Source organism: Saccopteryx bilineata, chromosome 3, assembly GCF_036850765.1.
Source record: "Saccopteryx bilineata isolate mSacBil1 chromosome 3, mSacBil1_pri_phased_curated, whole genome shotgun sequence".
NCBI lineage: Eukaryota > Metazoa > Chordata > Mammalia > Chiroptera > Emballonuridae > Saccopteryx > Saccopteryx bilineata.
The window spans coordinates 57,312,961-57,889,676 of record NC_089492.1 but is presented as its reverse complement, the minus strand read 5'-3'; the positions used below and the strand labels follow the sequence as shown (position 1 = coordinate 57,889,676).

General features: G+C 36.7%; 1 protein-coding gene and 1 pseudogene across 2 annotated transcripts; one reads left to right on the top strand and one right to left on the bottom strand.

Annotated features, from left to right (window-relative positions):
• Positions 1–147,073: 147,073 nt before the first annotated feature.
• TOX (thymocyte selection associated high mobility group box) lies at positions 147,074–469,129 on the top strand. 2 transcript variants are annotated; one of them, XM_066266180.1, is made up of 9 exons: positions 147,074–147,499; positions 304,971–305,036; positions 323,800–324,042; positions 422,178–422,459; positions 436,450–436,680; positions 448,259–448,339; positions 460,619–461,005; positions 467,712–467,863; positions 468,218–469,129. In XM_066266180.1, exons 1-9 carry the CDS (start codon positions 147,398–147,400, stop codon positions 468,252–468,254), a joined length of 1,581 nt encoding a protein of 526 aa, XP_066122277.1. In that variant the 5' UTR covers positions 147,074–147,397; the 3' UTR covers positions 468,255–469,129. The 2 variants fall into 2 exon arrangements, with proteins under 2 accessions (XP_066122277.1, XP_066122278.1); XM_066266181.1 differs by lacking the exon at positions 147,074–147,499 and adding an exon at positions 202,829–202,968.
• LOC136328594 (zona pellucida-binding protein 2-like) lies at positions 154,155–168,067 on the bottom strand (annotated as a pseudogene).
• Positions 469,130–576,716: the final 107,587 nt, after the last annotated feature.

Genomic DNA, 576,716 nt, shown 5'->3' with positions numbered 1-576,716 from the left:
TCAGAAATATATGCAAGACTTAAGTTAGGAAGCATAGCTACTGAGAATATCATTTGGTATCAAATGTAATGAAAGAAGTAGGGGAAAAAAAGAAAAAAAGGAAAGAAGGAAGGAAGGAAGAATCAAGGGAGGCAGAGAGTGAGGGAGGAAGAAGAGAGAAGGGGAGTAAAAGGGAGAAAGTAAAGGAAAGAAAGAGAAGGGGAGAAGAGGAAAAGGAAGGAAATAGGAGATGAGGGAAAAGAATTGATTTAAGCACTCATAGCAGCAAAAATCTCACAGCAAAGAAGTGAGTGGACCAAAGAGCTAGGTAAGGATATTGTTATCATTGAAAGAGTTTCTATATCTGTCTTTTTCTCTAGAGTTCTTGATAACAGAACAAAATGGTCTCAATTACATTCTTCATGGCAAATAGAAAATAAGGTTCCTACTTTGCTTATCTATGTTTGGCATAGGGATCCTATAATTCACTAACCTGGTCCTGGAAATGTTTTCTGTAGTTTCCATATAAACTTGTAGAAAATGATAAGCTCAAAAGTTACATGTGAGGTTCTCAGCAATTAAGTCCTAAGTTCATGATATTAGTAGTCAGGCATGCATGGTGTTATGGGCGCCGAAAAAACAACACAAACAAACAAACAAAAACCCACAGAGAATATTTATTATTGATCTACTAAAACATTCCTCTGCTCTCCTATCTTCAAAACTGGCCTAAATCCCAAATGTTTAGTTACTATGATAGACTAAAAAAGCTGGTTGCAAAGAAGGAAAGGTCAAATTTAAAATGCTAAAATAAAGGAGGAGGAAGAACAGGAAGGAAGGGAGGCAGGGGGAGAAGAAGAGTTTATTTAGCTTACTGTGTTCCAAGTTTTATATTAGCATCTTTACATGTATTGTCTTATTTAATATTTTTATTATAATTATGTCCTTTTATACTCATCTTTTTTTTTTTTTAATTAATTATTTTTTTTACAGAGACAGAGACTGAGTCAGGGAGAGGGATAGACAGACGGGAACGGAGAGAGATGAAAAGCATCAATCATTAGTTTTTCTTTTTTTTTTTAATTTTTTTATTTATTTATTCATTTTAGAAAGGAGAGAGAGAGCGAAGAGAGAGAGAGACAGAGAGAGAGAAGGGAGGGAGGAGCAGGAAGCATCAACTCCCATATGTGCCTTGACCAGGCAAGCCCAGGTTTTCGAACCGGCAACCTCAGCATTTCCAGGTCGATGCTTTATCCACTGCGCCACCACAGGTCAGGCTATACTCATCTTATTTAGGAGAAATGTGGCTTAGAACAGACATGTCACTTGCTCAAGGTCACAGGACTAATAGGTAACTAAAAGATAAAGCCTGAAGCTAAATGAGCTACTTTAGTCCTTAGACCCAGTCAGCAAAATGAGACAAAAGAGAGAGAGAGAGAGAGAGAGAGAGAGAGAGAGAGAGGGAAACGTCCCAGGGAAAGAGAAGGAAGTCTGCACGGATGATTGGAAGTTCCATTCACAGAGACAACAATAGAAAAGCTTCAGGGGAAAGTAGGGGGTGGAGAGTTAGAGTGGCTCCATGATGCTGGGGGCAAAACATACCTCACTTTCTCCATACCAGGAGCTCATCACATCTACACAAAGTCACACTTTATGTTCTGCCTCTTCTGTAAGGGGAATCTGTTCCATACTTCTTGCAGTGTGCAGCATACTAGAAAGGAGTTTGGGTGTAAAGAGACCGGAGTTGTGTGCTGGTGGGACTTCCATGTACAGTAAGTGGGGTTACCCCACCCAACTCTAGACTAGAGCCATTCTGCAAAATGACATATGGCAGCACCTCACCCAGGCACTCCTGTAAAGGAGCTCTGCCACCTTGGGGAATTTGTGTAACTTTTCTGAGCTCTACTTCCTTAGATGCAAAAAAAAAAGGATGAAAATTTCTACCTCTTGGGATTCTTAAGAAAGTTTGTGGGTAATATATCTGGTACAAAATTGGCTGTTGAATAAATGTTACCTATATGACTCTGTTGAGAGAGTTTAGTGTCTTAGAGTCAATTCAGTTATTATTTTTTTATTGAGTGATTCATTTTTTTAGAGAGAGAGAAGGGGGATATATAGAGAGAAGATAAATTTTGTTGTTCCACTTTTTTTTGCATTTTTTAGTTGACTCTTGTTATGTGCCCTTCCCAGGGATTGAACTTGCAACTTTCATATACTGGGATTACACTCTAACCAACTGAGCTACTTGACCAGGTTCAGTAGTTATTTTTTAAGATCATCAAAAAGGAAGCACAAGTTAAGTTTAAAAATATGACATTACATGCATTGAATTAATTCAAAATATAATTTTATATATGCAACTGACTAATCAAAAGTATTTCAAACAATCTTAAAATTATTTTAAATTATATTTTGGCCATGTATTGGGGGAAGGGGTATATCTGTGGAGTCAGGGAAACTTCTGTGATAAGACAGGACTTAACTTTTGGAGTGTTGCCAATATAAGGGAGGGTGGGGAGGAGAAGGTTGAAAAGAGCATGAACAAATAGGTTGTAAAGACTAAAATCAGACAAGAAAGCAATGAATTTATTCAGAAAACACCAAAAGGAAGTAACAAGTACCCCACAACACAACAAAAACCTAAAACCGGGCTTTGGGGAGCTTCTTTGTAGCTCTGGTTGCCAATACACACATTTATAGATTAATACATTGATTCTAATTTCTACCAAGTTGTCTATATTTATAAAGTATGTGTTTTATATCCATTAATTATCTTAAACCTAGCTATTGATTAACCAAAGTTTTTGGATGTTTGCTTACCAAAGGAAAATTCTTTAAGCTGTCCTCATACATAATAATAATAATACTCTGGGATATTTATAATCTAACTCTAGATGAATTTCCACTCTCTAATTATTATACTCTCTGTAGTTTTAGTGTCAGAATTTTCCACATTAAAGTGATTGATAGATTAAAATTTATCCAAGGATTATTATATGTAACATATAATGTAAAGTTAACTTCCAACTCAACGTGTAATTTATGAGCTTATTGCTTCCTACAAGTTTACCCAAAATCCACAGCAAATATTGCCAGAACCAGTTGATCAGCAAATTATCAAACTGCTTTGCCAAACACAAATGAACAAGTAAGAACTTTGTATTTGCAGATAATTGGTCTACCTGAGATTGATTATTACACCCTCTATAGGAAGAACCTGGAGATCCAGGTGAGTTTAGGGATGGTACAATTAAAGATCATAACTCAAACTTAGTAATAATCTTGGCTCACAAAATTATTGTGTTTGAAATCTTTGTTGTAGCCTAATTACTAACATATGTAATACGTACATCTTTTGATGCTCTAACTAACCAAGCAAAACTGAAACCATAGATATATAAAGACCATTCTTTTGTTAAAATTTTGTAAATTATGTAATTATCTAGCTACTGTGCTGTATACTTGAAACTAATATAAATCAATATTGAATATCAAATATAAGAGAAAAATTAAAAGAATTTTAAAAAGCCAGTGTTTTCAATTTGAAATTGAACTTCCTTTTAGAACAATACTAAAATCATGTTTCTTTTTACTATATTTTCTTCCTTGTTCCCTTCTTTTTTCTCTTATTCCATGGCCAAAGATTCTATTTTATGGTCTTTACTTGCTTCAATTTTCCACATAAAGGTATGTTTTAACATGCAGTAATAGAACAGTAATATCCATTGCTTTCCCATATTATCAACTATATCACTTTATAACAAAACTTTTATAGGATAAAATTATCACTTAATATTTAATACTTCATGATTTCTAGGTAATATATGTGTTTCTATTTGCTATCTTTTAAGCTTTTAACTTATGCTACTATTTCTTCCATTTCTACCATTGACATCTTTTTTTGAAAAGTCTTGTCTTTTTCTACTTAAAAACTATTCAGGTTTATAAATAAGAGTAATAGTTCTGCAATAAGTTAAGTAAATGTCCAAGCTCACTAAGAAGTAGAATGTTTGTATCTCCTAGAAATGTTAGTTTCTCAATAATTTTGGCTAATTGTTTTTTACTAACTATAAATTTTATTTCATGTCTATTCACAATTAATATCAGTTTTTTGTGTTTTTTGTTTTGTTTTGTTTTGTTTTTTTGTATTTTTCTGAAGCTGGAAACGGGGAGAGACAGTCAGACAGACTCCCGCATGCGCCGGACCAGGATCCACCTGGCACGCCCACCAGGGGCAACACTCTGCCCACCAGGGGGCGATGCTCTGCCCCTCTGGGCCGTCGCTCTGCCCCCACCAGAGCCACTCTAGCGCCCGGGCAGAGATCAAGGAACCATCCCCAGCGCCTGGGCCATCTTTGCTCCAATGGACCCTTGGCTGCGGGAGGGGAAGAGAGACAGAGAGGAAGGAGGGGGGGGTGGAGAAGCAAATGGGCGCTTCTCCTATGTGCCCTGGCCGGGAATCAAACCCGGGTTCCCCACACGCCAGGCCAACACTCTACCACTGAGCCAACCGGCCAGGGCTTAATATCAGTTTTAAACATTATTTATACCTGGATCAGACAAAATTATAGAAAATCAGTGTCCTAGAATTTTGATATTATATATTACTAAATCTATTTTGTCTCCATTTAAGAGGTAGTAGTTTCCATAATGGAAATAACATAAACTATATATTGTATGTTCCTCTGATTGTATTGCATTCTCAACAAAAAAAGAAAGGTGTGAAAATTATATTGTTTCCTCCCACAGAAACCAAGCTCTTTACAGCAGATTTAACAGTACATAAATTCTTCACATTTAGATTGGATTGATATACCCAGATATAGAAATGAGTATGCTTTTGTAATGACAACCAATCCTGGCTTCCTACACAAAGTTTCCAGAGCCATGAGCAACAAAATGCAAAGCCTTTTATGGTGGGCCCATTTAGCATGCAGAGTCTGTGAGAGAAGACACTTCATTTGGGCTGATCCTCCTTTTAGGTCACAAGTACAAATAAGTTTCATCAGACTACATAAATACGAAATTACTTCTCAATTTGAACCTAAGAGCTAATAATTGTGGTATATTTAGCTTTTTTTATTTCTCTGTATTTTCTAAATTGTTTACAGTAACTATAGGTCTCTTTTAAAATATCTTTTACAACGTTTCATTTTGAAGTTTAAAGAAGCCAAGAAGAGCTTTATAACTGCTTATAAGTAGACTTAGGAGGACAATTGGTCTCTTTCTGACATCTTTCACCAAATGTGTTAACCAAGCTAATCCTTCTCTATGGCATGCAATTAACCTGAATCAAGGAATTACACTTTTAAATTTTAATTTTCAGACATTAAATTCACATTCTATTTAAAAATTGCTATCATTTTCATTATTATTTTTACTCAAAGTGGATCCACAGAATTTCTCACAAAGAAAGGCTGCAGGACCATCACTCTGCCAGGGTTATCTTGATCTTGACAGGACATGAAATGCACCTTGACAGCTGGCAGTGTTCAAAGTATCACAGACATGGACAGAGCCTGGTAACTATAAAGCAATCTGATAAAAATAAGACTGAGGAGAGAAAATAAGGGCCAGGGAGATAGGGAACTACAACAAGTGGTATCCATTTCAAGGGAATTCTTCTGTTGCCGAGAGAGATAAATCAGACACACAAACTCAGACCCCTTAACGGCAGACGTTTCAAAACTAAACTTCTTTCTATTTCCTTCAACATTACCCAGTCCCATCATTGACCATCCAATCAGGTCTGATAGCTGTCCTAGCTTCTTCCCTCTCCCTTGTTTATAAGAGTTAAAATTAAATTTTTGATACAATATTTACTGACCTAAAATGATGTTCATAGTATCTACATTACTAGGCAGATCTAAACTTTATGTGCTTTATAATATAATATATATCTATAATAATTTATTGATAAACATACACAACAAGAAAAAAATGTGAAAATACATTTATTCATATGCATGTGCATATACATGTAACATAAAAGTATATATGTTTTGTTTATGTGTACATATTTATATTTGTATATTTCTACTAGGTGGTTAAATCTATAACATAGTGATGTTGATTTATAGTGTCTTCTTTTTGCTTTTCTATAAGTCATCTCAATAAACATATGTCACTTATAAAACAAAGAAAATTATCAATTGGTAATTGACTCTCCATTATCTAGAAACTATGTTCCAAACATTTTAGTTCTCACATTTATTCTTCAGACTCTGTCCCTGAAAACCCTCCATACTTTCTTTTCCTATCATCTATCTTCTGTCCTAATTTTTTTTTCCCTCTGGTGTGTCATGTTTTGTCCTGCTTCAATGATTTGCATAGTCTTTTTGCCTAGAGTGCTCTTTCTTAACTAATCCACTTAGCAAAATCATTTTCTCTATTTATAATCCAGAATTCACCAAGCATTTCTCTTTTGTTCCCACACTGACTTGTACAACCTTCCCCCATTATGGTAGTCTACCATCACATTGTGAACTGTTTAAAGTAAGAACTGTGTGTTAGTCTCCTCTACTGCACAAGTCCTTGGTGGAAGGCATTTAACGGTGTTGAATTAATAAATGAATTAGAGAATAAATAAATTAGCAAACATCATAGGGTTATGTTGAAGGATGATGTGATGAGGTTTGTAAGGTATATAACAGAATGCCTGGAATATAGTAAGTATTCAAGAGATGAGTAGCTTCCATTATCATCATTATTATATGATATATTCCTGTCTGCTTTGCTTTGAGTGCTGAGTTTCTGCATTGTTTAAAAACCTTGTTAAAAGCCAATATATAGGTGCATTTTATTGAATCAGGAATTCTGCCATGGCCTCTGAACATTGATTTTTATTATTCTATGGGAACAATATAACCAGAGCAAGACAGATGGAGGAAATGGAAGATCTAAAATGCTGTTGAATTTTTTTTAATTCAAATTTTGAGAACCTGGAGTTTTTATAATTAAACCATGCAGAGGCAGAACAAATAAGAAGCAATATTTTAAAGCATCCTACCACTTTATATTATTTTTTTCAGGAAGCATATTGCCCTTATGATTAGTTTTCTTATTCTTCTTTTTTTAAGAACACCTTCAATGTTCAATATGCATGGTGTTTGTGTGTGTGCGTGTATGTGTATGCACGCATGTTACAATATAATCTACCTCAGTTTCCACTTGCCCTATTTCAACCTACAGCTGGGTCTTTCTAGATTACCTCAAAATACATAACAATACCAACAATAGTTATCCGTTGACTTGAACAAAGTTTTACAGAAAAAATAAAGAATAAACATGTTAGAACTAAATCTGTATAATGAACATTTACCTGGGTAGAATGGAAAGTTGTCTAATGTGAAACCTCAAAACCCTCTCTCTTTGACTAAGAAAGTATGGGTGAGATAGTGTTCTTCACCATTAACATCATTTTGAAACAAGTACTGTCTAACTCTTAAGTATTTTTTACAAAATACTTCTCCAAGGTTCTTATACTCTGTTGCAAGTCATAAACTTATGTTTTATATATGTTTGCTTTTTGTATTTCTCTTTGCCACTAACTTTAATAGCAGATGTTTTGGGTTCGGTCCTAATACAATCCAATCTTTCAACTTACTTGCCTTAACATTTTAAGATATGGGGATATTTTCTACTTGTGAAAAAGAACTTAGCCTTTCTACATGATTTCTCTTAAATGTTACACCTATTATTTCTTCACTTCTATTAACTTAATCTTCATGCCATCTTTTTTTGGGGGGAGGGCAGTGAGTATTCTATGATATCTAGAACAATTTGGGTTTGGCATATCAATCCACAATATATAGTCTTCAAGCAAGCATGATCTATAAGATACCTTCTTTTTAACAGACCAGTTTATAAAATGACAAATTAATCTGAAAAGATTGTCATTATATTTTTTACAGGCTTTATCTCAGACATGGTTAGTACTTGTGGGTATTGATGACTGTTTTATGCAATTTCTTATGTTGTTTTGTAAAAGTATTCCATAACATCACTCTAATTAAGTTTCTGACAACATGTCCTGTTGGTTGTTGAAATGTTCATTGAACAATGTCAAGTGGTTGTTTTTAAGGATAAATTCCAACATGAAAAATAATGCACAAATCATACATGTCCTTCAAGTAAGACTAGTTCCAAAAATGACTCTAGCCTCTGTTTAAGGGCATTAAATAAAAGTCATGTATATACAGAAAAGTGTCATCATTTAGACTGATATATACATAGGTATGTAAATAGGTATAATTTGAGAGCATTAGGAAGACTGTCTCCTTGGAAATATTTGCCACTGGAATTTTACTATATGGAAATAAACTGACAGATGGCAGAGAAACTGTCTTTAGAAGTGAAATATAGCCCTGGCCTGTTGGATCAATAGATAGAGCATAGCCCCAGCATATGGATGTCCTGGGTTTGATTCCCGGTCATGGCATACAGGAGAAGTGACCATTTGTTTCTCCCCCCATCCCACTTTGTCCCTCTTTCCCTCCCATAGCCAGTGGCTCCATTGGTTCAAGTGTTGGCCTCAGGCACTGAGGATAGTTCAGTTGGTCCAAGCCTTGGCCTCAGGTACTGAAGATAGCTTGGTTGATTTGAGCATAAGCCCTAAACAAGGGTTGCCCAGTGGATCCCGGTTGGGGAGCATGCAGGAGTTTGTCTTAATAAAAGGAAAAGAAAAAAAAAGTGAAATGCATATAGATACTTGGTGGAAGAGAACACCAGGAAAAAGGTGAGAATCCAGAAAAAATAGCTAAGACACCAAAGCCAGCAGTATCCACCACATGAAAATGATTTAATCTGTATAGATGTCAATCACATTTTTGAGTCAGTCAGTTGTGCTGTTGGTAGTAGAAATTTACATTTAGAAATTTTGACCTAATCATTGAACACATACAGGGTTTTGGTTTCAGAATGTTTACATATATTGAAAAATAGCAATGTTGTAAATCTATATTTATGCAAATACATTCAAATATATCAATACATTTTCTTCCTGAAAGGGAGAGCTCACAGACATCTGAGAATATAACTGCAGAGGACAACTTGGAGACCTACTGGATTAATAAGTAATTAAATATTCAACATATTTATGTTTAAGTAAATAGATGGCAGCTGGTGAGAGCCAGTCTTCTCACTGTTGGAAAGGGAGCTCACAGAAAGCAAGGAGAGAAGGCTCTGATCCATGTGGCAATGGGTTCAAGTTGAAGACATCAGGTAGAATAACTGTTTAGCTTAATACAGATATAGATGGTTACATATACACATGGATACATTTATAGATATGTGCTTATATATAAGTTAGAAAGCACATATATTTCCTTTCTTGGTTAGCGGAGAGAGTCCAAAGCTATGACATACCAGAAGCAAGGAGAATACTTGGAGTATAGACCTAGGTTTATAATACCATTCTCAAACAACAACAAAAAAATCCGCCCTGGCCGGTTGGCTCAGTGGTAGAGTGTCGGCCTGGCGTGCGGGGTCCTGGGTACGATTCCCGGCCAGGGCACATAGGAGAAGCGCCCATTTGCTTCTCCATCCCCACCCCCTCCTTCCTCTCTGTCTCTCTCTTCCCCTCCCGCAGCCAAGGCTCCATTGGAGCAAAGATGGCCCGGGCGCTGGGGATGGCTCCTTGGCCTCTGCCCCAGGTGCTAGAGTGGCTCTGGTCGCGGCAGAGCGACACCCCGGAGGGGCAGAGCATCGCCCCCTGGTGGGCAGAGCATCGCCCCTGGTGGGCGTGCCGGGTGGATACCGGTGGGGCGCATGCGGGAGTCTGTCTGATTGTCTCTCCCCATTTCCAGCTTCAGAAAAATACAAAAAAAAAAAAAATCCTTGGAGAAATAGATGAATCTAACATTTGGTCAGGGAACATACAAGAAGAGCCTGTAATACCTCATTGTAATAGGAAGTATTAGGTTTAAAAAACAAACAAAAACCAACACCGGTAAAGGTATGTTAAAGGGGCATAAGAATCAACTGAAACTGTTCTCAATAGTCAAATTTGAAACAAGTTCAGCAAGAAAGTAAATAAAGTAATATTGGATTATAATGAAAAAATAAAATAAGTATTTTCCCATATGTATTAATGTAAATAAACCCATTTATTTATAATGGAGAATAAGAAACAGAATATTTCCAAGTAATTTATGTAGATGCTCCAACCCACTGCTTAAGTAAAAGCTGTACATATAGACTTACTTCTAAAGTGGATAGTATCCGAAAGGGAAGAATATAGAGTAAACCTACAGTGCAAAACCTGAAAAACACTACCTGTGCCAGGTGATCAAGGTTAACCTCAACAGTGATCAGTCATGTTGATAATAGGGACCTTCGATATGATTTAATAAAAATGACACTTTACCTCAGTAGTCTTCCTTCCAAAAACACTTTAGTCTACTCATAGAAAAATATTAGATAAATTTCAGTTAAGAGACACTGTAAAATACCTGACCAATATTATTCAAAACTGTCACAGTCACTAGAAACAAGAAAAGTCTGGGAAACTATCACAGCCTAGATGGAAACTAGGAAAATCTAAATAAAGTATGGACTTTAAAATAACATACTTAGAAATAAACTTAACTGAGAAGGTAAAAGCTTTGTATACTGAAAACTATAAAACAATAATGAAAGAAATCAAAGAAGACACAAAATGGCATTTATACTTCAATAAAGGTGAAAAAAAAGAGACACAAAAATAAAGGTATTCCATGTCTATGGCTTAGAAGACAACATTGTTGTGATAACCTTATTATCCAAAGCAATCTACAGATTCGATGTGATCCCTATCAAAATATCAATGGGTTTTTATTGCAATTGATGTGTAGATGAATTATATGTATAGTCATGTGTATGGAGAACCATAATGATGCTTATTCTCTACAGATCAGTAATTATTCATTTTAATCATCAAAACTCAGCTTCTGTGATACAATGTCTAATGTATGTGGTTCACACAGATATAATAAGAAAGTTTAAACAGCTTTTGCAACCAGAGAGACCTGGATTCAAATTTTCAAATCTTTTTCTTACAACTTAGTATTGCAAGTTATTTACACATCAAACCACATTTCTTCTTCTCTAAAAGGGAAATGATAACATGGCAGCTTTTCTGCTTGCTTATGAGAATCAGACCACACAGACACACACACATACACACACACACACACAGAGAGAGAGAGAGAGAGAGAGAGAGAGAGAGAGAGAGATAGTTACACAGAGAAATAAAGAAGGAAGACCAGATGATAGATAGATGATAGATAGATAGATAGATAGACAAATAGATAGAATATAAGTAAGACATTATGAATATTTAAGAAACAGGTTTTGAAACTATTACTGTTCATGAGATTTTTTGGAGGCTCCATTAACTACCTACTGACATATTTTAGCTCTAATTCCTCTCACATTCTGTGACAAAAGACAAGCTTTGTGAGTGTGCATAAAGCTAAGTTTGGATAAGTAGTATGTAATTCCTCCATGCCTCCTATAAGGTAGAACTTAAAATTTCTCAGGCTATTCAATGTACCAACCTTTGCAATTACCCACCAGTATGGAGCTACCTCCAGTATGAGTCAGAGAATCATCAGCCAACATCAACTACTTGAGTTCCTTGGTAGGAAGTTTCTATTCACAATAAAATGGTAACTGCCTGGAAGGAATGCCAGGTCTTCGTATCAGGAAACTGAGTGTCTTTAAAACCCAAAAAGCTAACAAATGATGGGCATGGTTTTGTGGGATGTTAGAAAAGAAAAGAGATTTTAGAGCATCTCTGCCTAAAATATTTCTCAATAGTTCTAGTGGCCACAATTCAAAAAAGGTAAAGTGGACCTGAAAAATATACAAAAAAAAATAGGAATTTAAATGATCAAATAAAACAGGAATTTGAGGCCAGCACTCATAGTCACTGAAGTCAAAATAAATTTATTTTTTAAGCATTCATCTCTGAGTTTGTCCCAGAAAGTAGATTCCAAAGACCATCACTATAGTGAGATGCCATTAGAGATTCAAATAATAGAGTAAAAATATATTTATTAATGATAGATATGTTATGCTCTATGTATCGGGTTATTTCTAGATACAAAAAAGAGTTTATGGATTTTTTAATTGTCATGCTTTTTAATTCCAATTTAACTGTGTGGTCACACTGAAGCCACTCAATTATTATGTTTTCACTCAACATGTCTTTATTCCCTAATCCCACAAGTGGTATATTAATAGACTCTTATAAACAGAATTTCTACTGACTTCATTAATGTTGAATATTTATTTTCACTGTAACTAAATACTATAAAATATTGAAAGAAACACTGTAAGAAATGCAAAGATATTTGTTTCTTTGCAGATATAAGCATACATGATGAGTTGTACATAAATAGCTTCGTCATCCAGAGAGTAAGTTCCCCTCCTTGCCCTTATAGTATGTGTGGAGTACAAAGCTGTGTACTTTGGGGAACGATTTTATTTTTCAGTATCATTTCATTGGGGTATTTCCTATACAAGGTAAAGAAATGTTTGTTTTAAGAGTACATGAAGTCAGCACCACAAATATGAGTCTGATATCATTTAGGATTCTTTTTTCAAAAAGCATGTGAAACCATTATTAAAATCCTTTTCTCAATGAAGAATCCCTAAGGTAAGTTTTTTTCTTAAATGGTATTGAGGTGACATTGGTTAATAAAATTATTTAAGATTCAAGTGCACAATTTTATGATACATCATCTATATATCACAGATGCCAAAGGTAGGTACGTATTTTAAAGACCAAACACAAGACATCTAGCTTTACTGATGTTTATTCCACAATGAGAAGTAATGGATGAAGCCCATGGCTTTCCGGAGCAAGCTAAGTGCTGAGAAATAACTCTTTCATTTTTAAACTTTATTCCTAAAACTATTTACTTCTTTGACATGGCTGTTATCATCAGAACACATAATCCTTCTAGAGATAAATTGCACACCTAATAACTTATAAATGTCTACCAACTAAGCCGAGTACAAGGAAGGAGGTCTGTGAATACAAAGAGAGTACTTTTCTATCTCAGTATTTATTTACTCTTTCAGCGTTCCCTGAGTGCCTTCTCTGCTAGGCACCTTGCTAGACAGTGGAAATACAGTATAATTTTTACAAGATTGATATTCCTCACATTCATTATAATAAAATAATATTGAAATTCTGCTTTGTAATGTTTAATCTTTAATTATCAGATGTCCCGCAATGTTCTCTGGCAATAATATCATTATACACTTGTACTATTGCTATTTTTATATTTTTGTCATATTATTATTTTATTATTATTCTTATTGAGAAGCAGAATAGCAGAGTTCAAGAGATTGGTTCTAGACTCATTCTGCCCAAATTGCAATGGCAGCTCTGTTACTTACTGTTGTTATTTAACCATTTTGTGCCTCATTGCCTCACCATATATTCAGAGATAAAATTAGAACCATTCTCATTATAAGAAGGTTAATCTGATTATAACTATTAAAAAGGAAAAAAATAGATAGAACAAAACAAAACTTGAAAGAGTGCCTGACATATAACAAGCACTATTTGGTGTTTGTATCATTAATAAATAATAACTATAATTGTTTATAGATGAGGAAACTGAAGTTCATTTCGGTGGAGTGACTTGGAAGAGCTCACAGAATTGACATTCAAACCCTGTGCTCACCATCTTCACTCACTTGGAAGTCTTATTCACTAACAGAAGTAGAAATATTGAAACAAAGGAAGCAGCAATAAGTATTTACATAATCCCTTTCTTTCTGTTAGTGCTTTTCTATCAAATTTGTATTTCTATTTAAAATGCTTTAGAAAAATGAAGCTCACAATGTCGAAAAGTGAAGGCACTCAGAGATATATGAGTCATTAAAAATTACAAAATAAAAAATGACAATAGATCAATTTCACATAGCTCTCCATTCCTCTGCTACTGTTTTTATCACCGCGTCACTTTTTTTCTCACAAAGCCTAGAAGGCTCCCCATGGCCCACAGAATAAAGACTGAAATCTTTAGTATGACATTCAAGGTCTTTCACAACCTGGCACCATCCTAACTTTCCAATGTCTCCTACCCCATCTTTGGACAGCTCCTGTGTGGATGTCAAACTATTCACATTTCCCCAAACTTCTCACACATTTTTCCATGCCTCTGCCTTTTTCAAGGGGCCTCAGCCCACTTCCTCCATGCAAGGCCCAGGTTCCTTTCCACCACCTACATGCTTAACAGAATTCCAGCATTCCCTTAAATATGGTTGACGTTTTGGCTTACTGAGAACTTTTCCCAGACTCTTATTCAAATTCAAATGTAACTTCATTGCATTTTCGTATGCTTTGCTTACCCCAAAAAAAGTAACACTAAGTTCACTTACCATCCTTTCTAGATGATTTGCATTCTGCTTGTCTCATGCTGATAGTCACAGCAGAACCATTTGCCCTGTGTGTTTAAGCCCTCTAAAAGTCCTAGAACAATAGGGTTTACAGGATATTACATCCAGGAGGCAGGCCATAATTTATTCAGTCACTTAATTGATACTAAATACTTAGTTTTCTATTTTTTCATTATTATATCCAATGCTACAATAATAATGTAATAACTTGTCTCCTCATGACCTTTGTAAATCTCTTGGGGATTTTTTAAAAATTAATTTGTGTGAGCTCTTTGTTGTGTTTGCAGTGAGTCATGTTCCCTGTTTGTGTTTCACCTTTCCAGGTGGTCATTTGCTTAATGGACTTGTTTTTTTCAAAACATAAAATGATCACTCTCTCCCTGCCTCAAATTACCCCTTTTCTCTCTCTTTCACAAACACATAATAAATTGTTGTTTGGGTTATTTTTTCCATTTCTATTTTATAGTACTATTGTGGAATCTAACAAAATAATTGTGAAATGTGTAATCTAATAAAATAATTGTGATAGACTTTGAAATGTCATAAAGAATTATACCCCCTGTAAAGCCAAGGACCACCGCCATCATGGCCATTCACATGCAGGTTCCAATTGGATTTGGGCAGACTGTAAAGAAACAGTGGAGCTCAAATATAGTGGACCATTCCTTTTTCAAGACTTGTACCAGCTGGCTGGCAACACACACAGAGAGAAACACTTCCTTCTTCATTCAAAGCTCACAAAGCTACTAACACATTATCCAGTTTCACAACCAGGAGAATCTTCTCCAGTTTCTCCTAGAATCAAAGGCCTCACCAGTGTCAGCGGAGATCACAAGAGCCCCTCAGCTCCCCATCAGCACACCTTCTCTTTCTTCAGCACCCTGCATTCTCTCTCTTTCCCTGCCATCTTGGCTTCACTCTCAGCACTCTGCCTTCTCTCTGCTCTCATTCTACAAAAAAAAATGGCTTCTCTCTCCTCTAGCACACATTAGCAAGACAATGGCCCTTTCCAAGCAGGAAGGTAATTTGTAATTTTGCAGATCACATACTTGGTGCTGCCCAGCGCCATTTTTTTAACACCAAAAGTGAGCAAACTAAAAAAATTTACAAATTTTACAAGCTTATTTGTTGACCACCCCCAAAAAGGTAATTTAATCAGTTAAAGTAACAAAAAATAATTCCCTTTTTATTTTTCTCCAGTTTATTTCATTTCAATTATAGGTAAAGAACCATATATCTTCCAATGCTTTTTCTCATTGGATTCTTAAATAAAATTTTTCTTGGAAAATAAGTCAAGTGAATAGTGTGTGTGTGTGTGTGTGTGTGTGTGTGTGTGTGTGTGTGTGTGTGTTTGGAGGGGGGAGTTTGCCTTTGTACTTGAGAAAAATATGCGGTACTTTTTTAAGCACTCAAATTTTCAAGTGATCTTTCTTCATATTTACTCAGCAGTTTTCACTACTCCCACTTAAGTATAGCTTACAAAGTATTTAATACAAAGTGGGAAATATTTGTTTATGATTTGATTATTTATTTATAGTTTTGTTGCTTTTAATGAAGTCTTTGAATCTAGGCCACATAATAATTTTGTAGAGAAATCACTTTATAGTTCTTGAGGAAAATGCTTTGTTAAAATTTATCCAGATGTGTTTTCAGAAATTATATATTAGAAAAGTAAAGAATAGTTTTTTCTAAAAATATAATCTGTGCCAGAGACCTCATTGCAAAGCATCCAGAAAATTTTAAGCTGTTAGTAAATACCCTGTGACATTTAAATTAATCAAGTTACCAGAAAGAGGAAGAAACAATGATGCAATACCCGGGTAAGGGGAAAAAAACAAATAGAAGCTAGCTTCTAAGAAACATGTAACAAAAAAATATTAAAAAGGTCAAGGAGAGAGAACACAGAAAGTCAGAAAACTTAAAGGTAAAATGGGTCTTTCCATTGATGCTCATACATAGAAAATTCACAGGTTTCTCTTGTTAGAAAGAAGAATCAAGTAAATAAAAATATTAAAATATCTTTAACCAAAAAAAAAAATCTGAATAAATAGGTCATTACCTGGACATGCTAACTAAGAGGTTTGAAGCTTCACCTAAGCCAAAGAAGGTATACAATAGGTAAATTTACTCAATCCTCAGGGAAAATAATTCTAGATTAAGCAGTATTTACAAGGTATACCCATTAGTGAAAATGAGTACCTTACTGCCTCTAAGCTCTTTTATTTCTTTGAAGCAAACTCCAATTCGGTTTTTCCTATTTTTAAAAATACACTAGCAATGTAATTTTAGCAAAGACAATGTTGCTATTTTAATAAAGTACTATTTTATAAACAATCAACAACAATTAAATGCTACAATTTTGACTCAAGTAATTTGCATGCCTAAATAACTCTGTCTGTCAGAATTTAATAGTTAACCTGGCAACACCATCCACATGGTGTTAGTTTGATATATTGCTGGCTTAGAAGGAAATATACACAAAACTGTTGGCCTTGCCCATTTGAACCAATGAAGAAATAGCAAATACTAAAAATTCTATAAATTACTTGCTTCAGTGGAACTTATTTGTGATCTATCGTCTCAGGAAAAGAAAAAATCAGCTTCTTAAAGAACGTTTACGTGCATACATATTCTAAAATATCTATCCTAGTCAGCTCCAAGTTTCCAAGCAGGATTCAAGAAATCAAGCAGGTACCATCAAGTGGCAATTTGGTAACTACACAAATAGGATCTCTAGTGTTCACATTCTCTTAGACAATATCATATGATAGTGACTTGGCATTGCAGATACTATGATGCTTATTTATTTGATATGAAGTAAGATGATTTTACTGGACCACATCTCTCCATACATACAGAATTCCCATCGATATGAAGAACCCTTCTGTTTACCATTGAAGTTTATTATCATTCTGTTTATCATAATGAAGTCAATGGGAGCTCTATGAACACAAGGAATGAAGCAGCCAGCAAAATCAAGCCATAAATACTAGAAATCTGGAGAGAGGCCAGTGATGAACTGGCATGAAAATGGAACAACCATCTTGTCTTTACAGCTGGTGTCTTGAATTGAAATGGGAGAATATGGGAGGACACCCAGCAGAAATTGTGCCTCTGCACAGCATTCGGGCTCTGGGTAAACAGAACAGGAGCTTGTAGCCATCAATCTGCTGAGAAATCCATGGGATCCCTTTTATCAACCCTTTTTCATATTAATTAATCAAAGTGAAAATAAAAGAATGGGAAATTATCTTTAAAGAAAAATGTACATTTTGTAAAAAAAAAATGGTGAATTTAATAATTTAAAAGGGAACAGTGACTTGAAATGATGATCTAGCCACATTACATCATGACATCCCTCCCCAAAGCACCCACACCCACCACAAACACTCATTTTCTCTGAAGGGCAAGATTGTCTCAAGGTCTTATCACCACTAACTGCATTACCAAAGCACAAAGAATACAATCAGATCTCTCCCTTTCTCTCCCCTTCATAATGTAGATGTTGTCTTTTTAAAGCAAGCTAGATTATATTCTGAATAGGTCAGTCTGTGTGCCTGACATTTCTCCTCAGTTTCCTGTGACCTTTTAATAAGAATGACTTGGTTTTGCACTGCAGAAAATGGAACTGTCCTTTTTCAATCAGTGAATATGAGAAGCACAGTTTGAACATATCACATTTTCTTTACGGCATTATTACTCATACGACAATGAAGTAAGTGAAACCCAATCATTCTATAAAAACATGTGTCTTATTTGGCTTTAATTTTACCTTTTTCTGCTGCTCACTCACATACATTTGTAAATATTTAAACAAATGTGCAGTCACATTTGCTCAGGGAAAGTAACAAATTAATAAAAATCTCTGTTGGACAAATCTGACTTTTATAATGTATGCTTAACCAGATGTCATCTTTGAATAGCATTGCAAAGAATTATTAACATAGACCTTCCATGGTTATAAAGAGACAATTACCAACAGTAATCCAATTTCTAAATTTCAGAAATGTTCCTCTTCATTAGGTTCCAGCAGCACAGGATTCAACCAGACAGATCATCAAAGCCTGGAAGAATGTGAGAATGGTCTCCTCCCAGCTTGAAAAGATGAAACTGCCTTGCCTTAGGGGCAGCCTCCCGATTTCCCACAAGATGCTGGTCAGTCTGGAAAACTTGCAGTGGGTATCCAATATGCAGATTCTCTGCTGAATACACATGTATTGGAAGGGCAGAGGTATACATTTTATTCCTACAACTGGACTGGGTTCCCTGATGTAGAAATTGCATGTGACTACTTAGAGGAAGGTGAGCACAGAAATGAAAACTATCCTAGGGAGATGTGAGAAGAGAGCAGCAGCCATCAAAGAGATCTGTGAAGCTGAATTGGAAAGGAAGTCAGAGGTATATACGTTGCACTCACAGTGCCAAGACGTGCATAATGCACTGGGTTCTACTCTTGAGGCTTGTACAAGAATGGCCCCTGTCTTCATGGAAGCAGGAGAGGAGCAGATGATCAGCAAGCAAGTAAAGGCACTAATAAAAATATAATTGCAAATTGGGATACATGAAGGAAAGACTATAACTAGAATAGGCTAATGGATAAAAATAATCTAAACCAGGAGTTAAAAAACTTCTTCTGTAAAAGGCAAGATAGTAAATATTTTAGGCTTTGTAGGCCATATTTGATCTCTACCACATAATTGTTTTTTATTCAGTGAGAGTAGGAAAGGCAGAGGCAGACTCCCACATGCAACCTGACTGAGATCCACTGGACAAGTCCAGTATGGGTTTATGCACTGCTCATTTCAAGCATTACTCTGTTGCTCAGCAACTGAGCTCTTCTTAGCACCTGAGGTGGAGGCCATGAAGCCATCCTCAGCACCTGGGGCTAACTTGTTCCAATTGAGCCATGACTGCAGGATGGTGATAGAGAGAGAAAGGAGAGAGAAGCGAGGGGTGGAGAGGTGCAGAATCAGATGGGTGTTTCTCCTGTGTGCCCTCACTGGGAATCAAACTGGGGACATCCACATGCTGGGCTGATGCTTTATCATTGAGCAAACCAGCCAGGGCCTCTGCCATGTATTTTTAATAACCCATTAAAAACTAAAATTTTTCTTGCTTAGTTGAAGGGTCTTACAAAAACAAGACAAAGGCCAACTTCTTAAGGTTATGGGCCATAATTTGCCAATCTCTGATGGCATAAAGGACAGATAAGAGCTCCAGAATAATTATGCATAGAGGATCTAGGTGGAAAATCAAGGTCAGTATAGGTGAAGCAACAGAGAGAAATAGCCAAATCTATTTCTCCCTATGGCTGGGGAGGTATGCTGGGCTCAGCACTCAGTGGGAAATTTATTCATTACTCTAAAGGCAGAAGGAAACCACCTATGAATTGACCAAAGGCGATGATTTGATCCAATTTATTTAAAAGGCCTGTTTGCACCAGTGTGGAAAACTTGAATCACTTTTCCGCCAGACTGGCACAAGATCTCACTGAGAAAGCAGAAAGCAGAGGAATGGAGGGGACCGGCAAGGTGAGCAGGGATGAGACAGGAGAGCTACTGCTCCTTTGTTCATTCTCCTGGCTCTTTAAGGACCAGAAAGCTCCTTGCACAGAGGTGGAGGTAAAAGACATCTTCCAACTGGCTGCTGCTAAGGCTTTGCTGGTTGGAAGTAGTTCCTTTTGTCCCTGGACAGTTTTTCATTCTTTAACTTTCAAGAATCCAATTTTGAATTTTAAAAAAATTCACTTATTCTAATAGAGTTATTCAGCCAGAAATAATTTTAAAAGTGTGAATGTGTCCCTTTAAGAAGTATATTTGCATGGATCTGTAGCATCAGACAAGTTAGAGGGAAAGATTCAGGTGAGTGTGTGTGTTCTCCTTTTTGGCACCCTTTCCCTCTCTGTACGGAGGAGAAACCTGATTAGATGTGCCTGGACAGAGAGGAAGCAGGATCAATTGTTTATTGTCTCCAGGATATGACTCATCATTTCCACCCTCACCTTTCCTGCTTTGCCTCAGGATCTTTCAGCATGTTTCTATCAAAGTCTCTCCTCTATAAAATTAGCCCAGGACTCATCTTTTCCATGAAATCTTCCTAGAAGAAGAAATTCTCTAGTTGGCTTTCATCGACGATTCCAGATATAGACACCAATGTTTTGAACCTCAGTAGTGGATTTAGCCTCTCTTCTCTTCTCAGGTTTGAGTTCTGGTTCTTACTTTTCTGTCCCCTCTTTCAGATATGGGTACTGAAGTTTCCCCTGAAAGGGCAGTCCAATTTAATGCTAAGGAAAATATCAGAAATAAGGGCAGCCTTCTAAGAGAGAATGAAATCTTACCATTTGTAACATCATGGATGGATCTAGAGGGTATTATGCTAACTAAAATAAGTCAGTCAGAGAAAAACAAATGCAATATAATTTTATAAATATGTAGAATCAAAGAACAAAATAAGCAATAAACAAAACAAAAACAAAATGAGCTCATAGATACAGAGAATAAGTAGATGGCTGCCAAAGAAGAAGAGGTTTGAAAAATAATGAAACGATTAAAAAGTACAAATTGGTAATTACAAAATAGTCATGGGGATGTACAGTACAGCATAAAGAATACAGTCAATAATATTTTGATATCCATGTATGGTACTAAGCAGATACTAGAAATATGGGAGGGAACACCATGTAAAGTATGTGATATCTAATCCCAATGCTGTACAACTGAGCCTAATATGAAATAATATTGAGTGTACACTGCAATCCAAAAATAAGATTTTAAAAAGTGAAATTAAAAATATATAAATGTAAAAAAAATAGGGGCAATCTCAAAAACAGACATTAGTATTCGATATCAACCTAATTCCATGGGAGAACCTTCTTAAAGTGTGTTCCCTGCTCATCTAACAAGGGCCTAGGAAATAGCCACCTCTTTTTTAGATTCAATAAAAAAATGCCCAAAGTGTCTTACATGGGATATTATTCTCTTTAAAGACTCTATAAAAAGAAACTTCTAAATTTAGTCACATAAAGCTAGGACATTCTGCACTAACTTTTCCCTTGGAAACCAATGAAGTGGATAACACATTTAAGATTCTGACCCTGTTAAACTTTATTTACTTGATTGCTGCCAGAATCTTTTGATTACAAGATCCACTGTTCTCCTAAAACATACTGGTACCTCAAAACACTTTGGAAGTGCAAAGTATCGGCAGTGCCCCCAGCAAGTCTGGGAGGTGTGAGGAGAAAGGGGAGGAAACAGCCGCTATCTGCTACATGATGTGACCTATTAACTTTCATTCCTGTCAAACTATCTCCTTGAACTAACAGGATAACCTTGAATTGGGTATGGGGGAGGGGGCAGTGAGGATGGGGACAGTGTTTCCAACCTGGGACCATTTCCCAGGAAAGTCTGTCAGGGTCAAATGGTGGTGTGTGGCCTTGTGAGTGGACAGGTTATATTGAATTACAGTTGGGTTTATGCTCATTCAAGAGTAAGTAAATGGCCCTGCTTAAATGAGCTTCAGTTACTAACTGTTAGGTATTGTTGGGAAGAGTGACTGGGCTGCAGATCAAGATGAATAACTCATGGCAAGTTCATGTTTTAGAATGAAAGCATAGGCCCTTTGCTTTTGGCAAACCTGGGTTAAAATCTAGGCTTCCCCTCTTCCCAGCTGTATGACTTGTCCTGTCAGCCTGTTTGTTGTGAAATAAAATTATAATAATAACACTAATATAGGATTGTTAGAGGTAATAAGTGAGCAAATTTTCTCAAACTAACTAATATACTGCCTAATAAATAAGAGAAACTCTATAACATCTGAAAGAACTTGTAGGAAGTATCTTCATGAACCATGCCTAAAATTTAACTGAAATTATCACTTTGAATCTCAGATTTCCTTTTTCCCTAGTACAAATTTAAATCAAATGTTTATATCCTTCATTATGTCTTAATCTCCATATATATTTATCCCACATATCTTATTTTTATAAAGTATTGAATAGAAAAATATCTAACCATACATAATTCTTTAGAAATAAATGATTTCTGGTCAAATTTAAAATGATGAACTTCTGGCTCAATTATACATGGGTAGGTATTGGTTTAAGCTAATTTTAAAATTATATATGTATTTTATAAATATAAAGATTTTCACTAGACATATCTCTTAGTTTTTTATGTATGTTTTTGGTCTTTATTTTATCAGTAAAAAATAGAAAATACTTTTTATGTAAAGTTATGCTTAAGATAGAAAGTGACTCAATCTGGGCAATGAAGACACAAAATGCCTGGTGGATAGTCATCAGAATTCTGCAGCTGCCCAAAATACTCCTAAAAATCAGCTGTGCTTACACTGTCTGATTCTGACAGTGAAATGTTTTGGGCCCAGATAACATAGTATTTGATACACAAAAGCAAATCAAAACACATCTCCCATGTAAACATTACTAAAGAAGGCAAATTATATGGAGGTGTTCTGTTCATGTGTCTAACTATAGGCAGCTTAAGTTGAAAAGAATGTCATTACTTCGAGCTTACCATATATACACATGCATATAAATAAAAGGAAAAAAACTCAAAATATGGCCTCAGCTTAAAGAATTGTGAGGTTTAATCTAAGATCTTTAATTGAGACATTACTACATATTAGCTTTAGTAGTTACAACAGAGATCCCAAATACAGACCCTCATGTCAGGAGAGAATCAGCCACTTACAATCTTTATGCTCACAATTTATTTAAAATTAAGTAAAGAATTCTCAAAACAAAGCTATAGAAGTTGTAGTATATTTTAAAATTTGCATTTAGTTATTTAGGATTTTAACATAAAAATACAATGCAATATAAATGTGGTTTCTACAAGATACTAATAAAATCTATTAAAAATAACTTACAAACAATGTGGTCTAGTAATGGGATAGAATAGAATCATAAAGCTTTATCATTAGCACTTTTTTCACTTTTGTCAGAATTTTTCTATAATAATGTGTATAACATCATTTGGAAATAACACCAAATATCTAAATATAAGACCGTGGTGAACATCAGAGCCAGGCCTTCAACAAAATTCTTCTGTATATTTACAATACCCTAAAGAAGAAACATAATATATGTACATCAAATTTCACAACTGGAATTAATATTAGATATAATATAATTCAATATAATTTAATGACAAATGAGAAAACTAAAGATCAAAAAGGAAAATAACCTGCACATAGAGACAGTGCTTACAAAAGCCTGATGAGCCCCAAACCTATGTCCCTTGACCCTATTTCCAAAATATTGTTATTATACCTAATTTTAAAACACAAGCCAAGACTCTAAATTTGTTTCAGCACCATGAAAAAACTGAAAAAACTATCTATTTTATAATTAATAAGTTTTCCCAAAATTAATAAAGTAATATTGAATGTAGAATAAGCTATACACTCACATTTATTTATAAAGCTGAGCTATCTGTGCTCTAGTACAAGAAACTGCATTAAAAAATATGGTGAAATAAAAACATATAACAAACTTCTTAGTAAATGCTTAAAAGCTATGCAAAGAAAAAAAAGTAATAATACCTAACTTTGGGAGAAGGCCTAGCATATATCAGAACAACAAAGTAAAAGTTTCACATTTTATATAATTATTTTCAGTTTTGTTATTTTTTATAAACATGTGCTTGTCCTGATTCTTATTTTATCAAAAACTAGCCAAGATCTGGAAACACCCCAAGTGCCCATCAATAGATGTGTAGATAAAAAGCTCTGATACATTTACAAAATGGAATACTATTCAGCTGTAAAATGATGGGAATCTTCCCTTTTGCAACAACATGAATGAACCTGGAGATTATTATGCTAAATGAAATAAGATAGTCAGAGAAAGACAAGTACTGTATAATTTCACTTATATGTGGCATCTAATGAACAAAATAAGCTAACAAAATAATAGACAGATTCATAAATACCAAGAATAGGCTGAAGGTTGTCAGCAAGAGGGGTTCTTGGGGGACTAGGTGAAAAGGTAAAGGGGTTAAGAAAAATCAGACACAGACAATAGTATGGTAATTACGAGAGGGAAAGAGGTTTGGGGGAGGGAGAAGAGGGTAAATGATGGATAAATGGTGATGAAAGGAGACTTGACTTGGAGTGTTGAACACACAATACGATAGGCAGAGTTATATTATAGAATTGTACACCTGAAACCTATATAATTTTATTAACCAATGTCACCCCCATAAAGTACCACATACAGTACTCCCGGAGCACAGGATGAGGATGGATCCTGTGCTCCTCTCACTGACCACCAATGAAAGAGGTGCCCCTATTGGAGGTGCAGCGGGGGCCGGATAAATGGCCTCAAGGGGCCGCATGTGGCCCGCGGGCCGTAGTTTGGGGACCCCTGCTTTAAGCCAGTACACAAATAAGTAAATCTCTAATATAAAGCCACGTATCTGAGGCATAAGTGGGATTCCTCATAAGAGTGCACTACCACACATCATGCAACAGTCAAGGGTGTGGAGAAAAGCTTAGTGTTGAGAAGATCTTAGTATTAAAAGGGTGGGAAAGGCTTAGTCTTAAATCTAAGCCTTAGGTTATAAGGACTTTGCAAGCTCACAGCCTGTCCCCCACACCCAATGCAAACTATAAGCCAGCAAACATATACATCATATTTGCAAACTTATTTGACCAACAGTGTGATATAAACATGCTATAATAAGCTCACAAAAGAATGAGAGGAGAAGATTAACAGACAAAAATAAAATTTGTTTTGAGGACATTTTTTTGTAAAGGGAAACAAAGAAACAGGTCAGTAGCTGGAGAAAGGATATGAGTTAAAAAGGAAAGTTGAAAATAAAGCAGTGTGCTTTATGTGATAAAATTAAAGGAGGATTTTTCTTCTCCTTATTTTATTTGTCTATATTTTCCAAATCCCTATAATGAGTAAATGAGTATATATTGTTTTTATAACTAGAAAACAAATGAAGTATTAGAAAAAAATATGTAATTTCTCCTCCCTCTTATATATCAGTCTCTTCACAATATATAGATAGTATCTGTTAGAAAGATAGAAGACTCTTGGAAAAGAAGGTGCTTTTTTGTTTTGTTTTGTTTTGTTTTAATATTCTGGGCCACAAGAGCAAGAGACAAGCTAGAGAGCTTACACAATATGCATTAAAAGTCAGGTGCCTTGGCTCAATCTCTCATGCCCTAAGCTATAACCAAAGGTGTGACTGCCACCCAAGAAGCAATTTCAAAGTCTGGGAAGACTCATTCTGGTATCCATCTGTTATGATAATTCAAGTTACTTACAATGATTCTGGAATGGAAAATGACTTTAATATCAAGTAATTTTCCTTTTCTTTATGCGTTAAGAAGCTGTAAAAATAAAAGGAACAATCTCATTTACAGTTGCATCAAAAATAATTAAATACCTAGGAATAAATTTAACCAAGTGGGCAACAGGCCAGTATATTGAAAACTAAGACATTAATGAATAAAATTGAAGAAGACAGAAATTAATGGAAATATATTCTATACTGAAGAATTGGAAAAACCAATATTATTAAAATATCTTATACTATCCAAAGCAATCTACAGATTCAATGCAATCCCTATCAAAATGCTATGTAATTTTTTAGAGAAATAGAACAAATAATCTTAAAATTTGTAGGGAAACACACACACACACACACACACACACACACAAAACCATTAATAACCAAAGCAATCTGAGAAAGAAGAACAAAGCTGGAGGAATCATACACCTTAATTTCAAACTATATTACACAGCTATAATAATTAAAACTGTATGGTATTGGCATAAAAATTAAAACACAGATCAGTAGAACAAAATAGAGAACCCAGAAGTAAACCCAGGCCTATACAGTCAATCAATTTTTGACAATGGAGCAAAGAATATAACATGGGTAAAGGACAACCTCTTCAATAAATGGTGTTAGGGAAACAGAAAATCCATGTACAAAAGAATAAAACTTAATTATTGTCTTATGACATATGCAAAAATAAGCTTAAAATGGATTAAACTTGAATGTAAAACCTGACACCATAAAACTACTAGAAGAATACATAGGCAGTAAACTCAACATCAGTCTTGATGAAGAGTTTTTTTTTAATCTAATAGCACGTGCAAAAGCAACAAAAACAAAAATAAGTGAAATTACATCATACTAAAAATTTCCTAAACAGCAAAAAAAAAAAAAAAAAAAAAAAAAAGTAAGAAAAAAAGCAACCTACCGAATAGGAGAAAATATTTGCAAATCATATATCTGATAAGGAGTTAATACTAAAATATATATTTATAAAACTAATGTCACTCAATAGCAAAAAAATAAAAATTGATTAAAAAATAGAATAGGCTTTTTGCTCTTACAGGTGAGCTTTTTTCTCATTATTTTCAGTATCTCTGAAATTTTAAATAATTCCTAACTATTTCAGTTAGAAGGCCTATTTAGTTCCCCTTCTATATGTCATATTCTGAAAGCCATTGTAAGAGAAGAAGAAAAAGAAGAAGACCATCTCAAGAGAAACTAAATATTAAGAAAGAAGAATAAAGTAAATTTTCAAGGAATTAAAATGATAATCAATCTCAGTTAAAATTGTCAAAATTAATAGTGTCCTATACCTTGTAAACCTGAAATAAATACCTAGACTTTGAAATTAAATTTTTCTTTGCTTTAAGTGATATCCTATTTCCTATGATTTTTTGGAGTCTTCCTCAAATTTATGCTTATACCATTGTTTCTTATTTTGAAAATAAGAATAATAAAATTTCAAATTATTCAGCTTGTAATAAAAAACACTAAAAAAATAAACAGAATATCTGAATAAACATTTCTCCAAAAAGGACATACGATGATAGTAAATAGGTACATCAAAGACGCTCAACATCATTAATCATCAGGGGAATGCAAACCAAAACCACAAATATATATCTCCTCATACCTGTTACAATATCTATTAAAAAAAGAAAAAAATAGCATATTGTTGGTGAGGACTTGGTGAAAAGGGGACCCATATGCACGGTTGGTGGTAATGAAAATTGGTGCAAGCATTATGAAAACAGGTATGGCAAATCTTCAAAAAATTAAAATAAAACTACTATATGATTCATATGATCTAATAATTCCACTTTTGAGTATTTATCTAAAAAAAGTAAAATAAGAATACTAACTAGAATAGGTATCTGCACCTTTATGTTCACTGAAGCATTATTTCCAATAGCCAAGAAATGGAAGCAATGTATCTATCAATGAATATCTATCAATGAATGACTGTACATATATATTTTATGTGTATATATTCACACAGAGTTCTCAGATCTGTATTTAGGCAGAAGACTTATGTCAATTACAAAAGTTGGCTTAGAGGCAGAGGAGTTTGGAAGCAAAGAAGCCACTACATTTTGAGTCACTTCAAAAATGTGGATGAAGTGAAGAAACTGAATCTAGGTTGTCAAAAACCACAGTGACATGAATATTCTTTCCCATGGCTCTATTCCACTGAATATTATATAATAGTTAAAATGAAGGAATTATTGTTCTACTCAGTGATACAGATTAATTTTAAACATAACATAGAATCAAAAGAAAACCAATTGAAGACAACTACTAAAATACAATATCATTTTTTGACTTGAAAAATAAGCAAAATAAATAATGGTTTGGGGGTATGTATACAAGTGTTAAATCAATCTACTACTTCACTTAATAATGTGCTTAGGTTTTACTAAATATCTGAATGCAAATAAATCATGAGTCTGGGCTGCGTAAATGCATGTTCACAGCCTGCCTGAGTGATGAACCCTGTAAAGAGCACAAACCTTTCAGAAGTCAATCGTGCCCAGCAGATACAGGCCTGTGGGAATGCAGGCCCTGTATGGTCATACTTTCTAATAAACACATAAATAACATTATTTTTTAGTGATAAAAGCCATTTTTAAATGCTGACTCAGCATTTCTTTTTAACCACAAAGTGAGTTAAATGAAACATGCCTATTATTATAGCACTAGTCTTCTGGTCTACACTCAGAAGTTCTTTTTAAAAGTCTCTGTCACTATGTAAAAGACACTAATGTGGGAAACAATGACATCGGAACAAATAGTGCCCACTTGGTACCAAAGCTGTTTGTAGTGGTGTCTGGTCTGGTGTCCCATCACTGCTCCTCAGGTCTTTCCGCTGGAGTGCGGGGTGCGGCCACCTGGGAAATGCTAATACAGGCCTGTTTAAAGTTTGTACCTGTACCAGCTCAGCTGAGGCCTGGCCTGTTCTGTTCCACTCCTAATGTTGTCAGCTCAGCAATCTTTAGATGGTTATCAAAATATCCTCAGGTCTGCCAAAGCCTTTCTTTTGTTTCATCCTTCTATCAGGCTGTAGCACTGCTGATCTGCTAGCCTGGCCTCTGCCCCACAAGTTCAACTCCCAGTTCATAGCTCGTCTTCTCAACATACAGGCTGTTTGTTATACATGGGTTGGTTCCAAGACTGTCACATAAACTGCACCACACTCCAAGAAAATCCTAGAACAGAGTGGTTACTCCTTTAATTTGCTGTTGTATTGGTTGTCTCCCCAGCATCCAGGACTTCTTTTCAACAATTACTAGTTTCCATTTATGGGTCTATGTTTCTAAAAAGCTGTCTTTATCCACAGGTTTAAGCTAACAATTAGCAAAACCCACACCTCTGGCTATAGATATTGGTTCAAGGGTGGACATGTAACAAATAAGACAAGTAAGATATTATTTCAATAATAATTCTAAGGCAAAGATGTCTCTTCTAGGCATAAGAATGTATAAATGACTCTGTGATTCAGACATTAATTTGGGAATCAGGAGTAACATCAGCCTTGAGAAGTCAGTAACACAAGAGATAAAGCAGAAAACAAAAGGAAATGGGTTTCTTTGTGACATGATTAAGCCTCTTAATATAGCTATATCTGATACTTGCTCTACCTTTAGATTTTTTATATTAGCCAATAAATTCCTTTTATAGCTTATGCCATCTTTTCTGGGATTACAAAACGTAGCTACCTTACATATTTATAATATATAGAAAGAGTCACCAAGAGAAGAAAAGGTCATTGCAAGGAAAAACTATACTTATAATGTTGAATCAGTTAGTAGAGTAGGAAAATCACAATCTCTATAGTATTTTCTGATAGATTTGTGGTGTTAGGAAAAAAGTCATTGACAATGTAAACACTTTTTCTAAGCAAATTTTGGTGCTTGAACTTGCAGAGTTATTAGTTTAAAAAATGAAAGACAAAGTGGTCAATTCCCCATTTTCTCAACAAGGTTCCTAAATATTTATTAAATTATATGAGCACAGACACAAGAAAACTAAGTTTTCTTGACTAATGTAAATATATTTCTGTGAAGGGTGTATCTAGGGCTTGGAAGATGCAGAAATAACAAGACAGTTGTCCTAGTATGTTAGAGCTGAGGGCTTCCAGAAGAAGAGTCAGTGCAAAATGATGATCCATATAAGAAATATGATTTCTTGTCCTTATCTGCCTATCTTCCATTTGAATGGTCTTTTTTGTAGATTAATACAACTACTTGGTATTTTATTTATTTATTTATTTATTTATTTATTTATTTATTTATTTTAAGGAGAGAAGAGGGGACTAAAGAGGAGAGAGAAAGATAAACAGAGAGAGAGAGAAAGAGAGAGAGAGAGAGAGAGAGAGAGAGAGAGAGAGAGAAGAACATCAATCTGTTCCTGTATGTGCCCTGGCTGGGGACTGAACTGGAAACCTCTGCATATCAAGATGATACTTTAATCAATTGAGCTATCCTGCCAGGGAATTAGTTGGTATTTTTTTAGTTGGTATTTTTAATACAGCTATGACACGAGTACTGTTAACATGTTAGGCATATCTCAATAAACAAGATGAAGATCCCTGTTTCCATGTAGTTTACATTGTGGTATATCAATAGTCTGACAAGAAAGAAGGCAAGGGCATATATCCTATGAGGTTTATAAACTATAGAATGAAACACATACAATTTGAATCTCTGTGGAATGGACAACCACCAGTTAATTTTAAGCATGACATAATCTTATTTACATTTTAGAAAATCACTTTGACCTCTGAGAATAGATGGTTGAGAGGAAAAATAGAAACAGGAAGACCAGGCGGAAGGCTAGGCAAGTTTTCTTGGCATGGGAGTGAGAGCATAAACCCTGGAGCCTGTTGAAATCATGTTTTTTTGCATATATTAGCTCTGTGTCCTATGGCAAGCAGCTTAACCTCTCTGTGCCTCTTTGTCTCATTGTAAGATGGAGTCAGTAGTAACGTTCATTTTATAGAGTTGCTGGCCGATCCTTAAGACTTTGGCATGTTGCAAGTGCACTATGTGTTCAATTTTGCAGCATTGCAAGCTTGGGTTAGAGAAGTACTGGTGATGATGAAGAGGAGGGGGAGAATCTGGGTTGGCTATAGAGGGGGTTATTGAATATGCTAGCATTCTGATACTGAAAGTATGAAAACTGATGAATCAAATGTATTTGCTTACTACACCTTTACAGCTTGTTACAATTTTTTTGGATAAGAAGTGAGTCACAATAGAACTGTATTAATCTCCTTATAATTAGAGAATTTTAAATCTAAACAAGTACTCAGAGCAATCTCAGTTCAGTAGTTTCCAAAAAATGTTGCACAAAGCCTAAGGATTCTTACAGGCTTCTCAGCAGTGAAGGTTACAACAGAAATTACCTTACCCATGACAAGCGGTTGGGGGATAGCACAATACCTTCCTCTTAGTCACAAAATAGTCACAGGGATGTAAAATACAGCATAGAGAATATAGTCAATTATATTGTTAATAACTATGTCCAGGGGGCACCCGCTTTATAAAGTATATGATTGTCTAACCCCTATGTTGTATACCTGAAACTAATACAAAATAGTCCTGAAGGTAAACTGTAATTGAAAAACAAAATTAAAAGTAAATAAATAGAACGACAAAGTGTAAAAAGAAACCAACCAATTGTAATGCTCATTTATAGATTTTCTGAAAATACGTAAAATAAATGACTAATTCCCCTCCCACTTAAGCAGCTGAATTCTGTCAAATTTTATTGTCTCCATTTTGTATAATAACCAACTTAAAATTCAATATTAGACATCTCTTTTCTTAAAAATCAATATTCCAATTTTTTTGTCAAAGAGTTTGTTTACTTACCCCTTTGAGCTAACCTCCAGAATCTGGCCATTCTTTTGAGCTCTCTCTTCTTTAACCTCCTCCAAAACTTATTCATCCTCTCTACTCTCTTTTGAAAGAGAGCAGCTCTTTGTCTCTCCTAGCTCAAACTTCAGGTTTTCTAATTTATTTTTGCATATTTATATCACTCACTGAGTTTTCTAAGTAAAGATATCCTCTTCATAAAGAATTTTTATTGTCCACATCAAAAAAAAAAACAACCCAAAAACCTAACACTGATTCTAGGGCTAACTACCAAAACAGAGATAATTAAATTTTGGCACCCATCATGGTGAGATCACCTCAGATGCTGTCCTGGTTGACATTGCTATTCTGGAGAGTCACTCATCTAATGGGTCATATTTGCAGGCAGAAGTTTTAAGCTCAGTGTCAACCACCAAGTGAACTCCTTGTTCTGGGTGATTCAACTAGTTTGGGGCAAGACACTAACCATCAGCACGGTGAGTGTGAAAAGCAGATTGGATCCCTGTGGAGAAAGTGTTGAAAGGGCAAAGACAAACAGTACTGGATTGCGTGCTGCTCTTACAAACCTCTCGGAATTAGGAAACCGTCAGGAAAACAGCACAGAGGCCCATGTTCTATGCTATGTAATGCAATGACGGTCAGGGAAAGAGTCACTGGGACTCAGGGAAGCAGGAGCCTTGCTCTCTGCATAGAATCACCAGACTTAGGCAGCAAAATTTCTAATTTGTGACCCTTGGATAAAGGTCCTGAGATTGTCTTCTTTGGCTATAACTGCCTCTAAATATGAGTTGAGTTGTCCCCAAGGTTGAGGACCCTAGCTTCTATGGTGAGCAACGCTGGGGAAGGCTGAAACTGGCAGATTTGAAAGAGTTTGTTGTCACACAAAAAGCAGGGCAACTTTGAAATTAGATTTAAAAAGCTCAACATGGTGATATAGAATGACCAGGTCCTTCGTGTTTATGAAGAATCTATTTTTTCTTAAAATGAATTTATTATGATTTTAAATAGTTGAGGTTCTTAATTCTGGTAAATTATTAATTGAGGATTATGTGTGCATGTACTATTTATACCTTTGTTAATTGGTTGCATTAATGTGGAACATATTTGTGTAGAGGACCTAAGAAATGTTCAGTGATGACTAGAGTTATCATCATACTTTTTATTTTGACAAGTCATCTTTGTGACTGAGTGTATATGGTGATATATGTATATGAATACATGCATGTAAAATAAATGTGGACTGCACATCTTTGTTTCAGAATGCAATAATCAGAAGCAGAAAGGTACATATATTGGTCTTAGTCCACATTTCTTGTAGCCCAAGGCACATGTACTCTGCTTTGATGTGGTCAGACCTGGCCTTTGGACACACACTGCAAAGACAAAGTTGAAGAAAGGTGGGCAGGGTGAGAGTAGGCAGGTGTGGAGTGAGGTTTACAATGGTAGGCCCATAAACTAACTTCACCATGACCCGCTGTAAACATACAGGCCAATTTCCACATAGAGTAATAAAAAAGAAAATGTTTTATAATTACAGTATTTATATAAATATTATCATCCAAAATGAAATGAGAAAGAAAAAGAAAGAAAAGTAATATATGTGGCTATTAATTTATAGTTATTATAATAACAATCAGAATAAGTAGACTAAAATGGCATTCTTAAGTTAATTGTTGAATTACTTCCAATTTTATCTTTCTATATTTTTTCACTTTTGTTCTCATCTAGCACAGATTATTGAAAGCTGTCAATTTTTCTGTTTTTCAACCAATAATGAAGTGAAACCAAGATGATCTGCATTTCTTCTTTTCATTTGACCTAAATATCTATACTCTGTCTATGTTAAGCCATATAGTTGTGCTTACAATGATTTCTTGACATGTTTATTACCATTAATATTTAGCAATCTATGAATTTATGTTGATTGTTATACATCAACCAAAGTCACCTGTTACTGATCTATAATTGCTCTGAGTCATGTTCACAATTTCTCCAAGTCTTAGCCTCCATGGACCTCTCTGCCAACAATGGATCATTTGTGAGATACCAAAAGAACTGTTTAATTAATTCACATAAACTTTTATGATTCATGAAAATATTTTCCTCATAGACTTGCATATTGTCTAAAATTCTAACTGTTAAGGTTTTTCATAAAGTCTAACATTTGACACACATTATTTCAATGAGTTTATCTATTTAAATATATTGTTATTAATTAGCAGAGCCTAAGACAAAAAGGATTCAAGTAAAGGATGAATAAATTGTGGTGGAGATACAAAAACAAGGCCAAACAAGTACACTAGGTCTCTAAACACAGCTCACATCCGACCATAGATAGATTAGGTACTCAGACAATGGGAATAACATGCCAAAAGAAAAAAAAGAAAAAAAAAATGGGCCCTGGCCGGTTGGCTCAGTGGTAGAGCGTTGGCCTGGCCTGCAGGAGTCCTGGGTTTGATTCCTGGCCAGGGCACACAGGAGAAGCACCCATCTGCTTCTCCAACCCTCCCCCTCTCCTCCTCTCTGTCTCTCTCTTCCCCTCCCACAGCCAAGGCTCCATTGGAGCAAAGTTTCCCCGGGCGCTGAGGATGGCTCTGTGGCCTCTGCCTCAGGCGCTGGAATGGCTCTGGTTGCGGCAGAGTGACACCCCAGATGGGCGGAGCATCATCCCCTGGTGGGCGTGCTGGGTGAATCCTGGTCGGGCGCATGCGGGAGTCTGTCTGACTGCCTCCCTGTTTCTGGCTTCGGAAAAAGAAAAAAAAATGAACTAGTTTCTGACCTCATAAGACTGTTTAAAATAGTTGAAAGGTCACTGAAGGAAGGTTCAGAGAGAAATGAAACCAACTTTTTTTTCTTCTAAGCAATTTCATGCAAACTTGTGCTCACCTCTCCTAGGACCTCAGCATTCTTTGACTGGTTAAAGACTACAGTGAAAAATTTCCAACTAAATTAATTGCCTAATAATGATAGTGGTCCTCCTATTATGTAGAAAAATTGGCCTTACCTGTAAAATACTATTTCCATTAATTTAATACTTGTATCAATACAATAATATGTACTGCCACATCTTGTAATGAGAACAAAATCTCAGAATCATGTTTCTCTCATGGAGGAAAAATGGCATTCCATTGATAGTTCCTGGAAAGAATCAAGTGCTCTGTGTTGTAAATGGTTTTGAGCTTATATAGAAATTTACAGGAAACTGATGTCGTGTACTCAAGTTAGAGTTGAGAGCTAATTCTGTAACCCTGAGTGTTTTTTAAGATATCAGTGAGGTTGACTCATTTTAAGATAAGCCCCAAGTCAAAGCAGCCAGTATACCAAATGTTTCCTAAAAGAAAATGTATTTTCAGCATCACATTAAAGCTGCTGCTGCTGAGACCAATTTAATAAGTTTTTAAAAGCAGGTTCTACTTCCCAATTCTTCAGCTCACTTTTCTTAGTTTTACATCTTGTGTACTCAGAAGCAAGCCCAGCGGCTGGCGATCATGGAGTCAGGAGCTGGAGAGTGGTTCAGACTGCTCGCATGTTCTCACTTTCCCCACTCACCATTTCCTTCAGTAGAACTGACCAAGAACTGCAACTGCCTGATATCACAGAGGGTTTCTATGCCTCATGCTAGAAATTCTGATTTCTAGTCACCTCCCTTCTTTATCTGAAGTCATTCTGATCTAAACAAAGGAGGGGAAAAGAGCAAGAAAAAAAAGGGAAAAAAACCCCACAATAGTAAACAAAGGCAACAAAACCACCGTAGTCCCACCAAAAATAAACAAAGACAAAGGAAATCAAATTAAGGGTGCTTTCTTATTTTTCAATCATGTCATTAAAAAGGAGGAGAAATAGGATATGTTATTAAAAATATTTTCAAGTTATATGTCAAAATCTTTACATAAATAAAATTTGAAAATTGTCACTTGCTAGCATGAAAATAAAAAATGGTTTGTATCTTAGTTTTCTTCTTACAATGGAATAATTCCTTAGAATAATTTAATGTCAGCCAGGTTTTTTGTTCCTACAGGACTCTTAGTCACCTATTAGAGTCAGATGCCATTGACATTCTTGTGCAATCCTCCCTTAACCCTTTAACACTTTGCCTCTATAACAAGCACTTGATGTTTATAGACTGTATTGGTAGTTGGTCTATATGTGTGTGTTTGTGTCCCTGACTACACTGGCATCTCTTTAAGAACAAAGTACCTAACTTCTGTATCGTTCATAATCAGAACCACAGTTCTTTGCAAGATCATCATCATCACCATAGTGTTTTCATGAACATTGACTCAACCTTGGAGCAGTCCTGCAAGGAAACTGATAGAAAAGTTATGCACCTTACCCAAGGTTAAATATTTGTAAATCATTGTAAAAATCACCTAGTCATCTATTCAAATGTTAACCACAGAGCAGTGATTTCTATTGTTAATTCATAATAGCAAATATAGAAAACTATGTTTGGATGAACACCAGGGAAAATGGGGTGTTGGTGATTGAGGTTAACTGGCTCAGGGTGATAGAAATTCACTTCTTAATATACCAGTAACCCATTTGTGGCCCCTAGCATAGCATGGCAACTGTTGGGGGAGTTCTGCTGTAAAGGAACACTGTATGCTGTAACATAGTGACTCACATGTGGGGGAGATGCAAGAATCGATGGGCCATGATCTTTGCCATTAGGAGTAAGGACTTGAGAAATGGTGACAGTGGTGGGATTCAAATAATTTAACAACTGGTTCTCTGCCTGAATGACCATTTTAAGTATAAAAAAAGATATGCAAAAAGGTAATTTATTATTTCATGCATTTAATACTTAAATAAAACAATAAAAGAGGTACATAAAACTAGATTATATTATAAGAAAGAGTTTTAAAATATTAATAAAAATATTAAATAATATCTGACAAAAACAATAAAACTGTTATTTAAGATCTTCCCAGGCCCTGGCCAATTAACTCAGTGGTAGAGTGTCAGCACTGCACATGGATGTTCTGAGTTTGATTCCTGGCCAGGGCACACAGGAGAAGCGCCCATCTGCTTCTCCACCCCTCCCCCTCTCACTTCTCTCTTTCTTCTCCTTCCTTCCTGCAGCCATGGCTCTACTAAGTGAGTTAATGCCTGACCTGTGGTGGCACAGTGGATAAAGCATTGACCTGGAATGCTAAGGTCGCCGGTTCAAAACCTGGGCTTGCCCGATCAAGGCACATATGGAAGTTGATGCTTCCTGCTCCTCCCCATCTTCTCTCTCTCTCTCTCTCCTCTCTTCTCTCTCTCTCCTCTAAAAAATGAATAAATAAAAATAATTTAAAAGTGAGTTAGCACCAGGCACTGAAGATGGCTCCATGGCCCCAGCCTCAGGCACTAAAAAATGGCTCCAATTATAATGGAGCAAGAGCCCCAGATGGACAGAGCACCACCCCCTAGTGGGCTTGCTTGGTGGATCCCAGTCAGGATACATATGGGACTCTGTCTGTGCCTCTTCACCTCTTACTAAATTTTAAATAAATAAATAAATAAATAAAAAGATATTTGCAATGACAGCTTGTCACCCCATGATTATTTGGCATTTTTCCTCTACTTTATATGTTTGTTTAATGAAGTAACAAATGTGAGGGAATTAAAATGTAGTATTTCATCAAAGGTATAATGAGTTTTATGGAATGAATAAATAAATATTACAAGTATAGTTCCTTCAAATGTTTTTCACCTAAGGACAGAATGAACATTACTATGTGCACTTAGAATAAACTGTTGCACAGATGAACGTTAAAAAAGAGTAAGGAATGTAAACTAGTGATTTCTACTTTGGGTGGTACCTCAGGCGCCCATGTTAGAGAGAACCCTGATTACAAGTGCCATTTTAACAACCAGTTCATTAAAAATTAGGTATCAGTTCTCTTGAACTGGTGCAAACTGGGTGAATTCCATCACAGGATGTTGAGTAAAATAATTATGCAAATAATTACAGTACCACCCAAGGCCAGGAAGTGATCAATGGCTGGATGAGAACAGAGAAGTCTTAATGAAAAAGGTGGGATTCCATTTATAAAATCTCCCAAAGTCACTGAGTACCTATCAGTCCGCTCTGTCAGGCACTGAATATACATGTTGAGTGCTCAAGGAACTAGCAGACCAGCTATTTTCAGTGTATGGCAAAAAATTTAAAACATGCAATACCTGACTATTTCCTCAAAGACATTGACCTCTTTTTCCATAGACTATCAAATAAAAAAAAATGACAACAGCTAACACAGCAACAGCTGTTCAGTGTGAATGAATCAAAAGTATATTTTTTTGTCAGATTGGCAAAAAATATATTTTTTTGGTGTGTCATAGAATTTTTGTAATTAGTTTATGTGTGCCATGAGATGAAAAGGATTGAAAATCGCTGTCATAGACTAATGGGGAAATCACACTTACCAGCACATTGTTATAAGAGAGAAAAGCAGTGGCAATCATGGAGGCACACATGGGGTCATCTTGGAACAGAACTGAGTTGAACATTAAAGAAGAAGTTGAATCTTTTTTTTTTTTTTTTACAGAGACAGAGAGAGTCAGAGAGAGGGATAGACAGGAACAAAGAGAAATGAGAAGCATCAATCATTAGTTTTTCATTGCAACATCTTAGTTCATTGATTGCTTTCTTATATGTGCCTTGACCATGGGGCTACAACAGACCAAGTAACCCCTTGCTCGAGCCAGCAACCTTGGGTCACAGATGGTGAGCTTTGCTCAAACCAGATAAGCCTGCGCTCAAGCTGGCGACCTCGAGGTCTTGAACCTGGGTCCTCCGCATTCCAGTCCGACACTCTATCCATTGCGCCACCGCCTGGTCTTAACCAACAGAAATCTGGAATACGAGAGGGTAGGCTGATCTACATGAAAGCCCTAGCTAAAATAAATGGAGTGACAAGTCATCATAGACAGATAATGCCTGGGGAACTATGAAGAGAAATGCTGATGGGAAATAGAATAGGTGTGTTCCTGGGATAGCAGAGAGCTGAGCCCTAAGCACACCTGTCGGCTGATGGCAAGGTGCTGTTTACTAAAAGCGGTCAGAGATGAAAGAATGAAGGTTACCTAGAAAGCCTTACATAGGGCAGGAACTAGGTGTAGCAAACAAAACTATAGGATGCCCAGTTAATTCAGAACTTCAGAGAAACAACAAATATGGTAATTATTTTAGTGTTTCTCTTGCAATATTTGGAACATGCTTATGTTAAATTATTTGTCATTTGTCTGAAATTCAAGTGTGACTGAGTGCTCTGTCATTTATCAACAATTCTAGTGGGAAAATGAAAGTCAGAGGCCAAGAGAAAGTGAATCTGGGCTGTCAGCAGTGTTTCTCAGAATGTGTCTGGGACTCTGCTATAATAGGATAACTTGGAGTGCTCACATAGTTTTAGTGTCCTGAAGCGCACTACAAACCTTAATCATTATCCTTAAGATGAACACAGGAAACCTGTGTTTTTGTTCTTCAGCTGGTTCTGTGATTTTTCTAAAGTCTGTAAACCACAATAAGGAACTCTTTCTCAAATGTAGGGAATAAAACAGCATGTAGGAGTAATCATGCTGCAAAGAGGTGGAGTAACAGCACTCACACAGATAACCCCTAGCATCCGGATTAGGTATCTCTCCAGACTGAGGAACTGGGAATCACGTTTGTAACTTGCAAGAAGCACAAAAATGATGGTGCATTTACTGCAGATGCTTAGGATAAGTGTCTCCAATAAGTTACTTAAAATAAAATTCTTAGTGGTAGTGATAACCCCAATAAGACTAAATAGCAGAAATATATAACAGCTTTGCTCAACAGCATAACTTTATCAGTTCTTGACAATTCAAGGGTAATAAGACTAGCAATAGAAATTAGAGTCTGGAATTAATTAAGATTAAATTAATTAATATAATAGAAGGCAGGAATGACATGAAGTCAAAGTAATGAAGCACTGAAGTTCAACAAGTTCAGGCTGGAAAGGGAGGTCATTATAACGAAGAAAGTGAAAATATATTCAATATATGGAAAATGCAAGGAACTAAATCAGGTTTAGATGACACGGTGAATATAAAGATTGACTTATCTAAAACAGAACAAGAGTTAGAGCAAGTCAGAGAGATGAAAAGATCAGTGGCATGACTAGTGTTAGCTGAAGCCGATGGTGTAGATGTAACGGTTTCTGGAAACATGTGAAACCAACGTTTTTAAGGACCATCAAGATAGATGATAAAGTTGCTTTAGATGATTGTTGGAAGTGAGATAGAAAAGAAGACTTAAAGTCATTTAGATTTATCAATAGTATTGTTTTTAAAGAACTTATTTATGTTTAGGAAGTAAATCATAGATTCTAATGAATAAGTGATTAGATTCATACCTTTTGTGTGAAAATATTATCCAAAATGTCTCTGAGGGTATGAGAGTTAGTTCAGTCTGCATAGCAACAAGCCAAAATTTACCTTTCTATTTATAGCTTCCCATTCTGTTATGATGCAAATATGTTCTTTTCCTATTGAAGAAAAGCAGGATTTTTTTCCCAATGATAAAGTATCTTAGTTTATGGCAATCTGTGAGATTCATTAGGTGAAATGAGGTTGTTGTTTTTTTGGTTTGGTTTTTCTTTTTTTTTTCTTTTTCTTGCTTTTATGAAAAATTTCAATAATTTCACATAATATGTGAAAATGTTCTCACAACTTTTCTATTTAGAAGCTATTATAAAATAGTCAAATGGGAAGTAAATGTTCTCTTTATTTCACAAACGACTTACAGAAAGACAAAAATATACAGATAGATTCTAGAACGTATAAGAAGAAATTCAGGGGACGCCAAGAACAGAACAAGCATTAGTAATGAATAGTCTCAGCAAGATTTATACCACAACATTTAATTTCTTTTAAAATATGGTTTCTAAGTTCATCTGTCTTTAGAATATTATTATCTAGGCACCTTTGTTTTTATGTCTGTTGTCATCAGCACAGAAAAATATTGGCATCATTGGATCCCCTAATAGAAAGTCTCCAAGAATGCAAGTTTTGTGGAGAGAAAGGTTTGAGATATTAACAGAGAGAGAGGTCATGATGAAATCCAGCCTGAAATGGAGTGGTAAGAGAAACAGCGATATTATCAAAAGTACGGGGCATAGTTTACCACCATTGCTTCTTGGTTGCTTAATTCCCTGGCCACCCTGCCTGGTAAAATTTTATCAAAACTAAGTTCATTTGTTACATAGTAAGGTGCAATTCAAAATATTCACTGATATTCATCCCTTGATTTTCAAAAAAATTATGTATAATTGTAGTCCTAAATACCAAACAATATGGAATTGTTATACTACCATACAGCCATACAAACAACAAGGCTAATAAAAATAATCACATTTCTGAAAAATATTTTATAACATGGAAATGTTCACTTTATTTTGTTAAGAAAAAAGGTTAGTAACCATAATAATTGGTTTGATTCCAGTGGATAAATAAAATATATGTGTGTGCCAATAAAAGATAAAAAAGTGGACAGCAAGAATTCATAAAAATTTTAGTGATCTCTCAGGTTGTTGAACTAGGGATGATTTTTCTTACAATTTTCATATCTCTCACTGCTTTCTAAATTTTTTGAGTAAATGCTTTATAATCAATCAATATAGTAAAATGTTTAATCTGAGTTTTTAGAAATATTTGCTAAGCTGAAGCCTGGAGCTCAAATAAGAGATAGGAAGCTGACAGCCAGGAATGTAGTATCAGAGATTGATGACCTAGGGAACATACATTTCTAAAAATCTACTATTAAATTATGGCATGCAATTATCCTGGGTGAAGCCCCATTAAAAATTGAATAAGAACAGCAAAGAAATGAATAATATAGTAAATGTACAACATTTAGATATATATCAAACTCTGTATATCCCTAATAGGAATTACGTCTCCTTGAAAGACATTAATGCAGTAAAAAGCACACTGAGCTTTGGCATCACACAAACCCAACTGTGAGTTTCAGCAGTACCATGTACCACAGATGTAATCTGGGTAAATCACTTAACTTTAAATCTCTTTTCCACCAGAAAATAAAATGTGAGATAATAATTCTTACCTCACTAGATTGTTATGAGAATTAAATGAGATAAATATTTAAAGCAGTTTTATATGGACAGTACTTAAAAATATTAGCTTTCTCCTTCCCCACCATTTTATTTAAGTGTCCACAGATTTTATACACACATTGATACTATGCTGAGAAAAAAAAATACAGATTTAAAACAAAAAATTGTATGGATTATATCTTAAGATATAACATGATAAAATCAAATACTTAATATGTCATAAAATACAAAAACTCTTAAAGACACACTTCCTACAACAATGATCATTCCAAAAAAATGAAAGATTGCTTTTATAGAATATTAAGAGATTAATACATATAAAAACACCATAAATAATGTCATATAAAGCACAGGAAGAATGGGAGCAGGAATGGTATTACTACTTCAGAAAACTTGGCACCTGAGTTTTCCATAAATGCAATACAAATTTTAACCTCACTTGAAATAATCAAGCTGGCACTTAGACAATAACTTTGCACTTTGCATCTGGATTCATTAAGCTTCCCTTAAATAATGAGTTGTTTAAGTAATGATTTAGGGAATTTTCTAAATATTCAAATTCTTTATTTAATAATTCATTTGGCAGTTTACAGATATAAAACGTTGTCAAAATAGTTAGACAAATATAGGTCACCTAGTCAAACTTGTAAATATTATAGGTTAGAATACTAAGCTTCTATCATTATTTGAATAAAAGGCTGTTTCAATCACATCAATACCTTATGCCTTTATTTAAAGGCTTGGAGTGATGTTTTAAAACTGTTTTGTTTTTTATTAAGATCTGTAAAAATTACCTGGAGGTGATATTATCTATTTTAATGTGCTTCAAGTCGTTCCTAATAGTATTCTAACAAAGTGTCAAGTATTACTGGGGTAGTAAAACATGTTGGAAAGGTCAAAAACATCCTCCAAAAGTGAAGTCACCTTTCCTTTTTCCTTTTTTAATCAATTCAGTTTATCCCAAGCCACCCAATATTTCACTAAAATTATGACTTAATGTTGCTTTCTTGATCTTTGTAGAAAAATACTTTGGATTCTTATTTTTTCTATTATTTACTCTCTATTTCATAGATTTCTCCTATCGTTATTATTATCCCTTCCTTCTACTTACTTCAGGTTTAGTGAGGTTTTTTTCTAGACATTTTACATTGGAACCTATCTAACTTATTTGTAGACCTCTTTCTTTTCCAATTCAAGTCTTTGAAGCTATAGATTTTAGATTTTTCTGTGTAACACTATTTTAGCAACATTCTACAAATTAGAATGTTTTATGGTTTAACTTTACTTCATCAAAATATTATCTGAATTCTCCTGTAATTTCTTCTTTGATGCATGGATTATTTAGAACTTTGTTGCTCAAATTGCCAATAGTTAAGTATTTTGCACATATACATTATTGATTTGCATTTTAATTCTGCTGTGTAGTCACAGAACATCTCTTTATTATTTTAACATTTCAAAATTTATTTAGATTCATTTTATTGCTCAGAATGCAGTCTATCTGTGAGAATTTTATTTGCACATAATCTGTTATTGCTGAGAATGTTCTATAAGTAGTAACTAGGTCAAGTTCCCTCACAGTGTTGTTCAAGTCTTCTACATCCTTACTGATAGTCTATCTGTTCTATCAGTTACTGAGAGAGGAGGGTAAAAATATTAACTATCTTTATTGACGCAACCATGTCTCTTTAACAATTGTCAGTTTTTGCTTCAGGTATTTTGAAACTCTATTTTTAGGTATATAATGCTTAAAATTATTACATTTTATGGATATAAGTGAATTGCTTTTTTATATGACAGCTTCTCTGAATTTCTTAGAATTTTGTCATGATACAGCTTATTCCATTTTTAACCTTTAACCTACTGTGGCTTTTTTTTAAATTTTTCTTTATTACTTTTAATGAAGAGACATTAATCAATCAGGTTACATAGGTTCAGAGAAAACACTCCAGGTTATTTTGACATTTGATTATGTTGCATACCCATCACCCAAAGTCATATAGTCTACCATCACGTTCTATCTGGTTTTCTTTGTGCCCATCCTCTCCCCCAACCCTCTCTTTTCCCCTCCCCACCCCCAGTAACCACCACACTCTTGTCCATGTCCCTGAGTCTCATTTTTATGTCCCACCTATGTATGGAATCATATAGTTCTTAGTTTTTTGTGTAGACAGTATATAGTTGGGTATTAATTTACTAACCATCCTGACAATCCCCCTCTTTTAATTAGAATTTAATTTGATGTAATTATTAAAATATTTGGATTTAAATTTGTCCTCTTGTCATTTGTCTCTTATTTGTCACATCTATTCTACCTTTTCTGCTTTGTGTTTTGGTTGTTTATATTTTAATTTATCTCTATTATTGGCTTTTATCTATATTTCTATTATTTGTTTCTTGTATCGTAGCTCTAACATATTTTAGTTTACCATAATATAATATTTAATATAAAACATAAGAACTTTAAAACTATACTTCTATTTTCTTTTCTGGTTTTGCACCTTTTTGATCATACACTTTACTTATTTTATAAAGTTCATTTTATAAGTTTATTGTTTTATTATTTATTTATTTATTTATTTATTTTGGTGACAGAGATAAGAGAGAAAGAGAGGGGCACAGATAAGGACAGACAGACAGGAAGGGAGAGATGAAAAGCATCAATTCTTTGTTACAGCTTCTTATTTGTTAATTGATTGCTTTCTCGTATGTTCCTTGACTGGGGAGCTATAGCAGAGTGAGTGACCTCTTGCTCAAGCCAGTGATCTTGGGCTCAAGCCAATGACCTTGGGCTCCAAGCCAGCAACATTTGGGCTCAAGCCAACGACCATGGAGTCATGTCTATGATTCCATGCTTAAGCCAGCAACCCCATAGTCAAGCTGGTAGGCTCATGCTCAAACTGGATGAGCCTGTGCTCTAGCCAGCAACCTTGGGTTTTCCAACCTAGGTCTTCTGCGTCCCAGTCTGATGCTCCATTCACTGTGCCAATGCCTAGTCAGGCCTGCCTCATTATTTTTATTTAGCATTTCTTGTAGTCCAAATCTGATGCTGATGAACTCTGCACTTTTGTTTATCTAAAAGAAAAAGTCTTCTGACCAGGCAGTGATGCAGTGGATAGAGCGTTGAACTGGGATGTGGAGGACCCAGGTTCAAGACCCTGAGGTTGCCAGCTTGTGTGCAGGCTCATCTGGTTTGAGCAAGGCTCACCAGCTTGAATCCAAGGTCACTGGCTCAAGGAAGGAGTCACTCGGTCTGCTGTAGCCTGCCGGTCAAGGCACATATGAGAAAGCAATAAATGAACAACTAAGGAACCGCAATGAAGAATTGATGTTTTTCATCTCTCTCTGTTCCTGTCTGTCTGTCCCTATCTGTCCCTCTCTCTGACTAACTCTGTCTCTGCCAAAAAAAAAAAAAAAAAAAAGAGAATGTCTAGATCTTGTCTTTATATTTGAACAAATATTTACTTGCATATAAAATTCTAGATTGGCAAGTTGGCTTTTGTTATACTGTTTTTAAGATATTGTTTTCATATTGGGTTTGTATGATCTCTGACAAAAGGTCTGGTGTCATTTTTTGTATATGTTTTGTTTTTTTCTGTCTATATCTAAGTCTGTCTTTTTTCATTTACATGTAGTAATTAGTTATTATGTGCTTGGTGCAGAAATTTAGAAACGGTTTGCTATTATTTCTTCAAGTTTTCTTCTTTGGACTCCTCTTCCTTTTGGGATGTAAATAGCACATAGACCATGTGATGTTTTCCCATAGTTCAGAATGAACCTATCTTCTGTGTTTATTCTTCTTTAGTGTTTTATTTTGTCATTTTTATCACTATGTTTTCATGTTTCTCTCTTTTCTAGAGTGTCTGATCTGATGTAATCTCATCTAATATATATTTTCATTTCAGATATGATAATTCTCATCTCTATAGGTTCCATAAAAAATATCTTTCATCTCTTACCTCATTATGTTCACATTTTTCTTTAAATCCCTACTCACACAGAGAATATAATAATTCTTTTTTTAAAATAAATTTTTATTAATTTTAATGGGGTGACATCAATAAATCAGGGTACATATGTTCAAAGAAAACATGTCCTGTTTATCATGTCATTCAATTATGTTGCATACCCATCACCCAAAGTCAGATTGTCCTCCGTCACCCTCTATCTAGTTTTCTTTGTGCCCCTCCCCCTTCCCCTTCCCCTCTCCATCCCTCTCCTCCCCCACTCCATAACCAACACACTCTTGTCCATGTCTCTTAGTCTCGTTTTCATGTCCCACCTATGTATGAAATCATGCAGTTCTTGGTTTTTTCTGATTTACTTATTTCACTCCGTATAACGTTATCAAGATCCCACCATTTTGTTGTAAATGATCCGATGTCATCATTTCTTATGGCTGAATAGTATTCCATAGTGTATATGTGCCACATCTTCTTTATCTAGTCTTCTATTGAAGGGCTTTTTGGTGGTTTCCATGTCTTGGCCACTGTGAACAATGCTGCAATGAACATGGGGCTACATGTGACTTTATGTATCAATGTTTCTGAGTTTTCAGGGTATATACCCAGTAGAGGGATTGCTGGGTCATAAGGTAGTTCTATTTTCAGTTTTTTGAGGAATCACCATACTTTCTTCCGTAATGGTTGTACTACTTTACATTCCCACCAACAGTGAATGAGGGTTCCTTTTTCTCCACAGCCTCTCCAACATTTGCTATTACCTGTCTTGTTAATAATAGCTACTCTAATAGCTGTGAGGTGGTATCTCATTGCAGTTTTGATTTGCATTTCTCTAATAACTAATGAAGATGAGCATCTTTTCATATATCTGTTGGCCATTTGTATTTCTTCCTGGGAGAAGTGTCGGTTCATATCCTCTTCCCATTTTTTATTGGATTCTTTGTTTGTTTGTTTGTTTGTTTGTTTGATGTTGAGTTTTATGAGTTCTTTGTATATTTTGGATATTAGGCCCTTATCTGAGCTGTTGTTTGAAAATATCATTTCTCATTTAGTTAGCTGTCTATTTATTTTGTTGTCAGTTTCTCTTGCTGAGCAAAAACTTCTTAGTCTGATGTAGTCCCATTCATTTGTTTTTGCCTTCACTTCTCTTGCCTTTGGAGTCAAATTCATAAAATGCTCTTTAAAATCAAGGTCCATGAGTTTAGTACCTATGTCTTCTATGTAATTTATTGTTTCAGGTCTTATATTTAGGTCTTTGATCCATTTTGAATTAATTTTAGTACAAGGGGACAAACTGTAGTTGACTTTCATTCTTTTACATGTGGCTGTCCAGTTTTCCAAGCACCATTTATTGAAGAGGCTTTCTTTTCTCCATTGTGTGTTATTGGCCCCTTTATCAAAAATTACTTAACCATATATATTTTGTTTTATTTCTAGATTTTCTATTCTGTTCCATTGGTCTGAGTGTCTATTTTTCTGCCAATACCATGCTGTTTTGATTGTCGTGGCTCTATAATATAGTTTGAAGTCAGGTATTGAAGCCCCCAGCTTCATTCTTTTTCCTTAGAATTGCTTCGGCTATTCAGGGTTTTTTATAGTTCCATATAAACCTGATAATTTTTTGTTCCATTTCTTAAAAAATGTCATTGGAATTGCATTAAATTTGTATATTGCTTTGGGTAATATGGCCATTTTGGTTATATTTATTCTTCCTATCCAAGAACAAGGAATATTTTTCCATCTCATTGGACTTTTTTCAATTTCCCTTAACAATGCTTTGTAGTTTTCGTTATATAGGTCCTTTACATTCTTTGTTATGTTTATTCCTAGGTATTTTTGTTGTTGTTGTTGCAATCGTGAAGAGGATTATTTTTTTGAGTTTGTTTTCTAATGTTTCATTGTTGGCATATAGAAAGACTATAAATTTTTGTATATTAATTTTGTATTCTGCGACCTTACTGTATTCGCTTATTGTTTCTAGTAATCTTTTTGTGGAGTCTTTGGGGTTTTTGATGTATAGGATCATATCATCTGCAAAAAGTGATACCTTTACTTCTTCTATTCCGATATGGATGCTTTCTATTTCTTTATCTTGTCTGATTGCTCTGGCTTGAACTTCTAGCACCATGTTAAATAAAAGTGGAGAGAGTGAACAACCTTGTCTTGTTCCTGATTTAAGGGGAAAAGTCCTCAGTTTTATGCCATTTATTATGATGTTAGCTGATGGTTTATCATATATGGCTTTTATCATGTTGAGATATTTTCCTTCTATACCCATTTTGCTGTTTAGTGTTTTAAACATAAAGTTGTGTTGTATTTTATAGAATGCCTTTTCTGCATCTATCAATAAGATCATGTGGTTTTTGTTCTTTGTTTTGTTGATATGGTGTATTACGTTAACCGTTTTATGTATGTTGAACCATCCTTGAGATTCTGGGATGAATCCCACTTGATCATGATGTATTATTTTTTAATATGTATGTTGTTGTATTCGATTTGCTAGTATTTTGCTTAGTATTTTAGCATCTGTATTCATTAGAGATATTGGTCTGTAGTTTTCTTTTTTTGTGCCATCCTTGTCTGGTTTCGGTATGAGGGTTATGTTGGCCTCATAAAATGTGTTTGGAAGTATTGCTTCTTCTTCAATTTTTTGGAAGACTTTGAGTAAAATAGGAACCAATTCTTCTTTGAATGTTTGATAAAATTCACTAGTTTAACTGTCTGAGCCTGAACTTTTATTTTTGGAGAGGTTTTTAATAGTTTTTTCTATTTCCTCCCTGCTTATTGGTCTGTTTTTAGGCTTTCTGCTTCTTCTTGACTCAGTCTAGGCAGGTTGTATTGTTCTAGGAATTTATCCATTTCTTCTAGATTGTTTAATTTGGTGGCATATAGTTTTTGTAGTATTCTATAATAATTTTTTGTATATCCATGATGTCTGTGGTGATTTCTCCTCTTTCATTTTGGATTTTGTTTATATGAGTCCTGTGTCTTTTTTCCTTGGTGAGTCTTGCCAAGGGTTTGTCAATTTTGTTGATCTTTTCAAAGAACCAGCTTCTTGTTTTATTATTTTTTTCTGTTCTCTATTTCATTTATTTCTGCTCTGATTTTTTTTTTTAATTTTTCTGAAGCTGGAAACGGAGAGAGACAGTCAGACAGATTCCCGCATGCACCCGACCGGGATCCACCTGGCACGCCCACCAGGGAGCCGCACTCTGCCCCCCAGGGGGCGATGCTCTGCCTCTCTCTTAGTCAGATGTTACTTTGTGTTTTTTGCCATGTCAAATAACATCTGATTGGATGCTGGGAATAGTGACATTATGTAGTTGATTTCAGAATTTTGTTGTCCTACTTTGAAGGCATTGGGCCTTTTTCTGGCAGGCTTTATTACTTGCAATAAGTTTGATCTCCCTGAGGCAACTTTTTAAGCTTTCTTAGGATAGATCTAGGTAGTCTTTACTCTAATTATTGTTTAACTTTAATATGAAGGTGGGAACACTTTGAAGTCTCTACTGAATTTTCTGGGTGTTCACAAAGAACTGTCCACTTGAGCCAATCAAAGTTTAAATCTTTCTCTACCCTGAGTAAGCTTTGGAAATTTTTCAGTTTACAATAATCTGCTATTTATTTAGCTAGCTCCATGTGTTTTCACTACATATGCACACATCTTAGAATTAAACAAGCACTCTAGGAGACTATCAGATTGTTTTCCAATAATTCATTTTCTTTGTAATATCTGCCTCTTGAAATTCTGCCCAACAACCTCCAGCCTCTTTAGCTTCCTTAAACTTTCTCTTTCTCTTCTTCACTTGAGATTCTCTATCTATACGAAGAACTGAAATGTGTCTCTGACAAAAAGCTAGAGCAATTCTAAAACCCATTTCATTTGTCTTCCTCTCAAAGATCACAGTTCTATGCAGTCTCTTGTCCATACAAAAATTGTTGTTATATATGTTTTATCAAGTTTTCAAGTTATTCACAGTAGCAAGAAAAAAATCTGTCCCATTTTAAAACAAAGTGAAAATTCTAAGTTCCAGTTATTCAGTTGACTTACTGTTTAATTGAAATATCAATATATAAGTTCATCAATATTCATTATTAGTATTATATATTATTAATTTTATATTTAGGTATTGCATGTGTATATTATAAAAGATAAACATTTAATGATTAATATTATTATTCAATATTTGAAGTATATTTATATCCACTGGTAGAATTTGGGCTATAATTTGACAATTTTCATCATTTTAATTATATTAATAATATTTACATTATAATTAACTAATTTTACATTTCATTTTTAATGCATTGATATTTTGTGAATTAGAGCAAAATGTTTATTAAAATATAATGCTAGTAACTTATTCCTAGTTAAAAACATGTATAATAATATGTGTCCCTGGCTGGTAGTGGCACAGTTGATAGAGTATCAGATGCTGAGGTCCCAAGTTTAGAACTCCTAGGGTTGCTGGTTTGAGTACTCCTAGGTTAATCTGGCTTGAGTGTGGGTTCCACAGCTTGAGTGTGGGATAATCAGCACAATCTCATGATCACTAGTTTGAGCCCAAAGGTCACTGGTATGAAGCTCAAGGTCACTGGCTTGAGCCCAGGGTTGCTAGCTTGAGCAAGAGGTCACTGGCTTAAATTTAACCTCTCCTCTCCACCTCCCCCCCAATGGGGCACATGTGTGAGGTAATCAATGAACAATTGAGTTATGTTGATGTAAGCTAATGCAACTCATCTCTCTCTCCCAAAACAAAATAATAACAATGTGTTTGTATATATATTTAATAGATTCTCCATAATAGATTTTTCTCATATATTTTATTATACTTTTGTTCATGCTAATTTGTCTGTTTGAACACTCTAACAAGTGACTAAGTAGATCAATAAGTGAAAGAATGTAAAAATAAAAATATTGTTTCTGAAAATGTTAGAGATATAGTATTATTTTTAAAAATTTTCATATATAATGTAGTAATATTTTAAATTAATAAAGCTATTATTAGTTCATATGGTCATATTATATTTTTGAGCATGATATCTAAAAATAAATGTACATACCTTAATTTTAAAATACTTTATTGCTTAAATAAGTTATATGCTGTCACCTGAATGTTCAATGAGATGTAGTCTTATGGTTAGTAGAGGGTCTCAATGTTGTTGGCTGCTGACCGAGCAGGGTAATGGTGACTAAAGGCTAGAGTTAGCTCTGGCAATTTCTTAAAATAAGACAAGAATGAAGTTTGCCACACTGATTGACTTTTCTTTTCATGGACAATTTCTCTGCAACATGCAATGGTGTTAGATAGCATTTTACCCACAGTAGAACTTTCAAATCCCACTGTTGCTTTAACAAATTAGTTAATGTAATATTCTAAATCCCTTGTTGTCAGTTCAACAATTTTCAAAGCATTTTAGTGGAGCAGTCAACACAAAGTCATTTATCAATTAATTGTGCTATCTTATATGAGCAGGGTTCACTGTGCCCCAATAAAACTACAATACAGGTAGTAACACAGAGATCACTAATTAAAGATCACCATAACAGCAACAGTAATACTGAAACCATTTCAAACACTGTAAAAATTAACAAAATGTTACACAGAGAGAAAAAGTGAGCAGGTGCTATTAGAGAAATGGTGCCTAGAGATTTTCTCCACGCAGAGTAGCTGCAGAAAAAAAGGTAATATCTGCAAAACAAAGTAAAGTGAAGCTCAATAAAATGATGTATTTCTGTACAGTATTTGTCACAATTTTTTTTTGAAAATCACTTGTGAATTTGGTGTTAATTCCATATATCAGGAATAGGGTTTCTGATTTAATAGGATTCTAATGAAAAACATAATATTTTTACTACATTTAGTTTATAATAAGGTTTATTGAAGTAGGTAGTATTGAAAATAGGAAATAGTGTGTAATTTACCTTTTATTAATTGAGCAGAAAGTAAAAATTTATTAAATTTAGGAAAAAAACAATTTGACATTTTTCAGTTATTAATACAAATTTGATCATCTGTTGCAATATTTCAGTTAGGAGAAATAATTAAAAGCCTATGAGTAATAAAATACCAGTGTTAAAAAAGAAAATGTATGTTTGCTTTTGCTGAAAGTGGAGCGGAAGATGAAATGTAGATGACAGATAAGAAAGAAATAGTCACACTTTCTCCCATTCTGCCTAAGATTTTTAAGCTTACAAAATAAAAGGCATTCTCTGAATAACCTTCGTCATTTTGCAGAGAAAGTTGCCTTTAGAAAAGGAAAAGTCTTATATTTCGGTCTCTGATCCATTTTGAATTAATTTTTGTGCAAGAAGACAGACTGTACTCCAGTTTCATTCTTTTGCATGTGGTTTTTCAATTTTCCCAGCACCATTTATTGAAGAGGCTTTTTTTCTCCATTGTGTGTTTTTGGCTCCTTTTTCAAAGACAATTTGACCATATATATGTGGTTTTATTTCTGGGCTCTCTACTCTGTTCCATTGGTCTATGTGTTTATTTTTATGCCAGTATCACTCTGTTTTGATTATCATGGCTCTGTAGTATAGTTTAAAGTCAAGTATGTATTGTAATGCCTCCAGCTTCATTTTCCCCCCCTTAGGATTACTTTGATTATTCAAGATTTTTAATGGTTCCATGTAAACCTGATGATTTTTTGTTCCATTTCTTTAAAAAATGACTTTGGAATTTTGATGGGAATTGCATTAAATTTGTATGTTGCTTTGGGTAATATGGCCATTTTAACTATAATTATTTTTCCTATCCATGAACAAGACATGAAAACAGCCAAAATGCCCTTCAATAGAGGATTAGATAAAGAAGATGTGGTCTATATGTACAATAGAATACTACTCAGCCATAAGAAATGATGACATAGTATCATTTACAACAACTTGGATGGACCTTAATAACATTATACTGAATAAAATAAGTAAATAAAAAAAGCTAAGAACTGTATAATTCCACACATAGGTGGGGCACAAAATTGAGACTCATGGACATAGATAGAAGTGCAGTGGTTACCAGGGGGAGGGGAAAGGAGAGGGAGGATAGTGGGAAAAAGAGGAGGGGTTTAAAAAGAAACAAAAATTAAGGTGACAAAGGGTGATTTGACTTTGGGTGATGGGTATACAGCATAATTGACTTTCCAAATGATGTGGAGATGTTTTCTCTAAATCTATGTACTCTGGTTGACCAATGTCACCCTGGCAAATTTAATTGTCTAAATAAAAAGTAAACTAATTTTAAAAAAAGAGAAGGAAAAAAAAGGAGTGAAAATTTTATTCTTATAATGTCATGGTAGGAAAAAACTAAGAAATTCTCCAAGAAACTATAGAATAGTTAAATGAAAGGGTATAAAATTATTAATGATTATTTTGGGCACATTATTCATTTGGCACATTGTTGTTATACACTTTTTGCCAAAAAGTAGTATTCCCTATTCTATTTTATACCAGAGCTAAACATGTAGTAGAACTTCAAATTCTAGTTTAATTCATTTTCTCAGCCTGCTGTTTTTTTCATTAAAATTATTTACTCTTGAATTTTGATCTTCTAAATATACTTGTCTTTCTCTCATTTATTACCTAAGGGGAAAAACGATTAAGAGAATTTGAAGAGGCCTTATGACTCAGACCCTTAAGAGAAAGGCTTAGTGAAAAGGCTGGAACTTTGTGCTCTAGCAGAACTGTCTGTTGCTTTTCACCTTTCATTAGCTGCATATGGAAGATGTAATGGCAACAACTAGATTGCTTGCCCTGACAACAGTGAGTCAGGACTCACCCAATTGTTGTTGTTCAAAGTAAGAGCTGTAGCTTTATAATCTATCTAGCCTTTTGAATGACCCTTAAGAGCAAGGACAGAGCTGACTACATTTTCTGAGAAGATTAAAAATGAAATGTATTATCAGTAAGAGCAGTCAATACCACATAGATTCCATGTTTCACCAAATGTTTAATAGTTGAGATTTATTAGAGATAGAATTAAAACCACCTGCTTCTCTACTTTCTACCACTTTACTACTAATACTAATAACATTGTATTGGGAAGAGAAAATTTTTAAAAGCTTTCTTTAGTTGAAAATAAATAGTTTCTATATCAGAATCTTTAAAATATAACTCTTAAAACTATTTCCTTCTTAATCCCTACCTGATTAACATCAGCTTACTCTGAAATCACTTTTTTTCACTGTTTCTTTTGTATTCCTTGGGGCCTGTTATCAACTGACACTTTTCAATACAATGCCTCTAATGTATTTAAGACTCTTTTACATAAGTGAACTGAATATACATTTGTTTACTTGTATAAAAATATTTATTAAGCCTCTCTTTTGTGTACCAGGCACTCTTCACGGTGCCAGGGACACAGTGTTGATCAAAAGCAGAGACAATGTTTCTTCTCATGAAGTGTACCTGAGTAAATTACTAAGCAAATACACAAAATGGATAATTTACATTATAATAAGTACTATGAAAATGATAAAAGATGGAAATATTATAGAAAGTGACTAGGAAGTCACTTTAGATCAAACAAGCAGAAAATGAATCTTATATCAAGATCGGAATAAGATGCAGAATTAGTCATGAGAAACTTTCAGGAGAAAGTACAGGTATAAATGCCCCAAAATGAGAAATCAACTTGGCTGAAGTCGGGAACAGAACTAAGCTCACTCACAGAGGTTGGCAGGGATTATTATGTAAGAATTAAAAGTAGTGACACAGCTGACTGCATTTTCTGAGAAACAGGTCTTGGTAAAGCTTTGGACTGAAGTAGTAACAATAGAGCTGGAGAACAGGGAACAGATAAAGGACATGTTTTAGAGGCCAAGAGGAAAAACTTGATAATGTGTTAGATGTCAGGTTGTGAGTGAAAATGCAGAGTAGAGGATGATTCCCAAGGTTTTGGCTTGGGCACCTAAGTGGATGGTGGTACCGTTTAATTAGATAGACTTGAGATGGAAAATTCATGTAAAAAATACTGACTCAGGAAGACCTGAAGATAGCAGCATAGTAGGAAGATGCACAGACTCCCAGCTCACACCAACAGACTGGATTACAAATTAATTTAGGAAAAATCAGTGTGAAAAACCAACTCTGTACTACAAGAACAGCTCTCAAAAACCAAGGAGCAAAGAAGAAGCCACACTGAGGCTGGTAGGGAATGCTGAGGAGCAGTGAGTCTCCCCTGCTTACAGGAACAAAGGGGGTGTGAGGCTGAGAGCCCAGAAGGGCTCTCATTCCAAGGAAAAGAGTAGTAAATATTGCTCACAGCCACTTGCCTGGGGACCTGGGAATAAAGTGTGTTAAAAGGGCTGACTTATTGCTTATCTTCCATCAAGGCATATATGAGAAGCAATCACTGAACAACTAAAGTGCCACAACCACAAGTTGATGCCTCTTACTTCTCTCCCTTCATGTCTGTCTGTCCCTCTCTCTCTGTCTCTCTCAATCTCTATCATGTGTGCACACTAAAAATAAATCAATAAATAAGTAAAAATTGATTAAAAATGAAAGAATTGGGTAGCCTGACTTGTACATTCATATTATATCTGAGAAGCTCCCCAAGCTTTCATGTAACCAACAAACCAATAGCCACCCAAAGAGCCTGGATAAGTAAGAATGAAACTCCTGGAGATTGTTCTGGGAAATTTTCTTCACAACTATCAGGCATCTATAAATTTATCCTAAAATAACCTAGTATTTATATTTAACCAAATATCTTCCACAGTTCAGAGACAAAAAAAAATTTTTTAATGGCATCTGGCCAATCTCTGCAGAAGATATCAAATTTACCATGTACCTCTAATGTTCAATACAAAACTTTGAAAAAGACTTAATACTCCTAACTGGAAAGTCTGTTGCTATAAATCATATTGTGAAAATAAAACAAACTCTAGAAAACTATTCACTGACAATATATTTGTTTTCTAAGTGGGGTTCTTGTATATGTGAAGGGACAACAAAATTAGAAAGGAATGTAATATCGGAAAAGATGTACCTGATTCTGCTGTGTTTGCTATACATATGTCAGCTTGCTCCAGGGGTTTGAAAAGGGAGCGCAGCAATGCAGCCTATTATATCTAAAAATGCACCTACAACCTTTTAATCATGACCTTTTTCTATTTTTGATCTGGTCAAAAAATAATTATAGATAGATATTTTGGACTTTGGCAGGAAATAAAAATGCTCTGGGTTGGATTTCATCTTGAAAGTATTAGTTCTGAAGCCAGAAAGTTAAAATATCTTTAACAAATGAACATCAGACTAGCTTGGTTTTATTACTAAAATTATAAATGTTGTTATAAGGCAAATAAGTAATTACAGAAATTACCTATTTGCTTTTTTCTGCAATTATGTTCAAGGTGCAACACATGATTTATATTTTAAACAAAAGCAAGGAAAAGTTATGCCATTGAAAGTAATTATTAGCAGCTGTTGGATTCATGCAGGATTCTAGAATAGTTCTAAAAAGTAGTAAACACAAAGAAAGCAACTACAACTTCAAATGTAGTATTAGATTCTTGAGGAAGAATTAGGCAGGAGAGTGAAGTTGGCAGGGGTGAGGGATGAGAGTTGGCATTGTGTCCCCTTTGAGACCAAAGTTTCCTCCTTATGGATTCATGCTTGGGTTACAGAAAGGGTTGTGGGCAAGAAAAATCTTTAATGATATTTGTGATATTTTGTAAATAAAGGCAAGTCTCTTGGTTATCTCCAAGCAATCTTGCCTTGGTCACAAAAGTTCTTCAGGAAGAATCAAACTAGATTAAAACAGTGATGTAGGGGTTGGGGTTAAAACAAAGGACCATTACTAGAAAGCAAGAGTAGTGAGGGGAGATGTGAAGCAATGCTGAACCCTTTTCATTTAGATGACCTTCATTTGGAAGACCAAACTAAAGGCATCACTCCAACAGCAAGATGAAAAATAGTGAATGAGAAAAAAAGTATGAAAGTGTTTTAAATATACTGTCTAAGATTTGCCAGAAATAGTTAATACTATTTAAGATGGGAGAGAGAAACTAAAAGACATAATAGAAGTAGCCAGAAAATCCTAAATAAGTTGCAATTATACACTGAGGTGAGAATCTGTGGAAATGGTATCCTTAGGACTTTGCAGAGGGTTGCTTTCAAATAAGTGGTTAAAGTTATAAATCTAGAGCAGAAATTTAACCCCATCCTTAATACAAGAAAGTACTGAATTCTTAAGTAAAGAATAAGCAATTTTTTCATTAATAATGTTGAAGTTTCTAGCAATCTAGAGTTTGGCATAATATTTGCGGTAATATTAATTCCAGAGTGGGCACTGTGACTCAAAATTTGAAGTATACTAAAAACAACCTGGAAATTCTCTTAAATCAAATCATCTACAGTCAACTGTGATAATACCTTTTATATCTTAAGAGAAAATGTAGGGAGTGAGGGAAGGTAGTACAAGGTTACCAATTTATCTATGAGAATTTGAATTGAGAGGAATAGAAGTAGAAAATACCCAACACATAAATGCTTCAGCTAGATGAATAGGACATAAATGAGATCATCCAGGAGGTTTTTTTCAAATGATATTATTCCCCAGTGCTTCCTAGAAAAATTCTAGTACAGACTCTGATATTCTCCTGTCCAAAGGTCTTAGTTATTCAGGTGCAAATTACTATCCTTGACAAATTCATGTCTAAATATTATTATGAGTTTCTGGGTCTATGGAGGTAGCTTTGATATAACAACCTTCTACCAAGAGCATAAAAAAAACCAAACTGAGTATGTTATGAAATAATGTGTTTGAAGGTGTCAGAGATCTACCCAAGCAAAGAATATTAGCGAGATCAAGAACCAAAGAGAGGTGAACAGATGACCTGCAGCTTCTTTTTGTCTGAAGGCCTTTGCTGATTCTGTGTGCAGGAGAAAAGGCTGATAATTTGGGCTTTGTCCCAGCAGGGAACCAACGCTGGAGAGAAGACAGATATCTGTGATTTTGGCAGTCACATAAGACTACAGAGACAAACTGAAAATTTGAGAGATATCAAACGTGTAACTACTTTTGCCTTCAAGACATTTGCAAAAATGTGAAGAAGTGCAAGTAAGAAACAAATAAGGTAAGCTAACTGAAGAATTGAATTCAAGACCCACAAGAAGGACTTTTATTCTGCAGTACTTAGCCACTAGAAAATCCTTAAATGGTATGCCCTAGAATCATGAGTGAGGGCTCACCAGCTTGAGCATAGGGTCACTGGCTTGAGTGTGGGATCATAGACATGACCCCATGGTCACTGGCTTAAGCCCAAAGGTTACTGGCTTGAAGCCCAAGGTCACTTATTTGAGCAAGGGGTCATTCACTGTGCTGTAACCCCCCAGTCAAGGCACATATGAGAAAGCAATCAATGAACAACTAAAAAGCCACAACAAAAATTGATGCTTCCCATCTCTCTCCCTTCCTATCTGTCTGTCCCTACCTGTCCCTTTCTCTGTCTCTCTCTGTCTCTGTCACAAAAAAAAAAGAAGAAGTAAACAGAGACTTACCAGTCCAAGCTTGGCTTATACACTCCCTGATAAAATTAAGATATTCATCCAAGCAAAGAAAGAGGTGTTTCAAATTATCTGGGGCCCTTATAATTGTATGTACCTAAAGGCGAGGCAAAATTAATCAAAACTAACAAAAAAGAAAATTGGCAATAGACGTACTCTTACAAGTGATCTAGGTACTGAAGTTAACAGTCAAGAATATTTAAATAACCATATTTGACATAGTAAATAAAATGTGGAAAAATATGAAAAAAAGTAAAAGAGAATTTCAACCAAAAATTGGAATAAAAGAGAAATAAATGGAGATTCAAAAATTAAAATGTTCAATGTCTAAAGTGGCTTTAATCATAGATTGAAGGAATAATGTTAAAAAACTTTTCAAGTTTTTGAAGGATAGCAACTACTCTAGATTCAAAAATCTCTGTAAAACTCAGCTAGACAAATACAAAAGAAATTCCACTTGGCTTATCTATCAGGTATAATTGCTGATAGATTGTGGGGTATGGGGAAGACAGAGACAGACAGAATGACAAGAGATGAAAAAGGAGAGATAACTTAGCAGCAACAAGAGAAAAAATAACAAGTTACTTTCAGAAAGAAAAATAAGACAGGGAGCTGAGTTCTTGATAAAAATATAGAAATCAAGATGCTTCGAATAAGTAAAATGTAAGAGAAGATTCTGCTAAGAAAAAGAAGGAAAACTATACTAAACAAGGAAAATGATACAAATTTTTAAAAACTTAAGATACCTTCAATTTTAAAAATGCTGCTTATAAGACATCTTAAATACAGACAAACAAAATATTTAAAGGCGATGGAAAATAAATACCATAACAACACTAGCCAAAAGAAATCTATTTTTATACTAACATCATAGACTATATTAAAACAGAAAACATTTCTAGAGAGAAAAAGGAGCATTTCATAATAAGACCATCTTCATTCTACCATGTTATATTATTTAAAATCAACATGCATTCAATAAATAAAAATATATGCAACAGAATTGTAAATTAAAAAAAGTAGACAAATCACATACACAGTGAGAGACAAAATATTCTCAATATCTAATAGAACAGAAAAATAAAATGATATATATATATATAAAAAATTTCACAACTTTGAGTTACTTGAAATTTATAGAAAATTTCTTTTACCAACCACAAATACATATTTTTATCTACATATGAAATGTTTACCAAATAAACCATATATTGCATTATAGAAGACAAAAGTTTCAAAGGATTAATTTTGCTCTGAGTAGGTACAATTCTAATAGAGGAATTAAACTAGAAATTAATGAGAGAAAACTAGAGAATTACCAACTGTTTGCAATTAAGCAGTTAATTTCTAAATAACACACAGTCAAAAAGAATCATAAGGCCCTGGCCGGTTGGCTCAGCGGTAGAGCGTCGGCCTGGCGTGCGGGGGACCCGGGTTCAATTCCCAGCCAGGGCACACAGGAGAAGCGCCCATTTGCTTCTCCACACCCCCCTCTCCTTCCTCTCTGTCTCTCTCTTCCCCTCCCGCAGCCAAGGCTCCATTGGAGCAAAGATGGCCCGGGCGCTGGGGATGGCTCCTTGGCCTCTGCCCCAGGCGCTAGAGTGGCTCTGGTCGCGGCAGAGCGACGCCCCGGAGGGGCAGAGCATCACCCCCTGGTGGGCAGAGCGTGGCCCCTGGTGGGCGAGCCGGGTGGATCCCGGTCCGGCGCATGCAGGAGTCTGTCTGACTGTCTCTCCCCATTTCCAGCTTCAGAAAAATACAAAAAAAAAAAAAAAAAAAAAAAAAAAGAACCATAAGATATTAGAAAATATTTTTAACTAAATGAAAATAAAAATATCCCATTTCAACACCTCTAGAACACAGCTAAAATTCTTAGACCACAATTTATAGCCCTTGAAAAATATATTTATAAAAATGACTGAAAATCAATAATCTAAAATACCACATTAATAAAAAAAAAAAAAAAAAGAAATGTAAAAGAAAATAGAAAGAACAAAACAATAAACATAATAGGAAAAAATCAGTGTAGCTCTGGCCAGTGGTGCGGTGGATGGTGCCTCAAGGCCACTGTTTAGATCCCGGGTCACTGTTTAGGACCCCGGATAGTTGATGGGGAAGTAGTTGGCTTGATCCCTGAAGGCACTGGCTTGACCCCCAATGGTGTGTGTTGGAGTCCTGGTCAGGGCATAGATAAGGAGCAATCAATGACACACCCAAGTGAAATAAATTGATGTTTCTCTCTCTCTCTCTCTTTCTCTCCCTTTTCCTCTCAAAAAAAAAAATCAGTGTAATATAAAAACTATAATACAATATTAAAAATCAACAAAGCAACAGTTGGTCTTTGAAAATTAATAGTATTATTATATTTTCACTTAAAATCACATATTGTCAAGGCCCAAGATAATCTGGGTTGACCAGTAAATAAAATTATTAATAAAAATGAAGGACAGTTTGGCATGCTAAAATTTAAAAGATATTTATGTGTGACATTGTAAAAAACTATTTTAGCAGCTATATGTGCACTCAAAATATGTTTTGGGAGAAAATGAACTTGTCATACTACCCTATACTATGTAAAGCAGTAAATATTTCTCTGTTTCCTATTTCTTGTTCCTGAGTAGCCAAAGACTAGTAGGAAATTATCAATTATACTAATTAGATTCATTTTTTAAAATCATACTAGTTAAATTTATTGATTAGAAATCCTATCATTATATTGAATAACTCCCAAGAGTACTAAACTCCCCAATCCCACATCCATCTACACACATTCATAAAATGTACTTGGATTCTAATTTCCTAATAAAATTGATACCATCTAACCTTGATACCTGAAGTTTTATTACTTTATTTTATAAAGGTTTTGGTCTTTGTTGATCTTTCCGTGTCATCTTTCAGCACCTAAAACAGTGTTGGAAACAAAAAAAAAATTATATTTTTTATTATTGTGGGCCAAGTTATTCAAGTCATGCCTCCCTCTGAAAATTAAAGCACAATATAAACTGCTAAAAGTATCTTCTCTAAAACAAGAAAAAGCTGATAAGAGAGTAAATTACTACTGGTTAAATATAAGGAGAATAAGGAAGAAGAAGGGTGCAGACGACCAAAACTCTGGAGCTTCAGGTTGGCAACAGCCTCAGGTGAGACACATGAAGATAAGACTCAGTGGCCGCCCAAATTAAGAAGTTTGTAGGGAAACCTCTTTACGTATGCAGAATTTTCAAAGTAATAAATGCTTCAGATAAAAGGGTAAATCAGAAGTAAATACCCAACTACACACACAATGGATTACAAGGAAGATTATCTTGGCACCAAAGTTGGGTGAAATTGTTCCAACACCATTTTTTTAAACTATCCTTTCTCATAAAAGTGCCCTTGCTCCTTTGACAAAGATGAATTAGCTGTGTTTATGTAGGTCAATTTCTGGGCACTGTATTCTGTCCCAATTGATCTATGTGTCTTTTGCTTTGCCAGTAGAACATTGTCTTGATTATTTTAACTTAATAGTTTTAAAATCAGTACAATGAGTCCTTCAATTTTGTTATTCTTGAGTATTGCGTTGGCTATTCTTGGTCTTCTGCATTTCTACATGTATTTTTAAGTCAGTTTTTCAATAACTACAAAATAAATTCTTGGGATTTTGATTGAGATTGCATTGAATCTATAGACCATTTTGGAAAGAATTTGTATTTTAACAATATTGAATTTTCCTATCATGAAAATGAAATATTTTTATCTCACATACTATTAATTTCAGTTCCACAAATATAAGACAGAGAGAGAGAGAGAGAGAGGAAAAAGGACAGGAGGAGGAGGAGGAGAAGGAAAAAGAGAGGGCAGGGAAAAGGGAGGGGAGGTGAGAAAAGGAGAAATGTTCATGTATTTTAAGAGGTATGGGATGAGAATTTTTCATAATTAATGGAAAACAGCAGTCTACAGATTCTTCTAAACAAATGCCAGCAATAACTAAAAAAACAAAAAAAACTAATTTTAGATGCATTACAGGAAAATTGCCAAACACCAAAAAACATGCAAATATTTTTAAAACAACCAGACAATACCTAATAGCATTGAAAATAGTGACAACTAAACTGATGGATGATTCTTCAAAAAACATCAGTAAAAGCCACAAGGGACGCAAAACAAGTCTTCAATGAAATAAAAGATTTCCTGACCTCCAATGAAAATATTTTTAAGAATATATAAGCAATTAGGGCATTTTCTGATGGAATAAACTGAGATTGTCACTTGAAGATCTCACTAAGGAAAATTCTAAAGGACACACTGCAGGCAGAGGAAGATAGCACCATATAGAAAGATTGAAATACAAGAAAAACTAAAAACCAAAAAATTAGTAAATATGCAAGTAAATTAGAACAAAGTATTTAGTATCCCCATTTTTTAGATTAGTTTCAGTAAACTACTAATTTCCTAATATATCTCACAGAAACCTATAAGATATGCACACAAAAAAATTACAATACCTTCTTGAGAGTCATTAAGGATATTCTATGTATTCAGAGAAAGGCTCCATATTTATAATTAGAAAGTCCAATATTTTTAAAATATCAATTTTTCTCAAATTAATTATGAATATCTTAAAACTTTAGCAGATTCTAAAAGACAATTTTTATGGAACTAAAGCATATTGTTTAAAATGTTTAAATAGTTGTAAATAGTATTTTAAAAGGCAAGTAAATGGGGTCTGGTCTAGATGGTGAAGTAGGTAAATGTGATACTTGAATCCTTCCACAGCCACATCAAAATTACAACTAAGTTACAGAATAACCATCATTCAGAACGAGCTGAGCAGAAGTCCTACTACTATGGATATAAAGAAGTCACATTGAGACTGAGGAGAGAGGCAGAGTTGCAGAATGAGCTGGGCTCACACCAGTGAGTGTTAGATAATAATCTGGAATGATACCTCAAATACAGGGGTACTTCCAGAGAAGTGAAGGGTCCCAGCCCCACACCAGGCTCCTCAGCTCAGGGTTCCGGTGCCAGAATAAGAAGTCCTCGGAATGTCTAGCTGTAAAAACCAGGGGAATTGTGGCTGAGTGAGATGCAAGGCTGCTGGAATCACATGCATACCTCTTAAAGGGTCTGCACACGTATTTACACAGACTCAGTTGTTTGAGTTCCAGAACTGGGGCAGCAGCTCTAAAGGCATTGGGGACAAAAGGGAAGGAATTGAGTAATCTGGCATCTTGGTGAAGGCAGAAGGGGCAGCTTTCTTCCAGACAGAAGTGTTGACGAGGCCATTGTTCCTTTTAGGAGTCCTCTGTCTACAGAGCATCAGGAAGATGCCATATCTGAGTCTCCATCACCCTGGCTGACTCATTTACCCCTGCCCTGGTGATACCCTGAGACCTTGTCCACTCAAATTTTGGGCCCAATTTAAGTCGTTACCAAAAGCTTTTCCATACAAATGGCCTGTTTTGGCTAATGCTTCAGACTTTTCTAAAATCTCTAACAAACAGCATGTGGCCTCACTGTGCTACATACTTCTTGCTAAGTGGTTCCTGGTCCAGCACTAGTTGCAAATGGCTCTGGTTTGCAACTTGGCCCCTCCTAGGCATCTCTAAGCCCAGCACAAGTAGCAGCCATCTGCAGATCACTTTGTAGCTCCTGTAGGGTGGCATCGGGTAAGCCAGTCCACATGGTGGAAAGCTTCAGATTACATCAAAGCACCACCCAATGTCCTCCACAAAGGACATACAAAAGGAGCAGATTCAGCAGACACCAGAGCTTCAATGAAATAAATCCTGTGTCTGTGGGTCAAACTCTGCATAGCGGATCCTCCAGGGTGAGATTTGCCTCACAATCAGCCTAGAGGCAAATCTCTCTTATTGAGATCCCAACAGTAAACAAGACTGAACCACAATAAGAGGTTGCACACAGACCACACGGGGTGAGGGGGTGCTCCTGGATTGCCCACTTCAGATGATGAGGGAGGTTGTGTCACTGGTCCTTATAGGACACTTACTATAAGGTCACTCTACCAAGACTGGAAGACATAGCAACTTTATCTAATACAGCGATTTTCAACCTTTATCATCTCATGGCACACATAAAATAATTACTGTACTAACATTCTGCAACACATCAAAAAATATGTTATGCCCATCTGATCAAAAGAGTAAGTATAATTTTGATTCATTCACACCAGACAGTTGTTGCTGTGTTGGCTCTTGTCATTTTTTTTTATTTGACAATCTAAGAGAAATGACGTCAGTGCCTCTGACTAAATAGTCAGATGTTGTTTTAAAAACTCTTGTGCCACACTAATTGAAAATCACTGACCTAATACATAGAGACAAGCACAGGGAGGCAGCCACAATGAGACACAAAGACGTGTGTCCCAAATAATATTTTTTAAAAAGAACAAAACTCCAGAAAAATAAATAAACAAAATGGAGACATGCTATCTACCAACTACAGAGTTCAAAACACTGGTTATAAGGATGTTAAACGTAGGAGAAGGGTAGATGAATTTAGTGAGAATTTCAACAGAGATGGGGAGCATAAAAACAGAGATAGAAAATATAAAAAAAAATGAATCAGACAGAAATAAAGAATACACTATCTGAAATGAAGAATACATTATAGGGAATTAGCAGTGAAGTAGATGAAGCAGAGGATCAATAAGAGATTTGGAAGGCAAGGAAGCAGAAAACAAACAGAATAGCATTTAAGCATTTCTGTTGATAATAAAAATAAACATATATGTAAAAATAAATAAAAATAAAAACAAAATAAAAAGCCCGGCAATGAAAATGGCAAGAAAAACTGGAAATTTTTGGAGGAAGAATGGGACTTACAACTGGAGAAGAGGACAAGAGGTCTCTTGGGGATGTACTCCAAGTTCTACCTTGAAGTGAATGGATTCTCCATTGAACTATTCATACATATTTTGGGAAATTTTTTTTGTTTTTTATGCAAATTTAAAATTGAAGAGTAAGACTAAAAATGAATCGACTGTTCTGCACAATTAAATTAAACTTTCTAGAATGAATAATTAACTTTCTCTTTTCATACCTTAAAATTTGCTTCTCTTTTTCTCATGCTCCTTTCTTTTATGTGAACTTTGCCAGGTTCCATCCCACTGAAAGTTTATAACTCCTCTAAAAGTCATATTTAATAACATTCAATATCTTAGACTCTTAAGTTTTCTACTGGATTAGGTTGGTTTTACGGTACTTGAAAATAAAAAAACCAAACAAAAAAAATCTTTGAAATGCAAACACAGACCGATATCATCAATATAAAAATTAGGGAAATGGGAACAAAGATAATATTCAGGTGACAAAAGATTAATAATGTGTATGAATTAGATGATGCACATATAGTTTAAAGTGAGACCAAAATATGGAAGAGAGATAAAATACAGAAATAGGAAGGCTTCAGGAGAGAATGGGGGGAAGGAGCAGGGGAGGACTTGGTGTTAAGGAGCTTCTGCCAAGGGCAGAATTCTGGACTTGGTCTTTCACATATTATACATCATATAGTTTTCAAAATAACCTATTGTTATTCCAATTTTATATAAAATGAAATTAAGACTCAGAGAAGTTAAATATTTTGTGAATGTGAAAATAGAAAAGTATGATGATCTCCAAGCCCGTAATCTTAGTGTCAGCTTTCCTTAAAGATGAGGAAGTACAGCGCCTGACCTGTGGTGGCGCAGTGGATAAAGCGTCGACCTGGAAATGCTGAGGTCGCCGGTTCAAAACCCTGGGCTTGCCTGGTCAAGGCACATATGGGAGTTGATGCTTCCAGCTCCTCCCCCCTTCTCTCTCTCTCCCTCTCTCTCTCTCTCTCTCTCTCCCTCTCTCTCCCTCTCCTCTCTAAAATGAATAAATAAAAAATAAAAAAATATATTAAAAAAAAAAAAAAGATGAGGAAGTACAGAAAGATGAAGGGGGGCAGAGAAAGCTGAGGGAGTGACACAGCTTCAAATTTCTTTATCTTTGCTTCACTTGAAATACCACAATATCTTTCACATAGTAATCAACCAATGATTTATGAATAAAATGTACCCAAGATCACATGAATCAGAAACATATTATATTATTCATTATTTTTTCAATTGGTTATTACTTAAAATTTTATTAAATGTTCACTATGTGTCAGAAATTAACTTTTTCTTTTTTGTTTTTCTTTTTTTTTCTTTTTCTTAAGCTGGAAACGGGGAGAGACAGTCAGACAGACTCCCGCATGCGCCTGACCGGGATCCACCAGGCACGCCCACCAGGGGGCGATGCTCTGCCCACCAGGGGGCGATGCTCTGCCCCTCCGGGGCGTCGCTCTGCTGCGACTAGAGCCACTCTAGTGCCTGGGGCAGAGGCCAAGGAGCCATCCCCAGCATCCGGGCCATCTTTGCTCCAATGAAACCTCGCTGGGGGAGGGGAAGAGAGAGCCAGAGAGGAAGGAGAGGGGGAGCGGTGGAGAAGCAGATGGGCGCTTCTCCTGTGTGCCCTGGCCGGGAATCAAACCTGGGACTTCTGCACGCCAGGCCGACGCTCTACCACTGAGCCAACCGGCCAGGGCCCAGAAATTAACTTTTTAAAGAATTTTATTCCATAAGAATCTGACTGTTAGAAAAAGATGACATCCTGTGAAAGTAAAAAATGATGACATAACTCAGATATGGATTTTTGCTAACTATAAGGAGTGCTACCACTAAATATACTTCTGATGATGTGATGAAAAGTTAAAATACTGTTCACTTTTTTATTTTATTTTATGACTTTTAAGTAATCTTAATTTGTAAAACATTAAGCTTCTTTTTCCAGTATCTTAAATCAGCTTCCAGCAGAGTATGTGCGAAGTGAGAGCATTTAATCTACAACAAAGACAACAGGACATAATGCCCAAGGTAGACAGAGTACTTTGTTATTTTAATCTTAGAAGGAGCTTGTGATGATTCAGGCTTTCTGGAGGTCTGGAGTCCCAAAGGTCCGCAACCCGCTGTGGGTTCTTGGCTTCAATCAGGAAAGAATTTGAAAAGAAATCAGCATAGAGTTTAAAGTGAAGGAGCTTATTAGTGAAGCAGAGAGACAGAGTGGGTTACTCCATAGGCAGAGAATCCCCTCTCTAGTGGGATTTACTTTTCATATTGAGGTTCATTTAGTTGACGTTTAAGCTGCTCAATACGGAGGAGGAATAGTCAGGATTTTTCTGGGAAATGGGTAGATTTCTTAGAAGAACCCCAGTAGCCTGGTTATGTCCTTATACAATACCATTTCTGACCATGGCTCATGGGTGGCTTGTTTAGTATGCTAATATATTGCAATAAGTGTATAATGAGGTTAAGGGTTACCACTAGGGTAAAATTAGTCACCATGTTGGCTCAAGCTGGTCTGCCAGTTCTAAGACATGAATCTGGTTCTAGGCCATAAATCTGTTAGCGGTTGATTTTACTGTCTCCTTGATAGTCCTTGTCACCCTTATCGGTTACAGCCATTTCACCAAACACCCTATCTCAGTAACACATGCAACGGTTCACTCTCAAGGAAGAAAAATTATCTCCTTACACTCATAGAAGGTTTCAGTGAAAACTCACGTGTAATAAAATTCTTTTGAAGAGCCTACTTCTACACAGCAGAGATTTGGATGGCTCTGGGAAGTCTGAAGTAAATGAGAAGAGAAAAAGAAGATTATTCACAAAAAAGACATCAGACAAATTGTAATCAGGGCATCCTACAAAACTAACCAATATGTCTCAAACTGTCAAGGTCGTCAAAATAAAGAAAGTCTAAAAGTCACAGACAAGAAGAACCCAAGGAAATATTTTGACTAAATAGAATGTGAGATCTTGGATGGAATATTGAAGGAGAACAAGGACATGAAGTACAGACTAAGGAAATCTAAATAAATGATTGATTTTAGATAATAAAAATATATCAATATTTGTTTACTAATGTTAACAATTGTGTCATATCAATATATTCATAATAAAGGAAGTTGGGTGCCAAGATTGTGGGAACTCCTAGATTTTTTTGTAAATCTAAACTTGCTCTAAAAATTAAAGGCTTTATTTATTTCTTTTAAAAAAATAATTTGTACTAAATTTATTTTAAGTGAGATTAAAAGCATTGAAATTCTTTATAAATCTAAAAATTTAGATTAACTGGATTAAGAATATTAAAAATCAGAAAAGAAAAAGATATCTTGTAACAGAAAACAGTGATTTAGTTTACTAGAAATCCTGAAGATGAAAATCAGATTGCGAGTTACTTTTACAGATTATGACTCGTTGGAAAGTAAAATATAGATTTGAGAAGCAAGAGAGTTATTTACTGTTTAGGATTATATTTTCACCACTACTCTATTCCATTTGTAGGAAAATCAGAAGTATTAAAACAGCCTTTTTCCACCCAGTCAATTGCTTTCTAAATTACATGAGTTATTATGTAAAATGGACTTAATCTTTTATCATCCATTTGAGATATTACCATTCATTTGAGACCACAGGAGTTATTACATATCTAAAGTGACATTTTTATCTTCAATAAATTCTAATTCAGTTCCTACATTAACTAGGAAAACACAATTTTAGTGTGCTTAATCAAAATGCTTTATGGCTTCTTTATACCATGCCAGTGATAGTATAGTTCTTTAACAAAAATAATAATTAAAAATTCATTTGAATAGCCATAAGGACTTTTTTTTTCTTTAATCCCTTTAAGGGAACCTGTCAAATGGATCAAGCTTGTTTAGCAATTGGTACTCCCCAAAGGTGTCATTGTAAATTGATGATTTGATTATTTTCTTAATTTTCCATTTACTTAGAATTTCCCTACAGTAATTTATTGGCAATTTGATTTTAAATAATTCAAAAATAATTTACATTTATTGTCAATCCTAAAAACATAAATTTTTGTAACCCAACATTCATCTGATTTTAACATAACTGACAAACTTGTAAGTAATTACAATTGGTATGATATTTTATACTACAAACTACTGAAAGGGAAAGGGTACACCTTTCATAGTTTAAGTGCCATTTACACAATGGATTATTCTGAATTTTTGTGAAATAAAATACCATATATGTTTTATTTATATAAATCTATATATACAGTGTTGGTGCATAAGATTTATTTCCAGGCCTTGGCTGGTGCCTCAGTGGATAGAATGTGGGCCAGATGTATGGATGTCCTGGGTTTGATTCCTAGTCAGGGCACACAGGAGAATCAACCATTTGCTTCTCCACCCCTTTCTCCCCTTTCTCTCTCTCTTTCCCTCCCACAGCCAGTGGCTCAATTTTTTTGAGCAGGGCCCCAGGTGCCAAGGATACCTTTTTTGGAGCTCATCAACCTCAGGCACTAAAAATAGCTCAATGCTTAAGCATTGGCTCCAGATGGGTTGCTAGGTGGATTCCAGTTGGGGTATATGCGGGAAGTTGTCTCACTATCTCCCCTCCTTACAAATAAAAAAAAAATTCATTTGATGGCATATTTTAATTTCAATTCTGAGGGGTTGTTTTTTAGTTTTACATGTCCTCTTTGAAATAATATTCCTTCTTTAATATTTATAACCTTCTCAACATCAGTGATTGTGTGTTTAATGAACTTATATTACTGCATATATTTTAAAATCTAATTTCTATTTCATTTTTTAATATCTTTACCTGTGAGACCATACAAGTACCTGAGAGGATTTTTTCTCTAAACTAGCAAGTGCCTTTGATCAAAGTTTTAAAAATCTACTTTAAGGCAAAACTTCATCTATAGTTGTGTGCTTATAATAGACTTTAAATTCTATATACACATAGTTTATCTAATTGTCATCAGAAGTTTTTTTTTAATATTTTTACATTTTTTTCTTATAAGCTGTTCTTACTTCATAAATGAAAAACATATTTAACTCTTATTCTCACCCCATTATAGAAGGTGGTGGTTAACCATTCTTTCTTCTTCAATAATCCAATCCTTTAAGTAACTTTTGAGCCATCTTTTACCAAAAATAAATTACTGTAGGTTTTGATCTTGTGAAAAAAATCATAATTTTTCTTATTTCTTTTTATTTTTTTGTATAAATCAAATAAAGTTAGTGTTCATATTAGTACACAAAATAGTGCTAATTTTATATGGGTGTGGTGTGGGGAGGTAATCATAGAAGTGTCCTACATTCATTTCCCACTCTTAATCTCTTGACTATTAATATCATTTAGGAATACAAATTAAATTTCAAGAAGAAAAAGTCTCAAGTAATTTAGTCATATTTTAAGGCAATTCTTTCTAGAGTTATTGCAGAGGATTTCGGGTTGCATGGCTAGACTGCTTACTTTTGAAACATGTTTTGAATATCCCTGTCCAGAGCCGTAAGTTTGATTTTGACAAATACTAGCTCTTAAGTAATTTCAGTGTTCATGTCTAGACACTTTCCTTCAAATTTTTAATACTCTTAGCATGTCTGGGCCCAATAATCTTTTAAACTTTAAATACGGGTTTTAGCAACTCCATTGCATTAAGCACGCATTTGATGTATTTTAACAAGTAAGGAAATAAATCAGCATGAAGTGGGATAAGCTAAAATCTTACTATGAAGTTTATAGAAACCTGGATGCAATTTGGAGAAAATCTGCACAGACTCAAATTTGTTAATTATGGGGAAATTGGAACATTAGGAGGAAAAAACACATTGGTTGGGGAGAGGAAGGCAAATGAAAGCAAAATATACATATTTTTTTCTTATAATATTTTATAAAACTAATTGAGCTAAAATGTGATACTTTAATATGGAAAACACTAAGCTCCATCAAACTAATACAGAAAAATTATTTATAAATTATGTAATATATCTACGTCTATGTAGCTAGAATGTAAGACATCAATTTACTATGAGCTTGACCACAATCGCTGTGATTAATCTTCCACAAATTGGCACATTCATTGTTCCGATACCTTGAGAGGAACTTAAAAAGAGGTTATAAAATCAATTCCAATCTTAAAAACTACAGTTTTTAGGATTAGCAACATTTTCTTCCTTATGTAACAATGTTATCCTAAATTCTATTTTTATTTCATAAACTAGATTTGGAGATAGAATTCACATATTTGTATTGATGAGAAATCATAGTAGAATGTTAACTGAATTATTTCCAAATCGGCATCTGATCTGAAATGATGGTTTATAAGTTCAATAAATTTTTGGGAGTCAATTACTTCTATGCTCAATAAAAATAAAATTCTATCCAATGACCAAAGTTGAAATTAAAGAATGAGAAAAAGCAAGAAACTTTATGATTAGTTGCCTATTTGAGGATTTCTGAAAGAACAAATTTATTGAGTTCATATAATGAGCCAGTCTGAAATCTCTTCCAAGAACATCAGCTTGTCTAATTAGGTTTTTGGACAATTTGCCAAGCATAAATAAGTTACAGGAAAAGTTTCTTGTTTCTATGAGTAATATATCTTCCTATCACTCCATTTTAGGAAATTTGGCCTTTTTTCAAATCTTTCATTTAGTCTTAAATATTTGTAACTAGTAGTTACTCCTTTTATTGATGATAGCAATATCCTCTTATTTCCAAGTAAATTGCCTATTGACTGACACCTTCAAAGAAGCTACCTCTTATAAAATAGTTTGGGGTTCAGCATATATTTTACTTTCTGACTTTCTAGTAGCCAGTAGAATCTAACTATTTGCGTTATTTTAATGACTCAAATTTTCATAAACTCTATGTACCTCTGTTTGCTTGAATAGTTAACAATTAATCAAAAATGTAGCAGAAAATCAGTGAATATTATGGAATGCACCTTATTTAACCCAGTACATAGCATTCTTGCAATTTAATTATGTGCTGTATAGTTCCAGTATGTTTCTCAAATGGCCAAGAAGCAATAAATATGCAGTGAACTACAAATCCAAATTTGTCACTTAATTTTGACATTCAGGATATAAAATATAAGTTATGATTCAAATGAGCATTTGTTTGTATTTCTACTAAATAGCAATGGGAGAGATTTGGATTTTATATCCCTACTTTTGTTTCATAGGGTCATTTTTGTCTGCATACATTTGAAAAGTGAGAGAGAATCTGTCAACTTACCTTAATTGTGATTGATAGGTGGCATTCAGCTACACATTACTCAGAAGGTCTTCTGGTCTTTTAGTTCCAGATCACAGACAAAACCTTGTGAGAAAATTTTTCTCCACCTTTAGACCAAGGGAGCTGATGGTAATTAAATATAATTTAGCATCAGTTTTGACCAAATTCTCTATTCCTAATACATGACCTGAGGTCTTTTTCTCCCTTTATTCATTTTTCCCAGTTTTATTGAGATACAGTTGGCAAATAACATTGTATTAGTTTAAGTAGTACAACATAATGGTTTGATATATGTATATAATGTGAGCCAATTCATTACCACAATTAGTTTAGTTAACATCTATCATCTCACATAATTACACATTTTTATGCTTGTGATCAGAACTTTCTACTCTCTGAGCAATTTTCAGATATATAATAAAATATTACTAACTATGGTTAGCATGCTGTACATCACATCCCCAGAGTTTATCTTATAACTGGAAGTTTGTACCTTTTCACCTACCCCTCAACTCCCCCTACTGACAACTACCAATCTATCTTCTGCTTCTATGAGTTCAGTTTTGTTTTTGTTTGATTCCACAACTAATGATTTTATACAGCAATTGTCTTTTTCTGCCTAACTTATTTCATTTCTGACATAATGCTCTCAGGTTTATCCAAATTGTTGCAAATGTCAGGATTTCTTTCCTTTTGATAGCTGGATAGTAATCTTTTATACATATGTTTATACATACACATGTTTCTCACACATCTTCTTTATCCATATATCCATTGGTGAACACTTAGGTTGTCTCCATGTCTTGACTATTGTTCATAATGTTGCAATGAACACGGAGGTGCAAATAGCTGTGAAATAGTGAATTCATTTCCTTAACATCACAAATTCATCAATATGTGGTGTTATAAATATTTTGTAAGTAACAGTTAAACCACACCACACGACTTTTTTATCTGCCAGATCACACAGCAGACATGGATAAAGAAGTAAAATGAAAAAACAGTGGGTGAAGTATGGCAAGAGTGGGCTTCTCAGACTGTCCATGCTCACGAAGAAAGCCGGAAACACCAGCCCAGAGCAAGCTCCAGGTATCCAGCTTACCTCCAGTGGACTCTGAAGCACTTGAAAATTTTAATTAATAAATTTATTTATTTTTCATTTTTCCAAAGCTGGAAATGGGGATGCAGTCAGACAGACTTCCGCATGCGCCCTACCGGGATCCACCCGGCTTGCCCACCAGGGGGCGATGTTCTGCCCCTCTGGGGCGTCACTCTGTTGCATCCAGAGCCATTCTAGCGCCTGAGGCAGAGGCCACACAGCCATCTTTGCTCCAATGGAGCCTCAGCTGCAGGAGGGGAAGAGAGAGACAGAGAGGAAGGAGAGGAGGAGGGGTGGAGAAGCAGATGGGCGCTTCTCCTGTGTGCCCTGGCTGGGAATTGGACCCGGGACTCCTGCACGCCAGGCCGACGCTCTACCGCTGAGCCAACCGGCCAAGGTGAAAATTTTAATTAATATGTAGTGTACTGTATTTAAAAATAAGCTTAATGCTGTGCTGTGCTGATGTAATTGGTAAGTAGCAATCTAAAGACAGATTACAACCAAGTCACAGCTTGACCATTTGGTCACCATCACATGAGAAAAGGAACCTTCCAATGCAAAAGAGTAAATGGTAATAAGGTCTTGATTTGTTGTTGTTTTTCAGCTATGTGGAAGACAGAAGTAGAGAGTAATTAGTAATTCACACTTTTTTTTTCCTCTCACATGTTTATTTGTTTTCTTTGAATTACGCTTCTTATGATAAATATAGGTAGACAGTGTGATTATTTATGAGGAGGAAACAAAAGAGGTTGATTATCTGGAACCTAAAACCCTGTTTTCAAAGATCTCCTCGGACAGCCCCTTTCACCTAAGGCTCCAATGTCTTCTCTGTTGTTAATTGATACAAGTCAAAGCTGTTCATCAATTCACCCACTCTCACATCCCAGGCTCTCCCACACTCTGCTGCCATGTTAATAGTTTCCCTGAAATCCTATCACTTTGCTGGAGGATTGATGTTAAGTCTCCAATAATTAACATAATTACAAGCCTGATTATCTTCTAATTGCATTATGAGTATTTGGTTATTCACTACACAAATTAGGGAAAATTAAAGAGGAGCAAGATCGTGCAATATGGGCCTGGCACCTTCTAAAACAGTTTTGAGCATTTGAATGCAAAGCAGTAACATAAAGGTGAAGACTGTTTTATATTTCTGTTGGCTAACAGTTGACACATTTCGTTTTGGAAAATTGTTGTTGTTTTTCTTTCTTTCTTTCTTTTTCTTTTTCTTCTTTTTTTCTTTGTTTTTTTTTTTTTATTAATTGCATACAAAATTCTCTGTGAATGATTTATAAATCCTTTCCAAAATACTAGAATCATAAAGTAAGCTGGTTCATGTAATAAGATCTTTGATCAAAAATAAAAATGAATACATGACAGTTCAAAGTACCCTAAGTCAGACATAGAAACTGAAACTAAAAACATCAATAATTTGTTCACCATTATCTTCATCATCATCATCATCCTCCTGGGAACATTCTTGTAATGACAAAACTAATGCATTAAACTATGAAGTGTGTGTCTGTATAGATTGTCCTGCAGTATCAGACACAGAAGATTAAATTTTTCATTAAACAGAGGGCAGAACTAAGATTGAATAAACTTTGGTGGAAGAGTGGCATTGACCCTTCTCTTACTATGCTACTGTGTCATATTCTCTCACTTTAATTCCTGCTGCCACCTCTATGCTTGATCCTCCAGGGAGAACACACTCTTTTTAATATTATGATCAGACCTCTTAACACACATCAAAACAAACAGAAGGAAACACTGTTAAAGTAATTAAACAAGGAGGCCATTAGTCTGAAGTGGCTCTAAGACTTACTTGGCAGCCTAAGTAAACAAATCAAAATCTAATCCAGACTCAAGCCCTGTAAATCAGTGGTCTCCAGCCTTTTTTGGGCCACAGACCGGTTTAATGCCAGAAAATATTTTCACAGACCGGCCTTTAATGTGGGATGGATAAATGTATCACGTGACCGAGACAAACGTCAAGAGTGAGTCTTAGACGGATGTAACAGAGGGAATCTGGTCATTTTTTTAAAATAAAACATCGTTCAGACTTAAATATAAATAAAACGGAAATAATATAAGTTATTTATTCTTTCTCTGCGGACCGGTGTCAAATGGCCCTGGACCAGTACCGGTCCGCAGCCTGGGGGTTGGGGACCACTGCTGTAAATGCCCCCAGATTGAGAAATAGAAACCTAAAAACAACCGATAGTCAACAGCCAATGAGGTTGCCCCAAAAAGGGCAACCAACCTATAGTCAATCAAATAATTAGCTTGCTTTGCTTCTACATCAGCTCTATAAAAGCTTTCCCAAACTCACACTGGGGGGTGCCCCTACTGCTTTCCATTAGGGGGCTGCCTGATTTGAATCAATGCTTGCCCAAATAAACTCTTTAAAAATTTAATGTATGCTGAGTTTACCTTTTAACAACACAAAACACGCAGTTTTTCTTGGTTCCTCATTACACATTTGGGACCAGCAGCCATTTTCAAAAAGAACCTCACTAAATTGTAAAAGAGGAAAAAAATAAAAAATAATTACAGTAAAAACAAACAACATAAAAATAGCCAAGTTTTCAAATTATAAGATTTACCTCAATAAAAATTGCCCAAAGTGCTACTCAGGATCTCCTTGGCTTTGTCACTATCGACAAGGTATGTGTTACATTATTTCCTGTTCCACAAATATAGTATTTTGTATTTGTGGTCTTTTCCACGTCAGGAATCAGCACTCAAGTTTCCTACACCCTCTCAAGCTCAATCAGAGAGAAAAGATGAGCTATTTCAGGGCCATTTGGCAGGGATGGGTGATTAAAACAATGATTTCATTCAATGCATCCAGGAAAACTGAGTTCAATACTTTGACAGGTCCTATTGGGACATGATATAACTTTAGCTGGTCAGGGATAAGAACACCAAAATATTTGTCTCCTAGCAGCTTATACTCAGGAATCTCTAAACTTCTTTTTAATACCCAGTCTGGAAGGGTGGTGGTAGGAGTGTGCTAGAAAAGACCCTGATAGCAACATCCTCGCTGACAGCTGAAATCTCCCTGCCAACTCACAATAATGGCCTGAGTGGGAGAAACCAAACACTGGTAATTGTAAAGGTACTTTTGACAAAGCTGTAACCCAAATAATACTTTTTTTCTGGTTAAATGGGCATCTTAACTGCTGCATAAATCATTCCTCATTTGTAACATAGGAATAACCCTCTACGCTGAACTCCCTTAGCACTTCGCTGATCCAGTCATTTGACACTCCTCCACTTATTTAATCAAGATTTATTTAATGGGCACCTATTATGTGTTTGACAAAGAAACAAGCTAGATGCAAGCCTGCTCTCCTGGAGCATATAGTCAAGAAACACTTGCAGAGCTGTAAGTATGAAGTTAGTGAAGCACAACATGCTTTAGGAGCTCATAAGAAGGGACAATATTGAAAAGAATTTAATTTTAGTAAGAGAAAGCCAGGCCAACTTGAGTGCATGGAATGAAAGGTCTATTTGGCACACAAGTATGCCAAAATGAGAAAGACGGGAACAGTATGAGAAAAGCCCACAACGTAAGTGACTATGGTATGTATGGGAAACAATATAACTTGCTATGGCTGGCACAGAGAATGTGAAGTGGACAGTGTAAGTATAAGTTATATAACCTTTGGTTCATCAAACTGTCTGTTGCTCATATGTCTGTTATGAACCAGAATCTCCACACATATAAGCACAGTAGATATCCTGTTAGTTATTAAACACATTGTGCTAATGCCATCTGGTACATACTAGGGGCTCAGTAAGTACTGATGGAGTGGGAATGACTTGCAATTTGATTGAGAGATCACCAGGAACCAGAGCATCAGGTAAATTACAAGTCATGTGAGGAGGTTTGAACATTATCTTGACCACAATGAAAGGTTATCTAAAGAATTTAAACATGAGAAGAACATAAGTCCATTTGAATTTTCAAAATGCAGTTTATTTATTCATTTAATAAATAGTGTTTCAGGTGATGTGATAGTGCCTGGAAATATAATGGCAAGCAACACCAGATATGGCCTCAGCTTTATATGACTTAGAGTCTATTGAGAGTATGAAGGAGGTAAATACTGTGCAGAAAGGGACAGTGTCGGCTCCATCATGTAAAAAGGAACCTGAACTAGACTGCTAGGACGAGAGAGTTTTCTGGAGAAATGACACTTGGACTGAAAAAATTAAAACAAAGCAATACTTTAGAAACTTGCTCACTTATACCCTGCATTAGAGTTTATATTTCCAACTCCATTTTTTTTTTTTTTTTTTTTTGTATTTTTCTGAAGTTGGAAACAGGGAGGCAGTCAGACAGACTCCCGCATGCACCCGACCGGGATCCACCCGGCATGCCCACCAGGAGGCGATGCTCTCTGCCCATCTGAGGCATTGCTCTGTTGCAATTAGGGCCATTCTAGTGCCTGAGGCAAAGGCCATGGAGCCATCCTCAGCGCCCAGGCCAACTTTACTCCAATGGAGTCTTGGCTGTGGGACGGGAAGAGAGAGACAGAGAGGAAGGAGAGAGGGAGGGGTGGAGAAGCAGATGGGCGCTTCTCCTGTGTACCCTGGCAGGGAATCGAACCTGGGACTCCTGCATGCCAGGCCAAGGCTCTACCACTGCCAACTCCATTTTTAATGCTATAATACAGACTAAAGACAGCCACTGTATCAACATACATAATATAAATTGTACAATATTCACACTATTAATACCTATAATACAATTATAAAATCTATAGATAACTCAGAAAAACTAAAATGCACATTTAAAATATGATACAGTGAATTGAAATAATTATTATAAAATCATTCAACTTTGAATCTAGTTATCACCTAAAGTGAAGCAAGATTTTCAATTTAACCAATGTTGCCTAAATAAATTCAGCTTACAGTGAAACAACAACAACAACAAAAAACCCAACTTTTACTTTGTTGTTATAGAAATTATAATGGACTTGACTAAATCTTTGTTTTACTTTTGGGATTCTGGGAAAGCCTAACATTTCTGGCCAGTAGTAAGCAACAAGAAGACTTTTCCAATATATAGAGTTCTACAGTGTCACCCACATTTACCATCCCGAGTTCCATCCCAGACAGCCAGGCTGATGGACTAAGAGACAGAGCACAAATGGGCAGCCACGGTTATTAACTAACAATGGTGCCTGTCTTCCTCAGTGGAAGAAACAACTGTTGAGCTCAGAAACTTTCTTATACCCTTATCTCAAAGCCCATTCTTCATAAGCTCATCCTTCCGCTTATCCCCAGCTTTCTGCAAAGCAGAACCAACTTGACACAAGTTACCCTTCCTCTTTTTCTTATTTGAGCCTTTTGTAAGGTAGAGGTTTGTAATGGGAACATTCACAAGGGGAAAGACCCTCTCTTGTGGGCCACCAGTGTGAGGCATCCACAGTTCAACCTTTCAAAAGACTCACCATTCCTGATCATTTTAACAACTGTGTTCTTAACTTCCCTCATTCTTGCCTCAACATACATACAGAATGGGGCAAAACTAGGTTTACAATTGTTTGTATGGAAAATAATACATATTTAATAAATAATAATACAAGAATACACTCTGTGTTTCACATACTCACAACTGTAAACCTCCTTCTGCCCCATCCCATATGTACAAAGTATCTCTCGGCTGTTCTGGTTCTGTCCCTTTGTTCTGTCTATTCCTTGACAAGGTCTTGCTGACCACGAGAGCTTTTCCCAAAGTTACTAGGAACACATTTTACTTTTAGTACCCGCTTTGATAACTTTTCTTATTTCTATTAAAAAAATAATACATCTGAATACGACCTCTGACTCAACAGTAAGGATTCTTCAGATAACATTCAGATTACACTAAAAAAAATTTTTAAATAACTTATTTTACCAAGATAGTCAAAAGATTATTTTCATTTTAAATTTTATTATTGTGTAAAAAATACATTTTAATAATTAATATAAAAATTTTTAATTAATATATATTTTAATTAATAAAATTTTTTTTCAGGTAAGAGTTTAAGACCTTCCCTGGTGGTAGCCCAGCATCATGAAGAAGAAATGAAAAAACATATGTGTAAATGCTCTGAAAACAGTAAGCCACCTCAGAAAGTAAACATTATAATTTTAAAATTTCTACATTTCTTGGAACACTTAGTGTAGTACCTTGGGCAATCTAGATTCTAAATTATTATTTATGAAACAAACTAATTATTTAATACATTGTTGAATTTATGCAGCCCAAAAGTACTATAGTTTCATACACCATTTTATGCATTTATTATAAAATGAAACATACTTTCTGGGAAAATATAAGTAACCAAATTTTCCATTGTAGCTAAAATGATTAAGCAATGATACCAAAGATGGAAAGCCAAAGAGACCTCGTTTATTAATTTTCCAGGGGAAGTGGTTTTATTTTATAATGCTTAGTAAAAAATTTACCATGAGGTGACTTTGTTTTTTAAACAAACTCTATTTTCCAGAAGAGTTTTAGGTTTACAGCAAAAGAGAGCAGAAGATACAGAGATTTCCCATCCACACCCTGCCAGCACACACACACACTTCCACCTCTGGCACCATCCGCCCAGAGTGGTACATTAGTTACAATTGATGAGCCTTCACTGACACATCACTTCCATCTGAAGGCCACAGTTCACATTAAGATTCACTCTTGGTGCAGTACATACTGTGAGTTTTGACAAATGTGTAATGGCGTGTATCCACCATCGTCTCATCATAGAAAATAGTCTCACTTCCTTAAAAACTTCTCTCTGCTCTCTGCCTATGCATTCCTACACTTCTCAACCTGGCAACCACTGCCACTTAGCCAAACTTTTGTAATAGTAACGGAAGTTCCACAAGATGGTTTAAAATGACTTTTTATACTTTCTCTATTGGTAACATAAACCGCTTTGTGACTGTTTGTCTCTCACCACCACCATCTCTTTGTTCTATTTAAAAAAAGCAAAAAAAAAAACCTCTCTGCTGTGGAATATTGAAATAAAAACCTATAAGCATTAGTGCAGGAAAGTTAATCAAATATTTAAATTTAAACAACAGTGGTGCAGTCGCCGAGAAAATATGAATTGAAGACCTACGAAACAGGTACAACTCCATGCTCTTTTACTACTTGCATTCTACCAATAATATCTGATACACAAAGGTTCTGGATGTTGATGGGGCTGGTACCCATGTCAGCTCTTGATCCTGCCTCTTGTGCCTAGCTATTGAGAAAACAACAAGATAAGGTAATAAATACAAGATTCTTAGATCAAAATTTTATCTCACAGTCATTTAGACATAACTTCCTAAAGTATGAAAAGTTTCACTGTTATAGCTGTGATTCAGAAATGCCACAATTAGAACAAAGAGGTTTAGGCTAATGTAATTTTTTAAAAACTATTTATCAGCATTTTCCAAGTAGCAGTTTCTAAGGTAAGAGACTGCAAGCACAGATAGTTGAGTTTTCTCCATACTGCAGTCTCCATGGCAGCTGTAATAGAAATAACCGTTATCATATTTGGGATATACGCTCAATGCTTCATATGCACATGTGTATATGTGTATATACATTTATATATAATTAATTTCATCATATCCCTATAAAACTATACTGCTCACAAAAATTAGGGGATACTTTATTGCTTCATCTTTATTTTGAAATATCTCCTAATTTTTGTGAGTAGTAGATAATTGCCCACCTTTTATCATCTACCCAAATACCATGCTGAATCAAAACTTTTTTTAGCAGCAACATCGGCCAAAAGGGTGATAAATTCTGGAAAAAAATTTTTCTTAATTATTAGATGCTAGTATTTTTAAAACTAACAGTGATCAAAACATCAGCAGTAGGTACCCCAAACACAAAGTAGAAACACATTTACTAGTCCCTTCTCACTTCTTGATTCTACTCTTTTAACAAAGAAACATCAAACACCACTCTGTGTCAAATCCAATGTTAATTTTACGAAATATCATGATTATAAGGCACATTCCCTGTTTTTGAGGAGTACTATCTAGTGCTCAAAGGCAGTAAGTAAATAGGCAATTTAATGTTTTCTAACCACTAAAGCTATAGGTATTTGCAGAGTGACCAGAAAACTGATATGTATACTAAATAAATATTTTCTGTATACTCCTTTTCAACCTTCCCCAAAATTGTTAACTTACCTTAGTCCTGAATATGATATTGGAAGTCATTATGAAAATCTCTGATAGCTATTCTTTTACCATTGTCGGCTGAATCTAAAGTAAGCAGGGGTCATCAAAGTTACTGCTTTAGTAACTTCAAATCCTGACATTAGAGAAGATATCAAGACGAACACAGGAGAAATAAAACTTACAGTGCAGCATGAAATAGAACACAAACTTCTTTCACTTAACATGTATAGACACTTTGTGGCCTCATTGATCATTTTTAAGACAATACTTGTCAAATACTCAAGGCTGTAAAGATAGTATGTCTGTAAGTTGACATATCAACTAAATAATTGGTCTTCTGCGTAGAAAAGTGGTTCATCCTGCTTGCAACTAAAACCATCACAAAAGTGCTTTTACCTGGAAGCAACTTTAACATGTCAGTATCTGCATGAGTGTTTTATTTATACTGAACCATTTTATCATATAGAATATACTAGAAAGACCGGCGGTCATACAAAATGACTGCTGTTCTAGATATTATAAATTAAACTTTATCATAGGTATGTACATACAGGAAAAATATAGTTTATATAATTTTTAATATTATCTGTGGTTTTATGTATCCACTAGGGTTGTTATAATGTATCCCCACAGTTACGGGAGGACTATGGTAATTAATAATACTGTGTTATATACTTGAAACTTCCTAAGAGAGTAAATCTCACTGTGTCCTCATCACAAAAAAGAAATAATAAGGATATGATATGAAGAAAGTGTTAGCTAAAATTATGGTGGTAATAATGTTGTAATATATAAATGTATCAAATAACCATTGTACACCTTAAACTTACAGAAGGTTATATGCCAATTATATATCAATTAAGCTGTAAAAAAATTAAACATATTATAATATGATCTCAAAATTCCACTTCTGAGTATGTGCACAAAATAATTAAAAGAGATTCAAATAGATATTTCTACACCCATATTCATAGCAGCATTATTCACAATAGCCAAAACAAGGAAGGAACCCAAGTCACATGGATGGATGAATGAATAAACAAATATGGTACATATCCATACATACAGTGGAATATTATTCAGCCTTGAAAAAAATAAAATTCTGAGACATATTACAACATGATTAAACCTTGACATTCATCTATTATGCTAAGTAAAATATTCATAAAAGAAAATATATTTTATAATTCTACTGGTATGAGTTACCTATGAAATGTAGAAAAGAAAGACTCTTAGCATAAGTAACTTTTAGCAGAACTTACTTTCTCTAAAAACAAAGAGACTTTCAGCAGAACTTACTTTTTTCTAAAAGACTCCCTACCCCTGGCCTGAAGCTGGCTTCCCCAAGCTGTGGCCTTGGGATACTTTCTCTAGGTTGCAGATGTTCCCAGAATGATTCTCCCTGAATTAATTATAGATAAATATTGTAAAAGAGCTTGTTTCACTGCTTTGTTTTACTGTAATGTTCCCCTCCTCCCTATTCCCCAATCAGTGTGTAATTTTGTCTTTAAAAGCTAACTTCAAACTGTGTTTGGTGCCGCATGATTTGACTGACTTAGGTGTCCATGCAGTCGCCAGCTTTGAATAAAATTCCTTTAAATTTGAACTTTGGTGTGGAGAATGTCTGTATACTCTTCTTGGTTTTGCTACACCTAGAGTAGTCAAATTCACAGAGACAGAGAATAGAATGATGCTTTCCAGAGACTGAAAATAAGGAGAAAATGAGAAATTATTATTTATTAAATATGGAGTTTTAGTTTGAGAAAATGAAAAAGATTTGGAGAAGGATGGTGGTTATGGTTGTACAACAATATGAATGCCAGTAAATTGCATTTAAATGGTAAATTTTTTGTTACATATATTTTACCATAATAAAAAAATATTTTAAAAACACAGAAATAACAACGTAAGAAACAGACAGGTATAAAAATTTGAAAAAAATAAAAAAATTGTCTTGTTTATATTATGTCTTTGGAAAAACCTACCTGTCTTGACTAGATATGTATAACAATGTGCTGTGACATTAATACAACATCTCTAGATATTTACAATTTGATCATGAAATCTTATAATTTGGTCCTAAAATCTTTTTAAGACAAAAAAATTTTAAGTAGGAACTGGAACTAAAAGGATAACTGTAGAGTGAATATATGAATTAAAACACAGGCAATGATATTATATATTTTTTCCTTAATTCTCGAGTTGAAAGCTGACTTCCCTGGTGATGAGTTTTGCCATACTAGAAGTAAAAAGCAAATAAAGGATTGTTCTGTTGCTTCATCATTTTATTAAAGAAGAGTGACTCAGCTTAGCTGGCAGGAAAATAATTTATTTCTCTGTCACTTTGTTTATTCACCCACAGCAAGGTAAATATAAGTTGTTACTTGTTATTTATTTAGCTTGTATAAGATACCTACCACATCACAGGAAATGTATTCTATTAGGAATATAATTCTTTTCTCTTTTTTTTGGTAAAATGAATATAGGAATTATTTATAATAAATTTTTTTTACATTTAAAATGTTACAATCTTAAGGAAATGTATGAGAACTCTAAAGAAAATCAATCAATTAAAATATTACATTGTTTCATTTATGTAAAAATTATACTAAAATCAAAAGCAAAACCACTCTTGAGATTTGTAACATATGAGTATGTATCTCAATTTCACATGGTTTTTAAAAAGGCATTAATTGTGCTAAACCAAATAGATTCTTACATGGATAAATACAGTTCAACTTTGTAAAATCTTTGAAAGACTGATAACTTTATTAGATAAGATGTATTTATAACAGATATACAACAAAACATAAGGCAGGAAACAACTTGCATATTTTGTCAACATATAATATGCTAGGGAGACCTGGTAACTAACAGGCACCTACCTAATCCTAAAAACCCTATGAAGGAGTCTTCTAAATCCTAATCAACTTTTTGGTATCTTTGGAAGAGAAGTCTTCAGGAGTGGCTGTCATAAGAGCACCTCAATAGAAAAGAAATCATTTAGTCCTATTTATTATAGAGTCAGATCAAAGTAAAAAGGGGTTCCAGAAATTAGAAATCATGATTGTGTGAGTGTCCCTGAGATAAATTGGAAATGTTACAATAAAAGACCCTTTCAGGGCAAGCACCTCTCATCAGCTTCTTTCTCATTTCCCCAGTATTTTCAGGTTCATTGTGGTCAGTTACAGAGAATAGAAAGAAAAATTTCAGATCATGCATTTATTCATAAAGAGACTGGATGTGTCCATGTGGACAAACAACACTTCCATTAGTCAAACTGGACTTGCTATGACCTTGTGGAGTGTAGGAAATTTTTTCCTTTGTGGTTTTTGCTCTATGAATCTTTACTTGATGGATGTTTTTAAAATATTTAAATTTATATAAAAATGTGTAAAACCACAAAGAAGTCTTGTGAGTAAAAAGAAAACAAGAAAAGAAGAGGCCAAGTCTAGGGTGATTAACTTAGTTGTTCATTGGGCTACCCCCAAGATTGCCAGAAAAAAATCAAAATGGCTAAGAAAGCATGGCTGCGTTAGGCACATATTTACTTGTGGAGAGAATGATCTATAAGGGTCAAATCTGTTTATGGTAATATTGCAGTTTGAAGGATGATGATATAATTGTTTTGGGAGACCTTTCCAATTTTGGAATAGGGTGAAATAAAGATAAGCTTTAGACTGCAAGGAGAAGAAATCAGCAAGAACAAAGCAGATAATCAGTGTCATAGCCAAGGGCCAGTCCTAGAGATAAAGAGAAATATATGTATATGCATTTCACTGACTGGAGTGGAAATTACATTATAGACATAGCACACACAGGAGGGTTATTGAAAGTAAAGGTAAATTTTAAGAGATGCACAGTTTCTGAATTCAAAACAGGATATAGATACAATCAGTTCTATATAATTGGTAGGAATAGAGTTCTTAACATATTGCCCCACTCAGGATCTATATGGCTGAGCCAAAATAGTAAGAACTTAAACTACCCTTGAGGAAAAGCATACAACTATTTTGATTAAAAATAGATTATTCTTGGCCCTGGCCGGTTGGCTCAGTGGTAGAGCATTTGCCAGGCATGTGGAAGTCCCAGGTTCGATTCCCGGTCAGGACACACAGGAGAAACATCCATGTGCTTCTCCACTCATCCCCCTCTCTCTCTTCCCCTCCTGCAGCTGAAGCTCCATTGGAGCAAAGTTGGCCCATGCACGGCTCCATGGCTTCTGCCTCAGGCACTAGAATGGCTCCAGCCTCAACAGAGCAATGCCACAGATGGGCCCAGCATCGCTCCCTGATGGGCATGTTGGGTGGCTCTCAGTCAGGCACACATGCGGGAGTCTGACTGCCTCCCCATTTCTAACTTCAGAAAAATACAAAAAAATATATAGATCATTCTTCCATTAGATTGGTTGTGGATGATCTTCATTTAAGCTCTATGCAGATGTAGAGTCAATAGCTTATATATATATTTCAAGTCAGAAACTATAATATATATACAAATATATATATATATATATATATATTTCAAGTCAGAAACTATAAAAACTGAAATAAATCATATGATTCTATGGTTAGTTTGCTAAAAAGCATTTGACTAAATTCAACACTGATTTATTAGAAATAATTTTAGCAAACTAGAAAGAGAATGTAACTCTAGTCTGGCAAAGAATTATCTAAAAATCAAAGAGAACTCCTAGTGCAAACAATAAATTCAATGATGAAATCTTGAAGTTATTTTTCTGAGATTGAAAAGAAGACAGTGACCACCACTATAACCATGTCTATTCAACAATTTGTTGGCTATCTTAGTCAATGCAACAAAACAAGAAATATATATATAAAAACCAAGCAGTCATTATTTAAGACAACAGGGTTGTGCATGAATCTACAAGCATGCTATTAAAATTAATAAGTACATTTAGCAAATTTTCTGAATGCAAAGTCAATAGAAATCAATTTTATTCCTATATCTTATGAAAATAAAACAAAAGTAGTTTTCAATAGAAAATAGAATATCTTTGTAATCTTGCAGTAACCAAATCTGATTTTAAAAGACACGAGAAAGTCAACAAGCATATGAAAAGATGCATAATATTTTTAAACATCAGAGAAATATATATCAAAATCACAATGACATATCACCTCATCTGTAGAATGACTATTGTCAAAACAGCAAAAAGTATTGGGCATTGGCAAGGAAATGGTGAAAAAAAGAACACTTATGCACTCCTGGTAGGAAAGTAAATTAGTGCAATCACTATGTAAAACATTATGGAGGATCTTCAAAAAATTAAAAATTGAACTTCTATATGATCCACCTCTAGATATTCATCCAAAGAAAACAAAAACACTAGTAAAAAAATATATGCACCTCTATGTTCACTGCAGCATTATTTACAGGAGAAAAAATATAGAAATGACCTAAATGTCCATCATTTGATGAATGGATAGAGAAAATGTGGTAAATAATATAGTTATAATGTAGATGTAGATAAATACAATATAAGTATAGATATAGATATACGTAATGGAATAAAGGCAATCCCAGGTTACGAACAAGATAGGTTATCTAGATGTGTTCTTACATTGAATTTGTATGTAAGTAGGAACAGGTACATTTAGATAGATGCTTGCCTTAACATAGTATTTATTTTTACCTTTTTTGTGTATATTAATACTTAAACATTTTCAAATACAACCTTAAACAATCTTGGTTGACCAGAAGATGATGGACTTATTAGAGAGGATGGGACTGGTGTTAGAGAGTCAGGTTTTGATACTACTGCTGGAGTCAGTTTCTTGAAGTAGGCATCAAGGGAGGTCTGTACAGAGTTTATCTTTTTCCCATCATAAATGATCCTATAGGATCTCAGGCCTTCAGTAACAGTTTGGTAAACTTTGGTGAACTTCTCCTCTCTGTATCAGGATCTTGCTCCTCTAACTTTGCCATATCTACTTCAATGAGATGAAAAGCATCAGCTAAATCTTTTGTAGAAAATATTTATGGTTCTGAAGTTTCTAGGCCCTTGTTTTCTTCCCTAAATGCTATCATCTGCTGTTCAAGTTTCATAAGGTTAGTTACGTATTTGCCATGGAAGTCAAGTAACTCTAGATATCAATTTCACTGATGTCCAACTGCAGTGGATTATTGAAAGCTCTTACGGCACTTTGTGAATATGAGTTGTGCATAATTCAAATGTTTGTAAGTTGGGGACTTACTGTACTACCAGGCCATATAAAAAAATACAATCTTACCTTCTATGACAACATGGATAGACCTTAAGGGCATTATGCTAAGTGAAATAAATCAGACAAGGAAGACAAATATCATATGATTTCACTTATATATGCCTTCTAAAATAAAGAAATGAACAAATAAAACTAGTCACAGATACATAGAACAGAACTGTGGTCTCCAGAAGGGAGGTGGTTGGGGGCAAAAGAAATGGGTACAAACTTCTAGATATCAAATAAACGTCTTAAGGATATAATGTACAGATGTGACTATGGTCAACAATAGTACATTGCAAATTCTAAAGTTGCTAAGAAAATGAATCTGAAAAATCCTCAATACAAGAAAAATATTGTATAACTTTGTATAGGAACATATAGTAACTAGACATTGTGATGACCATTTTTCAATGTATACAAATACCCAATCATTATGTTATACACCTGAAACTAAGATAGTGTTATATGTCAATTAAACTACAATAAAAAAAAAAGTTTTGGAGTGCTATTTCACAATATTGTCAATGTAATTCAAACTATAAAGTGCACATTTAAAATTGTTATGGTAATAACAAAAAGTAAATGAAAAGAGTTAAATTAGATTATAATAAATTAAGGTTTTTAAAAAAATCAAGATTCACTATTAAGAACCTAAAAGGGCAATTAATAAATGAGAAAATACATTCACAATGCATATATTAAGAAAAGGATTTCTATTTAGCCTATATTTTTTCAAATCTTAGCAATCTCTAAGAAAAAGATATCCAACTTAGTAAGAAAATGGGAAAAAGTTAAAGCAGACACTTGAGAAAAATAGTCAAATGGCAAATAACTATATGAACACTAAATTTTAAATAACAAAGTAAAATATCATTTTACACCTACAATAATGTTTGGAGGAAAAAGACCAAAAAATACCAAATATTAATAAAGATGAATTTACTGGGAACTTTATTATACTCCAAGTAGAAGAGTAATTTGGTACAATTTTCTTGGAAAAATCTTTGTCAGTGTTTACTAAACTTAAATACATAAATATGCTAGGACTCATAAATTCAATTCCAAGGTATATACTCAAAAGAAATGTCTGCATTTGTTCACTAAGAGACAATTACTAGAAATTCATAGCAGACATACTGGACAACTACTTGTAGTATTATTTGAAATAATCAAATGGCTAGCAGAAGTAGAATAATAAAAGCATTGTGGTGTATTCAACACTAAAATCAATGAATACAACTCCATAAAGAAGTTTTATTTATATGACTAATCTCTACTTTAGAAGTCAGTGTGTTAGCAGTCATGTGTTGATGATCAGAAAGCTGGTCATATGAATATCTTCAGTTTCTAAATATCCACTTGATAAAGACACGTATGTCTTCTTTTAGAAGTAGATTATAATTTTTATTTTTTTATTTATTGAATTTAGAAAAAGAGGAACAGAGAAAAGAAACATCCTTTTGTTGTTCCACCTATCTGTGCATTTATTGTTTGATTCTTGTATGTGCCCTGACTGGGGATCAAACCAACAACCTTGTTATATCTGGACAATGCTCTAACCAATTGAACTACCTGGCCAGGGCTATAAATTAATTTTAAAAGTTAAATATACTTTCTTATTCATAAAGAAGGTGTTTGGAACTTTCTTCTGTTCTTCTCTTTTCCTTTTCTTCTTCACCTAACTGTTTATGAAGTTTCATGAATACTGCCTTAATATTTTCAAATTTTTTCTCAATATCTCTGGCTTTCTTGCCGCTTTATTGTTTCTCTGCCTTCCCACCCACTGATATATATTTATTTTTCTAGTAACATGTAAAGTAAAATGCATAATATTTACTTGGCACTCTCCTTGAATTGATGATACATGGTGGACAAAAGTGGCACACAGGCTCTTCGATGCTCTTATCCACTCTTAGAAATCTATCCCACAATAGAAAAAGTGCAATATGTGTATATGTTTAACAAAGCAAAACGTTATATGTAAGTATATAAAATATGAAAGGTTTCCCAAAGTCTATCAATTCAGCAGTTTGTTCCTTTTACATTATGTCTCCCTTTATTTTTAACCTTTTTGCATTCTTTTTCTCCTTTAATCACTCTCCTTTCCCAGAAGTCCAGCGGCCACTCCCAACCATACCACTTTCTTTGATTGGTTGGTACTGATCCCCTCAGTCTCAGCTGACAGTCTTACATCTATAATGTCCCCAATCCCTCAAGCACTATGGAACATGCTGGGGTTTTGTTTTTTGGGTTTTGCTTCAAATATATTCAATAATGTTTACTTTATATCTCTGAAGGAATACAATAAAGGATTAATTATTATCTGCCTGATTTAATTCCAAAATATTACAGTGCTTAAAGAAACAGATTTATCCAAAAGTAATTTCAAAATAAAGCAATAATTTTGTTACCTCAGACACTTTTAGGAAATGCATAATACCACAGCAACATAAAAAAAAATGCCTTTCTTCCTAGCTGGAGTGTATTGCCCTCATAAACCATAGCTGTTTTCCTCAAAATTTCCCCTCCAACAATAACTCTTCTGGGTTTTGTCCCTATAAGCCTGTACTTACCTGCCTCTGTACTTTCTTTCCTCACATTATTTTGTCTCAAAAACCCCAGAGCTTATCTGATAAACAGACTCCTCCATAGAGAGAAAGAGAGAAAGAAGTGGTCTGAGCCAGAATCCTCTTTATTATGCACAGGTAGAAAAAGGTTGGGACTGTTCCCACACTAGCAATTGTTAGCCCATCGCACATGTATTTTTGTCAATTATGACTCCACTGGACAATTGATATTTAGTTGACAAGTTCTCACTCGAATGTAAATTTTTGAGTTCAGAGATTTTATCTTCACCATTTTTTACTGAACTCTTTATACTATAAACCTAATGCTACACATTTAAAAGACTTTACAAGCACCATAGTATGTGTATCTATAAAGAAAATTTCTGTTATGGCCCTGGCCGGTTGGCTCAGTGGTAGAGCGTTGGCCTGGCGTGCAGAAGCCCAGGGTTTGATTCCTGGCCAGGGCACACAGGAGAAGCGCCCATCTGCTTCTCCACCCCTCCCCCTCTCTTTCCTCTCTGTCTCTCTCTTCTCCTCCCGCAGCCAAGGCTCCATTGGAGCAAAGATGGCCTGGGCGCTGGGGATGGCTCCTTGGCCTCTGCCCCAGGCGCTAGAAGTGGCTCTGGTCGCGACAGAGCGATGCCCCGGATGGGCAGAGCATCCCCCCTGGTGGGCAGAGCATTGCCCCTGGTGGGTGTCCGGGTGGATCCCGGTCGGGCTCATGCGGGAGTCTGTCTGACTGTCTCTCCCCGTTTCCAGCTTCAGAAAAATACAAAAAAAAAAAAAATCTGTTATGGAAAGTATCATCTCTTAAACTATCCTTATTTTCTTGAGCAGTCTAGGCTGTCATAAAATTCACTCTATCTACAAAGCATAGACTTGACAAATTAGATAGCTTATATATAAGAAAGTTTATTGCTTTGGTGTAAGTACCCATCACGCTGCACTTTGATCTTAACTCTGTGTTCCAAATTAGGAATTTGTGGTAAAAAAAATTCTCTTTGTTAATGAATTCAGTAGGCACTTGGACAGTTTCCCTAAGGCTTAACAAAGATCCTGCATAAAAGATGGTCTCCTGAGCAATCTAGAAGCTTTGCGGTACACAGCAGTTGTCTTTCAGAGAAATCTCACGGAAGGGATATGAACTGGAAAATGTAAATATCAAGTTATATTGCTATGGCTGAAACAATCTCTAATGAAACACTTTTGAAGGAAGAATTTCTGAAAGTACAGACTTTTAACGATTTATTCTCTTTGTTCCTATCAGTCTAGTTTGTTTTGATTTCTGATTTAAAAATTAAAAGATTACATACTAATGTAGCTTTATTGTCTTATCAGCTTTAACTGCTTCCTTGAATTGTGCTTAATTCATTTTTTGAGTTTGTTTATTTTGACATTAGACCATCATAAACTTTAAATAAAAATGATTGTTTAGCTTGATGGTGTTTGTATTATGACCACTTATTACTTTCATTCTTAATAATAAATACTTTTATTTTTAGAAGAAAAAATATTCAGCTGTCTCTTATCACACTATTCTTCCCCATATCTAGCATACACATTTTAAAGTAGCATACCGTTTGGCAGAAGAATTGTGTCCATTTCTGAGTTTGCATAAGTAGGTCCAGATGAAACTCAAGCCACCAAATACCTACCAAAATCATGGATTTCTATTGCTAGAAGATATCCGAAGAACATTTAATCCACTTATATTGCTGATGAGAAAATAAGGAATTGTGAGGTTAATTCCTTGACCAGTATAACCTGGCTCCTTGGAGACAGAAACAAGAACAGAACTTCAGCCCATAATTCTAATAGAATACAGATTCTCTAAATTACCTAAGCCTAAATCATTTTCATCATCATCTATTTTAATTTCACTTATTTGAGAGAGAGAGAAAGAGAGGAGAGAGAGATAAAGAGCAACAACACACCGATTTGTTATTCCACTTATTTATGCATTCATTGTTTGATTCTTGTATGTGCCCTGACTGGGGATTGAACCCGTCACCATGGCATATTGGGATGATGCTCTAACCAACTGAGCTAAGTGGTCAGGGCTCATCATCATCATTATCATATTAAACCAGTATAGCAGATCTAAATAGAAATAGTTGAGTTTATGACATAAAATGGCAATTGTATTATGTGTTTTTAATTTGACTCATTCAGGATTTAATGGTAATGAGAAGATGTGTCTCCTTCAATGGCCAACAAGGAATTTTCCTCAGCAAAAATAGTCCTAACATTTATATAGATATATTAGATATTAGATTGAGAGTTTAGCTTTACATATTTTTCCCTAAAGTGGCCATTTAATTTCTGGAATTAACAGTGAAAATAAATTGCTTGGGTCTGACTACATCAAAACAGAAAGTATTTCCTGAAAGAAACTGGGGTCTTATGGTAAGGATCCAATCACCATGAGACAAGACATACCATGACCAAAACATAGCGAGCAACCAAAATCAATGTGCTATACAAATAAATCCAGAAACTTAATTCCTTATTTGATTCCATCTTAGAATCATGATGGGTTCCAGACTGAATTGCAGTATTAACTACAAGAAATATTAGCACATTTCTAAATAATATCTATATATATATATACAAAATTTAAATTTTTTTCTTATGCATCTTCCAGGTTTAGATACATATCTAGAAAGTTATTCAAACAAATTATGAAAGAAAATATGGAAAAACTTTTATTCAAAATAGAACAAGGAAAATAATAATAACTGACAATGCTACCAATTTTAAGGCACAATGCTAAGCACTATAAAAATATATATTATTTTATCATCACAAAAGAAATAATTATTATCTTTACTGATAAATAAAGGTTTAGAATAGTTAACTAATTTTTCTAGAACCATAATTCCAGTTGAAATTCAGACCATAATATAAATTCAGACCATTATTTAGTAGAGTTCCCAAGAAATCAATATAACCAACAAATAAAACAGACTTATTAGGCAGTTTTGAGGGGAAAATATATGGGCAAATGTGGTTTTAACTACAGTTGATGCCTAAACAAAACAAAAGTTAGGGCGCTTACCCCTGCATAGTTGAAAATACATGTATACCTTTGATTTCCCCAAAACTTAAGTTCTCCCTCAGTATCCATGGGAAATTGATTCCAGAGCCATTCCTCACCTCCTGTAAACATTTAAATCCATGGATGTTCAAGTTTCTTAAATAAAATGGCCTAGATCAATGCATACAATCCACCTTCCCCATCCACGGATTCCCAACCATGGATAGAAAATACTGGTTTTGATCCACACTTGATTGAATCTGTGAATGTGAAATCCAGAGACCAAAAGAGTTGGTTGCATATTTGTTGGGGGAAAAAAAAATCCATGTATAGGCCCTGGCCGGTTGACTCAGCGGTAGAGCGTCGGCCTGGCGTGCAGGGGACCTGGGTTCGATTCCCAGCCAGGGCACATAGGAGAAGCGCCCATTTGCTTCTCCACCCCCACCCCTTCCTTCCTCTCTGTCTCTCTCTTCCCCTTCCGCAGCCAAGGCTCCATTGGAGCAAAGATGGCCCGGGCGCTGGGGATGGCTCCTTGGCCTCTGCCCCAGGCGCTAGAGTGGCTCTGGTCCCGGCAGAGCGTAGCCCCTGGTGGGTGTGCCGGGTAGATCCTGGTTGGGCGCATGCGGGAGTCTGTCTGACTGTCTCTCCCCACTTCCAGCTTCGGAAAAAATACAAAAAAAAAAAATCCATGTATAAGTGAAGGAGTGCAGTTTAAATCCATGGTTTTCAAGGGTCAACTGTAAATAAATAAGGAAACTGGATTTCCATTGACTTGAGTTTTCCTTGTCATGATGCATCAGAGGTTGTTGACCTATGGCTTAGCTGTTTTACAAACCAGCCTTTACCTCCAGTTATTGGTGTCTTGGTTTTCTTGTGACTATTTCTTAATATTCAGTATTTTCAAATTTATTTTTCATGTCATTCTTCACATGGAATATGTGAAGAAAGTTGGCAAAAATAACATCACTTTATACATTAGGATAGTTAGGTGCAAAGAGTTTAGGTGATCAACTTTATATTTCAGAAAATGAAATTGGAAAATTTAGAATGAAAATTTAACTGTTATTGAATTGCTAGCCCTGTGGCTAGTCTCTCAGCCACAGTATTCTCACTGACTAGAAGGAAATATTGTTACAAAAACTAATACTCTAAAATGTAAAGGAGCTAGAGAAACAAAGAAGTGGTAAGGAAGATCTGATAGAAACTAGTATCTTATAGAAAATCTACCCACTGGTTCTGAGATCAAAAGAAATAGATTGAATATTAGGCAAAACAAGTATGTTTCTCAAGAAAACTGTTAACAAATATGATAACTATAAAATGATATTGGAGAGCCCTAGTCAGGTTAATTAGAGCATCATCCCAATACATCAAGGTTGAGAGTTCAACCCAATCAGGGCACATAAAAGAATTAACCAATGAATGCATGTATAAGTGAATAGCACATTGATATTTCTTTTTTTATTTCTCCCCCTTTCACTCTCTCTCTCTAAAATCAATTTTTTTAAATGGTATTGTACAAGATCCAACACAGTAAAAGAGTGCTGCAGCTCTTTTTCCTTCAACTTAGAATGCAACCATGGACAAGACACTTGGTTTCCCAGTAACTCAGTGTCTCCACATGCAAACTGCATATTCTAACAAATGAATTTCAGTGATGTGTAAGTGTATCTCTTGTATACAAGAATATAGTATACAGCCTACAAGGAAAAAGATTAAAGAATCAAACATTAGGCTTCCTGAAGCTTTAAACCTACCAGAAAAGTATAGAAACATCTGAATTACAGAAATTTAGAGGAAAATATATTATTGCAGAGAAAACTTCCTAGAACATGGGTTTGAAGCAATCTGGTGTCAGAGGGAAAGTATATAAATACAGTATAGTGAAAAATAATTTGACATTATCTACTCAATAAATGAAAGAAATGTAAAAGTTCAATGAGACAAGGATAGCCATAGTCTATCTGAAACACTGCATTTATTATGTGTCTGTGTTCCCTGCAATGCTCTAATTATATATACTTATTATATATTATATTTTATATACCTTTGTTTATTTAGATTTTATTTATATGTTTTATATATATATATATATATATATATATTATGTATACAGACACACACACTAGAATCTCTTTTGGAATCATCTATAAAAAGACAATCTTTTGTGAAATGTCTCTATTTCCAAGATTGTGTTTTTGGCAATTCACTGACTTTTTGCATTCTCTAAATATGACACATACTAAGTCTATGCATCCCAGTACATTTAAATGAATCTTTATTACTTTGTTACTCACTCTGTGTTCTCAACAATAAAGATGTTATGTATGAACCCAACTGCCATTTAAAAGGTGCATATCACCCACCAAAAATTTTAAAAGATTTACTCGATCTGATGTTGCTAAACAGTAAAATTTTAGTCAAACTAAAAAGACCAGCTTTATTCTTTTCAATTTTCATAATTCATTTACTTTAATTACATTTAGAGATACAGACTGACTGCAGGATTGGACCATTAATTCTTCTGATACAAGAATTTTCAAAATTAACATTTGAGGAGGAAATAGTATCACACAGAAACCCTTATTTTGAGCTCTTGGGTTGCTGAAGCAGAATCTGACTTATTTTTACTGTATTATAAAAGTGTAGAAAAGTTATCCTTAGAAGGATTCATGGCTAATTAAAATTTTCAAATTGTATAATCTGAAAATTAGTGTTTGCAACCAAATCAGCCACTCAACCTTAAACATGGCTCTCTATGTGTGCAGCTGTAATGAGCTGCTTTCATGAGCTGTGCAGTCCTTGACATTTGTCATAATCCTCAGACCACCCAAACACAGCAATGTGCTCTTTGGAAAAAAAAACCTACTAGTTTCTTTTTCTCTTCTTAATGCTATATTTTTAAGAGTCATCAGTTATTTGTAGACTACTCTTATCATGCTAATGGCTTTTATAAATACTCTGACAGATCATTCTTCTCTTAATTATCTAGCAATGAAAGAATGGACATGTGTCCTTAGAGGCTGTGAAGAAGGCCAAAAGACGAGTTCCACCTCTGGTGAGCATGATAAGAAAGCCATTGAAGGCCTTCCCACTAGAATAGTCTGTGTGCAACAAAGCACAAGAAATCACAGGCAAAAAGTATTTAAGAATATGGGCCACAATAATTCTCCTGGATATTTTTAACACTTCACATTATAACTTTTAAATGGTGGATTACATTTATTTATTTTAAGAGTTTTTTAAAAGCTCTATAGGGACACAAGTTATCTGTTACATCATCTACCTAAATAAAGTCAACTCCTGAGTAAGATAATCAATTTATACTTTCATCATCGGATTTTAACATCTACACTCTTTTTTTATTCACTGCAAAATTAGAAGTTGCAATTACCAGCTAACACCTGAGTTTATCAGACAAAGGTAGCACTGCTTCTAAATTTTAACTTAGGACAGTCTTCTCAACCATCAGCAATGAGAAAGTGGCAAGTGCAAACTAACATTCAACAATGATTAGAGGGAACATAGAATTTATTATCCTGACTGAGTGTTATTAGTAATTATTATAATCACTAATACAGTTATAAGTACTAATTAACATCATTATAATTAATTATTCTATGGCAGCAAATGTAAACCAGGGCTGCCCCTCCTGATGACTGATCAGACATTGTGCTGAGTTTATGACATACTTGGCCTTATTTACTTTACACTCACAATATAAATGGATAGCAGTGTCATTATCCCTGTTTGACAGATGAGGAAACTAAATCTCAGAAAATTAAGTAATTTAATAAACAAAGAACTGGAATTTGAACACAGCTGCCCATCTGGCTCAAAGCCTGAGCTTTTCCTGCCATGTAGCTGCAGCTATAAATTACAAAAATAATGTTTATTTGTTTTCTTAAAACTTGACTAAGAAAGAGTGCTCACTTTCATATTCCTCTCTCTCTCTCTCTCTTCCTCGCTCTCTCTGTATGTAAATATCAGTATAGTTACAGAAAACAAACATATTGATGATTCTGCATCCAGAACAAAGAATAAATTTGGAATTTCACAAATCCTTCTAAGCTAGGTGACAGTATTGACTTTTATTTCAATAAAATCATTCTTGGATCCCCTGTGGAGGCATGTTTCCCTTTGGAAGTAAGACCTCAGCACCAGTGGGGATAGGAAGCAAAACTTTTACTAGTGGGCTCCATGGTGTGTAGTGAATGAAGCAACACTCATTTCCATCCCTTGATTTCTGGATGTGTGAAGTCTAGCTATGGGAGAAAGAGCATGTATGTATTCAGTGTTGATTTAGATCATATACTGCCTCCTAAGGTACACTGTCCTGCCTCAATGCCTGGTGGTCACTGCCACCTAATTAGTGCCATGACTGAGACTTATTCTAAATGCTCCCAAACCATTCTATCAAGTAACCTTCAAGATGGTGGGGGATAAGGTAGGACCAGTGCAGTCCATGAGCATGGGCCCATTAGCACACTTCTTTCACCTTATGTGAATAAGGTCTTTGATGGGAAGAGATAATGTGTGGCATACTAGGACAGTGGAGAAACATTCTGTGACTTGGCAAATGTGCTTTTGCAGAAGCATGGAGAGTAAGGAAGGAATACTCATATCCAGAGAAAACATCTATTTTTTCAAGAACAAAGCACTGGACCCTGGGTGGGGGCTCAGTAGATAGAGCATTGACCTCATGTATGGACGTCTCTGGTTCGATTCCCAGTCAGGGTACACAAAAGAGGCAACCATATGCTTCTCTCCCCCTACTTTTCCCCTTCTTTCCTTCTTCCCTTCCTGCAGTCAGTGGCTTGATTGGTTCAAGCATGGCCCCGAGCACTGAGGATAGCTTCCTTGGAACACATTAGCTTCAGGCACTAAAAAATAGCTCAGTACTCAAACATCAGCCCCAGATGGTGTTGCTGGGTGGATCCCAGTCAGGGCATGTGCAGGAGTCTTCCTTACTATCTCCCTTCTTCTCACACAAAAAAAGAACAAAACACTGCCCCTTTCATCATGAGTGTGGTACAACTAATCATCCTGCCATCAAGATAGTTGGTTGATCACTCTAAAGAACAAACAGGGACATATTGGAGACTCTGTTGGTCTTTGCTTCTTGTTAGGTTAGGCACTTAGCCATGGCTGTAGCCAGGTTAGCCTTGTTGAGTGATTGTTTATGTTGTTCTGCCCATGTACATACTCCAACCCTGCTACCATGGCCATTGTGCTCTTGAGACCATTGGACAATGACATGTGTAGCTGGAGAAAGTTGATTTGTACCAACAAAATGAGTCATTTTATCTACTTCTGCCGAAGTCACAAAGGTGAGCATTCACATGAGACAGCTATCTTCACATTCTACTACCAGTTGAAGGAAGCTATCCATATACCTTTCCCAGGTCTCTTTGATACCAATTTTCCAATTATGTTCTTTCCAAATCTTTAAATTCTGAATTAGGAAAAGTGGGTCAAGCCTTTATACACCAACATTGATCAGTCATTGAAGGGAACTGTGTTCTCTAGTGAGGCAATTGTCTCTAGCCAGTGTAGCCTGGCAGAGCAGGGAGCAACAACAGAAGGCCGCTTTCCCAAGGGCTCCCAGCAGCACATCCTAGGCCCTTGTAGCATCCACCACATAGATCCTTAACTCCTGTTCTCCACTTGCAGAGCAGTTTGACATCAACATTTGAATTAGCATAAACCACTTACAGCATTGAAGTATTAGGTTACTACTGACATTTGCAGTGTTGACATCATTAATTTGAATTTCAATAAATATTTAAAACTTTGATTATTAGTTAACTAGTGAGTCCTTATTATTCTATCATTTCCAGTTTCAGAGACATCATTTGCCATGCAGATCGGAGTTGGAATGGTAGCCAAAGTTTATTCCCCTGCTTGCCTGGGCACATTTCTGTAAAATTAACAGACCTACAGGCTCTACTTTTTGTAACCTGGGCTTCCTCCAAATAGTGATGATAAGTTCATTATGAAAACTGTTCCTTAGTTCCTTAAATACTCTGCAAACTTCCCTACCTCTTGATAATTTAAAAATATCACATATAGCAAATTGTTCATCAGTTTCTCTGCAGCATGTACCAAATCTGTATGGTAGAATGATTTGTAATCCTACTCTCTTCTTAAAATGATATACTCATCTCAAATATGCCTTTAGTAACTAGATTAAATCTTGGTATGAAATTAAAGGCTTCTGGGATTCTCTGCCCGATCAGCCATGCTCTCCCACGCTGTATGCCCAAGAGCAATGTGCTTTGTGCTCTCTGCTCTTCATTGAAAAGGAGGTAGGACTATCCATGGATAGAACACAATGGAATACCACCCAGCGAGGACTATTCTCTGATGTCCACTTGGCACAAATGAACTGCACATTCCTGCACTAGGTAAACTGAAAGCAATTCACTTTAAGTGCTTTCAAATAAATTATTTTGAAAGTACATTGGGCTTTAATTTTTGTAATTTTACAAAATTATTTCCAAATGATTGGTCATTTGAAAAAGGAGTCATTTGAGTCATTTACTTAAAAGTTACTACTTTTTTTACAGAATTTACCTATAAATTCAGCTGACACATGTCACTGTGACTATATTCCCTTGTATTGTAACTTAATCGTTGACTCTCAACAAATCATTAAACTGTGAATGTCCTGAATATTTAAAATATTGCAACTGTAATTTATTTGGTTTATGGCAACCATAAATGATAAAGAAAACTTGGGTCACTGTCACAGTCTCCAGCATTCTCTCAGGAAAAGGCACATTTTCCACAGAGCCATTGGGTCTCCACAAACAGCATTCTTTCTGCCAGGCACTTTGTAATGTGCAATGAACGATGTCATTTATTTTCATTTCCTCATACTTAATTGCATGCTTCTTGCTTCCTACATTAAGCCAGAAGGCAGGTGGCACAAGCAATGAACTAATCTGAGAGTAGCAGTTGTAGTTGCAGTCTTCTTTTCTTAAAAGCAAGCCAACTATTTTCAATCCAGCAGAAGCCATTGGGCTGGAAAACTTTCCCCCTTCCATTGAAAGTTTTAACTCTGCAGAAGTTTCTGTTAAGATTACTGCCCAATGAAGTAAAGGATAGTTGACTTTATTTCTTGGCAGCATCTCCCCAAAAATTCTTAAAATATTAACCAAATCATAGATATCAAAACTAAGTGTGCATCCTAATAAATTATATAATTTAACTACCAGATGATATGAAGAAAGAAACAATTGGTCAGAATATAATAGCTCTTATTAAAATAGTATCTCATTCCCAAATACTCTTTTTTTATATAAATTTAGAGCACACCTTCTTAAAACTGATTATCCTAAGGAACAAGGCAAGCTAGCTGAACAAGTTAAATAACAAATACATGAAATTATTTACAGACCACTTAACAATGTTTTCAAAGATAAATGATCATTTTCAAAACTAAGAGACACCTCAGTATGGTGCCACTCTATAGCCTAAAAATAACTTGTTCAATATTGAGCCAAAGCAAAATTTCTCCTTTATCACCAATAAATGCAACTGGTAACTGATTGAGTTTTTTCAAATTACAACTTTCCCCTGACATTCTTTGTCATGTTACAGTCCTTCAGCAATATGTCATGACATAAATTATGCTTTTTCAATGATGTCACACATGTTGCTAATCAGATGTCTGTTAGAACCTGAGAACAAACACTGCATTTCAGTAGCAAAGAATAATAAATGTCACAAGAATCTGATTCCCTGAGGCTATTTTCTCTTTTATTAAGAAAAGACATAACACGTATGAAATGTGCATTTTTTTTCTTACTCTTGATCATTTTAATCCACATGTAAGAGATGTGGAGGGAAGAATAACACAAGCAAGGCCTTCACTTCTTCACTTTCCAAACAACACAAACTCACAGGATTCTACAGGCCTTTCTCTTTTGCCCCAAATCTGGATTCTGGCTTCATATCACGAATTAAAAACATTAATTATAGTTCTTTTGTTCTCAACTGTCTCTCCATCCTTTCTTCAGCCTCTATTTCTTCTCTGCTTACTGTTCCTTCCAAGTCATGACACCCAACTTTCTACCTTAGCATTCTATAAATGTTTATCTTTCCACCTACCTTTTATGTGCCTTCTATCCAGACAGTGTAAACCTTTCTACTCATATAGCTGATATTCTATAAGTGTGGTAGCACTAAGTAATTACTTGTGAAGAAATGAATGACAAAATCACAAACATGACCCAAAACCTGATAATTGATCATATTTTTATTTCTGCATAACGTCATTACCCAAAATGTAAAATTATCTTGGATTAAAAGGTTCTGAATTTGAGACATGCTGCCCACCGAATTTGGAAATTTAAATCCACAATGTAGTCTTGTAGTAAAGAAACCTCGTTAATGTGTCTTCCAAACTTACCTGGGCTTGAACGCACATTTTCATGAAAAGCCTTGTTAAGATTTTTTGGAATACATTTTGAGAAACATTAGATTAGAAGCTACAAGTTTAAGCAATATTCAGATAATAATTTAAAAGCAATCAATACTTACATTTATGCAACCACAGGGCCAATAAAGCAAATCAAAAATACATTCCAAGTATGATTTATGACATTAATTTGAATAATACATTTTAATAACCATTGAAAATAGTTATAAAGACATGATTTGTTTATATTCTGAATTGCAAAATCTAATTAGGCTGGAGTGTTGGCTTCATTTATGCTTCAGCATCAAAAACCTTCTGTTGTTGGTAAAGTTCTTCTGATGCAGATTTAAAAAATAATGTTGACTGTTTACAATTTTACTGTTAGTGTACATATTTTCATGTTTTTCTGACTCTTTCCATGATTTGTTATAGAATAGATTTTTTTCTTTTTAAATAAGAGGAGGGAAAATAGAAGACAGACTCTCACATGTGCCCCAACAAGGATCCACTTGCCAAGTCCCCTACTGATGATGCTCTGCCCAACTTAGGCTGTTTCTTGGCAACTGAGCTATTTTTAGTGCCTGAGGCAGAGGCATCCTCAGTGCTGGGCACCAATTTGCTGGAACCAATAGAGTCATGGCTGTGGGAGGAGAAGAGGACGAGGGAAGAAGCAGATAGTTGCCTCTCTTGTCCTCTCTGACTGGAAATCCAAGCCAGGACATCCATACATTAGGCTGACACTCTACCACTGCGCCAAATGTCCAGGGCAATAGATTTTTTTCAAAAAAAACAAAATCAAAGTCACTATAACTTGTAAAAATTAAGAATGATCGTTTCTGTTATCTTTGATGATGATTTTGACTTTCTCAGATGGAAGATTCATTTATTTACTCATTCAATAAATATACAATGAGCATGTGTTTTATACCAGGCATTGTTCTGGGGTCTTAAATTTATCAGTGAACAAAACAGACTAAAATTTCTGACTTTTTGGAACTTGTATTCTAGTGTTGATGGGAGGGAGTAGAGATGTCAATAAATAATAAGCATAATAAGAAGGCAAATTATAGAGTCTATTACAAGATTATAAGTGCAAGGTAAAAAAAATAAAGTAAGATAAGGGTTTGGAAGAACTGGAACTGAGGACAGGGTGCTTGCAATTTTAAATACAGTATTCAGCATAGAAAGTTGATATTTGAGCTAAAATGTAAAGTTGAAGGGGTTTGTTAACTGAAAGAAAAGTATTATCATCAGAGGGAACAGAAAGTGTACAGACTAATATAATACCTGGCATGTTCAAAGGGAAGCAAGGAAGACAAAGTGAATAGAACAGAGTGAACAAGAGGGAAAAAGAGTAAATAATGAGGCTAAGTGATCAGAAGCCCAAAAATATGATTTTATATGCTATCGCAAGAATTTTATTTCAACTCTAATGAAAGGAGCAACCACTGACAGGATTTTAGGAGAGAAACAATATGATTAATTCACATTTTATAAGAATTAATCTACTTACTATAAATCTATACTGTCAATAATAGAGTGTAGAAACACAAGGATAGAAGCAGGGAAGCAATCTAGGAAGTACACTAAGAGTAAATGTGGATGTTTTGAGGAGAGTAATGGCGGGGTAGGAAGCAATACCAATAAATCTCCCCCAAAACTCAACAAGATCTTCAACCAGAAACAGAAAAACCTATACTTGGAGCCTCCAGATGCTTCGCAATACACCCGAAGGTATGGTCGAGTGAAAAATTGGCTAAATATATAACCAAACCCCGAAGGAAATAGGGAGTAAGAAATGCTCCACCTTCCTCACTAACCTAAACAGGGCACTTTCTCTGGTAACTGTGAATATAGAAACTGAGGCGGGCAAAGGGGGTGAATAGATCCAGGACGCCGCACAAACAGCCGAACCAGGCTGTGGCACCGAGATCCAAGCCGAGGAAAAACTGATCCTGTGGCAACCCGGGCAATACAAGCTAACACTCGCACCAAACCCAAACAAAGAAAGACAAGCGGGGCAGCCATTTTACCCGATCTCCTGGTCGGCGTGCGCAGTTAGTGGGTGAGTGATTTCTTCCTAAGCCCCGGGAGTGGGTGCCCGTGTTACCCCACAGAGAGGCAGAGTCAGAGGCCTTTTGGTGGGCCGAAAGCAGAATCTCTGGGCAGCCCCAGCACCCTGGGAAAGCCACGCACGGGAGGGAGCGAGAACTAATTCCAACGGTGGAAATTTTCTGTGCTGGTGGGGGTTTCACTCAGAGGGAAATGCGGCTGGCCTCATATCCTGGTCTGCGCACGCAGATAGTGAGCGAGAGATTCCTCCGAGTGCCTCGGCAGTGTGCGCCCGTGTTTTCACACAGAGGGGCAGAATCAGGGGCCTTTGTGTGGGCCAAAGCGGAATCTCGGGCCGCCCCAGTGCCTTGCAAAAGCCGCGCACAGGGACGGAGCAAGAGCCAATTCCAACGCTGCAACTTTTCCATGCGGTTGGAGGTTTCACTCAGAGCGTGAGACTGCTGGCCGGATATCCTGGTCTGCACGCGCAGATAGTGAGCGAGAGTTTCCTCCAAGCGCCCCAGAAGTGGGCGCCCGCCTGTGTTACCGGACAGAGTGGCAGAGCCAGAGGTCTTTGAGTGGACGGAAAGCCCGCCTGATTATGCTAGCAGCTCTGACTGACTGAGCCTTACCCAGAGCCCTGTGCTGAGTGGAAATAGAGTGGAGAGTTGCCAGCTCTTTGAGCCTCTTACTATCCAGGCAGAGGCAGCAGCAACCCCATAGCTGGATTATCAGGCTACTAATTGAGGAAGGAAAGACTAGGAGAAAGGCTCCAGGAACAAGAACTCTCTCACTGTCGGAGCCTATAAATGCTAATGAGCCTCAACTGCCAATGAGACTAAAGCACAATACATGACATTGCCATAGAGACTTATCAACTGCAAACCTCTACCTGAGCGTGCCAAAGGGGCAGAACCCGGGATACAGAGTCACCGACCAGGAAGAGGGAGAGAAAAGAAAAAGCAAGAAGATAACCTCTCAAAATCAAGAATAATCTGCAGACTTTATAACCTATCCCATTTTATTATATTTGTTCGTTTGTTTCTCTTATCTTCATTCTTGATATTTTTTTTTCCTCCTCCAATTTGGCCGATTAACTCTCTGCCGGTCTTACTCTCTCCTCTCCTTGAACTACACTACCCATAAGTGTTATATCTCCCATTATCTTTTCTCTCCTCTTCCTTTCTCTCTATGAGGGTTGCACTCCAAAACCCTTAACTCTCTCTCTCTCTCTCTCTCCTCTTTTTTCTTCTTTTAGTGGTTCCCTCTTTTTTTCTCTCTCTTTCTTTTCTCCCTCTATATTAGTTTCTTCCTTTCTCCTTTACATCTCCTTTCATTCAAACCTCAATAACAAACAAATTATCTTATCTGGGACTCAAACTTATGTTTGTGGCATTTTGGGTTTTTTTTACTTCACCTTTTTAACTCACTAGCAGTGCTCCCATCCCTGGCTCTCTATTTTATCTAGTTCTTGTTCCACTAAATACAATAGTAATTTTTTAAATTTCCCCCCCATTTTTCTGTTTTCCTCTTATTCCTCTCATCATAACCCTTAGACAACCAACACCTAAAAGCAAATCATTTTATTCTTGACCCAATTTTTTTCCTTATTTGTTTTTTGTGGGTCCATACCCCCTTCTTTTTTCTTTTTTTTTTTCTTCTTTTTTTTCTTTTTTTTTGCCCCTTTATTACTTTTCCCCAATTCAGGCCCTCCATTACAGGCATTGTTTGTTATAATTCACAGTTCACCACAAGATTTTCTCAAGAAAGAGGGGAGAGGAGAGGAGAGGAAAAAAGGAGGGGGGGAATAATTTCCTTTTTTTAAAATTTTTATTTTATTTTTCTTTATTTCATTATTAATTTTTTTTTAAAAAAACAACTCTTCAATTTTTAATTTTTTAACTTTTTATTCTTTATTAAATCTCATTAATACTATCAACAAAACCACCCTCAGATGTCATTAAGGAAGAGAAAATCGAATATCATGGATACAAAAGAAAGAGAGGTAACACAGCTAGATGAGGAAAAATCTACGGAGAAAAAATTTAAGATATTGGAAACCTTGGAGCTAAATGACAGAGAATTCAAGATAGAAATCCTAAAAATCCTCCGAGATATACAAGAAAACACAGAAAGGCAACTTAGGGAGCTCAGAAAACAACTCAATGAACACAAAGAATATATGTCCAAGGAAATTGAAACTATAAAAACAAATCAAACAGAGATGAAAAACTCAATTCACGAGCTGAAAAACGAAGTAACAAGCTTAGCTAATAGAACAGGTCAGATAGAAGAGAGGATTAGTGAAATAGAAGACAAGCAACTTGAGGCACAACAGAGAGAAGAAGAAAGAGACTCAAAAATTAAAAAAAAAAATTAGATAGCCCTACAAGAATTATCTGACTCCATCAAAAAGAATAACATAAGAATAATAGGTATATCAGAGGGAGAAGAGAGAGAAAATGGAATGGAGAACATACTCAAACAAATAATAGATGAGAACTTCCCAAGCCTGTGGAAAGAACTAAAGCCTCAAGTTCAAGAAGCAAACAGAACTCTGAGTTTTCTTAACCCCAACAAACCTACTCCAAGGCATATCATAATGAAATTGACACAAACCAACAGCAAAGAAAAAATTCTCAAGGCAGCCAGGGAAAAGAAGAATACAACATATAAAGGAAGGCCCATTAGATAATCATCAGATTTCTCAGCAGAAACTCTACAAGCTAGAAGAGAGTGGACCCCAATATTTAAAGTCATGAAAGAGAGGAACTTTCAGCCACGAATACTATACCCATCAAAGCTGTCCTTCAAATATGAAGGAGAAATAAGAGTAAATGTGGTAAAAAGTATTCAGACTCTGGTATACTATGAATATAGAGCCAAGGGGATTTCCTGAAGACTTGGTGGTGGACTGTTAAAGAAAGAGAAGATTCTAGAATAACATCAACATATTTTTCTTCAGTAATTAGAAATATAGAGTTGCTTTCAAATGAGATAATATTCTCTTAAAGGAAAAATCAGGAGTTTAGTTGTAGACATTTTGAGTTTGAGATGTCTTAGCTGTTATTCATCCAAGTGGAGACACCCACAAAGTGTTGGATATACGAGTCTGGAATCCAAGAAAAAGTTCTGCCTTGAAGACATCTATTTGGGAAGTCTTAGCATAGAGATTGCTTTAAAGACATAAGACTAGATAAGATCATAAAATAAGTGAGTATAAATGAAGAAGAACACATCAAGAACAAAAACTAAGGCACTATAATATTAAGATATTGTGAAGGAAAATAAACAAAACAAAAACAGGAGATTGAGAAAGACTAACCAGTGACATAAGAAGAAAACCTAAAGAGAGTAGTGTACTCAAAGCCACATGAGAATGTTTGCCAATAGGAACATGCAATCAAATGACAGAACCAACAATCAAATTTAGTAATGTGGAAGTCTTTGTTAATCTTCACAAGGGTCACTTGGTGGGCTGATAGGAACAAAAGTTTGACTTAGAGGGGATAAAGTGGAAATATGAACAGGAAAATGCAAGGAAATCAAAGATCAACCAGTTTGAGAAGTTATCTTTCAAAAAAGAGCCAAGAAATGGTGACATAAATTTTGCCAATATGATGTCAAGAAAAATTTTATATAACATGAGAAAATGAACAGCATATTTATATTGTAATGGAAAGATCCATCAGAATGCAAAAATATTAATGATGCAGAACAGAAGGAAAACAATTGCTGGAAAATGTTCTTGAGTTGGTGAAAGGAAATGGGGCTTTTTTACAAGACTTTCTTTAAAAGCCACACTGCCATGTGACATCGGTTTCCAGTCATCTTTTGGCATCTTCAGAGAAGTTTGAGTAAAATCAATGAACACGAGTATATTTTTATGACATTTTGTCTACTATTTAGAAGATAAGAACTCCTACTGGAATTGGGTAATCCCACATAGAATTAAGAATTAATAGATATTTGTAGCTTTATTAGTGTGGAATTTATAAGAAATAAATTTTTGAAAGAATTGTTAGTTTTCATCATTTTCTAAAACCACAGGTAATATGTTCAGAGAGATAGTAATCATCACTGTACTTGGTTAAATACTAAAATAGGTATTAGAAACTGCTATAGCTAAAACTAACAACTTCACTGTTTTTCAATGTAGTTCTGTGAAGAATGGGGACAGGTAGTCCAGTTCACTGTAGTTTGTTTCATGTGATATCTCCACCATCTTTACCACATAGTTTAAAGATGGTGGGGGCAGGAAGAAGAGGGAGAATATGGTATGTGGAAAACACACAATATCTTTTATCTGCCTGAATCTAGATGTGACATATCACTTCTGTTCAGACTCCATTTGTTAGAACTATTCACGTGGCCCAAACTAAATTCTAGGAGGGTAGGAAATGCAAATGTTTGCTCAAAAAGAAATAATAAATTTGGTTGGCATATATCCAGACTACTGCAAAACATATATAATTCTATGCCTTCATATGATTTGTTAGACTTAAATGTTTGGCTGTGCATTAGGATGCAGACCATTGAATATTGTGCCAATATTAGATAGTCTGTTGTAACCATTGTCCAAAGATAACTCCATAGCATAGTATAATATGCCAGCATCAATTAAATTAATGATTTAGAGTCTTAAACTCACCTAAGAAAGAAGCTCCACTGAAAGCATTCTAAATTTTGATCGTCAAGTATTGGTTAGTGAGAAAGTTAAACAAAATAAATACAAAGTTAGATCTTGTTGGAGACTGAATAAAGATGGGCTCATGAGTATTTCTGAGAAATGGAAGAAGTAATGAAGAAGATTTAGGCTAAAGAAAAGTGTGGAAAAAATAAATAATTTCTGAAAATAGAATGTATATGAGGGAGAGAGTGGGTATGAGGAATATACTATCTAGAGAGATAAGCTCAGGTTGTGTTACAAAGTCTTTGTATATTATTCTAAAAATAAATGTTTTATCTTTCATTGAGACATAACTTTTCCAGACAAAATATAAAACCAGTATAGCATAATATGTCTACTTTGAAAACTGTGCTAATCTGCAAATAACACAAAACAAAGGTAATGTGTTTATAAGTATAACATCTGTCTCACCCTTTCCAAATCAAATACACATTCAAAGAATATTTACCACAATTATTAGATTTCTGCATTCCAAATAAGGGAATCATAACCTAACAAAATTTAAAATAATAAATCATCTGACTAGCCACCTTTCTATAAATCAGTACACTGACTGTCAATGGGGAAGTCTAGAAATTGTAATGAGAATATCCGAGAAGAGCCACAACAGTTGGTAAACCTTAACTCTCCTTCCAGAGTGGACATCACTGCTTTTCCCTTTCCACTTTCCTAAGAAAGTGATAATTGAATTGACAGCTCTTTCTTTTGCAGAAGAAACTTAACTGGAATAGAACTTAGAGATGACAGGCTTCCTGATAACTCATCACAACCCCTGTTAATGACCTAAGATAAAATCTATTAAACAGAAGATAAATTGAATGAATCAAACCGCTCAAAATACTGCTAACTAAGACAGAGAACAAAATGGAAATGACCTAGCCCAGGTTTCTCGGATAGGTAGACTCAACAACTGGATAGCTATATTAGATCGCTCTAAATGCACTTATTAGTAAATTTTTCCTTGTCCCTCCTTGTTAAGCATAAGTATAAATCCTTGAAACGGTACAAGAGACAACCAAAGAACTCTAAAAAGTGACAATAAAAAAATGAGTTAAATCATTAATCACCAAGATTTACCTTGTTTTCTTCTAAGAGTTTTTGTTCTGACATTAGGTCTTTGATCTATTTTGAGTTAAATTATGGCTATTGCATGAGGTAGTATGTCCAAATTCATTTTCTTGCATGTGGATATCCAGTTGTCCCAGCACTAAAAAGTAAGGAGCAAGAGAAAATATAGATAAATTGGTTTTCATCAAAAGCAAAAACAGGCCCTGGCCGGTTGGCTCAGTGGTAGAGTGTCGGCCTGGTGTGCAGGAGTTCCGGGTTTGATTTCCAGCCAAGGAACACAGGAGAAGTGCCCATCTGCTTCTCCACCCCTTCCCCTCTCCTTCCTCTCTGTCTCTCTCTTCCCCTCCCGCAGCCAAGGCTCCATTGGAGCAAATATGGCCCGGGCGCTGGGGATGGCTCCTTGGCCTCTGCCCCAGGCGCTAGAGTGGCTCTGGTCACAGCAGAGGGACGACCCGGAGGGGCAGAGCATAGCCCACTGGTGGGCAGAGCGTGGATCCCGGTCGGGCGCATGCGGGGAGTCTGTCTGTCTCTCCTCGTTTCTAGCTTCGGAAAAATACAAAAAAAAAAAAAAAAAAGCAGAAACAGTGTACTTCCAAGGACACTATCAATAAACTAAAACAATAAGCCACTGAATAGAAGATATTTGCAAATTATATATATAATTAATATATATGTATATATAATAAGGGACTTATACCTAGAATATATAAAAAATTCTTAGAACTCAGTAGAAAAAAAATGGTGAAAAAAGCCAATATAAAAATGAGATAGAATTGGAATAGACATTTCTCCAAAGTTATACAATGGCCAATAAACACATAAAAAATGTTCAAAACTATTAGTCATTAAGGAAATGCAAATTAAAATCACAATGAGATATCACGACATACTCAATAGAATGGCTAGAATCAAAAAGTCAGATACAACAGCCAGTGTTGATTAGGAAGTGGAGAAATTTGAACCATCATATACTATTGGTATGATGCAAAATGCTGCAGCCATTTTGGAAGGCAATTGGATAGTTCCAAAATAAATGGACAGCAATTTTATTCCTACATATATACTCAAGAAAAATTAAAACATTTGTTCACACAAAAACTTGTACATGACCATTCACAGCAACATCATTCATAATAGCCAAATAGTGACAACAATCCAAATGTCTGTTAACTGGTGAATGGATTAAAAAATATGATATATTTATACAATGATATTGCAGCTATAAACTGAATGAAGTACTGGTAACGTGCTGTAACATATATAAACCTTAAACATATTCTGCTAAGCGAAAATCATCACAAAAGACCATATATTGTATTATTTTATTTATATAAAATTTTCTGAAGGCAAAATATAAGGGCAGAAAATAGATTAGTGTGTGGTTTGCTAGAACTGAGATAGAGGTTGAAGAGAATTAAGAGATTGTGGGTGATGGCTAAATGGTATGGGATTTCCTTCTAGAATGATGTGAATGTTCTAGAATTGATTGTGGTCATATTTGCACAATATTATGAATGTAATAAAAATGATTGAATTGTATAATTTAAGTGAGTGAATTGTATGTCATATGGATTATATCTAAGTAAAGCAGTTACCAAAAGAAGCAGAAGTCTCTGTATTAATATTTCATAAAATTGATTTTAGAAAAAATAAATGATTAGTATGGAGGAGCATTACAATACAATGATAAAAAAAATTACAGTCAAACACCAGGAAAACATAATGATCCTAAATGTGTACATACCAAACAAAAGAGCCTCCATATAACTGAAGTAGAAACAGAGGTGAAAGGAGAAACAGAAAAATCCACAATTATACTTGGAACTTCCCATGCCACTCTAGCTACTGTTAGAACTAGACAAAAAAAACCAGCAGGGAAATAGAAAACCTGAATAATACAAACAACCAGAGGCATCTAATTGAAATGTATAGAACACTTCAGCAAACAATAGCAGAATACATTTTTCTTAGAGTCCATGAAACGTTTGCCAAGATAGGATATATCCTGGACCATAAAATCAACCTCAAATTTAAATCAGTTGAAATCATACAGAGTATATTCTCTATCACAGTAGGATAAAAATAAAAAAATAAGGAAATAAAAGAAAATAACATTTCTGAACACATGGAAAAAGATATGCTTCCAATTTTTCCATGGTCAAATAAGTCTTGAAAGAAATTTAAAAATACATAGACTAGAATTAAAATGAAAATAAAATGTATCAAATATATGGGACTCAACTTGAGCAGTGCTGAATGGTAAATTTATAGCAGTAAATGTTTATATTAAAAAGAGGAAAGGTCTCATATCAATAACCTAAGTTCTTATTGAGAATCCAGAAAAAGTAGAGCGAAATAAAACCAAATAAAATGGGAGAAAAGAACACAGATAGAGTAAAAATGAATGAAATAAGAAATAAGAATATAATAGAGAAAAATCAATGAAATGAAAAGCTGATTCTTCAGAAAAATCAATAAAAATCAAAATCTCTATTAAGACCAACAAGACTAAATGTAAAGAAGACACAAATCCCCAATATCAGGATTAAATAGGGGAAATCATTACAGATCTCGCAGCCTTTAAAAGGTTTAAAAAAAGAATACTATGTCTCTATACCTATGGAGCTCTAATAAATATCTAGTATGTGTGATATATAGTAAATAAGTAAACAGATTAAAAAGCAAGAATAAATCAAGTAACAATACAGTTATGATAAAAGTATCTCAGAATAATGTGATCAAATAGTGACTTGGGATAGAAAGGATAAGGTTGATATTTAAGCTGAGAACTAAATAGAGGGAAAGAGGCAGCCTGAGAAGCCCTGGGTAGAAGGGAGAACCTTCCAGACAGAGGTAACAGCTAGTGCAAAGCCCCTGAGGCAAGGAAGAGCTTGATGTGTTTGAGGATTAGAAAAAGGTAAGTGTTACTGGAGTTTAGTAGGCAGGACAGAACTTGGTAGAGAGTAAGAAATGATACCAGTGGCCTGATCACTTGAGACCTTCTAATCTAGGCCAAGAAAAGGCATTTGAGTTAGTATGTCATGTGTAGGGGACATTGGGTAGTTTTAAGAAGGAAAGTGACTCGTTCTAAACCACATTTCATTTATTTTTAATTTTTTAAAGATATTTTTATTTGTTGATTTCAGCAAAAAAAGGAAAGAGAGAGAGAGAGAAACATTAAGCTATTCCTGTATGTGCCCTGACCAGAAATCAAACCAGTAATCTCTGTGCATTAAGATGAAGCTCTAACCAATTGCTTTGTCCAGCCAGGGCATCTAAACCATATTTTTAAAATGGTGACTGTATTTGCTATTGGAGAATGGACGGTGGAGAGGTAAGAGTGGAAGCAGACACAAATTAAAAGGCTATTACCGTAGAGGTGGTATTGGCATGGGCCACACTTTTTATGTGAAAGTAAAAAGATCTAAACAGATCCAAATGTATTTTGACAGGTGATAACATTTTTCTCCAATACCAAATTTAGCATGAGGAATTCTACCACTAATTTTATTTTTCTCAGAAAAGACTTGCTAACAATGTAGTGCATGCTTTTGTGTTTTCCCGTCTGTGGTTATTATGTATTTTCTTGACTTCATGATTCATATGGATTCAATGCCAAAAAGAAGTGTTGTGACAGGGACCACATTTATCACTGCAAAAGAAAAGCTTCTAAAGGCTTGAAAGAACATGGCGCTGCCATACCACCTTCAGCATTCAGTTTAAGTTGACAAGTTTTGTTTTCACTAACTTTATAAGTTTTTCAAAATACTTGCTTTTGCAAAATTGGATTGTTTGTTTAGTGTCTCAATTCTAGAATCGCACTTTATATAGTAAGACTGGCATTACAATCATTAAAACATTTTTTGTATTAAACATTTATTGGTTTTACCATTACACCCTTATCAACTCAGGTTTATTTCATGTCCTCTTGTATAATATGATCGTATGTATAAATAAAAAGAATAAATAGCAATTACTTAAAAAGTGTCAAAACGATATTGTTTAAAGCAGACTCTCGTTTCATATTACTTGTGTTGAAAATAATGTTAGAAACCCTCTAAATGACAATCATTAGTGGAATAAGTTTGGTTTTGATAGCATATTGTTTTGTAAGTAATCCAGTTGCTCAACATTTACAAGTGTAATCTGACTGAACAATAATGTGTTTCTGAAATGGTTTAGACATCTCACTCTTCTTAGATCAAGAGTGGAGATTATCTTTACTTCCTTCCATGTCACAGACAGGCATAAACTAAGACAACAGAGAGGTGAGTATTTACAGCTACTCTTAAAATGATCATCTCCTACCTCCTAACAGTATTAGAAACTGGGTGAAGGAACTGGCCTTCCACAAAGCATGACACAGACATTTTCATGCTCATGAATTCTGTCAGTTCCAGTCCTTTCGTCCATGAAGACAAAGAATGACTTCTCTAGGCTGAATATCAGAGCCAAAACTTAGTAAACTACCGAGTGACATTCTTATTATGTCTTAAGTGCTTTCCTTACCTTTCTAATCCAATCATGCTTAACAGGAGAAAAATTACTTCCTTGGATGGAAGGGGGTTTTTTTGTTTGTTTGTTTGTTTGTTTGTTTGTTTTTGTATTTTTCCGAAGCTGGAAATGGGGAGACAGACAGACTCCCACATGCGCCCGACCGGGATCCACCCGGCATCCCCACCAGGGGGCGATGTTCTGCCCCTCTGAGGCGTCGCTCTGTTGCATTCAGAGCCATTCTAGAGCCTGAGGCAGAGGCCACAGAGCCATCCCCAGCGCCCGGGCCATCTTTGCTCCAATGGAGCCTTGGCTGCGGGTGGGGAAGAGAGAGACAGAGAGGAAGGAGAGGGGGAGGGGTGGAGAAGCAGATGGGCACTTCCCCTGTGTGCCCTGGCCAGAAATCGAACCAGCGACTCCTGCACTCCAGGCCGACGCTCTACCACTGAGCAAACCGGTCAGGGCCTGGATTGAAGTTTTAATTAATAATTATACTGTGACAAAACTTAGACTTTGATATATTTTAACAAAGAAAAATCTTGAAATTGATAGAATTCCCATTTTCAGATTTCATTATCACTAAAAGAAAATTCTTTTGAAAAATATCTCAACAATGAGGCTTTGTGGTCAGCTGACATTGATAAGATATGACTAGATAGAAAGGAACATTTGGCTGCGTTTTATATACATATTGGCAATCTGAAACCATGTTGCTAAATTAAAGAAGATCTCTATTTCAAAAATGGTATTAACTCTTATATCCCCAGTCCACATTAGGATTAGGAAGAATCAGGACACCTAGCTACTACTATCATTCTTTTAATTACTAATTTGATGCATATTTTTGGTGTGTATTTATTGCAATAATAGATGTCAGACACCTTAGTGGGTCCTGGGCATATAATTATGAATGAAACAAAGTCCTACCCTCTTAGAGTTTATATTCTAGAGAGTTTACCAATATAGACAGGAGAAGGTCATAGTCTACATTAGATGATGCAGCTCACAAAGGTCCTTGACTCTAATCGGACTCTGACAGGGCCCCCTGAGTATCTGCTTGGAACTCTTCTCCTGGTGGGCATGCGTGATCAGGAGTGTGGGAGCTGCAGATGTCTCTCCCATTCCCCAAGAGAACCTGATGTCTGACTACTGCCTCCACCTCTTGTCAGCTGCCCTCGGAGTTGTCTGGCAGAACCTCTGCAGGCTTCTTTCTGCTCCACTCTCAGCAGCTGCAGCTGGAGCAGGCCCACCTCCAGAGCCATACCTGATCCCTCCCAGGGAGGGACTGCAGTGTTCTAGGAATTCTAGCCCCGCCCACCTCATTTCCCAATACTCTCCCCGCCCACACACATACACACACACACACACACAGCGGGCTACAGTGCCCAGCTTCCCCGGGTTTCCTTAAGTTCTTTCGTTCTCTCCCAAATCATGGTCTCTGATCGTCACATGCTAGGCTCTTTTGTGTTACCCACATCTCAGCTCAAATATCTTCTCTTCACAAAGGCCTTTCTGAACCACATAATAAAATGTAAGTCTCCTTTCCAGTTCTTTTTTCTTTACCACTATCTGGAATTACTGTATGTCATTGTTATTTGACTACTGTATATCTCCCAGACGAGACACAGCTCCGTTACAGAAGGGACCCAGTCTGTCTTGTTCCCTATAACATCACCAGCACCTGGAGCAGTGTCTGGGGCATGGTAGTCACTCGGTACATAGTTGTTAGATGCATGAAATGAACATCGCTACTGCTGCACATTTCCTTTTTGTAGACTGGCCCCTTGAATTGCTCATTGCTCATATATATTCTCATAATATATATATGCCGTTCACAAAAATTAGAGGATATTTCAAAATGAATGTGAAGCGATAAAAAAGTAGCATTTGTTTGTTTTTTTTTACTAAACAAGAACATCAGAAAAGCAAACAGCAAGTCAAAGAAAGATGTTCAATTATGCAAAAAAGATGCAAAACAAACGTCTATTTCTTTGGTAAAAATGCACTATATAAAAGGCTGGAAGTACTGGGGTATCTGTACATTCCCTGATCCCCTAATTTTGGTGAGCACTATATATATATATATATGCAGAGCAAGCCTATATGATAGTGATAATGAAGTGAGAAAATGATAAAACCTAACTTACAGCTTCAAAGGCCATGCATACTGTTTTAACTAGAAGGAATTATTAACTATACAGTGACACACCTTTTTTCAGGTTTGTTACCTAAAGTAAGTGACTGATTTCATCAAAGGGAATCACAGCTTACATGGGCCACCATGACATTAGAGCCACCTCAGTCTCACAGCCTACTTGTTTGATTAATTTAATAGTAGTAAGTACTTTTAGGCATATTTTAAAATGAAGAAACCAAGGAGCAGAGATATTTAATAACTTGCACAAGATTGTACACAGAAGAAGATGAACAATAATGATCTTTATTTCTGCAAAGATTAAACAAAAGGATAATGTAAAATATAAATTCTATATAAATCTGACTTCTGGAAATGATTGAGAGTCTTTAGAAAATTTCATTATTTGAAGCTGATCAAGATGGCAAGGTAGATGGAAGCGGCATTCACCTCCTCCCATGATCAAAATTATGACTAAATTATAGAACAATCAACCTGGATCACCATTTGAATACTAGCTGAACAGAAATCCGATTACTAAGGATACACAGAAGAAGCCATGTTGAGATTTGTAGGAGTAGCAAAGACACAAAAGGAGCTGGCCCTGCATCCACATGCAGTGGCTGAGACTCCGGAGGGACATCTCGGCTGCAGAGGTTCCCTCTAAGGAGCCTGGGAGGGGGTCTCAGCCCTATGCCAGGTTCCCCAGCCTAGAATACCAATGACAGAAAGAGGAGCCCACACAACATCTGGATGTGAAATCAGAGGAGATTCTATCCACCTGAGCGACACAAAGGGCTGCTGGAAATTCAGGTGTATTCTTAATGAGACAACACACAAAGTGTTGCTCACAGGCACTCACCCTGGGCTCCGGAAGAGGAAACATACAGAGAATGAGTTGTGTGTCTTCAGGATGAGGGCTGGAAAGACAGCTGCCAGTGCCCCTGTGTTGTCTATCCCCCAACACAGTATTACCAAACTACCACTGTCAGAGCTAACCAGCCTGGGCCACCATTGCAGTTTTCTTATTATTAAAAAAAAAAAAACTCTTGAGAAATTTTGATTAAGCTCAAGAAGTACCAGAGACACACAGAGAGAAACTGAGTTGTGCAGCTTCAAGCAAGGACCCTCTTTCAACATGGCTGACAGGCACTACCTTTATTGTGTTGAACCCTTTCCCCATAGTGCCTGATCTTAATCTGCATTACCTGGTGAAATCTGCTAGCTCTAATCTAATGACTCCCTGAGATCCCTCCCCACTGCAGAGGTCTGCCTGCACGGGCCACTGGTGGCTTTCTTCAGTAGACCTTGAGACTTTTGCTGAGTGACTTCATATTCATCACTGGCACTGGGTTTAAATCTGTATTAATCTAATGACACTATGACTTTTTTTTTCTGCTTCTGGCTATAGAACTTCACTTGAGAGAGTGTTTCTTCTAAGATGGTGTAATACCTTCATTCTGGCATTTTCCTCCATGATAATTTCCTTCCTGAACTGTTTCCTCTTCTGTCTTGTCTTTGACGGTATCAGAGAGCTTATGGTGATGGTGGCAGTACTGGGAAGAAATGTGAGAACAATATTTTCTTTGCCCAGTTTGGAATTGTGTTTGAACATTGGTCTCTGCCCGTGACAGAGGAACAATTTTAATATCAAATCTCAGTGTACAGGTCTTCAGTAATGACCTTGAACCAGTTTATTTTTACTTAGTCTCACATATATTCTGCTAAATTCTGGTTGCCTGCTTAATTTAAAAAATAATTTTTTTTTATTTATTCATTTTTAGAGAGGAGAGAGAGAGGGAGAGAGAGAGACAGAGAGAGAGAGAGAGGAGAGAGAGACAGAGAGAGAGAAGGGGGGAGGAGCTGGCAGCATCAACTCCCATATGTGCCTTGACCAGGCAAGCCTAGGGTTTCGAACCGGCAATCTCAGCATTTCCAGGTTGATGCTTTATCCACTGTGCCACCACAGGTCAGGCTAAAAAATATTTTTTCTTCTTTTTTTTTTTTTTTTTTCATTTTTCTGAAGCTGGAAACAGGGAGAGACAGTCAGACAGACTCCCGCATGCGCCAGACCGGGATCCACCCGGCACGCCCACCAGGGGCGACGCTCTGCCCATCAGGGGGCGATGCTCTGCCCATCCTGGGCGTCGCCATGTTGCGACCAGAGCCACTCTAGCGCCTGAGGCAGAGGCCACAGAGCCATCCCCAGCGCCCGGGCCATCTTTGCTCCAATGGAGCCTTGGCTGCAGGAGGGGAAGAGAGAGACAGAGAGGAAAGCGTGGCGGAGGGGTGGAGAAGCAAATGGGCGCTTCTCCTGTGTGCCCTGGCCGGGAATCGAACCCGGGTCCTCCGCACGCTAGGTCGACGCTCTACTGCTGAGCCAACCAGCCAGGGCTTAAAAAATATTTTTTTATAAATAACGTACAAAACAGAAACAGACTCATAGGTGCAGAGATTAAACTGATGGCTGCCAGAAGGTATTTAGTGTTGGATAGAACAACGTTGGTAGAAGTTTCCGAAAACAAGTTGAAAACTAAGAATTTTGAATAATAAATTAATTTTTACAAATTAAAATGAGAAAAAAGTCTAAGATGAGTAAATGTTCAAAGTATGTGCCATTTATAGGACATCCTTAAAAAGAACACTCGAATCTATGTACCATGTGATAATCAGAATGAAAATTTCAACATACAGGTCTTTGGTATAATAGGACTAGCATTGAATATCCAGATAATTGTTATATAAATGGTTATAAAATTCTAAGTAAATATTAAAACTATTTTCCAAAGAAACTATATGAATTATAAAACAACCTAACTGAAATACAATTACATGATTCCAAATAATGTCAAGAAGTAACAAAATGGGTAAGAAAGGTACATAAACTTCAAACTTCATAGGGAAGTCAAAGGTTCTTTGTACAATTAAGTTGGCTATTCAACAAAATCAAATTTAAGAAATATATTTTATAAGAATAAAGGTAAGAACAAATAAAATTTAAAAACACGATGTGAAGCTTCTACTTCGCAAAGACAATAAAAGTTAAAATATGCTCTATAAATGAAAACAGATGACAAAGGAAGTAATTTTTAAGGATAAAATCAGAATTTATAAGGCAACAGAAGATAACATCCAACATCAGTTGTATTGTCTTTATTGCAAGACTAAAAATTAGGTACATTGCTTGTCAGAGACATCCTTAGACAATTAAACAAATGATACACAAAAAAACCATAAGGCATATGTAAACAAAAAAAAAAAAAAAAAGGGAAGTATTGGTATGAGTAATTCCAGGTAGGTTATAATGTATGGCAAAAAGTGTTAAAACAAATAAGAGTATATAAGCATCAAAGAACAGTTGCACACAAGCTACTATATTAAAAGAAGAACCTGAAAAACAAATTTTGTGAGAGGCTTTAACATGCTTCTTTTGGCCTTTGTTTGATCAAAATAAAAACAATTGAGATACATAATTTGTCCTTGTGGTTAATGTCTTTATTAAATTTCGTACTCTGAAAATATATTTTGTTTTCAAATGTCCATTTAGGCAACAAGCAAAAATTCAAAATTTTAATTAATTCTAAAATTATATGAAATGAATGGGCATTAAAACTGTAAAATGAGAGAGAACCATAAATTAAGAGAAAAAAGTGATTAAAATGTGAAATTGTTAAAGTAGACATAAAAATTACAATTATGAACTATTTTCTAACACTTTGGAGCCTCAAGTTATAAATGTAGATAATTATACCATATATGCATTATAGATTTTCTTTCCTTTACTTTTTCATTTCTTATGGCACTTTTTAACCTCTCTTATAAAATGTTAATTATAAATCATGATACAATTTTTGTCCTGTTCTCATTTTTAAAATAATAACTCTGATTTCTCTTTAAATATGATGTTTACAATTTGCCATGGCTGTATAGCTCAGTTGGTTAGAGCATCGTCTTAGAGTACAGAGGTTGCCAGATTGATCACCGGTCAGGGCACATAGAGGAACAGATGGATGTTCCTGTTGTGTGCTTTCTTTGTCTATTTCTCTCTCTCTCCCCTCCTCTCTCTCTTGAAATAAAAAAATAATAATAATTAAATATAATGTTTACTGCTTGTTCTCTTATCAGGCTAAGGAAATTTCTTTTTTTCCAAATTTATGTTTATTATGAATGGGTATAAAATTTTATCACATGCTTTTTGGCATTTATTGCATCTATGGAGGTATATAATGATATAGTCATTATTATTTAATCTAGAGATTGGTAAACTACAGTTTGTGAAACAAATTGACTTGTTTTTATAAACAACATATTGGAATGCAGCCATGTCTGGTCATTTACATATTGTCTATGGGTGCTTTTGTGCTGCAGCATAGAATTGAGAAGCTGGGATAGAAACCATATGGTCTACAATTCTTAATTATTTTCCTGACCCTTCACGGAGTAGACCCTGCTTTAGTCACTTAATATGGTGTTTACATAACTAGGTTTTCTTATGTTAAGCAAACTTTATATATCTGAAATATATTTGTTATAAGCATTACTTGATCATTACATTCATTACATATGATCTTTTTTTTACATTTCTAAGTTCAATTTGGTTTTGGTTTGGTGGGGTCTTATTTTCATATTTGGGAAGAAAGATTTTTTTTTAGTCCTTTTTTTTTCTTTTTTAAGACTTTAGTGATTCATTTTTGAGAGGGGAGATGAGAGAGAGAGAGAGAGAGAGAGAGAGAGAGAGAGAGAGAGAGAGAGAGAGAAGGAGAGGAGTAGGAAGCATCAACTCTCATATAAGCCTTGACCAGGCAAGCCCAAGGCTTACAACTGGTGACCTCAGAGTTCCAGGTCAACAATTTATCCACTACACCACCACAGGTCAGGCAACAGATTTTTATATAGTATTATCTTTTCTTTTACAAGGGAATCCAGGTTATAGAATTGTATTTATTTAACAAATGCTTATATAATGTTTAATATATAACAGATATAAACTGTAGCATCATACAGATATTAACCCACATTCATCTCCTTAAATGATTCAAAGATTATTCCCTTTTCATTATTCTCTGAAAAAATTTTTGTGAGTTTCAGTTTTCTAATTTATGGTTGAACTTATGTATCTATATTTTTTAAATATGAGTTTATTTAGGGGAAATATTCTAAAATACAGGTTCAATTTTTCAATTATAAGAGTACGTAGATGTGGGTTTTTTAAAGAGAATAAATTTTTTTAGATTATTTATTTATTCATTTTAGAGGGAGGAGGGGAGCAGGAAGCATCAATTCTCATATGAACCTTGACCAGGCAAGCCCAGGATTTCAAAATGGTAACATCAGCATTTCAGGTCGATGCTTTATCCACAGGTCAGGCAGATTACTTAAGTGTTTAATTTATTTTTAAATCATTTTTTAAAATTTACATTTTTAAAATGTATTAATTTTATCTTAAGTTTTCCAAATTAATGTTGTTTTTAAGTTTCATAATATCTTGTTATTATCCAATATGTCTATAGTTACTTCCCCTTTTCACTCCTAACATTTTTCACATTTTTTCTCAATCTGTCCTTCCAGAGATCAATGTCATTTAAAATAACTTTAATTGTGTTACACTTTATTTACTTTTGTTGTCTCACTAATTTTTTGCTTTTATCAATATTTTCATCCTTTCTCTTTTTGGGGAGATTCTCTTTTGAACTTCTTCTAACTGCTTGATTCATTAAACTTTAACCTTTCTTCTTCACTAATATAGGTAATTAGTCTATAAATTCTCATTTAAGCACTGCTTTAATTACGTTCCACAAGTTTTATAACGTAGTACTTTTATTATGATGTACTTTTATTTATTTTCTAGTTTTCATTGTAAATTTTTCTTTGATCTATAGCTTAATGTGTATTGTTTTAATTTTCAAATGTATGTAAGAGTGAGTTAAAAGTTTAGAAAAATTTATGCAACTTACAAAATCAATTCATAGCATAATATAATTGGTCTCTATGATTCAGTTTTTAAATGTTCATTCAAGCTTATTATTTATGCTGTTTAAATCCTTGATATCCAAAACTTTTTTTGGCCAATAGTAAAAAAAGAGTGTTAACATTTCCCATAATAGTTGATGTGCAAATTTTCCCTTGAAGTTCTATGGATTTTATTCTATTGTACTATTTTATTAAGTGCATACAAATATAATTTTATTATATTTCTAGTCAATTTATTTTATTTATATTTTTTAATTTAGTGAGAAGAGGGGAGGCAGAAATCAACTCCCTCATGCGCCTGACAGGGATCTACTTGGCAAGGCAAGCCCACTAGGGGGCAATAGTCTGCCCATCTGTGGCCCTTGCTCCATTGCAACTGGAACTCCCACTAATAGAGCCATGGCTGCAGGAGGGGAGGAGAAGACAGGCAGAGAGAGAGAGAGAAGCGAGAGGGGGAGGGTGGAGAAGCAGATGGGCATTTCTTTTCTGTGCTATGACCAGGACAATCACATGCTGGGCTGATGCTCTACCACTGAGCCAACCAGCCAGGGCCTCTAGTCAATTTATTTTTATCAAATATTGTAACTATCATCAGTAATCATTTCTGGACTTGAAGTTTTTTCCCTGATACCAATATAGCTACTTTTATTTGTTTTTTACTAGCAAACAAAATACACTCTTGCTATTTCAACCAACAGAGATTAAATACCAAGAACTGGTTATACAAGTGATAGAAGAATTGAATCAGAGTGGACAGACAGGCAAGCTAGAGGTTAGCAGCAGCTCTGGAAGAAGAGTGAGATGAGGTCATGCTTCAAAGTCCAGAAGAAGATTCTATCAGTGGGAGCTAGGACCAAGCAGGAGCTGCCCATCAGGAGCTAAAAACACAGAGAGAGTGACTTGACAAAGTGAATAGAGCTGCAAAGAAGAGAAGTGGCTAGAACCTCCATTAGAAATACCTGTCTCCACCATTCCATCAGTCCTCTTGTCTTCTGCAAGAGCTGCCCATTGGCCACAACCACATTAACCTAGAGGACAAGGGAACCTGGGAACCATGGTCTATGTCAGGGGTCCCCAAACTTTTTACACAGGGGGCAGTTCACTGTCCCTCAGACCGTTGGAGGGCCGGACTATAAAAAAAACTATGAACAAATTTCTATGCACACTGCACATATCTTATTTTAAAGTAAAAAAACAAAACGGGAACAAATACAATATTTAAAATAAAGAACAAGTAAATTTAAATCAACAAACTGACCAATATTTCAATGGGAACTATGCTCCTCTCACTGACCACCAATGAAAGAGGTACCCTTCCAGAAGTGCGGCAGGGGCTGGATAAATGGCCTCAGGGGGCCGCATGTGGCCCGCTGGGCTGTAGTTTGGGGACCCCTGGTATGTGATAAACAGCAGAGCAAGGGGAAGCGTGAGGAACAGACCTGAGAACAAACAACTTCCTGGAATTTGCCTGGTGTATATTTTTCCATCCATTAGGCTTTCTGTATCCTTCTGTTTTAGATGTTGACATTTATTGCAGTTTACTTTATTGCCTATCATTTTGCTTTTGTTGACAGTCTAGAAAGATAAATATTTGTATCCTTTAGAAATGTTTTTGTGGTTATTTTAGATTTATTGAACTTTTTTGACTTCTACCTTCATCCCACGTTTTCCCTCTGCTAATTTAGAAATATTTTTATCATCTCATGATCATTGATTCTTCTACTTGAAGTACATTCTGTTTGTTTGTTTTGGTGTGTGCTTGATGGTAATAAATGTTTTACACTTTGTTGGCCTAAAATGTCTTCATTTTATCTTCACTCTTAAAAGATAATTTAAAATTAATGGTTATTTTTTTCAAGTACTTGTCTTTTGGCTTTTATTACGGTTGAGAAGCCAGCTATCTGTTTAATTATCTTTCCTTTGTGGGCTATCTGTTTTGCCATTTTATTAAGATGGACCTACTTTAAGCTTTCTTCAAGAGGCAATATCATATATTGGTTAAGAGTATGGACTCAGGAGCCAGATTGTAACTATAATTTTCTAGCCATGAAACCTTGGGCACATTGTTGTTGTTTTTCCCAATGATTTCACATATTGTGATGATAAAGAAGTTAATCTAAGTGAATTGCTCAGAACTCAGTCTGGCTTGTGTTAAGCAGTATCACTTTGGTTTTTCAACCCTATTTCTGCTCTTCCTAATGGTTCATTGGACTTCCTAAATTTAAAGTTTATTGTCTAAATATTTACAGATTTAAATATTTCTTCTGTTATATCCTAAAACACTGACTAGACACTTATTGAAGTGGCTATTAGACATCTCTTAATCTCTTATTTTTTAAATAGTTCTTCCACTTTGCTAATTCTTTCTACAACTATTACTAACTTACTATTTAATCAGTTCAATCAGTTTCTAATTTAATTTCTAGAATCGCTATTTTATTTATCAAATCCTACCAGTCAAGTTTAGTAGTCTTTTTTTATTTTGTCATACTTTTATACTATCCTTTTAAAGACATGTAAAACATATTGTTTTATATTTTTATTAGGTAATTCTAACATCTAGTAATTAAAGATCTGATTTGAAAGTTTTTTGTTTAATACGACTCTTAGCTTGATTTCACCTGTGTCTAGAGATACTTTCTGGAATGTCAGCTGTGGGATATTTCCTGAGACTGGTTTTTAAGTGCATTTCTTCAAAGAGAATTTGCTTTTGCTTCTGGGTGTGGCTAAGGCCTGAAATCAAGATTCAACATTTTGTGCTGCCTTGACATCTGAAGGTCTTTATGTGGCTTAACTAAAACTGTCCTTCCCTACTCTACTCCTTTAGATAAAGTCCCTTAGCCAAACAACCTTACCTACTATGGAGATCAAGTGAAATGCCTGCTTATCCCTGAATAGCAGGCATTAGTTTTCTGCCAGACTCCAGAGTTATTTAAACAAGCCAATTACACCCTCTCATAGGAATCAAGGTCATCCCAGCCTCTTAATATTACAGAGACTGCCTCTTACAGCTCCTGTTTGTTCACTTCTGTTTTCAATTGCTATCCCTGTGTGACCTTGAATGACACAGTATCCTTCTTCCCCACGCTGTGAGCATATGTGACTAATAAATTCCTCTCTTTCTGTCCAGTGTTGAGTGTCCTATGTTCAACCATCTTCATTACTCTTAGATGGGAAACCCTCCCTTTCCAATAGGATGAAGAGGAAGCAAATAGAACATTGAGCATTGGGTTCTAGGTCATTATCAACAAATTACACATCAAGTAAGTTTTATCTTGGAAATTTGGAAACTTATCTTGTCATGTAAATTCAGGCTTCAGCCTCAAGTAAATGAAAGCAAAGTTTATACCTTCACTTGAAAAATTTTTGTCTTCCATTTTGTTCTTCTTTACTGAGAATCAAAAACAAGATAAACACATATCCTTACCATCTCTCCAGGAAGTGTTTTCTTCTACCAACTGGGCGGGGGGGGGGGGGTTGCCCTTTAGCAATTCCTCTCTTTATGTGAGCTTCTCCAGTTTGACTTGAGCCCTACTCAGCTTGTGTTGTATTTCCTATCCCTACACAAGGCTATTCCCTAGCCTGCACTTACTTATTACATAATTTCTCCCTTTCTTGCCCTTTCTGCAGAATTAAATCCTTGAATTATTCTATATATATATATATATATATATATATATATCTTTGACAGAAGTTCCATTATGCATTAAAAAATATTTCTGTTCATAAATACTATGCAGCTGTTTTTATTATTATTATTTTTTGCCTATATCAGGTTCTAAACATCTCTCCCTCTCTTTCAATCTCTCTCCCTCCTTCTCTCCCTCTCTTCCCCACTTGTTCTGTCTTACACACACAATATAAATCTGCATGTCATTAAGTATTCTTCTAGCATGTGATTATTTTGGGTTCTACAGCCTTTAGTCATACAAGTATAGCATAATTGTGCTAAGAATTCTGTTTCAGACACTAAGATTTCAGACTTCTTAATATTTTTACAGGTATAAGTAGTGTTATCACTAATAATATCCTTGTGTAAAAATGTATCTTTGACTATGTTCTTAGAATAGATTATTGGATGTGTTATTGTCCTGACAAAGGGTATGAACTCTTTTAGGGTCCTTGATGCATTTTGCCATATTGCTTTCTAGGAAGGTAGTAGCAATTTACAATTCACTGCAGTGGATGGTAGGTGAAAAGTGAAGTATCACTGATGATTGAATGTGCACTTTCCGATTACTCATGAGGCATTGACTGTGTGTGCTATATGTTTAACCAATTCCCTTATAAAAGTATCAGGTGATTTTAATTATCTAGTTTGGAGTTATGTTCATTTCTTCATTCAAAATATTTATGCATCTTAACCTAAGCATAGCATTGTGTTAAAACTAAGAATTAGCTCAGCAGCCCAGCATCTTTCAATAGCCATGGACTAGCAGGCAGACAAGGGAACAATTATGTAATGACGCAGGAAAATGGAGCAGCAAATGAGGGCTCCTGCTCAGCAAACCCACTGTTGTATAAGAGAAAAGATAATTATTCACTGTTTTAAAAACCAGAGTGAATCTTAATATAATTTTATTCTTCCTATTAAGAAGGTAAACACCATATTGAAATCTGACTTTAAAAGATTTTAATTTGGCCATTTTACAGTTAATATTTTTTTCCTACCCCAGGGTTCTTTTGGCGTAAATGTACCAACATCTTGCTCAACTCCGTTGCTTGTTTCCCTTATCTTTGGGAAAGGACCTGCTAAGTGTCACCAAAGAAATTCTGAAACATTATTTAATGAACTATTATAGTTTACTATAACTGGTAAAACCATCAACTTTTCTCTTGGTTTAATTCATTACATTTTTATGAAATTAACCTTTGCCTTATAAAAAGATATTTTCCATGTAATGTATCCCTTGCAATAGTCTTTCATTTGTATTCTCACTGAATTATTATTCATAATAATTTCTCATTTGAGAGGCCACCCATGTGACAATGTGACCATCCCAATGACACTGTGTGATATCCCCAACAGGATATTCCTTCAAATCTCAGATAAAAAGCTTTATACCTTTTCATTGCCTTTACACCCAGAGTCAAGGAGTCAGCTGAGCATGCGTGCTGCAGGCAAGAGGAATAACCTGTGAGCACGTCTCATGAGTATGGGTAACCAGCACCAGAGGACAAATGGGAAATATACATATATTTCCACTTCAAACAATAGGGCCCGGTAAAATGGAATGTCGGACAAAAGTAACTATGTACCAAAAAGCTGTTTTATTATGATAATTTTTGCACTGTTTTCCCTAGTGCACTGGCTTCATGAAGGATCTATATCTGCTTTGTAGAGTGCCAGAACTAAGAAGTGTTTTTCCCTGATCCCAATTAATACAGGCCTAATCCTGGGGGGTATGATGGGCTATCAGAGCCAATTTGAAAGAAAATATCTTTAATGTAAAGAGAGAGGAAAGAAAGAAGAAAGGAAGGGAAGGAAGAGAAGAGAGGAAAAGAGAAAAAGAGAGGAGTGTCTACAGGTTAGCTATGCAGCCCTCTGTCTCTGTCTCGGTTGCATTTGCTTGTACGTCTCTAGTTAGCTCGCTGATCAGTCAGTCTCTACCAGAATAGTAACCTGAATTTACTCTAACGGTGGGCACACAACTAAAAAGGAAAAAAAAAGGATATATTCGAGGCTTCTTGAGTTCTGGCTTGATACTAACACACTATATTTTCCACATTTTCAATTGTTCAAAGCAAAGTCTACTATTAATCCATTCTTAAGGAATAGGAAAAGGAATAGGAAAATAGACTCCACCTCCTCCTGATGGGAGGAACTGCAAAATTGTATCACAAAGGATATAGATAAGAGAAGGGTAAATAATTGGAGCTATTTGTAAATCTATCTTTCTACAAAATAACAATTGTTAAAAATAAAATTGTATATTTTATTTTTTCTAGTTTTTCCTTAAGTTCATCACATTTTTAAATGTAACATTAATAAAAACAAATCATACTATATTTATCTTCAAGTTGGTTATGTCATAACATCTTGTTAGGTCAATACATATAGTTAGATCATTTCTCTTCATTTCTGCATAGGGTTTAATTAATCAAGGTAGCATAATTTATTTAACCATTTCCCTGTAGGTAAAAAGACAGACAGTTGACTTATTTTTTCCTAGTGCAAGTGTATCTTTACAAGCACATATTTATATACTCTTGACTTTAATTGTAAAAGTTTGTTTTCTAGAAGGGTAATTTCTGGTTCAAAGGGTATATACATGTTTCATTCTCATGAACTAAATTTACTTTATGGAAAGGAGCTGATATTGATGACACATTGGTCATAGTAATTAATGCTAGTTTCTGGAACAAATAACCCTAAAGCATAGTGACTTCACACAAAGAAAGTCAGGCACGGGTCAGACCATCTTGAAAAGCTCTGCTCCATGAAGTTACTCAGAACCCCAGCCTCTTCCACCATATGCTCCTGCCTCCTCAGAGAGTGGGCTCAGAATTCCTTCACTGCACCCTCTGCATTTATCAAGCTGCCCAGAAGAGAAACACTAGAGTAAGGAACTAATGGGAGTCACTTTAAGACCAAGCTTTGAAGGGGCTTATTTCCGACTGCCCATTCCTTTGCCCCAAACTCAGTCACATAGGCTCAATGTAACTACAAGGGAAAATGAGAATTGTAGTTTTCTTGTGTCCCTAGAACTAGGAACAGTACTGGTGAACATTTATTTAATCAGTTGTGCCTCTGATGATGCTGTTTTCTTTATGTGATATTTCTAGTATACTTTATTATTATCTGGAAATCTTGGAAAACTCAAAATAGAGCAAGTCATGCATGATTCCAGATCTCTTAAAATTGCAAAAAGCAAATACCATCTATTCCATCCCAACCTTAAATATTGCTAACCATTTGAAGTTTATCGTACTTTGTTTCTGAAGGATATCTCTATCCGTCAAGTATCTATCTGTCTATCTATATCTATTGTATATTTTTATTTATTTATTTTTTTCATTTTTCTGAAGCTGGAAACGGGGAGAGATAGTCAGACAGACTCCCGCATGCGCCCGACCGGGATCCACCCGGCACGCCCACCAGGGGGCGATGCTCTGCCCATCCTGGGCGTCGCCATATTGCAACCAGAGCCACTCTAGTGCCTGAGGCAGAGGCCACAGAGCCATCCCCAGCGCCCGGGCCATCTTTGCTCCAATGGAGCCTTGGCTGCGGGAGGGGAAGAGAGAGACAGGAAGGCGCGGCGAAGGGGTGGAGAAGCAAATGGGCGCTTCTCCTATGTGCCCTGGCCGGGAATCGAACCCGGGTCCCCCACACGCTAGGTGTATATCTTTATTAGAGGCTTGTGTCCCCAATAACTGATATGTTAAAGTTCTAACCTCTAGCCTAAAAATGAAAGTGTATTTGTAGATAGAGCCTTTAAAGGGGTAATTAAATTAAAATGAGGTCATTCAAGTGGTCCCTAATACAATATTACTAATGTTCTTATAAGAAGAGATTAGGACACAAGGAAGGCAATCTGCAGACAAAGAGAGAAGATGGCTATCTACAAGCCAAAGAGAAAGGCTGATGAAGAAATCAACCCTGCCAACACTTAGGTTTCAGACTTCTGGTCTCCAGAATTGTGAGAAAAGAAATTTCTGTTGCTTAAGTCATCTAATCTGCAGTACTTTGTTACAGCAGCCTTATACTTAGCAAACAAATATACTCTACATATTTCACATAAAATACATGAATTCAGTCCTGGCCAGATGGTGCAGAGGTTGCTAATTCAATCCCTGATCAGGGCACATACAGGAAAAGCTTGATGTTCCTCTCTCTCTCTCTCTCTCTCTCTCTCTCTCTCTCTTTCTCTTTTCCTTCTTCTTCTTCTTCTCTTGCTGAAAAAAAATTAAAAAGAAGTGATTTCACACACCATTATTCTCTCCTTCAGACCACCCATTGTAGACAAACCTCTCCCACCTTTTTATTCTTTTCTTTTTTCTTTTCTTTTTTGCCTCAAGTAAATCTTTTTAGCTTTTGTCTACAGATTTAAAAAAAATGGGGCAAGGTGATTTTCATTTACATTTTATTTATTTCTAGTGACAATTAGAATTCTTTGCATGTTTTTGACCATTCTTACTTGCTTTTCTCCTTCTGTAAATTGACTGTGTCGCTCACCTATTTTTTTTATCATTTTCACTCCTTTTATTTTTAATTTGAAGAAATTATTTGTATGTTATGAAAAATAACACAATGTTCTATAAATTGAACAGATTTTTCTCAGTATCATTTGCATTTTGACTTGGTTTATGATATGGTTTGATTTATAGATACTTTATGTTATTTTTTAATTTATTCATGAGCTCCTATTTCTTAGACACTAGGTGCTACAGGAAATAGCATGACAAGCATGTCAAAATCCCTGTCCTCCAGAAGATTATAGTCTTGTGGTTAGTTGAGACAGGTACACAAATACGCTTAATTCAGAGCAGCATGTGGAAGATATGATAAAAGAGGAACAAACACTCAAGCTGGGATGAGGAGGTAAGGAAAGACTTCACATCTAACTATATGAGACATATCACAACTATATCACATCTAACATATGAGATACATTTCTTAGAGCCTGCCCACCCACAGAGTCTGAAAAAGCAGCCTCAGTATTACTTTATTTCTTTGGCTGATTTTGTTTAAGGATAGCATCGTGGGTGGTGAATTGCAGAAATATTAAGCCAGAATAAGAGAGAGAAAAAACCAGTCTTCCCTCGGGCTATGAGAAAAAGCTCAGAGAAGAGCAGGCTCAGCAAGGTGGCGGAGGCCCCACTCTAGCCCTGGGTTCCACTTTCTCCCAGACTCCCAACACAGGACCCACACACAGGCCCTCGCAACCCTGTAGGACTCACTGGGCCTTGCGGCACTGCTCTGGAGCACTCAGCGTAGGAAGTGCACATGTGTCCATGTGCTCTGGAGATAGCAGGATTCAGTTCAGCCAAGCTTGTGAAAAGGCGGTTTTGTATAGTGAGGAAGAGTACACTAGCAGAAGCACCTGCCTGGGCTGGGATTCTGGCTGGCACTTACCCACTATGGGACATCCATACTTGGCCACTTTATCTCTTTGTGTCACAAATTCCTCTCTAATAAATCAGGATATGATAACAGAGCTTACTTCCTGGGGTAAGAAATTAAATGGGATAATACATATAGGGAGCTTAAACCAGTGGCTACTCTTAGGGTACATAGATTTTACAGCCTTTGTGAGTGTACCTACCATAGATGTCCTTGTCATACTGATGGATTCACTCTCCAAAGTCTGGCAAAGAGTAGAACCTGTATTGAGATCCAGGCCGGTGGACACCAGAACCTGTACTCTTCATCCCCACGGCATACTCTCCACCGCCAGAAAGTATGCACAGAACAATTTCTAATCCCTTGGAAGAAATTGTTGCTTGCATTGGAGTAGTTTAAATATAAAAGCAAAGCCAAATAGTGTCATCTAAAAAATGGGGAAAAAGGAAATTGTCCTCGATATACAGTGAGTATTCTTATAATCTTACTTAATTATCCAGATCAGTGAAAAGGTAGATCTACCTTTGTTTGCAAGTGTCTATAGACCAAATATAAGAAGAAATGTTTGCTTAAGTTGTTTTGGAGTGATCTTTCTCAGCCTGCGGCAGGCGGCCAACATTCTTCTATGCAGCTAGCACTCAGCACCATGGGAACTGGACCACTCAGCCGACAAACGCTACAGAGAGCAGCAAATGTGGTCTCGAGTTTTCATTTCAATATGAGTCCTTTTTTGCTGGATCACTTGGAAATGGGTGTTATTTAATCTGATTTGTCATCTCTATACGCTGCCAGAACCTCGCATTCTCAAAATATTTTAAAGACAGGAAACTGTACACTGGTTTGAAAAGGAGAAAATCTACTTAAGATATTTTTAACAGAGCACTGTTGAGCTAAGGTGACTCTCCAACTAGATCATGGAGAAGTGCACGTTGACTGGAAACATCAGTGGTAAAAATAAAGGAAACTCAACTGCAAGTAAGGATCATTTTGCAGATAACTCAGGGGAATTTTCACACAGCTATTAATAGGCATTGTCAAGGAAAACTCCTGCTGTTTCTGTCCCCCAGAAAATGCCCCGCACGAAGTAAAAGCTGGTTGACAAGTGCCTCCAGTTGCAAAAAGGGCACTCAAGGCTGCCTTACTGCCTCTGTCAGTTCTCTCTCATCTTTTTTCTTTTTTTTTTTTTTTTTTTTTTTTTTTTTTATTTTTCCGAAGCTGGAAACGGGGAAGCAGACAGACTCCCGCATGCGCCCGACCGGGATCCACCCGGCATGCCCACCAGGGGGCGATGTTCTGCCCCTCTGAGGCGTCGCTCTGTTGCATTCAGAGCCATTCTAGAGCCTGAGGCAGAGGCCACAGAGCCATCCCCAGCGCCCGGGCCATCTTTGCTCCAATGGAGCCTTGGCTGCGGGAGGGGAAGAGAGAGACAGAGAGGAAGGAGAGGGGGAGGGGTGGAGAAGCAGATGGGCACTTCCCCTGTGTGCCCTGGCCGGGAATTGAACCTGGGACTCCCGCACGCCAGGCCAATGCTCTACCGCTGAGCTAACCAGCCAGGGCCCTCTCTCCTACAAATAAATAAAATAGTGCTTTCCATTAGAACAAGTGGCTACTTTATAGGGGAGCAGATTAAGTTAGCATTATATTTTTTAATTTTCCCTTTTTTTAATTTTTAAGACCCAACACTAAGGTGAAAAAGATGTTTTACAGCTCCCTTACTTCATCCAGTTTATTGAAGCTCAAAGATGTAGATGAAAGTCCTGAGCTCTTGGCCAGGCTTACTGCAAGTTCCACATCCTTGGCTCTAAATCCATCTTTGCCACCTTCGAGCTGCTGAGCAGGGCTCAGTAGTCCAGGTCTTCACATTGGGCCACTCAGTTCGATAATATGCAGTAAATGCAATTATGTCTATATGGTTTTACATCTGTATGCATAAATCCTGAAAGAATTTATATAGGCAATAGCTGATAAGATCAAAATAAATTTATTAAAAGGATACTTTTAAATAATATGTCTCACTCTTTGAAACTAATGTCACAGACAGAATAAAATAGTTTTTTCCATATACTCTCAAGGAGAAAATGTCCAGTCTTAGGAGGACAAATTTATGTTTTAGCTATTCTAACTCCTTTATATAGCTAGTCAAAAGCTATTCTTTCTATTATAGAGATAACAAAGTCCAATAGTAAAGTGCCCATGTCCACCTTCTGGCTCTACTGCTTATTGTGATTATGAACTTATTATCATTATTTTGTCCACACATAATGAAGAAAAATAATTTATCTGAACTCAGTTCAATTAAACAATTAATTATTGAGTACTTATTATGTGTCAGAAATTGTGCTTGGCATTGCAGTGGCCTCAGAGATGAATAGAAGAACATGGTTATCCTGCCCCAACACCTTATTGTGAAGACAGAATAAAATATATATACCTATAGCACAAGGTGAAATATGAGGAATCTAGACTTCAGGAACAAGAGCAGGGAAAGCTCAGATCTAGTTGGACGGACCAGGAGGAGTTTCAGAAAGGCAGCGTCAGTTAAGATGAAAACAGAAGCAGGAAGGCAACCATGATAACACGAGGAAGTGGGAGGCGCGATGGGGCATTGCCCAGCAACAAACACACAGAAGCCAGAAACAGTCTGAGCATGTTAAAAGAATACAAAGTGATCAAATATAGTAGACACAAAAATTAAGAGAAATCAGACTAGATATCTTAGCCAGAATCTAGAATACTGGCTGTGGAATCTTTTCTTAATTCCAAAATCAATAAAAGTGGGCCACATTCACTGATATGTACTAAGTGCCTTTGGAAACTTCCAGAAACAAATTAAATACTGGCTGAAACTTTAGATACAAAGATACTAAATCAATAGAAAGCAACATTATGAGTTTTCTTATGTAAAAACAACAGATTAAACTTTGAATGGAAATTTATAATTTAATTTACAGTTTTTAAGTGTGTGCTGGAACTTTATCACATTTTCCCAAGCAGCAGCTTTTCTGAAAGACCTTTTTTGAAGAAATTGAAATAATTAAATTGAAGATTCAGTGTACCTTTTCAATCATTGTATTAAAAAACTCATTCTGGTTTTCTCTGAGGGAGAGATAAATCACTGCTAAGGAAGTGGCTAAATCTTTTTTTAAACCACTGTATTCACCATAAAAATGACATATTACCAAATAACACCTAATAGAAGCTGGGTCACCTCAAGAAGAAAAAAAAAACACTTGCCCTTTCAAAACTAGTTTTCAGAGAAGAGAGATTTTCGGAGGCTGGGTGAAAAAGGTGAAGGGATTAAGCAAAGAAAATTATAAAAAAGAAAAATGAGCTTTCTGTACTTGTGTCTATATCAGCTATTTGAAGTACAAGGCTGACTGAGATATAATCTAGAATGAAAGAAGAGTATATAAACAAATTATTACAACACAGTAATGAAGAAATACATAGTGTGTGTCTGTTGGCGGAGGAGCCCTTTAGCACAGCTTTACCAAGTAAGGTTAGATTTAGGTTTTGAAGGTAATGGGATCTGCTGTGTGACTTCATGGTAGTGGAATGTTCTTCCTAGACTGAGGGAACAGTAGGTACAAATTCTTGAAAATAATGCAAGCACATGTGGGTATTTATTTGCAGGAGAGCAAGTGGTTTGATGTGTTTGGGTATCAGAAAGCTCTTGGAAGTGTCTAAGTAAAGGAATGATGTGCTCAGAGTTTCTTTTAGGTTGGTAATCACTGTTGGCAGATAGATGCTAAATAGTAGGGAAGGAGACCCGGAGGGAGGCTACTGCAAGTGAGAGGTGAGAAGTAAGAGATGATGAGAGCCATGGTGAGCCATGGTATTACATGAAATATGTATTCCAGGATGAAATGATTTATAAATGTACACTATTCATCAAAATGTATATGCTGAGTTTGAATGACTGAAAAAAACACAGGGAGACATAGGTGGTGGACAGTTGGAAATAGGCATCTGGGACTCAGAGACTAGGAAAGAAATGGATGTGAGAGGAATTGAAAACCAAGTTGTAGCTGGAGCTATGCAAACAGAGGATCTTAGAGGGCAGGGGCCAGAACTCTTCTATAAACTTGGAGCATACAGCGAGCACCCAAGTAGTGTTTGTTAAGTGGGTATCCATTGAGTGGGGGAATGGGTCAATGTCTACAATTCTCTCTTGTAATGCTCTTTTCCTATTCTATGACTTTACATTCTCCTGATTTTTCTTATTTATATGTTTCTTATCATGCTGCTTTCTCTACCTATTTATTCTCTCCATGTAGGTGCTCCCCATCTGTATCTTTGTGCTCCCACAAAGATAAATATGTATTCCTTGACTCAAAGTCTTCACAATCTAATGGGAGACCATTTTTTAATGCTCAAAAAAAGTCAAATAAAGTAAAAAATAAAGAGTGTCCAGTGAAAGGGACAGGTATTAATTCAATAAAAATCTTAGAATGATCTCAATAGAAAATATTGCAGGAGCAGAAATCAAAATTGCTGTGTGTTAAAGAATGAATATGTGGGGTAAAAAAGAGATAGGGAATTGTCTCAAGAAGTTTAGTAGCAACAGGGTAGAAGGAGATAGAGCTGTATCTGACAGGGGAGGCAAAATCCAAAGTTGTTTCAATTGAGTGAGAGGGGTTTAGGGTTGAAAAAGGTGAGTGTTTTTTAGAGCAAGAACCCAACAAAGCATAGAAAACATTGTCTTTGACCTCAAGAAGCTAACTTTTTATTATAGAAAACAGATGTGTTGACTGAGGTGGTAGAGAGTGGTAGATACTATGACCGACCAGCCTGGAATGTGAGAGCTGGAGGCTCTGTGAACCCTTAATGAAGAAAATGATGACCTGAGACCTAACCTAAGTCTAAAAGCAAATAAGAGCCCTTCATGCAGGAGATGCTGGGCAGAGGATAGTGAGAACAAGAACAAAGAAGTATTAAAAATTTGATGGTTACAAGTCATTTGTCTTTTCTCCTACCCTGTGGGATATATTTTTGTTTTATTTATATTGTATTTTGAAAAACAAATTTTTAGTTTTTCTGAAATTTATCAAATTGCATTTTGTGTCTTAAAGAAGCTTTGTCTGACCTTAGTTATGATTTTATTCTACATATTTTCTTGTATTATTTTTATAGTTTTATCTCTTACATTTAGGTCTGTGCACTGTTTAGAGTTAACTATTGTATATGGTTAAAGTAAAGGTTTATTTTTGCATATGAATATTCAATTGTTACAGAAGAATTTGTTGTGAAAAGCTATCACTTTCCTATTGAATTACTTTGGTACTTTTGTAGAAAATCAATTAACAGCATATTAATAGATCTATTTTCAGGTTTCTATTTTGTTCAAGTGATATATGTACATAAAGCTAATATCATGTGGTCCTCGTTCTTTTTAACCTTAGAAAAAGTCTTAAAATCAAGTTGTGTGAATAAAGTACGAACCTGTTCAGTGACTCAGTGGATAGAGCGTCAGCCCTGTGTGTGGACATCCTGGGTTCAATTCCTGGTCAAAGAACACAGAAGAACTGAACATATGCTTCTCCCTCCTTCCTTATCCCCCTTCTCTCCCTCTTCCCCTACGACAGCTAGTGACACAATTAGTTTCAGCATGGCCCCGGGTGCTGAGGATAGCTCCATCAATGTGTGACAGCCTCAGATGCTAAAAATAGCTTGTTACTCGAGCATCAGCCCTAGGTAGGGTTGCTGGGTAGATCTCTGTCAGGACACATGTGGGAGTCTGCTTCATTATCTCCCCTACTCTCACTTTTAAAAAAAAGTAAAGTCCAACTTTATTCTTTTTCAGAATTGTTTTGGTCCTTTGCATTTTCATTAAAAACTTAAATTTACTATTTTCAATTTTTAAAAACTAGGATTTTTACTGTAATTTCATTGAATTTATGAATAAAATTTGTCAGACAATCTTTTTTTAAGGATTTAATTTTTTAATTTTTTAAATTAATTTTAATGGGGTGACATTGATCAGTCAGGTTACATAGGTTCAGAGAAAACATCTCCAGGTTATTTTGACATTTGATTATGTTGCATACCCATCACCAGAAGTCATATAGTCTTCCATCACCTTCTATCTGGTTTTCTTTGTACCACTCTATATACGGAATATCTTAAGTATGTAGATCAAGGCTCTCATACTATGAGCATAATAATTCTCCATTTATTTAGATCTATTTTAACTTTGTGTGAAATTTATGCCTATGTATTTCATATTTTGATGCTTTATAAATGGCCTTTTTTCCATTTCTAATTGTTATTAACATATAGAAATAGAATTATTTTTGGATATTTACTTTGTATCTTACAACCTTGCTAAACTAATTTATTAGTTTTAATAACATTTTTTTTGTAGATTCCAAAATAGGACCTACACCCAAAATATATAGAGAATTAATACAACTCAGTAATGAGTGAACAAACAACCCAATTTTACAAAGGCAATAATAACTCTTGGTAGATTTTTCATCAAAGGAGATTTACTAATGAGAAACATGTGAAAAGATGCTCACCATCATTAGTCATTAAGAAAATGTAAATTAGTAAAATTCAATGACAAACCCACTGGAATGGCTAGCTGTCTCTCTAGCTCCCCTCTTCTCACTTGGAAAAAATATTTTTTTTAAAAGCTAGAGTGACCAAAATCAGATCAGAGGTTTCTGGGGCCTAGGGGTTGAGAGAAAGGATTGACTGCCAAAGGGGCCCCAGGGGACTTTCTGAACTGATGGAGCTGTTCTGTATCACTGTGACTGTCGTTCACAATTGTATACATTTCTCAAAATTCATTAAATTGTACATTTAAAATTAGTAGACTTTATTGTAGTGAAATTATTCCTTGATGAATTTTCTTCAAATGACGGGGAATTTAAGTTACTACAAGTGAAGATCCATAATACCTTATGTGAGACCCTACAGGGCAAATGTGTTTGAAATTCATTTCGAATGTGTGAAAGCTTATAGCATATATTACATACAGAGGTGGATAAAAGTAAGTGTGCTATGCCATTGTGATATGCTTTGAGCTAATAGAGCTATTGTAATAATCATAACATGCATGTCTTTTTCCATGCAAACTGTAAACCTGTTTTGACCAACCCTGAATATCCCCCTTGATGCAGGATTTGAAGGAGCACTATAATCAAAACTGGTACATTTCTGCAGCAAAGCATATGAATATTCACTGAGTAGGATCAATATATTATAAAGAGCCTCTTGTCAGTTTAGATTAGATGTTGCCTTTAGATATTGCTACCAAATGTGTCATGAAAAAAACTTTAAGTTTTCAGAGCTTTTAGAATCTCAAAATTAGAATACCAGAGAGTAAGGTGTTGTGGTCCTATCCAAGCACTTTGGTATTTACTGTAATTTCAAATGGGTAGGTTGAAGCTGAGGGGAGGGGGGTTGTAAGAATGGGAAAACATGAGGCTTCAGAGGTAGACAGACCACAGAGGGTCTCATTGTGCAACTTAATATTTTCCTGAATTTATGTATATACCACAGGTACTAAAATAGCAGATTAACAAAATTGCAAAAAAAGGTTACCTGTTCTCTCCTTTCGTAATGAACTGATGCAATTGCTTTTGGCATCATTATTGTGATGGAGTAAGGATTAAGATTAAACAGTACATAAAAATCCCATTGTTCATATAATATGATACAAATATATCAAAGTCAGGTCCTACATTAAAGTCCTTTGAGATTCCCCAACCTCCTCCAGATAAAATTCTAACTCTTAATCACAGTTTCAGTGATCTGAATTCCCTCTCTCTGTCTCCCCTCACTGCTCCTATCCCCTAAATTTTTCCTACCTCCACCTAGGCAGCTAATACACAATTGCTTGTTCTGGTTCTTCTAAAATTTTTGTTTGTCTTGAAATTCTCTGACTTTGTTTATACTATCCTTTCTGTTTAAAATGCTGTTTTCGCCCTGGCCGGTTGGCTCAGCGGTAGAGCGTCGGCCTGGTGTGCGGGGGACCCCGGTTCGATTCCCAGCCAGGGCACATAGGAGAAGCGCCCATTTGCTTCTCCACCTCCCACCCCCTCCTTCCTCTCTGTCTCTCTCTTCCCCTCCCGCAGCCAAGGTTCCATTGGAGCAAAAAATGGCCCGGGCGCTGGGGATGGCTCCTTGGCCTCTGCCCCAGGCGCTAGAGTGGCTCTGGTTGCGACAGAGCGACGCCCCGGAGGGGCAGAGCATCGCCCCTGGTGGGCGTGCTGGGTGGATCCCGGTCGGGCGCATGCGGGAGTCTGACTGTCTCTCCCCGTTTCCAGCTTCAGAAAAATACAAAAACAAAAAAAAATTAAAATGCTGTTTTCTCACTCTGCCCGGATAGCTCAGAGCATCATCCCCAAGTAGAGGTTGCCCTTCAACCCCCAGTCAGGGCACATATATAACAGCTCAATGTCCCTGTTTCTCTCTCTCTTTCTCTCTCTCTCTCTCTCTCTCTCTCTCTCTCTCTCTCTCCCTGCCTCTCCCTCTCTTTAAAAAAAAAATGGAGACCCTGCAGAAAGCATAAATTTATTAACCCCCAGTAACCAAGGGGGTGAGGTGGGGCAGAGCGACAAGAACTAACATGTATTTTACTTAGGGCACCTAACTCCTAGAAGGCCATTAATAATGCTTTGCTTCATTAAAAGTGATATTTGACCATAATAATACAGATGAAGCAACACAGAGAATATAATACTATTGTAACTCTTTTCTAACCTGCCTTAATGAAATGGAAGTATTTGCATATTATGACATCCTGAATCTTTACCAGTAGCTTCCTAAATTAACTCTTTCTGAGACCAAGAAAAAATATGCTAAGTTAAGTTGTCTTCTTGCGAGGAGTACTTTATAGGAATCGAGATACAGGGACCATCATTCCAATTAATAGAGATTCTGTCTCCTCCCTCTAGGGCCTCATAATCAGCATCAAACACATTAATAGAGACAGACATATTGCCCTGTCATTGGAAACAAAATGGAAATATTAAAGCAATACATAGATAGACAGGTAATTGCATTATGTAAAGGTCAAGCATAAGTGGATTTATAGTGGAAAGAAGCAGTAAGTACCTAATCAGGGCGGAGAGCAGAAACTACATGTAGAAACTGGGCAGGATGAGGGCAAAGAGTCACTTTCCTAATCAACGCTGGAAGATTTCATGGGAGGAGAGGGAATTCACTGTAACTATCAGCCTGAATGGGAGCTGAAGTGTCTCTCTGTCTTACAAACATGTGATTTTTGAATTTATGATATGAAGGCTACACGTTTAAATATACTATAGTAAAGCAAGAGTTGTCTTATCTTTCATCTTTGGCTCTGAGTTCACCCTAAAGGGCTATCTCCATCATGTGAGAGTATCCTTTTTAAATTTACAGTAACATTAAATTATTAAATATTTCAGTTCCTAGGTTACATCATAACTTTAATTTGGCCTGCAAAATCAGATGCTTGCTATTTTTCTTTGTAACCAAATTCCTTGGAAATACTTAAGAACAAAATCCAATGTTAAAAAAATTCTTAGACTTCAAAGGACTACAAGAGACATCTTGGTTCATTGTCTGGATGAACTTGACTTCATGCTATGCAAAATTTATGAGCACAGAAACTCTTTAGATAACTAGAGCTAAGTTCAAACCCTCTGACCACTTGACCTTTTATATATTAAGAAGGCATATTTCAAGAAGAGGAGGGGTGTCAGGGTGTGCACGGGTAAGTCGACAAACTTTCATTAGGTGCAGAGATTTTAAAATCCGTCCTATGGAGAGCCTGCACCTGCCTTGGCATCGCATTCAAGATCACTGGGAAAATTCTTTCCACGTGTGACTAAATCTCAGCGTTCTAGTATTACATCTATTTCCTCATGTCCCATCTTCAGTGAAGGCGTTTTCTCCTTGTTTATGAAAGAACTTTTGAGATACATATAATCTGAAGATATTACATAGCTTCTTGTAATTTGAAGATATTACGAAACTTCTCAGTATTGCCCTCTCAAGACAGGTCCTTTAATCTTTCTTAAAGGTCTTATTTTCCAATCCTTTAATCATTTCTGCAGTAAAAAATGAAGTTTCTATCCCTCTTTGTCTCTCTCTCAATGTAGGCATTGACTAGTATAAGTCCTATGAGTTATTATTATATTTTTTTCCACCCAAGTGCTACCTTTCCTGTTTAATTTGAAGTGTTGCTGTTGACTCAACATATAGTTTTTTTTTGAAAAACAACAATAAGAAAACACAGGTATGAACACAGTTCAAAATATAGCATGGAGTGTGCAAGTAAACCAGAATGATCTTTTCTTTGTATTATGCTGGTTCCCTTTTGGGCCCCTTTTCTTGGGAAAGTATGAGCCTTGATTATCCATTTTTACCAAAAATAGCATTTACTAAGGCAGGAATATTAACTCCTGTAAGCAAAATGATTGTTCCTTTCATCTCAGCAATTCCACACCTACTCACCTTCCAATTGACTTTTTATAGAATATTAGTTTGCTTTAAAGAATCCATTTAATTGCATTGGAAAAACACTTCACTGCTATACTCCAGACCGATACCACATTGCAGCTGCTCCTATTTAAGGGATAATTGTGCCTCACTCTTCTACAAGGAACTAATTCTGATTTTGAAAGGATTTGTCCTCACAGTTTATCCTGATGAGAGAGGACTGGATTATTGCCATGTAAAATAGCTGAATAGTCCTATTATAGCTATTATGCCACAAATGTTGAATATTGTTGAAGATCAAAGTACTGTACCACACTCAATGGTGAGATGTACAAGCATGGCATACTTCCCACATTATGTAAAAAATACTGCATTTTATGAGTCATTTAGTACCATGTGAGGTGTCTGTGGACCCTATATTATTTCCTTCAAACTCTCCTCATCATTCTGAAATCCTTTATTTTCTGGTTGAAAGACTTTCAAGCTAGTCATTTCTCACTAGTCTCCCCAGGAAATAAACTTCAGTGTTCTCTGTTCTCCCATTGCATTAGATTACATATTGCATATCATTCTATTTTCCATTTAAATTACTTTAGGAAAATATTGATTTCCTCTACAACAGTAGACTTTAACTGGTTAATTGTAAAATGTAAACATTCTTATCAAAACCATTAATGATGTTTTTTGAACCTTTAGAATGTGGAGGACTCTGTGTTGGTTAAGTTCCAAGAACACAAACATAGTTATGACACCCTATGATCCTGTTAGAAAGATAAATCTGTAAACACATAAATAACAATATGTCTTATAATATAAGGTGGTCCATATGAGGTGTCAAATGATTGAAATTTTTTTTAATGAGGCTTTATTCTATAGGAGAGATTGAGGCATCAGATATTACTGGAAAGTTCATATTCAAGAGGAGGCTAATGAAGGACTGAATATTATTTCAGTTATAAAATATGGCATGCTTTGAAATTAGTTTTAATTTCAGCATTTCAAAATAAATCTTTCTATGAGATGTTCCATTCCCACAGTATGTAGAGAGCTTCTACCCTTCAAGAAAAATTAGCACGAAATTTATTCAAAAATGCTCCTCAAGAAGTGACATTTTTTGTTATTGTCGTTAAATTATTTTTATAAGACTCATAAATCATGGGTCTGATTAACTACCTAGGGAATATTTTCCCTAAAGTAACACATTCTGTATGCAATTTGGAGGCATTAAGACAAGATTTAGGACTTAACCTATATAGTACAAAGAGTCAATAAACATAAAATGTGCTCAATGAAAACAATTGCAAATTTAAAAACAAAACAATTATGAAATTATAATTAAAATGAAGGCAAGTTATGTTAGTGATGTTGAGGGAGCAAAATCAAATGTTAAATGTGGTTTGTAATACTGGTTAGGGTTTCCAATGTAATTTTAAAAACTAAATGAGACAGTGCAATTAAATGTTAAGAAATTAGGACCAGGTCTAGGACATAGTAGACATTTCTTAGGTTATTATATCAATACTAGTAAGGCGATGTTTTATTCATGGACACACATTTTCTGGTAATTAGGGTTAATAAGATTCCTAGTTCAGATGATCAAATTGTTAACTGGACCTATACAACAATTCATTTATGTTTAGTTAGAGTAACTGAGTTAATTGCCACACTCAATCTCTAGCAAGGCAGGGCAGATGACCGGGTTCTAGGAGTGGTGACCCTTAGTGCCCCCTTGAGAAAGCCAACACAAAATATCAATCTAGCCAGTAAATTTTATTTACTAAAATATCCTGCTATTAACATTCCATTTGTGTTCGTCTTATCTTTCCTTTGAAAAGTGTGCCTCAATTTTTCATGAGAGTTAAAACCACTGGAGAGCTTTGAAAAATGCCTGTGCCCAGACCCCAACTCTAAATGAATTAAATCAGAATCTCTGGGGGAGAAGCCCAGAAACAAGTATTTTCCAAACTTCGAGGGTGACTCCACTGTCCAGACAAGATTGTAAATACTGTTCTGGAAGACTATAAGCACATCTAAAGCAGAAACTGTTTTAATTTGTATTTATATGTCAACTCATATACAATAAATACTATAGGGCTTTGCTCTACTGGTCTTTGTTGAATAATGTATCAATATAAATGAATGAATGAATGGACAAATGAATGAATAAACTTAGCCATGATATTAAGTTGAATGTCTTAAAAACTGACACGTAACATAATGCTGCTCTACTTTTTAACTTCCAAATTAATAAGATTTACTGAGGTTTAGCTGATTAACTTTCTCCAAGTTTTTCTTGGTAGTTCACTCTTTCAATACATGATAGGCTGTGGGTGGAGCACTATGTTTAGAGTATTTTTTTAGATTATACTGAGATGATTTTTGTGGTGTATACACTGTCTATGAGTGAGAGATTGGAATTAGAGATTTTTTTTTTTAATATATAACCAGAGCTCACATTCCTACCTGATCTGGAAAAAATTGAGTCCTTGTCCTGTGTGTCACTTTTGCTTTCACACTATTAGCACGCTTACCACACTTCTGACATCAGATATGTGGGGGTTTTCTCCACATCAAGCAATTCTGTGAAACCAGCTGGATAGCCTTCAATTTAACTCAATTCTGACATTACTTACCTGGAGAGAGTATCAGATCCAACAGGTTAAGGGCTCAGTTGCATAAGACTGCCCCCCCACTACACATACAACTTTAGACACCAATCAAGTCCATGCTTCTGACCAACTTTCTATAAAACAGGGTTCCCAATACTCCTCTCTTGGGTTTAATTTGCTAGAGTGGTTCACAGAACTCAAAAGAAGAGTTAATTTACTGTTCATTAATCTATTACAAAAGGATATGATAAAGGATACAGATGAGCATCCAGATAAAAGAGATGCTTAGGGCAAAGTATATAGGAAGGGACGCTGAGCTTCTGTGCCTTCTCCAGGAAAACCCCTCTCCAGCACCTCCATGTGCTCACCAACCTAGAAACTCTCTGACCCAGCTACTTTTGGGATTTTTATCGAGACTTCATCATGTAGGTATGATCAGTCATTAACTCTGTTTTCATCCCCACACTGAATTGATCGTCATGTATTGACTCCATGTATGAGTGATTGGAGTTAACAGCTTTTTCAATCAACAGTTCACATTTCCACCCATCACACCATTCTGTGCACAAACATATCACTTTGACTCTGTGCACTGCAAATAGAAGAAACAAGGCTTTTGATAAACTAGAAGGACACACAGGTCCCATACATTTGACTTTTCCTTAAGACAGAGAAAAGTGGACATTCTGTGGAATAAAGTGGAGATGTCATTATCTTCCCCCAGGTGTTAAGATGTTGATAATGATATTGCTGCCGCCCTGAACCACTTCATTATCCTGATGTTCACATGACCATCAAATAGAAAGCAATTATGGGTTCTAAGGGTGTTTTTAAAAATTGAATTTGAAATAATGTAATACATTGGTAATAAATGCTGAATTGATGACAGACATTTAAGCTTAGAAATATTTAATTTTAACCTAAAGTTTTTCTTTTAATTGTGGAAGGAAATACACACAGGCAAGTATTAGCATCTGCAATTGAAATTTTAAACACTGTAGTTACAAACACAAAACCACTTAAATTTTACTAAAAAGACCTTTATTAAGGGGAAAACCATATTTTCTATTTCTTACACTTATTTTGTGCCTTGATGGATCTATAAATATCAAGATCCAGTGGAGAGAAATTCTTCTTCTTGCTCTCTCTTTCCACACCAATCTTCACTAGGACAATCCTGAGATAGAAAGAAAGCTGGATTTTTGCTATTTATAAAAATGACAAAGGGCGAAAGGAAACACTGGCTTAAGAGACAAATGATGTAAGGAGTAGAAAGCAATGCTTAATGAAAGGTACCTAGAGGAGCCATGTATAGATGCCCAACCATGTTAATTTGACCATTTTTTATACTGTCTTCATAGATTTTCTTCCAGATCTCTCTGCTTGTACATGACTGATGCTCTCAATTGTTGAGGAAGCAATATAGCTTTGGGAAAGTTGCAGAGCAGTTGGTAATCAACTTGCACTAGAAGGTTGTGCAGGGTGGCAAAATGTTATTAGTATCCTCCTGGTGCCAGAAACAAGAGGACTAAATTAAATATTTCCAGGCTCTTTTGCAGGGTCTTGGGCCCTAATGTGTAGTGCTGCTCCTTCCTGAGAAAGTAAATATTACCCATTCCTGCTTGAACTTCCCACCAAGGACAGTGCCCTGGTGATAAATCTGTTGGACAGAGGCTAAGGTATGCCAAACTTTTCCAACCACCTGGAGGCACAACGTGCAAGTTTCCCAGTTTAAGAGGTACGGCAGAAAAATATAATTGGTCATTCCTCATCCAACTTACCAACCAGAAAAGTGGGGAGACTGATTCCAAGTAATCAGTGGGCTTCCCACTATTAAAAGACAAGAATCCCCAAATGAGCACACAGTATACACACGTGTTTCCCCTCTTGTGCTATTCTGCGTGCTGATAATAGTTCCTTCATTTACCCTTTGATTAACCCTTGTGGTCTTCTGCAAGTGCTTAAGGTAGCCTTCGCCTTCTCAGCCCTCCGTTGGGGACATATATCACTGGGAGGGGTGAGCTGGAGGCGGGAGTGAGCAACAGCAGGGAGACGACTCTTACAGCCCATCCACACCCTGAGGTTCTTTCAGGTCCCTGGGACAGTTCGCGCTCTCTGAGGGTTCCTGGTCCCCAAGAACGGCGCAGCGTGAAACAGTCACCTTCCCAGGAACTGGGAGTAGGGATGAGAGGGCCAAGACCGGGTAGGGAAAGCTGCGGATGGGGAGGTGGGGGATGCCAGAAGGAAGTGGGACAGAAATGGAAGGGGCGGTGGGAGCGGGGTGGGGCCAGGGCGGGCCCGGGGGCGGGGCTGCGGGGCGGGGTGGACCACAGCGCCCCCTTGCTGCGCGCTCCCCGCCGTGCCCCGCGGCCGCTGGTGGCTCGAGCTCGCCAGCCCCTTTGTGTACTACGGGCGGCCCGGAGTAGCGCGACTCGGGCACGGCAGAGGCTCCCTGGGGTCCCTTTGCCTCGTCCCGGGCCTGGCTGAGCTTTCCTCCTGCTTCACCGCTCCTCCCTTCTACAGCCCCCGGCTAGAGCAGCGGCCATTGGGCCGCGAGCAGTCGGCGTCCTGCGGCGCGCCCTACCCGCCCGACCCAGGGCGCTCACTCCCCCCCACCACCCGTCCTGTCCCCCCTCGTGCACCCCCCCTATCCCAGGCCTCCAAGGTGGAGAAAATAAACTAAAAGCAGAGCAACTCAGAGACTCCAATAAAACGCCCAGTACCTAGAGCTCGAGCGCGAGCGCGTGTGCCGGGTGGCTAGGGGCGCGGGAGGCGGGGATGGGGGGGGCGGGCGGGGGGACAATGAGCGCATGAAGTTACCTGCCCGGCGGCAGCGGTGGTGGTGGTGGCGGCGGGGCCGGGAGGCGGCGGCGGAGCTGGCTGCGCGCTCGGCGCGGACGGGTGCGCGCCGCGGCTTGGGGGAGAGTTGAGCGCTTTTCCCCCCACTTTTTTTTCTTTCTTTCTTTTTTTTTTTTTCTCCTCTTCTTCTTAAACAAACCGCAAACGGATGTGAGGGAAGGAAGGTGTTTCTTTTACTCCTGAGTCCAGACACCTCTCTCTGTTCCGTCTAAGCTTGTTTTGCTGAACACTTTTTTTTGAAAAAAAAAAAAAAAAAAAAGGAAAAGAAAAGGAGTTGCTTGATGTGAGAGTGAAATGGACGTAAGATTTTATCCACCTCCAGCCCAGCCCGCCGCTGCGCCCGACGCTCCCTGTCTGGGACCTTCTCCCTGCCTGGACCCCTACTATTGCAACAAGGTGAACGCTCTGCTTTTGTTTCCACCGTGTTCTCGCTGCTTGATCCCGGGAGGGGGGCGGCGGCGTCCGGGCCAGCTCGGCGGCCGGGCGGGTCGGAGGAGGCCGGTCCGGGGCGCGCTCGGCTCGCAACCCGCTGCAGCCCTGCGTGCGCTTGGGTAGTAAATATTGTGGAGCGGCTCCGGGGGTTTGTCAAACACCGCGATTATGCGGAAAGTGACACGATTTGCTCGGATTTTTTCCTTCCTGCTGTTCACAGCTAAGGATCCCTGCCTTGGTTTGCCGGGGGGCGTTTTAAAAAATTAGGAGAAAACCACGGTAGAGTTTGGGGGTGTGTCTGGTGTCGGGAAACGGAGGGGGACTGAGAGAATTCAGTTTATTTTCCAGTTTTCCCTTCTTACTTCCCTGCCTCTCCCGGGCAGCGGTGGCTCGTGGCACCGCTTCCCTGCTCGGCATTAATTGTCAGGGGAGCGGCCAGGCGTCGGGGTGCGGGACCGGGGAGACGCCTCCGCCCCCCTCCGAGAAAATTGCTCCACAACTCTTTTGTTTTCACAAACCCGTTAGGGCGGCGAATCTCGGTGTTAAGACATCGGTCTGCGGGCCAGGGCCCAGCGCGGGAAGATGGGTCTGGGGGACAGCTCCCGCTGGTGGGGTGCGTGCGGAATTGGCAAGTTTGTTAAGGAGCTGACGGAGCGCTTCGCGTTCACGTCTAAAGCTCCCGCACTTGGCGCGAGGCTGGAGCAGGGTCCCAGGCTGGGATGTACCCACAGCCCCTTGACCCAAGACACCGAGGCCGAGGGGGACCGCGGCGAGGCTGACCCGGCGGGTGGCCCGGGGTGGGGGCGCGGACCGGGGCTACTGCGAAGCTCAGCTCGTCCCAACGCTAGAACTGTCAGGGGGTGCTCGGGTAGGGGGTTACACTCTGGGCTTCTCGAACTCTCAGCCCCGAGAAGGTGGACGCGTGAAGACCGGCTTCTTTAGCGCAGCCGTAGGGCCAAGGCCGTCTCTGCCGTGGGCTTGTTGGACGTGTCTAAACTGTCCCGCCGGCTGGACGTCGGCGGAGAGAATTGAGTTCTCTGAAACGCCTGGCGAGAGGTTTGGATGCGTAGCTCCCGCTCCGTGGTAAACCTCCCGGATACTCAGAGCCTCTGAAAGCAATTCCCTGTTGGCCCGTCTGTGAATTCCACTGGATAAATCGTTGGGACTCAGTAACATTTGCCCGGTGGCGAGTCATCATCAAACAACTTCTTCTTCTTCTTCTTCTTTTTTTTTTTTTTTTTTTTTTTTTTTTTACGTGATATAGAGGTATTTAGCGCGCTGCATCCTCAGCCCCCGGGCTGCCCACCACGCAACCGACTTGCTCAGTCGGCACGCGCGCGCGCGCGGGCGCGCACGAGCACACACACACACACACACACACACACACAACTGTGAGTTAAGTGAACCACAGCTATCACCCCATGGAGAAGCTCCTAAATGCTGTGTACAGTGCGAGACCCAGGAAAATGGATGAGCTGTGCACCGATGATGTTAAAGCAAGTTTGAAACAAGGGAAGACTAGTCTTGGGCAAGGCAAAAAAGCTTTTCATTACACAGGGAGCCCTGTAGCCCTGGGCAAATTGGAAGGTACGGGTAACTTTGGCAAGAGAAGTTTGTGTGCTGAAGTTTCATAATTAATTGGTAACATAGTTCTTTTACTCTCAAATCTGTTTTGCCTTTATAAGCAAGCATTTTGTATTAGCAACATTTTTATTTTGCTTACAACGCTATTACTGATACTAATAAAAATAAGTAGCAGTCCTATCTTGGATAATAAAGACATAGTCCACAGTAGTAGCCAAACCAAAAGGTCAGAAACATTTTGGCAATGAAACTAGACACATCTTATTAAATTTATCAGTGATTTGGGGCTCCAAAAAGAGGGTAATGACTTGAATACACATTTCAGTCGTCATTCTTGTGATAGTAGGGTCAAATTTAATTTAAAAGCTAAATGCTTTGGAAAATCAAGAATTACTTCAATATATTAAATCATTTTCCAATTAAGTGCTTTAAATAATTTTAGTGAGTTGTGCTGTGAATTGAATAAATTAATTTAGAAACTCTTCAGAATTTCTTTACCAGTTCACTGAAGCTCCTTTTAAGTCGCTCAGTGTATGAAGAGCAAACTATTCTTTTTAAATGCAAATTAGCTACCCTTTCTATTGACTAGTTGCAGGTTTTCTATTTAACTTATCCAGGGAATAATGGAATTTTAAAAATGCAAAGTCATAAGATGTATTTGTCATAGTAGGAAGACTTCATGAAAATGTTTCTTGCAGGACATTTTCTCCTGTCCTTCTCTGTGTAGTAGTCCATCAGATGTATTTGTCACTAAGTCCTGATTATACTAAACATCTCAAGTAGGTTTTCTAGGCCCCAGAAAGCCTAGGCACTGGTATTTCCTACTCCATCATGATTACCATTGTTACAAAGTTTCTGTCCCTCTTCACATTTTTTATTGCTAGCTTCATTTTTTTTCAATGACTCCAATGGATCTGCAGGGATATGACCAATGGGCAGAAGTTTGGAAGAGCTAAAATAAGAAAGCTGTGTCCACTTTTAGTAAAAACAAGTTGAAGCAGACTTTTATACAAGAGATAGGACTGCAGTGTAAACCTTGTCTCTTTCAGAGGTGCAATGAATATGCAGTTCATTATAAGAAACAGTCACTTTGTCAGGTTATTTGTTTTTAATAGCGCGATAAGATCATAAATTACTAATTGTCTTTATTTTAAATCTGTCAACACTTTACTTCAAATTGGTGTGCTAAATTCCAGCAGAACTAGTATCATTCTGTGCTTCAGTATCATGCAATGCAGTTGTAACTAGAGTTTCCCCCAATGCCATTTTCTCAATGTCAGAAGAGACCCTAATAGAGAAAATGAATATCTGCTTCCTAAAGCTTTTCTAAACTCAAATGTGGTGGTTTTACTCTGTTAACACTTTCTAGCACCATTGTTCTATAGATTGCCAAGATTCCACTTATATTTTTTCAGTTAATAAACTCTGTAGGAGAGATTTTGTGGAAACAGTTTAATCTAGGGTTGCTCTATTATAAAAGCACATTATGTTGGGAACACATCACTATGCAAGCTGGCCTCCATTTTTGCATAGCCCATTGCAGGAGAAAAGTGAGAACAATGCGAATGATGCTGGTTATGGCAACTGTGCAGAGGCATCTCTTATACGAACAGCCAGAACGGATGGCACGTTGCTGTATATAGGTCAGCCTTTAAGCTGCAGTATAGCTTATACACTGGATAGAAGCATGTAGGCTGGAAGTCACAGTCTTCACCTCTTATAACTTGAAGTATGGTAATATTTCACATATTGAGAGATGGGCTCCACAATCTGTTTCATCTAATTAAGACTATTTTAAGTAACATTGTATCCCTTAATTGAACTGAATGTTACAAAAAGAAATTGGATTACAAGAGCTCCCAATTGGAGTTCAGTAGTAAACTACAGTTCCATTTTCTGTTCTAGTTGAGGATGTCAAAGCATCAGTTTAAATATATACCTACCGAGTAATAACAGCTCCTTTCAGTTTCTTAGTGCAGTGTCATTTCTGAAGATTGTTTTCACTGATTTTGTGCTAAATTGGGACAAAGAAATGGCAATTTTTCATTTTTACAATGATGTGATGTGTTCAGTTATTGCTCAGTATCTACCCACATAAGGAGTAGTAGTAATACAATTATGTTATGACATGGCTAATGACAGGGATGCTGACCTCTGCCAGCAGTGGGAGGAGAAATAATGGTCTTTACTGTTCTCAGTGGTTGCTTTTGTAGAATCAGGTCCTGAATCTTTCTTTGGTGGATTTAGACACATGAAAGTCCAGAACACAAACCCATGCTTAAGACTAGCTGTATACAGAATAAAGAATAATGGGCATTTTGTATATTGGGCTTTTGTCATTGAAATGAGGAAGGACAGTATATAATCTTTTCATATAAACATCGGAGAAAGGACTTATTTGTGATGAACTCTGCATTAAATGTCAGGGCTAACAGTAGACATCTGATAACTTTTGAGAAAAACAAGATACATTATCATCCCTGCAAAATCTCTTTTGAGCTTATTTTCCTATTTAGAGTATTATGTAGCATACTTTCATGTGGCAAAACTCAACACGTATAAAATACAGAATTTATAAGCATATTAGGATAGAGTCATTATTTCTATTTTAATTAATAAATGTAAGAAAATGAAGGAGGATGGGAGGGGGAGGAGGAAGGGGAGGGTTATAAGCAATTTAGAGCATCATGCTTGATTAGTTTCCTATCTACCTCTATAACTTCTAGGACTTGGGGAAATTCATAGTTGATACTTTGCACCTCATTAGTATAATTAAAACTCCCCTGGGAGTTTTATTAGCTGGCTTCTTTCATAAGTTTTCAGGTCTTTAAATATGTTCTAAATAAATTTATAGATAAGGAAAAGCATAAACCAAAAAAAATCATATAGTTTTAGCCACTAGATCATATTTCACACAAAAACCTACCTTGACTTTGTGTTATATTTCAGTGTCGCAAATTCCAATTGTAAATGTCTGTGTAAAAGTTATAGTTATGAAGTTTAAGAGAATTAATCTTATTTTTAACATGGCTTAATATTCTTCAGTTTATTACGTATTTTAAAAGTTACTGAATGATGATATTAAGGAGCATTTTGATATTTTGCTTAGTTAGAAAAACTAAACTCATATTTAAATATTATCTTAATTGACTGCTTACTGTAGTTTTTTTTAAAATGATATGATTGTAAGGGACTTAAGAACAGAGGAAAAAGTAAGGTACTTGAAACTAGAAGAAGTAGGGAAAGTTTCAAGTTTAACAATGGCTTTTTAGTACGAACACTGGGTATCAAATGTTGGTATTGGTATGTGGGACTATTTTTTGCCGTTGTACTTTTTTTTTTAATGGGCTCAATTTAAGAGAAGGATAACTTAGAAAATTCAAGTGGGGGGATTTTGTTTAGCTATAAAGGATGATTTATTCTAATGCTTTTCAACATTTGGATAGGGTGCTAGAAAATTGAAAAGACCCTGGGGATATTTTTCAACTACTAGTGAACCTCCTGTCTTGACTAATGCCTGCCCTCAGCCGCAGGTCAGTCTGTGTGCCAGGCGCCTCCTCCCTCCCTCCTCCTTCCTCCCTCCTCCTCCCTCCCTCTTCCTTCCTCCCTCCTCCTCAACCCCTTTCCCAGTTAGCTCTTTCCCAATCCTGGAACAATCCTCTCCCTTGCTTGTCTTCTCCACAGTCTTAATCTGCACATGGGAGGTCTTTACTCTCTAATCTGAATGCTCCTCCCTTTCCTCAGGTACTTGACTCACCATTGTGTTTATCTTGGCTGCCAAGCTCCCTTTTCTGCCAACTGCAATTGTTATCATAATCATGCTAACATATTCATTCTTCCTCCAGTGCCTGACCTTATTTCTGGTTAAGGAAATAGAATTTTGCCATTCCTCAGGCCCATGTCTACTTTTTAAAATTCTGAATTAGGCTGTTCTCCTTTTCCCCCAAGTCTACCATCTGAAGGCATGATATAGGATCATACAGTAACAGACCAAGAAAACATAAATATGATGCTGAGGGGAAAAATAACTATGGTGGGCATTTCTAATCTCTCATAATTTTTTCCTATCCTAACACATTTTATGTACAATGTATATAGAACTAGGAAACAGATCCTTGAACATCCCTTATCAGTGAGAAATTAGATGCTAACATAGTATGAAAGTGGGACTATGATCTCTTGATCTTTAGTTAGCATATAGTTAATTAGGTGAGTTACAATTACATACTTCTGTGTTCTCATCAGAATATACATAGGTAACTAAAATAGGAAGAGTGGACATGCAGAATTTAATCAAACTTAGATACTTAATATCCTACATTTTGGCTATATAAATGTGAATCTCAAGGGTTCTGGGAAGTCATGAGGTAGAATATTTATCTTATGTTTCAATAAAAATAAAATATAATTATTATTACTTGATTAAATGCTATTAGTTATATTTTTTGTGACAGAGACAGAGAGAGACACAGAGAGGGACAGTTAGGGACAGACTGGAAGGGAGAGAGATGAGAAGTATTAATTCATTGTGGCACCTTAGTTGTTCATTGACTACTTTCTCATATGTGCTTTGATTGGGAGGCTACAGCAGACTGAGTGACGCCTTGCTCAAGCCAGCGATCTTGGGCTCAAGCTGGTGAGCTTTGCTCAAACCAGATGAGCCTGCACTCAAGCTGGTAACCTTGGGGTTTCGAACCTGGGTCCTCCGCATCCCAGTCTGACACTCTATTCATTGTACTACTACCTGGTCAGGCTATCAATTATATTTTTAATGTTATTAATTATTTAAGATAAAACATATTGTATACAATCAAGTCCAATATTCTAAAATGTGTACTTTGAGGAGAAAATAAGATTATAGTAAACTATAAATATTGTGTCTCCAAAGACAACAACTATAGTTTTTGTTTGCAAGAAGCTTCCATGTTCTTCTATATAAAAGAACCATAGTTCTCACCTGCAAGAAACATTCCATTTAAATGCTTAAAGACTGCCTTTAAAAAATAGCTTTATTGAATATTCAAATACTTTCCTCTTACAATGAAATTCTTATCAGGAGGATATTATAATCAGTGATGTGTTCACAGTCAACAACATTACTTCATGCACCACCAGGGTACAAAAGGACTAACTTGAAGACTAAATAGCTCATGTATGAGGCCATGTTTTGGAATTTAAATAAAATGTCATTTATATGATGGTTCTATGACAAATCAGAGATTAAATTATCCAAGATTTTTTTCAGCACTCAGAAAAGCAGTTCATGATATCTTCTTTCACAAGATTTTGTGGTAAAATGTACAGGCATTAGCATGATTGTGAATGATCAGGTTCCCGATAGGCAAACATCACAAAGTTATATCTCTGCTTTTTTTTTAATTTTTTTTTTTTTCTGGAGCTGGAAACGGGGAGAGACAGTCAGACAGACTCCCGCATGCGCCCGACCGGGATCCACCCAGCACGTCCACCAGGGGCGACGCTCTGCCCACCAGGGGGCGATGCTCTGCCCACCAGGGGGCGATGCTCTGCCCCTCCGGGGCGTTGCTCTAACAAGACCAGAGCCACTCTAGCGCCTGGGGCAGAGGCCAAGGAGCCATCCCCAGCGCCCGGGCCATCTTTGCTCCAATGGAGCCTTGGCTGCGGGAGGGGAAGAGAGAGACAGAGAGGAAGGGGGGGGGGGTGGAGAAGCAAATGGGCACTTCTCCTATGTGCCCTGGCCGGGAAGAACCCGGGTACCCCGCACACCAGGCCGACGCTCTACCGCTGAGCCAACCGACCAGGGCCTATATCTCTGCTTTTTAACATCTTATCTTTTTGAATTGTGTTTTGACAGTCTTATAAGAAACAGAATATGTATGAAGTCCAAACATAGCTTCCAGGATATCTTTCACCATCAGCTTTCCTGTTTGAATTATATTTATTCAATAATTTCTTGTTAAAGGCTTTTCATTAGGCCCAATCTCCAAGTAAGTGGTGGTCCACTATTTGTTTGGGTTTTTTTTTTGTTTGTTTGTTTTTGTTTTAAGCACATTTTATATCCATACAGACAAGGAATGGGCTATTGTAATAGAATTCTACATATATCTTCACTATGTGTGCTGGCTTGCCATTAATGAAGCCTTTCTTGATGAATTCAAAAATATGCTGCCATCCAACTCTGGTGCCACACCTGAGCACCACAGAAACCAAGGCGTGCCTTATATTTTTGGGGGGAGGGACGGGGGTTATAGACAGGGACAGACAGGAAGGAAGAGAGATGGGAAATATCAACTTGTAGTTGCTGCATTTTAGTTGTTCATTGATTGCTTTCTAATATGTGCCTTGATGGGGGGGGGAGCTCCAGCTTAGCCAGTAACCCCTAGTGACCCCTTGCTCAAGCCAACAATCTTGGGCTCAGGCAGCAACTTTGGACTTCAAGCCAGTGACCATTGGGCTCAAGCTAGCAACCATGGGGTTATGTCTATGACCCCATCCTCAAGCCAGTGACCCTGCACTCAAGCCAGCAACAGGGGTGAGGAGGTGATTTGAACTTATGTCTTCAGTGGCCCAAGTTGACAATTTATCTACTGTAGCACCCCCAGTCAGGCTGGGGGCCACCTTGTTTATTTCCATTGAATTCAAACAAAATTTCAATGTGAGAATATTTATTTTTACAATTTTAAAGATACTTTCTTTCCTTTCATATATTTCCACTTTGATGTTATTGATATATTTTTAATGGATTTTTTTCTTTGGAGGTGTATTTTCCAGAGTCTGGGTCTATGGTCTCCGTTGGTGGAGAGGACCAGCAGTAGATAGTGATTGTGTTAAATGGACTGCACACTAGGGATCTGGAACACCAGGGCCAAAATGATTCAGCTAATATCTGCCCGAAGTAATTTAGGACTTTTTGTTTTAAGCCATACATGCCAAGTTTTATCCCAAAGAGCAATTTCTCATTAAAAACAGTTGAGTTATACACTGCTTAGAAATGTGGCTTATAATGGAAGTGCCAACAGGCTGTTAATTATAGCAATTCTTCCATAATACTTTAAGACATGGAATTCCCATGAACCTAAATAAGCTTTTCTTGATTTTAACCTGTTTCTCCTTGTAACATTCATTTTGAAAATGGGAACATTATATTGCTTTGTGCTTGGGTGTTGATGGCAACAGAAAAAAACAGAAGAAGGATAATGCCAGGAAGAAGAGCCTGCTTTTTCCTGCCAGGACGTACCAATGTTTTCCAGACCTCTTCAAGCAAGTTTGCCTTACTTGGTCCACAAAGTTAAAGTTAACTTTTAAAATCTACCTTTAGATTTCCATTTTACTCATAAAAAATTATAGCTAATATATATTTATAGTACTAAAAATCATGAAGCCAACATCACTAATAATGGTCTTGTGTATCCCTTTTTCACTTCGGATTGTTAAATGGTTCTGCTTCAGCCAAGAGTTTATTGTTTTTCATTTCTGAATCACATGCTTTTATGAAACTGTTGTAAAAGGATGGCTAATTAAACTGAGGCCATGGTTGGCTATTGAGAAGCTTTACTAGTAGCAAGAAAATATAAAGTATTTTGAGTTACTATGTAGACTTACAATTTATATGTGTCTGACCCACAGCAGTGGCCATGTCAGCTTTTGTATAAAATGCCTTTTGATTGAAGTGTTTTAGCCCCTTATTTGGGGAGTGGCCTAGTCAGAAATAGTCAGACCTAGTTGTGTGTGTATGTGTGTGTGTGTGTGTCTGTCTGTCTGAGTTTGTGTTTTAATATGTTTTTCATGGTCCTGGATATATTTTGACCCATAAATACATGAGAATTCATCATAAACAGCAGATTTCATCAATCTGTGCAAGGACAGTAAAGGAAATCATGGAGACTGGTAAGAATGCCTCATTACCACTCCACGTTGAGAAATTTAGGCATGTTTCACAGGAGCAGATGCTTTTCACAACGGTGGGGTTTAATTGGGCGTATTATAACCTAGTAATGACAACGAACTAGATCCCTCTGAGCAAAACCATAGGCCTTTCCCAAGAAAGAACTCCTTTTTGTTGAAGATTTGAAATAAAAACTGAGGGCTCTTAGAACTGTGTTGACCCACTCCTTCGGCAAACTAAACAGACTTCTGAAAGGATAGAGTCCCTCCCCTTTCTCTTTAGAAGCCTGACTTCATTTGATGTCTGCTAAAAGTTCTGACACTAAAACCTTAATCCACCTGTGTCCCAATCTTCCATGTATTCACTAGAGAAAATAATTTATATTTATATCAGGAGTTTTATGAGAACTAAGGAGTCAACAGAGGTAGATTATTTTGAAATCCTGTGATGAAAGATGTTCGAAAATTCAAATAATGGTGGCCCTTAGAAAAATACTGTATTCTCAGTCCATTTCCTCTCTTTCTGCTACTCTAGCAGAATAAACGTGTTTTCCAAAGTTGTAGAGTAGTGTTTCTTTCAGCAAGGGGTAACCTTTCTAGAGGGTCAAAGGTGAACTTGGGCAAATGGGGTAGATGTAGGTACAGTCTGTAATCTCCCTCCCTCAGATATTGATAAGCCCCCCAGGGGGCCTCTTTTTCCCTCTCCACATTGAGAGCCAATGTACCTAATGAGAGATGCTACAGATGGAAGCTGTTGTCTGTTTTGCAGTGGAAAAAGATAAAATGAAAGTTGAGAATAACTGCTACAGAGGGAAATGCCCCCCTGTAGTTCCTGACTTCAGGGAAGCAAACTTGCCCCCTCTGTACTTTTCTCTGCTATATGGGTCAGAGACGCGAAATACAATGTACGAGATTAATTAATGAATGAACCACTGGGTCTGAAAGATGGTCCAATTACTTTGAAAGCATATCTATGTACCACCTGATTTCCTTAAGACTTTTAACTCAATTAAATGGTTAATTTTAAAGAATGATGGATAAAGTGTTATATGCATGGGCATCTTTTTACCATTGTAAAACCCAGGTTTTTTATGCCAACATTCTTCGACCTAAAAATGCCAGTAACAATTGGATAAAAAAGAAATGTTAATAATAAAGAAGCAGGGTAACCTTTCAACAAAAAGTATATTTTATTATTTGGCAGATGCAGTCATGAACATTAATCATAGCAACCTGCAGATAGTAGAAGCTTAATATCAAAGCTAATGATTTATTTTATGTTAATGACTTTCTGCCAGGGCATAAAAGACTCTTCATAATGGGCTCTGTGCGCTATGTTCAGTTACTAAGGCTAATGGGATAATCTTTTCTTTCCCCAAATTAAACTTTTTTGAAATAAATTATGCTGTTATTTTTCAAGGTAACTCTCAAAAATTTACTGCAAAACTAATCTTTTAAGAACTGCTTAGGAAATAAAAAGGAAGAAAAATTCCAAAGCAGCTTTTCTAGTTCATGAACAGTTTTACTTAATTAAAGAAAAGTTATCATGTATGCTAATATCCCTGAACTTGTAATGCCAAATAATTGTAAAGTCATCCTTCAGTGACACAGTCGCCTTTTGAAATTCAGCTCCTGTAACAACCTCCCACAATGGAGCATGTTTTCCTCGATTACCAGACAATAACAAGCTCAGTGGTAGTCAAGCACTGAATAGTTCACTGGGAAGTTCAAAAAACCATGTTTACAATTAGTGATAACCAACATTATATTTCAGTAAGGGATACTTTGCCTACTAAAGTTCACAAAAATGTGCCAGTCTTGACCTGGTGGTTAATAAAGGCCTCCTACCTCACTTTCCTGATGGCTATAAAAGACTATTTATTATACAGGGTGGAGCATAAAGTAGGTTTACAGTTGTTTGGATGGAAAATAACACAAGAATTAATAAATAATAATACAAGAATAAACTCTTATGTTTTATGTCCTCACAACTGTAAACCTACTTTTGCCCTACCCTGTATTCATGGCAGCAGTTCAGGTGCAGCTGCTGTGTGTTAATAATGCATCATTGTCCTACTAATCAATACACCAAAGGTCAGTACCCTATACTCTTTTCAAAATATTTAACACCTTAAAAGCATTTCTGTTCATTTTTCTTAGCTTCAGAGTCAGTTAATGCCACTCCAAGCTACTTGTGTGATAAAGATGTTGTTACCTATGCTAGATCATAGAAGAGATGAATATATATTCAAACTCATTTCCTCCCATACACATTTTCATTTCCACACATATTGACTAAATTAGTTTAGTGTGGTGATAACCAGGAACCCTTTATAATTAAGTAGATGTGTTCCAAATTGCGAAGGTTTTTAGACTTTACATAATATTTAAGGAGATGTTTGAAAAAAAACACAAGTTTTCAATAACCAGAATCATTTAAAGTAAACAGCGTATTAGGAAATGGGAAGGTATATTTAAATTCTAAACGGACAGGAATTGGTGTTAGTTTATAAACCTGAAACAGTAGTGAAATACTATTTGCTTAATTGTCCTTTTGGCATAGGAAAGCAATAATAGTAAAAGCTTCTTAAACCATATTTTCTGCATACAAAGAACATATTCACGTGGGATTTCCATTTTTCCAGAAAATCGTGCAAATCAGTATGCCAGCACTTAACTGCATTAAAATTAGGTAGACAACAATTTATAGGCATAGTGGTAGTACAGGTCTCTTGACACCCTTGCTAAGTGTTTAAAGTAATCCTGGCTTTTCTGTGCTCAGAGAGAAGCCAAAATGTTTAAAGAACAAGATCTCATTTTCTCATTTTGTATTGTTGTCTAGTGTTTTCTGTTACTCATTTTGATAACCCTGTGGGTGGGTGGGTGGGTGTGTGTGTGTGCATGCGTGTGTGCATGCGTGTGTGTATCTTCTTCCTTATGATTTGAGAAACTTAAACGTTTTAAGAAAAGGAAAAGAAATAAAACCCAACTGTTTCCATCATCAGGAGAAATGCAAAAGGCAAACTAGTGGGTGGAGCTTCTATTTGTGCTGCACATAACGTACAATGGCACATTTGTCATGCTTTAAATATATAATGCCTACAATAAAATATGTACAGGCACAGTTGTGATCTATGAAGTCCCTGGCTCCAGTGCCATTGTTTGTAGTCTCTACGGTTGTCATACATTGTTCTTTGCACATCATACCCTTACAGCAGAATTTGACACAATTTCTAGCTTTCAGCCCTGCACCGTTTTCATTGCACAATATACATGAGTTTGACAGGGTGTGTTGAGGAAAACTCTGGCAAGCAATTGATATTTTGAAGTGGCAAGCGTTTCAGCAGCTGCCTGCTTGTGAAAAAGGAATGATAAGATATACTGTATTGTTAGTTTCAGGGAAAGCATTAAGGTTTAAGCTCTGTAAAAATGTACACATTATTCGTCAGTGGTGAAGCAAGTCTTTTATGTTTTTTTAGAGCTTAGCTCGCTGGCTGATGTGAACTAGCATGACATTGGTCAGTAAATGAATAGGAGTACTTTGAATTTGAACTGCTGCCAATTTTGCACCAACAAAGGAACTGACAAAAGAAAGATTTTATGTGAAATGCAAAGCACACGCAATGTCTTGGGGGCGGGGAAAGGGAAGAAGAGAGAGAGAGAAAAACCCACACAGAATATTCTTTAACACATACTTGCAAGGATACCAAATAGTTAAAAGACATCCATTTTTCATGGCTCATCAGCTACAACCTAAGCTGTTTTATCTAATGTTCTTTAAAAACCTGTTGTATACAATAGGCTTTTAGAAGATGTTCATATGGAATTTAGAGTGTTTTTCTAAATATCACTCGGTGCCCTGAAGGCCTGTTGGCAGAGTATCAGAGCTGCCCACTGCTGGAGTCCCCAGCTCTCTCTCTCTGGTAGTGGGAAATTGTAGTTTAATCAGTTATGGCACTTTCAGTGTGTAACGTTCATTAGCAAGGCAATTTGTCATGACTGCTAATGGTCAGGATGCATCTGCTCTCTCAGTTACAGAACATGATAAGGAAGAAGACAAATATTTCAATATCTGATAGTATTAACTTGTTTCAGATTTGTAATCCAAGGTTAGTTGCTCAAAACAGACACAGCAGCAGATTAACAAACATCCTATATTTAATTTTACTGGGCCCTGTTTTTATGGATTTATGACTTTAAAGCACACTAATGTGCTATTATGAAGGGCACAGTCTTTGATTAGATGTTCAACAGAAACTAAGTTATGAGCAGAGTACCTTCTGGGTTCATCTGGAAAAAATTTATGTGCGTAATATTTTCTATAGAGCTTTATAAATTGAAAGATTTGATACATGCGGTATTTCTAACATGCTAAATATTCTTCTTTTAACCTCTTTCTTTTCTATACTTTTTTTAAAAATTGAATTTATTGGGGTGACATTGGTTAACAAAATTATATAGGTTTCAGGTGTACAATTCTACAATACATCAACTGTATATTCTAAATATTAATCTTATGATTAAAAAGTCATTTTCCCATTGCTATATAAACTGGCCATTCACTTTTCAAGTGAGATTAGAGTTCTGATCTATTTTTAAAGTTTTAAAATCCTAGTGCAAAACTTCAGAATGAATTAGAAACGTCACATTTCCGCCCAGTGAACTGCATTGTAAGAGCATTGTTCATTGTTCTAAACAGGAAAAGTTAAAAAGATTCCCCTAGTAGAAAAGGCTAGAATTTTTTATGTATCTCATACTTTCTAGATATTACATCACATGGATTGCCAAAATCTTGATGACACATTTTCATTTTTAATGAAAGGCCCTGAATTTTAGAGCATAATGATTTCTTAGAAACTGAACCTAATCTTGGTAAAAAATTCATTCTTGCTAGAAACAAAAGCTGTTACTGTTTAAGTTCCTGTTGAGCGGTTAGTTGGTACGCTTCGCTGAATGTTGTCAAAAAGGCTTTCCTCATGATTGACAACCCGGCAGGAATGTGAATGGAGATTTTAATTGCGTATCATGTGTGCATATCAGAGTGAGTGAATTCATGACTCTGCTTAGCTCCATATCTCTGCAGGTCAGCCGTGCCAAAAAATGCTCTTTTATGTGCAATTTTTCCTAAAAGAGAAAGGTATATGTATACTGAAGTCCTTCGTTATTTATTTCTGAAGTGAAACACTTGTTTTCCCTTAGCCTCGGAGTTTGAAAGTAGAACAAAAATCCATTTTGAGATTTTTTTTTCTTTTACTATTTGCATTTATACTTGGATGATGTAAATTCTTTGCAGTTACAAGTTGGGAAAAGTCTGCCAGAACATATTTTTTCTTATGGCACTTGTTATATGAAGAGTGTTTGTCTTTCCTTTTTTTTTTTTTTCCCTAAAGAGTACTTTGAAAAGAAAGAAAAAATGTAATCCAGCAGAAAAATTTACTGAGGTCAATTGCCTTTCTATAACTTTCAAACTTTAGAAAAGGTCTGGGGGCATGTGGGTAGAGGAGAAAGGAAATATTTCTGAGTTGGAGGTGTCATAAAATTGTCCCTAAATTTTGATTAAAAATTGTATCTGAATTTTGGTTAAAAATGCAGTGCTTTTTGTAAAATGACATTAATACATATATGAATGTTTGTTTCTTGGAAAAATGACTTCACTGCTGAAAACTTAAAGGTCAAAGATTAATTTCTGCTATCACTTCTTTGCCAAGATGCAATGGTGATGATATATCATTTATCTTATTGAGATATCTAAACCCAATGCGTATGTAATTTTCAAAGTGGGGCAAAACTTACTTTGTAAGGTAACTTTGGCTACAGTAACCCCCAGACTGGTCAGGAACTTATTAATGTAGAAGAAAAAATATGTAATGAATATGCTGTGCATAATTTTTTAGTTGATATGATGTGAAAATTTGGAACTTGGATTGTAAATTTACCACATAGCTACTTTTCTATGTCATTTTGAATAGGTGAGAAAAAGATTAGTGCCAGGGACATTTTAAATAAAACCATAGTAATAAGTAGGAGGATGTTGAAAAGATGGTGACTTTATAGCCTTAGGATATCCCACGGGACTTGACTTTGTTCTGGGTTCTAATATGTTATCTCAACACATTTTAGAACATATCAAATTGCAGGCTGATGATTCAGGCCTTAATATAGTATGCAGTGCAGGGTGATTGCTATATGAAGGTTCAACTGTACCTTTAAAATGCTAAAGAAGAAAAAATTTATTTTATTTTAAAATTTTAACTTTATGTATGAGGTGACATTTTTCTAATGTTATGGAAGACTATTTTGTACTTTCTACTGAGAGCTCAGGCAAGGAATAATCTATTTACAAAATGAAAAAAACGTGCTCAGTTGAATGCATTTCACTTTTGAAGATGATATTCTGGTAATGAACTTTATCAAGCAGAGAACATTTCAGTAAAAGTATTAAAGTAGTTCCTATTTTGGTTGCCTCGCTTAAGGCTGTGTCACTGTTTCCATTATAACTTCTTACTTTCAGGTAGCTCTAATGCAGTCCCCATACAAATATTTGCACAGGGATGAAATGAGAATATTTTAGCTTAGAAATAGGTTTGTTTGTTGTTGTTTTTTTTAATTTGAAATGAACTTCTAAAGAAGCTTTGGACTTTGTTAATAAGGCACATTTAATTCATTTTTAGAAATTGAAAAGCATTTGCTGAACCCCAAACCTGTGCAGAGCCCAATGGAGAGTGTTGAGGGAGGAGACTGGGGGTGGGCAGAGAAGAATACACGTGAATGAACCCGCCTCCATGTGGTTAACCCAGAGAGGAGTACAGATAACCCGAACACCGTTGTAGTGTAATTGAAGTGCTGTGAAGTCTATGGTGACACTGCTTTGGGGAGCAGAAGAAGAAGTAATGAATTGAAGTGAGGGAATCCGGAATGCTTCCTGGAGGAAATGTCATTTCAGTTGGCCTTAACATTTGATCAACGGTTATGGAGAGTTAGTTCCTGTTTTTGAATTATTATTTTTTTAGACTTTCTACTTTTTTTCAAAATCACTTGAAGCAACTTAAAATAAGAAGAAACAGATACAGTAAGACTAATATTAGTATTACCAAAACAGAGACACATTTCTTAGATATGATCACTATAATTAAACATTACATTTGGCTCTTGCTTTCTCAGAGTCAGAGCAAAAACAGAAACACATTGAAGTGACAGAATTTTGATATCTGAGAGACAAATGGACACTAATTATTTGTGACTAAAAAGTGTCTAATAAAAGACTACAAAGGACATACAATGAGGAAGTCCATGGAGGTGAGATATCGAGGGTTACATAAGGAGTGAGCTAACGTGTCTGGGTTGAGACTGACGCACCTGTAGTGAGAAATAGGATATGAGGAAGGAAGAGGGGCTCACTGAAATAAGAATGGGGAGACAACCAGGAACAGTTAGGAACAAGGGGAATGAAAACCTCAGTTTTGTGTTTTAACAACATAGTTATAAGTAATGTTCAACCGTAGTAAGAATGTACTAGATAAGAATGCCTAGGGGAATTACATGATCAAATGAATGATGAGGTATTTATCTATTTTTTGATGACTTTTCAAACTATAGATGAATGATAAGCATCTAGATGTTTTATGCTTCAGCCAAAAGGCTGAGTCACATAAAAATCTCACTTCTTAAAGCACACTAGAGTGTTGTTGTCTATCTGAAAATTCTTTTATTTATTTATTTTTCTAAATGAGAGGAGGATAGAGAAACAGATTCCCACATGTACCCCAACTGGGATTCACCCAGCAACCCCCGTCTGGAGATAATGTGCTGCCCATCTGGGACCATACTGGCAACTGAGCTATTTTTAGCACCTGAGGCAGAGGCTCTGCAGAGCCTTCTCAGTGCCTGGAACTGATGTACTCTAACCAATTGAACCATGGCTGCAGGAAGGGAAGAAAGAGAGAGACGAGGGGGAGGGGTAGAGAAGCAGATGGTTGTTTCTCCTGTGTGCCCTGACCAGTAATTGAACCTGGGACATCCCACACACCAGGCCAACACTCTACCAGTGAGCCAACTGGCCAGGACCTGAATTTTTTTTTTTTTATCAAAACCCAGTTGCTAGCAAGGAATATTAATTCTTTGTGTATAGTCTTAGAAGCGAACATGCTAAGTTAACTCCCAATGTTTTTAGTAATCGTTTTCCTGAAACTCATTGTTCAGTGATAGATACCTATATTATTATTAGTAAATTTGGGAAGTATATTCAAGAGTCCAAACATGTTCAGAAATGTTTATCAGCAGTTTAGAAGCGATCTAACAATCTCTAAATCTTCACACAGCAAAGTCCTCAAATTTTTCTGTGGATGTACCCTAGTGAATTTACACCACCAGCAGCATCGAAATGTCTCTGAAATTCACATAGGCCTTAGAGTACTGATGTTTCATCTTTAAGAAATATGTGTATTTTATATTATGTTCTATAACACACCTATGTTTGTTTTAATGTAAATATGATACTTTAAATCACTTACAATTGAGGCCACTCTATGTTCCAGGAAGATAACCAATAATATTCTAGAGTCTTACCACCCTGGCATATTACTCTGCTTCTAGGGGCACGAGTTTGAGAAGCATGAAATAACATAATGGTCTTTTGTCTTTGTTTTTAAGAAATACACTAGAGGCCTTGTATAATTTTATTTTGTTAGGATATCTCTCCCATAGAGAATGGAACATTTTGTTCATTCTTATTCTTTCCTTGACTTTCACTAACTCTTTTTTTTTTATAAGAAAACTTAACAAAGTACTTTATCTTAGTCTAAAATGGAAAACTATGTAACTAGAGCTCAGTAATGCTGGGGCCATGGGCATAGTGACATTATGCTTAAAGTGACATTATGCTAAAGAAAAAGGAAGTCAGAGAGCCAATGAGTCAATGAAAGAGAAAAATCTCATAGCACTGGCCAAACCCGATGATGCTCTGTGATGGAGGAAGGCAGTCGAGAGTCGGCTTAGATTGGTAGGCATTAATATATAACCAAACCTGAAAAGAATCTAGAAAATCCAAGAAAAGGAAAGGGTCATGAAGAAATTGAATGATTATGGTGATGATTTGGGGGTGGGGTGCGGACAGGTATAGGACAGGGCAAGACCTGTAACATAATAGTTGTCTCAGGTTTGGATCCCACCGTCCTGTTTTCGTTCTCTCTTTTGTTTCCTCCCTTCCTTCTACCACAGACATCATTTATAAGATGATTGACATTATTTTTTTTTTATTTATTCATTTTAGAGAGGAGAGAGAGAGGGAGAGAGAGAGAGAGAGAGAGAGAAGGGGGGAGGAGCAGGAAGCATCAACTCCCATATGTGCCTTGACCAGGCAGGTCCAGGGTTTCGAACTGGCAACCTCAGTGTTTCCAGGTTGATGCTTTATCCACTGTGCCACCACAGGTCAGGCCGACATTATTTTAAAGATTCCTTTAACCTTATTTTCCTAGATGACTTTTACCAGTGTTCTCCTACCTATATCCTCACCTGCCTACAGTGGGCTTTTGTTTCTGGGCAGCCATTCTCTCCTATTTCATCATCATTAGGACACAATTCAGTGGATGAACTTCTCTTGGAAAACAGTAGTTCTGGTTAATCAAGACGAGATGGGTAAATTTTACATGTGTGTATGTGAGATTTTCTAACAAATGCCAATCAATATACCTGATGTCCATAGCACACCATTGAATTGGATTGATTTGTTTTCCCTTTATTTCATTTAAGACATAAACGGTATTTGAAATAATTTCTTTGTAAACAGTTAGGCATGTGTAAACAATGGATATCTTTTAATGACAAAAATACGTTTTTTTTTTCTAGAAACTCCATTTAAGCAAATGAGCATTTAAGATTTTATTTTTACCAAAATCAAGGTGTTTTTCCCGTGTATGTTATCTTTTGAAGTTTCGTCTGAAAGAGAGGGCCAGTGAATATTGTGTATATCCGCAGTTTACATTCATTCACAGAGCCTCACAAAGTGGAACAAATAATAATAAAAAGAGAAGCAGATTTCTTGTGTCTGATTCCATAGCCTATTTCCCCATGGGTTTTAGGACCCAGGCCAGAGAGATTTTATAGACGCTGCTTCCAGCAGCATGACATTTGCAAATATTGGTTAATTTATTCATTAAATATTTTGAGTGATTACTATCTACCAGAAAGTCTGCTGAGTGATAGGGATAGAAAAAGGAAAAAAAAATGTGTGCACTTACAGAGGTAATAATCTTAGATGTGATATAAATAACTCCGTTAACAGAAGATAGGTGATCTGAGATTCAAATGGACAACTTTAATATTTGACCTAAATACTATTTCTATTAAGTTCTCAATATCCCCATGTTCATTCATGCGTTGACCTTCTCTGCTCCTTTTCCTTTTTTTTTTAAGTCTACATGACATGCTTAGAGTAGAAGCAGCATTCCATGGCCTTTCTCAACTCTTGCTATGAGAGCAAGTGATAGCCTATGGGATACGGTAACTTGGTAACTTAAGCCAATAGTGATTGTTTATGAAGTAGCCAAAGGAATTAATTTTTTAAAATTGAAATCCTAATCATTGCAAATATTTAACTCTTTGGAAATTTGACCTAAGTATCATTTAAAAATATAGACGTTTATGTTCAATCTTTAAAACTGCTTTAATGGACTGAAATCAGTTGCTTAATATTCAACATCATTTTTATATTCAAAGTTGTTCAAAAGTTCAGGATATTTTTTAAATGGTAAAATTACCAGTGTTTATATTTTTCAGGTTCATCGTAATGGTTTTCAAAAGGTAAACACCTCTGTGCATTTGAAAATTATTTTCCTGACAAATGCTGCATATTCTGTGACACAGTCATTGCTGAAATTGCTTACAAAATAACTCTGTGAATCTCCTATTTTCTTACCATCTCATTCCTTACCCTAATATGGTATGGAACCAGACTGCAATTACACGTTCACAATTACTTTATTATATGGGCTGAAATATACTCCTGAAGCTCTTATTACCTTTTCCATACACCATTTGCACAGACCCGCTGATGGCTGTCAGCGGTGCTTCCTCGGGACAATCAGCCATTCTTAGCGGGTTGTGTTTAAATCCAGAACACCACAAATGGAAAGCACCTCTCTCTCCTTGCTGATGAATTTTTAATGTTCAAGCATTTATCATAATTCAAAGGACTTCATTATAACAGCTTGCGGAATTAGACATGTGTGTTTTAGGATGTCAAATATTTATTTGTGATCTTTGTGAGAGTAAATGAAAACAACACAGTATTAATAGTGTGTTTGAGTCTGTCGCAACCTGAGCATTATGTCATCCACTATTGGAGCTCCTTTTCCCAGAAAGAGGTTGTTTCAGATTTTTCTACTTCAAATAATTCACTCACAAGCTCTTTTTTCCATAATTACATTTTATGGGGAAAAAAGACTCAACTCCATTCCATGGCTTTAGATGGAAACAGGAATGCCATATATTCAAATACAGAATACATTTACATTTAACAACAAAACCAAGAAACCTTTCCTTTACATTACAAAGGGAGATATTCTCCTTTAAAAAAAAATGCCACTTCTTATGGTCTTTGAGAGTCTTCCAAAAAAGAAGTTTGGTTGACTTTGAGAGCCATCTGGTGCAGTCTGTTACCCTCTTTAATGATTTTTTTCTTTACCATTTTATTTCACTCATAAACTTACTTACATTAGAACAACTACATATTAAGCCATCTCATAAAGTTTTGACATTTAAAATATATGTAATAAAAACCAGTTAAAATATAATCACCTTATGTGTTTCCTGCTGTCAAATGCTAACACAGAGTGATTTCTTCCCCTTTTGAAAAATTAGATATTAATAGATTTGAGCCAAATGCTAATACCCTACAGGTGTGTGTATTTATATAAGTCTGTAATGTCAAATATTGGGAATATTCAGATAATTGATTACATCCTTTGATTTTCTTCACTGCTTAAATTTATCAATATATTTTTGAAAGAAAATAATTGTTAATTTTGGGGGTATAAAACAATTTGGTATCTGTCTTCCAGGTAACTTCTTACATTTTTTTGTAATATTAGTAATGACAATGAAATCAGCTCTTTTGAATGGTCCTGTTTGTAGCTCAGAGTGGTAGAAAGGTGATGGAGAAGGCATCCCAGGACTTACATGCTGTTTACTGAACTAACCACATGATGTGGGACCAGTTACATGCTTTTCATCTTTTCTCTAACTCTAGGGGTTTGATCTAAAATTCTTACTTGCCCCAAGAATCAGGAGAGTCCATGTATTTGTTAAATAGTAAATTCCATAATATCTAGAAGTCCTAAGGATAAAAGCAAGCAATTAGTACAGATACCACATTTAAAAACCTAATAGTGTTGTCATTTATTACATACCTCTCTAGGATCCATCAGACTTGGTCAGTTTAATGAGAAAAAGGCACCGCAAAGTAGATTTTCAAGGAGCAAATCTTAGAGCAGACATTGAGCCTGGATTCAACTAGTTCCATCTTAACTGAAAATGTCACTTTTTAAAATTGAGGTATACTCAAACAGTTTGGCTAAATGGCAATTTCAATTTATTGAAGTGTCAAGTGATAAAATGTTTCTCCCATATTCAGTGTACCATTGGCTCTTGAACAACATGAAGGTTAGGGGTGCTGATACAAATACCCATGTGTAACTTTTAACTTCTCAAAAGCTTAACTAATAATATAATCTACTGTTGACTGGAAATCTTGCCAATAATATAAAGTTGATTAACACATATTTGATTGTAATATATATTATGTACTGTGTTATTTTTTTTTAATTTTATTTAGAAAATTAAATTTAGCAGGGTAACATTGATCAATAAGAGTACTTAGGTTTCAGGTAAACATTTCTACAGCATTTGAACTGTTCATTATGTTGTGTACCCATCACTCAAAGTCAAATAATTTTTCATCATCTTATAGTTGTCCTTCTTTTTCACTCTTCTCTCACCAACTCCCCATCCCCCCTTCCTCTGTTAACCAGTTTATTTTATCTATGTCCATAGGTTCTTTAAATAAAATAAGCTAGAGAAAAGAAAATATTCTTAAGAAAATTTATAAGGAAAAAACATTTATAGTTCTGTAAATATTTATTGAAAAAACCCATGTGTAAGTGGACTGCACAGTTCAAACAAATGTTGTTCAAGGGTCAACTGTACTAGCAGAGCACATCATAGATCATAAATTAGGAAAGGAGTTGACAAATCAGAAGTCACTGAAGGTGGGCAACAGAGGCCAGGTTGTTGGGCAGAATATAGGGAAATCGCTCAGCCTGAAGGTGTAGGCCAAACATCCACATCCAGGCGTCTTGATGAACTAAAACAGTTTCCTGACACACTCACTGGTTTATTATCATCATTATTAAGATTCTTACATTGCTGTAACAAATACTAGCCTTGCTGCTCTAGGCAACCTGAAATGCTTTATTTTAAGTGGAGACTGCCTAGGTTTTCAAAATGGGCCTGCTTTCTATCACCCTGCTTTCTCTTTCACAAATAAAATGTCAGCAGAGTACAAGGCAGCAGAGTTCTGACTTCAAGATGTTTGGGATTGGAAAAAAAAAAGAGTTTATACTTGAAAGATAAGACATTTAGAGAGAATAGCATGAAAGAGAAAATAGAGTTTTAGAGCTAGACCTGTGATCAGTCACTCTTAACCTTTCTCGTTCACATGTACAAGCGAGTGTTCTAGAATTTCTGACACTGTACTTGAAGGACTTAATAGGTCAATGCCTTAAAAACAAAGTTTCAGAATATTGAAAAACAATTTCCTACAGTTACTCTATTCCCTAGCTCATCCTCTACGCCAGGGGTCAGGAACCTATGGCTCGCGACCCAGATGCGGCTCTTTTGATGGCTGCATCTGACTCGCAGACAAATCTTTAATAAAAAAAAAATAACGTTAAAAATATAAAACATTCTCATGTATTACAATCCATTTATTTCCTACCGCTCATGTTCATGGTGGCAGGTGGCTGGAGCCAATCACAGCTGTCCTTCAGGACAACACTAAATTTTTATTGGATAATGCATAACGTACACGGGTCGTTGTATGGCTCTCACGGAATTACATTTTAAAATATGTGGCGTTCATGGCTCTCTTGGCCAAAAAGTTTCCTAACCCCTGCTCTACACCGTTGTGCCCGGCTGTGGCGTCGTCTCAGGTACCCCTAATGTCACATCTTAGGATGCTCCAGTGGCTGCCCCTTTTCTTTGACTTTGACTCATTGTTGCTCCTACACCTAACTTAGCTGCAGTCAGATCCACTGCTCAGGGGCATTTGTGCCGGCTGCTTCACGCGACATGTCCCCATCAACGTTCCTCCCGACCAGGTAGAGCAATAAGTCATTTATCTCTGTGAAGGTAAAGATAAATTTTACACTTTGATCAAAGTTTAGATGCCTAACATGAAGAAACTGAAAAACTGACTGGACAACCAGTTGCCAAAGTGGTATCAAAGATAACTTTGATAAAACACATGAAAGCAAAATATTAAAATCATGTTCAGGAAACTGTTCACATATTTTTAAAAAGTTTTAATTAGTTTATTTTCAATTCCTTGAGAAAGCACTGGAGCCTTTCTATACCAGCCTGTCAGCCATTTGGGCAAGGCCACAGCAGAAATTATTTTAATTAATCTAGATGGATTTTCTAGGAGCTCTGGTGTAGAATGGGCCCAAATAAGAGAGTCCTGGGATTGATGTTAGAAGCATCAGAGAAACATCGAGAAAGTTTTATTTTCTTTACAGTTCTTTAGTCTTCTCACCTGCAGAGTGGAAATAGTACTGTTGTTTCCCTTCTAGGGTTTATAGTTAGGATTAAATAAATGATAGAAATTGTGGAAAACACCACTCAGGCTGCCCGGAACGGAGTGTTTGATAACTGTTAGCTGCTGCTGCTCTGCTGAAAACTTGCCCTGGCTCCATACACATGGCCAGAGGATTGCATGCTGTTTATAAACTCCAATGCTTCCGGAACTCATTCACAAAGCTTCTTTGAAGGCCCTCAGACTGGTGTTGAAGCTGATGGTGTTGTTGTAAAATCACACCAGTGCAGTCACAATCCTGTTAGGTTACCATCTTGGTCCATGGGTCAGAACCATCCCAGAGATGGCACAACATTAAAGACACTTGACCTGAAGGAACCAGAAGGCCTCCTGAGCCTCAGGTGATCCCCACATATGTCTCTGAGCATCATCGGTTATGATCCAGTCCCAAAACAAAAGCTGATGCATTGCCTATGGTTGGCTACAATAAAATGGGCAACTCACCAAACATAGCCCTCCAGCCTTATTCCATTAATACACTTGCTTAGATTAATTTTTTCAGCTGAGTAAACTGACACCATAGGCCCCAAGAGGTGTTAGGGAAAAAAGTACAACCCAAGATGCCTCTAGGGTTATGCACAGCACGTATCATTGGGAAACAGGGTGGAGAGAACAAGAGGCCTTTCACTGGAAGAAATGATGGCACGCCACCAACCATGCACTTCACCTGGGTCTTAGCTGTACTTGCTCGGCAGTTGCTCCTGGAGCTGATCACAAATCCACACAAGTCAATACAAAGTCTCTTCTCCTATGAAATTTTATGCTTCTATGGTCTTTTTATTTTCTCTGTAATTACTAGAAATTATATTATGACCATTATCAATGAAGCAGGAGCCAAATTATCTTTGTAGATTACTCGGTTGAGTTTTAATTGTTTAACTAAAATATAGACTCATAATTGTGTGTGTGTGTGTGTGTGTGTGTGTGTGTGATAGAATTTGAAGAACTCTTTTTTTTTTTTTTTTTTTTTCATTTTTCTGAAGCTGGAAACAGGGAGAGACAGTCAGACAGACTCCCGCATGCGCCCGACCGGGATCCACCCGGCACGCCCACCAGGGGGCGACGCTCTGCCCACCAGGGGGCGATGCTCTGCCCATCCTGGGCGTCGCCATGTTGCGACCCTCCTGGGTGTCGCCATATTGCGACCAGAGCCACTCTAGCGCCTGGGGCAGAGGCCACAGAGCCATCCCCAGCGCCCGGGCCATCTTTTGCTCCAATGGAGCCTTGGCTGCGGGAGGGGAAGAGAGAGACAGAGAGGAAGGCGCGGTGGAGGGGTGGAGAAGCAAATGGGCGCTTCTCCTATGTGCCCTGGCCGGGAATCAAACCCGGGTCCTCCGCACGCTAGGCCGACGCTCTACCACTGAGCCAACCGGCCAGGGCTCGAATTTGAAGAACTCTTAAGATATTCTAAGATATTACGTCTAGGGCAATCTGGATTTCATTGAACAAGGTTTCACTGTTATACATTCCATGAAAGGTGAGAGGAGCTCACTTTTAAATTGAAGGTATGCACTCATCATATTTGTTGACATTTAACTTTGGTTTTCAGCTAGTAAAAAAGTGAATCAACAAAATGCAACCAAGTCAAGATGATTACCTGCATATTAATGATCAAACAAAATTTCTTTAATCCACTAATATTAGGAATACTAATGAGTGTTAAAAATTAAACTAATTCACATCATTTTTAAAACCATGTTAGTCCATTTCACCAGGTGATAATAGGAGTGTGAAAGAGACATTACTATCCAATGTATTCTTTTATAGTAATTGATAACGAGGTTGTCCTTTAATTGGTATTGTCACTTAGTGTTACCAAGGCATTTATACATATATTTGCAATGAGTAACAGCACTTTTGGGTGGGAAAGTGGGATATTTGGATCTCCAATTTGCAGTAAAAGAAACTTGAGGTTCAAAGCACTTAAATGAATTGTTTAAAATCACATGACTGTTAAATGACGGACTGAGGATGTGTTAAGTAGTGAGCTGATGGGAACACATCGGCATGTATCTGTTCTACTCCATTCATTCTTCTGGATCTTGCAGCAAGGGGATAACTAGCATGGCTGCCTAAACGTTCCTGTCATCGGTCAGGGAGAACAGCTAAGGAAATGTTCATTTCCTTTACCTTATACTGGTCTTGTTTTCAAGGAACGTGCAAGAATCTGCTTCTCTTGTTATTTTTAATACGACTTTTCTTGCAGGGTGTTCTTGAGAGAATTCAATGGACATAAAGTCAAGATTGTCAATGCAAGAAAGCTCCTTGAAGTGAACATTAGACATCTTATATGTAATTTTCTTATAATGTGCTGGAATGTGGAAAAAAGATTAGCTCTAAAATTTCTTTGGAAAGCCCCCCCCCCCCAAAAAAAAACTTTTAAAATAAATATTTTTCCTCTATGTATCTAATTGCAAGGTCAAATTCTGTCTTAAAATGAGTGATCTCAATTACTTAATTCAACAAAAATTAGTAAAACCACAGAAAAGACAATAATGATCAGATATCAGTCCTGCCCTCAGGCACTTAGAACATTATGGCTGTAAAGGCATTTGCATCATTGTGAGGATATATACATTAGTGACAGTACTATAAAAGAAATGCAAACCTTAATAAAATCAGAATAGTAGTATCTAAATATTAGGACAAGACATCATCACTTAATCTTCCCTTGTACCATCATATTGGGATACAGTGTAGTACCAGGCTTTTTTGTGCTACTACGAAATACAGTGACATCAGTAAAACAAAAAGGCTCTTGAGTGTCCTTTCTCTAGGAACCAGGAGGAAGGGTGACTAAAATATGTGTCTCCCTTATAGAGCTGTCTGTGAAAATGTATACTTCCCTGGGGACTAGATAACTTTGAAGAATACTGCTCATTCTTCAGAAATGTCAGACCTGTTAAAAGTATAGTCTATGTATTTCTCCTCAATTTCACACGGCGTCAGAAATCTGTCTGCACACTGTGATGTATACCAATTATTAGTTTGTCTTTTAAAAAATTTTTCATTACAAAGTCTTTCAAACCCAATTATTACTATTACTCATTACAGTAATTAAAAAATCATATTATTATAAATTTTTCAAGCCCAATAATTATGTAATATTTATAATACTTATTGCATTTATTATATTTTAAGTTGTATGAAAGTAAACAAAATAAAAACCACTTTTCCCTGCAATTAAACCTCCAGAAATAACTTTTGCTGCCAGTTTAGTATGTATCTTTCCAGTGTTTTTATTATTTTTCTTTTATGCATAAATATTTACATTGTTAAAGATACATTTAATATATTGAGCATCACACAATCTATAAAATATTTCATTTTAAACCAAATTAGAATCATACTCAGTTGTATTGTTTTGCTTTGCTTATCATAATTTTTTAGTAAATAATTATCACTATTTAAAAATTTTATGTTACGCATGAATATTTGTCTTGCTTAGTGTGACAGGCCAATAAGTAAATGCAAATTATGTGACGTTCTCTGCAGGAAGCTTTGTTATCGGCACTTACCAACAGACCAAAAAAAGTTGATCAAGTCTATAAGTAATTCCTCTTCAATTGCTTTAAAAAGTTGAATAAGAAAAAAGTAGGATTTGTAGTTAAGACATGCAAATTACCAAATAAGTCTACTATTTAATTAAAACCCTACATACAGAAGCAAGAATGTATATTTTAAGTGCACAAGTTCCAGGTGGAAGTGAAACTGAGCAGGAAAGTTTATACCTTACAAGAGAAAGAAATGACTTCATGTGCATTTTCTAGACAGGTATTCTCCATTATAAAGTTGTAAGCATAGCTGTAAGTATTTTACCAGGCTTAAAGGATATATTTACTGAAGTAACAACATTCACAAGAGTTGGCTCAAAAGCATTTCTTTTAACTAAAATATTCCAAATAGAAGTAACATATTCAGCACTTACTCAATGTCTGGATATAACAAAGTACACAATCATTCAATGAGTGTTGACTAAGTGCTTATCACCTTTGCTTGATTCTATTGGAAATTATAGTAAAAATAAGACACAGTTTGTTCAAGGACTTCTGAGCTCTATAAATGCTTTCACCTACATTATTTCTCAGCAATTATAATGAAGAACAGGTACTGTTATAGGAGGTGAAGCTCAGGCAGTGAGTGATGAAACCAGAACCAGAAGGAGGCTGTCACTTTGGAACCTGCACAGGAAAGACAGAAGTTTCAGTTACACAAGTTTTACCATAACCACTCCCATGCCCTTGGTAAACGTGCTTATAGATCTTCTGACATATCTTGCTAGCTCAGATACAGCCTCAGATTCCACTTCTAGATACTCACTTATTGTTTTTTGTATCCAGCCAGTTACCTGGTTGTCAATCCTGACCAATTCTCTTTCTATGCTTTGTTGCATCCCAAGAACACAGTTATATCAGAATAGCAAAACACCTCCAAGGCAGTTATTATGTTCTAAGCATGAAGAGTTAAAGGTAAGGCCCTGTCTGGGTGGCTCAGTGGATAAAACTTTTGACTTGGTGCCCCAGAAGATTATGGTTTTGACCCCCAGTCAGAACATTATGAGACATGCAATTAATGAGTACACAACTAAAATGAACAACTAAGTGAAGCAATGAGTTGATGCTTCTCTCTCTTTTTTAAATCAATGGAATGAAAAAGGTAAATAAGATGGTCACCATCTAGCAAAGCTCATGGTCTAGTAAGGCAGAGGGACACATATGTAGGTATTACAATATCTTGTAGACTGGGCTAAAGTAGAATAAGGCACAGGGAGGACAAAGGGAGGTGGTAATCCAGCCTGAACTTCTAGAAAGACTTCGTGGAGGGGATGCTAGGGTTGAAAAATCAACACAGATTAACCAGGCAAAAAGATGGGAAGAGAGGAGCATAAGCCAACGGGTGGATGTGAAGTATCCTGAGCCTTTGGGCAGCTGCTTGCACTTTGGTTTTGGTAGAACAAGAGCTGTGAAGGCTGGGGTTAGCCTGGCCTCATGGGTTATGTTCAAGAGCTTGGCATTTATTAGTTGATGTTTATAAAAAGTAATTTAAAAGTTTTTTTGAGGAAGTGACCTATCAGATAAAGATTTTAGGGAGATTACTCTGGCTAGATCTGTGTAGATTTTTAAGAACAGGATGGAAAACAAGAATACCAATTAGAAAGCCATCAGGCTGATAGTTTTCCAACTTTTTAAATAGCAGGATATTCTTTAAAAAAAGTTTTACACTGAAATTTAAAAAATACTAGAGCTAGATAAAGAGGAATTCTAGGCATTGCTAGGGCAAATTTTATTTTATTTTATTTTATTTTTTTCATTTTTCTGAAGCTGGAAACAGGGAGAGACAGTCAGACAGACTCCCGCATGCGCCTGACCGGGATCCACCCGGCACGCCCACCAGGGGGCGACGCTCTGTCCACCAGGGGGCGATGCTCTGCCCATTCTGGGCGTCGCCATGTTGCGACCAGAGCCACTCTAGCGCCTGGGGCAGAGGCCACAGAGCCATCCCCAGCGCCCGGGCCATCTTTTGCTCCAATGGAGCCTTGGCTGCGGGAGGGGAAGAGAGAGACAGAGAGGAAGGCGCGGCGGAGGGGTGGAGAAGCAAATGGGCGCTTCTCCTATGTGCCCTGGCCGGGAATCGAACCCGGGTCCTCCGCACGCTAGGCCGACGCTCTACCGCTGAGCCAACCGGCCAGGGCCGCTAGGGCAAATTTTAAAAACCATTGATCTAGATAAAAAATGAAGGGAAAATAAAGTGGCAACGTAGATCCATCATGGCAGAAATCAATAGAAAGATTTGTGATGTATACAGGAAGAAAAAAAATCAGATGTGGGTGATTGGGTGGATGCTAGCAATTGAGAAAGAAAATCATTTCCAACATGATAACAACATTGATTGATACCATGTACCTGGCATGCATGAACCCTTGTGCTGAGTACTTTACATGAATTATGTAGTTCTTATAACATCCCAATAAGAGAGGTGCTAAAACTCAGATCTGGCTGTATTTTCCAAGAAGTGCTTATTGGGAATGAAGAATAATAGACCAGCAGTGGAATCATAGAGAACCCAAGTTTTATAATGAACAGAAGAAGAGATTCCTAAAAAGAAAGAAGGAAATACCAGAGGCTACAATAGTGTCACAGAAGCTAAGAGAATAGAGAGTTCTAAGGAGCTTGTTGTTAATAGCGAATATCATAAGATAAAGACTGATAAATAGTCACAAAATTTGCTAATAATAACACCATCAGCAACTTGATGAAAATAGTTTTAATGGAGTGCTAGCCTCAAAGTCAAATAATGATATACTGAGGAGTGAGAAGAACTAAAATTATCTAGATGGGGACTATGGAAGGTTCTTCAATAGATTTGGCTGAGAAGGGAAGGAAAGGTAAAGCAGAAGTTGGGGAGACAGAGATCCAGAGTGGTTATTTTTGGATAGGTGAGACTTGAGCATACATCATGCCCTGCTTTATGGCGGGGATACATTCTGAGAAACATGTCGTTAGACAATTTCATTGTTCAGAAAAGATGGTACCACCAGAAAGCTCTTAGGTCTAGGCAAACTTTGAAAACTACAGAGCAATTAGTAGGCTGATAATAATTTTACTTCATTTACCTACAACAGGATTTTCCAGACTATTTATTGGGAATATGAGTGTCTTGTGAAATTTCCAATAGGTGCTCCTGAGAGTAAAGTTTTCCTAGGCCAACCAAAGTAAAACATCATTTTGGAGACTCATTACATGTTAGCTTATTAAAGGCTCTAAGAAGTACTACTAGATTATCAAGTTTGTAACACAGTAAAACACTTGGGAAATGATGATTTTGTGTTTGTCCATAGTGAACTAAAAGTACCTGACCATGTCAGTGACCAGCAAATTGAGTCTGGTGGAGACTTCAGTCTGAGCGGCCATCCCGGAGAGTGCTGGACATAAAGTCTTACATTCCCAGAGTGGATAGCAGTGTTTGCCCCCAGAACTTCTTGTTAATGCTATGAATTTTTGAATTAAGTAAGGCTGATCTTGTTTCCCTGGAGCTTGTACATGCCACCAAGAGGTGGATGGAATCACATGGAGTCACTAAATCTGAGAAGTCACTTTCATCAGGCACTGCTGTTTAAATAGGGGCTACTTGAGAGACTTGCAAGAACTCTGACTGTACCCCCAGATTACCAAAGAGCTAATAGAGGTCACAATTATGATCCCACAACCAACTGAGCTCAAGGCATCACCCTAAAGTGAGAAAACACACAAGAGAAGTAACTGAGAGATAATGTCTGTATCCTACAACCCTGACCCTGTATGCTATGTCCTGAGTGTTTGCTATGTGTACTGTCTGCATTAGGCTCCCTTAGCAGGCCTTTTGCAAAGTGAGTTCAAATAGGTCAAGCTTTGTTAAGATCTCAGTTTTTAATTTGTCATGTAATACTATTATAAGTTCCCTTTAGGTCTATATGTACTTATTTTATCTTAAATAAACTTTGGTGCTGACACATTTTGTAGTCCATTTAGGTTTAAATATTTCATTTTGCTAATTGTTAATACTAAAATCAGCAATTTTTTTAGTTAATAAGAAGCTGTTAGTACAATCTATAACTTGCAGCTAATAAGTACCTCCTAAAAACTGTAGCCATGTCACTGTGCAAGGGTACCCAAATGTCATCAGTTAGTTTGGATTTGCCAGTGCTGAGGCATTGTCTGTGAATGCCCCAGCTTTCTTACACCACAGCTACCTCATTTGCCAAATATGGGAATGATCCTTTGTTCATATTAATTGAAAATGACATCCTTATTCATCATATGCAATTTTTTTTAGTCATTAAAATTCTGTCCAAAGCCTATCCAACTGAGGGGAACGGCTGAGTAATACTTGGGGCTTGTTAATCTATTGTTATCAACCTTCTGTTTTATCGTCTTGACATGAACAGAAACAGGAACTCTGATGTTCATACTTTGCCTTTGATTCTGCACCCAAAATGTAATGCTAGGGCAATTATAATCTAGAAACATATTATTGGATTAATTTATCCAGAAAATGTCTAGAGTCTTTCGTTTCACTTGAAGGTTCAAAGAGTGATTATATTCCCCTTGGAAATAGAAATTTTTATGATACATTTTCCTTTACATAGTTACTTATACCTGGCTGAGTATAGGATTGAGCATCTAGGTAGTGCAATTGATTAAGATAGTGAGCTGAAATTAACTTTTGAAAGTAACAGAAAAAAAAATACTTTTAGAAATAGGTCTGGATCTAAATCATATTGAGAATCATCACCCGACCTAAGAAACAGCCATGGGCTGTATCTGTTTAACATCTTCTTTCCTTGTGACCTTCCTAGAAGTAGTGAAAAACACATTAAAATAATTTATATTAGACATCAAAAATGTGTTTTACTTTTTTTATAATAAAGATTTCCATCCCTTCGATTAAATTTATGTTTATATTTGACACTTTTTTTGAGGTACATAAATTCAGTTGACAGTGCAAGTCCACACACTCACAGGACCCAGGGCCAGGTTGAGTTGAATTTGGACACATGACATAAATAAAAGTGGTTTTATGTTTCACCTTCATCTGGTAGGTGAGCACTCCACCTTTTCTTGTGAAACATAATCGGTTGTGACATGGCAAAATTAGATCCTGGCTATTTATTATCTTCTGAAATCAAACCCCATCACTGGGAAAGCATGTGGTAGGTCTGCTGGGGCAGCTTGCATGCAGAGAGGAAGGGGGGCTCTCCAGGTTTATAAGCTCAAGGTGATTTTCTCCAACATCTCGAGCATTTCAATTAATTATCCTGAAAGATTGAGTAAATTATTATTTGAATACTTTATGGCATTACATGTTAACATTTCAAGGACAAAGTGCTGTGCTTTGCTTTTCAACAATTCCTCATCTGTCAGAATATATCTTTGAAATTTATGTACTTTGCTGCAGAGTAAAGGGGGACAGACCTGGAGTTCAATGGATTATTAGGAGACACCAGAATCAAATGTGATCTATCACATCACAAAAAGACTATTTATCGATATCTGATTCCCAGTTAGAAATGAACAAAATACAGTGAAACCGATTAGCTGCTTCTCCTCAGAACATGTTAAATAAACTTAGCTTTTTTGATGAAGTTCCTCTGATTATATATATATATATATATATATATATATATATATATATATATATATATATTTAATTCTTGGGAAAGATGCAAGGCTAAGGAAATGCCTTTAAATCTAAACAAGACAAATTTCATGAGAATGGTTTGGGGCTCGCCAGTTCTGCCCAGCGTGCCATGCTTCACAAAGGGTGTTGTGAGAGCTACGTCCTTATGTTCATGCTTATAGATTAAAGGTATTTCAGCTTGAATATTGAAATCTTTGAATGAAAAGCATTCTTTAGCTTGCTGAAACCTTCCCTGGTGAGTTTGACAAAGTCTGTTTAAATGTCGAAAGTGCATAATATGTCATAGGCTGTTTAGTTGATCTTTGTAACCAATAACAAGCTTCTCTCTGCAGATATAATCTTTCTCCATAAGGGCACTCAACCTTTTACTAACTTCATCCTACCATCAGTAGATTAGATTAAGTCCCCATTTACTGCATCATATTAATATTTTCAATGGCACACTAATCCAAGAAATAAATGTGTCAGTGTCTATGGCTACATTGTAATGGGCATAGCCATCAGAGAGTGCCTTAAGGCCACATAAAAGACTTAATGTACAGATTGAATAGAAGTACATTATTTATTACAAAGCTCTCAAGCCGAGAAATTTAGCAATCTCATTTTTTTAGATTTGCTCATTTGACCTGGGCCAATTTGCCTGACTAATAATATTGAACGTTTAGCATCACAATGTTTTTGCAGTCTTAAGAATAAAGTGTTTTGTATTAATTTGATTCAGAACAGTTTGTTGAATTGAATGATTTTATGTCTCTGAAATGTTATTCATACTTCTTATTTAGTTTTAATGACTTAAAATTTAAGGCATATGCCCTTTTATAATACTGATGAGGAGAGTCTATTTAGAAAAAAAAAACAATAACAGAGAGAGAGATGGAAACAAACCTATTTGGCCTGACACTGTCATCCGGGCATGAGCAGGTTGGGAGAGAGAGGATCAGGGTGGGGCTGGTGCATGTGGGGATGTGCTCCCCGCAGCTTTATTCTCTATGAGTTTTTGGGATGGTTTGATTCACCCTGAAAATTTTAATGAAAGACTCAGAGGAAGGAAGGTTTGTAAAGAAAAAGCCTTCTCATTCTCTTTCTTCCAAACCTCACACCCCCTTTCTTTTTATAATGAAAGAAATGCTGGGATCATTTGGTTCAATACCAGGGGCCCTCTCTCAAAGCAAAGATGGCTGCCCCCATCAGTTTATTTGCATTTGAACCAAAAATGAAATTGAGAATAATTTCATATTGGTTATTTGGCATCATACAATTTTTAAAAATCTAAAAATTTGACCTGGATTCAATTTTTTTAAAAAGTGAATGTAAACAAACTCATTTAGAAATTGAATGCAGACTCTGGTTGTTGGTACCTACCTAAAAATAATAGTATTGGAATATGATTGTTTTTGATTCATTCATTCATTTATTGATCTGTGCACATAAAAATTTAAGGTATTACTGTCCTTAATGTTTGGTACTAAGAATATCTCTCAGATCAAATGAGGTTTTAGTCAATTCTATATAGTATAGTATCTGGAGGGGTCTGGAGTTTGTTAGGCAGATGTGGAAGGCCCACTTCTGACTATCCATATTTTTATGGTTCTTTGCTTGATTTGTTTCTTTATTATTTGGCATAATTTATCATTTAAACAGATGAAAAATCTGGAGTTACTACTAGAATATTCATTGGCATATCTGATTACACATATACTTGTCATTATATTTGGAAAAGTATATTTCAGTTTGGGATTTGGAGAGAGAATATTTAAAATTTGTGAATACTTTATGTTGTAAAAATCTGTTAAAAGACAAAATTATTTTTTCAAATATTCCTTTGTACTGCTACTCATAACAGTGTAGACTGTAACACTGACAAATGCTGACATTTCTAGACTGTCACATGTCAATAAAATAGTATAAGGAGCCAGTGAGAAGAACAAAGAGATTGTAGAAGATATTAGTGGCTTTAACCAAGACTTCTCAATCATTTGAAATCTTAAATTTGTGTTTTGGAAAGGTCCATTTCCTAAAATAACCCTCATGACACCATTTTATTGGCATCAATGCTAAGAAAAAATTACAGATTTTAATAATAGGTAGCTTAAAGTTGAGAACAGATAGAAAGTTGTTGACCCACAAATTAGTTTGAAATAAAATGTCTGCATGAATTGGTTTATTTTAATTTTATTAGAGAATATTACCTGTTTCTCCATTAAGAAGTGGGTAATACAGACTTTTATGGCTACTTTTCAGGCCAGCATTAACACAATCATCCTCTCATTTTTCCAAGAAGTGAATAAGGGCTCTTTGTTCTTTACAAAAACACATATCTCTATCTCTCTCTCTCTTTTTTTTTTGTCTTTATAATGTTTGGTTTATATTTGGATACTACAAACATAATATTTTAATACTTCTTTCAGGATTCAAAGACCACTGTAAAATAAATATATACTTTTATAAACCTAGTAATAGCATTCTCTGTGTTAGTCATATTGAAAGTTATTTAAGCCTGCGATAAATGTTTTCTACATAAAATTTTTTATAGCATGATCTTTAAAAAGATTATATGTATTATTGATCTAAAACATTGAGTGTAGTGTTGTTTACATAAAAACCTTCAACTAGCAACAAGTGTCTTCTGTATTAACAAATTTCAGTTTTCAACTGAAGTTAGAAATATGAGGGGGATTTTCTATTCTGCTACTGAGACTTGTTTCTGAATTTAGAAGAAATAAATGCAAATAGATTCTTGCTTGAGAAAACGCAAAAGAAAATTTCTACAGCGTTTTGCCCTCTTGGTTCCTAAGAGTGAGTTATCGTTTCTCTCTGCCATGGTCATTAATAATGACAGATGTACATGGTGCAGAGTTCACCTACATTATTGTCAGTAACAGGGCTGGCAAGAGAATATTTATTACAAGAGGAAGAGGTACAAAGAGACATGATGTTGAAACAGAAGACAAGAGCAGAGATCAATTGTTGTTGTTTTTTTCTATTGAAATAAAATATCATCATCCCCTAAGCTTCCTTAATCACATTTATTTCAAAGCATTCTTATTGCAAATATAGTTCATTTCCATAAATTTTCCTTGTAGTGTTGACTTAAAAACAAAAATGATCAAGCACTCATTTTAATTTACTTTTCAGTAAATCTAATAACCAAATATATTAGAATAACTCAAAATATTATTTGAATTATTGATGGGAGGACTGTTTAATTGTTAAGTGCTCCCACCATGCTACACAGAACTAAAGAGGATTTAAAATAGAAACAGCTAGCATTTAAGTCCTGATTTGAAATTTTGCTTAGATATAATAGTAAGATGTAGGTTCCAAGAAGAAGAGTTTACAAGGTATGTTCATGTAGGCTCTCCTTGCTCCTCTCCCTCCCTTTTCATTCCTTCTTTCCTCTGTCCTATCCCTCTTCTCCACCCCTTTCAAGTTTTAACCTATTAAGACAGCTATACTTGGAATTCCTTTCCTGAGTTAGTCTGTTGATTGTCCATAGAGGTACAAAGGAAAGCCTGTCCTTGGAATCAGGTTTTCTCTGCCTGCCCACACTCCCCCACCCTCATCTACAGCAGCAGAAGTCCAGAAATAGCCTCTTTAGTGGCAATCTCTGATGGACTGTGAATTCTTTTTAAAAAATGATGAAGGGGTTGGGGTAGGGAGAAATGAACTTAGATGAATGTGAGGTTCTCTTCCTCCCTAATTTGAAGATGAAGGAAGGAAAGGGATGAGGGAGACAGCTTTCTTCTGCCATACTTTGATAGAGAAATAACACAAAGCCCCAAGTATGAAGTAACACAAATAAAGATATATGGAGAGAAAACTGAAAGTCCATTTTATCAGCTGACAAAAGTCTCCACATTATTCTTAAGAACAATTGTAGTTGTAAAGAACAGTAGGGTATGGCACAGGGTAGGTGCACCGGCAATTTTAGATTCTTTTTGCCTTTAGGGCAAAATCTTATCTTGTTTATTTTCTGATCCTCTTTAAAATGAGCATTGTGCCCATACCCAGCAGTCACTAAATAAATGTGTTTAATGTATGTATGAAGATTAGAGATGTATGAGATATAGACACATGAATTAAATAATTTCAATTAAAATTCATGTGCATGAGCATATTTTAAGATAGTGATAATGGTGTAATTATACTGTTCATGAGCAAACCCCCCAGTGTTGGTCATGAGTAGATATCACCGTGCTCTTTGACTTCAGGAAATCTCCCATCTTGTGGTCTCAGAGACCCTCCTGGATAGGATTTGGCCAAACTGGCCTTCTGAAAAGTGATGCTTTCAATTTAAAGATTCACTTGAAAGATACTCTTTAAAAGTAAACTTTTAAGACTATGGAGGTTCTCCAGTTTGAAAAAGAAATGAATGTAAGCCTTTTCAAAAATAGAACCAAACAAAACAAATAAAAAGTATTACTGAATAAAATTAAACTGATATCCAAAGTCACTAATTATGGGCCTATCAGATGGTATTAACAATAGTAGGGCAAGATTAGAACTCCTCTGAAATGATGTTGCAGTTTTAAAAAGCTCTCCTCGGATAAGTCAGAATGAATTAAATCACTGCTTTAGTTGACTGGAAACATTCAGATCAGAGAAACAAATTAAAACAGATTTCTTTGATTATTATGGCTCAAGGTAAAATAATTTTATTTCTCCTCCCCTTTATAAATATTAATGATCCAATTTAAATTATGGGAAAATGGAAAAAAATTACATTTTTTGGATGAAGGTATAGTATTGCAGTAGCCGTGGAGATCCTGCCACACAGTGTTTATTATTTTTTTTCAAATCAACCCAATTCAAAAAAAAAGTGTCAGTTATCTATGGCTTCTTAAAGCAGGATAGAGTTACCTGTTACTTTTTTGCCTTAATTTTATCCACTCCTTCACCGTAGCTTTGAACATGACGCCAAAAGAAGCTAGTTCTTTATCCTGCCTGACAAGTCATAGTTATTAGAGCTTTCCCAAGTAACATGAATGCCTTCAGAGGTGTCTTATTCTACTTTTCCTAGATGTCATGTAAAGACACTTTTTCACATGTATCTCAGAGGTACCGAAGGAGGCTCTGAACATGCGATCAAAATGTGGAATTAAAGCCACCACAGACCCAGTTTCTCTTCTGCTGCACAGTAACACAAATAGAGAAAGCCTTAAACAAATGAGTGTGCATTGCTTAGGGAGCTGTGAAAATCTTGTGTAGGAGCCATACCTAAACTGTTTCTATTTTTCAACTCATTTCTGCCATGATCCAGAATTAATTTGAAAACTCCTTTTCTATACAGGAGTCAAATTCCTCTCATTAAAAATCCTACCCTGTGCACTGTCAGATTCAGCATGTCTATTTATAATTACCATCAACCCACAGGTGAGTTCCAGCCAGTGGGGGGGCTGCTGACCCAGGCTCTGAGAGGAAGAGTGATGACTGTCACAGCTTCTCATGTGACTGCAGAGAGGGTGGCGGCTCAAGTCTCCTGCCTTCTGTCCTGTTCTGCCACAAAATTTATAAACTGGCCCATGAAGCAGGTTTACAGTTGTGAACATGCGAAACACATAGTTTATTCTTGCATTATTATCTATTAATTATCATATTATTTTCCATATGAACAACTGTAAACCTACCTTTGCCCACTCCTGTATAGCACAAGTAGAATTTAGGTTTATGGTTCTTTGTGATAGTACCATTTTTCATTATTTAGCTGTGTGTGTGGATAATGGTTTTAGCTCATTTTTTATTATAATTTCTTCATTTATTTTCTTCTAAGTTGATTCATTTTCTCCTTGCAACAATGCTGCACTGGAAGCAACAAGTTGCAACCTACTACGTTTAACATTTGTCTTATCATGAATAAGGGTGCCACGATGATTGTTCTAAATATAGACTTGCCAAGCTTTCAATTGCCTCTATTTTTTATACTCCAATAAATAAATTTTCTTTTTTAATAACACATTTTCTACTACATCATAGTGCTTAGCAAACAAACAAGAATCGATAAGTATTGAACTTCATTCTGTATCAACTGTGTAAATAAAATGTTGATTATTTAGGCTCTTAGACTGGAAAAGGTTTAATCTTTTATCAAGTTTACCTAGAACCTTCAACTCTGACCAGGAGGGAATCCATCCATGCAGGTGCTGTTTTCTGTGCTAGAATAATAGTTACAGCTATTCTTGTGTAGGCATCATGCTTCTCCTGGTCACACTCCATTTTAGAAGTGAATGCCCTTGCTTCAACACACTTTATGATGAAATGTTGAAGGAGACACTTTAAATTTCCATGAGTTCTAAAGAACAGGTAAAACATTTCTGTCCAAGTTTATAAGGGAAAGGGAGCTAGAATTGCAGCATAGACATCGGGCATCGAAAGCATGTTAGAGAAGAGGGTGCTCATTGGCAGACAAAGATATTCAGAACAAAGTCAGATCAATTACTCCCATGGTTCTGGACTTAAAAATTCAAGGTGAATATTTATAATTTCAGGAAATGTGGTCATTTATGAGTGCAGTTCAATTCCTCAGGGATATCACCCCAGGCCAGAGCAGCCCTGTGCAGTCAGTGGGACTCTGTACCATGGCAACCCAGGTCGTATAGGAGTTCTGTGGCCCCATCCCGTTCTGACTCTCTCTGCCTTCTGTTTGCTTGAAAAAATGAGAAAAGGCTACTGGTTTTTTGGATTGTTGTGAGGATCAAATTACAAGATAATATATGTGAGATTATTTTGTAAAGTGCAGTACAAATGATATCCTAGTATTGCTACTTATGATGTCATAGCTTTTTTTGTCACTAGACTATATTTTCCCTGAATTTAAGTTTTTGGAGAGACCATTGATGATCAAACTAGAAAAGGGAATAAGGCAGAATATTATTAAATTGTGGGGCTGGCTTATTAGGCACTAAAAAGATTTGGTCTGTGATACCTAATGGAAAGGGCATTTTTTTAAGAGAAATATTATTTTCACTTAAAACATATATGAGAGATTATTTATTTTTAAAAACAATTTATATATTATACATAATATATATTTTATTATATAAATATATTATGTATAATGTATATATATAATTTTTGCACCCTAAGAGCAACGAATTACCAGCATGAAAAATAACCATTATATAATCATATTGTATATTTTATCCCTCTCAGGAACAGAGATGTCCAAGTAGGAAGAAGTCAGAAGCATGTGTATTTAGTTTAACATGATATCAAGGTGATCTATTTTACATTAAATCTTTTTTTCTAAAACACTAAGTAGTTATTTTACCAGTGTAAAAATTCATGTTCAGCATCAAAGTCAGAATTAAAAAGCATCAGTCCAACAGGACCCTCCACATTACCTTTCTTGTCTCTCTCATACTTCCCTATAGTGAGGATCTGCTATATCATTGGGTGGTTTATCTTAGTTTGTTTTGATGAATTACTGTGATTCTCACTTCTTCACTAGGCCTTCCTAAACAACCCTTTGCAATGTGACTTCCACTTCAACTCTCTTACTAGTGTGCTTTCTCAGAGACAAAGTTGGAGTTCTTCCAGAAAGTCATTTTTATCCTTGCTGGCTTTTCTTGGATGTGTGTTGCACAATAGAGGTCCTTCTCCTTGAAAGAGTCTTCTCCCTTGGCTGAAGGACCTTACTCTCTCTCTCGGCCCACCTGAGCTCTTCAACTTTCTTCACCCTCCCCTTCACAAGGACCCTTCATGACCCCTTCATGATGGATGGTGTAAAGCCAGCAGCCAAGGCCAGGACCACTATCAAAGCAGCCCAGCCCTTGCAGGTTCGCACTGGATTCGGACAGTCGGTAAAGAAACCATGGAGCCAAAAACTGGTGGGCCATAGCCTTTAATCCTACCTTGCACCCGGCGGGCAAGTAAAAATACACACTGGGCTCCAAAACCCCAGTCACATTCAGTGCTCACAAAGCTACTGATTTATCCGAGTTTCCTAGAATCAAAGGTTTCTAGCTCACCAGACTTATTCTCCTCAGTTCCCCATCTCCTTCCTTATCCCAGATACAAACTCTGTACAAACTGGCATCTCACTCAGCACTCCGCCATCTTGGCTGCTTTTCCTGGCCTTCTCCACGTGGCCTCCTCCCGCTGCTGGCTCTATTCTCTCTGCTCTCTCATGCTAACCAAGAAGCAAACTCTCATTCCGTCCCCATTTTATAGTGTAGAAATCCAAACCCTTAATCCAATATACAAAACAGGGAAGTCTCTAATACAAAGTCACCCTCTGAGGCATGATAGGATTGTACCGCCCTACATCAAAAAGGGTAGGAAAGGCTTAATCCCAAAACCAAGCCCCAGGCTAAAGGATTCTGCCTGCCTTTAGCCCACCCCAACACACATTAATATCACCTGAGTGACGGCCTCCTCCTGTTATCTTTAACAAAGTGAGCATAATACATTTTATCTGCCCAACAGATGGGTAAGCCATTTAAGTTGACTCGTGTTAAAGAACATTTCTGAAACTTATCAAAATGATAAGAAAGACTTTAAGAGTATTGCAATATGTGATGACAAGATTGTTGCAATAAGGGAGAGAGATCAGGCTCAATTCTGAATATAATAAGGATAAATGGAGATTTACAGTCAAGGAGCTAGTTTGAAACAGAGATTGGTGGATGGAAACTTATTGAGGGTAATTACTAAAGGTAGAGAAAATTCTTGCTAAACTGACCTAACAGGATTCTTGCTGAAGGCATGCCAGAGTGATTAGATATCAAGGGTGCAATGGTGGACAATGAAGAACTTGATCAGATATTGAGGGTGGGGGGATTCTGTCTAAACTAGCTTAGCAGGATTCTTGCTAAAACTGAACACTGCAAGGATGGATACTGAAGCCCAAGGTTGAGGCATAGTTGAGAAGACGGCTCATAAGACCATGACTAAAGCATGGTTGAGGAGAGAATCTTTGTCAAATGTTACCTTTTCTCTTGCCCTTGCTGCTCTAGTGGGCACATCTGATTTCATGGTTTTAGCTGACTCTGCTGAATAAAAACTTAACATCACTAGGCCCTGACAGTTGACTCAGTGAATAGAGCATCATCCTACCATGCAAAGGTCACAAGAAGGTCACAGGTTTAATCCTCAGTCAGGGCACCTACAAAAAGCAACCAATGAGTGAACAATTAAATGGCACAACTAAGTGGAACAAGTTGAAGCATCTCTCCCCCTATCTCTCTTTTTTTTTTTTAATTTATTTTTTTTAAGTGAGAAGCAGGGAGGCAGAGAGACATACTCTTGCATGCACCCAAAGCATGATCCCCCCAGCAAGGCCCCTATGAGGCAATGCTCTGCCCATTTAGGCCTGTTACTCTGTTGCTCAGCAACAGAGCTATTTTTGTGTCTGAGGCAAAGTTATGTAGCCATCCTCACTGCCCTGGGCCAACTTGCTCCAACCCAACCATGGCTGTGGGAGAGGAAGAAAGAGAAGGGAGAGGGGGAGGGTGGAGAAGCAGATGAGCACTTCTACTGTGTGCCCTGACTGGGAATCAAACCTGGAATATCCACATGTGAGGCTGATGCTCTACTGCTGAACCAACCAGCCAGGGCCTCCCTCTCTCAAGAATAAAGTCCAGTTATTAAAGGTCAGATAATTTTCCTCTAGATCCATGTGGATTTTTACAGGACATATGGTAGATAAATGTTAATTCAATCTCTATTGCTTGAGTGATGATTAGTTTTCTTACCAGGAAGGTGTTTTACTCTTTACCTGCTGCTTTTTGTCTATTCTACAGATATTCAGTATCTTGTTCAGAAATTCAAACTGTAGCCTGACCAGGTGGTGGCACAGTGGATAGAATGTCGGACTGGGACACGGAGGACCCAGGTTCGGGACACTGATGTCGCCAGCTTGAGCACGGGTGCATCTGGTTTGAGCAAGGCTCACCAGCTTTGAGCCCAAGGTCGCTGGCTTGAGCAAGGGGTCACCAGTCTGCTGAAGCCCCCGAATCAAGGCACATATGAGAAACCAATCAATGAACAACTAAGGAACCGCAAAGAAGAATTGATGTTTCTCATCTCTCTCCCTTTCTGTCTGTCTGTCCCTCTCTCTGACTCTCTCTGTCTCTGCCACAAAAAGAAAAAGAAAGAAATCCAAATTGTAGAAAATACATTTATTAGTTAGGTATCAATATATTTCTTATACATTCATTCTTGGATATCAGTATTAGGAGAGAACACAAGTTTTTTGCTTTCTTCAAATGAAGTTTGAGAGATATTTGTTCAGAGAACTGATATATGGCATGTTTGCAGACAGATTTGTTATTGGAGAAATTAGGAATTAAGAAGTAACATAATTTGCCCAAGATGACTTATATCTATGGCAGTGCCTCTTGCTATGAATTGGAGCGAGGTACTAAAATTATGATTCAGACAATGCAAAGCTTTTTAAAAAAACACAAAATATATAAACATCAAGGATGGGGAAAATAGAGAATGTTTTATAAACTTTGAAAATTAATGCTTTATTTTTGTATAAAATTATCTACATACTAGTTTGGACCATGCTATTTAAGTGAAGGCTTTTGGAGAAAGTGCCCATTCACTACTAAAGGGTTTATTTTGAGGTCCTCTGGAGGGCAGAGGGAAAAACAGCACATTATATGATGTCATTTCTAGATGGAACACTTAATATTGTTTAAGTCAAGTCTTCCAAATCTGTCCATGGGAAGACTCTTGATTTCCATTAAATAGATTTATGGAGACTACAAACATTCTCGTCTAGCTCAGAGATTTGTGTTTTGTTTTCTGGGATACTTTCCAATGATAATGTCTTGAGGAGTCAAATTTTCTGATAGAAAGACTAAGATAAAAAATATTCTACTATCTGTGCTGGCTTCAACATAAATTGCTCTCTGAATACTATAGTCATGATCCCCACAGTCCTGCCAACCCCAGCAGCTATTTGGTTTCAAGCAATGTGTTTAGTGTGGTTTTGCTCAGTAAAGTTTTGGATATTTGCAATTGCTCTTTTTATTTTTATTCATTTTTGAGGTTTCCTGATGCTTTTTAGGGCAAAGAAAAGGAATATTTAATAAAGTGCAGAGGTTATAATGTTATGATGTCTATCAAAGTTTATATAATGCTGACCCATGAGATGTTTCTAATCCCTTCTACGATGAACAAAATCATAGAGGTTTGCATTTTTCCATGTAGGATCAGTTATATGGATTTTTGTTAGTTTTTGAATTTTTAGGAATTCAACTCCATTTTATCATTGCAAAGGTATAAGAAACCCCCTAAAACATGCATTAGTTTTGCCTTAACTTTTCATTTAAAATTAAACTTTTTAACCACTCAGTAAAGAAACAGAATGTGAGAGAATAATTTATTTGTAAAATTATTTGTATATAGCTGCCATATCATATATTTCATGTAAATTAGATTAATTACTTTAAGTCAGGATTATAAATGTAAGTGTTCAAGTTCACTAACAATTTTAATAATGGCAATTATTATTAAAAAGTTTTTGAAATTTTAGTGAAAATATGAATAGAAAATAAAATAATTACCATCTCATAGTGTTGTAAATAATAGATTTTGCATAATTAAAAGTATTGTCGGCCCTGGCCGGTTGGCTCAGTGGTAGAGCGTCGGCCTGGCGTGCGGAAGTCCTAGGTTCGATTCCCGGCCAGGGCACACAGGAGAAGCGCCCATCTGCTTCTCTGCCCCTCCCCCTCTTCTTCCTCTCTGTCTCTCTCTTTCCCTCCCGCAGCCGAGGCTCCATTGGAGCAAGGATGGCCCGGGCGCTGGGGATGGCTCCTTGGCCTCTGCCTCAAGCGCTAGAGTGGCTCTGGTCGCGACAGAGCAAAGCCCTGGATGGGCAGAGCGTCGCCCCCTGGTGGGCATGCCGGGTGGATCCCGGTCGGGCGCATGGGGGAGTTTGTCTGACTGCCTCCCCGTTTCCAGCTTCAGAAAAAGACAAAAAAAAAAAAAAAGTATTGTCAAACTTGAAATAGCTGTAATATAATAATGAAGAATTAGAACTACTATAACTGATAATGACATGCTTGCTTAGTCATGTTTCCCAATGTAAGATACTAACACTGAAAAAGTCCTATGTTCTGCAAAGCTCTCTGTAGTTTCAGATTTCTTGTGATATGCAACTATGTGGCTGTGTTCAGAGCAAGATTCCAAAGAACAAATTCTTTAATTTGTTACTATATAATTTGCTGATTATCAGCATAATTATTTCCCTAAAACTATTAATATTTTTTAAATGTCCTCTACATAAAGTAGTTTCCTCAGCTCTCATTGTTGAGTAGGTATCCTTCTTGCATTATTGGGATATGATGATGTCATTGATATTCTGCAGCCCAGCAGTGGCAAAACACCAATGATAGGAAAAGAAAAAGAAATTCAGCAGTTTCTGTCTACAGGACAACACACTTACAGACATTATTGCAAAAAGATCTTTTCTTTTTTAAATGTCTACTTCAGAATGCCTTGATGTTCAAGGAAAAATACCATGGAAACTGGCATTCTTGCATTGATAAGAAAAACAGAAACTTTTTTTCTTTTTTGATTAGCATGTTGATCTATTTGTTTATATAGTCTTAAATTTAAAAAAAAAGTAATAACCACCTGATTAGGCCGTGGTGCAGTGTGCATAGAGCATTGGTCTGGGATGCAGAGGACCCAGGTTTGAAAACCCGAGGTCGCTGGCTTGAGCATAGGCTCATCCAGCTGGAGCATGGGCTCATAGAGATGACCCCATGGTCACTGGATTGAGCCCAAAGGTCATTGGCTTGAAGCCCAAGGTTGCTGGCTTGAGCCCAAGGTTGCTGGTTTGAGCAAGGGGTCATTGGCTAGTTGGAGCCCCCCTTCCCCCCGCAGGCATGAGAAAGTAAACAATGAATAACAAAGGTGCCAAAACGAATTGATGCTTCTCATCTCTCTCCCTTCCTGTCTGTCAATCCTTATCTGTCTCTCTGCTTCTCTCTCTGTCAAAAAACCCCCATATTTGCACTACAATGAATTTCAATTAATTCAACACTTACTTGAATACCTGTAATGTGTAATCTGCTAGTTCCTGATGGGGTTAAGGTAAAGAGAATACAAGAAAACCAAAAGATCTCAGGCCTTTCAAGAATTTAAAAGGTGATCACCTTGGTATAATTTTACCCTTATGTTTATTTATTTCATTTTATATTTATTGGTAAAATGATAAAAGAATTATAGAATAATCTGTCCAAAGGGAAAATATATAGACTTAAAGTGAAAAAAATATATTTAGAACAATTTATCATTTCTTTTAAATTCATAATTTATCTAGGTTTAATTTCTTTGACCATAGCTCTAAGTAGCTGGATCACAGCATGACAGAGCCAGGAATCTGGACTATTCATTGAATGGATCTTTTTACTATATATCCTCATAGTTACCAGTGGTTAAAACCTACTAACTGACAATTGTTCAATTTTCTTTTCAATTTTGCCTTCCTGAACACAACTATAATTTAGCACTGTAACCAAAAGAAAAGTGTATGGAATTCAGGCTATCTCATAATTCTAAAATTAATGTTTTAATATTTATGCAATTCTTTCTCCAGAAATTCTCAATATCTTTTACTTTTAAATGTAATACTTCTTGAAATTAAAACATAACTATAGACAGCTGCCATAATATCTGACAGTCTGTCTGCTCCCACTGTTCATCCTGTCCTGAGGCTCTTTCTTGATCCAGCTTTCCCATGTCTTCAGTCTTGAGTTTCCCTGTGCTCTATATTTCCTCATTGCTCTTGCATCTTGAAAATACAAGTACTTTGAACCCAAGTTGGTCTTAAGCTTTTGATCTTGTCATCTTCCATTTCTGAACAAGCTTTTTGAATGGTCATATTACACACCATCTTCACCTGTTTTGACTTTTTATTGTGCTATGCATTTCTTAGGCCCTTATTACTCTTAAACATCAACACTGATTTCTATTTTGCTAAATCCACTGGACATCTTTCTTTGTCAAATTTTTTTCCAGAGTATCTGACTCCCTATATAATAAATTCTATTTTTTTCTTGTATCTTTCTGTCTATTTCTTCTCATGTTTCTCTTCTTCTATGGACTTCTTAGATTAATGAGCTAGTGCTTTTTAATTCATTGAAAATTGTAGTCTGTTTAGGAGATGTCTCAGGATCGAGTGTGCTGAGCTTCCAGACAGTGTGATTCAGAGCTTGTGTCTTTACTGCTAGCATCCCCAGGACTCATCTTTGGGCCTTATTTCTATAAACATGTTTCTCCAGGGTGATCAATCCTGAACAAATGGCGTTAACCACCATTCATAAAGTGATGTCTTATATCTTCAATGGATTTCTCTCTTTATTTCTAAACCTCTATTTTCCATTGCCATTTAGGCATCTGTAAATAAATATCCTGCATCTCAAAATCAAGAGATTTGAATGTGACACCTTTTCTCTCAAGCCTGCTTGTTACTTTACTGTCATTTTTAATACAGAGAATTGTACCAATTGCCTGATCACCCAAGCCAACACTCTGGGAGGGATTCTAGATTATTCTCTCTTTATTATCCTCTTCATCCAATGAATTACTATTATTTTTCTGTTCTTGAAATCATTCTCTCTTTTATTTACCAACCCTGATTTCTTTTCTATTTCCTCTCCTTGAGGATGGCTCTCATCACTTCTCACTGTTTCACCTAAATAGCCATTCTTCTTGCTGTCAGCTCCCTAGCATGGTACACAGGTTCTCCTGGTTGGACTCCCAGCCTCCTCCCAGGTGTCTTCTCTCAACACTTTCTCACATGCACTGTGACCTTGAACCTGACTGCCACCTGCAGCTTCCAGCCACTGTGAATTCACGTGGGCTACACTCCTTGCATCAGATGGCCCCTTTCTCCTTCACCTGGCTGACTCCTATAAACTCTTCCCACATTGTCCCTTCCAGAAGGACTTTTGGCCCTACTAGACCCAGCTTCAGATTGATGTGCTTCCTCATGGCCCTATAGCTGTCTCTGTATACCTTATACAGAGTCTTAAGTTAACTGTAGGAGAGTAAGTAATGCTATAATTATTGGTGAGGTGGTTTATAAACCTAGGCTCCACAGTCAGTCTGTCTGGGAATGTGGCTAAGTACCAACACTCACCATCATGGTACCAAGTAAACCTCAATATGTCTGTGCCTCACTTCCTAATCCCAAAACTGGAGATAGTATTACCAAACATATTGGGTTGTTGTAAAGATTAATTGAACAAAAACATTCAATACACTTAGAATGCTTGCTACACAAGAGTTTTAGTAAAAATTGTTTTCCTTTTTATTAATTTTGTTCCCTCTTTCTTTTCCTTCTTCCTTTTTATTTCTCTTTCTCCTCTTCCTTTTTCTTCTATTTTTCTTCCTCTTCTCCCTTCTTGTTTCTTCATTCCTTGCCTCCTTTTCCTTTATAACCATTTCCCCTATTTGACCTCTGTGAAGCTCTATGAGTACTGACACTATATTGCATTCAATTCTGTGCCCCATATCTGGTCATAGAGAATGTTTTTACTTAATAGACATTGAGAAAAATATTGTTTTATTTTTATCTTTAAAATAATTATTTTTACTATTCAGAATTAGTGAATATGTTTTAGTATTAATAATAAAATAAAGAGATCTTTGGGAAACTTGTGTGAATGTTAAATATGCACAGAATGAGATCCTATGTAAAGACATGGTAAGCATAATAGTAATGTTGAACATTTATCTGACACTTTCTGTATGTCAGATATGGTTTTAAAAAAAGAGCTTTGCCTATATTAACTCACACATTATTGTCCTCATTTGTAAGATCTAGTATTCAAAATTATTTTTTTCAGTTCACATAGTTAGATTATTTATTTTATCTATAATAACTATGTAATAAAAATTATTATAATTATACCTTTTTATACTAGAAAAATGACAGATGCAATTTCATACTTTTGAAACACAAGGAAAGAAATGTCATTTTTTATCAGAGAAAAATATAAGGAAGAATCGTTACTGGGTCAGATATAAAAATTAAATAAGTAAAATAAAGTCTTTATTTTTTTTTCAGACTTGTGCCCACAATTCTAATCTGAGATGGAGTTTTTAATAAAAGATAAGCTTCTCTGCTTTTTATAATGGAAGGAACCTGATCCTTGGAATGAATTCTTGTCTCCACCATTTATAACGAATAGCTTTGGGCCAGTCAAGCTGTTTCATAATTCACTTGGAAATAGAAAACATGTTTAGAAATAATACTATGTTGTGTTTGTTATAATTGTAGTTTTAAATTGGAACATTAGCTAAGCTATATCTTTAAGATAGTTTTTTTTTTCTTTTTCCCAAATGAAGAGGACTTCTAGAATTTTTGGTTTTCTATGCTTAAATTTAGAAAATGATAGCATACCAAATCCCTGTGGCAGAGAGATTAAGAGGAACTAAGAGGGTCTGCGGAAGAGGAAGAAGTTCAAATCGGTTTAACTCAGTATTTCTTGAAACTGTCTCTTTCTCTGCCCCAATATCAATTCATATCTCCAGGCATGTTAATGATCTGTGGGATATTATTTGCATAACATTTGTGTGTTTACCAGTTTGAATTTAATCTTATGAAATGTTCACTTTTTAATTAAAATTAAGCTTTGTTGCATTTTAGTCATAATAAGTGTTTGGTCATAAAGAATTTGACCTGCAAGCTTGTAAATTGAGATTAACTGACAGTGAATAAGGAAATTAATTTGCAGATTAGATTCTTAAGGAGAATGTTTGTTTGTTTGTAACAGTAGCGAGATTGAAATTGCCTTTATACTATGGTTCAATTCAACATTACACAGAGCAGAAAAAGGAATAGATTGTTACTGAAAGAATTTGAGGGAAGTTTTGTATGCAACGAATTTGTGGGATCTATTTAATTGAGTTGTGAGACATATAATTTGGGGGCAAATGGCAGGCAATCCATAATTAGTAAAGAATAGAAGCCCTATTTTGTAAGTCATTGTGGTAAATACTCAGTATTATTAGTTTTAACTTGTATTTGTACTACAACTAGTTAAGCATTTAATACAGTGCTAATCTGGTCTCAAAAAGCAGTTGTGTGGTTGTTTCCTTTATTTATAGTTTGATTTAAGCTGAAAATGGAGAAGGATGCTACTGAAACCTCATTGGTGTTCCTTTTGTACAAGTATAGCAAACTTTCTACTTGTCCAGGCTTTAATCATGACATATTTGTTCATAAATTATCCAACAGCACATCTGTGAAACTACTATAAGTCTTTATCTGTATGGTAGAAACTTTATTTCCCACCGCTATGCCACATAAAGATTTTTTACTCCACAAGACCAGCATTCAGCAATATTCAAGGTGAATATCCATGTTCCCCATAGTTTGATATATTTTCCCTCCTCGTTAAATGTTTTTTTCTGTATAACTTTCATGACTGAAGTTTATCATTTGACCCAGTTGACCTTTTATTTATTTATTTATGTCTATTGGAAGGAATTTAGTATTCCAAACAATATTTTTTCATGGAAAATTTTTTTCTCATGCTGTTATCAGTAAGTAATAAAAATGTATTATTCACACATTGGTTTTTATCCGTATGTGAAACTTAACTTGATTATTTCATGATTTTTGTTCCCTCTGAAACTTAAACTTTTGTTCTTGTATGAACTTTTAGAAGGAAGAAAACACATTTAAAGAAACGGAACCTTAGGCTGGAATGAAATTTTGTTTCTCCCATCGTCACATGGATGGTGACACATTTTCTCTTTTTTTTATGCCTCTGTCATCTATGAAGGTGTCAATATTTGGCTCTGTGACAGAGATGTGCAGTGGAAAGCCACTGAGTTCCAGAGATAGTTCTTCTAGCTAGCTAAATGGTTTAAAAACAAGTCATTTAACTTTTCTGGGCCTGCTATCTTCATCTGTAAAAGGAACAGGTCTGATTATAACATCTTTAATCTGATTTAATCTAATATTCTACAATTCTAATAAACAAATGTGGAAGATAAACAAATTTTCCTCTACTTTTTAAAGCTCTTTTGGCCAGTCTAATAATTAAATCAGCATGAGACAGATTAATAAGAGAAAATAAACACACTTCATTACCTATGTGCATGTGGGAAAGGAAGAATGGGTATATATGACATTCTGGGCTCAAGATGAGATAAGGCGCCTGAGTTTCATAGCGGAGGAAGGTCATTTGCAGGAGGATAAGAGCAGATGTTCAGTAATTGGAAGCTTGCCCTGTTCTATAGATAGGTCATAAAATGTTGTTTCTGGTGATGACTCTTATTATGGGCAAGCTCCCCAATTTAGATTGTTCTAGGTAGTTAAAGAAGGAGTAGAATTTTCCCCTGAGCCTTCAGGGTCTTGATTGCCTTCACCTTAAAATAATTCACACGCCAAAATGGCACAATTTGGGGAGGTCTGTTCTGAACCCTTCACAAGTAATAAAAATATAATGTGACGTGAAACTTGTACTAAGTTACTTCCTCTAAAAAACCAGTAATTACAAAACTTGCTATCTACTTTGTATTAACTTTACTTGGCAACAGAGTCTAATAGTAGCTCCTGATTCACTGAAGAATACCAAACTAATGTGCAATTGTAATCCAAATGAGTCCCATTTATTCTAACAATCACATTACTCCTTTGCCCACTTTAAGTTACTGTGATTATTTTTTGCTAGCTCTTTAGGAGAAATGGGTTATTTTTTTTTTAATTACGAAAATGTTATTTCAGTAAATGTAATTTAATTAAAATGAAAATTTCTGCCAACTGTTTTAAATAAATATAGTATTCTTTTACTAGTATGAAAGGAGTTACTATTTGCTGTCTCATTTCCTCACTAATATGCTGGCATGTTTAGCTTGAACCTGAGCTTGTGGTAGTTTAGACTTTGGTAAAGCAGTTCTTTTTTCATGTAAGTAGGTTAAAAGTGAATTGGGCAGCCTCCTGGTGCCTTTTTGTTCACTTTAAAAAGGCCCCCTAAAGAAGGCCCCTTTTAGAAACCTAGAATCATAAATTTGGAAGATTGATTCAAATTAACATTAGAATGGTCCTTTTATATTTTAAAATTATACAGACTATTTAAAATATGCTAAGTTGACATAAATTAAACTAAAACTGCATCAGAGAAGTAACATTTCTTGTTTTGTTCTACTTTTTCAACGAAAGAACTGAAATCAGAGAAAAAAAATTGTTGATAATGTTAAGGTACAATTTCTGCTCTCTAAATGACAGGAGGAAATGTATTTGTACAAAAGGTACAAATTAATATTATTCATTTCCTTGTGGCTTTACATGCCCGAGAATGGTGTAAGCAGACCAAAACCTTCATTATGTGTTTTGACTTCTGAGAAGCTTGTTTGTTTATTTTTAAAGAAATATTATATTAATAAATTTCTAGAATTTTATTTTAAAATTATTTTATTGATAGAACTTTTGGCATTTGATGAAGTCTACTAATGTGTCTTCTCTTTTGTAAATTCAGTAGGAATTTTTTTCCAGGGTTAAGGCAGTACAAACATTTTAATTTGTAGGAAAAGACTGAGTAACTAAATATGAGTAGAATTTCTTAAACTGATGTTTTAAAATATGCTAGAAAATTAGAGAACAGCATATTATGCTTTGGCTATAATTCAGGACTATACAATAACCCAAGTCTCTGAAATTCTCAAAAGAATGACAAAGATGGCATGATTTCCAGACATGCACATTATATGTGCTAATAGCTTTTCAGTGAGAAAGGTTTATATTCTTTTAATAAAGGAAACATTCATTTTTAGCATTTTAGACCATGGGGAACATAGTAATTACAACAGGCACTAATATCTGTCTCCATTCTATTTTTGCTTTCAAACTCCTCCCCTTCTAAGCAATGAAAGAATCCCAGTGGAATTAGTAAAGGAATTTAAACCCATGTCATTTTCAACATCTCATATTTTATAGTACATTTAGCACAACATTGATCCTCAAGGAATGCATAGCATAGCTCATATATATATATCATCACAGCAAAAGGATTTAAGAATGTTTTTCTTTACTTAAATACATCTATAGACATTTCCATTTATGTGATTTACAGTAATGATTTTCAGAAACACAAAACTGGAATACTCTTTTACAGTTGAGATTAAGTCTAAAGCTATGCTCTCAGTAAAAATCGGTATCCTTAGTCGAGTAATCCCATCATTAGCTAGAACAGTCTGGCCAACGTTCAATCTTTCGAACAAAATGAACTTGGAAATTGTATTGCTAGATGAGAAATAAAAACAAGCAATTAGCACTGAATCTATAGTGTTTGAGATCTTTACCTGTAGAGGTTCAGTTGGCAAGCAAATCCCCTCCCTAGGCGGGCCCATGTTGCAGACACAGGATTGCTAGTTGCTGTGTTGGTTTGAGGTTCTTACATTCTTAATCTTTAATTTGTAAATAGTTCCAGTGAGGAGTTTATAGGATTTTAGTAGCTAGTACTCTGTAATTAATATCAGTTAAAAATGTACATTTGGAGGCCCCCAAATGCCTTTTTTGAAGATTTTTTACAAGCTTATTTTTACTCAGGCAAAAGTAAAAAATTATAAAGAATAAATTTATAAGCTTTTTTTTTATTGTGAAAGATTCACTATGGTTTAATTTTCTTGTTAAAGGTATTAAATCAAACCATTTAGAGAAGTTAATCTATTTTACCAGGGAAAAAACTGACTTTCAATAGACTTAAAGCTTGACTGTAGATCTGATTGCCTTTTATTCTATAATGTTTACTCTCTTGATCTCTTTTTTTCTTTCTCTCTCTCTCTCTCTTTTTCCACACACAAAGACACCCTTTATGCTTTACAAGTAATCCTCATAGATTGTGTAATTGGAGGTAACAATAAGGTATACATGTGGCCTTGATATCATTAGTAAAGAGTGAAGATTTATGGTTGTTTCAATCTCTGCTTCTGGGGAACAAGTATAAAACAATCTCTTTTTCTTTTTTAAATGGAGAAGATGACCCAGCTACCATGTTCCTTTAAAGATGTCTACTCAGAACAGATAATGCTGGTCATCTGAAAGAGACGTTCTGGGGATACACACCAAAAGAAATGCTTTAGATCCTAATCAGGTAGTGGTGCAGTGGATAGAGTGTCAACCTGGGATGCTGAGGACCTGGTTTGAAACCACAAGGTTGCCAGTTTAGTGGGAGCTCATCAACTTGAGCATGGTGTCACCAGCATGAGCATGGGGTCATAGACATGACGTCATGGTAGCTGGCTTGAGCCCAGAGGTTGCTGGCTTGAGCCCAAGGTCACTGGGTTGGCTGGAGCTCCCTGATCAAAGCACATATGCAAAAAGCAATAAATGAACAACTAAAGTGCCACAAATATGAGCTGATACTTCTCATCTCTCTCCTTTTTTGTCTGTCTGTTGATCTCCACCCCACCCCCCTGCTTAAATAAGTCTTAGGTAGAAACTGTCTCCTCCCTTCCGTATACCCTCCAAATTCATCTTATATATTTAATTATCCTGTTAAATTTTCTGTATTTTTAAAATTATTATGCCTTCTTGAGTAATCACCCTGTTCCTCTTCATGCTGATATTTGCTCTAAAATCTCATTTCTTTGGATATCTTCTCCCCAGTCTATCCCTCTTTCAGTCTCCTTAAGAATTTACCTCGGAAAAGCTTTCCCAACCACTGGGAAGTTAGGACTTCCTTCTTCACACTTATCACCCACTCCCCCACCCCCTCACAGTACTGCTTTATAGCTATTTGTCTTGTCTTCTTGACTCAAATTCCTAAGGCTGGGCTTATTTGTTCTACCCATCCCAAGTTCCACAGTTCTAGCAAGGTGCCTGGTGAGTGGTAAGTATAAAGGAAGTATTTAAGAGAGCCCAGAGAAAGAGTTTGTAGTGACATGAGTTGAGCTGGTAAGAGAAGGAGAGGAGAGAGGTGGAGGGGAATGAATGGACTAGGAGGCAGAAGAGGCACATTGCCCCGAGGCAGTAAGTATTATTTTTATATGTTTAGCTCATTTATATTTTACCTTTAGGCTTGAATTTTAATAATTACAACAACACAAACCCTTTCGTTCTGTTAAGTAGGGATCATGTGGGTGCTTGGCAGCTTTTTCTGGTGTTGGTGAGAACTACATAATGGAGATTCCTAAAACGCTGCAGTGAAGGCCTCTTCTAGAGGTGCTAGTTTAGGAAAAGTCAGTATTCCTCAAAGTGAGGTTTTGAATTTGTAAAATCTGAATAAAAACACATTAATAACATTAAAAATGTGAGTGGGAACAAGAGAAGAGCTAGGAAGTGTCATAGAAAAGTGATGATAATTTGCTAGGCTCCTTCTGGCTCCCCTGGCTCCAGCAGAGGACTAGGGTGCCTTCTCTAGCTTTGTCTTCCCCCTATACGGTGATGACCAAGAGGACGTACTTCCAGACCTTCCAGGTTTCTTGTTATCTAGGTTGCTTTATGTAGGAATGTGTTAAATGGTCCTGATGACCAAAAGTAAAGGAACCGCCCTTATTTCAAGGACTTGCTGTCCTCTTATCGGATCACATGGCCACTAACTCTGAAACTTCTCAGCAATTTTAAAGACCAGGTGGGAATTTTACTAGTAGTGAGGGACTATGGAGTAGGGGAAAATTGGGGATTTTTGCCAAATAAACATTATTAAAAATTTTATTTAAAAATTGTGGTAGAGGAAATTACAGAAGACGGAGACTATCAAAGAGAGGAAATGCCAGGTAATTACTAAACCTTTACTGCATGTTGTCTTTAGAGATATGAGGCTAGATGGTTCTCTTTGCAAAGGGGGTGAACTGGGTGATGGCATTTTTATTAACCATTTTTTTGGTCAAGTGCCTCTTCTTAAAACAATCAGTATCCATTGCTTTGGTTGCATTGGTTGTGATTTTCCATATTGATCATTTAGAAGCTGAAGCATTGCCATTCAAAACGCTTTGATCCACTCATTTTAATAACATGGTTTGATGTGCGTGCATGCATATATATACACACACAGTCAAATCCAGATTTTTGTTTGTAATTTTGAAAGAAATTTGTTTTCATCAACTGTTTTGTCATTTTTACTGTACAATCTCTTGGTACAGTATGTACTATAATCCTTGCTGACTCATTTATTTCTCAGTAAATAGAAAATGCTGGAACTTTACGGTAGATTTTGAGTAGAGAGTTGACAAAAGGGAAGGACACTCAGCATGAAAAATTTCATTATGAACAAAGAATGTAAACGACTTATATAATGAAAACTATAAACCATTGTTAAGGGAAATCAAAAAAGATATAATGAGATGGAAGAATATACCTTGTTCTTGGCTAGGAAGAATAAATATAATCAAGATGGCTATATTACCCAAAGCAATATACAAATTTAATGCAATTCCCATCAAAATTCCAATGACATTTTTTTAAAGAAATAGAGCAAAAAATCATCAGATTTATATGGAACTATAAAAAACCCCGAATAGCCAAAGCAATCCTTAAGAAAAAGAATGAAGCTGGGGGCATAACAATACCTGACTTCAAACTCTATTATAGGGCCACGACAATCAAAACAGCATGGTATTGGCAGAAAAATAGACACTCAGACCAATGGAACAGAATAGAAAGTCCAGAAATAAAACCACATATATATAGTCAAATAATTTTTGATAAAGGGGCCAAGAACACACAATGGAGAAAAGAAAGCCTCTTCAATAAATGGTGCTGGGAAAACTGGAAAGCCACATGCAAAAGAATGAAACTGGACTACAGTTTGTCCCCCTGTACAAAAATTAACTCAAAATGGATCAAAGATCTAAACATAAGACCTGAAACAATTAAGTACATAGAAGAAGACATAGGTACTCAACTCATGGACCTGGGTTTTAAAGAGCATTTTATGAATTTGACTCCAATGGCAAGAGAAGTGAAGGCAAAAATTAATGAATGGGACTACATCAGACTAAGAAGTTTTTGCTCAGCAAGGGAAACTGATAACAAAATAAACAGAAAGCCAACTAAATGGGAAATGATATTTTCAAACAACAGCTCAGATAAGGGCCTAATATCCAAAATATACAAAGAACTCATAAAACTCAACAACAAACAAACAAACAATCCAATAAAAAAATGGGAAGAGGATATGAATAGACACTTCTCCCAGGAAGAAATACAAATGGCCAACAGATATATGAAAAGATGCTCATCTTCTTTAGCTATTAGAGAAATGCAAATCAAAACGGCAATGAGATACCACCTCACACCTGTTCGATTAGCTGTTATTAGCAAGTCAGGTAATAGCAAATGTTGGAGAGGCTGTGGAGAAAAAGGAACCCTCATCCACTGTTGGTGGAAATGTAAAGTAGTACAACCATTATGGAAGAAAGTATGGTGGTTCCTCAAAAAACTGCAAATAGAACTACCTTATGACCCAGCAATCCCTCTACTGGGTATATATCCCCAAAACTCAGAAACATTGATACGTAAAGACACATGCAGCCCCATGTTTATTGCAGCATTGTTCACAGTGGCCAGGACATGGAAACAACCAAAAAGCCCATCAATAGATGACTGGATAAAGAAGATGTGGCACATATACACTATGGAATACTACTCAGCCATAAGAAATGATGACATCGGAACATTTACAGCAAAATGGTGGGATCTTGATAACATGATACGAAGCGAAATAAGTAAATCAGAAAAAACCAGGAACTGTATTATTCCATACGTAGGTGGGACATAATAGTGAAACTAAGAGACATTGATAAGAGTGTGGTGGTTACGGGGGGGAGGGGGGAATAGGAGAGGGATAGGGGGTGGGGAGGGGCACAAAGAAAACAAGATAGAAGGTGACAGAGGACAATCTGACTTTGGGTGGTGGGTATGCAACATAATTGAACGACAAGATAACCTGGACTTGTTATCTTTGAATATATGTATCCTGATTTATTGATGTCACCCCATTAAAAAATAAAATTATAAAATATAAAAAAAAAAAAAAGAAAAATTTCATTATGTTATTTTTCAATTAGTTTTTCCCCCAACAGCAGAGTTGTTATCCAAGAATGGCTTAATTTCTCTCCTTAAAATAAAATGTGCAGGCCTAAACAACAAGGTGGAGATCGCCTTGCTAGATAACTGCTCAGCTTTTTGCATCAGAAATAAAGTCCTTTTTCTACCCGTTAAGAGCTTTGTGACACTGGCAGCTTAGAATCAATCTCTCTGAGTCCTGGTTGCCTCATTTGTGGCATGGACAATGGTATTGCCTAATTTATGATGTTGCTGAGAGAACTGAGTAACACAACATGCAAAGATTGCTTCAAAAACGTTGTTGGCATGCAACAAATATTTGCTATTGCTATCATTATGTTACTATCATATAAAATGATACTACCAAAAACAGTAGTGGGGATGGGAGTCAGCGAGATAAGCACAAAGGAAAAAGTTAGGATAAATAAATCTGTTAAGATAATTCTGAGTAAACCACAGGCAAAACAGAAGTACATGAGGATACAAAGCTTTGCCTTGACAAAATTGAACACTCTGTATAAATTGTTATAAGAGTTAGAATGCCACTTGAAAAAAGAGCTGAATTATGAGGTACAGTAATAGCATCCTAATGAAATGGGAAATAGTTACAAAATTTTAGGATTTTATCAAAAAATGAATATTTATCTCTGATTAAGGAAAAAAAATGACTATGATCGACCAAGGGGTAAAAAATATACATTAAGCCAGCTATTTACTACCCAAATCTACATGATTTTCCTCCTAAAAGATTTTTTTTACCTACCTAACATAAAAGGTGGAAACAAAAATTCAATCATTTCTGAACACTGTAATGTGAACTATTTTCTAGATGTTCCTTACTCATTTCTGGCTACAATAATGAGAGTTCATTTGAAACAATGCCACAAAGCAGCACTAAATATGTGCTCTCCCACACACTGCATATAAGGGAAATCAAGTCGAGAACAATTTCACTAACTGTTTGCCAAGGTCAACTTTTCTGTTTTTCAAAGAGTAATGTGCTTTCCTTGAAAAATAATGTAATTCTTTCTTCATTGAAATATGGCCCTCCTGATATGGAATTCTTTCTGGAATAATAATATAAATCCACTTTATCTAATTTGACAGTAGACTACTGTATGGAGATTTAAGAAACAATGTTAGCATTAATTCGTTCAAAGAAGATACATTTATTGCTAGTTCTTTTCTTATTTTTTTGCCACTCTATCTTTATGAACTAGGTAGCATTCCTTTATAAAATATTTTTTAAAACAGTAAAATTTCTTTTTCTTTTTAACTTTCCATGAAGTTGCTTTCTCCCCATAGCTAGGATGGGGAGACTGTGGGACTCACCTAATCTTTAGTTGAACATTAGAAACAGCCCCACTTTCTCAGTCTTAGGCAATTTGTGTGTGCACTTATTTAATTTACTTTTAATTTTGGTGTCATGGGGAAAGGAGCGCAAAAAGGTATCATATTTTTTTAAGTTCTTTTCTTTTTTACACGCTGGAAGGTAATTGCTTATAGTCAACTGAGTCTTACTTTTTTCATTACCTATACTCATCATCTGTTTAAAAAAACTTTTTGTACTTCCTCCCTCTACAAACTAACAGAAAAGCTACCAGAGCACCAGAGCCTAGATGAGTTCAAATCCTTTTTGGCCAGATTCTCCTTACTTTTAAAAGTCCCCTCCCTTCTTGTCTCCTGTGTTCTAGAAAAATCCAGTATTGTTTCACCTTGCTCAGAAGTTGGCCATCAGATGTGCTAGACTGCAGGCCTGGGTTTTCACTTGTTAATTTCCATTAATCAGACAAAAGGTTCTGGGTAAAGGAGACTCTTGCTAAATAGTGGTTATGAGGGAAAGAGTCATAGTGGGGAATGACATCAGGAAACTTGCTGACCTCCAGCAGTTTGGGCGGTCAGGCTTCTGACTTGGAGCTGAGGGCCCATTACCACCCACAAGGAATTGGCAGCCTGAGAATGAAGGATATCAGCTGTGTTACACTTGGGCCTGGTGCACTGTTAGCTGAGAATTATCATGTGATTATAAGAGTGAGGCCATCTTAAGCTTAGTATCTTCAAAAAAGAAAAGGGAGCCTGACAAAGCAGTGGAGCAGTAGATAGAGCATCAGACAGAGCACAGACTGGGATGTAGAGGACCCAGGTTCGAAACCCTGAGGTCTCTGGCCTGAGTGTGGGCTCACAGCTTATTCAGCTTGAGCACAGGCTCACCAGCTAGAACCCAAGGTTGCTGGCTTGAGCAAGGTGTCACTTGCTCTGCTGTAGCCCCCTCATCAAGGCACATTTGAGAAAGCAATCAGTGAACAACTAAGGTGCCGCAACCAAGAATTGATGTTTCTCATCTCTCTCCCTTCCTGTCTGTTTGTCCTTCTCTCTGTTAAAGAAAGAGAAAAAGGAGACCTGTGGTGGCGCAGTGGATAAAGCGTCAAACTGGGAACGCTGAGGTTGCTGGTCCAAAACCCTGGGCTTGCCTGGTCAAGGCACATATGGGAGTTGATGCTTCCTGCTCCTCCCCCCTTTTCTCTCTCTCTCTCCCCTCTCTATAATGAATAAATAAAATATTTTAAAAAAAGGAAATTGTCAAGGTACCTCCTTCAAGAGGGAGCGGGTGGATCCAGCTCCTCCCCCTCGGTTGCAAGGTCTGGCCTCAGCCCTCCCACCCCCGCTGCTCCCCTGGGGCCCCACTTGCTCCTTCTTTGCCACTTGAAGGAACTGGCTACTGCCATTTTCCCTTCTACCTCCTTGTTATTTTGAATATGTGTTCCTGAACAGTATACTTCGTTCTTTCTCCCTAAGCTCTTTCCCAAACTCAGCTCCTCCCAAAAGGCCACCATTGGTGGGTTGATCAAAGGGAGATGAGCTGTTCCATCTTCCACATTCAGCACCTGACAATTCCACGCCTTAGCAAATTTACATGGGCAAGCATGGCTGGCATGCGATGTGCTTAGTTGCTTAGCTTTTATTCAAGTCTCCATATAATAAGTAAACCAGTGTCTAAAGGAAGAACTTTTAAAACAGCACACTGAAATTTGTCTCACATCTACAAAATATGATCTCCCATCCAGAGCAGGGGATGGCCTGTCTGTCCTCCACATTCTATGGCACCTTCTGGACGATTCCAAATAACACTCACAGAATTGTTCTGCTGTTCATCCTTGAAGAATTAGAAGTGTTGGGAGGGGTGCAGTCTAATTCTTTGTATTTATTTTTATCACTTAAAAGACTGATTTGCTATAATAATAACTGTACTGCAAAGATTCTTTGCTAATATTGATGGTAAGTAACTAGGCAGTTACAACTTCTTAAACTTTTTATGATTTAAGTTTGTGAGGATCTTTATAAAATAGATGACTATTAAGGGAATACCTGTTACCTGTAGAAAATATGGATAATGAAGCTATAAAAATATGTAAGTCTACTACTAAGCATGCATTATGTCATTCGTATACAAATTGTTCTGTTTATGTGGACTGCATGGTGACAGAAACAGAAGGAGAAAGAGAGAAGGGAGATAAGGTGATGCTGTTTATTTATACTCAGGAAGAGCACAGTTACAAGCGTAGGTTCCGGAGTAGGACAGTGTTTTAGGCAAATTATTTTACATCTCTAAGCTTCAGGGATTTGTTGTGAGGATTAAATGAGATTCTAGGAACTGATTTTATTGAATGTATTCAATGTCAGATACTGTTCTAAATATTTTTTACACAACTCTATAATTCTCACAACAAATGCAATGTTTGTATTATGACACTTTGCCTTTCATTGTGTGTACAACATAATTATAAAGAGCTTAGTGTAGTGTCAGAAAAAAATACTTACTATTTGTGCATGACTTTTTTTTTTTTTTTGCAAGGTGTAGAGAGTAATAGGAAATTTTATAGCAAACTCTTCATTTCATGTTTAACAGTTTCCCGGAATGATATTTTTATTTAAATTTACTAGTTAATGTCTTCAAATAAAAATTTAAAACTCTCTCATACCCTTTATTCCAGGAATGAAATTCTGATTCTTAGGTTAATAAAGTAGAAATGGCTTTGTATATCATCTATTGTTCAAAATAAACTCAGTTAATCTAGACATATCATGACCTTATCAGCTCTTCCCAAGTGGTTAGTTAAAATGGAGACAATTTAATTTATAAATAAAGACTTGTTACTTTGGCCAATTCCTAGTTACTTCTTGGGTGGGATTTAAATAGGCACAGTCAATTTTTTTTTTTACCAGATACTTCCTACATAGGTGGAATGTGGCTTTCCAGTTAATCTAACATATAGCAGAAATTTCTGTATCAATGGGCATATCTTTCATATAATGAATGGCACATGGCAGCAGCAAATATTTTCCTTAGACTTCCATAAAATAAAATTCAATCCTTAACAGAAGAGATTGCCAATGTTCACTGATTTTGTTTTTTACATCAGAGATTGGGGTTGATAATTACTCTAACTATAGTACTAGAGACATTAAAAAAAAAACACCTAAAAATTTTATTCTCAAACATTTTACTAAGGGGCTTTCTTCTTTTTTTATACTGGTATCAGTATAATCCTACAGACTCAGGGTTTGGAAAAACTTCCAGTGAAAACTTTAAAAATTATTTATTTTTACTAATTTTTATGGAATGTTTAGCAAAATGTTTTGATCTCTTTGTCAAAAGAAATGTTTATGGACAGTGTCCAATATCATGGTGTTACTTGGCAGTTACTTTAAGTAAAATTATTTTAAGACTTCTAAGGGGTAACTTAAACTTTTGTATTGTGTTGCCAAGTTCTTTCTCGAAGAGTGTTCAGAGAGCACTGCTCTGGTATCCTGAGATGTCTTTCCGTGTGGTCTGGTTAGGGTTGCAGGAAGGGACAGACGGTATTGGGAGATTAGATAGACCTGATATGATCAGCAAGTGCCAGGCAGGCAGACCCAGTGGCTTGCTTGGGAAAGAAATTCAGACCTTTAGAGACAATTGTGTGTTGTTCTGAGAAAGGCCTTCCCCACTTTGAAATTAAATTGCTTTCCCTTTTATTTTTACTTTAAAATACTTAAGCCTGTAATGACTTGTTTTTGACTAAGGTGTGAGGCAGGAATCCAACATTTTTCCATAATGGCAGCTTCACCATGTATTCAATTTTCCATGTAGAGTTTTATGGGTTTCTGGACTTTTTCTCTGGTTCAGTCCATTTGGGCTGAAATGTACGCTTATACGTGTTAGCGGCACTTGAACCCTCATTTTCCTGCCCTGGCTGCAGCCTGCCTAGTCCCTGGAACTCTGTAGCACATTCATGTTAACAGGTTAAAAGAGGCTCAGGACACATCAGGGCTCTTATTCGGGATTCACAGGCTCAGATATAAGGAAGTGGCATGGCTGGAGGGAGTAAGTGGAGTAAAGCCCTCCACAGGTTTGCCTCAAGCAGAGTAATAAACTCATCTGGTCCCAGCGTGCTACTATTGATCCAAGGATAAGGCTCCCATTGGTTTACAACAGTGCTTGTTCCCTGGGGCCTGATTGCAGCTGATCTGAGCAGGGGACCTCAGCAGGTCTCCCAGGCCTGGAGTACACAAAATAAGGCAGCAAAGGGTCCTCACATCAACTCAATGGGCATGATGCCCTCTGAGCTATGCCCCTGGAAAACTATAAGCTCTTACAATGCAGCCAGTTAGATACTTTTTTTATCTTCTTTTTTTTTCCTCTCAGTCTATGAGCTTGTGGTGGCTAGTGGTACATGATAAAGAATATCTCTGTAATTTATGAGAGAGTGAACACTTAGAGAAATGTATTTGATTTGTGGCGGGGAAACTTCCTTTATCAAAGTTATAACAAGCTAGTCTTTCATATAATTCTCAGAACTGCTGTTTTTTGTTTGCTTGTTTGTGGGTTTGGTGTTGTTACTAGAAAAGCTGTTAAACATATTTCTCAAACAATGTATTTGTCCCTGTCAAAGTTTTAATACCAAACCCTAAACCGTGCTTCTCTTTTAATTACTGATTCTTGACAATTGTAAGTTACAGGATACAAATCATGGAAGCCATTTCCAGTGAACTGAACAACTGTAAGGAGAGATTGGCAGGGTAAACGAGAAACAAGTGTCTCATCTTTGACATTTGGGAACACTGGACAAGGCTTTACAATTGTCCTGTAGTTCAAAATGTTTTCTTTCCGCCAGAAGATAGAGTACATACACGCCTGACCAGGCGGTGGCGCAGTGGATAGAGCGTCGGACTGGGATGCGGAGGACCCAGATCTTAAACCCCGAGGTCGTCAGCTTGAGCCTAAGGTTGCTGGGTTGAGCAAGGGGTCACTCGCTCTGCTGGAGCCCCCCCTCCAGTCAAGGCACATATGAGAAAGCAATCAATGAACAACTAAGGAGCCACAATATCCCTATCTGTCTCTCTCTGTCTCTATCACAAAAAAAAAAAAAAAAAAAAAGAGAGAGTACACAAAACCTGCAACGGTGCTTCTGTGTTTGTGTCTGTTCATGAACTTTATAGGACTGATTATAGCTTAAATTATTTAAGGGCATTATAATGCAAAGATTTGATTAGTATGTCAATGAATTTCTAATATGTATGTGTAACTTTAGAAGGCTGGAGAGTTTCATCATTCATTTTCATGCTCTGAGCCATGAACACTAGACAGGAGTGTAACTTTCAAGTTAGTTCAAGTGCTTGGAACAAATCGCTCTTTCCCAGTTCTCTCATGTATTTTTTAATATGATAAAAATTAATGCTAGACTCAAGATGCAAAGTTGGAAAACCATGTTTAATAAAAATACACATAATTTTTGTGAAAAATATATAATATATGCTTCTTTAAACTTGAGGAAATATTTTTGACTTTACATAAAGTGGGCTTGGCCTTGAATGACCACAGTTCTAATAAAAAGGGACATTAAAACATGATGAAAGAGTCCTCTTTTTATTTCACTTTTCAGTGGAAATAGAATAGGTATTTGAATATCTCCAGACCGATGATAAGCCCCCAATCCTTAGACAGTGCCCATGTGTTCTCAATACCACTTGCACCTTGATCCAAGTTCCCTGGATTCCATAAGGGAGGCGGTGCCTCCTAAAGCAATAACTCTTACTCTGAAGCTGTTGGAAATATATGACACTTAAAGAAAAATGGTATAAAAATGTCAGTACAAAACAGAACATGTTATAAAGACTACGTTTCTGGATAGAAGACAACTGAATTATTAGTCTTATAAAAGGAATGAAACAACAGTTAAGATTATGTTTGACGTTTTTTCTAGTTGAGGCAGACCAATATATTTCGCAGATAAACCTGAGGCGGGACTTGAGGCAGTGCAGTGCAGGGCGGGTGGCTTTGCTGCAGTTGTGGGCAAACACGAACCATGTGTTCTGCTGATCTTTTCACTAGGGATTTCAAGTCATTATTGTTTTATGGCAAGTAACTTTTTTTTTTCATTGTAACTTATTAAAAGAGAAAGGGAGAAAGAATTTCTGTGATTTCTTTTTTTAAAAAATTTTGGTCAGAGTAGTGAGTGTTAAAGTATTTTTATTTTACTACTAAATAGCTCAGTAAATGAGAGTATATATTTGTGCATTAGCAAAATACATTTAAACAAAATGTTTTTATCACTAAACCAAACCTGGTTTGTTTTATAGTATATATAAAATATGATTTCCCTTCATCCAAGAAATGTCAACAGTATTCTCTGAGAGTCATAATCATCATTAGTGTTATTGTCATGTGAATTTCAAAGAAGTATTTTGTCTTATATGTCTTAAACATTTTATATCTATATTCTTTTTTATTCAGACTCAGATTTTGGTCTGATATAAGTGATATTAAAGTAGGATATATATATATTTATATAAGTAATATTAATATAGGTGATATTCAAGTAGGACATGTAAAATTTTTGTTTTAGAGCTTCTATATATCAGGTCTTTCCCTAAGAACTTCGCAAATGTTAACTCATTTAAACCTCACAGCACCTTTGTGACATACAAGGGTGGACAAAAGTAGGTTTATAGTTGTTTGTCTGGAAAATTAGATGCAGGGGCCCCAAGTCCTTCTAATTGAGATCTCTCACACACAAAAAAAATGCTGGTTATGATTATTAGTTTTATTAACTCTGTGTTTTCCATATTCACAACTATAAATCTACTTTTGCCCATCCATGTATATTATTAATATTCTGAGGAACGTACTAATATGTCATGTCAACCCTATGAGGTGCATACTGATATTATGAGAAGAGGAATAGAGATGTTAATTGACTTGCTCAGTATTACCCATCTGGTGAGTGGCAGAACTGGGTTTGAATGTGGATGAAATACGCTGCCTTTAGTAAAAACATAATAGCACTTATGAATATTTATTCTAAATAAGACCACTGTTGGTGGAGCAACCTACGGCACTCTGATAAATGGGAAATTGGGATTTCTGTTGGTAAGAATAGTCAATTAAAATTCATGCTTGAATTAATTCTGAAAATTAAATCTCTGAATTATTGATGCTGTATCATTTCATGTGTAGGTTATTATATATTTCAGTAGAGAAGGTAAATGCTTACTTGTTCTTTAAAATTATTTAGCCTTTAAAATAAATAAGCATGAATAATGTGATTTATCACTTTATCATATGTGACATTTGATTTTATTTAAATGATTTTTTCTATAGTCTAGAATTTCACTGTGTACTTTGCAAATGCACTAAAATATTCATTGATAAAATAACTTTAGTAAATTATGAGTTGGTATCTGAGGATACACTATTAGCTTGCTTGTAAATTTAATTGTAAGAAAACACATACATATCAAATAACGTTATAATTATATTTTCATGTGTTTACATATTTAGAGCATTCTCTCATCTATATAAAAGTATGTAATATAAAATTGTTATGACTTGATTTATCAGACATTTAGCTTTCACCCCAGTTTTATTTGTAGATTTAATATTACATTGGGTTAATATCCCTTAGTTTTATTTTTTCTTCATGTATAAATTCTTATCACGTCTTTGATTCTAAAGAAAAGACAAAATAGCAAAGCACAAGTTTCAGCAAACACACCTACCGGTAAGAAAATGAAAATAGTATTGTCCAGATATGCTCATTATATTGACTCACTACAGAGAGTGAACCAGCTTCTCTGTTTCATTTTTCAATTGAGAAAAACCTGAAGTCAGTGTTATGTTGGGAGTTTAAATATCAATTTACCTTTTTTCATCATCTGTATCATTTTATGGCTTCAAGGAGAAATCTAAACATGCAGTTTCTCCAGTGAGTATTTTTAAAGCATCTATTAGTAGCCCAGATTGCTCATTAAAGTTTAAAAAATTCAAGAGATTTTCTTCATTTTCAAAGACTCAGGTCGAATAGAGACACTTATATCAGGAAAAGTGGTACAGTTTTTAACTAATATGCAAATTGTGTTTGTTTTAAAGTTTCTTATTGTATTTGTATCCTGAAAATACTAAAACTTCTATAACTATTTGAGAAATCTGACATAATCCCAAAGTTTTTATGGATTGTTTTGAAGTTATTCATTGCCCTCAATATTTCTTATACTACCGCTTTCTTATATATCGAGTAAAGGAAGCTACATCTTCATCAGACAGTGGAGAACTCTCGGCAAAAGGAACTAAATGTCTCATTTTCTTCAGTGTAATGTTTCTTGTAGGTATTAGGAATAGTTATTTTGTAGATTTTAATGCTTCTATATGTTGATGTCAAATATTAAGGATATATCATCAACAACCCTTCTTCTTTTGCTCTTGAAGTCATCTAAAATCGTCTTGAGTCTGCTGATTATTCTATGGCAGAAACCAGTAAGAATAAATATATCTTACTGTTTGTATGACCTGCTTTTAATACGGCGCCTCTCATATAATAGACTCCTATAAATATTTGATGATGAATGATTGATCTTTAAAGCAAAGAATGATTTAGTACCTTTACCAGGAATAATGTAAAGTTTCCATATTGGTAAAATACTGCAGAATGCAACACACATAAAGCAACTGAGCTTTTCTCAGTTTTGCTCTTATAGCTATTTCACAGCAAAAACAAAAACAATTCAAACTGTCAAAATGAAAGTGTAAAGAATAAAAAAATTCTTGTCATGCAACACATGTTAGGGGATGCAAATGTAAAATCCAGGAGGTCAACTTGAACTTCTTTTTTGATACACAGAGGTTTTTGAACATACTCAGTTGGTTTTATATATTAATATAAGATGAAGGGAGAGCATGGGCTTTTCCTCCTTACATTAATGCTTTAAATGTACAGTGCAGTAGAGTTAAACTAGTTAACATTATGCTATGGGGAAAAAATCTCAACGAAAGAGGATATAATTCTGATTTTAATTTATTCAGTAGTCTGAGAGCTTTTTAAGTATTGAATCAAGAAAATATAAACTGTTGAGTATTGAGAGAATGGCATTTGTAGGTGAGTGTTTCACTCTTTGGTTTATGATTTCTAACATTTAGGTAGTCTTGTGTCCTTCATGAGACATATTTACAAACACTATACTCATCCTAAGGACAGTCCTGAAAGGGAGACTTAAGGCAATCCTGGCTTTCCAACTCCAAGTCCAATTCTCTCATCAACTCAGAGGCGTTGCTTCATTGTGTCTGCTTTCCTCATGCACTTGCATTAATTCTGACGGTATATAACTCTATAATGGGACGTAAGTTCTAATCAGGACATAAACTTCTAAGTGTCCTATATTTAGCATGAGGCTTAGAAGAGTACATGGATAGTAAATGCACAAGGGAACAGGTTACTGCAAAGCAACCTCTCTTGAAAAGAATCTGGAATCGATACCAGGCTTATGAAATTGTTCATGTCAAGCATCCCCTGGATGTGTTTTATTGCTTTTATTAGTGTGACTGTATAATACAAGAACATATACTTCTTTCTTTTACTTTTCAAAGCTTGCCTAGTATGGAACCCCCCGCCAACCACTCTGCTCTCTTCTATGACTACATATTCTACAAGAGAGACAAACTTTCTAAATACTCATATTTCAAACAGATTCACTCTCTTTGGGGAAACTATAAAGCACTCTGTGATCCATAGAAGTGGTTTAACTCAGTAGTTCATAAGCCAGCAGAAATGTTCTTCTACCTGAGTGTTTGAAAACCATTGTTTGAAACCCTATTGAAATCTTTTTACAAAGGATTTAAAATAATTTATAGATTAGAAAAACAGAGCCGGGCAACTTCACCACATTGCTGTTTTATTCGGCTGAAGAATTGTTTAGCTATTGGCTGTCATTAGTTATCATATTCAGTGAAGGGATTTTTCTCCCCTAAATCTAGTTTCTAATACTTGATACTTTGTTATAGTATAGATATAATAACTATCATATTGAGTTTAATCTATATTAAAAAGTAGAAAATTATATTGGAATTTAAAGTCTTCTTAGCTTAATCTGCTGATTAAAAATGTAAGTTTTCTCAAGTTTATTTAGAATAACAGTAGATATAAAGCTTTGGAGTACTTGTCACCCACTGAGGAGGAGAGTTCATTGATCAGCTACTTAAATGTCCTTGATTCTCTGAGTGACCATATAATTGGGAAGTGAAGCTTGAGTAACATTTGTTAGCAGTTGAGTGATTAATTAACTGTTCTATCCCTAAGTTGAAAGAGCAAGCTGACTTATAGTCAGCTTTAAATACAGTTAAGATGATTAAAACATGTCTGTTCTCTTCTATCACCAGCTGCTTTTTTTTCATCTTTATTAACTGATAAAATAATAATTGATAGATAAATTAATTTGCTAATAACATCACTGAAAATGAGTCCATGGAATAAGTTTCAAATGAACTAAAAAGTACTGATAGCTAATTTTGTTTAGGTCCTTGAATGAATTAGAACATTTTGAAAATGATTTTATTTCTCTGAAATAACCATATTCCATATGTTAATGTTTGTTATGTGTATGCATACTTATATAAACATAAATAGTAGTATGTTACATGATATAAATACAAATTATTTTTAATAGAAGGTGTTACTTAAATGTTTTAGCGTCTCTAGGGAGAAGTCAGGAGTGGGATCCATTTTCTTTTTCTCAATTCATTCACGATAGCCTAAAAACAAATGACACTTCTAAGAAAGCTTCTTTCTTTACCTGTCCTTTGCAAGAGGGTATACTAACTTGAAGTCAGAAGACCAGAAATTTTGCTCTACTATTTATAAATTTTGTGTTTGTTGGGTGTGTTCCCTAACTTCCTGGTGCTTTAGTGTTTTTTAAACAGTAAAATGAGAAAATATCTACAGTGTTCCTGCAAAGGGTGACCTTGCATCAAACTGTGGGCTGTACATTCAGGAGGGTCCCTGAAGATACAGACAAGGCGTGATAGCTAGAGACAGTTGAATAGGCTGGTTAATTCATCTGCTTCCTGGTTACTGCTTCTGAGAATGGCAAAGAACAGAATTTGCCTGTTACCACTAGAACTGTAATCTACCAGTATATAAAGATGCTTTCATTGGGCTAAAGAGAAGACTTTATAATGTAGGCGGACTTCGAAAATGCTTTCTAACTCTGAGATATTGAGTAGCTGTGACTGCAGCCTTTGAGACAATGTTCATTTGACCTTGTTGGCAGAAGGGAATAGAGCTCATTTACTCTTAGGAAAATTGTGATTTTCTGTAAAAATTACTTCAGATTTTCTCCTGAAGTTGTATTACTATAATAACAATGATTGTTAATGATTGTGTAGTACTGAATTCATTTCTAATCTGAGTTAAGCCAAACTGTAAATTTGTAAAATCTGTTTGCAAAATTCTGTTAGACAAAGTGCTTTCTTTTTGTTCATAATGCAAAGATGGAAATTTTGAATAAAACTTTATCATTAAGTTACTGCAATTACTTTTCTGATAATTTAATTAATATTGTTTTATTATTTCATTCTGTGATGTTTTGAAATTAGTTTGTTTAGATTCTTTTTTTTTTTTTTTTTTGCCCCTTTTTTTAGAATTCTCTGATCTGTCTCGAGGGGCTTTGTTTGCAACACAATTTCCAGTTCTATCCTAGGTTAATGGTGGAATTATTCAATATAAGCTAACATATTAAAAGGCTTCACTTAAGCCCTGGCTGTTTGGCTCAGTGTAGAGCATTGGCCTAGTGTGTGGATGTCCCAGGTCAGTTTTCCAGTCAAGGCACACAGGAGAAGCTCCCATCTGCTTCTCTACCCTTCCTGTTCTCTTGCTTTTCTCTCTCTACCCCCTACAGTCTGCTCTATTGGAATAAGTTGGCCCTGGGTGCTGAGTGTGGCTCCATGGTCTCCACCTCAGGCACTAAGAATAGCTCAATTGCTGAGCAATGGAGCAACACCCCTAATGGGCAGAGCATCACCCCCTAGTAGGCATGCTGGGTGGATTCTGGTTGGGATACATGTGGGAGTCTGTTCCTGCCTCCTCTCCTCTCATGGAATAAAAATAAAAGACATCATTTAATTAATTTGCATATTGAGAGGATGAATGTATTGTTGCCAGCAGTGAGGAGAAAGGCAGGAAAGCTGGAACCTCTTTCTTTCCTCTCTCTCTTTCTCCATGGATACATTTTTTCTCTGACCAGACTGACCCATGGGGCTCGGTTAGCCACAAAATATGTGCAACTTAAAAAACATGGTACTGCCCTGGCTGCTTGGCTCAGTAGTAGAGCTTCGGCCTGGTATGTGGAGTCCTGGGTTCAATTCCCGGCCAGGGCACACAGGAGAAGCGCCCATCTACTTCTCCACCCTTCCCCCTATTTTTTCTCTCTGTCTCTCTCTTCCCCTCCTTCAGCCAAGGCTCCATTGGAACAAAGTTGGCCCAGGCACTAAGGATGGCTCCATGGCCTCCACCTCAGGTGCTAGAATGGCTCCGGTTGTGACAGAACAACGCCCCAGATGGGCAGAGCATCGCCCCCTACTGGGCATGCTGGGTGGATCCCGGTCAGGCGCATGTGGGAGTTGTCCCTCTGTCTCCCTGCTTCATACTTCAAAAAAATATTAAAAAATAAAAACAAAAACATTGTACTGAGGTATGGATGATGAACCAGTTGACTTCCACTCAGACTCAGATATTACTTTTCCAACATAAAGATGGTGTTTGTTCCTTCATTGCCTCATTTGTTCCTTGTTTGTAAATTATGGACCTTTGGCAATCCTGCGTGTCATTAACACCTAGGTAATTATTTTGTTCTCTGGAATTGCAGCTTGCCCATACATCCCTCAAGACTAAAAATGTTGATGCTGCTTGAGCACTGGGAGAATTTGACTGTCTCAAAATAAATAATAAATACCAGAGTTTCTTTTATTCTCATTAAATATTTAATTTATAAGAAGATTTTGCAATACCATTACTAATCGTATTGTTTATCTGTTGAATGTAAAATGACCTGGCACACGGTAAGCTCTCCATAAATATGGGATTTATGTTATTGTAGTCCATGTTGCTGTCAAATGAGTAGCTGAATGAAATCATGCAACATGAAGGGTAAAAGTCATCACATAGCTGCATGTTTCTGTAACAGAGTTTCTTGAAAGTCAGAACACACAGATTGTATACAAAGTTCCTTAAGTCTAGGTAATGGCAATTGCCATGAGATGCCAACATAGGCCTGAATTGTGGTTGCCACAGACAGGCAAAATGCTCCAAGTTAACCCAGAGTGCATTGAGTGACTTTGTTGGTTAGACAGCAGGAGCCTTGTTTTATTTCTGACTTTCTGGTAAAATCTCTCTGAAGCCAAGGGCAAAAAAAGCCCTTCAAATATTTTGGCCTCATTCTATTATAGCCAGTTACTCTGCCAGCAAATTTTTTTTTTGAGTTCTATAAAAGTCAGTTTCTACTAAATCATTACTTAATCCTTTCTGAAGTAAGAAGAGATTAGTAATTTTTTCTAGACAGAACAGAGGTAGAATGGAACTTAAGATCTAAGATTTTACTTAGCTGGTTGGATTGTTTTTTGAACACTTATTGTGTTCTGTCTCATGTGGGAAAACTGATTGGGACTTGTTTTAACTTGAGTGACTGTGGAGGGTCTCAAGGCTCTCTAGAATTCATAGTGACTTTGCTGTATTCTAGACTTAACTTTTGTGCATCTAGACTGTGTCATTAGTCAAAGAGCAGCCATGAGGAGGAAATAAAATTCTAGCTATTAAACATCAAAAATGATTCCTTTGCATCTGAGCAGCAGAGTTATTTTTGCACCAGTTACATGCTTTGTCTATGAATTATTTAAAAACTAAATTCTTGCGCTCTGAGATACTTTTGAAAAATCTTTTATTACTGCCATCACATAAACATAGAAAAGAACAGATGTGTACTATCAAAGGTGGAGCTCTTTTTTATATTTTAAATGAAACAGTGTATTTATTTCTAAATGTAGTTTGTTTATGCAGTATCTAAGAAAAAAATGTGTCTGCAGGTAATTAAAGAAGTAAGAATTAAGAAAGGAATCACAGAAATATATAAATAGTTGAAAAGAGATTACAACTTTATAGGAAAAAAAATATCAGCCTGATTTTCAGACACAAAAAATGCTGGAAAATAATTTTTAAAATCCCATTATTTTATCATTTTAAGACAATTCTGTACAAAGATGGATGTATAGCATTTATGCTTAGAAGAGTGATATGGATAGGATTAATTATACTGATGAGCAAAGTTTTCTAGGCCATTCCACAACTAATAATTTAAAACTAATTTTTGAAAGCAGCAAAACATGGTAGTAAATTATTCATACGTACTATTAATCTGTCAGTTTTTCATTTTATGCTTTCTTGTGTTTGATAAGAAGTCAATGTATAATTTCTTTTTTTTTTAAAGAGGACATTTAAGTGAGTGACACCATTCATTCTTAAAAATACACGCTCCAATTTTTGTGCGGTCTTTATGCGTGAATGAAGAAAAAAATGTTTCATGTTTTGGAAGAGTTCTGTCATGTAGATTTTTAAAACACTATTATAATTCAATAAAAAGTAAACTTTAGATATTCCTGGAGAAATAAACTAATTCATTTTAAATCCTAAAAAATTACTTTTCAAAAAATAATCTGCAATGGTCTGGCTATAAAATGTTATAAATGTCCTGTTACCCCCAGTGGGGTGTCAGATGCACCATTGTGGCCTGTGGGAATACGGACGGGAACTGACTCTCTCTACTCAGCGAGGGACAGGTGGGAAATCGTGTTTTTGAAGAAGAGCGCACTTGAAATAGCAAGTTGCCACAGTCAACTTTCACCTCTGCCAAATGTGTGATTGGCTTAAGCTACTTATATTTTCAAATCTGTTAATTATTCACAGTTTTGGCAGAGCTGTTGCTTCACACAGTGTTGGTGGCTGTCGTCCACCTTTTTTTTTTTTTTTTTTTTTTTTTGACGAGTTCCATGAAAGGGAAATTGGAATTATTTTTCTCCCGAAGCTTTTGATGATACCACCATAGGTTTTCTGAATTCGAAACAGTTTCACAGTTTTATCATGGAATGGGTGCTAACTTCCCAGCATAATTCTGTGGTTTTTAAAAATGTTACACCAAAACTGGCTCAGGGAAACAGCAATGTAAGGAGGATTTGATGATTTCCAAAAGAGAAAAGGGAACAGAAAAAAGGAAGAGTAGATTTTTGCGGTTGCAAGACTTTATGGTTTAGGTACCCCTTGGGATTGAGTGCCGCTCAAAGACAGGAAGTATCCATTCATAAGTCTGAGGCCGTTTCTACTGTATTTGGTATCATAATTTAAATGAATTCAAGGCTGAATGCCAGCATCAATCAGTTCCACATGTTTGATCAAATCTCCACTCTTGCTTACCTAGTCCTTTCAAAAAAGAAGCATTCTTAAGTAGAGGGATGACAGAGCTATTTCCACATGCACCTCTATCTGGCCTTCCCGGCTAGGGGAGGGAATTCATAAAGCTGATTCCCATGTTCTATTATGAATTTATTTTCAGGAATTTATAGACCCAAATAAGTCATAGCTCCCTTAACACTACACAGTTAATCCAAAAGTACTGCTATTATTTGAAACAAGTTGGAAAACCTCTTCTATAATTTCTATAGAAAAAAAAATTAGGAACTATGAATATACATATATATTATAGTTTAGTTATTTAGTTTACATTATTTTATAGTGTCAGTCTTTTACCTAACAAATTATCTATTTTATTCATTATGTTTAGGTCTGATTTTTTTCCCTACAGTTCATTATGAAAATATTTAAATATAGTGAAACTGAAAGATTTTAGAACAAAGCTAGATTCCACCATAATATTTTGTTATACTTGCTGTAATATAAAGCTGATTGACTTTTTGGTAGTTTCTGTAAATTTGATTCACCCTTAAAATAAGGTGTTCTCACCAACACACACACACATTCATACACACTGACATACACACAAACACACACACACGCACACACCACATGAAGACATAAGAGAAAGTAAGTAATTCCAAAACAGGAGTTTTGAGATAAAGATAGACTCATTAGAATGTTAGCAAGTGACTTCAGTATTTAAAAAAAAAAAAGACTAGCTAATATATATGGTTAAGTTCTGGTATATTTCCTGAAGAATTAGTCAACTCTTTGCAGTCCAGCTCATTTATGGCTTCAGCTTTTTGACAACTTTACTATAAGATTTGATCTGGGCTAGATCTAGACATCTATAAGCACAAGAAGGTTAGTTTAATGCTATGTAATAAAGACTCGGTATATGGTCTCTTGACAGTCAGTAAAGATGAATTTATTCATACCTATTATGTGATCATTTGATTTCCCATTTTTTCTATGATAATAAAAATGCAACTAGTTCTTATGGGGAAGTTGTTCTTAGTTGGTTTTCCCTTGTTAACATTATGAATTAGTAAATATATAAAGGTGACATCTGACATCAACAGAGAATATTTATCTTGAAAATGCTAAAGTTTCCTCTGGCTTTAAAATTTTTTGATTCAATAAGCTGTGAAATATCTTTATGATTTTAGTATTAAGTATTCAGAGTTGAAGGATAATGTAGATATGAATGACAGGAAATGATGTTTGGTTGACCAGTTTCTTATCTGTGACAGGAACTACTTTGAGCTCCTTGACATATAATACAGATACCCATAAATATCAAATTCCTGTAATCTTGGATTTGTTGGGCTCCTAAGCCTTCTCCATTAGTGATTAAAATTTTTTAATACTGCACACGATTTGGCTCTTATTGGAAATCCCTTTGGTTGTAGTACAAGTGTTCCTGTCTGATGGAAGCACACAGTGTAGAAATGGAAACTTGAAAGAATTTTCCTACAATGACATTTGATCTGACAATGTGTTAAGAAATTCCACAGCCACATCAATGCAAGAAAAATGTACATAAATAGTTCTGAACAATTATAAATAAACAGATTAAGAGAACATTTTAGAATTGTAAACATAGACATGACCTCAGAGAGACTACTCAGTTTAATTCCCTCATTTTACATATAAGTTGATAGCGATTCACTCAGTAAGGTCAACAGTTAGGGCTGATTCCACTGATTTGCCAAAATTCACTCATGTAATAAAGAGCAGAACCCATACAAGAACACAAGACTCTTCCTTTCCATACTTGTTTTTTTCACAATGTAGCAAACACTCCTAAAATAGAGTTTTTAACCATTATTTACAACTAAAGATACCAGGCCACAGAGATTAAGTAACTTGCTGAAGTTTAGAGAGTGAGTGTCCAAGCTGGGATTTGATTCAGGTGATTGGTAGAGCGTCCACATTCCTAATTACAAACTAGAATTGCTATGAGTGAGTGAGTGAGTGAATGAATATGCCTGGAGGCAGAAAGGAGCTGGGACTCACTGGTTAGGGAAAGACATAAGAGGTTGATGTTAAATTATGAGCACATTTTCAAGAGGAGAAAGTGTAAAAGGCATCCTAAGTTGGAGGCACAGACTCTGGTAAGTACCTGGTGAGTCTGGGAACACTGATCTCTCTGAAGGGAGGGAGGATTAGGAGAGGGAGAGAAGGGAGAGAAGATATTGAAACAGCACAATTTGCTTCACATAGTGAGGGCTGACTATGCCATATCATAACATTTGAAATCAATCCAAGAAGAAAGGGAGGAAAGTAATACTGTATACATTTTAATACTCAATAAATCCTAAGTGCTTTAATACTTCATACACACACACACGTGTGTGTTCCTCGTATGAGGTATTTCTCGCCTTCCTGCCGATAGAAAAAGTTTTCACTGCCAGTAAGTGACTGAAGTATGGCATTGTAACAAGTTCCATCTGATGCTAAAACTTGTTTTGACCTTACCTGGTTGCATAGAGTCAGTGTTGGCTTTGGAGCGGGGCTGTGGCCTCATCACATTTGTTTGGTTTTCAGCAATCACAGAAGAGCTAGGGAGGGTGGAACAGTGAGGGGAAAGGAAAGGGACAGGGAGACCCAGCACGGGCTATCCTAGACCAGAGGAAACAATGGTGTTTCCTAAGGCAGTAGCTGTGAGGCTCCAAAGGCAGTTCTGCATTAAAATTCTTTTACAGACTATCTTTAGACTTTACATTTAAAGAATGCTCTGTCCATGCTGAGCTAATATGGCCCTTGTGACTTAGCAGCAGTGGATAATTAGGTCTAGAGCCTTTCACTGGTCAGCCAGGGTTGATTCCTAGGTGAGCAGATTTTGGTCATGTTGACAGTTGTATACTTAAATGGCTTGTTTATTTAACTAATGATTAGTGCTTTTGCACAGACTATGAGCATTCAAATTAGTTTGTTGAGCTTGACAAAATGCTCTTCATTGGTGAGTGGGAAATTATGGCTGTACCTAATATGAGAGACCTCATACTTCTATTGTGGCTGGTGGTCTAAGATGGCAGGGAACCTTTAATTTTTTGAGATAGAAGGAAATTGATGCTTCTCAGAGTCCAGTTATGACAAAATTATTTTTACATGTTAATTTCTCATAAGTTAAAGAATGTTAGCATTATAATTTTAAGAGTTTTTTTTTTCATTTTCCCTTTAATAGATGTAAAACTGTGTGAGTAAATCAGAATTAATTGTTAAATAAATAACGTGCTGTTTCTTCTTTGAGAATACTATTTTAAAAAGATCTATTTAAATCAATTCTCCTCTGTTCAAAACCAGAAGGCAAATACATAAAGGCATTAGAAGTTATCACTGAACTATTTTTCTGAAGAGGAAAAAAAGCAAACCCTTTTTAGCAATTTACAAAAGTGTTTGAGATTCTTTCATTTTTAACCTAAAGGAAAAATTAGTGGAATGCCAGAATGAGGTAGTGAGGGTAATGATAAGAGACAAATGAAAAAAGAAATGGTCAATAGAAGGATAGTATCTTGTTGGACAGATAATGAGCGAGAAACAAGAACTAAAGGAAGGAGGGGAGCGTTAATGAGAATGAGCAAGGAAATGAATGGACTGTGGGGGAATAATGAGAATATGAACAAACATCCTAAAATCTTTTCTCCTTCAGCTGCATGTTTACTCTTCACCATATTAGGAAGTATTAAACATTATTAAATTGTAAACAACGCGAAACAATTGTGGTAAGAAAAAGAGAGAAAGAAATAAAGTATAACAATAGTTCTTTCAACTTTATAAACAATCTTTTTGATTCATTAGAGGACAATTTGGAAAATATTTGATAATAGCTGCTTTCAGCCATAACAGGTATGTGAACAATACACTTTCCACTCAGAACAAATCTGTTTGATTAAGGTTGGTTGAGTTTGACATTCTTTGCTTAATCAAGCTTGCTCAGACTTTTTTAGATATGTCCCACTAATGAATGATTGATGTGAATTAACATAATGTAGGATTGCCATAGTGCAGTTCTTGAGTGACTTAAGTGTACTTTGGGAATATTGTTTTAATTTGAAAGCAGGAAAGGGAGGTCAGAGGTCATTTAGCCCAACTGTCATTTCAGAGATGAAGAAAATAAAATCTCAGAGAAGCTAAGTGCCTTTGCCTAAGGCCCGAAGCTGGTCAGCAGGCTAGGAATGATTCACACACACACACACACCCCCCCACACCCAGTGAGACTTCCTCACCCACCAGCTCCAGGATCCCAGGGCAACAGTGGAGAAGTACAGGAAGATTCAGAAAAGACCCCTTCCCTTTTGGCTGCCATTTTGCCAAATTGTCATTGGCTTTAACAATATAATTTTTAAATGTATCTGAAAAAGCTCTTCTCTGTCTAAAACCAGAAGATAAATAATTAAAGACTAAGTATTTTTTTCTAAAGGAAAAAAACAAACACACATACATTTAAAAAAAAAACACCAAAAATACCCTTCTTTCATTTTTAGCCTAAAGGAAAATTAGTAGGATGCCAGCAAACCCAAGAGAATATAATAAAAAAAATTAAAAAGAACAAATCAAAACTGCCTGTGAAGGGAGAGGAGTGTGATGTGGGAGAGTAAGCAAGAGCCCTGCCTTGGGGCCCTGCTGACAGTGAGCCCTGGCAGAGAGCCAACAGCTTCGCCTGTCAGGTGATCAGAGAGGGAGAGATGGGATCCAGTGAAATCCAGCGTTTGTCACAGCTTTGAAATTTTAATGTAATATTATGGGAATCAATGATACTTAACTCTTAAGGACACTTGTGGTTTATACCTTTATCACAATGAGGAAAAATAAGCATGTAATCTCCTTGAAACAGCCACTGTTGTCAAAAATAATTCCTTGGGCTGAAAATCTCAGATAAAATGTGAGGGGGAAAAATGTTAATAATTCAGCCTTTTGAAAGGGAGGGCATAGCACAAGCAAAGAACAATTTTTTTCTTTTCTTTTTACTATAAAAAAAATTGTCCAAAAATCCCCGTACCTAACCTTGCTGTTACCGTTTATCATCTACTTTCTTGGTCTTATACGAACATTGACTGACAAGAAAGTTTAAAATTCCTGTCTCAATTTTGTATTCATGCAGCCTCAGATCCTGAAAGAAACTTAAATAGTTCTTTCTTTAAAGAAAAATATGTTAACCATTATGCCAGAATGAAATTTAATATTTTAAAGTCTTTTGTTAAAATAAACTGCCTGAGTTTACCAATGTAACTAGTATGTGCTTAAAGCAGATACACATGCAAATACCAGGCAAGCTGCATTTGATACCTAATTCAGGGTTTAAGTGGTGTCACTGTGAGAAAATTCTCCCCAAAAGAAGTCTTACATCTCAAAAGTCATAGACCGCTAGGCCCTCTCTAAAACTGTGCTAGACCTCTCATTTTTTATGTTCCTGCTGTGTACTATTACTACTTCATGATACTTTCCCAACATTAAGACAGAATAGATGACACCCAGGTTTGATGTCTTCAGGATCTTAAGAAAGGAAAGTGACGTTTTAAGATATTTCTTAAAGAAAAAATAATTTAACAGAAAGAATTTTCTTAAAGAGCAGGAAGAAAGTTTTAGAGCTACAAAGGGAAAAAGACAACTTTATTTTATGTTTATTGTTTTAAGCACAGAATTACGAGTGCAATAATAGCCTTAGCAGTAATAATTCATAGGGAGAAGGTAAGATTAAGTAGATTAACAATTTAAATCTACTTCAAACCTGAACGAGACTTTAAAAGGAGCAAAAACTGAAAGGGGAAGATTTTTGGAAACAAAATTCAAGTTAAGTAAAGGAAGAAATACTAGATTTTCATGAAAAATAGAAATAAGAATATGTGAACACTCAGTAATGTGCAGAAAAGCATGAATTTATATAATCAAACAACAAGAGCCAACTCACAACTGTAAACTTGCCTTTGCCCACCCCTGTATGTAAAGCAATTTGAACAGTTTTGCTGGATGGCACACAGTAAGTACCCTTTAAGTGTGAGCTATCATGGGCGGGCTTCCTGATTTGAGACATGGTCATTTTGTCATCATTATTATTATGATTTCTTGTCACTCACACAGTGCTATATTGCTGAACTCGGCAAAGAGATCTCCTGTCATCCCATTTTAGGCTTTGTATCCTCACAGTCGACCATACTTGGCACATAATATTTTTTGTTAAATGTATTGTCAAGTAAGTGAATAAACGATAGGACTGGTGTTTATCAACTCTGGGAGATTATATGTCAGCAATGGAATGAATGGCTTTTGTATGTTTGCTTAAGCAAATAAAAAATTGGAATGCAAATTAGGTATAATCTGGAAATTACTGCTTCCCTGTAGTCACCATAACTGTTATGAAGTTATTGGTTCTAAGTTTTAACCACACATCCATTTATAGTGCTTAACAATGGAAATTTATTTTCTTATTAAATTAAGTATATGGGCTGATATTTTTATGGACAGTACTAACTTGTTAGTTTCCATGAGAGACAGAGCCAGAAGAAATGGGCTTAGAGATCAGTGACCTCAGATTCGTTCACTGAAGGTTGAGAATGAGTGATAGACGGAGCACACAGACCTGTCCACGGTGGTCACTGTTCGGGCCGTCTGGGGTGGGAGGGGTGTGTTTTTTACTGTGTATCTTTTAGTTATTTGACGGGCTTAACGTATTCATCTATTACTTTTTAAATTAAAATTTAGTTAGACAAATATTTAATTATTCAATACTAGAGTAGGCTAATAAAGAGTGCTGTAGCATTGTGTGAAAATATTTACGTCTAGCTGGGTGTTTGGTGGGCACCATTGGACGTGAGGGCCAGTGCCATTTTTTTTCTGTCTGCTGCTTTTCTTCCCTATTGGATCTTTTCCTGGGTCTCTGCTCACCTTCTTTTCTCCTCTCTTTCCTCCCACTTACTAACTGTAAGACTTTGAGCTGGTTCTTAACTTCTCTATGTCTGATGTTGCTCATCTATAAAATGGGGATAACAATCATTCCTACCTTGCAGAGTTGTATGGATAAAATGAATTTATGTTTGGAAGCCTTTTAATTAATTAATTTATTTTTATTTTTTATTTTTTGTATTTTTCTGAAGTGAGAAGTGGGGAGGCAGAGAGACAGATTCCTACATGCACCTGACCAGGATCCACCCGACATGCCCACCAGGGGGTGATGCTCTGCCTATCTGGGCCCTTGCTTAGTTGCAACTGGAGCCATTCTAACACCTGAAGCAGAGGCCATGGAGCCATCCTCAGCACCCCGGCCAACTTTGCTCCAATGGAGCCTTGGCTGCGGAAGGGGAAGAGAGAGAAGGGGAAGGGTGGAGAAACAGATGGGCACTTCTTCTGTGTGCCCTGGTTGGGGGAATCAAACCTGGGACTTCCACATGCTAGGCCATGCTCTACCACTGAGCCAACCGGCCAGAGCTGGAAGCCTTTTAAACAATGTTTGGCATATGCTGAATTCTATATATGGATGTGTTGTTATAACTATTACCACCGTTTTTTCTCTAATTTGTTATACTCTTTTCTCCTCAAAAAATCGCAGTGTAAAATGAGTTGCCGGTGACCTGGAGTAGTAACGGTGGGATGCTGGTTAGAAGTTCACTCTTAGGTTTGTTAGGTTGGGAGCGCAGGGAACACTTGGCCTTGTCCTCTCCCCCTGCTGCCCTCAACAATAGGTCGATCTTCTGTCAACCAACCAACTGAACCAAGCCATTCTATTTTAGGTTTATTTTAATATTAATTTTTTGGGGTAGACATTGGTTAATAAAATTATACAGATTTTAGTTTTTGAGAGGGTGGGTAAGTGTGGAAAGGGTCTGTTTCATTTTTAATATATTTTAAGCATTATGTGCTACTCATGGGGGTTGAGAGCACGGGACAGGGGAAGGGCACCTGTACTTATGGCTGTATGCACCTGTTGAACTGTGAATGAACACATAACCTCATCCCCACGCCCCCACGTCAGAGTGACGTCTTGGCAGTCGTTTGTGTAGTAATTATAGTAGAGATTACTTTAAAATAGGACTGGCATAGATTTCAATCTTATCTGGTAACAGTTAACTTATTAATGATCGTTTTGGCCTGTTGGCAGCCGTTCTGTCTTTAAACTGTGAGACTGATACAATCTCTCAAGCTGCGAGGGATAAGTAATTGGATGGGAGACCATGAGGAACTCCTGGGCATTCTGGAAAGTGTTTTTAAGAATTCCGACTGTCTGTAAGACTGTAATTGCAGTTTTAGCAGACGGCTGGAAGGTCCCTTTGTAGATGGTACATATGTAAATCAAAATCTTACTTACTTGGAGCATTTTATTTGGGTACAGTTTCTTTCAGGGTGATTCCATCTCAGAGACACTCAGTTATGTCAGGCAGCATCACAGAAGTCCTCTTTTATGCCATGCTTTCTTTCACACCCTTATTCCTGACTGGTCTCCTCAATTTTCTGATTGCTCCTCTACCATCCCTTTTCCACACAGAAGGTAGGAGGGACAACACAAGTCAGATTCTGTCACATTTTCCATACAACCCTTCAGTTTCCCATTGCACTTAGGGGGAAAATTCTAATTTCTTTTCATGATCTCAAGGCCATGCATTTTCCAGTCCTTGTCCCTCTCTCCAATCTCATTTTGAGAAAATCTCAAAAAAAAAAAAAAAGTGAGAGAAATTTCACTTTTCTCTAGCTTATTTATTTATTTTTAATGCTTCTCACTCTAACCAAACTTATTCCTGGCTCACGATTGCCGCCGACCTGCTCTCTCAGGCTGGCACAGTCTACCTGATAGCTGGCTTGTTGTCATTAAATTATTAGTGGAACTGTCATCTCCTCAGAGAGACCTTCCTTAACCATTCAATCCTAAATGTCCCCACCATTCAATTTCTAGCCTTAACACATAACTTGGCATTTTTCATAGATTTAAATGTTTGGACTTTATCCCACTCATTTGTTTAGCCCTTGAATTGTCTCTTTCTCCTGCTAGAACTTCAACTCCTCGAGACCCAGGACACACGTCATCTTTTTGTTCAACAATTTATGCGCAGTTATTATACCAGTGCCTGGAACATGGTGTTGCTCAGTAGGTATTTGCCAAATGAGCACATGAATCTTGTTAAATTCAATAAGCAATTGACTGGTGCCCAGTCTGTGTAAACCACAGCCCTGCAGTGGGCACTGCCATGAGAAATGTGCAGATCCTTCCTGTCCCCAAAGGTTTCAAACAAAGTCACCAACACAGCAACTGTTTCAACCTGCTACTAATCTAGATTAACACAATATCAGAATTTTAGCTATATATTTTTTTAATTTTTGCTAATACTTTACCTAATTGCCTTTGTCCAATCTAGCTAAACTCTTCATTGTGCTTTTCTCACACCATAGCCTCCCTTGCTCTTTCTGTTTGGCCTTTAGGGATTGTGTTCACACCCTTGGGGGCCCATAAGTGCAGGATTGCCTGTACTTCTTTATACCCTCAATAATGTCTTCTTTGCATATGGTAAACTCATTGTAAGCATCCAGTTGATACTCGTATTGATTGACTGACTGATACCTAATATTAATGTGATATTTTACATCAAATTCAAATGTTTGGCTGTGTCTCTACAATGAAATTCTGACCTAAGTTTCTTCTGACATTATGATCCAGCATATGGAGTTGCTTTATAAAGAAAATGAGGGGGGAGAGCCTGATTCTTATTTAAAACATACACAGATAATGCCTATTTTTTCCAAAGTTAACAGAGGAAATCCTTGTAGCCACAGTGTAAACATTGTAAATAAGCAATCTGTTATCAATCATGTTTTATTACCATTGGAACATGTTGAGTGCTTTGATAATGACCTTAGTAGCCAATCGCCTCTGTAACCTAGATGTTACCAAGGAACTCTAGAACAGCTCAAAGCCTAAAACATTGACCTTCAACCTGCCTGGAAGCAGATGGAACACTGTGCACACCTGGCCATGTGTAAATGTTAACCTGTTTACTCTGTGACGTTAGAAGCAGCGAACCAACAGTGTCTGCTTATGTTTTTCCATTTCATAGAGCTTCGGTGGCTTTTGTTAAGAAAAGTTCTTCAAATATTAAACAAAAGTCTGTGAAATATAGAATTTATCAGAATGTAAAACTTACTACCATTTACTCTAGTGGCAACTGCTCAGCATGCTTTAAAAAAAGTAACATTGACAAACATTACTTATTTCTGTGGTTTCAACATTTAATTAAACAGGGCCCCTACATCTTAAGATTTCACTGTTTTGTATATGTGCAATAAAAGGTTCAAATTAAAATACTGTACAATTAGTTTGCATAGAAAAATGACTTTTGCAGACCTCTACAATAGACAGTTTAGAGAAATAAGCATTTTGTGTTTAAATTGTGCTCCTTAGTATTTTAAACAGATGGCAATGGCTTTCCTCTTGATTATAACTTTGAGGCATGCTTTACTAAATGGAATCAGCGGGGTTCATTAAGGTCCCATTTGATGTATCAGTATTATAAAAATACCATGTTAATTATCCTCAAACGTTGCAAGTTACCTCCATTTTTCTGCAATCAGAAGATGAGAGAAACCCTGTGAAGCAAATTAGTCCTAATTGAAAGAGGACTGATTAATATTTAAATAAGGCATTGTGTGAGGGATTCTGCCATGAGAAAAATAGGCTGAACATCTGAATTAATTGCATAGCAGGTTAAATTAAATTTCATATAATGGGTTGGAAGATGAGTTGGCACAGTGCTTTAGCAGTGAGCACAATGGCTGAAATACCAGTCTTTTCTTTCACTCTTGGCTGAATTCCATCGAGGTCCTTGTAGCCATTACCTCTTTGTTGTCTCTCTTTCAATGCAAACAAAGGTACTAACAGAAAATTGCTACCACATTTTTAAAAATGTTAATCCTTTTTGGGAGACAGCACCTGTCTACATTTTCTCCATTTCTCTTCTACCTTGGCTGTAGAATTGGGAAACATTAGTATCTTTTGCCTTGCCAGGTTTAATGAGGATTGATGTCATAAAATGCTAATGGCTGGAATATAGTTAGAATTGTGCTATTAGTGGGTTATCACTGTCTGACATTTTCACTGCGCTGGAGCATGCATGTGGAGCCTGTTTAAAGTGATTGGGTTACTTAAGGGTCCCTGTTAGGGATATTTAATCCAACATAAATTACTTATGCACTTTGTTAGTGTTCAAAGGAAGAGTGTCACGTTGTACATGCTGGCAGTTTTCCAGTCAAGAGCTGTTAATTACTGTACAGTGAGTGAATATATTTTGTGGCAATGGAAGTCATGGGGGGGGGGAACTCCATCTATGTTCCATCGACCTAAAAATGAATAGATGAGAGTGTATAGTAAAAGAAATAGACTGAAGTCATTTTTTACCCTTAGGAATTATAGTGTCGTTTGTTTTCATTTTGAAAATAAAAACAAATGACAGCAGAATTCCCTCGGGGGAAAGTACTTTACTTCTAAAGCATTTCTGCCCCCAAACGAGCAATTATCTATTAGTAAGCTGTTAACAACCAAATAAATTTTGCAAATCCTTAATTCAAAATTTTACAACTTAGTGAACCTCGAGGTTGGCGGAGATACTTATTTGCTAATCAAGCAAAAAATACTATAGCAACGATGACAGCAGTTTAAAAAAATTTTATGGTTAGCATAATGTTTCTAAGGTTATCTTTTAACAAGCTTCCATAGATGAGGTGCTAACTTTTTAATGTAACTTTGAAGGGTCAAGCGCACTTTGTTTATATTAATAGCAGTTATGAAATCTGCTATTGTTTGAAAATCTAAGGGTAAAAATAAAGTTCTTCCAAAAGATCTAATTTTCCCCCTTGATTGCCACTGTGGCCAAATAAAGGAGATCTCTGGTGTTAATTGGAAAAGTGTTCACAAGTATATATATCTCAGATGTGCTCGGTACTATTCATTTGCTGAAATAGCCAGAAGCATCATATATCATGCATTTTTTTTGCAAACAATCCATTTTCTGTGTCTAAGAAGATGCAAAAATATATACTTTGTAAGCCTTTGTAAAATAAGCCTTCTTTCTGAATTATGGCTGTGAACAAGGAACATTTCATTTTTGTAGTCCTTATTATAGCCATCGGTTTTAAATTAAGAGTTAGAAAAATGTGCCTAGCATATTTATAAACTTCCCTTTAAAAAGAAAAAAAAATTTATTTTCTTGCTGAGAAATGATAAGTTAGGCATGACTGGGTCAAACCTGTGCTGTTGTTTTAATAACAAATAAAAATATTTTGATTAGCAATATTCGTGGTAACAGATACAAATCCATACAGTTAATCTTAATGCTTAGTATATCATCTGTTAATGAAGCCATGCTTTGAAAGATTTCAAAGATGTTTCTGCTTTGAACAGAGTTGTAAGACCTGATGTTGGGGAGTTGACGCCTAATAATTCACATGGGATAGCAGTGAAATATGAAGCCTTCCTAAAGTTAACTGGCTAACAAGCACGTGCACAAAGAGCAGTAAGTCATAGTTATGCAAGAAGGGATCTATTACCAAGTTCAAATATATAAAAGTCTCTATCCATCTCCTGATGAAGATCATATGTATAAGGGTAACTCCTCGTAAGGCTAAGGAGAGTTCATCAAAAATCTCCTTTGTGCACTTCTGGGCAATGGACCAATCTCCTGAGTGTATTGTGAGTGATGAGACATTTCAATGAAGTCCATAAAAAATCAGATTGAGCAAAGGTAATAATTCCTTCATAATTGGCTTAATGATGAGAGAGAACATGAAAAGATATAAATCTGTGCAACAAATCAAGAATGGTTTAGAAATGTACTTAGACTCAAACCAGTTGCTGCTGTCAAACAGAAAGGTTGTTTAAAAAGAAACCCTTTCCATACTTTGCATCATCTTTAAATTACTGAAAATTAAGACAGACTGTTCATATTACAAAAAGACACACTTTTTTTTTAATGTAATGTACACTTAAATGATGACTTCATGGTTTGGAATTCTAACATCTCTTAGATACATAGATATATCTGTTACTAGAAATTGTTTATATGCGTATGCATGTATATATAATTTTATATAATATAAAATTATATATATATACATATATATAAAATATATATTATATAATGTGTGTATACATACAAATTTGGATATGCTATATTACATTAAAAGTCTGGAGTCTTCTTAGTTACTCCTTGTTTACTAACCAATTATGTTCCAGGGCCTAGGACTAGAATCTGAACAAACTTTAACATTGAAACAAAAACCAGAAGAATTTCCTTTGTAGCCTGCACCTTGCCTGTTTCTCTAATGGTGTAGCTTCCACTGTGAGACCACAAATAAAGAGGTGTGAAGGCGCAAAGAGAGGACTCAGAGGAACCCGGGAGATTATGAAGCCTTCAGCAGCTACCAACCCCCTCTTCCAACCCCCTTCTCATGACTTCTGGCCTAAGTACAGGGATATTAGTTTTTGTTTTGTTTCTTATTTTACAGCAATTCTGTAGCTGTATTAAATTGCCGGTGTTCTCATAAAATTTTTGCATCTAGGTATGTGGTGCTCTTGGAGCAAGGGAGGCAGAAAACTAACATTTGTTCAAGATTGGAACTTAAGTGAAATGTATTTCTCTCTGGTAACTTGAAACTTTGAGAAGTGAAATGATAGAATCATTCTTCCCAGTACATAGTATCTGAATGTCACTCAAATGGCAAGTGCTGTTAATGGCATTTCTCAGTGTCCAAGGGTTACAGGCTTACAGGACTGACAATAATAGTGGATTCTAGATCTTGTAAGCTTTCTTATCCAAACCCAAATTGCTAAAGGAAAATAGCTCATTTATCAGATTAAAAGGTCTGGCAGACTTTATAGACTGAGCTGTGCAGTGCAGGCATGTGTAGGCTGGAAAAGTGACCAGTTGAATTTCCACCCCTCTCCTTTCATTGATGCTATTGAAAAAAGTGAGGTATTTGCAGTCATGATTTGCAAAATTTCATTCTTCTATTGCTTTTCTTACACATGCTTCTCAGGCATTCCTGTTGGTCCATGACTGCTGATTACTAAAACCATGCCCTCCAAGATGCTAGCAAAACAATGAAGTAAGCCATCACAATGATGTAGAACTGTGAACTATACTAGAAAAAGGACAGAGAGAAAGTATATGTGGATATTGTACAATTTCAATAGTGAATCATGTAGGATCATTTAGCATGTTGAATGAATGACTGAATCAATAAGCAAAATTGATTGAAACAAACCTAAAACTCATTGATTGCCTTGAATGAGTGAAGATTGTGTATATAACCTTGTGTCTAATTTATTTTTTACTCTTGAAATTTACACCTTGCTAGATAGAGTTGTGATCCTGAGTGTCCACTCCGTTCATGTGCGAAATCTATCCCAACCAATTCAATTTTACTCAGTCAACATTTTTGAGTTCCTACTCTGTGCATGGAACTCCATTAGTCCTAGAGATAAAGTTGGAAAAAGGAAAGATCCCTATCCTTGACTCCTCCGACTGGGGGAGGTGGTCATATGTACATGAGATGCTGTGGCCATCCAGTAAGTGCTGTTATGATGAGTATGAAACATGAGGGGAAGGCACGTAGTCCTGCCTGAGGAAGAGAGAGCCAGACTGCAGCTGAGAAGATGACATCAGAGCTGGGCCTCCAGGAAGAGATGCTGAGTTACTGAGGAATTTGGGGAAGAGCACAGGACAGTGTGAGCAAAAGCATGGGAAACTACATTGGATATTCACTGGAAAAAGCAATCAATTTGCTATGTTTAAAATGTAGTAGCACTTATAGGATGAGAGTAGCTTTCGAGGAACCTAGAAAGGTGGACTGGGATTGAGTCAGGAAGACCTTGTGTCTGGCTAAGAAAGGTAAATTTCTCTGTCTTATTTGTATGTATGTTTCCTCTCCAACTAGAACATGGCTAGGCTCTGAGGAGTGAGGAGTTATGGGCCTCAATCTCATACTGGAAATACAGTAGGTCATTAATGAATATCTAGTGAATTCAATTAAATACATAGCTGGAGAATTCATTGACTAGATAGATAAGCTCACTATTTCTTTTCTTTTTTTGACACCACCCTTTACACCAGGGGTCGGGAACCTATGGCTCGCAAGCCAGATGTGGCTCTTTTGATGGCTGCATCTGGCTCGCAGATAAATCTTTAATAAAAAAATAATAACGTTAAAAATATAAAACATTCTCATGTATTACAATCCATTCATTTCCTACCGCTCATGTTCATGGTTGCTGGAGGCTGGAGCCAATCACAGCTGTCCTCCGGGACAACACCAAATTTTTATTGGATAATGCATAACGTACATGGGTCGTTGTATGGCTCTCATGGAATTACATTTTAAAATATGTGGCGTTTATGGCTCTCTCAGCCAAAAAGGTGCCCGACCCCTGCCTTACACATACAATGCCTTACACATAGAAATATATTGTAATGAAGTCTCACTTAAGAGATGCTACAGAATCAATAGAATCAGGTAGATTCATCCCAGGAGAAGACTTTAAAAACATAGCCGAATGCAAATCTTACACATAATACTAGAGACTTGCCCAACGCTGTAGTATGAGGTGCCATCAGGGCTAGGTCCTGGTCCTCAAAGTCCAGGTCAAGTATGTTTCTACTCTAGCACATACTTATTAATTTTTAGAAATATAAAGAAAAACCATATTGCTTAACTTTTTTTTTTCACTAAGGGTATCTTTTTATATCAAAGAACATGAAGGCAAAATACAATCTTTGTGTCTGTCCAGTTTCAGAATGTTAGAAGTCTGGTGATCAGAGTTTCTTGAAATAACTAGGAATTTCAATGGCTACTATCATTTTCTGCCATTAGTTGATATTAAAAAGTACTTTATTATCTTTAATAGTTTCATTAATTGAAAGCTTTATATTTTACTTGTTTTGGAATTTGTATCCACTTGAATATATTTTACTTTGGAAACAAAGTGGATCTTTGAACATGTAGTTGTTTCTTTGGATTATATGGGATAATAACACCCTCTTTTTATTAGAACGTAGATATGTTTTGGAAGGGCAAGGAATAAAGCCAAACATAGAGAAGTTAGTTTCAAAAGTAGCAGCCAGAAGAGATCTAATCCAGATGATCTAAAACTCATGTTCTATACATAGACTAGCTGATTTGGTGATAAGCTTTACTAGACCACTGCATTTAGAAGCAACAAACTATGAAACAGGCTGTTGGTTACTACTGTAAGGTCTGTAGCTGACCACAAAAACGTGACAACCTGATAGGCATGTCGGATCTTGAAAAACTTTTAAAAATCCCCATTGCTAAGAACTTACAAAGCATAAAGGTTTATGGTCATTTACACAACACCAAGCACAAATTTAGTAGCCCCTGAGAATATCATCTGTTTATGGCAGATTATAGTGATGTACATCCCAATAAACATTCTGATTTATCAAGAAAAAACAACAACACTATGCTAAGTAAGTTTTTAATAAAGTGCTGATTACATAGTTCATTTGATAAGTATATACATCCCAAATTGTCAAAATGCTTTAAAACATAGGTTCTTTCTGAGCTTAAAGTGAGAGACAACTATCCAGACAGTTTATCTTTTAATATTATGGAGCTCCACATAATGCCTGTCCTACGTCAGACACTGTTCACCGTGAAACTACAGAGATGAAGAAGTCTCAGCACTCAATTGGTCTATAATCCTGGGGAAGAGACCTAAGGGGTAAGGGAGGAACAGGTGTAGGGAGAAACATCTAGCAGGATGGCTGTTTCTTTTTTTCTTTTTCCATTAGTATTGCTTATTCTTTTCATTACTTGTAATGATCTTAAATATAGTCTTGATTAGAGTGACAATGATAAACTCTTGTCTTCCATGTGCTCACTTTGAATTCTCTGATTTTCCCAGTAATTTAGCTGGAATAAAGAAGTGTGATGAGTTCAAACACACTTTATTTATTTTTCCAAGCCTAAGCTCTGTGACCAACAGAATAGCCCTCGTCACTTTGGGATGTAACATGTTATTGCCAAGAGAATGACCCATTTATTGTGCACAACACACACCATGTTGGATTCAATATTATTACCAGTATATGGTTGAGGAAGATAAGATTCAGAGAAGCTAAGTGTGTTGATGTTATAGCACGAGTCTTTGAGTCAAGAAAATAAATCTTAGTGACCTTATTGGCTGGCATTATGACAGTCAAAACTTCTCACCTATTAAAAATAACAGGGTTCTTTATTTGCAATATATTCTAAAGAGCCATGCCTTGATGAGTTCTGTGACTAAATGGTAAATGGTGGTGGGACAATGAGAAAATCCCTTCACCTTGGGTGGATTTCTCCCACTGTAAAATTATAGGATTGGCTAAATGAAACACACAGCATTTTTTTTTCATTGTTACATGATTCCCAAATACTAAAAAACTGAGTTGTAGAGTACCTTTAAAATGGTTTTTAGGCCTTGGCCAGTTGACTCAGTGGTAAAGCATCAGCCTAGCATGTAGAAGTTCCAGGTTTGACTCCTGGTCAGGGCACACAGAAGAAGTGACCATGTGCTTTGCCAACCCTCTGCCACCCCTTCTCTCTCTCTCTCTCTCCTCCAGCAGCCATGGCTTCATTGGTTCAAGCAAGTGGGCCCCGGGCACTGAGGATGGTTCCATAGCCTTGCCTCAGGTGCTGAAATAACTCAATCACTGAGAAACTGAGCAGCAGCCCAGATGGGCCGAGCATCCTCCTCCTACCCCATAGGGGGCTTGCCTGGTGGACCCCAGTCGGGACGCATGCGGGAGTCTGTATCTGCCTCCTCACCTCTCAATAATAAGTGGTTTTTAGTAAAAAACAGTCTGTTTAGGTAGTTTCACAATTCATGAGAATTTGAAGGATTCATACCACACTATTTCTAAGATTATGGATTATCACATTTACAGGCATAGGTAGGCTATTAACTATGTACTAAATCAGATTCATAAATTATTCTCAAAATCATATAAAATGCATTGAACACTCAGAAGATAAACTGTGGGCTCAAAAGTTTTCACAGAGATCTTCCATATCTCAGCATGATGGGCGCTCAGAGCAGGTTTGCTCGGCATCATTAGTATGAACTTCAAAAATTGCATGGTGGAAGCCATACACCACTGAGATTTTCCTAATTTAAACATAACTGTCAGGGAAAGGATTTTGAGCTCGTCACAGTAACTAGTTTCCAGCCATTTGGGAGTGGTGTGTGTGCTTTCCCCTCCTACTGGAAGTAACCAAGGTCTCAGTTCCACACCCCAACAGGCTGACCTTTGCTGCCACCTCACAAGGCAGTGTCCCGCGGGGCCACGTGAGCCACCAATCAAGGCCACTGCATGCACCTGTGTTGTTTCCACTGCGCTAATCATTTGTCATCATTTTTAAATCCCATGCTGGTGAGCGGCTCCCACCTAGGTACCTTAGATCAGTGGTCCCCAACCCCCAGGCCGCTGACAGGTACCAGTCCATGGGCCATTTGGTACCGGTCCACAGAGAAAGAATAAATAACTTACATTATTTCCGTTTTATTTATATTTAAGTCTGAACGATGTTTTATTTTTTTAAAAATGACCAAATTCCCTCTGTGACATCTGTCTAAGACTCACTCTTGACGCGTGTCTCATAAGTTCGACAATTATATTTTAAAATACCACAGTTTTTACGCCGGTCGCATAATTTTATTTTGTGCATTTATCCATCCCACCCTAAAGGCCGGTCTGTGAAAATATTTTCTGACATTAAACCAGCCTGTGGCCTAGAAAATGTTGGGGACCACTGCCTTAGATGATGACTTCATTCACCATGAGTTTACCAGTTGCTATATTTCAGGAAGCAGAACTAGTTGAAGAAAAAGCCAAGCAATCTTCCTGCACACTAAAAACAATAGTATAGTACCATTTGGAAACAGGTATAGTAGGGCATGTGTTGAAGCAACGCAATGTGTAGAAAAAAAAAGTGATGTCTGGGAAGCTGGAGACACAGGGTTTGAATACTGACTTTGCTGTTATGTATGGGCTATGTGAAATTAAGGAAGATACATAACTTCTCTCATTTCTTCATTTGTTAATGGGTTCTAGAAAGCCAGCCTCGTGTAGGTGTGTGGATTAAAGGACGATATGTGAAGCCATAGCATAGTACCGGCATGGAGTCTTTTGTTGGATTTTTCTACATTGATCCTCCCCCTTCATTAGTGATATAACTGTGGGTGACTGAAATGAGAATGGCTAAGTTTAAGGATGGGGTAAGTACCAGTGAAATTCACAAAAGTTACTAAGCTTATGCTTAATTCTGTTCCACTGTATCATTAGAGTGTCTAAGTCATAGTTAAAGCATTCAGTCTAATTTAGAGAATCTTAATTGATATAATGGCTCATAAACATCTTCTTCATCTAATCTGGGCTGTAACTTAAATTTTCTAATTAAAAATGGTGAAACTTCAGAGGTGGATATGTGACACACAGCTTCTGTAATGATCCCTTCTTAAGAGATATGAATTACTTTGTAACAGAAAATAATGCATTACATACAGACTTAAAAAAATTCCCTTCCATGCAGACTGACTAGATGATGATTTGGGTGATTTATCTCCTTTCTCTCCTGTAACAGATCCACAGGGAATAATGTAGCATTTATTACCTAATAAAATTTAATGGAAAGTTTGAGGAAAAGTTAAGACCAAGATAGTATTAACCGAGGTGTGATGGTTAGAATTTTAATCATGATCATGGCTCTCTGCGTATATTTAAAAGAAAATGGAAATAGTATATGGTCATTATTAAGAGCTGCCTGTGACAGAATCATTTCATGTTAGAGAATTATTTCACAATGGGGAGAAAACAATTTATTTTTGTAATTTGGAAAGCTTCCAAATTGTGGTTCCCACAGAGACCTCCCCTCCTGCGGGGTGACCTGCTCAGCTGACAAACTGCCTCAGATGTAGCTCCCTACACTTGTAGGAAACCTATTGCCCAGCAGAATTTCAGAAGTGACCTTTCTTTTCTGACAACAGATGGCAGTGTTTTCAGGGACAATAGCTGTGTATTTATTACAGGATGTTTCTCTCTCAAACCACCCACCTTCCATCAGGAGTTGATACACACAGGGCTCTTGGACTTGATGTGATATTGTTTTAACAAACAGAAAAGAAAAAAAGATCAGAACAATATTGCTCCTATTAGAAAGTTTTGGACACATTTTCTGTTGTTATATTTGTTCAGATAATTTAAAGTTTATAAATGTACTCTTTCATAAAAGATATACTTCCTCTGTACATTAGAGTAATTAATATTACCTAAACTTTAAGTAAGTTTGAAAAATGTCAGAAGTCTGTAGTATGTAGTTTACTGTGAACCTTACTATGCTTGTATCCTGAAGGGTATGGTGGTACTTTCAGGCGAAAGCTAAAGAGGGATCCTAAGATGCCTGATAGTGTAATTAGTTGTTGCCTTTTTATATAAATGCTTGGCATATTAGGGCTTTGACAGCAACTATTTCTCAAAGACTCTATTGTATTAATTTAACACATATGTATGCATTGTAGCTGTGGGCATGGCGTAGATGCTATCATGTAAAACATTGACTCCAAACTGGGCCTAGAAAACATAGTAGGTTTGGGGCAGGCAGAGAGGAGAAGGGAAACATTCTCTACAGGAAGGAACAGCACAAGTCTTAAAAAGGGAAGTGGGAAGTCCTGGAATGACAAATAGTTGAGCTTGTCCCACGTAAAATGTAAGGAAAAAGGATTGGAAAAGGGGGTAGTACCAAATTGTGAAGATTCTTGACTGACTCCATGGGCCAGTGGCTTTTACATGAAAAAGTAAACCAGTGTGTCCTTTCTTATTAATGAAATCTGAATGGACGACCATGGTTTATGAAACAGAATTGTTGCTCTTGGAGGCTAGTCCTTGCACCTTCGCAAAACACATAGTGCTATTTTGTGACTTAGTGGTGAAAACTACCATTTAGAAAGGACTCATAGGCAAGATAAGCATTCATTCATTTATTCAGTCATTTTATAAACAGAGTACCTACTATGTGCCATGCTGTTGTATCATAAGTGTATTTGTTTAATGTTGAAATTTGCAGGGAGCAATATGATTTATTGCAGAGCTATAGCCAAGGTTCCTTAGAATATTTTGCATAGCAAGTAAACTTATAAGTATTATACAGCCTAACTTTAGGACCTTAAATACACAATCCATGTAGAAAAATAATAATCTATAATAATTCTAAAGCTGGAAGTCACATGTTATGCATACTCTCATCCAATTTTCTATAAATATGCACATAAATACATACACACACCTATATGAGTATTCATCAGTTCATCTAAACAAGTGTATTCCTACACGAAAAGACAAGAGCAACTTCATTAAATAACAATTTATTTTTTATTTTATTTAGAAACGTTTTTTAATTGAGACAAATTAAAATTTCATGTTTGGTTTGGCAGTCAGGTTCACATTCTCTTCAACTTTCGACAGCAGTTTGTGTGCTATGTGAGCAGGAGAATGCCTGTCCTCCTTCTGTCTGTTCCCATTATCTTCTCGTTCTCCGCCCTGTTCTCCCTGCCTCTGCGCCTGGTGGGACTTAAAGGTTTCATAATAATTTCCGTAAGATCAGGGTTGTAAGGTCTTTAACTTTTATTTATTTTTGATTTCACTTAATTGTTTGCTAATAATCTGGCTTTATGCTGAAAGCTAACAAATATCTTATTTCACAATGAACATTTAAAACATAATATCCTGAAGAATGCTGTGGTTGTTAACATAGTGTATATTCATTTTCTAGTTCATATAATTATCTCTCAGTTTTAGGACACATTCTCTAATGCTTGATTTTCGCATATTAAAGAAAGGAAACAAATTCTAAATTTTTAAGAAATCAAGAAAAGTATTAATGATGAACATTATAGTGAAATAGGGGGAAAGCCGGAACTTTCTGGCCCATGGTTGCTGACCTCGCTGGGGATGCCACAATCAGCCTCCATCGGCAGTGGGTCCTGGACTCCCTCCGCAGCTCTGAGATAACACAGGCCCACCAAAAAAGTGGAAAGTTAGAAAGAGCACCTGGATTGTGTGGATTTAGAACCCTTGTGCATGACACAGAACCCTGGGGAAATCTTGCTATAAAGAAGCTCATTGACCTTTGTTTAACCTGGCATGTCCCAACTTATTAACCTATTTATGTATAACCCATTATCATTCCATGGAATCTACTTTGGGAAATGCTATAGTAGAATTTTCCAGATCCTGAAATTGAACATGAAGTCCCTTCTGAATTGCTAAACCCAACTGCCAGGGCAAAAGGTTGGGGGAGGAGAGAAGGACAGGAGGAGCGATTCCCCAGAAACTTCCTAATCGCCGTTGCCCGTGGCACAGACTCTTTGGCCACAGGACATTTTTTTCCTCCTACCTGGGCCCTTGTCCACAGAAAGATCAAATAAATCAGCATCTCCAAAAAATTGCTGTGAAACTACCAGAATATTCTATCAAATAGGAAATAAAGCTTGATGTCCTTAAAGCTTTACCATTTTCACAGTTGAAAATATTTATATATTGTTAAACAGTGTGACAAGAGCCCACTTAATCTGTGCTTGAAATTTATGGCCTTAAATTAAAATAAAACTTAGATTTTTCTTATGATTTTAAAAATAAAGACCTTCTGTTAGGGAGTACAAAACAGGGCTTTGTGTTTATCGTTTGCCATTGTGGTTGTTGGCACAATGGAGAACGTACACTCTCTCTTTCTCTTTGTGACTTGAACACATAAAGGTAAGCAGTTGAGGGAGACGGAAACCAACTGTTTTTCCATTCACCTTATTATTGAGCTGTGGTTTTAGAACTTCCGTTTTGTTATCGGAAGATCTTAAGTAAAGCTTCAGTTAAGCAGGGAGAAAGAGTTAACATTTAAAAGTATAGGAAAATAGCTCTAGACACCTGTTCTAAGTTTTGTAATATTACATTCAGAATAATATTACTTGGTAAATTACAGTTTAAAACTGGTGTAAAATATGTCTTATTATTATGACCTATCACGTATTTAATCTTATCATTCTTATTTAATCATTTTACTTTACTTTAAAGAACATGTTTCTTTTTCCTGAGATATCCATCACCTAACAGGTGTCTAACAACAAAATTTATATGAAAATTATCTCAAAGGTATCCTCAGCAGTTATTAACTACAGGTTCAAAACAGACCTCCAAGTTTTACAATTAGCCAGCAAGACACCCTTGATATACTGTCTCCTTTCAGGGGATGATACATGCCTCAGGTAGCATTTCGAAACATACGGGAGAAAGCTGAAGTTCAGTGAAAGTCTCTCTGATACACGATGTTGTTCTTTTAAAAGGATGAAAGAAGGGAGGGAAGAAGGAAGGAAGGGAGGAAGGAAAGAAAGAAGGAAGGAAAGAAGGAAGGGAGGGAGGGAGGGAGGGAAGGAGGGAGGGAAGGAAGGAAGGGAGAGAGGGAGAGAGGGAGAGAGGGAGGGAGGGAGGGAGGGAAGGAAGGAAGGAAGGAAGGAAGGAAGGAAGGAAGGAAGGAAGGAAGGAAGGAAGGAAGGAAGGAAAAGGAAAGGAAAGAGGGAGGGAGTGAGTTAGGGAAGGAGGGAAGGAAGGAAAGAAGGAAAGAAAGAAACAAGGAAAGAAGAAAAGAAAGGAAAAGAGAGAGAATGAGAGGAAAAAGAAAATCAAGGCATAAAATCCATAGGCGTGGTGTCTCCAAATTTCATTTAAACACAGAATTTATAAGCAACATGACAATGCCAAGCAGCATGTTTATTAGAGGCAACAAGGGTTTCCTTGCAAAATGTAATAGCACCAGCCTCATGATTGCGTGGTGAAACAAACTGTCCTGTGGTAACAGCCTGGTGGAGGCAGCATGCCTCCCAGAGGTGAAATGCAGACTCTTCAAGGAGGAAGGATGCCTTCCCTCCTGGTGGCAGTGTCTATGGCTGTGAACAGTAAAGAAGCAATAGAGACATCTTCAGCCAAGAGTTATTAACCTTTATGCTAGAGGAGGTGATAGATAATATTTGGATTGGGAGAATGAACCGAAAGCACTGCCAGACTCACACTCTACAAAGCTATAAAAGTCATAAGTAGAAATATGTTATTGAAAACTCAGAATCTTAGACAGGTAAAGCAAATGGTTAGGAATCATACAGTAAAAAATAATTTATTCATATATACATAGCTTATTTTGTCACATAAGCTTTAAATGGTCTTTTTCTCTGCAGCTAGTTTGGATCCAATTGAACACAATAAATGTCTTGTGACAGTGCTTGTGTTTGCTTTGTGATTGTGAGCAAATGCAGAAAGCTAGCCAGTGCAATTCTAGTATAGAAACATGATCTCCGTTGATTGGGTTGATGTGATAAATAACTGTTTTACATGTTAATATCTATTTAAAGATACGATTGCTTCTCTTATGAGCATAAGTGCTTGTAGAACCATTTAGTGACATTTATTGTTTAGTTGAGCCATAGGTATCCTCAGTGGTCTTTCTGGAAATAGAAGACAGTTGACACTTGATTATATTTAACATGCTGTATACTAATTGTGTTTGTCTATATTTTTGAGTTGTAATTTTAAATGGGGATAATTAAAATCAATACCGTTAGAAATGGATCTCTCTAGTTCTGGGGAACGTTTGTTGTGTAAATAAAAGTAACTACATAAAATAACTGGTTTATTTTGCCTTGGTAGTTACAAAAAAACTGACTTTATTTAATCTGTAGTAATCAAACCCAGCAATGCCTGTCTTCAAATTTTTGTGTACACCTTGGCCTCCTATAGTTTTTTGCACACAGTAGGAACTTAAATATTATGAGAAGCACTATATGTCAAGAAGAGGAGATGAATTTAGTGACTAAATTCCACTAAAAAAAATTGAATAGAAATATATTCAATATAAATATTTTATAAATATGAATTTCCTTAAACTAATTTGTTATTTAGGTCATCAATATTAAACAGTTTGAAAATGGCCTGCTAGAGATGATCTTTTAAGAGCATAAAACTGAAGCTAAAAAGAAAGATTAGTAGTACCCAAGTATTTTCTGTATTATCTTTAACACTAACATTTAAAGAATGGCAGCTATAGAAAAATCTCAAATGACTAAGCCATTAAAGCTTAGCCTCACCATGAAAAACTGAGTATGAGCTGGTACTTTTCTGAGCCACATGATCATTGTATGTGTTACATTAAAAGAGTTGATTTTGTATTGTCTTTCTAGGTTTCATTTCACATTTTTGCAATTATTTTGATACTGTTTGTTTTTATTTCAGGGTTAGTCAACTATTTCATTAGTATCAAGCAAAGCAAGCCAATAGATAAAGAATTGTCTTTTATTTTATCTATGTTTCTTATAATCATTTCTTTTTTAAGTAATACATTTACATTTTATAATCATAATCATGAAATTGCAAATGAAATCAGTTCTAGAAAGATTAATTCAGCCGTGCTCACAGCTGTGAAGATTGTGGAAATAAATATCATTTTGCAATAATGTATTCTTGACAAAGGGCATAACAAAAGAATGGTTTCTATTCAGAGATAGTGGGTATATTTATTTTGCATGTGGGGGGAGGGGCATTCAGCTCTAGCTTTTCGACCCTGACCTAGTTTTGTAGCTGCTTATTATTCAGCTATATGTTTGAGAAATCTCTATAATTTAATTTGGCATCCTCTTCTGCATGTCTGCACCTAGCAGTAGGGGCTCATGATATTAGCAGTGTCCCATGCTGAATCGTATTTATTTTAAGATATCCTAACGCACTCATAACTCAGAAAGAAAGTGTTAATTGTTACCAGGGAACTGCCTGATTACAGACTTGCTGTCCCGTCCAGGGCCCTGCCATAATTAGTAACCACTGTTGACATTTAGATTTAAATTGAATTTTCTTCTAATTAAACCCAGAGGGGGTTGATCCTCTCAGATGTACAGGTTAATAAAATTAGTCAGAAACTGTTAAACAGTAAGCTGAATTCTCCAGGAGAGCTGTCCCAATGTATTGTTAAGAATTCTGTAATTAATATTAAAGTCATTCATTAACTTTGAATTGTCTTCTTCTGGTTGGAGTTGCATATGGTTTTGTAGCAGTTATTTCTTTAATTAGACCTGCTTCCTTTGATAACTATAGTCTTACTAATTTCTCTTATGTTTGTAAATTGAGAATTATAAACACCACTTTCCCATTCCATTTTGCTATGCATAATTCACACTACCATTATTCTAGGAGGACCCAATGAATAATAATAAATGCTAAAAATAAATACAGTAGTGGAATAACTGCTCTCTCTTTGTGGCTGCCTTGCAACAAAGATATTTAAGCTTTGAGAAGGTCATCAGCATTTCCGTCAGAATAGTTTTCTATGTCCTCTTCATAAATTTCGAGGTAACAGTGGCTTGAGTTTGGATTGCTTTGATAAGAAGCGTTTCCAGTTCCAGATACATTATAGGTTCTACAGATCAACATAAGCTTTGATTCCGTCTCCCTTCCAGAGACTTGGGGAATAAAAAAATTCTCGACTCTCAGTATAAAAATAGATGACAGGAAAATTTCAAATGATCAGTGATGGGAGATAAAGTGAATTTGGAGATGTTATGAGGAAACATTCAGTATTAACCTTTTGATAGTACTTGGATGTAAAGGAATATTTGAGAAGTAAAAATTTAGTTACTCTGATCATTGTTGTTTTTTTCCCCTCTGAATTCATTAATTTCTTAGGTACTTCACTGAATAATAACATACTATCAACTTCACCATTGTACAAAAGTTTTGTTTTCAATATACTGATAATAGTCTTATATGGTAATACTTAATAAATAACACTCTCTAAATATGCTGTATGATTATAGTTGCATTTCTGAAACAATGACAGTTTCCTTCCTCTCCCTATAACCCCCTGTAATAAAAACCATGTAACTGATGATAGTATTTACTTTGGGATAATGGGTTTTAGGAAAAGATTCCTACAGGGTTTGGCAAGGTGTTTTAATGTTATAGTTTCCCTCAAAAGAGAGGCCCAGTTATTTTATAAAATGTTTCTTAATTTTCTAATCAAAATAAACAGAAGGAAACAACATGACTTCATTTTTCTTGCTCAGTCTACTTAACTAAATTGAATTAAATAAAAATGTTTCTAGTTACAGTTAAGTTCAGATGGGAAGAAACTGAGGACATAGGTGCTTAACACACAAATAGTTATGCCTCATGCAAAGCAATCTGGGAGTCAGAATTTAAAACCTACAGAATTTTAAATTGTGGAATGATTTCTTTAACAAAATCTTAAACCTCTGAAACTGACTTAATGGCTGCAATGTATAACCATCTATTTGATGGTAGCCCTGTGTAACAAAATCCAAAGTGGGACATTGCTTAAAATTAAGTAAATTCTATTAGACTCTAAAATCCAGGACAGGGTCAATGTCCTGGGAGCAGAGGGTATACTACAAAGATAAATAATAGCAAATTTATGGGATGGAATAATCTTACCCCATGGCCTGCCGGACATCCTAGTATTGAGAAAATATTGCTATGCCCACAGTTGCATGAAGGAATATGTAAATATGAGCTATTAGTTGTAAGAATCAAACATCAATAGGAATAGAATTGCCAGCATATTACAAAGGGCTATATATCACAGTATCAACCACAAGTTTAATTTATTCATCACCAAAATTACCTGACTCAGTTTATTTTAGGGGACTTTTTAGCCTGTAGGAACAGAAGTGGGGGCAGCAAGAGCACACTGCCTGGGCACCAGCAGTTTTTGCTGGTCTCTGCTGGCCAGCTAAGCACCGTGGGCTAGGCATCTCACTCTGCGTTTCAGCTGCACTCTGGGTAGAGTGGAGAGACAGTGAGCTAGCTCCCTTACCTCCTTATGATTCAATATCTTTTGAATTCAAAGAGAAAGTGAGGCATTTGCAAAAAGATGATTCTTTTAAAATAAATGCGCTGTGATCATCATTATTTTATTAATGAAAGATAAAATTAATATGATTTAATTTCTTAATTTCCATTAGTTATAACTCCAGATGTCTTTGCCAAAGTGAAAATAATATCCTGATTCTGACTTTAGATTGAACATTAATTTTTTTCCAATAAAAATGTTATTTCAACAGGAGATCTGTGGTTGAGTTTGAAGCCACTTGTTAGACCAGATTAAGTTCTCTGCGGGCACATGCTCATTCTTGTGAGAGGGTGCCAATGTCTCTTTAATCTGCTTCCTTAAATATCCCACTACCTTGGGCCTCTCTTGCCCAGTTGTTTCTCCCTTCCACCCCCTCCCAGTATTCCCAGTGTGCCCCAAATTCATTGCTGAAATGCCCATGTCTTGAGTTATCCCCATCCCTTCCCCAAACAAGGGGGCAAGCTCTGGTTCTAAACTATTAATAACCAAAGGTCCCCTAATTTCCTTTAATCCAAATATTAGACTGTTGATTGGTTTAATTTACCATTACATTTCTAATTTTTAGAGTAGGATCCTAGGTCATTTATGCATTTTTACTATAACCGCATTAAAGAAACGAAGAGTTGATTGCATTTTGTTGCCAGGAGGCCAGGGAGATGAGGAAAGAGAGTCAGTAGAACCGAGGTGGCTGTACTTGACCCAGGAATGATTCAAACTTTTATGATTAGGCCACATTAGAATTCAGTGCATTCTCCCTTCAATTTGTGTGTCATGCCTCACCTTTACATTTAATAAATTCCTCTATGTAGTGTTTTTGTCTGCATCACGTGCGAAGCACGGGTTCCTAAGGGGTGGTACTGGGTTGCATGTGGCATCACTGTTTACAAGAGAAGGCAGGCTAAGGACGTTGCAGAGGAGAGGTTGCAGGAGGGAAGCGAAGATGTCTAATTTATTATCGTGTGCCAGGCGACAGGACAGGAGCTTTCACATATGACCCCATTTCATCCTCAAGTGAAACCCAAAAGAGAGGTGGTGTTATTATAGTCAGTATGCTTGTTGTTATTATACTCATCTTATCAATTAGGAAACTGATAAGAGGAGAAAAGAGAGGTTAAATACCTTGATCCAAAATCCAGAAAATTAGTGACGGGGGTGTATTTACCTGGCCGCCCAAAGTTAAACTAGTTAGAATGAAAGATACGATGAACAAACACAGATATTCCAGGGCACTTGGAAAAGGATTTACTGAGTTTTGTCGGCTCTTAAAAAACAAACTTAAACAAAAATCCTCCCTCTTCCTTCCCAGAGCTTTGCAGGTGGAGAGAAAGTGTGCCTAGGTGGTGGTTTTTGTTGGGGACTCAGGCTGTTTTCAGTAGACTTTTCTGGTCGGGACAGCTTCTTTGTGGGGGCAGGAATAGCACAGAAAAGCTGTTCATTGTGCTTAGGAGATAGAATAGATATAAATAGGATTTCCTCCAAGAGAAAGAGTTCTTGATGGATTGAAATCACATTGGTGGCAGGCTAATCCTTGGTCTCTTTGTTACTTTAGCTTTTGTTAAATAATGTCCAGCTACTACCTGTATCTTTATGTTCCTTAGATAAATTATGTGTAATTGTCAATACTGACATGTTTCATGAGCTGAGTGAAAAAGGATCTAAAACACAATATATTTGAAATTAACTTCATGGTTTTTCCATGAGTTCTTCCTTTATCCAGCAAATTTCTTTTACTAGCACTGCTGGCTTTATTTCATGTTGGAAAGCAGTGATGAGAAACACCCTTTCTTACTATCGTGACTGTAAAGATTGTGATTCAGCTATGCAAATGGGCACACATACTGGCCACCTGGAGTTTTCAGGGAGGCCAGTACAGGTGACCTTAACAATGATCCTTTGTCAAGAACCTTAAACAGACCTCTCATTTAACTTTCGTTTGTTTTTAATAGAGGTAGTGACTATAGGAGAAATATACTTGCATTCCCTTAGTGCATCTAATGGGGATATGGCACAGGCTCATTGTAAAGCATTGTCCAATACATGATTACATTTGATATTCACAATAACGCTGTGTGGTTGGCATTATTATCCCAGGTGTGTCAAAGAGGGCTGTGAGAACCAAAATTCAGAAATGTTAAATGGCTTTCATAATCTCATAACACTTAACAGGTGATACAGCCAGGATCACAATCCCATCAAAACCCTTTGCTCTGTGGTGGAATCCAGTATGATTATGGTGGTAACTATAAATCAAACCTTCACACATTTTATGTTTCAATTTTGCTTGGCCTCTTCATTCTTAACATTATAGGCAATGTTTTTTGGTTGTTTTTTTTATTTCAAAGTATATCTTGTCAGGCAATGGGGTTTTTTTTATAACTTCTTTTTAAGGACTTCATTAATTTTTCAGAGAGGAGAGAGGGGGGGGAAGAGGAAGAGAGAGCGAGAGAAAGAAGGGGGAGGAGCAGGAAGCATCAACTGCCATATGTGCCTTGACCAGGCAAGCCCAGGGTTTCGAACCGGCGACCTCAGTGTTCCAGGTCGACGCTTTATCCACTGCGCCACCACACATCAGGCCTAGGCAATGTTTTAATATCATGTTGTCAGCAGTTCCCCACTCAAAATACTTTAACTATCTTTTCCAATTTTTAAATTCTCCATGACATCCTTTAAAAATATAGTAATAATAGTGATCATAATAAATTGCTAACATTTGTGACCTGCCTTTTAAGTATATGGCAACATACTAAGCACTTTATTTGAACTATGACAGTTAATATTTGCAACAATCTTTCACTTAAGTACTCTCTGTATGCTCATTTTATTCATGAGAAAACTCAGGCTTCCAGATTTTAAGTAATGTGTGCAAGTTCTTTTTCTTATTTTTGTAGCTACATAAATGGAAGAACTTGAAAGTGAATCCAGACCAAGCTCTAGAGTCAATGCTCGTAACTTCTACTACGATGTTGTATCTGAGAGATAAACTTTGAAGATAATTTTTAAAATCAAGAGTGTAATTTGATAGAATCTCTGTCTCTTCCTAATTGTCCAAGTCAAACAAAAGCTCTACATCTAAAGAAAACATCCTATTTTCCTCCCATGTTTATTCCAAATCTGGATTACAAATTACTCACAGCTAGTTAGATTTTAATATATTTTTTCATTTGCATCTTTCTTGTTTAATTCACATCTTCCTCTGCTGTTACAATGTTGTAGGTGAGGTTAAATGGCAGCAAAAAATTACAAAACTGGGAACTGGTCACTTTATTTGATTACTCTGAAATAGTGACCCATGCTTGTGGTGGAAAAGGAAGGGATTTAAAGAAAATCCTCTACCTCATGGAGAAGTAAAGAAAAAAGAGACAGAGTTGGAGAGAGAAAGGAGTAGAGAAGAAAAGAGGAGATAGCAAAACCAGGAGAGGATAAGATGGGAGACGAGAAGAAGTACTCATTAAGAAATAAGCAAAGGGAATAAAAAGAAGGCAAGAATGAATAAAGAAAAGAAAGAGGGAAGGAAGGAAGAAGAAAGAAAGGAAAGAAAAAAAGGGAAGGGAGAAAAAGAGGGAGGAAAGGACAAAGAAAAAAATGAAACAAAATTTAAGCCAAAAGAGAGAATTGGAGTATGATACCTACTGAAATCCACCTGGCCCCACCCCTCCCCAAGAAAAAGCATTGTTCATAGCTTTAAACCAAGCTAACGGAACATTTGTAATGTACCAAATTCCATTAAGAAATTAACTTATTAATAGTCATACTTGAGACCACCTTTACGCCCTGACAGGGTGATTTGTCAATATGATTTCCAATGGAAAAGGTTACAAGGCAGCCATTGTGAGAAATTTCTCTGCCTTGAGGAGGCCACCATAATGAAAGACTTCTCTGGGAGTGTGTAATTTCCATTGAACTCTGTAGGACTTATGACTGGCCGTTAAATCTCGTGTCATTTCTAGAGCAATGACTCTTGGTCAGGGGAGAATGTGTTTCTGTTTAGAAGGGTCCATCTTCAGAGGAAGGAGCACTGGTCTTGACCAGGTCTGCCAGGTGGACCACCGGTCCTCCCAAAGCTTTCGACAGGCCTTGCAGGTAATAAAAGGCCGGCAGCAACACCTCCGCCAGGCCATGGTGTGAGTGAGTACAGATTTTCTCCCCTTTATTAACTGGAACTCCCACTGTTTCTTATTTATCCATTTACCCACTAATAATCTTGTCACACAGGCAGCAATTTAAACCTGTATAATTTCTTTAAGATATTTCATTCTACCACTAAAGTAGCCTCAAAATGTGGATAATCAAGATAATTTGTAAATCTGGCTACAGCAGAGTCCTCTCATTCAAAGAAACGTGCAGATCCTTTAACCAGTCTTTTACCAATTGACCTGAGGAAATGAAAATCACTTTAATTAAGTGTTCTTGTTTGACAAAGAAAAAAAAAGAAAACTAAGGGTAAAAAGAAACAATTTTAATCTATAAAAATAAAAAGTAAATGTGTAGTATACTTTCTCTAATTTGAATGCCCAAGTAATCATGAGTTCAAATTTAACTTCACTAGAAGTGAAGCAGGTGAAAGGTAACTGCATGAAAAAAATTATGCTAAATTTACAGTGACTAGGGTCTTAAGAAAGGAAACGTTTCCTCATTGAGGTTATCAGTACTATAGCTGAGAAACTTCCACCTTCTTAGATAAACTTCCCACAGGCTATTATCACATATATCAGGGTTGATATTAGCCATGTAACTTAATATCTTTAGACAATATTTAAATAACATATGATACAATTTCATGAACAAAATGATTAATCAAGTTTGCCAAAAAAATATCAGCACTACTTTTATTTATTGATTGATTTATTGATTTATTGATATTACCCCAGAGTATTACGGAAAGAATTGGAGGAGGTTCTATTGTGCATTCAACAATAGATTTCCTTCCTTCTGAAATTGTGGCTTGGTAGTAAATAAGTTGTATTAATGAGATATCATTATTCAATTGTGTTCATTGATTTCTATTCCCAACTGAATGTTTCAGATCCCTTCCTATTTTCCTGGAACATGTTCCTTAGTTTATGCCTTTGGATGTATTTTTGTTCTCAGACTCTGATAAATAGTGCACAGCCTCATGCACTCCATAAGAAGTTACATGTATTACCTTCTACTGACAAGCTCAGACACTGATGTTTATATGTGCCCTTTCTCTCTCTTTTTTTTTTAAATAATTATAGGCATTCCCAGTAGGTGAAATTAATTTTTCAAGAAAGATTTCAATTTTATTGAACTGTGTCAAATGACAGAGTATAATAAAAGGTTGCATAATTGAAAAGAAATCATGACAACTCCATTCTTTCCAGCCGAGCAGGGGTGATTACTGACAGCTTTGAGAAACTTTGGGAAGTAGTTTGTCTGCGGGCTCTGCAAGAATGCATGGGACTGGCAAACGCACGATTGTCAGGCCCAGGGTGGTTTGCTCAGGGACTTCTAGCTTTTGTTGAACCTTTGCAATCCAGGATTTTGCTGCCCAGTTTCATCAGCAAGTATGCACTAAGCTCGCGCCTGTACTCAGCTCCGCATTCTAGAGTTAGAAAGGGAAGCTTCATGGAGGGACAGGAACTTAAGCATTAGATGACACAGCTGAAGTACCTGTATGTAAATGAAATTTTCTTTTCTCTAAGTTATTTCTTGATCTGGAGCTATACACACAAAAAGGTCCTGTTCATTCTAAATTTTGGTTAAGTTATTACAATTAGCTATGTAAAGTTACTGTCTCAAGAATTAGATACCAGTGATGTACCTAAAACCAAAGTTAAGTGTGTAAAGGAAGGTTGCTGGCATTAAGTCACTATTTAATAGATGTTACTAGAGGATGAGATACACACTAAGTTCTTTGTGATAAGTATATGAAGTATAAAAAAGACATGACACCTGTCCTTAGTAAGCTTGTGATCTAGTGTCTTTGACTATGGGGATCGAACTGCAGGAGTCCGATCAGAAGGCATATCCATATAGCTAAATACAACTTTCTTTTCTTTCCTACGTCCCTTTCCTTCTTCCAATGAAGACGTCTATCACAGTAGCACAGCAGTTACTTTGCCAAAAGAGGAAGTAAATTCATCAGGATGTAGGTTTATTTTAAAAGCCAATGATAAGACCCAGTGAGTTAGTGAAATAGCATTCAGTTTTTCTGAAATGATTTCCTTTATTCTTTCTCAGAAATCTCACAGTGTATGTTCCCTCACATATGTGCAAAGCCCGGAGGCTTAGGAGTTTTAGATGTCAAATGCTTTTGTTTTGTTTTGTTTTTTTTTTTTTATTCACTAAATAAAAGCAGCTGACATACAATGAATCTAAAACATGAATGTTCAGGGAACATTTGTTTTCTGACAGATGAAAGGGAAATGCATTGCTTGCTTATTTGAATATTAGAAGGTCCGGAATCCACGCAAAATGTCTCCATAAGCAAGAGCGAGCGTATGACAGGGAGAGCTTTAGACAATAAGTGTGGGCATTTGGCAAACTGAGGCATGGAGGGCAGCCAAAGGCTGTGCCTATAATGGTCTGACAAGCACGCACCCTGGGGTGGCTGCCTTCCTCGCAAAAAAGATTTGAGAAAGAAAATGCATCAGAACTGCTAAACTAATAGCTTTAAATCCACCCAGGACAGCAGTTCCCTTTCAACAGTAGCCAAGGGGCTGGTGGATACCAGAGGGTTGGGCTTTGAGTTTCACTGCAGTACTGTGAAGAAAAAGAAAAGACACTGTGTTTCAATTCCAAGAAGGTTGTAAAGGAACAAGGCTGTCATTGCAGAAAGCAGCTTGATTAGCAGGTCTTTCCTCATTGTTTTGTACCCGTTAAAAGCAATGGTAGAAATTTTGTGATTATGTTGTTGTTTATGTAGCAAATTCTACTGGAAAACTATTTAGCTATATTTTTGTTGTAATAATTCTCACTTTTCCAAGTTGTTAATGTTATTATTTAACAAGTGAAAAAATGTGATAAAATTCCAATTAATATGTATAGGATCCCATTTGCCAGCAATTATTAATTTATAGAAACTATTATCTTCCTTTTAGGTCCATTCAATATGTTTAAACACATAATACTTGGGTTGAAATACTTGCTGTACTCATATTTATTATAGATTTTTTTAAAGTCCGCTTATGAAAATGATATTTTCATGTTAAGAATACACAAAATAAATTTCTGAAAATATTTAAATATTAGTATTATTTGCATAATAAAATCAAAATATAATCTCACATATCCCAGGTGTAGGTTCCTATTCCAGAGTTCTTTCAATGCTGGCATAAGTGAACAAAAATCGCTATTTGCTATAACCACAAAACAGAGTTCTATTTTATTATGCCAATAGTAATAATAAAAACATGACATTAACAATAATAGTCTCTATTTACTTTGTTGTCTAGTGAATATGTCAAGCACTGTATTAGGTAGATTATCTCACCTCATCTTTAAAACTGCCTCCGCAAGATCACAATTTTTATCCCATTTTTCAGACGAGTCAGCTGATTCCCAAAGAGGTTAAATAATTTGCTTGAATTTTCATCAGTAGTAAGTGGTAGAACCAGGAATCTTATACAATGATCATACCCTTCCGGATCTTACTTTAAGCCTTATAAAAACTCCTTTTTCCAGTGGATTATAGGTCTTTAATTATTATAATGCATACCAATGTTAATGTTATGTATTAAAAATATGTTTCATGTACAGATTAGTGCCATAAGTTAACCCTTAGAATGATGCCTAAAAACTTTACATATTTATGCAACCACAAAAATTGAGATAGTGTGTTGTGAATATTACTAAAAGTCACCTCAGTGGGGAAAAGATAAAGCTACAGAAAATTGCAGTTGACTGGAATCAAACTACACTAGTGGCTTACAATTGATTGTGTGTTATTCAACCACAAAGATAAATTAGAACATGGACTACTGCAATAGAAAAGTGGTTTAGATGTCACAGAGACAGTATGACTATTTTTATCTCTCAGTTGTAAACCATAGCTTACAGTGGCTGAAATGACATTGAACTGTTTTTCTCCTTGATGATTTACAGCCTGTATAGTGCATTTGTAAGAGCAGATGTCACATTTTATGTATTTGAAAGTGTCAACTCTGCTGACTTATGTCTGAAGATTCTGTTCTGGAATCAATAGAATGTAGTGATTTCCATTTCTTAAAAGTGATTTTCCCAACATCATAAAAAACACATAGTGACGATTGGTCATTATAATGCTGCAGTTAAACTCCTATTTTTGGTCTTGTACTTTACATACATCATACAGCTGATCATTATTTTGTGAAATCTGATTTGAATGAACAAGGAAGCTTCTAGTGAGCCAGCCATGTTTGTGCTTAAACAAATTAAAAAATGTTTGCATTTCATCCCAGACATAGCTGTCCAAAGTCTAAGATAGATTGAGCAAAGGAAAATGCATCAGGATTTTCATAATAAAAAATTATTCCCAGAAAGTCCACATATACTTTATTCATCCCATATTTCAAATTGATTTTCATTTCACCATTTAGGGTGCAGTTACTGGTAGTCCCATCTTTTAAAAAGTCATATTTGCATTTAAATAGAAACTGTTTCAATCATTTAACATCTGAAAACCCGAACATTTTATTCATTTTTTTTTCCGTCTCTTCTCTGTCTTTCACTGTTGTGTTGTACTTTTCCATAATTGTCATGAATTCTGAACTTCCATAAAGACTGTAAGCCTCCCTCTGCCTTATGTCATTCATTAAAATCTCATTGCTAATAAGTCTTTGGGCACAGGCCAGACTCAGGTGAGAATAGAGTAAAAACAGGGTACCAACAACTTCATAGCTCACATGTCATGGTAGCACAATATTTTCTTCAATTAATCTGAAAAAAAAACCCACATTTCTATTAATATAACTTCTACTTAAATGTAGAAATCAAATAGGAAAAAGATTTGAAAATAATAACCATGTAAGTTGTTGTTTTTTAAAAATATTGAGATAATAAAATCATTTTTGTTACCTGATAATTAAGTGTAACTATTTTCATGAGAAAGCATATATCTGTAAAAATATTTTGAAGTTTGGTTTGATTTTTGTGTATTTAAGATGAATAAAAGCCATCTATTTTTTAAAGACGATGAAAGCAAAGGTCAGTTTTATCAAAATGTAATTAGCTCAGAAGCATCAAGTTAAAAAAATTCAAAAACAATAAAACGTGGACTTAAATGTAAGGAAGTTAAATTTTCCTTGTCAGTATTTGTAGACATTTATGTATTTCTTTCATTCATTTGAGACACTGTTTCCAACAATTTAAGATCATCGAGAAATGGCTTTAGTTAACTTCTATGTGTAGTGCATTCATTCTGCCACAAAGCAGCTTACTGTTCATGACTGATTTGTTGCAGGCAAGAAAGACTATTTCATAACATTTATTTTATTGTCCATTTGCTGTCTTCTTACTTATAAAACAAAAGAAAATCATCACCATGCTTTTCATTTACCTGATAATTTTATATACATATTAAGTGGTTAGAAGACATTTTAAAATATTAGAGTTTCATTTTATTCTGTGCCTGCTTTTAAGTAAGACATTTTAGTATTTTAAATTGTACCCTTGTCAAGGTAGTCCTTGACAATGGAGAGATGTTTTCATTGATATAAGGAAAGTTCACGTGACCCACTTATTCATAAAATTTAATAATTCTACTGTAAGCATTTAATCCCTTATTTTTCCCTGTCTCTTTTGATTAGGGTGTATGTGTATGTGTGTGTGTTTGTAACTAACAGTGCAAGACATATGATTTTCTCATCTGACTGGCCTTATAGCTATTCCCAAACAAAGCAAACCAAAGTTACTCAAATAATAAATTGCACTTTTTTTTCTTTGCTTAAAACAACAAAACTTTATTACCTCACAGTTCTAAAGACAAGAATTTCAAAATGAATTTCACTGGGCCAACATCAAGATGTCTGTGTGGCCACACTCTCAGCACATGGCAGATCTTATTCTGTCTCTTTTTAATCCCTTTTCTTTTTGTTTCTATTAACAGGTCTCTCTCTAGAGGTTAATATTTGTATAGTCAAACTCAGATCTGTCGTTAAAACTCATAACTTCTATCTTATTTGCATCCTTATATGACCACATAATTAAATAAGGCACAAAATACCCTGTTCTCAATTTTACTCAAGCTTGGCAATTCAAGTACCATCATAGCTGATGATGATTGCAGTGAGTTGCTAGAATTAGTTTTTCTATTATGAGATGTTTGCCTGTATCTAAGTGCAGTTATTTAAGGTGGGGATGGGATGTATGTGTTAGGGGGAGGGAAATTGAACCACAAATATTTAGCAGTACTTACATCAAGAAAACTTACAGAATTAGAAGAAATACAGAAACAATTTTCAGGTGATTCTTGCTGTTTGTTTGTTTTTGTTTTTTTTTACCTATGAGCATCATAGTCTACTCCTGAAAGGTGTAATCTTGAAACTCAGTTTAAAAACAAGGTACCTGGGAAAGTCCATTATGTCACATGGGAGGTGAAAAATTGAGGCAGTTAAAGAACAATCTTAGTTTTGTAGATGTTCAGCCAACTCACTTTTGCTTGGAGATTGTTATAGTGATTACTATTAGGTCAGAGACTACAATAATTACCAATTGTACTAAGCTTGCTATCATAATTCTGTTACGACTCCATATTCTAGATAGATTAGTATGAAGAGAGAGGGAAAGGCACAACCAAATGAGATAAGAAAGTACTTTTAAATTTCATAATTGAATTGCCTGGTTTAAATTTAATTTCTTGAAATTTTTAGTATTTTCCTCTGTGTCCTGAATTTCTATTATGAGGGTAGTGGTATGTGATAAAAAGAAAATGTCCTTTGCGGTGGAGTTCTAATTTCTTCAATGTATGTAAGTGTGTGTGTGTGTGTGTGTGTGTGTGTGTGTGTGTGTGTCTGATTACTGATACAGTATCAGTATACAAGTGTCAAGCATCACAGAAATTTTTCTCTCTCAATTTGTATATATAAGCCTACTAGAAGAGTTAGGGAAACACTGATCTAGAGCAAGTTACCTACCAAGTAACAATGCTGAATAATTTGAATCAAGTTAATTGTATAGACCCATAGTAGAATTAAGATTCTCCAGCTGAACTGAGTACACAGGTCGTCAAATAAGATTGTTTAGTTCAATGTAGTTTCATTATAACATTGATTAGGGTGGAAAATGTATTCCTGTCAGGATCGCTGTCTGTGTGGAGTTTGCAGGTTCTCCCCACATCTGTATGGGTTTTCTCCGGGTACCCTGGTTTCCTCCCACATCCCAAAGATGTGCAGGTGAGGGGAATGGGCTTGTCTCCATTGCTCTATCTGAGTGAGAGTGGCTGGGAGAGGCCCTGCAATGGAAGGGGGTCCTGTTCAGGGTGGGTCCAGCCTTGTACCCTGAGCTACTGGGAGAGGTACCCCCAACCCGAGGTCCTGAACTAGGATCATTGGGTTAGAAAGTAATAATCTTAGTTTTTTTATTCATCTTTCTTAAATGTATGTACAGTTCACATTCATTTCAGTGTTTGATGTTATAAGTGCTTTGAGTCATTACAAGTTTCTAATGGTGGCCTAACCTGTGGTGGCACAGTGGATAAAGCATCGACCTGGAACACTAAGGTCACTAGTTCAAAACCCTGGGCTTGCCTAGTCTAGGTACAGTGGGAGTTGATGCTTCCTGCTCCCCTTTCTCTCTCTTTCTCTCTGTCTCTCCCCTCTCTAAAATGAATGAAAAAAATCTTAAAGAAAAGAAGTTTTCTGATGGGTTTGTGACCAGAAATATGCAGTAAGAACTTAGCAACTCTTGTTTCTATCAATTAGTCTATGGTAAATTTGGCTTCTTTAAATGTCATCTTGCTTAAAAATTGCAGTTTCCAAGAACCTGTTGATGACATTAAGTGAGTACTGTTTGTCTAAACAAGAAATTCTGTTACTATGGGTTGATCTGAAAGATATTTAAATGCAAAACTTTGGCTCAGTTATAAATCCAGCAGATAAGATAATACCTAATTGCATTTTTCTATAGCATCCAGCTCATTTTCCCAATGAACTTTAAATAATATTCATGTAGCCTCTAGCACCTCCTTTATACATGTTGGGTATTCCCATAACGTCTTCACTATAATTACTTTATTATTTCTACAGTGTATCACCATAGACATGATTTTCCTTTCTTACCACTTTCTCTTTAATATCACTTCTCCCTTGCTGCCAATCAATTTGAATTAGTTTTATTTTATAACCCCCTCAGCTATTATCTGTGAAAACTGAACATACACATCCATTCTTTTCATTTCCTCCAAAGGATTTCCTACTCTTTTACCCTGTGTATTTTTTAGATCAAATTCTTCCTCCTGTAAAGACATGACATATTTTCAAAGAGTACTCAACACTGTGTGTGTGTGTGTTTGTGTGTGTGCAACGTGTATATTTTAACTAAATATCCAGATTCATACTTTTCCTTTGTCTTTCTATCTTGATTTCTGGGCTTGCGCAATTCTAAAAAATCTTTTTAAAAAATTTACATTATTTTAAGTTTTAAATCTAAACTTTAAGACAAAAATCTAGTCTTTCTCTCAGTTCCTCTGCTGATCACACAAAGTAGCTTTGATTATCTCTAACTCATTCAAGTTAATAAACATGATTTTCCCTAGAAATCCTCCAGTTACATTGTGATTCTGCCTGGAGAGCTCCTCATACCTCTTTATAATATTATATTCTAATATATATCTAATACATATATATTATATATCTCAGCACGTCATTTTATCTGTGGTGCTTTCATCCCCAGGGATGGTTCTGCCTCTCTCTGTCACACAGACGAGAAGAGTCCTGCTGCAGAAACCCATGAATCCATCTCTTTCCCATGTGTCCTCTGTACCAGCATTCTTATCTCAAAGTGATCAAACCTCAACGTGTGTATTTTATATTTTATAGCAAAATATGTCCTAGGTGTCACCAACCCCATATTTCCACCTCTTTTTTTTTCTTTCCCCTTCAGAGTCTGTTGTATTTCCACAATAGTCTTGAGAGACCTTCAATTCTTTTCTTTCTTTCTTTTTTTTTTTTTTTTTTTCCTTTCAAAACTTGGTCTGCTTTACACCTTAGTTTCTTTTCTTTTCTCTTTTGACTTGCTGTACCATGCAGGGACTTAACATTTCTTTTTCTGGTGCTTTAATTTCTTATCTCTTCCTAGAATTATTTACTGATGTTCCTAAGATGAAAGAATTCAGCTTTTATTTGTTTTTGAACTCCCTCATTAGGTTCATTTTGAAAGAACTGGCCATACGGATTGTCTTTAAATTAGTTATTTTTAACCATGTCTTTAACCTCAAAAGCAAAAAATAATAATTCTTTTTTTGAGAGAGGCAGGGAGAGAGAGAGACAGGAACATCAAACTGCTCCTGCATGTGCCCTGACAGAGAATGGAACCAGCAACCTCCACACTCCAGGACAGCATTCCAACCAACCACGCTATCCAGCAGGGCTTAGTCGTTATTGATTTTTAGAGGACAGAGAGAGGAAGGGAGAGAGAGTGGAGGGCAAAGGGGAGCATTTGCTGTCCCACTCAGTCATGCATCCTTTGGTTGCTTCACCGACTGGGTGTGTGCCTTGACCAGGGATCGAACCCACAATCTTGGTGTTTTAGGACTACGCTGTTAACCAACTTATATAAGTTGTCAACTTATTATATAAGTCTGAGTACTTATATAATATTAATGGCCTACAAATAAATAATTTCTAAGTTATAAATACCATTATAAATTATATGTGTATGTAAATGTATAGTTTATGCAGGGTCAAAAGTAAGAAGTTACCAGTAAAATATTAGTTTGATTATCTGTTGGGTGTGATTCTTTAACCTTTATTTTTAGGTACTCTGTATGCTCAGTATTATCTTGTCGAATAATGGGCCCTGAGCTAATGGGCCAGGACCACAAACATGTATTGCTCACAAAAATTAGGAGTATTTCAAAATGGATATGAAGCTATAAAATATCCTCTAATTTTTTTTTTTTTTGTATTTTTCTGAAGTTGGAAACGGGGAGGCAGTCAGACAGACTGCTGCATGTGCCCGACCGGGATCCACCCGGCATGCCCACCAGGGGCAACGCTCTGCCCACCAGGGGCAACGCTCTGCCCACCAGGGGGCGATGCTCTGCCCATCTGGGGCGCTACTCTGTTGTGACCAGAGCCATTCTAGTGCCTGAGGCAGAGGTCATAGAGCCATCCTCAGCGCCCAGGCCAACTTTGCTCCAATGGAGCCTTGGCTGTGGGAGGGGAAGAGAGAGACAGAGAGGAAGGAGAGAGGAGGGGTGGAGAAGCAGATGGGCGCTTCTCCTGTGTGCCCCAGCCGGGAAACGAACCCGGGACTCCTGCACGTCAGGCCGATGCTCTACCACTGAGCCAACCAGCCAGGGCCTATCCCCTAATTGTTCTCCCTTTATGCTAGCCTGGTTACCAATGAGAGTCGCAGAACTTCTCTACAACAATTTGAATTTAGTTTCTTTCCAATTATTGGGAAAGCTCAGCTGTTTTTAGGAACTTATGTTACCAAAACAAATGTTTTAATTTTTTTTATTATTTTATTTTTTTAAATTTATTCATTTTAGAGAGGAGAGGGAGAGACAGAGAGAGAGAGAGAGAGAGAGAGAGAGAGAGAGAGGAGAGACAGAGAAAGAGAAGGGGTAAGGAGCTGGAAGCATCAACTCCCATATGTGCCTTGACCAGGCAAGCCCAGGGTTTCGAACCGGCGACCTCAGCATTTCCAGGTCGACGCTTTATCCACTGCGCCACCACAGGTCAGGCAAAAAATGTTTTAATTTTACGGCGAACATTTTGATTATAAACACGATGCCAAGGAAAACATTCAATAGTGACCAGAAGCAACAGATTGAACTAAATTAATAAAATGAATTAGTAACTGGTGATTTGGGAGTGAGCTTTGTAGAAAGAATTCAGAAGATTCAGAAATTCACTTAATTGTTTTGCACTCAGACTATTGAACTATTATATTTGACATCGAGGTCGACCCTTGGAGTTTCATATACAAAATAGGAAAACATTCTGAATTGATTAACAGAATCTTTGCAGGCAGTAAACTTTAATTATAGGTTCCTTATTGTTGGGGAACCAGATATACCTTTTAGTGTGCTACTGATTGATATCTAAAACTTTTTCAAATCTTACCTGTTTATTTTTATTGAGTCAAAGCTAATTTCCTTCTGTATAATAAATTATTTTGTAGATACTCACCATTGATTATCTGATATTAATATGACCAAGATATTATATCTGATATCATAGTCTGAGTTCTTATATAATATTAATGGCCTATAAATTAATTTCTAAGTTGTAAATACCATTATAAATTATATGTATATGTAAATGTATAGTTTATGCAGGGTCAAAAGTAAGAAATTACCAGTAAAATATTAGTTTGATTATCTGCTGCGTGTGATTCTTTAATCTTTATTTTTAGGTACTCTGCATGCTCAGTATTTTCTTGTCGAATAATGACCTGCAAACACAATGCTTAAGTTGAACTGTGGAATAACTAAGTCATTGACTCTGATGGCCTTCTGCACTTGGCAGGCGGATGAATGTAGCTGTTCCAGTTGGATGGGAAGGGAATTGGTGACTCTGAAGCCTCGAGGCCTAGTGAAAGTCTTCAGATGTGAAAGACTCATCAAAGTCCTAGTCCCCAGGCACACACGCACTCAAATTGGGTCCAAAGGTTGTTCAAGCTGAACTGTTGGTTCATGTCTTAATCCACCGGTCTCGGTCTCTGCCCTGGCTTGTCTTGCTTGTTTCTACTCTAAGCGGTTCCCTTCTCAACAATAACTTTCAAAGCAGCTCTCCACTTGTTTCAATGCTCATGGAATCTGCTTGTGGATACTTTGTTGTTGTTTTTTTTCATGGACTCCTGCAGGTTTCAGAGTTCTACTTATTATGGGGGGGGGGGGGGGAGGCTGTGTTTCCTTTAGGTTTATTTTGCATTGGAGATAGCCTTACCTTTATATTTCTATAAGGCCTCTTTCAGAGTGTGCTGACAGAGGGGTCAGTCAGTCTGGTTCTGGTTACTGGACTGAAGATGTGTTTTATATCGTGGTGCATTTCTAAAAATACTTAGGTAGGAAATCAACACCACAGCTATGCGACCTTGAAAGAGAGCTCTGGAGGCAAGTCTCCACTGCGGAGTGAAATGGGGGCTGCCGTGTGGCCTCATTGACTAAGTCTTCAGTTCATTCCACCCAAACACCTCATCAGCTCAAACTCAAGCACTATGGTCTTTTCAAAAGAAATTGGTATGACTGTTCCACTGTCGTTTTTAGTAAACAAAGAACAGTTTTCTAATGGGGGTAAAAGTAGCTGTAATTTTACTATAAAATAAATATTTTTGTACATCTTATATCAATAGGGCTCAATGATATAATTTAGTAAAAAATGTATGAAAAATATCAAGGTACAGGCAAAGGAAACTGTCTAGTATCAAAGAACATAAAAAAGTAGACTAAAATTATAGGATAGGAACATTGGCATAATTAACCTTTTTTTCATTATTAAACTATTTTATGTATTTGCTTCTTTAGTATGTCCTGCCTTTTTCTAGAAAGGCAAATGAAAGGGATGCAAATGTTTTATAATCTAATCTGTGTGCAGAACTAGAACCTTGAAGATTCTGCGGTGAGTGAGTACTGGATGCTCTTCAGAAATGAGACTCCAGGGGGGGAAGACCCTTGAAATTGGACTTAAAATTGCACGTGGCCCCAGCTCGACCTGCCCAAGTCACTGCACACCCTCGATCTCTGCTGAGCTTCCTAGTGTGGGAGAACACTGCAAAGCCTTGCTGCAAACACTAATTAAACAATACATGTAGAAAATTTGAACCCTGAAATATGTTTTACATAGGCAGAGCATTTTCAGGGAAGAGTGCATGGCTTCACATTCTCAAGGACTGAAAAGAGAGTGGGAATATGCTTGTCAGAAAGAGTAAAACTGCTATAAAAATTACAACGTTCAAACTGGACGAGGAATAGATTTCCATATTTATTGAGTAAGGGGAGAACACGCGCAGTAATGGAGGGAATACCAACTAGATGAAATGTGGCATCTGGGACAGGTAAATTAAAATGATTCCCTGCCCCAGGAAAAACCCATGAAAAACAACTGCTTTTTACTCTCTCTTGTTACTGAGTAAGTCACCTCAGTTTTGAAATGGCACAAAGTAATCGAAATGATATTTTACCTGTTGGTAAGGATTCATTCATGCAAGTACATTTTTCACTGAGGTACATAATGCTAACATATATTTTTCATGATGGAAATGATGACCAGCATAGGAAAAGATGGGTCTGATTTTCTTCCTCCAGTTCACTATATTTTTACAACAAAAATTGAACATATTTATTTTTTGATTCTGGAAGTAATCACTTTTAAGTTCATTTCCAGCTCAGTCGTTCAAATCGTGCATTTTCAGTCATATATGTTATCCAAAGGAGCAGAGATATCTTAATAATCACTACGTACATACAGTACGTACTACGTTATCCAGTGTCTGAAGTTTACTCTTTTAAGAGTAAAATCAAAAGAAATTTGAGATCCATAAACAGAAACTCAGAATACTCATTTTGTTTTGGGAAACTGAAATAGAATTTTTTTTCTCTGTGAAATAAATCTCTAGCTTCTGTATTATGAAGGAGCTACGTTTTGGTATTTAGCTTATGAAATTAAAAAAATCACATTAGGGCATAAGTTGGTATTAATAATAAATGCTGTACTTCAATCTGTATCTCTGTTGTTATGGCAATTATTTCTTAAGTGAAATTTTAAAAAGTTAGTGGTGGATGATATAGATGGTGATGATATTGGTAATGATTTAAAAATTTAACTAAGCTTTGCTTAACTTGAGTATGTATATACATATACATATACATGTACACATACACGTACACGTACACATACACATACACATACACATACACATACACATACATATACATATACACAAGACATGATCTCTGCCGCTGAGGAACTCACAGTCTGGTAAGACAGACAGTTTTGTAAATAATGTATCAAATGTTTCTGTAACGTACACAAATATGTAAGGCTGTACAATACACGGAAGGGATAGTGATTTGAAAGAGGGTAGAACTATGAGAAAGAAGTTGACCGAGTGACCGGAAAGGGATAAGGAGCTATTAGCTCTCGCAGTCCTCAGGGCAGCGGGCTGCATCACACCCCCAGGCAGTTTGGCTGCCTGTTCTTCCAGAGTGTTTTCTCACCTGTGTGGAAATGAAAGAACAAAAGGGAGAGAAACCAGCAGCTTTTTCTGAAACAACTGAGTTTCAGGTCATCTCTGAAAGATTAAGAAGTATTTTAGAATTTTAGTTTGATATCATATATGTTTTAAATTCTATGGACTCACTGTACATGCATATTCTTATTTCTGTAAATAATGAAGAAAAATTTCATAATTCCAGATAGTAGGACTTTTCTACTTGAGGGACTTAGAGTTTCCAAGAGCCCTAAGAGATTTAGTCATTTCTAAAATTTAAACAAACAACAACATAAAACTTGGTACTTGGAGAGCTACAGTTTAAATATAGATATATAACTTTATCGATTTTTTTTCCTTAATGAAAATGTGTGTGTGTGTGTGTGTGTGTGTGTCTGTCCTATTCATTACCTCGTTATGCCAATTTGAATGGATTTATTTGTACTTTACATATCACGACATTAAGCAATTATTTTTTTTTAGCCTGTCTCTCCTGAGGAACTGCTAAACCTCTCAAATGAGCTTCCATAAGAAATACAAATTTTTCTATACTAAAGTCTATAGATTAAAAAAAAATTTAAAAGTCCACATGGGTGTCCATAGAAGGACTGACAAAGAAAGAAGGCCGTGTCCAATTATCCACTCTCTTGCTTCTGGTTATTCTAGACTTGGCTCAGGTGTCTAGAAAGTCCTGATAAAAACTGACAAGAAAATGTTGTGGATGTAGGCTACAACAGGCTGTGTTCCATTTTTGAAAACTTTCCACAGGTAAACATTTCACAGACTCTATACTTAGATCACATATTATGCTACTATGGCAACTGGCTACCTGGCCAAGTAGGGGATGCTGATCTTGGTATTCTAGAATGTGGTAAGATGCTTTTCCTCTTAGGTCATCATAGAAGATTCTAGAATTTCCCAAAACTATTATAAGTAAATTTCTAATGCAAATTATATGAAAAGACAAAAGAGTAAAAGTCTCTTATCTTAAATTCAGAGGAATTATTTCAGGTTAGTCCTCTCTCCCTGCCATTAACCTGACTCAGCAGCTTGAACACTGAAAGACATAACTAAATTAAAATGCTTTGTCAGCCAAGGAACTCCATGTTGGTCTTAATTCTGGGTCTTATCACTATTGCCTCAGAAGAAACTCTGGCTCAGCATGCCTTAAATGCATTCATTGTCTTCCCATGGAAAGTTTTGCTGTTCTTGCTACCTGTGGGTGAGAAGGACATTTCCCATCTGGCCCAAAATTCCCAGCCTGGGCTTGGAACACCCTGTGGCTTACTTGACAAGTTCCTCTTTCCACCATTCCTGGTGGAACTTCATTAATATTCATCAAAGTTAGTGGGCCTCTTGAAGAGGTTGTAGCCATAAATCTCCATTGGCCACAGACCTCTATCTCCCTGAAGGAAATGTATCCTCAGTTAAAATAGTGTATTTTCTATGAACGTATAACTTCAAGACAGTGACCTCAGACCTCTCATATATAGAAATTCTGGAGTGCGACTTGCTAGAAAGCCCCTTTTCTTTAAATCCCGAGGACAAAATTGGTGACATTTTCTGGTTTAGGTTCTAGACTATCATCTCAGTTCCTGCTGTCTGTCTTGCATGCACCCCCAGGTCTCTGCCCACCAGCTCTTCCTGAGCCTAGTGACCACTGAGCCTTTCCCGACAAAGACCTCACGTTCTCCCACTCTCCCTGTTTTCTCACTTTTTTAACTTGGGTGTGTGGGCAGAGCCCATTCTAATTTCCATTGTTGGGATATTACACAATGAATATATATTCCATATGCAACAATAAAGTGAAAAAAATAAACAGTCATAGGTACAGAAAAGTAATTCCTTACATTTTTATAACCTTCATCTTCAAACTTAATTTGTAGGTGATGTAGTGAATTGAGGTAGAAAATGTTAAGCCAACTTAACAGTGATGAGATTTCTATTTTGTTGACTTCAAAGAAGTTTAGTAATAGGATAAATAAGTCACAGGATGTAATGCAGAGCTTTGGGATGCAGTCAATAATATTGTAATAACTTAGCATGGTGACAGATGGTTACTAGACTTACCATGGTGATCATTTCATAAGATATGAGAATGTCGAATCATTGTATTTTATACCTGAAAGGAATATGATATATGAAAACTATACTGAAAGAGGGAGATACTTGTTTAATGTTTTATTCTAAAAATGCAGCTTTTGCTTAGTAAAGAGTGTTTTGTAGCTTCAATAAGATGATTGATTGAGATGTAAATGTTTTTCTTTCATGAGAGGAAGTGACCACTATTCTCTATAGAAGGCTGATGCTAAAGATTCTTACAGTAAGTTCAGAAGATGACAGAGTATAATTGACCATGAATCTAGCCAGGAGAAATAAGGAGTTGCCAGCCACAGCAAAAAATAATGTGCTTGTGATTTTAAAAGCAAAAATTCATTCTGAAATATCTGGATACGAATAGTTTGTATACTGCTGAAACAGACAAATATTCTGTACCAATGTAAGAAAGAGACAAATCTGTACATAAGTATTTCCATTCTGAAAACACTGGTATATTTCTATCTGTAGCGAACATTCGCATACATCAAGCAAAACCTAAAGAAAAAACATGATGTGGCTTCCTCCTGGCTGTCAGTCAACCGCTAAACAACTCACCCATCGGAATCCTTTTAGACTTGGGCCCCTGTGCGTGAGCTTCTTTCTCAGTTGCAGCCTCTGTTTGCCACCCTTCGCCTTGCTTTCATTCCATTTCAGAAAACAACTATTTTTACATAAACTACAGAGTTACAGCCAGCAGCATGTGCAGCAGAGACAGATAGCCTGCGGTTGCCCAGGGACTTCTCATTTTTATCTTTGCACAGACCCAGCACGGCCTGCCAGGTACAACTAGTGTAACGAGGACTGCAGCGTCTCCATCCTGCCAGCAGCCCAGCCAGCTCTGAGATCCGCGCGTGATAGGCTGGGCGGCTTGACAGCGCAGAGAGATTCTGTACATCACGCTGCTCCCATTGATTACAGTCTGAAAGAGCATTAACCCTCCTTACGACCCTGAGATACACTCTCTCTACAAGTGCGTGTTTGTAACATCAATGTGTTACCGGAGCTTTTTGTAGATTAATTCCTTGCTAGAGATAAAACTCTCTCACGAAACAAGAAAACCAGGAGCAGGTCTGAGTATTGTCTAGCATGTTTCTTTGGAACAATTTTTAAAGTCACAAATCACACTTATGTTTCATAATCCTAGTGCGAAGAGTAAAAGCCTGTTAGAAAAAAGAAACTTTTTAACTCGACATTGATGGCCCCCCAAAATCCCTAAAATCGCAGATGACAGAATGGATCAGGTTCTGAGAAGTGATCCGGATATGATGTCCTCAGTAACAACCCCCCAACCCCCGAACTTATTGTAGTTTTTCCTTTTAATTCATCTGCTATACGTTTTGGGTTTCTATAGACAGTGTTTGGTTGTCCTACATAGTACTGTCACTTTGGAAAACCAGACTTCTAATGCTTGAAGAAGCAAGTGATTCACTCTCTTTTCTAGCTTTAAGACCAATGCTTAATTTTCTTAATTGTATGCTAAATGAACAAATCTCTTCAGCTTCATTAAACAGGATAATTTGGATTGCAGTTATCAACCAGTTTTATCAGATTCACAATTTATGTTTATCAGCTTGTTTTCCTGGCCCTTTACCCACCATAGTATGTGTCAGCAGGATTGCCTTCTCACACAGTCAGTACCGTGACCACTTCTGCTCTGGGACCCACTGCCTGAGCTTGAGCTTACCTGCCTACTTCCTTTCTGCCTCAGTTTTCCTCACTGTCAAATCTCATTGGATCCTCAAGGGGCTTACCAGAAGTAATACAGGAAAAGCAATTAGAAAAATGCTCAACTTTGTAAGTGCTCAATAAATGTTAGATTAAAAACAAAATAAAAACCTCTGAACAAAAGAATTGTTTTTGAGGACCTCAGGGGAAAAAAAGAGTACCTTTTGCTCTAAAGGATATTGCCAAGGGATACATTTAGCTTAACTGTGGTCCACACTTCAGAGGGTTTGGGTGAATGATAGGGGATGTCCAAAATGCCCTGGCAGGTGAGGGCCGGCCTTACACTCTACCTCAAGGAAGCTCTAAGAGGTCATAGTTTTACTTTTTTAAAATTTTTTTTTCTGTATTTTTCTGAAGCCAGAAACGGGAGAGACAGTCAGACAGACTCCCGCATGCGCCCGACCAAGATCCACCCGGCACGCCCACCAGGGGGCAACGCTCTGCCCACCAGGGGGCGATGCTCTGCCCCTCTAGGGCGTCACTTTGTTGCGACCAGAGCCACTCTAGCGCCTGGCGCAGAGGCCGAGGAGCCATCCCCAGCGCCCGGGCCATCTTTGCTCCAGTGGAGCCTGGGCTGCGGGAGGGGAAGAGAGAGACAGAGAGGAAGGAGAGGGGGAGGGGTGGAGAAGCAGATGGGCGCTTCTCCTGTGTGCCCTGGCCGGGAATCGAACCCGGGACTTCTGCACGCCAGGCCGACGCTCTACCACTGAGCCAACCGGCCAGGGCCAGAGGTCATAGTTTTAGCAGTTGACAGCAAGTGTACACAGTCTGCTGTGGGCTGGGATGTTCTGAAGGGCTACTCTGTCCCACCCCTCACCCCAGCCCTGCTGGGCCACATTACTTCTGCTTTGTAGAACTGTGGTATTGATGGTGAAAACTGATGGTTATGTCATTCAAATAGGGTTTTGTAGTGAAAATATCGGTGAGAAAGGAGAGGAGTCCTTTCTCCTCTGTTAAGTTTCTTTTCACTGCAAGTAATAGTAACTAATTCTGGCTAGTTCAAGCAAAAACAAAAATTTAGCAGGATAGTGGAGTATTTCACAGAATTCAGGAATTGAAAAGCCAAGTCTGAAATAACAAAAACTCAAGCCCACCACAGCATAGTTAAAAGTATGGTGTCTAGAGTCAAATCCAGTCTGAGTCTGTTTCTCAGCTCTTCGGTTTGCTGTGTGGCCATGAACCAGTTCTTTACCTACTCTGTTCCTCAGTTTCCCTGTATGAAAAATGGAGGTAATTATTAAAAGAGTAGTAACTAAAAAAGCTTGGGACAGTGGGACACAGTAAGCATTGCATGAGGGCTGTTAATTTAGACCCATGGTCACTGGTATACCGCCCATTCTCCTTTCTCCACTGCCTGACCATGGAGCTCTGCCATTGCTAAGACTCAGCACTGAGGACTGTGCATCTGGAGCGAATCTTATTGGCCGAAGCTGTGTCTAGCCTCAGGTCTAGATCCTGAGGTGTGGATAGGGCTCTTTGTAGATGGAGTCAGAGGGGATGCTGTCCTGAGTGGGGACATTGGTTATGAGTTGCCAGCCATGACATACTTGCAACCTTCTGAATTCAAAAGGAAGAGTGGTCATAAAACATTTTATTTAAAAAATAGTTTACATTAATAGCTAACACACTGTCAAATACAGCTAATGGAAATATGCTTGCTTTTTTTTTCCTGTGGAAATACCAAGACTCCTACAACTCTAATATTTGAAGAGCTTAATGAGATGCAAGTGAAATAGCATATGTTTTTTTGTTAACACCAACAGAGAAACAATTACTCAAGTAGACATTTAGCTTATAGTTAATGGGAACAAAACACTAGAGGCAAAATTGTGTAAAGCTGCATATATATATGCAGTTGATCCAGTTGACCTTTAAATAACGTGGATTGAACTGTGTGCATCCACTTATATGCAGATTTTTTCAATAAATGTTCAGTCAGTCTTATACATTCCTGGGTTTAGTATCCTCAGATTCAAAATCATGGCTTGAAAGTGGTGTTTTCAAGCCATGGTTGGAAATCTGTGAATATGGATGGTCAGTTGTGTGCATCAATCTAGGCCATTCTATATAAGGGACTTGGCATCCATGGATTTTGGTATTCGCATAGGTCCTGAATCAGTCTCCCAGGGATACCAAGGGATGACTATAGATAAGTTTTGAGGGAGTCAAAAGCTTTGCATGTTTTTTTGTAGCGTGTTGAGGGTTGATGTCCCAACCCATGCATTGTACAAGGGTGAACTGTATGCCAGATTTTGGGCCCATCATTGCACAAAGGATGTTCCCTTTATCTCTGGATACTCTGCATCTCAATACCCATTTAGTCTCTCAGGTGATACAGGTTTATGCTGGGAAGGGCTCTTTATTATGCCATGCATTAAGCTTAGCTAAAAGAATTTATTGTCTAAAGCTTTATAAATAATGTGTTGATCTCCGCTAGGCTAGCAAAGAGGAACAATTTGATTATTTCTATTCCATGTATAAAAAATATCTGGTGAACCAGTTGAAGAAATAAGTGACTTCTTCTTAGTCTTGGCAGTTTTTTCCTCCTTCACATCTTCCTTTAGGTCTCACAATTGCAGTAGAGGCTCAACTAGACTATTATTGTGAGAATACAGTCTACTATATCTTATGGGCTCAGCTTGAGGCATACATACCATTGGTCAAATAAATTTGGGAAGTACAGCATATAATAATGTCCTCATCTCAACTTGGAGGTTTCCTTTGCATATTGGCATACTGATGATTGAGAAGTTCTATATTAAGCTTTTATTTTTAATTTTTTTCTTTTTGAAATTATTTTCCCAGCCTTTTCCAAACTATTTGGTCCACTAAACCCATTTTTACAGAAAATCCCTTCACATCCGAAAGACTTAGTTTTGCAAGACATGGTTTGAGAATTGCCCACATGGATGAACAATATGACTAGTTAATAACACCTTTAAATCTGTCCTAGTTCATCAGGGCTTAGCTGAGGGTGGGCATACCTTTCCTGTAAAGGGCCAAATCATAAATATTTTTGGTTCTTCAGCTCAGACAGTGTATGTCCCAATCAACTATTGGATTGTACTATAAAAGCAGCCAGAGAAATACCTAAATAAATGAGCATGACTATGTGTCCATAAAACTTTATTTATAAATACAGGTAGCAGGTGAGATTTGACCCAGGGACATAGTTTATAGACCTCTGATCTAGGGGAATGAGTCCATTATTCTAAACCTATTCTTCTTTACAATAACCTATATTGTTTGGTAACCTTCAACATATTCTTTTGAGTTTTTATAGTTGTCTTCTTTCTTTATTGTTGCCTCATGTCAAGCTTTGTAATGATGAAATTGACACTTTAGTTCATCATTTAAAGTTCCAGATCACTGTTCATTCAATACGTGCCTTGGCGTATTCTCTCTTTACCTAGATTTTTCATTTACTCGCTATAATTGATCAAGCTGCGTAGTGGTAATGTGCTCACCTAGTCCCTGGGAGTCCAGAAGACCTAGGTTGAGATTCCTGCATTACTTTTAACTAGTTGTGTGATTTGGGGAAAGTTCTTTTCTCTAACCTTAATTCCCATATCTTTCAAAGAAAGAGCTTTCATGTAGAGCAGAAGTCTCCACTAGTTTGTAGGGGTGAGGAACACTCAGAAAGGGCACGATTTGAAGAATATTATCCTTTCTGCCAACCTTACTTCTGCTAACTCACTTCCAGTGCCTCTGATAATGTGACACTCACCTTCAACTGATCAAGATTCTGCTGGTTAAAAGTACTTGCCAAAGTTCCCCATTGTTGCTGAACACAAGCCTGCTACTTCATCAGGCATCAACTTGGAGGCTTAGCTGTCAGGGACAATTATTACTCTACCTGTCATTTACCTTACAACTGATTTAGAACTAAATACCAATGCCACCCCTTCCTCAAATTTTAAAAGACCCTTCCAAAATTACTGCATCAATTAATTTTTCTATTTTTTATTGTTTTTTCATTGTTTCACATTTCAGTAGTTCACAGTGCAGCCTCAGCATCAGTACTTGTGCTATCCATAGTATATAGAGGAAGCAAAATATGGGTATTTCACAAATACACATTCAACTCTGAGTCTTGGCTAAAACCCAGAAAGGTGAAAAAGGTCACATACTAGTGTACTGTATCTTCTTAGGAGATAGCATCTGTCATTCTGCATTTGTCTCCTGTCCGTTGTCCCCTTCACAATGATGGGATGAAGATCGAGTGTGAGGATCAGCATTCCACTACTCCATGTCCCTTAGATGCATTTGCTTCACTTAGCCTGGTCTTTAGATGACATGGGTGAGCATCCAGAACATTAGGGGATGTCTCACAGCCTGAACACTGCATGACACAAACCTGAAGGTGCCATTGGGATTTTCTAGGGTCATTTGTCTAGCTCAGTGTCAGTCAACCTGGTCCCTTCCGCCCACTAGTGGGTGTTCCAGCTTTCATGGTGGGTGGTAGCAGAGCAACCAAAGTATAAATAAAAAGATAGATTTAACTATAGAAGTTGTTTTATAAAGATTTATTCTGCCAAACTTAGTGAAAATTCGACATAAAGTACTTGGTAAGTAATTATTATTATAGGCTTTAACTTGCTGTAACTCTGCTTTTTAAATTTTATAAAGTAAAGTTACGTCCCTACTTTATAAATCACCATTACTGTGGAACCAGTGGGCAGTTAGACAATTTTACTACTAACAGAGATACAAAAGTGGGCGGTAGGTATAAAAAGGTTGACTACCCCTGGTCTAGCTCAACTTCAGAACCTTCTCCCCACAGAGAGTGGAACTCTTCTAGACTCCCAGTCTGTCCACAATTTCTCTGAAACATGCAAACATAGTGGGGTCAGGCTTTAGGCTGCTAAAAGTGGCAATGAAATTCAGAAGCAGGGCCCCTAATTTAACTACATTTACCTTTACATGTTAGCAGCCAGGCCTTACTTCACAGCAGGGTGACACAGGAACGAAGGTGGAAGCCTGAAGGCTGTGGGCCCCTTAGGCAGCGCTCTCAGCTTCTATTTATTAAGCCCCTTTTCTATCTTAATATGTCTTTTCTTTCTGTACTCAAGGCAGCAAGCGAGTGTATCATTTATCGGCTAATAAGTCGTTCTGACAAGATAGCCACTTTGTACCTAATTGTTCAGTTTATTTATGTATTATTGATGAGCCCAGACTTGAACCCTGCTTCCCTCAGAGGTTGCTTGATAAATCTCTTTGCTAATCCTAAAACGCTGAATTACCTGCTGGAGCAGAATACATAACATTGCTTTTACTTTGTATTCCTACAGGCGCTGGATATACATTTCAATATCTGTATTTAACAGAAATAAAATAAGGTACATAATTCAAATTGCTCTTTGAGCTTTAAAAAGAGAAGGTGTAAAACACACTCATCAAATTATTTTCTGACTCAAGGCTTATACGCTCTTCATTGCTAAAAGTTATTTTGAACTGTGTGAACTAAATGCCAAACTATAATCTCACTTCCTTTACTGTGGTTTCAGTTGCAGCCAGTGGAACTGCATACCAGTAAATGAGATTGAGGATTGGGAACCAAATATTCTATTTCTATATCCTTTGGTAGTCTTTACAAGACACCATGGTTGAAACACTAGAGCCCAGCCCTAAAAACCATGAAGAGTGCCCTGCTCTTTCCTGTCCTCGGATTAGCAGAACCACTTCCCCTAAGTGTCTCCTCTGTCTTGTTTCTCCATCAGTAAATTTAAATGATGCCACTTAAGTACTACGTTTAAGCAGCGCAGTGAAGTTTTAAAATGAGCTTATTGAAGTACACTGATACTAAACCATGTCATTTAATATTATAAAGATTATTAGTATTTGAACAATAATTAGAGCACTTGAATTATAGATCAACATCTGTGAGTTTTTGTCCCTCACAAGGTTTATAACTGTCGATGAATCACTAGATGGCCCTTTGTGCTCTCGGGTCACTCTGCACTCACAGCGGAAGAAATGGAGGTTTTAAAATGGAAGGACTCCCTGGCCGGTTGGCTCAGTGGTAGAGCGTTGGCCTGGCGTGCAGAAGTCCCGGGTTCGATTCCCGGCCAGGGCACACAGGAGAAGCGTCCATCTGCTTCACCACCCCTCCCCCTCTTCTTCCTCTCTGTCTCTCTCTTCCCCTCCTGCAGCCGAGGCTCCATTGGAGCAAAGATGGCCCGGGCGCTGGGGATGGCTCCTTGGCCTCTGCCCCAGGCGCTGGAGTGGCTCTGGTCGCAAAAGAGCGAAGCCCCGGAGGGCAGAGCATTGCCCCCTGGTGGGCAGAGTGTCGCCCCCTGGTGGGCGTGAGTATGTCTGACTGCCTCCCCATTTCCAGCTTCGGAAAAATGAAAAAAAAAAAATAATAATAAATAAATAAATAAATAAATAAATAAAATGGAAGGACTCCTTGACAACTTCAAGCAAGTTAGTTCTTGGTAAAGCACAAAGGGTGGGGAATTGCTCCATAAAGCACTAGGACACATTCACCAATTTGCCGAAGAACAACAAGAAAAGAGTCTATATTCTTTTGATCTCCTAACTACAGAACCAAATAAGCTTCATAAAAATGTATACCCATCCTGCTTTTATTAAATATTTTGATATTTTATTATGGATTCTCTTTATTGTCTAAAATTGTGGTATTGCAAATGTGAAATTTACCATCCTAATTACCTCTAAATGTACATTCACATTGCTGTCCAACCGATCTCTAGGACTTTTTCAACTTCCTAAACTGAAACTCTGTACCCATTAAGTACCTACTTCCCATGTCCCTCTTCCCCCAGTCCCTGTCACCCACCGTTGTACTTTCTGTTTCCATGAGTTTGATTATTCTAGATACCTTATGTAAGTGGAATCAAAAAGCATTTGTTTTTTTGTGACCAACATATGTTACTTAGCATAATGTCCTCAAGGTTGATTCATGTTATAGCAGGTGTCAGGAAGTCCTTTCTATTTTAGGCTGACTACTATACTACTGTATGGATACACCACACTGTTTATGCTTTCACCTATGGGCGATTCATGGTAGCTTCCACCTTTTGGCTATTGTGAATAACATTTCTGTGAATGTGGTATGCAAATATCTATCCCAGTCCCTTTGGGTATATACCTAGAAGTGGAATTGCGAGATTGTGTGGTAATTCTGTTTAATATTTTGAGGTACTGCCATATTGTTTTCCATGGCAGCTGCATCGTTTTCCATTTTCACCAGGAGTGCACAAGGGTTCTAATTTCTCCACATCCTTGCCAACTCTTGTTATTTTCTGTTTTTGTTTGTTTTAATATAATAGCCATCCTAATGGTTGTGAGGTATAGTTTTGATTTGCATTTCTCTATTAGTGATGTTGAGCATCTTTTCTTGTGCTTACTAATCATTTGTATATCTTTTTTTTTTTTTTTGGAAAAATATCTACTCAAGTCCTTTGCCCATTCTTTTAATAGAATTGTTTTCTTTGTCATTGAGTTGCAAGAATTATTTATATCATATATTTTAGATTTTAACCCCTTATCAGATATGTGAGTTATAAATATTTTCTCCATTCTGTATGTCGCCTTTTCACCCTGATTGTATATACTATAATGCACAGAAGTTTTCCATGTCTATGTAGTCTAATTTGTCTATTTTTGTTATTGTTACTTGTTGTTTTGGTGGCATAGCCTTCACAAATTCAATGTCATGAAACTAATCCCCATGATTGTGTGTGGGGGGTTGCATTAATGTTTTAACATATTGAATTAAAATGTCATTTACCTTGACTGCTCAGTTTTTTAGCACCCCCTTAAGTTTTTCTAACGAGGCAAACTGACCTTACCCTGGTACCAGCCCTAAATTTTAGGGACACTATGCAATGAACCAAGTCATTCATCTCCAGTGCAAGGAATTTTGCAAGTGATGGGCCAAGTGCTTCTATGTGCACCTTGCCAACATATTTAAGTGGAGACTTTCTGAAATATATTCACTGCATCTAATCTTTAATATAGTACTGGGGTTATTCAGCACTTGTTATGGATGTATACCTCTATAGGAGAAAAGGAGGTGATTATTTCCCTGAAGAATATATTCAAAAGCATGTATCAAGAAAGAAGGGGCACTGGGGAAAATGTCACCAAAATGGATTTGGCTTTTTGAGATGGATGACTTAACTATTTTTGTTCATTGGAAATTTATTTTTATGGCATTCCATATCTTTTTAGTGATTGGTTTTAATGACCATCCTTGTTGTATGTAGACCTAGTGATAAAATGATTTCACTTTTACACAGGAAGGACTTGTGGCTTGCTAACTTTGTCTACTTATTCAAACTTTTGCGGCATATAAAAGTGGAAAATAGATTTGAGCTTAAGACCTTTCACTGTCTTCGTGCCAGTGAACCTCGAATTGTGGTTCCTGGAGCCTCAGTATCAGCATCGCCTGGGAACTTGTTAGACGTGCAAATCCTCAGTCCCCTTTTCTGACCTGCTGATGCAAAATCTTGAAAGATGGCTCAGGAATCTATGTTTTAACCAATACTGTAGGGAATTCTGCTCATTATAAGTATGCGACCAACATTCTACACATTAGTGTGTGTACATGCACTGAACTAGACACTAGTCCACAGCCTCCACTCTCAATGAGTCTACAGGCTAACAGACAGGGTAAAGCACATATTTCAGGTAGACTGTGATATCAGCTTAAGAGAAAAACTAAGGGAGAGTTTTTTAATTTAGAAGAGGGATAAATATCACTTTGGTTTGAAGACCAGGAAAGGCTATAAATGAATGATGGATGAATCTGGATATTTGGAAATGAAGAGGAACGTTCCAAACAGGAAACACATGTATAAATACAGCCATGGGGGAGTGATGAGCTCAGACGGCTTCTGGAGCCGCTCAAAACGGCAGTGGTTCTAGCTTCACAAAGCTGAGCACAGGTGGTAGAGAGCTTTGGATATCAGAATAAAAGATTTTATTTAATTCAGTTGACAGGGCATATTTTGAGCAGGGGTGATCCATGTTCAAAGTTGTAAGTTATGAAATTATTCTCGGAATAATATTGGTTTAATTCCACTAAGACAAGGCTGGGTGATGGAAGATCAGTTAGAAAAGTATGGCAACAGTCTGGACAACAGGTGATAAGCACACAGACTAGAATCGAAGGGTTCAGAATAGGTGTTTCAGATCTATAATCTGCAGGATTTGGTATACTAGGGAAAGAGAAATATCCAAAAATAATTAAGTTATGTAATTTGGTGACTAAGGACCCTAGGGTATGTCATGAATAAAAATACAGAAACAGTTTTAGAAGGAAGAAGAGTTGAGCCTTGAACACAGTCATTCAGGATTATGACAGGTTTCTTTGATGATGATGGCCAGCAGGGAGTAAAAATGAAAAGATAGATGTAGGCAGAGGATCATTCCTGAAAAGATATTTGAGAATCAGTTGATTCTCTGTAGAAGGGAGTTCATTCCTGAGCAGAGGATTCAGGGAGCCAGTCTCTTGGGTGGCACTCAAGGTCAGAAAAGGGGAGTGAGGTCAGACAAGAGGATTTGGGGAGATCAGCATGAAAATCAAACACTGGAGAGATCCAAAAATAAAAAGGACTAGTTAGTTGTCAGTGCTGAGTGAAGGAAAGAGAATGAGAAACGGAGTGTAAAGAAAGATGTCAGCACAAGACTTCAGGGGTCAAGAGGCAAGTAGTAGGTAGTTGAAAAAGACATGCAGCAATCATACCAACTTACTTTGAGAAGTTTTGTAATTATGGGAAGGAGAGAGATAACTTAGTAACTTCAGAGATTAGTTGAGTATAGGGAAAGTCATTAGTTGGTTGGTTGGGTTTTGTTTTGGTTTGTAAGAATGAAGAGGAATCTGAGCCTTTTTTTGGAAGTAGGAGGGTGATAAAAAGATAAAAAAATAACAGATTGGACCAATTGCCAGGGAAAGATATAGTTGAGAGTGAAAGAGAAAGGTTCTTCTTGAAAAGGGCAAGAAATATACCTCTGAAATCAAAAGGAAAGAATAGAAGAAAAAAATGGTTTCAAGCACATGTTTGGGATAGAGAGTAGGGAAATTAGGCAGCTTATTTAAGTAGATTTTTCTGTACAGGAAGAGGATCATCATGGAGAGGTTTTCAGGGGTTGAGTATTCCAGGATCAGGAAAAAAGCTTGGAATAGGCAAGGTGGAGAAAGTTATGGAAAACAAATGAGAGTTCTTGCCGACAACTTTCATTTTTACATCCTAATGGCTGCTTTTATCAAAGAAATGTGTCAGAAGCCCAAATTGACTGTGTTCAAGGCACAACTCTTCTTCCTTCTAAAGCTGTCCCTCTTTTGACACATCTCAGGCTCCTGAGTCACTGGACCTCATAATTTAAATATTTTTTGGATAGTTTTCTTTCCCTGGCATGCCAAGTACTGCAGATAATTGATCTTAAATAAGCATTCTTACTTCTTCAATTCTAATCTGTCCTTATCACCTCTTTTTCAGACTGTTGAATACTCTTCTAAGTGATCTTCTATCCCCAGAATTCTCTTAATAAAATCCATCCATATAATCATAAGATTAATTTCTTTTTTTTTTTAAGAGACAGAGAGAGAGTCAGAGAGAGAGATAGACAGGGACAGAGAGACAGGAACAGAGAGAGATGAAAAGCATCAATCATTAGTTTTTTGTTGCGACACCTTAGTTGTTCATTGATTGCCTTCTCATATGTGCTTCAACCACGGGCCTTTAGCAGACTGAGTAACCCCTTGCTCAAGCCAGCGACCTTGGGTCCAAGCTGGTGAGCTTTTGCTCAAATCAGATGAGCCCATGCTCAAGCTGGCGACCTTGGGGTCTTGAACCTTGGTCCTTCCACATCCCAGTCCGATGCTCTATCCATTGCATCACTGCCTGGTCAGGCAAGATTAATTTCTTAATTACAATTTTGAATATTGTTGACCCCTGATCAAGAAAATCTGAGCTGGTTAGTACCTAGGTAAGACTGGGAAACATGATTGCATAGTGCAACTAATCAATTATATTTCATGATTATATCTAACATCATGTGGCTTTGAAGAAGGGACTAAGAAAACAAGATAGTGGGATTTATCTTCCTAGGATTGGGAAAGCACAAGACAGTTATGGGAAGAAAAATAAGACAAAGATGTTCAAAGAAATAGGGTAACAGAAAAAGCTTCCTTGAATGAACAACTCTGAAATCCATTTTACATCTTTGAAGAGTCAATGAAACAAAGACTAGAGAGAGATAGAGTTATTAAAGGTAATTGGAAGAGCAGATAGAAGACTTAGAAGTTAAAAAATGGAAGAAGTGGCACAGTGGAAGTTCTAATCAGAGCAAGGAATTTTATAACTTGACATACACTGAGGTCAGTCCTAGAGGGTGACAAGTGCACATTACTACATGAGCTGCAGGAAGTTGAAGTACAGTCATTATTAAAACTATGACAATAGCAAAGTGAAGGTTAACTTTGAAAAACTCAGCCACAGGAATACTGAAATCAGGAATGTGATGAATAAGAAGGGAAGGGAGGCATGGGAGTGTGCTAGACAATGGAGGTAACAATTAGGACAGAGAAAATGTGGGTTGAGCAGAGCACATAGATTCCAAGAGGAGAAGTTGAGAATGGAAGGAACCATTTCTAATTTCTATTTTTTCACCTGCAAGAGGAGGGAGTTGGAAGGATTATTTACATCCAAAAAGTGGAAGAAACTTCAAAGTACATTCAAGAATATTTTTTTTAAATTAAGAAATAGTGAGTGGACTTGAAGAGGGCCACATCCAGATTGAACCACATTAGCAGCTATGAAACACATGAGGGCAGGGATCACATTATCTTGTCTTTTTTGTGCCTCTACTTTTTAGGAATATGTATGGAGCATAGGAGGGGTGGTATAATAAATGTTAAATGAGTGAGTCAGTGAATCAGTACATTTTTTAAATTATCGGTCAATGAGGTAATGGGAGTGAGAAAGTGATTGTTGTTAATTTTACTCAATTGTAAAGTACAGGGTTGCAGGAATAAGTTTGAGAATATGCTCAAGTCATATTTTTAATGGCAGAATAATTATAAGGCTTCTTTCAAATCCATTACTCAGTACTGGACAAATTATTAACAGCAATTTGCGGGCTCTGGGAGTGCAGGCGCAGAAGCAGCCTAGAGAAGACAGCTGATGAAATGCTGTACTGCTATCTTAAGACAGTTTATACAATTGGATCGAGAAGAGAAGAGACTGGCCTTTGCTCCTTCACATTTTTTCTCTTCCTTCCCCCATGTTTCTCATTTCTTACTCTCAGGCTTTAACAGCTCTGGAGCTTAATGCTATTGAGTCAACAAGGCAAGACACTTATTTTTAACAGCTTTATTGAGGTGTCATTTATTTATCATGAAATCCTCCTGTGCTAAATGGATGATTAAATGATTATTATTAAATTTACAGAGTTGTACAGTTATCCTCAAAATCCAGTTTTAGGGAATTTCTTCATCATTCCTAAAAGAGCCATCATGGGTTTGACCAATCTTGATGATGAGTTTAATATAAGGGTACTAGCTATATTTACTCAGTGTTTACTATGATCTGAAGTCTATTTTAAGCAGTTTATAGGTACTGACTCATTTACTTCTCACAATGACTCATGAAATAGGCAATATTGTTTTCCATTTTACAGACAGAAAAACTGAGACATTGTCACTTATAGTATGAGGCAGAGCCAGCATTTGAATTCAAGCATTCCTCCAAAGCTGTTGATCTTAGCCATCATGCTATATTGCTTTTTAATATATACTGGTCATTTGAGAAGCAGGACAAAAATAGCAATAACTAAGTATGTTCTTTCTCTGTTTCACTTTATATCATCAACATGGAGTGAGAAGTACAGCTTTAGTGCAAAAATATCCATACATTTACATACATTTCCCTTAAGTAGCTGATACTGGAAATATTGAAAAAGTATGAATAATTTTATATGGAAGAGAATGAAATTGGAGTCTTGGCAGTTATCTGGTTAACAAATGAGATCATTAGGACAAAGAAATTCTATCTGGTGGTTTGAAATATCTAGTACGTCTGTCCACATTCATCAAATTAATAGGATAATTGCCAATTCTCTACTTCACTTTGCCTGTATCAACATAGCCTGAAACACAAATGGAAGTCTTTGCCCAAATGATATAAATTTAGTTACTTGCAAACATCCCTGGTCACTAACCTAGAAGGACTGTTGGGGGTAGTTGGAAGTGTTCCCAGAACTTCAGTTTCTGTATAGAGCAGCACAAGAAATATACTTGTGGTATTGCCTCTTTATGAAATCAACTGCTGACATTTTAATCCATGTAAAATTCTGTATCTACTTACAGATATTTCTGGAAAGATATCATGTCAAATGAGCAGAGCATTAAATAAGCATATCATTTTCCATAACCTTCTCTAATGTTAATTTAAGAAAAATCCAATTAATACTCAGTGTGGTGAGAACTAGAGGCTTTATTTTTAGCAACAGCACTTTTGGGAGATAGAGGCAGCACTGGCTGAAAAGAATCTTAATGTTAATGTATAGGCAAAATATGTTTTTTAATAAGCTATAAATATAGCTCTTTTTCTGTATAATACTTTTGTAGTGGACAAAACCTATAGAGTGAACAACACCAAGAATGGAAGCTAATGTGAACCATGGACTTTGGGTGATAATGACCTGTCAATGTAGATTCATGCATTATTACAAATACCCCACTATGACATAGCATGTCAGTGATAGGGGAGGTTGTACATATGTAGGTACAGAGGTAGATGAGAACTCTCTGTACTTTGCACTCAATTTTTCTGTGAATTTAAATCTGCTCGCAAGTATAAATTTTTTACTTTAAAAAAAAATCTAAGCAATATGCTAGTTAAAAATGAAAATCTATGCTTCTGTATTTTTCTATCTAGGAATAAATAGTGTTTAAATACTTATAAACATTAGGTAGTTCATTTCTTCTAAGATTATCAGAGCACTTTGCGTCCATATTCCTTGCCTTATGCAATAAAACTACTTAACCAGTTTGAAAGGTGGGCCACAGCAGCACAGAGAGTGTCTTTCATTTCAAGGTGTGGAGGAGAACGCAGACCAACTACTCCCAGAGTTCTGCCTCACGTAAATCTTTTTCTCTGAACACTCCTAATTTGCTGCGTATTCTGATTCCACAGACTGAAGGGGCCATAGGCTCCCATTCTCACTTCCAGTTATCCAGGGGGAGTGTCATCCCCTTTGAGACTTGCCTGGTGCCATCCCGACTCCCACACAAACTTCCCTTGATGCCCAACCACTACCTTCTAAGTGAATGAAACTCACAACATTATTAATGAACTAAGTCACAATTCAAGAAATGAACATGCTGCCTAAAAATATGGAATACATTCTAAATTCAGATTACTTATTAATTAATTTTAAATTAGTTGATCTTACTCTTTTAGAAGATAACCTAGTCACCATTTTCTTCAAAAAATTGAGAAGATGACTTGCATTGTCTTAAAATACAGTATTTTGAGGAGGTAAGTTTGGTAAATAGTGTCTACCCCTTCTTTCCAATTTTATAGATACATAACACACATAGCTCTCAAAGAACAACATATATTCCTGCTTGATATCCAGGAAGACTACTTGAAAAGTATGAATACTGTGAATTAGATATACCATAATTCCCCATGTATAAGGTGCACCTTAATTTGGGAGCTCGAAATTTGAAAAAAAAATACATAAAGTTACTGAACTCAAGTTTTATTCACCATAAAATTCATACAACTCCTCATCACTGTCAAAATTCCCATCGATTAGCTTGTCCTCATCTGTGTCTGATGATGAATCACTGTCTTCAACAATGAGCGCAAAAGCAAGCATGAAAAAGCAGGAAATGCAAGTTAAAAAAAAAAAAACAACAACTACAATCACTGTGTAAGATGCACCCAGTTTTTAGACCCCAAATATTTCAAAAAAGTGTGTTTCTTATACATGGGGAAATATGGTAACTGCTTTTGGTTGCTATAAAGGATAATCTTTTTTAGACAAATAATATCTTGTGGAAATATTCACTCTCCTAGATCTGGATGAAAAACAGTGGTGAGATTTTATTCATAAGATTAGAACTGCCATCTACTTAGAATACTAACAGCTCTAATGAAGATGCTGCATCTTGAAAACAAATAATTAGTTTGTACATGAAATGATAAATAGAATCCCAATTAACAAATTGCTAATTTTTCTTACAACATTTAGGCATTAACCGTGACAAATAGCAGTTTTTATGTGTAGTTTAAAATATATATTTTGTTATTCTGTAGTTACCTAGCATAATTGTAACCCCAAAGTTCACATAATGCAGTGTATATTTATTTTGAATTAATGGAGTTCAAGCATGGGATGATAGGAGCTCTTTAATTCTTGTTTGAACACCATACCTGAAGCACCTGGAATAGTTCTGTTGGCCCTATGAGTTGGGTAATTACATTGCATTGTGCAAACTACTTAGGCCATATCTAAATGATTTTTAAAATAGATTAGTTAATTGATTTTGAATCTGAGCTATCTTTATTACTTAAGTTGTTTCATAGTTAATCTCATCTCTCATCTCAGAGTTTGTCATAGAAATGACCAAAACTTCATAATCAATCAGAGCCATAGACCAGGATTTCTCAACAGCAGGGCTGGATAATTCTTCTCTATCTATGGCTGTCCTGTGTGTTGTAGGATGTACAGGGGAATCCCTGACCTCTACCCAATAGATGCCAGTAACGCTCCTTAGTGGTGACAATCAAAAAGAAAGGGTAGCAGAATTCCTCCGAGTTGAAAACCACTTCCATGGGAGGTGCGGACTGCATTGTATAACCCTCATGATATTATTAAAGAGACTGATCAAAGCTATAGCAAAGCAGTTGAAAATCAAGATGAACCTTGAAATCCAAAAAAGATCCAAGGAAATGCTGATGACCATCTAAATAGTAGAAATGCTTAAACTGAATGGTTGATATAGTTGGCATTATAGAAACCCTTCAATGAGTCAGCCTCACACCTTGAAGAAGGTTTGACTGAAAAAGTCTACCATGGCTGCTAATGAATAAAATAGAAAGAGGAGTTATGGAAAAAGTGGGAGATGCTTGAACCTCACAGGCTTTCCTAAAAATGCATAATCCATAAGCCCTTTCCTTTTCAACAACCTACCAGTAATGGGGGTATTGTAAAATAGGGATTGTAAATATTAGAGGCTGGTTACTTTTCTGTCCTGTGTCTGAAGAGCTTTGTTGCCTGAATTAGGTGGAATAGGGAATAGGGACTATAATATCACTTTCTGAGGAAAGTCATGTTAGCTCTGAAGAAAAGGCGACATTGTTCTTTTAAAATAAAAATCCATCTTGGATAACTTAATCTTGCTCTAATGTTTAGTTTCTATCCTATTTTAACTTCAATGCATGATTAAGTTATTTGTTTCAAGTTTAATGTCTCAAGTAACATTGAAGGATTTCTTGGAGACAAGACTCATTAGATATATTTAAAACATGTACATTCTGCTCAGAACTATTCAGAAGGCATTTCAACCAAAAAAATCCTGAAACCATTTAATCTAACATTAATATTAATTTACTTAATGGTTATAAAAATATATTAGGCCAGAATTTTTCATAGCAAATATGAAATGTGCAAAAGATATTAATAATGTAATGTTTCTTACAGAAGGTGAAATAATAGGTTACAGGGTAGTGGAGATTATATAATTTTTTTTATGTGAGCATCATAAGGAACATTAACTGATTGCTGAAATAGTTTAAGTATCTATGGTTATTTGAGCTTATGTAATTGTTGAACTAGAAAAATAATTATGTGGTACTATAAAATACAATGAACAATTGTTATCTTATAATAATTTAATGCATAAAGTTTAAAGGTATGGCAAAAAAAGTGGTATAGAAGACCAATATCATCCTATATTATACTACTATATATTTAAGTATAACATTGCATTTTTATGCCCAAAATGTCTGAAATCTTCATTTTATGATAACAAATTCACCTGAAGTAATTTTAGTGAAGGTGATATGGTATAATTTACATAGCTGGGTAGTATTTTCTCTATGATTTAAGAGTTCAATAGTGTTTTGCATTTTCAGACCACTTCTACAGCCTCGTGTGACAGTTTTAACACAGGGGCTCCTCATGTGGTCTAAAATAACTTAAACATTAGCTAAATTTAAGAAAAAGACTTCAGAAGAAAAATATTTTGTGCACACACATAGTAAATAAATATGCACATAGTTAAAGAACATGTGAACACATATTTACATGCACATATGTACACATATGATGCTCTATAAACTTTTCATTTATTTAGTGATTACTATTATTTTTGCCCACTCCATTGTTTTTTGCTTATCTACTATTTAAGGTTGCACTCTGCATTTACATACAGAGCAATAAAAAATAAGGCCTTCATATCATTTTCCATATTAAAGACCTTTTCACAGGCTAATTTAGGACACTTTGAGGCTGATTCTTTCCACTACTTTCTGCCTATGGTTCTTTCCAATTAATAATGGAAACAGTCAAATAAACTTGCCCTGATGGGGAAGTACCATAGTTTCCAGAATGTAGCACAGGGTTTATATGTTTAGTGCTTTAAAATTTATAAATGCTTTTGCATATCTCACTTAAACCTGAAATAATTGCATGTAGAAAGTATAATTCTTACTCTTATTTCTAAGACCAGTCTGCTAGGAAGTGTCAAAACCAAACCTCTTATCTGAGTCTTCTTAGTTCAGACTCACTCCATGAAGGAATTTCTCCTAAATTTTGTTCTTTCTGCCATACCTACAAGGGAGGCTCTGAATTACACACGAAGCACATGGGGAAAGGAAGGAAGGCATTACACTGTGTCTGCCAATCCAGTCGGCTTTTCATTAGCCTGCTAGTATAGATTTGGAGATGACTCACACAGCAAAATGTTCACCAGCAGGTTGACGTCAACGTGAAAAAATAAACCAGTTTGATCTGGAGCAGCATGGGCACAATCTGCTTATTGAGACTGGACTTGACAACCTGATACCATGAAGCTTTCAACTATTATCTAGGCTCTCAAAAAATGAACTTCTTTTCATATTATTCAAACTAGACTGGCTAGAGAAAATTCAGTCCCTGTAGAACAGGAAGAAATAGAAAACTAGAATATGATCTGGTTTATGAAAGCTTTGGTCCAATGCCTCTGGAGGATCAGTTATTTTCATGGACAGAAATTGATTTGGAAATGAAAGCACATGTGATAAATGTTACTGCAGAATAGTGAGATGCTTTTAGTTCTCACAATATTGCACTGGATTTATTTAATAATTTAATGTTATTTAGTAAGTAATATGTGCTAGGCATATGCTCAGTGCTGGGAAGAGAAAAATAAATAGAAAAGTCCCTGCCTTCAAAGAGCTCATTGTTCGATGTAGGAGAGAGGTAGCAAAAAAATGACTACAATGAGCTATAGGATACAATAAGCACCAGATGCCATACAGAACCTTCAGAGGCAAGAAAAAGGCTCTCAATCATCAGTGATGTCAAGCAAGGCTTACCCTCTGGTGGGACGATTCCCTTGGCCGAGTGAGTCCCAAGTTTCTGCCTGTTGGTTAACCATAATCTGTAGTACTAGCTCCTTTCACTCTCAGAAGTATTTCAGGTTGGTGTATACTGTCTATAATCATCTTATTATTAGAATATAAGGAGGAGAGGAAAATAACAGAATAGGAGGTGGAAAGGTGTTCCAGTTAGAGGAGATGATGAGAAGAAATAAAGGCTGGGATTTTCTGGGAGCAAAATGAAAATTATGTCATGTTGAATGACAAGATAACCTGGACATGTTTTCTTTCTTTTTTTTTTTTTTTTTTGGACATGTTTTCTTTGAACATATCATATGTACCCTGATTTATTGATGTCACCCCATTAAAATTAATAAAAGTTTATAAAAAAAGAAAATTATGTCATAAGCAAGGATGAAATGTAAAGTAGTAAGAAATGCAGACAGGATTGATCCTAAAAATAGTTAACACTTGGCATGGCACTGGTCCTGGCCAGTTACTGTGGACACCAGCCATAAACAGATAGCACAGCGGGTCACATCAGGAAGGGCCTTATGTTCTAAACTAGGGAAGCTGGAATTTACCTTGAAAACCTTAAAGAGTATTGAAGAATTTTAAGCATTGGAAAAGGAGAAGACTAGTTAATGGTACTCAGGCTGGCTTAGTCTAGGTCATGAAGCAGTAAAGAAAAAAGAAGGGACTTCTTTTGAGTATCTGCTAAACATGTACATAATGCTAAGTGCTTCCATATGCAGGGCTGGTGCTCATGGCAATCCTGTGATAAGGTCATTGAAGTTCACAGAAGTCAGATCTTTTCAAATACCACAGCTGAGAGGCAGAGGTGGGTCTCAAGCCCTACTCCGAATCATTTGACTACATGACTTCTTGAACACACCTCATCTGCTGAGGACTGCTCTTGGCCCTGTTACAGTGGACTATGGTGGAGTGTATACTTACAGGAAATACCCATTGCCTTTACGTGGCTATTATCACTAAAATAACAGAATGAAGTCATCTGCCCTGGTAGTCATTTAATTGGTTATGATATTAATTAATTCCACAGTCACTCTGGGATATCTAAATCTTTCATGTTGATTGATCCTCTTGTTTTGCAAGGATTTTGTTTCCTTAGCAGATCTCTTGTTAGGTACTTTTGTGTCGTCAGACAGACCTGGAATTGAGGCTTTGCTCTACCATTTCCAGATGTCTTAATTTTTAAGCCTCAGGCTTCTTATTGGTAAAAGGACATGAATACTGCCTGCTTCGCAGGGTTGTTGTAAGGTTAAATTGAGTCAATGCATGTGTGTACCTGGCACACAGTAAATATTCAGTAAAGCTAGTTTCTATCACTGAGAATGGGGCCTGGCACACAGTAGGTGCAAAATTAGTGTTTTCTGAATGAAAGGATGAGTGAATGAATTATTTTAATTTGAAAATGTGTCAGTTACCATTGAATTTTGATATACCGGCAAGACAGTGCTAGATGGCTCACCCCTGATAGTACTATTCTCTCAATTTTTCAGCAAAAGAGCATCATATGGTGTTGTTCTAGAAAGTAAAAGAGAGGAAACCAATCACCCCTCAGCATGCAGTCTACATAAGGCTTCCAGGAGAAGCAGGCATACTGTTTTCAGCAACAAGACTTGCAGTTTTAGCTCCAACATGTTTCTGGCAACACATGATGCTATGAAAAGAATATTGTCAAATGGGAGGATGAAGTATTTAAGAGAATACTTCCCCCTCAAAAAGGAAAATTTAACGGAAATGGGAAAGTGATCTAGGGGAGTACTCAGTACTATAAACAAGAAGACAATAAAAATAAACTGTGGAATTGAAGTCTATCAATATGTGGAATGAATGTGCCATGGGAAGGAGACATCTTTTGTAGAAAGTAAGCTACAGCAAGGAAAATTACACCATGATCATCATAAAAATGTGGCTAAGTCAGCAGGAAAAGTCATGCGAAATCACGGTTAAAAGGGAGACTAAAAAAGGAGCAAAACAGATGTCACTGTATAGTATTTGAGGATGTTAAAGAAAAGTAAAAAAATAATACCCCTTTAGTCATAACAAATAAGTGAAATGACTTTTCAAGTTTTGTTGTTTGTTTTTTTTAAATGAAAGCTACATCCCAGAGCTTTCTTTCCTTTCACAATGGACAAACCCATAATGAATGACTTGAAGGATTTTTCCCCCTGCTATTTAATCCAGTTCTTTAAAATGCCATTATGTTTTAATTTAGAAAACAAACTGTCTGGAACCTGAAGAAAAATAAATGTCAAATCTGATCTCAAAAAGGAAATGGAGTGGATCTAGACTGAACCACTTGTATTTCTATATGGTCCAGTTTGTCCTGAACACACCAAAATATATCTCACACCTGTCGGACCATTGGGAGATGTTAACTACCAAAGGTCTATTCCTGTAACATTATTGTTACATGTAGTCACAATCTTATTTTCTGAGTAATAATAATAGGGAAGTGAGAATGTCCATCTTAATAACTCTGTACCTTCCTTTTTGTATTTTTATTTGTACTTTTTTTTTTTTTTTTGCATTTTTCTGAAGCCGGAAACGGGGAGAGACAGTCAGACAGACTTCCGCATGCGCCCGACCGGGATCCACCGGCACGCCCACCAGGGGCCACGCTCTGCCCACCAGGGGGAGATGCTCTGCCCCTCCGGGGGGGTCGCTCCACCGCGACCAGAGCCACTCCAGCGCCTGGGGCAGAGGCCAAGGAGCCATCCCCAGCGCCCGGGGCCATCTTTGCTCCAATGGAGCCTCGGCTGCGGGAGGGGAAGAGAGAGACAGAGAGGAAGGAGAGGGGGGGATGGAGAAGCAAATGGGCGCCCCTCCTATATGCCCCAGGCCGGGAATCGAACCCGGGTCCCCTGCACGCCAGGCCGACCGGCCAGGGCCTTTATTTGTACTTTTAATCTCAAAATTATTTAAGAATTGCTTGCCCTCAGACTTTTTTTTTTTAAATTTTTTATTTATTCATTTTAGAGAGGAGAGGGAGAGACAGAAGAGAGACAGAGAGAGAGAAGGGGGGGAGGAGCTGGAACCATCAACTCCCATATGTGCCTTGACCAGGCAAGCCCAGGGTTTTGAACCGGCGACCTCAGCATTTCCAGGTCGATGCTTTATCCACTGCGCCACCACAGGTCAGGCTGCCCTCAGACTTTTAAGAATATTTTTTATCCTACTCAACTGTTGCCTAACCAGTCTAACTTCTCTGTTCATCTTTTTAACAGAACATGCTCTTCTGGACCAGATATGTGTAGAACAATATTCTCACCTTTTTCTTTATATGTCGGGAACTAAAAAATATTCACTGTGCTTAAAAGGGAATAATAGCAATGAAAGAGCCACCCCCCCCCCCAAGTAATGACTTTCATACTTTTCATTCCAGCTCTATGCAGGGTTTAGGCCCTGTGGTAAATGAGGTGAGAGCTGATACACTGGAAATAAGTGAGCTTAGGGAAGGATTGCCAGCAAGTTTGAATGTACTTCTCAAATTCTTCCCTCACTCAGTGGATTCAGAAAAATTTATCTAAAACATTGACAAGTCAGAGGAATGCTCTGAACCAATTATTTGAAACTACACTGAGTTTCAACTATACGGTATAATTTTACAGCTTTACGATTTGTAGAAACTCAGATATGACTTGAAAATTCATTTTCAAAACAAGGCTCCTATGTGGACTCAGAAATCATTGCTCCTGATTTTGCAATTCAGACTCCTTGCAGAGGCCTTTTAATAAAAACGAAAGGTGTCCATCATGCGTGTTTTGATTGGGTTAAACTTATTTCTGTTAAATTCACCAGAGGGAACTTAAAGTGATAGTGAAGCTTTAATCCACTATCCTTCTTTGCTTTCTTAAATAATGCATAATGAACGTGACTTGTTTTGCGCTGGAATCTTAGGGTTAATAGAGATTACTAGAAACTTTTTTTTTCCTTGAAACTGATATTTTCAAGATGTAGGAAAATCTTAATTCTTCTATTTATTAGTTTTACAAGTTTGTTTCTGCCGTTGCACAGAACTTTTAAACTTTTAAATTAAAATAAACGTTTAATGACTTTTAAAAATAATAATACAATGATAGCAGAACAAAGACGAGGTGAGGTTAGTGTAGCCAGTGCAGTTAGTTGAAAGCACAGTCACCTTCCAGTTGCGTGCCATCACATGCTGCCTTCGTTGAAGCTGCGGAACGCGGAGCCTGCGGGGAAAGTGTGCCTGTTCGCTCTGGCTCTGGGGGTGCCCGCCGGGAAAAGTCTGAGTGCGGGGTGGGGTGGGGTGAGGAAGTGACAAGGGGGCAAGCAGCAAAACAAAAGGTGCATGTTTCACACTGCCACAGATTTGCAAACAATCATCACTGGTTGCTGGGCAAGAAGGACATTTTTAAAGAGTCCCGGGGAATGATGGCGCTAGTGCTCTCCTTTGGGCCGCATTGCCTCAGCACCCTGGGGATATGTTATCCCAGCCCTTCTGCACTGAATCTGGGGAAGGCAGAACCTTTTGATGTAAGTTGGAGTCAGGCTTGGGGCACCCAGGACAATAGCACAAGGAGTGTGTCTGGGGATTCATGACTGTGGCAGTGGTGTCAGTCATTCCTAGAAGCAAAGGCCAGTGGCCAAGGCCTGAGGGTCAGGTGGGCTGAGCAGCCCTGAGCAACATGTACGTGTCTCAGTTTTGTCATCAGTGAAAAAGAAGTAGTGGTCTCACCTGTGGTGGCACAGTGGATAAAGGGTCAACCTGGAACACTGAGGTCGCCGGTTCAAAACCCTGGGCTTGCAGGGTCAAGGCACATATGGGAGTTGATGCTTCCAGCTCCTTCCCCCTTCTTTCTCTCTCTCTAAAAATTGAGGCTTCCTGCTCCTCCCCCCTTCTCTCTCTCTCTCTCCTTTGTCTAAAATTGAATAAATAAATAAACAAATATTTTTAAAAAGTAATGGAAGTAGTAACAGTCACCACCATACCATAAGATTGTTGTGAAAATTAAATGCCTTGGTATATTTAATGCAGTTAGAAAGTGCCTGCAAGGGTTAATACTAGTCTGAACCATGAGAGCACCATTATACTAATGTGGAGCTTATTAGATGACTACTTCAAAGGATACAATGTTCATTTTGAGTTAATAAGTTTAGTGTATTTGTTTAAAAAACAAATAAACAAATATTGCATTGCAGCCATACTCTTAGCAGCAGAAGGAAATGATGTTATGATTCTCTTTGAGTCATGCCACTGAGTTTGGGGCATAGGATAGCATTTACGAGTAGAGATTCAAGATCTATACGTAGCATTAGCATTGAAATTTTCAGTTCTCAAAGTTAACAAAGGAAACATGATATGTGGTTCTTCCCCCAATAAGTATGTCACTGAGACAAAAATGAGAATATAAATTCAGTTCCAAACCAAGTCCAGACTCTAAGTCAGGGGTCCCCAAACTACGGCCCGCAGGCCACATGCGGCCCCCGAAGGCCATTTATCCGGCCCCCTGCCACACTTCCGGAAGGGGCACCTCTTTCATTGGTGGTCAATGAGAGGAGCACATTGACCATCTCATTAATTAAAAGCAGGCTCATAGTTCCCATTGAAATACTGGTCGGTTTGTTAATTTAAATTTACTTGTTCTTTATTTTAAATATTGTATTTGTTCCCGTTTTGTTTTTTTACTTTAAAATAAGATATGTGCAGTGTGCATAGGGATTTGTTCATAAATTTTTTTATAGTCTGGCCCTCCAACAGTCTGAGGGACAGTGAACTGGCCCCCTGTGTAAAAAGTTTGGGGACCCCTGCTCTAATTTGTAGTTATGATCTTCTGGTTGTGGGTGGTGTAGTATTCTTTCTCCCCCTCCTGTGGCCAAGTCATCCAAGCAGCACGCTATGCTCAGATCACATTTCTTCTCCATGTACTCAGATCTGCAGCACAGTGTTTATCACTCAAGTTCAAGTGACAGAAGCCCAACCTAGAGGGGTTTCTCTTTCCTAGTTCAGCTAACGCACATCCATTCAAAGCACTGGGAGAGTAACTGCTTTCTTATCCTTGGCTGCCGGTAGCTTGTGTGTGGCTGGTCTGTTTTCTCACCCTGAGAGCCACTTTTGCAGCCCACTGTGCTCAGCACTGGTTTCATTCAGCCCGGCTCAGCATGGATACAGACTGCCTTAGACGATTGTGTCAACAAGTTCAGCCTTGAAGCGGGAAGAGAAACATGTATCCTCTCTCTAGTGTCTCCTGACCTTTCTCCTTGAGAATGGGAGGATGCTTATCGGTGGAGGAGTGTGCCTTGCACTACTTTTATTGGAGATGTTCACATTGACTATAGTAATGTTGGTTTCTATGTGTGTGAACAGCCACGATAGCTGTGCTCATGTACATTCTCACCCTTCACATTATGCTTAGAGCTTTCAAAATGCCTTGCTCTATGTGAAACAGCATAAGTATTTGACTTCATGGCCCAAACTGAAGTAATTTCTTCCATTACAAAAACATTAAATTAGATGACTTGTAGTCTTATATTGAGCCAAGCAATACAAAAATGGATATTTTAATTTGAGGACATTGCCCTCTCTTATAATGATTTATTATAATGCATCTTCTAAGAAATGTCAAATTAACTCCCTATTATAAACATTTCCATTTTTAGCTCTTTTTAAAAAAAATCAAAGTATCAAATATTTCTTCAGAAAACACCCAGAAACGTAAGCTTTCCCTTTTATAGGCCATACAATGTGGTACTGTTTCATGAATTCCATGGGGCTCCCCCACCCCACCCTCCGCAGCAGCCGTTTTCTGGTTTTCTTCTAATGGTTTCCTTAAAAAGATCCCATTTCCTGTACCAGCACTAATGATTGATTTACACTTCACATTCTATCTTTGATTTTTCTTGTTTTAGTGGTTTCAGTAGCCTAATATTGCCCATTTTTGCTCATCATTCACTAAATTCAGACAGTGTTGGATGTATACTTTCAGTTTTTAAATAGAAGAAATAATAACTACCTAGTTTGAAAAGCTCTTTGGGATTATGGGTTTGGTTAATATCCTCTAAAAACAATTTCAAAAAACTGTAGTAGAAGATTATAAATGACTTTTTATGTGATTGCATCCCCTGGTGCTTTGAAATAAAAACACAATAAAGAGTATAAATGCACTTGGTCAGAAAGGCTAATCCTGAGTTGATGCCATTTACATTTAGATTTAAATAAGTCAGCCTATTTATTCTTCCAAACTTTGCTCCAGGTTTTAAATTGAGAATACATGGAAATTAAAGGCTCTAGTATGCTGAGATACATTTAGAAAAGTTATAATGCCTAAATTCAGTTGACACTAAAAAATAATAACTGTGATAAAAAAAAGTAAGGAAATGCAGTTAATAATTTTTAGTAAAACAATGTTATTGCAACAGTTATTAATAAGGTTTATCTAATATGTGGTCCAGGTAAAGTAAAGTGGGGTCATTAGTGTAATAAAGCAAATGCTGTGCCTTCAAGTCTGTGTGGTAGGCAAATACGCAATGCACAGAAGAGTCATAGAGTCTGATCCCCATTTATGAGTAGTGGAGTATAAAGCAGTATGTCAGAGTGGACCACTCTTCTACTGGAAATTCAGACCTTGATTATATTCACAGGTGGACCGAATGGCCAATAAAAGTCTGTTTCTTTCCATCATAACATGAGAGGTTCAGATATGATGCTTTCTGAGATCTTTCCAAGACCAAAATTTTAGGACTCTAACAAAATTCATAACTCTACTTCAAATGACAATATGATATCTACCCATGACACAGGACGCATTCCAAGAATGGTGCATCAGCATGAAGCCTGTTGAGATTCCTGGCACCAGCTCCTCAACAGGGATTGGGTGGAGCTCTGAAAAGTTCAATGATGACATTAACCTGACAGGGTCTCTGTGGGTAGGGGATGGGGGGCCCACTGGGATCTTGGTTTATTTTTCTTCCTTAATCCAAGAGTTTGTCCAACTATACAGAGAATGGTTAGGCCTGTTTGAAACATGTACTTGTTTTAGTTTGGCAACTCAAAATTCTTCAGCAAGAGGGCATACACTTTTTTAGATCCAGATTTATTGTTTCTTGGCCAATCTACATGTTTTCTACTTAAATAAAAATGTTGAGGAAGGAGTGAATCTGGCTTTAAGTAATGGTGTCCTGGCTATTTCTGTACATTATATTTTTATTATTATTTTGAAGGGCTTGTACTCTTAAAGCAATGAGTTTTAATTCATTGTAAGACTGAGTTGACCCCTTTTAAAAGCCTTCAGACCATTTTCTAAAAGCTTAGTGAATTCAGCTCTTCTAAGTCACTGAATTCACTAGGAAGGTAATCTATTTCATCAAGAAAACATTATTTAATTTTTGTTAATTAGACACTTTTTAGGACTTTTTATGTGCTGACCCTAAGATATCGAGGCACTAAAGATAACTGAGATGTGCCCTGTGTCCTCTGGTAGCTCACAGCCAGTGGAGTCACTAACTCCAAGAGCTGTCAAACCAGGGGACTGCCTGCAGGAGCCCGGAGGCTGGAGACAGCCCAGCTCTGACTGAGTAGAGCTGAACTGCGTAAGGAGAACTGCAAGTGAAAGGGAAGGGAGGCATCCCGAATGAAGAGGTGTGGATATATGTAGGATGCAATGGGGCATAGGGAGTGGAGCAGGATGCCTCGGCAAAATCAGCTTGGCTTCTGCTCCCTGAGAAAGCAAGCAATAGCTCAAAAGGAATGTCATCACTTCATGTATTTCTATGTTGTATCTCCTGCAGAAATAAGCTTTGGAAGAGTTGTGAATATACTGATAGTAATAGAGGAAGCCACCTGTACTAGTTAAAGTTCACCAGAGAAGAAGAACAAACAGGATGTATGTATACAAAGAAAGGAATTTATTACAAGGAATTATCTCATGCAGTTATGAAAGCTAAGAAGTCCCAAGATCTATAGTTGGGAAATTGGAGACACAGGAGAGCCAATGGTCTAGTTCCAGTACAAAAGATGTCAGGCTTCAGACCAAAGAAGAGCTGCTGTTTGAGCACGAGTCAGAAGGCAGGAAATGACCAATAGCCCTGCTCAACAGACAAGCAGGAGGTGCCCCAGCCTTCTCTCATGAATTAAGCCTTTTTCTTCTACTCAGGCCTTTAACTGATTGGCTGTGACCCACCTATATTAGAGAGGGCAATCTGATTTACACAGTCTACCAATTTGAATGTTAATTTCATCCAAAAATACCCTCACAAATACATCCAGAATAATATTTAAATATCTGGGCACCCTGCAGCCAAGTCAAGTTGACAAAATTACTATTATACCATGTCTCTCTCTTTTATAGCTTAATCAGAAAGCATCCAGGGGCATTCCACCAATCTGATTACAAAATTGACAGCTTACCAAGACTCATGGCTTTTTCTGTGGTTGTTTGTTTCTTAATTTTTTCATTAAATTTACTGGGGTGACATAAGTGTATGATTCTATAATACATTATCCATATATTGCATTTTGTGTTTACTATCCAAAGTAAAATCTCCTTCTGTCACTAAATGTGTGACCCTCTTTACCTTTCACTACCTCCTTCCCAACCCCCTTTCCCTCTGTTTTTGGTAATCATCATACTGTTGTCTGTGTTTAGGGTTTTTGTTTGTCTTGCTTATTCATTTCTTGCTTTCAGTTTTATATCCGACATATGAGTGAAATCGTATGGTTAACTTTTCCACCTGATTTATTGTGCTTAGTATATTCTTAAGCTCCATCCATGTTGTCCCAAATGGCAATATTTTATTTTTCTCATGGCTTAGTAGTATTTCATTGTGTATATATTCATTTTCTTTATTCAATCATCTATTGAAGGACACATCAATTGTTTTCATGTCTTGACCACTGTGAATAATGCTGCAATGAATAATAATACTACATATAGTTTTACAAATAAATGTTTTTTAAATTTTTCAGTTAGATACCCATAAAAGGAGTTGCTGGGTCATATACTTTATATTTTAATTTTAATTATATTTTAATTTTTTGAGAAACCTCGATACAGGTTTCATAGTGGCTTATACCCATTCACATTTCCACCAGTGATGAATAAGAGTTTCTTTTTCAGTGAAACTAAGAGACATTGATAAGAGTGTGGTGGTTATGGGGGAAGGGGGGAGAGGGAGAGGGTAAGGGGGAGGGGGAGGGGCACACAAAAAACTAGATAGAAGGTGACAGAGGACAATCTGACTTTGGGTGATGGGTATGCAACATAATTGAACGACAAGATAACCTGGACTTGTTATCTTTGAATATATGTATCCTGATTTATTGATGTCGCCCCATTAAAAAAATAAAATTATTTAAAAAAATAAAAAATAATAAAATAAAATTAAAAAAAGAGTTTCTTTTTCTCTACAACCTCTTCAACAATTGTGACTACTTGTCTTATTGATAATAGCCATTTTAACAGGTATAGGGTGGTATTTCATTGTAGTCTTCATTTGCATTTTTCTAATAGCTAGTGAAGTTGAGCATCTTTTTATATATCTTTTGGCCGTTTCTATGTCTTCTTGGGAGAAGTATCTGTTAAGGTCCTCTGCTCATTTTTTAATTGAACTGTTTATTTTCTTGTTGTTGAGTTGTATGAGTTCTTTATTTATTTTTTATATTAACCGCTGATCAAAATGTTACTTGCAAATGTCTTTTCCCATTTGATTTGTTGCCTTTTTTTTGTCAGTGGTTTTTTTTTTTGCTGTGCAGAAGATTTTTAGTTCTATATATACCCATTCATTTATTTTTGTTTTTCCCTTTCTTGACTTTCAGGTCAAATTTATAAACTCTTCTGTAAGACCAAGGTCCATAAGTTTATTACCTGTGTTTTCTTCTGTGTAATTTATTGTTTCAGGTTTTCTATTTAAGTTTTTGATATATTTTTATTTAATTTTTGTTTGTGGTAACAAATAGCAATCTAGTTTTATTCTTTTGTATGTGGCTTTCTAATTTTCTCAGCATCATTTATTAAAGGGGTTTTCTTTTCCTATTTTATAGTTTTGGCTCCTTTGTCATATTTGCTCATACAGATGTGAGTTTATTCTAGGCTTCCACTTCTGTTCCATTAGTCTTTTTTGGCTGTTTTTCTTTTCTTTTTTTATTTCCTGCTAATACCGTGCTGTTTTGATTATTATAACTTTGCAGTATAACTTGAAGTCAGGTAGTGTGACACCTTTGGCTTTGTTCTTTGAGACTCACTTTCTTTTTTAAAGTCTCACAATACCATAGACATTCTGGACACCATCTCAACATCATTGAGGTACTGCCAATGATTGGCTTTGATAATCTATTGACATTTACAGAACTGATAGCTAATTCATGATTTTATTCAGGTTATATTTATATGTTCTGGTTGTTAAGTGCATATGCTAGAAAGCCAGTCTGCTTGGCTTTGAATCTTAGCCCTGCCTTTTAAGAGCTATGAAACCGTAAGCATCTAACTTAAATTCTCTGTGCCTCTTTACCTTAATTTGTAAAATGTAGCTAATAATAATACCTAAATATTGGTTTTTATGAAAATTACATCACGTAATACTGTCAGTTAATGTAAAGATACAGGTGGGTGATGGGGGACATAGAATGTATTCAATAAAATAGTCATTCCTATAACAACAGACTTTTTATTGTAAAATGCTGTTTCAGCTTTGGCTCAATATTACTTCAGCATTGGTACTTTTTAAGTAAAGCATCCTTATCAAGAGCACTAACATTGAATATGCTTAATTAGCATACACTTTGGATAGACTAAAACCAAAACTCTCAAACCTTAGTTGGCTTGAGAATGACACCAGATTTAGCAAGTGAGTTAGAGAAGATGAAATAGAAAGTATCACATTTATAGAATATGCATAGGCAGTGGAGTGTTTCAACACTTCACTACTTCTGTTCAGTTTAGTTTGTTAGAGTCAGAGAAACTGTCCATATTTTAAATGGTTCTTTGGCATCTTAACATTAAAAACATTTGCAAACAAACTAACAGTGAGTGGGGGTGAAGGAATGCCAAATGATGCTTTGTTAGGTTTTGAGTTGTCAGAGTAATTGGCAGATTGACTTGGGGCTAGGACTGTCTTTGGGTTAAAATTGATCGATCACTTGACTAATGGAAAAGCCACCGTGGGTAAGTCACTTGGACTCAGGGCTCTTGAGCCAAATGACAAAGCAACCAAAATATTCAGCTAATATTTTCTAAGTGAGCTATTTGTTATTTGTCTTAACACCCTCCTCATTCAATAAGTGATTTCATATCTGTTTCAATAACTCTGTTCACATAACATGAAATGTATTTGTAGGTTGATGGATGAGGAAATCCTTTGGTTTATTGAACTTAATTAACCTTTGTGAGTGCTTCAGTGTCCTTCTGAGCTTTCCTCTTACACAGCTGATGTTTATGTGAATCTTCAGGGCACCCATTGCTGCTGACTATAGGTCAGAGGCTGGCTTTGGTGTGTCCTTAGAGTTTGTACAATCCTCTTTGGAACGCGAAGTCTATAACATATTTTTTTCGATTTTGATGGTATGTCGAGTATGTCCATTATTACTTTGTGCTTGCACCTCCATCAGTAACACCATTTTGCCTTAAAAAGTGATTTCTCAGGTTTTCATGTTCCCATGTCTGAAATTAGTCTGCCAATGAAAGTATATTCAAACTCAGCTCTTTGAAGCTGGGCACATTAATCCATTTGATTATTTTCTTTTGGAATAAAAGGATAAAATCTGAATGGAGTGATTACCTTAAAAAACCCAAATAATGCAAAGTATGTTGTTGTTATTGCTGTTGCTTGAACTATTGCATTGTTCTGCCGTTGCCCTGCCTGGCGAATTTCCTCCTTCTGTCTTGTTCCTAACTTGCAAATTTGTGTATGAATTTCTATGCATTTGTAACACTTACTTTAATTCTATGTCTTTGAAAAACTTCAGAGAAGGAAATTTAATCATCAAGCCTGTATATTTTTATTGCTATTCATTATTATTATCATTCTTAGCCATGGATGTAGTGGCACATGCTTTTTTCAAATATTATTATCAAACTAAAAATTTTCATCATAAGGCTGTTGTGATGAAGTCAGTTTTAGTCTATTGTAAAACCTGCACTTTTTCATTTTTGAGAGCTAAACTCAGAATGCATCGAGCTGTGCCTTAGTTTATTTTCCATTATCTTTTTTTCCCCCAGAAATCGTGCCATTCATTTAATACATTACAACTGAACTGCAATATGTATACATGGTATGCAAAATGAGCCATTTTGTTTTAAAACAGATTGCAGATGAAAGGAAACCATTCATTTCTTTCTTGCTTGCTGTAATTACTAGAGCACTAATTACTCCAAATCACTGACATCCAGGGTCAGGAAGGATGACAACAGAAACATCTAAGAAATGATGCGGCTCACTTTATAGGACAGATTTTCCGTATTCCCAAGCACAGTATTTTTTTAGTGCTACTGTTTTCCAGTTTAATGGTGAGAAGGAGAAAAAAAAAAACCTGCAAACAGTCAAGATTGCTGAATGTTTACTATTATTTTGTTCGCAGTTTGACGGTGAAAACATGTACATGAGCATGACAGAGCCGAGCCAGGACTACGTGCCAGCCAGCCAGGTGGGTTAATTAATCTTCTCTGCCTTGTTTCAAATTGTAATTAAACAAATTCAAAGAGTTGCATTGCAAATGAGTAGCACTATCAGTAACTGCCGCAATCAGGAATAATCATAATTTATAAACAAAGCATTTAAGCCTTGTTTCCAGTTAATGAGATAGAGCTGATAAAACCCTGGAGTTGGCATTTGTTGAAAGATCCTACCTTGTTTCCCCTCCAGAGCGGCAAGCAGCTGTTTTGCCAGCATGATCTTTCCTAAACAGTTGTTTTACCTTTAGGAAATAAAGTCTTTACAGGTGCAGGTTATTTGTGCTTCTGACTAGAGACAAGTTAATCATTATAAGTTACACATGTCACAAATAGCTTTAATTAATCACTGTTGGGGGCAGTTTTCAATAAAATGTTATATTATAACCAAAATCACATGGTTGATGAGTGCTATATGGCTGTTTTCAGAATCTACTGGGTGGGTAGCTTTTGAGTCAAAAAGCATGGAATGATTGAAACTTTTCAAGGGTGTTTTTGTATCCATTTCACTGGGAATACTTGCCAAGGTATTTAATCATAGACATGACAACAAAATTCCAACAAAAATGTAAATGGTTACATTTATAAAAGCAAATGCTTGGCTATTTATTTTTAGATACTTAAGACCAGGCCCTTTAATCCAACAAGGGCATTTAAAGCAAAATTATAACTGTCCTAGGGTGCCAGTATAACATAATATGTAAGAACATTATAAGCAAGAATAAATAAATGAATGAATGAAAGCGAGAGTGAGTTCATAAGAGCATTTTGTGGACTTGAACATATTTTTTCCTAGAATATATTTTTTCCTATAAAACCATGGTAGCTTGGAGTTTCCTGTAACAGTGACTATGGCGGAAACTAACATAGTACAGTAGTTTTCAATTCCTATGTATCTGCCCAAATAGATTTGTTAACTGAAAGGGGTGGGGGTAGGGGGATTATAAACTTCTATTGTTCTTCATGTTGGTGAATTAAATCTAATATATATGTTAGGGGTGCACTTTGTGGGCTTTGAAATTTCTCTAAGAACAAAATGTCTTGGACTTAACTCAAAACAGAGGCAGGCCTGCCTCTCCATGAGCTTTGCGTTTAGAAGTCATTATGATCACTGCCTACTCTGGCAAACATTCTAGAAAGCACACAATATTTTTTTGGACGAGAAGGTCATTGTGAAGTTCAGAGATCTGGACTACATTTTCTTCCATTCAAGTGAATTGATCAGGCTCAGAATACCTTTGGAAGGTTGAACTTTGCATATAAAATTCTTACTGAACTGAATTCATTCAGCTAAGTAGCCTCCAAGATCCATAGGTAGTTCTGAATAGGACTGTTTGATTAAAAAATGAAAAATGTTACTATTAATTTTCTTCTAACCATCAATCCCAAAACTGTACTGACAAGTTTAGTATTACTATTAGATTAGAGCAACCCAGTATCATCTCTTTGGTGCCTTTAGGGTTTTGAAGTGTAAGGGCTAATTGAATTTGTTTGAAACAGTAGAAACACAAACTCAATAAATGATTGCTGTTATAAAGCAGCTGCTCCCTCTCAGAGAATCATTATGTCCTTCTTAAAGACTTTTGGATAAAGGATTAGAAATTCAAAACATATATATCATAACAGCTTGGGTCCTAAGATTTTTAAATTCAAGCACAACAGATAATATTAAGCCCTGACCAAAATCAAGCAACTAATATTATTTTTCTTACTATTTCACTCGGGAGTTACTAAGAATGTTTTAAATACCAATAAAAATTTATGAAGGAGTAAAGAGCTCCGAATATTTTGTCTTTGTGAAGATATAGCAAGATCAAACTATTGTTTTTAGTAGTAGCATATATGGAAATATTTTTAGAATGTGCTGCTATTAAAAAGTAAACTAATGGAAGATAATACATATTCTGGGGGGAAATGAACTTCACAAATTACATAAGTTGAATAGCCTTAGCTAAATTTTGCACTTAACATTCCTTTTGTTTAATGTAATACAGTGTGTTCAAGAATTCACTACCTGGTATTCTTTTAGGGAATTTTAATCAATTTACCCCTTTCGGCAACCATAAATAAGATTTTAGTCATCCTGTAGGAAAAAAGAAAAAAGTTTGTTCCTTTTCCTACATAACATCAAACATCTGCATAGTTTAGTAATCCAAAAAAACTTGCCTCATAGCATCACTCAACAATTATAATTCCTGTTCAATTTTCAAATCAGTACATGCTTTGGGACTTATAGACTAAGTTGCTAAGTAGGAACATATGGTGCACTACTGCTCCTGTGATGTTGCTGCAAGCAAATAGCATAATTCTAAACTTGAAATGATTTTTATAGAAAGCCAATGCTGGAATAGCTCCAGCAATGGAAATACACTGTAAAAATTAATGATATTCTTTCAGGCAATCCCAAAGGGCTCTTTGGCACTATCTACTGCATGCATTCTATACCTCTTAAGTGGGTGTATACAAATCCTTAAAATTTTTTGCATATAATTTTGTAATTGATAGGCAGCTTTTAAATTGAATATACCACCACATAATAAGCCTGACAAGTATGTAATAAAAACTCATGACATTTCCACTTCTCTCTGGCTCCATTCTTGGAACATTGGCTATTTTCTCCTATAATAGTTAAAGTGTGCTAGCCACTCAGTGCTTTAATTTAAAAACCATTTAAATTTTTCTTACTCTGGATAGAATTTGAACCATGCCATTCAAGATTTCTTTGTGTGTTTCCAGACCCTGTCGAAGGGGACACATGTTGCTTGATACCTCATGAAATTGCAGGTTCCCTTCTGTAGAGTTTGTGGGAAAGTGTGAGTGAGCTAATGAAAGCAAAGTCAACCGAAGAGTGGCTAACAGTCCCTCATAACAAACACTCTCCTTTCTCATTCTTGTCATGTTTGATTGACCAATGTGCTGAGATACACAACAATAAGGCAGAGAGGGTTGGACTTCTCACCCATACTCAGACTCTTCTCCGAAATTTACCAGACCCACTCAGATTCACATGCCCTGAGGTCCTTCTCTTTCTCTAAAACAATTCCAGTCCGTCTCTCTAGTTCCTAGAGTTATAGTACCTTCTGTAGTTCCTCATCTGTGATTATACTCAATATAATCAATTGAATTGTGTGCATCAAAGGAAACAGAAGAGGAGTCTAGTTCTCTTGATCAGACTTTCTATGGCACAAAGCTTACTTATTTATTTATGCTTTATTTTGAATGTGTACCATTACTTTATCTTATTCTTCCTTCTTCTCTGGTAGTTCCCAGAATATCATTTTCCATGGCTACCTGTTCATTCCAAGCTTTCCACACACACTGGCAACACATTTCACCAGTTCACTGACATAGGAACTTTTTTCAGGCATGCTGCACTTGGGAAACTGTGGGACAATGATTGAAAAGGACTAGTCTTTAATAATCACTTAGTAAAGAGAACCAGAAAATATTTCTGGTGTCAACTCATGAAGAAGTCTTGGTTACTTGACTGGAACATACTTTCAATAAGTCACTTTCTCCTTGATCTTGGCCTCTACTCTACTAAACCATTCTCTTCCGTTTGGTTTCCATCCCTTACCCCCTTGCTTGCTTTATTCTTTCCCTTCCCCTCTTCATCCTTCTTACTTTCCATTCTTCCTCCTTCTTTCCATCAACAATTATTCTTTTTTTTTTTTACAGAGACAGAGAGTGAGTCAGAAAGGGATAGACAGGGACAGACAGACAGGAACGGAGAGAGATGAGAAGCATCAATCATTAGTTTTTTACTGCGCGTTGCAACACCTTAGTTGTTCATTGAATGCTTTCTCATATGTGCCTTGACTGTGGGCCTTCAGCAGACTGAGTAACCCCTTGCTGGAGCCAGCGACCTTGGGTTCAAGCTGGTGAGCTTTTTGCTCAAACCAGATGAGCCCACCCTCAAGCTTGGGACCTTAGGGTCTCGAACCTGGGTCCTCTGCATCCCAGTCTGATGCTCTATCCACTGCGCCACCGCTTGGTCAGGCAACAATTATTCTTTATTTATGAGCTAACTTTTGTTGTTAATTCTGAGCATTATAGTAAACTCAAAATATTAAATGTCCTGACCATAGACCCTATTTTAGATTAATCACTTGTAACCTACTTCTTCACCCTCTAAATTTCTCTTATTTCTATATTTCTTATTAGTCTTAACAGTTAACACCATATACCCAGTCTTCCAAGACGGACTCAGTCTCCTTTATCACTCAGCCCTGAGTTAATCATAATAGTGGTGATTCTAATTTTTTTTTGGTAGGGGGCATAATTTTTTTTTTGTACATAATTATTGCCTGAGTTCAGAGCCCCACATTTTCCATTATCTTCCTCATCTCATCCTACTTTCACCTTGCCATTTCTCCTCTCTCTGTTGCTGAATGATGCACATGTTTCTTTCTACTTACACACCTCTGTGCCTATAGTGTGTACAAATTGGAGTTTGTAGCAGGGCACACACTTGCCCCTCTGTGGCATGTAGCACACTAAAGTTGGTACTGATTTCCTTTTCTTGCTTACCTGATTGTGATCTTAAAAGGTAAGGCTCACTCTTGCTTCCCTATGGATCTCCTGTGCCTAAAATACTGTTTGATACATCAGAAGTATGCAACATTTTTTTGTTGAAACATGGGTAAATGAATTCAAATATTTTATGTATGTTTTCTAATCACATTAATTCTTTGCATTTTCTGCTTGCGATGGTTTTCAGCCCTGCATTGCAGACATTTAGCAAATCTGGCCCTGCCCATTCCCCTCTACTGGTACCCCTCCCTCTGTCTGGTGTCAGTGCTTCAGCACATTAACAAAAGGCACCAGCTCTCCCACTGCATCACAATAGTTTCAAGTACAGGACTTGAAGAGCTAGTGTGATAATAAACTAGATGCTAATAGGCAATTATTGTTACAATAATACCATATTGCTGTTTATTATCAGTAATACATTGACTATGGAACCAAGAGCACTCTTCAAGTTCCCTTTTGTACAATATTTTATTAAATCTGTTAGAATTATAATGTTTTGGCAAACATATTAATAACTATATCTATATTTTAATTACATGTTTTTATAATGAGAAAATTCTCTAGGTTAAAATGTAAATGAAGTCTAACAAAAGGTTCTAGAAAGTATCTTTCTAAGAGCAGTGTTGAAAAAACATTTCTTGACCATGGGCCATAAAATTTCCATGATCATGACATAAATTTGAACTATAAGTTAGACCAATTAGTTTTAGATTGGTTCCTTTTGGCAGAAATTTCAGGAATAAAGTCAACTTGACTTTTTGACCATTGACCCAATAAAATGGCAAAGCTGCCATGTTTTGAGTAATCTAGTTAGTCCAACAAAGTCTGGCATCTTAACAAGCTCAAACTAGTTACTCAAACCAGTCTTCAGTGTAACATTCAAATGATTACTCTGCGCAGTCCCGGAGGCATTCATTACAGACAAAATTGCTCTTGTTGCCTTGCATACAAGCTGAGTTTTCAATGGGAAATGAAAGGATGCCTGGAAAAATAGGCCACCTAATTAAGTTAAACTACTCTAGCATTTGGCTTGACATCTTCATTACTCAAAATTAAAAAGATGCTTCACTTGAGCACACAAGTTACTATTGTTTATGTTGTTTTCTTCCTAAATTGGCTTCTTACATGGAAGTCTGTTTTTCAGAATTATATCTTGAAATAGCTCACATATTTCTTACAGTTTATAAAAATGTCTTAATAGCTGTATGGATGCTGAATACGGCACCATACAAATATATATCTTAGAGCTCTTGATAGTCAAACACACATCAGTCTTTCTGCATATTTTCTTGATTATTTACATATTGGTATGCTTGAACTTCAGATGCTTCTTTACCTGAGTCTTTATTATTTATTATGTTTTTAGTTGGGTTTTGACTCTGTTAGCTATAAATGATCATTTAACACAAGAAATATGAATTCTTCAAAAAAATTTAAGTAGACCGTAAAATTTAAACTAAAATTCATTTGTCCAGTAGAAGTGTTTTATATCAACCACTCTAGCGGAGCTATTTCAGGAACATTTTAAAACATAAACACATGTAGAGCACACCATCTACTGATTGCCAGTTCCCACTCATTGACACTAATGAGGCTGCTGACAGGTTAAATGTTGTGTATCATATACATTTCCAAGCTGTGGGATTTGTGAATATAAGACTCATTTTTTATTTCAGAAAATGAATGTTTGTTTCTGAGTGTGCTCAAGAATTTTATTATAATTGTCTAATAGTATGATTTTCAAGCATTGAGGAAATGAATCTCAGTGATAAAAATTATGAAAATATATGAATGGAATAGCATTCGTGGTTATAAAATAAAACAAACCCCAACAGATTCTGAAATTATCAAGCTCCTTTTGGAGGATCGTTTGCTTAGTGGGCAACTGTTAGTGACCCCAAGACATTTATGGCACTGCGAAGAGGAGCTGTGGCCGAACAGCCTGACCAGTTATGCAGCTGCAGTGATACATTTTGAAAACAGCCCTTTGGCTTGTTCAAAATTGTATTTTGAAGATTTTTTTTTTTAGTGTAGCACATAAACAATTATGAAAAATTAAGCGATCTTTCTTGTTAAATTTTGCAAGGTATACCCTCCTAGATTTTTTCCTGGTACTTATTATAATAAACCTATCAGTAAAGAATATCTCAAAAATAAATATAATATTTAACTTAAGATAGTAACATGTGGAATGATGTCGTCTATCTCCATTTCCAAGACACTTAAAGATTGTTCTAAACTAACCCTTAAATTTTAATATGCCAATATTTCAAGTAAAAGTGATATTGCCCATTTTTAGTATAAGAACACTGAGGCTTGGAAAGCTGAGGTTTTTGCACCCACCTGCATCTCTTCTGAGACTTCCTTCTTATATCCTCGTTTGCCACCCAGACACCTTTAAAAAATGTCTCAAATTTCCCTTCACAGTTTTGGTTCCTCAGTTTGGGAGCCGATTTAGCTAGACTTCCCAGAAACACAAAGAGGGTTTCAGTTTAATCTTCATTTATATCCGTATTTTTTTTTCTTTCTTCGGTGTTTTTTCTGATCTATTTTATTTCACAGTTTGGATATAAAAATTTATATCTGTAACCCTAATGGTTTGAAAGTAATTGGTGGCTGTCCTGGAAAATGTTCTCTATACATTACCTGCTGTTTATAAATTATACGATGATTGGCCCTTTTGCTAGCAGCCAAACAAGTGACTTCTGAGTCTTAGCATCAACTTATTCAAAATGAGTAGCCTGGTCTGAAACTCACAAGGGTTCTGATTGTCTCTGATTTGAGACAAATAATGAAGGCTTCCACGTATGCAGCTGGGATTTCCAGCATTTCAAGAGAGGGCCCTCCCTTAAGAAGAGCTAAACCCACTGTGAGTTTATTGTCTGAACCCACGAAGCGAGTGACCTCAGAGCAGTGTTTTTCAACTGCCAGTCTGCCAGAAATTTCAGGTCAGTCCACAAAAGAGTTAACCACCCTGATGTTGTATGAAGATTATAAGTCTAATGATCTTAGTCAAATTCGCTTATGCTCAGGGTGATTTCTGCCTTAGCAGTCCCTGAAATAATTCTCCTATTTTCACTGGTCCCCAAGTGTAAAACGGTTGAAAACTACTGCCTTAAAACTACTGCAGTAGGATCATAGAGGGGAGGCAAAGCCAGCATCCCTATACAGAAGTTGTCTTTAGGAACAATCTGGACTCGTAGGTACAGAACTGATTTTTCTTATGCTCTAACTTTAGTTAAATTTCTTCCTTTTAACATGATGGTAAGTTTTAGTAGAAAGTTTCTGCTTGGCTGGATGTTTAGGTAAGCATTCTGCTACTCACAGTGTAATGAATGAATTAGATCCATAATAATAATAATAACTGTCAGTCGGCAGCTAGCTACGTGTGTTTGGCAAGGAACTAAACAAAGGTTTTACGTACAGTACCTCGATTAATACTTACAGTAATTCAGTAAGATGAGAGAGGTAAAGTGATGGGCGAAACATCAAAAAAACTGTAACTATCAGAGTTAGGATTCTGGCCCAGGAAGGCCTAACCACCCACATCAGACCCCCATCCTTGGTCAGCTAGGCTTCTTTTTATTTTAGAATGTTGACGTCCTAACCGAAATCTTGTTAGTTCTGAGATAACTAAAATGTGTTCATGTGTGTGCGGATACTCTGAAAATCTTAGTTTGAACCAAATGAAATTGCAGGCATATGACCATCTTTTACTTACAAAAGCAACAATTTTACATCTGTTCACACGCACACAAAAGCTATATAAGGTGAGGCGTTTATCTGCTGCCCCTGGATTCTTTTTTCCAGACTGGCGATTCTTTTTTCCAGACTGGCGATTCCTTCCTTCTCTCTTCCAGCCTTTCCTGCACCTTTGCCACCACAGCTGTCCTGTGGCCTCTGTGTTCTCACTGCTTTTCTTGTACTGCTCTAGGACTTACCCCACCTGTGGTGCCTCTCCTTTTCTCCTCTAGAAGGTAAACAAAAAACAGGAGGTCTTTCCATAGAGGTGGCTCACAACTTCCTGCCGTTCTTCCCCAGAGATACCACTTCCCCGGTAACTCAAGGATGATGGGTTTAATCTTAATCAAACAGGAAGTTGTCTCTAACTGTTCAACATTTTTCCCCCCATGTCCCCATCTTCAGCACCACTTCACTGTAAGCTTTCTTTGCAGCAAGGACTTCAGGAAGTGAGATGATCCTCGAATGTCTAGGCATCTGCATGCCGTGGGTCCCTGGTAAATGGTCCAGACTAAGGGCTGCCTGTCAGAGTGTGATGACTGGAGCCTCTCTTTCCTTTTTCTGGGCCCTTATTTGAGGGAGTAGCCAAACTAAGAACCCAGGCCAGCTGCCTGCTTTGTGAAGAATGTGAGTTCACATACCCAACATTTACTGATTTCTACAAAATCAATAAAAATGAAAGAAATGACCATAAACACATGTAACATGTATTTTTTCTAGTTTACATATAAATTATGTACATAGAAAAATAGGCCAGCACTAAATGTCCAATTCTGTGTTGTCTACCTTCCTATGATTTAGCAACTAGAACCTCACCATAAGCAAAAATCAATTTAACTCAGATGTTTTAAAAAAAGAAAGTTTACGTTGCCTTGGAACGCTGACGTCACCAGTTTGAAACCCTGGCCTTGCCTGGACAAGGCATATATGAGAGTTGAGACTTCCTGCTCCTCTCCCCCTTCTCTCTTCTCTAAAACGAATAAATAAAATATTTTTAAAATGTTTATTTAAAATAGAAAATTTTTTAAAGTTTAAAATCTTTAAGTATTTTTAAATAGTTTATTAAAACCCAATGCATTTTATTTAATTAGTAATTATAAAAGCAACTTTATAAAGATGCTATGGGTTTCTCCTCTGCCCTCTAGTTCTCTAAATACAAGCTAAATTTTTAACCTCTTTGAGCCTCAGTTTTCTCATCCAAAATGGTGGGGTGGGGGCATAGTCTCTGAGGTCCTCTCTCTAGTGAGTATTCTGTGATTCCATTTGAGCATAAACATAGTACTTATCTTAAGGAAATAATATATAAGGTTTTTATCACAGTGTATTCCTTAACAGAAAATTTAGAAACACCCTAAATGTTTGGTAATAGGAAATCAATGGGATAAATAACAGAACATGCATATGATGATATAATATATAAATATTATACCTATTTAGATAATAATGTAGATAATATTAATTGACATGAAAAGTTACTCATAGTTCATTTTATGTGATCAGATTAAATTGTATGATGCTATAAAAAGAATAATAATGTAACTAATATTCATTGATTCCCTTATGAGCTAGTATATTACTCAAATTATTTATATTTTCTCATTTAACCTGTTATACTCTTAATGAATTGAATACTATTTATCATTCCTATGTTAAGTGTTTGAGAACTAATGCTTAGAAAAATTAAGTAACTGTATATACCGTACTAAGCTATGAGATGAGATTTGTATGTAGCATTTCTAGCTCAACGTTGCACTTCTGACTTTTGTTATTAAAAACAAAAGTCCAAAACAAAATAAAAAAATATGAGCTAAAAAATAATCTTGAAATATACACGTTTTAATAGTGTGTGTGTGTATGTATGTGTGTGTTTTCCCAGAATACTTGGATTAAGAGAGATTTTTGTCAAGTATATTTTCTTTAAATTGTCTGGTTAACATGGATTATATCTAAAATAAAGAAAAAAGAATAAAACTAAATCTCAGAATATATGAACTGAATGTGAGAATTGAAAACATCTGGAAAACTAAAAAAAGTGTAGACTGCACTTGTACTTAAAATTATATGCTAAACAATTCAATTTAAAGAGTTTAATTATTTATCCCCTCTAAACACTGACTATGGAATGATGACCTATTACTGGAAGAACACACTTGGGCCCCCACCGGTATTTCAGAAGCAGCTCTTGCACTTCAATCCACTCTCCTTAATCGTGTTTGCATGGGTTGTAGGGGGATTATATTATTTGTTTCCCAGAAGCTTGTTTTTTTGTTTGTTTTTGTTTTTTATTTTTATCCGGAGATGAGGCTCTTATAAGAATTGCACACAGAACCTTGGCTTTGAAATATCCCCTCAGAATACAACTCAGAGATTCATGTGGACTCCCAAACAAAATTGAGAGAAAACAAATATCTTCCCCAGTTCAGTATCATTAGTAAATTATGACAGGAGAAATGCCTCTATCTAAATGTTAAGACTTTTCTAGAAGTCCCTGGATAGGTGGCCCTGGCACTAGCCATGATTCATGGAGGAGTTTTAGACAGTCCTGCTCCACCCGCCCCTGATCTGAGAGGGCTTGGCTTATTTCTCAGATACCCCTGAATCCTGAAAGCTTCAGCCTGTTGCTCCCACCTCTAGAGTTCAAGTTTACCCAATCCTAAGCCTAGGAAGGGCCATTGTCAAACACTCACTGGGGTGACATCAAGTTGAACCTGTTTTCTGATTTCACTCAGACTTAGTTCACTGGTTTTTCAATTGTGAAAAACCATAATACAATAAAAACAAGATCCAGTAGAAGCTTGATTGGGCCCAGTACCCAAGTTTGTTTTGTTTTGTGTTTTTGATTGGTAAAACCAGTCTTACCCTTAAAGTTTTCTTGAAGATTAAGGGCCTGACCTTGCTTCATTGTCTGAAGTCCTTCCTTTGTCGTTTCTGCAGTCCTCTCTTGATCACTTATTGTAATGCACCTTAAGTGTCTATCTTTAGTCCCTGTTATCAGGATAAATCTGTTTATAACAATCCCTTCATCATCCCAGCTTCAGATAATTCCTCTTTTATTTCCACTCTCATAGTACTAAGCTTTACACTTTGAACGGGCTCTTTATTGGGAGCCTAAATACTTATATCTCTTCTAATTTTCTTCCTTCGTAACAAACTGCATCTTAGAAGTTTTTGAATCTCAAATCGCACTTTGCAGGATGCCTTACACATAGTAGGTGCACAACAAATGCTTCTATAGAGAATGAGGCGCTCATTCCCTTTTACTTGATACAGGTTTACAAAAACTAATGAACACAAATAAAATAAATGTACTTCTTACCAAAAATTGCATTTTGATAACTGTTGCTTGAAAAATTAGTACATTGTGTGTTTTTAAATGAAGATGATTTATTGCTATTGTCTAACATGTGAAGAAAGACAAAAAAATTGTTTGCAGCATCATTGGCTTGCGCACATCAATGGCACTGTTGGACAATTCTTGCTGAGTGTTAAGATGATTTATGTAACAGACTGAAGCTTTCCACAGTAATACATTATAGTCTCAAGCTATCAACCCTTGTTCATGCAGAGACAAAAGAATCTGAAAACTACCTACTTCTGAAAGTCTTCTCAAAAGAAACAGGATATAATGTTTGATGCTTAAACTCTTTTGAGAGAAATCACCATTACGTGCAATATCTTAACTTCTGAAAACAAACAGAGGAAGTTTATTATTTTTCTAATGAACTTCTCAGTTTACTTTGCTTTCTATTCAGTTATTTGAATCATACTACAGGAATTTTCAATAATAGAAGATGAAGCATGCTAAAACATGGACATTTTTCTATCATGAACTTTCAGGAATTATGCTATAGATGAAAAATTAAGGCGTTCTGTATACGTTTGATGGCAATGCTATTTATTTATCTTTCAAATAAAGAGCTATATGAGAAACATATTTTACAATATTATAACCATAGCCATATTTTTAGTGTATGCATGATTGCATGAAGCCATCACATAATTTAAAGATATGTACAAGATTATATTTTTTAAATTCTTCTGAGTTATGGGACTTCTTGTCACCAAAGATTGAGTGCTCTGTATAATGATTGCAATATGTGGACAGCGACCTATAAATGTAGGTTCCTTTGGTGGAGAAACTAGATTTTTAAAAGGGAGGAAAAGCAAAGGCCAGAAGAGATTTCCCATTATTTGTTCCTGGTCAGCATATATTATTAACACTCTTTCTAAACAGTATGAAAATAAGAATTCTCTGTAGTCAAAAGAAAAATCGGTCTAATTAACATCTCACTTCCAGATGTAATTGTGTAGAATAAGAATAAAAAATAAGAGCAGGCTGTTCTAAAGGAAATGTGGATTGCAGAAGGATAAAATTATGTAAACAGGATAGCCAGGTCATGCAATATGTAAAGCAATATGATTTAAAAGGAATGTGAGTGTATAATTAAACAGACAGGGAGAATGAGATTTTCCAGAAATCAGGTGAGAAATTTGCTTTCTTTTTTCACTGAAGTGGAGGCTGGGGAAGGGTGAGCATGGGGAAAGACAATGGTTTTAGTGAAATGGCTGGAAAAGCTTCTAAACAAATCAAATCAAAACACACTGGAATGTTCCTCAGTTACTTTTCTAACCGTCTCTCGATTCTAGTCTGATAAATTCAGCTGATGAGCAATTTGACCTCCTTGCCAACAATCTCCCAGGGAAGATAGTCTTTCTACAGACACAAGACATCATGTTAGAAAGTATATCTATTCTTGCCAACTTCGACACTGAAATTTTGGTTCACAAATTTATTCATCCTTTGCCTGGGTCAGCCTGGGTTGCAGGTCTGCCAGCAGAACTCTCTGAAAAAGCATAGTTTTGGCACTTTGGACATGAGGTCATTGTTATCCTTTGCCTTTTCATCATTTTCCACTATCTTTTCATTCTTTAATTTCAAAAAATATAATTTAATCTCTTTAAAATAAAGGAGAAATTTAATCTCAGCTATTTATGGAGGAGCAATTAAGTGACTATATTATGTACCCTTTGCTTCAAAGTAAGAGATTTGATCAATGGCAAATACAATGAAATTCCTTTATAACGATGCCTAAATTCGCTTCCACACTGTCCATAGTTGTTTGTTTTCTTGGCTATGACCCCATCTGTGGCATATAGACACCCATTTAACAATAGTTGTAGCTATACTAAAGCTCTCATTTATAAGAACTTTCTTTGTGGCAGACATATATTATTGGGCTTTTTAACTATCTAATATCTTTGTTTCCAATGCTCATAAGAACCCCATAAATCAGATTTTTAAAGTTAGGCTTACAGGGAGTGATACACTTGCCCCCAAATTTACATAATTAAATACTTCAAAGAACCTGGATGCAGTCCCTTTCTATTGGACTACAGAGCATCGATTCTTTCTGACATGCTAGGTGGCCATTCTTATCAGTCCCTGAAGGAATCATTATGAGGCCTCTCAGCCAGTTCAAAATCTGTCTCCTTCTCATTGAGAAAGATATTTAGCTTAGCACTTTGTAAGCTTAATATGCAAATTCCAACAATCAAAAATAAGAAAATTACTTGAAATAGTCATTAAATCTATTACTTAGAACTATAAAAATACTCTTTAAGATAATACTATATTTTGAAATTACTACTTGAATGCTTCCAACAGTCCCCTGTGGCTTTGAAAAGTTCATATATATTCTAGAATTAGCCAAGTATTGTGGTAGTACAGCCTACTCCAACCCACATTCCATGACCTTTGGCTCCTATTCTCTGGTCACTCAGGGGAGCACAGTGCATGTTATATCCCAACACAAGCAATATGATGAGACCTCCTGTGTATAGGAACAGTGAGTAGCTTAAGATCAGGGAGAATTTGGTTTTGTAGCAATAATGTAATTTTTGAGTTTTTTGAATCATTTGGATCCTGCAGACTGTCTGTATTTTAGAGCAAATCACTTTGCATGCTTATTTGCAATTTACCTTTCTTTAATATGGTGAAGGTCCAAGATAAAATTAAAAATATTGGCTTGAATTTCATAGCACTATCCCTAAATGTTTTCTCTCCATTTGTGTACTGTAGATGGTCACCATTGACTTTTATTCTTTAGAGAGAAGGGAAGCAAGCTATATGTCTCAAACTGCTGAATAAAGTCAGATTTCTAGACGGGGAGGGGTAAAGAGCATATAAAGGGTGATAAGGAAGATGATACCATCTTGAAGGTCCATACCTTTCTCCTCCAGCATTCAGCACAGGGCATGGATTGACTCTTTGGTGATCACTAACACAAGTTAAAAAACCCCCACAAAAAAAACAGTTCTGTATTTCAGGGGGTATGCAAGGGTATTAGGTAGGGTAGTTTATCTTTGGTCCCAAGGGAGTAGGAAAATTAAAAAGCCTTTAAACTCCTGGCCTCACTGAGACTTGAAGGAGGAAAATAAGCCCAAATCAAAAAAGAACCCTGAGTCAGTGGATATGTGCAGAAGGCCCACAATGTCACCTACGGCTGGTTTTAGCAGGGGAAGCCTTCTCTGACTACTCAGCCTCGGGTCTCATCACCAATGTTCCTGTTCCTATGATCAAAGTACTCTCTGATGCCCTCTATGCCCATTTGTCTAGTTAGGCCCTTGCTAATGGCCAGCCACGGGCCATCAGACTTGCTATCCCCAAGAGATCTTGATATAGAACCAAAGCTTTCACTAAGTCCTTAGGTGACATTCCTTCCACCTGTAATGGAGATTAGGTCCCAACAACTCCTGAGAGCCAAGGGCACCCAAACCCACCATTACAAATCCTCTAGGACCTCCGTATCACTACAACATAGTTGGTGTAAGCCATTTTAGGGAGACAGATCAGTAGCCAGAGGGGGACACCAAATGACCCTGCCCCAGCCTTCTAAAGCCTTTCCATCTCTAACAGGATAATTTTTTGCTTTGTGACATGCTGAGAAATTAATGTTACATATCAAGTTGCCAACTAGGTAGTGCAAAGTCTTGAGAATATAGGATATTTGTTCAAGCCCATGAATAACACTGGTATATTCATAAACTTCATGCCTTATAAGAGTCATTTTAACATTCATTCATTCATGTATGTATTCATTCAGTGATTCATTTGTTAATCCATTCAACAAATATTGAACACTGATTCTAACCAGGCAGCTTCATAGGGAATAAGAGAAAATATCGAATCATATCTTAATATATCCTCCCAAAATTGCAAATTGTTTCTAATATATAACTTACTATTGTTAATTCAAACTTATTTCTATTAAGTTTTTTTTCCCCTTCTTTTCCAAGTGAGAGGAGGGGAGATAGGGAGACAAACTCTTGCATGCACCCCAGCCAGGATCCACCTGGCAACACCCATCTGAGACCTATACTCTGCCCATCTGGGGCCATGCTCATAACCAAACTACTTTTAGCACCTGAGATAGGGGCTCTACAGAGCCATCCTCAGCATCCAGGGCCAATGCACTTAAACCAATCAAGCCATGGTTGTGAAGGAGAAAATAGAGAGAGAAATGGGGGAGGCAAAGGGGTGGAGAAGCAGATGGTCACTTCTCCTGTGTGCCCTGACCAGGAACCGAACCCACCCTACCACTGAGCCAACTGTCCAGGGTCAAGTTTAAAAAAAATCAAAATAAAGATGTCATGCCATAGAAATAAATGTTTAGGAATTAGCAATTAGTCTGGCATTTAAGTTTTTGTAAATTCTGTGATATTTTGACATTTATACAATTGCCATTATACTTTAATATGGCATCAGTTACACTGTAATGAGCTCATGGCAAACAACCATTTCATGACTTCTCATGTAAAGAACAAAAACTACTAAGTAACCTTATGTTGTTAAAATTCTTGATCCAAATAACTACCCATTACCAGTTAAGTTGTGGAATCTGTGGCTTTGGTGTATAAGTGCATGGATTAAATTAAATAACATTAATGTGTAATTACATGAAAATAAACCATATAGCTTAGTTAAATTGCAGTATAATTGTTATCATTGAATGTAAAGTGATACCAATTAAACCTTCCTTTAGAACACCACAAATTAAGATTTAACTACTGGAGAAATTCTAGAATGTAAAGTTATGGTATACCATAGGTAGAATATCGCTGGGTATTTTCAGAGCTTTAATGACATTTATAAAATTAAAAACATCTTTCTCCTTTATTGCTGCCATTAATTGTTGCCTTATCCAGGAAAGTTTCAAATAGACACTAAGTAACTTCTTAAAATATATGTATCAATGAGTTCAGCCTTTGAATGTTAACTAAAAGACAAATTATAATTTCTTGTGCTCATATAGGTAAGTATTTTATTTTAGTGGGGTGGACATTGGGGTGGGATTTGGGACAAGGACAAGGAAAGGGCTGATATTAATGTTAATACCTATCCTTAAATTACAAATTTTGTTTATCAGAAACAGTTGAGTATTGGCAATTTGTATCATTCTACCTAATAGAATAATAGCAATTAAAATACTTATGTAAATGTCACAGCAATGAAAATGCCTTCCTATAGTCATCCTTCATATGAACCGAACTGATTATTTACCAGCCAAGTGCAAGTTATTTAACTTCTGAGTTGCAATTTTCTCTTCAGGAAATTAGGCTAATAGTAGCTACACAAAGGATTATTGTAAGTATTAAATGAAGACATCGTCAAGGATTCAATGCGGTGCTTTGTATGAAATCAACATTAATAAACATGCTTCCTCTCTCTTCCACCTCCCCATTTCACATCTTTTGTGCTTTTCTCCCTATATGAATACTGTACCAGAACTGATGGATTAGTTAGATCTATAAGACACAAGGTCTCAAATGTATGACACAAGTGAGGGTTTAATCCAACTTATAATTTTGATACAGAGCACAAGTATGTTTTTCAGATAAGAGATAGATATTGTAAACAGGAAAATCTGGTAAGTGATGATTGAACTTTTCGAGCTGGTGATTTTTTTTTTTAGCAGAACTTTAGATATTTAAAAGGAACAACCTGCAAATGAATCAAATCTTTCTGTCATGTACCACTCCCCCCCTACCCCCGTCTCTAACCTTCCCCGCCTGTATGTGACCAGGTATCAATCCCAGATGTTCCAAGTAGCTCCTCATTTCATCATGTCTTCTGACAGCACCTAAACAAATATATCAAAAGTTGTACAATATTTAGCAAGTGCAACTTGAAGATTTTCTTTCTGTTAGACAAATAGACGCCATCTGGAAAAAATAACCCCAGGCACTTGGACACAGGAGCATGAAGCTTATTGGCTGAACACCCAATGAATACCTTATACTACTTTCTTTGGCTCCTACCTCTGCCTGCTCATTTCAAATCTTGCACACTTCAGCAGGCGCTGTGCTGTGAGACAAACGAGTCCTTGTTACCCGCGCACTCAAACACTATGAAGACTCGCTTAATTTGAAAGACAGGCTTTGCAAAAATTATCTGGACCAAAATTGCTTCCTTTCATACTAGGATACCTGTTCTATAAAGGACTGCTAAATATGACTGGGTCTTGACGTTAATTGATAGCAATATTTTATTATTCAGTTTCTCATATTTTCAGTGTTTGCCATGTTCCATTTTTAAACAAGAGTTTCCTCATGTAATCTTTCCTTCCTTCTTTGCTCCCTGCTTTCCTCTTTTCTCGAATGCTACTTTCTAAGAGAAAAAGTCCCCTGTACATTATTTATTTTACTGCATGGCTTTTATTTCTAAATTAATATTATTATAATTATTATTAATTTTGACTCTCAAAAGTGGCTTAACTGAATTGGAAGACTGCAATATTATTTATTAAAACTGGACATATTTTTAAATTAAATGTAATAGAGAGCAAGAAAGCAATCTTCATTTTTATTTTGATATAACGTTTGTGATAAAAATAGCTTTTAGTGGCATTTTTTCATATACAAATTTTCTGGGCAACCATACTTATGCAACATGCTTAAGTTATTTTTTTACTAATTACTTTCCTTTCGTCAGTTGTGAGCAGGTAGCTTTTCAAAACCCAAAAGCAAACTGCCCCAGAACTTCTGGAATTCATTTGATTACATCTTATGATCTGAGCAGTAGGGAGTCTTATGAAACATGTTTGATCAAACATTAACTTAGAAATTGCCCTCCTTCCCAACAATTCTTATGAAAAAAAGGTATTCAACTAGATTAAAACTCTGGAAAATTTTAATGGGACTTTTGAAATCTGTTTGAGTTCAGCTTCTTGGAAAATAAAACTGCCTAATGGAAGCACCCTTTGTATGAGAAGTGGATGTGCCTTTGAGGTAATTTTCTTCTGTGCATAATAGTGAAATTGCGGCAGGATCATCTGAGTGTTTGAAATGTCTTTGCCAAATTCATAATGCTGCTGGTAATAGTATCTGAAAGGGGCACGTGTGTGTGTTCACAATGAGGAAGAAAGAGATGATAATTTGTAATAATATTTCTTTGTGTCTTTACAGTCCTATCCTGGTCCAAGCCTGGAAAGTGAAGACTTTAACATCCCACCAATCACTCCTCCTTCCCTCCCTGACCACTCGCTGGTGCACCTGAATGAAGTCGAAACTGGTTACCACTCTCTGTGTCACCCAATGAACCATAATGGCCTGCTACCATTTCATCCTCAAAACATGGACCTACCTGAAATCACCGTGTCCAACATGCTGGGACAAGACGGAGCTCTGCTTACCAACTCCATTTCTGTGGTAAGAATCTGTTTACCAATTCATGGTGGGTAACAGGGATATAGTGGGGGTGAGGTCAAGCGAGAAGCTTTAAATTTTAACAGTGTGGCATTCTGAAACTAGAAATAAGTTTTAGCTATAGAAAATGTTCTCCGTTAAGTCCTGTAAAATCCTGAAGCACTTTTCCATTTTGTATTTAAGTCTAGGCAAAATCAATTAGTGACATGTTTGATTGCATGCATTATACAAAGTACTAAATATGTTTGATACTGACCATTCTCTTATAGAATCTGTCTTACTAGCTTTCAGATAGTTATCTTAAATCCTGCATTCTTACCTAGTGTAGGATTCCTTACCACAAGGAAGATGGTCACATCTTCTGAACAGAAACTGCTATTCAACTTGGTTTCTACCCTATTTCCACTCTCAAATTCCACAAATTTACATACGAGGAAATAGCAAACAATTTTTATTTTTTATTTTAGAGATATAATTTCTTGTTTGATTGTTTAGGGGTTTTTTTTGGTATAATTTTTATGATCAAAATTTATTCCCATTAACATGTTTCAATGTATTGGACGTCTTGGACTCAGAATCTTCTAATGTTCTACACTTCTCAAATTTAGTGGGAATGGGTATCATCCAGAAAACTAGTAAAAATTACATTTCCAGCCCCTACCCAGAGAGACCAGGGGGTCTGTGTTTTTGGTAAGCATCCCTGACTTATCATAAAATCATTCCTTCTGATTTTTATGCCATCTAAAAACTCAATTTCTTTGCTTGTATCACAGATAGTAAAAAGTATTTTCAGTAGGATATGGCTAAGGGTAAAGCTTTCTGCCACGTCATGAAACTTGCTCCAGGATTAACAATGATCTTCAATTAGTACTCTTTGGTTTCAGTTTTTCAATCACTTCACAGGCTAACTAACCCTATTGTCATTTTCATAAATCGCTGTCATTTTCATAAACAGTGCTGTCATATACACAATGGGCAAATTTATTAACTTATTCATCTTATGTTGTTTCTGATAAGAAAGTATTTCATAGTATCACTTATCTAAGTCATTTAACTTGAATGTCTCTAACTTGAATGACTTCACAGGAAGGTTTTTCTCTTAATCCCTAACATAAAAGGGGTGTGGTAAGGAGAATTGAAAGAAACCCAACAGTAGTATTTTCAGAAACTGAAGCCCAGAGGCGGATTTAACAGAGGGAGCACTGGGCGTGTGCCCTGGGCCCCGACTTCTGAAGGGTCCTGCAAAACTCCAACTCTACTATTTTTCCTAATGTAAGGGGCCCAATATTTTCTTCTATGCCCAGGGCCTCAACTGACCTTAATCTGCCTATGCTGAAGCCCAAAGTTTAATAGCATAATAGTGAAAGATTCTCCCAAGAACTGGCAGCTAGCTGGTCGGCCAAGAGGGCAGAACCCGTTTGCAGTGCTAGCAGTGGTGGGAAAGTCACCATTATTGTCCCACTATTTTATATTATTTTTATTGTCTAGAGTTATTTTAAGACTATACCTATAACTTTATAAAGTAGAAAATAGATTTTTAACAAATATTCTGCTCTTCAAAGCAGTCCCCCTTGAAAAATGAGAGGCTACTCTTTGGGGCTAAGCCTTCAGACTCAGTCCGTAGTGCCAGTGGGCATGCAGGTCATGCCTCTGTAGGCACCCCCATCGACTAAGATGAGGAAGATCATATGCAGTGTACAAAGTACCACTATTGTCCACTATGCTCCTTCCTCAGAGTGTGAATGGAGTTAGTCTGGAGGCGGAATAATGAGATATTCAACTATATAGTTTAGGTCCCCAAACCTTTTCTTTATTTAATTTGCCTTCTTAGCTTTCTAAGAGCCTTTCAGTATACCATTTACTCTTTAAGATATGCTTGTGCAACTTTAATAGATATGCATCTGAGATTTTCTCAGATTTGCCATATATGACAATCACTCCATTCTCAAATGGAGCTCAAGGCTGGACCTAGTCACACCTGTGAGACACTATTTTCCAGACCCGTTTTCCACTGTGCTTTTCTATCAACCTCTCAAGAGCTTCAGCACATCAAAAAAATTTTAGGGTGTCTCCACCCAACCAAATGTCCAAAACTGAACTTAGCTACTTTCCTTTTAGCATGGTTATTTCCCTTGAAACTTTAACAATTTACAAGGCAAGAAAGATCTAGCAGGTTGTTTTCATAAGATAATGAGCCTTCACAGTACCTTTAAAACCACATTCAGACATGGGCACCTGCTTTATCTACTCACAGTACTGATCCTAGCACTTTACGCTGTAAGAAAAAGCTACTCCAACCAATAATACAAGTCTTAGTGAGACTTTGGATAGGTTTCAGCACTGTCCCAATAGACTTTCTGTGGTAATGACTTTTCTATTATCTATACTGTCCAATAACAGTAGTTATGGGATACCTAGTGTTTTAAATGTGGTTACTGTTCCCCTGGCCAGGTAGCTCAGTAGATTAAAGCATCCTCCTAATAGGCCAAGGTTGTAGGTTCAATCCCAGTCAAGGCTCATATAAGAATTAACCAATGAATGCATAAATAAATGAAACAAGTTCAGTTTCTCTCTCTCTCTCTCTCTCTCTCTCTCCTTTCTTCTTCTCTCTCCCTCAATATCAATCAATAAATAAAATTTAACTGTGGCTAGTATGAATGGCTAAATTTTTATTTTGTTATATTTTAATTCTATTTAAAGTAGCCACATGTACCCAGTCGCTACTATATTGAGCAGCATATGTCTAGCTAATAATGTTGGTTCTAACATTAAACTTTTATTAAACCCATTTTTTAAGCCAGAGTGGTCCTGGAGAAAGATTTGGAGATTAAATTTATTGTAAGAATCCTGTTTCAAGGCTTTGATCTCTGGCTGGAGTCCAAGAGCCAGAGTTTGATACACAATAAAGTTGTAGTCGAAATCTAATAAAGTTGAAAGGGTCAACTTTATTGACATCTACTAATTCTTTTGAGAAACAAGGAGCCTCTTCAATTCTTATTATGAGCAGCTGTCATATGTCTAGAATGCCATTCATCAGTATGTATAATTTAAACACTTACCATGGTCTAAATGTTTGAAAGGGCTCAAATGATTGATAAAACATAGTCACTCTCCTTAGGAGTTTATAAACTACACTGAAAGAAAAACATAAATAGGTAGGAAAGAGTTAGAGTGAGACATGAAGCAATTAGAGAGAGACCAAGCAATATGCTCAATTCACTTTTATTGGCTGTGAACCCAATAAGACTTTCTTTTTGGAAGAGATTACAGTAATCTGCTTTGGGTAGTTTGTAAAAGTTAGTGGAAAAGGTAGAACAGTAGTCAGGGTTTGACTGTTAGGTTTTAATTTGGACAAATAGAGAGAAAAGAAAATGTATATTAGAAAGCATTTGAAAAGCAGGTTAGATATTTTAAGTTGGGAGATTTGACCAAAGACTTCAAAAACCAAAGGTTTGTGGGTTTGATATGGTGGATTAAAAAAGTCATTGGCTACTTTCACTCAAGGCAAAAGCATTAGTAAAGCAGTAGTATAGGAAAATAGTTTTGGCACCTCCCTGGATGGATAGCAGTGGTAAGAAACTGCGGGTGTGGAAAGTCTGAGGAGCCCGCTGTCATAAGCAGGCAGAGGGTGATGAGGAGGTACGCAGAGTGGTGACAGTGAGAACAGAAAGATGGGCTGTGAAGCTGTTTTCACATCATTCCCAGCTATATATGGATCGAAAGATGAACAACCCTTCATATCGTCACACTTCACATTTAAAAAGCACTAAGGGATTACTTTCTTTGAAAAGAAGTTTAGGACTATAAAATATTCTCTTCACACCTCTTTGTAAAAACTAAAACTCTTTCCTTAGCAACTTGCTCCTTCCTAATGTGATCACAAAATTTCACAACCCTGTTGATCAGTTGATCAGTTGTTGAAATACATACTGCTCACAAAAATTAGGGGATATTTCAAGATAAATAGGAAGCGATAAAATATCCTCTAATTTTTGTGAGCAGTATATGTAATAGTGCACAGTTTAGGTCACCAAGGCTCATCTAGACAAGGAAATAATGGATACAGAAATCAGGAGGTAAATGCTGCCCCGCTTGAAATCGGAGGGCTCTTTTAGAGTTCCCCTTTCAAGGTTACCTACAGCATGGGGCAACCAAGAAAAGCTAACACTTGTAGATACTATGTAGTAAACTGGCTGTAAGTTTTAAAATCCTATGAGCATAAGCCATCCTAGGCAGCTTTCTATATAAAATCAACTCTTTCCAAAGTTATTTTTCAAAGCTTTTTAATAATATTAAAGCTGAAGTTTTGCTGTTAGTATGGTGTTTACATGTTTCTTTGAGCATTTTTACATGTTGGAAATTTAAAATTTAAATGGATCAAAAAGGTGAAAATATTTTAGTTCTCATTTAGATAGTATATATATATATATTTTAGAGGTTATTGTCATGTTGAATATATATGTGTAATTATATGTTATATGTAGAGTACAACAAAAGTAGATTTATAGTTGTGAGTATGCAAAACACAGTTTATTCTCATATTATTATTTAGTAATTACTGTATTTTTTTGTATGAACAACTGTAAACTGACCCTTTGTCCCTTGTATGTATTTTTTATAATATAAATTATATATCATATAATCATTTCTGAGCTTTTATTTTAAAAATAATTTTTTTTGTCTCCTGTCCGCAGTGGCAATAAGTGATACAATGTCACTTATTTTAAGCATTTTCTATAAATGTCTAATATATTAGACATAAACATCTATTTCATATGAGAAACAAATATCTGAATGAGTATAATTACCCCAGTCTCAGAAATGGAAACTGCAGGATCAGAGTGGTTAAGTGCCTCGACCAGTGGCTCAGCCAGTAAATACCCCCACTTCCTTGCCTGAAAAGCAAGGATGATAATAATCCCTACCTCATGGGGTTAAATAAGTAAAACTTGCTCAGACTAGTGGTTGGCACATAGAAAGTATTATATAAGTTTGTTAAATAAAATATGAAAAGCAAGCTTGTATGACTCTTTTAGAGAAGTTAATATACATGAGAGAGACTTTCCAAAGGGGTTATTTATACTTTAATCCTCAATCATCTTCAGACCTGTCAAAAAAAAAAAAAGACAGCAGTGAGCCTGCTATTAACCAAAGAAGTTTCTCTACCTTTTACTGAGTGTCCATACATACCGTTGTAACTAAAACCGACATCATTGGGCTGGACTGCCTCAGTTCAAATGCTGGCACTGCCACTTGCCAGCTGTGTGACATTTAGCAACTTACATAGCCTTCCTGTGCTTCAGATAAAATTGTTAAGAAGACATTTAATCCTATAAATTATCAGGATTAAGTTAGTTTATATCTGTAAAATAGTTCCTGCTATGCAGTTGGTGCTAGGTATAGTCAGTAAGCATTTCTTTCTGATAAAGAGGTCCCCAGGGTAGAACACCGAGATTGCCTTCTAAAACTTACCATAAAAACATAGAAGGGTGAAATGTACATAGGGTGAAATTTCTTCCTTCCAAAATTTCCTGACACTTCCTTTTTGTATATTCCTGCCTGTGTCATTTTATGTGTTAGTAGTCAGTCAAGACTCTGCAAGAAGTTAGATTTCTGGCACTTTAGAAAGATTCCATTTTCTTAAAACCTCTATTTTCCAAGGCCAGGCTATAAAACAGGGTTGAATTTCTATTAGTATATACTGTTGCCTATTAGTAGTTCTGATTCTCTAGGTCCAAGTTAAACAGCCATTCATGATCTACTATGTAAAAGTTCCATTTTCTCAAAACTCCCCTGAGTTATTTTGATAATGGGTAATGGATCAGAGAGTAGAGCAGGGGTCCCCAAACTACGGCCCGCGGGCCACATGCGGCTCCCTGAGGCCATTTATCCAGCCCCCGCCGCACTTCCAGAAGGAGCACTTCTTTCATTGATGGTCAGTGAGAGGAGCATAGTTCCCATTGAAATACTGGTCAGTTTGTTGATTTAAATTTACTTGTTCTTTATTTTAAATATTGTATTTGTTCCTGTTTTGTTTTTTTACTTTAAAATAAGATATGTGCAGTGTGCATAGGGATTTGTTCATAGTTTTTTTTTATAGTCCGGCCCTCCAACAGTCTGAGGGACAGTGAACTGGCCCCCTGGAGTAGAGGATGGTGGGAAGAGCACTGGAATGAGAGTCTAGGAAACCAGGCCCTGCCTTGGATAAGCTTGTTAGCCATGGGCAATTCACTGCATCCTATCAGCAGTAGGGTTGGGCTGGATGAGGGTCTCCAGCCTGAGCTCACTGGAGCCAGAAGAAGCCAGGAATCAGCTGGAGGGGTGTTGCTCTTATTCATCTCACTTTTCATATTCTTGTCAAAATTCCCTTGAACAATAGATTGTGTCCCCCCTCCCCCCAAGATGATGGAAACCACAAGAGTGGCTGATCACTCAGATCATTCCCAGGGCTTGCATCTTCCTTGATTCATTCTCTGTCGACCGCACAACTGTGATCCAGAGCCATGACTCACTCAACTTGTCACTTTAGTTACTTAGTAATTTTTCCTACCATCACTTCAGCTTCTCAGTGTTTTACCTTTCTCCCAAAGCCTGGTTAGTTATTAAGATATTTGGATTTATTGAACAGGAAATTTCTTTCGGATAGAAAATGTGATGCTACCATTAGGAAGAAAGTGACCTTGCTTTGTGAGAACGAACAGGCGTTTTCACGTTGATAGAAACTACAGAACTATTTTGGGCTAAAGGTGGAACAAGAAAATGTTTGAAGTAAGTATTCATGGTTTCAGAAAAATCCTTTGATTCCGACAAACCGAAATCAAGAGCCTCTCCTTTTTCTCTTCACTCTGGTACATTCACTGCTGGGTTAATCATGGATTGGTGGAAGGCAAAATACAACCTTGTATAAAGTCATCCAAGCCTCGCTGCCTGGCGCATATGTGGCGATTGCCTGTTCTTTGTGCAGTCAACAGAAGCTCTTTCATACAAAGAAAAACCATGCAAAGTTTTAGAATGGCCTCACAGAAAAGATTCATTTAGAACCTGAGCTTTTTGTAGAGTGTGGTTCCTAATGACACATTATAGAAAATTTACAGTGAAAAAAAGCAACAAAGGAGATTTCAATTTCTTTGAATGCTTCAAATTTTCGGTTCTGAGGTTTAAAATGGAAAAAAAGATGTTAAAAGCAATAAAATTGGGGGGTTTATTTCCCAAATGCCTTATTTTTCCAGGCAACAAAAGCAAGCATAATATATGTACTCAGATTTATTGTCAGTTTTAGCATTCAGTTATGGCACACTTTGCATTCAAAGGCCACTGTACACCTGTTTTGACAACCATCACTTCAGTGATGCAGTAACACTCTGCAGGACGAAAAACACTGAAGCAGGAGTGTTTCTCCAGGTCTATAGGGAGTGCTGTTACATCGAGGAAGTCAGATGTATTAGAGCAGCATGAATTTCTAATCTGTTGCCATTATGGAAAGGACCACTGGCATATTGAATAATGTAGCTTTCAAAGCTAAGCAGAAAATGTGATTACAGACAATTTGATTGCTATTTTTAAAATAAATATTTTCAAAATCTTGAGATGCTTTATTTCATGTAATGCATAAAGTATGTAACAGTGGACTAGACCTAAATATCTTTCAGGACACGAAAGAGCTGATGATGTCAGCCCCATTTAGCTATGAAATAATAGAGGCATTAGTTTAAAATGGAATGGATGTCACAGTTGTGTGTGTGTTTCTTTCTTCAAAAAATAGGGGGGAAAGCAATAAAAAGAAATGATTTTTCCCACTCTGACATAAAAAAATAAATGAAGAATAATTATTTAGCATTATGCCACAATTCATCAAATGTTTAGCAATTACAGCCTTTTTCACAAATTATCTTTTTTTCTTCTGAACATTGCAGCACATGACAGCAATGTATTAAACCACTTTAGTGCTGTAAATAAATGGGCTAGTTTTTTGTTTTTATTTTTGACCGTATATAATAAAAGTGTTTGGTTTGGGTTGGGTTTTTTTTAATGTCAAATTCCTAATAAGGCCAAAAATAAGTGTTGTTTGTGGTTAGTTGTTAAGTTCCACTTAAGCCCTTTCTTTGCTCAAAACAGACTACTTTGAATGTAGTATTGATAAGCAGTTCAATGGACTCAGTATGTTAATGATTTGAGACTATCTTATAGTGCTGTAATAAAATATGTTTCCAAACCACAGCTCTCCTTAATAGTATTCAGGAAAGGAGCCAATTTAAAAATAACACTTTTTCTTTCTTATGCCAAGTAAGAAAATTCAAGATTCACTTTGTATATGGGGCTTGTATTTTTTCTTCAATCCTGGAGTTCATATGGATTGTGCCTCGCCCATGCACGGAGAAGTTAAAAACCTATAAAACTAGTTATATAATACACTGTAAGCAAACTCTGGGAGTTATTCAATCCAGTCTCTTAATTCTAGGCAGGAGTAAACTTAAACCATTTAAGATATGTGGTTTTCTATCTAAGAGCCAAGATTCCACAACTTTCCTTGGTAGCCTGTTTGTGTTTAATTAACCTTGTAACATTAAGTAAAATTGCACTAAGAGATTTAGATTTCTTCCAGGAAGTTCCTTATTAAAGTTAAACTAAAATCTCTTACTGCAATTTCAGTCTACTTTGTCTGCTTCAGACGTCTGAATGGTAGGGGAACAGTTGATTCAAGTATTTGACATTTATTAAGTCAATTCTGCAGTTGTGATTTACCTGGCCCAAATAACCCCAATTCTTTTAACCTTTTCGCAAAGGTCACACTTTTCAACTTTTCAATCAAATTAACTTCTTTTTTTTTCTTTTTTAATTTGTGATCTTATGGAATGCCTACCACACTGAGAGGCAGAGCTTGCAGACAGAGGTTGAAATTTCAGATTAATTTCTAATTTTTTCAAATAATTCTCTGCCCCCACATGGTCATATTATGATAAGCTCTTCAATAGCATCATTGACTGCTGACATATTTAGTTTTTGACCCATCGATCACTCCCACAATGTGTTTCTGTCTCTACTGGTCTCTGGCCAAGATTTCCCCCATCTTGTTTCCTAGGAACTCATTTCACATCCTGAAGGCAAACATCTGGAAAAGCCATCATGGTGTTATTCTTCAAGTCATCTTTTTTTCTGCTTGGGTACCCATTATATAAATAGTCCTTAGCAAATAAAGAAGGGGAAGAAAAATATAGTTATGTCTCATAATTGTCCTTGGACAAATAGATTCTAAGTGGGCCCATAAGTCAGACTCCCAGGGCCCTGGCAATGAGGTTCCAGTCACTCGCTTAACCTCCAAATTGTTAATAAAATATTTCCTGAAGTGTTGAGAGGGGAATTTGAGAAAATCTGCAATGAACCTGAATGAAAAAGAGTTGGGATCGCAAAGAATAAACAGCGAGTAAAAACAGAAGTCTGTTCAGGAGAAAAACCATGTACCTGAGGGTTCCATCGGCTGCCGCGTACTTCCTGCTTCCCGCCTCCCGCCGGCGGCCCCTCCCCCTTCTCCAACTCCACGCTTTTTGCTTGTGTCTCCTCCTCAACCAGGTCCAACCCATGTGCCCTCCTCACCCTTCTGTCCTAATTAATAATGATAACACTTCATATATCAAGTCTTGACTATAAATCAGGCCGAGCTGAGCACTTCACAGGTGTGGTTATTTCTCTCTCTTTCCTTCTCTGCCTCTTGACGTTAACACTCAAGACATGCCCTCCCAGTGGAAAAAAAAAAAAGTTTCTTGTTCCCTCTCACCCAGCCTTGTAAGCTCTTTATGGGAAAATGGGCCTAGACACCCTGAGAGCTTACTTGGTTTCATTGTCGAGACTTTCATGTGGAAATTATTGATAATAATATTATATATGCATGGCACATAGTAGAAGCTCAATAGCTATTTCTGCTCGAATGGATGAACTCATTTGTCCCTTCTGAAACCGTTATATTTTCTCCAGACAGTACAAGAGCATTATTGCTTTTTATGCTGACACTTCTAAACAGTTGTGTAGTCTTCTAAATTGATGCAAATATTTCAATATTTTAAAACAATTTCATGTCAAGTGTCATAAGTACTAAATGCATTTAGCCTGCTATAATACTTTCAATATTACTAAGTGAATTTGAGCTCTAAACTTATACTAATCTTGCAACCTTAACACTTATTCAACTTACTACTAATTATTTTTTAACCTGTACCACTAAATCAATATATATGACAATTAGTTATAATGCATAGTTGATCTTTTTATATAGTAACTTTTATTTATAAATAGAGCTATTTTATAGAGAAAATTTATCAGTAAAATTATAAGACTTCTAAAGAAATGTCTTGGGGGCAGGAGAAGCAATATGGATAAGTAATGTCTATTAAATACTGGCCCATATGACCAGTGTTGAATTTTTGTTTTATTACAGAATGATTCAGTCTTTGACTTGCTCTTTGCTTGATTTGTGCAAATAGATTATTAACACTAAAATGTTGCATTATAAACCCATTTAGTCATGGAATCATAGGAGAATTAGTCTAAAATGCTTTTCAGGAGAACAATGAACCAGTCTTATTTCAAGACACCACTTCCTTCATTATTCATTAACTGTTCTTATCTCGTGCATACGGGAACATTTTAAAGGCAGGTCTGTTTTTATGTTGTTGTTGTGTATTTTTTCCATTTCAGTTTTTTCCAGTTTGAAAGTTCTGAGTTCCTTTATGCAGACAAGCATTCCTATAAGCACATAATGTTTGTCTTCTTATATTATCCATTCATATACTTTTCTCTGCCAAGAGCAACATACACTCCATTGGAGAAAAGGCATGAAGTGCTGCAGGGTCTTTGACCATGTGGTACAGTTGTTAAAATAGTAGATTTCACCTTTCCTTTTTTTTTTTTTTTGATCTTTTAAAATATCACAAATGCCATAATAAGCCAGATAGCAGTTTTTTTCTTTTTCTCTTCACTTAAGAAATATATTTAGCATTTTGATAAATATATAATAACAAAATTGATAGTTGAACTTTTCAGAATTTAATGGAATGTACAAATCCCCCAGGGAAATCTAAGTACTATTTGACAGAAAGAGGATTTAACTCCTTTATGTAATTCAGGGTAGTAATCCCATTTTTGATAGGCAAGAAACTGTCTCAAATATGTGTTCTATTCCAAAAGCATTGTTAAAAATATTATATTCTTTAACATTTAAGAAGTTTATTTCATTCAAAATTTTGATTGCGATTTTAATAAAAATCATTCAATCCCTAAAACATTACACTATTAATATTTTTGCAATATCTAATCACAATCTCTGCTAACCAGCAGACATAAACAATGGTTTACCAAGTTGTGAGAAGACCATATTCTATACATTGTGAAACTTGATAATGCTCTAAATGAAAAATAAGTTCCTCTTCAGTTCTTAAGATGATAAATTTATATAAGGTATATTATTATTATGACTATCGGAAGACAAACAAAATTACTAGCGTTTAAAGTAATTTTTTTCGGCCCTGGCCAGTTGGCTCAGCGGTAGAGCGTCGGCCTGGCATGCGGGGGACCCGGGTTCGATTCCCGGCCAGGGCACATAGGAGAAGCGCCCATTTGCTTCTCCACCCCCACCCCCTCCTTCCTCTCTCTCTCTTCCCCTCCCGCAGCCAAGGCTCCATTGGAGCAAAGATGGCCCGGGCGCTGGGGATGGCTCCTTGGCCTCTGCCCCAGGCGCTAGAGTGGCTCTGGTCGCGGCAGAGCGACCCCCCGGAGGAGCAGAGCATCGCCCCCTGGTGGGCAGAGTGTCGCCCCTGGTGGGCGTGCCGGGTGGATCCCGGTCGGGCGCATGCGGGAGTCTGTCTGACTGTCTCTCCCAGTTTCCAGCTTCAGAAAAAAAAAAAAAAAGAAAAGAAAAAATAAAAATAAATTGCAAAGAAGAATAAAATATGTTTAAAGTAATTTTTTTCTATTGTGCCATATATATATATCATATAATTCTTGAAGAATTAGCAAGAAGAGGAGAATAATCAGACTTGACCATGTAACTATTATTCAGATTGAAAAAACTGCATGCTATTCTCATCTGTATGTATGGATCCCTTTGTCTCCTCTTCTAAGTAAATATATGCAATTATACACTTCTAAGTTAATTGTGTTTGTGTGTCTGAGACACTTACCACATTGTCAGAATATCATTGGCCAGCAAAGGCCAGTCCTCCACTGGGCAGATGCAAATTGGAACCTTTGGTTAACAGCGTCTGTGTTACCTGGGGTACTTTTTGTTTCTGTGGTTGTTTCTGCTTTCCCCAAAGCAGCCTCATTTCTAAATAGAGCAGCATGTGGGGCTAGGCTTTGTTTCCCGGCAAACAGCAGACACTGGTTCTCTGATGCTGCGCTTCACTGGGCGTTACACCCCACTAATCACATAGTTTTGGAGTGTCTTTATTGTGCTTCAGATCTGCTAGGTGCTATAATCCAGGAGCCTACAGTTCACTTGGGAAGATGAGGATTGCATACAGGAAACGTGGAAAATGTGAGACCATGGACGCTCCAGTTATCCAATTTGGTACCCTCCTTCGGTTGACCAGGGAACATGGTAGTCAGCTGCAGAAACTAACTGGTGGTGGCATCGGGGTCTTGAAAAGCAGTGTGAGTGGTCGGTACCGGGCTGGTTCTGGGGTAAGGCAGCCTGGACTTGGACCCTGCCTCGCCCCTCACTGGCTACATGTCACTGTGGGCAAATGACTTCACCTCCCTGTGCCCTACTCTCCTGCCTCTCATCTCTCTCTTGTTGGTGATAAGAATGAAGTGAGTCTGTCTGTCTGAAGTCCTCCAGCAAAACCAGTCAGTGTGCTTCATGTCACCTGTTTATTATCCAAGGAAGCCGCACATCTGCTTGTCTGGGTTTTCCTTCCATGGCTTGTCATTCTTCTTCTAGTTTCCAGTGTTCATGCTCCATAGGTCATTTTAAGAATGACTCTGGGCAATTATTGAACACCTATTCTTGCCAGGTCCCAAACACACACAGTTTCTGCCTTAATTCCCATAATCACATCAGGAGGCAGTGGTGCCACCTTTAGCTCATACGGGAGAAACTAGGGACTCAGAGGTAGGTTACACAGGTGGACAGCTGGGAGGTGATGAAGCAGGCAGACTAAGGTCCTTGTCCCCTCTGCATATCTGCTGAGTAAGGGGCTGCACCTCACACTTGGGTGGGCTCTGTAACTTTGCAATGAAAGCCTTCATTGAGCTTTTTGTTCTCTCCCTCTTCCCTGGGTAGTGTGTTCTGACATGTTTAGTGCCGCCAGTGCACACAACTGGCCAAGCAAGCCCAGACCACATTCGCAGTTTTGCACCCCTCTCCTTTTTTTTTTAACAAAATAAACTCACATTTTTTTCACGTTGCTGAAATAATATTTATCAGAATGAGTGGGCAGAAAAAAAGAGAGATCATAAAATTGAATGAAAAAGAGATAGATGGACTTGGAATTCTGGCTGGAAGACTTTGACAACTCACTTGATCACTAATTCTCAGTTTTCTTCTCAGGAAAAGAAAAAAATAACATGATAACAATAATATTTACATCACCATGTGGTTGTGGGGATTAAGTGAGGTACAAGATTAAGATTTCTAGTATTTGACAGTTTAAGTACCTTCTCTAGTCATTGTGTTGAATAAATTTACATTTCAGCTAATGAAAAAAATGTTTGCTATTTGCCAAAAATCCAATACAGGCAGTCCCTAGGGTTAGAATGAGATAGGTTCTGTAGGTTTGAAAATGTTAATGCACAAAAAGGTAAAAATAAATACTATGTTAAGGCAAACATCTGTCTAAGTTGCATTTAATAGGCAAATGTTCATGTTCCAATTTACATACAAATTCAACTTAAGAACAAACCTACAGAACCTGTCTCTTTGGTAACCAGGGGACTGCATGTAATTTAAAATATTAACTCTTTCGCAAGGAAGATGGTGTCACCTCTTCAGATACAACAGGCTATACTAACAGACAAGGATTTTTGCCACTTGCCCTATATCTAGGAGGTGGGTCATCTGCCATTTGTCATGATTGAGCCACCCTCAAAGGATTTTCCCCTCCATCCATATTTGTACATTTTTCCCTCCATATTTGTATACTTACTACAAAATTTATTTTAAAAATCCAATGATATTTAAATTATTTTATAAATAAAAGAAAGAAAAATTATGGTCAACTTGCCAAGGATAGCAGATCTGAAATTAGCTAGCAATGTCTCCTTCTCTATATTAAATTCCCCTTACTTCTCTGATATGTTCATATTAATTTGTCTCTTCATAAAAATTTGAATATGCTGCATGACAAGGAATTGATAAGAACCAAAGGAATTGACAGTGATTTGTGAACAATCTTCAAGTTTTCTTCATTTCTGTCTAGTAATGATCAATAAATGTGGCTAGGGTCACAAAAGCATCTTGATAGGCCAAGTCCCAAATATGTCATGTGCTCAGATGCCCCATGAGCTCAGGGCTCTCCTTGATATACCCTAGAGTGTGAATGATAAAGCTGGCCCCTGAAGGATGGTGGGGCCAGAGTGTAACTTTCAAAGCTCTTCCTGTCAATGGCCTAATCTCCTTACCCATCTGTGGAATGTCCCACCCCCTGAGAGCATTACTATGGAGATCCTCTCATGAGGCTAGAAATTGGCAGGGAAGTTACTCTACATGCTATAGGGATTGAACCCATTAACTCTTAGTAGAATTTTCAGTGATTGACAGTCTGATTTAACCCAGGCATCAACTGCCTATATAAGGTCTCCCAAACAGTAATGGTCTAGAATGGATCCACCAGGGTAGTTAAATGAACCATGGTGCTTTTATGCATAATCTACACAGCTATAGAGAAGTGACACATCACCTTTGCCTATTTGGAGGTTGATGTACAGTAAAATAGCACCTCGGCGTTAAGTGGCATAAGCTATGCAAGTACAGTTGCTTGAACTTGATATAGCAAAAGCTACTTCACAGATCACAAGGTATTTAAAAGACATTGTGACAATGCTGGTGTATTTCACTGTTACAATGGGAAGAATATTGAGATCAAGGATTTCTGAAGGCAGAAAATCTCAAATGTGACCTCATTGAGTCCAAAGTTCCCATTATGATGGAGTGATTAGAAAGGCAAGCCCTTCCTAGTAGCAGGACCCAGCACAAGGTACTTCAGCCATTTCCTCACTTATAAAATGGAGATGATGGTTAGTATGTTGTACTTCCTCTCATAGTGAGGATAAATGAGATACTATAAGTAAGCCAATCATCTTAGGTTCTCCTACACAATAAATTATAAACAGGTAATAAATGCCAATTTCTCTTGAATATGCCCTAATATTACAATTCCTCTATTCTCACATGAGGTTTTATACTTTTATACTTTTTTATACTGCACGTTACTGACATAATTTGCAACCAATGCTTTCTTATCTGTATTTACTGAAAATTTTGGCCTTTTCAAATTTAAAAAAAAAATCATAGATTTTTATTCACTGAGGTGGCTTAAAAGCATGGCTAACCTAAATGGGAATTTGGGTTGATCCTGGCTTCTTATCAAACTTGCCATTGAAAGCTTTGATGCTAAGGGTACAAGGGATACTGCTGAGCCGGTGACATGGGCTGTGCCTGTGGATGAGGCACCTTCCTGTGTAAAATCTGTAGGCTGCTCCTTGCCAGTAAAGAGCTCAACAGCAAGGAAAAGGGGGAGCTCAACCGGGCCTCATGTGTTCTCACATTATCTGTAATAATCCTATGATATGAAATTTAAAAATGTGAAGTTATTCTAAAAGGCACAAGCAAAGTAAACCAAAGAAATGACTACAAAACACAGCTTCCTGCAGAGACCAAGAAAAGGAGAAATTAGGAATAAGTCTCCCTGGGCAGTCTGTCAGAATGTTTAGAAAGAATATATTACTAAAAAGTAAATATCAAATATCACTGCATAAAACTCTGATTCGTGGATCACAGAACAGTTTCCTCAGGCACCTGGATGACAACAGTATGATGCATAAAATAGTAGGTTCTCCTTATTACAGTTTATTGGATAAGCACCTGCAGGAACACAGGGCTGCACTCTGCCTGGGAAGGAAGAATCTTACCCAAAGGGCTCTTCTTGGTCCAAGTTGTGAAGAGGATGTTACTCAGGCATAAAATGTCTGAGCTGAGCAAGTGATTAGGTTATATCCACAAGAGAGCAAACAACTGTTTTGACAAGGAATAAACCTGGTAATAGTTTCTTTGCCTTGAGACTGTTCAAATGAGTGTTCAAGACAATAATCCTGTTGACAGTTACCAAGGAGTTTCATTTCAAACACTCTCTTCTGCTTAGTATAAAAATACAAAGGTGAGAACAACTCTAACACATACTGTTGAATTTGGAAACCCCTCTTTCTTACATCTTTTGCAACTTTATATGTCAGTGGAAAATCACAGAATTATAATACCAAAAATGCATATCTTTCTAAAAAAAAAAAGGCGAGATGTTTGAGGCACTTAAGTCTTCAAATATCTGCAACTCATCATTCTGCATTTCATTTCCTATTTGTAGACAGAGCTGAGATTTCTGCAGTACTAAGCACCTTTGCTTTTTGGCTGGATTCTGTATCAGAAGATTCTCCCCTTAGAGCTTCATGGATTCTGGCAGATTACAAAGTGGAACCCCAATTTTTCCTTTTTTGTTGCATTTATATGCACAGACTTTGAGTTGTAGAAGAATTAGGTGGTATTGGACATCTACTGTATATAGGATCACTACATAATTTATCATTCAAACAACACAGTTTTGAGAATGAAGCCGGGAACTAATAATGATTAGGCCTAACACTGGGACTTTTCTGAGGAACTGAAACTTACATTCCAGTAATTCTATATGAGACACTGTGCATGCTGATGGATTAGGATGCAAACATTTTATGGGACTAGTTCTTGCCATCAAGTGTCTAGTAAAACAAATGAGTTATATACTTAAAAAATCACGTAACTTTCAAAGCAAGTTACTTACTATAAAATGGTGTAAGGAATCAGGACAAACTACTTAATAGAGATAGCAACTGAACAGGATCTCAAGAAAAGATTGATTATTGACAAGGAGAAGTGAGGGAGATGTTTTTGGGGTAAAGAATTTCACTGAGTGAAACTGAATCACTGCCCATGCCAGATGCTCAACCTAAAAAACCTGGGATTCAGTCTTGGTTCATCTTCTTCTCTCACTCCTAACATCCAGTTTATGAGTGAGTCTCAACTGACTTGCCTCCAAAATACACTGGGCATCTATCCACATAGTTTTCTTCTTCACTGCTCCCACTGTAGTCCAACATGCCATCTTCTCTTGGATTATTGTAGTGGTTCCCTAACTGTCGTCCTTTCCTAACTCTTGTTTTTCCATAATACACTATTCACACAAGAGTCAGAATGTTTACTGACTGAATAGAATATTCATACTATTTTGCCCCTAACTGAGCTATACTCACACTAGATTTTTGTTACCCTCTTCTCACCCAATGACCTTCACACTGTTGATGCTCTTGCCTCAGATCTCCAGTCAGTTCTCAACACAGATGTCACTTTTCTGAAATGCTGGTCTAATCTGGCACTGCCCCCACCACTCACCCCCACATCACATTGCCATGTTTTATTAAATGAGTTAACACTGTTAAGTCCACATGGAAAGAAATGCATAAATATTATTGTCATTGCTGTCTGAATCATCTAGTTTAACTAGTTGGTTATTTGCCTCCCACTTCCTCTCACTTCATGCAAGGTAGAAACCTTGACAGTCTAATCCCTGCTCTATCCTTCACATCTTGAAGAGATGTCATGATAGGCACTCACCTGGCATATATGTTCACTACTGTGTCTGATAGACTAAAGAAGTCCTTAAGAAATTGAAGATTTTAGGAATGTTCACACTTCATATCTTAATAAAACGGGAATGCCATAGAAGCTAGTGGAAGAGTTTGGGTGTGTGTATTTGTATGCACATATGCTCACACACCACACACAGAGGCAGATTAAGATCAGTTGAGGCCCTGGGCACAGAAGAAAATATTGGGCCCCTTAAAAAAAAGAGGGAGAGGTCCCTGGCCGGTTGACTCAGCGGTAGAGCATTGGCCTGGTGTGCAGGGGACCCAGGTTCGATTCCTGGCCAGGGCACATAGGGGAGGCGCCCATTTGCTTCTCCACCCCCCCTCCTTCCTCTCTGTCTCTCTCTTCCCCTCCCGCAGCCGGGGCTCTATTGGAGCAGGGATGGCCCGGGCGCTGGGGATGGCTCCTCGGCCTCTGCCCCAGGCGCTGGGGTGGCTCTGGTCGCGGCGGAGCGACGCCCCGGAGGGGCAGAGCATCGCCCCCTGGTGGGCAGAGCATCGCCCCTGGTGGGCATGCCGGGTGGATCCCGGTCGGGCACATGCGGGAGTTTGTCTGACTGTCTCCCCGTTTCCAGCTTCAGAAAAATACAAAAAAAAAAAAAAAACAATAAAAAAAAAAGAAGGAGAGAGAGGGTCTTGGTCGGTTGGCTCAGTGGTAGAGCATTGGCCCGGTATATGAAAGTCCCAGGTTTGATTCTTAGCCAGGGCACACAGGAGAAGCACCCATCTGCTTCTTCACCTTCCTCCTCTTCTTTCTCTCTCTCTCTCTCTCTCTCTCTCTTCCCCTACCATAACCAAGGCTCCATTGGAGCAAAGTTGACCCGGGTTCTGAGGATGGCTCCATGGCCTCTGCTTCAGGCAGTAGAATGACTCCGGTTGCAATGGACCAACGCCCCAGATGGGCAGAGCATCACCTTCGAGTGGGCTTGCCAGGCGGTTACTGGTCAGGCGCATGCAGGAATCTGTCTCTATGCCTCCCCCTTCTCACTTCAGAAAATACAAAAAAAAAGAGAGAGAGAGAGAGAGAGACAGGGAAAATAAAAATACATGTTAAATATATTTTTAAATAAATAAAAAATGTTATATACTATTAATGCTAAAATTGCACATATGAAACCAAACTTGGTGTCATTACAAAAAAGTGTAAAGTTGGGCTTTTGCAGGGCCCTTCAGAAGTTGGGGCCCAGGGCATGTGCCTGGTGCTCCTGTCATTAAATCGCCTCTGACCACACACTTTAAATAAGTATGCTAATTTATTATTAAAATATATATTATATTTGCCTTCATCTCTTGCCCTTTTGTCCTAAACTCCAATCCCAGGACCCTCAAATTAGTAAAGCACTGAGTCAGGACAATTCCAGGAGAGCATACAGAACCTCTTGGACTCCAGAGAGACTGACATATAAGCCCTATGAATTCTATCGTTTGTAATTTACATTTATATAGCTCCTTCACTTAGGAATATCCTCAGCTATTGTTTCCAGCTCAAATGCCTCAGATGGTGGCAGGCCACAGCATTTTCTACTCCAGCAGAGAGGGGGAAATTAGGGACCAAGCGAGAAACACAGAATTATTATTCCCACCCCAAGGTATTTGATTATAGTACCCTAAATTGATAAAATCTAGGATGTGTAGATAACATCATTGTAATGAAAGCTACATGATTGGACTTACAGTATACTTCTGAAGTATAAGCATTAAGATAAAAATGTTTCTAGTGAAATGGTTTGAAAACTGAATGTATGACTTCTTTCAGAGATTTAAAGAGGTGTTTAGGCAGTAGTTTAATGACCTGATTTTGAGAAACAGTTATAAAAATTGGGAGTTTAAAAGTTTTGATAAGATCTGGTAGATTGGCAAATAATTTGCATATGTATTTACAAAATGTATAGAGATGGTCAGAAAAAGAGTGTGGGAAACTTTTATTTGTTTTTCTAATTTCTGCTCCCAGCAATCTAGTTGGGAAAAAAATCCTTGTTGTATAGTGAAATTAACACTCATTTTGGAGTAATTAGATATATAACTGAAAGAGACCGACATGTCAATTTAACCAGGTCTTAACACCAGATGTACTCTAATTGTTCTTTTTGATAACATTCTTTAACTGTAGGTAAAATTTGGGCTTGGAACACTGTCATACAGATTTATGTCTTAAAGAATTGTTTATGAAATTTGAACCCTATCCATTTCTATCTAGATTAGACTATGACTTGGTATTGTTTGGAGTTGTTTATGGACTTTTAGGTGACTTGATTCTTATTGCATTCTTAGTACCAATAAATTAGTAACTAGATTTATAAAGAGACCCATTTTATATCACTAAATGTACTAATAATATTTTAAAAAATTAAATATAGCTTGCACATCTTTAAGAAATGATGAGAAATTTTCAGCTACCAGGCTGAAATTCCTTTTGACATTCTGCATGGTGTGACCCTAATGAATAGCACATCATGGTTCTTGTTTCCTTTCTTGACTCCTTGTCTCCACACAAGGCTGAATATATCCTAATAAATGACTGGACACTTAATATAATAAATCAGTCTATGTGTCACCAGTCATGAGTCATAGATGCATTTTTAGAGGGTTCTTCACAATCTTATCTCTAAGGAATGATTAATGAGCTAGAAATATCAGATATTTTAAAAATATATAACTTTCTTTTTAGTTCTAACAAGCATATATTGAGCTCTTGTTCTGTGCCCAAAACTATTATGAATGCCAAGGAAATAACTTCTCACAGAGAAATTATTATCTAGCTTACTAACTAGATCAGGGATTCTTAACCTTGGCATTATTGATATTTTGGGCTGAATAATTCTTTTTTGGGGAGGGGATACTTCTCCTTTGCACTGTAAACTATTAGCAGCAGCCCTGACCTCTACCCACTAGATGCCAAACGCTTGACTTCTATTCACTAGCTGCCAAACCCTCTAGTTATAGTAACTAAGAAATCTCTAGATATTGTTAAATGTCTTCTGATAGGGAAAATGCTTATAATGAGAGCCATATTCTAACTAAGCAATTTCTGTAAATATGGAATGGGCAGTGACTAGAGATTGGCACAGACCTTCTCTTAAAAGAACACTGCAGGAGCAAATGGAGATTCTGCCGGTTGCAGTGTTAATCTTACAGAAACAATCATAGAATTGGAGATTTGAGCTGGAAATTACATGAGTCACTAGGAAAATCCTTCATTTTTCAACTCATTCTAGTCAATTGTTAGAGGTGTTCATGATTGGCTAAGTTTATATAACTACCAGAGGCAGGACTAGATCACCTCTTCAGACTCTGTCTTCAGGTTCTTCCCATCATACTTCATTGCTTGTAGATAAAGGAGGCATTGATCTTGACAACATGGTGCTTGGAACTATGACCTTCACTGTTTTCCTTGGGTAACCATTTTGACAAACACCACTTAAGCCAGTTTCCATGACTTAGTCCACTGCAGAATGAGGCCAGGTGGACTGCCTGTCACGTATAATTCTCTCCACTTCGTTGAGCACACTTTCAGCTTTCTCTCTCCATCTCCTGTCATTCCAATAACCAGGACATGATTTATATTGTTCTATAAAAATGGCTAAGTGAAAGCTAACTTTGAGCAAAATGTAGTGATACTTAAATTCTAACAAATAAATTTAAATTGTTCTTTTCGAGCAAGCATTTAAATATCTGGCAATAAATACATTTCACACCTTTGAACACATCTTTGCAGAACATTCTTATATTTTCAAGTATTGGTAATAAAAACAGTAACAGTCAACATTTTTCATAAGCATCTACTAGCTTCAAGGCAGAATGCTATCCTTATTTTAAAAATATGAAAATTAACAATACAAATGAGGAAATGATGCATCAGTAAATCAAACTAAAGCAATGATTTTACCATGACATTCTAGATAAAGCACTAAGAATGTGAAGAAAATGAGAAGAGAAAATAGAAAACAAGCTGTAATCCAGAGCATACTAAATGCCAGGCACCATATTAGGCCCTTTGCAAACACTATCATGTAGTCCTACAATTTAAAATGAGTATTAATTCCCACATTAAAAAAAAAAGAAAATAGTGTGGGAACAATGCAAGGGAAAGATACATATGAAAGGAAACAAAAATATTCAAATCAAGTGAAGGGGGAAAATAACACATAAAGTAGAAATATCTTGGAAAATTCCTGGCAAAGAACAAAATCTGGCCAAATATCAATTAAGTGGATATAGTTGAAAGAATGAATATTATTAGGTTGAAGCTAATTCATAGAGACCCTTGAATGTGATGCAAAGTATTGTTTTTTTACTTTGTTTTTCAATTTATTGAGGTGACACTAGATAACAAAATTACACAGGTTTCGGGTGCACAATTCTGTAACACATCTCTGTACACTGTATTGTGTGTTCACCTCCACAAGTCAAGTCTCCATCACCATTTATCCCTCCATACCTTCCTCTACCTCTCCCCACCCTCTTACCCCTAGCTGTTGCCCTACTGTGTCCATGTCCATGAGCTTTTTCTCTTTTTTATTTCATTTTTGCTCAATCCCTCAACCCTCTCCCCCCACAGCAGCAAGCAAAGTGTCTGAATTTCATTTGTTAATCAGTGAGAACAGATGGAGGATTTTTAATAAAAAGAGATGTATTTCCCCATGCATAAGACGCACCTTAATTGGGGGCTTAAACTTTGAAAAAAATGTATTACATAAAGTAATTGAACTCAAGTTTTATTCATCATAAAATTCATACAACTCCTTATCACTGTCAAAACTTCCATCCATTAGCTTGTCCTCATCTGTATCTGATGACAAATCACTGAGCGAAACAATGAGCACAAAGACAATCACAAAAAACCAGGAAATGAAAGTAAAAAAAAAAATCTACAACCACTATATAAGACAAACTCAGTTTTTAGACCCCAGTTTTATTGGAAAAAGGTGCATCTTATACATGGGCAAATATGGCCCTGGCCGGTTGGCTCAGCGGTAGAGCGTCGGCCTGGTGTGCGGGGGACCGGGGTTCGATTCCCGGCCAGGGCACATAGGAGAAGCGCCCATTTGCTTCTCCACCCCCCCCCTCCTTCCTCTCTGTCTCTCTCTTCCCCTCCCGCAGAGAGGCTCCATTGGAGCAAAGATGGCCTGGGCCTTGGGGATGGCTCTTTGGCCTCTGCCCCAGGTGCTAGAGTGGCTCTGGTCTCGGCAGAGCGACTCCCCGGAGGGGCAGAGCATCACCCCCTGGTGGGCAGAGCGTGGCCCCTGCTGGGCGTGCCAGGTGGATCCTGGTCGGGCGCATGCGGGGAGTCTGTCTGACTGTCTCTCCCCGTTTCCAGCTTCAGAAAAAAAAAAAGAAAAAGAAATATGGTGTACAGTTGACTGTTCTTTTCCTGAATCACTGTGCATTTCATGGATAAAGGGTTATGTCATATATTAAAGCATTACTGAGGTGCATTGGGAAGGGCCATGGTTACATAATTCTCATGCTTATAGACAGAAAGGAAGAGATATGTTTGTTTGGTACAAATAGGATCATAGCAATAAAGAAAAAGCGAAGCTATGTATTCCTATATCAGGTGCCCCACTTAGTCTAGAAAGGTAAGTTTGTTCCTGTGCAGTGTGCTGGTCTCAAAGTGCAGTTCATAGATAGGCAGCATAGACATCACCTGGGAACTTGTTAGAAAGGTAAATTGTTGGGCCCTACCCCATGCCTTCTGAAACTGTGACTCTAAGGTTTAGGTACTATATGTCTTTTAATATAACCTCTAAGTTTTCTGTTGCATGCTCAAATTTGGGAGCCATTTTTCTAGAGTAACTTAATTTGAAACAAAGGAATATTGGTATTTCTCTCTAGATAGGAAAAAAAAAATTCTAAGTGCCCTGCCCTGCCCTTAATAAAAAAAGGGTAGTTATTGCTTTAAAAACATAAATAATCACAGGCAAAATTTGAACCAATCCTAGTGTGAGATACAAACTAATCATAACTAATAATATGAATTAAGTCCAGTCTTCAGTCTCTTTATGCCTCTGAGAGGGCAAAACAGTCTATTTGAAAACTTTATTTAAATCCATTAAAAAATAAAGTATATCACACTTGATTGGCTTTTAAAATATAAATTTATTAAATTTAATAAAAATTATGATAGAACCTTGGGAGTCAGTCAGGATCAAGTTCTATAACCAGAAGAAATTATAACAAAACCAGTCTATTTCAAAGATACTTTCTGGAACACTAAAATTCCATTATCATTTTAGCTCAAGCCTGTGACTTTAGCTGGAGTGGTAGCAGGGGAGTTAAATTGAAAAGTAATTGAACTTGATTATTACATATTCTTTTTCTTTCTGCTCAAAGGTTACTTGATTGTCTTCCATGTAGTTCAGAATGATCAGCTTCAGTTCAGCCATTTCTGCATTTAATCAATGCTTAGCAATGCATACCTTTCAGTAAGGGTTATCAATGGTATAATTCTTTATGTACTTGTACATTTAAACCCTTATGATTACAATAGAGTAAATTTAGTAAGAAAAAGTACTCATATCCTCATAAGAATATATATATTTACAATAAATAAGAGAAATAATATAGGATTAAAATAAAATTTAAAGTAGAGCTAGATATCTCTGATTTTATTTATATGTCCCCATTCTACTTCGTCTTGCCATTGAAGTGTCCAAACAAACTACCCTTGTCCCAAACTGAGAGTGACCCATTTAAAACAGTCCCTGTTCAACACTTTCAAAAGGAACTGCTTAAAATGGGCTGTCCTGTATTAAACCATGAAATAAACTCCTAGGGAATTTGGAAGATATCCAAGAAGTTGTGTAATTTGACAGTTAAAAGGAAAAAGACTACAAAATACATTATAGAGAATAATGCTTCTTTGAAGAAAAGAATGAGAAGTAGTGGGAAATATTTCTCCAAGAAATTCTATATAGAAATACTTTTAGAAAAAAGACATACCTTTAGTTGTCCGCAATGACTGTTGTGCTGATTGTCCTGTCTCTAACATCGTTTGCCCATGATTGTGTTCATTTGTAAATATTCTTTGGATATCTTTGATAAACACCAGTGATAGCTTCAGACCAGAGCTAAGAGCCAGGGTCGGGGACTCATACAGCTAAACTAGAGGAATACAAATAAGTTTTCTTACAGGCCTATTTCTTTGTGTCTTGGGAAGAATTTATAGAACTTTGCTTGTAAGGAAACAGGACCTTTAAAAGATGTTTGTAAAATACATTTTGATCAATCAAATCATGCTCTTTAATTAACTTACTTTATAATATCAAAATTGCATTCCTAGAGAAAAAAGTTCTCATGGAATCTAAATCATATTGTCACAATATTCTCTGACAAAACGTGGGCGCCTACTAGACAGAGAGAGCGTTCGTTGCATCAAGAGCCAGTTGACACTGAAATCTCGCGTTATTTCTGTTCACGCAGGATACAGTAAGCATCTACCCTACTTTGAGAGGTTGCCCTTAAAAATTTTAACTATTAGTTTCCAAATTTTTCGTATTCTAATTTCAGACAGTTATCAAATACCATCAACATTATAATAGTTGAACTTTCAAAATTTATTAACTTTAAAAATACATAATATCCAAAGAATTCAGTAATGCTACTAAATTAATTTGTATTTTTTAACTCTCAGTAACATCTACAAAGACTTGGAAAAACTTTGTCAGCTACATCTATACATTTATATAGTTTTTATATGGATGCCTAGGCCATTGCAATAACACAAGATGGTTCTAATTTAAAATAGGGTAAAAACATGTAAGTGTGGGCCAATGAGGGCAATTTAACATGATGCTGAAATGGTCTCGGAGGTTGAGGTCAATTACTGCCACCTCTCTTCCCATATAACCTGTCAGAAATAAGATCTTGTTTCTGTTGAACACTGTGGAAACCTGAGATCCAAAAGAGATTAAGAGACATATTCAGTGCTTCTCAAACTTTAATGTGTATGGAAATCATTGAGATCTGTTAAAATGTAGAGTCTGATTCAGCAGGTCTAGAGTGGGGCCTGAGAGGTGAGGCCTGAACTTCTAGTCCAAGGTCCACAGTTTGAGTAGCAAGAATTATGTTGTCAAACCTAAGTGCTCATGAGGAGGCAAATGCTTGGGCCTCCTGCCAAAGTCATTTGCTCTAATTCTTCTGGGGTGGGGTCCAAAGATTAGTACCTTTCTTTTTTTTCCCAAAACTCCCCAGGTGATTTTACTGTGCAACCAGGGTTGAAAACCACAAAGTTGCAGTTTTCTTGTGTTTTCTGAAAGTCACTAATCTCTAAACCTGCTAGTTCTTACAAAAGGAAGGTAGCCAAGGCCATCCTGCTAACAAGAACCTCTAGAGAACAAAGTGATGATGGAGAGAGAGCTGGAGGCAATTTGCAACTTTGGATGGGGAAAGAAAAAACACTGTAAAATAGAACTGCTGATGCCTTCACTAGACTGATTTAGGCTGAAGTGATTTTTATTCCTAACATCACTTCACCAGAAAAGATGAGCAAGACTCCTGAATTAATATTCAACAAATATATATTAGTGTCTTCTGTGTTCCAGGTACTGTGCTAGTCATAGGCCTTGTGGTGATACCATGGCCGTTGCTGGTAACACAGGAGCCATATGAATAGATAGTATGTTACCATCATTGCTTTGGATGAGGTATAAACAACTTGCAAAAAGAACACTGGAGAAAGTGCTCATGAACCTATTGGCAGTATTTAAGAATAGATTTCAAGAGACTTTCAAGGTTGAGGTCTGCAGTACTTGGAGGACTGAAAGCCAGATGAACAAGGAAGGCAGGCATTCAAGGAGGTGGTGGAGGGGGACAGCATGATAAAAATAAAAGGCACAGAAGTCAGAGTGACATGTTTGGGAAATGGGGACGATGCACAAGGGGAGAAGAGGCCAGCCAGATGGGCAGCAATCCCTTCACAAAGGCCTACGTGCCATGTTTAAATTTTACGTGTGGGTTATGTGTGAAAGGTTGGAAATTATAACCTCTAAATTCCCCATTAACCCTTTGAGTAGTGAGTTTTTTTATGCTCACTGATCTCCAGGAGTGTTGTGGGTTTTTTTTCAAAAAATGAAATTAATTCCAGTTATAGTTTTATTAACTTAAAATCATGTTTGTTAGATAACTAATTTATGGAAACAAGAAGGACATACATTTGCCTTTTTTTAATGTTGCCTTACACATTTTTAAAGATGTACGTGTGTGATCTTACTCTGATGGCCAGGAGGCATGGGGACGTACATGAACATTTGTACTACTCAAAGTGTTAATATAATTACTGTGCAGTTCTACCATGATGGGTTTTCTTTTTTAGATCATGTAATTGTCTTCTGTTTAACAAGTTACAATTCTTCCCAATTTCTGAGTTCAGATATTTCTGTATACTGTATTTAAAGACACTGAGCATATTTGAAATAGGCATTGAATTCGTTTTACTTGCCTCATTTAAGCTTCCTGTATAAGAAACTGGACTTCTAGGTTGCACCCTCCAGGAATTGTCTGGCTTCATTCTAAGTAGTTACCGATTATGCTAACCTGAAATGGCCCAGCAGTCTATTGGAGAACATCGTCAAGGCTGGACTAAGTGGTAAGACATGAGGAGAGTCTAGTTCAAGCCCTTCTGCTAAAGTATCGTACATGATGCCTTCATGCTGAAAACCATAGTCCCGGCACTAGATTTTAGTTGACAATTATAATTATGATTCCCAGACTGGGCAGAATATTAAGCATCATCATCCACAAACATATCAGCCTGTCTTTCACCTAAATGGGCCCTAAAAACAGGAGGTAAAATAGGTCTGATTGGATGTCTATTCAGTGTTTGGGACATTTCTACAGGGTGCTTGGCAAAGTGGGTGACCCCAAAAAGTAGGAAGGCACTGAAAGTGTAGGAAGTAGGTGAACAAGGAAAAAAACAACGGCGTGAGAAGTGGGCAGGGGAGGACCTCAGAGGAAAGACTTCCCCGTTGACCAATCTTTCCCTTGTAGGTTCCAGCAGCTTGTTCCTACTTGTATCTGTAGAGGAGTCCTCTGCCTTAAACGTCAGAATGTAGTTACGAAAAGAGACTTAGACTTTCATTGCTGAAGACAGGAAATTTCATGATATCCAAGACAATCACAAACAGCTTTGCCAGAACAGCCAAAAAAATTGTTGGGTGTTTTTTGTTTTTTTGTGGGGTTTTTTTTTTTCATAATCTCATGCCAGGAGAAAGAGGGACATAAGCAAATATTTTTATATTTTGAAAAGGATGTTTGATTTTATAACATCTTGAAGGAAAGAAAGCAAACAAGCCTGGCTAATGCCTTTTAAAAAAGAGAGAATATGTTTTTCCCAGTTAACAACAAAGATTTCACTGAGATGGAAAAAAAAATAGAATGTTTATAAAAATGTTGATGTAGATATAATTAGATCCATTTTAGGACCAAAAGTTTTATGCAGAAACTGACAGAAGGATACACAGTAATTATAGTTTCCTGACAAGCTGAATAGAGTTTTCTTTTTTTATCTTATGGTTTTAGAAAACCAAACTGTAAATAAATATGCAGTTTGACAGATTGTAATTGCGATCAGCAAGGCGTCTTTTCATTTAATCAGATGGTGTTATTAAAATGGGGTTACAATTAAACATTTTATAATGTGACGTAGAACTCCATTAAAATTCTCAGAAAACACCAATTTACATCTGATGTTTCAGCATCCTTTTCTATTAGCAGAAATGTTATTGGCTGTGACCTTCCACTGGATGAGTCTTGGTTTTTGTTTTTTCCTTCTTACTTTGTTACATGAGATTAAGTGGCCACTTTCTTCTCCTCTTTGCACAACTAAGATATTAGTTCTGCATGTTCTTCTTAAATTACTGTGACCCTTAACATACACGTATTGAACCAAACAGAAGGTTTAAAAAAGCATGTTTACTTGACAGGAAATTCATTTTCATTATTTATATAATAGTCATCCCCATCAACTTCAAATTAATATTGAACTTACAGTTAAATTTGTTTCAGCGGAAGATTAATAAGAAGCTTTTGCAAAGTGTAAATACCAGTTAATATTTTATATTCCCTAGAAAAGTACATCCTTAAACAAAGAATGAAAAGGTGTGAAATTGAATTTGACAGTAATTAAAAGGAAAATGGCCTGCAAATGCTGGCTGGATGAAATTATGCGATGCTCTACTCCTTTTGCTCAGAGTCTTGGTATGACTGTGACAAAACATCTCCTGATCTTCATAAAGGACATTCAGAAATATGACAACATTGTCACAGGATCAAAATCAGATGATTGGATAATGAAACATAATAGAAAGGGGAATCCAAATTGTAAATTTACATTTTTGACAGTCTTAAGGAATAATGTCGTGGTATGCATTATGAAATTGAACAGTACAATCACTGAAAATCTGTCCCCACACAAAACATGAAACTTGGGTTGATTTATTTTCTTTTTAATTTGTTCAGTGAGAGGCGGGGAGGCAGACAGACAGGCTCCTGCATGTGCCTCAATCAGGATCCACCCCGCAACCTCCTAGAGGGCGATGCTCTACCCAGCTGGGGCTGCTGCTCCATTGCCCAGCAACCAAGCTATTTTAGCACCTGAGCTGAGGCCATGGAGCCATCCTCAGCACCCCAGGCAACTTGCTTGAGCCATTTTAGCCATGGCTACAGGAGGAGAAGAGAGAGAGAGAAGGGGAGGGGTAGAAAAGTAGATGGTCGCCTCTCCTGTGTGCCCTGACCAGGAATCAAAACTAGGACTTCCACACACTGGGCCAATGCTCTACTGCTAAGCCAGCCAACCAGCCAGGGCCTGGGTTGATTTCATAAAAGTCCCCACTAATACATCTTATCCAGCCAAGAAAATAAGAGTTTATTAATGATGACCATGGTCACTCTCTGACAGCATAAATATTAGAGGTATTTTCCCCCAAAATTCAAACACACTGTTATGTAAAGACACATGCAGCCCCAAGTTCATTGCAGCATTGTTCACAGTGGCCAAGACATGAAAACAACCAAAAAGCCCTTCAGTAGATGATTGGATAAAGAAGATGTGGTACATATATACTATGGAATACTACTCAGCCATAAGAAATGATGACATCGGAGCATTTACAACAACATGGATGGACCTTGATAATATTATACTGAGTGAAATAAGTAAATCAGAAAAAATGAAGAACTATATGATTCCATACATAGGTGGGACATAAAAATAGACTCAGGGACATAGAGGTATTTTTCACTTTTAGAACAAAGCAAAACACCTCAAGTAAATTTTAATTAAAGATTAGTTTTTCAAAAGGACACTTTTCAAATTATAAAAGTTTCAAATGAGAAACTTTGCCTTTCTATGGAAGAAAGGAGAAAACTTTAGAAAAGTGGTCACTTGATTGATAAATATAATTGATCCTCTATAGTAAGTAGTAAATAAAATAATTTGAAATTATTCCATTACTAATTATCTAATTTTGCATAGAGACATTTTATTTTTTCAATCCTCTCCTGCCTGACTTCTAGCCACTTGATTGTCATATTGCTTGTCACTAGGTAACACCTTGGCAGAGTGAAAAACATTTGGAAGTCAAACTTGTCAATTCTTTTAGAGCTTTGTAGAAACTTAATGTTTAGTAAACTCTTCTCCATTTTACAACTGGGAAAGCCCCAGTTTTGGGAAGTGAAATGGTTTTACAGCTAATTCACGGAAAACAAGAATGAGGACCAGATACCAACTCTGAGCCTTGTTCCATTCCCCATATTATGTGCTCTCTCCATTTGTTTAGATTTGGTTAATTTATTTTTATTTATTCATCAACAAATTTATTGAGCTTCTTCTATATGGCAGGCATTTTGAAGTCGTCGTGAGCTTGTGGAAACTTTGAGTATTAGCAGTCAATGAAATGTCGAAAACAAAAGTAGACAATAGGGTCATTAACATGATTAGACCTCTGCTACTACTGCTTAATAGTTTTTTAAAAAAAAACATGGAAGTGATTGTGGAAGTATAGCTATTATCTATGAGCCTGCCAGGAATCTGGTAGTGGAACTCGTCATTCTGTTTCAATAGAATGCTAGCAAATATTATTTTCCAAGGACTACCAGGGTGAACCATTTCAGCCATAGATGGAAATAGTTCTTCAATCCCCAATAGGCTGTGGAAGTTGAGATAAATAATAAATGTAAATGTGTTTCTTTGTAACCTAGAAAACCTTTAAATAATCTAACAGCAAATATTTATTGTGCCTTTACTTAGAACTAGGTTCTGAGCTTTAACAGCATATATAGCAATAAACAAAATAAATATATATGTATATATAAATATATATTGTCCCTATGATCTGGGTGTTTATAATCTAGGAAGAAAGACAACTATTAAACACATAATCAAAAAACATCACACATTTAATAATGTAAAAGAATTTTGTAAACTATGATAGTGTTGCATTTGTGAATCTTTGAAATCTTAGCAAAACCATTCAAAATAGTATACTTGAGTCTTTTTCTCACTGAAACACATCATATATCTCTCTTTTTAAAAATTTTATCATTGACTTGAAAGAGAGAGAAAAGGAGAGGGGAGGGAAAGAGAGAGAGAAGTATCAACTTGTTTCACTTAGTTGCTCCATCTACTTGTGTACTCATTGATTGCTCCTCATGGGTCCTCTAACTGGGGCTTGAACCCACAACTTCTGGTGCACAAGGTTGACACTTTATCGACTGAGCCACCTGACCAGGCCCCATAAATCTCTTTATAAAGCATAATCTGATCCCTGTTTCCTAAATATATATTTTTACTTGTTAAAATTTTAGTATTACTAGTATGATTCATGTTGATGTGGCTTGCTCATCTAACCTCTATGGCCAGGAATATAGAAATATGTTTGATTAGAAATATGTATAAAACAAGAGCATAGTGAAATGAGCCCTGGGTAACCAGGCCAGGGTCCAGAGCTATTAGTTTTGGATCTGATGTCATATATTTCTGTAACTGTGAGCCACCATTAATTGTATATCTCTGCATGTATATAATAGGGCCTGGATATATGTTAATAATCATTAGCAACTCAGTTTTGTCCCATGAAGAAAAGATGCAAGACTAGATGACCCCTGAGGCCACTTCCCATTCATAAATTCTATATTTACCATGTACCCCAATTTAATAAGACTTTTAGTAATGTAAATATTAGCAAATATTCAATAAAGATCTCTTATTAAACTTGGAAAGCGAAGATGAATATTCCCAGAATTGATGGAAAACCCCACCTGAGTCCAATTCTAAATACGATTAGGAGGAAAAGTGCAGCTGTTTAGCAGTGCAGAGAAAAGCTATATCTGAATTTTGGATTAGAAGTGAAAAATACCTTATCCAGTTGAAACTACACAGGGAATTTAGATAAGATGTAATTACGCAGATGGAATCTGTCCAGAAACTTTTGACTAACCCACCTCCTTCTACAAGAAGTACGTTTACCATGGGATCTTTAATGATGGCATATGATCAAGACACTCAGTTTTAACACCCCGTCTCATATGAGTCCACTGCATAAATTTGTAATATAATAGTTTGCCTTTACGCCCATCTTGGAACATTTGTTTAAGGCTGTGTTTCAAATGTACCAATTCTTATAAAATCGTGGCTTTCCTTATCCTACCAACATCTCTAGTCTCACTCTGACTTAATTCTGCAATTCTTAGTTTCTATAAGCAGTACCAGGATGGACCATGTGCATCCTATTTGCTCTACTAGTGCTTTTCATAAAAGGTTATGCTTCATTCAAAGACATGATTATTTTAAAAGGTAAGCAGTATTTATTATTATTATTATTATTATTATTATTATTACATATTTAGAACAGCTACTTGCATTTTCATGCTTCGGGCAGGGCTTCCGGCCAGCAGTTAGTGAGAACAGAGGGCAGTACAAAAACATTTTAAAGCTTTGTAACAGGGGGTGATACTTAGCAAGAATTAGTAGAGCCAGCATTCTTCTGAGAGAAAGGCTACTGAGTAGAGTTCATGGAGTTCATGAGAAGATTGCTGGATTTTCAAACACTCACAAAGTATGTTCAGCATTATTTTTAGGTAGAAGGATGGGCTGAAGAAACAAAGAGCCACACTTTACTGTATGAAGTGGTAGATGTAATTCATGCAACTATAAAAAAAAAATTAAATAATCCAGGTGACCAAAGCACAGAAAGATTTATATCCCGATTTTGATAAAATAACATGACCAACTAGCTCATCTTTCCAGACAACATGTGAGATGTATCTTTATAATGAAAGTTCCCTGATGCAAAATGAAACCTAACACAATACCTTACATTCTAGATTTGGGGAAGCATATAGATTTGACATTGTTTTCTCAGCCTGGGTGTGAGACCCAAACCTGGTGCTTCTCCTACCAGCACTCATTTTCTAGAGATTCTGACTCAGAGATCTGAGTAAGCCAACAGATATCTTATAGGATCCCCTTCCTACTGCCACAAGTTGAGAACTACTGGTTCAACATATAGATGAGCGGTTGAATTGTTCGTTTTTAATTCATGCATGAAGACATAGGCATGGTTGGGTTGTTGTTGGTTTCTTTTGCCAGTCCACAAATTGGTGGTGACCAGTAAGAAAATGTAATAAGGAAGAGTTAAAAGTGACATCTATCAAAAAATGGTTATTTTTGCATTGAAAGAATTGTACACTCCACATTAAAGAGAAAAGGGAACAAAAGCACGCTCATTCTAATGATGACTGCCCTGGGTTTAAACCATAGATTTATTTTTTAATACAGTAAGATGAATCTATATATAAAAATATAAATAAGTTACTAGTATTAAAAAATTAAAATAATATTTAGACTTAAACAAAATTAGTGTACTGTATGACAAATATAACTGCATTAATATATAATACCTTTTCCACTTGGTAACAATCAAGTGGAAGATAAACATGGTGTACTCCAATCTATTCAATAAAACGTGGATATGTCAATACTCCTGACATATGTATACCTGATTATGAAGGTGGCCCAGATTGTCTTGAAGCTTGCAGTATGTTCTATATATTGTTGTATTTTTATGTTTAAACTTGTATGTGCCACATATTTATAAACCCTCCTGATCAAGCTTGCACCAGCTTGATTACTTCTGTTTTGTGCTCTAAAATTTCTTCATTCTTACTGGAAGTTTCAAGACATTTTATTCTAAACCAATTCTTTCTTTCTTTAGATTTATTTACTACCTTTAGAAGTAGCAAAGTCCAATTTCAATCATGTTTGAAATAACTCATTTTAGACAAGTACGTGCTGCTTTGCTTACAAAACATATATGAGTGGAATATGCAATTACTACAACTCAGTTTCCTGCCACAGAAACATTTCAGCATTATAGCATTACTGAAATAGAATGACATGCATAATGAAAGATTTCAAGATTCACCCAAGGCATTTATTCTCTTCACCTTAATGTTCTCAGCAGTAGCATAGTATCCATTAAAAGGTACTATGAATTATGGTTGCCTAGCAACTGGAAGGAGCTTGTAACAGCACCAAAGAATGAAATGGCTGGTTGATAAAATGAATTTTCTCTGAGCATTAGCCTGTTGAAACTGCCTTTTCTTGTGGAACATAAAGTGCATTTATTTGTCTCATGCATTTTTTATTAGAAAATTATTTGAGTTCCAGGGACTTGAATCGTTTTGCTACAGGAGATATTTGATTTTAATGCGTTTTACTAAAATAAGTAATAAAAGACACTTTCTTCAAAGCAAAGTCACCAAACAATCTTATGTGGATTTTTGAAGGAAAAAATAAAATATTTGATAAGCCATTCCATTACTGGCTTCTAATTAAAAATGGCCTTAGATAGAACTCAAAATTCTACTGCTCCTTTAAAGGTGGAAGGTTGCAATGGTGGATTCTTCTTGGTTATATGAAGTATAGAAACATTCTGTTGACAGTGAAGTGCAAGAGAATGTTTTCTTAATTTTATTCTTTGCTATTTTTTTCTAAAAACTTATTTCAACAGTTGTAAATATTTACCAAAAACTCTACCAATTGAACATTCTCTTCAATTTAATTTATTTAATTGTATTGTCTTAAACATCTTCATCTTACTATGCTGTTTTCACTTGGAGAAATTTATATATTTCACTCCCATTTCTAGGCTCTCCTTATTTGGAATAATTAAGTTATGATCTATATAGCATTGTCTTGTAGGTCTCTTGCTCTAAGAACAACACTCAGCAGCTACTAAAGTACATATTTAATATTTTTATATTATATGAGGTTTTTTCAATTTAAAGTAATTAGATCTTCTGCTTAGGTTCAGAGAAACTGTAAACCAGCAAAAATTGAGAAAACAGTTATAAACAGCTTAGAGCAAAAACTATTAAAATGAGCTCATATACTCGGTTTATGATTTTCTTTTGTCTACTCATCTTCTACATTTCTATATTATCATTATATGTATATCTAAAATATTTCATATGCTATATTTAACTTGCTGTGCAAAATATAGCATCATATGTATTCATCTACTGATGTATATGTGGAAATTACATTACTTAGATGCCAAGCATTACATTTTTAATAGCCATTTTGTATAATGTATTGCTTCTGACTGTTCAGAACATGCTTCATTTTTTATGATAACATAATCTCTGGTTGAAAAAAAAATTTGTTGGGCCAATATTTACTCCACTGGGTGAATCGTAGATACCTCTTTGTCCTTAAGTATCTATTCAATTCAAGCCTGGCCCAGAGCCAGATAGTTACTAGAGGGAGGGTCAAATGGAAATGTTATTGATCACTATAAATGGAAAAAATTTTGTAATTACCCACATAGATAGTAATATAAGGACCATTTCTTAAAATGACCATCGTGGCACAATCTTTATAGTCCAACCAAAAAAAAAACAAACATTAAAAATATATTTTTTGACACAGATCAGTGTAGGCAAACAAGTTTGTGATTTCAGCCAATAACACTCATTGATAGTATTTTCTCTGGAGCCTGAATTTCAACTGGTAGCCTCAGAGCTTCATTTCAGTATGTGTTTAGCTTATATTGTTTCTTTAATTAAAATAGTATAGTGATATTTCCCTTAGTCAATTTCATATTTGACATAGTTGTCTCATTTTCAAGGTGAAGTTCTCATTTGTGAGCACTCTATCACAATTGTGTGTGAGACTCAGATATAGATTTGCTTGAGCAAGTTTCAAGATAGAATTAGCCCTGGCTGGTTAGCTTGCTTGGTTAGAGCATCATCCCAAAGTGCAGAGTTGCTGGTTTGATCCCCGGTCAGGGCACATAGATCTGTTCCTCTCTCTCTCTCTCCCTCTCTCCCTCTCTTCCTTCATCTCTCGCTAAAATCAATCAATAAATTTTTAAAAAAGAGATAGAATTAGTATTATTTTTAAGAGTGGTATCCAAAGCCCAGATTCGCACCAAAAATTGAAAAAATTAGAGTGTCTACCTATACTGATTATTAGTGTTTTCCTAAAATGATTGTCTGTGAGAGCTCATACTACTCTTGTTAACCAATTAGTGGGAGGTAATGGTTATGTTAGTCTGAACCTTACAGCCCTTTACAGCTTACAGTGAACGTTCTTTTACATGGTCTCATTAGAGTTTCATAACTACCTTGTGATATAAATAGGACAGGATCTGTCACTAGAAAAGGCAGAGTTTACTGCCAAGAATAGCAGACTTGGAGTGACAAGGCCAGTGTTTAGGTCAGAGCTGCCCCTTTGACTATGTCTTCTTGACCAAGTCACTGGACCCCTCAGAGCCTTGATTTGCCTTAAAGGGAATAATATTGCCTTCCTCAGAGAGTTCATGTCAAAATTAAATGTGTGAAAACACCTGGCATGTAATAAATAATTAAATGAGAATAGCATCTACATCTAAATAATTGGTCTACAATATTGAACCTTAAAGAATGCAGCTGATTTGCCAAGGTCAAGTAGCTACAAAGGCATAGACGGGGTTGAACACCTCTAACACCTGCTCTGTGTGCTAGCTGATTTCACCCCTACAGTTTCCATTGCAAAGGAAACATGTGAAAAAACTAGATGAGGAGGTGAAAGGACTTAAACAAAAGTGTGAGCACAAATGATTCTGTTATTCACTGGGTTGAACCCAAGTGCTGCCTTGATTATCTGAACCAGAAACCTTTCTCATGGGCCCACTGCTGGCATCTCCTAAAACTTTTTGGCATTATGCTTTGCTACTAGATTACAAATACTTCATACCTAGGAACAAAGTGACTTGCTTTCCAAAATCAGAAGTTTTGTAGAATGAATATTGCTTTCATTTTTAATGCATTAACAGTTGCATTATCAGAGTTAATTATCTCCTATTGGAACTAAAATGTCTGTTGTTCACCATCACTAAAGATAAAAGAATACAGCTTTGAGAGGTAATAGCCTTCTTCTTAAAGATGTATATAAGTAATAAAAAATATGAATAAATCAAACATTAACCACTGCTAATATTTTGCAAAGATTTAAATTGAAATTCCAGAGAGCTTGACTGATTTGATTAACAGTGAATTTAATACAGCAGAATCCCACTTGAACATAAAACTATTACACTTTTAATAATCCTATGTAGTTATAGAAACAGCCAAATTGAAATGCTTTCTGATATTTGCATAGAATTATGAGATACACTCTGTGTGTGTTTACCATGTGCTTACTGGCTAAAGGATTTTTAATGAAGAAAGGTACCTGAAAATATTTGTATGTTTGTATCAAATATATTATCAAAATGTTATGATATTCCTATAGTTAGGAGTCTATTATTCATCTTGTGATTATGGAAAGTCAGTATTAAATTTAAAATAAATGTTTACCACAAAAATATTGAATTAAAAAATGTTTTCTTCATAGAAGCTATCAGGATCTAACCAATCTTTTGACAGATTGCCAGGCCACTAGTAGAATAATAAAAAAAATGAACTAAGGTCCAGGGTAAGGGGGCAAATAGGATTTATCATTCATGAAAATTACATTTATGGTTCAACCATAATTTTTCCTGACTCACGTATGTAGGATGTGTTTTTAAAATAAAAAAGATTTCTATTTAAATGAAATCGCACTTCTCCCTCCATCTATGAAAAAGTGGCAGAATCTAACATTTTAGTCTTGGAATGACTATAGCCTCATGAATATTCCATTACTGACAGGTGCCAAGATTTTCAAATAAGCAACAACAGAAGGTTAAAAAGAAGCAGAGAACACGTTACTGAGTTTTAGTTGATGTTACAGTTTGATTTTAAGTGATAAATTTTTCCACACAATGGGTTCCTATCAGCCTGTGGTTGACAAGCTTTTATGATATATATATATATATATATATATGACCTCCTGAATGTGTTCTAAAGCCACTGTCTATACAGGGTATTGTTTTTCTTACATGTTATTCTATAGTATCCAGGAATTCTACATCCAAATTCCTGAAATCTGCCATCCAGATAGGGAAGTCATAGCAAGAGTAAGTTAAATATTAATTTAAAATAAAATAAACATATTTACAGGTTGTTATGTAAGTGATAATTAGTGAAAATGGACCATAATCTTGGAAATGTGAGATTACTTTATAGAGGTTAATTTTTTGCTTCTAGAATTTTCAATCTCTAGAAAGACATTTTATAAACTTGGATATAAGTGCCCTGATATTTCAATGCATCAGTGGTGATACTAAAAGGCGGAAAACAATTATTAAGACTGTATTTTATAAATACCTCCAAGATATAATAATTACAGAATTTTAGAGATATAGTCTAGAAAAAGAAATAACTATCTGACAAGTAAAAAACCAAATGTCTTATTTGCCTTTCTACCACTCGAGGAAGAATTCATGTCTGATCCCCCAACTTGGAAATGTGTTGCAATAATACATCTCAGCATTTTTTCCTGGTTGATGCATGAAAGTGAGTAAATAATGGGTTTCTTTCCTGTTCTTATGCAAGTTGTCATGCGGTCCATGGTGGCTAATACTACTCAGCCCAGCCTGTTTTGTAGACAAAAGTACTGAAATGGTAGTACTTAAGGTAAAAAAGGATTTTCAAAGATTGGGATACAGTGGGATTCAGAAGCGTGGCTCAAGAAAAGTGATATTATTACTGGATGGGAGGATTCTCAGCAGAGCCACCTTATCCTGTGGATGTGACATCTCCTCTTGCCATGTTGTTTGTGTCCTGCTGCTCTGTCGCTTGAGCCTCCTGGTAAGCAGTCTATAGCCTGACTAGTCTCTCTGTAGCATGCAAGGAAGATTTCACCCCATGTTTTGGCATAATCAAACACACAAAGCAGTGACATTTAACAAATCTGTGTTACATAAAAATTATAATCTTACTAGTATTGCCCCCCCAAAAAAAATTTAAAAGAAGGGATAAAAATTAACATTTATTGAATGCTCTGTTAAATTATTTTGAGGATTATCTGTATATATAACAAATTACTCTTGAATAACTTATAAGTCACCTACTATGGTTTACATTCTGGAAGCTTTATAGATGCATTATGGTATTCAATATTCAGAACACCCATTTGAGGTAGGTACTGAATCTCCATTTCTATAGACAGAGAAGTTACAGCTCAGAAGAATGAAATGAAGCAAAAATTAAAACCAAATTTGTCTCACCAGTAATCTTTATAAAACTGTCCCAACCATTACCATTTGCTATGTGTTTTTTTCTTTGTTTGTTTGTTTGTTTTGTATTTTTCTGAAGTTGGAAATGGAGAGGCAGTCAGACAGATTCCTGCATGAGCCCAACCGTGATCCACCCCGCATGCCCACCACAGGGCGATGCTCTGCCCATCTGGGGCGTTGCTCTGTTGCAACCAGAGCCACTCTAGCTCCTGAAGCAGAGGCCATAGAGCCATCCTCAGCACCCAGGCCAACTTTGCTCCAATGGAGCCTTGGCTGCGGGAGGGGAAGGGAGAGACAGAGAGGAAGGAGAGGGGGAGGGGTGGAGAAGCAGATGGGCACTTCTCCTGTGTGCCCTGGCTGAAAATCAAACCCAGAACTCCTGCACACCAGGCCGACACTCTACCACTGAGCCAACTGGCCAGGGCTACCATTTGCTATGTTTTGAAGAACAACTGTAATTGTGACATTGTCCTGCATAGAATAATTACTGAAAAAAAGCCCAGGACTATGACCACAGAGTGAAGCAGATTCTCATTTTAAGTCAGGTAGAATTCAGTCAAATCAGATTTTAGTTTAGATACACAAGAACAAAACACTATAACCGCTAAGCTTCATACCCAGGATTATTAGGAGTTGAGTGATAAGAACTGATTCGCTGAATCACTAGTGTCTTATAGGACTTAATGCCTCTCCCAAGTTTTTTCTTATTTTTCTATACAACTTTCTTTCTGTTTGATTTTTTATATATTTATACAAAAATAGTATAATAAATTTTTTATATATTTATTTATGTATAAGTGATCTTATGCATAAAAAAACTATAATCTTTTTGTTTATGGAGATAGACTCTCCAAGTATTTTTTTTCCCAAAGAACAATATTTTAAAAATAGAAGAGAGATTGCTCACCTAAAATCTAATAAGATTACAAGTACTCACAACCCTAAAATAACCAGAATTGTTAATAATGCACATATCAAAAAAAATAAATGATTGGTAAATAATAAGTTATTCTTTTAAGAACACATTATTATATCAAAACTGACATTAACTTAACTCATTCTTCTACTTTTTAAAAATCAATATCAACAAAATGGGACAAGCCCCAGATGTAAAGCCAGAAACCTTGTTTTAAGCTCAACTGAATTTCAAAGAGCCATTAATTAATCTGCAAGACAAGAACAATAGAACTAAATGCATAATATTTCTGCACGGACCACTGTAAGAAAGTTGGCGATTCTTAATAAAGATTCTGAGTCCAAATCTGAACCATTGGTTAGTGGTGTGACAAGGTTTGCAACTTTCAAAGAAGCTTTGAATTGTGGCTATCATACTATTATTTCAAAAACACATGAGTGCCATTAGTAAGGTTTTAACACAATTGAAAATAAAGGAAACATGCCCTGGTTGGTTGGCTCAGCAGTAGAGCATCAGCTGGGCATGTGGAAGTCCTAGGTTTGATTCCTGGTCAAGGCACACAGGAGAAGTGAACATCTGCTTCTCTACCCCTCCCCCTTCTCTCTCTCTCTCTCTCCTCCTCCTCCTCCTCCTCTTCCTCCTCCTCCTCCTCTTCCTCTTCTTCCTCCTCTTACTCCTCCTCCTCTCACAGCAGTGGCTCAAATGGTTTGAGCAAGTTGGCTCAAGGCACTGAGGATGGCTCCATGACCTCACCTCAAGCACTAAAATAATTCAGTTGCCAAGCAACAGAGCAGTGACCTAGAGGGACAGAGTATAGGCTGGTAGGGGCATTGCCAGGTGGATCCTGGTCAGGAGCATGTGGGAGTCTGTCTCTCTGCTTCCCCTGTTCTCACTTAATAAAAAGGGGGGGTACATTCTTGCAAATAAAAATTTTAATAAGTAAAGAGCAACACATTTTACTAGTAAATGTGATTTATATTCATTTAAAAAGTGATCCTTATTCTTTTTTATTAACTTCATTTGGAAGACATTGGTTAATAAGATTACATAGGTTTCAAGTGTACATTATGTTTATATGGCACTCTGCCCACCACCCAAAGTTAAACCTTTCATCACCATATTTTACCCCCTTTACCCTTACTGTCCCCACCCCTTCCCTCTGGTAACCATCAAACTATTGTCTGTGTCCAAGAGTTTTTGTTTGTTTTCCTAGTTTGTTCATTTGTTGCTTTCAGATTTATAGCTCACATATAAGTGAAATCATATGGTTCTTAACTTTTTTATCTGATTTATTTTGTTTAGCATGATATTCTCAAGGTCCACCCATGTTGTTGCAAATGGCAGTATTTCATCTTTTTTTTTTTTTGTCTTTTTTACCGAGACAGAGAGAGAGTCAGAGAGAAGGATAGATAGGGACAGATAGACAGGAATGGAGAGAGATGAGAAGCATCAATCATCAGTTTTTCATTGCAACACCTTAGTTGTTCATTGATTGCTTTCTCATATGTGCCTTAACCATGGGGCTGCAGCAGACCGAGCAACCTCTTGCTCAAGCCAGCAACCTTGGGTCCAAGCTGGTGAGCTTTGCTCAAACCAGATGAGCCCGCACTCAAGTTGGCAACCTCGGGGTCTCGAACCTGGGTTCTCCGCATCCCAATCCAATGCTCTATCCACTGCGCCACTGCCTGGTCAGGCAAGTATTTCATCTTTTCTTATGACTAGTAGTGATCCATTTTATGTATGTACCGCATCTTTCCTATATAGGAACAGTACATTAGTTTGTAAAGGGAAAGCAACTGTATTCCTCTACTAACTAAGACAGCTTTTCATTTATGTCTGTTAACTAAGGAAGAGCATAATTTGAGTTCTCTACTTCATGCATTTAGAATTAATTTTTTTTTACTCCTATAGTTTTTACATTTGCACCTTAAACAATTTTAAGGGAGAGCCCAATGTTCAGTTGTCTCTTGAAGTGTTTAAATCTTTTGTTACTTTCTGCCAAGTAAAACAGACTTAGTCTTATAATAATTGCACTGAATGTGTGGCAAATTAAAGAAAGAATTTATATAAACCTGCACTCAAAATAGTTTTGCTACAGATGTTAAAATCACATTTTCTGTTTTGAAAAGACTTTGAAAACACTATTTCTAGGAAGTATGAGCCACATTACTTCGGTCCAGTGCAAAAGTGAATGTCATCTGGAAATGGGCAATATTGGGTACAGGCATTCATTTCAGAAAACACATAGATATAGATAATTTCTTTGGGGAAAAAGTATTTTTCTTCTAATCAGCCAAAGATAAAATAAAATCATTTCGTTTTTTCCAGTATTTATAGCACTGTGTGTATATATGTATAATCTGGGACAATTTGGAGGGTAACAAATTATGCCCAGGCAAAATTATAACTTGACAAAATTACTATAAATACAAAGCAGTTAGATTTCTGGGATAAATGGCAATTGGAGCATTTACACTTTTATTTGACCTGAGGTTTTTGGTGTTGGACCAACAAATTCATCTGCTTCTAGTGTTTTCTAAGACTAAATAATTAGATAGTTGATGATGTTTTATATTATGATTGCTTACATCCTTGTTATTCTAATGTTTTGTCCCCCCAATTGCTCCAACTTATCAGAGCAAGAGGAGGTCCCATATAATAGATCAGTAAATTGGGTAGCTTGGAAATTAAGTGATTTGCCCAAGTCATATGGAATTAATGCAGAAATGAAGCTAAAAACAATGAGAAGCTGATTCCCAATATAGTACTTCTCCAAAGACCACCATGTGGGAGCAATACAGTCATGAACCTGAGTTAAATTTAATAGTTCTGTATGGTTTTGCATATTTTCTTCATTAACTCAGTGCAGGCAGTCACTGAATTATGAACGATATAGGTTCTCTAGGTTTGTTCTTAAGTTGAATTTGTATATGAATTGGAACAGTTACATTTACCTATTAAGTGAAAGTCAGATAGATGTTTCTCTCAACAAAGTATTTATTTTTACTTTTCTGTGCATATAAATACTTAAACATTTTTCAAATACAACTGTATCCAATCTTGAATGATGCAGAAGATGATGGGCTTGTTGGAGAGGATGGACTGGTGTTAGAAGAGTCAGGGTTTGATTCTGCTGCTGGAGTCAATTTCTTGAAGTAGGCATCGAGGGAGGGTTGTACAGAGATTTTCTTTTTCTCTTCATAAATTGCCCTGTAGCATTTCACGCCTTCAGTAACTGTGTGGTAAACTTTGGTGAATCTCTCTGTATCAGGATCTTGCTCCTCTAACTTTGCCTTTTTTTTTTTTTTTTTTTTTTTTTTTTTTTTTTTTGCTTCAATGAGATGAAAGTCATCAGTGAACTCTTTTGTAGAAACCTTTTTTGGTTCTGGAGTTTCTAGGTCCCTGTTTTCTTCCCTGAATGCTATCATCTGCTCTTTAGTTCTGTAAGGTCTTCATTGGTCAGTTCTTTGTTATGGGCATCAAGTAACTCTATGATATCATTTTCACTGATGTCCAAATACAGTTGATTACCAATATTCCTCATGGTGTTCTGTTTGTAAGTATGAGTTGTACTTACGTTGGATGTTTGTAACTTGGGACTTACTGTACTGTAAATTGTGCACTAGCATAATTCCTATGGCTGCGACACTTTTAAGGGAACCCAAAGCCATATATATTCCTTTTTCATCTGTTTTAGATACAACATAGGGAACATCCTTTATGTATATATAATGCAAATGAATTTTAATCTTTTATTAGGGCATTTCAAGTTTATTTTTGCTTATTTTAACCACTACAGTGCCCACTAGAAAATTACAACAGACTAAAAGCTACCCGGAAAGCAGCTTTATTTATAGTAAACGGAGAAGAAAACATCTCTTATTAGTAGCCTGCTCTCTGTCTTTCTCGGTGTCCTCACATCTACCTCCTTCGAACTTTATTCACCCTGGAACTGAAGCCATCATTGTGTGGATGCCTCACTTTGCACAACTAAGCCGTGCCACAAAACGGAGAAAACTGAGAACCAAAATGCTTGGCTATGTAATGACTTTTCTGCATAGTATGTCTCTGCAATACAAAAAGGAGAGTGATGCAATTATAATAACACTTAAATTGCTCAAATTCCTGAAAAGCTTGTTGAGTAAGCCCTTTAGGAATGGTTCCCACCCAGGAATGGAACTTCTTCCCTTCTCAGACATTCTCAGTCTCATTGTCTAATTCCATCCATGGTGTGCCATGGACACAGATGCTTTAGAAAGTGTACTGGATGGCAGAAACTGGGTGCTAGAATGAGAGGACCAACACACACATGCAAATAAAACTGACAGCTAGCCACAGCTCTTTGCCCAAAACACAGAGCCTAGGTTCTTCCCAGGGCAGAAGGGCAGTAAAGAAATAGAGCTGCTCCTATATTTAAGATCATGTTCAAGTGCAAGCTTCCTCATCTCTCTAAGCCCCCATCTACTCAATTCAATAACAGAATTTAAAATCTATTTCATGAAGAAATCATATTTAACAAACAAAAACATTTCCAACTTCTCCCTTTCCCATCTAAGTGTACTCTTTTTTTTCTCCTTTTTTTCTCCTTTTTTTATTAAGTGAGAGGCAGAGAGGCAGAAAGACAGACTCCCACATGTGTCCCTACCGGGATCCACCCGGCAAATCCCCTAAGGGGCGATGCTCTGCCCATCCGGGGTCGTTGCTCTGTTGCTCAAAGTTGAGGCCATGGAGCACATGGGGTCAACTTTGCTCAAACTGAGCTGCAGCTGTGGGAGGGGAAGAAAAAGAGAGAGAGTGAGAGCGAGAGATAAGGGGGAGAGGTGGAAAAGCAGATGGTTGCTTCTCCTATGTGCCCAGACCAGGAATCGAACCTGAGACTTCCACATGCTGGGCCAAGAATCTACCACTGAGCCAGCTGGCCAGGGCTAAGTGTACTCTTTGTTTTCACCTATTCTCTATGCATGCCTAGATGCATTGACCAGGAATGAGGGTGGGGACCAAGTGGGTGGGAGCCCCCCTCACCATTTGCCAGTGTGCCAGGAGGGGAAATTTCCACAGCGCCCCTTGCCTTGGGTTTCTCAAAATTACATATTACATAAAGCACACAGCATGGAGTCTTATTTCTCCTATTATCCCTTCCCTTTCGCTTCTGAGGAAGCACCCTTTCCCTCTCTATTTTTCTTTTCAGATTAACATGTCTAAATGGTCACATGTCCATCATACCTCAGGAAATCTGGGGGGGGGGGACCAACATGTCTAAATGTGTGCTTAATGCTCCAGACTCCTTTGTATTTTTAAATATTGAGTTTCTTGTTGAACTGACCACCTTTCACTTACAAACATGCTTAGGTCTCTTATTTTCTTCGAAGACAATTAAGGATGATTATTTACTAAAGTATTGGCCCTGTTTCTCTCCTCTCCTCTTCTTCGCAAGCTAAAATCACGAAGGTGGCCATCAGTCTTGCTTTTTCTCCCATCATGACCTTGGTTGGCTCACCTGTAAAATGAAGAAAGGGAAAAGAGAAAGGAAATTTTTAGAGATCAGTGTGTTTATGGGCCAAATACATTGATTCCTCAGGTTTTTTTTCCTGTAGGATGTGATTGCGTGACTCCCTACCTTGTCACCCGCCCATCTCTCCTGCCAGTCTGAAATGAACACCCACCCCCCAAGATTCCGCTTGTCTGCATTCCTGTGATCTCAACCAGCCCCACAGTTTCCATCACCCCTCCATTTAGGGGATTGACACATCTGTGTCTCCCACGCTACTCTCATTTTTAACCTCTAATTCCATGACTTCACATATCTCCAAAGTTTTCTGCTAACACCTCAAATTTAACAATTTCTTCGCTACATCTGGTTCCTCCTTCTAACTCCACCCATGCCACTACTGTCCTCCTGGTTACTAAGATCTGAAACCTTATTGTCATCAGCTTCCTCTCCGTGGTCTCCAAAGCCTATTTTTGTCTCTGCAGTATCTCTCACATTGTCACTTCCTGTACATTCCAAGTACCAGCACCCCAATGTGGGAAATTAATAACTATTCTAAGCAAATGAAAGTGAGAAGTTATCTCTTATTTGGACTAATATTGTTAAGGACCTAAAATGTTTCTTTTTCTTCCATTCCTTTATAAAAATAATTACCAGAATAATTCTTTTAAAACATAGTTTATTGTAACATTTCAATGTTCAGGAATCTTTGATGGATTTCTCATTGCCCACTAAATAAAAGACATACTCCTTGGGCGGGGCTACCATTATATGGCATATACCTTCTGGAGTCAGTTGTGTGGTGGCCAGCCCTGTCCTCCCTGGAGCTATGTGACATAATGGCCCTCTCTTTCTTATGGTCTTATATCAAGTATTGTCCATCTCCTACTACAGCCTTATTTCTTTTTATTTCTCAACTTGTTCTTTATATATCCAAATAATTAAACACTGCTATTTATAAATGCCTTCTAAATTTTTCTTCCCACCTGCAATTAATTCTAGTTGGGATGTTCTACTTTTCTGACCCTTGCTTATTAAAATTCTATCCACCTTTCAAAATCCAATTCTATATGTTCTTAAGTGAACACAGTCTATCTCCTACCACTGTCCTCTTATAATATTGTGGATGCTTTCAATGACTTTGCACCTCATTTTGCTGCTCCCACTTGTTGGTGTGTGTCTTAGGTCCTCTGCTATATTATAAGCTCTCTGAATATGACAGCTACATAAGATTCTTCTTTGAATTCTCTTCAGTGTAGAGTGAAAACCATATTTTATACATAATTACTCATTTACTTAGTGAGTTGATATATTACCAAATATATCTTATTTTTTAATTAAGACTCCAAAAAATGATTATCGAAATTGTGGACATAAAATGTGTTACAGAATATGCAAGATTATTATACCTCACTTCTCTGATTTTTTTTACCGACATAATTTAAAAAATATATATTTTTCTATTTTCACACCCAACCTTTGGTAGTGAATAATACATATCCATCTGGGAAAGTGTGAGTCATATGTCGTAACATATATAGCCTCCAAGATTTTTAAATTGGAAGCCTTGTTTTTCTAATGTTGTTAAGAGATCACTTTAGTCATAGTTTAAATTTTGAACTTTTGGCAGCTAGTAATGTATTTTTTGTTGACTTTGAAATACAAATTTAACGATATTAATTAAAGTGAATTCAAGACATCTGAGCGTTGAGATTTTCCTGTGACAGTGTTCTTTAATACAGCAAGTTACTTTTTCAACTATGACTTCCATTAGATAAGCTCCCTCTTAAGAGGTAAAATCTTATTTCAAAATATCTACAATAATATCCATCTATTACTGATAAATTTTTTCATAGTATTATTGTCATTTTTATTGTTGTTAACCTTTCTTTTAAAACATAATTGTTTGAATAAAAATAGACTCTGAGGATTTAACACAAAGAACTATCCCTTTCTAATCTCCCGTTTTCCCATTTCTGCTCCCACCATCAAAATAGGCAACAGATTACTATTTCTTCTGTCTCTTTTCAGGGCTTATCAATTCTTACTCCTTCCCCCACTTTTTCTTTTCACAAAAGGTGACTACTGTTCAACTCCTTTCCTTTCTCACTTGGAGCTCTTCCACATGAATACGTAGCAGCTTCATTCTTTTTTATCTTTGCATAGTGTTCTATTTTGTAAATGCTTCATAATTCAATTAACTCATCTCTTATTACAATGCATTTTGTTTTCAGGGTTTTTTTGTATTGCAAACAATGCTGCAATCAAAGGCCTTATACAAATATTTTTTATGAGCGCAAGTGCTATGAAATTTCTGGATAAAAATATACATGCATTTGTAATTTTAATAAATATGCCAAATTGCATGTTATATACTATATGTTGTACTAATTTAGATTGTCATTATCTAGATACGGGAGTGTCTGCTTCCCTTAGCTCTGTCAAACTTGAATTTTGATCAGACTGGTAAATGAAAAATATATAAGTATAGTTTTTATATAATTAAAAGCCATGCATATTTTCTTCTTTCTGTGAGTTTCTGTTAGAATTTATCTTGATATAAGGTAGGAGGTATGGATGCAATTTAATTTTTCTTAGTTGGCTCACTAGTTATCTTAAATATTAAGTTAATAATTCATCTTTCATTCACTGGTTTGAGATGCCCTTTCTATTATATAGTAAATTAATATAAGTAGTTGAGTCTACTTCCAGGTTTTCTGATATATAGTCTTTCTATACCAATGCTAATAGTCTACTGTGATTTTTCCAACATTTTAATATATTTAAGCATCTATTACTTCTAACCTTCATTGCTTTTCCTGGCTATTTCTGTTAATTTTCCTATTTGTACTTTAGAGTAATTTGCCAAGCCCATAAAACAAAACATTTCTAATAATCTTTTATTAGTAAACCCCATATTTATAAACTAACTTATAGAAAATCATCATGTAAATGATATTGAGTCCTCTATTTCAAGAAGATAATATATATTTCTAGTTCTAGTTTTTCAAGTCTTGTCTTATGGCCGCCAGTATAAAGTTTTTTTCTTATATATCTTGTTAAACTAATAATTCATGCTGTTACTATAAATGGGATATTTTTCTTTTATGTTTTCTATCTGGTTAGACACTTTTAAAATAAATAAAAATGAAATATGGCATATCAAAATCTGTAAACTACACCTAATGCTATATTCATAAGGAAATTCTTAGCCTTAAATATTTATGTCAATAACTATATAAGATATATTTAAATGAAATAAATTAGTTAGAAAAGAAATAACAAATAAATTTAAGAAAAGCAGAAGAAAGGTATCAATAAAGAGAAGAAAATAATGAGTTAGGAAGCAGGAAAATTGAAAAATAAAATCAAAATCCAGTTTTTTTTAATTGGTTGAAGCAAAGATTAAGGCACAAAATATATAAAATAAACAAAATAATATATGAGATTAAGAGTCATAACTGGTACTATGTTCAATTCTTCATGAATAATTTGATTGATTAAGCTGATCATAGAAATGATAGAAAATCAAAATAGACTGATATCAAAAGAAGAATATGAGAACATTGTTCCCTCTTCTCAGTAAAAATATCAACATATCTAAGTGGCAATTCTATAACAAATACTTAAAACTGGTAAAAACTGTTCCAAAACATCAGGGAGGAAATATTACAACTTATTTTATATGAAATGTGTACAATATTGATACCAAAACTTGACAGGAATTGAAAACAAACAAATAAAAAAACCAAGAGACTAACCTCATTACCTTATTAATGAATATCAACAAAAAAGCATATCTAAACTATTCACAAACAAATCAGGAGTAAGAATACATCTTGATCAAGTAAGTTTTATTCCCAGTATGCAAAAATGGTTCATATTAAGAAATGCATTTATTTCACATAAATCATACAATAAATCCACAGCAACATTTAACAAAATTCAACATCCAGTCTTGATTTTTATTTTATTTTATTTTTTAAATAATTTTATTTTTTTAATGGGGTGACATCAATAAATCAGGATACATATATTCAAAGATAACAAGTCCAAGTTATCTTGTCATTCAATTATGTTGCATAACCACCACCCAAAGTCAGATTGTCCTCTGTCACCTTCTATCTTGTTTTCTTTGTGCCCCTCCCCACCCCCTATCCCTCTCCCATTCCCCCCTCCCCCCCGTAACCACCACACACTTATCAATGTCTCTTAGTTTCACTATTATGTCCCACCTACGTATGGAATAATACAGTTCCTGTTTTTTTCTGATTTACTTATTTCACTTCATATCATGTTATCAAGATCCCACCATTTTGCTGTAAATGTTCCGATGTCATCATTTCTTATGGCTGAGTAGTATTCCATAGTGTATATGTGCCACATGTTCTTTATCCAGTCATCTATTGATGGGCTTTTTGGTTGTTTCCATGTCCTGGCCACTGTGAACAATGCTGCAACAAACATGGGGCTGCATGTGTCTTTACGTATCAATGTTTCTGAGTTTTGGGGATATATACCCAGTAGAGGGATTGCTGGGTCATAAGGTAGTTCTATTTGCAGTTTTTTGAGGAACCACCATACTTTCTTCCATAATGGTTGTACTACTTTACATTCCCACCAACAGTGTATGAGGGTTCCTTTTTCTCCACAGCTTCTCCAACATTTGCTATTACCTGACTTGCTAATAACAGCTAATCGAACAGGTGTGAGGTGGTATCTCATTGCCATTTTGATTTGCATTTCTCTAATAGCTAAAGAAGATGAGCATCTTTTCATATATCTGTTGGCCATTTGTATTTCTTCCTGGGAGAAGTGTCTATTCATATCCTCTTCCCATTTTTTTATTGGATTGTTTGTTTGTTTGTTGTTGAGTTTTATGAGTTCTTTGTATATTTTGGATATTAGGCCCTTATCTGAGCTGTTGTTTGAAAAAATCATTTCCCATTTAGTTGGCTTTCTGTTTATTTTGTTATCAGTTTCTCTTGCTGAGCAAAAACTTCTTAGTCTGATGTAGTCCCATTCATTAATTTTTGCCTTCACTTCTCTTGCCATTGGAGTCAAATTCATAAAATGCTCTTTAAAACCCAGGTCCATGAGTTGAGTACCTATGTCTTCTTCTATGTACTTAATTGTTTCAGGTCTTATGTTTAGATCTTTGATCCATTTTGAATTAATTTTTGTACAGGGGGAGAGACTGTAGTCCAGTTTCATTCTTTTGCATGTGGCTTTCCAGTTTTCCCAGCACCATTTATTGAAGAGGCTTTCTTTTCTCCATTGTGTGTTCTTGGCCCCTTTATCAAAAATTATTTGACTATATATATATGTGGTTTTATTTCTGGACTTTCTATTCTGTTCCATTGGTCTGAGTGTCTATTTTTCTGCCAATACCATGCTGTTTTGATTGTCGTGGCCCTATAATAGAGTTTGAAGTCAGGTATTGTAATGCCCCCAGCTTCATTCTTTTTCTTTAGGATTGCTTTGGCTATTCAGGGTTTTTTATAGTTCCATATAAATCTGATGATTTTTTGCTCTATTTCTTTAAAAAATGTCATTGGAAGTTTGATGGGAATTGCATTAAATTTGTATATTGCTTTGGGTAATATAGCCATCTTGATTATATTTATTCTTCCTAGCCAAGAACAAGGTATATTCTTCCATCTCATTATATCTTTTTCTATTTCCCTTAACAATGGTTTATAGTTTTCATTATATAAGTCCTTTACATTCTTTGTTATGTTTATTCCTAAGTATTTTATTTTTTTTCTTGCAATCGTGAAGGGGATTATTCTTTTGAGTTCCTTCTCAGTTGTTTCATTGTTGGCATATAGAAAGGCTATTGACTTCTGTATGTTAATTTTGTATCCTGCGACCTTACTGTATTGGCTTATTATTTCTAGTAGTCTGTTTGTGGATTCTTTGGGGTTTTCGATGTATAGGATCATATCATCTGCAAAAAGTGATACCTTTACTTCTTCTTTTCCAATATGGATGCCTTTTATTTCTTTGTCTTGTCTGATTGCTCTGGCTAGAACCTCTAGTACCACATTAAATAAGAGTGGAGAGAGTGGACAACCCTATCTTGTTCCTGATTTAAGGGGGAAAGCCTTCAGTTTAGTGCCATTTAATATGATGTTAGCTGATGGTTTATCATATATGGCTTTTATCATGTTGAGATATTTTCCTTCTATACCCATTTTGTTGAGAGTCTTAAACATAAAATTGTGTTGTATTTTATCGAAAGCCTTTTCTGCGTCTATTGATAAGATCATGTGGTTTTTGTTCTTTGTTTTGTTGATATGGTGTATTACATTAACCGTTTTACGTATGTTGAACCATCCTTGAGATTCTGGGATGAATCCCACTTGATCATGATGTATTATTTTTTTAATATGTTGTTGTATTCGATTTGCTAGTATTTTGTTTAGTATTTTAGCATCTGTATTCATTAAAGATATTGGTCTGTAGTTTTCTTTTTTTGTGCCATCCTTGCCTGGTTTTGGTATGAGGGTTATGTTGGCCTCATAAAATGTGTTTGGAAGTATTGCTTCTTCTTCAATTTTTTGGAAGACTTTGAGTAGAATAGGAACCAAGTCTTCTTTGAATGTTTGATAAAATTTGCTGGTATAGCCGTCAGGGCCTGGACTTTTATTTTTGGGGAGGTTTTTAATGGTTTTTTCTATTTCTTCTCTACTGATAGGTCTGTTTAGGCTTTCTGCTTCTTCTTGACTCAGTCTAGGAAGGTTGTATTGTTCTAGGAATTTATCCATTTTTTCTAGGTTGTTGAATTTAGTGGCATAAAGTTTTTCATAGTATTCTATAATAATTCTTTGTATATCTACGGTGTCCGTGGTGATTTCTCCGCTTTCATTTTGGATTTTGTTTATATGAGTTCTTTCTCTTTTTTCCTTGGTAAGTCTTGCCAAGGGTTTGTCAATTTTGTTGATCTTTTCAAAGAACCAGCTCCTTGTTCTATTAATTTTTTCTATAGTTTTTCTGTTCTCTAATTCATTTATTTCTGCTTTGATTTTTATTATCTCCTTTCTTCGGCTGGTTTTGGGTTGTCTTTGTTCTTCTTTTTCTAGTTCCTTAAGGTGGGAAGTTAAGTGGTTCACTTGGGCTCTCTCTTGTTTGTTCATATATGCCTGAAGCGATATGAACTTCCCTCTTATCACTGCTTTTGCTGCATCCCATAGATTCTGATATGTCGTATTGTCATTTTCATTAGTCTGTATATATCTTTTGATCTCTGCACTTATTTCTTCTTTGACCCATTCATTTTTTAAAAGTATGTTGTTTAGTTTCCACATTTTTGTGGGAATTTTTTCCTCTTTTTTGCAGTTGAATTCTAGTTTCAAGGCTTTATGATCAGAAAATATGCTTGGTACAATTTCAATTTTTCTGAATTTGCTGATGTTGTTTTTGTGGCCCAACATATGGTCAATTCTTGAGAATGATCCATGTACACTGGAGAAGAATGTATACTCAGTCACTTTGGGATGAAATGTCCTGTAGATGTCTATCATATCCAGGTGCTCTAGTGTTTTGTTTAAGGCCACTATGTCTTTGTTGATTCTCTGTTTGGATGACCGATCTAGAGCCGTCAGCGGTGTATTGAGGTCTCCAAGTATGATTGTATTTTTGTCAGTTTTTGTTTTAAAATCGATAAGTAGCTGTCTTATATATTTTGGTGCTCCTTGGTTTGGTGCATATATATTAGGAATTGTTGGCCCTGGCCGATTGGCTCAGCGGTAGAGCGTCGGCCTAGCGTGCGGAGGACCTGGGTTCGATTCCCGACCAGGGCACATAGGAGAAGCGCCCATTTGCTTCTCCACCCCTCCGCTGCGTTTTCCTCACTGTCTCTCTCTTCCCCTCCCGCAGCCAAGGCTCCATTGGAGCAAAGATGGCCCGGGCGCTGGGCATGGCTCTGTGGCCTCTGCCTCAGGCGCTAGAGTGGCTCTGGTCGCAATATGGCGACGCCCAGGATGGGCAGAGCATCGCCCCCTGAGGGGCAGAGCACCGCCCCTGGTGGGCGTGCCGGGTGGATCCCGGTCGGGCGCATGCGGGAGTCTGTCTGACTGTCTCTCCCTGTTTCCAGCTTCAGAAAAATGAAAAAAAAAAAAAAAAAAAGAATTGTTATGTCTTCTTGATTCAGTGTCCCCTTAGCCATTATGAAATGGCCATTTTTGTCTCTGAGTACTTTTCCTGTCTTGTAGTCAGCATTATCCGATATGAGTATTGCTACACCTGCTTTTTTTTGGATGTTATTTGCTTGGAGTATTGTTTTCCAGCCTTTCACTTTGAATTTGTTTTTATCCTTGTTACTTAGATGAGTTTCCTGTAGGCAGCATACAGTTGGATTTTCTTTTTTAATCCATTCTGCTACTCTGTGCCTTTTTATTGGTGAGTTTAATCCATTTACATTTAGTGTAATTATTGATACTTGTGAGTTCCCTATTGCCATTTTATATCTTGCTTTCTGTTAGTTTTGTGTCTTGTTTGATCCTTCTCTTTCGCTTTTCTATCTTTTGTTTTTATTTGGTTGTATTCCATACATCTTTCCTCTGTTGCTATCTTTTTTATCTCATGTGCTTCTGTGGTGGTTTTTTCAATGGTGGTTACCTTTGAGTAATGAAAAGGGTCCCTACCCTGTTCATTGTAGCGAACTATTTTGTGAGTGCTTTTGCACTCCATCATCCTTTGCTACTGTTAATCTCCATCTTCTCCCCCTCTTTCTTTTTGTTGTTGTCACAGTTTAAATTTGGTTTTATTGTGTTCTTCTTGGAGCTTTTACTTGTGGCTCTGTTTTTTTTTGTTCTTTGTATCTGATTGGAGAACCCCCTTTAGTAATTCCTGGAGTGGGGGTTTTCTGATGATAAATTCCCTCATCTTCTCTGTATCTGTGAATGTTTTTATTTCTCCTTCATATTTGAAGGATAGCTTTGATGGGTATAGTATTCGTGGCTGAAAGTTCCTCTCTTTCAGGACTTTAAATATTGGGGTCCACTCTCTTCTAGCTTGTAGAGTTTCTGCTGAGAAATCTGATGATAATCTAATGGGCCTTCCTTTATATGTTGTATTCTTCTTTTCCCTGGCTGCCTTGAGAATTTTTTCTTTGCTGTTGGTTTGTGTCAATTTCATTATGATATGCCTTGGAGTAGGTTTGTTGGGGTTAAGAAAACTCAGAGTTCTGTTTGCTTCTTGAACTTGAGGCTTTAGTTCTTTCCACAGGCTTCGGAAGTTCTCATCTATTATTTGTTTGAGTATGTTCTCCATTCCATTTTCTCTCTCTTCTCCCTCTGATATACCTATTATTCTTATGTTATTCTTTTTGATGGAGTCAGATAATTCTTGTAGGGCTATCTCATTTTTTTTAATTTTTGAGTCTCTTTCTTCTTCTCTCTGTTGTGCCTCAAGTTGCTTGTCTTCTATTTCACTAATCCTCTCTTCTATCTGACCGGTTCTATTAGCTAAGCTTGTTACTTCATTTTTCAGCTCGTGAATTGAGTTTTTCATCTCTGTTTGATTTGTTTTTATAGTTTCAATTTCCTTGGACATATATTCTTTGTGTTCATTGAGTTGTTTTCTGAGCTCCCTAAATTGCCTTTCTGTGTTTTCTTGTATATCTTGGAGGATTTTTAGGATTTCTATTTTGAATTCTCTGTCATTTAGCTCCAAGGTTTCCAATATATTAAATTTTTTCTCCATAGATTTTTCCTCATCTAGCTGTGTTACCTCTCTTTCTTTTGTATCATGATATTCAATTTTCTCTTCCTTAATGGCATCTGAGGGTGGTTTTGTTGATAATATTAATGAGATTTAATAAAGAATAAAAAGTTTAAAAAATAATAAAAAAATTAAAAATCGAAAAAAGTTGTTTTTAAAACAAAATTAATAATGAAATAAAGAAAAATAAAATAAAATAAAAATTTTAAAAAAAAGGAAATAATTCCCCCCCTCCTTTTTTCCTCTTCTCTCCTCTCCCCTCTTTCTTGAGAAAATCTTGTGGTGGACTGTGAATTATAACAAACAATGCCTGTGATGGAGGGCCTGAATTGGGGAAAAGTAATAAAGGGACAAAAAAAAAAAAAGAAAAAGAAAAAAGAAAAAAAAAGCATATGGACCCACAAAAAGCAAATAAGGAAAAAATTTGGGTCAGGAATAAAATGATTTGCTTTTAGGTGTTGGTTGTCTAAGAGTTATGATGAGAGGAATAAGAGGAAAACGGAAAAATGGGGGGACAAATTAAAAAATTACTATTGTATTTAGTGGAACAAGAACTAGATAATATGGAGAGCCAGGGATGGGAACACTGCTAGTGAGTTAAAAAGGTGAAGTAAAAAAACCCCAAAATGCCACAAACATAAGTTTGAGTCCCAGATAATTTGTTTGTTATTGAGGTTTGAATGAGAGGAGATGTAAAGGAGAAAGGAAGAAACTAATATAGAGGGAGAAAAGAAAGAGAGAGAGAGAAACAAAAGAGGGAACCACTAAAAGAAGAAAAAAGAAAGGAGAGAGAGAGAGAGAGTTAAGGATTTTAGAGTGCAACCCTCATAGAGAGAAAGGAAGAGAAGAGAAAAGATAATGGGAGATGTAACACTTATGGGTAGTGTAGTTCAAGGAGAGGAGAGAGTAAGACCGGTAGAGAGTTAATCGGCCAAATTGGAGGAGGAAAAAATGTATCAAGAATGAAGATAAGAGAAACAAACGAACAAATATAATAAAATGGGATAGGTTATAAAGTCTGCAGATTATTCTTGATTTTGAGAGGTTATCTTCTTGCTTTTTCTTTTCTCTCCCTCTTCCTGGTCGGTGACTCTGTACCCCGGGTTCTGCCCCTTTGGCACGCTCAGGTAGAGGTTTGCAGTTGATAAGTCTCTATGGCAATGTCATGTATTGTGCTTTAGTCTCGTTGGCAGTCGAAGCTCAATAGCATTTATAGGCTCCGACAGTGAGAGAGTCTGTGTTCCTGGAGCCTTTCTCCTAGTCTTTCCTTCCTCAATTAGTAGCCTGATAATCCAGCTATGGGGTTGCTGCTGCCTCTGCCTGGATAGTAAGAGGCTCAAGGAGCTGGCAACTCCCCATTCTATTTCCACTCAGCACAGGGCTCTGGGTAAGGCTCAGTCAGTCAGAGCTGCTAGCATAATCAGGTGGGCTTTCCGCCCACTCAAAGACCTCTGGCTCTGCCACTCTGTCCGGTAACACAAGCGGGCGCCCACTTCCGGGGTGCTTGGAGGAAACTCTCACTCACTGTCTGTGACCAGGATATCCGGCCAGCAGTCTCACGCTCTGAGTGAAACCCCCAACCGCAGGGAAAAGTTGCAGCGTTGGAATTGAGTCTCGCTCCGTCCCCGTGCGCGGCTTTTGCAAGGCGCTGGGGCGGCCCGAGATTCCGCTTTGGCCCACACAAAGGCCCCTGACTTTGCCCCTCTGTGCGATAACACGGGCGCGCACTGCCGAGGCACTCGGAGGAATCTCTCACTCCTTATCTGCGCGCGCAAACCAGGATATGAGGCCGGCCCCATTTCCCTCTGAGTGAAACACCCTCCAGCACGGAAAATCTCCACCGTTGGAATTAGTTCTCACTCCCTCCCGTGCGTGGCTTTCCCAGGGCACTGGGGCTGCCCAGAGACTCTGCCCTCGGCCCACAGAAAGGCCTCTGACCCTGCCTCTCCGTGGGGCAACACGGGCACCCACTCTCGGGGCCTAGGAAGAAATTCTCGCCCACTAACTGCGCACCGACCAGGAGACCAGGTAAAATGGCCGCTCCGCTTGTCTTTCTTTGTTTGGGTTTGGCGTGAGTGTTAGCTTGTATTGCCCGGGTTGCCACAGGATCAGATTTTTCTCGGCTTGGATCTCCGTGCCACAGCCTGGTTCTGCCATTTGTGTCGCGGCCTGGATGTATTCACCCACTTTGCCCGCCTCAGTTTCTATATTCACAGTTACCAGAGAAAGCCGCCCTGTTTAGGTTAGTGAGAAAGGCGGAGCATTTCTTACTCCCTATTTCCTTCGGGGTTTGGTTATATATTTAGCCAATTTTCCACTCAATCATACCTTTGGGTGTATTGCGAAGCATCTGGAAGCTCCAAGTATAGGTTTTTCTGTTTCTGGTTGAAGATCTTGTTGAGTTTTGGGGGAGATTTATCGGTATCGCTTCCTACCCCACCATTACTCTGACATCATCCACCAGGCTTGATTTTTAAAACAATAAAATTAAACTCAGTGATACTTCCTTAATGTGATGAAATGCATTTATCTCAGGATAAAAAATGTTTGTATTTACAAGTGAAACACAGGAATCAGACCTATTACAATAAAAAATAAGACAGGGATACCCCCCTACAAGCTACCCTTAAGACATTGAAAATCTGGCCCTGGCCGGTTGCCTCAGTTGTAGAGCATTGCCAGGCATATAGAAGTCCTGGTTTTGTTTCCCAGTAAAAACACACAAGAGAAGCGACCATCTGCTTCTCCACCCCTACCTTTCTCCTTTCTTTCTCTCTCTCTGTCTCTTTTCTACCTCTCCTCCTCTCCCACAACCATGGCTCGAGCAATTTGACCCCAGATGCTGAGGATGGCTCCATGACCTCCCCCCATGTGCTAAAATAGCTTGGTTGTTGGGCAACAGAGCAGTAGCTCCAGATGGGTGAGCAGTGCCCTGTAGTGCACTTGTTGGGTGGATCCTGGTTGGGTGCATGCAGGAGTCTGTCTCTACCTCCCTGCCTCACACCTCTCACAAGAAAAAAAGAAAGGAAGGAACGAAGGAAGGAAGGAATGAAGAGAAAGAGAGAGAGAGAAGGAAGGAAGGAAGGAAGGAAGGAAGGAAGGAAGGAAGGAAGGAAGGAAGGAAGGAAGGGAGAGAGAGAGAGAAAGAGAGAGAGAAGGAGGGAAAGAAAGAATGAAAAAGAAAGAAAGAAAGAAAGAAAGAAAGAAAGAGAAGAAGAAGAAGAGGAGGAGGAAGGGAGGAAGGAAGGAAGGAAGGAAGGAAGGAAGGAAGGAAGGAAGGAAGGAAGGAAGGAAGGAGGAGGGAGGGAGGAAGGAAGGGAAGAAAGAAGGAAGGAAGGAGAAGAAATAAGAAAGAAAGAAAGAAAGAAAGAAAGAAAGAAAGAAAGAAAGAAAGAAAGAAAGAAAGAAAGAAAGAAAGAAGAAAAAAGTCCTAACCAATATAATTAAACAAAAGACATAAATATTTCAATATGACTACTGTACTCAGCAACATGATGTATTAAGTGCTTTATTTAAAATGAATAGTAGTAGCCATGAAATTACTCCTTTTGCCATGTTTTCCAATAAACATAGAAACAATAGAAGATATAATTATTTTCAGTAAGTCTGCACCCAAACTAAAAAAAGAGATAGCATCAAGAACCCATTTCTGTGTTGTAATGTTTAACTACCCTTATTACCAGAAAGCCCTTTCTATTTTCTGAAGGTTAATACGGTTTTAACTTGAACTTATTTCTTCCCTTTCTCGGGAGGACAAATAGTACCTGCTCTTCTAAAAGCATTGCAGGAATATTAAAGGCACATTGTTATACAGGTTAGGAAATATACATTTTAGCCCATGCTCAGCTCTGAATCACTTTATTACAGTTATTTCACAATGTTAAATGCTTGAGAATGTATTTACTGTGCATATTATTATGCATGCAAATATCTTAAGGGAGTAATTGCAACTAGAAATGCTCTAAGCGTTATTTGGTAAAGCTAAAAGAAATTTAATTAACTAGGGTCACAATGAACCTTTATAGAATAAAAAAAATAAAAAAGAATTTTTAAAGCCTTTGTAAGACAGCAATATTTCAAAGTGGGAATAAGGCTGGTCTGATTTAAAACTTGGTTTTTAAATAAACAAGCAACAACCTTAGTTAAAGTGAGTTTTGTAGTGTTGATGTTGGTGTTAGTGTCTAATTACTCTAAGCCATCACAATTTCAGTAGAAGCACCCGAGAGCCTTTTTGTGCCTGCAAAGCTCTTTGACAGTCTACTGTAATGCGTTTCAACCATCTTATAAATCATTTTGCAGAGACTAATGATTTATTACTGCTGTAATGAACTTCACGGATATCAATACATTAGTATCCACTTTGAAAAGAAACTTGTCAGGTCCCATTGGAAGGATGATCAGTTTACTATTGTTATTAATGACCCTGATCAGCTGTTTGGATCTATGAATAACCTTTTTAGATGACAGAGGTCTTCCATTGGGGGGAAATCAATGCATATGTAAAATAAAACTATATGCTGTTCTTTTCCAATTCTTTTATCAATGCCAGGGATGGTTGTCAACTGTCTTAACCTAAAGCTTCAAATTATTTTAAAATCTACCCATTTCAACTTTATTTAAAAGCTGGTGAATACATTCTATAAAGATATTGTCATTCTAATCACTTGTCTCTGTGTTAATAAATTATGATGTTTTCTTTCTTTGTACTTGAAGCCTCAGCTGGACCCTGGTAGTTTGACTAAAATAGAAATTACTGTGTGAGGGCTTTTTTTTTTTTTTAATGTTCAGTGATCTCAGACATTTGACCTGTGAGGCTTTTGAAACTGACCTGGTTGCTTCTTTCCATTCATTAAACTACAACCTTTGCTCTCTTGTCATAAAAGATAAATGAAGATTCACACAATCTTTGTTTAAGAGAAGATTTATTGTTTACATTAATGTAGATTAAGTGGAAAGATACCAATTATTTTTCAAGTCAATCAGATATCTTCTTTAAGGTTCAATTTATAGCCTTTTTCTTATAATAATGTCTGTATACTTTCTGGAGACTTTTCAAAAAGTAACCTTCACATGAGCAATTTTTATGGAAATCTCACGTTCAATAATTTTTCTACTTAACCAGATAAACAAGTTCTAAAATATGAGATTTTTAATAAGTTATCAAAATGATATTTAAATGGTTATTTTCATTCTATAAGGTTGTCAAAATGATTAATTTCCACATAGGATCAAAACTTTGTGGAAAAATTTTGAAAGCAAAGTGATTATTTGTAAATTTAGTAAATGTGCTTTAAGGAGAGAAACAATAGAAAGTGTCTATTATAGTAAAATTTTCCAAACTAAACATTTTAATTATTGGCCACAAAGAAAATAAAATAGTGAAATGAGTTGGTTTTTTAATATAAAAGTTTTTAAGGTTTTATTGTATCACACAGAGAAAATAGAATAAAATTAAATAGAATTTTAAAAAATGTTTGCTCTAAAAAGAAACAAATAGGTCCTGTAATCAAAGTTATCTATTTTCCTGGGGAGAAAACTGAAGCCATACTGGTTAAAGCTATGACTTCCTGTCAGAGGGCCAGAGCCCACTGTTGACATAAAACCTAGAGCAGTGTGTTCAGCCTGTGAGGACTTCAGATGGGAACCTTAAATTCTACACTTGTAACCCCAGAGCCTAACACTGTGCCTGGCTCAGCTCTGGTGCCTAAGAATGCCATTAGGACACAGATTGTTGAGAAGACCAATTTTATAAAAGAAGGAATAACCCATAGAGGTGGTTCAGACTTGTGACCTTAGTGCTTTTTCTGCTTCTTAGTTACTCATTTAATGAAAGTACACTGTACTTTTATCTAAAGGTTTACCCTTATAATGATTTAATTTAGAAATGGATATTAGCCACTGCGACAATGGTTTTCTGTACCTTAAGAATGAAATCTCCAATTTGGGTGAATTTTTCTTTCACCACTTCTAGATCTTGTCAGTAAACACAGTGGTCGGCAAACTCATTAGTCAACAGAACCAAATATCAACAGTACAACGATTGAAATTTCTTTTGAGAGCCAAATGTTTTAAACTTAAACTATATAGGTAGGTACATTCTTTATCAAGGTAGCACCTGCATGTGGTATTTTGTGGAAGAGCCAAACTCAAGGAGCCAAAGAGCCACTTGTGTCTCACAAGCCACAGTTTGCCGACCAGGGACATAGGACACTTCAAAGAATCTTAGAGTTGATAGTGACATTATCCAGGTTTCTCCCACCCTCTTAAAGTAATATATGTACAACCTCTTCCTCCTGTATTTGTCAAGCCGGTCCGTTTACATTTTCAGTAATTGGAGATGACTTCTTTGTATGACAGCCCAATTCAGTACCTAGTTGGTTGTTAAAAAGGTTTATTATATGTTGAATCTGAACCAGCCCTTTATAATTATTATTCAAAATCGTAGTAACACTGAATAGTATTCTTGGAGAAGATAGATCAGTATCTAGTGAAGTAAGTCAGACTGCACAGACACAAGTGCCCTTGAAGACTTAGAGGTTGGCAGAGCAGAGCAGGGGCCAGCCTCAGTGAAATTCATTTTGACAAGCTCTCTTAAGTAAGCTAGAGCTGCTATAAAATCAGAGACACATCTAAGGACATTTTGACCACTAAGAAATGATTCTCCAACCAACACCATTTGAAATTGTTTCTCTTTCTATTGTCCAGTATGACAGTAGTTGTATGTGCCGTGAAAGGTAAAGGCAAAGCAAAGTAAGACATAGAATATGTCAGCAAGTCTGGAAGCAAAGATTTCCAACAAGGAGTATGGGTTATGACAGTCTTCTTATTCCACATTTATGCCGTCTTAATGGCAGTGTGTAATGGCACTGTGTGGCTGGAAAACGAGACTGTTTGCTTTCTCTACCCGTTGTGGTCCACTAGACACACATGCACTGTGGCATTGTGAAATGGCTACTGAACTGGAAAGGTGGGTTCTAGTTACAGTTTCTCAATTACATGAACCTCAAGCAAGTTACTGAACCTCTCCAAGTATTGATTTCTTCCTCTGGAAAAAAAATGAGTATCATGCTTTTCCTATTTGCCTTCCAGGTTAAAAAAATAGAGATGATGCATAATCAAATTAGGTAATAATGACCATGTGACCCTTAGCTAGTCCTGATATTGTTGCTTGGCATACAAGTTATTTTCCCTGAACTAGAGTGTGAGCTGTTAGCCTCCAGGTCAGTGGTTCTCACGTGCCCGGTCATGGGTGGGTGGTAGTTAATCCTGAAGTTCTTATTGTTCCTCACACAAATAGGAAAATGTGTAAAATTGTTCTCATAAATCAAAACGTATTTCTTTTAGATGACAGTTCCTTATGCAGAGATGTCCTTATTTCATTAGTGTCAAATTGCCCTTTCTTTTATGAAATGGTTATGATGAGATATAATTATATATGCTTATTTACCAACATTAAAAGTTGGTTAATCTGTCATTTTCATTACTTTGAAAACGCTTCATTGGTGGTAAAATTTTAAAGTTTGGGAACCTGTCCTATCTACATAGCTGAACTCCCTCCCTCACTTGACCAGCATGCATCCCTGTCCCCAGGCTCTGCACAATGCCTCCTTTCTATGAAGCCTACAGTATTATTTGTTAAATAAATCAATTGGTGATGCATTTCCTGTAGAAGCTAGCTGGTCTATTAGTCACATTTTGAGGTAGCTGCTCATGGATACTTTCTACACGTGCAACTGAACTGATAAATCCAGTTGCTTCTGCTTAAGCATTAAGCAGAACCCTACATTAAAGCATAAATAACTTAGACGAATAGCATAGACATTTTATTTGTAATAAGATCCAAGATAACCTCAGGTACATCTGTCTCAGTACGTTTTCAGCTCACTGTAGAGCTAAAAGTTTCTTCACTATCCCAAGCACATTCACAGCTCTTTGCCTCTCATTTTGCTTTGGCAAGTGTAGCTTATTCAAGCGGAGATAGAATGCCTGCGCTTCCTAAATCCACTAAGGATAATCAGCTGTCACCATTCTGGCTTGTTCTCATGATTATTTGCCCAGATATAAAAATAAAGTCCTAACTGTTTTAAAACTCTCTCTAGCTAATGGCTATAATGATAATAGTAACCCTTTGTTAAGATCTTAATATATGACAGGTCATTTGCAAATATTATTTAATTCTCGCATCTGAGAGATTGAGTTTTACTATCCTCATTTTAAGTTTCAGGGCCTTTTAGCTCAGAGATGTTAAATAACCAACCCTTACGCTTTCCACTCAGTCATTGCCTCCCTCTGCAATGCCATTGATCAGTTTGGTGCCCTCTAGACTATTACCTCCTGGCAGACGGAAGGAACTTGTACACCATTGTTTCTCCCTCTGTCTTCAGGGCTGCCTGTATCTTTCTATTCACATCCCCCAGACCCCAGAAAAAAAAATTCTTATTCTAGACCAATAGCTATGTAAGCTTCTCTAGTTCTTTTCAGAAATAGATTTCCTGAAGGACCAGTCTTTCTTGTTGAATGTTCCAAGATATGTCTGAACAGTTTTAAAAGACACTGAAGACAGTAATACATAACCATTTATTCAGTGCTGTTTCTTACAAGAAAAGAAGTGTCAGAAATAGGTTAGCCCCCATGCCTGGATGACATACAATGTATGGGGTGGCACTATAGAAAATCTTTTTTTTAATTCTTAGGGATCAAATAACTAAAATACATGTCTTGAGTTATGTCACAGAAAATTGATCCAGTAGTGCATAATTTGTTTTGCAATTTGGTCAATTACAGACCTAAGGTTTTGTTTTGTTTCATTCATTTTGTTTTTAGGAAATGTTTTCTTTGGTACTAGCCAGTCCCTTGATTTTTGCAGAAAAACTAAAATGTGGCATTTCCCAAAGGATTAGTCTACCACAATGAAGAATTTATTAAACAGCCTAAATTACACGGTTGATTACTCTCAATGCATATATTTGTTTATTTATAATAACATGTATTTATTTGATATAATAACTGATTAAAAATATGTTGGTTATATTTGATTAACTAGTTAACCCTTAGATGAATGTTGGGATACTGTATATTGTGGAAAATAAAGAAATCATCAATCAAACTCCATTTCACAGTAATGACCCCACAGCTACCTGTTCTCAGTCAAACACAGTCAGCTTGGTTTGACCACAATTTTGTGATTTTTAGAAAGAATTAGAAGTTTTCTAATGTGGTAATGCTTATTTGAAAAAATTAGTTTTTATTCTGTTGAAAGATCTTATTTTTACTTAAAATTATGGAAGAGTTGAGTGTAATTTTTGAATTATATGCATTAATTGACATCTCTTTTTAGCTATAATAGCAGAACTATCTAAAAAAATTACCATAGAAACACAGGAATTCTTAGCTACCATGCAAAATGTCTAGTATGATTTGTGTACCAAATATCAAAGTATCACTGATTTTATAGAATTCTAATTGGAGGCCCTTGCACATGAATGTAGCTCTTAATGGAAATAAGATTTTATTCATTTTCCTTCTCTTGCATTTACCCAAATACAATTCTTATGTGAAGAGCTGTCCATTGGCAAAGAACATAATATTCTCAACAAATATCTTTATAAAAGCTATTTCCGGGCCCTGGCCGGTTGGCTCAGTGGTAGAGTGTCGGCCTGGCATGCAGGAGTCCTGGGTTCGATTCCCAGCCAGGGCACACAGGAGAAGCGCCCATCTGCTTCTCCACCCCTCCCCCTCTCCTTCCTCTCTGTCTCTTCCCTTCCCTCAGCCAAGGCTCCATTGGAGCAGAGTTGGCCTGGGCGCTGAGGATGGCTCTTTGGCCTCTGCCTCATGCGCTAGAATGGCTCCTGTTGCAACAGAGCAATGTCCCAGATGGGTGGAGCATCGCCCCCTGGTGGGTGTGCCCGGTGGATCCTGGTCGGGCACATGCGGGAGTCTGTCTGACTGCCTCCCTGTTTCCAACTTCAGAAAAATAAAAAAAAATAAAAAAAGCTTACTTCCTTTTCAGTCATAAAAGGGCTGGAAGCTACTGAAAGACACTGGGTATGTTACAGGACCCAGAAAAGGGATAGAAAAATAGAATTCTTACCAAAGACAAACCAAGCTGACTGTGTTTGACCGAAAACAGGTAGCTGTGGAGTCATTGCTGCGAAATGGAGTTTGATTGATGATTTCTTTATTTTCCAACAACATACTGTATCCCAACATTCATCTAAAGGGTTAACTAGCTAATCATTTCACAGCAAATTGAAAATAAACAATAGGTAGATCCTACCTATTTTATAGACAGTTGAGAAGAAAGATGATAGACCTAAAATTATAAAATTTCTCTGACTCATCAAAGATTTCTTTGGGGATTTTACAAAAGTATGTGATAGAAGTATATTCTCTACAGAACATTGTTTGGCTTTTGCCCTCTGCCCCACGCCCTGTTCTTTTGATGATAGATAGTATGTCCCTTGAGAGGGCAAAGGAGGTTCTAGGCTTTCTCTTTTCTTCTAAGAACCACCTGAATCATGGCCTTGTTCCACTTTCTTTAAAAAGGGAAAAGAACTGTTAGTCAAGACAGGATACATTGACAGTGGATTTCACTGTTAGTGATGACTTTCAGATATGAATTGTTGTGAAATTCAGCAGCGAATCCATAGACACTGTGGTTGCTGGAATCCTTTGGTTACCTGTCGCATCAGCGTTTGATGCTCTGCTGCTCCCTGTTTGGAAAGAGTCAGGATAAGGTAAAGCAGGGCCTTTGTCATCCCGATTACCTTCAGCAATTGTAACAAAATAGCTGGAGCAGGCAAAGCCAATCAGAGAGCTCCTGCAACTTGCTTTTTTAACATGCAGACTTTCTGCAAATATTCGTCTGCTTCTGCAATGAAACAGAGGCTATTGCTGGGATTAAAAAGTGTTTGAGAGGCCTGCATATTTTAGTACACTGCATGACTTCATATTTGCTTTGGGTGACAGACATATATTTTCTTTCTGGCTGAAGAGACTGTTTGTTTTGTGAAGTACAAGTTAAAAGAGACTGAATCTAACCTAGAGGATGTTCTTTCAGATCCTTGATTACATACATCTTTGGTGGTGGGAGCTTTATTGGATTATGTGCAGGCTGTGATTCCACTAACCGTGTGTACAAACAGCAGGCAAGGTTGGAGGGTTATTAAAAAGGCTCGTTGATTCTCTATTTGACTTGGAAAGTGAATACATTTACTGTAATCAGAGTGTGCCAAGGCAGAATTAATACAGTTTAGAGAACGCTATTCTAGACCACACTTTTCCTGTACACTACTACCACTAGCAACATTTCACTTTCCTTTGTTTTTTGATTGATGCGTTTATTACATTAAAGCACATGTCCCTGTTCCATTGCTGTTTTTAATTTGTAAAGACCACATAATAATCTACATGTTTATGGAGGAATTATTTGAAAATAATTTATAATGCTTCAATAGACCATCTAGACATATCACTATAATAATTAATGAAAAAGAAGACATACGGAAAATTGTTTTGTAACAAAAAACACAGTTGACAAATTTGGTTCCAGCTTTGGCTCCTTTTATAAAGTGAGATCTCAGAAACTAGGACATAAATCATTTCATAAATGTGATCTGTTAGTCAAAATACAGTCTCCATAAATATTTTAGCAGCTTTTGTATGCTTTTAATTCTACATCATTTCACTGTAGTTCACTTCAAAGTTAAATTATTAATGTCTCTCTCTAAAACTTCAAAATATAATAATATACTGAAGAGACTTCAGTAATTGGAATTCAAAATAGTCTCTGAATGTCAGAAAGTGTATTGTTCATATTTATTTCCATTTATAGGAGAAAAATAGAACTAGTGAAAGCAATCAGAATAAAAGAATTTAAACACAAATGTGAATGATTGTGGTTGCCTTCATATATATATATTTACTGTTGTCCCTGTTTTCTCTCATTTTAAAAGAGAAAAACGTTAGTCCACATTAGTGATTGCCTAAAGATGCATTTTACCCAAGGTACTTGGGGTCTGGGGAGTTTACATAGACCACCTCAAATCATAACACATTCTGTTCTGCCCACCTATAACCAAGAGTGACCTGAATAAACAACCTTATTCTCACAATAAAATTCAGGCTGATAAAAAATACATAAGGTGCCTGATCAGTCAGTTGCACAATGGATGGAGGGTCAACCTGGAATTCTGAGGACCCACGTTCGAAATGCTGAGGTTGCCAGCTTGAATGTGAGCTCATCTAGCTTGAGCACAGGCTAACCAGCTTAAGCGTGAGGTCACTGGCTTGAGTGTGGGATCATATATATGACCCCATGGTCACTGACTTGAAGCCTAAGGTCACTGGCTTGAGCAAGGGGTCACTGGCTCAGCTGGAGCCTCCCAGTCAAAGCACATATGAGAAAGGAGTCAATGAGCAACTAAGGTGCCACAACTATGAATTGATGCATTTCATCTCTCTCCCTTCCTTGTTGTCTGTCTGTCTGTCTGTCTCTCTCTCTCTCTCTATATATATATATAATATATATAGATAAATAGATATATAGATATAAAATTTAAAATTTCTAGAATATGTTGTAAATAAATATTTGTAGTTTTATTTGGAGGTACTTAGATTTCTCTTAATATATTATCTAGCAGAATCTTCTCTAAAAATAATTTTTAAAAACTGTTTATTAATGCATATATTTTGTGCAAATATTTATGCTTATGAACTATCTATCTCTTTACATAATTTATTAATCAAGTATTATCATAACAAAATTAAAATATTCTTAGAAGATTTATTAAATATTTTAGGTTAAGTACACAAAGAAAAAATAATATAGAAAAATTTGAGAACCAGATCTCTCTGTCTTAAGCACCTTGATAATACTGACTTAAACCTGTTCATTCATTTTTTTATGATTCATAAAATATATATATGCTGAGCTACAGTCCCAAAACATGAACACTTCAGGAATCATCTACTCATACCCCTATATTTCAGAGAACACAAACTGAAACTTAAAGACAATTTATGATTGCCAGTTGTGGCTAACCTAGAGTCGAATCTGTGTCTTCTGACCCTTCCAGGAAGGCCACCAGGATATGAGCCATGCCCTCTGCTCACTCTTTTTTTTTTCTCACTGCATACAGAACCAATAGCCAAAGAATGTCATCAAAAATGTTAACCAGAAACATTTGGTTTATAGTTATTCTAGTGCAAAGCCATGAGAATGTAAATCATAGACTTTTAATTTAGTAATGCTCTATTTTAAGTTGTTTTACTATTTTAAGAGGAAATCACTTTTTGAGTCTAAGTGTTCATGGAGCTTTCCCTGGAAAACATCTGTACTTACAACATCACCTTTGAGAAACTTAATGGCTAAAAGAAAATGCAAAATATTAAGGAGTTACTCTATGCTAAGTGAATACCTCCTTTGGTTGACAGCCATGTAATGCCTTCATTCTTGAGGTCTTTAAATGATATGAGAAGGAAGTGATATCTTAAGGAAGATAAAGTTTTGAGTCAGCAGAATCTATAAAATGCATGCTTGCTCAACATGTTAGAAAATACCATCTCCATTTTTACAAAAATAATAAACAAACATCTAAAAAAAGTAAAAGATCTTCTTAGTAGACTTCCCACATGTGACGCAGAAGCAATGACAGAAATCTGCCAGAAAAGTCTTGTACGTAGTTCCAAACACTAAGAAACACTATTGAAAGGTACTATGAACTGTGATTTGTACTCAAAGGCCTTCTGTGTGCTCAGTGACTCCTGGAGCAAATCTAGGAAACCGCCCCCCCCCTTGAGTGTTGAGACAAAGCCTTCAGGGTAGAAAAGATAGACACAATCTACAAAAGTCTCAGTGACAACAGGAATTTCAGCCTTCTAGTGTTAGATACCCTACATGCTTTTGCATTCTGTGCAATATTCTTTTCTACTCCTAAATGTTTTCCATGGCATAATATGTATGTTTTAAAGTGGATTAAAATTAATTTTTCCTTTAATATTTTGCAGTATCTATTGCAATGTTTAGACATCTTTTGAGAATTTAGTCTAATACAAATAGACATTATTCTCTCAATAAATAGTACATGATTCTCATCTTTGGCTCTGATTTTCTAATCTTGGCTAAGAAATGCCTCAAGTAGGCAAATCCAAAAGCCAGCATTACCTTAGTGCTCACAAAGTCTTAGGAAGCCAAAATACTCTTAGGAACACATATATTCCTACCACTGTCTACCCACACACACATCAAAACATTCCTCACACTTTTCCTTCTCCAAAACAAAATAAAAATTTCAACATTCTGATAAAGCACTTCTGTATTTCAATGGAAACTAAAAAAAATATCCTGAAGTAAATTTTAATAAGAAAGTTTTAAAAATCCACTTAGAGGAAACAACAACAAAAATGGATAGATTGTTAGCACACATCCGGCACTTAGAAATGGGGTAGAATGGACGCCAGACACAGATGGGCAAAGCCCCTTACTATAGGCTCACCAGCCAGGTAAAACGAATACCAATAAGTCTGTTTGCTTTCAATATAATTAATGATATGGCCCAGCTACTGTCACCTTTGGCCAACAGTGGGCCTTCATCTATCATGATGAGAAAAGCTTTTTGGCATTCAAGTTGCATATTCCTTTCAGAAGGGACAATTCACTAGGAAATCTCTGGTCTCTGCCTTTAACACATTGTAGAGGAAAACTATCCAATATCCATGGAACCTCTGCCAGCTAAACAGTTAAATGGAGTCTTCCCTATGGGCAAAGACCAATGGGCCTGACCAGGTGGTGGCGCAATGGATAGAGCATCAGACTGGGACACAGAGGACCCAGGTTTGAAACTCTGAGGTCACTGGCTTGAGCAGAAGCTCACCAGCTTGAGTGTGGGGTCACTGGCTTGAGCATCAGGTCATAGACATGACCTCAAGCTTGCTGGCTTGAGCCCAAAGTAGCTAGCTTGAGCAGGGGGTCACTCACTCTGCTGTGACCCTTGGTCAAGGCACATATGAGAAAGCAATCAATGGACAACTAAGAAGCTGCAACAAAGAATTGATGCTTCTCATCTCTCTCCCTTCCTGTCTGTCTGTCCCTCTCTCTGACTCTCTCTGTCTCTGTCAAAAAAAAAAAAAAAAGATCAAAGGGAGTCAGCTATCATGCTGGTCTACTAATTTATGGTATACTGCTAGTATCTGCCACAGTTTAGAGAAAGGTTAGCACTTCTATTTGAATGATTCCTCAGAGGTCAGCACATTGAGTTCTTGGGGCATGACAGAAATCCAGTGCTTACCTTCCCAACCTCACTATGATTCATGTAAAAATATGTAAAAAAATAAAAAATGTAAAAAATAATACATAAAAAAGAATCCTTTTACTCATAATTAAATTTTTTAGACTGTAGTAAGGAAGATTAAGACACAGTAGTCTTTAGTTAAAAAAAAAAGCAGTTAAGCATGTAAATGTCCAGTCATTTGGGAGTAGAACCAACTCTCTGTCTTAGTGATGAGATCCATGATTGAGCACTGTGCAGTCTTTGTAGTGTGAACAGCCATTTTCTCTTTAAACGTCTTTAAAATGGTGTGAGAAGTGAAAAATTCTTATGAGGCTATCCAAAAGAAGATTCTCAGTGGACATTTTACAATATTTTTCTTATACTTTTAGAGCATAATTGTGTCATAATTAAGTAGCAAGTTTTTAAGTAGCGTATCTTTATTCAGTCTTTCCGAGCGTTAAATTTAATTTGTATACAAACTACTCTGTTTGCAAGTATGCAGATTTATCCATTTATAAGCTATTTGAATAACTGTTGCAGTTGCGTTAATAAGTACTAATGAGCATAAACAAGTTTGGGAGCTAATGTACCTGATTATTGGTTAGCTTGTAGCTCAATTATGGAGAGTAAAAACTGGACCAGTTTTTCTTTAATAATTTTTTATTTTAGAAAAAAATTTAAAGTTACAATATTTCTGTAAAAATAATACAGAGAGTTCCTACATAACCCAGACCTAGTTTTCCCTTTTGTTGCATCTTATTTTTTAGTGTGGTACATTTGTCATAAGCAATGAACCAATATTGATGTTACTCTTGTCAATAGAATACATTATTCTTATCTAAAGTCCACACTATTTAAATACCTTCAGCTTTTTCTAATGCCCATTTTCTGTTCCAGGATACTGTCCAGGATGCCACATTACATTTCATTCTCATGTGTCCTTAGGCTCCTCTGGGCTGTCGCAGCTTCTCAAACTTTTTTGTTTTTGATAACCTTGACAGTTTTAAAGAGTACTGTCCCTTGATCGAGATTTGTCTGATGTTTTAACATGACTAGATTCAAGTAATGTTGTTTGGGGGAGGGGAGGAATCATGGTGATAAAGTGTCATTCTCATCAGATCATGTCAGAGGGTTATATTACCAATATTACTAATCACTGGTGATCACCCTGGTCAGCTGTCTGAAGTAGTGTTGGTCAAGTTTCTCCACTATAAAATGACATATTTTTTTATTCTCCTTTTCTGTACTGGACTTTTTGGAAGAAAGTCATTATAAAAAGCCTACATTTAAGGAATGGGGATTTATGTTACCCATACTTGAAAGTAGGTATCTTTATAAACTTTTTGAAATTCTTCTGCATTGGAGAATTGTCTGTTTTCTCCCTTTTGTTTAATCATTTGTTTGTGTATTTATTTATTTATTTATTTATTTTAGTATGGACTCATGGGTTTTTATTTTCACACTTTGGGTAATAATCCAATATTATCTTATCTTATCTATCTATTTATCATCTATCTATCTATCATCTATCTTTTGTCTCAAATTATTCCAGCTTTGGCCATTAGAGCTCTTTCATTTGGCTCTTCTATCCCTATCCCTCTAACAAAAACTCATTGTGTGTGTGTGTGTGTGTGTGTGTGTGTGTTGATATCTGTTTTTTCACTTTTGAACACTTTCATACCTCTGCCACTACATGGTAATCCAGGTTCATCTTGTAAATTTCCTGCTCCTGATTTGGAACTAGCCATTTCTCCAAGGAGCCTTGCTTCCTCTTATTGGAGAATGTAAAAGAAACTAAGATCTAAGTGTGCTCATTGCTCCTGGGGTTTCATTGTTTCTAGGAACTCTCAGCTGACAGAAAAGGGGAATCTATATATGAATACTTACCAGATATATATATATATAAATATATATCTGTAAAGATCTCTATATGCAACCATCTGTATATTAGTTCATGCTGATATCTTCAGCTCTAATTCATTGCCACCTAGCCTTCTGCCCTTGCTTATCTGTAACCATCCATAATAGTGGGAAACCTGGCCCCCACTGGTGATTCACTATCCATCTACTTCACTGTTCCCATCCAGGAAATATACATAGTGGCATCAGAATTGTTAAACCATGCTCCTGTGGAAGTCAACTTAATTAATAAGATACAGTGCTTATAATAAATTCTTTTTACCTTTAGTTTTACAGAGTATTTATTTCCAAAGTCACAGAGGTGAGCAACTTATCATATATCTCCTCTAATAAAATCGTTCCATATATATGCAGTACATTAAGATTCTTTTGGCCTGATCTGGTGGTTGTGCAGTGGTTAGAGCATTGATCTGGAATGCTGAAGACCTAGGTTAGAAACACTGAAGTCGCTGGCTTGTGAGCAAGGGCTCATACAGCTTGAGTAAGGGTTCACCAGCTTGAGCACGGTGTCACTGGCTTGAGTAAGGGGTCATTGGTTCAGCTGGAGCCCCCTGGTCAAGGCACATATGAGATAGCAACCAATGAACAATTACAGCTGTGACTTATTACTTCTCATTTCTCTCCCTTCCTATCTGTCTTTCTGTGAAAGAAAGAAAGAAAGAAAGAAAGAAAGAAAGAAAGAAAGAAAGAAAGAAAGAAAGAAAGAAAGAAAGAAAGAAAGGAGGGAGGGAGGGAGGGAGGGAGGGAGGGAAGGGAGGAAGGAAGGAAGGAAGGAAGGAAGGAAGGAAGGAAGGAAGGAAGGAAGGAAGGAAGGAAGGAAGGAAGGAAGGAAGGAAAAGGAAGGAAGGAAGAAAGGAGGGAGGGGGGAGGGAGGGAGGGAGGGAGGGAGGGAGGGAGGGAGGGAGGAAAGGAAAAAAAGATTCTTTTGTAACATTCTGCATTCTATCTTGGGATTCCCCAACCTCCAAATATTTTTGGAATTTGCATACATTAAAGTTTACTTTTTGTACAATAAAGCTCTCTGGGTTTTGGAAAACATTTAATTTTTTGTATTTGCCATTATACTATCAACAGAATAGTTTCAGTACCCTCAAATATTTATGTTGTTTTATTTATTCAACCATCTCTTCCTCCTAACTGTCTGTTAATCAGTATTTACCAAACCTCTAATTTTGTGTTTCCCAGAATGTCATATAATTGGAATTTTATGTACTTGTAGCTTTTCCTAACTGACTTCTTTCACTAAGCAATATGCATTTAAGAGTCATCCATGCTGCCTGACCAGGTGGTGGCGTAGTGGATAGAGCATCGGCCTGGGATGCGGAGGACCCAGGTTCGAGACCCTGAGGTCGCCAGCTTGAGCATGGGCTCATCTGGTTTGAGCAAAGCTCAACCAGCTTGGACCCAAGGTCGATGGCTTGAGCAATGGGTTACTCGTTCTGCTGAAGGCCCACAGTCAAGGCACATATGAGAAAGCAATTAATGAACAACTAAGGTATCGCAACCAAAAACTGATGATTGATGCTTCTCATCTCTCTCCATTCCTGTCTGTCTACCCCTCTCTCTGACTCTCTCTCTCTGTCTCTGTAAAAAAAGAAAAAAAAAGTCATCCATGCTTTCTCACATACCTTATTTAATTGTATCACTAAATAATAACCCCACTGTATGGATGAACTAGAGTTTGTTTATTCTTTACCTATCAAAGGGCTTTTTGGCAATTATGAATAAATCTGCTATAAACATTTGTGTGAGGTTCTTGTTTGGACATAAATTTTCAAATTAGTTGAGTAAATATCTAGGAGTGTGATCATTAACTTGTATGTCTTGTAAAAACCTGTCAAATTATCTTTCAAAGTAGCTGTATTATTTTACATCTCCACCAGTACTAAATAAAGGATCTGGTATATATATATTTTTTGCATGTGATGTCCAATTGTTCCAGTATTATTTGTTGAAAAGACTGTATTTCTCCATTGAATTGCCTTTGTTCTTTTGCCAAAGATCAGTGACTCTATTTGTGTAGGTCTATTTCTGGGTTCTTTATTCTGTTTCATTCATTGATCCATGTGTCTATTCTTTTGCCAATATTAGACTGTCTTTATTACTATAGCTTTATAGTAAGTCTTAAAATCAGGAGGTGTGAGTCCTCAAACTTTGTTCTTCTTTAGTACTGTGTTAGCTATTCTAAGTTCTCCACCTTTCTGTATAAACTTCAGAACCATTTTGTCGATATCTGTGAAATAGCTAACTGAGATTTGATTGGAATTGTATTAAATCTATAGATCAAGTTGAGAAGAACTGACAGCTTAACAATATTGAATCGTCCAGATGTCTCCTGTTTATTTAGATCATTAGTGTTTTGTAGTTTTCTTTATAAAAGGTCTGTACATGTTTTGTTACATTGATATCTAAATATTTCTTTTTTTGGAATGCTACTATACATGGCATTTTTTAAATTTCAAATTCTAAATTTTTCACTACTGGTATATAAGAAAACATTATATCTTACTTATTATACTTACTTATTATTCCCAAGAGTTTGTTGTTGTTAATTCTTTGGGATTTTCTCCATAGGCAATCATGTCGCCTTTAAATTGAGACAGTTTCTTTATTTCCAAGTTGTACAACCTTTTATTTCTATTTATTGTCTTATTGCATTAGCTAGGACTTCCAGTACAGTAGGAGTGGTGGGAGGGGACATCTTACCTGGCTTCTGATCTTAAGAAGAAAATATTGTTTATCACTATTAAGTATGTTCACTGTAAGGTTTTGTCAATTTTTCAAAGGTTGAGGACGGCTTTATTTTCTATTCTACGTTTGCTAAGGATTTAGCATGAATGGGTTTGTATTTTGTCATGTACTTTTTCTTCCTCTATTCAGAAGATCATATGGTTTTTCTTCTTTAACCTTCTGATGTATTGGATTACATTGATGTGTGTAATTCTTTTTATACATTGTTAGATTCAACTTGTAAAATTTTTTGAGGATTTTTGCATTTATGTTCATGAGAGCTACTGATCTATAGTTTTCTTGCAGTGTTTATATGGATTTGGTATTATTGGTAACTCTGGCCTTGTGGTATTAGTTAGCAAATATTTCTTCTGCCTAATTTCTGTAGACATTGTCGAGAATTCGTGTGATTTCTTCTTTTTTATTTTTTAAACTTTTATTGAATTTATAAAACAAACACTAAAAACATAAACAATGCAATTTAAAAATGGGCAAATGTCCTGAATCAACATTTATCCAAAGAAGACACACAAATGGCCAACAGTCATATAAAAAGTACCACAACTTTTTATTCACTCATCTACTGATGGACATTTGGGTTGCTTCCAATTCATGGCTAATGTAAATAATGCTGTAATGTAAATAAGGATGCATATGTTATTTTAAATTAATTTTTTGTGTTTCTTAGGAAATATTTCCATAAGTGAAATTGCTGGGTCATAAGCAGTTTCATTGGTAGTTTTCTGAGGTAACTTCATACTGCTTTGCCCCCCACAGTCCACAGATATTAACCAGTTAAGAGATGTATCATTGTCAAATATGTTCTCCCATTCAGTGGGTTGTCTTTTATTTTGTTAATGGTTACCTTTGCTGTGCAAAAACATTTTTGTTTGATGTAGTCTCATTTATTTATTTATTTTTCTTTTATTTCTCTTGCCTGAGGTGACATATCAGAGAAAACATTATTATGAGAAATGTCTGAGATTTTACTGCCTATGTTTTCTTCTAAGATTTTTATGGTCTCAAATCTAACAGCTAAATCTGTAATCCATTTTGAGTTTATTCTTGTGTATAGTGTAAGAAGGTGGTCTAGTTTTATTTTATTTTTATTTTTTGCATGTATTTGTCTAATTTCCCAACACCATTTATGGAATAGACTATTTTTACCTCATTGTATGGTCTTGCCGTCTTTGTCAAATATTAATTGACCATAAAGGTGTGGGTTTATTTTTGAGCTCTCTATTCTGTTTTGTTGATCTATGTCTTTTTTTTAATGCCAATGTATGTTGTTTTGACTACTATAGTCTTATATTATAGTTTGATATCAGGCAGCATGATTCCTCCAACTTTGTTCCTCATCCTCAAGATTGCTATAGATATTCAGGGTCTTTTGTGGTTCCATATACATTTTTGGAACATTTTTTCTAGTTTTGTAAAATATACTGTTGGTATCTTGATAGGAGTTGTGTGGAATCCATAGATTGTTTTGAGTAGTATGAATATTTTACTAATGTTAATTCTTTCTATTCAGAAACACAGTATATGCTTCCATTTATTTGTATCTTCTTTAGTTTCTTTCTTCCATGTCTTATCATTTTTTGACTGCAGATCTTTTACACTCTTGGTTAAATTTATTTCTTATGTATTTTACTTTCTTTTTATGCAAGTGTAAATGGGATTGTTTTATTAGTTTCCCTTTCTAATAGTTCATTATTAGTGTATAGAAATGCAACTGATTTCTGTGTCCTGCTACATTACTGAATAATGATAAATGATCAGTTCTAGTAGGTTTTATGTGGAATATTTAAGGTTCTCTCTATATAGTATTATGGCAGTGTTACTTTTTCTTTCTAATTTGGATGCTTTTTATTTCTTCTGCTAATATGTTGAACAAAAGTGGTGAATGCTAAAATCCAATCTTGTTCCCCACCTTAAGGGCAACACTTTTAGTTTTTGCCCATTGAGTATGATGTTGGATCTGGGTTTGTCATAGACGGCCTTTATCATGTTGAGGTATGCTTCCTATAGTTCCACTCTGCTGAAAGTTTTTATCATAAATTGGTGCTGGATTTTATTAAATGCTTTTTCTGTGTCTATTAATATGATCTTGTGTCTTTTATCCTTTATTTAGTTTAAGTGGTGTATCACGTTTATTGATTTGCAAATTTGGTACTAACCTTGCATCCCCAAAGCAAATTCTACTTGGTCATAGTATATAATCTTTGTAATGTATTTTTGGATCTGGTTTGCAGGCCTATAATGCTATGAACTTCTCTCTTAGAACTGCTTTTGCAGTGTCTCATAGATTTTGGTTTGTTGTGTCCTTATTTTCATTTGTTTCCACATATCTTTTGATTTGTTCCTTGATCTCATTGTTAACTCATTTATGGTTTAGTAACATATTATTTAGCCTCCCTGTCAGTGTTTTTCAGTTTGTGTCTTGTGATTGATTTCTAGTTTCATATCATTATGGTCAGAGAAGATGCTTGATATGATTTCAATCTTCTTAAATTTATTGAGACTTGTTTCGTGTCCTAATACATGGTCTATCATAGAGAATGTACCATGTATACTTGCAAAGAATATACATCCTGCTGCTTCAGGGTTAAATGTCGTTTAAAGCTACTATTTCCTTGTTGATTTTCTGCCTGGAAGATATATCCATTGATGTCAATGGGTGGTAAAATCCTCTACTATGACTCTATTACTAACAATTTCTCCTTTAAGTCCATCAAAACTTGCTGTATATATTTAGGTGCCCCTATGTTGGATACATAAATGTTTACAATAGTTATGTCCTTTTTTTGGATTGCTCCCTTTATCAATATTTAGTGTCCTTCTGTGTCTCTTACAATGCAGCCTTTGTTTTAAAGTCTATTGTGTCAGATATAAGCATTGCTACCTTAGCTTTTATTTCCTTTCCATTTGCATGAAATATATTTTTCCATCCCTTTACTTTTAGTCTGTGTGCATCTTTCATTTTGAGGTGGATGTTTTGTAGACAGCATATATATGGGTCTTATTTTTTTATTCATTCATCTATCCTATATCTTCTGATTGGAACATTTAGGCCATTTACTTTTAAGGTGACTGATAGGTATGTACTTGTTTCCATTTTTTTCTTTTAACTATTTTTCTGGGGGTTTTTTCTTGTTGCTCTTCTAAAGAAGACCCTTTCACATTTCTTGTGATACTGGCTTGGAGGTAATGAACTCCTTTAACATTTTTCTTTTTTAATTTTAAATGATAGCCTTGCTGGTTAGTCTTGGTTGTAGTTTCTTGCTTTTCATCATTTTGAATATTTTATGTCAATGCCTTCTAGCCTGAAATGTTTCTGTTGAGGAATCAGCTGTCAGTTGTATGGGAACTCTCTTACAGGTAACTGTCTTTCCTTTCCTGCTTTTAAGAATCTCTCTTTGTCTTTAATCTTTGCCATTTTAATTACGATGTGGGTCTTTTGGGGTTTATCTTATTTGAGACACTGTGCTTTTGAATTTGTATATCTTTTTTCTTCAGCAGTTTAGGGAAATTATCAATAGGTTGTCAATCCCTTGTTCTTTCTCTTCACCTTCTGGTTCCCCTATGATGTAGATGTTGTTACATTTCATGTTATCCCAAAGGTCCCTGTAAACTATCCTCATTTTTTTCTAATTATTTTTCTTTCTACTGCTCTTAGTATGTGTTTTCTGCTACCTTTTCTTGCTGATTCTATCCTGTTTTATTCAACTTACTGTCTATTCATTCCAGTGTATTCTTCATTGCAGATACTGTATTCCTTATTTCTGAATGGTTCTTTTTTTAATGGTTTCTATGTGCCTTTTCACGCTGTTGTAGTTACCAATAAATTCCTTGAGCATCCTTATAACCATTTTATTAACTTTATATCTAATAAATTAAATGCCTCTATTTCATTTAAATTTTTTCTGCAGATTTCTCCTGTTCTTCAAGTTGAGATTTGTTTCTTTGTCTGCTTATATTGGCTGCCTCTTTTTGTTCATTTTTGTGTTAGGTAGATCTGCTATGACTCCCAGTCTTGGTGGAATAGCCTTATGTAGCAGGTGTTCTGTGCGACCCAGTAGTGCAGTTTCCTATATCACCTTAGCTGGGTGTTCCAGAAATGTCCCTTGTGTGTGATATGTGGTCCTGCTTATTGTACTTGAGTGTTAATTACTATTGACCCATTCGTGCATAAGATCAACCTTCAGGCTGGCTGATTGTGAGGCTCAACCCTAACAACAGCTGTGCAGGTGCTGATCACAGGAAGCCAAATTTGCCTCAGCAGGGTCTGGTGCCTGCTGAGATCTGCCTTCAGATATGCCACTTGTGAAGCCAATTAGATCCTGCTCTGATGTTGTCTGAAGATGGCCACTGGGTATGATGGTTCTGGGCCTCTTGGGAGGGACTCTGGTGCAGATCAATTTCAGACACTGCCTGTGATTAGCCCTGAACAAACTGTTTGGAGCTACAAAGCAATCCACAGTTTGTGGCTGCCACTGCTGGGCCTGGATATGTGCAGGAAGGACCAAGCTGTGCATCAAAGCTGGCTTTTACCAGCACTGGCACGGGGGCAGGTGGTAGTATAACTCTGAGTTGCATGAGGTAGAGTCTCAGTGAGTTACCAAGCAAAGGAGAGTGATGTTCACTGGATTGATACAGTGCCCATGCTGGGTCTGAGGCCAACTCAGTAAATGTTCCAAGGTAAACCAAGCCCAGTTGCTACCTACTGGATGTTTGCACACCTTTGTGGTTAGGCAGGGTCTTAGGGAGTCATGGGGGTGAGGCTAACAGAGTTTATCAGGCTGAAATGTGGCCATGTGAATGCATGGCTCTGCACTGGTCAAGCATGCAAGGGCAAAATGGCCCCACCCATTCTAGATCACACAGCTCAGTCTGTCCCATATTCTACCAGGAGCCAGATCTTAGCAAGAAAGGCTACCAAGAGTCAAGGAGATGGGGCTACTGGATGTCCTGTGAGGGACACACAGTTTCACAGAAAGGTTTGGGGAATGGTCCTTGTCCCAAATCCATAAAACTCAGTTACTGACATCCCTTAGTCTGCCATACCTCTACTCCCCAAAATAGGCAAGTGAATCCTCAGTAGCGTACAATCTCTGCAGGGTGTGGTGACAGGGAGTCCCACAGAAAGAAGGTGCTCTATTGCTTTCCCCAAGCTGATGGAGTAAGGAGGGAAATGCTCCACCCAAGAGAGATGGCATCTGCAACGTAGGAAATGGACTCAGCACAGGTATCCTGGCATCTGTCTCTTCAGCTTTCTCCCCAGAACCACAAACCCCAGTCTCTCTTTACACAATTCTAGTGTGTTTTATCCTCTCTCCACCGGAGTCCAGGGTGAGTGGCCACAAATGAGATTTTGTGCACTGGCCCTTTAAGAAGGTGATTGTGTCTTTAGTAGACTCTCATCTCTCCTTGGTGGGCAGAATCCCTGCATTTTCACAGTTAAATGTTAGGTGGGCACCTCTTCCTGGCTCTGGTGTTTTGAGCTGGGGAACATGGCATGGGCTTGAGATCTGCATGCTTTTCAGGGGAAGCTTTGCAGCTGAGATATACCTCCAGAATCTCAGCTGCCACCCGTGGGGGCAAGGCCAGCCCTTTTTGCATATCTGTCCTTCCTACCTATCTCTACATGGCTTCTTCTATAGATCTTTAGTTATAAAACTTCAGCAAGTCTTCAATTAGTTATTCAGGTTTATTGCTCTATGTTTTAGTCATAATTCCAGTTTAGTCTTAGGAGGAGCTAAGTGTAGCATCCACCTGCTCCACTGCCCTCTTGTTGTGTCCCCTGGTATAACTGCTTCTTTAAATGTTTGGTAGAAACATTCTGGGTCTGGAAACTTAGTTTGGGAGGTTATTAATTATTGACTAATTTATATTATATATATATATAGGATTCTTTAGGTCAGCTACTGCTTTTCACATGAGTTTTGGTAGTTTTTTTTTCATTTTAAGGACTTGTTAAACTTCATCTAAATTGTCAAATTTTTGAGCATAGTATTTTTCATATTATAGGTGTATCTTTATTATTTTATTATGTGCTTGGGATAAATAGTAATGATTAATCTTTCATTTCCAATATTGGTAATATTTATTCTCCATTTTTTGTTGGCTAGCCTATCTACTAGTTTATCAATTTTATTAATTACTGAAAGAAACAACTTTAGTATTTGTTGATTTTCTTTTCTACTTTTTATTGTCCAGTTTGTTGATTTCTGCTTTAATTTTTATTATTTATTTTCTTCTGCTAGATGAAAAATTAAATTTCTCTTCCTTCTCTAGATTTCTAAGACAAAAGCTTACACTATTGGTTTTAGATGTTTTTCTTTTCTAATATGTGTACTTTATGTTTTAAATTCCCCACTAAGCACTGCTTTTCCTGCATCCCACAAATTTTATTTAGTTATAATTTTATTTTCACTTAATTTTTCTGTAAGTTATTGATATGTTAAGAAATTCTAAATAACTAATTTTCAGTACCTGAGAAAGATTTTACTCTAAGTTTTAAAATTTTTTGAAGGCCAAGAATCATGGATTAATTTCACATTAGCCAATGAACTCTGACATGTTTGGTGAATGGAGGCCCCTCTATTCCTTATCACCTGTTAATAATAACTTGGGACCCACAAGAAAGAACTTTTTCATTCAGTCCAGCCGATGGAAAAGTTAGATCAAAATGCCCTATTGTAAGTTGGTAATTCCATACCATGATTTCCTGGCATGACAATTATTAGCAAAAGAATGAACCACAATAGACAAAAGTCTCTAGGGAAAGCTTGGAGCCTTCCAAAATAGATCGGCAATTGAATTGCTACTGCATAATTCTTTCTGAGCCCAATTCTTCAGGACCAAACAATCTAGAAACACACTAATTGGTGCCTGGTCATTCAAACTTGGGTTCAAGTACCAGCCATGTTGGAACTACCTGAGAGCTTGTTACAAATGCTGAATCTCAGGCTTCTTTCAAGACTTCTTGAATCAGAATCACATTTTAGGAAGAACCCCAGGGATTCGTGTGCATTTTAAAATGTGCAGAGCCCTGTCTTAGTTAATTCTAGATCTTGATTTTGCTGTAAAGAAATACCTGGGATGGAAGGATAGATCTCCTTTTGCAGCCTTATCAAGGCAACTATCTCTGAGAAAGTTGCCCTTGAGAGACTGAGGAGGAGAGCCTTGTTCATCTTGACCACTCTCCTTTAGTTCCTCCAAGCCCCAACCAGCCTATGCCCCTAGCACCCATTCTCACCAAGTCCTGGCCAGCGCTTGTGTGTGTATCACAACTAGTGAGCATCCAATAAGAGTTTTGGAGGTGAGAGTGACAAAGGACATAGCCCCCAAAAATGATCTTCATTTCATTAAAAAAGGGGAAATTTTACATATAAATATTTATACTCATCAACTAAAATACCTCTAGCCTATGAAAAGAGAAATAAAATGTAATGCACTTTTTCAAAAGATTCTGACTTCTGTCTTTTTCAAGAGCATTTTCTTCTTCAGCAAATAAATTGTAACTAGAGAATTCTGTTAGCTTTTTTATAAATGTCATTACAGAAAAATGAACAGGTGATTTTAAATTTAAAAACTGCAGGGTAGATATCTTTTTCATGTTCCCTTATAATAGGCTCTAAACTGTAATGGTGCAAGTGTTTCTCTTTTTCTTCAGTTGATCAATGTAATTGAGATTTTTTCTCCATTTATTGGAGTTGTCATGTGTGGTCATATAATTATGCTAGAGATATTAAATATGTTTCAGACACAAAATTGTAAATACAGTACAGAGGGACAGTGAACTTATTTCCATATCATTAAACTACCCATGAGCAAAGTGCATTTTTCATAACTGGCAAGAAATATCTTGCCTTGCAGTAGCACATATATTTAACATTCTTTTAAAAGCACTCAATTTGAAATTGCTATTGGGATTATTTTATTATTAGGGAATAAGGGGACAGCAAATTTGCAAGTATCAATGTATATAACTGACGAGTTAGTAAAATTATAATTCTATTCTAAATGACCATTCTGCCAGTTAACCTTGTTTGTTTTTCTTTTGTTTTGTTTTGTTTAAGATGCAAGCTATCATTTTAGGAAAACCTACCTAAGTTAAGATTGTCTTATGGTATTACTTAAGAAAAGTATAGAAAGTATAAACATTTGTGTATTCAAAAGTAAATTCTAATACAACAGCTGTTAGAATTATGTTTTAGCAATAAATGATGCTCCCATTTTTATTGTGGTTGCATTGAAATGTTTGGGGTACATCAGCTTAGTAATTATGTATTTTCTAAAATAATTTACCTTTCAATGTCTGGAGCTCTGTTTGTGTTGGGCTTTTCTTTTGAACCAATGCTTGATGAATATGTTAGTGAGCATAACATCTCATACACCAATCTCTGTAAAGCTAAACAAAAGAAAACTCTTTTATAATACAGGATGCTATTGTTTAAATAGTTCTGTTAGTATATGGGTTCAGCTTCAAAATAGGCTTTGAGGCTTTATCTAAAGTGATAGCTGTTCTTTTTGTTTAAAAAAAGTCAATACTATAATTAAAATTTATGGATTACAGTAATAAAATAAATTGAGTATTACTTTTAATTTAAAAATAAATTCTCCTGGCAGATTATAATCTTTATTAACAAGTCTAACCAAGTAAACTTCTCAGCTGACTAGAAATTAATTTTATTTATTCTTCTTTTTTTTGCCATATAGTGCTTTAAAGATCAGAAATGCATTCTCTAGGGAACGCTCATCTACAAATCAGCAAACAATTAGTCCACATTGAACAGCCACAACACTGTAAAATGATTACTGAGAGGAAACTTCATGCTCTTGAAATACTTCAAGATTCACTATAGAGACTATATGCTACATTTCATTTAGAATCAGTTGTTTAACTAGAGAAGAAATATTGGCAAGGCATTCTAGAACAATCTTCAGCCTAGACCCACAGTAAGACTTATGCATCCCCCACTTCACTTGCAAAATGTTTTGTTTGTTTGTTTTTTCTTCTGGATAACATTTCACTAACAAGTAAATGGCACTGATTGACAAGTGGGACAATATAAGAAAAGGTTCTGGTCAAAATTTTTGAGTCGGTGGTTCCATGAAAGCATAACTTATGTAGCAACATTTTTAGTTAATGAAATGAATATTGTAGAGATCCAGATAAAAATGATCACTATTGGTATGACCATAAATGTTTTACTTTTATGACCAAATTAAAAAAAAAAAACAAATTATTTTTGAAACATTAGGGCCATATTTGGGGACTGATAAGATTGTCTTTCTGCTCATGTAACATCAAATGTTAGTGTGTTTTTTGGCTTCCTTCCATTAGAACAACATGATACTTCAGAATATATTCTGACATATAGACTTGAAACTACAGACCTCGCCTCTCTCTTAAGATTCAGAAAATAAAACATGTAAAAATCAAATTGCTAATTCCAAAACAGAAGTCAAAATGTTAGATTGCTGTTAGTAATATTTTTTTAAAATATTATTTCATTGTATGTTGAATTTTTAAGGTCTCAAATTATTCTTTAGTTTAGTGGAAGAGCCACATAATTATTTTATTTGTGTTCAATTTTATTTCACACTATCTTGACAAATAATTACTTTTCTGAAAACATAGGAGGTATAGTGACCATGGAGTAATCAGGTAGTGTCTTGTGTCAATCATGTTGCCTTCAGAGTTAAATTCAGCTTCTTTACAACTTCCCACTGCCTTACTGTGTTAAAAAGCATTTTTTTTTTGTATTTTTATTTTTCTGAAGCTGGAAACGGGGAGAGACAGTCAGACAAACTCCCGCATGCACCCGACCAGGATCCACCCGGCACGCCCACCAGGGGCAACGCTCTGCCCACCAGGGGGCGATGCTCTGCCCCTCCGGGGCGTCGCTCTGCCGCGACCAGAGCCACTCTAGCGCCTGGGGCAGAGGCCAAGGAGCCCTCCCAGCGCCCGGGCCATCTTTGCTCCAATGGAGCCTTGGCTGTGGGAGGGGAAGAGAGAGACAGAGAGGAAGTGGGGGGGGGGGGTGGAGAAGCAAATGGGCGCTTCTCCTATGTTCCCTGGCTGGGAATCGAACCCGGGTCCCCTGCACGCCAAGCCGACGCTCTACCGCTGAGCCAACCGGCCAGGGCAAAAAGCATTCTTAATTCTCAGTGATATTCACCACAATTTCAATGCAATGTAGACACACTCCTGGTTGCAGCATTATTTGCACATTTCAGTTCCATCTGTCCCATTAGTCCCTTCCTCAGAAGTCATGCTCCTTCCTCTGCAATTCTATAGCCATGTATTTTTGGTTACAGAAATTAATCCTCTCTGATCTGTATTATAGTGTGTCTCCCGACACTATGAATTCTTCAAGTGCAGGACCGTCTTATCTGTCTTTTTTTCCTTAAGATCTTTCATAATTCCAGGACAGAGTAAGTGTTCAGTAAAATATTTCTAACTGTATTTTCTTCCTTAGATATCAATGCATTAAATTCAATCATTCTAGGTTCCAGCTGCACTTTCCCAAGCAAGCTTTTCTATCACCCTTTTTTAAAGAAGATCTAATAACATCAGATCATACACAGAGTCAATAGCAAGGGTGTTGCTGATATGAATGGGCTTTGAGGTCCATCAACCTGTGACAAATTTCATCTGGTCACTAAATATGAAAGAATCCCCTCTCTGGGCCTTTGACTCTTCACAAGTGTGATGGTCTCACCTAATTATCATGAGGGTTAACTAAGGCAATGCAAATAAACTTCTTGGTACTGTGCTCAAAATCAAAGTTGGGACCAAGTATTCTACATTATTAATAAAAGAACTTAAGACCACGATTGCCAAAGGTTAGCTAGCAATGAGCAGTTGAAGAACCTGACTAATCTGTGGATAATTACCTGTTTGTTAGGTATAGCCCAGTTCAAATCAGATGTGCTAAGTGTGGTTTCCTGCAGAAATAGATTTAAAATGTAAGAGTGGTTTTGCTGATACCCAAACTTATTTTAAGTCATTATTACGTAGGGTTACAATCATGCAGAATTAAGATCTTTAAAACTTTTTGGACAATAATCATATTTTAACATATATTGGGTGGATGTTTAACCTATAAATGATAGATTATTTAAATTATTAATTTTAGTGCTTTAAAATTAACCTCTATTAAACCTAATTATTGGTTAAGCGGGTGTAATGTTAATGGACATTGAAAGATCAAAAACTTGAAGATATTTGTCCAAATTAAAACTAGAGCATATAGCTCACATATTCTAAAAGACATGTGTGCTTCTGTAATAATAATTTTATTATCACCAAGTTACAGGATAGAGTTTAAATTATGACCTTTATATCAGCAGAAGCCATGTATTAAGGATTAAAAACCTACTGCTTTAACTAGTCTAGTTAAAGACTATGGCGTGATATATTCTGAGCTCCAACTTTTATAAAAACCAGAGAACACTTCTAATAACACTTTTCTAATTTCATGGTTCAGTGCACAGTCAGTAAAGATTTAAATAATTCAGAAAGAAAGCCTATTCTTTTTCTTTATTAGAACTTTGAGTCAGGCAAATTCTTTGATATTTAATAGGTTTTTAACCCTTTTAATAACTTTTTATAATGAAATTTATTGGCAGTTGTTTTAAAGTAAAGGGTTATTATATTAGTATGAATAGCCGTCAGGAGTTTTTATGATTAGTTTTGAGACCTTGACCTTATATGACTCAAAGTGTATAAAAGCATAAATGAGTGAATAATGTTAATATTAACTAAATTATGTATACCCAGAAATATAGAGAGTATATAAAACTACTTCCGTCTCATTATCTAACCTGCTATAAAACAATGGCAGACAAATATTTAAATGTTTTAATTGTTTTAAAGAAGCTTAAGGTCACTTACAGAGTCAGATAGATACTTTAAAAGAACTAAAAGGCATTGTAATTTCCTTAGACTGATTTTTACCAAGTTATTAATACTATACTCCATAAAAGAGGATTTCCAACCTTTTCCTATCTTAGTTTTATGCTATTTTAATGTTTTATAATATATTTTAAAAGGATTATTGAAAGATTTCCATAATAAAATAGTAATTTAAAATTGTGCTTTTTTTTCAAGTCCCTAATAAGTTGGGAGCATACAAATATTCTGCACAGGGAAGCTATCTGGCCCAACCAGAATATAAGGTTTTAATTATTCTTGAGATGTACTTTTAAGTGAATGTCATGTGTATCTAATGATTTAAGAGCCTCTCAATGAACTCAAATATCACTTTTCTGAACTGATGTTAAGAAGTCAATATTCCACTTGACATCTCCACTTTTACTAACATCCTATTAGCATTCCAGTGGAAAGTATGAAATTCAGTGTAATGTTCAGGTTTAAATATAGGTTTAAAGAATCATTTCAGCTGACTTGTGATGCTATAAATTTACAGAACTAGTTCTCATAGGTAAACCACAACTCCCATAGGGCATGTCTCATAGCATTTCCCAACTTTATTATCACCTATCCTTTCAATCCATTCTTTTTGTTTTAATGCACACAATCATTCTAAAGCATTTTGAAAATAAGGCACATTATTCAGTACCTTTTCTAGGTACATCAAAGTGGAGGGGATGTGAACAGACATTAGTGTGTTTGAATATACTTCAATAAAAGATAATAGCCCTGTGAGACAAACCACTGCCTAAACTTTGTAGTAAAGAAGAAGACACACCTTCTACAAAAAAAAGAAACAAAGAAAACCAAAACAAAACAACAACAACAAAAAAAACGCATTCATTGATTCTAATCACAAATAAACCCAGTAAACCCAGAGTTGACTTATAGACTCCTATTTCCAGAGGTGTAAAATTTTATAAGAACTGCTAATTCAGATGTTTTGGGAACCACAGGGTAGAATAGCTAGTCCCCCAAACTTTTAAATAAGACAGAGCTTTTAGTTCATGAGCTTTCATTTCTTGCCATTAACTGGAATTATGAGAGATGTTCCTTGTCAATTAATAGCTGAGCTTGCCTGTTGCACAATGTCATGTGTCCTTCAGTTGAGCTGGGCAGAAGAACCGTTTCAAGGGCACACAGAAGCACAATGTCGAGCCTGGTAATAAGGATGTTAATAGTTTAACAATAACAGTTGGAGACAAATAGTGTTGGCATGAAGCCATCAGAAATGGGTGCCTCAATGTGAGGCATCTTTCCAACTGTGTGATGAAAAAGCATAACTATTCCCCATAACCTCCTGGCCTTTATCATGATCCAAAGGAAAGATTAGCTGTACAGAGTGATTGAAGAGAAGGTATACTATGAACTGGAATACCTTTTATTAATTAAATATTTTGAACTTTGCATCTACCAGTTATCCTATTAACCTTGTTCAGAGAACTATTAATATGCAGGTTATAAGTTCAACCTTTATCTGCTCTATTTACTTTTGCACAGTGAAACCCAGTGCCCTGTGATATAAGGGGCCTAGCCTATCCCAGGGAAGGTCTCCATGACCACAAGCTTTTAGCTTCCAAAATGCTTGGTCACAGCTATTTCTGTGGCTCATTGTGAACTAGAAGTAGTCAGGAAAAGAGACTTAAAGATGGTAACAAATGATAAACATCAGCATTTTCCACAAAAGGTGATGCATATAAGCAACAACCACAGCAATAACTATGTTTGGCAACACATCTTCATTATTATCCCAGTTAATTCTCATCATCACACTTTAAAGCAAGCATTTAAGGTCAGTATATTTCTCTCATATTTATCTCCTTAGAACTTATCATGGTCCAACAAACTACATTGAAGACTTACCGTTTTACCTACTTCCCTCCCCCCCCCCCCACTAGAAAGTAAGCAGCCTAAGAGCAGAGATTTCAGTGTGTTTGGTCACTGTGGTTGATCTGGTACCTAGAACAGTTCCTGGCACACAGTAGGTCCTCAGAAAATATTCGTTGTTGAAAACTTGTTACCACTATTTACAGAAGTTGGAAACGTTCCATAACTCAGGAGAAACAGAGCCAACCTGAATATATCCTGAGCAAGGCTCCTTCACTATAGGACACTACTTCCCATCTAGAAAAAGGGGGGGGAGAGAAATAAAATAAAATGGCTTTCTAGTTCTATTTATAAAAATGAATCCAGGTGCATACAATAGGGCAACTAAGATGCCTCTTTCTAAGGGATGTGACAGAAAAAGAAGTTGAATTACATGGAGGAGGGCCAGCACCTGACAAGGGCGCTGAGGACATTGGGAAGTGGGGGTTCTTCCCTCCACCTCTGGCTTTCTGATCTTTGGTTCATTCCTGGGAGAGCATATGAAGATTTAATTAATTAAATTAAAATTTGGTCAAACGATCATTAGCCAGTGTAAATTTTGACCATGAGTTTTAAAATGCTCAATGACATTTTCCTCTAACACACCCAATCCCGAGTAGTAAGTATATCGTTCGTAGAAAAGACCGCCATGAAGGAGAGACCACAGTCTGAGAGAGGTGGATGGCCAGGCATTATGGAAGTTTCTGTGAACATAAGCAGTGTTTTTCAAGGTGGTTTTAATCTTCTCCAAAGATGTAGTTCTCGAGAGTTCTATGTCCTCCAATACTTGTGTCCTCCCATTTGGCAAACATCTAATTAATTGTGCTCCAGAGTTCTTGTTTTCCTATGCTAATTAGTTTTATAATGACTGTTTACCTAACTAAACTATAAATATTTCATTTTAATGTATTGTAAAGAAATTGGAGCCTTATGTGTTTCATATTGTCTTTTGGAAGGAAAGTAGATTCCAAATGTTAAAATCAAAAACAGTTTTGTTTTTAGAGCTTTACAGTTGAAATCAAGCTATCCTGACCCAACATTGAGGATAAAAAGACATTTTCATATATTTCTTTTGAGCCTCATTTTTCCTAATCTTTAAAAATATAGCATGTGCTTTTATATGTATTTTCCATATTTCCTTTCTTTTGACACTAAGTATCAGAATTCAGTGTCAGTAGTCTAATAGCAAAAATGTTAAAGATTATTTAAAGTACACATTTTTGTAAATAATAAATAGATCACACAAGGAGGTCACATAGAAACAATTTATTTAATTTGTTTGGACAACAAACAATTTAGCTTGCTCTTGGAAATGCATTTAGGAAAATAATAAATAAAATTTGATTATTAAATTTACCACGCATTTGTTCTGGTATATACATTTACATATTAATTGAATCCTGGCAAAAATATGCAATCAAATTGGGGAATTAAATAATATCAACATTTACATTCTTCTCATAGCCTCTTAGAGTGCATTATTCCTAAGAAAAATGGAACTGCTTAGCCTTCCTGGCCTGATTAATCATGCAAGGCAGGATGGACTACCAAAAACAAGGCTCAGAAGTCTTTATTTAGATGCTGGGGACAGTATGTGTTTGATAGTGTGTATAAAAGGAACCGAGAGTAGGCACTTGTCACAGCCTAAGCTGGCAGGGTCTCCTCCTAGCCCTGGGGAAAGCACTCAACAGCAAAGGGTGTCAAATGCTGACAGGGGTAAATAGAAAGGCTTCAGAGATTCCTCACATTCTCTTGTTCCTGTGCAACTGGCAAACTTCCAGGCCTTGCCTGCAAAGACCACAGAAAGTAGCAGCTGGTGAGCCACATTAGCAAATAAGGCCTCAGGCCTCCCCATGTTCCAGGCTCTGTTCACCAACTGCTATTCACTCAAACAGCTGGATCAGAGCGAGCCAAGATGTCGTTAGGGTTTTATGTGTACAACTGTTTTGATATGGATTGTCTGCTAGAGGCAGAGATAATGATAGCTTTCAAGGCTCGCATGTTAGACTGGGAAGGATGCTGATATTTGAAAAAAGAAAACAGACTCTGGAAAGATTGTGAAACACACAGCTTTAAGCACTGAAATGCAGGCCTTCCGTTGTTCTGGTGCCATGCAATGGCACAGTTTTAACACTCTGTAGTTACTAATACAACTAATGTTCCAAGGGTGTATTTTCTTTTTTTGGTATTACAGTCACACCAATATCCTACTCTTTTAAAAAAATAATCCAAGATAAGAAACCTAGGTAATTTTTTTTTTCCTTTTCAAAGAAAATGCAAGGGAAATAAAGGGCAAACACATGCTAGAACACGTATCAGAGTGCCTGGAGTTTCCCACATGAGGGCTGTTCTCAACCTGGAGTTCTTATCAATGTAGGTAATTGGGAAAGAGAAGACTGGAATGTGGTATTAGCATCAAGCCATGGATTACCAGACAGGTCATAAGGGAGAATATGTGATATCTGCTTTGGTTTCCTAATTGATTTTAACTGAACTTTTGCTTTCCATTAATTGGAATAAGATTTTAAAGAAACTCAAATGAAATCTTCTCTTTATTATCATAATCTTTCTCCATTATTTTAATTGACTTCTTTTTTTTTTAGTTTCTGTAGTTATAGAACGATATTCTATAAAATCAAGGGAAACTTCTGATTTTAAAAACAGTAATAGTAAAATCTAGCACCCATTTTCAATCAATTGTGTTTCCCCAACAAGGAGACATATATTAAGAAGCAATTCAAAATTAAAGTGCCAATGACATGCAGGATTTTTAGCTAAGAAAAAAAATGAAGTTGATGGGACTTGAAATCAACAAAATGAGAAATATATACGTTAGAAATTGCCTTTGAGTTATTTGAGTCCTGAGAATTTAGCAAATGTAGTTCCCAAAAGATCAAGGATTTCTGATACTGTGTCTGTGAAGCTAGTGTCATTAGTACTAAGAGTACCTAGCCTACACATCTATTCAGTGTACCTCAAGAAATATGTTTAGTTCCCACAATATGCTAAGATCTATGCTAGATACTAGAGCGATGATGTTAACAAAATAGATTCTATCCCTGCTTCTTTGAATTTAAAATCTAGTTAGAGTATGCAAGTTAAGATTAGGTTCAGCTGCATACAATAAGAAACTCAAAATGACAGTAATTCTAAAAAAAAAAAAGCAGTTACTTCCCTTTCACATTAACTACCCCCACAGTATGATTGGACAGGTTTTGGTGGCTCCATGTCAGCCAGACAGTCCAGCACCTTGTGCTTTCAATGTCCAAAGGTCCAAAACATTTTCCCAAGCTCTAATCACACTCACATTTTTACCAGCAGAAAAGAACAAAGGAAGATGAACCTTTCCCTTTAGGGAGATTTCTCAGAAGCACCACACAGTACTTTCACTTACATTTCATTAGCCAACACTTGGTCATATGGCCGTACAAAGTTACAAAGGAAGATAAGAATGCCTTCTGTTAGCTAGGTCCTTGGCTAGACAACTAAATACTGGATATTGGAGGCCCGTCCCTCAGAAGAAAAGAATGAGTGTTGGAGGATACCACTTGAAATTTTCTTTTTATCTTGTCCTATAGTAAGCTCGCAGGAAAAAAGAAAAAATCATAAACTAGTTATACTTAGTTCATATTTGGGCATTTATTTTTTTTCTTTATATAATGACTAAGCACATATTTTTTAATACTTGAACTAGCTAATGTAATAAATTGTGTACTAATCAAGATTACTGTCTAGAGCCTGACCTGTGGTGGCGCAGTGGATAAAGCATCGACCTGGAAATGCTGAGGTCGCCAGTTCGAAACCCTGGGCTTGCCTGATCAAGGCACATATGGGAGTTGATGCTTCCTGCTCCTCCCCCCTTCTCTCTCTCTGTCTCTCTCTCCTCTCTCTCCCTCTCTGTCTCTCTCTCCTCTCTAAAAATAAAAAAATAAAAATAAAAAATAATAATAAATTTAAAAAAAGATTACTGTCTAGAAAGAATATATGTATTAGATTAATAAACTTAACAGTGGTGCCCCATAAAGAAGATATAAACAAATAGCTTTGACAGTTCAGAGTAGAAAGGTACTTAAAGCTTTGTAGATAAGCTATTTTTAAGTTGACTTTAAAATATATTTAGGATTTGGATATGAAAGTATAATGAAAAGAACACAAATAAGTAAAATAGTCATATTTTATTTCTGCTTTAATCTCTGTTGGTAGAAAGATCTGAGATCATTTAGCCTCTCCCATCCTCAATAAACTTGAACAAACCAGTCATTTTTCTACAGGGCTACCTCAAAGGAGAATTATAAGGCTCAATAGGTAAAAATACTGTGCAAATCACACATCACTGGGCAAAGTAAGGTTTTTTTGAACTGATTTTTTAAAATTTGAGTCAGCAGATGCTCAGAAAATGAATGCTAGAAGAACAGCATAGACAAAGACACATGTTCAAGGGGGAGAGACATAGGCAAAGAATAGCAATTAATTGGGTTTGGCTGAACAATAAAGTGTGTGAAGAACAGTTATAGGGAATAAAGTTATTTGGAGTCTTCAATGGCATGCTGGAGAGATTAGACTTAATTTGGTAGGCAGATATCATTAGGAAGTTTTTGAGCCTGTAGCTCATGAAGATTAATTTTGCAGTACTCTTCAGAGTGGATGTAAAGAGATTCTTTTTAGTTAAGTAGCTATTGTAAGTGAAGAGGTCACGAAAGCCTGAAATACATGAATGGGTGTGGGAATGAAAGGAAGGGCAGATGGGAGGGATATTTTAGAGTAGACTCAATGGAACTCACAGGAGTTTGAAAGAAAAGGAAAAAATAAAAAATTACTAGAACATTTTCAGTAGATATAACATGGAGAATGAAGGTATCATCAATAGAAATCGGACACATTGTACAAAATAGGTTTGAGAAAGAAAACATTGCTCATGTTTTTAGCAGAGGTGGTGGCCAAGCAGTAATGTCTAGCAGGCAGTTACAGACCTGGAGTTGGATCAGAAGTGTATATTTTACAGTAAAACGTTTCCCATAAACAAAGTCATGATGAATCCTAGCTGCATGGGGGAAATGTGAATCAGAAACAGAATGTTAGGGAATCATTTAGGGGTGGGGAGTTATAGGAACAAAAGATGTCAATAGAGGAGTCATGAAGAATCAGAGAAAACAGAAGTTGTTATGAAACATGACTTAAGTGAATTGCTCACAATAAGTTAAAAATATTACAGGTTAATAGGAAATAATATTTTTCAAGTTGAGGTTGTGTATTTGACATTCAAACCTGTGTTTAATCAATATCTCCCTAGAAGGAAGCCAGTAATCAAAACACTTGCTTACCATCGTGAGCTAACTATTCTTATTTGCCAGTAATCAGACTCCATCCAGCTCAGTTTTCCCCATATTATCCATTAGGCAGATTAATCCTGAACTGACTCCTGTGAAAGCAAGGTAAAATGAAAATACTCCTCTTAATTCACAAATGTCACCATGGGTGTTAAGATCTGACTATTTCTAAGTGCAGCTGAGAGCTTAGAGAGGAGTGTTGTGCTCACCACCCTCTAAACAGGAAAATTGTTCTTTGATTTGGTGTTAAAGCTGTTGTCTGACTGACCTAACACATTGGTGACAAGATATTTTCAACTAATGAAGAGTCTGTTGAAAAAGAGGTGCCCTGTTGAGTACTCCACTGCCCCTACCTGAATTGATTCTTTACCACACTTTTGCCATACCCACCTCCTTCTACTAACAGAACAGAGGTGGGAATACAAATTTTAGTATTTAGAGATCTATCCACAATATCAATTAACATGAGAAAACAATCAAAAAGGTTATAAAATGATGGGAGTGATAGGTGCTATAAAGTGAGATTGCTTTAGACTTTTGAAGACTTGTGGTTATAGTCATAAATCTGGAAATTATATGTCAGTTAATTTAAAAACCATCCTCTGCACTGTCATGTTAAAAACCAGAATATTTCTGAAAGAGTGAGATTAAGAAGTGAGCTCCAAACAGGTAAGTTACAAATTATTCATGCTTTGTAACTTGAGTTTTATGTGGAGAAATAATGGTGTCAATTAGCTAAGTACTTCTGGAAAGATAAGTTAGTTAAAATAGGTTTTTGTTAGTAAACATTTTTAATTTACAGGATTATGAAAATGTGTTCTCCTACAAATATAAATGTTTGAACATGCACATGAGTGCATTTGTTTGGTTCAGGGTTGAGAGAGGGGCTGCCCAGTGTAGGACAGTGCCCATATGGGCATCTGTTACTCTCTGCTCAGAGTGAGTGAACTATTCCTTATAGGGTTTGAGAAAAAACACAATAGGACTTCAGGATATTAGAGAGTAGGACTGAACAGAGATTCAGTATAAACTGCCTCTTCTATATATTTTCAAAAGTCAGTCCTGATTTTTATGGTAACCTCTTCAGTGGCACAACTTTAAGGAAATCTGTGAAAACTAGTATTATTTCATATGGAAGGTCTGATTATAAAAGTTATGGGAAAAGCTAAGAAGGAAAAAACTATATTGTAAATGTGAGTGGGGGAACCATGAACGGACTAGATAAAAATGATCAATTTGGGTAGACATTTGACATGGTGAGTTTATTATTTTTAGTTACTATATCTCTTTCTGTGGGATACATAAAATGTTGAATCAACTGCTTACTACAGTAGGAATTATCAAAGACTGGAATTGAGAGGTGTAGATTTTAAACTCCAACTCTGTGGCTTGGAGAAGTTGTTTAACTTCTCTGGCTTTATCCATATTTATTTGCTTGTTTATTCTACAGACATTCAGCTAGCTAGCACTATGGCCTCCCCCTAAGATTCCTCTTTTATACTAAGAGAAAATGTCACTAGGGATCTCTGAAACCCTAACATGTATCATTGATCAGGAATAACTACTTAGTATGGGATTTCATAAAAAAGATGAACTATGCACTACTTTTGAAGGACTGAAGGAATATAGTTTAAATTATGGGGAAAAGGTGTTGATTTGTATTTTTCTGAAGTGAGAAACAGGGAGGTAGAGAAACAGATTCCCACATGTGCCTGACCGGGATCCACTCAGCATGCCCACTAGGTGGTGATGCTCTGCACATCTGAGGTGTTGCTCCATTGTAACAGGAGTCATTTTAGTGCCTGAGGCGGAGGCCATGGAGCCATCTTCAGTGCCAGGCCAACTCTTGCTCCAATGGAGCCTTGGCTGCAGGAGGAGAAGAGAGGGATAAAGAGAAAGGAGAGGGGGAAGGGTGGAGAAGCAGATGGGCGCTTCTCTTATTTGCCCTGACCGGGAATCAAACTTGGGGCTTCCACACACCCGGCCGACACTCTACCACTGAGCCAACCAGCCTGGGCCAAAAGTGTTGATTTGGACTAGAAAAGTAGAAGGTATAATATCATGAGCCATTAGCAAGAAGAGCCAGATTTTAGGATATCTAGAACTGAGTCTGTAGGTGAGGCCAAGTAAGGGCTGGAAGGGTCTGAAGGGGTGATACTAATAAGAGACCTCCTAGTATAGACAGTAAGCCTAACACAGAAGAGACCTCCTTAGTCAAAACTTCAATTTCAGATGAAACTTACTAGAGAGTATTGGTAGAAAATGATTTTATTACCCCCCCCAAAAAAACAAGAAAAAAACAGAAAAAACAATGTTATTTAATTGACCTTTACAGTATTTCCATGTCATGATAGCATTTACAGATAAGTAATTACTAGGCATTCTGACACCATGTGGGATATTATTTTTAATGAAACCGAGAAAGATAAACTTATCACTTTATTTTTTTTAATTCCAGAATGTAATGATAACTACACATCCCTTTACTGCTTTTTATTTTTTGTCTATTTTTTCTCTCTTGTTTTACAACCCAAGATCTGCATAAAATCTTCAAGCCCCTTCAGAGTGAAAAAAACTGATCTGCTTCTATAAGCACCACAAAATATTCCCCATTATTTTAAGTTTAAAAACGCCAGAGAAATGTTAAGTGAAACCCACAATACTCCTCTTATATAACACATTTGACCTCTAGATATGTTAAGAGCTTCATCCTCCAATGCTTTTAATTCTAATCCTTGCAGAGATGAAATTCATTGCTTGAATTACAAGAGTGAGTCTCATTAAGGCTAAAAAGCAGTGACCCAGATAGCATAATGGATTAATATGGTGACCTTGCAACTTTAGAGATTGACTTTCAAATATAACTTTACAAATCACTTCAATAGTCAATTAATCAATCAGTTAATACCAACCTTTGAGTGTGCTCAGTTAGTAGGTTAGTAGATCATTTTGGCCATTACTAGCTATATAGAATTAAACTGAGAACCACAGTACACTTAACTCCCAGAACCTTTCTTAATAATCACAATAAAAGAAAGGGTTTTATGAACTGCTGTGAATGCTATAATGACTAATAATTATATGATTTTGACACTCTAATAAACATCAGCACTCTGAACCTTATACCATAAATATTTACTAGTGATATATTTGTTTCATTAGTAAAGGACTATAAATATAATTAATCAGCTCTTGATTAATGAACTGTGATGTTGACTGAATTCTCAAATTCTTTTCTTTTGGTAACAGCAGCTTTAGGATAATATTGTTAGAATTATTCTACTCTGGAGAGAGGGGTCAGAGAAGGAATGAAAAAGCATTTGATTTAGCAGAACATCCTATAGAATTTTTAAAGTCTAAGCAATATTTTGAAAAATTTTTCCAGAAACGTGTTTGTGAATAATTATTCCTATCCATCTTTCTTGTAGATGCAAGATATACGGAACCCAGAAGGAGCTCAGTATAGCTCCCATCCCCAGATGGCAGCCATGAGACCAAGGGGTCAGCCTGCTGACATCAGGCAGCAGTCAGGCATGCTGCAGCATGGCCAGCTGACCACCATCAACCAGTCCCAGCTAAGTGCTCAGCTTGGGCTGAATATGGGAGGAAGCAGTGTCCCCCACAACTCTCCCTCTCCACCTGGAAGCAAGTCTGCAACTCCTTCCCCATCCAGTTCAGTGCATGAAGATGAAGGCGATGACTCCTCTAAGGTAGGACTGGGTTATTTTTTAGGACCTGTAGAAAACACATGTTACCTAAAAAAGTATTCTTTGGCACCTTCTGTGACCTATGATAGATGCATGTTTATGTCACCCAAATTAAGAAACATAGGTGGGGGATTAATTTTTGATAAAGCATGAAGTTATAAACTGAATGAGCTGAATCACCTTGTCCAATTACACTTTTAAGTCCCTAATAAATCCTTTAAATACACATGTATTAAGCATAAAAGTAAGTTGCACCCAAAAAATATAGGGTCTTCATAGTGAATAAGGGAGAATAAGCCTTACAGGACTCAACATCCAAAATCAAGCTGAATTCTCCCCCTCATTCAAAAAAAATTAATTTTAATTTAACCATTTTATTTTAAGAAGGCAACATTGCTAGGATACAATGATGGCTGTATTTGTGTGTTTGTGTGTGTGTGTGTGTGTGCAATTAATGGTTAGATAAAACCTTTAAGATCATTTAACCCAAGTATTTTTTATTAAGAATAAAAAAAGTAAGGAGTAAAGCTATTAGATGACTTCTTTGCAAAAAAGAAGCCTGGGTGTTTCATTGCTTACCTGTTGTGAACCCCATGCCAATATGTTTGCCTGTTTGTCTTCATCACATTAAGTTCTCTGCATAGGAAGATGTGTCCTTAGATTGAAAAATTAGCTGTCAAAGTCTTTAAAGTATTTAAGGCAGATTTTTTTAAGTGACTTCACCAAAAACAAGTGTATTCTCACTCAAAAACCCAAAATTATCTTTTTATTGCCTTGCTTATCAGTGAAGTACCTTTCTGATTTGTCCTAGTGAGGACTCTTGTGCCTAGTTACTATGAAAACACTTGTATTTACATATGTACTGCTACTTCCTTCTATTTTCTTTGAAATATTACTAATGAATTGTCACTTGTGTCAGCCATTTGATTTCCTTTCACTTCTGTGAGAATTTTGTTTTAGGGAAATTAAACTTGTCAACATGATGTACCCAAAGACAGCAGTGTGGCATGTGGATCTACTGTATATGGTTAACTTTTCAAAGGCTACATACATTTTTTAAAGATCTAGATAAATAGTGACTCATAAATTTATCTAGCCCGATACTAAGTACAAAGCTACTACATTGACTATATATTATTATTTTTAGTATTCTAATGTTCTGGCATTTTTTGGAGCCTTAATTTTGGAAAGACTGCCTCTCCCAGGGCTAGCTAGTTCCTGGAGATAATGAGTGACAACCACATGAGGACATCTTTGATAAGCCATGCAGTCTCGAGCCCACATTCCCTACCAGCTCCTTTATCAAACTCTCATATAATTTTCTTAAGAACGTGTGTATTATTCTAATGGTATTTAGCAGCCAATGAGTACCTTGACCTAAATGTGCACATAAAGAATATATTGTGCCCAGTGATTTATATATTGGATTATGCGTGGAGGATTCAAGTTAATTTCTTAAACATAGGTAATATCTACTATACTGCAAGGGAAAAATATAGTCTAATATAGTAAAGATTATTTGCACATCTGGATTGTATCTTTTTAAGTATTTGTTACTATAATTTCAGAAAATTAATGTAAATTTTGTAGCATCTTCTGTCAATAAAGTTTATACAGGATTAGTCTTACTTACATATTATTTTCCACACTCTTCAACCTAAATTAGTAGAAGTGTGAGCAGAAACCAGAAATTTCATCAACATTAGTGAATTCTGCCATTTTCAATTGGCCTATAAGGTCCGTATCTTATACTTTTGCTGAGAAATGACTTCTATGTAATGAGCTTTCAAGCTGGTATGAAAGTTAGCCAGTGCCTGACCTGTGGTGGCACAGTGGATAGGTGTCAACTCGGAATGCTGAAGTTGCCAGTTCAAGACCCCTGGCTTGCCTGGTCCAGGCACATACAAGAAGCATCTGCAAGGTTATGCTTCCCATTTCTCCTTCTCCATGCCTTCCTCTTTTGCTCTCTCTTTTCTCTCTAAATCAATAAATAAAATCTAAAAAAAGAAAAAAGAAAGAGAGAGAGAAAGAGAGAGAGAGATTGCCAGTGAGTAGCCTATCCAACTACTTAATTCACATCTCAAAATAATTTATAGCTCACTATTAATGATTGTGTAACATTATCTAGTAGAACCCATATTCTATAGTGATATATTCTTGAATTAGTAATATGTGAAGGGTTAAGCACAGATTTCTCAAGAACGCCGTTACCAAAATGGCTTTTTGTCTATGCAAATATTCAAGTTCATGTTTAATTTAAGCGTATTTTCCATCTCAAGAATATCTACCCTCCCATTCCAGCCCTTCATGCTGTTCCTCACCTTCATTCCAATGCAAAACCCTTCTTACCCATTTATTCAACTTATTTATTAAATGGCTAAAAAGAATCCTCTGACCAAAGTGCTTCAGCATTCTTTGTCACAGTTAAAGATTAAACTAGGATTTTTTTCTTTATATGAAAGCAGGATTTATGTGGTGCGTTGTATTGCAACAGCTCCATTTAAACATGAAATAGCATTAAGTCAAAACAATCATTTAAATCATTCCAAACAAGAGAATGAAAAAAGAATATTTACTTTCACACCAGAAAAAGAAGCCTTTAAACCTCCCTCTTAACACTTTCTGCTCTCTTAAGCAATTACATATTAATTCCAGCTTATCTAATTGAACAATTAAATAAGTTTGTTTTGACAGAGAAATACTGTAAATACATCAGTAAAATAAATTATCACCTTATAAACACTACCCATGGTTCTGATTGCTATGGAGCTGTGTTGACAGCCTAAAGTCATAAACTAGACATATAGTAAAACATCAAAGATGTATAAACTTGGGTAGCTTGTAGTTCTAAGCCTGTAATCCAGTACTTCTAATATAGCAGACACTTTAAGACACAAAGTATCTGGCATTACAAGTATATTTTTAGCACAATTTCCCTTTAAGGAAATTACGGACTAAGAATCACAATTTGTATTTTTCTGTCCTTTCACTTTCAACTTTTCTGCTTAAAATATCCTTAAGTTTTGTATACATCTCTTGTACATAGCATATGGTTAGATCATCTTTACTTTTAAATGAATCTGACTTCATTTACGTTGACATAAGTACTAAAATATTTGGATTTATTTCTCCATTTAAGTATGTTGCTTTCTATTTATCCCACAAATGTCCTGTTTCTTTTTTCTTTTTTACCTTCTTTAAGATTATTTTAATTTTGATTACACTGTAATTTCCTGGTGACTTTCTTCTGTTATTATGAAGATATTATATTACTCCATGAATCCTGACTTTCACTATTGCTTTTGAGAATTGTACTGCATCACTCTCTTTCCTTTGAAAGGAATTTTTTCCTCTCTGACTAGTTTTAGGATCTTCTCTTGCTTTCTTGGTTGGCCTTCAGCTTCACTGTGATGTGTGTAGGCTTCTTTAAATTTATCCTGAATTTAAATATTCCTTTTTTCATCGGTTCTAGGAAATTTTCAGCGATTATTGTTTTTCAGATATTTCCTCTTGCCATTCTTCCTTCATTCTCATCCTGTAGTTCTGATGAGATATATGCCAAACTTTCTCATCCTGTGCACCATGACTCATCACTTTTCTATATTCCATTTTCTTACCCCTCTGCATTACATTCTGATTAATTTATTTAAATCAGTTTTCCAGTTCATAATTCTTTTCTTAAGCGATATCTAATCTGAATCTAAAGCTAACTTATTGAGGTTTTAATTTCAATTATTGTATATTTCTGGTTGTAGTTGGTTCTTTCTCAGATATGTTTGGACTTTTTTAGTTGCTTGCTCTTTATCCATACACTTCATTCCTTTTGTTCCTTTGGGCATTTGCTCAATTTAATACATGAAGTCTTTTGGGGTCTGATTCTACTCTCTATTGCTGCTGCTGACACTTGGTTTTAATGCCTAGTTTCATATTGCTTTTTTGCTTCTGGAATGACAGGTAATATTAATTAGAACTTTATGAGACTTCTGTTAGACCTGACTTGAAAGTAGATACTTCTAAAGATGATTTTTGCTTGCTTCTGCCAAGCATCTTGGACCGTTACCATCTAGAACCACACTTGACTTAAAGTTTTTCAAATCACCGAAATAGTATGCATTCAAGGTATTAATCATTACAATTGCTGGCTTCCATTTGTGGATTATCACAAACAATATGTCTCCCCTGCCCATTCAGTATCATCCTTGCAGCTCATGGGAAAACATATACAAGGGAAATCATGTTATTTCCCCCTTACCCTAAGACTCTAATTCTTTTCCATCCTAACTTTAATAGGAACCCTCCTACTAAACATCACACTTTTAGTAAGCAATTGGCTCTGTCTTCTATCTACTGTGCATTTGACTCAATTTCACCAGGTTTAGCAATTGTATTCAAGATAAAATCTGGCTTCAGTACTTTATTTCTCTGGGTTTCTGCTTCCACTAACTGTTTGCTTTTAAGAGTCTCTTACTAATTTGCTAGTTCCTCAGTGCATGTGTTTTAGACGGAAAGGGAAGTATTTTTCTCAAAGGCAATAGAATAAGGTAATAGAGCAACAATTACATAACCCTTTAGAAAAGTACTTTTTATTTACCATTGTTCTAAAGGCAAGAAGCTTCTTGGAATAAAATAAAAATAATAAGAAGATAGGTTTCTATAAACATTAAATGAAATTAGGCCACATTAAAACCAAATGTCAATTCACATTATCTAGGAATAGGAAAGAATGTTTAAAATTGAGACTTCAATTTTTGGTATTTTCTACACTGAACTATGTTTATTATGCAATTGTTCAACACTTCATATGTTATAATATGCATGATACTTTTAAAGAATTCCTTATACTCCAGCAATTGAAAATGTATATATTCCTTGATTATCAGAAATAAAATGCCCTGGACCATTGTCTCAGTGGTAGAGTGTCAGCCAGGCATGTGGATATCTTGGATTCAATTCCCAGTCAGGGCACACAGGAGAAGCGACCATCTGCTTCTCCACCCATCCCCCTCTCCCTTCTCTCTCTCTCTTTCTCTCTCTCTCTTTCTTTCTCTCTCTCTTCTCCTCCTGCAGCTATGGCTCAGTTGGTTTGAGTGAGTTGGCCCCAAGTAGTCAGGATGGCTCCTTGGCCTCTGTTTCAGGTGCTAAAACATAGCTTGGTTGCTGAGCAACAAAGCAATGGCCTCAGATAGGCAGAGCAATGCCCCATAGGAGGTTTGCAGGGTGGATCCTGGTCTGCTGCATATGGGAGTCTCTTTCTGCCTCCCTCCTCTCACTTAATAAATGAAAAAAAGATTGGAAGGGAGGGAGGGAGGAAGGAAGGAAGAAAGGAAAGAAGAAAATGTCCCATTGATTAAGGCTGAACTTAACAAACTAGTTCTGAAGAAAATAATTAAAATTCAGTCAAATAGTCAATTGGTACTCAATTTCAAATAATTATTCTTAAAATTTATTCAAGTATATATTAGAATAGTATTTTTAAGGTGTGTTTGTTCTTAGATGATTCATACCCTAGGTGATTGAGTGTATTTGATTAATTTATGAAATATAAATAAAGAGAGGCTAAATGTGGGCACCTGGCATTTTATTCAGTGAGACCCATTTATTCAATGGCTTTGAGCCATTTTATTCAATGGCTTTGCATTCCTTTAGAAAACTTCTATTCAAATACCAATAAGTAAACATAATGCCCCAGATAGGCAAATTTAGATAAGACTTAATGAATCTAACAATATTCATAAATATAATTAATAGTTGTACATGATTGCAATTAACTCTTTTCCTCACTTTAAAGTGATTTTTCTGGACAGTATCCCAAATTTTTTATCTTGCATAAGACTACTGAGTGTCTTTGCTAAACTCATCCTAAAACGACCCTCAGCGTTGTTTAGCAGAATCAAGATCTTTAAAAATGAATTTGCTTTATAAATGATGATACAAATACAATGCCCCACCCTTGTGAATCATTTCAAAAGTGTAGCATTTCATATACATTTTTCTATAATTGATGTTTTGAGTCATTGAATGTACTGTTTTTTATTAAGGATAATAATAAACTTGATTTTAAAATGAAAGAAGTATGATAGCCTTGCTGATTTCACAGTAACTGGATGACTTACTTTCCATGCTTATTTGAAATTATTCTCATAAGGGGATTTTAGATGGCATAGTTTAGAAAAAGAGAGAAAGAATGGATTTAAGTAGCAAAATTTTTCCCTTACAGAAACAGCACCATCACAAAAATTTGCTGTGATGTGCCCTGTTTCTATGGTGAAGATTTTATAATATTTACTTTCTATGATAAGAGTTATAAGTGCAGTTCTATGTTGTTTGTTCAGCCTATTATGCAGATGGTGCTTGATTAAAATCTATTTTAAACTACAGCGATTACTGCAAGATAGTGTGCGTTAAACAGCTCTCCCAGCTCCATTACGGGCTGTGGGACTGCTGCAGTTTATTTTAAATATGCTTATAGACGCTTCTCACTTCTCCAGGGACATTTCAATATCAGTGATTCTCTTTCCTTGAGAGTCTTAACTCCTGTACTCTGTATTCCTAAGAAGTATTATCTAAGTCACACAGTTAACACATGCTTTCTTAAAGTGAAAAATGATTGTTTTCTTGTGATAAATAAGTTAAATACATCACTATAATTAAGTAACAAGACATCAGAGGAGGTGGATTACCAGAAGCCTGAGGATACCTGTAGGGGATTTAGAAATAAATCTGTGTCTACAAGTCTACCCGAGGCCTATGCATCTGTGTAAAGCTTATGTGAGAGTAATATTTTTATGTATTTGTCTATTTATTTATTTACACTTTAAATGTGAAATAAGGCTGCAGGTGATCAGAATTACAGTTAGGGCCTCAACCCAGCCATGTTCTTAGTTGTTATGATTTTCGTACAACTTTATATGTGCTTTCAAATGTCCTTCTGGGGCTTTGTGATTCTAAGCCTTTGCTCCGTTCTGCAGAATGAAGGAGTAGAAGTGTGTGATTCTCCAGTGCATGTAAGACACCAGAGTGAGGCTGTGAGGATGGAAGGAGTCACGAGGCCTGGTCTTCACTGGCAATGTGCTTGGCATCGTGGGGAGTGTACATGTGGGCATTTTGTGGTTTTGTCTCTATTCTAAAGATTAGAATATGGAAATTAAATTTCAGTCTTGGAACCCTAGTAACTTTATAAATATTGTATTCTAAAATAATGTCCAGTACACAATGCTGTAGTGTCCAATACAGTAGCAGCTAGTCATGTGTGACTGTGTGCATATAAATCTAACTAAAATTAAATAAAATTTAAAAATTAGTTCCTCAGCTGCACCAGCCAAATGTCCTCTCAAGCCACATGTGATTAGTGGCTACCCTTTTAGACAGAGCAGAGAACATTTCTATTTTTCCAGAAAGTTCTATAAGACAGTGCTACTCTGGACTTTAGAAGTTAGGGCCTCTTAGGAAATTAGGACATAAGATTAGAAGCTTTCATCCATCTAAGTAAGAATTCAAGATCCAGACAAGACTCATAATTAAGGTCCAGAGACATATTACAAATCCATTTAGCTATTTTTTCCCACCACAAACATATTCATCATCATTGTGTTCATTCCAAATAGTTAGTGGTCAAAAAGCCAGGTACCTTTCACTATGCAATCTGTTACTAGCATGTAAGTTGATCCAAATTACAGCTACATTTTCTTCTTCGGGGAGGCTTTGCATATGAACAATGACCATGTGTTTTTCAAATACGTGATGCAACTACCTCCAGAAAATAGTCTTTCCACATTCCAAGTTCATTATACAGAATCTGAACCAGTGGCTCACTCCTGTCTCCTCCCTAACAAAGGGGAAATGCAAAGTAAAAACAAGGCCCCCACCAATCAGGAAGTAAGCTCAGTGGTCAAGCTGGTCAAGCAGCAGATAGCTTGACCTTTGCGGCACTGCCCATGCCCTTGGACACATTAGACACCAAACCACAGCAGGAAGTCTTCACTCCTTTATAGTGCATCTGAAAGTGAGAGCAAAGGTAGTTCGCAGACCCAGGAAGTCTTTATACAAGGAACATTCAGCAATATAATAAATGAGTCCATTCACAGCACATTTTTTTTTTTGAGATCTTTAATACATAGTTTTTATTTTTGTTTTTCTTCTTATGGCAGCCTTTGATGAAAGTCAGGGAATTCTCTTAAACCATAGCCCATTTCTATGAGGGAAATTCTATATGTGATGAGAATATTATTATCTAAGCATCAGTTTTAGTTATCTAGTTTAATTGGGAAGGAAAAGCAGTGAATCTTGAGCAATGAATATTTTGTGTGTACTCTTTAGTTTGGTCCTCTCAGATGTCCGTTTTCTTGGATGGCAGATAATTCAAACTGAGTTTCACAGGGGTATTTAAAAGGAGAGGATATCAATATGCTCTCAGGCCTGGCAAAGAACAAAGTGATGTCATGCTGTGAGAGTGGCTGACAGTCTGGCCATAATGGGGAGGACACCCCAGCTTCACTGCAGGGCCTCTCGGATACTCAATCAGAGATACAGTGGAAGCTCCAGAGCGATGCTCCATCGTGCATCAGTGAATTCTCCTGCACCTTGTAAATGTGGAGGCGGAGTCATGAAATGCTTCTTCTACTAAAAGAAACTCTCAGGTTGAGCAAGACTGAATCTAGCTAAGCACACAGCACAACCCAGGAATCAATTGATTGCATGGGATTGTTTAGAGTTTCCTACGGGGTTGGAAACTTTACACAATAATTTGTGGTTTTCATACACTTGATACTTACAGCTTCTTGCTGGCAGTAACAGGTTCTCCTGCTTCCTCAGCTCATCCACACAAAGTAGGACCGTGTTGTCAAAACAAGAGGGTAACTGTCCTTTCTGTTACAGCTGGGTATCACATCCTGGAGACCTAAAATTTGCACTGTATTGTCCAAATACTAATTTAAAAAAGAAAGAATCACCTGACCAGGCAGTGGCACAGTAGATAAGAGTGTCAGCCTAGTATGCTGAGGACTCAGGTTCAAAACCTCGAGGTTGCCAGCTTGAGCATGGGCTCACCATCTTGAGCATGGGGCCTCTGACTTGAGCATGGGATCATAGACATGATCCCATGGTTGTGGGCTTCAGTCCAGATATCACTGGCCTGAAGCTCAAAGTTACTGGCTTGATCCCAGGATCGCTGGCTTGAGCAAGTGGTTGCTGGCTCAGCTGGAGAGCCCCAGTAAAGGCACATGTGAGAAAGTGATCAGTGAACAACTAAGGTGCTGCAGCTGTGAGCTGATGCTTCTCATCTCTTTCCCTTCCTGTCTGTCTGTCTGTCTGTCACTTTCTCACATGCAAGCACACATTAAAAAAAAAGAAGAAAGAAGCATGGAGCTTCACAGTTCAAACATAATTTGGGATGATGGAGGAAACTGTTTAAATAATTTGAAGAAATATTTTAATAAAAGCATCTACATTAAATCATAGGAAATTGATCTCTATGATTAGCATTTGATTATTTTCCAAAAAGATTGTATAATCTGCAATCATGGAGATTTTAATGTGTCACTAATTAATTTTTAAATTAAAATTTAAAGTGAGTCCAGGTAATATCTCAGATGGATAACCATCCATTTCTCTAATTCTAAATATTCTCATTCCTTCATGAAATATGACCTCCAATATCACGATCACTCCATTTTTAATTTTCTTCATTGTGGACTTTCTTAAATACTTTTTTCTTCTGTATAAATATTTTATTGTTATGAACATAGGAATGGTCATATTTACAAAATTTGAACTTATAAAAAATATTAAGAAGAAATCATAAATACTCAGTCTTATTGCCCCCAAGAAATTACAATTAACATGTCAAATACTTTTTAAAAATCGATTTTGGCCTGACCTGTGGTGGCACAGTGGATAAAGCATCGACCTGGAAATGCTGAGGTCGCCAGTTCGAAACCCTGGGCTTGCCTGGTCAAGGCACATATGGGAGTTGATGCTTCCAGCTCCTCCCCCCTGTCTCTCTCCTCTCTCTCTCTCTCTCTCTCTCTCTCTCTCCCTCTCTCTCCTCTCTAAAATGAATAAAATAAAAATTTTAAAAATCTATCTTCCCACATATTGTCATAAAATACTCAAGTGAATTAGTGAAGCCTGAGTTCCTGTAAGCACTTACTGTGTCAGTAAACATGATAAATGCTAAGGAGCAAAATCAGATGTGGGCCTGCCCTCACGGTGCTTACACTGTGGGGTGGAAGAAGATTGTGTACTACAATTGTGTAGTACATAAATTGTATAGTTACAACTTTGATATGTGCTATGAAAGGAAATGGAACTGTTGGAAGAGAAGATGCTCATAGTGACACATCAAGTCGGGAGACTGGATTTAGCAGTGTGGCCCTTGGGAACCTTACTGAGAGCACGGCGTTAGGAAGCCACGTTGAAGAGAGCTGCAGAAGCTGCACACAGCGAGCCTAGACAAGCACATGGAGGCATATAGTTAAGAAGAGGAGGGAGATGTGCCTATATGGATCCTGGGAGCAAAGGGAAAGTTAGCTGGTTTGTCTCTTAAGGATTTATTTATTTAAAATTGAATTTATTGGGGTGACACTAGTGAACAAAATTATATAGGTTTTAGGTGCCCAATTGTACAACACATCTCTGTGCACTATATCATGTGTATTCACCCCCACAAGTGAGGTCTGCATCCATCACCATTTACCCCCCTACAGCCTCCCCCACTTCTCCCCACCACCCTCAGCAATCACCATGCTGTTGTCCATGTCCATGAGTTTTCTCTTTTTTTGTCCTTTTTGCTTAATCTCTACAACCCCCTCACCTAGACCCAACCTCTCAACAGCTATCAGCCTGCTCTCTATCTATGACTCTGTCTCTACTTTGCTTGTTAGTTCATTTTGTTCATTAGAATCCACATATGAGTGAAATATTATGGCACTTGTCTTTCTCTGACTGGCTTATTTCACTTAGCATAATGCTCTCCAGGTCTATCCATGCTGTCACAAAAAGTAAAGTTTTCTTATTCTTTACAGCCAAGTAGTATTTCACTGTGTATATGTACCACAGCTTTTTTGTCTACTCATCTACTGATGGGCACTTGGGCTGCTTTCAACTCTTGGCTATTTTAAATAACACTTGCAATGAACATAAGGTTGCATATATTCCTTTAAATTAATGTTTTGGGTTTCTTTGGATAAACTCCCAGAAGTAGAATTGCTGGGTCATTGTCTCTCTTAAGTATTTAAATACCAGTTGGAGAATTAGAGTTAAAGGGTGACTGGGGCAAAGTTTCCTACTCCTAGGCATTCTGATTTAATCATTGTAGAGCAGCAATTTTTAACTAGTGTGCCACAAGAATTTTTAAAACATGAAATACCTGGCCTGACCGGGTGGTGGCGCAGTGGATAGAGCGTCAGACTGGGATGCGGAGAACCCAGGTTCGAGACCCCGAGGTCACCAGCTTGAGTGCAGGCTCATCTGGTTTGAGCAAAAAGCTTACCAGCTTAGACCCAAGGTCTCTGGTTTGAGCAAGGGGTTACTTTGTCTGTTGTAGCCCCATGGTCAAGGCACATATGAGAAAGCAATCAATGAACAACTAAGGTGCCACAAAAAAAAACTGATGATTGATGCTTCTCATCTCTTTCCATTCTCATCTGTCTGTCCTAGCTATCCCTCTCTCTGACTCTCTCTGTCTCTGTACAAAGTAAATAAATAAATAAATAAATAAATAAATAAATAAATAAAACATGGAATACCTGACTATTTAGTCAGGGACACTGACTGCTTTACCTTTAGATTCATGTGTACAAATAAAAAACGTGACAACAGCCAACACAAATAGCTGTCCAATATGAATGAATCAAAATTTTAACTATTTTTGTCAGACCAGCAAAAAATACAGTTTTTAGTAGGCCATAGAATTTTAGTAATTAGTTTATGTGTGCCATGAGATAAAAAAGGTTGTAAATCACTGATGTAATGACAGCCTCTGGGCATTAGGATATTATTTAAAAGTTTCACAGATGATTCTAATGTTCAGCCATATTTGAGGATCCTTGATATGGGTCTTATTTGTCTATATGTTTAGTTAGACCTCTTAGAGCAGTTTGCCCAGTTTCAACTCAGTCTCCACATGCTAGTCCTCTGACAGATTTACATGGGACCAACCATTTTACTGGCTCACCTCTCAGATCCAATCTAGGGAGGTTATCTTCTAGTGTTAATCTACCTTAGCATGTCAGCTCAACCAGAGCATCCTGTCTCTATGGGGATGTTGCTCTGCTTCAGTAGACGACTTAAAAATGAACATCTTTTAAATATCTCTCTCACTAAGGACAAAGACAAAGAATTCACTTAATTTTTCCTGCTCTTTTTTGTTGTTGTTGTTGTTGTTCTTGAACATATCTTTTAAACTATGACCATGTAGCATAACAAATTAATATTAGGGTCATTTCTTTCCATTTATTCAGTAAATTCTTTTACGTTCTTACCATGTTATAATTAACATTTGAATATCAATTCAAAGTTTTAAAGATCATATGATATCATATATAGCATCTCACAAAACGGCACTTCAGCTAGATTGCAGTAGAAGAAATAGAGGTCTAGAAAATTTATGTAATTTGCCCAAGATTGTGCAGCTGAAAATAATAAACAAGGGTATGAATGTAGATCCTCTGACATCGTACCCACTGGCCTCTTAGGATGTCATGCTTCCTCTTCAACGGTGGCAGTTATTTTACACAAATTACCCTGCCTAGCAATTTACCTGTCTAAACTGTATATTACATTATGTTTGCAGAGTAGAAGAAGCAACAGCAATTACAACAATAGAAAGTAAGGGTGCAGAATCTACCATGACAACAGTGGCTCCATCAGGAGATTGTGTATATGGGCCTTTATGTTGGTGGGGGAGGCATGAAGAAAGAGGACTCCTATGGAAACAGCACTACTTGATATTCATGTAGATTCACATAATTTTTGAGCTAGAAAGAAATTCTAGCCAAAATCTCTCATTCTATAGAGATGGATAAAATGGCATCACATATAAGATCAAAGTTAATATTCAAATGCCTATGTTTTGAAATACATTGTGTATTTTTCCCACTTGCATCAGAATAACAATTAAAATTATCCAAAATTTCATACTCGAGGACAATGGAAGAAAATAGAATCTATTTTTAAGTTGAGTATAAAGCTGCTCTAGAAATATTAGAGTCTAGATTTTAGAATCTATTTTCCAAAGTTTCACTCACCAATATGGCAGCCAATAGCCACATATAGCTATTTAAATATAAAGGAATTAAAATAACAAAAGTTAAAAATTTTGTGTCTTATTCATGTTAACTGCCATTTTGCATGCTCATTAGTTACATGTGGCTAGTGGCTACCACATTGAATTGTACAGATTATAGAAGTTTATGTTTATCACAGAAAGTTCCATTGAACATCACTAACCTGTAATCCAGATTATGCTGTTCTCTAAACCATGAACATTGCATTTTACAGACCTAAATGCAGCATCAAAGATCATTTAATTTTTTTTATTGGGCATGTTGCCCACCATGGTTTAAAAGTCATGATTAGGAAGAACAAGCTAAACGCAGACGAAAACAAGTTGGATTGTTCATACAGTAGGATTAGTACAAAAGAAATTTACAGCTGTCATAGTTACAATGTTCCTTCTCACTATGCTTCCTGAATAAGAATAAGAAAAAGTTAAGAGAGTTAATTTAATAATATTGTAATACTATAAAAATTATCAATAATGTTAATTTAAAGCTATACAAATGAGGCAGTTGAGGGATGAACATGAAAACTATAGGAAATATGAAGTTTTATCTGAAAAACAGCAACAAAAAAACAAAGCATCCCCTTGGAATGTCTGTGTTTGAGTGATGTGTATGGATGTGTATTTCTATGTAAGTCCAAAGGAGAAAAACAATATGATTTGCTTCCAAAGTTTCTTAGTTCCTCTATAATTCTAATTTTACTTTTATTTCAGATCAATGGTGGAGAGAAGCGACCTGCCTCTGACATGGGGAAAAAACCAAAAACCCCAAAAAAGAAGAAGAAGAAGGACCCTAATGAGCCCCAGAAGCCTGTGTCTGCCTATGCATTGTTCTTTCGCGACACTCAGGCTGCCATCAAGGGCCAAAATCCAAATGCTACCTTTGGTGAAGTCTCTAAAATTGTGGCTTCAATGTGGGATGGTTTAGGAGAAGAGCAAAAACAGGTAAGAGAGATGTAAAATGGAGTGGGGATCACCATGATTTCTGAAAGTGTATGCACTTCAAAAAAATGGCTTCTGAGGACACTGGACAAATTCTTCAACTTCTAGAGCTAAGGCTGAGAGTGTGCCCCATCAGAACCAGGCTTTAGGAGCCTTTTTCTTTCACAGAACTTTATGCCCTTTATTGCTTCTCTATAAATAGCATGTTAGTCCTTTGTTTCAAAGTTTATATAGTGCAGTTACTTTTGGAAGGACTTCTATACATCCCAGCCAGGATTACATCATTCCTTAATGTTGCCAATGGGATCATAAAGACTAAAAAATTACTAAAAGTATTTTGAAAACTGTCCACACCTCTCTTCAGCACTTATTATTTACCCTTTCGTCATCAAAACCCTCTTTGCTCTTTGCTAAGTGAACCTCAAATATAAGGGTTTCTACCCTTAGCCATTCCCTAAAGACTACCAGAGAATGTTATCCAATCCCACATATACCATATTTGTATGCTGTGTTAACTCGGACCACTGCCTGCTTACTTTCTTCCCTTGAGGGTTATCATGATGTGACTGAGAACCATGCTTGGGGAGGGCCACCTGAGACATTTTGCATCTCAGCCCTGAAGGTCTAAGGAGGATGGGAACGGGGGAGAGAGCAAGTGTTCAGTACATCAATGTGGCCCACCTTGAAAAGCAACATTGACCTCATAGTTCTAAACCAGGAACTAGACTGTCATTGTCACCATCTAGAATTTTATTGTCACAAAGAAAAATGTAGATGGGCATCATCATTATAGAGATTGAAACAATTATGTGGATGCAGATTTAGCTGTTACAGAATACTTAGTTTCATTAATGGTGTATTTTGTATTTGATCTCCATAGAGATATTTACCTTCCTTCATCAGATCCAGGGAAATACATAAGAAACAGAAAATCTCAAACTTATATACATCCAGAAGTACCTATATATTGTGAATATATATCAACATCTATAATGTATATAGTGTTTTATACTTTTAAGAACACTATCACATGATTTATCTCATTTGTTCTCCTTATAGTTACTTGAATCCAAATTTTGCAGATTATAAAATGGGGTCAGATAGTTAAATTTATTACTATTCATTCAACAAGTATTTGTTGAGCATTTACCTTGCCCCTTTGGCTCTGTTCTAGACACTGGGGATGTAACAGAGAACAGGACAGAGTCCCTATTCTGTTGAATGATTTGTTTAAGATTAATGAATGATACATAGAATTATCATGTCTAAAACTTATCACTCAACAATTCTTTTCTAACAAACTCTTTGAAATCAATTATAGTGGTAATGGTAAAACTAAACTAGTAGCTAAGAAAACAGAACTTACTTCTCTCCTCCCCCCTTTCCTGTAATTCAAAGCTGTCTTTTACAATCAGAACTTTCTATACATTTTCTTATGCTGTTTTCAAGATTGCCAGCCCCAGGGAATGGCCTCATAGGAGAGTACAGGCCTACCATGTGGAGCACTATGTTTCCAAGATGGAAAATTCACTCCTGAATCCTTCTCTGTGTGCTCAACTAAAATGCCCCTTTAAGAGAGTAGTTGACGTTGTGTTTTGTAATTCTATCAAAAACCGAATATAGTTGTTTCAGAATTTTAGAACTGGTTTCTATCCTAGTTCAGGTAAATTTACTTTCACAGTCCCAAAGCTGAGGTGTGACTCCCAACTGATCTTGGCCATTCCCAGGAAAATCGTGCAGTGACTTCATTCCTCCACCTATGAGAATATCCCTAATTGAGAAACTCAGTGTACATTGACAAGGGATCTCAATCCACTCTCGTTCTCGGAGTTTGTTTTTTTTATTGTAATGTCTCCCTGCTCCACTCATGATGCCACACTCCAGGGCATACGTCTCTCTCTCAGCTTTGATATTATGTGTATTCTTGCATAAGCCCATGTCTCAGTGTTATCAAGTCTTTTGTTTTGTGAGATAAAATTTCCCAGAGGAGACATCAAGAAAGTGATTGCCCTCCCTAAGGATTATGTGCAGCAACTCTTGTTCATCAGAGGACACACATGATTCCCTTCTGAGACCCAACCTCTCTCCTCCTACCCCTGACTTAGCAACTGAGCAGAAGTTTATTCCAAGGCTCATCTATGCTACCTTAGCTTCTATTTTGTTAAAGTTTTATTTTAAAAAACATCAGTTGTCTGTACTACTAGCCATCTGACTTCTTCTTATTTATCTTTCTCTTCAGGGATTGTTTCCTAATTATTTCTCACCATCACTAGAGGAACTCATGTGGTTTTAAGACCAGTGGTTTAAAAGGCAGAAGTCTATAAAAGCCTTCTGTAACCCACGATTGGCCCTTCACATTAGCAAGACAAAAAGTCAGTACTTGTACACATGTATCTGGTGGAAAAGAATAATGTTCTGTTTTTATTTTTCAATCACAGTTGAAATTCATTATTATATTAATTTCAGGTGTGCAGCATAGTGGTTAGCCATTTAAGGAATAATGTTCTTATGATGAGAGTTAGGTTAAGAAGTAGGTCCTCAAAGCAGCAAATATAAATATGTAGGGTTTGACCACTAATTCTAAGACAATAAGGCCTTTTATTTTTATTACAGTAAGAAGAGAGCATTAAGAAAGCATTTTACTGGCCCTGGCTGATTGGCTCAGCGGTAGAGCATCAGCCTGGCATGTGGAAGTCCTGGATTCAATTCCCAGTCAGGACACATGGGAGAAGTGCCCATCTGCTTCTCCACCCCTCCCTACTCCTTCTCTCTCTCTTTCTTCCCTGCCTACAGCCAAGGCTCCATTGGAGCAAAGTTGTCCTAGGCTCTGAGGATGGCTCCATGGCCTCTGCCTCAGGTGCTAAAATGGCTCCAGTTGCAACAGAGCAACAGCCCAAATGGGCAGAGCATCACCTCCTGGTGGGCATGCCGGGTGGATCTCGGTCTGGTGCATTACGGGAGTCTGTCTGACTGCCTCCCCACTTCTAACTTCGGAAAAATAAAAAATAAAAAAAAACAAAGAAGAAGATAACATTTTACTCTCCTTTTATCTAGCCATATAAGGTATTTATAGTCACAAAGAATATGAGGGTCACTATTCTTGACTATCATGGGAAAAAGGAAGATTACTCCCATTCTGCCTTTCAAAATTGGAGCTGAGACGACTTTCTAACAGAGATATAATCACAATTACAATGTAACATTTAAGCCTTTTTAATTGTATACATGGATGACTAAGCATTTTTCTCTTTTTCTTCTGAACTTTATTTCAAATTGAATAAGTAACTTTGGGTTCTGTCTAAGTAGAAATAGTTGAAGGTTTTCTGGAGAGTTTATCTTATAAGAAAAGAATGAAATTAAATAATAGTTGACCCTAAATAACTCATTAAGTACTATAAAGCAATTTCATAATCAAAATCCAGTGTTTAAAAAATGTGTGGTTTCTGATATATTCAGGATGCAGGCGTATCCCAGGGACAGGTAGAGAGAAGGTCCAGTAAGTGAAATCAGATGCTGTCCTTACAGAAGGGAGCATGTTGTATCCACGGCCACTGCTCTGCTGCTCCATGGTGGCCCTCTCTCTAACAGTTTGCAAGAATTGCCAGCAAAGCGAACATGCCTGCCTAGAATGCACATTTGGGCATCAAGAGAATTTCAGCAAAATATCCAAAGGTGTTATTATGGTGTATTACCACCTGTTCTTTCCCTTTATGTTGACTCATTGTGCCAACATAATGTAATATCTCTGTTTCAGACTTAAATTAATTGCATTTTACTCTCATTTAATATTCAAATTGGGGCACACACATACCGCGATGTATTTTTAAAGGAATGTTGCTAGAGCAGATGAGAGGCAGACCATTAAACTTCAAATTTGAGGACAAATGGGCATGTTACAGACAGCCCCATGTGATGCAATTGGCAGCTGGCTCAAGTAGAAGGCAAGGATTTCACGAGCCACGATTGTTCAAAAACCCTGTTGTCATAATAGCCCACAGTTAGGAGGAGCTACAAAGATAAACACAAACCAGGAAAAATGGACAAAATTATTGATGACTTATTAGGGGCTCAGAAAATTACAATATTTAAGGGAAAACAGCTATTAGTGAGATTACAATGGACTGTTTTCTTAGCAGCCAGAGGGGGCATGGCTAAGAGATCCGCCGCCTGTTTGTATCACCCGCTTCCTCACTGTGGAGTGTGGGCAGGAATGAGAAGCCACTGCAGAGGGTAAAGCTTTATTTTCAAACTCTGATGAGTGAGGAACTAGATGCATTTTGGTTCCTGTGAAGAATCTCCAAAGGAAGAAAAAAAATCAAAAGAAAGCTGCACGAAGTGATAAAAATCCTCCAGGAACACAAAACCTCCCTTATGACTCGTTCCTACCAAAGCCACTGAACAAACTTCACATATCAGAGAGCTCTCTCTGTTTTAATACTTTGGATGATGGTGCTGAGTGTGCAATGGGAGCAGAATTGTGTTTGGGATTCCAGCCGGAGGTTTGAAATGCTAATGAATCGTAAGACAATGGAGAGCCCGTTTCAGAAGCATACTAAGTTTTTTGAAAGACACCAGATGGAAAAAGGGAAATAAAACATAAGTATTGCTGTGATGTTGGTATTTGCTACTTATCTTTCACTACCTACAGAGGGAGAAAAATAATCATGTAACAATAGCAGGCCCTTTATATTAGTACTCCTTGGAGTTTCAGCAATCTTCAGCATCTATTTTACGAGGTTCCAGCTAAATTTCATGTTTATGTCCATTTTTTTCCAGATTATCTGACTCTGGTCATCAATTCTAGGACCTATGACAATAGAGTACAAATCAAGCCCTTCTCAATCAGAGTCTGTTCTCCTTTGAAGAAGAAGGAATTGGTCCAAAGAGCTATAAAGGGTTCTTGGGTCCTTTTGAGCCCGGGAAATTCAGCTCTTAAGTGGAAAAGGAAAGTCACCTTAAATCAGAACCAGATGTAAATGACTAAATGAACCTTAAGTTCCTAATTGGAGACACAGTCAGGCTGTAATACGTTTAGCAAATTACAAACAAAATGTTCTTGTTTACATTACATTAAATGGCTTTAAAGCTCCAGCCAAAGAACTAAATAAACATGCTGTTAGGCTAAAAATGGAGTGGAAGGCCTGTTCAGAGTTTGATGTAGTCAGGAGAAACCACAGCCCAGGGGCCCAGAGAGTGTATTTTTGTAAATGCTAGTGATGTCGTGGATGGGAAAGGAGAGTAGATTTACCTCAAGATCCAGAGCCTAATGAGCAGAGAGCACTTGCAGGGAACTGTTTGTAACATATGCCTTCTTTCAGAATGCATAATTCATATCCAAGGATATTCACCGTAGCAGTTCAGCTCAATAGCAACACCTCATTATTTTATCCCTCAGTATTTATTCCTATGTTTGACGCCTCATGAAATTACTGTTAATGTGTTTATATAAGGGGAGATCTGACACAAGTGGGAAGAATGTAATTTCCTACTCATTCTTTCCCGCTGCTGTGTCCTCTTCCCCTGGTACAAGTGGCAAGTGTAAATAGTTAATTTGCTTCAATTATGAGCCTGTCCTGCTAAATTAGAAGCAGCAGGGATATGAAGAGCCAGAATTATACTTATGAGGCAGCTGACAAATCCTCCGAGCCCACAGAATCAAATCATTTACTCCCTCATCGGTGCTCAAACACCCACTCCCTGAGTGCTGCAGGGGTTTTCGCTTCCCCCTTATCTTAGGATAAAATTCGGGTTTTATGTCAGCAATGCTAAAGGTTAACTAAAATCCTGTTGCACTACATAACATTCACACATTTGTTTATCTTAGCCATTTCCTTATAAACAGTGTGCATTTCCCCAATTTTTTTTAAACTGGGGATAAAGGATATGTGAAACAATTGTTCACTTTATAAACTGTAGAAATAAGAAATGTTTCTAGTGATAAAAATTTGAAATTGAGCAATTAAAATTACATGAAATGGTGAGCATGTTTTACTTCTAAAATGCAGATATGTATATGAAAATATATTAGTTGGTACATAAATGGGAATATTGTATGTGGCATAAACATACGTATACACACATAGAAATATCTTATGCTCATATACTATGAGCAAACATTGCACTTGGAAGTGTCCATGACATAGGTAGGGAGAGAATTTGAACAAAATACTCATTCCAGTTCGTGCTAATGTTTTATTGGTAGAAATGTTTGGGTGAGTGAGTGAGTGGGTTCTATATCTGTGTATCAAATCCTCTATTTCCATTGATGTGAAAGATGCAGTTTAGGACTTTCTTATGAGTTCTCATGCTTATAATAATTCTCAGAAGGAAAAATCTCAGACTAGGGACTCTACCCTCAATCATGAATATTTCTTGAGCACCTACTATGGACCAAGCACTGCCATGCATTTTGGACTTGAATTGCAGAAGCGATCTGTCTTCTGTGGTTGTGTGTCTAAGAAAGATATCCAGGGAGTTGTCACATCACTAGGAGGCACCGCTGAGTAAATTAAGGTGGAACTTTGCACCAGATCAATTTGATTCAAAACATGGGTCTGCCATACTTGTTATAAGGTAATGAGTAAAATGGCAACCCATTCTAGTCTGTTTTCTTATCTGTAAAATAGGGATAATAAATACTATTGCAACATTCTTGTTGAAACAAAGACAGTATATTTTAAGTACTTATCACAAAAAAAATGCACACAATAGAAGCATATTTTTAATGCTTTCATCCAATCTCTAGCTTCAGTATCTCATCCCACAGCAGGCACATATTAGACACTCATTATATAGTTAAATGTAATTGAATGACATCATACTCTCCCCAGTCATCCTCATTTAACAAATGAACAGATATATTCCATAACCAGTTTTTCAGAGAAAGAGCTTGCTTCTGATAGCTACCATTCTAGAAACATGTCACATCATTATTATGTAGGTCTTTTAGATGGATTCAGATGTTCCTGAAAAGAATTGATAGCATAATTTTTTTCACATTGTGTATTTTCAGCCCTCTGAATACCACTTTTTAAAGTTCTCTGGGTTCGGGAATGCTTGAAAAAAAGCTGAGCAAGTTACACAAGATGGGAATTTAACTGCATTTGAGGACTGAGTTCTATATAAAATACAGATGCACTTTCTCTAACTGTCCTAAATAATAACAGCACTGAAAGAAGCTGCAAACATTAATTTCTAAAGAATATGGCTGGGAATTGAGGTTAAATTATTATTTCTAATACATAACTGTATTTCTAAACATTTTATATAAATATGAACTTGTAATGGGTGAAGAAAACTGCATTTGAAGTCAACATCCAAAAAATGCCTTTTGATTTTTTATAGTGTTTGAATAGAATACAAAATTGGAAGCATTATATATTTTTTCTTATTATTACTGTAAAGACTTGTTTGAAATAAACTATGACAAGAGATTAACTATGGGCCTAAGCAGGAAAAAAAAGAAAGGAAAAAGGAATTAAATGGTATTAATTAGAGTACACTTTTTTTGTACGAGTTGGATGAGTTGTTTGGGAAAAGAGTAAAAAGTAAAAGAGTAATGACAGATTGTATTAGAAATGTTTTTCTATTTGACTTTATTTTACTCACTGATATTGAACTGCTGATTTCAATTAAAGATAATTAGCCTGTAAAAACATGTGTACTCCTGGTATTTAGAGCATTTCAAAAATGATTCAGTGAATCACTAGATTACATGAACAGGATATGGAATCTGTAGAATTGCTATTTGATGTCTATCTATGTATGTTTTAGGTTAGTCATTATATATGTTTTAGTTTAACCACTGAGATGCAATCCTTAGATAGGATATAGTAGCTTTCTTAGAATAACAAACCACAGCATATAACTAAGTTAGGACAGAATGAATTCAAAAAGTGTTTGGATGAGCTAGGGAAAATGATAAATGATGTATTATGATTTTTAAATCCCCATCTGGCCAACTTTGCACTTTATTTCCAACAGCTGTAGACCATTTGGAAGCCATTTTGTAGCTCAACTGAGTACTAATATTTACTGTATGAATCACATATCTTTAAAATATTTGTCTTTCCCTGAGAGAGAGAGTTAAGTTTCTTTCCCAAACTTAACTTTGACATAAATCAGACCCATCCTCCCAGGTTGGACGGTTTGATCATTGCAGTAGGCTGTTCATTGCCAAAGGCAGTCAGTTTCATCATTGGTTTCTGTAAGTAGACTTTCTTCACCCATGAACAGAGGCTTTGAAACATTTTTGAGGAAATTTTTTACTGATGATTTTTAAATATCTGTTTTAAAGTTAGAATTTCCCCACTCCCCTTATATGTTGAATATGTACATATTTTTTTCATTCTCTTTTACATTTGAGGTCCTTCTTTAGAAATTTGCAACAAATACAGAATTGAAAAGCATCATTATGAAACTTTATAAGAGCACATCAGAAAGATATATAGGTATATCATATTGGAACCTTTAGGTCAGGGATCCCCAAACTATGGCCCGCGGGCTGCATGCAGCCCCCTGAGGCCATTTATCCAGCCCCACTGCACTTCCAGAAGGGGCATCTCTTTCATTGGTGGTCAGTGTTCTGAGAGTAACTGAATGAGAACGAGGTACTGCGCAAAGGATTATGTGGCTGCACAATGGAAGACGTCCAAAAGCAGGCCTATAGTTCCCATTGAAATACTGGTCAGTTTGTTGATTTAAATTTACTTTTTCTTTATTTTAAAATTGTATTTGTTCCCGTTTTGTTTTTTACTTTAAAATAAGATATGTGCAGTGTGCATAGGGATTTGTTCATAGTTTATTTTATAGTCCAGCCCTCCAATGGCCTGAGGGACAGTGAACTGGCTCCCTGTGTAAAAAGTTTGGGACCCCTGCTTTAGGTAGTTCTCAAAGAAGGAGGTTCCAAACTACTGCTGAGGAAACTTGACTCCGATTTTAATTCCAATCTTTAAATACAATGACAGAAATATACCTCCTGAAATTACTGCCCTTTGAATCTTCCCTGTGAACATCTGCAGCTATTCAGGAAAGAGCGGATCCATCAATCCACGTAATTTGATGTGATGAGTTTACTCTTTTCTAAAGTGGTATTTAGGAACTTGTGCGATGATCCCACATAGCCGATCATCAATAGCCAGTAGGGAGCCATTTGTAGAAAACAGGGCACTCTGAATGCTAGTCAGGCATCTCCTAACAACATTGATCCCCAAGTGAAATCAAGGGACACATATTCAGCTTGAAATACATTGCTAGCCACCTTTCTCCTGTGGTTGTTAACAAATTTCAGGAAAGTTAACACTTTATGTATAGTTGACTACTGGGAACCCAACAAAGAGACAGCACTGTTGCTGCTGAGTAGGGACCAAATGCAAGAAAGATCATAGATGCTACAATTAGGCCATCTGAGAATACTGTCTTATTTGCTGTTACTAAGAAACTGATGCTTTAAGTAATGCTATGGACCAAAGTGTGTTATATTTGCCTTTGGAAGTTAAGTGAACAGCAGTTAGCTACTTGGGGGTCAGTTGGAGTAGCATGTTAATAAAACTGTGACATAAGAGTTTTGAGCATACAGATGCCATACAAATATACAGTTATTTACTAAATATTTGTTTTAAAGTCCTAAATAGTTTTTGTATCTGTATGGGTGAAAAATATTCCAGAAACATTTTAAAGTATTAAAAGTAAATGTGAACATTTTCAGTTTAAGCTCATAAATTATAAATTAGGTCTTGGAGAAGATGGTTGAAGAGAAAACTAGAAACAGCAGTCTGTCTCTCAAGGTAAAAGCAAATCAATAAAGAGCTAGAGAGCTTTGTGCTTCTGACTGCAGCTGAACAGAGACATGGGTCATATTATTCAGAGGCATTTGCTGTACACCAGCGTGTGTTTTCATATGTGAATTTCCAAAAAAAAAATCTGAATTTGACTCCCAATGATTAGTTCCATAAATTCACAATACTCTTGTACTTAAACCAAAGGATTTACCAGTTTTTTTATTTAAAAATAAATTCAAGCCTCTTGAATTTCATATGTAGTAAGGGTGGCACAATGATTTTATGATAATATTGTATGAATTCTTAATTGCCTTATTAAAATTGTCTTTTATTATATCAAAATGCCAAGTATCAACGTCTAGGCTGAAGACCTCCCTAAAAGAAGAGAACGATTAGCACATTTATTTTATAGTCCTTTATCATTCTGTTGACAATGTCAGTCATTGTTTACCTTAAGTAAAATGTTCTGCTTTAATTAAAATATTCCGGAGTAAATAATATTTCACTAATCTTGAATTTCACTGTTGAGGGCCACAACCCCCAAACCAGCATTAAAACCATAAAATGACCTCTGCTGCCGAATTGAAGGTATTCGGTCTTTAGACATAATTTATATTTAACTACTCTGGCTAATCTCAAAGCCACTTTTCTGTACCTCATCTGTGGCTGTTTGTAAACTCAGCATTCAAAATATTAGCCAAGCCTCATTCCTTGCTGTAAAATCCAAGATGTGGGAAATTAAAAATAGTTGTCAATAAAAATACACTTCTATTTACACAATAAATGATGAATAATATTTTGTTCTTTAAGGCTGATTTCAAAAGATTGTAAAACAAAAATTACTCAAAAGGCTTGAAAGAATTAGCTTAATGGTAGCAGACAACCATGTGTGTTCGCTTTGCTAATCTTTCATTTGTGACTCTAATGACTCCTTTCTGTTTTACTTAGTGGTGTGACCTTTAGCATAGCAGCAAGTTATTTTTCAGTACTTTTGCTCAATTTAGGATGATTTTACTTTTATTTTCAAGGTGATTCCGTCTGAAAAATGAAAACTTATGTAAACTGAAATCCATTTCTGAACGTTTTTACCTTTTCTCAGTAAGGAGTCCACAGATCCATGTCATTCAGTGTTTCCATTGGAAAGAGTGGGCTGCAAGGCGTGGAATACACACAGCCCTCAGCCACTCAGGGTCCCCGTTCCACGTCCAGATGGGTCTTTGACTGTTATCACCAATTCCTGAGTCTTTGAAATAGAGCTGCAAAGCTCAAAACAAATTTTTTCAAAAGTTTTAAATAGTGAGGAAACTGCCGACTCGAATATTGCTCCTTTGATTTACGTATTGAAAAGCATTGGTTATCTTTGAACTCTGTCCTTGTTTTTATATTTAGCATGGAATATATCAGGATCTGAACACACTATAGAATTATCTGCTCATTATATAAATGTGAATGGTTTCTTTACTCATGTGCTGTTTCCCTGAGAACCTTGATCAATAATATCTTTCTAAGTCAACTACCTCCACTCTCAAAGTAAACCAGATAAATCTTTTCATATGTCTTATGTAAAATGGAAGCTTAGGTTATTGTTAATTTTCTTCTTATCTAACCAACTGCCGTACCTCTTCAAAATCTGTTTCAGTCAGAGAACACAATCTTCGAGGAGATATACAGTATTGTATAATATAATTGTGTTTCTTTGTGTGTGTGCATGTGTGTGTGCACAATTATCATTCTGCATTGTGCTTCTCTGGAAACAAAAGCAGGTGCACTTTCTAATTTAAGACTCTTTGTTGTTGTTGCAGGTCTATAAAAAGAAAACCGAAGCTGCAAAGAAAGAGTACCTGAAGCAACTAGCAGCATACAGAGCCAGCCTTGTATCCAAGGTAACGTGCAACTGTGTGGTATTGTGTCGGATCGTGGCCATCTTACTGCAGACTGTGATGGTCATTTAAAAGCATAAAAGATCACTTTAGAATTTCTGCACAATTCTCTTGGTTGAAAAAAAAAAGTCAATCCTAAACAAAGCTATATAGCTATATGTTATGGAAATATTTGTTCATCCCTAAAAGACAGGAGCAATAGCGTCTGGGCCTTCTGTGAAATATTGTCCACCTGTGGATTATTGGTTTTGTGGATTAGTCTCAGCACACTCTTAATCCTGAGCCAATTTCCTATTTCTCTGCCTCCCACTCTGAAATTGCCTCCTCCTTCGTGCCCCGGCCCCGTCCTGTTGACTTTTGCTGAGGAGATGGCAACAGTCAAATTCTCGCCTCATTACAGCATTATCAGGATGTAAGCCTGCCTCCCCATCTCCCCCAAAACATTCCATTATTTCATTTACCTTTCATTTAAAAAGTAAAAACAGCACTTAAAAATATATATTTTATGTTTTAAAATCTCTTACAGAGACGCTCATCCTTTCTGTTATAAATACTCAAGAGTTGACTGTTTGATCTCAGGTTATTAGAGATGTATTTCCTAGTATAGATTTCTCGGGGAGGTAACCTCATAGAGACAGGGCTGACTGTATTTATAGGTGTTTGATATGACATCATCTCAAGTCCATGTTTATCTGTTACCTGGCTCAGTGTGCCGGGGGCTCTGAATTTCCTTCCGTTCACCCACGAAGAACACTTTCTCTGCTATCCACAATATCCATTCCCCTTCTGACAACTCCAAAGTGATTATATAAATTAGTTCTTTATACAGAAAAATATATATGCTACTTATACTGATGCAGAACAGAAAAGACAGCACAGATACACACAAATAAGAAGTTTCAGTATGTCGGTGGCCTATGCAAGCAACTTCATATTCTACTTCTTAAGGCATGATATTGTGGGAAAACTTAATATTTATTACTTAACCTTAAAATGTCTAGCTTTCCTTTACTCTCTCACCATGGCTCTCACATTTCCTATATTAGCTAACTCTTTTGAAGCTATTTATATTTTCTGCTGACACCATCTCACATTTCAGTATATTTATGGAATTCACAGAATATGTGTAAAATTGTAGCAGAAAAAATAAAGTACAAAATATTAGATTCATCATGCCCAAAATGTAAGGGAGACTTTAAAAAAAAATGGAATAAGATTTCATCCAAGATATATTTCTTTATTGAGCATTTTAAATACTGTGTTAGCCAGAAAATTTTACATCCAAGAAAATCAATACAGGTCTCAATCCCAATACAAAGCACTCTGGTTAATGCTGTGCAGATTGCCAGAATGCTATAATACTGAGTAAGCCTTTGCTTTCAAAACAAGTGTCCTCAGATTTGCTCTTAGCTATAACTTTTCTTACCATTTTGCAGCCCTCAGTATATGGCAATTTGTATAAATGTTGCGAGTTGCCATTTCTACATTTAAAAATCCAAGCACTTCTTTTACAGCTTACTCTGACGTTTTTCTCCTCTTCAGCAGGGTATTTTGCTGGAACTGTTGAATGTCTTTATGTACAACTATCTATTGTCTGTATACAAATTGAAAGAAAGTTACTAACACCCTCTCCAGGTTAGAAGAAATGGCCCTCTGATGTTGCCCGTGAGTGGATATTTGCAGTATAACCCTGCAGGCGTATACAGAAATTTACCCAGCTACCCTCCTATTGCAGATGAAAATGTGTAAAATTTCATTTCTTTCCCATTTCATGGTTTCTTCTTGCGTGACTGTTCTGACATGTACAGTACTTAGTTCTTTTATATTTTTTTATTTATTTACCTTCACTCATCCCCCACATTTCTTCCCTTTGGTAGCCATCAGCTGTTCCCTATACCTATGGGTCTGTTTTTGTTTTTGTTTTTTTTTTGGGGGGGGGTTGTGACAGAGACAGAGGGAGGGACAGATAGGAACAGACAGATAGGAAGGGAGAGAGATGAGAAGCATCAATTCTTTGTTGCAGCTTCTTCGTTGTTCATTGACTGCTTTCTCATATGTGCCTTGACATGGGGTGGAGGTGAGGTGCTTCAGCAGAGCGAGTAATCCCTTGCTCAAGCCAGCGACCTCGCACTCAAGCTGGTGAGCCTGTGCTCAAGCCAGCAACCTCAGGATTTCAAACCTGGGTCCTCTGCATCCCAGTCTAACACTCTATTCACTGTGCCACCACCTGGTCAAGCATGTTTCTGTTTTGTTTATTCATTTAATTTTTTTCTAATTTCACATATAAGTAAAATTTAAAAAAAAACAAACTATTTATTTTCCATTTTAAGTTGTAACAAGGAAAATAATAGCCATTTATATTTATGCATATATTTTTCCCTGTTAAAATTTTTTAGTATATTATAAATTACTTTCCTATTCTGAAAGATCTAAAGGTGCAATTATTGAATGCCCCATTCACTTAATCAGGCATTCATTCACCAGATTCGCCTGGGTGTGTGTTCTGTGCCCAGCACTGTGCGAGGCTCAGGGCGCAGTGGAGAGCAAGCAGGTGCATCCCCTGCACTTAAGGAGGTTCCTATTTCATCTGGGAGACCAACAGTGGAAGTCTAAACTAGTAAATGGCCAAGATCTTTAAATATCTAAACATTCTGAAGATTTAAACAAGGGACCCGAGGGGGTGGGCTGGAAAGTCCTCTTTGAAGAGGTGACATTGGAGTTGAGAGCTGAAGGCAGGTGGAAACTTGCAGACCTGGAGGGAGCTGAGCAGGAGCCTGCAGCAGGTGTGAAGACCCGGGGGCAGAAGTGTCTCCTGGAATTGAGAGGTCAGTGTAGCTGCAGCTGAGTGACAGAGGCTTGAAACGAAGCTGGGAAGATGGGCAGAGGCCAAATCACAAATGCTCTGCAGGACATTGAAAGGAGTTGGGTTTGTTCAGTACAAAGGGAAGCCACCGACTGGGTTTTGGTAGGAACAGCATGATCAAAAATACATTTTTGAAAGATCACTCTATATGAAGGGGTTTCATCAGTCCCCACACCTTATTCCTTCCTCTAAGTTAGCTTGATTGTCAACATTCACTAGAGAGGAAAAGTTTCAGGTAGGGTTCAAGTGCCCAATCCCAGAGTTGACCTAGCCCACTCTCAGTCCTTACGCTGGGCCATGCTGCTCATGGGTAGGGACAGTGTGCTTGACCTGCTTCCTTCATCACCCCCTGTCCCACAAGCCGTGGGGGAGCATTGACTGTATCTATCTCATCTAAGGTCACTCTGGTCAATGAAATGCTCTATTAGCCAGAGAGTATCATGTCCATTTTCCTAAGTCCTTGCTTTACAAATCCACACAACTACATGTTTTGGTACCTACATTCTATGCCATGCATTCATTTCACCAAATAAGACTTTGCACTCATAGGCTCTTCCCCTCACTCAGTAGCAGCCACCTCAAGTCTGCTACTTCTGCGGCTTCCAGTGAGGCCACGCTCTGCGTCCGCCCAGGGCTGTGCGACACCTGTTCCCTGTCAGGCGCAGGGCTTGGTGCTGAGAGCACTAGATGAACACAGCACATCAAAGGAAAATGTCTCATGTACTTGAAAAGTTTGAAACTACAGTCTAAAATTAGCTGCTTCTTACGGAACATAGTCAAAAAATAGAAACAGCCAGTGAACACTAGCTCCACCTATGAAACTGAGTCATAAGCTTGACAATGCCCCTCTCCTTTCAATATGTCACATTAGGTTTTAGTTTAAATCTGCAGTATACCATCTAGTCCAACAAATTAACAGGACTCCGGGCCTGAACAAAATAGAAATCTACCAAAAATAAGGCTCTGTTGTAGTAAATGACTAGTGTGTCATATTTCAAAATGGTAACCCTGATGGTCTCAGAAGGACACTGAATTTTTTCCCAATGATAACACAACTACAAATAGTGTCTTACTATACAAGCAGCTTCTGCACATCACACATGGTGCTAGACATTTTATATATACACCTGCTAATCATCACAATAACCCTACCAAGCAAGATTTTTGATCCATTTTCTAGGCAGTCCTTGGGCAGAAAGTTTAAATGAGTTGCCCACAGTAAAGAGAGGCTGGCTGTGGCAGGTTAAGGACCCAGACCTCTCACTTTCCAAAGTTTATAGTTGTACTTTATCCTGATGTTGATCAAATTTTTACATCGTTAGAACTACAGCCTCTTGTTAAGTCCAGTGAAATTCTTTGCCAGCTCTTTCATATTAGACAGGCAAGAGTCAAGCTACCCTGGTTTAAATGAGGCTGGGGGTAGGAGGCTGCCGCTTTCACCCCCACCCCCAGTGGCCAGTGGAGCCCATCTGAGGAACTGGGGCTTGCAGAATGGTTAGAAAGCCTCGCTTGGTCCCATGTGCTCCCATCTGTGTAAGTGTCTCACCTGGTCGTGTGGAGCCTGCGACAGGCCTGCCCAGCCACAAGCCACACCAGAAAGGACACAAGACACAACACTGGTCAGATTCTGGAATAATTTATTGAATTTTGAGCTCTATAATTTAAAAAGGAACTTGGAGAGATTTCAGAAGAAAAAGTCAGAAAAGTGACCGAAATTATGCTAGGTGAAATAAATAGGCCAGACAGAGAAAGACAAATAGCATACAATTACACTTATACAGGGAATCATAAAAACAAAGTAAAAGAAGAAGCAAAACAGAACAAATCATAGAGACAGAGAACAAATCGATGGTTGCCAGATGTGTGAGAAAGGTGCAGGGATTAAGAATTACAAATTGCCGGTTATAAAAATAGTCACGAGATGGAAAGTTCAGCATAGGGAGTGGAGTCAATACCACTGTAATGACTGTATGTGGTGCTGAGTGGGTGCTAGCATTATTGGGGTGAGCATTTTGTAAGGCAAGTGTCTAATCACTTTGTTGTACACCTGAAACTAATTTAATATTTTATGTGAACTATAACTGAAAAATAAAAGTTTAAAGAATGTAAGTGATTGAATGGTGAAGGGCAGAGGTAGTAGCTGAGAAGGAAGAATTTGACATTTTTAAGTCTGAAAAAACAGAGACTTAGGCACATTCAAGCCCGTGATGGGCATTAAACGTAGGACAATAGTGACGGGTGCTCCATTTTCTCTGGCTCCAGAACAAGAAAAGTAATGCAATTTCAAACCAGAGGAATTTCATCCGAACAGAGGGCATTACTCAACTCTTGAATTGTTTGGGTAAACAATTTCTTTCATAGAGAAATTTGAAAGCAGGAAAGAATGGTTTATAAACAAGTCTGTAGGAGATTTCTAAGGTATCTTCAACCTCTGTGCCTCCATAAGGTGTCAAGGGAAACATCAGAGGACTTCTAATGTGCCAGTAATATCATACTGAGTTCTCAGAGGGCACAAAGGTCCATAGGCACTGAGGGCAGGCAGATCTGCGTTCAAACTCAGGGTTTCCCACTTCTTTTTTTTATTATTATTCATTGAGAGGAGAGGAGGCAGAGACAAACTCCCACATGTGCCCCTACCAGAATCCACCCAGCAAGCCCACTAGGGGGCAGTGCTTTGCCCATCTGGAGCATTGCTCCATTGCTCAGCAACCAAACTCTTCTTAGTACCTGAGACAAAGGCCATGGAGCCGTTCTCAGCACCCAGGGCCAACTCACACCAATCAAGCCATGATTGCAGGAGGGGAAGAGAGAGAGAGAGAAGTGAGAGGGGGTGGGGTGGAGAAGCAGATGAGTGCCCTGACCAGGAATTGAACCTGGGACATTCACACACCTGGCCGATGCTCTACTACTGAGCTAACAGTCCAGGGCCAAGGTTTCCCACTTCTTAACTGCATGTCTTTATATAAGTTGTTCAGCTGTTTTAAGTCTCAGTTTACTCATGTGTTAATTAGAGAAGATAATAGAACCTACATCATAGGGTTTCCATGAGGGTAAAATAATTAACTCTCTATAAGCTGCATGATTTGGGATCCTTAACACAGGAAACAATAAATACCAGCTATTTTATTTATTTATTTATTTATTTATTTATTTATTTATTTTATTATTAACTTTATTTTAATGTTAGTAGTGGGTATGCAAAGAACTAGAAAAAATTTGTACATTTAGCTGGCTCATATTTTCAATTTGTCTGTAAGGCAGCTTTAATGTACAGAAAATTTTTAAGTGACATTAAAATGAGAAAAATTTGTTTCAGGATACATTCTTTTATAAAGATAAGCAATGATCTAGATATTTTAACAACTCATCTACATAGGTTTCTTAATTGAAATGATCTTTATGAGTCGTTAGTTGGGAGACACTAGGAATAGTCTGAGATTTAAAAATATATTATTATGAGGGCTAGGACTTCGTGGCTGAAGCAGTTTTACACCCTATTTAAGGTCATTTTGGATTGGGCTGTTAAGTAAAGCTTACAGATATCTAGTTTTTCCATAGACATGAGTCTAAGTTATTACATTGAAACCAATGTATAACTTTAAAGCAATTGAAACTAGTTTCATTTTACCACATAGACCAGAATTTATATTCCCAAAATGAGAGTTGCATTCAAAGTAGTCACCTTGGGAGGCTACAAACTTATTTTATTGTTGCTCCCTGAGTTCAAAAGATTCTTGAAACTCCTCTTTTAGCACTGCAGTCAGGAAAAGTTTATGAGCCACTTTAGAAAGTCAATCTTGTTACATTGTTTTCACACCTTATTCTTTTCCCCAAGCATCACTCAGATATAACCCACAGACTTGGCTTCCAGTGACTATTAGCTGTTTCCAAAAATCAAATTCACCATCAAAAGACAAAGAGTTGTCTGAGGATATGTGAAACAGTGTCCCACAGGCTCTGAAGAGAACTCCAGTAGGGAGGTTCTCAAACATTCCAAGTAAAAGCAGCGTTATTGAAAGAACCTTCCACCTTCTTGAAGTGCCGACCTGGGGGGACAACATTTGGGTGAATATGTTCTAGTTTGTTAAATGACAATCATCAGATTGATGACTTTAAGGTCACACACCAGATAAGAGAGTCTGTTTCTACTTTCTGCCAAAATTTATAGAAGACAATGGAAGCTGTTTTTGTTGTTGTTTTAATGTACAGTATAGGACAGTATTGAATTAAATTCCAAACTTTTCTGTTGCCATGACCAGTAGTAAAGAATCACAATGCTCAGTTCAGTTAAGAGGTAACAAATTCAAAACAAAGAAATTATTTTTTTTTTACAGGATGAAGTAACTTATAGAATTTATGCCATGGAGAAAAATACTGAATCTGAGTTTGAAAATGGGATGAACCATTTTATAACAGTTAACATAAAATTTCCAGCTCTGTAAACCCAGACTGTGATTTAAAGATAATAAAATCTCATGCTTCAGGGTATAAGTTAATCACCTGCAAGGCCCAGAAAGAATCTTCTGTCCAGAAGTAACAATGTACAGTTGGCTGGTGCATAAATTTTGTTTAATTTCCAGTGCATCAAGTGTTGGTCAGTGCTGAAAACAAGAATCAAATCAGACGGACGATTAATCTGATTTGCTTCAGGAACTTCTATATTGTTGCTTCCACTGAATTTTATGTCTTGTGTTTATACTTTGCTATTTTAAATAACAATTACTTTGTCCATTTTTTTCATTTTTATAGCACTTATCATCCCGGAATGGGGCACTTATACATTCTGCACTACTGTCTTCATTATACAAAGTAAATGGGATCAAAACTGTCTTGGACACTCAACAACTTGGCTAATAAGAAGTATCTTGAGGTTTATAGAGTGGTCTCTCTTAGGGAATTCTACTGAGAAGACCCAAAGGCCTCTTTTGCCAGACATTCATTCTCACTTTGCTTCTAGAAAACATCTTTCAGAATTGGGGGTCCAAAAGCAAATAGGAACTTATTCAGAATCCAAGAGCAAGAACACAGTTTTTGCATAAAAATGTCTTATTTAATAGGGTTGATTTTTAGTTGTGTATACCATAGTGAAATCACATTTATGAGGTTACCTACACAAAGCGCAAGCCACTAAAATAAAAGTGGTTAATGTGTTCAAAAATAGAAACAAATTTAAATTATTTCATCTGTAAGAGAAAATAGTTCTCACTTATAAAGGGTAGATGTAGAGATCTTCATATGCAATATAATTAATTTGCAAAATTGTAATTTAATTGGGAAAGAAAATGACAGTGAGAGTATATTAAATTTATAATTTCTTCATATTCCCATTTAATCAGATTATGAATTCATGGCACTTTGCTATAGCAAATGAATTTATGCTTCCTATCTTCCAAAATAAAAATCTAACTCTGTAATTAATAGATGGTCTGTTGTGTTAGTCTGGTTACAAATTAATCAGAAATGAAGCTAAAAGTGGTTTTTTTCCCTGTCTGATTGAGCAGACCTTTATATAAATATGGAAATTCTCAAAATATGAGTGGAGCACAGTAAGCTTCCCTGCTTCCTTAATCCACCCAAGATCCAGTGGGTGGGGACCTGGCCAAAAGGCGGAACTAAGGGTAATTTTCCACCACTTCTGGAAGGATATGGTTTTTGCTGAGAGCAAAGAAAAAAAGTGGAATATCAATCTGATATTGGGTAGGTTTTCAAAGATTTCAGATCTGCCTTTTCAGAATGAATGGAATGATTTGTCAAGAGTCTCAGCAAGAGCAACAGTGATAGTGTGGAATATTGTTCAAGAAGAGCCATTTAGTCATTCAACAAACATGTATATAGTCTCTGTTACCTGGTATCATGCCAGATGCATGGAATACAGAGATTCAAGTCACTATCATAAAAAACATCTTTCCCTTGATGATGGAGGGCTTCATTTTAAAGAGAGAATAGAGGGAGAGAACCCCTATTGAGGTGTACAGTCAGTCACAAAGCTAGACACATTATTTATCTTGTCACATTAAATATCCCGGAAAGTAAGGAGGAATCATGCAACTTCCCCAAATTCTCCCTTTGCGCTACAAATTATGTTTTGAATGTTGTCTAGATCATTACTTTTAGAAACCTATTCAGTTTGTTTTTCCATATTCCTTCCAGTGATTAAAAGTTACTGCTATTTCAGAATAAGTTTAGCATTACTGATCTTTACATGCTTTAGTCTGGAGAAGATACATGACAAAGAAATGGCTGAAGAGACAAAATGTTTTGTGTTTACCTTGAGAAAAGAGCCTTCATGAGGGTGGCAATAAAATATCTCAAATTAGGTTGCAGTGTTTCGATGTGTCTGGAAGTCCATATTTCTATCACTGCCTTTATCCTAGTATCTATATGGTGAGCCACATGCTGTTATTCAAAAGTGAAATTCACTGTTTATTTGGAATTCAGCATAATGGAAAACTATTAACATGTCCACGCCTTAGCTCTTCTAGTAATTGGGAAGTTACTAACTTTCTAAATCCTTCAAGAAACTGTCACTATCCTTAGCCTAGAATACAAAATTCACTATGCAGATTGGATTCCAGGAAACCTGAAACAACGATTATTTTAATATTATACCCAGATATATACAATTTCAGTATGCATTTTGAGGCAATAAAAATTAGTGTATTTTAAATATGACTAAATTGAAATATATGTTCTTTTTGCCATTCAATATATGTGTGTGATTTATTAATTCTTCCGCACCAATATTTCTCTTTGAAGACTACTGCCAGGAAATGACCTATTGAGCAAAGATTTTTGTGGCTCTCACTTGTAGATTCACAATTCACAATTCACGTTAGCATACTGAAGGCTCTGAGAGTCCTGCTGGGTAGGTATCCACTTCATTTTTTGTAGCCCGGTGCTGTTTCCACACATATTTTATCATGGAACCTTGTTTTTTTTAAGATATTTATTTTTCCACAGACCCCTTTCAATATCATTTGGAAACTGTGTGTGTCAGGGGTGAAGCGAGTGCTGTACTATGACCTGCCCGTCAGGACTGGCGACCCACCCATGAAGCCAGCCCTGCGGCTCACTGAGTATCTATACTCACTAGGATTAGTCACTTCTCACGCAAGTGTCGCATAAGTATATTTCCTTAAGTTTCTTTAATTTAAACAAATATATTTATTTAATTACATTGTTATAATTCTTGCGATGATTATCTAATTACATCTGAACCATATGGCATATGTATTTAGTACAATTGGTTCACCTACACATAGGTGCATATGCAAGTTCAGGCTACATATTTACTGATAGATAGATACCATATCACTAGATAATGAGGCAATTACTGGCTATGTAAGTAAGAACAAAACAATTTTACAATTACAAATATTTTGTAGTTTTGAGAATATGGCAAATGTGAGGGATTTTTCTTCTGTTAAGATGCACTAACAAGTATTAAATATTATAGCTCTCTGCTCATTGTGCAATCATTTCTTTCCTTAATGATGGCGATATGGTGACTAAATAGGAAATTAGCCCTTCTGCAGTAAGCGACACAGAGGGAAAGCAAACACAATGAAAACACTTTCCTGATGACTTAAACACACAGACACACAGTAAACACTCAACCATCTTGGCATGTATGGAGTGATTTTTTAGGCATATTATGCAGTACATGTTATTCTGATGTAATACTAGTCACTGTTTACATGGCCTGAATTAACCTGATGGGCCTTTTCCTTGAATTGTTCACTACTCTGAGCATCAACAAGATTTTTTTTGTAAATGAAAAAAAATAAAAAGACTTAATTTTTTTTTAATGGAAAGCTCTTTTTAGGTACTATATTTAATAATGCGTCTTTGGTCTAAGGCCTTCCCCTGAAAATTTCTGCATGCAGTCTTTGACATTTTTTTCTTAACGTTACTTTAGACAATAGGTAGTCTGAATGTCCATTCCTGCTGTGGAAGGCTGCATCAATGTTGACACCGAGAAAAGTAACAAGAGGATTCTTTGGAGGGGCTTGAACTTTTGGGTACACCTTACTATACACTCAGCATGGAGATTTCAGTCTCATAGTACCTCAATTTCCATGGTTTGCCGTATTTTTTACAGATGTTGGTTGTGTCCTTTCTGAATAAAGAGTCTGTGGGATAGTCATCCATTTCGCCAGCCCACCCTCTTCGAGTCGTCACACACATGCAGCACTGTTCTTACTGTACTTTTCATGTAGTTTTCCTACATTATTGGGAGGGAAAATGAATTGTGCTGTGAGCAATGTTGTAGGCTGATATGATGATCCCAGGCTGAGTTTCATGTCACCATGTGTGACGAGCCAGTCTGCCTGATGTACTGGTCAGCTGAGGGAGCTGCACAGAGTGGTGGAACTCAGAAAGACCCTGCATGGCTGGGAGGAACAAGGAACTCATTCTGACTTATAAACTGAATAAGCATGACACCCAGGTTGCAGAATAAGGGCACATATGCATCCTTAAGACCCTGTTTTGACAAAGTGACCTTTTCTCCAGAGGGACATTTCAGCATTTTCTTTCTCCAGTCGGTTTCACCTTTCACCATTTGTTCTATTAGCCTCTTCCTCCCAGCAAGAGTAGGAGGGAGGTTCATACCCAAAAAGAAATGCCTCAGGGTTAATTCTTGATTCTTTGTGACTTCCACTGATATGCCTCATTTTTAAGCCAATTAAAAGATTATTAGGCAATGGCCATATGAAAGTATGAAAAAAATTAGGGCAAAATTATATTCATTTATGATGGAGTCTAAAATTTCTAAGAGAGATTATTTTTATCCAGTTCATTAGGGAGGACAATTCATCACCAACTTCTTTAAAAATCAAGATGAGTTCTATGGTTACTTTGAAAATATATTGATATTAATGTGGTTTTATATGACTTCAGAAAGGTATTTTAGATATCCTTTGTGCTTCCATATCCATTTTCATCAACCAGCTTTGATTTCTTTGTGCAAATATCTAGACTAAGGCTCTTTGAGAATACAAAAAATAAAAAATAAAAAATAAACATATAATCAATAGAAGAACTCCAACACTGAATTACTTACAAAGTGAGCTCCACATGTATTTCCTACTAGGACAATGATGGCATCTGTGCCACTTGATCTTTTTATTTGGATGATGAGAAAAGCCACCAAGTTAGGCCTTAGAGATAGACAAAGAAAAAAATGTCATCATAGGTTGTTTTAGATTTTATAAAAGAGATAGAGGAAGCTCAGTCTTACATAAGTCACCTTACAAACAGTGGTGGCAGAGTCCTTAGATAAGGGAGTCAAGAGTAGTTAGTAATGAGTGTTGATTCGCATGGAAGTTAACCTGCAAACTCATGGAGCATCTTGTCAATAGGAATCAACACCATGTGTATCAGTCTCTTAACTCTGCTCTTATTTGTTTCGCCAACAGAGCTACAGTGAACCTGTTGATGTTAAGACCTCTCAACCTCCTCAGCTGATCAATTCAAAGCCGTCAGTGTTCCAGGGGCCCAGCCAGACCCACTCGGCTCTGTACTTAAGTTCCCACTATCACCAACAACCGGGAATGAATCCTCACTTAACTGCCATGCACCCCAGTCTCCCCAGGAGCATAGCCCCCAAGCCGAACAACCAAATGCCAGTGACTGTCTCCATAGCAAACATGGCCGTGTCCCCCCCGCCTCCCCTCCAGATCAGTCCACCTCTTCACCAGCATCTCAGCATGCAGCAGCACCAGCCGCTCACCATGCAGCAGCCCCTTGGCAACCAGCTCCCCATGCAGGTTCAGTCTGCCTTACATTCTCCCACCATGCAGCAGGTATGTGCTCACTGTGGGACTCCTCTTCAGACATCCTTGGGAGTCGGTCCATCCAGTGAAGGAGAATGATATGTGTTTCCCGTTCTTCTATTTAAATGGAGAGAGAATTGAAGATATTTAATAAATATCTGCTTCCTGAAAAATGTAATTTGTGGGTGGAGAGTTTAGGCAGCATTACACAACCACAACTGAGAGCTGCTTCTTTTCAGGAAATCACTGGTGTCCTTCTAGTGGGCTCTATTTGCTTCACCTTTCTAATCACCCTTGTTTTCTGCTTGAGTAAAGTACATTTGTTATTTTCAGGTGCCAACTGTGACTAAAATCTCTTTGAGATTGAGAACTCTATAAATTTCTTTTTAAGTATTGTTTAGATATGAGATATCGGGATTGGTAAAAACTGTCCAGTCCAATAAATGCTGCAAAATGGAACTGGGACCACTATTTCTGGTCAGAAGTATCAATGGTTACAACCTTAACGGTCCTAAGAAATGAAGATTTTTATCCAGAGTTTCATTTTACAATGGATACCTTGCTTCTGCATTCATTAAAGAACAAAGGGGGTTTGGAAACCTCCCTTCCCACTCTCCAATTATTGAAACCATTTGTGTGCAACCTTAGCTCAACTTTTCTTTGAAACTCAGTTTTCCTTTTGGATTTCAGTTTTATTTTAAAATTTGAAAATGAGAAGCAACTGGTCAAACTAAACTGAGCATAAAAGATTTTAAAATCCTAAAGACTTGTTTCTTTAAAAAAGTAGATCAATGTAAAACCTACAAATAATGTCAAATTTTCTCACTTTTATAGTCCAATTATTTTATTGTTTCCAGAGCTATAATTAAATAATACAAGCATAACCTTCCTATAGGATTGATATCTAGGCCTCTGTGGAATTGAGTCTATGGTTGAACTAGGGTGGGTTGGCGAGGTAGCAGAATAAATAGCCTCAAATTCATTTCTGTTATTATAGTTATAGACAGGTTTTCTGAGAGCTGACAACAGTACACCTTAATACTATATTACCTTAGTTATACTTAATTTCAGAAATTTAGGGACAATTAGCATGATCTTCACTTCACAAGTAAGGAAACTCAGGCTTGGGAGAATTGAGCAATGTGCTCTTAAGTCATAGCTGGAATTCACCCTGGTCCATGGATTCCTAAATGCTAGACCTGCTGCCTCTCAGTCTTAATCATTCCTGTAAACTACTACTAATTTTATATTAGAAAATCTGTGTCTCATAGGAATTTAGAGAGTCTGTAACCTAATTAGTTCTAAGATTAACAGGGTATGAAGAGTATAACGGAGGTCTTTGCTGGTCTCTAAACCAAGAATATCAATAAAGCTCTGACAATTTAGCTACATTCAAAAAACTAGCTGTTGCCTCACTAGGGAAGAAGAGTCAGGGAAAGCCGACTTCCACCATCTTGCCTTGGCCACAGCAGTCTTTGTGATCAACAAGTGATGCTCAGTAGGGTCAAATTTCCACTTTTTCCATCAGACATCACTCACAATAAAAGGAGTACTTTTAGGTGCCCTCACATTTCAATGAACCATTAGTGTTTGTATGAAGAATTAATAGTCTGAGTGATACAACCTTCGCTGTACAGGTTGACTCCTGCCTAAAGCAGTTTGCCTCTGGCTCAGGCCTATTTTCTCTCTCAGTGCTATAATGTCGGGCTCTTTCTTATGGGAGGAAAGGAATGGAAGTCACTGTTGAGGATAGAGCTCTGTCCAGAAAGGACACCTTTTCTCTAATTATCCCATCAAAGATGGTTCCTTTTTAATACAAACCCCTTCGATGAGCCATCATAACCCTGAATAGTTGTCAATATTTCAGAATTAGATAAGGCCACGTGGGAAAACTCAAGAGATCTATCTTTCCATGGAGAATCTGCCTTGAATAGGAAAAAAATAGAACAAGTTACCTTGGCGAGGTTATTCATCAATCTTTAAGTCAGTTCTACTAGTGTATCTCAAAGAGTGTTCTTACCAAGATGGTAGGACTTGATTTCGATTTACATTAATAATAGAAGACCAAAAAAAAAAAAAAGGCAAGAACCCAACATGGAGACTGAAAGACTGCAGTAACTAAAATCACTTTTGACAATGCCTTGACCATGGTAGATAGTCAATGAAATAATGTTGAGTGAACAAATGAGAGAATTTTTTTAAATAAATAGTAGAACTGTTTAAATATTAGATGAAAATTTAGGGTTATTTGTAGAATCTTAATTCCCTAGAAGTTTTTAAAACTTTTATCATTCAAAAAATATTAAACCCTTAACATGTGCCAAACACTGTCTAAGCTTGGAAATGAATTGGTCAATAAGAACAGATAATGAGACCTCTGCCCCCATGGAGCTCACATAAGATAAACAGTGAAATTATTAATGTCTCATGGAAAAAAATTAAAACAGGAAAACAAAGTGCAAGGGTGCATACAGGGATAGCTGTGTCTTTAACTGTAACAAATATGTAAGGCCCTAACAAGGGCTGGCAAAGGCACCTGAAGAGTAAGAAGAGGAGGCAGCCTTTAGTACTGGAAGATGGGACAGGTGAGGGGAATGCCAGGAGAGCAGCAGTGAAGAAAAGAGGCTCCGGACTGGGAGGACGAGGCTGGGGAGGAGTGTGGCTGGTCCAGGACACAGAAAGGAGGCCAGTGGGGAGCCCGGTGAATAAAGGGAGAGTGATGGGAGATGAATCACATTCATGGGAAGGTAATTGGAGTACAATTCTCCATGTTAAAGGACTGGCAGCCTCAACAAATCAGTAATCCTAAAATCAGGATCAAAGAGTACATCACCTCTAATGTGACTCAACTAATTACAAACATGACAGGGTGTAGGGGTCAATGTCGAAGTCGTCAAAGCTCCTCCTTAGCCTGTGGTACCAAAGCCAGGTTGTGAATGAAATCACACCTGTCTGAGATATCATCTAAACCCCCTTTATCCTGAAGATGCTTGCTCTCTGGGTGGAGGGGCCATGATCACATATTCAAACACCAGACAATAAGAAAAAGTTAATGGCTACTGTATTTTTTAAATTAGTTTCATATTTCAGTATTACTTTAACTATTTTATTATCCTTTTGAAAATGAATGTGTCAACCCTGGCTAGTTGGCTCAGCGGTAGAGCATTGGCCTGTCATGTGTATGTCCTGGGTTCAATTTTTAGTCAGGGTACACAGAAGCGCCCATCTGCTTCTCTACCCTTCCACCTCTCACTTCTCTCTCTTTCTCTCCCCTCCTCCTACAGCCATGGCTCGATTGGAGCAAGTTGGCCTCAGGAGCTGAGGATAGCTCCGTGTCCTCCGCCTCAGTCTTTCAGAAGCACTCCTTGCTGAGCAAAGGAGCAATACCCCAGATGGGCAGAGCATCGCCCCCTAGTGGGCTTTCCGGGTGGATCCCAGTTGGGGAACATGCAAGAATCTTACTCTCTGCATCCCCTCCTCTCGCTGAATAAAAAAAGAAAAGAAAAAAAAAAGAAAATGAATGTATCCTATAAAAATGATTGTATATCCCATCAGGAATAATAGTTTCATTTTTTTCTAGAATAATATTTTATATACTAAACCTGCAGACGAGCTTTTTTTGGTTCAGTTTTTTTTCCTTTTTGTCTGTTCACTATATTGTCGAATGAGGTCAAGGGAAAAAAAATCATTAATATCTGTCAACTTCCTTTATAACCTTAAGAAAATAATCTTTGTATGATATCACACGGACAGATTTTCAATTTCCTTGTGTAATAAACAGCTTCTTTAGGATTTGGGTGTAATTTAAAGGTTTAAAAAAAAACATTGAGATTGATGAATAAATCAGTTGTAAGACAAAAACATTGATGCCTGTTGAAAATACCTCTCCAGACAGGCAGGAAATGAAATTAGTTCCCAGTAAAGTGTGGATATGAGGATCACTGTTTGGTTGGGCTGCCGGCTTTTCAGGACTTGCTATGGTGGCGCAACAAAACTGCTAGGGCTACAGAAATCTAATTAAAGAGCAAATGTCCCTTCTGACATCAAATTAATCTTTATCATGTTTCCTATTTTTATTTCAATCTGGCACCAGAAAATGAAATTTAAAATTCCAGGCATGCTACAAAACAGTTGGTGGTTTTTCTCTTGAGCATTAAAATGCAAAATATTCAGTCTTGTTTAATTAGACTGCGAAGCCAACATTTTTCAAAAATTTAGATCATCACTGTTGTTTCATATTTACATCAATAATAAAAATGGACTTAGCTCTAGGTTTGACCTCAGCATCACTGTTTATAACATTCAGAGAGTGTTTCATTTTCTAAATTGAAAGCAAGTAAAATGATGTTACTTTCAGGTTTTGTCTCTATTTTTCTTGGCCCTTTGTTGTTTTAAGATTAGTGATCTTAAATGTAAGCGTTGAAGTTAGCTGAATTTTAAATCTTTGAACTTCGAAGATAGCACATAATTTTGGTTTTATAAACTGAAAGTACCCACTTAATCTTAAACTGATAGCTTAAAAATTAATGTTCACCTGATATTCTCTGTCCAACCTTGAGGAACTATTTTATTGGATGGAAAAAAAGCAACAGTGGTTTCTGTTGTTGATTGGGTGGGATTGGGTATAGGTGGTTTGGTTTGTACTTACTTATTTATTGCTTTTTCATATGTTTTCATACTTTAAACTAACTCGAGGCATTTTTCAACGACTCTGTTTTTGAGCATTGTTTACTTTTAGGTTAAATTTTGTCAATTTTGCAAAAATATAATATGGAGAATTATACATTAAAAAGATAGGAAAGCCTGGCATTTACACTTATACTCCCTGTGCCTCTCCAACAATAACTTTGAATAGTCTGTAATAAACTTTACTTATTGGAAAGCATGACTTACTGAGCCACTACAGTGGCCTACTCCCTGACAATATCCAGTAAGCAAGGCAGACAGTCTCAAGTCCTTATGGCCAATCTTTAAGACAGGGGCTAAAATGAAAGTCAATACGAGACACCTCACTCCAGGAATGCTTTCCTGCTATTTGTCCTGCATCACACTGGACACTAAATGAAAGGGTCAAGAAAGCTGGACAATAAGCTCCATAGAGACAGTATTATAAGACCATGTGGTAATGAATAGACTTCCCTGAAGCTAGTGGGTTCTTTGCATGACAGATAGACCATGGTCTGGAGAAACAGAGGAAATCAGCTTAGAAAAGACCACAGAACCAAACATCCAGTTAACACCTCTCACTTTTCACCTTGCTATTTTGTAAAATGTTTATGGCTTGAGCTGCAAGTGGTGTCTACACAAACAAACATATTTCCCATAAACCAGTTGTTAATTTAGGAAACATTCTATTCCTTTGAGTCCATGTGGGGTCAAATAACCAGGCTGGCTGAATACTTTTCAATGATTTGTTTCTAATTATTCAAAGTTTTGTGTTTTATCCACAGCTTTGGTGGGAGTTAGTGCAGACATTGGTTTGAAGTCTTTGTCATTTGTGTGGAAAATAAATTAGTATCTTAAAGCCAAGACCGAGAATTGAGAACATTAATAATAGGTGTCTTTGCATAAAAGGTGACACTGAATGCCCAAGGAACATTCATACATAAATAAAAGTCCAAGGAAATATCCTTAATTAAAAATCAATCCTCTGATCATTCTGCTGAGGGTTTTAAAGAAAAGAAAAAAAAGTAAAATCTCAACAATATTATGCCTTTAAAAGCTCCCTGAATGTAAATGGAGAATGGTTCATGTTTAAATATCTTGATTTTTCAGTTGTTAAAAACCATGTATAAAATCGGCTACAGAAAGAGACAACCACAAGATTAATTAAGTTGCCTTTTTGGTCATTTTCAGTAAAGCTTGCTTATGCTGCTCTTAAATTCACTAGATAAGCTAAAAATAAATCACAGTTTATAATGCTTTTTGTTTACCAGATATCCATATATACTTCCTAGATTCTGTTCTTGAATTTTTAATAGCTTTGCAAGGATTCAACATCAACACTTCATGTTACCAGTATATTAACAGAATCTTCCTGAAGTCTGGTTATTATTTGCCAGTTAATAACCTTTTCAATTAAAAATTATTTACTCTGTATTATGCTTTTCCTTCTCTGTGCTTTCCAATGGCAGGTTGTTTTGAATCGTCTTCCCTATATTGTCCAACAACTGTTAAAAAGGCTTTGGTTGAAATTTTTTAGCTGAGAAAAAAGTACCAATAAAAGAAGAAGCAGATGGTCCCTTTGTGACTGAATGAAGAAAAAGGGTTTTGAGAACAATATGTGAATAGGTGTAGTCTAATAAAACACTCAGCCACCTGCTGCCTGAATCCTTCAAAAAAGATTCTGTTGCATATTCTGCAGAATTAACTATTAATGTATCCTTAAGTTTGATAGAAAACAAACTTTGAGGGGTTTAGGTCCTTTCCCTTTGTTTAGACGGAATTGGTTTCTCTATGTTTTAACTTGTTTTTTAATTCAGTTTATCTGCCCAAGAGTATAATAAAAGATTTTCTAACAAAGGGTTAAATGAAGGAAAGGTAAGAAGAATGGGGCTGTAGACACTTCTTTTCTACCTTTGTTTTAAGTTTTCTGCACCTATTCCCATAAGCTTGCTCTTGCAGAGACGCAAGCAAGAAGGCAGAAATGTGTTTGTAAACAATGGATAAATATTTAGGTGCATTTCTTCTTTAAAAAGCACTTTGATGCTTATTTGTGAACTATTTTCCCTTTCAGGGATTTACTCTTCCACCCGACTATCAGACTATAATCAATCCTACATCTACTGCTGCACAAGTGGTCACCCAAGCAATGGAGTATGTGCGTTCTGGGTGCAGAAATCCTCCCGCCCAGCCGGTGGACTGGAATAACGACTACTGCAGTAGTGGGTAAGCGTCCCGTCATCGCCACCCGGTGGTAGACAGCTCTCATAGCATGCTAATCGTGCTTGGCTCCCTAATCTCTGGAAAGATCCGTCTGTTCTTGCTGCTTTCTAAAAGATTATATGGAATGGTTCCACGTTCGTGAAAGCAGAAGATGCCCTCAAGAAATTTTTAAATAGTTTTATAGCCGTTCAGAGAATAAATGCCTTTAGATCCCTGCTCTCTTTAGATGTAGGTTAACTAGTAATGAACTTTCCCAGGGCAGAACTTCCTCATTCTTCAAGCTGTAGCAGATTTACATAGTCACCTGTAGCTTCTATGTTCACCAAGACATTCTTTGTCTGTTTTCTCTTCACACAGGGGCATGCAGAGGGACAAAGCACTGTACCTTACCTGAAAGTCTGAACACCTCTTCTTTCCACTGAGGAATTCAGGGAAGTCTTTTCACCATGGATTGCTTTGTACAGTCAAGGCAGTTCACCATTTTATTAGAAGATACGAGTTGCTAAGCACTTAGGACCATTTGAGCTTGTGGGTCACCCACTCTGGAAGAAATAGTCATGCTTCTTTATTATTTTTTTAATCCTTTATGGACATTGTTTTTCTTCTTCCCTGAGGGAAATTTGGACCATTCAGATTTTATGTTGGTTTTTGCTGTGAAGTGCTGCGCTATAGTAACTGCCTTAGCAACTGTAGATGTCTTGGATAAAAGTCCTGGATTTTCCATTGGTTTTCATAATGGGTGTTTATATGAAACTACTAAAGACTTTTTAAATGGCTTGATGTAGCAGTCATAGCAAGTTTGTAAATAGCATCTATGTCACACTCTCCTAGAGTATAAAATGTGAATGTTTTTGTAGCTAAATTGTAATTTGAAACTGGCTCATTCCAGTTTATTGATTTCACAATAGGGGTTAAATTGGCAAACATTCATATTTTTACTTCATTTTTAAAACAACTAATAGTTCTATATTTTCAAAATATTTGAAAAAAAAGTATTCCCAAATAATTTTAATTTAAAAACAAATTGGCTTTGTCTCATTGATCAGACAAAAAGAAACTAGTATTAAGGGACGCGCAAACACATTTATTTTGTACTAAAGAAAAATTGCTTTTTGTATCACTTTTTGTGTAATGTTTAGTAAATGTCATTTAAGTCCTTTTATGTATAAAACTGCCAAATGCTTACTTGGTATTTTATTAGATGCAGAAACAGATTGGAAACAGCTAAATTATAACCTTTACATATGGCTCTGTATTATTGTTTCTTCATACTGTGTCTGTATTTAATCTTTTTTTATGAAACTTGTTGCGCCTATTTATGAAATAATAAATATAGGTGTTTGTAAGTAAATTTGTTAGTATTTGAAAGAGGTTTCTTTAATGTTTTAACTTTTGCTGGCAAAAAAAAAAATTCACGCTTGGTGTGAATACTTTATTATTTAGTTTTTACAGTGACATAAATAAAGCCAAATTTACTTTTCATTTAGCAGCAAATTAAAGTAACTAATCCTTATTTTTACATTACGTTGGTTGATGCAGATGAAAAACTATAATATTTAAGAACTTTCTTTCTTCATACAGTATAACAGAGAAATTGCCCTCAAAGTCACACAAGCTCCAAGACTAAACACAGTTCTTGACCTGAAAAAGGGTTGCTTCTTGGTTCTCAGCTGGCTTTAGTCAATTCTGTAAACTCCCTTCCTCAAAAAAAAAAAAAAAGAAAGAAAAAAGTAATGATGATAAAAATTAAAGTCAAACCAAGTGAAGTGTCTCAAGCTGCATGCTTTTCACAAAATCCAGAGAACGTTTAGGAATTGAACCAGGGGTAGGAGGAAGGGAAGGGGAAGCATATGATCAAGAATCCATCTAAAGATGAAAGGTGAGTAACCAGACTGCGAAAAAGAAAGGGAAAGCGCCCAAATTTGAAAGCTGTTGATAGAAATTGAGATTCCTTCTGTCTTTTGTGCCTCTACAAGCTACTTCTCTTTCAAGAATTCCTGGGTCTTCCAAGAGAATTCTGAAGGTACTGGAGATTTGCTAGGGAACCAAAAGCATTGAGAATATGGCTGAAGGTTTGCATAGCTTTTCTATCAGAAAGAACTAGCAAATTACTCCCTTACAGGAAATTGTATTTTTAAAAGCTAGTCTGGTTGGAAATCAAGAGAATGGCTGATATCTCTTTCGTGAACTGTGTGAAATAAACTTAGCAATTTACTAAATACAAATATATGCATTGTGTAATCCAGTCAGAATTAAAAAGACAAAAGGTATGCTTGCTTTGGAATGATTTTAGGTATTGTACAACCTTGAATCACTTGAGCATGTAATAACTAATAAATAATGCAGATCCAATGTGATTATTAAAATGACTGTAGCTGAGAGCTCTAATTTTCTTGTCTTGAAAACTGTATAAGAACTCATGTGATTAAGTTCACAGTTTATTGTTTATCTGTTTAGTATTTCAAAAATATACCAGCACTACTAATTACCTAATGTCTTTTATTTATTATATTATGATAAAGTAGAATTTTCTCTTGCATTAAGTCTAAACTGAGAAGGTAATTACTGGGATGAGAACAGCAAGCTTTGACTTTGACAGGCAGTTTGTACAGGAAAGTACAATGTTGTTTACAGCTTTTCTAGAACAGGTGTGCAACCAGGGTAGAGAGAGTACTCAAACTCGATACCAAAAACAGTACATAACAAATGTAAATAAAAGAAAATACATCATAAATAAAAACTCTTGCCATGTGTGACCGCATTGTATTTGGACACCCACCAGTCTGTACAGGACAGATCCAATCAGATGAGAAATCCCAAATAAAATGGATGGCAGAAGTGATCAGGCACAGTAAGGATTAATGAGTTGTATAGCCACAGGCATTCTTTCCTGAAAAACAGAGAATGCCCTCTTCTCAACTTGATCTCTAGTATGGTGAGGTCTTGCTTAAGAATCCTCCATCTTTAGAAAAGAAGCCAGCATCCTGCCGTGGCACAGTACCTTGTATCTTGAAATTCAAAAGAAGAGTAATGAGGTGCCCTGCTATCAGACTCTGAGGATTCCTGCACCTCAGAGTCATTCTGGGAAATTCAGCAACAGTATTGAATATAACAAATCTTTACCATCTCACCAAATCAAAATTATAACTAATTCAAAAAGAAGAAAGAAAAGTATGTATGATGGTGGGTAGGAAAGAGAGAAAGAGAGGACTGAGTTGTGTCTCTACCATACACAAGAAAGAATAATCCAAAATCCCAATGCCCATTCACATGTGAATGAGTTGACAATGGAAAATTAGTTCAATAATGACTTCCAGTTAATCAAGGCAGTGAACAGCTAAGGATAAAATTGACCTCTGATTGTTTTTACCTTGTTTGCCTTAAAGGGAAAAAGCCCCATCTGAATGGGACACAGGCAATTTAGCAAAAGTTGTAACTACAAAGAACAGTATGTCCCAACTGAGACTCATTACTAAGAAACATTTTAAATTTATAAATTTAAAAATTAAAATAAGCACATCAGTGCCAATTTTCTTTTTCCATGGATTTCTTGCCTTTTGCAAAACTGTTGTCCCACTTGTTTGAAAGGTAATTAGATAGAGACATATGAAATTGCTAATATTTGATCCTGGTACCTATAAAAATGATAAAATCCTAAGAGAAAATACTGAAAGAAATAATCAGCTATGTTTGCTGACAAGGTGCCCCTCTTCAAATCAGTCCCAGGCATCTAACATTAAATCAAACAAAGAATATTTTAAATTACCAGATTCCAGTAAATCCCAATAAACATCCTTATTTCTTTGTTATAGCAAAAATTTTTATGTGGAAATTTATAATAAGTAGGTCATCTGCTTAAAACATGAAAGAGTTTGTTACACGCAGATGTTCTCTTAATGTTCATTGTTGAAGGGGGATTTGATCTGCATTTTCTTATTCCATTCATAATTCTCACTTCAAGGTAATGATAGAAACAGAGAAATTTATCTCTTTTATTGATGACTGAACATTGAAACAGTGATGAGGCAAGGTACAGAATTCACATCATATTTTTATTATTATTATTATTATTAAGTGCAAGGAGAGGAGGCAGAGACAGATTCCCACATGTGCCCTGACCGGGATCCACCCGGCAAGCCCCTACCAGGCGATACTCTGCCCATCTGGGCCGCAGCTCTGTTGCTCATCAACTGTCAGCTGAGCTATTTTAGTGCCTGAAGCCAAAGCCATGGAGCCATCCTCAGCGCCCAGGGCCAATTTGCTTGAACTATTCGAGGCCATAGCTGCAGGAGGGGAAGAGAGAGAGAAAGGGGGAGGGAGGTAGAGAAGTAGATGGTCACCTCTCCTGTGTGCCCTGACTGGGAATCGAACCCAGAACTTCCACACACCAGGCCAACACTCTACTGCTGAGGCAACTGACCAGGACCCACATCATGTGTTTTAATCCCAAATACTTATAATACTGAGTCACCTAGCAGTACAAACTTTTTGATTCCCTAGAGCAGAATAATTTCTTTACCTCCAAAGCAACTTGAAGTTTCAGAGCACATGGTGGGTACAGAATAAATGCAATGATATAAAGAATGATCGCCCTGGCCGGTTGGCTCAGCAGTAGAGCGTCGGCCTAGCGTGCGGAGGACCCGGGTTCGATTCCCGGCCAGGGCACATAGGAGAAGCGCCCATTTGCTTCTCCACCCCTCCGCTGCGCTTTCCTCTCTGTCTCTCTCTTCCCCTCCCACAGCCAAGGCTCCATTGGAGCAAAGATGGCCCGGGCGCTGGGGATGGCTCTGTGGCCTCTGCCTCAGGCGCTAGAGTGGCTCTGGTCGCAACATGGCGATGCCCAGGATGGGCAGAGCATCGCCCCTGGTGGGCGTGCCGGGTGGATCCCGGTCGGGCGCATGCGGGAGTCTGTCTGACTGTCTCTCCCTGTTTCCAGCTTCAGAAAAATGAAAAGAAAAAAAATAATAAAATTAAATTAAAAAAAAAAAAGAATGATCAAGAAAACATCACAGATTATCCTCAAGAAGAATGGTGTGCTATTTTAGGGATAGTTTAAAAACTCTTTCAATACAGAAGGAAATTAAATGTTGCAGATAAACATTAGGAAGGAAAGAATAATGGAAATTTTTCAAAAAGAAATCTAAGGTTACAAAAAGATTGAAAAAAAGAATTTCAAAATGAGTTGTGCCCTATTTTTTCAGTCTATATAGTTAAACAATAATTTCGAAATACAGAAGTGAAATATATAATATCGCTAGTCACATCAAGAAAGTAAGAAGCAAAGGAGAAAAAAGGTGCTAGACAAGTGGGAGTGTTGGGTGCAAGAGAGAAGTTTCAGGAGACAAGTTTATGGGATGCCAAATTAAAACGTTGATGAGCAGGATCCTAATTTTTTTTTCGTAATTACCAAATGTTAGTATGACTTGGTGAAATGAAGTAAATAAAAGACCACATTTCTTGGACTTTATCTAAATTACACAAAGATAAGAAGAAATGGTTCTATTTTTTAAGATTCGCCAAGATTTCCTTAGGATTTACTTGGAACTAGATTCCAGCATGGAAGAGAAAAGTTTCCAAATGCTTACTACACAAGACCACTGCTTGCGGGAGGCAGGGGTAACTTCTATACCAACATAACACAAACTTTACAATCCATGCATGCACAGACATCAGACTTGTCCTTCTCATTTCTTGCTTAGTCAACATCTTGTCACTTGTATCCAGAACCAGATTACACTGCAGTGGGTAAGAAGTGAAGATGAAGTTCTGGGTATGAACCAGCAGGCAACTGAGAACAGTGATGTGCCATGTTTCAGCACTGGCCAGAGTTGTGCCTTACTAAGGAAGCCACCAGCTCTGTCATCATTCCACATTTTATTAGCTTGTTAACAAAGATGTTTCAAAGTGAAATTTCATCCACACTGATATGAGGCCAGAAAAAAAAAAAAATGACTGGAAAATAAAATGGAAAGACTTAGAATTCTGCAGACAAAAAAAAAGAAGCAAACACTATTCTTAAGAAAGACTATGAACCAAACTATACTGTTTTAAAGGCTGTAGCATCCCTGTTTGACAATTGTGTGTTTACAATAAGCCTAAACATAATTGCTCTGATGGGCTGTCAGGGAAAAGATTAATTTGGCAAAGATTAGTATTGACTTGCTGTTTATTAAAGCTTTTAAACAGCTGTATCTGGCAGCATTCCTGTAAGTGCCTGTCATATCTGAAAATCAGCCTTACACCCTGGTGCTCACCAGCTGTTACTAAACAATCTTCTACCACTTTGAATGTCTTTCTCCAGGCCAAACAGCAAGAGCAAACTATTGCCAAATGAGCCTTTTTCTCCTCCTGTCATTTTTTTTTTTTTTTTGAGATGGGGGCAGGGAGCCTCTGAATGCTGAAATGTCAGCTCGTGGCTGATGGCTTAGCTGATAAGAGGTGCCGGAAGTCAGTAGGTGGTTTGGGTGCTGGATGAATACATTCCCCACATAGAGAGTGGTAGTGCAGTTAGTCACTTCACACAGACACAAAACCACAGCTTGCAACTGTTGTAAGGCAAAAGGTTTTAAAGACAGAAAGAGACCATCAAATTTTAGAGCCAGCAGATTTCCAAAACAAATGTTTGTATCCTCAGCCTGGCACACACCCTACCAGCCACAATGCTGGGAAGAGACTCCACCGTTGGATGCTGAGGAAAAGTTCAGTCTTGCAGTGGCCATTAATCTTGATCACATGAACTAAAGTTTCTCGCCACTTTTGGTCAAATGTGCACCTCACATTTTGATTCAGTGGAAACATGCAGAAGAAGGCAAGTTTGGTTTTTCTTCAGTTTATAAGAGAAAGGGCAGGTTGAGCTTTGTACTGGAATAAGACCCAGTAGTTTCAAACCAAAGTACAGTCATAAAGGCAATGGAAAGAATAACATTCCAGTGCAGTTAAACATTAAGCCATAAAGAGCTTCATGTTACAGTGAAAGTCACAGGAATCTTTCCAACATGAATGCTTTTTCGAGGATTAATCTCAACCTTTCCCAGCTGCATCAGTCTGGAGTAAGTGGTCAGAGCAGATGTAAAAGGACATTGTCATCTCTTAATCCTTTCATGGCTGACTCTCTGTGGTGGCGTGAAGGCAGAGGAAGAAATTGGCTTAGCAGCTAAGTTTTCTGGATGAACATCTGAAGCAGATGTTTGTCAAATAAGTGTTTTTTTTAAGTTCTTGATATTGATGCTGTCTGATATTTGAAATTTGAATTAAGATCCAATCTTATTGAAATCCAAGACGTACTACTAACCATACTACTCAGCTCAAAGGTTATGCCATTCCTCCTCAGACATCCAAGAACTCTATCCCTCATCCTTTCCACGTACCATGATGTTGGGTGAAAAGTAGAAGAGAAAGAAAACTAATTTAGCACTTAACATTATAGAAATGCAGTGACTCCTTATTGAGATGTGTGTGTCACTGAGCCCCACTGAGCTGAGTGCACTGCTCAGAGCTTTAGTTCCTGGTTCTGCTGATGCTCAGGCGATAGACAAAGAAAATTCTAGAACACAAAATTTACTTAAAAATTTATCTATGGCCATGAATTATAATGTTCTAAGTCTGTGGCCATGTTGTACTACCAGAGTTCCTGCTGTGGGGGCCTGGATTTAGACCAGGTACTGGATTATGCAGAAATGTACCCTCTTTATTTGATCTGAGGGTACCATAGCCTTTACTCAATAGGGGCAGCTTCATTCCTGGAGTCAAAGCACACCTGCTGTTAATTAAATTCAGAGAATACAGTGTCAACCTTTTATTTTTTTAAAAAAATTAATACTGTTTTAAATAGAATCTAAGAAAGGCCAGAATGGGAGCAGGGGTATCAACTTAGATCAAGTCTCATTGTGTTTTGCAAAAGAACATTTGCAAAAAGCACTTTTTTTGTAGCTTTATAGTTTTGGTTGCCTCTCATTGACCTATAATTCTTCAATTACTCAGATGACTAAACTGAATATGGGAGGTGGTAGAATAAACTGATTCCGAGGTTAACTGTGATAAAGCCAATAAACTAAGTGAGTAGTCCCAATGATTTGTTGAAGACTCCACTGCAGTTACATAGGAACTAAAGAGGACAGTGAATGAAAGAAAGCTATATCTCCATGGCGTGTGGTCCGTGCATCAAGTCCTTCCAGAAACTCAGCATGTTCGTATGATGTGCAGATGTAGAAATATACCATATAAAAGTAGCTTGCACTAATAATCACTGTTGGATTTATCTTTGATCTAGTTTTATCCAGTTTTCCAAGCCAGAGGGAGCCGTTAGAATTCATCTCTCCATAAATTGTAACCGATTCTGTGGAGTATTTTGTATCTTGTTTTATTTTTGGTTTTTCATCAAGGTAGACCCACAGAAACCTAAATCTGGTCTTGGCAAGAGGTTCATACCAGAAGAAAAAAGATTGTTATATCTAAATGAAACTGCAATTTCCGGGGACTATTACAAAATATACATATCTACAAAGCCATACTAGCTGTTGAGTTGGGTCATTTTTAACACCTGGTTTCAAGATGTGGTTTCAGCAGACCAACATAACAGAAGTGACAGTCCTTTAAAACAGTGTTTTTCAACTGCCAGTCCGCCAGTAATTTTACACAGGTCTATGAAAGAGTTAACCACCTTGATGTTGTATGAAGATATAGACTCAAAGATCTTACTTAAATTCACTTATTCTCAGGGTGATTTCTGCCTTAGTGGTCCCTGAAATAATTCTCTTACTTTCACTGGTCCCCAAGTATAAAAAGGTTGCAAACCACTGCTTTAAAACACTAAATACCTGAGGGCTGTTTTAGGTTGGGTTCTCTCCTCCCACCTCTTTCTTTTCTTACAGAGGAAAGTTATCTGCTACTCTAACCTATCAATTTCTTTAAATGATGCTAGTCTTTCATGGACAGCTGGAAGCCACATTGCCTGCAGCCAGCACAGGTTGGCCTCCATCGTCACTTTGCTAATCACTTTGTTAATTCTCAGATAAATGGAAAGAAACTCCATCTTCTCTCTTCCCTCCTCTTCCTTCTAATGTAGAGCAATCAGAAGTCTCTGAGGACTGTTCTATACAACTTCCCATTTCACACTACAGATGGTTTAGATAAAAACTATTAGTTTCATTTATTCAAACAGCTTCATTTTACCAAAGTAAGCCTATTTTTAGCATCTTGCCTAAAGGTTTATTTTCCCATTTTTGTAGATATAAAGTTTTGCTGATGTCTCAGGCTTTAATCATCATCATTCCTGCCACCTGAAAATCTTTTGGATTCAAGTGAAGTTGATGAGTCCCTGAGTGGGAATTTAGTTTTTTAAAAAGTGACATTTGAATTGCTTTACAATTTTGATTTATATATATTTTCTTACAACCTTTGAGTGTTTGCATTTTTCCGTGAGGTTAGTTTCAATTATTTCAATTTCAGTGTAAGTACTGTCTATGCCTATCAAACATAACAACGACAGCTCTTTATCTTGGTTTGATCTGGAGGGCATTACTTTGTAGAATATTTTCATTTGGACAATGCACCATACTGAAAAAAAAATCTCTTCAGAATACATATTCAAAAAGAGAAACTGCAAACAAACAAGTTCAAAACTACCTACTGTGGTTATAGTACAGAGTCAATGTACAACTTGGGTTGCTAGATGTTAGCTTATGTTCTGATCACTAGTAGTGTGAAAATGACTGATTTCTCAAAACATACCTGATGTAAATTGACTACCTTGGCTTCCAACTCCAATTTCCCTCCCCACCACTGCCATATCTCTCTGGGAAAACTTTTGACTTTGTTTTCCCTGGAAGTATCATATGTGCCTGTGGTCTCAATGGCCAGGGAGATGGGAAGGTTCACTCCTTTCATTATTTCCCCTTCAATAATTCAGTAGCTCTCAAGACCTCCCATTTCTTCAGAGAGTTTTATAGGATCAAGCTAGATCATGTCAGTATCCAAGCCTGAATTTCTTGACCACTAGGTTTTCAACTGGCCCTTTAATTATTTCCTTAACCCATCCAAAAATAAGCATAACCTTCTAGCCACGCAATGAACATGAAGTCACTTCCACTGGCTGCCCATAGTTGTAGACTGATTGCATGCCTACATGCATGAATCTGAGAGTTGTATAGAGGAATCATGGATGAAATCTGTATTTTTCAAACCTTATTGTATTAAAAATAGATTCCCAAATTCTATTCCCAGACAATCTGATTTAGTTGGTCTAGCAGTGGTTGGCAACAGAGGCAAATATCAACAGTACAATGATTGAAATTTCTTTTGAGAGCCAAATTTTTTAAACTTAAACTATATAAGTAGGTACATTCCTTATTGAGGTAGTGCCCGCACATGGTATTTTGTGGAAGAGCCACACTCAAGGGGCCAAAGAGCTGCATGTGGCTCGCGAGCCGCAGTTTGCCAACCAGGGGTCTAGAGTGATGCCTTAGTATCTGCATTCTATTGCTATCCCAAGAGCCTTTGATACAGGTGGCCACAGACTATTTATAAAAGGGGAGGCAAATCAGTCATTCATGCCATCAACTTGAAAGATTCAGATTCTCTGCTGCCACTGCCTACAGTTAATACCAACTTGAGGAATCAGCTTCTGAAAATGAAAACACAATCAGCTAATATATCTCTAACTTATATAATTAAGACTCTTGAACAGTCTTACATAAGGACTTAAGGGCAGGTAGGCTCAACAATGTCATCCTTCCATCATACTGAATGTATATAATGCATCCATCCTTATTCTTGTTGCCTTGTTTAGTATTCTAAGAAGGAAGAAGGAAGAAGAACTAAAAGAAAAAAAAATGAAAGGAGCAATGCCTGTCAGGAAACCAAAAAACCTCCCCAGAAATTCTCAACAGATTTCCACTTGTATCTTACTGACTAGAAATACTTCACATGTTCATCCCTAGGTGCTCATTGCCCCTTAAATAAAATCAGAGTTCTATTGGTAAGGATGACAGAGAACTGCAATGAAATTGACAGTGCCTACCCACACCAACTTTTATTCATTCAGCTGAAGTTTTTTCTGCCGCACCCTACTGACTTTGCTCTATAAAAATATCCACAATGATTCTCCAATTACCAATTCCATATGTCTTATATTCTACATTGATCCTCTTTGATTTCTATAATGCTTGTGTAATATTATTACAACCTTCTTCCAAACTTCTTTCTTTAATCTTACCTCTTCTAAATACTGGACCATAGTTTGACTGACCACAGACAGAAAACACTTTCTGGTTTCTTATAACCACTTGATATTGAAAGTTACCTAAACTTTCAATAAAATTCTTTTCAAACTCCTAGAGAATGCCATGTGATCTAACTAGGGTTCAAAGCTAGGATTCTTCTTATCTTTTCTAAAATTCTTTTCCATTGATTTGAGAAAAAGAGAAGCATCAACTCGTTCTTCACTTAGTCATTGCATTTAGTTGCATATTCATTGATTGCTTCTCCCACATGCCCTGAGGATCAAACCTGCCACCTCAGTGTGATCAATGCTTTATCTACTTTGTCACTCAGCCAGAGCCTCATCTTATCTTTAACTATTCCTTCCTTTTATCCCTCACATCTCTATATTTGACAGTGATAAATAATGACTGGTTCTCAAGTTTCCTAGATTACTTTCTGTCCAATTTTTTTCAAGTTAGTTCAATCCCTCTATATTCTCTCCCATGGACTAATGACCTAAGTAGTTTCCAAGTTTATAAGTGCCTATTTGTTTCTTTTTTATAGCCAAAATATAATATGATAAAACCTTTTTTTTTTTTTAACTCTCATGTTTCCCCTCATTGAGTATAGATTAGAATTTAGCAGCTGAGCCTGACGAATACAACCACACAAAATCTGGGACCAATCTACCTTACTAACTCCTGCTTTCCATTTTCCTTCCAAGATTCTAAAACTTGGCCACCAAATTTCTTGCCAATCCCAACCTCACTAGACTACCATGCTCTGGACCTTACAATTATTCTTTCTGTTGCTGTCTCCTTTCCAAAATCTTCTCAATAAAATGAACATTTCCTTCTCAATATTTTCATAGCACTGTTTGGGGGAAGTTTTGTTTTTGGTTTTTGTATTTGTTTAAGTGTTTATTTCTCTGATTAGATTGAGTGTTCCTTAGACTCTATTCATCTTAGATCTGTTTCATTCCAGTGCTTAGTACAGTGCCGGGCAATCATGTGTAATAAATGATTGTTGAAAGAATGAATAGTGTATTTTATTGCTCTAGACAAAAATCTTACAAAACATAATGATTCTCTAGACAGAGAGATATAATAAATCATCACCTATGGGAGGCCTTTCCCAAAAGCAATGGATAAATCAAATCCCTTTTATAATTGTAATTATCTTCCAAGGAGGCTGGGTCCTATGAAAACAGGGCTTTGTTTGGTTGATTTTGTCCTACAGAATTCCATAATGGAGTTGCTATATAAAAATCAACCTGGAACTGAGTTCAGGTACAAGGGCTAGAAAGAGCTGGATTGCTCAACCAAAAACAGAATGCGGGTGATTTTAATTGAGTTCAGATATTTTACACAAAAAGGAGCAGAGTTGAATTAAAAAGGAAGAAATATTGGAATCATTCAGTAACATGAGCCTAGAGGCTCTGGGAGAGGTGAAATGGCTGGTGGTTTTTAGGTATACCCTCTAAGAAAATTCTCACGCGTATTTCAAGTAAAAATAAAAAGAATGTTCACTGGAACATTGTGTGTGATAGCTAAGACTGAAAATAACTTAAATGTTCATTAGTGGATGAATGGATAAGTTGTGGACTTTTCATACGATGAAATACATCTGCTAAAGAATAAGCATCAATGTTGAATGAAAAAAAAAGCAAGTTAAAGAATGTCATGTATAGTTTAATATTAATTATTTGAACTTAAAAACATGAAATAAAATAATCTATACTGATTCTGGCTACATATATAAGCATACTCACTTTACTGTGCTTTACAGATATGACTTTTTTTTTCAAATTGAAAATTTGTGGCACTCCTGAATTGAGGAAGTCTATTGGCACTATTTATTTTACATCTGTGTGTCTCATTTTGGTAATTCTCACAATATTTTTGAACTTTCTTATTATTATTACATTTGTTACAGTGTTCTGTGGTCAGTGATTGCTGATGTTACCATTGTAATTATTTTGAGGCAATACAAACCAGGCCCATATAAAATGACAAACTTGATCAATAAATATGTGTATTCTGACTGCTCCATTGACCAGCCATTCCTCCACCTCTTTCTCTCTCTTCAGGTCTCCCTGTTCCCTGAAACACAACAATATTAAAATTAGGTCGATTATTAATTCTACAATGGTCTCTAAGTGTTCACAGGAAAGGCAGAGTTGTGTATCTCTCACTTTAGATCAAAGATAAAAATAATTCAGCTTAGTGAGGAAGGCATGTTGAAAGCTGAAATGGCCTAAAAGTTAGGCCTCCTGTGCCAAATACCCGAGTTGTGAATGCAAAGGAAAAATTCCTAAAGGAAACTAAAGGTACTACTCCAGTGAGCACACAAATGGTAAGAAAATGAAACAGCCTTATTGTTGATATGGAGAAAGTTTCAGTGATCTGGATAAAAGATTAAACATTCCCTTAAGCCAAAACCTGATCCAGAGAAAAGACCTAATTCTCTTTAATTCTGTAACAACTGATAGAATTAAGGAAGTTGTGGAAGAAAAGTTTGAAGCTAGTAGGGGTTGCTTCATGAGGTTTAAGAAAAAAAGCCATCTCCAAAACATAGATGTACATCTGAAGCAGTAAGCGCTGATATAGCAGCTGCAGTAAATTTTCCAGAAGATCTAACAAAAACAGTTAATGAAGGAGGCTATATTATACAGATTTGTAATGTAAACAAAATAGTCTTCTATCAGAAAAGAAGATGCCATCTAAGACTTTCACAGCTACAGAACAGTCAATTCCTGGTTTCAAAGCTTCAAAGGACAGGATGACTCTCTTGTTACAGGATAATGCAACTGGTGACTTTAAGTTGAAGCCAAGGCTAATTTATGATTCTAAAAAGCTGATTTTCGATGACGTCAGAGTAATGGCGGGGTAGGAAGCGATACCGATAAATCTCCCCCAAAACTCAACAAGATCTTCAACCAGAAACAGAGAAACCTATACTTGGAGCTTCCAGATGCTTCGCAATACACCCAAAGGTATGATTGAATGAAAAATTGGCTAAATATATAACCAAACCCCGAAGGAAAAAGGGAGTAAGAAATGCTCCGCCTTCCTCACTAACCTAAACAGGGCGGCTTTCTCTGGTAACTGTGAATATAGAAACTGAGGCGGGCAAAGGGGGTGAATAGATCCAGGCCACCGCGGCACAAACGGCCGAACCAGGCTGTGGCACACAGATCCAAGCCGAGGAAAATCTGATCCTGTGGCAAGCCGGGCAATACAAGCTAACACTCGCGCCAAACCCAAACAAAGAAAGACAAGCGGAGCGGCCATTTTACCCGGTCTCCTGGTCGGTGCGCAGTTAGTGGGCGAGAATTTCTTCCTAGGCCCCGAGAGTGGGTGCCCGTGTTGCCCCACGGAGAGGCAGGGTCAGAGGCCTTTCTGTGGGCCGAGGACAGAGTCTCTGGGCAGCCCCAGCACCCTGGGAAAGCCACGCACGGGAGGGAGTGAGAACTACTTCCAACGGTGGAGATTTTCCGTGCTGGTGAGGGTTTCACTCAGAGGGAACCGCGGCCGGCCTCATATCCTGGTGTGCGCGCGCAGATAAGGAGTGAGCGATTCCTCCGAGTGCCTCCGCAGTGCGCGCCCGTGTTATCGCAGAGAGGGGCAGAGTCAGGGGCCTTTGTGTGGGCCAAAGCGGAATCTCGAGCCGCCCCAGCGCCTTGCAAAAGCCGCGCACGGGGACGGAGCGAGACTCAATTCCAACGCTGCAACTTTTCCCTGCGGTTGGGGGTTTCACTCAGAGCGTGAGACTGCTGGCTGGATATCCTGGTCGCAGACAGTGAGTGAGAGTTTCCTCCAAGCGCCCCCCAGAAGTGGGCGCCCGCTTGTGTTACCGGACAGAGTGGCAGAGCCAGTGGTCTTTGAGTGGGCGGAAAGCCCGCCTGATTATGCTAGCAGCTCTGACTGACTGAGCCTTACCCAGAGCCCTGTGCTGAGTGGAAATAGAGTGGGGAGTTGCCAGCTCTTTGAGCCTCTTACTATCCAGGCAGAGGCAGCAGCAACCCCATAGCTGGATTATCAGGCTACTAATTGAGGAAGGAAAGACTAGGAGAAAGGCTCCAGGAACACGGACTCTCTCACTGTCGGAGCCTATAAATGCTAATGAGCCTCGACTCCAACGAGACTAAAGCACAATACATGACATTGCCATAGAGACTTATCAACTGCAAGCCTCTACCTGAGCATGCCAAAGGGGCAGAACCCGGGGTACAGAGTCACCGACCAGGAAGAGGGAGAGAAAAGAAAAAGCAAGAAGATAACCTCTCAAAATCAAGAATAATCTGCAGACTTTATAACCTATCACATTTTATTATATTTGTTCGTTTGTTTCTCTTATCTTCATTCTTGATACTTTTTTTTCTTCCTCCAATTTGGCCGATTAACTCTCTACTGGTCTTACTCTCTCCTCTCCTTGAACTACACTATCCATAAGTGTTACATCTCCCATTATCTTTTCTCTTCTCTTCCTTTCTCTCTATGAAGGTTGCACTCCAAAACCCTTAACTCTCTCTCTCTCTCCTTTCTTTTTTCTTCTTTTAGTGGTTCCCTCTTTTTTTTCTCTCTCTCTCTTTCTTTTCTCCCTCTATATTAGTTTCTTCCTTTCTCCTTTACATCTCCTCTCATTCAAACCTCAATAACAAACAAATGATCTTATCTGGGACTCAAACCTATGTTTGTGGCATTTTGGGGGGTTTTTCCTTCACCTTTTTAACTCACTAGCAGTGCTCCCATCCCTGGCTCTCCATATTATCTAGTTCTTGTTCCACTAAATACAATAGTAAGTTTTTAATTTGTCCCCCCATTTTTCCGTTTTCCTCTTATTCCTCTCATCATAACTCTTAGACAACCAACACCTAAAAGCAAATTATTTTATTCTTGACCCAAATTTTTTCCTTATTTGCTTTTTGTGGGTCCATACGCTCTTTTTTTTTTCTTTTTTCTTTTTTTTTTTTCTTTTTTTTTTTTTTTTTTTTTTCTTTTTTGCCCCTTTATTACTTTTCCCCAATTCAGGACCTCCATCACAGGCATTGTTTGTTATAACTCACAGTCCACCACAAGATTTTCTCAAGAAAGAGGGGAGAGGAGAGGAGAGGAAAAAAGGAGGGGGGGAATAATTTCCTTTTTTTAAAAATTTTTATTTTATTTTATTTTTCTTTATTTCATTATTAATTTTTTTAAAAAAAAACAACTCTTCGATTTTTTATTTTTTTTTATTTTTTTTAACTTTTTATTCTTTATTAAATCTCATTAATACTATCAACAAAACCACCCTCAGATGTCATTAAGGAAGAGAAAATCGAATATCATGGATACAAAAGAAAGAGAGGTAACACAGCTAGATGAGGAAAAATCTACGGAGAAAAAATTTAATATATTGGAAACCTTGGAGCTAAATGACAGAGAATTCAAGATAGAAATCCTAAAAATCCTCCGAGATATACAAGAAAACACAGAAAGGCAATATAGGGAGCTCAGAAAACAACTCAATGAACACAAAGAATATATGTCCAAGGAAATTGAAACTATAAAAACAAATCAAACAGAGATGAAAAACTCAATTCATGAGCTGAAAAATGAAGTAACAAGCTTAGCTAATAGAACAGGTCAGATAGAAGAGAGGATTAGTGAAATAGAAGACAAGCAACTTGAGGCACAACAGAGAGAAGAAGAAAGAGACTCAAAAATTAAAAAAAATGAGATAGCCCTACAAGAATTATCTGACTCCATCAAAAAGAATAACATAAGAATAATAGGTATATCAGAGGGAGAAGAGAGAGAAAATGGAATGGAGAACATACTCAAACAAATAATAGATGAGAACTTCCCAAGCCTGTGGAAAGAACTAAAGCCTCAAGTTCAAGAAGCAAACAGAACTCCAAGTTTTCTTAACCCCAACAAACCTACTCCAAGGCATATCATAATGAAATTGACACAAACCAACAGCAAAGAAAAAATTCTCAAGGCAGCCAGGGAAAAGAAGAATACAACATATAAAGGAAGGCCCATTAGATTATCATCAGATTTCTCAGCAGAAACTCTACAAGCTAGAAGAGAGTGGACCCCAATATTTAAAGTCCTGAAAGAGAGGAACTTTCAGCCACGAATACTATACCCATCAAAGCTATCCTTCAAATATGAAGGAGAAATAAAAACATTCACAGATACAGAGAAGATGAGGGAATTTATCATCAGAAAACCCCCACTCCAGGAATTACTAAAGGGGGTTCTCCAATCAGATACAAAGAACAAAAAATAACAGAGCCACAAGTAAAAGCTCCAAGAAGAACACAATAAAACCAAATTTAAACTGTGACAACAACAAAAAGAAAGAGGGGGAGAAGATGGAGATTAACAGTAGCAAAGGACGATGGAGTGCAAAAGCACTCACAAAATAGTTCGCTACAATGAACAGGGTAGGGACCCTTTTCATTACTCAAAGGTAACCACCATTGAAAAAACCACCACAGAAGCACATGAGATAAAAAAGATAGCAACAGAGGAAAGATGTATAGAATACAACCAAATAAAAACAAAAGATAGAAAGACGAAAGAGAAGGATCAAACAAGACACAAAACTAACAGAAAGCAAGATATAAAATGGCAATAGGGAACTCACAAGTATCAATAATTACACTAAATGTAAACGGATTAAACTCACCAATAAAAAGGCACAGAGTAGCAGAATGGATTAAAAAAGAAAATCCAACTGTAGGCTGCCTACAGGAAACTCATCTAAGTAACAAGGATAAAAACAAATTCAAAGTGAAAGGCTGGAAAACAATACTCCAAGCAAATAACATCCAAAAAAAAGCAGGTGTAGCAATACTCATATCGGATAATGCTGACTACAAGACAGGAAAAGTACTCAGAGACAAAAATGGCCATTTCATAATGGCTAAGGGGACACTGAACCAAGAAGACATAACAATTCTTAATATATATGCACCAAACCAAGGAGCACCATAATATATAAGACAGCTACTTATTGATCTTAAAACCAAAACTGACAAAAATACAATCATACTTGGAGACCTCAATACACCGCTGACGGCTCTAGATCGGTCATCCAAACAGAGAATCAACAAAGACATAGTGGCCTTAAACAAAACACTAGAGCACCTGGATATGATAAACATCTACAGGACATTTCATCCCAAAGTGACTGAGTATACATTTTTCTCCAGTGTACATGGATCATTCTCAAGAATTGACCATATGTTGGGCCACAAAAACAACATCAGCAAATTCAGAAAAATTGAAGTTGTACCAAGCATATTTTCTGATCATAAAGCCTTGAAACTAGAATTCAACTGCAAAAAAGAGGAAAAAAATCCCACAAAAATGTGGAAACTAAACAACATACTTTTAAAAAATGAATGGGTCAAAGAAGAAATAAATGCAGAGATCAAAAGATATATACAGACTAATGAAAATGACAATACGACATATCAGAATCTCTGGAATGCAGCAAAAGCAGTGATAAGAGGGAAGTTCATATCGCTTCAGGCATATATGAACAAACAAGAGAGAGCCCAAGTGAACCACTTAACTTCCCACCTTAAGGAACTAAAAAAAGAAGAACAAAGACAACCCAAAACCAGCCGAAGAAAGGAAATAATAAAAATCAGAGCAGAAATAAATGAATTAGAGAACAGAAAAACTATAGAAAAAATTAATAGAACAAGGAGCTGGTTCTTTGAAAAGATCAACAAAATTGACAAACCCTTGGCAAGACTTACCAAGGAAAAAAGAGAAAGAACTCATATAAACAAAATCCAAAATGAAAGAGGAGAAATCACCACGGACACTGTAGATATACAAAGAATTATTGTAGAATACTATGAAAAACTTTATGCCACTAAATTCAACAACCTAGAAGAAATGGATAAATTCCTAGAAAAATACAACCTTCCTAGACTGAGTCAAGAAGAAGCAGAAAGCCTAAACAGACCTATCAGTAGAGAAGAAATAGAAAAAACCATTAAAAACCTCCCCAAAAATAAAAGTCCAGGCCCTGACGGCTATACCAGCGAATTTTATCAAACCTTCAAAGAAGACTTGGTTCCTATTCTACTGAAAGTCTTCCAAAAAATTGAAGAAGAAGCAATACTTCCAAACACATTTTATGAGGCCAACATAACCCTCATCCCAAAACCAGGCAAGGATGGCACAAAAAAAGAAAACTACAGACCAATATCTCTAATGAATACAGATGCTAAAATACTAAAGAAAATACTAGCAAATCGAATACAACAACATATTAAAAAAATAATACATCATGATCAAGTGGGATTCATCCCAGAATCTCAAGGATGGTTCAACATATGTAAAACGGTTAATGTAATACACCATATCAACAAAACAAAGAACAAAAACCACATGATCTTATCAATAGATGCAGAAAAGGCTTTCGATAAAATACAACACAATTTTATGTTTAAGACTCTCAACAAAATGGGTATAGAAGGAAAATATCTCAACATGATAAAGGCCATATATGATAAACCATCAGCTAACATCATATTAAATGGCACTAAACTGAAGGCTTTCCCCCTTAAATCAGGAACAAGACAGGGTTGTCCACTCTCTCCACTCTTATTTAATGTGGTACTAGAGGTTCTCGCCACAGCAATCAGACAAGACAAAGAAATAAAAGGCATCCATATCGGAAAAGAAGAAGTAAAGGTATCACTTTTTGCAGATGATATGATCCTATACATCGAAAACCCCAAAGAATCCACAAAAAGACTACTAGAAACAATAAGCCAATACAGTAAGGTCGCAGGATACAAAATTAACATACAGAAGTCAATAGCCTTTCTATATGCCAACAATGAAACAACTGAGAAGGAACTCAAAAGAATAATCCCCTTCACGATTGCAACAAAAAAAATAAAATATTTAGGAATAAACATAACAAAGAATGTAAAGGACTTATATAATGAAAACTATAAACCATTGTTAAGGGAAATCGAAAAAGATATAATGAGATGGAAGAATATACCTTGTTCTTGGCTAGGAAGAATAAATATAATCAAGATGGCTATATTACCCAAAGCAATATACAAATTTAATGCAATTCCCATCAAACTTCCAATGACATTTTTTAAAGAAATAGAGCAAAAAATCATCAGATTTATATGGAACTATAAAAAACCCCGAATAGCCAAAGCAATCCTAAAGAAAAAGAATGAAGCTGGGGGCATAACAATACCTGACTTCAAACTCTATTATAGGGCCACGACAATCAAAACAGCATGGTATTGGCAGAAAAATAGACACTCAGACCAATGGAACAGAATAGAAAGTCCAGAAATAAAACCACATATATATAGTCAAATAATTTTTGATAAAGGGGCCAACAACACACAATGGAGAAAAGAAAGCCTCTTCAATAAATGGTGCTGGGAAAACTGGAAAGCCACATGCAAAAGAATGAAACTGGACTACAGTCTCTCTCCCTGTACAAAAATTAACTCAAAATGGATCAAAGATCTAAACATAAGACCTGAAACAGTTAAGTACATAGAAGAAGACATAGGTACTCAACTCATGGACCTTGGTTTTAAAGAGCATTTTATGAATTTGACTCCAATGGCAAGAGAAGTGAAGGCAAAAATTAATGAATGGGACTACATCAGACTAAGAAGTTTTTGCTCAGCAAGAGAAACTGATAACAAAATAAACAGAAAGCCAACTAAATGGGAAATGATTTTTTCAAACAACAGCTCAGATAAGGGCCTAATATCCAAAATATTCAAAGAACTCATAAAACTCAACAACAAACAAACAAACAATCCAATAAAAAAATGGGAAGAGGATATGAATAGACACTTCTCCCAGGAAGAAATACAAATGGCCAACAGATATATGAAAAGATGCTCATCTTCTTTAGCTATTAGAGAAATGCAAATCAAAACGGCAATGAGATACCACCTCACACCTGTTCGATTAGCTGTTATTAGCAAGTCAGGTAATAGCAAATGTTGGAGAGGCTGTGGAGAAAAAGGAACCCTCATACACTGTTGGTGGGAATGTAAAGTAGTACAACCATTATGGAAGAAAGTATGGTGGTTCCTCAAAAAACTGAAAATAGAACTACCTTATGACCCAGCAATCCCTCTACTGGGTATATATCCCCAAAACTCAGAAACATTGATACGTAAAGACACATGCAGCCCCATGTTTATTGCAGCATTGTTCACAGTGGCCAGGACATGGAAACAACCAAAAAGCCCATCAACAGATGACTGGATAAAGAAGATGTGGCACATATACACTATGGAATACTACTCAGCCATAAGAAATGATGACATCGGAACATTTACAGCAAAATGGTGGGATCTTGATAACATGATACGAAGCGAAATAAGTAAATCAGAAAAAACCAGGAACTGTATTATTCCATACGTAGGTGGGACATAATACTGAAACTAAGAGACATTGACAAGAGTGTGGTGGTTACGGGGGGGAGGGGGGAATGGGAGAGGGATAGGGGGTGGGGAGGGGCACAAAGAAAACAAGATAGAAGGTGACAGAGGACAATCTGACTTTGGGTGGTGGGTATGCAACATAATTGAACGACAAGATAACCTGGACTTGTTATCTTTGAATATATGTATCCTGATTTATTGATGTCACCCCATTAAAAAAATAAAATTATATAAAAAAATAAAAATAAAAAAATAAAAAAATAAAAAAATAAAAAGCTTAGGACTCTTAAGAATTACACTAATTCTGTACTGCCTGTGTTCTACAAATAGAACAACAAAACCTGGATCTGTTTATAACATGGTATACTGAATATTTTAAGCCCACTGTTGAGACTCACTGGTCAGGAAATATATATATCAGTATATATATATTTATATTTCTTTCAAAATACTACTGTTTATTAACAATGCACCTGGTCACCATGAGCTCTGATGAAGATGTACAGTGAAATTAATGTTCTTCTCATGCCTGCTAGCACCATTTCCATTCTGCAGCCCATGAATCAAGAAGTAATTTTGACTTTCAAGTGTTATCATTTAAGAAATACATTTTGTGGCCCTGGTCAGTTGTTCAGTAGATAACAACATCAGCCCAGCATATAGACATCCTGGGCTCAATTCCCAGTCAGGGTGCACATGAGAAACAACCATCTGTGTCTCCCAACCTCACAATCCCCCTCTCTCTCCCTATTCCCCTCCTGCAGTCAGTGGCTCCATTGGTTCAAATTTGGCCCCAGGCACTGAGGATAGCTCAGTTGGTCTAAACGCAACAGACTCAGGGGCTGAAAATAGCTTGGTATTTGAGCATGGGCTCTAGATGGTGTTTCCAGATAGATCCAAGTCAGAGTGCATGCAGGAGTCTGCCTCATTATCTTCCCTCCTCTCACCTGAAAAACAAAACAAAACATTCTGTGAAGCTGGAGCTGCCATAGATGCACCTTCTGATGCATTCCAGATGACATTAAGAACCTTTGAACATTTGTGACTCACGGGAGGATGTCAAAATATTAACATTAACATTTTGGAATTGAGGGGTTCAAGACTTCAGTGGAAGAAGTGATGTAGATGTGGTGGCAATATCAAGAGAACTGGAATTAAAAGTGGACCTTGAAGATATGAATTCTTTCAATCTCATGAGATGAGCAAAGAAAGTGGTTTCTTGAGATGGAATCTGCTCCAAGGGATGATGCTATAAAAATAATGGACATGACAACAAAGAGTTTAGAATATTACTAAACTTAGTTGATAAAGCAGCAGCAGGGTGTGAGAAGAAATTAACGCCAATTTTGAAAGAAGTTCTACTGTGGGTAATATACTACTAAACAGTATCACAGACTACAGAGGAATTGTTTGTGAAAGGAAGAATGAATTGATATCGTAAACTTCACTGTTGTCTTACTATAAGAAATTGCCACAGCTACCCCTCTCTTTAGCAGCAATCACCCTGATCAGTCAGCAGCCAGCAGCAATGAGGCAAGATCCTCCAACAAAGGAAATTTTTCAGATTATTATTTTCTATCCCAAGAAAAGCCATGTTCTAACTCTAGCAGTTCTTGCTATGTGCTTCACAGAATATTGAGCAGCATAAAGGCTTATCTTCACAATAATAAATAAAAACGATGACTTTTATAAAAGAAACCAATTACCAAAAGGTGAGTCAGCCTCTAACAATCAGTTCAGAACTCTTTACACCACAATTTCTTGGACATATTATTCTCTCTTTTCTCTAAGAAGACTTGTTCCAAAGTCAGGCATCTTGGGAAAAATAACTTGAAGCAGTCATATCAGAACAGGTAAGTGAAAATGGAAAAACAAACCTTCAATGCCAACTAAGGTGTGCTATTGATACACAGCACACTGACCCTTCACTGAATCGTTCCCAAAGCCCCAGGTTGGGACCAGAGAACAAAGTGAAATACATGAATTAGGTGATAACGTCTACTTCATACTTTAGGAATCTGTTCAGAGGTGAAGATTTTATGGTTCGTTTTTAAACCCTATCAAAACATCTCTCTTCAAGTATGGCTTTACATCCAAAAGGCTACATTAGAGTGGTGAATGCTCATATTTTCTGGGTGCCTGGAAAGATAAGTGAAAGGATAAAAAAAGAGAAAAAAACAGAACTGAAAAACTGGGGGTAGAGGTCTGAGATACCTTAGATTGTCACAGGCCTGAGTAATTGTGATGAGAAATCTCCCAGAGACACATTTCTGTGTCTGTCAAACTCAGCCTCCCACCTCGCTAGTCTCTTCGAAAGCTGCGCGGTACAGAATTCAAGGGAAAAATAACAACAGTTAATTGATTGGTTTCTTTCTTTTTTTCTTTTTTTTCTTTTTTTGCCATTTCTAATGCTTATATTTCTTAAGTGAGTCATTTATTTAATTGAGAATTCTATCTTCTGCATCTGTACAAAAAAGTGTTACTTGGAAACCAAAATAATATCAATAGTTTTTATTAAAGAGTGGCATTTTCTATTCATTTCTGAACCTCAGGAATGAGGTTACTAGCTAGCATTTTGGAAGAGTCCTCCTACCTTTGGCTTTTACTTTTGGTCACTTGTTTGTTTTTAAGTAGGAAGCTTTCTAATTCTTTTATTTAGCTGTGTATTTTAATTTTTTAAAGAAACAAAAGCTCAAAAGAGGCTTTGTTGTTTTCATATACATAAAAAAGATTTGTTTCTCTCTCTCTCTCCGGTAGGTAAAAAAGTCACTTAGAAAAATATATATAAGCTCTCTTTTCTCCTTCCACCATGTAAAATTACTGAAGAGGATGATGTTAAGATTTTTTTTTTTTTTTTGGAAATTAATGTCAATTTAAGACTGTTCAAGTTATCCCAAACTAAATTCTAACCACAAAGGTCTTTTTGTTTATACCATTAATGGGAGGTAGAAGGAATACCATTTTTAATAAAAACAGCTATTGATGCTCATTGCTAAGACACGCCTGACCTCTTTTAGGTGATGCCTAAGGGAAGGCGTCATAATTCCTACCATTTATGTATTTCAGAATGTTAAGCAAATCAATTAGTTGCTTTGAAGTATGTGTCACATTAAACTAATATTATAAAATATTTTTTCTGAAGACATATTCCATCATTACTCTAAGAACTATCAAACAAAAACGGTGTTATAACACATAGGGTAACTTGAGGGTAGGGGAATTTTTGAGATGTTTATCTATGGCTTCAAGTGTGATGATCTATTTTGCTAAGGGGCAGAACACATATGATGATAATGCATTTTTCATTATTCAGACACTCCAAATGCCAGCTTCACATCTAAAATCGCCATCAGGAGTGTGCCAACAGTCTCATACCAGAAGAACAATATGGGCTGCTCTCACTGGGAGCTTATTCACAGTGTCATTTCTTGGGAAAATACCAAATATCTCATTGAGCCACAGATTGAAGATGACTTTTATAATTTAAACTACTAATCCACACACCAGACAGTATATCCAGTTAACAAAAATCAGTGTAGGTCCAAGCACCGTGAGTCTAAAAAGAATTCAAGACAGCCTTATGAACTAATAAAAATTTACATCTCTCTGCCTTACATCAATGTTTCTTTTGGGTCAGATTTTTGTGACCTTATCTGTTTGAGTAAAAGAAAAAAATTGATGAAAAACATGGTAGATGTCAGCTGCTCCTGGTCTGGGTTGTAAAGGAAGATAGAAGACCATGGGTAGAGTCAAAGGCCCTGCTCAGTGCAGAGAAGATCATTCCATATTATGTATGCCATGTGCATTTGTCAAGTTATAACTTTTAAAGACCATTTTCAAGGCATTGGAGAAAGCTTGTGAGAGTTGGTGTCAAAAGGCCTGGACCTAAAAGCAAGATCACATACCATCTGAATAAAAAAATGTGTACAAATTTTAGCAAGAGAAAGGGGGCAGGAAGGGCTGTTGGGTTAACCTGTGAATTCACCAACACGAATGTGGTTTTGCTCTGAAGCAATGCATTTCCAAACTGATAGATGATAGCGTACCAGGTATGAAAGTACTTCTCAAGAACAGAGACGACTGGTATAGTGAGTATGTTATACACACAGGTGGAGATTCTTCAGAAGGAAGTGTGCTTTTAAAAGTGTGTGTGTGTGTGTGTGTGTGTATATATATATATATATATATATATATATATATATATATATATATTGATTCTCCAAATCGGAAGATCATGAAACACCTAAAAGCAATTTGTCTTCTTCGACTTACAAAGGTACTATCTAAACTGAGGTGTCACCTGTCCAGAAAAATGCAGAATGCTATGATCTGAAAGCATTAAGACAGTAAAATTAATTTGTGTTATCATAAAAAAAGAAAGAAGCCTGACTAGGCGGTGGCACAGTGGATAGAGCGTTGGATTGAGAAGCGGAGGACCCAGGTTTGAAACCCTGAATTCACCGGCTGAATGCGGGCTCATTCAGCTTGAGTGTAGGCTCACCAGCTTGAATACGGGGTTGCTGACTTGAGCATGGGATCATAGACATGACCCCATGGTCACTGGCTTGAGCCTAAAGGTTGCTGGCTTGAGCAAGGGGTCACTCATCTGCTGTAGCCCCCGGTCAAGGCACATATGAAAAATCAATCAATGAATAGGCAATCAATGAACAACTAAGATGCCGCAAAGAAAAATTGATGCTTCTCATCTCTCTGCCTTCCTGTCTGTCTGTCCCTATCTGTCCCTCTCTCTGTCTCTCTCTGTTTCTGTCAAAAAATGAAAGAAAGAAAGAAGAAAGAAAGAAAGAAAGAAAGAAAGAAAGAAAGAAAGAAAGAAAGAAAGAAAGAAAGAAAGAAAGAGGGGGAAGGGGAGAGGAGGGGAGGGGAGGGGAGGGGAAGAGAGAGGGGAGGGGAGGGGAGGGGAGGAGAGAGGGGAGGGGAGGAGAGAGGGGAGGGGAGAGGAGAGGGGAGGGGAGGAGAGAGGGGAGGGGAAAGGAGGGGAGGGGAGGGGAGGGGAGGGGAGGGGAGGGGAGGGGAGGGGAGGAAAGAAAGAAAGAAAGAAAGAAAGAAAGAAAGAAAGAAAGAAAGAAAGAAAGAAAGAAAGAAAGAAAGAGAGAGAGAAATGTGTGTGAATGAAAAAAGGATACTGCTAACAATTACACCAGAACAACAGAGTCAGCAGGGACAGTGCTAAACAAAGCAGCATGCATGAACACCTTACTTCTGAGGCACACAGACCATGGGCAAGTTGGTTTACCTCGTAGAGTCTCTGTTTCCTTATCCCTAGAAGCAGAATGAATGAATACCAATATCTCAGGGGTTAACAGCAAGTACTGTACAGACTTAAGGCACCTCATATGTGAATTATACTTGGAAATATGTCACTTAATAGCAGGACCTTGCCAACCCTGGAAAAGTGTGCAGAACTCCAGTTTTTACCTCACAGAACAACATCACAGCCCTCTAGAACTTGGCAGTTCTTTGCAGCCAAGATCTCAGAGCCAATACTCCTCAGTGAGGTATGTTTTTCTCTCGTTTAAGAATGCATTTCACTGTCCAAGTTCCACACTGCGATCACAAACTACTTTTAGAGGGAAAATGCTTCTTTTTTTTTTGTCATCATATGGCTACAAACTCTCAGGCAGCCAGAGGCTGAGAACTCCATGGTTATTAAGCCCACACCCAGACTTGACAGGAGATTTTAAAAGACATATTTTTTTTAAACTTATTTCAAAAACACCTCCCTTCTCCAAGCTTTTGTCTGTTTATGCACACCCAAAAAGACCTATAAAGTTCTGAGCAAACCAGTACAGTACACATGAGCAGATATACATATAGATCATGTAGATGTCATTACAGACATAGATATATGATACAGGATATGTGTATACATATATGTACACACATGCGCACACACACACACTACTCAGAGAAAATCTAACCCCCAAACTAAGCAAATAACGTTGGTACGAAACAGAGTCATGGAAAGTAGATGCACCAGGATTCGCAAAAAAATAGGAGCTAACCCACCTAAGTAGCATATAAGGAATGTCATGGTTGGCCACCTAGATCTCTCCTTTCACAGCTCCAGGCACTCATTTTTAAGCTCTTAAGAATGTTCACTACTGATCTGTCAACAGAGTCCTTCTCTAAGAATTGTTTTGAGCCCAAGAAAGCTGCATTGCCCAAGTTTATGCTACTTCCCCTGGGCAACATACAATCAATGTCTGGTCCTCATGGTTGCCTCAAGCTGGGACAACTCTGAAGGATCATCCTAGCCCTGGAGTTCCCAAGAGATCAGGACCAATATCAGCTTTTTGGGGGACTATATCTTGGTCCTCCCTCCATCTATCCATCCTTCCTTCACCCTCCACAGGTGTTGATTCACAGAGCACTTCCAGAACCTATTCTTACACTCAAAGAACATATTCTTACACTCACAGCTTCATTCTAAAGGTTGTACCCTAGGAAGCCCAGCCTAAGATAATGCACCATTTCTTTTTTGATTTCTTGCAAGAAAAAGGAAGTACAAATAAATAAAAAGAAATTGTGTTAAAGATGTTCCCTGAGATGAGCAAGGCCACCTTCAGCCATGAGAGGCTCAAAGAGGACACAAGTACAATTAGCCCACAATGTAAGTGCTTGTATCTGAAAGCCTTTATTCTACCAATAAGCACTGAGTCATTTAATTGTTATTTTAATAAGAATGTTCTTAGTACATCGTCTATATGTATAAAGTCATAGTTTAAAATTCCTTATTATTCCAATTATCTGACATTGCATTAATCATGTCTGGGAAAAATCTGTCCAGTTACTATCACCCGCCCGCTCATTTGGGAAAGCCTACCTGAACTGCAGATAGTTCCAAGGAGAAAAGGGCTTTCTATGGAGGTCGAGCAGGAGGGTAGAAAGATTCCATTGTATTCTGATAATGCATCATCAAGGAATAGTTTTGGGTTCTGGGACCCTGATTCCCAATGCTTCTCTTCATGGAAGAGTTTTCTCCTAGAGATAATTTCTTTGGCTATTTCTGGGTAGAAAAATACCTCTCATATTTGACCTTTTTCCATTTTATACAGATCTGCACAAAGAATCTTGCTGGAGGGTTTTTCCCCAAGCTTCTTTTTTATTGGACACAAGTTCTATACTAGGAATTCTCTAAAGTTGATTAGTCAAAATAGTAGCCCTCTATGCCTTGAATTCAAAAAGTACCCTTCATGTTGTAGTCTTTCTATCATCCACAAAGCCCTGTAAGCTCAAGGGAAAAAAGGCACTCTAGAATAACAGATCCTGAGTTCACTTTTTTTTAAGTGAGAGGAGGGGAGATAGACGCCTGCATGCACCCCAACCAGGATCAACCTGGCCACCCCACTCTGGGGTCAATGCTCGAACTAATCAAAACCACTGGCTGTGGGAGGGGAAGAGAAAAAGAAGAGGGAGAAGGATAGGGAGAAAATCAGATGGTCACTTCTCCTGTGTGCCCTGGCTGGGAATCAAACCCAGGATGTCCATACACTGGGTTGATGCTCTACTCACCAAGCTAACCAGACAGGGCCCTGAGTCCACTTTTGTAAATGTTATATGCATTTACAAAATGCATATAAATGCACGTAAATCTTTCTTTTTAAATTATGAACCACAATGCATTAGTAATAAAATTGAAACTAGATGAATAAAATTCAAGAAACCAGAAATTATCACATAGGATTTGTCACACGGGATCGTAGTCTATCTTGAATTTTTAAAAAGACTGTCAACAAGATCTAAACAGGTGAGGAGTGAGCACTGACCTGTGGATCTGTTCCCTGGCAGATGTAAAATGTTTCTTCACATTCACAGGCCTGTACCATAGAACAACAATGAGTTACAAAACCACGTGCATTCAAAAGGTGACCATCCTCCCCTAGCTCTTTGCGGTAGCTCAGGATGTGTAGCTTCAAAAGTAGTATAGGAATTAAAATAATTTGCTTGTATGGAATTTAATATTTTATTTGATTAATGACATAAATTCAAACTAATCTTAAGAGAAGCAAAATAGAGGTCTCTCACTAGCATGGCATAACAAATCCCCAAATCCATAGCTTTTTTATAACTAATGGAGTTTATAATCTAAGGATGGTTTAGGAACAGCCCTAAGAAATGAAGCACCAGAGCAATCTGAAATTCTAGAAATGGAAAAATCAAATTGGCTACTAGCAGCAAGCCTTCTACTCTGTGTCTGGCCTTCTCTTCTCATTAACAAATACTGCTCCTAAATGTCCCCACATGCGAATGGAGATCTTGAGTCCCAAACTATCAGGAAGACTGTAGAAGGAATATGTACATGTTTTTTGAGAAACAGATTCAATAAAATGGTGCAGAAGCTTCTGAATAGTCTCAGGCAATGCTAGAGTTGCTGAAAATTTCCCCTTTGTCACCCTGAGTCAAAGGGACACATTCTGAAACACGGTTCTGTCATCAAAATTAAGTTGTATTGTTAGGGTGGCCATCAAGAATAGAAAGCTATGATCAGGTTCCACCTGGCCTGGCAAGTCAACAGAAACAGGGAGAATATTTTCTACAGAAGGGTCCATACAACAGGAATCAGGCATAGCATCCTGTTATGAGACAGTAAGACAATACCAACCAACAGAAATTGAGAATTTTATTTTTATCTACCCTTGGTTATATGGACTTTCTATTTCCATAATAATTTGAACATTAACAGAACATTCTTATCTATAATTTCAGTTCACTATAAGAAAAACAGAATGACATCAATCAAAATATCCATATGTGCATACTCTGAGAGAGAACCTCTGATGAGCAGAGGTGACTTACAGACACTAAACAGCCAGACCACAATGCCTGACATGATGTCACCTAACAGATCAAGACTACTCCAACTCTCAGCAATACCTAGTTACAAGCAGCTCATTTTCATGTCTTTTTTAGTGTTGTAGGGTCAGATTTTTCTCCTACTTTTAAAAGATTGTCAGGCTCTCATTTAAAGTCTAAAGTTTTATTGGGCATCTCTTTTATTTTGCTGTTTGATTTTCACTTAAAATCAAGTCTCAGAGATAAACCAAAAATAGAGAGAGTAGAGGGAGTTATGAAACAAAAATTTTAAAAGCATCACACGAATTTCTCTTAGTTTCTCTCCTGACATTCTGTGAACTCTAGAAGCATTCTATTGCAAACAGAACTGATATTTTTTCAGTCACTTGACAAGTTGACACCATTTTAGAAATTGCAGAAAAGAAATGCTTAAAGATTGGCTCTCATTGACTTTGTATTCAATCAGATTTTCTCAGTCCATTGCACCATACAGCCTTAGTGGTGGCTCCATAAAAGCTTGGCTATGGTTTTGTAATATAGCCAATGCTTATCTCCTTGAAGAGGTTAAGTAAAAATATGAGATGTCATCAAGGAAAACAAAGCTGACGGAGGAGCCATTTGAAAGGCATGGAACTTCTGCGTTGAAGAGTTGTCTTTGTACAATTCTATTACCTTCATCAGCAGGACTTTCAACCAAGCTGAATTATCCAGGAGTCCCCAAACTTTTTACACAGAGGGCCAGTTCACTGTCCCTCAGACCGTTGGAGGGCCGTCACATACAGTGCTCCTATCACTGACCACCAATGAAAGAGGTGCCCTTCCGAAAGTGCGGCGGGGGGGGGGGGGAGCAGATAAATGGCCTCAGGGGCGGCCCGCGGGCCGTAGTTTGGGGATGCCTGCTAGTCTAAAAAAGAACTATGTTTTACAACCTCTGATCAACATCAATTATGTGGCTCACAAGTAATTTCTAATTTATCTTTTATTTTATCCTATAATTTAGAGTTAAGGTAACATCTTGGTCCCAATACACTCACTTTGCGAATTGAAAAAGTGAACGGGAAAAAGAAATGAAAACGAGAGGAGATGGTTTCTTTATAAGCAGTAAATTTACTATACCAGACCGGAGCTCTGCGCCTCAGGACCCTGATTCACATTACAGACGTCAGGGTGGGTATTGACGGCATGTGAGAAGAAGCTTCATACTAACTCATAATCCTGTCATCACAAAAGGAGTCAGCAAAGAAAGCATGAGAGTTTATCCTCCTTGAGTAACCTGAGCATTTCATTTCAGGAACAAGGAAAACGCAAAGCTTCTCTTTCTTTTTCTTTCATAAACCAAAGAAAATGACGGGTTTCTGAAACTGATGAGGATCACTCCGCACTGAATGAGATTGAGTGCAACAAGATCCGGGTTGCTCTGGCGATCACCACTGTCTCAGACCTGCCAAAAACACTTAATGGGAAATTTGAGGCAAAATAAGGGATATTCCAGCAGGAAGTAGTTTTCTGTTCAAATGATGAATGCTCAAATGTCATTCAGTTTTATTTGCTCACACAAAATTTGTATCTCCTAAAAAGAGCCAGGGCAGCAAAAAACCAACATATCCCACGACTAGCCAAGGATCAGAACTGCAGGAGACACAGGAGAAAAATAGTCGTGTAGAAAGACTACACATGACAAGGAATCTGTTGCTTCAACCATTTTTCAACCTTCGTGCATAAAAAAAGTGAGCGATTTGAATAGCAGGAAGAGAAACAAGAAGGACTCAGAAGAGAAAGAACAGGAGTGTGTTAGCCTCTTTCTTTGAAGGCTTGTTCACGAGATGGTTTATTTTGAATGACTCAGCGACAAAACAAGGACTGCCACCGCAGCAGACTGAGCCACCAAAAGAACGACTAAGAGATGCCAGATGGGATTTCTGTCGGTACAGTGAGGTCACAACGTGGCCATTTACTACAGGTGCTGCCTAGGTGACAGCCAACTGTGCCTGGATATAGTCAAATCCAAGTGTCATTCTGGAAAGAGCAGCTGGCGAAGGGGAACATCTGTTCACCATCACTCATGGGCTTAATTGTGAGGTTCTTATCACCCAGAAGTGTTTGTCTACACACCATATGCCCTTCCTTATGTCCGACTTCAAAGGAATACCCGCACTAATATAGCAGCCACCCAGAAGTGCTAATGGTTTATATGACTCATAAGCTGGTACTTTCAGCCAACTTGATTAGCTTCCATGAGGAGGACAAACACAAAAAGATGGACTTTGGAATTTGAAAGAATTGCTTTGAATTTTTTTAAAAAGGTAGTTTGAATCAGGCAAGAGTTTGAGAAAAGAAAATTTAAAAAAAAAAAAAAAGGAAGAAAAGGCCTGACCTGTGGTAGCACAGTGGATAAAGCATCGACCTGGAAATGCTGAGGTCGCTGGTTTGAAACCCTGGGCTTGCCTGGTCAAGGCACATATGGGAGTTGATGCTTCCAGCTCCTCTCTCTCTGTCTCTCTCTGTCCCTCTCTGTCTCCTCTCTAAAATGAATAAATAAAATAAAATAAAATTTTAAAAAAAAAAAAGGAAGAAAAGACAGAAAAAAATTAAAGCTATTTTTTTGTTCCTATTCCCTACTGGTAGTTTCCTCCTCAACAAATCTGCAAGTCCTTAATATAGAATGCATACATGATATGTAAGTCTATCCATTCATCCCGGTAATAGCATTTTTCTAAACACCAGGCTGAGGCAGGATAAAGCTTTATTTAAGCCATTTACCCCTTTCAGAGACTGCCCTTTCCCTTTGCCTTCTGCTCTCACTTCCTTGCTATACTGATCACTGGGGATTCCAATCGGAGGCATAACTCCTGCCCTTGCTAGGTTTATGGCCAAACTAGACACACACAGAGGTAACAGGCTTTTTTGTTACCTTGTCACTGCAGTAGGAATACCTTGCCCAAGAGACACAGCAAATCTCTAGAAAGAGGAGAAAGACTTTCAATTCCTACTTCCTGTTGTTTTTTGCTATTTGAACTCAGATAACCTTTGTCCTCCCTCTAATGCAGGGGGCCCAAACTACAGCCCGCAGGCCCCATGTGGCCCCCTGAGGCCATTTATCCGGCCCCCCACCGCACTTCCGGAAGGGGCACCTCTTTCATTGGTGGTCAGTGAGAGGAGCATAGTTCCCATTGAAATACTAGTCAGTTTGTTGATTTAAATTTACTTGTTCTTTATTTTAAATATTGTATTTGTTCCCGTTTTGTTTTTTTACTTTAAAATAAGATATGTGCAGTGTGCATAGGGATTTGTTCATAGTTTTTTTATAGTCCGGCCCAGTGAACTGGCCCCCTGTGTAAAAAGTTTGGAGACCCCTGCTCTAATGCCTTTCCCTACCACCTACAAACTGTTTACCACATTTCCAATATCTATCTGGAAATTCTTTTGTTAACCAAACATAATCAAAATATTTGCTACATTCATTTATTTTCTCATGCAATAATTAAGTGGCCATATCTGAGTGTGATAATTTATCTGGTCAACTTAATGGAGGCAAAAAAAAAAATCACAGGAGACCTTAAAGAAATTTTTATCAAAAAAAAAATCAGTTAATTCCATTAGGACAGATAAGGTTTTATACCCTACCTTCTCCAGGGTTTCTATTATGTAAATATAACACAGTTGATATGGGTACTTCGGGTTTCTTCGTCTGATTTTCAAATCATTCTGCATTCATATTCTTCCTTAGATAAAACCTCTGCTCTGAAGGATAAGAAGTGTTTTGTAGGGATACAAGAATCTTTCATTAGAACATCTGTTCCTCATAGAGGGTTTTCTTCAATCCTACAAATTATTCCAGGAAGAAGTACAAGTTTGACTGAGTCTGGAGAATTGAGTTATTTCTACATTAAAATAAAGGCCAATTTCTGAGCATGTATCAGTTCAAAGACAAAGTCATTCACAAGTGGCCTGCTGTAGGCTGACAGACAATGAATCTATCAACCCTTCACTTATTAAATAACAATAACAAAATTATTCATTGGATATTTTGTTTTGTTTTTTACTATTAGCACTAGGCTAAAATAATGACCAGATGTTCATTCTTTTAAATCTCCAAATTCCATTTATGTGATCTTATTGCCTTCAAGTAACTCTTAAAAGATTATACCAGAGTGACACTATGGAATTTTTTAAACTTTAAAAAAATTTTGGCAAGTCTTTCTGGTAGAGTTGAGCCCACATCCTAACTGGGTTTTAACCCTTCCTCTTTCTCAATCCAATTCAAGATGTATTGGATACATAGAATGAGGAAGAAACTCTCTTAAGTACCAGAAGTATATTACACTAGTTCTGTTTATTCTCTCTTTTTCTTTCCTCTCAGTGTCTCTCTTTCTCAGACACTTGAAATCTCTCCATTTTTCCCTTTCTCTCATCACCAATAGCCTTCCCAATCAAATGGTAATATTTTTGTTACATATACAACATTGAAATCATTATGTCCATTCTTCCTAATTCTAGTTTTCTCATAGCCCTCAACTCCATTAATGAAATTGCCATCATCCTTCACTTTCTTCTTCTTGATCACAAACCAAAACATGAAAGTCACTCCTCAATTCCCTTTATCTCTTTTATCTCCTAAATTCACTATGAGTGATAGTAACTTTCAAAAAACTTTCTTGATTTATCCTTCCTCTCCATCCCACAGTCATTGTCTTAGTTCTAGTTCTCAGTCTTCCCATTTAGACCTTTGCAGTAGGCAAATGGTCTATATGTTACTTATTTCTTCATTCTGATCCATTCTTTGGTATCCCTTAAGAGAACATTCTAAAATAGAAACTTAGCCATTCAAATTCCTGCTTTAAAATCTTTTCTATGGCATCTTACTCCCTGCAGATGAAATAAAACTCTCCCATGTAGCAATAATGAATAATCCTTTGTGACCTGCATTCTGCCAGCTTCTTCAGCTGCATGCACCCCATATTCTTGAGCCATATGTCACTGTTCTTCCTCAAGCACCATAGTCTAGTGCCGCCTCGCCATTACCCCACATGACGCTCATGCCTCTCTTTTCCACATGGAAATTCCTTAGCAAGACTTAGCTCAATACTACTTTCTCCAAGAAACTGTTTATAATCTTGCTCTTCCTGCCCTCTTTCTCTCTTCTACCACATAATTTTAATGTGTTGTTGTTCTCATTGCTTTTAAACTATTTTCACATCTCTCTCCCACAACATATTGTGTTATGTGAGATAAGTTATGTTTTTTTCTTTGTATTTCTAGCAGCTAGCACCATGCTCCACAAATAATATGCTCTCATGAAGCAATGGCAAAGTGGGTGCTGATCTTTATCTTCTCAGTTCTGCAACATTCAGCATAATTGACCGCGAGTCCTTCTAGAAACTTCTAATCATTTCCTTTCCAAATCACTATTCTCTTCTGATCTCCCTTCACTCTCTGGACCATTCTTTATCCAGAGCTTCTGATGATTTCTAGTCTTACTCTTATCTGGTAATATCTGACATTTTAGGGATGTGTAGTCCACTTTTTCCTTTTATGCCCTGCATCCTTGCCCTGGATGGTATATTGGGACCTTCACCTATGAACACAGTTGAACACATACTGACATTGCCATCAGCCAGGGTTACCATCCCTGAAATGTTCCTTTTCTGATCTTTCCTTCTATTCTCAAATGTGTTTCTCCAGCAATGAAGTATGTTTTTGTCTTTCATGGCACAATAAATATCTATATTTTTATATGTATTTAACTTGAATCAAATGATTATTTTTGCCATTTATGAGAAATCAATAAATCAGAGGTCTAAAGAGTTATTAAGACTATGAAATAAATCAAGTCTATGTATGTCAAAACAAAATATCAGTGTGAACCTAAGAAAAGTCAGGTAGAAATTAAATATAGGTCACCTCTGTTTTCTATTTCTATTCAGGAGGCCATTCACAGCAATTCATTGTAATTACACAACTCTTAGCATGATAACTGCATCCTAAAATGTAAATCCCACTGCCTTGGCCTCGACTAATGGATAAGTGGGAGGAATTTTATTGAAGTCCAGAGTCCAAATGTGAGAGAACTGCTTAACTCTAGAGACAATAAAGCCTGCACAGTGCTGCCCTTGCGGACACCCTCCTGGGAAGGAAGAAGCAAGTGTGTGTGCTCTTTCCCCTCTCCTGGAAAGACACGCTTCACTGTCTCAGGGGTTGATTTTTTTACAGCTGATTTTTCACCAGCTTCCCTATTTGTCTTCCTGGGATTAGAGAAGGCAAGAATCATGTTCACTCATCACTCAATTCATACCCTAGTCTCTGGCAGCTTATTTAGCTTTGACATTGTGTTCAGGCCTTGGCCTTAACAGGAGAAATTTTACGATTTTAAAAGCTAGGGGTTATCTCACAATTCAACTTATTTTCCTTGATGAAAAGAACACAATTTACTAAAAGTTGTAATATTTCTGTGTGTGTATTTTGTGTGTGCATCTTTGTGCACGCATGCATGTAAACAACTGCTCTCTGTAACTATACAGCTTGAAGATGAAAGAAAATCACGGATTCTTTCTTGGACTCACCATAAGTTGTACCTGGTCTTGGCCAGATAGCTCTCAGCATGCAACAATGAAGTCCCCGAATGTTCTCTTCAAATGACCAATCTTCTCTGCTGCATGTCCAGTGTCCTCAACTTTGCTGCTGAGCATTATACTTAAATTCTTATACAGTATTATAACTCATGCTCTATACAGCTGCTAAAAAAATTAATTTTCTATAATAACTTTCTAGCACTCACATCCTAACTCTGTTTCTCTTAAGTTGTCCAATCAAAGACATAACAGACATTGTTGGCCACCTATAGCATATTCATCCCCTCAACTTCCTCCTTTCCATCAGAACCCCAGCTTGGGAGAAACGCCGGCCCTCCTCCACATAGCCATGCACGTTCCCTTGCCCTGCTGGTGACTGGATTAGAAACATGTAATACAATCCCAGGCAAGGACAATCTGCAGAGGGCAGCCGTAGCTTCCCAAAGAGTTTTCTTTACTGATAAAAAGACACATACACAGATACCTTCTTCTTTCTCTGGGCACTTCATGTGACATGACATTTATTTTACAATGTATTAACAAGAGAACAGACATTGATAGACATGAATGTTATAACCTTTTGGCAATAGTAATTTGAAGAGACAAGAATTTGTGTGAAATATACAGGATGAGACAAAAGTAGGTTTACGGTTGTTTGTATGAAACTTAATACATTAATTAATAAATAAAATATAAGAATAAAACATTTCACATACCCACAACTGTAAACCTACTTTTGCCATACCTTCTATATATCTATTTCATAGTAATTATTAATATCTTTGATTAGCATTAGCCATTATGAAGTTAATTATTAAGTTATTAGAAATTAATGCAAATGAAAGATTTGATTTAAAGTTACACAATAATAATCGGTCTAATTGTGTCCTTAGGATTAGGGGAGGAGCCTTAAAAAGAAGCACTCTGCCTTTTGACCCAACTATCTCACTTTTAGGAATATATTCTAAGAATACCAAATCACTGATTTAAAAGAAGATAAGCACCCCCATGTTTATTGCAGCATTGTTTACAATAGCCAAGATCTGGAAACAGCTCAGGTGTTCATCAGTGGACAAATGGATTAAAAAACTGTGGTACATTTACACAATGGAATACTACGTTGCCATGAAAAAGAAGGAAGTCCTACCTTTTGCGATGGCATAGATGAACCTGGAAATTATTATGCTAAGTGAAAAAATCCAGGCAGAGAAAGAAAAATATCACATGATCTCACTTATCTGTGGAATCTAATGGACAAAGTGAACTGAGGAATGGAATAGAGGCAGAGGCAGGGTCACAGAGAGCAGAGGAACAGCAGTCAGAGGGAAGGGGGATGAGGAGATGGGATCAGAGAAGGTAAAGGATTAGTAAAATTATATATACATAACAAATAGATACATATAACAAGACAGCAAATCCCAGAGGGAAGGAGGGAGTTAAGGGGAGTGGGGAAAAGGGGGTATAATGAGGGACACAGAGGTGGGGGATGAGGGAGTTATATTGAGTGGGACACTTGAATCCATGTTAACACAATAAATTAAAGTTAATAAAAATTTTTAAGAAAAGAAAGAACTAAAAAATCCTTTAATTTTATTATCCTAATTTATTATGGTGATAGGTATGGTGAGGAACAAGGCCCAATTTCCCAACCTCAGAACAGACCCACTTCTCTGGTTCAACCAAGGGGTAAATATCACCCAGTGAAATAGAAAGAACACTGATGTGTGATGAGGAGGCCAAGACTCCAAGCTAGCACCTGTGGTGGGCCAGTTATGACTGTAATGGTTACTTTCTCTCCCTGTTACACGAAGAGTTAACATTGATCCAGATGTCCCTTCATTATAGAATCCTTCAACTCTATGGTGTTGACTAGTGCCCCACAGCCCAGAAAGGAGTTTCCAGCCTAAGACCTTCAGTGGTACAGGAAATATAAGGAAGGGTCTTCTCAATCTTTGGAACAACTTTAGGGTATCTCATTCTTCTACTTGTGAATGTTTAAAAAATTTAACACTTTGAGTAGTACGAATGTTCATGCACGTCCTCACTCAAAAGGTTAACAAAAACTCACTACTTAAAGGGTTAATGAAATGTGTTCCTCCTCACACCCTGCTTTCCCCTACACTTCTATCCTCTTTCCACGCACTGCTGCTTCTTAGACAGCTTTATTCTCTTTGCTCCCAACCAGCACCCAACAAGGGGGAAAAGAGAGGACCTGCACCCTGAGCGCTGCCCAGGCTCAGCAGAAGGGCAGTTTGGGCATTCCGTCTGCCCAGATCCCCCACAAAGCTGCCGACTCTCCCGTGCAGCAGCGAGTAGGGTGCTATAGTCTCCTGTGGCCTGAAAGGAGCACCTTTTTCCTGTTTTGCTCAGTGACAACCCTGCTTGAAAGAAAATTACATGCTTTGTGATGCTTAATTTCATGTCAACTTATCTAGGCCACTAGACCCAGTTTTTGGTCAAACACCAACCTGGATATTACTATGAAGGTTTTTGTGAAATGTGATTGACATTTAAATCAGTAGACTGAGTAAAACAGATTACTGTTAATAATGTGGGTGGGCCTCATCCAATCTGTTGAAGGCCTTACAAGAAAACAACTGGTGCCCAGAAGAAAAGGGAATTCTTCCCCCAGACTACCTTCAGACTGGAGCAGCAGCACACGGCTCCCCTGGGTCTCCAAACTCCGGACTAGCCAGCTCTACAATTGTGAGAGCCAATCTCTTCAAATAAATCTGTCCTTGCCTTTGTCTTTCTCTCTCTCTCTCTCTCTCTCTCTCTCTCTCTCTCTCGCTTTCTTTCTCTCTCTCTCCCTCTGTCTCTTTTTCTATGTCTTTCTCTATCTGTATATTTTTACACACACTCACACACACACGCACACACTATTGGTTCTGCTTCTCAGAAGAACTCTGACTAACACATCCCTAAAAGCACAAATCTCTACTGAAGCCAAAGAAGAGAATCTGTAGAACCAACAAATTTTCTGGCTCATTAGACCCTCACCTGTCTGTAGGCTTTACCAGTTACACTGAGCACTTTGTGAGTGATTATCCAGAAGGATTTAAGATCTCCCTGGAGTCACTACATGATTACAATGAAACTGAAGTAGGAAATTTGATTTTATGTCTAAATTAATTTTTCAGGTGTGTTGGTTAACTAAACTGCTTCCCCTTTCTGGTTTGTTTCTTGGGTGGTTTTGTCTAAAAATTACATTCTGTTTTGCTGTTCTGTTGTAAAAACTAATTCCTCTTTATTCTATAAAATCTTCCTAGTTGGTCTTAGTGCTCTGCCTAGTGTCTGGCACTCCTTTTTATTTTTAGACTTGGTATAATGTCTGGCACATAATAAGTTCTCAAGATATATAGTATATATATTGAGACTTAAGAACCTTTAATATAGATGCATATATCTTCTTACAACTGAAGCACATAGAATTTTATAAGAGAAAGATGCCTGGGACTTTTTTCCTTCATTTAAAAATTTATTCCAACACTCAAGCCAATTATTGAAAAGGGGAAGTCATTTGTATTGGCTCCATCTTAGTATATTGTTTTAATTCTTCTATGATGTCTAGAGACTTTTAGGAACTAAAACAGCAACAAAAAGTCAATATTAGGAACTGATTTTATTCCCTGCCCCATGCTTAATAGGTTTTAGAATATTTTTATTGCTGCAAACTCAGACTCACTCACCAAATCATGAGCTAGATAATACAGCAGAGACGCCTGTCCATCCCCAAGGAGACTCAGGTGGATTTCTCTGGCTTGTTTGCATCGGGCCCCACCTAACCCCAGTCATTAAAAGCTTTGTTCACTTTCTTCTGGGGCACCAGCTAGATTTGGCAGCTCTGGCCCTGCTTCAGCTTCTGTACAAAACAGCAGTCAGATACCTCAGTAAGAAACTACGTCTGTGTGAGTTCCTCTCCTCAAAGACTGATTGAGAGTTACATATGGATGAAGTCAAGTTTTGTGTTTCAGTTGTAGCTTCTCAGAGGGCCAGGTCCAGGGCACTAGCCATACTCTGAAGTAAAGCACAGGAGCAGGGGACAAAAGAAGGCCACATTTGATTGGCCATGGCCACCTGCCCAGGATTAAATTTTTAACAGTGGCCCCTGGAGCTTCTGACACCATTGGCATATTGGCAGTCTGTTCTGAGGGTCTCATGGTTAAGACCCTTAAAAATCCCTATATTGATTAAAAATATAAATATATGAGTGGGTGGACATATTCTTTCTAAAATTACTTAAATCTTGCCTGACCTTATATACATACTTTCTTTTCCGACCTTTGTAAGAATATTCTAGACACATCCTATGACTTGTTTTGTAAAAACATTGTATGTATCCTTTCATTAAATGCAAAGCAACATTTTTCAACTTTCATGTAGTTACATCTTAGGGTTTCATTAAACAGTCACTATTTACCGGATCCACCCCCCTCAAGCTGCGGAAGACTACCATCTCCATCTGAAGGCATTAGAAGACACATAGGGTTGGAACAAAGACTCTGCTCCAGTGAAGCTTACTTCTGGTGAAAGGAGACAGACAATCAAATAAATATGTAAGAAAACAATGACAGGGCCGGGCAGAATCACAGTGTCAGGCAGGGCCAGCTGTGCAGGCATGCAAGCTGTGCCGTTATGCAAGGGCTCACACTCTGAAGGATCCCACCTTTTGGGCATGGAGCCTCAGCCTGCTCTTGCCTCCCAACTCCTCCCCAAGGCAACTTCTGCCTTGCTAGGCACCAACTGCCCTTCCCAGCTATGCCCCCGACTCATGAGCACTGCCACCCTGAGGCCCAGCAGGGCCCTCAACACCGGCATGGGAAGGCTCAGGGGTGGGCACACATGTCCTGTGGCATCTCAGAGTGGAGCAGAACTATTGTTATCCCCATCCCAGGGCTTGCAGCACATGGTACATTGGGTGGATGATTCAGTGGGGGTGAGCCTCTCTCCCAGCCCTGATACAGGTACCTGAAACATATAGGTACCTGAGGTCAGAGAATTCCAAACACTGAGAAAAGCAATGCAAAGACCCTGTGGTAGATGCATGGAAGGCATTTATTAGGAGTTGCTGGAAGACCTCGTTGACAAGCAAAGTGAATTGAGTGGAGTGATAGAGATGAGGACACGGCAGTAGTGGGGGTAGAATCCGATTACATAGGACATGCTAGATTATTGTAAGAACTCGATTTTACTGAATGAAATGGAAAGCTACTGGGGGTATTTTAATATTTTAAGTTACTGAAGGTTGTACCATGGAATGACTTGGTAGGAGTTATACTTGAGGAAAATTATGAGTTCCTACTGATCATTTATATAAAATACCTCTCTCCCTCTCTTCTTTCCAACACTATTCCCTGTACCTTAACCTCTACCCTCTCATTCTTCATAACACTTATCATAACCTGATATGTTAGATGTATATTTTCATTTCTTTTTCTTTTCAGACTAGAATATAAACTCCATGAGAGCAGAAACTTGTTCACTGAATCCCTGAAGCCTAGGTCAGTGTCTGATGCATAGTGGGCTCTGAGTTTCTGTGTGTTCGGTGAAGGGACAAAGGGACCTGTGATGACAGATTACAAAGCATCCTGAGAGGCTAGATAACCTAATGCCCTTCCTCTTTTCAATTACTTTTATAGATCACCAACTATATGATCACTGCTATACAGTGTGTCTGTAAAGTCATGGTGCACTTTTGACAGGTCACAGGAAAGCAACAAAAGACAATAGAAATGTGAAATCTGCACCAAATAAAAGGAAAACTCTCCCAGTTTCATACCTATTCAGTGCAGTTCGATGTGGGCTCTATTTGTTGCCCTACACACATCCAAACAATAGTGAAGTTCTTGTCACACACGGGTAAGGACGTCTGGTGTAACAGAGTGAATAACGTCTGTGATTCTCTGTTTTAAGTGATTAAAGTCATTGATATGTTCAATGTACACATGTTGCTTCACATAACCCCAAAAGTAAAAGTCTAAGGGCATCAGATCTGTGGATTGTGGTGGCCATGGCTTGACAGAACTCCTGCCTATCCACCACCAGGGGAATATTCTATCCAGAAACTCACGAACAATGGTGGCATAGTGTGGAGGAGCGTCATCCTGTTGAAAGATGACACCTTCTGGAAATTGTGGCACTGCATACAATTCCAACATGTCAAGATAGGACTTTGCCATCCCAGACTGCTCTGCAAAAAAAAAATGGGCCTATCACCTTATCATGCATCAGGCCACACCACATGTTCACTTTAGGGGTGTTACATTCGTACTCAACATAGGCATGAGGATGTTTAGCAGACTATATTCGGATGTTATGATGATGAACATGTCCACAGATATGGAAGGTCGCCTCGTCGCTAAATACAATCTTTTGCAAAAATCTTGCATCATTGTTGATCTCATGAAGCATATCTGTAGCAAACACACATCGTGTGAGTCTATCCACCAGTTTGATAGTGTGCAGTGCAACAGCCGCAATTTGTACCCCGTAAAACAGAGACGTTTCTTTAACACCTTACGAACTTGCTTAGGTGTAATTGTCGAGCACATGCATGCACAGATTTTTCAGGGCTCCTTAAGTAGCTATCTCGTAGAGCCTCTACAGACTTGTCACTGACTTATGGCCTACCAGAATGGGGTTTCTCCACCAAACTGCTGGTTTCCTTCAACTGCTTATCCCACCGAGTAATGTTATTCCTACGTGGTGGCACTTCGTTATAAATGTGCCGATATTCACGTTGCACTTTGGTCACGGATTCGAATTTAGCGAGCCACAGAACACACTACACTTTCCTCTGTACCATCCACATCTCCACTGGCATGGCCGTGGGCTGCTCTGCTGTATACATGGTGTTACATCATTAACTGTGCATGCGCACATGCTGCCACATCATCCTACAGAAACTGGGAGGGTTTTCCTTTTATTTGGTGCAGATTTCACATTTCTATCGTCTTTTGTCTTTTGTTGCTTTCCTGTGACCGGTCAAAAGTGCACCGTGACTTTACGGACACGCTGTAGATCATCAAGGCAATCGAATCCATTCCCTCATGAAATGTGTCATTATTAGATGGTTCTTCCAGATACTGACCTAAATCTAACTGCCTTAAACTTTGTCCATTGTCTTCACCCTGACTCTGCCATTTTGCTTATTGATTTCCTTTTCAAAAACTGTTTTCCTTAGATATCCATGGAATTTTTTTGTTTCCTGGAGAACAATTGTAGAGAAGAGGTGGGCAATAAAGTGTATTGGTCAAGCGTGTGGGCTCTAAAATCTCACAGAGCTGGGTTCAAACCTTAGTTCCTCCACCTACTAGATACGTGACATTGAAGAGGCCACTTACCTTACCCAGCTCTCAGCTTTCCCATCAATAATATGGGGACAAAATAATTTTTTTAGCTAGATTTCTCTAAGGAAAAAAGACAAATGACATTTTGAGGAACTTCACACAATGCCTGGTAACTTTATAAACACTCTAATTAAGGGACTTATTTTTAAATTAAATTTTAAAAAGAAAGAAAAAAAAAACAGTATTATATCATTCCACCACCCAGATATAATCACTTTATGACATTTTATGACAACTTTTCTTATATTTGAAGATAATTTCTTATTTTTCCTCAAGTCCTCGTATCTCTAAGTTTACTCCCCACCCACCCTTAGATTCCTGAACCAACACTGCATAGAAAAATGACAGCTGAGTTGAAATGAGCACTGAGCCATCCTGTTCGTCCTTCTGGATCCTTCCTAGTTTATGAAAGGCCATCTTCCATGCAGAACTGGACACAACATGGGTTGGTTAGTACAGAGTGTGTTAGAACTATCACCTTGGCCTTAACACTGAGCCTCTAGAAACACAATCTAGGTTGCAGACTTATTTTCGTAGGATATTTTTTCAACGCTCATTCTTTTTTACATAATCTTTTTATCCTCAGAAAAGTACTATATATTTACCTTGCTAAAACATTTCATTGATTGAGCCCATAAATCTGGCCCTTGGAGATCATTTTAAATCTTGATTTTTTTCAATATATATGCTACACATTCAAATAGCATTTTTTTTATATTTATAGCTATATTCTTGATAAATATGGTAACCTCCAGAACCTAAGGCATATCATCAATGGCCTTTCTCAAATTTAACTATTGTACATTAATCTATATCTTTTGATTTCAAAATAACCTGTATCTACCTAAATGTACCATTTTCTAGAATACATCTTCAATCAGGGGTTGTCAAACTTTTTATAAAAACTGCCCAGTTTTGCAGTGCTGGTCAACCTAGTCCCTACTGCCCACTAGTGGGCGTTTCGGCTTTCATGGTGGGTGGTAGCAGAGCAACCAAACGGCACCACGATTGGCCCACCATGAAAGCTGGACCGCCCACTAGTGGGCAATAGGGACCAGGTTGACCAGCACTGCAAAAGAGGGTGGTTTTTATAAAAAGTTTGACTGACCCCTGGTTGGCCCCCAATTTCACATATTGAAGCCATAACCCTCAATATGATTGTATTTGGTGCTAGAGATTTTAGGAAATAATTAGGTTAAATAAAGTCTTAAGAATGGTGTCCTGCCTGACCAGGCAGTGGTGCAAGGATGGAGCGTTAAACTGGGATGCAGGGGACCCAGGTTTGAGACCCCAAAGGTGGCCAGCTTGAGCGTGGGCTCATCTGGTTTGAGCAAAGCTCACCAGCTTGGACCCAACGTTGCTGGCTCGAGCAAGGAGTTACTCCATCTGCTGAAGGCCTGCGTCAGCACATATGAGAAAGCAATCAATGAACAACTAAGGTGTCGCAATGAAAAACTGATGATTGATGCTTCTCATCTCTCTCCCTTCCTGTCTGTCCGTCCCTATCTCTGACTCTCTCTCTGTCTCTGTAAAAAAAGAAAAAAGAATGGGGTCCTAATCCAATAGAATTGGTTGCCTTTTAAAAATAAGAATAGAAATATATGGTGAGACAAAAGAAAGTTTACAGCTGTGAGTATGCAAAACAGTTTATTCATATATTATTCTTTATTAATTATTTATTATTTTACCCCACACTGTATATATCTCTCTGTCTGTGAATTCATCAAGGAAAGGCTGTGTGTGAGTACTAGTTAGAAAGCAACCTTATGCAAGACAGGAAGAGAGTCCTTAGCAGGAACTGAATTGGCTGGCACCTGGATCTTATACTTCTAGCATCTAGAATTATGAGAAAATAAATTTCTGTTGTTTGAGCCATTCTATCTATGGTATTTTGTTATGGCACCTTGAGCAGACTAATATAGCTACTGTGGTAACATTTTCTATAGTCACAGAGTAGTAAACCTTATCCAAAATGGGAATAAATTACATTCAGCAAAATTTTCTCTTAGTGGACCAGTTTTGGCTTCCAGGGATAATCCATTCTTTTAAAGTGGGATAATGGTTTATTAATATTTTGTTAAATAATGATTTCTAGACTTTTCCATGGTATCACATTAAATATACTAGTTGGCAATTTCAAGAAGCCACCTTATTTTTCTTTCAAAAATCCAAACATTTGTCTGGGTCTTATTTTTTGGCATTATTCCAGATCACCACGATTCTTAATTATTTTTGGTAGTTTTATATTCCCACCTCTCATTTCTTTTAGTCATCTGTAACTTGGCAAATGATTATGTAAGTGAAAGTTTTCTGTTTTAGATTCTTCCTGTCTCCACTTTGTACCTCCTGGACCCAGCACAGTGCCTGATTTGCTGTAGTCACTCAACAACTGTCTCCTCAAATGAACTTATCTTACTGAAGAATGAAAGATGCTATCTAGTTTGCCAACACTTCACAAAGTTCTTGAAAGGTTCAAGGGATAATGAAAGTGATCATGCTTAGTAAACTATACAGCATCATATAAAAGTCTGAAATTGTAATACCTAAGGTATCTTAGCAGGAGACATTAATGGGAAACATATTAGGGGTGTAAGAGTTAACAAAGAGTATATCATGCCACCCTAGTAATTTCATGATTGTTACTATAGAACAAATTAGCTAGAGTCAGCCTATTGCTGTACCAGATGGACCTCAACATACCTAACAAGCTAATTTCTTGCTCACATAATCTTTTCCAGGTTGGTACAGGGTCATGTGGACAGTGAACGGTGGATAAGGAAGCTCTGCTCTACACTTTTTTTTTTTTAGAGAAACAAACTACTAAATTTCTATCATCTTTAACAGATTGTTCCAAGTATTTACATACATCCATGAAAAAGAAAAGAGACAGGAGAGTCACTCATGGTTGGCTTCATAGGCCAGACCTGGAGGAGGTGTCCATAACTTTTATTCACATTTTATTGGCTAAAACTTGGTCACATGGACAGACACGACTGCAGCAGCAGCTGCAAAGTGAATCAACGTGTGTGCCCAGGAAGAAGCAAAAGTAATTTCTTGAACAGCCAGCTCTTCTGTGATTTTAAAACTGGGTAAGCACTAAAAATTTTTATAAAAGTTATCTAGCTAATGCTGCCTGGGCCAAACCAAACACACTTGAAGGTTGGATGTAGCCTAGGGGGGCCCAGTTTGCAGTTCTGCACTGTATAAACGCTCAGCACCATTATTAGTTAAGATGGATTTTTTGGAATATTGAGAGTTGAACTCATTTTAAGTGACATCCAATTACTTTAGAAAGTAGTGGATTGTTTGATTTTTTTTTTAATTTTCCATTCTTCTCATATGGAAACCTCTCTAAGTCTTCCACATCACTTTCTGGACCACTGCCACTTGAGGGGAAGCACATAAGAATGTATTTATGTTTGCATCTAATCTCTCTCACATGACTCTTGAACCTTCCAATGGGTATCACCAGCCACCTTTTTTCACTTTTGCTCCAAGTGATTTTCTTCTTGAAACCACCCTTGCCAATGTCTTTCCTAACACACTGACTGAGTAGAGGGTTTCTATGTCTTGTTGGTGGGAGACAGTGAGATGGAATGGGAAGAGGGATAGTGGGACACACACTGGGAGTCACCTCTGTGCTTGCCTAGCAGTGCCTCAGCCTCTCCTCTTTGTCCCATCTCCCTCCTTGTCTTGGGTTGTGGGTACAGTGCCTAGATACTCTAAATTTCTCTTACCCTAGATATGCCAACAGGAAAAATGGCGTTATAGTAGAAAGGAAAGAAAATTCTAAATTTAAATTTTAAATTCTAATCACTTGAAACCATCTCTTTCTTCAACCATTCTTAAATAAACAGTCAACTTTATGAAAGCCTTTAAAGCAGCAAATAATTGTTGAGAGAAGAGAAGTGTTTGCTCTAGATTACAATGAAATGGATCACTGACTGGTAGACATAACCAACATGAATAAAGGTGGTTGTCCCTAATCTAGAGGAAATATAAACACATACATTTTTAAAAACTTATAGTATAAGAAATATATTGATGAGTTAAAAATAATAGATGAAAAAATAAATCTTGACAAAGCTGTAAAGGCTTGATCAAGTCTAGTGTTGGCAAAGATGGCTAAAACAAGGGTGGTCCTCACTGGTGGGAGTGATGAGTACAGTCAACCAGGAGAAAAATTTGTGAGTACATTTTTTTTCTAAGCAATTTTAATTCTAATTATTTATCTTAAAGAAATAATAAGCTAGGGTGGAAACGTGTATGTAATTCATTTGATTATAGTGTGCTATATAATGAGAAAAATGAAAAACACTTGAATATTCATTTATAAAAGACTGATTAAATAAATTATGTTACACACATATAAAGAAACACTATGTAGTCATTGGAAAAGATACAGCAAATCTATCTGTATTGAAATTTAAAGACAACTACTCTTTATGATAAATGAGAAAAGATTAATTAAACACAGTATAAGCCTAATTAGAGAAAGTAATGTTTATAAATGCATTAAAATGTCCAAAAGGATACTTACTAAGTTATATACCATAGTAAGTAGAGGAGCTCCTAGGAATTGTCGGAGTTATAATTCTATCATCATTATTATGTTCACCATCATCATTATCATTGTCATTTGGGAGACACATTCAGTGCACCAGACACTAAGTTGGACAATTTACAAATACAATCTAATTAAATCTCTATGATAACTCTCTGTGTTAGATGTTAATATTCAGAATTTATATATGGAAAAACTAAGGAACAAGAAAGTAACTTGCCCAATGTCTCACAGTTAATGAGATACAGAGTTGGACACAACATCTCTGCCTGACCTCAAAATTCCCATTCTTTCCAAAACACCATAAATATACATTATGAATTACCCAGTTCCAGGAAAGTATGTTTGTAATTTAAAAAGGGAGCAGGAGAGGAGGAAAAAACATATACAACTAAGAGTGATGAAGGTAATAACAATGGTAATAATTAATAAAGCTTATTGAGTGTTCACTGTTTACCAAACTCTATTATAAGTATTTTATATTTAACAATGTGCTTGAACTTTACAATAATTATGTATGATGGGTACTATATTATCCCCACTTTACAGAAAAGAAAACTGAGACCCAAAGAAGAAAATAAATTTTCTCAATGTCACATAGTTTCAGGACCTTGGTGTTTAGCTGCTCCACTTACCCTACCTTTAAAAGTAGCACAAGGAAAGAACCAATGGGCCCTGGGAAGTTAGCTCAGTCAGTAAAGTGTGTCATCCCGAAACAACAAGGTTGCAGGTTCGGACCCACAGGGTCAGGGCACACAGGAAGCAACCAATGAATGCATGGCTGAGTAGAACAACAAATGAATGCTTCCCTTCCCCCTCCCCTCTCTATCCTTTCCTCTCTCTGTCTTTCTGTAAATCAATCGATAAATTAAAAAATAAAATAAAATAAGTCCTGATTGGATTGCTTGGTTGGCTGGAGCATCAACCCAGAGAATGGAGGTTGCTGGTTCCATCCCCAGTCAGGGCACATACAGTAGAAGTTTCATGTTCCTTCTCTCTCTCCTTGCCTCTCTCAAGGAAGAAAAAAAAAAGAGAGAGAGAACCATTTTTGTGAGACATCAAGGGACAAGATTACTTCCAAACAGAGATTTATAAGCTCTCTGGGGATGGAGACCCTGTCTGCCTGTCACCCCTATGCTTTCAGGGCCTGGAACAGAGCCTGGCCAAAATTTTTTGCCTGATGAGCAAAGCAGGAAGCATTTCATCAGAACCTTCCAGAACTGTTAGATTTGGGCAAGGTAGGGAAATGGAGGACAGGGATGGCCAGTGAGGTATTCCATTTCAGAGAGAAGACACTCTAAGAGTTCATGTCCTGAGGCTGTGAAGGTGAGTGCTAGAGAGGGAACATTTAAAAACAGGTATTTGGTTGAACATTAATTAAAGTACAGGACAGGACAGGAAGGAGATATGGAAGATAAGTTTGGAAAGTTAGGGTTAGCCTCAGGGTGATCAAGTGCTTTGAGTGGCAGGAAAAGAAATTTGGATTTTAATTAGTAAATACAGAGGGATTTTTTATGACTTTTTTTTTTAAGAAAACTTGTCAGACACAAAATAGGATATTAGCTAGCAACCCATGAGATAAACTGAAAGAGAGAGAAACTAGGAACAGATCAATTAAGAATATTATCTAATAGTACAGATGGGAGATTGTGAGAATCTGAGCTGATGAAGTCACACTAAAGATGAAAAAGAGGAGAAGATGCAAAAGATATTGAGAATGTAGAGTTAGGATCTGGTCTATGAGCAGGACATTATGGTTTCTTTGAAAAAAAAAATGACTGCAAATTCTTTGAAATTCCTCCCACCAGAGACAGGGTCTATGTTCCCACCTCCAGACCATGGGCAGAATGAGGTGAAAGAGACACAATGTGACTTGCAGGGCAAGCTTATAAAATCTACATGGCTTTCACTTGGCCAGCCATCACACGAGAGATCTGACTACCCTAGACCACAATGAAGAGAGGCCACATGGAGGCACCCCTGTCAACAATCCCACTTGACTCCAGTCTTCAGCTATCCCCACCAAGCACCAGAGTCTGCAAGTGGGGTTGTGTTGAGCCCTGCAGATCTGCCCATCTGCTTGTTGAGTATCACCAAGTAGCTATATTCAAGGTCAATAGAGGTAAAAGAAATCACCCTTCTCAGTGCTATATGAATTCCTGACCCACAATATCATGAAACATGTTAAAGTTATTGTTCTTTCAAGCCATTAAGTTTTGAGAGTGATTTGTTAAATAGTGATAGATAACTAGAACATAGGGCAATAGTATAATTTATCACCAAATCCTGGACACTTTGGAGAATGCAAATGCATGTTAATAATTATGGCAAAACAAGTTTTTAACTAGGAAATGCTTATCTTAACTATAAACTTCTTAAGATCGTGTTCATTATTATATCACCAGCACCTTGCAGTGTGTGCATCAGCGAATTCTTGATTAAATAAATCTGTTTCTTTTCCTTTCTAATTAATGTATAACAGTGATAAAGTTTATAAATTTTAAGTGTACAGCTCAATGAAAGTTTAAATATAAAAGATCCAAAATCCAAAACCATCTCCCAGATCAAGATATAGAACATTTCCTTCTCTCCTGAGGTCTCATTTATGTTCCTCCTAGCCTATAACTCACCCAAAGTAGCATTGTTTTAATCTCCAACACAATGTGTCAGTTTTGTCTGTCAAAGAACTTTATTAAAATAGAAATGTGGAGTGTGTACTTGCTAAAATTGTCTCTGTAAAAGTCATTCATTCATGTTGTTGTTTGTAGTGATAGTTTGTTCTTTGTTATTGCTATGTAGGAATTCAGTGTGTGATTATATCACATTTTATCTATTCTGCTGATGGAGATTTGGGTTAATTATTCTTTGAATTATTACAAATAATGTTGATAAGAACATTTTTTTTAATAATTTTATTTTTTTAATGGGGTGACATCAATAAATCAGGATACATATATTCAAAGATAACAAGTCCAGGTTATCTTGTCGTTCAATTATGTTGCATACCCACCAACCAAAGTCAGATTGTCCTCTGTCACCTTCTATCTTGTTTTCTTTGTGCCCCTCCCCACCCCCTATCCCTCTCCCATTCCCTCCTCCCCCCCGTAACCACCACACTCTTATCAATGTCTCTTAGTTTCCTATTATGTCCCACCTACATATGGAATAATACAGTTCCTGTTTTTTTCTGATTTACTTATTTCGCTTCGTATCATGTTATCAAGATCCCACCATTTTGCTGTAAATGTTCCGATGTCATCATTTCTTATGGCTGAGTAGTATTCCATAGTGTATATGTGCCACATCTTCTTTATCCAGTCATCTATTGATGGGCTTTTTGGTTGTTTCCATGTCCTGGCCACTGTGAACAATGCTGCAATAAACATGGGGCTGCATGTGTCTTTACGTATCAATGTTTCTGAGTTTTGGGGATATATACCCAGTAGAGGGATTGCTGGGTCATAAGGTAGTTCTATTTTCAGTTTTTTGAGGAACTACCATACTTTCTTCCATAATGGTTGTACTACTTTACATTCCCACCAACAGTGTATGAGGGTTCCTTTTTCTCCACAGCCTCTCCAACATTTGCTATTACCTGACTTGCTAATAACAGCTAATCGAACAGGTGTGAGGTGGTATCTCATTGCCGTTTTGATTTGCATTTCTCTAATAGCTAAAGAAGATGAGCATCTTTTCATATATCTGTTGGCCATTTGTATTTCTTCCTGGGAGAAGTGTCTATTCATATCCTCTTCCCATTTTTTTATTGGATTGTTTGTTTGTTTGTTGTTGAGTTTTATGAGTTCTTTGTATATTTTGGATATTAGGCCCTTATCTGAGCTGTTGTTTGAAAAAATCATTTCCCATTTAGTTGGCTTTCTGTTTATTTTGTTATCAGTTTCTCTTGCTGAGCAAAAACTTCTTAGTCTGATGTAGTCCCATTCATTAATTTTTGCCTTCACTTCTCTTGCTTGTGGAGTCAAATTCATAAAATGCTCTTTAAAACCCAGGTCCATGAGTTGAGTACCTATGTCTTCTTCTATGTACTTAATTGTTTCAGGTCTTATGTTTAGATCTTTGATCCATTTTGAGTTAATTTTTGTACAGGGGGAGAAACTGTAGTCCAGTTTCATTCTTTTGCATGTGGCTTTCCAGTTTTCCCAGCACCATTTATTAAAGAGGCTTTCTTTTCTCCATTGTGTGTTGTTGGCCCCTTTATCAAAAATTATTTGACTATATATATGTGGTTTTATTTCTGGACTTTCTATTCTGTTCCATTGGTCTGAGGGTCTATTTTTCTGCCAATACCATGCTGTTTTGATTGTCGTGGCCCTATAATAGAGTTTGAAGTCAGGTATTGTAATGCCCCCAGCTTCATTCTTTTTCTTTAGGATTGCTTTGGCTATTCGGGGTTTTTTATAGTTCCATATAAATCTGATGATTTTTTGCTCTATTTCTTTAAAAAATGTCATTGGAAGTTTGATGGGAATTGCATTAAATTTGTATATTTCTTTGGGTAATATAGCTATCTTGATTATATTTATTCTTCCTAGCCAAGAACAAGGTATATTCTTCCATCTCATTATATCTTTTTCGATTTCCCTTAACAATGGTTTATAGTTCTCATTATATAAGTCCTTTACATTCTTTGTTATGTTTATTCCTAATTATTTTATTTTTTTTGTTGCAATCGTGAAGGGGATTATTCTTTTGAGTTCCTTCTCAGTTGTTTCATTGTTGGCATATAGAAAGGCTATTGACTTCTGTATGTTAATTTTGTATCCTGCGACCTTACTGTATTGGCTTATTGTTTCTAGTAGTCTTTTTGTGGATTCTTTGGGGTTTTCGATGTATAGGATCATATCATCTGCAAAAAGTGATACCTTTACTTCTTCTTTTCCGATATGGATGCCTTTTATTTCTTTGTCTTGTCTGATTGCTGTGGCGAGAACCTCTAGTACCACATTAAATAAGAGTGGAGAGAGTGGACAACCCTGTCTTGTTCCTGATTTAAGGGGGAAAGCCTTCAGTTTAGTGCCATTTAATATGATGTTAGCTGATGGTTTATCATATATGGCCTTTATCATGTTGAGATATTTTCCTTCTATACCCATTTTGTTGAGAGTCTTAAACATAAAATTGTGTTGTATTTTCTCGAAAGCCTTTTCTGAGTCTATTGATAAGATCATGTGGTTTTTGTTCTTTGTTTTGTTGATATGGTGTATTACATTAACCGTTTTACGTATGTTGAACCATCCTTGAGATTCTGGGATGAATCCCACTTGATCGTGATGTATTATTTTTTTAATATGTTGTTGTATTCAATTTGCTAGTATTTTGTTTAGTATTTTAGCATCTGTATTCATTAGAGATATTGGTCTGTAGTTTTCTTTTTTTGTGCCATCCTTGCCTGGTTTTGGGATGAGGGTTATGTTGGCCTCATAAAATGTGCTTGGAAGTATTGCTTCTTCTTCAATTTTTTGGAAGACTTTCAGTAGAATAGGAACCAAGTCTTCTTTGAAGGTTTGATAAAATTTGCTGGTATAGCCGTCAGGGCCTGGACTTTTATTTTGGGGGAGGTTTTTAATGTTTTTTTCCATTTCTTCTCTACTGATAGGTCTGTTTAGGCTTTCTGCTTCTTCTTGACTCAGTCTAGGAAGGTTGTATTGTTTATCCATTTCTTCTAGGTTGTTGAATTTAGTGGCATAAAGTTTTTCATAGTATTCTACAATAATTCTTTGTATATCTACGGTGTCCGTGGTGATTTCTCCTCTTTCATTTTGGATTTTGTTTATATGAGTTCTTTCTCTTTTTTCCTTGGTAAGTCTTGCCAAGGATTTGTCAATTTTGTTGATCTTTTCAAAGAACCAGCTCCTTGTACTATTAATTTTTTCTATAGTTTTTCTGTTCTCTAATTCATTTATTTCTGCTCTGATTTTTATTATCTCCTTTCTTCAGCTGGTTTTGGGTTGTCTTTGTTCTTCTTTTTCTAGTTCCTTAAGGTGGGAAGTTAAGTGGTTCACTTGGTCTCTCTCTTGTTTGTTCATATATGCCTGAAGTGATATGAACTTCCCTCTTATCACTGCTTTTGCTGCATCCCATAGATTCTGATATGTCGTATTGTCATTTTCATTAGTCTGTATATATCTTTTGATCTCTGCACTTATTTCTTCTTTGACCCATTCATTTTTTAAAAGTATGTTGTTTAGTTTCCACATTTTTGTGGGATTTTTTTCCTCTTTTTTGCAGTTGAATTCTAGTTTCAAGGCTTTATGATCAGAAAATATGCTTGGTACAACTTCAATTTTTCTGAATTTGCTGATGTTGTTTTTGTGGCCCAACATATGGTCAATTCTTGAGAATGATCCATGTACACTGGAGAAAAATGTATACTCACTCACTTTGGGATGAAATGTCCTGTAGATGTCTATCATATCTAGGTGCTCTAGTGTTTTGTTTAAGGCCACTATGTCTTTGTTGATTCTCTGTTTGGATGACCGATCTAGAGCCATCAGCGGTGTATTGAGGTCTCCAAGTATGATTGTGTTTTTGTCAGTTTTTGTTTTAAGATCAATAAGTAGCTGTCTTATATATTTTGGTACTCCTTGGTTTGGTGCATATATATTAAGAATTGTTATGTCTTCTTGATTCAGTGTCCCCTTAGCCATTATGAAATGGCCATTTTTGTCTCTGAGTACTTTTCCTGTCTTGTAGTCAGCATTATCCGATATGAGTATTGCTACACCTGCTTTTTTTTGGATGTTATTTGCTTGGAGTATTGTTTTCCAGCCTTTCACTTTGAATTTGTTTTTATCCTTGTTACTTAGATGAGTTTCCTGTAGGCAGCATACAGTTGGATTTTCTTTTTTAATCCATCTGCTACTCTGTGCCTTTTTATTGGTGAGTTTAATCTGTTTACATTTAGTGTAATTATTGATACTTGTGAGTTCCCTATTGCCATTTTATATCTTGCTTTCTGTTAGTTTTGTGTCTTGTTTGATCCTTCTCTTTCGTTTTTCTATCTTTTGTTTTTATTTGGTTGTATTCCATACATCTTTCCTCTGTTGCTATCTTTTTTATCTCATGTGCTTCTGTGGTGGTTTTTTCAATGGTGGTTACCTTTGAGTAATGAAAAGGGTCCCTACCCTGTTCATTGTAGCGAACTATTTTGTGAGTACTTTTGCACTCCATCGTCCTTTGCTACTGTTAATCTCCGTCTTCTCCCCCTCTTTCTTTTTGTTGTTGTCACAGTTTAAATTTGGTTTTATTGTGTTCTTCTTGGAGCTTTTACTTGTGGCTCTGTTATTTTTTGTTCTTTGTATCTGATTGGAGAACCCCCTTTAGTAATTCCTGGAGTGGGGGTTTTCTGATGATAAATTCCCTCATCTTTTCTGTATCTGTGAATGTTTTTATTTCTCCTTCGTGTTTGAAGGATAGCTTTGATGAGTATAGTATTCATGGCTGAAAGTTCCTCTCTTTCAGGACTTTAAATATTGGGGTCCACTCTCTTCTAGCTTGTAGAGTTTCTGCTGAGAAATCTGATGATAATCTAATGGGCCTTCCTTTATATGTTGTATTCTTCTTTTCCCTGGCTGCCTTGAGAATTTTTTCTTTGCTGTTGTTTTGTGTCAATTTCATTATGACATGCCTTGGAGTAGGTTTGTTGGGGTTAAGAAAACTTGGAGTTCTGTTTGCTTCTTGAACTTGAGGCTTTAGTTCTTTCCACAGGCTTGGGAAGTTCTCATCTATTATTTGTTTGAGTATGTTCTCCATTCCATTTTCTCTCTCTTCTCCCTCTGATATACCTATTATTCTTATGTTATTCTTTTTGATGGAGTCAGATAATTCTTGTAGGGCTATCTCATTTTTTTTTAATTTTTGAGTCTCTTTCTTCTTCTCTCTGTTGTGCCTCAAGTTGCTTGTCTTCTATTTCACTAATCCTCTCTTCTATCTGACCTGTTCTATTAGCTAACCTTGTTACTTCGTTTTTCAGCTCGTGAATTGAGTTTTTCATCTCTGTTTGATTTGTTTTTATAGTTTCAATTTCCTTGGACATATATTCTTTGTGTTCATTGAGTTGTTTTCTGAGCTCCCTATATTGCCTTTCTGTGTTTTCTTGTATATCTCGGAGGATTTTTAGGATTTCTATCTTGAATTCTCTGTCATTTAGCTCCAAGGTTTCCAATATATTAAATTTTTTCTCCATAGATTTTTCCTCATCTAGCTGTGTTACCTCTCTTTCTTTTGTATCCATGATATTCGATTTTCTCTTCCTTAATGGCATCTGAGGGTGGTTTTATTGATAGTATTAATGAGATTTAATAAAGAATAAAAAGTTTAAAAAAATAATAAAAAAATAAAAAATCGAAAAGAGTTTTTTTTTTAAAAAATTAATAATGAAATAAAGAAAAATAAACTAAAATAAAAATTTTTTTAAAAAGGAAATTATTCCCCCCCTTCTTTTTTCCTCTCCTCTCCTCTCCCCTCTTTCTTGAGAAAATCTTGTGGTGGACTGTGAATTATAACAAACAATGCCTGTGATGGAGGGCCTGAATTGGGGAAAAGTAATAAAGGGGCAAAAAAAGAAAAAAAAAAAAGGAAAAAAAAAGAAAAAAGAAAAAAAAAGAGCGTATGGACCCACAAAAAGCAAATAAGGAAAAAATTTGGGTCAAGAATAAAATGATTTGCTTTTAGGTGTTGGTTGTCTAAGAGTTATGATGAGAGGAATAAGAGGAAAACGGAAAAATGGGGGGACAAATTAAAAAATTACTATTGTATTTAGTGGAACAAGAACTAGATAATATGGAGAGCCAGGGATGGGAGCACTGCTAGTGAGTTAAAAAGGTGAAGGAAAAACCCCCCAAAATGCCACAAACATAGGTTTGAGTCCCAGATAAGATCATTTGTTTGTTATTGAGGTTTGAATGAGAGGAGATGTAAAGGAGAAAGGAAGAAACTAATATAGAGGGAGAAAAGAAAGAGAGAGAGAGAAAAAAAGAGGGAACCACTAAAAGAAGAAAAAAGAAAGGAGAGAGAGAGAGAGAGAGTTAAGGGTTTTGGAGTGCAACCCTCATAGAGAGAAAGGAAGAGAAGAGAAAAGATAATGGGAGATGTAACACTTATGGGTAGTGTAGTTCAAGGAGAGGAGAGAGTAAGACCGGTAGAGAGTTAATTGGCCAAATTGGAGGAGGAAAAAAAAGTATCAAGAATGAAGATAAGAGAAACAAACAAACAAATATAATAAAATGGGATAGGTTATAAAGTCTGCAGATTATTCTTGATTTTGAGAGGTTATCTTCTTGCTTTTTCTTTTCTCTCCCTCTTCCTGGTCGGTGACTCTGTACCCCGGGTTCTGCCCCTTTGGCACGCTCAGGTAGAGGTTTGCAGTTGATAAGTCTCTATGGCAATGTCATGTATTGTGCTTTAGTCTCGTTGGCAGTCGAAGCTCATTAGCATTTATAGGCTCTGACAGTGAGAGAGTTCGTGTTCCTGGAGCCTTTCTCCTAGTCTTTCCTTCCTCAATTAGTAGCCTGATAATCCAGCTATGGGGTTGCTGCTGCCTCTGCCTGGATAGTAAGAGGCTCAAAGAGCTGGCAACTCCCCACTCTATTTCCACTCAGCACAGGGCTCTGGGTAAGGCTCAGTCAATCAGAGCTGCTAGCATAATCAGGTGGGCTTTCTGCCCACTCAAAGAGCTCTGGCTCTGCCACTCTGTCCGGTAACACAAGCGGGCGCCCACTTCCAGGACGCTTGGAGGAAACTCTCACTCACTGTCTGCGGCCAGGATATCCGGCCAGCAGTCTCACGCTCTGAGTGAAACCCCCAACCGCAGGGAAAAGTTGCAGTGTTGGAATTGAGTCTCGCTCCGTCCCCGTGCGCGGCTTTTGCAAGGCGCTGGGGCAGCCCGAGATTCCGCTTTGGCGCACACAAAGGCCCCTGACTCTGCCCCTCTGTGTGATAACACGGACGTGCACTGCCGAGGCACTCAGAGGAATCGCTCACTCCTTATCTGTGCGCGCAAACCAGGATATGAGGCCGGCCGCGTTTCCCTCTGAGTGAAACACCCTCCAGCACGGAAAATCTCCACCGTTGGAATTAGTTCTCACTCCCTCCCGTGCGTGGCTTTCCCAGGGCGCTGGGGCTGCCCAGAGACTCTGCCCTCAGCCCACAGAAAGGCCTCTGACCCTGCCTCTCCGTGGGGCAACACGGGCAACCACTCTAGGGGCCTAGGAATAAATTCTCGCCCACTAACTGCGCACCGACCAGGAGACCAGGTAAAATGGCCGCTCTGCTTGTCTTTCTTTGTTTGGGTTTGGCGCGAGTGTTAGCTTGTATTGCCCGGGGTGCCACAGGATCAGATTTTCCTCGGCTTGGATCTCCGTGCCACAGCCTGGTTTGGCCGTTTGTGTCGCGGCCTGGATCTATTCACCCCCTTTGCCCGCCTCAGTTTCTATATTCACAGTTACCAGAGAAAGCCGCCCTGTTTAGGTTAGTGAGGAAGGCAGAGCATTTCTTACTCCCTATTTCCTTCGGGGTTTGGTTATATATTTAGCCAATTTTTCACTCAATCATACCTTTGGGTGTATTGCGAAGCATCTGGAAGCTCCAAGTATAGGTTTTTCTGTTTCTGGTTGAAGATCTTGTTGAGTTTTGGGGGAGATTTATCGGTATCGCTTCCTACCCCGCCATTTCTCTGACGTCATCGATAAGAACATTTTTGTACATATTTTTTTATCTTTGAGCTGGCAACTCAATAAGATCCTTCTTTTTTAAATAAAGTTTTAGTAATCACTGTTTTACTAAATTTATTTACTTTATCAATATATGAGAATACTGTAAAAACTTTACCAACATTTAACACTTAATTTAAACCTGCTACTCTTTCATTTAGTGGCACCTTTTAGAAACCAGTATAGTCAGAATGGGGAGGGGAATTACAATAGTGTTATCTTCAAAATACCTTTATCAATATTCTGTTGCTCCACATTAGTTATTTATAGAGCTTACTTTCACTCTGAGGAATGTTCCTGTTTGGATGGTGGCTTTTATGGTCACCTGATTTTCTATATTTTAGACAACGCTTCATAGTAAAATCCAAACTAAGTGAGAAACATGGCTTTCTTTTGTAAGATAGAAGAAACGTGATAATGGCAATGGAAGTGGTTTGCATTTAGTTCTCAGGAAAATTAATTTTAAGAAAGAACATATGTGGAAATTGAAGGTCTGAAAATTATTTCCTTCAAGTATTTTTGTCTATGGACCACATGGAAAATCTTTTTCATCCCCAAAAGGACTTGAACCCCAGTTCAAAGACCGCTGGTTCAGTTCTTTTAAAGTAGAATTGCCCTGGAGATAACACAATTGAATTTATTCATTAAAAATATTAAACTAACTGGCTGTTCAGGAACTTAAACTCATTAATTATGAAAAAAAGAAGTCCAAATACAAGATCTTTTGTTCAATTGTTATACTTTTCAAAAAAACGTATTTTTTTCAACAAATATTTGTTAGTCACTAAGGAGATAACAGGCCTGGAACTAGGCATTGTGAACACAGTAATGAACAAGGCCACCATGTCCTCACACGCTATACGTTTACAGGCAATGGAAAATGTCAGAGACATAAATAAGAGTTAATGAATCCAGTCAAAGGGGTCTACAAAAGGAATTCTAGGAAAAGACCTTATAGTAAATTTCAAAGAATGTTTTTATTGTTTTGGTTTACAGCTTAAAGAAAAGGTGTGTCATACTGAAGTGTAACTAAGTATATTTTAAATGTACTTTGCTATTTAAAGCTATCAGCCCTATAACAGATGGAACAAAATTGACCAATGTGGACCCCATATTCTACAATGTTACTATATAGAGTCCAGTTTGCATTTATTTTTAAGTGAAAGAAAAGGAGATAGACGGCTGCATGTGCTCAGATCGGGATCCACCCAGCAACCCCTGTCTAGGGCTGATGCTCAAATCAACCGAGCTATTTTTAGCCCCTAAGGCTGATGCTTGGACCAACTCAGCTATCCTTAGTGCCTGGCCCATGCTCCAAGCAATCAAACCACTGCTATGGGAGGGGAAAGGGAGAGAACGGAGAGAAGAAGTGGGGAGAAGCAGATGGTCACTTCTCCTGTGTGCTAGGGAATTAAACCCAGGACATCCATATACCAGGCCAACATTGTATCCACTGAGCCAACCAGTCAAGGCCCCATTTATATTTTTATTGGGGCCTCTCATTGTATCGTGCCTGTCTTGAACTTGATAGACACATTCAAATTTTACACATTTTGCTTTTAAAGTTAGGAATAGAGTAATATTTTACATATTAATACTTAAAAACCAAAGCCATGGTGTTTTATTTAAATTTACACATTATGATCCTTCACAGAGCTATAACCAGAACTCTGTCTGGTTCATTAAATTAGTAATGACTCTTCCCTACTGAGAACATTTATTTCTATTTAGTTGTAAGCCACAGTTCATTCCCATTCATAAGCAAAGAGACCTCGGATGAGCTGTTATGTGAGGTTTGCCAAAAGATCTGTCTCGAAATAACTGTCCCCTTTAGCTTGGTGAGTGAGTGCTATGAGATAACCAACATTGCAATTAGTCTGTTTCCAAGAGCCACTGATTCTGAAATCATCTAACACATGTCTAGCACATTTTGTTGATAAAATATGAGTGGAGGCAAAAAGATCCTTTAATATTGCAAATTTATTAGCCAGAAGACCAATAAATTAACTTCTTACCAACGTGAGGTTGTGTTATTATTTTAAATTTTTAGTTACCTAATAAGAACTCAAGAGGAGAGAGGATAGCTCTAGTTCTAAACTGATCAGATTTTTTTTTTCATGTGAGAGGAGGGGAAATAGTGAGACAGACTCCTGCATGCGTCCCAACCAGGATCCACCCAGTAATGCCATCTGGAGACGATGCTGGATCAGCTGAGCTATTCTCAATACCTGAGTTGATGGTTGGACCAGTTGAGCACTGGCTGCAAGAGAAGAAGGGGGAAAAAGAGGGAGAGGGAAGGGAGGAAGCTTCTCCTGTGTGCCCTGACCAGGGATTGAATCCAGGATCCCTGCACACCTGACCAATGCTCTATCCACTAAGCCAACCAGCCATGGCTTGATTAAAACATTTAAGAGGAGCCCTGGCTTGGTAGCTCAGTTGGTTAGAGCAAGGTCCTGATACACCAAGTTTACGTGTTCCATCCTGGCCGATCACATATGGGAATCAACAAATGAATGTATGCAATGTGAAGTGATATGTCAATGTTTCTCTCTCTCTTTCTCTCTCTCTAAAATCAATGAATAATTTTAAAAAGCTTTTATGAGGAAACTGGGACTGTTCAAAGACATTGGGGGAAAAAAATCACTGATTATACTGCAAACTCCCTTCCTCCAGTCCCTAAGTGCTAGAGTACTAAAATAAGTTTATCCTCACTAAGGTTTACTCCAGTCATTTGGAAATGGCTGCCTGTGGACTCAGCTGAAATGATTTCTGACCGTATCTGGGCTCTGCGAGTGTTATGATCTATTAGTACTGTCTGCCACAGGCATAGATGGAAGGCCAGGCAAGAGAGATGGTATGTGTTTGCTATTTCTGTGCTCCATAGTGATGTTTCAGGCAATAAGATTTTGAGTCCAGTAAATTTCAAAGTTCAGGAAATTGGTACAATTATCTCCCTAGTAAATGCAGTTAGATTATCAGTCATTTGATGCCCCTCCATTCTCTTCTTAGGTGACTCTTCCCACAAACTAATCTTTCACTAAAACTGTTCTGAAAATTATCTATTTTAATGGAAAAATTCTTAAAAGTTAACTGAAATGTATAGTGACTTTCACAATAAAGTCTGTATGTCCTAAGTTATACAATTCCATGATTCAGATCATTTAATTAAGTCACCAGTTCATACAATGTGAACTATCCATTACAGTTAATTGGTGAATGAGCTGGTTACATCCACAGCTATGAGCCCCAATTCTGAAGCCAGCCACTTGGGTCCCTCCTGTTTCTTTCACTTCCTTCCCTTGTAACTTCAGGCAAGTTGTTTAAATCCTCTAAACTGTGTATTTCCTTGTTGCAAAAACGGTATTATAATAATTCCTTCTTTGCAGGTTGTTTTGAGGTAATACTGTGTTAATCTTAGTAAAGTCCACATCGTCTGTGTTCAAAGAATGTTAACTATAATTACCACAATTTAGAAATACCTGGGAGATTGCTTTTTTACCTCATTCAATATTCCTGCTTTTTTATCTCATTCAATAACCAAATGGAAATTTAATTAATTTGGTGTTTCAAATTATTTTACATTCTCTATCTCTTCTTCCTTCCGTGATTACAAACAATTTACTTCTGACTGTTTTGAAGTTTTAAAATTTATGTTTAAGAATGTTCTACACGTGGAAGGTTCTATAATATTGATAATTAAAGCCAAAGTGAGATAGAAATTAAATTATGTTGTAATTATTTAATTCTTTTTTATTGTAAAACATGGCTTCAAAATACATGAGCACATCACCAGAGACAATAATGTTTGGAACGATTCCTGACATGTGTGGAATTTCTCATAGGAATTCTAAGATTCCAGGGACTTTCACAGAAGCAGGCAAAAAAATCAGAGATATGACTATAATTACTCAGAAAGGAGTGACTATATTTAAAATGTTTTCAACTATCTGGTAGCTCTTATTTTGGCCTATCAGCACATTTTATCTTACTCTTTCCATAACTATGAATTGGTCTGATTATGGATTAATATATTTATTGTGTTAGGATACTTATACATAACTCTTCTTCTTCCAGACCCATTGATCACTGTCTACATTTACAATGTGGGAAAGTGCTCCTGGGGAAAGCATACAAATATTAATGTCTGATTATGCCAGCTTTATATAAATTAGATCTTCCTGAATTATAAACACCACAATTTCTACAAAGTTTCTATTCATTCTGTGGCATAATTTTTAATGTTAGTTTGGCTTGTGTGTGTATGTGTGTGTGTGTATGTGTGTGAGTCTGTGTGTTTCTTAGCTAGAAATAGCCCTAATTTGCCTATTCAAAACTCTAATTTGTTTTATCCTTCAATAATTACTTTCATCATTTCACTAAGTAACTTAAAAATTAGTTCACTCTGGTTTAGAAATTAAAGAATTTGGTTACATAACCTTGATATTTTCTTAATCTGTGTTGCAAGTTCAGTTTTCCAGAATCAGATGTTCAAATGGAGTTAGGGTACACAGTTTTTCTTAGGAGTCCACACCTGTAAAGGACAGAAATGGAAGTAGGTTTGGGCAGAGAAAGAACTAGAACTGCAATGCAGGCCAGACAAAGCCTCGGCCACCCCTCTGGGAGAGTCTGGAACAAGAGCTGTCCATCAGAGTGTCTCGCATTCATCCCTTGCCACATTCACTCACCGATACAGGCTGTGCCAGGAAGGATGCCACCTCATTAAGGTGGGTCCCAGCATGGCAGACAGCAGTACGGGCTGCTGAGCACACGCCTGCAGCTGGGTAATGTGTCCTTCCTTGAAGGGAGAGCTAGGGGATGGACCTCTGTCTACCATCATCTGCCTGTTGACACACTTTAAAACTGATAAAACGAATGGTCTCCAGAATGAGGTAAGAAAAAGTGATCCACCGTAGGCAAAAATAGAAATAAAAAATTAAGAATCCACATTTATCTTTTACTTCATCTTATTTTTTAAAAAAATATGGTAAAATAATATATAAAATTTAATATCTTACTTATTTTTAAGTGATCAGTAATGTTTCTCATGTTCAAATTTTTGTGCAACCAATCTCCAGATCTTTTCATCTTAGAAAACTGAAACTCTATACCTCTTCAACAACTAACTCTCTCTTCTCCTCTTTCTCCCAACCCCTGGCACTCACCTGTCTGCTTGTTGTTCCTATGACTGTACCTACTCTAACTACTCATGCAAATGGAATCATATGGTTTTTGTCTTTTTGTGATTGGCTATTTTCACTTACATTGTCCTCTGGGTTAACCCATGTTGTAGGGTGTGTTCAAATTTCCTTTCTTTAAAGGTTGAATAATATTACATGTGTATACCACATCTTATTAATTCCATTTATTCATTCATTAAAGGACAAGGGTTGGTTTCATCACATCATTTTTGTGAATAATGTTGCTATGGGCACTGGTGTGCAAATATCTGAGTCCCTGCTCTCAATTCTTTTGAATGTATTCTAAGAAGTGAAATTGCTAGGTCATATGGTAATGTTATTTTTAATTTTTTGAGGATTCTCCCTACTGTTTTCCAAAGAAGCTGCATCATTTTACATTTGCACCAAATGCACAAAGATTTTAATTTATCCACGTCCTAAACAATGCTTGTTATTTTCTATTTTTTGCGAACATCTGTCTTAATAGATATGAGGTGGTATTTCATTATAAATACTTCATCTTTTAAACTTTTGTCTGTACAAAAACTCTAATACTACAGTGGCAAATGGGTGAATTCACTTACTCAACAAGGAGGTCATAGCAAGAGCAAGCCCTTAGAAAGGCATTTCAACCTTTCCAAGCCAACCGTGAAATTATTAGATTATAAGTATGTAAACATATACTGTGGTTCAATTAAATATTCTACCAATACATTTATAAGATCAAAATGCTTCCAGACAACTATTCTAAAGGGAGCGTATTAGGGTTCCAGAAAACAGTCTAGAATCCTTAGACAGTATCTGTCTCCTAGTTCTGAGCCATAAACACATATAAAATTGTTCTCATTTGCCTTATACAAAATACACACATACCATACGTTAAGACTCAAGTTAAAATGTACAGAACTCATTTTCTGACAAAGAAGTAAATATTGTATTAATAATAATAAAAATAAATAGAACCAAAAAAAACCATTTAAATTAACATTTAAGAATAAAACTAAATAAAACCTAAAGACATTTAAATTACTGACAGAGAGACACGCTCCCTACCTTTTTAGTTGTTCTCAAAGACAAAAATTCAATTTAGTGCACAGAAAATGTCAGTGTTTATATGTTTAGGGAAAACTAGAAATGGTCTGCACAAGATAACCCAGTTTTTTGGAGACTGGCGACTTAAACAACTGCATGCCAAAAACAGCCCCACAAAATGGTAACAAAAATAAATAGAATCAGACAGTCCTATTAGACACGGCTCTCTTCTGAGTAAGTTCACCTACTGAGTGAGTGTCAAAAGATACAAGTGCACAAATGAACTTTCCAAAAGCTCTCTAGTGGCTTTTGTACTAAAAGCCAACTTGTCTTTTTCTATCCAATGCCTTTCAAACAATAGAGTGCCTGGGTAAGGTTGAAAGCAGCTAGGAGTTTTCTAAGAGATTCTTAGAAAACATAAACGTTAGATGTGATTATGAGCTACTTATAAAAATATGAAAGACTGATTTGGATAATCAATTTACTCATTAAGTTCTCCAGAAAGGTTAGATTTATTCCAGCAGAAAAGCAGAAGGTGACTGGAGGCCAACGGAAAGGGGGCCAGCAAGGCGTTCCAAAAGGAAGCCCTGGCTTTCATGGCAGCATCACAAGTTCCCGAGATTTGCTGAGGCTCTCTAAAGAGTAGAAACAGTGAAATAAAGCACTAACAAATGTGGTGTGTAAGATTTTACTTGCATTTATTGCCTATATGCTTTTAGAAACCCAACCAGCTCAAATGATCTCTAACTTCTGAAAGTCAGGTGAATAAAGTGCTATCAGTGAGCTTTGAACCATTTATGAAAATCTCGGTGCCCAAAAAGTGCCTAGATTTATTGAAACAATTGTCTTAACAAAGTAATCTGGATGTCTCCTAGGGTGCAGAGCTGGAGGTGTTATTCTCCACGCTACCAGACGCAAAGCCAAATGTTCTGTGTTCATTAAAAATACATCTAGAGATGTCCCATCTTCATAAACAATATTTGCATGCATGAATTTCCCACTTCTTGTAATATTAAAGCTAAGATAAAGTAGCAAAACTATCTCCTGGACCATGGTTTAAAAAAAAAAAAAAGAAGATAAAGATTTTTAATTAGCACCTGCCACTTCCCTAAGATAAGGGAGGTTTACCGTTGGGTTTTATTTGTTGTTGGTTGGTTTGTTTTAATGATTAAGTTAACACAGTATAAGAAAATCAAGTATGAGCCCAAATTTTGAGGTCAGTTTTGTTCCCCAAGGTTGATCATATTATGCATTAAAAACAAAAATAGGCTATTTAGCACTGATGGCTTTAACAACATTATTCAAATCTGTTCTGTAATAGTAGATAAATTTACTTAAAAAGAGAACATAAAGTCAAAATAAAAGATATTAAAACTAGCCTAACAATATCCATATAGAACTGCCAAAATGGATGCCCTAGATTTGTCATATATAATTCAGCTAACTCAGGTGCTTTGGGCCCCAGTCAAGGGAATAAAAGGATAATATTTATTATTTGTTTGATCTTTTTAAATGTATATTTTGTAACTAGAAAAGACAGATCATAATCTAGACCCTAGTAAAAAATGCCTCCTAGGACATCCCCAAATGTCCTATCATAAATGGAAGCTCCCTTTAGAAAGAACTGCTGGAACATTTTAATTCAATCTGGTGATCTTTTCATTTTGAAAAGTTAATAACTATCCTAACTTACTGTGTTGTTTGTTTGTTTGTTTGTTTGTTTTTGGCATCAATCTCTCTAATTCCTCATGTCCACCATGTCCTAAACCAGGGATCCCCAAACTACGGCCCGCGGGCCGCATGCGGCCCCCTGAGGCCATTTATCCAGCCCCCGCTGCACTTCTGGAAGGGGCACCTCTTTCATAGGTGGTCAGTGAGAGGACCATAGTTCCCATTGAAATACTGGTCAGTTTGTTGATTTAAATTTACTTGTTCTTTATTTTAAATATTGTATTTGTTCCCGTTTTGTTTTTTTACTTTAAAATAAGATATGTGCAGTGTGCGTAGGGATTTGTTCATAGTTTTTTTTATAGTATGGCCCTCCAACAGTCTGAGGGACAGTGAACTGGCCCCCTGTGTAAAAAGTTTGGGGACCCCTGTCCTAAACTCTTTTCACAAGGTACCAAAATACATTTGACCACAAGAGACACAACAGAATTTCCAGGAGCTCTGAATTCACACAGCCCTTGCAGAGGGCCATGAATGTAAGGCACAGCCAACCAGAAGGCTGCGTCTGTTGCTCATATCCAGTTCTTAATGCATACAGCCACTACTTAGCTTATTAGAGAAATTAGAAGACTTGGAGGTCTTCTCTTACTGTGTTCTGTTTATCTGCAGGCACTTCTTGGAACAAGCTCTACTTGGATGCAGTGGGAAAGTCAGTCTCCAGGCAGAGCACTGGCTGGAGAAAAAGTCTGGTTTTCTTTCTGCAATCTTGAGTAGACTGTTAATGTTTTGGGATGACAGCACAAATACAAGGCAATATTGAAAATTATGGACAGTCTCTCAGATATTTCATCCACACTACCACAGGCTTCATTTACTGCCTTAAAACATGCATATTTGCATAGCAGACGGAGGTGTTGGAGTGAATCTGAACCTAAAAGTCTCAGCACTGACCTGGAGGGCAGCCATCATGTCATTGTGAGTCCCACCAGACTGCATCTGGGGACTAAGTCAAATGTGATTAAGAACATGCAGGCAATGAAGCAGAAATTCTGGATTCGAATCCATGCTCCCTCATCACTATACATGTCACTTGGGACTGATGGCTTTTCAAACCTCACTTTTCTCATCCTTATAATAGGGATGTAAAGACCTTTCTTACAGAATATTTGTAAATATTAAAGAAGACAGTGCAAGAAAAATTAATAGAAATCTCTGGCATGTGGGAAGTACTTTCTAAATATTACTTTCCCTTTTTTTAAATTTTTAATGCTATAACACTAGTTTTGGCCTATTTTCCCCTCAGTGAATCAAATTGAACAAATGCTTTGGCATCATCACAACACAGACTTCATCTTCCTTTCACATAACTGTTAAGCTTCTTTTACTTAACTTTAAAATAAAAAAGAAATCAGTTTGAATGTGCTTTTAATAAGTATAGTCCCAGTGGTAGTAATTATTTAATACTTTCATTTTGACTGTTGAATAATGTTACACACAACATGAAAGATTAAAAAAATATTGAGCATATTATGGACAGCAATTATATCTTTTAAAACCCAAATGTTGAAAAATTTTAATAGTCTTACCAGTTTTTGAAAATTCTACAAAAAAAAAAAAAAAAAAAAAAAGATGTTCTTTTCTAAAATTGAAAGACCCTGTAGGTTACTTTTAGCTTTACAGAAATAGTACTGCATGAATAAAAGATGTTCATCTGAAACATTTTTGTCCTCAAGGGCAAAAAAGAGAAACCACATCCTGGCTTTTCCTGCACCCTCCCACACCCCAATGCCTGGTACTGAGTACTGGCCGGCAGAGGGCACTAGGCAGTATTCCCCCCCACACACCTGATTTACCGCCACCGCGGACCCTCTCCTTGTATTTCTATCTCCCCAAATCCTATTCACTTTCCACCATACGCTTCAACAAGCCTTTCTGTACTACTGAACTTGCTCCTCTTCAACCTCTCCAACTTTTGCAATCTTCAGCATATACTAACTAAATACTCTACCATCCACTGTTATTCTCAGCAAGTTAGCTTTATTGTATCAATACTGAGCAGATTATAAATTCCTCAGTGATGGAGACTTTACCCTCTTTCTTTGCTACTGATGTCACAGCATAACTGTGAAGCACTTATACTTTGAAATGGAAGTGACTGGGTTCAAACCCCAGCTTTCTCCCTCATAACTGTGACCTTAAGCAAATTACTTAACCCCTGTGTCTGAAGGATAATAAAGGTACTTGACTCATTTGGTTGTTGTGATTTAATAATATAAAATCTTACGAACAAGCCCAGAATAGCAGAAGTGCTATGTGATTGTTAGAATTTATTATAGCAGTGGGCCATGTAGTTAAGTCTTTTAAGTCTGTCCACCAATGAACATGGAAATGATGAGGCAATGCGTGAACAAATACATATATCAGTTGGTGAACACGTGTGAGAATCCAGAAGAAAAGATGGTCCCTGCTATCTAGGAGCTTGCAATCACCTTGTCATCGATGGAGTAACCAAAGGCACCTCAAAGGTGAGGGCTACATGAGAGTCATCTTTATTTCTCTGGGACATGGTACAGTCCATGGTGGGTATTCAGCAGATGCCTGTTGAATTAAACAGATCATCAGACTGTAGAAGGAAGCTTATTTAGTAAATATCTATAATGACATATTGCTGCTACATGATGGTCCAAAAACAAATATGAAGTAAAAAATCCATTGTACTGAAAAACAGGCTGATATTTTTAAATGACCATTAAATTCATCATCTCATCATCTTTGCATGGATCCCTATGTGTTCTTGGATTGGTTTCTATCCAGACTGACTATTACAAACTTAGCCAAGGCTATCATATCAGAATGCTCCTCCGTGAAGGCAGCAGCAAAGATCAGAGACCACAACACAGGATCATAGTGTTACCCTACCAGACTTGCCAATTGTCAAGACTTTCTAATAAGGACACAGATTAGAGATGCCTTACCAGTTAAACCAATTAGAGCTTTGGATCCAGCTAATGAGATTTCTGAATTGAGTCTGAGTTCCCCTCACAATTACCTGTTCTCAGAAGATGGAGTTTATGCTGAGTTTATACCTGTTCTCCAAAGTCAATTTCCCACACCTAGAGAGTGTTTCCCACCCCATGTGCCCCATTCTCAGATGGTAGCACAGTGGCCCATCTTCCTCTAATCTTCCCCTGCCCAGACCCTGACTACTCCTTTGTTTCTGAATCCCCCCCATCCTTGACCCCCACCACCAATTGACAGGTATACCTCTTTCCTGAACACTTGATTGGATTGCCCATCATTATCTATACTTCACCCAAGAAGACACATCTGGATCCTTCAGCACTCACTATTGACAGAAACTGTGACTGAACACGCAACTCTTTAAATACCCTGCTACGCCTACCGGCATCCATTCCCAATGGCAGCCCAGTGAATGAATCTCATGACAGGCTACAGCTCATTCCTTATATTCTTGCATCAACATGGAATCCCAAGATGTTTAACAACTAGAGCAGGGTTCTACCTTGATGCCACCTTTGCTAGAGTCCCAGGTGCATGTCCAACATAGTTTCACTATTTTTTTGTTTTTTGGCCATGCCATCTAGTAAGTTGGAAATGTTGCTGAGAGTGACATACAAAGTCTTTTTTTTTTCAAGCTTATGGGCATACCATAATGCATTTATATACTAATCATCCATGGATGAGTATTTTTGTTGCTTCCAAATTTTTCTTATTATAAACTTATCTGCAACAAACAACCTTTACATATTTGCATATATGTCCATTTATTTTTTCTTAGGATATATTTATGAAAGTAGAATTATGAAGAGTCAAGCTTCAAATTGCCAAGAAGGAAATTCTACTTGGAAACATGCTTTTAGTTAATCCATGGTCCCGCCTCCAGGTCTCTCTTTCAAAACCATCTGTTTTATTGATGGACATGGCTGGGCTCATAAACCAGATGTATTTTCCAAAGAAGTTGCTGTTATTCTAGAGGACAGAATGTCTGACACATGACAAAAGGCAGGAATTTTCATGTTTATATTAGTTGTTTTAAGTGGAACAAATCAACAATATGTCTCTTCTTAAAAATACTTTGGCAGGCTGCAGCTATTTTCTGTTTACAAATCTTTACTAACATAATTACAAGAAAACTTTTCTTAAATATCTTACTCTGAAGTAAGCTAGACTGTAGCTCCCATTGCAGAGCCCAGAATTCTGAGTGCTCTTGTGGAAATTTTCACAAATACAGTACTAATAGTAAACTAATGAGCCTTCTCATTTTTGTTTTCAAGTAATAGGACTCAAGCATAGAATGTATGACTGCATGTACCAAGGATCTGATGAGCACATAACCATGTTACAGTGTAAGACAATAGAGAAAAGTGCATCGGTTGATTGTCCTATACATTAATTCAATAAACATTTACTGTTTTAAATATATATCAAGTCCTGTACCAGGCAATATGACTTTAATACAATGCTGAGAAAACAGACAGGAACAGAGCTTACGGTGGTGGAGTTTTCTTCTTCAGTTGTTTATGTATGATTTATAAAAAACCTTATCAACTTAGCTCTAGTTTCCTTACAATGCCAAATATAACATCATAACCTCATAACATATCCTCAGTGAGGTCTGTGGTAGAAGTCTTTCTCTCTTGCAGCCTAAAAGCTTGAAAGTATCATGCATGTTCTGCTCTATCAGGTAGAAAGTCCCCAGGGCTTTAGAGAAGTCTCCTCTAGGACAATAGGTCTATTTTCCCTCAAAGTCTATTCCAACAAGACCAACCAGATCCCATTCAGTGATGCTGGTATTAAGTTGCATAAAATAGAGATTCCATTCTAAGCTAAGAAAGATTCTTGGTGTAAAGATTGGCTTATTATACTCTGCCAGAAATATATAATTCCAAGATATATTCAGAAGGCCTTGGCTGATTTATGTTTTTTTTAAAAATCTAAAATTTTTTGTCAGAGATGTCTCTGCATATCACTGCAATATGCTGTATTGTTCCACATAATGTCCCTTATGGGTCATTTGCAGTCAGATCAATCAGCAAATGGCCTACAAGCTAAAGCATAATCAGTTCAAATCATACCTTGACTTAAATTCAGAAATTTTTGTTTTGGTATATCCTTAAAACAAACAAAAACCTAACAAACCCCCTTCACCCTATTCCTCCTAAAAAAAGAATAATAACCATTCAAGACAAACTCACAAACAGACAGGGTTCTAGGTCTGATGACTTCCAGGAACCTCCCAATCCTCCTATGTATATATCCCTTGCAGTCCATCATGATGCCTGGAAGTCAACTACTAAAATCACTCTTCATTGGTTTATTTTTATTTCTTCTTGTGAGTTTCAAATGACATTAGGAAGAATAAGTTCCTTTTCATTCATTATCTCATTTATTCTCATTGGTTTGCCCATCTGTTCAACAAACATTTGGAGGGAACATTTTTTATATATCACACACTATATTTTCTTTGTAGCTATAGCAGTGATTTAAGAATCAAAGTGTTCACAAATTTCACTTAGTACATGACAGCCCACGGAATCAGATTATCAGTGAGTATATCTGTTGAAGCGAAGATCTCACCCACAAAAAGCTTAAGTAATAACTCAAGGATATAGGCCATGATGAGGTACAGAAAAAGAAGGGAAAAGTCTGTTACCCTCATTTAGTTCTCTGGAGAATTTCCTGTCACAGTGGACATGCTCTGGCTACGTTAACACATGAGATCTCTAAGCAATGTATGTTGCTTGCATCACTAACAAAAGAAAGCTGTCTCATGCATAAAGTTTTTCCATCTTATGTTCTGGGAGTTACATAATTTCAGTGAAGTCTGCTAGGGGGCCATGCCCCATATGTCCATAGATTCCAGATTTGTTTACCACAGCAATCTTACACAAATATCCCATTCTAAAAATTATTTAGTTTGTTTTCCAGGTCTACCATTAACATGTTTACACAAAAATAACAAGTAGGTCCCATTACAAGATCACAGATTATAAACCTGCTGCTTTGTCAATTAACTTTCCATGACCCAATGTGAGGCAGACTCAGTACACAAACTAAGATAGGAGGCTTCCAGAAAGCTATTAGGGTGGACTTGATTTTTGTCCAGCATGGGCCTTGACAAATCAGGTAGAATTAATTCATAGTGTACTTGCATGGAAGCTGACAAAGAAGAAACGGTGAACCATTACATTTTATATGTGCTTTGCTAAACATTTTCCATAGCCAAACTCAAAATGTCAGGCATCCCCTTCCATGTGTGAGAATGGACACTGCTACCATGAATGCTGTTCTGCTGCTACTTGTCAGTGTTCGTTGAGCACTTACTGTGTGGCAGACAGCATGCTGAGCATTTACAAGTGAAATCTACTTAATTCTCACAGCCCTGTGAGGTGGGTACTCTTAATCTTATCCAGTTATGAGGCTTCAGGAAGTTACATACACCAAGTTACATGAGAAAGCCAGCACTCTACACAGCCAGACTGAATCAAAATCGGAGACCTCCATCACTGCCCTGTCCCTGTGATGGCAGAGGGCCATTGCAGGAGTTGACTCAACAGCTTCAGGAGCCCGTTCATCTCCTGAGGACCCAAGAGCTCAAGTAGAGAATCTTCCTCCAAAAAGCAAGTTGCCTTTTTAGACTATTCTCTGGGTGGTGCATATTAGTCCACTTTTTTAGGTATCTTCTAAACTGTAAATTCTTCAAATGACTTTAATGTTTGAGAGAACAGACATCCCAGGGTGGAAGCTAGCAGTGTCCAGTATTTTCTGAAAGATATTTGGGACACAGTACTGTGCTCTAGTAAACACGAAACAGTCTGATGTCCTCATTGTACAAAGGAACAAAAATCGAAGCCCTCTCCTACCTATTCCAAACTTAGTGGTGTTTGAAATCATTTCCTTGAATTCAAAGCTCGAGATCTTGAATAACCTCAAATTACACTGCAGAAGGTCCTTCTTGGCATTGTTGTCAAGCTTTAAAGAATGATATCAGGATTTACAAGGCTAAAATTCTAAGGAGTCTTAGAGGTAAATGATAATGATTTGCCAGGATTAATAAGAAAAAAAATATTTTAATCATATAAATTTTATACTTTATTTTGGGTGTATTATTTCTCCTGCTGTAATACAGACAATTTTTAGAAAGGAATTGGATGAATACAACAAGACAAAGACCATTTTGAGGCAAAACACATCTGTGGCTACTGAGTGCCTGTTTTGAATTACATTTAATTTGCCTGGAGATCATTTGGCAAATGGAAGATTTTAAGTTGGTTTAAGCTTTTCCATGGACAATTTAGGTTTTGTACTGTTATTGTTATATCTGTGCTTTTGCATTCAAATCTTTTCAACCAGCATGGAAAAGAGAAAACATTGTGTTAAAGGCTTTTTAATGACATAGTAACTCCTCTTGACAAACAGTGGATCTGTTCCATTATCTTATCTGCCAAAAAAGAAATATCTTCCAGGAGAATAATATGTGCTTAATCATGAAAGGCTTCAGCTTTGAAAGCTTCAAATGATAGAATCAGCAACAGAAATAAGTACTCCACATCCCCAAATTAGATGTGTTCTTTTGATTATCTTGCAGTAACATCTGTGGTAACAATACTTTCTGGAAACCACTGCTGATGTACTCAAATAGCTGTACTAAGTTGGCCTGGTTTGTCATGTAAAAAACCAGTGACTTATTAAGCATGGGATTGCCCCTCCCTGCCATTGCCCTTTGGCTTTGCTGCCCCACCAGAAGCTCAAGGAGACTCCTGTGAGCTACGACTTCAAAACAGAGCAGACCTCTAATTTTTGTACCTCTCCATGGAGGGGACCATCTTCTCAATGGGGGCAGTCAACTCTAACGAAACCATCGTTATTGTCATTGTTTTTAGGATTATATAATTACAATAAAAAGACAGTTTATAAATTTTCAGGCTTCCAGATAATTCCCTATAAAGTTATCTTTATCCCCACGGCCAGGCTACTTTACAGGTTAGAACTCAAGTTAAGGAGTTCTAAAGCCCATCTCAGCTGCATAGACCCAGATCAGAGGCAGCACATGTGCGTGTCACTCTGGCAGTCTCTGGTTGTGAACAGGAAATTCTATGATTTGACCTCTTCAAGAAATAGAAACTGTGTGACCTGTGGTTGCATAGGATAAAGCGTTGATCTGGAATGCTGAGGTCTCTGGTTTGAAACCTGGGCTTGCCTGGTTAAAGGCACATATGGGAGTAGATGCTTCCTGTTCCTCCCTCCTTCTCTCTCTCTCTCTCTCTCTCTCTCTCTCTCCCTCCCTCCCTCCCTCCCTCTCATCTTTCTCTAAAAATGAATAAATAAAATCTAAAAAAAAACTAAGCTTTCTCCAAATTTTGGGGTTTTGTGCTACAGTTTATGCATTTATTAAAACAACATTTATATAAGATGATAGAAAATACAGGATCCATTCAGATCAGCATCAAGGAGGGTGGTTTGCTTATTTGGAGAAAGAATGAGTTCAGAAGCTATTGAGAGGAATATTAAAATAGCAAAGGTTTTGGAGACAAATGTGCTTTTGGTTGTCAAAATATTGACAGATGTTAAATTTCTGAGAGATGTTGAGCTTGTGGGATACTAAAGAAGAGAAAGCTAAGAATTTTCCATGTCACTGCTTTAAAACTTTTCATTCTTTAACCTATTTCACTCTCCACAAGGGAGAGAAACTCTATTGTACAGCAGAACTAGAAAGAAGCACTTATCTTTCCAGAACCACTAAGTAGTTTATTATTCATGGTCCACATTGAACTCAAGAGACAGAAAAAGCTGTCTTGTATCTTGGATGAAATATTATCAGTGCTGAAACAGATTCAGGGAATTTGGTTCTCACAATGTTATACTTGACGTGAAAAGTATAGCAATAGAAATAGAAAACCCTGAACAAATGATATAATCTAAAAATATGATTTCATATACCCTCCCTCCTCCATCAAATAAATAAACAACATAACAAACAAGTATTGGCGAGGATGTGGAGAAAAGGGAACCCATATGCATTGTTGGTCGGAAGGCAGATTGGTGCAGCCACTGTGGGAAGCGGTATGGAGTTACCTCAAAAAATTACAAATGGACTGCCTATGAACCAGAGATTCCAATTCTGGGACCATATCCAAAGAAACCCGAAACACTGATTTGAAAGAATATATGAATCATTATGCTCATTGCAGCATTATTTACAATAGCCAAGATTTGGAAGCAGCCCAAGTACCCATCAGCAGATGAGTGGATAAAAAAGTAGTGACACATTTACACAATTTGGCTAATTTAATAAGTTTAATAAAAGTTTTTTTTAATAACAAAATAAAAAAATAACCAAAAAGTAATAATATATAAGAAGGATTGAGTATTTTTTTTATTTAAAGTTTTTTTTTTATTTATTAATTTTAGAGAGGAGAAGAAGAGACAGAGAGAGAGAAGGGAGGAGGAGCTGAAAGCATCAACTCCCATATGTGCCTTGACCAGGCAAGCCCAGGGTTTTGAACCGGCGACCTCAGCATTTCCAGGTCGACACTTTATCCACTGCGCCACCACAGGTCAGGCAGATTGAGTATTCTTATATATGCCTCATTGATAAGATTAACTATAAATAGTTTTGCAGAAAAGAATTTTAATATAAAATCATCCTGAGAGTATATTAGGCTTTTAAATAGCATATAAAATTTAGGTTTTGAGTATGTTTATATGTCTTAAAAATAAGTTCATTTTACTCGGGAATTTTTTACTCACATGCAACGTATGGTAAAGAGTTGGATGATCATGATGGTGTTAATGATGTTTTGAACAGCTGTGCAGTATATTCATACCCTGATTTTATTTGGTCTGTTACAACCCAGATACAGAAAGATTCCACCCAAACTAGGGGAAATTTTATGGCTGTTCAAAATTAACTGAAATACATTTTTAAAAAGGATATTAATAATGCAAATGCCTTTTATATCTGAATTTTTAAAGGCAGAATGAAAATGAAACTCATTAAAGAGTATTTAGATAGGAAATTTAGATGTTATAAACCTGAAAAAATTGACTGAAAAATAAAGACTGACAAAGTGAACATGAAGTGAGTAAGAGTTTATTTTAATTAAGGAAGAGGTAGCAGTCTTAATGATTTTGAAAGAATCTATGAGATTCTCCGTACTTGAGCAGAACTAATAGGGACAACTGTCAGCTTTTGTGCCTTTCCTAAAATGGGCATTTTTAGCAGCAGTTCACCACCACATTTGCAAGGATCAGCTGAATATACCACAGCATGGTCATATTTTTCTTAGTTGCCATAGAAGCTGATCACAGAGTCTTCAAGTCACTAATTAAAGATCAATTTGATATGAATGCTAAATCTACCTGGGTAATCATACTGTGGCCCAATTAACCTGGTAATTGGAATTAGATGAATTATGTATTGATACAAACAACTGTCCTCTGATTGCCCTGGAAATGGCTGTTCTCAGCTGTGGACACACATATTCCCATTCTACAAAGGACACTAAGGAGTCAGGAGCACCCCTGACATGTAGCTTGTCAACTCCAAGGTTCTGAATGACACTAATTGTCCTTTGCTCTAGATTCCCAACTTTCAGTAGTAAAATCAGTTGAACATACTTCTTAGAAAATGTTTTTGATTAAAGATAGTTCTCAATGGAACTTGTTGCCTGCTCATTGAACTGACTTACAAAATTACCCTATGTCTGAAAGGAATGCTGCTCCTGTTTTCTCTATCATCCCAGTACTGAAAATTAGGTTGTTTTAAGGTCATATCAAAATGCCCCATTCATATTTACCACCATCACTGGGCATGTGGCAGAGGAATGAAAGAAATCATCTTGAAACGAATGTTTACTGCTGTTTACAGTGTCCCTAAGGCAAGCTGGGCCCACAGAGCAAAGTCATAGTTGTCTAGGGAAAGCCAAGTGTAAACAAGAAATAAAAGATAACATGCCAGCATCTCTTCTTTCCTTGGCACAGAAGGGCTTTTAGGCAACAACTCTGAATTTTTCTGTTACTGCTATTTAATTTTGTTGTCCATCACAGACTAAGCCAACTGTGGACACAGGGAGAGATCTGGTTTACCCTCCTGGTTACATCCCACTCACACAGAGAAGCCAGCACAGTTGAAAGTGACATTCTACTGCTGCTCCAGAAGTCATGGTAAAAAGTGAACATTGGAATTTGTGATAAAGAAGAAGCATATCTTTAGAGGAGTAAAATCGAATAGTATCTTCCTTTCACAGGACAGGCAGTCAATCAAATAGGATCTAAACCCAGTATGGAGAGAGTACAGAGGCACAATGCAAACTCACATGAATGCCATGGCCTTGCCTGTTTTGTTAGATAGGTTCTTGGGGAAAGAATGAGATAAGCCCTTAGACAGCTGCTCCAAATTATTATTATTCTCATTTTTTGTGCCATATGCATGTGCATATATGTGTGTGTAAATATATCTATAATACAAGATAAAAGTATATATATACAAGCTGTGGCAAAAATAGGTTTACAGTTGGGTGTGAAACACAGTGTTCTTGTTATATTATTTATTATTGTATTATTTTGCATATGGACAACTGTAAACCTACCTTTGCCCCACTCTGTGTGTATATATACCTTGTGTTACATCTTACCATCATGAATATATAGTTTAGATAAAATTAAACATATATGTTAAATAAGTCAGCTATCTTTTATTCTTTCTTAATTGTGCTATGTGTAGTCAATGTGAAAGAGGATTAGAAAACTTCTCTTCAGTGTTGAATAACTACAAAATTAAACAGAGTAAGAGACGTCTGTCTAATTTGGTATAATAACCCTCCTAAGACTGCATTATTACAGAGAGGCTCTGTTGTTGTTCTCGGGAAAAGTCTGAACCAGTGGGAGGGAAAAGAAGAATGATAACAAGGGAAGGCTTTCTGCTGAGACTGTCCAGTGCTGTGTAAGTGGAGGATGATGACTAACATTAATTATCTCTATGATATGGAAAGTCAGAGTACTGACATCAATTCAATAATCAGCTAAAATTGAACATGCTCTGATGTTCCAATTTTAAATTCTTTTTACTTACCAACCATGGGGAGTAAGGATTGGTAAAGATGAGGGGACAGAAAATGTGCTGTAAAGGAGTTTTTACCCATTCTTGAGTGGACAGATTTGAGTGAATAGAACTGGATCTAGCCTGTGCTAAGGTAAGTTCTGGCTATTTGGCCCAAGGTATATATATAGCAGGGAGGAAAAGAATGTTTAAAATAAAAAATTACCTCTAGAAGGGAGTGTTGGTTCTAAAAAGAAATTCATCTGGAAGGAAAGAAAAATATATCTCCCAGGTGGTCAGACCTCCAAGGGGATGTCCCAGTCTTGGCTCACATCTGATGTGGTCAGAAATATGAGGACATCAAAGAGACAACACTACAGTTGTGCTCCAAGTAGGAATGTTCCCAATGATTAGAGAAGAAAGCTCCAAAATGGAAGTATATGTGCAAGTTAATTTTTGTGGAATGTGTAAGATAGTGGTTCAGTTTTACTCTTTTGCATGTGGCTATCCAATTTTCCCAATACCACTTATTGAAGATAATATTCTTTGCTCATTGTGTGCTTGGCGCCCTTCTCAAATATTAGTTGACCGTATATGGATAGGTTTATCTCTTGGCTCTCTGGTCCATTCCTCTGGTCTATGTGCCTTTTTTGCTGTTGTAGTCTTTTTGTTTGTTTTGGATTTTTGCTTTGAGAGAGAAGAAGAGAGAAAAAGTGAGAGGGGAAGAGAGAGAGAGAGAGAGAAAGAGAGATAAACATCAGTTTGTTCCACTTAGTTGTGCACCCTTTGATTGCTTCTCATACTACCTTGACCGAGCTCAAACAGGAGATCATGGGGTTGAGCCAATGTCCTTGGGATCAAACCCGGATTGGGGCTTGAACTGGTGACCCAGGGACCTAGCTGGCAACCCTGGGATCAGATGGTGATCTCTGGGAGGATGCTGTATCTACTGCACCACCATCCAAGGCTGTGTATCTGTCTTTATACCGGTACCAGACTGCTGTGATCACTATAGCTTTGTAATGTATAATAGTTTGAGGTGAAAGTGTGGTAACTCAAGCTTTGTTCTTCTCAAAATATTTCAGCTTTTTGGGGTCTTTTTGGGTTCCATAAAAATTTTAGGATAATTATTTTTTCTTTTTCTGTGAAAAATAACACTGGAATTTTGATAGGAATTACAATTGAATCTATGGATTGCTTTAGGTAATATGCACATTTTCTCAATATTAATTTTTCCAGTCTAAGAATATGGGATATATTTTTACTTATTTGTATCTTTTTCAATTTCCTTCATTAGTATCTTATTGTTTTTAGTGTATAGCTCTTTCACTTCCTTGGTTAAATTTTTCCAAAGTATTTTATTGTTTTTGATTTTATTGTAAGTGGAACTGCTTTCTCTATTTCTCTCTCCGAAAGTTTCTTATTAGTGTGTAGAAATGAAACTGATTTTTGTATGTTGATTTGTTATCTTGCAACTTTACTGAGTTCATTTGGAGCCAATTTGTTAGTAAGACCCAGCATAGTAAGTACAGTTTTGTGGTAAAGAGAACAAATGCAGAGACTCCACAACCTGAATTCTATGGTTTCAACCAAGTTACTAAATCTTTAATCTTTAGATTCTTCATATGTAAAATAATAGAAGCTATAGTGAAATTTTAATGAGAACATGATCCCTTAGTGCAGTGCTTGAACTATGTTGAACTATGGTAAGACTCAATACATGTTAGCTCTTTCTACCCTTTCCTCCACAACTCAACCACCACTATAAATGTTTCTTGCAGCAAAGATCAGAAGACACAGAGATGTGTACATAATTTATGCACCCACAAAGAATCTTACTTTATTCATTGTGCATGAATCTCATACACGGAGAGCGAGAGAAAGAAGAGATAGGATGTGTGATAGCTGGCAGCACAGAGGGAAGGGGGGAACATCCATTGCCAGTTCCTGACCATTGTTATTGTAAGAATAGGTAAATACGGTTAGTTGCCAGAGCACCAGATTGGCCTGCTCAATTTGGATTGTATGGGCCTGACTTTTTTTTTTTAATGTAGTTCACATCTTTTTCTTATTGTCAGCATTTATTATAGCTGTCTTTAGCACCTCCAGCAATTGTAGAAAAAGCATTTAATATCTCTTTGTTGAAGAAGCAAAACACAATATGAAAAATTGAGCCATTTTTTTTCTTCAAAATTTATATTAAGATAGTATGCAGTTAGAAACCTCATTGCCACAGCTTTTATATATCCTCATTTAACATACATTAAGAATTTGTTTGAACTTTTAATTTTCCTTTATCAATATAAATGTTTCATTACACTTATGAAGACATAAAATGATCTCTATAAAGGTAATGAAGGAAGTGATAGTAACACTTGACATACTTCTATTTAGCTTATGGGTTTCCACTAAACATGCTATTAAAGTGATTCAAGATGATTCAAAGGATGAGTCATGGGCTACAATGCTTTGTACCTATGTGTCAGTGGGTCCAGCATCTTTGTTAGGAAGGTAATGCAAAGATGTAATTCCACTAGGGTTCCCTGTAGAACAGCCCATTCTCCAAATGACCACTTATTGAAAAGAGCTCTAGATTAGGAGTTATAAAACCTGACTTCTAATCTCAATGATCATGACTGTACTTTTATCTAACTTTCCAGGGGCCTTAAATCTCCTCATCTGTCAAAAGAATAAATAATAAAAAGCCTAAAAAATGTCACAGAAGCCCTATAAATTTCACAAAAGTCCTCACTTTAAAAGTGCTGTGGAATGTATTAATTGCTATACAAATTTTGATCCTGTTGTTCCAATGCAAAATGATTCTGATCTTCTCCACCAGTTCTAAAGGTCTTTGAGTGCCAGAGCTGTGTCTCCCATGTTCTACCAGCCAGATCTCCCAAATACAGACACAGAACCCTCTTAGCTTATACAAAGAAAATTGAATAAGAAGTATAGACAACTCACAAAATTTGGGGGGGAAGGCTAAAGGCACTGACGCAGGCAGAGCTTCTGGGAATAGCTCTCAGTACAACAGTGCTGACATGGCCCACCATGTGGGAGACACTAGAGCAGCAGGACCTGTGCACACATCATCTCCCCCACATTCACACACAATGTGGGTGCCTCACCTTCTCCTTTTCTCCTCACTGGGTTGCCTTTAGTGGTAGAAGTCCTGAGTATTGTATGTAAAATTGATGGAAAATCATAATCCTGTCAAGAGAGTTTAGGAAATGTAGTTTTTAGCATTTGAGAAGGAAGATGGGATAGGTATTGCCACAGATCAGAATCAGATTCTACCATATGTTTCTGTAAAATCCCTGGCACATCAGTAGGCATTTTTGGACCAAATTTAATAATTATATAATTAAAGAAAACATTGTAAAAGCAACCAGGCAGCAAATAGTGACTGGATACTTACTAAGTGCAAATGACATTCTATCCAAATGAGAACATTTGAATTACCAGAACAACATTCCAATACAGACTGCTTGAACTTCTCAAGTACTCCATGTTTCTTTGTGTTTCTAAAATTTTGTATAAGCTCTTCCCTCTTCAGGTGGTGGCTATCTCTCACTCTCCTTCATCCTACTGACATCCAAAGATAAATATCTTTGGTCCTTTAAGGCATTACCCATGCTTCACTTCTGTGGGAAGCCTTTTACATCAAATGGGATGCTCTTGACTGTATGTAGTAATAGAATAATCGAAAGTGGCTTAAATAACAGGATTTATTATCTCAACATAACAACAACAAAAAAAGATAGAGATAGAAGATTCCAGCAACACAATGATCTCAACAGGGCCCAACAAGTTTCCTTATTTCTGCTTTTCTATCCTCAGCATTTTAGAGCTCATTCTCAGTCTGTCCTTTCATAATCACAGCATGTATATCACAGCTCAGATACTGTTATCACAAAATCATGATCAAAACAAGGAAAGAAGTTTCTCCTTGTGTGTCTCCTACTAGCATGAGAAAATATGTCCAGTCTCTCAAATGTAGAATTACTTTTATATCTTCCTTCCCAGGATTGTGTCATATGCCCACAACTAAACCAGTCATCAAAAGTGAACATAGAAGTACAATGACAGACAAAGACTGGCTTAGACTTGTGAACCTTCACTTTCTGCCCCACCAGGGAGGTGGAGAATGAGTACCTCATTAAATCAGAGCTCTCCCAGCAAGGAAGAAGGAGAAAGGAGCACATAGCCTGTGGCACCAGCTACACCTTCTCAACCACAACCATCATAGCCTCTTGAGCTATGTAAGGTACACCATTTCAGTTCTCTCATGGCAACCCCTAATCAGTATAACTGTAGCACTTATCATATTGTCAATTTACTTACCAGTTTGGTCTCCCTGTGAGGTCCTCTAGGGCAGAGGCTACTTACTATTCATCTATGTCTAGACTTAGCTCAGAATCTGACATATGGAGTATATTCAATAAACATTGGTTGAACTCTACATTGAATTACATAGGTCATAATTTTATACATGTTAATAGATATTAGCCAGTCAGAGGAGTTATTATTTTATTATTTAACTAGATCAAATTTAGATTGTCTAAAATAATTTGCATAATTAAATGTAGTTATTTTAAAATGCCAGAGAAGCAAACGGCAAAATGAATATAAATAAGCAGACTGAGAACTATCTTGCTTATCTTAATCCTGTTAAGTAGCTAATCTTTATAGTTACTCATTTCATTTTAGTCCTTTTATTATATCATATCTACCTAAGCATAAATATTAGTCTGGTAACTTGACTGAATGAAAACAGTTTTGCACAAAGTTCAGAAACATGTGAACAGACATGCTATATTTGTGTGCTAATACATGAAGCAACATAAGAGGCAGAACAAACATTTAATGACCACTCGTTCATCACATTTTGGACTCACACAGTCAAAATAAAGGCACAGAGACCAAACTTATTCTCCACCTCACACAGCCAATAAACAAATAAATAAATAGAAAATAATGGCTCAGCAGAGAGTAGACAGGCAAGGAAGGTCAGTGATCTTAAAGAAGGATCACAAATGAAGTTATTCCTAAAATTGCCCCAGCTTATGGCCTTGAGAGCATTTCCAGGTAGAAATGCAGGATGAGCAGAGCCAGGGAGAATCCCGAAGACTTGTTGGACTGAGAAGATGACGCTGCATGTCCAAGGAGAACAAGGGAGTTAGTATTCACATAACAATACTGGAGAAGAGGAAGCTGCAGAAAGAAAGATCTGTAGAGGGTTCTGCTTAAGAATCAGAGAATGCAGAAAAAGGAAATTATTAAAGGCTGGGTAAAGAACTGTCTAAAAGATCAGATAATGGTGTCCAGCATTAACAGTGGGCCAGGTTTAGTGCCTCTTCCAACACCAACACTGGAAAACATCATAATTCATGGGCCTTTTGAGTAAAGAACCAAGAAGAGTTTTGCCTTAGTATTGGGGAAAACTTATCCCTAGACTGAGCACAGTTCAAATGCTGCCTGACAAACATTAAAATCAAGACCTAACAGGATCAAACTGTTTTTCAGAACTTATACAACTCAATGGAAAAGAAAGGAATAATCCAATTTTAAAAATGAGCAGAGAAACAGTATACATTTTTTCAAAGAAGACATACACATGCCAACAGGTACATTAAAAGATGCTCAACACCTCTAATCATTAGAGAAATGCAAATCTAAGTCACAATGATATACTTTGATACACAATGATACCTCGCAGCTGTTGCATTTGTTAAGATGGTTATTATCTCAAAGATAAGAAATAACAAGTGTTGGTGAGGATGTGAAAAAAATATAAAATGGTACTAGTATGTTAAACAGGATGAAGTTTTCTCAAAAAAATTAAAACTAGAACTACCATATTATCCAGTAATTCCATTTCTGAGTATATAGCTGAAGAAAACAAAACACTATCTGAAAAAGATATCTGCACCTCCATGTTCATCTGAAGCATTGTTGACAATAGTCAAGATATGGAAACAACCTGTGTGTCCATTGACCAATGAATGGATAAGGAAAATGTGATTTAAATCTCTTTTAAGAATAATTTACTGTTTAAACAAAAATATCAGCAATGTACTATAGGGTTTCTCACATATGGAAAAGTAAAATGTTTGGTAAAATGGCACAAAAGTCGGGAGGGAAGAAATGAAAGCATATTATTGTAAAGTTCTTATACTGTATGTAAGGTGACCAACAATCCCAGTTTACCAAGGACAGAGGAGTTTCCTATAACACTTGACTGCCAGTGCTAAACTAAGACAGGTCCAGGAAAACTGAGATCATTAGTCCACCCTAAAACATCAGATGGCATAATATCACTTATAGGTAGACTGCAATAGCCAAACTGACATTGGGCTATCCATTTAATCTCTCTGTGCCTTGGTTTACTTATCTCTAAACTCAGGAACAATAATGTTTTCTTATTACTGTTACTGTAAGAATTTGATTTTATGATGCATGTAAAGTGTTTGACACATACTAGGTGTTAATAAAATTAGCTATTATTATTATCAAATTTCACTTTGGAAAAAAAATTAAAATTATACTGTAAATAATGAATACGAGAAAATATGACAGTCACCAGAGAGAAGGTTTAATAGGCTAGTACAATAAATAGAACAGAGATGACAAGGACCAGAACAACAAAAAGGACATTGGTATGAAAATAAATAGAAAACCTCAAGAGAAAGAAGAATTCACAGTGTTCAGTGGTTCTTTCTTTTAATATGTTGATTCAGCACCTACTTTGTTTCAGGAACAATACAAAGGCCCAGAAGACATATCCAAATCCGAAGGCATAAGTCTGCACTAGATCCAGTGTTTAGAGATTATTTCATTTTTCAATTTTTACTCACAAATACAAGTATTTTTTACTTTACAGACTCAGTCAATGAGTAACATTTCTTCTGTGCTTTAAAATGTGAAAAAAGAGAGAGAAAAAGAACATTTAGAGACAAAATATGAAAACATGTTTAGACCCAGTCAGAACGACCCATAAAATCCATTGTCTTAGCAATTCTTCTCTTTTCTTGTACAATAAAATTATTATTTTAGGTTTCAGTTATGCATCAAAGCAAATGATGGCAATATTGGATATTGCCTATAAAGACTTTTTCTATATCAGGAGAGACTGTCATTAAAGATGGAAGTTTCTTTGTTTTTTTTTTTGTTTGTTTGTTTGTTTGTATTTTTCTGAAGCTGGAAACCGGGAGAGACAGTCAGACAGACTCCCGCATGCGCCCAACCGGGATCCACCCGGCACGCCCACCAGGGGCTACGCTCTGCCCACTAGGGGGCGATGCTCTGCCCCTCCGGGGCGTCTCTCTGCCCCGACCAGAGCCACTCTAGTGCCTGGGGCAGAGGCCAAGGAGCCATCCCCAGCGCCCAGGCCATCTTTGCTCCAATGGAGCCTTGGCTGCGGGAGGGGAAGAGAGAGACAGAGAGGAAAGGGGGTGGGGGGTGGAGAAGCAAATGGGCGCTTCTCCTATGTGCCCTGGCCACGAATCGAACCCTGGTCCCCCGCACGCCAGGCCGACGCTCTACCGCTGAGCCAACCGGCCAGGGCAGGAAGATTTTTGATTATGCATTTTGTTAAATTTTTGGAAATAAATACTGTGATGTTTTTCTATTACTCTAATATTTCAGAAAATTTGTGTGTGCCACAAGAAATATAAATTTGGCTCACAGATCTCTTCCAGGCTGAATTAAGGTTAAAATGAATATCCATCTTGTGTATAATATGGCTTTTGGCATTTTGACAAATGTTTGATGATTCAAGAAACATAAACATGATATGAATTCTACATTATAAAAAAAAAGATTATATTTTTGGTGAGGTTTTTTTTAGCATATATGAGTTTTGATTTTGTTCTTTTTTTTCTAATATCCAAAGATCTACTTATTTTTTTAGTTCCTAATATTGTAATGCATTTATTTTTGTTTAGTATTAATAAAAATGTAATAGACAACTAAAATTATTTGCTATTTTCAAATAATGCTGAAAGAGTGATCACAAACGTTTTACATTCTCGAGGTAAACAAACATTATCTGAAGTATTGTAGACACAGCGACTGTTCCTTTGCAGCACAAGTGGAAGGAAGTGGTAAGGAAAGCACAGAGTATTACTTTATTTCAACTACAACATTTAGATTTAATACCACGCACATACCGTACTATTTCATTTTCTATCAGCTTTTCTACCTTTAAGCTGTGATGACTTTAATTTGTATGTGGACAGACCAGACAACCAAATCTTCACAGAAAGGAAGGAAATATAAGCTCAGGTCTCAGATGGAACAGAATGACAAGGCAGTCATCATACACTGTGTCATTGGATCCTCTGCTGTAAAGAACAGGAATGAAATTGAGACACAGTGCCTGCTGTCAAGAAGCTTCCTGTCTCCCCAGGAAGACAGAGCTTATCACCTGCAGTAGCTACTGACAGGCAAATAGCACACTGAAGTTCCCAGACAGAAGGTGTGTGGACTACAAAGCCCTTGCAGGATTTTTTAAAAGAATAGAGATGAAATACCTCACTTTATTACAAATCAGAAAATGGACCTGTTAAGGTTAATCTGAGAAGAGAGAGACTTGTAGCTTTCTTTTATGATCGTATTGGTACTCTATGTAGTACTAACATGTTTGTCTATAGCTTTGTCATATGAATATTTTTATACACATAAAGCAATATTTTTCACTCAGAAAACGTAGGACATTTTTATAGCCATATGTAACATGAAATTAGATGTCAAGACTTTAATTTACCCAATTTTCAGTAAATGCACTCAAAAGGAAGAGTAGCCTCTCTCATTTCTTCTACCAATTATCTTCACCAGTCAAAAATCAATTCCCACTGCTTACAGATGAGAAGTCACAGCAAAGAAGCCTGCATCTGCTTTAAGATCCAAGAAAAGATGAGCCTTCAGGAAGGAAATCAGCTTCTTCTTTAAACTTCAGAACACAGGCTTGGTTCTGTGCATCTTCATGGCTGGCACACAAGCTCTGCCCCTTCCTATCTCTGCTAATGCATCACATGAACCATGGTGTTAAGGACTGGATGCTTGTGTCCTCCCAAAATTCATTTGTTGAAATCTTAATCTTCTATGTGATGGTGGTAGGAAGCAAGGCCTTGGAGAGATAATTAGGCTATGAGGATGGAGCCCTCAAAAATGGGATTAGTGCCATCATAAGAGGAGATAGAAGAGCTTGCTTTCAATCTCAGCTCTCTGCCGTGTGAGGATATAAGAATACAATGTTCATTTGCAAACCAAAAAGTAGGCTTTCACCAGACACTAGACCTGCAAGAGTATCTTGATCTCGGACTTCTCAGCTAACAAAATGGTGAAAAATACATGTTTGTTATTTAAGCCATCCACTCTATGGTAATTAGCTTGCATTGGCAAAGATACATGGGCAGAATCTTCTCTATTTCATTCTCTTGACCAAAGAATTTAGTCTAAAATCCTGCAAATCAGATATATGTATCAAGCCTGATTGTCTAAAATCTATAGCCAAAATTACTTATTTTTCTAGGGTTCATAATTTGGATATGTGAAAAAAAATAGAGGCAAGAAGACACGAAAAGCTCTGCTTGTCCTAGGCAGTTGAAATACATCTTTCTTTAATTCTCAATACCAGCTTTAATTCTTTCAGAATTTTTAATCCTTTTTTTCTTACTGAATATATCCAAATATCTCAGCCAAAAAAGCCTTTTAGAATTCATAAGGTCTAAGATTAAGAAAACACATTAATGCATCAAACATCTATAAAAGATGAACTCACATTCTGTGTTAGTTTAGTGCCATCAAGTGGAGCAATGGAAGAAGTAAATTCTGCATGTTTTTATTACAATCTGACTTGTAGACATTTCATCTCCTCATGCCTGGAGGCATTTACTGAAAAGGAAGTAAATTGAGAAAAAAACTTGACTTTCAGTTTCACATTACATATGGTTATAATAAATGAAATTGGCCCACATTTTCTGAAAAATTTGATAAAACAGATTGTCATTGTCAACAAATTTTGTTAAGAATCTTTCTGTCCACAACACTTATGATAAAAAAAAGATACAACTTTATCAAATTTCAGAAAAGTCTAAATATTCACAAATGTAAAATTTAAGTACCTAAGCATTAAATCATTATTATATTATTTATTTGTTTTGTTTCACTAGGAAATTTTAATTTGCCCCAAAAAAAGCTGAATGCATATTATTTCTTTTCACATAAATAAATGTATAATTTAACAAATTATTATAAAATAGTTATGTAACCTTGGCTGGAGCGTCCTCCCAAAGTGCAGGGGTTGCTGGTTTGATTCCCCAGTCACGCACACACAGGAGCAGCTCAATGTTCCTCTCTCTCTCTCTCTCTCTCTCTCTCTCTCTCTCTCTGCCTCTCTTAAAAAAATAAAAATAAAATAGTTATGTAACCACTACCTAAGTTATGAAATAGAGCAATATTAAAACCCCAAAAAGACTCCTGATTATTCCTTCACTTTAGTTGATAATTTAGTTTCAAACTAAACAACCTTAAAATTGTTTTTTAGTTTTGCCTAAACAGAATCACAGAGTATGGTATGTGTATGTGTCAGGGTGGTTAGGGAGGTGGTGATAGGCTTGTTCCATTAACTATACATTTTTAAGATTCATTTACATTGAAGAATGTATATATAATGAGCTCACTGGAGAGTATATAATGAGCTCATTTTCTCTGCCATATAACATTCCATTGCATGAATTATTATGAATATTAAAAATAATGCTGCTATGGATGTGTTCAGACATGTATTTTGGTGCCTCTTATTATAAAATTCTGAAGGTGTACCTGAAGGGTATAAACTTAAGAGTTAGAAAGAGCAGAATTCCTGTCTTCGGGGAAGAGTATCTTCAATTTTACTAGCTAATGACAACAGATTTTCTAAAGCAGGTATAAATTTACACTTCCACCAGCAATCTGAGAACTTTTGATTTTCCATATCCTGACCATAATTGTTATCATTGGATCTCTTTTTTCTTTCTTTTTTTAGGGGGGGTTGGGGGTAGGAAAGGAGAGAGACCAGAGACAGCAGAGAGAGGAACACATAGGGACAGACAGACAGAGAGGGGGAGAGATGAGAAGCATCAAGTCTTCATTGCAGCAACTTAGATGTTCATCGATTGCTTTCTCATATGTGCCTTGACCAGGGTGCTCCAGCAGAGAGAGTGACCCCTTGCTCAAGCCAGCGACATCTAGGCTCAAGCCAGTGACCATGGGTTCATGTCTATGATTCCACGCTCAAGTCAGTGACCCCACACTCAACCTGGTGAGCCTGCACTCAAGCTGGTTGAGCCTGCGCTCAAACCAGCTACCTTGGGGTTTTGAACCTGGGTCCTCTGCATCCCAGCCCAATGCTCTATCCACTGTGCCACTGCCTGGTCAGGCTTTTTTTTTTAACCATCTGCTGCGTAACAGTGGTATTTTATTTGGGTTTTAGTTGGCATTTCCCTATCAATGTGGTTAATAATAATTTCACTGTGTTTCATGCTTATTATTTCTCTTGTTTGAGAATCTTAAAACTTATTTTTTAAGAGGTTTCTTTTTTATATTGATTTTTGGAGTTTTTTATATAGTCTGAACATGATCTTTGTCATTTATATATGATGCAAATACTTTCTGCTACTTTGTGTCTTGCTCTTCACTCTCTTTCTAAAATGTCTTAATGAATATACATTCTTAATTTTAATGTAGGTTTTTTAATGATTTGTGTTTTATATTTTGTTTTTAAATTACAAAAAAAAAATGTTTGCCTTGATCATTTGGTTAGGTTGGTGTCTGTTTTGTTTTTCCACTCTAGTTACTCTCTTTCTTGATGAAATGGGTAAACGTCTTTGGGGGAGAGGATTTGAGACTAGGTTAATCTTGCTTTCCCTCAACTTGTGCCCAACTAAGTTAGCATCCATGAGAGGATCTTGTCTGTAACATTTGTTAATTACTGTGGTGCTTTCCAATACGATTCTCTATTTCCCACTTTGCTTTTAAACTCATCATTGAAATTCTATTGTGAGAAAGAGTTGTCTCTTCTCCTTAACTGATTTATTCAATTGTTTATTTATATCAAAAATTAATTTTAAAATCAAAAAAAAGAAAAAAAATTAATTTTGCTGGCCTGACCAGATGGTGGAACAGTGGATAGAGTGCCAGACTGGGATCCAGAGGACCCAGGTTCGAAACCGCAAGGTCGTTTGCTTGAGCGCAGGCTCATCTGGTTTGAGCACAGCTCACCAGCTTGAACCCTAGGTCCCTGGCTTGAGCAAGGGGTCACTCAGTCTGCTGTAGCCCCGCAGTCAAGGCACATATGAGAAAGCAATCGATAAACAACTAAGGTGCCACAATGAAGAATTGGTGCTTCTCATCTTTCCCTTCCTGTCCATCTGTCCTTATCTGTCCCTCTCTCTGTCTGTCTCTCTATCTGTCTCCATCAAAAAAAAATTAATTTTCCTACATCCTTTTTGTAAGAAGTGAGTTATTAAAACCAGCCTTCAAGAAGAGAAGATTATACAATGTCATGAAAACCAAAAGATAAGACCAATGGGGCTATCTTAAAGCTATCTACCATTTCTGATATTTATAAGTTGAATAGCCATCTTATTTTACATTTAATATCATATTATACTTAATGGCATATAAAATAATTTTTAAAATATCTACAGTACTTAATTCTCAGGACAGTCCTATAATAATGAGTCTCTTTTATAAATAAAGGACTAAATAATTTATTTCTAAATAATACAATCAATCTATATATAAGTAGGTTTGCAGTAACCATTTTTAGTCTAGCACATGGATTAAGAGTGTGGGCTCTGAAAGGACAATCTATGAAATAGCAAAAAATATATGCAAGCCCTATATCTGATAAGGGGTTAATACTATATATATATATATATATTTATATATATAAACAACTCATACAACACAATAGCAAAAAAACAAATAACACAATGTAAAAATGGGCAAAGGACCTTAATATTCATTTATCCAAAGAAGATATATTAAAATTCAGCAGTTACATGAAAAGTTGCTCAACAATACTAATCATTAGGGAAATGCAAGTTAAAACCACAATAAGATCTCACCTCACATCAGTGCAAATGGCCATTATCAGAAAGACAAAAAAGGCACCCTGGCCAGATAGCTCACTGGTTAAAGCATTGTCTCCATAAGCAAAGGTTGAGGGTTCAATCCCCCCTACTCAGGGCACATAATAGAACAGATAATGTCTCTCTCTCACTCTCTTTCCCTTTTTCTCTCTCTAAAAGTCAATAAATAATTTTTTTTAAAAAGAGACTTTTCAGTCAAGATAGTAGATAATTAAGCATGGTACATGCATCCTCCCATACCACATCAAAATTATAACTAAACTTCAGAACATCCATTATTGTGAACCACATGAAATCTAGATGAACAGAAGACTTATAACTAAGGATATAAAGAAAAGCTATGGCAAGACTGGTAGGAGGGACAGAGACATGGAATGGACTGATTCTACACCACATATAGTACTTAAATATTGGGAGGGATATCTCAACTGTAGGCGATTCCGTGAGGAAAAAGAGTCCCAACCCCATACCAGGGCCCCCAGCCTTGGATTCCAGTGTAAAACAGAGAAATTCCCATACCTTCTAACTATGAAACCAGTGGAGATTTTGGCTGAGTGAGACAGGGCTTCTGGAGTTCCCCAAGCCTCCCTTTTAAAGGGCCCACACTTGGACTTATTCAAATTCACTGCCTCTGAGATCCAGTGCTGGAGTAGCAGTTCGAAAGGCACATCAGAAGCATACCGGTAGGAAATGAATTGACTGGCTTCAGAGTGAGAGCTGAAGGGCCAGCTTTCTATTAGATAGAACTGCTGACCAAGACCGCTGTTCCTTTGTTAAAGCCACACACATACACAATTGACAAGCAAGTGGGTATCTGAGTCTCCATCAACTTGGCTAACACTGTTCATTTCACTCTTATGATTCCCTGAAACGCTGCCCCACCCAATTCTCAGACACACCAAAGCCATTTCCAGTGACTTTTCCATACAAACCATCTGTCTTGTCTCATATTGCAGATATTCCTAAAATCTTAAGGGTCCACAAACTCCACACAAGTACTGTCAGGACTCAACATGCCCCATAACTCTTGCAAAGAGCCCCAAGGTCTGGCACTAGTGATAGCCAGCCTTGGTTCACAGCTTGGCCTCTCTTGGGCATCTCCAAGCCCAGCATAAGTAGCAAACATAAGCAGATCACTTTTTAGCTCATACTCGGTGATCCTAGGCAGGGCACAAGTAGCAGCTGATATTGGCCTGTACCTCCTTGAAGGCCCCAGAGATAGCACACCTGGTGGACAGCTTCAGATCACACCACTCACTCAACAACTTTTATCAACAACACACTCAAGGGGTGAACTCTTCAGACACCAGAGCCCCACTAAAGTGCTCCATGGTGTCAGTCCCTGCATAGCATCTATTTCACCATGATCCCAGTCTTCAAAGCCAAGTGGCCTGTGGATAAATCTTTCCCACTGATGTGCCAACAGCAATCAAAGCTCAACGAGAATGAGTGCCTAAATCAGATGACTGAGGAGGCTGTGTCACTGGCGCCTGCAAGATACCTACTACATAAAGCTACTCTACCAAGACCAAGAGACATAGAAGTTCTACCCCATTCATAGAAACAAATACAGGGAGGCTGCCAAAATGAGAACACCACAAAGAAATATGTCCCCAATGAGGAAACAGAATAAAATGCCAGAAAAAAAAAACCTCAAAAAAATGAAGAAAAGTTATCCATCAGATTTCAAACGCTGATTATAATTATGCTCAATGATCTCAGTGAGAACTTCAACAAAGAGATAGGAAATATAAAAATAGAGATAGAAAACATAAAAATGAACCAGTCAGAAATAAAGAACACATGAACTGAAATGAAGAATAATTTATAAGGAATCAACAGTAGGGTAGAAGAAGTAGAGGATTAGATCAATGATTTGGAAGAGAAGGAAGCAGAAAAAAACAATCAGAAGAAAAAAATAATACAAAAAAATGAGATAGATTGAGGAGCCTCGAGGACAACTTCAAGCATGCTGCCGACATTTGTATCATAGATGTGTGGAAGAAAAAGAGAGAGAGAGAGCAAGGAATTGGAAATCTACTTGAAAAAATAATAACATAAAACTTCCCTAACCTGGTGAAAGAAATAGACATACAAGTCCAGAAAGTGCAGAGTCTTAAACAAGATGAACCCAAAGAAGCCCAGACCAAAACATGTCATAATTAAAATGCCAAAGGTTAAAGACAAAAAGAGAATCATAGAAGCAGTAAGAGAAGCTCTCATTAGACTGTCAACTGATTACTCAACAAAAGCTTTGCAAGACAGAACAGGTTGGCACAGAATATTCAGAGTGATGAAAAGTAAAAACCTAGAGCCAAGAATACTCTACCCAGAAAACTATCATTTAAAATCAAAGTTCAGATAAAGAGCTTTGCGCGCGCACACACACACACACACACACACACACACACACACACACAAGAAGATCACCACTACCAAACCAATATTACAATAAATGTTAAAAGGGGTCTTCCTTAAGAAGGAGAAATGGAGGAGGAGGAGGAGGAAGAGGGGAGGGAGATTAAGAAGAGGAGAAGGAAGAATAAAAATAAGGAGAAGAAGGAAAAGAAGGAGGAGAAGGAGGAGGAAGATGAAGGGAAAAATATGAATAATAAAATGACAATAAATACATATCTATAAACAATTACTTTAAATGCAAATGGATTAAATGTTCCAATGAAAAAACATATGGTGACTGAATGAATAACAAAATAAGACCCTTACATATGCTATCTACAAGAGACTCACTTCAAATCAAAAGACACACACAGTCTGAAAGTAAAGGGATAGAAAAAGTTATTTTGTAATAAAAAAACAAACAAACAAAAAAGCTGTGGTAGCAATATTTACACTAAACAAATAGACTTTAAAACAAAGGTTATAACAACAGACAAAGAAGGATTGAGCAAATTCATTTCTGGGTAATTATCTGAAAAACCCAAAACACTAAATTAAAAAGATATATGCACCCATTATTTACATTATTGGCATTATTTACAATAGCCAATATGAAAGCAACCTATGTGTCCATTAAGAAATGAATGGATAAAGAAGTGAAGCATATAACCTGGCCAGTTGGCTTAGTGCTAGAGCATTTGCCAAGCATGAAGATGTCCCAGGTTTGATTCCCAGTCAGGGCACACAAGAGAAGCACCCATCTGCTTCTCAACCCCCTCCCCCTCTCACTTCTTTCTATTTATCTTTCTCTCTTTTCCCCTCCTGCAGCCATGGCTCAATTGGAGCAAGTTGACCCCGGGTGCTGAAGATGGCTCCATGGCCTCCACCTCAGGTGCTAGGAAGAGCCAGGTTGCTGAGCTACAGAGCAGTGCCCCAGATGGGCAGAACATCACCCCCTAGTGGGTCTTCTGGGTGGATTCCGGTCAGGGCACATGCAGGAGTCTGTCTTTCTGCCTCCCCTCCTCTCATTGAATTAAAAAAAAAAAGTGACTCATATATACAATGGAATATGACTCAGCTATAATAAAATAAAATAGAATCTTGTCATCTGCAACAGTGTGGATGGACCTAGAAGGTACTGTGCTAAGTAAAACATATAAGTTAGAGAAATACAAATGCCATATGATTTCACTTATATGTTGAATCTAAACAAAATATATGAACATGCAGAGCAGAAACAAACTCATAGATAACGAACATTTTGAAAGTTGCTGGAAGGGAGGGCTTTGGGGGGAATGTGTGAAAAAGGTGAAGGGATTAAAAAGTACAAATTAGTTGTTACAGAATAGTGATGGAGATGTACTGTACAGCATAGGGAATGTAGTCAATAATTTGTAATAACTGTATGGTATCAGATGCATACTAGATTTATCGGCATTATTATTTCTTAAGTTATGTAAATGTCTAATCACTATGTTGTACTCCAGAAAATAATACAATCTAGTACAGCAATTGTAATTTTTAAAAAAATTATATAAAAAATTTAAAACCCCAAAAGACAGGAGATAACAAACACTGGTACAGATATTAAGAAAGGGAATCATTGTGTATTGTTGGTAAGATTGAAAATTGCCACTATGGAAAATGGTATGAAGGATCCTCAAAAAATTAAAAATGGAATAATATGATTCATCAATTCCACTTCTGGAACTATATCTAAAAGAAACAGAAGATATCTTCACCCCTATTTTCACAGCAGCATTATTTACAAGAACCAAGACATGGAAATGAAATTACTTAAGGGTCTATCAGTAGATGACTGGATAAAGACATTGTGAGATATATGCATTATGGAATATTATTTAGGTATAAAAAATGAAGAAATAGTACCATTTGTGACAACACAAAAGGACCTAATATCACAAGTGAAATGAGTTAAATAGAGAATGACAAATATTGTATAATTTCACTTATATGTGGACTCTAGAAAAAACAAAAACAAAAAAACTCATACTGTTTACCAGAGGTAGAAGGTAGGGATAGAGGCAATTAGAGGAAGGTGGGTTATAAGATAAATTTCCAGTTATAAGATAAATCAGTACTAAAGATGCAATGTACAACATGATGTCTATAGCTAACCCTGCTGCATGATATAGGAAAGCTATTAAAAGAATAAAGGCTAAGAGTTGTCATCACAAAGAGAAAAACATGTTTTATTTCTTTTCTTTTTATTGTATCTGTATGAGAAGATGGATGTTAGCTGAACCTATTGTTGTAATCATTTCACAACATATGTAAGTCAAACCAACATGCTATATACCTTAAATTTATACAGTAATATATATCAATTATTTCCCAACAAATGTGGGGAGAAAAGTCTGGATTCTGGAGTCAGACATAAATGGGTTAAAATTCATGTTCTGTCACTCATCAGTTGTGTAGTCAAGTTCATATTAGGTAACTAATTTTTCTACACTTCAGTTTCTTAATAAGTTAAATGAGAGTAACATTAGTATCTTCCTCAAGGCTGTTACATTGGACAAATGTTTCTTGGGGTATGCCCAATATTAAAACAATTTCTTTTTGAAGGATCCCTATTGTTTGTAATCCTGTATTCATCCTAGAGAATTATTTCTGCTAGGATCTCAAAGAATTTTTTTTCATGCCCTATTTTAACAATTACACACTGTGGTAAAATTTATTTAGATACCAGTCTTCTCCCCTCTATGTCTGGCTTCCATGGAGCAGAGGTCTATTATGTGTTCCCAACATTTAAAACAATCCCTGGTTTATAATTGGTGATATATATATATATATATATATATATATATATTGAATATATATATATGTTGAATAAGACAATGAATACATGGACAGAATGAAACAGAACTCATAGATTTAGTTGAGTGTTATTTGTGTCATTATCATGAGCAAATTTTGAGTTGAAAACTAATCTCATATGATTGACTACCAGTGTCTTTCTTTCTTTCTTTCTTTCTTTTTTCCTTTTTCTTTCTCTTTCTTTCTTTCTTTCTTCCTCCCTCCCTCCCTCCTTCCCTCCCTCCCTCTCTCTCTCTATCTCTCTCTGTCTCTCTCTCTCTTTCTTTCTTTCTTTTTTTCTTTCTTTCTTTCATTAAGTGAGAGGTGGGAGGCAGAGACAGACTCGTGCAGGCGCCCTGACTTAGATCCACCTGACAAGCCTCTACCAGGAAATACTAGGCCCAACTGAGCCGTTGCTCTGTTGCTCAGCAACCAAGCTATTTTAACACCTGAGGCAAGGCCATGGAGCTATTCTCAGTACCCAGGACCAACTTTGCTCAACTTGAGTTGTGGCTACAGGAAGGGAAGAAAGGGGGGGAGGGGAGAGAAGCAGATGGTCACCTCTTCTGTGTGCCCTGACTGGGAATTGAACACATCAGGTTGATGCTCTACTGCTGAGCCAACCAGCCAGGGTGACTACCAGTTTCAATACAATACAAACATATGTAGGAAGAAATTTTGTGTGTACATGTGACAAATGAAACTATTAAAACCACGACATATGTTCTCATCTTTTCCCACTCCAGCCAAAGCATGAATGCAGACCTTGCCCTAATTTCTTACAACATAGCTGAGAGCAGACTGAAACATGTGTTCAGTTTTTATTGTCCTGAGGATAACAGAAAGAAATTGCAAGTCAAAGTGTAATTTAGGATGATGTAGTAGATGTGGCTGCTATGTGAACTTGCAGGTACAGGACCTTGGGTTTTAGAGTCCCCAACATGGCTGTTTCCTTGCTGGCATGGATATGCCTTCTTGCTTCCAGGAGGTTGTTGTTTCTACATTATACAGGAATGCCTTCAAGGATGCCCAATACAAGCCTAAAAGAGGTTTCCAAAGAAACAAAAGTGACTTACCTCAGTTTAGAGTCAACCTACAAGGGCTTGTTTCCTAGCCAGGATATTCTAATTCCAAAGATGGCTCATAATGTGAATTTATTTTCCCTTCTAGGGACACCACAGTGTGATCATGGTTAGAATCTTATTTTATAGATTTGACAGGATAATGTGTTTATCATCATAATAAGAGCTAATAATTACTTAGCAATGCCTATATATATATATAGTGCCAATATATTTATATATATATATATTAGCAGTACTATATATATATAGTAATAATATTTACTATTCACATGAACTATATGAGGTCAATAATGTTCTGCCCCTCTCTCAGATGAAAATTTACTTGCCTGAGATTATACACCAACTAAATAGCATAAACCCAGTTCTGACTCTTGAGCTCAAGTACTTAATTAAATGTCCAACATTAGTGCAAGAGCTATACTCATAAATTAGCCTGGGCTATAAGGTTATCAGAAAGCTATAATTTCACTCTCCTGGGTATTATAGAAAACCTTAAATTTTGGAGATGGACACCTGGTTCAAATGTAACTGTCACTTACTGAACATGTAGTTATGTTAAACACAATGTTATAAACTCTCAGAGCCTTAATTTCCTAGTTAATTAACTTACTGTGTGGATTAAAAGAGATAGTGCATGCAAAGTACCTAATAGTGCCTGGTATATTATAGGCATTTAATGAATACTAGTTATAAGGTTATAGCTGAATTATTTCTTAATTCTTATTCTCAGTAGGCTTATTTGCATTACTGTCTATTTTAAAAGTTCACATTTAATTCACTTACAGAAAAATGCATAAAGGAATTTGAAATCCATAAAAATGTAGTATTTGTAACTAAATAATATCCTTTTAGGTAGGGTGATCATATAAATTATAGTATGAACTGAGACACCTGAGAGTAAAAGAAATCATTATTACACTGATATTATTTAAAAAATAAAACAACAGCACTTTATATTATAGGCTTTAATTATTTTCCTGTGTTGGAATAAACAACAGAAAGAAAGGGAAAAAATGATATGTGGGTGGTAATGTTAGGCAATCATATTCTTACTTTAGTATAATATAGTAATGTATGGGTGAAATAATATTTGTTTGAAAGATTTGTAAATAAGTTCATTATATAAATATTTATATTTTCATCACATACTCTCCACAGATATATTTCTATTTATAGTATAAAATACGCACTATTTTCTTTGCTTGTTTGAACATCCTTTAAAGAGTTAGTGACATTTTTGGATGAACTAGATGTACCTAACACTCTCACTTAGAAAACAGGTAAGTGATCAAACACTGATAGCAAGATCTTACTGTCCCAATGTAAGAGTGGCTTTAAAAAAATCTAATCGCTATTAACAAGAAAGGCTTAAGATAAACTATATTAAAGTCAATGTTGCACTTTTCATAAATATTGCTTAACATTAAACAGACTTAAAGCTTACTGTTCTATTTACAGTGGTGAGATTCAAATAATTTAACAACCAGTCCTCTGCCCTAATGACTCTTTTAAGTATAAAACATTGATATATTGAAAGGTAGTTTATTATTTCATGCACTTAATTCTTAAATAAGAACAAGAAAAAAGGTACACAAAACTAGATTATGTTATAAAAATAATCTTAAAGTATTAGTGAAAAAATATTAACTAATACCTGACAAAAAAAACAATATAATTGTTATTTAAGCTATTTCCATATTGTTTCTTGATTGGCATCCTCACTTGCAATTTTTTTCACCTATAGATGGAATGAACATTACTATGGGTACTTAGAATACACTGTTGCACAGATGAATGTTAAAAAAGAGTAAGGAATATAAATTGGTGATTTCCATATTGGGCGGCTGCCCAGAGACCCACTTTAGAGAGAACCCTGATTACAAGTGCCATTTTAACAAGTGGTTCATTGAACTCAACAAAAAATTAGGTATCAGTTCTACTGAGCTGATGCGAACCAGCTGAATCCTACCATTGCCTATTTAATAAACTATCATTTACCAGTATATACATTTCCTAGCTAGAATTGTACATGAATTTATATTGTTCAAAGAACATATTCTATGGATCTTCTATTTATATTTTTTATTTATGAAATGTTAGATTCTTCCTTAAAATTTCTTTGAGAATTTTTCAGGATAAAGTGCAGCAGCCATATTTACTGGGGTTTTGGTTGTATTATAGCAGATACAAATTAACGTTTAAATATAAATTATATGTCTCCCATTACAAAGTTGATAGAAATAGATAGATAGATAGATAGATAGATATAGATAGATAGATAGATAGATAATAGATAGATAGATGATAGATAATAGATAGAAACATGTTCACTGTAGACAGCACTTCTATAGAGAAAAAATTAAGTTAAAATATCTATAAGCCCACCAGGAATAACCACATTCAATACTTATTCTTACATATATATTTTATGTATATAAAAGTATTTTAAAATAAGATCATGGATATTGTTTTAATAAACTGCTTTTTTCACTCAGCAAGATAGCATGAACATCACCCAGTGTCAACTGTTGTTATAATGGATCACTTTTGGTTGCAGCGTGGACATGTAAAGAGTTGGGAAGTCATCACTTCCATTCTTTTCAAAACAACATTATTGAGATATAGTTTGTATATCACACAATCTATTTAAGTGTACAATTTCATGGTTTCACACATTCACGGATAATCACAGTATATTCATATACGTGCAATCATCACCACAGTCAATTTTAGAATATCATTCAAAAAATAACCTCTGCAAGCTTTAGTTATCACACCTCCAGTTCCTAGACTCCCCTGCCCCCACCACCCTCACCACCACCACAGCTGCCCTAGGCAACCATTAATCCACCACCTGTCTCTACAAATTTCCTTCTTTATCATGAATGAAATCATATAAAATGCTATCTTTTGTTAAAAAGTTCTCTGAGCTTTCAACATTTATTTATGTTGTAATATGTATTAGTACTTCATTTCTTTTCATGGCCAAAAAATATTTCATTTAATGGATACATCACTTTGTTTATCAATTCATTACTTAATGAACATTTGAGTTGTTTCCACTTTAGGCTGTTATAAATACTGCTGCTATAAACATTCATGTACAAGTTTCAGTGTGGACATGTTATTTCTGCTGAACCATATGGTAAAGCTACGTTTAATCATTTAAGGAACTGTCAAATTGTTTTCCAAAGTGGTTGTACCATTTTACATTCCCACCAGCAGTAAATGAAGGTTTCAATTTCTTCACATCCTTACAAAACACTTATTATTGTCTTATTTTTTGATTCTAGACATCTTAGTGGATGTGAAGTGGTATCTCACTGTGTGTTTGACTTGCAGCTCCTTGATGACTAATGATGTCAAGCATCTTTTCATGTACTTGCTGGCAATTTGTATATATTCTTTGAAGAAATAGCTATTAATCTCTTCTTTTTTATTTGGGTTATTTATCTTTTTATTACTGAGTTATAAGAGTATTTTAGGCCCTGGCCAATTGGCTCAGTAGATAGAGCATCAGCCTGGCATATGGACCTCTCACTTCGATCCAAGGTCAGGGCACACCTGAGAAAGAACATCTGCTTCTCCCCCGAACCTCTCCCCCAACTCTGTTAAATTCTTTTTCTGTATCTGTTGAGATGATAAGGTAATTTGTATTTTTCATTCTATTTACATATTTATAAATAACTGATTTCATTAATTGATTTCAGATGTTAATCCAACCTTGCAATTCTCGGGTAAATCTCACTTGTTTGTGCTGTATAATTCCTTTTTATATATTGCTGGATTAGGTTTGCTAGTATTTTGTTTTAGGACTTTTGTGTACATATTCATAAGTGACAGTGGTTTGTAGTTTTCATTTGAAGTTATTCCTTAGCCTCATAAAATTAATTAGAAAGATATCCTCTTTTATATTTTAGAAGGGTTTTTAAGGAATTAGCATTAAAAATGTTTAAATTTTGAGTAAAATTCAGGAGTAAAGCTATTTACATCTTTTTGTGGGAGTAGTTTTTAAATTATTAGTACTAATTTAATCTCTGCACTATTATAGATCTATGCAGATTGCCTATTTCTTCTTGAGTCCATTTTGGTAGTTTATATCTTTCTAGAAATATTACCATTTAATTGGGTTATCTCAGTTGTTGGTATACAAAATTTCTTTTTATTTCTATAAGGAATTCTAAAAATATGAGTTTTCTCTCTTTTTTCTTAAACTTAACTGTGTCAGTTTTGTTGCTCTTTTCAAATTTCTCAGGAGAAATTTTAAAGTATTTTGAAATATATGAAAATAAAAATATGATGCATCAATATTTGATGAATGCAATGAAAGAAATGATTAGAAAAATTTTATAGCATTAAATAAGTTGCAGTGTATTTAACCAAGACCTTTTTTGGCTATTTAGATTATTTTTATTTTTAAATTATTTCAAGCATACAAATAATGCTATATTAAATAAGCTGAATCTCAATTATTAGATTAACAAAAATATTTTATTTAATATTTTTTTAAAGTATAGGTGTTGGTTAAGCATATTTTTTTAGGCTTTCAAACATATTGCCAATTTCCTCCAGAGAAAGAGTATACTAATTTATTCTCCCACCAGAAATGCACACAATCAAGTATTAATTTGTCTTCATCTTCACAAATTTAAAAGGCAAAACATGGTATCTCATTTTTGCTTAAATTTGCACTTTTTAGATTACATGTACACTCATTCAAAAGATATCTTCTGAGGCCCTGGCCAGTTGGCTCAGCGGTAGAGCATCGACCCAGCGTGTAGAAGTTCCGGGTTCGATTCCTGGTCAGGGCACACAGGAGAAGTGCCCATCTGTTTCTCCACCCTTGATCTGCTTTCTCTCTATCTCTCCCAAAGCCAAGGCTCCATTGGAGCAAAGTTGGCCCAGGCACTCAGGAGGCCTCCATGGCCTCCACCTCAGGTGCTAGAATGGCTCCAGCCGCAACAGAGCATCGCCCGCTGGTGGGCATGCTGGGTGGATCCCCATTGGACGCATGCAGGAGTCTGTCTGACTGCCTCCCCACTTCTAACTTTGGAAAAATATAAAAAAATAAATGAAGTAAAAATATACCTTCTGGCCCTGGCTGTTTAACTCAGTTGGTTAGAACGTCATTTTTCTGAAACGACAAGTTTGCAGACTGGTCAGGGCACACATGGGAAGCAACCAATAAATACATGACTGAGTGGAACAACAAATAAATGTTTCCCTTACCCTTCCTCTCTCTCTCTCTTCCTCTCTCTGTCTCTCCAAAAGTTAATCAATAAATAAAAAAATTAAGCTCTGGTCAGACAGCTCAGTTGGTTGGAGCATTGTCTGGAAGCACAGAGGTTCGTGGTTGAATCTTCAGTCAAGGCACACAAAGAAACAGCTTGATGTTCCTGTCTCTCTCTCTCTCTCTCTCTCTGCCTTTCTCTTTTAAAAATTGTAATAATACCTTCCATAAAACAGAAGCACAAATGAAATCAGGACAACACAAAGTCATCATAGCATAGTCCCTCTGACAACGTAGTCCCAGCATCGTATTGACAATTGCTGTTTTTGCTGCTTAAAATCCCCTGTTATTATGACAAGTTTCCTGCTATAACTCTTCTGGCTATATCTTTCATACGACTGTTGGACAATAACATAGACTGCAGTGATATTTATGAGGCCGATCACAATATAATGGATTTCTACCAGTCCCTAGCTGCACACTAATCTCCTCTTTCTGTATTAGTTCTCTTGCTGCTAGACAAATCATCCTCACAATTTAGTGTCTTAAAACAACATTCCTTATCTCATGGCTTCTGAGGGTTGGGATGTGGGAGAAGCTTTCCTGGTGGTTCTGTTTCAGGGTCTCCCATGAGTTGTAGTCAAGCTTTCAGCTTGGAATACTGTGTTCCAAAGCCTTAACTGGAACTGGAGGGTCCATTTCCAAGGATGTTCACTCAGTTGCTAGCTAGTGTGTCCTCATTTCCTCTCTGAATTATAGCTGAGCTTATTTCCTCACCACATGGGTCTCTCCATAGAGTTGTTATGAGTGAAATGATGAAATTTAGATTCTTGTGTTGTTCAAGGGAAAGAATTCAGTCAAGAGACAAAATATAGTAAGCAAAGCAAGGGATTATTGGCTGTGTACTCAGAAAGGCCTGTTTGGGCAACTTACTTATGAGAATGAGTGCCTTGATCAGTTATAGAATTTAGGTATTTATGGGCTTTTACTTCCTGGACTTTTCATTCCCCACCCCCTTTTTTTTTTTTTTTTTTACTTTTTGTTTCTCCTTTTCAGCTTCTCCTTCTCATTTATCTGTCTTCATTGTACTGCTATGTGGCTGATACCGTATCAGGGAACTTTAAACCATCAGTTTGGTTGTGGTGAGGCTTGCTCCAGCTTAAAGATTCACCCAGATCCTGCGGACGTACAGGAATGCATGGGGGCAATCCATCCCTTCTCCCCTTAGCTTGTTCTGGCTCATGTCTAACTAGCCACCTAACCCAGGGATCCCCAATCTACGACCTGCGGGCCATATGTGGCCCCCTGAGGCCATTTATCCGGCCCCCGCTGCACTTCCGGAAGGGACACCTCTTTCATTGGTGGTCAATGAAAGGAGCACATTGACCATCTCATTAGCCAAAAGCAGGCCCATAGTTCCCATTGAAATACTGGTCAGTTTCTTGATTTAAATTTACTTGTTTTTTATTTTAAATATTGTATTTGTTCCCATTTTGTTTTTTTACTTTAAAATAAGATATGTGCAGTGTGCATAGGGATTTGTTCATAGTTTTTTTTATAGTCTGGCCCTCCAATGGTCTGAGGGACAGTGAACTGGCCCCCTGTGTAAAAAGTTTGGGGACCCCTGACCTAACCTAAAAGAGTTCTCTGATTGTCTTCCAGACATAACAGCTGTATTTCTCCAGAGTGATGAGTGCTAAAACAGAGAAAGAGAGAGAGAGAGAGAGAGACCTAAGATGGAAGTTACAGTCTTTTTTAACCTAATCTCAGAATCCACATGTCATCATTTTTACTGTTTGCTATTGGTCACACAGACTAAGCCTCTTAGTTCAATATGGTGAGAACTAAACAAGACTTATGAACACTAAGAGATAGGGATTACTGGAGCCATTGTGGCAGGCTGAATCATGATCCCCCCCATGATAACGTATTTATAATCAAAATATATATTTGGTCTTCATCACTATTCCTGGCATAGAGCTCCTAATTGAGCAATAAAGGTGTCTTTTTCTATGTTAATGAGGTGACTTCTGAAATACCCTTGAGTCACCTAAGGATGGGGGCTGGTCATCAGAAAAACCAAACATGTGATCAGGGAGTTAGAATTGTTAGTCCCTCACCCTCTGGGGAGGGAACAGGGACTGAAGGTTGAGTTCAATCAGCAGCAGCCAATGATTTATTTGATAATGTCTGTGTAATGAAGGCTCTGTTAAAACCCAAAAGACAGTGTTCAAAGAGCTTCTGGGTTGAGGAACAGGCGGATTTGTAGAGAGTAGCCTGCTCAAAGAACACGGAAGCTCTTTCCCCTGCCCCATTCCTTGCCCTTTGCATCTTTTTCAAATGGCTGATTATGAGTTATATTCTTTTATAATAAACAGGTAATCTAGTAACTAAAATGTTTCTCTGAATTCTCTGAGAAGCTCTAGCAAATTGATCAGACCCAAGCCAGGAGTCATGGGGACCTTCAATCTCTAGCCAGTCAGTCAGAAGCACAAGTGACAACCTAGAAATAAGACTGGCATCTTATTTCTAAAGTGGAGGTGGGGTAGGGAAGGCAGTTTTCAAGACTGGCCCTTTACCTGTGAGATTTACTGCTATCTCTAGGTACATAGTGTCAGAAATGAATTGGATAATAGGACATTCAGTTGGTGTTTGAAAATTGCTGGGTGGTGTGGGGCGGGGGGAACATTGTATTTTTATCAGAGTCTTACCTCCTCCCTCCCCTCAAAATTCCTGGAACCTGTGAATATTACTTTATGTGAAAAAATCTTTGCAAATGTGATTACATTTAGGATCTTAAAATGAGAAAATTATTCTGCTCATTTCAAGTGAAATTACTAAATGCCATCACAAGTGTTAGTATAAGAAAGTTGCAGAAGGGTTTTTCACAGACACATAGGGGAGAAGGTAATATAAATGTAAAGCAGATAGGCCCTGGCCAGTTGGCTCAGTGGTAGAGCGTCAGCCTGGCGTGCAGGAGTCCCAGGTTCGATTCCCGGCCAGGGCACACAGGAGAAGCACCCATCTGCTTCTCCACCCCTCCCCCTCTCCTTCCTCTCTGTCTCTCTTTTCCCCTCCCACAGCCAAGGCTCCATTGGAGCAAAGTTGGCCCGGGCGCTGAGGATGGCTCTATGGCCTCTGCCTCAGGCACTAGAATAGCTCTGGTTGCAACAGAGCGACATCCCAGATGGGCAGAGCATCACCCCTTGGTGAGCATGCTGGGTGGATCCCGGTCGGGCACATGTGGGAGTCTGTCTGACTGCCTCCCCGTTTCCAACTTCAGAAAAATACAAAAAAAAAAAAAAGAAAAGAAATGTAAAGCAGATAGAAATTTGTAGATGTGGCCACCAGCCAAAGACTACCAGGAACTACCAGAAACGGAAAGAGGCAAGAAAGACATTCTTCCCTAGAGCTTCCAAAGGAAGCCCAACCTGCCAACCCCTTGAACTTGGCCCAGTCATAGATTTCAGACTTCTGGCATCTAGAACTGTAGATAAATATGTTTCTGTTGTTTTAAGCCACCAAGTTTGCAGTATTTTTTTTTTTTAAATAACAGCCACAACAAACTAATACAGCCATCTTAGAGGTGGGCTGTCACACATTCTATATCTTCAAATAATTCCCGTGTGATTGCATTTGGGCAGCCAGAGTGATGCTCTAGCTCTGATTCTTTGCACAGTCCGACACTATAACTTACACATGTTTTTCAGCCACTATAGGCAAAAATAATTTTCAAACATGAAATAAATACCGCAGAGGCCAAGAAATAAATTTGACACTTAACAGAATATATGCAATTTGGCATAGCCTTCGCTAGCTTAAAGCTCACATCTCAGAGTACATAATTCTTTCTGTTTCTAGGTTTTATCAGCTAAAAAGTAATATAGACAATGGTTGTTTGGCTGTTTTATACATGCAAAAAGCTAGTGGGGAATAATTCCAAGACAAGTAGCATTACAATCAGTTCCTTTCCATGTGGTATTATTTGAGGCACAAGTATACTATACCAACTATCATTTTTAGATCTGCTTTTGGACATTTGTGTTTCTTTTGTAAATTGTTCTCATCTTTTGTCTATTATACTGTTTACCTTTTTCATTAAAAAAAAAGTTTTTATCTAGTAAACATTGAGCCCATGTCTCTTAAATATATTGTCTAGATATTTTCCCCAGCTTTTCACCTCTTAAACTTGCTTAAGACAGTTTTTTTCTGTATAAAACTCTTACCTTTTAATGTGATCATGTTGATCACTTTTCTCCATTATGGATCTTGCCTTCAGAATAATCTTTTTTTTTTTTTTTTTTTTTTTTTACAGGGACAGAGAGAGAGTCAGAGAGAGGGATAGATAGGGACAGACAGACAAAAACGGAGAGAGATGAGAAGCATCAATCATCAGTTTTTTGTTGCCACACCTTAGTTGTTCATTGATTGCTTTTTCATATGTGCCTTGACCACGAGCCTTTAGCAGACAGAGTAACCCTTTGCTCGAGCCAGCGACCTTGGGTCCAAGCTGGTGAGCTTTGCTCAAACCAGATGAGCCTGCGCTCAAGCTGGTGACCTCAGGGT

Excerpts from the sequence above, each read along its gene's own strand:
- TOX (XM_066266180.1), top strand. The coding sequence starts at position 147,398 with ATGGACGTAAGATTTTATCCACCTCCAGCCCAGCCCGCCGCTGCGCCC. Across the intron at positions 305,037-323,799 it reads ACTACGTGCCAGCCAGCCAG|TCCTATCCTGGTCCAAGCCT; the intron begins GTGGGTTAATTA and ends GTGTCTTTACAG. Across the intron at positions 324,043-422,177 it reads TTACCAACTCCATTTCTGTG|ATGCAAGATATACGGAACCC; the intron begins GTAAGAATCTGT and ends TCTTTCTTGTAG.